At 42.6% G+C, this 560521-nt stretch overlaps 12 protein-coding genes, 1 long non-coding RNA gene and 3 pseudogenes across 54 annotated transcripts; 6 read left to right on the forward strand and 10 right to left on the reverse strand.

Annotated features, from left to right (window-relative positions):
* Positions 1–4153: 4153 nt before the first annotated feature.
* GPR6 (G protein-coupled receptor 6) lies at positions 4154–5251 on the reverse strand. Its single transcript, XM_059699607.1, has one exon. The coding sequence runs from the start codon at positions 5246–5248 to the stop codon at positions 4154–4156; it is 1095 nt and encodes a 364-aa protein (XP_059555590.1). The 5' UTR covers positions 5249–5251.
* A 5652-nt stretch (positions 5252–10903) lies between these two features.
* Positions 10904–11048, reverse strand: LOC132237830 (small nucleolar RNA SNORA48; annotated as a pseudogene).
* A 55395-nt stretch (positions 11049–66443) lies between these two features.
* LOC132236671 (60 kDa heat shock protein, mitochondrial-like) lies at positions 66444–72759 on the reverse strand (annotated as a pseudogene).
* Positions 72760–90151: 17392 nt separating this feature from the next.
* On the reverse strand, positions 90152–192665 carry FIG4 (FIG4 phosphoinositide 5-phosphatase). The gene is made up of 23 exons (XM_059700730.1): positions 192383–192665; positions 177110–177208; positions 174455–174578; positions 171806–171962; positions 169688–169738; positions 166034–166182; positions 161331–161459; positions 159446–159546; positions 158062–158224; positions 157568–157665; positions 153090–153223; positions 151535–151651; positions 148384–148429; positions 147553–147701; positions 146409–146575; positions 141630–141768; positions 135977–136035; positions 134614–134761; positions 131827–131910; positions 129857–130052; positions 128697–128779; positions 124648–124734; positions 90152–90693 (listed from the first exon to the last, which is right to left on the reverse strand). The coding sequence occupies exons 1-23, from the start codon at positions 192446–192448 to the stop codon at positions 90516–90518; spliced, it is 2724 nt and encodes a 907-aa protein (XP_059556713.1). The 5' UTR covers positions 192449–192665; the 3' UTR covers positions 90152–90515.
* A 794-nt stretch (positions 192666–193459) lies between these two features.
* AK9 (adenylate kinase 9) lies at positions 193460–303108 on the forward strand. Its single transcript, XM_059699755.1, has 42 exons — positions 193460–193549; positions 203945–204072; positions 206717–206780; positions 208407–208459; positions 208554–208650; positions 210801–210913; positions 216817–217005; positions 217864–217992; positions 219928–220002; positions 222260–222358; positions 227046–227185; positions 227267–227447; positions 232585–232729; positions 238916–238999; positions 239090–239188; positions 240731–240758; positions 243213–243358; positions 244721–244857; positions 247885–248041; positions 249195–249309; positions 256094–256170; positions 259150–259299; positions 262757–262837; positions 263324–263527; positions 263882–264003; positions 268372–268584; positions 270406–270666; positions 271938–272062; positions 273843–274062; positions 276334–276399; positions 281813–282016; positions 282381–282599; positions 286808–287021; positions 290430–290631; positions 292554–292700; positions 292809–293029; positions 295727–295923; positions 296930–297099; positions 297309–297407; positions 299390–299492; positions 301852–301966; positions 302358–303108. Exons 2-42 carry the CDS (start codon positions 203956–203958, stop codon positions 302558–302560), a joined length of 5781 nt encoding a protein of 1926 aa, XP_059555738.1. The 5' UTR covers positions 193460–193549; positions 203945–203955; the 3' UTR covers positions 302561–303108.
* A 2895-nt stretch (positions 303109–306003) lies between these two features.
* ZBTB24 (zinc finger and BTB domain containing 24) lies at positions 306004–324703 on the forward strand. 29 transcript variants are annotated; one of them, XR_009453430.1, is made up of 7 exons: positions 306007–306173; positions 307038–308020; positions 310349–310516; positions 310926–311009; positions 312039–312219; positions 321999–322080; positions 322860–322918. XR_009453430.1 is itself a non-coding variant. In XM_059700733.1 (7 exons), exons 2-7 carry the CDS (start codon positions 307066–307068, stop codon positions 323578–323580), a joined length of 2094 nt encoding a protein of 697 aa, XP_059556716.1. In that variant the 5' UTR covers positions 306008–306173; positions 307038–307065; the 3' UTR covers positions 323581–324703. The 29 variants fall into 29 exon arrangements, 16 of the variants coding, with proteins under 16 accessions (XP_059556722.1, XP_059556724.1, XP_059556725.1 ...); XR_009453431.1 differs by having other exon boundaries at positions 306008–306173; positions 310926–311019; positions 312136–312219; XM_059700733.1 differs by having other exon boundaries at positions 306008–306173; positions 312136–312219; positions 322860–324703.
* Positions 313230–315765, forward strand: LOC132237007 (uncharacterized). Its single transcript, XR_009453443.1, has 2 exons — positions 313230–313282; positions 313399–315765. It is a non-coding gene; the product is annotated as an uncharacterized LOC132237007 (long non-coding RNA).
* On the reverse strand, positions 316243–317255 carry LOC132236604 (probable phosphoglycerate mutase 4; annotated as a pseudogene).
* An 8717-nt stretch (positions 324704–333420) lies between the features above and the next one.
* MICAL1 (microtubule associated monooxygenase, calponin and LIM domain containing 1) lies at positions 333421–345068 on the forward strand. 2 transcript variants are annotated; one of them, XM_059700749.1, is made up of 26 exons: positions 333421–333949; positions 335443–335753; positions 335847–336054; positions 336315–336419; positions 336749–336853; positions 336964–337119; positions 337729–337829; positions 338548–338805; positions 339034–339149; positions 339344–339470; positions 339619–339700; positions 340285–340432; positions 340887–341077; positions 341319–341407; positions 341508–341549; positions 341772–341852; positions 341959–342115; positions 342422–342498; positions 342773–343031; positions 343160–343260; positions 343531–343644; positions 343761–343854; positions 344035–344134; positions 344234–344307; positions 344620–344675; positions 344896–345068. In XM_059700749.1, the coding sequence occupies exons 2-26, from the start codon at positions 335496–335498 to the stop codon at positions 344899–344901; spliced, it is 3105 nt and encodes a 1034-aa protein (XP_059556732.1). In that variant the 5' UTR covers positions 333421–333949; positions 335443–335495; the 3' UTR covers positions 344902–345068. The 2 variants fall into 2 exon arrangements, with proteins under 2 accessions (XP_059556732.1, XP_059556731.1); XM_059700748.1 differs by lacking the exon at positions 344896–345068 and having other exon boundaries at positions 333422–333949; positions 344620–344894.
* A 212-nt stretch (positions 345069–345280) lies between these two features.
* Positions 345281–348533, reverse strand: SMPD2 (sphingomyelin phosphodiesterase 2). 2 transcript variants are annotated; one of them, XM_059700750.1, is made up of 11 exons: positions 348334–348532; positions 347982–348042; positions 347707–347803; positions 347539–347615; positions 347087–347180; positions 346866–346955; positions 346548–346630; positions 346287–346419; positions 346093–346197; positions 345782–345935; positions 345281–345684 (listed from the first exon to the last, which is right to left on the reverse strand). In XM_059700750.1, exons 2-11 carry the CDS (start codon positions 348029–348031, stop codon positions 345296–345298), a joined length of 1272 nt encoding a protein of 423 aa, XP_059556733.1. In that variant the 5' UTR covers positions 348032–348042; positions 348334–348532; the 3' UTR covers positions 345281–345295. The 2 variants fall into 2 exon arrangements, with proteins under 2 accessions (XP_059556733.1, XP_059556734.1); XM_059700751.1 differs by lacking the exon at positions 346093–346197 and having other exon boundaries at positions 347982–348533.
* A 10-nt stretch (positions 348534–348543) lies between these two features.
* Positions 348544–375474, forward strand: PPIL6 (peptidylprolyl isomerase like 6). Of its 5 annotated transcripts, none has more exons than XM_059700756.1 (9): positions 348624–348743; positions 350659–350797; positions 351567–351662; positions 355276–355464; positions 359094–359156; positions 359263–359410; positions 362142–362198; positions 369987–370122; positions 375279–375474. In XM_059700756.1, exons 3-9 carry the CDS (start codon positions 351609–351611, stop codon positions 375388–375390), a joined length of 759 nt encoding a protein of 252 aa, XP_059556739.1. In that variant the 5' UTR covers positions 348624–348743; positions 350659–350797; positions 351567–351608; the 3' UTR covers positions 375391–375474. The 5 variants fall into 5 exon arrangements, with proteins under 5 accessions (XP_059556735.1, XP_059556737.1, XP_059556739.1 ...); XM_059700755.1 differs by lacking the exon at positions 348624–348743 and adding an exon at positions 348759–349003; XM_059700752.1 differs by lacking the exon at positions 350659–350797 and having other exon boundaries at positions 348544–348743.
* A 2821-nt stretch (positions 375475–378295) lies between these two features.
* Positions 378296–384787, reverse strand: C6H1orf35 (chromosome 6 C1orf35 homolog). Of its 2 annotated transcripts, XM_059700758.1 has the most exons (3): positions 384621–384787; positions 384343–384428; positions 378296–379603 (listed from the first exon to the last, which is right to left on the reverse strand). In XM_059700758.1, exon 3 carries the CDS (start codon positions 379319–379321, stop codon positions 378617–378619), a length of 705 nt encoding a protein of 234 aa, XP_059556741.1. In that variant the 5' UTR covers positions 379322–379603; positions 384343–384428; positions 384621–384787; the 3' UTR covers positions 378296–378616. The 2 variants fall into 2 exon arrangements, with proteins under 2 accessions (XP_059556741.1, XP_059556742.1); XM_059700759.1 differs by lacking the exon at positions 384621–384787 and having other exon boundaries at positions 384343–384439.
* Positions 384788–385080: 293 nt separating this feature from the next.
* Positions 385081–399294, forward strand: CD164 (CD164 molecule). Of its 7 annotated transcripts, none has more exons than XM_059700760.1 (6): positions 385081–385389; positions 388517–388609; positions 390009–390083; positions 391500–391535; positions 395136–395177; positions 396705–399294. In XM_059700760.1, exons 1-6 carry the CDS (start codon positions 385224–385226, stop codon positions 396869–396871), a joined length of 579 nt encoding a protein of 192 aa, XP_059556743.1. In that variant the 5' UTR covers positions 385081–385223; the 3' UTR covers positions 396872–399294. The 7 variants fall into 7 exon arrangements, with proteins under 7 accessions (XP_059556743.1, XP_059556744.1, XP_059556748.1 ...); XM_059700761.1 differs by having other exon boundaries at positions 390012–390083; XM_059700765.1 differs by lacking the exon at positions 395136–395177.
* Positions 399295–403262: 3968 nt separating this feature from the next.
* On the reverse strand, positions 403263–419228 carry LOC132236673 (coiled-coil domain-containing protein 162-like). Its single transcript, XM_059699757.1, has 8 exons — positions 419136–419228; positions 415155–415214; positions 414700–414831; positions 413728–413880; positions 412000–412209; positions 408908–409028; positions 405575–405702; positions 403263–403451 (listed from the first exon to the last, which is right to left on the reverse strand). Exons 1-8 carry the CDS (start codon positions 419226–419228, stop codon positions 403326–403328), a joined length of 1023 nt encoding a protein of 340 aa, XP_059555740.1. The 3' UTR covers positions 403263–403325.
* A 53011-nt stretch (positions 419229–472239) lies between these two features.
* LOC132236674 (uncharacterized) lies at positions 472240–506504 on the reverse strand. Its single transcript, XM_059699758.1, is given in 12 exon segments — positions 472240–472282; positions 473560–473736; positions 482681–482877; positions 484291–484384; positions 486972–487127; positions 489362–489564; positions 493205–493433; positions 495495–495616; positions 497018–497218; positions 504075–504202; positions 505981–506173; positions 506487–506504. Coding segments are annotated over 12 exon segments (1761 nt in total).
* A 19079-nt stretch (positions 506505–525583) lies between these two features.
* Positions 525584–541833, reverse strand: LOC132236675 (putative uncharacterized protein C6orf183). Its single transcript, XM_059699759.1, has 10 exons — positions 541697–541833; positions 539385–539457; positions 538951–539061; positions 536222–536416; positions 535043–535196; positions 533858–534015; positions 532199–532351; positions 530247–530348; positions 527297–527458; positions 525584–525658 (listed from the first exon to the last, which is right to left on the reverse strand). Exons 1-10 carry the CDS (start codon positions 541831–541833, stop codon positions 525584–525586), a joined length of 1320 nt encoding a protein of 439 aa, XP_059555742.1.
* Positions 541834–560521: the final 18688 nt, after the last annotated feature.

Raw genomic sequence — 560521 nt, forward strand, 5'->3', positions numbered from 1 at the left:
TTACTTAGAAAATGTTAGTTCGATGAATGAGCAAAAATGCTGATCTTCCTGGCTCTAAATTTATAGACACTATAAAAATATATGTTTATAAAACTTAGTGTGTTTATAATATTAAAAGGTCACAGCTCTGTTGAAAGATGTTGGAGACTACATTGCTAATTCAACAATCTGTAGCCTAAGGTCATAGTAATCAAAACAGCACGGTACTGGCATAAAAACAGACATATCGATCAATGGAACAGAGTAGAGAGCCTAGAAATAAATCCACACCTTTGTAGTCAATTAATATTTGACAAAGGAGAAAAGAGCAAACAATGGACTAAAGATAGTCTATTCAATAAATGGTATTGGGAAAATCGGACAGGTACATGCAAAAAAAATAAAACTAGACCACCTTGTTACATCACACACAAGAATAAACCCAAAGTGAATTAAGGACTTAAGTGTTAGAGTCAAAACCATAAAAATCCTAGAAGAAAACATAGGCAGTAAAATCTTGGACATTTCTCATAACAATATTTTCTGATATATCTCCACAGGCAAGGGAAACAAAAGAAAAATAAACAAATGGGATTACATTAAGCTAAAAGTTTTTGTATAGCAAAGGAAACCATCAACAACGTGAAAAGACAACCCACTGAATGGGAGAACATATTTGCCAATGATACAGTGATAAGAGGTTTATATCCAAAATTTATAAAGCACTTATAAGACAACACACAAAAAAACCCCAAAAACCCCCAAACAACCCAGTTAAAAAATGGGCAAAAGACCTGAATAGACACTTCTCCAAAGAGGACATACAGATGGCCAATAGACATATGAAAAGATGCTCAACTTCACTAATCAGAGAAATGCAAATTAAAACCACAATGAGATACCACCTCACACCTCTCAGAATGGCTATTATTAATAAATCAACAAACAAAAAGTGTTGGTAAGGATGCGGAGAAAAAGGAACCCTCATTGATGGGAATACAGATTTGTGCAGCCACTGTGGAAAGCAGTATGGAATTACCTCAAAAAATTAAAAATGTAACTGCCTTATGATCCAGCAATTCCACTTCTGGGAGTGTATCTGAAGAAACAAGAAATACTAATTAGAAAGAATATATGTACCCCTATGTTGATTGCAGCATTATTTACAATAGCCAAGATCTGAAAGCAGCCCAAGTGTCCATTAGTAGCTGACTGGATAAAAAAGCTGAGGTACATTTACAGAATGGAATACTACTCTGCTGTAAAAAGGAAGAAAATTTTACCCTTGTGATAGCATGGATGGACAGGAGAACATTATGCCAAGTGAAATAAGCCAGTCCAAGAAAGACAAGTACCATATGATTTCACTCATAAACTGAACTACCAAGCAAAATCAGAACAGACTCATAGTTAGAGAGCAGGCAAATAGCTAAGCAGTGGGGAAGGTGGGGTGGAGCAGGATTGGGCGGGGGTTGGGAGGAGGAAGGATTGAGCAAAAAAGGGAAAAAAAGAGAGAATTCATGAACATGGACAACAGTGTGGTGATTGTGGGAGGGGAGGGGAATGGGTGGAATTAGAAGAGGGCATAGAGGGGACAACTGGTGATGGGAAAAATAAAATAAAAATCTGTAGTCATTGTTTTTCATTCTCAAAGGAGAAAGTTCTTATTCTCTCAGCAGCATTTGACCCAGTTGTCTAATCCCTCCTTAAACACTTCTCCTTTATTTTGGATCACTGTGCGCTTTTTTTTTTTTTTTAAATCCTCACCCAAGGATATGTTTATCGATTTTTAGAGAGAAGAAAGGAGAGAGAGAGAGAGAGAGAGAGAGAGAGAGAGAGAGAGAGAGAGAGAAAGGAAGGGAGGGCGGGAGGGAGGGAGGGAGGAAGGAAGGAAGAAAGAAAGAAAAGGAACATCCATATGTGAGAAACATCAATTGACTGGTTCCTTGCACATCCAACTGGGGGTCTAACCTGCAACCTAGGTATGTGCCCTGATGGGGAATCAAACCTGCAACCATTTTGGTGAATGGGGTGATGCTCCAGGCAACTGAGCCACCCAACCAGGGCTCATTGTGCTTTCTTGATGTGATGGTTAATGATTTAAAAAGATTTTTAAAATTGATTTTTAGGGAGAGAGGAGGGGAGAGGGAGAGGAGAGAGGGAAACTGATTGGCTGCCTCCTGCACGCCCCACACTGGGGATTGAGTCCACAACCCAGGCATGTGCCCTGACCAGGAATCCAACTTGGGAACCTGTCAGTGCACAAAGCAAAACCCAACCAACTGAGCCACACCGGCTAGTTCATTTTATGTGTCAACTTCACTGGGCCACACAGTACACGGACTTTTGGTCAAATCTTGTTCTGCTGCTTCTGTGAGGGAGCTTCTAGATGGGATTAACATTTGACTCAGCAGACTGAGTAAAGCAGATTACCTTATCTAACGTAGGTGGGACTCATCTGATCTAGTAAAGAGCATAACAGAAAACAAAAGGGCTGAGTAAGACAGAACTCCTGTTGTCTCAATGGCTTGAACTGAAACATTGGGGGGTTTTCCTGCCTTTGGTCTCAAATGGAAACATCAGCTCTTCTTGAGTCTTGAACCCCTGGTTCTTAGACCTTTGAACTCAAACTAGAGCTAAACCATCAGCTCTCCTGGATCTCCAATTTGTGACCACAGGTTTTGGAACTTCTCAGCCTTCATAAATGCATGAGTCAATTCATTATAATAAATATTTTTATATTTATTTACTTGCTTGTAGGCCATCTCCCCCCACTGGAATGCAACGCTATGAGCACAGAGTATTCCTGGTCCTGGATTGTGTCTAGTTGATAGTAGGAACTCAATAAATATTTGTGACTGTATGAAGAAATGTGTTGTGTGTATTTTTCTAAGGCCTATGACTAGTAGTCAATTGTGCTTGTGTGCATATTTCTTCACGGGTGCTCATAGCACACATATCTTATCTCCATCCTATAAGAAGGGAAGGAGAGGAACCATTCAACTATAACTCACACCCATGGTGGAATGAGTTGTTTAGTCTTTGAGGATCTTACTGCCCTGTGTTCTGAAAATAAGAGTGCCTCAAGAGGGTCTCCTGGGCATACCTTCATTTGCCTCATGAACACAATATACCTTAGAATCCTGTCTTGGAAGAATTTATTTTTTAAGGCTGTGCATTTTGCTACAAGACCTGGCCAACAACAATATACTTAGTCAATATCAGTATAAATTTTCTACATTTAAAATTCTTTCCGGACTGGAAAAACTTCAACTAAAAGTTGTGGCTTCAGGATTCACAAGTGCACATGGGTAGGAAGAAGGAGTGATTTCAGACCACTGCTGCAGCTTGTCTTCCAAACCCAGTAACTAAGAGAGTAGATTAATCTGCACTGATAACACCAATAATCTTTTAGTGTCCTGTGAATACTGTTACATGAATATATTATCCCCTTCTTCCTACCACTATCTGAATTAGGTATTTCAGTGACAATTTATGAACGGTGTGCAAATACATATGATTCTTTACATTGAGATTTTCACAGGAGAGAGATGGTACGTAATAAACTTTTAAAGTAAATGTATTACTACTTCAATACTCAGACAGTAGATCACCTGGCAGATGTAGTTCTATAGTCAGTCACATGCCCAAAATTACATTTTTGTAATGTGTTTATTTGTGTACAAAATATGGTGTAATTTACTGATGCATAGGCAGCAAAATATTATCACATACAACAAAAATACACCTTTTACCCTCCTTCCCCTGCCCTTGTAAATGGCAACACTGTTTTGGCAGCTCAGCAGCTAAAATAAAGTGCTATAATTAAGCAGTATTGGAATGTGTTCACTTGACAAATGTGATGTACAGTTTGAGTATACAACCACATCCTCGTTAGTTTTTTCACAGGCCAGAAAAGTCCACATCCTGAACACCTCCAGAAGATACAAATAACTTGTATATATATGTACACATGTATACACTGTATATGTAAAGTGCCACCAAACTTCTTTATCCTCGTGAGTTTGTTGTGTGTATGTTCATTCTCTCTCTCTTTCTTTCCAAAGTCAGGGTCACACTATTGGGATCTCAGAGTTCATCAGCAGGCACCGAGAAGCTCACCAGAGGCTGGCTTGTTGAGGGTGTGGTGTTGGTGAGAGGACAGAGGGGGCCTTCAGACCTCACTGGGAGACCTGGAGCGGAAGGGCACTTTGGACTGGAAACAGCCACAGAACAGGAGCCACAAGGCACGCTGGATCTCCTGGTTGCGGAAGGCATAGATGATAGGATTGATCATGGAGTTGTAGGTGGCGGGCAGCAGAGTGGCGTAGGTGTAGACAGCCGGGTCCTCGCGGCTGCCCACCACGCAGTATATGGCGAAGGGCAGCCAGCTGAGGCCGAAAGTACCCAGCACCACGGCCAGCGTACCCACGCCCTTTCTGGTGGCGGCCAGGTGGGGTGGCGCCAGGCAGTGCTGCTGCAGGGCTATCTGGTGTGCGTGGCGCCAGACCACCTGGCAGATGCGCACGTACAGGTGCAACATGATGCCGAAGACGGCAAAGAAGGTCGCGGAGAGCAGCGCCACGTGGCTGCGCGTCAGAGGGCTCACCACGCTACAGGTGGCACGCTCTGCTAGGCAGTTCCAGCCGAGCACTGGCAGCAGCCCGAGGCCTAGGGAGACGGTCCAGGTGACGGCGAGCAGAAGGTGCACGCCCAACAGGGTCCGCCGCGAGTAGTAGGTGAGCGCGTTGTAGAGGGACAGGTAGCGGTCCACGGTTATGGCCAGCAGGCTACTGACCGAGGCAGCAAAGGAGGACACGAGGAAGCCCACTGTGAGCAGGCTCACCGTCTCCGAGGGCACCACGTACTGGAACACGAAGTGCAGGATGAGTCCGCAGCCGGCCAGCAGGTCGGCGGTGGCCAAGCTGCCCACCAGCACAAACATGGGCGTGCGCAGCGCCGGGGAGGACGCGATGAGCGCCACTACCAGCGCATTTTCTCCTGCAATCACCGTCCCCGACACGCACAGCAACACATCCCATGGGTTCACCGACGACAGGGGCAGCCCAGGCGATCCCGCGGACATCTGCGAAGACAGCTCCAGCGACCCGTTAGCCACGCCCCCGCCTCCCAGTGCCGCTGCTGCCGCGGGCTGCCCCCAGTCCCCGCTGTCCGGCGCTCCTGCCGCCGTGGCCACAGCCGCCGCCGCTCCCTCAACCGCCACTGCCACTACCTGGGACTCGTTGAGCGAAGAGGCGCTCGCGTTCATTGCGGCTGGACACTGCACCCTGTGTGGAGAGGAACAGTGAGCATCAGGTGTGCGGTTCAAGCTCCCAGGGAACTTCCCCGGGCGCAGGTGCCCCGCTCATATTGCCCACCCCATCCTGGATCCCATAGCAGAGCGAGGAGGCAGAGGTTGAGAGCCACAAACAAATACCTATTGAATGGGTGAGAGGAACGCACACGGGCGCTCTCACAGATATCTGAGTTCTTGCATAGATACACACACGGATAACAGGCACTCGCATGCACACAGATTAATCCCGTAAGGGTGACTGCATCTGCACACGTATCCGTATGCACGGAGCTAAGGGTGTGGGGCCTGGGCTAGTCCCGCCTGGGCTCTGGGTCAGCGGGTTCCGGATGTTCGCTTAAGCTGGGAAGCAGGGTCGCTGTCCGCGGTGCTGAAAGCTAAGTTTCTGCATGCAGAGCCCCGCGGACTTGGAAGCTACAGAGACCCCTGGAAAGGAGGCTTGGGGGAAGAGAAGTTGGGGTGTCTATGTAGGGGAAGGGGGTCGGGTCAAGTTTGGCTTCATTTCTCCGTATTAGGAGGGACTCATTCCCCGGCTATCCTTCACTCCTTCCCCTCCCCACACCCTCCAAGTTCCTCTAGGGAGCCCGGGCTGCTCACCTGGGAGTCAGGGCTTCAGAAAGTCTATGATCATGAGCGCTGTGGTGGGGCGCCAGGCTGCGTCCCCGGAGCGGACAGAGTCGATGCCTGCGAAGCCGCCAGAGAGGAGCGCTGGTTTCCAGTGGTTGCGCGGAAGCCAGGGAGAGTGAGGGACACAGTCAGTGGCAGAACAGGCGGTTACGAGCAGCGCGCCCCGTTGGAGATTGACAGGCAGGGTGCGGTGACGTCAGGCTTCTAGCTCCGCATTCGCTTTCCTCACCGCCCATCACCACCCCTTCCTGGTCTCCCCAAACGAGGACGACTCAGAGGTTTCAAGGAGGGAGGGGATGCAGGAGCGGCTGGCTGCCTCTAGTCCAGAACCTCCAGGAATGAGATTGGGGGCGGGAAAGAAGGAGAAATAGAAAGGAGTGAAGAAGACTTTGAGGCTGGGAGAGAGGGTGAGGTGGGAGGGAAGGGGTGCCACAGGAGTTGCAGTGGCCGGGCAGCAAAGGTCACCAAGGGGGCCAGGCGAATAAGAAGCCCTGGAGAAGGGGGACATTGGGGCAGGAAGGTCTGAAGGCAGAGTTGCTACCTTGAAAAAAATAATACTTCTTTGAGGAAAGGAATGAATTGGGTGGTGTGTGCGCCAAGGGGTCAGCTTTCTTTTTAAAAAGGATATCTGCAGAACAGTGTGTCGAGTAGAGTCAGAGGACATATGCAGAGTTGTGGGGAACTAAGAGAAGATGGGACATTTGAGGAAAACAATCTCTTCTTTTAAAGGTTATCTGGTCAATTCCTCTCTTTCTCCCTCCATTCCTTTCTCTCTCTCCCACTATCTCTTGAGCTCTACACAGTAGGTTTCACCATGATCTTCTCAGCCCAATGTTTCCCAATTTCGGAAGCTGATAGTACTCTTTAATTAAAGACCAGGTTTATGTCTTGTTAGAATATAAGAAAACAGAAAAATGTGATTTACTTTCCTGGAAAAAGACTTTGCCCTGTTAATCAGTACTCTATAAAACAAATTGCAGGACAAAAATCGTGATAACTCAGCCGCACCAGACTTCAGTAGGCAGGAGTTTTATTTTCAGCCCAGATAAATTATCTTTTTTTAGTTTAAAGGTATTTTGTTAGTAAAATACAAATATTAGACTTCTTCTTTTTGAATCATCCAGAATCTCTGATAGCTGTACTTGGGCAAAAGCTAAAATAGTTAGCTCCATCTAAGGCTCTAAAATAAATGATTGCACATTGGCATGATGGCCTTATACTGAGGCCACAGCCATGATTTTCAGGGTGACATGCTCTAGGCAAAGTGAAAATAGATAATATTTGTTATTGGTCTTTTCCCCACTTCTCCCTGAATCTCCTCCCCACCCCTTCCCCCCCTGGCTTCATTTGCCTCTAGCTCCAGAGGTCCAAAAATGAATAAAAAAGAACCACACAAAACCATATACTCAGACTGTCTACAGACTCACATGGGGGGTGGATTTTACCCTGGCCTGTTCTCTATAAGTATGGCCCCCAAGTCCAGACTATTCCTGCCCTCCTCCACCCCGCCTCAATACAGCTGGACTTACTGGAAGAAATGAAGAAAACTGTGGAACTACTCAATTCTTCACTGCAATAGCCAGTGTTGGACCATAAATTAAGTTTACACACAATATCTCCATTTGGACAGTTTATAAAATTCTCACACCACTATTTTTATGAGCCTCCAAATTGGCTGAAGTTCTAAGTTCAAAGAGTCACTTGAATTTCAGTAAAAGGTTATCATTTAAAAGCTAAGAATATTATTTTCAGAGCGCTCAAGTGAACTGTCAAACCACTATAATAACATGTTAATCTCAAATTTTCCAAACTATCAAATAACGGCCCACGGGGAGGAGAATCCTCCCTAATATCTAAGTAGGTTACGTTTCTATATGCCACAATGCGGCAGAAAGTGTGGGATTAAACGAAACAAACAGAGATCCTGTGTTTTGGACATCCTTATGCTTTCACCATTGGCGAGAATGGACTTTTCAGTGGTTTCAGGAGGAGGACAACCCATGCAGAATCATGTTTCCAAGGGTTTTTAGACTGTCTTTACCTCATGACCTCTCTCAAATGCTAGACTGGATGCTTAACCCCCCCGCCCATGCCCACCCATTTCAGGAGGCAGACGATGGGAAAGAAGAAAGGTGTGTGGTTCATTGGTTATGGATGAATACTAGATGAACTGCATTGCCTGCTCTGCCCACAGCTCCTCACAAGTACCTACCCTTCCAGTGGTCTCCTGTTCTACTGTGGTTCAGCCTGTGAATCATAGGACATTTTCTACCTCAAGCCTAGAACTTGGGAGGAGATTAACCCCTAAGCCAAGGCTAGACAAGATCAGTCATCCTTTGCTGGCGATCGAATTCCCCTTCTGAAAATTTGAATTAAGAGACATTGTGACAATGGTCAGTCAGTGTTGAGTTCTGGACCTGCAAGATTATGATAAATTAGGGCTGGAGCACTCATGTTGAGCCTGGTGTGAAATAAGTAATCAGAAGAAGCCCACGGTGATGAAAGAAAGAAGCAGGTGTGGAGAGAGGACCTGAAATGAAGGAGACCAAATGACTGAGAGGTGGAGGGAATGACCTCGGTATCTGAGTGTGTGGTTCCTGGTTCTGGAAGTTCAGATCCCTGGATGCCTTGAAATTGCTATTTGTGTCTTGACCACAAACCTTTATAATCTTGAGCTACCCTGAGTGCATTTCTATACTGGGAATACTTGATAATTGACTGAAACATACAAGCAAATATATAATTGACTGAAACACACAAGTAAATATATTAGTCATCCATCAGCTTGTCTGGTCCAGGTTATGTTTTGAGGTGTACAAAGTTTGGTTTCTGGCTTGTAATCACAGGTTAAACTCACTATTGCCAACTCTGCAACATACTAACATATCATCTGGTACTTTTATATTCCAGCACTACCCAAGCATGAACATAAAAGAAACTTTCCTTGTCTGAGGTTATGCTGCAGAATCACAACCTCTCAACTACAACTCTTTCTCTGTTTCCCGTGTGTATCTCTTGCCCATCTCAGCCTAAGCCAGTGGTTCCCAACCCTGGCCACCCTTTAGAATTACCTAGAAAAAATTTTAAAAACGACCTCCTCTTGGATCACTCACTCAGAGATGCTGATTCATTTGGTCTGGAGTGAGGACCAGGCATCGAATTTTCTAAAGGCTCTAATGAAAAGCCAGGGTTGAGGACACTGGTCTAAGCAATCATACAATCTCCTTATCAGTTTAACATACAGTGAAATAGTGGATTGGAGTTTGAACTAGTTGCATCAAAGGAATTTTAACAACAGTCCAGTTTCAAGTCACACTGTAATTTCAGATTTAAGGCGCCAACTAGACCCCCTTGGCAGACCTTTTATTTTTCACACTCACACAGAACCACCTGTATGTGGAGGGCTCTTGGCTGACACCTGGTTCCCTCTTGGCCTTGATTAACTCAGTGGCCCCATGAGGAGCTCTAAATTCTGGTTGCCCTCAACCTTCTATTTTCCTGTAGACCTCAGTTTCTGCCCCCTTTCTTGTTTTGAGTTCAAGGCCACTTCCCAGGTGTGCCCTCTCCTGGCCCTTTGCAAATCAATTCTGTTTTACAAAATCAGAGCTGCAGTCAGCCAAGCTGTCTAGACTTTGGAAAACTAGGCCAGAAAGACCCATACTAGCAATTCTGGTCTCTCTCTGAGGAGCTGCAGACACACACACACACACACACACACACACACACACACACACACACACAATCCCTCAACTTGGTTCTTAGCGACAAGCCGTTCCATTTCCTACTGGGAAGTATAAGTCTGTTTGGTGATACACAGATACTTGAGCTGTCAGCTCATGAAGAGGGCAGGTGGTAGTGAGATGTATAAAGCTGTTATTAAGAAAGATTGTTGCTGAAAGAGGCAAGAATAACAAAGGGCCATTGAATTCTCTACATTGTTTGTCCAGATCCAGGGTGCTGGATGGAGTGTAATCTTTTTGGGACACCTGCTGAGACAGATAAATTATATTCAAAATATCCCCTTTTGTTCCTGCATTGCCTGTCCCCAGGGTCTCTTCTCACCCTCAGGCATTGATGGTGTGTCACAATGTCCAAGGCACTTACTTCCTCAGCAATCCAAACACATCAGGGATGTTCCTGCTTCATGCCAGGTCAGCTGTCTTCATTCCAAAGGGCTGTGATTCTGAAAGATCAGTATCACCTGATGTTTCCACCAAGTTTAGAAAAGCAGCAGAACACCATTATGACCATTACATGTCTGCAAGATGCAGAACACTGCAGGGCAGTTGACATGTTTCATTTAACTGAATTGTTGGTGAGCTATTTTTGTGTGTGTGTGCGTGATAAACAAATCAGGAAAAATAATAGCATTTTAAGACATATGTCCTTTTCCATAAAGAACAACAATAACTTTAATGAGCTTCATGGGTAAAAGTATAAACTTACAACCCAGATTACAGATTTATTGAATAAGAGAATGGTTCTATAGGCATATTGGAAAACTAACACAGAGGCAATCTTCTAATCTGTCATGCCCTGCGTTTTCAAAGTGCTTTGACTCTCACGCAGCGGGTTTATACTCATTGTCTCATTTTGTTCTCTGAAACAATTACATGGAGTTTAGAGTTATTTCCGTTGCAGATGGGGCCACTGAAGTTTAGCGAGGTGAAGCAAGTTGTCCAAGGGCACACAGGACACCAGAAGGTACATTGTGTACAAGTTATTGACAATCCCATGGGAAAGCAAAGCAAGCATCGAGTCAATGCGTGCAAAGCTATGTAGATTTTAAAAACAAAGAGGCTTTGGAGAGTTAAAGCCGAAATGGTGAAGGTTGAATTTTATAACTTTAATATTACCATGAGCAGCAGTTTATAGATGACCTTTTTCTGTTTTGTAAGCCTCCTTGTAAATGTATTGTAAATATGTTAAAGAGAATTTTGAAAACAAACAAACAAACAAACTCCCTCATATTCTTTTTTTTTTTTATGTGCCTCAGGCATGAAACAGCTCTGGCCACCAACACAGGCATCAAACTAGGATGAACTAAGGACTGTATATCTGCTTTGCCCCTGACTGATATAAGAGCAACACCACCAATCAGGTGTCTCCTTGCCCATTGCCAGGGGGTCTCACTCATATTCTTATCAGCTAACTAGAATTGCTTCTCCCCACCCATCCCCAGATTGTAAACCTACTAAGGGGATGGGCCAGTTCTAATTAATCTTTTCATCAGTATGATCTGGCACAGAGTAGGTGCTCAATAAATGTCTATTGAATGACTATTTCTAGAATTTATCTTCATGCATATATATTTTACATGGGTAGATTGTGCAATGTGTATTTACCATATATACAGTGTACAATTTAAGTTTTCACTTCATAATAAAGTATATGCTGTCAATATTTTTATATGTTGCATCATAATTATTTTTTTATGCTTTTGCCTAGTCACCCATGCATTCAGTAAGTATTTACTGAGCACCTACTACATGCTAGACATTGTGCTAGAAAAGAAAGATGTCAAAGTATGTGCCTGTCGTCAGGAACAAATAAACAGTTTCTATGAGAACAGTGTAGTACATGTTATAAAAGAGATGATCCTGGGAATAATGGAGACCCTCAGAAAAAGACTCTCACCCAACCTGAGTCGAGGAATGCTGCCTAACCAGAATCCTGAACGACGAGTAACACTCACCTAGGCAAGGAAGACATGAAAGTGTTCCCGGCGGAGGAAGCATGAAAAAAGGCATGAAGTCAAGGGAGCCTGGCCCAGCTCATTGGACTGGGGGCAGGTAATTGAGGCTAGCATGTCAGATCAAAGGGCAGAGCAGAGATACACCAGGTAGGTGGGGCCAACTCACCTGGTGAATTTTATCCAGAGGGTAATGCGGAAGGGTGAAAGATTTTCTTAAGCAAGGGGGGTTGATAGATTCAGGCTTGTGTCCCTCTTACAATATATGGAAGCCCCATTAGCAACTATATGGAATGATTTGAGAAGGGAAAGAGTGAAGGCAGACCTCTTAGGAGGCTATTATAGTGATCTATACAGGGGATTTTGAAGGCTTAACAGGAGTGGTGATGGCAGGAATTGGAGAAGTTGGTGGATCCTTCAGATGTTTTGGACATTATATTAGTTAAAGCACTCTAGTTTCTGCAAAAGACAGTTATTCCAATCTTGGTGGCACAACATACTAGAGAACTGTTCCTTATTCACATGAAATTAAAACCAGGTTGCTGGACTGGGAGACAGCCTTTCACATGATAATCCAGGGATCCAGCTCCTTTCATCTGACCTTGGAGTTCTCAGCATTCAGCATCTCAGCATTTCACCACTTTGGTGATTGGGAAGTGGTTGGGGAATTCCATTTGGAGTATTTTATGGGACATGCCTGGAAGTGGGGAGGTAGATAGACACAGATAAAAGGAGAGAAGGTATCGAGGATGATTTTCAGGTGTGAGCAGGAGTGATATTGGAGAGGGGCAGAGTGGTTAATGCAATTGTGCACATTTGAGTTTGAAGTAGGACATCCAGGTGCAGAGCTCCAGGGGGACATTGAATAAAGGAGTTGTTCTAAACTCAGCGTAGAGTCTAGGCTGAGGTTAGGAGATAAAAAACTCCTTCTCCTCCATCTCCTCCTTCTCATCGTTTACTTCCTCCTCCTCCTCCTCCTCCTCCTCCTCCTCCTCCTCCTCCTCCTCCTCCTCTTCCTCCTCCTCTTAATAAGGTGTGCCATTTACTAAGGTACCCTAGGGGGTGGATCCTATTATTATCCTCATTTTACAGAAGAGAAAATAAATATTAGGGGATGAAATAACTTTGCCACATGGAAAGTTTAGGAGTCATAACTTGAACCCCACCTGTCAAACTCCAGGTGAAAGGAGCTGATGAATCTGAGTGAAGAGGACTGGGGACAGTCCCTTGGGGGTAACAGTCCTGGCAGGATGGGTGGAGGAAGAAGCAGCCACAGAGGAAGTTGAAAAGAGCAGCCAGAGAGGCAGGATATATCATAGAAACCCAGCCTCAGTCAGAGAGGAGAGAGGGGGTGTGGAAATCAAAGAAGGGGTGGGTTTCAGGAGGAAGAGAGTCAAATTATATCCTGATAGGTCAAATAAGGTTAGGTCAAGGAAAAAAAATTAGCTGAACTCAGCTAGGTTCATCAACTTACTGGTGACTTTGAGAAAGTGCAAGAATGGCAGCAGCCAGGCTGAAGTGAATGTGCTTTAACTGAGGAATGAGAAAGGAGAGCGCAGATGTTGGCTTGAAGGGGAAGACGGCAATAGGGCAGTAGCTAGATAGAGATGTAGGTTCAAGGGAGAGCTTATCCTGAAAAATAGAAGCGATTTGAAGGGGAAAGAGATAGGTTAGAGGCCAAGATTGATTTATGAGACCATAGCTATTTGAGGGGGTAAGATGATGGGGAGCAAAGATAGAGAGGTCTGGAAGATAGGTAAAGAGATTAACCTGAGAAACGGACAGGGGCTGGGAGAATGAGGAGTGCACATGGGGCCATATATGTAAATTTTAAGTGGGGAACCAAGAAATCAAAGGACTGCCTTCCAATTCCTTGTGAAATTTTGGGGATGAGGAAATCAGCTAATAGTGAGATGACAAATGGTAGCATCTCTACAGTTATCATTTTGATGACTGCACCATATTGCATTGAGAATATAGAGTAACATTTAATTTACCGTTCTCCTACTGTTAGACATTTAGGTTGTTTATATGTTTGCTATTAAAGATAACTCTACAAAGATTACTTTCATGCACATGTTTATTTTTATTTGGTACTAGAGGCCTGATGCATGAAATTCGTGCAAGGGTAGGCCTTCCTTTCCCTAGCTGCTGGCTTCACAGCCCCGGCTCTGGCAGCCCCGCCTCCACCTGCCACCTGCCACCTTCCACCTGCTACCTGCCACCTGCACAGCCTTGGCATGGCATGCCTGCATCTGCCGCCACACACCCCAGGTTCCCAGGTTCGGCGCAAGCCCCCGCTCATCAATCGCCCGTCAGAGGGTGGCCTGGGTCTCCCTCTTTGGGGCAATCATGGGGCGATGGCGGCCCCCTCCCCCACCAATCACATGGCACCCACCTTGGCTGGCCTGGCACCAGTGCGTGTATAATGCGGTTGTCCTGAAGGTTGTCTGGACGGTCGTTCTGCTGTTCAGTCGTTCGGTCCATTTGCATATTATGCTTTTATTATTATAGATAATTATCTTGACATGAAAATTGTCAGCCAAATGGCAAAAACATTTTCATGGCTCTTGAAATGCATTGCTAAATTGCTTTAGAAACGTCTGTGATGATTTACAATGCAACAGCACTCTGTGTGTGTACCAATTCCTCTGCAGCTTTTATAGCACTGGGTTTTATTATTTTAAAATGTTCTTTCAATTCAGTGGGTATAAGAGGTACCTCATTAATGATTTAAATCATATTTATTTGATTACCACTAAGGCTGACCATTTGTCTCTCTTTTTTAAAACACTGAATTTTCTCTTATCTGTTAGGACTTAAGGCTGTTTTTATATAGCTGATGAAGTCTACTGTAGAATTCATACTTTGCATGTCAAACTTGAGGTGACATTTCCCCTTTCTTCCTTTTTTACTTTAGTTTTTATTGTTCAGAAGTATTGCCTTTTTGTAAAGTTGGTTTTTTAAGGATAACGCATCCCTCAGCTTCTAGCCTGAGTATGGCACATGCATGGCTTTAGAGTAGAGAGTTCTTCTGTCATTTATTAGAGAAGAGCGAGGACAGAGATCTAGGGAGACAAAAGCTTCTGGGAAGGGGCTGGCCCCTGAGGCAGGCTGTAGTCTCCTCTGAGCGTCAAAAGCCCAACTGTCTGGCATAGGCCTGTACACTTTACCCAAGGAGGGTGTTGGCACATGAACACAGCAGAGCCTTTGGGCAGGGTTGCGAGACTGTGGCTCTCAAGTCCTAGCACAGAGCTCCGCAGGGAGGCAGAAATTAGGGAGGCCAATAGATTCTGGGCAGTGGAACAGATTGGCTCAACAGGAGCAAGGTACCCACCAGCCCTGAACAAAGGGCATCCAGCTGGAACACAACCCACTGCAAAGTTTGAACAGGAAAGAAGCCCTAAACGGAGGGAAATAATTATAGGGGAAGGGGATGGAGAAAGAAAAGTCACATTCACTTCATCCCTCGCCCTGGGCCAGACACCATGAATACACATTACATGCATGATGTCATCTTACTCACACTTGCCCCTGTGGAACTATTTCTATTATTCCCATTTAGCACCGGAGGGAACAGAGGCTCATGGGGTTAAATAACATTCACTGTTATGCAGTTTATACGAGATGGAGTCCATTCGGGTCTCACAGTCCCACTTCCTTAAAAAAGGTCTCGGTTCTGGAAAGGGGACCTGAGGCTTCAATGCGATGTGTGGCCTGGGGAGCAGGGGAGCAGGGAGCAGTGGGGGCAGCGAGCAGATTTTGGAGGGTGCCGCTTTGGTGCAGGAGGAAACAGGAACCCAGGGGAGGATTCTGAGCAGACAGTTGATTTGAGTCGATGCTTTGGGAAGAGAGCAGGGAGTGGAGAGCAGAAAGCAGGCTATTTTTCTGTGACACACTTGTGGGCGCCAAGTAAATACAGCAGGCCTATTACATGAGAGCCAGTCAGAACTGGTATTTCGGAGTTGCTGCTAAGATAAGTCACCACTCTGAATGTTTATCTGAAATGTAATCCCCTGATCTTTTGAGAAGGATTCTAAAACCTAGGAGAGGTTGCTAAGGCAATAAAGCCCTAAGTATCATAAACAGCAGAATCCATAAAATAATTTCCCTCAAATATCATGAGCTCCATTATCCAGCCAGTGGCATTGGGGGTTTGGCTGGAGCCAAGGAAGAAGCCAGCATGGACCTGCCCTCTCCTCCTCCCTCCACACTTCCTTCCCGAGTGCACAGAAGTGAGTCCCCACCAAGAGTCCTCTTCACACGGCATTCTCGGGTGTCTGCAGCCCCTGTGTTCCTACAGCCTGGGACCCCTCTCTCTCAAACCATCCCAGCTTTTCACTTGATGTAGATTTATAGCCCTGAACCCCAAACTGAATGATGCTTCAAGCAAGAATAATTGATTTGAGTGACTTGAATAGCATACATATTTTATTAGGTGGAGGTGGATTCAATTTTTTTGAGCTTTAAAAAAAGATATATATCTACATAGAGTCATAAAAAGATATTCATGAAATGAAAGCCAAGACCACTGTATACAATATGAACTCATTTTTTGGAAATGAAATTATATGCAGCAAATCAAAGTGTTAACAGTGATGACCTCTGAGTGGAGGCTATCCTTATCCTTTTCAAAAAGATATGTGACAGGAGCCAATCGCTATCTTCCAATATCCATTCTTCCTTTATTCTATAGGAACAGAACCTCTAATATTAGCTCGGCCCATGGCTACCTACAATAAATAGCATAATTCTAGGCCTTTCTTACAGCTAGTCGTGGTCATGTGAATGTTCTGACCAGTGTGATGTGAGTGGATGTGTTGTGCAGCACCTTCCAGAAGCTGTTCTTGGAAGGAAGGGGCATGCCCTGCTTCTTTCTACTCCTTCTTGCTGGTTGGAATGTGAGCATGTTGGGTGGAGCTGCAGCGGCCATCTTGGACCCTGAGGTGGAAGGCACATGCTGAAGGTGTTGGAGCCACAAGAGAGGAGAAGCCTGGGTCCCTGATGATTGTGGACCACCCGACCAGTCCTGGACCCCCTATATCTACATGAGAGTTATTTTTCCTCTTCTGTTTTATTTAAGTCACTACTATTTTGGGTTTTCTGTCACTTGCCAGCTGAACCAAATCCTAGATAATACATTTGTATATTTTTAAAGCCATGAAATAGATAGAGGCATATTGAGAATTCCAGTCCAAGTCCTGTTCATGGAATAATTTTTCTGGCTGCAAAATTTTTCATTGAAAGCACTTGTCCCAAGTTTCACTAATATCTGCTCCCATATTCTGTTCAAACAAACTGCATCAAACCAGCACTTAGCACTGTTCAGTTTTTATATCAAGAATACACTATCCCATCCCTAGTGCATGGGCTGTCTTGATTTTAATTCAAAAGGCTTCACAACTCTCCTGGGAATAAGATATTGATGTAAAGATTTTGGGATATTTGTAATAGCATTTTAAGTTATGAGAGGCCTGTAAGTTTGAGGCCAAACCAAAGATGAAATGGTCTAGGCAGCCCTTTCCTCGCCCCAGTGAGCAGCTTCCACCAACAGATTAAGACTGGGACCGGTGAGGATCAAGAGAAAAGTCAGTGTGTGAGTAGTGTGTGCGTGTGCGTGCGTGTGTGTGTGTGTTGCAGCTGTGTGTTACATAAGCTTTAGTGGTGTGTGGTGTCGGTATGTAGGTGATACACACATGTTTGTGAGGTGTTTGCATGTTCATGTGTGTTTTGTGGGCATGTGTTTGTTGAGCCTAGATGTTGCAGAGGGGTGTGTGGGGGAGATGTGTATTGTGCTCCTGTGCCACAATGGTGTGGTGTGTGTGCATGCACATTGTGTAGGTGTGTGTTTGCAGTGTCTGGGTGTGTGAGCACGTGCTTGCGCGCACACGTATGTGTAGCAGTGTTATGTAACAGTGTCAGCGGAGACGCCTCGCGTTGCTGGGCCCTAAAGAAGGCTGCAGTTGATTTAGGAGCCATGCCAGGACGATCAGTTGAACCTCACCCCTGCCGCTTCTCCTCATATATTTCTAGATCACAGGCGTCCCCATTCATTTCTAATAATCATGCAGTGTTTACATTACGTTTGCTTATCTAAACTGCAGGCAATTTAATTTTAACTTGGCTTCACTTCAGCTGGTACTTTCTGCTTTCGCTGCTCCAAATGACTAAAAGTAATTTTTAAACTTATTTCCCTCCCCCCCCCCCAGGCATTTGCTTACACTATGAAGGGAGAATTATCCTGAAACATAAGGAATATTTAAAATAACAAAATAAAAGGGAGCTATCAGATGAAAGAATACCGATGTTAATGAAACACAGTGTTGACATTTCAGCTATTCTCACACATTTAGTGTGAAAAATATTCTTCAGCATCCCACACATCACCACTATATTCCCACACAGAACCCATCACCTTTTGCTTCTCCGTTCACTTACCACTGTGGCCGGCATTCCTGAGCAGATCTTGGTTCACAGGGTCCCTCTAAAAGAGAGAAAAGAAACCCACACCTTTCCTGTGGGAGTATTTACAGATTACATTTCTATACAAGTAGAGATTCCTGATTCCATGGGCTCATAATGCCCTTGTGAAGTTTTTCTCAGAAACAAAGGTGCTCGTGGCCTTGGGGTTCCTGTGGAGAAAATGTCCCTGTCTCTATGCTGTGTTGGGGGAGGATCGGACGGCCCCTAGGTGGTGCTGTTGAGCACTTGCTGGGAGGTGCACTTGCTGCACTTTGGGATGAGGAGGGCGCAGGGGCAGGCAGGTAGGCATGTGGAGAGTTTCTAAAGCCTTCTGCCCCTCCTGACTACCATTGGTCAAATCTAAAAATGCGCCCAGGCTGTAAGCATGGGATCATTGATATGGCCATTATGCACACAATCCTAGGAGGAATAGACTATTATGCATATGTTAGACTGAGGTTGGAAGTCCCTTATTCAAGTATAAGTATTGGGATTTTAATCCAGGCAGTTTGGTTTCAGAACTCTGCTCTTAACTCTTCTGCACACTTGCAACACAGGTTATGCAGGAGCCAGGTGTGTGTGTGTGTGTGTGTGTGTGTGTGTGTGTGTGTGTGTGTGTGTCTGTGTGTGTGAGAAAGAGAGAGAGAGAGAGAGAGAGAGAGAGAGAGAGAGAGAGAGAGAGGTGATTGCCACACACTTGACACCTGTTCTGAGAGGCTTAGCTCAGGAGTGAGCTTGGCCAACAGCCCAGCATCTTGGTGTGATGTTGTTGTTCATTTTAATAGAAATAATCTCATGAAGTAAAGAAAATTCTCTCTCTTCAAAATGTTGACTGGCATTATAGGGAGAAACATGATCCTCTGGTGAGAATTTCTCTCAGCCCTCACAGGCAATGAGAGAATCCATCAGGACATCCTTTGGGCTCTACTTTCAAAGGAAAACCAGAAACTGACCACTTTTCACCTCTTCCATGGCTAGCCCTTGACCATGGAAGGCTAGCCCTTTCATTCTCTTCTAAGACAGAACTGAATGCAATTCTACTGCAGACAGAATGAAGCTTTTATAGGGTAACAGATTCTGCTCCTCCTCTACTTTCTCATCCTGTGGGCCCTAAATGGCTTGCCTCCCCCCTCTGCCCTCTCTGAACACAGCTACAGCTTTCCTTTTCCCTAACTCCACTCCAGTTCCACTGGTCTTGTTCTTCCTCCAACACACCAGACACTCCCAACCCAGGGCCTTTGCACTGGCCATTCCCTCTGCCTGGAATACTCTTCCTGTAGATATCATGATGATCTCCCTCACTTCAAGCCTTTGCTCAAGCACATCCTCATTCACACGCACTGTGTCTACTCTAAAATTGCAACTTGCACCCCCACCTCTAGTTTTCCCCTTTTCTACTTTTTCCTGCTCTATCTTTTCTCCATGGTCCTTATCAGCTCTTCACATATTACATAATTTAATTATTTATTATGTTACTGTTTATTGTCTACCCACACACAGGAATATAAGTTATTGGTATTGTTCACTAACGCATTCCAAGCACCTAGTACAGGGTCTGACACGTGCTGAATATTTACTGAATGAATGAGGAAGCAATCTGCAGGCTGCAAACACTGGCCTCTGTGGAGACCTCAGGAAGCCTGTCACAGGCCACATGAGCAATGGTCCAGGGCCAGTGACGGGAGAGCTGACAAAGCATCCTGGGCTCCGGTGGGAGGCCCTGTGTCTCTGCACGACGAGGGTGCGGTTTGGCTGAACCATCGCTGCATCTGTGCAGAAGCGAAGGGCTCTATCCACAGCCTCACACTGCATGTAGACACTTTGGGAATAAATGTACTAAAAACAGGACCGTTGGCAAATGTCATTTTGTCTTACTCGTTGCAGACTGCCTTAAATGAGGGAATATATGTCAAACATAGCACAGTGCTTGGCACATTTTAAGTGTCTCATAAAGGTCAGTTGTTCTCACAGTACCTGCCTATAAATAAGGGAAGCCTCCTCACTGCCGTGAGCTTTGGCTCCCTGTTTCTCCTAAGCGGCTCCCTCTCTGCCTCCTGCCTTCGGAGCTATGCTGGGGCTCAGCAACCAGGCGCTATCTAGGAAGCGACTGAAGCTGAGCTGCACATATGCAAATCTACCTGTCTGCTGAGGGCCTGCGGAGGCAGACACGTAGGCCCAGGAGGCAAGACCAGGGAAGCACATCACCTCTCCGAGCCCAAGGGACCATTGAGTAAATCACTCTCTGGTTCAGTGGCCTTCAGCTTGGCGGGCTGAAGGTAAAGTGAGCCAATTTCTTCAGCAGCCATAAATTCCACCACTTAAAAATATCCCTAGCTCCAGACCATCTCTAGATATCAGGCCAAACATCTTAATAGCCCATTCAACTGAACCTTTCCTAGCTGCCTGCTTCCTACATTGGCACAGGTTCAGCTCTGGGGTAATGGGAGTAGAAGAGGGCTCCATTTCCATGATGTTTCCTGTTGGTTTTATTTATTTATTTTTTTGGCTTAAAACAAGACACATTTATTCTCTTGCAGGCCTGTAGGTTATATGTGACACACGGTCTCACTGGGCTAGAGTCCAAGTGTCAGCAGGGCTGCACATCTTCCTAAAGGTTCCAGAGAAGAGGGTTTTCTTGCTTTCTCAGCTTCTAGAGCCTCTCCCACGTTCCTGACTCCTGGACCCTCCATCCATCTTCCAGACCAGCAATGACTCATCCCTCTGGCTTTTCTTCTGCAGTCGCATCTCCCACTGACTACAGTCAGGAAAGGTTCTTTGCTTTTAAGAATGCACGTGGCTAGAAGGGGCCCACTTAGATAGCCCAGAACACTTTTCCTTTCTCACAGAACTTAACCCAGATTACATCTTCAAAGTCCCTTTCGCCATGTCAGGTGTCATATTTCCAGGTGTCAAGGATTGTGACATGGGTATCCTTGGGGTTTCTTATTTCGCCTACCACACCATTAAGATTGTTTTTTGGTTATGAAAGACAATATATTGAGATGCATGGAAGGCTACATACCCCAATTTCAACTCCTTTTCTCCAACTTTGGCCTTTTTTGGTGACCTCTTGATATGTTTTTAGAAGGCATTGCTAATTGATTTTGTATAGAATCCTCCTATTCTGACAACTCTGGCATCTTCTGCTAAGGAGAACGTGACATCTGTCCTCAGCTTAGTGTTGCTGGGATTCGCAAAGGGTTCTCTTTAAATGCAAAGGTGAGAGACACCAGCCAGGCCTGAGTGATGGGGAAGATATTATACCACTTAGAAGCAGCAGTGGGGTCTGGGGCATGGTATCCAGTCACTCCAGGGCCTGTTGTCTGGCATGAGTGTCTTGCCGGTGGCCCACCTAATAAACGGCAAATCTAAATGAGGGCAAAGCAAAATCTACCTTGCGGCTGAACAGACATGGAGAAAAAGGACTGATAAGTGTCTGACTAGAAAGGTGGGTAATGTTTAATGGATCGTTCCAGAGACCTATCTGGAGAAACTTGTGGAAGATCTGAAGAGGGAGCTTGTCTTCCAAGTGCCCAAATGGCTCAGAAACATAAACTAGTTGATTTGCTGCCTTGAGTGCCAGCGGATGGTAAATAAAGAAGTTCAGGAACATGGGTGCAGAAGGGGCAAGAAGGAAGGGCAGGGTTGAGGCTGGCAACCCCTGTATGGATGTAGGAGTCAGTGAAAAGCACTAGTAATGATTGAGGTGGTCTCTGTGAAGCACAGAGTCTGCTGTAAAATTGGAAGCTCTCTGGGGAGTCCTGGAAGCCCCATTCCCCTCCGTTTGGAACTTTGGAAAATGGGGCCCTGAGAATCCTGAGCATCTTTCTCCCACCTCAATTTCAGAAGGTGGCACTGCCTTTCTCAAAAGTTTATTTCAATTACAAGTTGTACAACAACACACCAGCTCTCTGGCAAAGTAATCTACCAGGAACCCAGCCCACGGATGCCCCACATTTTGTGCATAACCAGTAGGGCACATTGAACCAGTAGGGGAGTGCCTGACTAGAACCTACTTTTAGTTTCATTACATTGACACTAAGGTTACTAGCAGATCTGATCTTGAAGCTGCATTTTATAAAGCAAAGAAAGGGACTGTGACCATGTTCAGAAGGGACAGCTGGCCTCCTGACAGCAAGGATGAATAAACTACCAGAAACACAAACTCTAACTCTGAGAGTAGCGAAGGCTGGGACTTCAGTGTAGGAGCAAATGCCCTCTGCTCTCAGGATCTCTGGAGGGTTTCCTGTCCTCAGCGCAGCACAGTCACACTCGCTTATGATGATGACCCAAACTCATAGCAAAGGTCAACTTAAATAAAGCGCTTGCTTCACACAGAGGCTGTGTTAGGTGTTTTATTTATTTATTTTAAATGTATTTATTTTTACATTTTTATTGATTTTTTGAGAGAGAAAGGGAGAAAGAGAGAGAAACATCGATGTGAGAGAGAAACATCCATCAGCTACTTCCTGCCTGTGCCCCAACCAGGGATCGAACCCACCAGCCTGGGTATGTGCCCTGACCCCTAGGTATGTGCTTTGACTGGGAATTGAACCCCCTCTTTTGGTGTACAGGACAACCCTCCAACAACTGAGCCACACCAGCCAGGGCTGTATTATGTGTGTTAGAACTCTTCAGTAAATGTGATCAGTATAAAACTATTTTAGTACTGAAAGCTACTGAGAAACTCTGCTACCTAGAATGACACATTTCCTGAGAGTACCTGAGGGGCAAGGTTTGCTGTTCTGGGGGAAGTGGAAGTGAGCCGAGGGCTTACACAAGTGTGGCTGCTGAAGCCGGCAACATATTATGATCGCTGAAGGACTCTCTAATGTATTTGAAGATATTCTCGAGCTACCGAGCTTGCCATGCCTTGGAGGGTAAAAATCAAACATTGATCAGCTGCCTCCTGCACGGTCCCCACTGGGGATGGAGCCTGCAATGTTTCAAGAAGGAAATGGTCAGCAACTATACGTGAAATGTGTGAAGCCAGGCCAGGACTGGGAACTGACTTCTAGCAGGAAGGAGTTCATGTGAGGCTTTGACAACCAGCCGCCAGTGCTGGCGATTTCTTCTTCAAATTATCTCTCAAGTCAACCCCTGCTGCTCACACCATGGTTTCAGGACACCACCTTCTCTTGCCCTGAAAATGTAACAGCCCCCTCTCATCCCCTCTCCCCCTCATCCTCCCACCCTCTCCTCCTGATCCTCTCTCTCTCTCTCTCTCTCTCTCTCTCTCTCTCTCTCTCTCTCTCTCTCCCTCTCTCAAACCGAACCTCAGACCCTTCAGTCCGCAGGCCAATGCTCAATCCACTGAGCCAAACCAGTCACGGCTGTTCTCCTCTCTTCTTTTTCCCTAGTAGAAGGAAAGTGGAAAGGCAGAGGGTTTTGAATCCGTACCAAAAGGAGGGGAAAAAACTCTACTTGGACACAGAGCAGTCTAAGTAAGACCCCAGAGGCTTGAAATAGTGTATAAGTGGGGGAATTATGATGTGTTCCAACCATAAAGTGAAAGAAAGGATGTAAGGAGATGAGGTTGGAGAAAGGGGTCCCAGGCTGTCCTCACATGGAAGTCATTACAAAGCCTCTCTTTCCCACACTCCCTCCTCACTCTCTTTCTCCCTTTCACCAGGTTCATCTATTTGCTTTAAAATAACCCCTCAACTGAAAATTGAAAACAATTCAGGAAGGAAGACTTGCAACATAAATGGCATCTGTGAATGCTCTGCAAATTAATCCGTTATATACATCATTCTTTTTGAGGTTGTTTTATCTTCCTTCTAAAGAACTCAGAAACTCAATGGCAACTTGAAACAGAACCCAATTTAGTCCTGTCATTAGACCAAGAGGGTTTTCTTCTCCCTGGTCCTCTGTCAGATTTTAAATGGATGTGGTTTCATTCCCCTTCTCATCTAATACTGGAACATATCCATCTACAGCAAGATCTCACTTTTAAATGATGTTGTATTTCAAAAGACCTTTTAAAGGGGAAAAATAATAGCTCCACTCTCAACAAAGCTCATGGCTGGAAAGTGAGTCTATTTATCTCCAAAGATTCAACAAATTCTTATGAAGTGTTGGGCCCAAATTCTTGGTGGCTAGAGGAGGAGGTGGGGTTCAGAAGGGGGAAATGACTTGCTCAGAGTCACATAGCTAAGTTAGTGTGTCACCTGTGTACTTCCTTTCTTCTCGTATCTATTGGATACTTTCCCTCAAAGTGAGACCCAGACTCTGGTTGGAACAAGAATTCCTGTCCTATGCTCTTCTGAGATATAGCACCCTAGAGAATTAAAATTTTCAGCTGTTGCCATTGTCTGGTGTAAATCTCTCTATGTTCACCTGTTTCCCTTGGGAGAGAGTGACTCACTGGACCATGGCTGAAAACCCCACATAGTCCAAACCTTGCTGATCTGTTTGGTTTATTAAATAAATAAAAAAAAAGAAAGAAAAGAAAGAAATGAGAGAAAATTGTTCTTTAGACTTAAAATATATAACAAATATATTTATGTATTTTCATTATGGCATTAATTAGGTAGGTCGATGGTACAGTGTAGAGTCCAGGAATAATCTCAAATACATTTGAAATTTTACTTTATATTTAAAAAGTCATCTCAGATCAGTGCAATACAGCTGGATTGTTCAATAAATGTTGCAGGGATCATTAATAGCTGTCTGGCAATAATAAAATTTATTGATAATTCAAGATAAATTCTAAATGAATCAAAGACAACATTTTAAAAAACAAATACCTATGGAATCCAGGGGGAAATTGTTTATATCCACAAATGAGAAGACCTTTTAAAGAATGATACAAAATCCAGAAGATATAAGAAGAAAACTATAAAATGAATTCAATTATATAAAAACCATAAATAAAGGCAAAGACAAGTGGCAAACTAAGAAAAATACTTTGCAACTCATATAAGAGGAGGGGCTGATTGCCCTAATATGTAAAGAGCTTCTACAAGACCCTAAGAAAAAAGACCAACAATGCAATAACAAAAAAATAGGTTATTAACAGAATTTACAGAAAAAGGAAATATCAGTAGCTGCTCAAAAACATGAACTATATCTAGCTTTATTTATTGAAAATGTAATGCAAATTAAAACTATAAAGAGATGCTATTTTTACCTACCAAGCAGGCAGATTTTTAAAAAAATATTTTTTATTGATTTCAGAGAGAAAGGGAGAGGGAATGAGAGCACTGGGGATCGAATCCACAACCCCAGCATGTGCCCTAACTGGGAAACGAACCATGACCTCCTGGTTCATAGGTTGGCACTCAACCACTGAGCCATGCCAGCAAGGCCAGGCAGATTCTTTTTTTTTTTTTTAATAAGTTTTTATTGTTCAGATTATTACAGTTGTTCCTCTTTTTCCCCCCCCCATAACTCCCCTCCACCCGGTTCCCACACCCCCCTCTGCCCTTACCCCCCCCCCCATTGTCCTCATCCATAGGTGTATGATTTTTTTTGCAGTCTCTTCCTGCACTTCCCACACCTCTTTCCCCCCGAGAATTGTCAATCCACTCCCTTTCTATGCCCCTGATTCTATTATATTCACCAGTTTATTCTGTTCATCAGATTATTTATTCACTTGATTTTTAGATTCATTTGTTAATAGATATGTATTTGTTGTTTATAATTTTTATCTTTTTCTTCTTCTTCCTCTTCTTAAAGGATACCTTTCAGCATTTCATATAATACTGGTTTTGTGGTGATGAACTCCTTTAGCTTTTTCTTACCTGTGAAGCTCTTTATCTGACCTTAGATTCTGAATGATAGCTTTGCTGGGTAAAGTAATCTTGGTTGTAGGTTCTTGCTATTCATCACTTTGAATATTTCTTGCCACTCCCTTCTTGCCTGCATAGTTTCTGTTGAGAAATCAGCTGACAGTCGTATGGGTATTCCCTTGTAGGAAACTAAGTATTTTTCTCTTGCTGCTTTTAAGATTCTTTTTGTCTTTTGCTCTTTGCATTTTAATTATGATGTGTCTTGGTGTGGTCCTCTTTGGATTCCTTTTGTTTGGGGTTCTCTGCACTTCCTGGACTTGTAAGTCTATTTCTTTCACCAGGTAGGGGAAGTTTTCTGTCATTATTTCTTCAAATAGGTTTTCAATATATTGCTCTCTCTCTTCTTCTGGCACCCCTATAATTTGGATGTTGGTACGCTTGAAGTTGTCCCAGAGGCTCCTTGCCCTATCTTCATATATTTGTATTCTTTTTTCTTTTTGCTTTTCCGGTTGGGTGTTTTTTGCTTCTTCGTATTTCAAATCTTTGACTTGATTCTTGGGATTCTCTAGTCTGCTGTTAGATCTCTGTATATTATTCTTTATTTCAATCAGTGTATGCTTAATTTCTAGTTGCTCCTTTTTCATATCTTCGAGGGTTTCACTAGATTTTTTGAGGATCTCACTAAATTTATCGGTGGTCTCTAGAAAATTCTTTGAAAAACCTTATAACCATGGTTTTGAACTCTATATCCAGTAGTTTGCTTTCCTCCATTTCTGTCATTTGTGACCTGTTTCTTTGTCTCCGCCTTTTGGCTGCTTCCCTGGGTTGATAGAGTGGCTTTCTGTGCTAGGTGTCCTATAGGGCCCAGTGGCTCAGCCTTCCCAATTACCTGAGGTGGGCACTCTTGGTGAATCCCTTTGTGGGCTTTGTGTACAGTATTGTTGTAGTTAAGCCTTGATTGTTGTAGGTATCACTGGGAGGAATTGACCTCCAGGCCAATTGGCTGTGAGAATCAGCTGTGTTTGCAGTGGGAGAACTTCTGTGCTGGAGACACCCTTCTGGGGCAAGACTTGCTTCAGTGGGGCTTTGGTGCTCACTGAGTGTGTTCCTTATGGATCTGAGGAGTTGTATTCTGGATCATCCCACTCTGACCACTGGGTACACTGGCTCTTGGATCTCTAAGGAGGTGCTAATTTAGCCTCTGCCTGAGGCTACCCAGCAGGAGCCACAGAGAGATCTGCAGATTTCTCTTCTTTGTTTGGGGTTTGGAGGTGCCCAGATGAGGCCCAGCTGTGAAACAATGCAAGCTGCTGTGGGGCCTTGGGCCTTCTTTTGGATTTTCTGGGTCTCTCTGACCTAGCTGCAGTTTGTTAGGTAATTTTAGATTGCAAAGGGCCAGGTCATTCATATGCAAAACCCTCTGCGCACAGCTTGGGTGGGGCGGGGTCTCAGGAAATCAACAGGGCGGAGCAAACAGCTATGGCTGATCCTCAGCCCTGCCTTAAGAGACCCCGCGTCTCAGTGTCCTGCAGTAATCGCTGCAAGCACCTCTGAGAGAAAGCCACCCTCCGGTTCCGACTGATGCCAGACAGTCCAGTTTCTCCCCATATGAGTCTGGGTCCCCAGAGACTCTCCCAGAACTGGAGTTCAGAGCAGTCGGGAGCTTGAGACTCCCTCCCGATTGAAAAAGACAACAGCGTCCTCAGTTGCCAGCCCTTTCCCCATGAGCCTCCGTACCTCTACACTTTACTTCTGCACCTACTCTGAGTCTCGGTGTGCTTTTCTCTTTCCTTCTAGTTATAGAATTTCCACTTGCCAGCCTTCCTGTGGTTCTGGATGATGTCCCTTTTGTCTTTTAGTTGTATTTTTTTTAAATTTTGTTTTATTGCTTAAAATATTACAAAGATAGTACATATGTCTCCCCCTCCCCCACTTGACCTTCCTCTGGCCTCCCCTACTCCCCAGTGTCTTGTTTTTAGTTGTAATTTTGAAGTGGTTATGTGAGGTAGCAATTTCCGGTGTTTACCTATGCCGCCATCTTGGTTTCTCCAGTAAATTTTTTTAAAAATTTAAGTCAGAGATAATTGCTTGCTGGTTTGTTTTGACAATTTATTTTCTTACTTTTTCATTCAAAAAAATAAAGTAATATTTGCATAAAGGGAAATGCACAAATACTAAGTGTGTGATGCACTGACTTTGACAAATTAACACACTCATGTAATCAAAATCCTAATCAGACATAGATTTCCATCACCTTAGGAAAATTTCCTTTTTATAGGCCTTCCCTGCCTTCAAACACAACCGCCCCCTGACTTCTACCATCATAGATAAGTTTTGCTTCTTCAAGCTTTATCTATAATAATAAAAGTGTAATATGCTAATCAGACTGGGTGTCCTTCCAGACGACCTTCTAGATCAGCAGTTCTCAACCTGTGGGTCGCGACCCCTTTGGGGGTCAAACGACCCTCTCACAGGGGTTGCCTAAGATCATTGGAAAACACATATATAATTGCATATTGTTTTTGTGATTAATCACTATGCTTTAATTATGTTCAATTTGTAACAATGAAATTGGGGGTCACCGTAACATGAGGAACAGTATTAAAGGGTCGCGGCATTAGGAAGGTTGCGAACCACTGTTCTAGATGAAGCTGGGGCTGCAGTGGTGGGATTGAAGCAGCTGCTGTGGCGAAGGCCTACTCTTGCACACATTTCGTGCATTGGGCTTGAGGTATAAATAGAATCATGTAGCTACTTGCCTGTATCTGGCTTCTTTCACTTGGCTTCATGTGTTTGAGATTCATTTATGCCATTGCTTGAATCAGTAATTTTTACCTTTTTTATTGTTGAATAACTGACTGGATATCTTACAATTTATTTATCTATTCACCTTTGATAGATATTTGGTTTGTTTTCAGTTTGGGGCAATTATGGATAAAACTACTCTAAATACTTATGTATAAGTTTTTGCAAACATGTTTTCATTTTTGTTGGTAAGTACTTAAGGATAGAATGACTGAGTCATATGGTAAGTGTGTGTTAAACTTTATAAAACGTTGTCACACCCATGTATGAGAGCTTCAGTTTCGCAACATCCTTGTTAACACTTAGCATTTTCAATCCTATTAATTTCAGTCATTCTGATGAGCTGAAGTGATAGCCATTGTGGTTTTAATTTGCATTTCTCTAATGACTAATGAAGTGCAGCATCTTTTCATGTGCTTATTGACCCTTCTATAAATTTTCTTTTGTGGAGTGTCTGTGGAAAGCTACAATTCTATTGGGTGGGGGATACAGAGATCAAAGTTGGGGGTTGCTGAGGGGGCTCTAATATGTGGGAAGATTCACACGAGGGGACTTCCCCTTAGGTCTGGCCACCAGGTGTTGAAGGGTGAAGGGCACAGTGTGAAGGGTGAGACACCGTGAAGATGCAGATGCTTTCTGGCTGAGAGCTGAGTGGGGATATCAAAGATTGCACAGCGCCAGGAGACCTAGGAGTTTGGACCTGGTCAAAACAGAGAAAACTTCCTGTTAACCACAAACATTCAAATGAGACCTAAGAAAGGCTGCATCTTAAGAGAAAGGACCACATCCAGGGGTAAGGGACCTGCCCTAAGACAAAGTACACTCCTGGAATGGGCATGACGATTTCCCACGCTCAGTTGTTCTCCTAGACTTAATTATGGGGTACTTACTTGGTGCCAGGTAGGTAAGCTGTTCTGAGTGTTTTACTTCCGTTGATGTGATTTATCATTCCAGCAATCCTGTGAAGCAAGTAGTGTTTTGTTTTTGTTTGTTTTTTAACTCCATTTCACAGATGTGGAAACTGAGACACTAAAAGATTAAGCAACTTGTCCAAGGCTACACAGTTTATAAGCAGAGTTGGGACTTGAACTCATGTGAACTGACTCCAAGGCCCACATGCTTAACCACAACCCTCATTACTTCACTTTCCCCTAGGTTTTTACTTACAGGCTGGAAAATCATTGTCAGTTCCCCTTCTCTTCACTTCCTGCGACCATGATTTTTGTTTCGACTTTTTATCCCTTGCCTAGATTTTTAAAATGGCCTTTTATAGATTTCCCTGTCTCCCTAGTTAATCACAGAGATATTTCTAAATTGCAAACCAGATCAAATGAAATCTTTTCTTCTGCTCAAAATCCTTTAATGACAGCACCTAAGATCTGTTATGATATAGTGTCCACCTTTCTACCCAGAGTTTTCCCCAGCACTTTCTTTACCCCACTTTCTTTTTGTTTCTTATTCTTTTTTTCAGCTTTAATGAGGTGTAATTGACAAATAAAAATGTAATATATTTTAAGTGTACAATGTGATTATATATACGCATCCATCTATATAGATATAGATATAGACACAGATATAGATATATTTTAGCAGAGGGCCAACAGCCAGGTCCCTGGGCTAGCACCCTCACAAGAAGGAGAGATTTCTCTTCTTTGTTCTTAGACAAAGCTGAGATTCTACTCAAGGGTTTTATTGTTCTCTGCCTGCTTCCTTTGCATAATTGTTTTTCCCTGGCTTTGTTTTTTCCTCAGAAGGGTGAGCTCACAAGACATAACTAAGCACAAGGAGCTCTTCAATACTTCCTGGGTTGGAGGGAGGGGGCTCCTTGGCCCAGATGTGTATGAGCAGAGGAGCAGTAACCCCAGCACCCTGTGCTCATCTCCTCCCTTTGCCCACAGAGTGCCAGTGAATAGGAAGGAAGCTTTGCTAATGGAGGTGCAGCTGGGCCAGCTAACCATCTTCCCTCTTGACCTTGCCAGAAAACTGTTTCAGTAGGATAGCTTTTGTTTTTGCTGTTTAAAAAGTTTTCCTCTTTAAATAATTTTTACCAAGATTTTGAGAAGGCGACAAACATGCAGCTTTGGGGAGATAGAAGGAGGAATCACAGATCAACCCCAATGACCAGTGTTGGGGCAGGAGCCTTAGCCAGGGCTTGGCCAGACCAATTTGATTAAAGCTGGGCTGTCAAGGTGCTTCCTGCAGAGGGAGCAGCCTGTCCTGTGGCCCTACCAGGAAGCTCCAGATCCCTCTGCCTGTTCCTGGGTCAGTCAGGTACGCCATCACACTACCCCTCGCATCTGTACTTTTCCTTCACAGAACTACCAGAGTAGCGTTCTTTTATGAATGGTTACCTCCTACACTGAACCGTGAGCTTCCAAGGAAAGGATGTATTTGTTGTATCCAGATCCAAGCCCAGTGCCTGACACATAACATTTGTTGAATGAATGGGTGAATGAATGGATGAATGAATGGATGGGTGAATGAATGAATGAATGAATGATGTTGAGCTGCACTTGGTAGCCCCTGGAAGAGGAAGGGCTTCATGAATTTTTTTAATCATGATGTTTTGTCCCTCTTTCATCAGCATGGCACTAATTGAGACGAGGCTACTTCTGAGCTGGTTGTCCAGGAGTGGAGGTGGTTGACATTGACACTCACATGCCCAGTCAAAGTCAGCTTCCCCATCTTTGCTGTGGACAGTACCAGGCACTGTGCCAGGGAATTGGTCAGAACTGAATTGTGTCCCCCCAACTATCATAGGTTGAAGACAATGTAACTGTATTTGGGGATAGGGTCTCTTTAAGGAGGCAATTAAAGTTAACTAAGGTCCTATGACCTAAATGAGTTAAATGAGGTCCTAATCTAATAGGACTGGAAAGGCCATGTGAGGATATGGTGAGAAGGAGGCCATTTACAAGGCAAGGAGACTGGCCTCAGGAGAAACGAATCCTACTGACACCTCGATCTTGGATTCCCAGCCTCCAGACCTGTGAGAAAACATATTTCTGCTGCTAAGTCACTTACTCTGTGGTACTTTGTTATGGCAGCCCTAGAAAATGACTGCAGCACTTGACTGTAAAAATAAGAAGAATGAAAATGTAAGGAAAAGAATCATTGTTTCTATGGGGTCTGGAAGACCTCGAGGAGCAGTATTTCAGCTGGTCCTGAGGACATGAAAGGACTTTAGCAGATGATTAAGGAGCATCTTTTGTTGCCAAGCCCAGCTGGAGGCTTTCTTTGTGTGATTTCCCTTGGAGCGGACTGCATCCCTGGGAGGTCTTTGATTCCCTTTTTTCCAGATGAGGAAATTGAGACTAACTGAGGCTAAGTAATTTGTCTAAGTTTTGCCATTAATAAATAGCAGAACCAGAATTTGAACCCAGGACTACTTCAGACCAAAGTTGCTGCTCTTTCCGTTATACCAGGCGTGGTGTGTATCTCATGATGATAATGATAGTAAAACCAACAATAACTATGAGCCTGGCATGCAATACATTGCACACATTGTCTAATTTCATCATCTCCAAAAAAGAAATATTCTGAATATCTTTATCTTACAAATTCCAAAAACAGGCACAGAAAGGCTTCATAAAACTCATTCAAAATCATACATCTGGTAAGGGGTGGAGTTAGGACTTGAATCCAAGCTGGTTTCAGAATCCATGTATTTAACCAATTTTTTTTTTCAGATGTGCACACATATGGGGTTGGAGAATGAAGAGTGGGACCAAATGTTGCTAGTTTTATCACTTTTAGGCTGAAAGTCTTTTAGGACAAGGATTGACTAGAAAAATTCTGAGTGTGAGCAGTAATAATAGTAATAATCAGCCACGACACAGATAGCCAAATGTTTGCTTATTCAGGGCAAACCAATTAGGCCAGGGACAGTGTATCTCCCTGCATCGCCTCTGCACCCGCAACGGCACAGCATCCCCGGTGGTTCTGAGACTGAAGCCTCTGTGAACTGAGACCCGAAGCGGGTGACTTGGTGACTAACAACCCTAAGGTCCCTGCAGACCCCTGAGCCCTCAGCCATACAGCCCAGTTTGCTACAAACTCTACATAGTCATCTCTTGGCCAGGGTTGGAGGTCTCAGGTCCCAGGAACCTGTAGCTCAGGGCAGAGTGAGGCTCAGTCTGGTTCCTGCAGCAGCAGGTAGCCTCTCCCCAAGTCAGCAGCTTGTGGGGTGGCAAAAGTGCAGGAAAGCTCCTTCTTGGCTATGATGCCTGGTGAGTCTTCAGTGCTCCATCACTGTGTTAAAGGTGATCTTCAGTGCTCCATCACTGTGTGTTGAAGGTGATCATCAGTGCTCCATCACTGTGTTAAAGGTGACCATCAGTGCTCCATCACTGTGTGTTAAAGGTGATCATCAGTACTCCATCACTGTGTTAAAGGTGATCATCAGTGCTCCATCACTGTGTGTTAAAGGTGATCATCAGTGCTCCATCACTGTGTGTTAAAGGTGATCATCAGTGCTCCATCACTGTGTGTTAAAGGTGACCATCAGTGCTCCATCACTGTGTTAAAGGTGATCATCAGTGCTCCATCACTGTGTTAAAGGTGACCATCAGTGCTCCATCACTGTGTTAAAGGTGACCATCAGTGCTCCATCACTGTGTTAAAGGTGACCATCAGTGCTCCATCACTGTGTGTTGAAGGTGATCATCAGTGCTCCATCACTGTGTGTTAAAGGTGATTTTCAGTGCTCCATCACTGTGTTAAAGGTGATTTTCAGTGCTCCATCACTGTGTTAAAGGTGACCATCAGTGCTCCATCACTGTGTTAAAGGTGATCTTCAGTGCTCCATCACTGTGTTAAAGGTGATCATCAGTGCTCCATCACTGTGTGTTAAAGCTGATCATCAGTGCTCCATCACTGTGTTAAAGGTGATCATCAGTGCTCCATCACTGTGTTATAGGTGATCATCAGTGCTCCATCACTGTGTTAAAGGTGACCATCAGTGCTCCATCACTGTGTGTTAAAGGTGATTTTCAGTGCTCCATCACTGTGTTAAAGGTGATCTTTAGTGCTCCATCACTGTGTGTTGAAGGTGATCATCAGTGCTCCATCACTGTGTTAAAGGTGACCATCAGTGCTCCATCACTGTGTGTTAAAGGTGACCATCAGTGCTCCATCACTGTGTGTTGAAGGTGATCATCAGTGCTCCATCTCTGTGTGTTAAAGGTGATTTTCAGTGCTCCATCACTGTGTTAAAGGTGATTTTCAGTGCTCCATCACTGTGTTAAAGGTGATCATCAGTGCTCCATCACTGTGTTAAAGGTGATCTTCAGTGCTCCATCACTGTGTTAAAGGTGATCATCAGTGCTCCATCACTGTGTGTTAAAGCTGATCATCAGTGCTCCATCACTGTGTTAAAGGTGATCATCAGTGCTCCATCACTGTGTTATAGGTGATCATCAGTGCTCCATCACTGTGTTAAAGGTGACCATCAGTGCTCCATCACTGTGTGTTAAAGGTGATTTTCAGTGCTCCATCACTGTGTTAAAGGTGATCTTTAGTGCTTCATCACTGTGTGTTGAAGGTGATCATCAGTGCTCCATCACTGTGTTAAAGGTGACCATCAGTGCTCCATCACTGTGTGTTAAAGGTGACCATCAGTGCTCCATCACTGTGTTAAAGGTGACCATCAGTGCTCCATCACTGTGTGTTAAAGGTGATTTTCAGTGCTCCATCACTGTGTTAAAGGTGATCTTTAGTGCTCCATCACTGTGTGTTGAAGGTGATCATCAGTGCTCCATCACTGTGTTAAAGGTGACCATCAGTGCTCCATCATTGTGTGTTAAAGGTGACCATCAGTGCTCCATCACTGTGTTAAAGGTGATCATCAGTGCTCCATCACTGTGTTATAGGTGATCATCAGTGCTCCATCACTGTGTTAAAGATGGGTCTGTGTATAACAGCCAGAACTTTGCTTATCTCAGTGCCCAGATTTCCTTTAGAAATGGGCCCAGGGCCTCCCTGACTTTCTAATTCTGCTCTCCTCCCCAGCAGATGTCACAGGAACCCAGGGTGGTTGCTAGACAATGAGCCCTCTTGGCATCCTCCCTCTGGTTTCTGCCTCTCCACCTGACATTCTCCCTCTCCACTTGAATCCCTGTGTCTATGTCCATCTTCCCTGCAACAGATTTGGCCAGACCTGGATCAGAGATCCTGTGATTCTCCTCTGGGGCACCTGGGTTTTCTCTCCAAAATAGCCAGTCACTGCCCTTTGGGGCCTTCTTCTTCCAATGTTGCTAGTGTTTCCATTTTATAACATTAGCAAAGTCTATTCCAGAGGCAATTCTTTATGGAAAGATTTATTAGTTCATGCATGGGTTATCTGGAAGTCTTCTTCTCTCTCATGCTGTTACTTTTTGGCCATTTTCTGCTCTGGGTCAGAGGTCTCAGGTACAGAAGAGTACCCTATGTGCCATGATTTTGTTGCTACTGGTTTGGAAGTGAAGGGGACCAGAACATGGCACTCTAAAATATGCCTCTTTGGCATAAGGATTGTTTTGAGCTGAAGGCAACTGAGGAGTAACAGAGGTAGTAAAAGAGGAGCATAAATTTCCCTTTTATAAAGTAAATTTACATTTGGAAAAGGAAATTTTAGTGTGTAAAGGTATCTCCCTATCCCACAGCAGGAATAGGAGAAGGCACTTCTTATCGATGGAGAAGGCGCTGACTTAAATCTGCATAGCAAACCTTACTAAACAACCCTTATTTACTTTTCTTGGTCACCTTCTCATAAATTGCCTCCCCCTACCCAGAAGCCCCAAATCCCTCTTGCTTTGTCCAGATTCTTTTCCACACTTTGTTGCCCTTTGGGTGGTATATATAAGCTCCCAAGTTCTAAATGCCTCCTTATGTCTCATTTTTCTTGTGTTCATAATTAAATCTGTCTTTTCTCTTGTTAATCTGTCAGTTTTATTTGCAGGCTCAAGCCATTGAGCCTACCAGGGTAGAGTAAGAGATTTTTCGTCCTCCACAGTTTTGGCAACTATGAAGGAACAGCTGGGACACCCCACTTGCTCTAGGCAGTGGTTCTCAACCTTCCTAATGCCTCCACCCTTTAATACAGTTCCTCATGTTGTGGTGACCCCCAATTTCATTGTTACAAATTGAACATAATTAAAGCATAGTGATTAGTCACAAAAACAATATGTAATTATATATGTATTTTCCGATGGTCTTAGGTGACCCCTGTGAAAGGGTCGTTTGATCCCCAAAGGGGCCGCGACCCGCAGGTTGAGAACCGCTGCTCTAGAGGCTGCAGCTGAAATCCTGGGATGTCTGACAAAAGGTAAAAACTCTTACTATGTCAGCCTCCCAGATTTCTGCCTGAAGAGTCCACAGAGGGCAGTTAAGAGTCTCTTTGTCTTTTTCTTTCCAAATTCAGATTAACAGGAGAAAAACATTGGAAAGAATTCATTATCTCTGCATTGTGACTCTTGTGAATTTGGTTTTGAGTGCTCACTGGTTATTGGCCCTATCCTTCCCAGGGTGGTCACTGCTTTCCTGGTTGTCTTGCTTTGTGTACTGAGAGCTTGGTTGGCTTTCTGCCTACCAGGCAGCACAGGTTGGTTGGCCTGTGTCCATAGATGGCCAACCATCAGGCTGGAGGCCTGAGAATTGGTAGATGACCTACAGAAATGTGAATTGTACCCCATTCTGATGTCCTCATGCCAGACCTCAGAAGGTTTGTCATTCTCAGTTTTGGGATCTTTGGGAATGATTCTGTGTCATGAGGGCCGCATCTTTTACATTGTCTTTGGGAAGGCCTCTTGTGTCCATGGGTAAGCAATAAAAAGATTTACTGGTTTTGATTTTGAATCACAATTGGAATAGGTATAGCTTTAGTTAAAAAAAAAAGCCCCAACCCCTTTTCATTTGTCTAGCGACTCTAGCCACTACTCCACTTTTTGTTGCCCTTTAGGGTGGTGTATGAACTGTTAGATTCTGTTTCTGTATATAATTAAAGCTGTTTTCTTTTCTTGTTAATATGTCTTTTGTCAGTTTAATATCAAGGGCCCCAGAAGAGAATCCAGGAGGGAAAAGGAAAACTATTTTTTCCTTCCCCACAGGAGGCAATGTGTCATTGTGATACCGTTGTAATTAGCTAGTTATTAATAATAGGAAAGGAGCAAACGGGAAAGCCAGACATTATAAGCATGTCATCTGGGCAGCTTCACCAGGAAGCTGCAATTTCACACTCCAGGGAACCACCAGCCCATTTCCCACAGATCACTGGGGAAACTGGTCCAACAAAGGGGAGACAGATGCATGCACCATGAAGCTGGGGTGACTAGGGAAGGTGACTGTCAGTAGCACCTGGGAACAGAGATCATTGGCCAGAATGGGTGTGGCCACTGCAAACCCCCCAAAATTTTGGAATAAATAATCCCCTAAACAAAGAAATTCTTTCTCTTGGCTCTTGGCTTTTGATTCGTGTGGCTCTCTTGTTCCTGTTTCCTCGCAGTCACCCGTGTTTCCTCCAGAGCCATGTGGCCCTGCAGACCCCACATGCAATGGGCTGATGGACTGCAGCAGGGAACACATGCTAAGCTAGCCTGATGTTGGATTGGTCACTGCTCCAATATGGAACGGAAACTCTGGACACTGACTCTGATTCTAGCCCTATTAAAGCCACAGCTGCACTTCTTCATTGGTGATACAAGCGGACAGGGGACCTTGGAAACTCTGGGATGTAATTCCACAGAAATAAAAATCACTCATTCTCCCATGCGAGTCTTGGAAAATTCTTCTTGGGATATAGCAAGAATTCCGCTCCTACAAGCAACAGGTGGGGACGAGGACATCTTCCCGCCATTACCACCATTAACAATTAAGTAAACAAAGCTTTCTCAGTTCTGTGGTCAAAGATGAACAGGTGGCAGAATGAAGAAGTAAAATATTAAATAACCCATAGTGACCCCCACCCCAGTCTTTTCACTCTTCAAGAAAAGGAGGTGGGAGCTATTCCATCAGGAGGACCTGCAAGGATTTCCCAGCGCTGCTTTGTTCCTCTTCGGTCTGCTTTACTCAGTGTCCTCCTGTCCTTCTGTCCGTCTGGACTTCAAACCTTGTTTGCACAGCTCTGTTGAAACTCGTAAGGAACACAAGACTCAAGACAATGACAATTAACCGGTAAAGGGCTGTTCAGCAGCCTTTTAAAAACCAATGGGAAGATTTCTATGAAATATCCCAAAACATATTCATGCATTTTTTTTCTGGCTGGGTTCCACCTAACACATGCCCCATGGCTCCACCCCCCAAAAACAACATCCTTTGGTGTCCACCACTTCTCCCCCTTCCAGCCGCCCCGAGGAAGCTCTCTCCTCCCGATATCCTTTGCCGCTACCTAGAAAGTCTGTCCTGAAGGAGGCGGGGTCTGAGAAATGTCCAGGCACTGCACTAGGGACTTTCTCTACTTTTAGCACTAAATCCGTACAATAGTCCTACAAGATAGAAATCCTGGTTTAGAAATGTGGACGCTAAAAGGCAGAGGTTAGGGGTTTGTTCGTTGTCATTCATCTGGTAACACCCCCAGCTGATTTCCTCTGTTCCTCAGCCAATTCTTTCACTGAGGGTAGAGTTCCCAGAGCTATTGAGGCGTATGAATCCTCACTATCCATGACAATCTCTGTGGCTCAAGCATGGAAAGGAAGGGAAATGGGGGGTGGCAGCTAGAGCTTTAAGCCCAGGTGCTAAGACTTCCAGTTGGCTGGCAAAGCAAAACAGAACTGACCAGAGAGCCCAGAATACACCAGAGGCATAAGACAAGCCAGCAGGAGGGGAGCAGGTTTCAGCCTCTTCCATCCCTTGGATGTCCTTGGGACAGTGTGGAAACGCAGCCTTGAAGACGCTGGCTATTTCTGAACCGCAGATCTGAATGCTACATGGAGGTTACGGTTAAGAACATTATCATTTCCTTTTCAAGGAGAATTTTAGTCTGAAAAGGAAGAATTCACCTGCTGTACTCAGTGATCCAGCTGAACTGCCACCTCCTTGTTGCTATAGGAACCATTTCCTACACACTTTCGGAAACACTCAGCCTGGGTAAACTCCGCCATTGTTAATGCATGTACTTCCACTGGTTTAATTAGAAAAAAGTGGTTAGCTGGTCACCTACCAATGACAGGCACTAAAGACCTCCTTCAATCCCCTGTCCAATCGTAGGGGTGCCTGCAAACTCTGTCCTGCAGGGCATTCACACTTTCCCCTCAGGCTAGTTTCCTAGGTGAACACTGATTGGGAAGGGGATATCGGTGATTTAGTTCAAGCAAGTGTTCTAGTGACTATGACTCACCCTAGAGGCCTTGGGTTCAGTACAAGCACTAAGGGTATAAGCACAAAGGAGCTGCAGATGAAGAGTGGTGTGTGTACATACTCATTAATTCACACACACACACACACACACACACACACACACACACACAAACCCAACACCCCTATTTATTTGATTGTTGTGCTCCACCGCATTCCCTGACTGGAGGTCAGTAGAAATTCACTGAACCTTAGAACTCAGGCAAAGGTTGCTTCTCTCTGCCTTGAGACCCAGTCTGTACACCACTCTTATTTTGCATTGGTGCCCTGGCCAGTGTGGCTCAGTTGATTGAGCATCATCACGTGCAATGGGAGGTCACCATTCCCAGTCAGGGCATGTGCCAGGGTTGCGGGCTCAATCGCTGGTGGGGGACACTGGGGGCAGGGGGAAGGGGGCAGCAGTCAATGTTTCTCTCTCTCCCTCTCCATTCCCCTCTCTTTCTCAAACAAACAAACAAAAAGATGAGGACATTTTTAAATATGGAATTCTTTTCTTAATATATATTTTTATTGATTTCAGAGAGGAAGGGAGAGGTAGAGAAGAAAGATGGAACATCAATGATGAGAGAGAATCATTGATTGGCTGACCCCTGCATGTCCCACACTGGGGATTGAGCCCGCAACTCAGGCATATGCCTCGACTGGGAATCGAACTGCGACCTTCTGGTTCATAGGTCGACGCTCATCCACTGAGCCATGCCAGTCAGACTAAGGTGGAATTCTTTATGTGGCAGAAGCCTCAACATAAGTGGAAAGGGGGCTGAAGTAAGACTCAGAAGACTTGCCCTGCCACTGATTTAGCTATGGGAGCTCGAGAAAGTCATCTGGCCCAACCAGATAACATTTTTCTCATCTATAATAAAAATGATCAAGCCTTCTTCACAGCCAACTTTAGTCACTTTAGTCACTGACTAATTTGAGAAACATTGACTGCTTCCTCCGCCCTCCGCCCCCAGATTCACTAGTTATCTGGGCTGGGGATATTTCAAATAAACACAAGAGAAGGTTCTTACTTTCATTCAAATGTGAGTAAATAAGTAGCAAAAATAATAAATAGGGAATAAATAGTATACATAAACAGGGGGTATGAAAGAGAGGGGCCGACAATGCCTTTGGAATGGGAGGTGGGGTACCGGTGAGGTCAGGGAAGGTATATATGAAGAAGTGACATTTAAGCTGAGATCTGAATGACAAGAAGGAACCAGCCATGCAAAGATATGAGAGAAGGCAACTAGTAGATACATGTAGCACAAAGGCCCTGTTATAGGAACAAACTTGAAGTATTCAAGGAATTAAAAACAGGCAACATGCCTGGAACATGATGGGTGAAGGGACAGGGAGGCAGGGACCACATCCTGTATCCCTTTTTAAATCTAGGTGGTGAACTAGGATTTTATTTTAAGAGAGAGAGGAAGACTTGGGAATGTTTTGAGAAGGAACGAGTGGTCATGATTTGATTTCTGTTTTAAAAAGATTTCTTAAAAAAGAACAAAAGATTTCTTTAGTCACTCCAAGGAAAGTGGATTTGAAACAAGAACACTATTTATAGGAGGCTATTGCACTAGTCCAAGCCTAAAATGATGGTACATAGATCTAAGGTGATAGGAGAGAAATGGAAAGAAATGGATACTTCTAGACTACCTGTTGCAGATAGTGTAGTCTATGGATTATGAGGATAGGTCAGATTTTTTAATTGAGTAGGTGGTTGAGTGAAATGGGGAAGCAAGTCTAGGGAATGTAGAGTTTACAGGAATTAATAACTCTATTTTACTTTAGACATATTAGGTTTACAATGTCGCAAATATCCAAAGATAGATGTTATCTAGGCAGTTGGATGTAGGAGTTCAGGAGGCAAGTCGGGGCTGGAGATAGAAATGAGGAAATTAGTCAGAATAGAGGAGGTATTTGAAGCCGTGGGACTGGATGAAAGTGACCATGGATAAAGGGGAGAGAGGGTATGCAGGACTGAGCCTGGGAGCTTGCCAACATGAAGATAATGTTGAGGAAGAGGATCCAGCAAAAAGATGTGAAACAGCAGTCACCTTGGTCAGAAGAAAAGCAGAAGAAAAGAAAAGAAGAGAGAGTTTGACCAGGAAGAGTGAGTGGCCAACTAAGAGGCCAAGTAACACGTTAAGAAGAGTGACCCTGAATCTGACAACACAGAGACAGTCTCATCAGGTAGTTGTGTGGAAGGGAAACGAGCTTTTAAAGCCACATAGTGCGGTCAGTGATTCTCGAAAAGAGCATCTGTGCAGAGGTGGCACCCAGGGAGAGCTTTCACCGAGTACATTCCTGGATCTCAGCCCCTAGCCAACTGAGCCCCTATCTTTGGGGTGTTTGTAAAGCCTCTTGTACAGCCTAAATGCCACCATGTTATCCAGTTGTCAGTTATTGTTACTGTTATCTCCATGTCTCACTCCCAAGTTTCTACCGTGTCGCTTTCATCCTTCTCGTAGATGTCTTATGAGCATCACTGTGGGCAGACAGTTGATGTTCTTATCAGCAGACACACTGATAATATATAACAATCATGTTCCGTGACCCCACTGTCATATTTTGTAGTAATTCTTTGTTGTTGAAAGTATTACGTATGTCTTATTTTACACACACGTGTTCTCTGCATTGTCCAAATACCCTAGGACCTCTGGAACCAACAACTGAAGAATTCACAGTAAGTGTTGCAGAGAGAAGTCTCTGAATTGGTTTGTGAAATTTCCCCCCTCAAACATGAGTTCCAGTTGGTTGAGATGATAACAAAAAAATGCCCCAACGGTCACCTTTCAAGGCACAGCAAACAGGCATGTAGCCACTAGTGACCTTGCAGAAAGCTTGCTCACTATCCTTCTCCCCTTCCTCTAGTTCTGTGACCTTTGACTTTGTCCCATAGTCTCCCATTTTAGAGGCTCTGGGTAAATGAGAAGATGAGGCCAGGGTAGAAGAGTGAAGGGAATATTTTTTAAAGATCTCAGAAATGCTTTATTGATTTAAAAATATAATTTTGAAAGTAACTAATAATTTCATGACAATTGCTTCTGAGGGGTCTGCTGAGCCTCTGGAGAAATGATTATGAACACATTACTATGTCAATTATCAAATTACCTCCTTCTCACCCTCATACACCTGGAAATGGCTCAGGAGGGCTGTCACCGGAGCCTGCTCCGCAGTGATGTCTGTATTAATGAGCAAGAAGCAGAGGTAAATATCGTGGTGATTAAATCTACTGTGGATAATAATCTAGAAGGCACAGCTAGTCAGAGGGCAGCAAAGATGACACATGAATTTATTCTGAGCTTTTAAGTATGTAGAATAAGAACAATAAAATGAGTTTTGACAATAGAAAATGGAAATGAGAGAAAATATCCTAGATTCACAGATTATTGGAAGGATCATAGGAAGAAGGCAGTACCAATTATCACCATTATAGTTCACCAAGAGCACTGAGTTAGCATGGCCCTGCCCACAAATTAGATCTCCATAGAAGACTGAAATATTAGTTGAAAAATTAGTTTTTAAGGACAGGAAAGAAGAAGACAGGCGGTTTGAGACCATGTTTACAGAATGAGAGTGGTTGGGGTCTAGTCAGCTGGCTCCTACTAGAAAAAAATAGAGGCCAGTTGAAGCAGCCTGCCTTAGTGGGAGAAGCTAAGGGTCCTGGAGGTCAGCAGTCAATGGGAGTCTTGTTGAGCAGAGGTTGACAGTAATATACGGTGATTATGCCCAAGACAGAAAGGCCAGAAATGTCAGCCACTTGGTGATGTCAGCCACTTTCCCTCATTTCCCAAAGTGGCTGCTCCCTTTAGTGTTATTCCCCTTTCCTGTTAGCGCTGGGCCTGATCTCAAGAGTAAATGGGAAGAACATTCACAGGAACGCCCCAAAATTAATCTCTTGTCTGCTCCTAGCAGTGCCTGTTAAGTCCAAGGAGACAACAGGCCCATCTGATGTATAGGCAGAGGTTGGGAAAGAGGTGGACACCCACTCTGATGCGGACCACTGTGGTCAGCCTCTTTGGACCTGGGAGTGGGGCCTATGAAAGAGGAGCCTTCACTCAATGTAATTTTATACACATTTATTGAACAACTGCTACTGCCAGGGTCTGTGTCAAAACCTTGGAACGTAAGGAAGAACAGATACATCAACAAGCCATGTCAATACGGGAAGGTAACCTCAATAACTTGTTTCTATCCTAAGGGTGTTAGGGTGCACAACATTCATCACTGAGGCCTGAGGGCTGCCAGAGAAGGTTCATAGAGGAGACATTACATTTGGTTCTGAAAACCAAACAGGAGAGTTTTCCAGGACATGTGTTGGCAGAGAAAGGAAGGCTGGAAGATAAGGGAAAAGAGGGAGGAAAAGGTGCTCCAGAGAGTGGGAACAGCATGTGCAAAGGCACAGAGGCATCACATGGTCAGGAATGCTAAGGGAGCCACAGGGTTTTGGAATAACTGGAGTATAAGGGGCACAAAGCAGACATCACCAGTGTTCAACGGTATCTGATTCTCCTTTCTTTCCTGACCCTGTGAGAGACTACACTTCCCACCTCCTTTGTGGGAATGTGGAGCCACAGCTTAGCTCTGGCCAATGAAATGTAAGTGGAAGTGACAGATGCCACCACCATGCCGAGGCAAGGGAATCCTCCCGAGAGTCTCCAGCCTCTCTTCTCCTCTGCTTAGAGCATCTGCATTGAGAGACAGAGCCACAGGCAGGGGGTTTGGGAGCAGTTTCTCGCTGTGCTAAGGAGTTTGGATACTCTAGGCCCTGGAGAGATGTGAAAGGTGCTTTAAACATGGGAGAAACACGATCAGGTTTGGCAGTTAGACGGGAGGGTGTGACTGAGGGCAGAGACCAGTGAGGAGATGATTGAAGCTGCTGAGTAACTAGAGCAGTGGTGGCGACCCTTTGAGCTCGGCGTGTCAGCATTTTGAAAAACCCTAACTTAACTCTGGTGCCGTGTCACATATAGAAATTTTTTTATCTTTGCAACCATAGTAAAACAAAGATGTATATTTTTTATGTTTATTTTATATATTTACATGCCATTTAACAAAGAAAAATCAACCAAAAAAATGAGTTCGCGTGTCATAGGTTTGCCATTACTGTACTAAAGGCTTGAACTAAGACCATGGCAGTGAGATGGGGAACTGTTAATATGGTAAAACTAGGAGGACTTACCAGTAATAGCTTAGATGAATGGAGAAAAAGAGAAGGAGGAATGAATTTAGAATAACTTTGATTTTTGGCTTGGGTGGCTGTGTGGATAATTTCATCATTAACCAGGATTCAGGATGGTGGACATGTTTGGGTGACAGATTATTTAACATTTTTTCCCTGTCAATTTCCCAAAGACCCTAGTGTTACACCCAGTAAACGTTTCAGTCCACAGGTTCTAGCTTCCAGGTTCTTCCTCTATAACAGTGATGGCGAACCTATGACACGCGTGTCAGAGGTGACATGCGAACTCATTTTTTTTGGTTGATTTTTCTTTGTTAAATGGCATTTAAATATATAAAATAAATATCAAAAATATACATCTTTGTTTTACTATGGTTGCAAAGATAAAAAAAAATTTCTATATGTGACACGGCACCAGAGTTAAGTTAGGGTTTTTCAAAATGCTGACACGCCGAACTCAAAAGGTTTGCCATCACTCCTCTATAACAAGCATGTCAAACTCGTGGCCCACCTAATGAGTCTTTTTTTAAAATCCTCTCAAGAATATGTTTTTATTGATGCTGAGAGAGAGAGAGAGAGAGAGAGAGAGAGAGAGAGAGCGCTTGACATGAGAGAGGAACATCAATTGGTTTCCTCCCTTATGAACCCAACTGGGGATCGTACCTGCAACCTGGGTACGTGCCCTGACCAGAAATTGAACCCATGGTGGTCAGGGTGTAATGAGTCTTATATGGCCCTATTGTCCCACTGATGGAGAAAACTATTGAGCTATCCCTCCAGAAGAATGAGCTATGAAATCAGGGTCTACCCAACCTTCTCCCAGCACACTTGTGGCTTCTGGTTAAAGTCATATTACTAGGAACAGCAAATAGTAATGACAAACCCTGTTATACTCCAATACCTTGGAAGGCACCATAAATCAAGGGAAGGTGAGTCAGGTGTGATCTTAAGCCCAGCAGAGCCACCCATAATTGTCATGGTGAAAGGAATCTCCTGGCCAGTGATTTAGAACCTAATGACCATCTAAAACCATGAGGCAGTTGTTTTTCCAGATGTTACTGGATCACCCACCCCTCCCCACCATCCCCATAGGTTTTTGGAATCCTATGGCTAAGTTGGGAGGTCCTGGCTATTATTGGGAAGTCATATACCAAACCCATATCTGGATACTGCTGTCAATAATAAACATTCTTTGAATATTGGCCCAATATACAGAGGCACCCAGCACCTGAGCTCTGTAGTTGACTTCTGTACTTACCGGTGGGCACATTCTAGTCCTAGAACTGGCTGTCTCAATTAGTATAGGCTTCACATCAGATGCTCTGGGGGGTTGCATAGGGAATGGGGGACTTGCTATTTCTAGCTAAGAATGATGTGAAGATAAAAAATCCAGTCAGAAACAGGTGCATGGGGAGAGGGACAAGAAGTAAGGGAGAAAAGGTGCACTTGGTGCCCACACAAGTGTCATATGGCTGCCATGAGCTGCGAAGCTGCACTGCAGCCTCTGCTCACTGAGAGCATTGGCCGACTTGGCCTGACTCCTCCAGGTTTGTCAGTAGAAGACGCCTAAGACTATAGGTGGCTGGACATTAGTATCTGTGGCCACGCAGGACAGGGTGAATAGGGACAAATGATGACTTCTGGGACCTCAGTGAGAAAAACAAAGCCATAGTGCAAATTAATTATTCAGCCCAGCACCTTTCCCAGGGCCCCTTCCTCAGAATAAGAACTAGATGGCAACTGGGAGATGTGAGGACAAGCAGGCTTTTGGGGCTGGCCTTCTGTGCTCCATCCCCCCCACACGCTCTGGGCCTCAGTGCTGCAGTTAAGAGCACAGGTTGACTTCACTATTTGCATAATGCTTGAAATAGGCCTGTCACTTACCCTCTTGGAACTTCGTGTTTTTCACCTAAATTGCAGACAAGACCTTCATCATAGAATTATTATTGTGAAGATTAAATAAGACACATAAGGTATGGGGGAGATCCCCACTCCCACAGCTTCAAGTATGGCAAGGTGACCTAAATATGGAGGATGGGAGCCCCACCTAGGACAATTTATAATGATATAAGAGAAACTTGGAAAGCAAACACAGGAAGGAACGGGTGGTCATGAACTTGGACTGTAAGGCCTTTGCACCTCTAATCTCCTCTAATCAACTACAAATCTCTAGTATAAGCTTTGTCAGAATTGGCACACAGAAATACTGACTCGCTGGGGTTTTCTTTCATTCTCGGTTGCTATGAATAAGTGCCATGTCTGTGATGGATTTTATACTTAGAATTATCAGCCCACCAGGCTCAACACAATATAAATATTATCTCTGTCTACAGAACAAGATCTCATAACAGTTCATGCAACTTCACAAGATCTCTGAGCCACTCTGATGGGAGCATTTCTGCTCATACCGATAGCCCCTGATGTGTGCTTATAACACCAAACTGAACTACAGTTTCAAAGAGGAGAAAGAAAGCAGGAGGCCAAGCTAGCTGAACCTCCCTGATTAGCAAGGTTTTGGAAACCTTTGTCAAGGATCCAAGATCCAGTGTAGCTCAGTTTTCCAGAAATTAATATCCACAAACAGCCCAGCACAGTGAGTAGCACACAGTGGGCACTCTGACACACTGGCTCAGAGCAGTTCAAAATGGTACTATTAGGAACAGGAATTTGGTCATGTCTACCACAACTACAGATTCATTTGCCTTTTGACTCAGTTACCCCACTTCTTAGATTCTACCTCAAAGGCACACTGGAAAAAAATACTAGATGATGTGTACATGCATACCAGTAGAACCATTCACTCAGCACAATGTGTAAGAGCCAAAGACTGGAAACAACCCAAATGTCCTTAAACAAGGAATTAGTGAAATAAACTATGGAACATATGTACAAACTATAGAACATACTTGCTATGCAGCTGTCAATGAGAATGAGAAAGATTCACATAAACTGCTATGGAGTGGCATCTGGGATACATACACGTGGGTGCGCATGCATGCATGTGTGTGTGTGCATATAGGTATATATGTACACACACCACACACACACACACACACACACACACTCATTAAAAATATTCCCCTAGGGGAAGAGAGAACAGAGGAAGTTGAGTTGAATAGGAACTAGAACTCTTTGAGTGCATCTTGTTCTATAGCTTGATTTTGAAACCAGTAAATGTTTTATACAATTTTAAAATAATAACTAAATAAAAAGAATCCCTTAAAAATGGGTAGCAAACTACTTATATATCTAGCTGGTGGCATAACCATTCGTAGGAAGTTTATTTCAATAACATAAGCCACAGTATTTTCCCTATATACCTCTAGCGAGAGCTATCCCAAGACAAAAAGAACCACGAAGATATTAAGAAACCTTGCTCTGCATTCAGTGGTCTTGTAGGTGGTTGATATTATTATTTTGAAAACAGAAAATAGAATAAAACAAATGTGTTTTTCCTAATCTCATTTGGAAGGAACCAATATTTTCAATGTAAGAAGATAAAATGTAGACATGTAAATGAATAAAATCAATAAATTTAAATAAAACCCCATTATTCTTACTTCAAATTGAAAATATCAGTATAAACTCATGATTTATTCTTCTTTTTCTACAAATATATTTCCTCGTGGGGCCTGCTGAAAAGATTTAGAAGCAAATGATAACTCAATAATGTGAACACCCTAGTTTCCAGATTGCCATTTCTAGATGCCATTTCCACTAAAAGCTAGAGCTTTTCATGCCTGACAGCAAGAAAGCTGTCAAAGATCATTGTGATCACATTAAAATGACACAGTAGCCAATCTGAAGGGGCTCCCATCTCCTGAGACTGAGACAGTGAGATCATCAGAAGAAAAAAACATACTGCAATGGATTGAAATACATCAAATAAGTAAAAGTCTCTGGGTTCATAATGATAATACCCCACCCCAACTACCACAATGGGTAAAACCTCCTTAGTCACCTTTGGAGGTTGCCAGAGTACCAACTCCTTATTCTGGAAATTGACAAATAGAGTGAAAGAATCAAGTAGTTATTCTGCCTTTTTCCTAAACAAACTGTACCTTGTGGCAACCAAATAGTTGCTATGGGGAACTTCTTTATAGAAGGAACTATAGTAAGTCCAGTAGGGATGATAAATTTGGGAACTCTCCAGTTTGCAAACCTTAACAAAATAATGGTATAAGGCAACAGTCCCCACGGGCTACTAAAGCCATTAGGTTAAAGGTTGATGGGGAATTCTATAGGGAACAGGTCAGGTTTACACCATCTGAATTCTGTAAGGAACGGATCAGTTTGATACCATCAGAACCCAAAGACCAAGGCTAAACAAAGAAAGCATAATAAGTATCCTGATGAGCTACAGCTGGACGTGCACAGCACCAATAATGCAGTATATCCTACCCCTCCCCCCAAAAAACAAAAACCTGAACGTAATAATACTCTAGAGCTAACTCTCCATTCTCAGGACATAGAGGAACATGTTCAATGACACCACAAGTAATTTAATCAGAAATATTAAGTACGTGGAAAATTCTACCGATCAGATAATCCAGTTTAACCCAGAAATGACTCTTTTTAAAAGAGAAGTGGAACAATCATAGATGAAATGAGATTTAAGACCACACCAATTTTAGTGACTCTTGTTGAATGATATACAGATGTTACTTATACTCTTCTTTCAACTTTTCTGTAGGTTTAACATGTTTTCAATTTTTATTTGTAAATCAAAGGGAGAAAGAGACATCTAAGCCAAATGTTCTGTGTGACTGTTGTTTGGATGCTGGTTTGCACAAACCAAGTTAAAAAGATGTATTTGAGACAACCAAGGAAGATGGAGCATGGGCTTTACTGTGAATCCTTGTTAACTTCGTTGAGTCTGATGATTGTATTGTGATTATGTTAAAGTCATTATTTATTAAAAATACATAATAAAGTTATAATAAATGAAAACATTAACATAGAGCTAAAGCCATAAGGTACAGGAGATGGGACATGCTGGGTGTGACCTATTAGAGCTAGTGTTTGGCCTCAAATTCTGGTCCTTCCACTTTTTAACTGGAGTGAGTTTTTTATGCTCTCTTAACTTCATTTTACACATACCATCTGTTTTGTAGGACTGTGAGAATTGAATGAAATAATGTTTATGATAGTGCCTAACATACTTTTTAAAAAATTAATCTTCACCAGAGGATATTTTTTCATTGATATTTTTTAGAGAGAGTGGAAGGGAGGGAATGAGAAAGAGAGAAACATCAATGTGAGAGAGACACATCCATCGGTTGCCTCCTGCTACTCGCCCTGACTGGGGTTGCAATTGAGCCTGCAATCTAGGTATGTGCCCTTGACCGGAATTGAACCTTCAGCCTGAGGGCCGATGCTCTAACCCAGTGATGGCAAACCTGTGACACGTGTGTCAGAGGTGACATGCGAACTCATTTTTTTGGTTGATTTTTCTTTGTTAAATGGCATTTAAATATATAAAATAAATATCAAAAATATAAATCTTTGTTTTACTATGGTTGCAAATATCAAAAAAATTCTATATGTGACATGGCACCAAGAGTTAAGTTAGGGTTTTTCAAAATGCTGACACGCCGAGCTCAAAAGGTTCGCCATCACTGCTCTAACCAGTAAACCAAACAGGCCAGGGCTAACATACTTTTTTATTTTATTTCAAGAGTTATTCCTTACAGATAGATTTTCATTTAACTAATATGAACATTTTATCTAGTGTCATGATAGACTGTCAAGCATTCACTATGGGCTAATGAGTAAGTTATTTCTTACATCACATGAGCCCGGGTTACCTATAAAAGTCTCAAGGAGAGACTTACAGAAATGGGCAGTTCCACACTGGTCATATCGTTGAGGTAGTTAAATAAGTGGTCAGATTAAATGAATTAATATATGTTAAATGCTTAGAATAGTGCCTGGTTTATGGCAACATCATATAAGCATTGTTATTGTTAGTATTATTATTATTATCACTACTATTATAAATGAGCTAGTAGAATACAAGCCAATTTCAACTTCTACAAGTTCCTCCTTTTTCAGTTTCTCTGAACTACCTCTCAGGTACTGAGGTGACAATCTATAAATTGATATATTTTTTCTAGGCGTAGAAAGGATGACTCAACCTCTTAATTCACAGATTCTACTCTTATCTTGTGCTTGAGCCATTTTGAGTTTCCATTTTGACTGCATTATCGCTCATGGGTCTTTGGCTCTCATAGTTAACAACTGCCTAGACCCATAATGATGAGGGAATCGATGGCCCCATGGGGCCCTCCCTCCAGCCTCATCCTGCTGCTCCAAGGGAAGGCTGATCCTCACTGCAGCCAGTACAAATCAGGGATAGAGACACGAGCCCTTTAGTAATATATACTGAGAAGTTCTCAGAGAAGAGCCTGGGCTAACCAGCACCCTAGGAAGTCTGCCCATTTTGCTAGAGAGGAGTTTTCTGTGTGTTTCAAATTATTCCCTTGACCATGGCTGCACAGCATAAGTCTCCAGGTAACATGTCCTCAGTGGATCGCCTTATGAGTGGTCTCTTAGGGCTTGGGATGCCCAAACAATGAATGTAGACTCAGAAATGTGACCTGCATGAGGACTTTGTGACATTGGTAAATGCAGCATCCTGAAGCAAACAAGTCAGTAACAAGTCAGGTGAAGGGTGATGTTGCTGGCTGTTGTTGCTTTGAGAAAGGCATGAAGGTAAGATGATGGATGGCTAAGTCCAGGAGCCACAGGGCCACATTGGCCAGTGTTGACTGGTGAGGTCAGCTCAGGGCTTGGGTTTCAAGGAGCGAGGTCAATGGGGACTGACAAAGGACCTTGAAACAACATGAGGACATCTTAATCTGACCCAAACGTCAAGGAGCAACCCTCTGCTGAGAGAAGCCCAGCCAAAGCTTTAGCCTTGCTGGGATTCAAGTTACTTGGCTTAGCAAGATTGTCAGCCCAGCACCCATTTCCTAGGAATGGCCTAATATCTCACTGTGCAACAACCTCACCCACCCACCCATCAGGACTTCACACACCCATCCATTCATAGCCAAAATCACACTACCCAAATTCTAATCCCAGCTCTGCCACTTACAGGTGTGTCTTGGGACTTGCCATTTAACCTCTTTAGGCCTCAATTGCCTCGTCTGCTTGTTGTTGTTTTTTAAAAAGGATAATAAGTGTACCTTCCTTGTAGTATTGTTTGGGATATCGGCTGATGTAATGCATGTGCCACAGAGCCTGGAACACGGTAACTGTTCAATAAATGCCTTGTATCGTCACCACCACCACCACCACCACCAACAACAACAACAACAATTGATTACCCCCAGAATTCTATACTTTTTCGCATCTGACAGTAATAAAACCCCACACGGTCTATTCTCTTCATAAAGTTACACATTGTCCAGGAGCCAACATTAAATATAAAGGCATTTCAATACTTAGTCACATTTCCTAAAGAACATTACTGAGTTCCAGTCCATGTCCTACCCCAGTCCTTCGCAAACCCCACTTCCTGTCCTCCCTATTCCCTCATGGCCCCAGCTTCTCTGGAGCCTCTTCCAAGCAGCTCATGGCCCCAACTCTCTCCCCCATCGGTTAGTCCTCCCTTATCCTTCCCCGCCATCCCTACCTCTTTTTCAGCCTCTGCAGCCTCTCTTGTGCAGTCTCAGAATCCTGTTCTCCTTCATAAAAGATGTAGACCAGAGCTGGTTGGCAAAGAAGAAGTTCTCAGGCAGCAATCTGGGGGGGTTCCCTAGTCACTGGACATGTATGTAGCACCTTAACATGTATTATCTCTTCGCCTTCTAATTGAATTGAGCGGGTAAAGGCAACATTCTCTTTAGTGGGCAAGTGGAAAAGACAGAAAAACAGAATAACCAACAGGTTACTAAATGTTGGCCCCAGGAAATATATGACATGACCGTGCCCTGGGCCACCACTGACTGACCTAGAGTGGGCACTTAACCCAGCCGTCCGTCACGGCTTTCATGGGATCCTTGGACTTAGGACCAAGAAAATCTTTGGAAACTGGAAGTATCAATTGTAAAACTTAGAATTTTTTAAATTGAAATCATGCTTTTTCATCAATTTTATTGAAATCACTGTTTATTGTTTTGACATGAAGATAAGCCAGTGTGCAGCAAGACATAAGCGTGTGGCAGGAGAGAGAGAGAAACAGCAGGTGGAACAGGTCTCCCTGTCTTCTGGGTCCCTCCACCCAGGGGTCCCTGCTTCTTTCCATCATTTCCTCCAGGCATAAGTGGATCTGAGCTGTGCTTCTGTCCCTTACAACAGAAACAACAGGGCTGTAGGCTGGAATGAGAGACAAGCGTGTGGCTCGAGGCAGCCATGAACGAGAAAAACCCTCAAGCTTTCTTGAACATGAGAAATGGTAGCCGGCAACTCTGTCTGTGGTGCTGGGAAAAAAGCCCATTTATTCACAAGCTCAGCAGAAGCCCACATTGAGGTGTGCATGGGGAAGGGCAGGCCTGGGAGGTCAGTGAGTAACGGTACATTTAGAGCTCAGGCTGTCTCCCCCCCACCCACCCAGGCCCTGCTGCAGCCTCCACAGAATCCACCCCATTCTCACCTCTCCCCCTCTGCCCCGGAATTAGCCACAGCAAGCATTTCTCCTGCCCCAGGGGCTGAAGAAACCTGCCTTAGGCTATAGCCAACCCTCCTCCCCCATCAAAACCTGACTTCAAGCTTTCACCTGTTTTTCCCAGACATTGTATGACCCCTTGGCATTTTCACAGGTGTGCCAGGTGGAGGGCCTCATTTAAGCCCAACCAGAGTGGCCGCAAATGTGGTGTCCTACTCTGACCTGTGGCCTCCTGAGCTTGCACTCCCTCAAACCCGGGGGTCTCTTGAGGGACCCTGCACCCCCACTCCTCCAGCCATGATAGTCCTATTTGAATGTGAGATTCAAGAGCTACAATGGGGAGCTCACTTTTAAAGTAGTTTCCAAATGTTGCTATCTTTAGTTCAATCTGTGAGTAATAGTCATTATTCCTGTAGGTGTTACTATTAATTATAAAGTTTCCAGTACAGGGAAAATTAGTTTGACAATATGATTGTGTTTAAGATTCGGTCAAACAATACCAGCATGACTCTACAACTGAGGTCACCAACAGGGGTAATAATAAAAAAAAAAGAACACTACCAAACCCTGGCTGGTGTGGCTGAGTTGGTTGGGCTTCGTCCCATGCACCAAAAGGTCACAAGTTCAATTCCCACTCAACTGATTTCTCTCTCTCTCTCTCTCTCTCTCTCTCTCTCTCTCAATAAAAAGATATTTTTAAAAAATAAAATATAATGCTACTAGGAATAATATCAGACTTTATTGTTTACACCTTATTTTTTTTTTACAGAAGTTTTAGGTTCACAGCAAAATTAAATGGAAAGTACAGTGCTCCCACATACTCCACCCCCAGAGCCTCCCCCATTATCATCCCCCACCAGAGTAGTACATCTGTTTCAACTGATGAACGTCCATGGACACATCATACTCACCCAAAGTCCATGGTTTACCAAGGGGTCACTCTTGGTGTTTTATATTCTACTAGGACTCCAGTTCATGATTTGAAATCGCGTGGCACCGCCCACCCTCTGGTCCGGCCCTGCCTCCCTCTCCAGCCCTTGAAGCAGCCACGGCTGCTGCTGATCAGGCCCTCAGTGCAGGCATGCAGAGGCCCCTGCGGCCCTGCCCCCGACGCCGCGCCCAACCTCATCCTGTCTGGTCAACCCATTACAACGTCCCAGATAATTAGCATATTTCTCTATTATACACACACACACACACACACACACACACACAGATGGGTTTGGATAAATGTATAATGACATGTATCCACCATTATGCTATCATATGGAATAAAGTTGCTGCCTTAAAACTCTCCTGTGCTTCATCTATTCACCCTTCCCTCTCTCCAAATCCCTGGCAACCACTGATCTTTTTACATTCGTTATAGCTTTGCCTTTTCCAGAATGTCATACACTCGGAATCATATCAAATGTAACCTTTTAAGATTTGCTTCTTTCACTTAGTAATATACATTTAAGATGCCTCCATATCTTTTTGTGACTTAGAGGCTCATTTCTTTTTAGCACTGAATAATATTGTGGAATACATTTGAGATGTGGCCTTAAACAGAAAGGAGCTGCAGCATGCAGGCCTCACCTGTAGGCAGAAGTGAGGGACAATTGTGTGGCTTGAGGCAGCCATGAGCAAGAACAGGCCTCAGGCTATCTGGAACATGAGAAGTGGTGGCCATACCATAAATATATTAATGAATATTTGTTTTGTTTTGTTTTTTTATATATTTTATTGATTTTTCACAAAGAGGAAGGGAGAGAGACAGAGAGAGTTAGAAACATCGATGAGAGAGAAACATCGATCAGCTGCCTCCTGCACATCCCCCACCGGGGATGTGCCCGCAACCCAGGCACATGCCCCTGACTGGAATCGAACCCGGGACCTCTCAGTCCACAGGCCGACGCTCTATCTACTGAGCCAAACCGGTTTTGGCTGCATATTTGTTTTAACATTGGCTGGATGTATCACCATTTACTTATCTACCTACTGAAGGACATCTTGCTAGCTTCTACGTTTTGATAGCTATGACTAAAGATGCTATAAACATCCGGGTGAGGGGTTTTGTGTGGACTTGTTTTCACCTCCTTTGGGTAAATGCCAAGGAGTGTGATTGATGGGTCACATGGTGAGAATGTTTAGTTTAGTGTTTAGTTAATACACATGATCTAGCTTTATCTTTAGAGTAAAGCTCTGGTGTCACTGGGGTGAACCTCAGATTTTACAGTTTAGCAAACCAAGATTCCAACAGGTGACGTGACCGAACCACACATCTCCACGGGATGAGAAGTTCTTCGTTGCTGCTGAATCGCAGCCCCTGGCAATTCTTGGCCCCTGTCAGATAGCCCTCGAAGCTGGCTCCCTCTCTCGCATGCCTCTTGGGCTGTAGTTAGTCAGGATTCCTAGATGGTGAGTTCAGTGAACCCCACTGCCCTCCTCTGTCTCAGGAGTTGCTCATAGCAACTCTTGTTTATTGCTCACTGCTCTTTCTCCACCCCACGCCCCACACCTCTCCATCCCCATCTTTAGAGGAACCAGAGATCATCTTTCTCCTAAAGCCTCGGGGAGCTGCCTGGTCCCACACACATGGCTGGTAACTGGTTCAGACCACAGTTAACACACAGATGGAAAACCCCTTGTCCAGCATCGCAGTGTCTTACAGGCCGTGGATGTCCAGGATGCTCCCTCCCTGTAAGAACCTGCGGGGTGCTGGGGAGGAAGGATGAGCAGCCGAGAGAGAAGAGTGGCTTATGGCCGTTTTGCACACACTGGATGGCAAGAAAAGGGAAGTTTGAGCCTTGTTTCCTCCTTGAAGGACAAGCACATAGGACAATAGGCAATCAGTTGTCTTGTGGGTTTCTTCCTTTTTTTTTTAAAGAACTTTCTTCCAAGCTCTGTTATTTTAGCAATTATTTGTTTAAAATAATGTCTCCAGAATTGCCTGTTTATACTCCCATAAGTGTAGTACTTTGTGTTTCCTGTACAGTCCATCCTCTACGGGGACACAGAGAAACCATGCTAATAAGGACTGTGCACATTCTGTTGTTCTCTTCACAAGTTTTGTGTGTGTGTGTGTGTGTGTGTGTGTGTGTGTGTGTGTGTGTACAGATCACTCAGAATCTGGGAATTTTCTTTTTGGTAAGATAAATGGGAAATGGCTAGTGGTGTGATTAGGATTGTCTTTTCACAGGTATGACTGAGATCCATTTATTCAGCCTGAGCAGCTGTAGGGAAATAGGAGGGAAGGGCTGCAGGAGGGCACAGTCATTTGTTCCTTCTGCACATCCTGATTTCTTCTTAGTCCATGCAGTGAGGAGAGAGACACAAAAGAAAGCAACATCATGGCTCTTAACCATTAACTAAGCATCAAGATATGTTGGTCACCAAGAAGAGGGTGGTGAAAGTTTGTGATGTTCCCCTGAAAAGGCACTGCTGTGATTCAGAACTCTTAGCAAGAAAGCAAGGACAGGGACAATGACTGACCAACCCCACAGTGCTCGTCAGTCCTCATGACAAAGCATCCTTCCGGCAGGTAGAGGCAGCACAGGGCCTGCACCTCAGGTGCAGTAGGCACCACGTTTCTAGTGGTATGGACTCATCAGGGCCAGTAAGACAGGCGTGGGACTTACGTGTATCTGTGCGAATGTTACAGAATTTATGAGGCGACCGAAAAATACACAGGAGTACGCGGAGATACAGGAAAAACCCATTTATTTCCAGATGTACTAGTACCGTGACTCGGGGGAACCTCTCTCCAAATCCTGAGTAAGCCAATATGGAGGAAGCTTTCTCTTTATACCCTTCGGTTTCTTTGTCCCCCAAATATGGATCAGACTTCTGGAACTTTCACGGGCTTTGCAAAAAGCCCCCTGTGTTGGGATGGGGCCGTGAGACCACACCTAAAGGCCTGACCTGCTGCCAGCACTGATAACGCCCTCCGGGGGTTGTGTATTGTTCATGGTTTATGGCCTCTGTAAAATGGGAGTATTTAGGTAAACAGATCTTGCAAGACCAGATAGGGGCAGTGACTAGGCTATAATCTAACAGGAATGTGCATTAGGGATACAGAATCAGGCTGCTAACGCCCCCTTCTCCCCCCTCATCCCCGCCACGCTCCCTCCAGAAGTCTTATTTTCCTCATCACTAAGGTGAGCAGGAGAGTTAATGGCCAACTTCTTCATCCAGGGATTCAGGCACCTGTGGACTCGGGGGGTAAAGAAAGGGCTGAGCAAGATAATCTGGGAGAGTGAGTCTGGGAGGGCTTCATGGAGGAAGTGACTTTTCTGTAAGGTTTTAGTGGCGAGAGGCTGTGTCAAGAAGACAGAGAAATGGTATAGAAAAGATAGACTAGGCTTATGCTCAGGCTGGGCACACATCACAGGAGGAGGGAAGGAATGTGCAAGGCTGGTTGACTGGAGTGTGACCCAGGCTGATATTGATCAGGGGGGAAACGAGGTGTCTTAAACACATTTCCTACCGCTCAGGAGTTTTTGCGTGTTTCGTGAGCCATCTATTAAGGACCGCTCACGAGTGTTCTCGTTTTTCACGCCCATGGAAAAAGGAGCGACTCTAGATACTTATGTAAATTTTGTTTGGTCCCTCTTCATAGAGGAAAATGTTTTACGCAGTACCATACGTTAAAAAAGTACTAGGAACTTTAATTGTTTAATTGTTTAATTGTTTTTGTAAATAAAAATGTTATAATTATTGAAAAACAACACCTAACGTGCATTATGATGATTTAAATAACGTGCAGTTTGCCCCAAAATGTGTGGTCCCTGGCGTATGTCTTAGAGATTTCTATGCGGTACACAATGTGTTAAATGGAATTGGGTGGGGATGGGGAATGGTGAGAGCACTGATATTCATACTGGATGAGCAATTATTTCCATTTTAGGCCCAGAACCTCCACCACTTGAAATACTTTGCAAATGGTCATGTGAAATTTCATTAATGCTGTTGCCATTAGCCAAGTTTTTTTGTTTTGTTTTTTTCAGAACTAGAACAGGGGGGTTTTCTGCATTTCTTTGGTTTCTTTCTTCCACTTAACAAGAAAAATGCATTACATTCAGCTATGGCCAGAAATGGAACTCACTGAACTGAGAATGTTTGCCCCCTACCTCTGGGAAGTTTCAAAATGCTTTAAAAGTGTAAGAATGATTCTACAGGAGAGTCTTTCCCGGTGCTCATATGACTGTATATTTATTTCATATGACTGTATATTTACTTCAACAGCTATTTATACAAGCTTATTATGCATGAAGCACTGCTGGGTGCTGGGAATATGGGCACCCAAGGGATAGGTAGGAGTCAAGACCTGCAGCTCCCTGCAGGGAACAGACCCACCCCTCCCGCTCCCAGTCCTTCCCCAGAACTATAAACACACTCCAGGCTCTCCCTGTGGGAGAGAAAATGCCTCCTCGTGCCTCACCCCTCAGCCTCTGGAAAACAGAGATAATGCCCAGCTCACAGAGTTGTGAGAAACAAATAATTGAATACATGCAAAATAGTCAGAACAGTGTCTGGCACATAATAAGCACCCAGTACATGGAAGTGATTCTTATTAATTCAGACTTAGGAGGAAGTGGGAGGCAAATGCATCTACCCAGTCCATCAGTCTTACACCGAAACCTATTCTGTGGCATAGAAATGGCACATATTAAAAAAAAAAAGTTAAGCAGTTTACAAAATAATTGCATTGTGATTCCCATTTAGCGGGGAAATATATATATTTTACATAAAGATTAGTAGATGTTATGGGCTGGATTGCATACCCACCAAATTCATATGTTGAAGTGCTAACACGGAATGTAACTGTATTTGGAAGTAATCTAAAGTGGTAATTAAGTTAAAGTTAGGTCTTAAGGTTGGGTCCTAGTCCAATATGACTGGTGTCCTTATAAGAAGAGGAAATTCAGAGGTAGACCGACACCCACACAGAGGATAGACCATCTGAGGACAGAGAGAGCGGCCGTCTACAAGATAAAAAGGCTTCGGAAGAAACCAAGCCGACCAACAGCTTAACCTTGGACTTCTAGCCTCCAGGACTGCGGGAAAATAGATCTCTGTGGTTTAAGCCCCCTGGGCTGTGGCACTTTGCTATGGCAGCCTTAGTAAATAAAGTTAGACACTGGAGCCCGGCTGGTGTGGCTCAGTGGTTGAATGTTGACCGGTGAACCAGGAGGTTATGGTTTGATGTCAGGTCAGAGCACATGCCTGGGTTGCAGGCTTGACCCCCTGGGGGATGAGGGTGTGTGTGTAGGAAGCAGCCAATCAGTTCTCTTTCATCATTGATGTCTTTCTCTCTCTCTCTCTCTCTCTCTCTCTCTCTCTCTCTCTCTCTCTCTCTTCCTCTCTGAAATCAATAAAAATATATTTTTTAAATGTTAAAATAAAAAAGACACTGGAGAAATTTTTGGAAGGCTATACCTCCAGTGGTTATTTTCAGAGTGGAGAAATTTCAGCAGATTTCTATTTAATTTATTTTCTAATTTTAAAACAACCCAATATTTCTTATACAAGTTTCACAAGGAGTTACAAGACAAAGCAATCCCCTCAGGCTGAGTTCCCTCCTCTCCTCCCAGTTAGATTTGCTGCCACCGGCTCCTTGGCTCCCTGCTGCTCGCTCAGGAGACCGGCTGTGTGTGACCGGAGGGGGCCAGCCTGCTGTGGCCCCGGTCAGAGGCTACCATGAGGATAGCGAGCATCCTAGCCCTCAGGGTTTTACTGGAAATGAAGCAGGGCTTCTGAAAATTGTTCCACTCAAGTGAAAGGTCTGTCTATTTTTACCTCATAAATATCTGAGTGTTGTTCACGTGTAAAATGGTAACATTTCCTCTGAAATTCTTCAGGTCAATACAGAAATCCTCCAGAGCCCCCACAGCCTGGCACATGTCCTCAGGGTTAAGGAGGTGGGCTCCCCAATTCCTACACTGTCTCGGAGTCAGAATGAAAGGATGGCAAACTCCCAACACCCTGTGTCCACAAAACTCCCTGCTGTTTTCACCTTCTTCTTGCACAAAATAGCTTTGACCTCTACCTGTGGCAGCTGGACTTTAGACAAGTAGCGGAGGGAGGAGCGGGGCAGCCAGAATCCATGGTTTGGTGACTTGAACATAGATCAAGCTCTTGCAGCCTTGGTTTCCGCATCCACAAAATACAGATAAAAGGCCACTGCATTTCTACACACCAACAACACAGAAATAGAATTGGCTTGAGTTCAGAATCATGCCCACATGTATGTGGGACTTTGTGACGTACCACAATGGTTTTTCACAGTAGCTGTACCAATTTCCACTCCCACAAGCAGTGTATAAGCATCCCATTGCTCCAAAGTCTTTTTAATATGTGGGATGTCAGACTTTTTTCACTGTGGGCTATGAGAGCCTCTTCTCACCCACGTTTGATTTGATCCAAAGAGATCAAAGTAAATCTGTGTGGAAGGAAGAAAACAAGAGCACAATTTTCCTCAAGGGCCTGGCCTCAGTCCTACTGTGTTAAGCCCTCCATGGGGCAGGATAGAGGAGGGGTATCTTGGCAGAAGACACCCCTATATTCATGCCCGCTGTCATTTGCCCCCTGCTCCAACTGATTGATGGCTTCCCAGCTTGTCAGCAGTGGGAGATGCAGGAGGAAAACCTTCCCACCAGGCAGACCTGTGGAGCCTCTGGGAACTCAGTTACTGGGAGCCATTTGTGAGGAGGAGTTTCTAGCCCGGAGAACAGGGCCATGATGGGTGTCAAAGGAGGGATGGGAAGGCTGCCCCAAGGCTACCTTTGCCCTATCGACACCACTCCAAGACTATTACTGCCGAAGGTGGAGAAATAGTGGCCCACATTTATTCAGCGCCTGTCCAGAGCCTGGCAGAGAATGCTTCTCGGGAAGCGTGCCAGGGAGCAGCTACTGAGCTCACCTTGTCTCAGACACTGAGCTCAGAGCTTCTCCTTTGACGCCTGTGCTGCCCTACTGTCCTGAACTCGAGGCTCAGTGACTTGGACAGACGATCAAGCTCTTGCAGCCTTGGTTTCCGCATCCACAATCCGGGCTGAGGGACCCCCCCACTCCCACCCCCTGCTCCCCCAGTTCATGAATTTCGTGCACTGGGCCTCTAGAGTAATATATAATAAATAGGATTTATATAAATCTATAATAAACATAAATATCTAATAGTATATAATATCAATATTGGCTCATCAAGTGTAACAAATGTACTGCACTAATGCAGGATGTTAGTTAATAAAGGAAACTTTGGAGCAGGTAGCGAGGGATAGGAATATAGGAACTCTACTTTCTGCTCAATTTTTCTGCAAACATAAACCTTTTCTAAAAAATAAAGTCTATTAATTTTTTAAAAATCAGTCAATTGTTTCACTGAGTTGACACCTGATAAGAGCAGGTCTAGTATTTTGACATGGCCTTGGAGTACCTAGACTCTGTGGGTCATTATTTTTTCTCTAGGACCTTTGACTAACATGACTCAATGCATTAATTTTGTTGTGAAAATACTCACAAATTTGCTGTGGTTAACTGGGACGTTTTCAAGACCTGCAGTAGAGAAGATAAGTAGTTTCTCTATGAATATTTGATTCCCATTGTCCCAGTGCCAAGAGTCTTACCACCTTTGTCCCTCTCCCTGCACACCACCCCACTCTGGCACAGTCTGCTCTTACTGACAGAATTGCATTGTCCTGCAACTTGGCTTCTTTGAGCTCTTTCCTCTGTTTCATGTGCAAGAGAAAAAGTAGGACAGTATTGCTAATTCCCATAAAAGCAGTCTGCTCCTTCCCCCAGAGGGCATTCACGCTGGGCAGAGAGGTTGTAATTGTGCATGCCTTGCCATGGGTAGCCCAGGCTGAGGTAACTCACAACTCAGAGTGGACATTTGTTCGAATGGCTTCACAAGGAGCTGTCAGACTGGCCCTTGGAGAAGCGTTGGAGAGGGATGTGGCAGTACAATCCATGCAGACACATTGGTCCTGGGCTTCCAACCCCATACACAGGCTACACCCAGGCATCTGATATGGCGTGGTCAGCTGGAAGGATGGTCCAAATCCCTGCAGCCCTCACTGTGACGGCAGACAGCAAGAGAGGTGTGGGACATTTCTGAAGATTTCCCCTGGGAGGCACCACCCTCTCCTGACATCCTGGGCTACACTCCAAAGAGTCCCTGGCCAGCCTGGCTCTCCTCCTGCCCCTCCTACTATTAGGACTTTATCTTTATTTAGCTCCTTCACTTTCTTCCCTCCCCTGCCCTTCGGTACCTCGATGTACAGCTTTCTAATTTAGTAGTTGAAATTATAATTGGGAAAAGGACATCCAAGAAAGTTCTTTTTACCTTACTGAAATTGACAAGTAGACCAGGAGTGAAAGTGGTCTCTTGGCAAGCATGCGTTCCCCCCACCAACCAATATGGATCAAAGACCTCCTTATGTGTCGGGGTGTATAAAACTTTTGGTGCATAAGAAGCTCACAGAGTGTGGGTGAGGTGATTACCATGATAATTCTCCAGAATCTCAGTCCCCTTCCATGAAATTCTAGAATATATCTTAGGAATTTCACTTCTAGTATCTATGCATTGAATCGTTCCCATTTGAGGTCATTAGATTGGGACAGTGGGAGGGGTTAGAATTCAGGACAGAGACTGAACAAGGGAGATATTGTGAATGGTAAAGTCAAAATGAACACATTTTCATTGCCATGTTGGGGGAGACAGCAGGGAAATCAGGAGTTCCCTCAGGAAGGAGAGAAGTGAAAATGTTTACCAGAGAGGCTAAAGAAGGGACGTGCATGAAGTTAGCCACAGCTAAATGACCTTGTGCAAGAGGGGAGGGAGTTGAGACCTTCTGGGCAGCTGAGCTTCGTAGTTTTCCAAGTGATTTTAAATTAGTGAGAGCTGGAAGTCAGGAGCCAATGACTCCAAGATATAACATCAGAAAAGCATTGAGCCCTGGCCAGTGAGGCTCAGGGCTCAGTGGTTAGAGTGTCTGCCTGTGCACTGAAGGGTCTCAGGTTCAATTCCTGGTCAAGAGCATGTACCTGGGTTGCAGGTTCCATCCCCTGACCCCAGTTGGGGCAAGTGCAGGAGGCAACCAATTGATGTGTCTCTCTTGCATCCAAGATTTTCTTTCTCTCTCTCTCCCCTTCCCTCCCTTCCACTCTTTCTAAAAATCAATGGAAAAAATATCCTCAGTTGAGGATTAACAACAACAAAAAGGGGAGAGTGGAGGGAAAACATTGCACATTTGAGGGGCAAAGTAGATGGGAAAGTGAGTTCTTTTTATTATAGTCGTGCTATCTATAAGAATGTAAAGTTTTCATTTTTAAGTGTTCCATTGAAACAGCCAAGGATGGAAGAGCCTAAAGAGTTTTATCTTAACAAAATGGATGTTAATCATGCAATATACCTTACTACTAATGCAGAATGTGTAAATGGTATTATTAGTCTCTTTGTCTAAGATGCCATCTTTATTGGTTTATTTTAGTGAATGTAATAACTAGTGTAACAGAGTCACTTATAACCTCTACTCCCTAATCTATATTGTCATTTAGGCATTAAACTCCTAACTATTGAATTCTCTAGGGGTTTTCTGGTTCCTGCATTACATAGTTGGAGAGAAATGTATAGTAAATACTATTGGAAAACAAAGAAAGGCAAGCCTATGTTGACCTGGGGAATTAAAGGGTGTTTTCTCAGGGGGTGATTTTTTAGACAGGGTCCTGAAAGATGAGATGACATTAGCCAGGAGACTAAGAAGGAGACATCAGAGCCGTTTTCATGCCCGGGGCCTTCCCATGGCCTCCGTGAGACCATTCTGCCCTTATCTGGGTGTGTTTCCAATCAAAGAGAGAGTTGAGTAGGGGGGTCAGAGAATAATAGTAATAATATTAACAAACCACCCTCACCTACATAATCTCATCTGAGCTTCACAAAACCCCTGGGAGATACATGCAAAGAGCTCAATTTATAAATGAGGAAACTGAGGTCCAAAGAAAATGAACAACTTGCCTAGAATCAGGAACGTAGTGGTAATGGAGCCAGGATTTCTCCTGGACCTCCCAGTGCTCAAACCTGTGTACTATCAATACTGGTTTGCTAATACCCTATGCATTTCAGCAGGAATACATCAGATCAGCATAGATGTGCTCCATGGTAGACAGGAGACTGGAGAACATTTAGAACTATTTTAGAATGAAAAAAATCCATTATTTGAAATCTTAAAAAAAAATTTTGACGTAAGTAACTCCAATAAATTATAGTAAGCAAGGCAAGTAGGAGAAGAGACAGAGCCAATGCCAGCATTACATCTTTAGAGTAATATTAGTTGAACCAACCTGCACAAACCAACAGCAAGGGAAAGCAAAGAGAGCATCAGAAATCGATAACACAATTTTAGTGTTAGCTGCATTTAAGTCAGACAGCTCTGACTCATTCAACATGTGATGTCAGGCCAAGCGGACTGTAAGGGGCAAAAATGTATTTTGGGGAAAAGTTGGAAAAGGGATGATAAATTTGAAAATGCCACATCTTGGTAACTCACGCCTGTGAATGGAGGTAAAAGAAATCTTAAGGGACCTTCTTGGAACCCGGAGGCATTTGTGTCCTTTCTAATTCTTCAGAGCAGAACAGAGCATGCATTGCCCTGCATAGCAAGCCAAGGCCATACATGAATCACCGACAACAAATGGAAGATGAATGCTGGGAAGCCAGAAAGGGAGAAAGTCTTAGGGACCAAACAAGAAGAGTCCTTAAAGCTCCGGTGCTTTCAATCCCTGCAGGCAAGGGGCGATCTACAGCAACACAGAGAAAAAAGAAAGTCTAGCTGAAAAAAAAAAAAAAAAAAGAGGAGGTTATCTCCAGTGATTCTTGGTCTAGTCCACAGTTTAATATTTGCCATCAGGAAGGGTCTTTTGTTTTCAATTTAATCCCTTCACATACAGTTGAAACACCTGCACTGTCCTTGGAGTCCCTACTTTTACTTGCCTCATCCTTTATGTTCTTGGTCTAGCACCTATGTCAGGACCCCTTTGGCGTTGCTGTTGCAAGACTGGACTGATTGTTGTACCACAAAACTGATGTTGCTGTCCTGCTCCACGAGGCGTGGTTTGGCCCAGCACTCTCTAGAGCCAGGCGACAGAAGATCAGTGTAGGTTTTGTTTTAATCTGTTTGCTGTCACCTTTGGTGGGAAGGATGCGTCATCCAATAATATTCATGAGTTCCTTCCCTGAATTATAAAAATTTCTATTATGAATATTACTTTTCTATTACTTCTCCCTACAGAATTGCATGAAGCTCATCTAATAGAGAGGATTGTAAGATGGGCTATGAGATTCCCGCAGAAGATGGGCTCTGAGGCAACGGATATGTGCACATGCTCGGTTTATAGCTGAATTTATAGCAAGTCCCGAGGCTGCGTCTTGCAGGTAGAGGAAACCCGGGGCAGGAGGAACTTCATAATGGGCCTTTTGCTTCCCCAGAATGAACCAAGTTTGTCACTGCTGGCTCCCAACATGCCTTCCAGCTGTAAAACTTAACTGCATCAATAACTGCCTGGGATGTTGCACCAATGAGCTCCGTGTCCTTACAATGCCTGGGGGTTGACGGGCCAGGCTAGCCAGGAACTGTGACCACAGGCCACACAACTCCTCACCGTCCAACCCTAACCAGGATTCCAATCTCCAGCACCCTCTTTTTAGATAACTGGGGCCTTGGGGTGTCATAAAAGAACCAATTTTATTTTGAAATACATTCTTTCTTTTACCTAGAAAGAGGCAAACCCAGCCACCCTCATGGTCTAGGCCAGTGGTCGGCAAACTCATTAGTCAACGGAGCCAAATATCAACAGTACAACGATTGAAATTTCTTTTGAGAGCCACATTTTTTAAACTTAAACTATATAGGTAGGTACATTGTTATTAACTTAATTAGGGTACTCCTAAGGCTTAGGAAGAGCCACACTCAAGGGGCCAAAGAGCCGCATGTGGCTCGCGAGCCGCAGTTTGCCGACCGTGGGTCTAGGCTCTCAGGAGACTATGAGCGATTCATCTCTGCTATAAAATGAGGAGTTTTACAGGATATGAAATACTGTTGTTCAACAAGAAAAAGCCTAGATTGTTTATTCTCTTTCATGTTATTGAATTTTTTTTAATACAAAAGTTACCCATGCTTGTTATTACAGACCAGCCAGGGAGGAAGCTGACATTTGACAATTGCATCTCCACTCCCCACCACCCACCGCCCCAGGGTGAAGGCTGTCCGGCCTGGCCTGCATCCTTTCACGCCTTTTCTGGCAGCGCGTCCACACACATTCCATACTTGCAGCAAAGCTCAAGTTCCGACCTGTTTTGTGGGACTCTCCAACCTTTTCCATTTAAAATTGGTTTAGTCACAATTCTTTTACCCTGGGCATGTCCATTGTCTTCAGCCTTTCTAGAGTAGCTATTACCTTATCTGCTGGGGGAAGAGGCTGAAGAATGGTGGAGGAGACATAGTCCTGGGGATGGGCTCCCTCTCTGCTTTCTGAGGGACCAGTGGTCAAATAAATCGAGTCGCTGAGTCCCTCTCTGGCCTAAACTTATTGACGGTATGAAGGTTGACACAATGAGACACTGTGTTGATCCTGGTGCAAAAAGCAGAATCTGGAAGCTTCTGACCAAGCAGGAGGAGCTGGGGAGAGGATGGCTGTTCCCATTTGATAGCTGGTTCTGGAATATTCTGCCATAGTGAGTGGATTATTCAGGACTCGTACTTCTCCTTGACCTCCTGCTGAGTACAGTGACAGGGCTCATTAGCACTTCCACTAGAAGCCAGCCCTTGCTGGGAGAAGAGGTGAGAGCAGTCAATTTTGCCACTCATTAGCGACTCTGGACAGATAGTGGTGGGCAGATTGAACCGATTGGCAAAATGAGAGTCTGCTTCTCTGGGGGCACAGTTATCCATTCTAGTCCTTTCGCCATTAGCGGGTCATCCAGAGTTGACTGTCCGCTGGTCTCACAGATCAATGAGGAAGACAGTATTTTTTAAGGTATTAGTTACTTTATATAATAACTGAGTGGCCGGTGTTGTGATCCTCAATGTAGCAGTGAGACTGCAGGCGGAAAGCTGTCTCGTGTATAACAGACACCGCCGCCACCCTGGCTGTTGTCTCGCTGTTCTGTTAGGCTCTGTTAGGTACTGTTCTTACCTGAAGGGTAAGGCTCATGTTTGAAAACAGTTTGGGCAGCTCTGTGTGAAAGGACAGCAGAGTATTCACGTGCCCATAAGGGCCTGCTCTGATCAGCCTGACTTGATATTTGTATAATAGTTTGCAGTTTGCAAAGCACTTTGATTTATCCTTCAATTCTCTCAACAACTCTGCCAGGCCATGGCTTTTCTTATCCCCATTTCACTGACAGCTAAAGGTCATAGAGGTTAACTGAATCACCCCAGGCCACATCAAGTCCAAGACTCTCTCCCTGACCCCAAAGTATATGGGATTGTGTGGGAGCTTAGCAAAAGGTGAAAGGAAGGGCCTCGCTCAACATTGTGTGATGACGTGGGAAGCGAAGTGACACCAAGGAAACCACAGAGCCCTGCATCTGAGGGTGAAGAGTAAACTTCGGTCAGATGGGTCACCAAGGGGGCAGGTGGCGGGCTGAGCCACTAAATGGGCTGGGAAGGGTTTCTTTTTCTTGCCTCGTCTTCTTTGGGACTCTGGCTTGTTTTTATAAAATGTGACTCTTCGTGCTGCAACATGGATGAATGTTGAAGACATCTAGCCAAGTGAAATAAGCCAGACACAGAAGGACAAATGTCTGCTTCCACTTTTATGAGGTACCTAGACTAGACACGTTCACGGAGACAGAAAGAACAGAAATTACCGGGGCCAGCGGAGGGGGAATGAAGCGCTATTGTTGAATAGATGCTGAGCTTCAGTTTGAGAGGATGACAAAGTTCTGGAAACAGGCAGCAGTGATGACTGCACAACATTGGGAATGTACTTAATGCCACTGAATTGTACACTTAAAATTGGTTAAAACGCTAAGTTTTATGTGATGTATACTTTGCCACTTTTAGTCTCACCGTTACATGGAGGATCACAATACTGGCCACCCAGTTATTATGTAAAGTAACTAATACCTAAAAAAGATTGTCTTGCTCATTGCTCTGTGAGGCCAGCAGACAGTCAACTCCGGGTGACCTGCTCATGGAAGAAAGACTAGACTGTATATTTTACCACTTTTCCAAAATGTGGTTCCTCTCGTGCAAAAAGTTTAATTTGGAGATTCTTCACAAAACATATCTATGGCACTCTGCTATGTTTAACTGCTGCCTTTCTGATTGAGTAAACACTTTAATTTTAAATTATTTTCCCCAAGGATTTTGTCTATTAACTGTTTTTATTTGTTTTCTTTTATTCCTGTTTTTTAAGCTCAGACAAAAAAGATCTTCTAAGTACATAAAAGTATAGGTAGTTCCTCTCAAGGTAACAGTTTCTTCTTTGTTAAATGATCATTTCTGATATATTTTTTTAAAGTCGCTATTAGAAAATGAATTGAAATTTCCACATGATTAGAAGCCACTGTCTCATTAGTGGCTTGTTACCAAGTTTGGAGACATTTTAATAAATATCAGAGGAGAAACTGGAGACAACACAACTATCGTTTTTAAAATAAATTAAGCCAGTCAGAGACAAACAGATACTGTATTTTTCAGTGTATAAGATGCCCCCATGTATAAGACGCCCCTCACTTTTCAAACTCAAAATTAAGAAATCGATATTTTAAACATTTTGCTGGTTTTCCTCTTAGGGCCTTCTTCTTTTTTTCCATCTTAAAGAGTTGTTCTCCCTGTTTTCTCCACAGTCTGATCATACACTCAGTGGGAGGAGGTCCAAATTGTCTCTCTGCAGCTCTATCTCCATGCTCTTTTGCATAGCTGATTACATTCTGTTTGAATTTTGCAGATCAAGACAATTGCTTACCGGTGTTTATTTTTTATTTTTTTACATCTTTATGGGCTCAGAACACTCTGGTCCCTGTTGCATCTGCACACTCTCCACCTCCTCCTCCACCTCCAATTATGACGTCAGTAACAATAATGCTCATGATTGGAGGAAGCCTGTTTGACAGGTATGGGCAGCTATGCACCCAAGGGGTTCCCTCCATGGTTGACTTTCATGTATAAGACACCCCTCGATTTTCAGTCTAACGATTTTAGAAAAAAATAGCATCTTATACATGGAAAAATACAGTACCATATGATTTTGCTTATGTGTGAAAGCTAATGAACAAAATAAACTACTGAAGTGGAGAGAACAGACTGACAGATTTCAGGAGGCAGGGCTGGGTGAGAAGGGTGAAGAGATTAAGCAAAGGAGAAAAAAAAGACACATGGACATGGACAACAGTATGGTGATTGCCAGAGGAAAGAAGGGGTGAGGGAGATAGAAGAGAGTAAAGGGGAGATAAATGGTGATGGAAGGAGACTTGTCTTGGGCTGTGAACACACAATGCAAAATACAAATGATGTATTATAGAATTGGACACCAGAAACTATATACTTTTATTAAACAACTAGAGGCCCGGTGCATGAAATTTGTGCACCGGGGATGGGTCCCTCAGCCCGACCTGCACCTTCTCCAATCTGGGAGCCCTCAGGGGAGCCCTCTCCAATCCGGGAGCCCTGACGGCATGGTCCCACTTCCTGTGGTTCTCTGCTCTCTGTGGGGCCTGGCCGCTCCACACCCGCTGCCCAGAGGCTCTCCGCAGCCCAGAGGCTCTCCATGGCCGGGGTGGGACGTTTGCCTCATCGCCGTGGCGATGAAGCAAGAGTCCCGCCCTGGCCACTCCACACCCGCTGCCCAGAGGCCTCCGCGGCCCGGGCCGAACACTTACCTAGTTGCTGCAGCAACGAAGCAAGCATTCCACCAGGCCACTCAGACTGCCCACTCTCAGCGGCATCCCCCACACCCCCCCACCCCCCCAGGACTGGGAGACTCCGGCGGGGCTGAGGGGACTGGGTGCAACCATCTTGTGGCTATGGGCACCACCATCTTTGTGACGGAGTGACAGTAAATTTGAATATTACCCTTTTATTAGATAGGTTGTCACCCCAATAAATTCAATTAAAAAATTTAAAAATTGTTTGCTCTTGCCTTATTCAATCCTCCATCTTTGAGCCAATATTGTAAACTAAAATGTGTAATCTCTACCAGGAGTTTATTCTCCTGTGCAGAATTTTGGGGACCAAGGATTAGTAAAGACTAGGTTGTGGGATTGAACTCCAGTTGAGACACATACCAGAGGCAGCTGATCAATGTTTGTCTCGCATGATGTTTCTCTCTCTCACTCTCTCAAAAATCAATAAAAACATATTCTTGGGTGAGGATTTAAAAAAAATAAGTGTACCTGGAACTTCTCCCTCAACACCTTCCACAATTATGACCAAGAGCTTACAGTGAGCATTGGCAATTTCAAGAGCAGGTAGAATGGACTGGACAGTAGAAATTTTCTTTGCACTCCATAGAACATAGGCATCTTTGAATTCACACATCTGACCTGTTGCTATGTAAATTGTGGTGAAATATAAACTTGATCAAACTTCATGCCTTCAATAATTTCTAATTCATCATTCAGTGTTTTTTCATCCATTACTGTGATGACGCTCTTTCTCCCAAACTTTTTCATTGCATCAGAAAGGATGCTGCCAATTTCTTTGTCTCCACTTGCAGAAATTGTAACAACCTGGGCAATTTCTTCAGGTTTAGGCTGCTGCTTAAATTCAGCAATCACAGCACCAATAGCTAACATCACCCCTCTCTTGAGTTCCACTGCACTAGCAACTTTGCTGGTCTTCCCAAAGCCTTCCTTGACCACAGAGTGTGCCAGTGCAGTAGCAGTCATGGTGCCATCCCCCGCCTCTTCCTTTGTATTATTGGCAATTTCTTGAACAAGTTCAGTGCCAATATTTTTATCTTTTAAGTCAATGGACTTTGCAACGGTCATACCAACTTTCTGTTACTTTGGGATTTCTCCAACTCTACTTAATAATCACTGTTCTTGCCTTTGGCCCCATAGTAACGACTACAGCATTGGCTAAAAGGTCTACACAGTTGAAGCATTAAGGCTTGGGCATCTGCACCAAATTTTACATCTTTCCCAAAAGCCCTAGTGAGATGAGCCAGCGCCCCGACACTGGCCTAATCTGGCAAAGGACTTCATGTAATCGAAGCCATGCTGTAGGCCAGCAGCTGGGCACCAAGCAGCGAGGCAGGCTGCCAGCAATGAGGGCTCTGCTGGCATATTTTTAAGGCCCGTGAATTTTATATCATTCTCGCAATGTCCTTTTTTGTTCTTGTTTTCTCTCCTGCGGGCTTTAGTGCTTTCTGTACCTTGTGTGCTTGAATCCCCACAACACTTCAGCAAGGTAGTTATTTCCCTACATTTTATAAAAGGGCAAAGTAAGTGACTTAGGATCACACAGCCCACATGGGCCAGAGCTGAATTTTGTAGGTTTTTTTTTAAATGGTGGTAAAGAACACATAACATGAAATCTACCCTTTTAAAAAAATTTGTAAGTGCACTATACAGTATTGTTAATTCTACGTGCATTTTACAGAAAATCTCTGCAAATTTTTTCATCTTGCGTGACAAACTCTGTATTCATTGAACAGCTTCTCCCATTTCCTCTTCCCTCCAGACTCTGGCAACCACCATTCTGCTTTCTGCCTCCATGAGTTTGACTACTTTAGACACTTCATAAAAGTGGAATCATGCAGCGTTTGTCCTTCTGTGACTGGTTTATTTTATTTAGCATTAGGTCCTCAAGATTCATCCACGTTCCACATGTATCAGCATTTCCTTCTCTTTTAAGACTGGTTAATATTCCATTCTATGTGGTGCATCATGTTTCCTTCACCCATGTATCTGTCTGTGGACATCTGAGCTGTTTCTATTTCTTGGTCATTGTAATGACATTCCTTTTTAATAGCAGGCTCTCCTTGGTATGGAAATGCATTTTCCGTGTTTTTAGTTTTCTTGTTTTACTCTTTCTGCTGAGCTTTTGTGCTGCCCACTTAGTTTTGATTTCTATGTTCCATGTTAAAACCTTTCCTCAAGTGTCTGAGGAAACTAGAGCTGTTCATTAAACACTAGAAGGTTGACTGAAGCTCTGTGTGCCCATGGAGGAGGGGCTTATCGTGGGGATCTATAGGATAATTCATCAAGGACTTGGATTTTTTTTTCTTTTTTTTTTCCAGAAACCCTGTCATTATCTGTATATCCTGTCTTTGGGGCCATTTATTTTCTCCAGAGAGAATCCACTAAGCTCCTATGTGAGGGCGATGTACCCGGTGTCAGCCTCCTAGGAGTGGGGCTGGAGGCAGAGGTTTAGAGGCCAGCGTTCACTCTCAGAACAGCACTCCACCCGCTCCCTGCTGTGGCTGCATCCGTCCTGGTCCTGCTCTCCAACAGTGACTCTCCTCCTTGGGTGGGGAGGTGGCCCCTTGGCTTCGAGGGACTTGGGATATCATTTCTTCTTAAACAGAATTTCAATCAAACCCCTTGTTTTTCACCTCCTACCCCTACCACCTCCCATAGTTCAGGTGTCTCCTGGTCGTCAGATTTCTCTGCTCCTCTTCTTCCTCTGTCTTCCACCCCACCAAATCCGATGATGTTTCTCATTTGTAGCTGTCTCTTCCCCAATGCTCTTTGCCTTTTTCAGTTTATGCCTTTTCCTTGCTACTTTCATTTGAGTGTATTTTCAGGACGGAGCAGAGAGAAACATTCATGTTCAATTTGAGGTGTTTAATTGGAAAGTCATCTCAGGCCAGCACTTCCGCCGGTGGATGCCTCTGCATCGCACTTCTGCCCTAGTTCATTGCTCCTTCTCCGCCTCCTTTGGACCGTGGTTCTCCTGAGGGTGGGGATGTCTTTGCATCTCCAGCCCCTAGCACAGAGGGCACGCAATAATTATTTTTCCACTGAATGCAACTTAATTTACATAGTTGGTGGTACCCGTTGGAAAGCTGGAAAAGAGTCAATGACCACTTAAGGCCTCACCTTTCAGCCATGACTCATACAGATGGTCTTGATGAAGCAGTTTTGCAAGATAGAAGCAGAAACAGCAGAACCCCTCTCTACAGTACCTTGTTTACAGTACGTTCAGCCCTTTTCTGACTCTTTCAGAGAAGTGCTTGTTTTACTTAGAAGTAATTGCTTTTCAAAGGCTAGCAATTCTCATTAGTTACCAAGTCAGTGAATCTAATAAGAAAAGTCTCCCGATTGAGCTGGGAAAAACAACAGAACAAAATATAGAGTGAGGATTTTTTCCACCTTACAAACCAAATAGCTCCTGTGCTACACATAATTGAAAGAAAATTGACATACATAATTGAAGAAGCATTTTTCCCCCACGTGCGCAGAGAAAACTGGGCGGGTTACGGAGAGACCTCTGAGGCCCAGAAAACAGCTGTGCCGAGGTGAGCGTTTGACTTGTAGCGACACAATGGGGAAGCTTCTGAAGCAGCCTGCATTCATTTCCTAGGGTTGTTGAAACCGATGACTGCAGTGTGGGTGGCTTACTACAGCAGGCTTAGTCTTAGCTCTCACAGTTCAGGAGGCCAGAAGTCCAAAATCAAGGTGTCAGCAGGGCTGGCCCTTTCCGGAGGCTGTGAGGGAGCATCCATTCCTTGCCTCTCTCCTAGCTTTTGGGGGTGATCGGCAATCCTTGCCATTCTTTGTAGCTGAATCATTCCAATTTCTGCCTCTGTCCTCACATAGACGTCTTCCTACTATGTGTCACTAAACCTCCCTTTTCTTTTAAGGACACCACCAATCATTGGCTTTAGGGCCCATCCTAATCCAGTATGACCGCATCTTACCTTGATTATTTCTGCAAAGACCCTATTTCTAAATAGGATCACATTCTAAGGTTCTGGGTTGACATAAATCTTTTGGGGACACTATTCAATTCCAGACATGGCCTAAAAGCCTTTATCTTCCTGCCTCCCATTTCAGTTATAATTTTGGAGGCTACATTGACAATCAAATTCTTTCCAACAATTGATACAGGAGAAGATGTAAGAAACTCCCAGAGAAGGTGCCTGCATGATGAGGAAGACAGGCTCGCAGGGGAGGCGCCCAGCCTTGGGCAGGCGTTCTTAACCTTGGCTGCATGTTGGAAACACTCAGATGTTAACTCCTGCTGTCCCGGCATCAGTTGTGCTAAAAGCATCCCAGGTGGTTCCAATGTGCAACCCGGATGCATACCTCTGCCCCAGGCCCCCTTCCTCTCACCGGGGGCTGCCTCCGAGGCTCTGCTAATCTCTGTTGAGGCAGGTCCTGCACATGTGTGCTCTTGCTGACTGCTGAGAACTTAGCACCAGCACCTGTGGCTTTTATTTCTGTTCCTTCATTTGCTTTGAAGAACAGTCATCGGCACAGAAAACTCAAAATGTAATAAGAAAAAGGACACTTGCAGGGGGATGTGGATAAGAGAGAGATTAACGTTTCGTTTTATTTTTCAGAAAAAAAATAATTGTACTTATCAAAGTTGCATGTGCTTAAGAAAATGTGAAAACTCCCAGGAAGCACAGAGAAGAAAAGACAATTACCTATTAATTCCATCCCTCTGGGACACAGTGATGTGGTGAATGTTCTGATATATCTATAAATACACACTATGTATTTTACAAATATGGAATTACGTGGTTTTGAAGATTAAGTTCTTTATTTAGCAATAGCTCATTAAATATCTGTCAATAAATGATGCATATCTATAAATATTTCTCATTGAGTAGCTTTCACATTTTGAATGGCTACATTTTATTCCTTCATAGAGAATATACTGTGATTATTTAACCAATTACTATGAGAGAGTCTCACATTTCAAATGGAATGTTTCCTTGCCAGAGCTGAGAAGCAGATGCCCTGCTTATGTCTTCATCCTCTGGACTCTCAGACCACAGGGCTCCCCTCACCCCCCACCAGTTCTATAAGAGGTGGAAATTGGGGGAGAATTTGGATAGGGCGTTCCTGACCAAGGCCCACATGCTCAGCCTTCAGGTCCGATTCTCTTCATCTTTCATTTGAAGATCATATTCTGCGTGCCGCTGGTCAGAGGAACTGTGGGTGAATTAGTTTTGGTGAGTTTTCTAGTTCTGTTTAGGACAAAGCCAGGGGAAATGTTTTATTTGATCAAGCCATTAACAGGAGAAAACAAAGCAAAATAACCAGAGTAGAAGGTTAGACAAAAAGCAGGTGTTTGATTCTGACATCAAACTGTTCCCTGGGCGTTCAACATTCTGCAACGACTTTCAAAGAAATTTTCAGATGTTGCTTTACAGCCCTGGACCCAACAAGGTAACACTCCCTTAGGAAAAACTATTACTGTCGAGTTAAAATGGCATTGCCCTTCCTGAGTCTTGTAATTACAGTCTGTGGCCTCCTTCTGGGTAAGATGATGAGCTTGAGTGTTTGACAATGAATGAGGCAGTGTGTGCACCAGGGAATCTGCAGGGGCTCGCTGCTGCCTGCTTTGCCTGAGGGTCCCAGCCACCTGCCACTTCTCCCCACGGAGCACACCTTGGCTCCCTAGATCTAGGGCCGTATTCCCAGGATAGATGACCCAGCCCTGACCTCCCAGCAGGGGAGGTGGGGAACTAAAAGGTATACAATTACAGCTGGTAGTTGTGGTGGAAGAAAAAGGCAAGAGCGGGGAGAGAAGAGAGAGGAGCGGGGGTCTTGTGGAGAGCGGCCTTGTGCTGATATTCTCAGGAGCCACAACTTGTCACCGAGATCACTTAGCTCTGGACATGCCAGTGGACACGCTGCTGGGTGGGAACATAAACGGTCTGTGCAGTGAAATTCTCCATTCATGCAGGTGGGGGTCTGAAAACCTCAGCTGTCCAAATGCTGGGTCAGTAGAAAACCTTTCCGTCTGTATTGTCACATACAGCACAGAAAGAGAGTGGGACTTGCACACAAATGACTACACAAGAAATTCCAAGTCCCAAATGATTGGGGGCATCTCTTCCCAAGGCTCCCACGCCCAACCCGGGCCCCTCTTCCTGTTTCTCTTCCCCAGGAAGAGGACTAAATTCCACCGTTTGAGAACAGGGCTGCCCGGAGGATGGGAGCCAATCAGAGTACAGCTGAATTCGTGGTTTCTCCCAGTTGGCATCACTGTTGGGTGCATTACTAGGGCAATGTATTGTGTGGGGGACGGGGGTGGGGGGAACTGAGCAGAGAGTTCTCTTCCTCTGTCTCCTTACAGGAGGAAAGGATATAAGTTTTGTGTGTACATAGAGGCCTTCCTATATAAGAAATGGAGACCCAGAGAAGTGAATGGGCCTTAGAGTTTCTATGCCATTTCAACAAAAATGATAAATTGTGGAGATGACAAAACAAAGGAAAAGGAGGTTTGGGCGGGGGCAGTACATTGTGGGAAAGTGACTAGGAAAGATGAGGGGAATTAGTGGAAGGCAAAGGTTGTTTTGGAAGGTTTGCTTGTACACAGTCATCTGTGGGTCGACTTCCCCATTTCTAGGGATAAGAATGTTCTCCTTTTCCAGGTACAGGGAGGGCACCTTTTCACAGGAAATTTATGCCCTGCTTTTCGGTAGAAAGAAGGAGGTCAGAGAGCCCTTCCTGCATCTGGTATTTCTCCACTGTCTTCACCTCAAAGTAATCAAGATGCAGAAGTGGCATATTTGGGGATGGCGTGTTCTGAACCCCTGCAGTGTCCTTGCTTATTCCTGTTTTCCAGGGTTGTGTCCTTGTCCCACATGTTACTGGGGAGCCTGTGGACACTGGAACAATCTGCTAGAACATCCGTCACCCCCACTGTAATCAGCCTTTGGTTGGCACCGGCCACCACTAAGAACCTCCTGTTCCCTTCTGCAGGCTGTCCACACCCATCAGTGACTTCTGAGCCTCACTTACTGGGACTTGCTGGAACAGAATTCAGGGGTCTCATTGGGGAAGTTCAAGGGCCAATCTGCCTGAGCAGATCATGCAGCCACTCCCCTTCTAGGTTGGGCCTCAAGGACACCCTGTGCTAGTCTCCTGAGCCTTTTCCACCCAGGTCCTGGCAGCTGAATGCAGGAAAGGAGGTGAGTGCTGGCCTGAGCCCACACTCCTGCAGGACTCAGCAGTCCCACCCCTGCTCCTTGTGGTGTCCAGGATAGCTCCCCCCAAGCCCACCCTATCTCCTCCATGCTACCTGTGGGCTCTGTATAGGTATGGTTTACCATGAGACTCTTGGTTTTCTTTTTTCCCCCATGACCAAGTAGACTTTATTTCAGGAATATAAGAAAGACTTTACATCACATTAAAAAATCATTTAGTTGATCACATTAACACAGTAAAAGAGAAAAACCTCGTGATCCCCTTCAGGTGTTTCAATGAGTGGATCTCTCAGATGTGTTTGTGCATTGAGTAGGGAATCCTTTGTTGAATTATAGCTGCTCAAGCTGTTGAAACATCAAGGGAAGAGATCGAGGGTCCCCTGACACCGTTATTCCTCTGATGTCCAAGATTCTTGGTTTTCTGACAAGCAAAGCCAGAGGAGCACACTTGCAATGCTCCCAGCTAAGACCAACCATGTGGGACACGACCGTGTGGGGCACGACCGTGTGGGACACGACCATGTGGGACACGACCGTGTGGGACACAACCATGTGGGACACGACCGTGTGGGACACGACCATATGGGATACGACCGTGTGGGACACGACCATTGGGACACGACCATATGGGAGACGACCGTGTGGGACACGACCGTGTGGGACACGACCGTGTGGGACACGACCATATGGGACACGACCGTGTGGGACACGACCATTGGGACACGACCATATGGGACACGACCGTGTGGGACACGACCGTGTGGGGCACGACCGTGTGGGGCACAACCGTGTGGGGCACGACCGTGTGGGGCATGACCGTGTGGGACACGTGCCTGGAATACATACATACAAAGGGTTTCTACCGCTTCTGAGCACCTGGAGTCAAGCTTTTGCTCCTGGTCTCTAATCCTGAGAATCCAGAAGGGGCCTGGGCCCATTCGCTGCCAGCCCAAGGTTTCTTAGCCGCGTCTCAATGTGGGGCCAGTGTACTGCCAAGCACGGGCAGGGGCTGCAGCATTTGCTCCTCAGTGCTACCTGCCCACATGGGCTTTGTCTGAGCCACCCTGTCTGACCTTGGTCACCTGTCCTCACAGTGACCACTGCTTTCCTGTCTGTTCCCATCTATGCCGTGCTCGTGGGCAGAGGAATTGACCTGCTCAGTCTGGAGCATGCTGGGATCTAGCACCTGAGAGGCTGCCCAAGGCCCTGTCTGCCACCATGTAGCCATTCTGTTTCTGAAGTCTTACCACCACCTCCCCCGCCGCCCCTTCTCCCCCCCCCCCCCCACAACCCCCCCGCCCCCCGCCTCCCCGCAAGAGCTCTCAGAAAACACATCCTCTGTTCTGGAATCCTCAAACCCACCATTAGGATTTACCACTTCTCCCAGCCCTGGTAAAAGAAGGCTGGACCCTGTTTTAGTTATTTGTTTCTGCATAACAAATTAGCCCAAAATTCACTGCCTTAAAACGACCATTTTTAAAAATTACATATATATATCTTAGAGAGAGAGAAGGAAAGTTAGAGAAACATCATTCGGCTGCCTTCTGCACACCCCCTAGTGGGGATAGAGACCACAACCTAGGCCAGTGATGGCGAACCTATGACACGCGTGTCAGAGGTGACACGTGAACTCATTTTTTGGGTTGATTTTCCTCTGTTAAATGGCATTTAAATATATAAAATAAATATCAAAAAATATACATCTTTGTTTTATTATGGTTGCAAATATCAAAAAATTTCTATATGTGACATGGCACCAGAGTGAAGTTAGGGTTTTTCAAAATGCTGACACGCCGAGCTCAAAAGGTTCGCCATCACTGATCTAGGCATATGCTCTGACGGGGAATTGAACCAGCAACTTTTAGTGCCTGGGCAAAACAATCTTTTATTTTTTTTAATGTTCAAGGAATCTATGGGTCAGGAATTCACAAAGAGCACATGGTACACCTTCCCTCTCTCTGCTCTGACGTCTGGAATCATCTGGAGGCTTCTCCCCTCACATGTGTGGCTGTGGATGGCAGCTGTCAGCTAGGACCTCAGCTGGGCTGCTGGCCAGAATATTCCCCGAGACCCTTCCAGTGACTGGTTTCCCCACGGCATGGCTGCTCGGGGTCACAGGCAAGTGTCTCAGCCTCCAAGCAGAGCTGCATGGCCTTGTAAGAACTGCTCTCAGAACCCACACAGTGCTGCTGCTGCTGCCGCCGCCTTGGCTCCCAGCTACCCACACGCAAGGGGAGGCGACACAGACCCACCTCCTTTGGGACAGCCATCACCGTCACTTTGTAAGGAGAGCATGCGGAGCGAGGGACGTTGTTGTGACCACAGCCCATCTCTCTAGGACCCTCCAAAGTGTATTCTTATTTCCCCACCACCTTTTCCTAGTGTGTGTGTGGGAGTGGGAGTGGTGGGTAGGAGAGAGGCAAAAAACAGTTCCTCTCTCTCTCTCTCTCTCTCTCTCTCTCTCTCTCTCTCTCTCTCTCTCTTTTATTTTTAAATCCTCAAACAATTCAGCAATTCCGATAACTGCCCGTGCCACTGGCTCATGGAAGCCAACCCAGAAATGTTCCCCTGGCTTCCTTTGCGATGGCTGTGGTCCCTAACTGGCCCGCTGAGGGGGGAGAAGGAGTGAAAGAATGAACTGTCAGGGGAAAGGTCACTCTCTCCATATTATCTCACCACAAGGAAAATAACATGCATCCCATAGACTTGTGAGAATAAAGTGAGGACATATGCAAAGCCCTGGAAATCGGACTTGAACTTGCCTGTCCTTTCCCTGCAGGGCACGGCCGGCAGCAGAGTTGCTGATGCTGAGCAGGGTGGACCTGAGGAGAGTGAGTTAATCAAAACCTGGACTTGATGGCGGGGATACATAAGTCGTCCTTGAAGAGCATCTGGAGAGAGAAATGCTATTTCCAAAGCCCTTTATGGCTCTAAGCTGCCTCGCAGTCTCTCAGAGAGTCCAGTCCACTCACCGGCTTCCCGGTGCCCTGAGAGTCAGAGTCACGCCGGCCTCTCCTCATTTCAGACCAGCCGTGTGAGCTGCTGGGGAGGGCAGCTTCGGGGGGCATTTGGCTGGCCTCAGTGCAGAGGTGACTTTTCCAATTGTGTCTCCCCGAAGGGTGGAGTCTTCAAAGCACCCCAGCCTGTGAGTTACAGCTAAGTACCACAGCTGGGGGCCATACGGGCAGGAATAGAGGCAGCCCCTGTTGGCTAGGAGTCACCTTCCCCCGCCCCGCCACCCCCCCCCCCCCGCCCCCGTCCTCCCCCATGGCCAACCCACAGTAAGGCTGTGGCCAGTGGTCGTGTTCACACATGGCGCCTGCCTCGAAGATTGTTGTGGGTAATTTGTTGCCTGCAGTACCAAAGAAACTGTTAATATCCCCCCTGCCCTTTCTTCAGAAAGTGGGACTAAAGTCAAACTCTCAGAATGAAAACAATCTTTCAAAAACGTGTAGAGAAATTGCTTTGTCCTTTACAGCAAAAGGAAACGTTTACCTAAACCCTTTCACTGAGCAAGCTGTTCCCCTCTCAGCGCAGGGAAGAGGCTGGCAGTGGGCTCAGACTGGGTTGTCGTTACCGACGCGGGAAGCAGAAAATGTGCCGCCTTTGCTTCTTGTGGTTTAGACTGTAATGCAGCGATTCTCAGCTTTTTTGTGCGACCACAGCATTTTTTCTAATGCTGAAAGGCTTGGTGATGCACGTGAAAGTGTTGACAGGTGAGAACAGCGCAAAGCCCTCCTACAACCTTTGCAACACAATCCTCACTGCGAGGCAGCGGTGATTGTTGGGTTTCTATCATCGCCTTCCGCACAGTTTGGTAGTTTGGACAGACAGCTGCTGCCTGGACGCCCCTCAAGTGCTCTACGGCCCAGTTCCCCTTACAGTCCCGCATGTGGAGGTCCTCTCTCTGGAGGGCACTCGACTGCGCGCCACTTCTCCCCTCTTGCCGGTTCCTCACCACCTGCCCAACCAGCCCAGCTCACCTTCTGTCCCACCACACACCCTGCTCTAGGGACACGCCATGGCCTCTAAATGAGTTACATACACCGATCAAAGATAGCACATGTGTGAAGGGGTTGCTGCCCCAATGAAGAGCCTCTGGGCAATGTGTCCACATGAAGCCTTGTTTCCAGTCTTCTCTCTACCTAACCAGCCGAGTCCTGCGGCCTGGGTACCTCCTGTGTGTGTTCTCGCTAGATGCCCTATACTTACCACATGTCCCCACGCTTACCATTAAGGATCCAAAGTGCCCTTTTCAACTCCTTGAGGAAAGGAACTCTTGCCAGTGTAGTTTCAATCTCTAGCAAAGAGCCTAGCACATAGTAGGGGTTCAGGTCTTATCCGATAATGGTTCAACTTTGCCACATGGCAAGAGCTGCCTTTTCCTTTTTGTAACTGGCAGGCACACTTGGGGAGACCTGGTCCCTAATTCTACAGTCTCTCTGTGTGTCCACACAGTCTACTCATAGCCAATGCACCAAAAAGAAAAGAAAAAAAAAAGACTTCGCTGAATGAATTATCTGGAGGTGTGCTTAAGCCAAAGAGTGAATGGATGCATTCATGTTGGTTAGGTAGCCACTGTATTATCTTTGGAGGGGACTGGGGACCTCTTAAGACAGGGACGTAGGTGACTGATGGTTGTGTGGTGGGGAATGGGAAGGGTCAATGTCCAGAAGATGTGCTTGTGGGACAAGTCAAAGTGCTGGGGGAAGGCTAGCCAGGCAGAGAGTGTTTGGTTCAGAAAGCCCCGGAACACTCATCCCTGGAAGTGTCGACACTCGTGGCTCACTCCTAAGGCTGAGGACTTCCTCAGGCCGGGTTTGTCTAACTGGGCTACCTCCCATGTTCCGGGGCTCCCATCGGCCAGATACAGGCCCTAGGGCTCCACCTTCCTACGGGGTTCCTGCAGGGTTCCTTCCTTCCTGATCTCGGCCCTGCGATCCCCACCCGTCAAGGCTGGGTGGAATTCTACATCCTACGTGGGCCCAAGAACGCTGCTTTCTCAGAGAGAAAGAAACCAGGCTGTGTATTCCTTCAAGGGAAATATTCGCCCATTACAATTTCAACATGCTATTTCAGGAACACATTTCCCAAATAAAGAAACAGCTAACCTTGTTGGCACTTTTTAACTTGAAACTGACCTCTGTGTATTATCACATGCAAGGTAACTGCCTCATCACCAGGTTTCATGGAGCCGACATCTATTAATGGGATCGTCGCAAAACCAGGGCAATCAAGAGCCCTGACTCCACTCCGTTAGAGGCCCCAAGGGGCGCATCCAGCAGACGGGGCTGCTCTGAGGCCTCTAGCAGGAGCAGCAGTGGACAGGGCCAGCGCTATTGCCCTGCTCTTCTCATGCGGAGCCCAGCCTCACATTGTGCTTCAAGTTCTGCAACTCAGTGTGCCCGGCAGCCCATGTACTCAAAATAATAATGGTTCTTAAAGATTCATAAAGGCTTTTTATCACACGTGACTTGCCAACATGTGGTATCTTTTCTCCATGCAATCAGAGTCCAACTGCTAGAAAGGAAGTCTAAAATACATATTAGAAGAGACCTAAGGATTTTACATATCGCATTCTGAGCTTATCAGAAACCTTAAGAGAATGACTTTCTAAAGTGAAAACAAAATGATACTCATAGGGACAGTGGGGTCCTGAAACCGTCAAGGCCAGGGGGCAGCACTTACCTGCCAGAGCTGGGAGGCTGCTCTTGCTATAATGACCAGAAAATGGGACAGACAGCCAAGGCCTGACCCACAAGGTGAAGATGAGAAAGCATGATGTACCAGGGGAAACACACAGATGGCAACCAACAAGAACACTGCTCAACAACCAGAGGAAGAATAAAATGCCAGTCCCTTGCTCAGTTTCCGGACCTGAGCAATTTTCCGACGTAGTAACCCACTGACTGAAGGGGCTGCAGCCGTAGGAGGAAGGATGCTGCAGTGCTCGGCAAGCATATCCCATGACAGCTCCTCTGTCTTTCCTCAAAGTGGCCTAAGGCCACTTACTTGAGTGACTGGGCCATGGGGAAAGGAACTACCCAGACATTTCAATCACAGACCTGAGATACAGACCTGAGATGGCACTGACACCTGGAGAGGCCAAGTGTCATCATGACACCTCCCCTTCAACCTCCCCCCCCCCCCCCCGCCTCCCCTCAGAGTGAGGGCTCACAGAGGCCAGGTGATAAATAGAGGCTAGGCCAGTGATGGTGAACCTATGACACGCGTGTCAGAGGTGACACGCGAACTCATCTTTTGGGTTGATTTTTCTTTGTTAAATGGCATGTAAGTATATAAAATAAATATCAAAAATATAAGTCTTTGTTTTACTATGGTTGCAAATATCAGGAAATTTCTATATGTGACACGGCACCAGAGTTAAGTTAGGGTTTTTCAAAATGCTGACACGCCGAGCTCAAAAGGTTCCCCATCACTGGACTAGGCTATAGTCCAGTTCACTGTGGACTCACTGGGTCTGTGGTGGTCATTTCCACAGACTTTGCTGTATAATTAGACCTGTTATAGTTGGCAGTTGGTGTAACGTCCTCATTGGATCCTTGGGCTGTGGGTGAAGAGTTCTCAGAGTGGGGTTAGCCAAGTGGAAGCCTTTCAAAAGACTTCCTCCTCATGGGCCAAGATCGTGCATCATAAAATACCACACCCCGCAGCATAAGGTGGAGATTAGTGCCATGATTAATGGAAACAATAGTTTCGTATAGTCCTGGATGGGTCCTTCCTAGTCCCCCGAGTGCCTTAGGTCCCCTGAGTTGGTGTAGGTGTGGGGCATCGCCACAAGCAGCCAGTTCTGACTCATATCCAGAGGGGCCCGTTCACTGTGGCTGCCAACCCTCCCAAAGTTGATTTTGTTTAAAAATACTAATAAATTACCCTAGTAAGTATGTAAAATAGGAGTCCTTAATGCAGGTTATAAAGTGAGTTCCTTGAATAATTTTTTTTAATGTACAAGACTCTCAGAAGGTTTATAGAGACATTTAATTTTATTATTCCAAAGATTTCGATCTTTGTCCCAAAGATTTCATGAGGAAAATATAAAATAGATTTTTTACACAAGCTTAATTGGCCTGAAATGATGATTTAAAAGGTCATATACTTCCATTTACTAAATGTTTTCTGTGAACAAGCTGACCTGTGAATTTCTCTCTCTCTGAAGATACAGACAAAATTAAATGTTTTATTGAACTGAATTAAAGATGACTTCATAATCAGGGAAGAGAGATTCATAAGGGCTTTTTATCACACGTGACTTGCCAACATGTGGTATCTTTTCTCAAACTGAGTTTTCAGAGGCATTAGATTTTACAGAGGCAAAGCCAAATGTAACAAAATTGTTATCCAGATCTCTTGGGGGAAAAACAGACCTCTATAGCTAGTTCATCTGGAAATAGAAATATAATTCTCCACAGTTCAGTGAATAATAAAAAAAACACCACATTAATATAATCTCTAGCTTTTGTTCTCCTGCTAAAAAGCCATCAAAAGTAAATAAATAGGGATTTTAAAAAGTACATAGTTAAGAATTTTCAACATTGTCAATATAATTTTTAGTATGTTTCAAAGACCAAAGCCAACAAAATTAAGGTTCTGCACTAGCTAATTTTTTTGGATGTGACACATAAAAGCAAAACCTATATTCACATAAACCTTTCTCCTCCAGAAAGACAAGGCACATAGTACTGTACTCAGAACACCCCTGCCGGTAGCAGAACCATGAGACAGGTTTGGGGGTGAGGGGTTAAAGTATGGCGCAGTCAAATCTCCCTCAAATTGTCTTTTTTATTTTTTAATCAAATGTATTGGGGTGACATTGGTCAACATGAACATATAAGTTTCGGGTGTGGGTTTCTATGTTACAAGATCTGTATACTGCACCGTGTGCCCCAGATGTCTTTTAAAACAGGCACAAGTGAACATTTTCCTAAATGGGTTGGACACTCAAAGGCAACAGGATGATTGAAGTCTCCTGCTGGTCCAGAGTCTCACGTCACCGGCCAGTCACCCTCGGAGCATTCTCTCAGCAGCACTTACGGAGGGCCTCTGGGCGTGTGAGGTGCAGATGAGTGCAGCAGGGCTCTGCTCTCACAGTGCTCCATCTTCTTGAGGAGACAGACTCCTAACAGGCCCTATAGAACGTCTGCTAAGTGCTGTAAGAGGCCAGGATGCTGGAGGCACTCCGAGGAGAATGTGTCCAACGGAGGCACTCTCTTCAAGACCCTCAGTGGTCCTACTTGTCCACAGTGAACACTCATAGCCTGTAGTCCAGTGATGGCGAACCTTTTGAGCTCGGCATGCCAGCATTTTGAAAAACCCTAACTTAACTCTGGTGCCGTGTCACATATAGAAATTTTTTGATATTTGCAACCATAGTAAAACAAAGACTTATATTTTTGATATTTATTTTATATATTTAAATGCCATTTAACAAAGAAACATCAACCCAAAAAATGAGTTCGCGTGTCACCTCTGACACGCGTGTCATAGGTTCGCCATCCCTGCTGTAGTCTCTTAGCAGAGTAGTCCTCAAAATGTGGCTCGCACACCCCATTCTCATAATGAGACTAAGGCATTATTTGCCTTTCTCACTGTATCGACGTTGGCACTGATTGTGCAAAAGCCATGTGGGTGCAATGGTTGGAGCCTGAGCAGGAATCAATGTGGGACACTAACTGGACTGGTAGCTTCACCACTGTGCACTTTTGGTAGATAAGCCACCAGCTGCACTTAAGAATGTCCCCGATAAAGCAGAAGAAGTGGTTAATTTTATTAAATTTCCACCCTTGAGTACAGTCTTTTGAAATATTCTGTGTAACGATATGGGAAGTACACCCAAATATAATGGTTACCTTGAGGAATATTGTAATTGTTTGAGTTGTGAGCTAAACTAGACACTCTTTCCAAGAAAGACCATTTTTACTTGAAAGAAAGACCATCAGACAAACTGCAGCTATCAGGCTTAGTTCTTTGGCAGCCTTTATTCTTGAAAATGAATAAAATGAGGCTGCCTGTTTTTATAGGGAAAATTGGGAGTATTTTGTTGCCAAAGATAAATTTGAGCTTTCAAGCAAAGATTAGAATTTTGGAAAACTGGTATCCACCACTATGAGTTTGGCAGCTTCCCAATGCTTAAAGTTGGCTATAAATGAGCTTGTACACATTTGAATGACCTCCTTGCCTCAATGAACTTTCCAAATGACCAGTGCATTTTGCTGCAAAATTGGGCATGGGTAACAGATCCATTCTATGAACAAGAAAGACCAACGAATTTTAATGTCACACACTGTGAAAAGTTCATTGACAGTTTCAGATTCCACAATGCAACTAACCTTTAAGAAACTACCAATTGAGTGTTTGTGTATTAAGAAAGAATATCCATAATAATCTAAAAATCCTCCTTTTTCCAAGTGATCTGTGTAATGATGGATTTTCTTTATTCCTTTTAACCAAAACAACATGTTAAGACAGATCAAATACAGAAGATACAAGAATCCAGCTGTTTCCCATTAAGCCAGAAGTTTAAAAGATTCCTATATAATAAGAGCCTAATATACAAATTGTCCCCTGGGGCCATCGTTCCACCGGGAGTTCAACTGCTCGATATGACGTGCGCTGACCACCAGGGGGAAGCACGGAACATGGCGGGCGTCAGTGACACAGAGCTGGCAACGGGCGGCAATGGAGGAGCTGCCGGCCCTGGTGGGCCCCGACAAGAGTGGGACCACGGTGGGATGGTGGAGCAGGTGAGCAGTCGGCGCCAGGCCAAGGTAGGTATGGGCCCGATTATCCTGCCCATTGCCCCACAGATGGTGAACAGCAGCCAGCAGGCCCTGATCTCCCAATCAGGACCAGGCCCTGGGCTGGGACGGGGAACTGGGGGTGGGCGGCAGCCACCAACCTCCTGTGGCACCTGGGCGGGGGGGCTGCGACCTCTTGCCAGCTACCTAGGGGTGAGGGTGACAGGGATGGATGTGCAGTGGGAATGCGGGGTGTCCGCAGAGCTTTCTCTCACTCTCCCTAGGTTGCCAGGGCTCGTGTGCCAGGGAAGACCCCACGCTCAGGTGCCGGGTGCCCGTCAGGAGCCTGCCCCGCACCTGCACGGCCTCTTCCGGGTGAGCAGGGCTGCAGCCACTGGGGACTGTAGGGGCCGGTCGGGCACCCTGTGGGTTTGCACAGGAGCTGGTCTGCAAGGCTGGCTGGGAGAGAGCATGCTGTCTACCTGGCTTCTGTGTGGTGCTGGGTGGCCCAGTGGCCCACACTGTGCCCGGCCTGTAGCATCTGGCTGCGCTCACCGCATCTCTGCATGGGGACTCGGGCGCCATGACTCAGGTGGAGGGGGACGCACGGGAGCCCGGGGGCCCAGGTGCTGCCCAGGGCCCAGCGATCAGCTGGGACCTGCCCTTCCACGCCAGACACTTGCACTTTGATCGCAGGCCAGGCCTAGGGACAGCACCCGTGCACGTATTTCGTGCACCAGGCCTCTAGTTTGAGATATAAAAGTATGCCAATCATTATTATTGTTGTTATTTTTTTCAAGTTACTTTTCACACACAAAAAAATGCTATTTGACATGTGATGGGTTTATTATGTTTTGTTATGGAGAAGTTATTTTTTATAAAAATACGCTGTTTATATTAAGATGGGTTGGGTTTATTATTATCTTAATAAATTTATACGTATTTCAAAGTATCACTTTCAGTTTTTATATGTGATAAATATTGGTAGATAGCACCCATATAAACAAGAGCTCTTTGGGATCGTCAATAATTTTTAAGATTATAATGGGGTTCTAAGAGCAAATGTTTGAGAACTACTGAGTGAGCCTACCAGGTCCTTCATAATCTCACCTGACTTATCTTTCCAACTTATTTGCCAACCTCTCCCTCCTCATCTACCTTCCCCTCTTTCCTCCACTATCTCCATGCCCAGCAGTGACTAATGACTTCCAGGCCCCCTAACGGTCTGCTTGTTTCCATGGTTCGTGTGCATGCCTTCCCTCCTACCCTATGTGTCAAGATTTCAGTCCTTCTCTTACAACCAAGTTCAGTAAAAATTCCCCTGGAAAGTTAGTTACACCCTCCTTGGGGCTATGTGCAGAGCAGTGATCTTCAGAAATTATTTTGTATGAGATTGTCCACAAAACTGCTTTCTCTCTATGCTGCTGAGTCCTCAGGGCAAGGAGCAGTCTTCCTCCCGCTTAACTCTAAACTCCAGCAGCCAGCGTGGCTCCCAGCACATGCCGGTGCTCAATAAAGTCAAGAAAAGGAGAAGCAGGGAGGAATTTCAACTCTCTTCTGCTCTGACCTAATGACTCTGGGTCAGAAGGAGGGATCACAGTGGGAAGAGTGCAGGGAGGCACTCCACAGAGATGAGATGTACTGGACAAAACAGCAGGTGCACACACAAACCCTAGCTGCCCAGCAGACACACAAACCTTCTTCTTTGCCCCAAACACTTCCAGAAATGTCTTCTAAGATAACCAGAGATCCCCTCCCACACACGTGAGCATGCACTCCCTCCCCTCCCCACAGGAAATCACTCAGAATCCAGCTGGTGTAGCCCCAGGTGGCACCATGAGGCCACTGCTCCCTGAGTGCAGGATCTTTGGAATGCACCTGTCTTAGCTATTCTGCCACCTTGGGACCAGAGGGTAAATTCTATCACCAGCCCAACCATCTCTAAAGTACAATTATTGTGGTGCAGGAGTAGGGGGAGGCAGGGGACAAGGGAAAAGAAAACTTTGTATTTAAATTATAATTCCCATTTTTTTAAAGGAAAAAAATGATGGTAGGGGAGTGCTGGAATCATTTGCTTTTTAGCAGGAAAAAAAATTGCAGACAGAGGCACTTTCCTTATTTCTACAACTAACCTGGAGGCCATAGTGTTTGTGACCCTCCCCCCCATCATCCAGGCCAGGTTTCTCTTGCTTTTCATCAGCATTCTAGCTGCTGCCTAGTTTAGCAAATCCTGTTTCCCAGTCCTCTTTCTCTACAAGCTAATGCAGGTGGTTTAGTTTTGTGTTTTTCTTTATGAAAAAGTCTTCTTCAACTACTGAGGATGAATTCCAGACTACAGTTCTTATTTACCAATTGGATGGCAATTACATCAGAGTCCACTCAGATGAATGTACCAAAGAAATGAACCCGTACAAGTATTTTGTGTGGGGGTAGTAGTTAAATGATAGCTGACTGTTCTTTATTCGTAAACTAGTGGCCCTGTGCATGAAATTTGTGCACATTAAAAGGAGATTAATTAGAGGAAATATTTTAATATTGCTATTTGCCCTTTCTCTGTAGTACATGTGCCATTTCCAAAATAACCTACCGCCTCTTCCGAAGGGAGCCAATTCAGTCTCAATAGGGAAGTAAAATAGATAATGTTCCCTTCAATAAAGGATCCATTTAACTGTACCAATCATCAGTTAGCTCTATTGTTTGTGAGGCAGGAGAGATTGAGAAAACAAATAAAAAATGCCAGGGGCAAACTAGAAAGAGAGAATATGTTTTAAAACGTGAATGTATTTTAAATGAGCAAAACATGACTTCAAGAAAAGCATGTTTGGGACATTGGGCCAGTTTCACCTCCTCTGGCCACGCTAAGCAGTTTTATTCTGAGCAGACAACACCAAATTCCTCTTGCCTATTATTTTGCCATTTTTTTCATCCTGGCTTTATGATGGCATCAACCAAATGTGTCTATTCTTAGGGGCTTAACTTTTATCTGCAATGTAGAATCTTCCACAGAACCCCAGAATCTCAGGTTTGCAGATACCTTCAAGGTCACTTCGGATGATCAGTTTCCTTCTCCCATTAGATGCTTGGTTTTCTTCTCTATTTTATTTATGAGGAGGGAGAACTGAGACAACTTGGGGGGAAAAGCATAGACATAATGAGATCAAACCATTTGTGTTAAACTACTAGAAAATGCTGAATGCTGTCCGTGCGATGTTGAACTGAACAGAGAACAGACCGTATGTGCACGAGATGAGTCAACCCCGACTGGACACCTAATGTCAAATCATGTAACACAGTGGCACACTATAAAACTTATGCAGGTAGCTGGTTTTTCATGTTTAATATTACATAACTTCATATCTATAGAAAGTTGGTCGGGATAGTTCAAAGACCTCATGTTTACTTTTTCCCAGATTTACAGTGACTAGCATTTGGCTCATTAGAGAGCACTTTGCTGACATCTTTATCCATAAATATTTAAGGGCTTCAAAGTAATACACTTTTTTATCAAAACACAAAGTTAACATAAAAACCATCAGAATAAATTTTAAATATATGTTAACTACAAAGAAAAATAATCTGACTTCATTTTGCAGGAATTTATTGGTCTCTTTTTTTTTTTTTTTTTTTTTTTACTGTGGTTACTCCCAGACCCTACTACAGTGCCTGGCACACAGCAGGTGCTAAATAAGTACCATTAAATTAATTTCAGAATGTGATGATGTGATACTATATTGACCGCATTTCTAAGCAAAGCATTTTTAAAATAAAGCAAAGACAATGACAGCAAAAATAGCCAGTCATTTCCTTATAACCTATAATTTATAATTCACCAGTTTCAAAAAGAGGAAAACCCTTTAGATGTAAAGGACTGCCAGGAAATCACCCTTTTAAAATGAGACAAAGCAGATGACAACATAAGCAAGCGGACTTGGCTGGCCTCTCTCCTCACAGGTAGCGGTTTCGGATGTACTCCCGGTACACGAAGGAGTCTTCCTTCCCCAGGGGCTGCATGATACCTTCACTGGCCTGGATGTGGGCCTGGAAGATCTCAGTAGATTTTCTGTCCACTCTTGGTGGCTGAACTTCATAGATATTATCTTGTGAGAAAGCTGAGATGGGTGTTCTACAACAGAGAAGAGAAGAGAAGAAGGCTACATTAAAGAAAATAAAGGAAGGACCACAGGGAGCGGGGGTCTCAACACGTCTGAGGGCTGCTGACCTTGAACATGCGGACTTAGCAGTAACGACGGGCTATAGTGACCTCTGTCCCTCTGGGCTGGCTTCCTCCCCTGCCTAGAGGACAGAGCTGGGCCAGCACCTGCCCAGGGAGCCTTTCCTGAAGCACAGGCTGGGCAGGCACCCTCCTCTGTTCCCACAGCTGTGGGCACACCCATGTCTCTGCACCCGTCTCCCCCCTCACATGACTGGAGAAACTTCTGGAGGGGGCTGTAGGGACCATTTGCTCCTTGGCCACATAGTAGGCACTCTATCATTTTTTTGTATGTGTATATTGATTCTGTATTCTGCAACTTTATTGAATTCTTTTATTAGTTCTAACAGGTATCAATAGTTTTTTAAAGGAAGATTTAGTAGGAATCTGTGAAGTAGAAGATACTAGTAATTCCCATCTCACAGGCTGGCAAGAGGAATAAATGAGTTTATGTGTGTGAAGTGCTCAATTAGCACAGTGCCTGGCACACAATAAGTGCTCAGTAAACGTGAGCCATTGTTAATAACTATAGGTGCCTAATTCCTTGTCTGCAGTTCTGAAATCCTAAAAGCTTTAATGACCTAATGTTACTTTGCTGGTAGAGCCTGACCCAATGGAAACTCATTTGGAGGCACATCCTAACCTGAACTGACAATACTCATCCCACTTCTTCATGGGACTGTTACGGTATTTGATGATCAGACAAGGCCTCGAATCACACTGGGGATATTATTATAAGGCCTATGTGCCATCTTGGTATGCGAACATCCCCCAAATTCTGAATTCTGAAACACATCTGGCCTCAGGCTTTAGGATGAGGGATTGTGGATCTGTCATAGGCAGCTTCCTTCCTTTCTGAGGTGATCTGAAAAGCACCCAAGAATCTCTCTATTCAAAAACACTCCTCCATTCCCACCCACCTAGCCCGCTATAGTGCGTGAAATTGCCATCCACCCCTTGGGGAAGGCGCTGCCTCCAGAAAGGCCTTGTCATAATGCAGCAAGGAGTCTGCCACACCCTCCACTCAAAGAAGGCTGGGCACCCATTAGTTATTACATTCTTAACTGGAGGCAGGTCCTCAAGGGATGAGTCAACCAAGTCAGGTGCGATGCGGAGTGAGTATGTGCAGAGTGTGGGGGGAAGGTTAAGAAGAGGCCACCGATGGGGGAGGATGGTCATCTAAAACGACGCCGTGAGGCACTGGGAGTGCAACTGCAACACCCTGGACCGCTCAGCCCAGGCTGGGCCTCCACGGGGAGGGGAGCTCTCCCCATCAGGGCACCAAGATGACACAAAGACAAAGTCATCTTTGTCCAGGCTGGGGTCCCAGGAGCTAACCTCCGTTGTCTGCACCTTGGTAACATATTTAAACTCAAATCTGATATATAGTTTATGAAATACTCCCTTTTTTTTCAAAGCACTCTTGGTAATGTCACGTAATCTCAGACTGGATCCTCATTTAATTAAACAAAAACCAAAGGATGAAATGGTTTACTCACAGTTTTTTTTAAAAAATCAATGGCCAAGGTGAAAGAATCCTGAGATTCTGAACCTCAGTCTGTACACCAGCCTGGCACTCCTGCTCTTCTTCAAGATAACAAAAGTCACTGTTATTGTAATTTCTGTGGCTGACACATTACAATGGTGAGTAATTAGGATGAGTAATATATGAACTCTTCTCAGTTTTCCCTCACAAAAACACAGCAACTCTACCGTCATTTACATAATTCAAAGTGAGATGCTAGAATCCTTCGACGATTGATAATATTCAGTCAAATCATTGTAACCTGACCTTTAAAAAGGAGGCTCCACTAGCCTTTAGAGAGATTGTCATCAGAGCGCCAGCCACAGTAACGCCTCCTGAACCACACCCTCTCCACCTGTCTGTCTCCTCCCTCTCACATCCCTCTCACATCTATTATTTTGATTTTCACACCCATCCTGGAATTATACTCTCCATTTTACAGATGGGACATTTAAAGTTAATTTTTACATAGGACGGATGGTTTCTATCCTGTCTTTGAAGCCAGGCCTTTGCCAGGAACCCTCTGTGTATCAATGAAGACCTCTCTGGGTGAAATCACACCCGACGTCCAATGAATGGAGCAAGACACGGTCTGGGAACTAAATCTTAATGTAGCCAAGAAGGGAAAATGCCCGGTCACCAAAGGCCTCCGCTGAAGACACAGGCAGGCAGGCTGCAGGAGGTAGCAGCCTGGAGCCCAGCGACTGCCTGGCCACGTACGGCCAGCACTACACAAACAGGGCCACAGACCAGCCACTGCCACCCGGTGCCTGGGCTTTCAGTGAGCCACCAGGAGTCCTCACCCTAGTTCTCAGTAAACTGCTTCACTGCGCGTGGAGTCAAACCATTACAAACACTCTGAACACGAAATGCCGAACATGGGCCTTAAATAGCACCAGGCTGAGTGCTGGTGGAGTGTGTGTGTGTATGGGGGGGGGGGGGGGGCGGTTTCAGGGCTCCAACACTACCTCATCAGTTTCAAAACAGTGTGGGGAGTCAGCAAATGTATCAGCCTGCCCCCCCCCGTCCTTTTTATTCTTCTAGATATTAAATAACAAAACTGTAATGTTAAAATGTTTATTAATGGATTTGGGCCAGAAAGAAGCTTAAGGCATATCTATAATGAGAATGAGTTCCTCAGTCTTTTTTTTTTTTTTTTTCAGAGAGAGGACAGGAGAGGGAGAGAGATACAAACATCCATGAGAGAGAAACAGAGATCAGCGGCCTCCTACATGCCCCCACCTGGGGATCGAGCCCGCAACCAGGGCATGTGCCCTGACCGGGAATCGAACGGGTGACCTCCTGGTGCATGGGTTGACACTCAACCACTGAGCCACACCAGCCGGGCATGTTCCTCAGTCTTAAGGCTGCGGTTTTCCAAGTGTGGTCCCCAGACCGGCAGCATCACCTAGAAACTTGTTAGAAATGCACGTTCTCAGGCTCACCCAGACCCACGGAATCGGAAACCCTGAGGGTGGGGAGCAGCAAAGGTGAAACAAGTCCTCCAGGTGGTTTTGATATTTGGTAAAGTTTAAGGATCTTTGGTCTAAGGACACCAAAATTATCTAAAATGCCACACACAAAAAAAATCTTTTTGTGGACAATGAGCAAAACTGAATATTTTAAAGCAAGGTATATCTTTTTGAATGATATACTATCACTAACTCTACTGAGAAAGCATCATTTAACATTTGTAAACATAACAATTATAACAACTATAAAGAGAAGCAGCAATATTAGATTCACCACACATTTGCTAATGATTTTTTTGTTGGCTTACACATATCCAAGGTGGGGAAAAAATACAAGAACACCCAAGACCCTCATAGGGCCTGCTGGTTGGCATTTTGTCTCTGAAGGCACTGGGCAGAGATGGAAGTAAAACCACTAACATTCCCAATACTACTTAGAATTGCCTTTTTATTAGCTTACATGGCATCTGTTTCTGTATGGAAAAGAAAAAACCAACAGTATTTAAACACTAAATGATGTGAAAACTTTCAGGCTCATTTCTTTTTATCTACAACTAGAGGCCTGATGCACGAATTTGTGCACAGGTGGGGTCCCTCTGGGTGGCCTGCAGGGATCGGCCGAAACCCTCAGTCTAATGCTGCCTGCAGCTCCTATCTGCCGCTCCAGTCCTGATCAGGAGAGGCTTGCGCTGCTGCAGCAGCACTTACCAGCCATGAGCCCTGCAGTCTGGCGTTCTCCCAGTGGGAATGGCCTGTGGGATCGGGCTGAAACCAGCTTTCCAACATCCCCTGAGGGGTCCAGGATTGTGAGAGGGTACAGGCCAGGCTGAAGGACCCCACTGGTGCACGATTGGGCCGGGGAGCGACCAAGGGAGGGCTCTAGGGTGTGTCCAGCCCATCTCACTCAGTCTGGATTGGCGAGACCCCAGCAACAAGCTAACCTACCATCTGAGCAACTGCCCCCTGGTGGTCAGTGCACATCATAGCGACTGGTCGACCAGTTGACTGTCTGCCCCCTGGTGGCCAGTGCACATCATAGCGAGCGGTTGAGCAGCCTTAGCATATCATTAGCATATTACACTTTGATTGGTTGTTCTGTTGTTCTGCCGTTCTATTTGCATATTATCCTTTTATTATATAGGATACCTAGGTCCATCTTTGAGGAGAGCTCTGCATTTCCCCTCAAGGAATGTTACAGTCCTGTTTAGAATAATGTACTTGCCAGCTCATTGGTGGGCTGCTTGCCCCATGCTGCTGGGTGCACTCAGACAGCGAGGCTGGATGGCACTTAGCCTTGACTGCAGTCCCCATTCACAGAAGGGCAGCCCTTCAGACAGAAATCCATCAGACACACCACATGTTTTTAAATGAAATCTTACGGGTGCCCTGCCATGCTCTTTCTTAAATGTGGTATTACTCACTTGGTTAAAATCTGACCATGTCTGATAATAACCATATCTCACACTTGGATGCAGAACTAATATTTGAGTCCCTTGTAAAGTTCAATTCCTGTTGAAGTAAAACTTTTTTTCTGACTTATACCCGGTAAACACATGTTGGTTTCACAAGAAAATATTTAATTGGTCAGATTGACATGTCTTCTGAATTTAGTAATGTCATGATGATTTGCAGTTGGTAACAGAAGAACTAGATAATATTTGTATAATTGCAATAATTTTATATACGGTATGTGATACTTTTTCATATGTTAAAATCGTGCACTTTTCCTATCATTAGCATTTTGGCATACATCAAATCCCATGTGGCGTTTCCAGAAAATTGAGTAATGGTTCTAAATACAATATATTTCCCTTCTAGTGGTCCCTTCTGTTGCTACCACAAACTCCAAGTTTTCTCCCAACATGGCTGTTTTCACCTCACCAAATCATTCTTTGTCGGACATGACCAAGTCACAGAATCGAAAGAATATCATAGCTGAATAAGACCTTACAAAATACCTCGGCCAACTCCTTTATTTGCAGATGACGGTCATCATTAGGTCCTTTCTCTTGTTACTTTCTCTACTTTCTAGGAGAAAACTATAATTAAGGCATGTTCATGGCCATCAGATGCTGTGGGCTCAGTGGAACAAAACCTCAGCAAATGCTTGACTAGTACGAGCCCTTGATCATGAGTCTATTTGTCTTTCTGCCAGTTTTGTAATTTCTATTAGGAAATAATAACCCTTATCGTCAAACAGGCAGAGGGGCCTATGGTATACATTGCCATGAAATGGTTTTCTCTCTCTAGCCTTTAATATTTCTCAGGCCCTTGAGCCCTTAGTTTGTGGATGCCATTCTAACAGCTTATTTCTGTGACCATCCATTGCTTCTTTTGAGTCCCCTTGCTAGGATGCTTATATCTTCACAAGTTACACATATACACAGAAGTCTAGTCAAGAATCTATTCTACCAAGGTGATATAGTTGCTTTTTCATGTTGAAAAAAAATCAAGCTAATGTGCTTAGAGATGGTCCCTGTAGGGCAGCAGAAGTACAACTAGCCTTAGGGACATTAAAATATGACTGCCTATCAGCTATACTGTTACTGCAGCGAATGGGAAACAGCTAGTATACCAAGGACCTTACCCCACTATCCAATTCGGGTGCTTTCCTCATTCTTGCCTAGTGGAATTTCATCGCTGCTAACAGCAATGGCAGTTGTATGTTTCCCATTCTCTCCCTTTTGGAATGAGGGTTTTTCTCTCCGTTTGCCATTGTATGTTGGGAGCAGACAGGCAATCTTTTTGTTTATAGGTCACTAGATTAGAAGCCTCATCTGGGCCTGGTAAAGACAGCTGCATTAATCCCAGAGATCCTGGACTTTGAGTGGGATGCAATATCTTAGTGGGAGGGGGAAGGGGGTTCTACTTATAGCGAGAACATATTCATGGATAATTGAATAGCTAGAGAGGTAGACTGTGACAGATAACAGATTACTTTTTTAAAAATTCTTTATTGTTTAAAGTATTATATATAGTATTACATATGTCTCCTTTGACCTCCCCCCGGCCACCCCTACTCCCTAGCACATGCCCTCACGACCCTAGTGTCTGTGTCCATTGGTTATCCTCATATGCATGCATACAAGTCCTTTGGTTGATCTCTTACCCACCCCATTCCTGTGCCTTCCCTCTGAAGGTTGATGGTCTGTTCCATGCTTCTCTCTCTCTGGGTCTATTTTTGTTCATCAGCTTATGTTGTTCATTATATCACACATATGAGTGAGATCATGTGATATTTATCTTTCTACGACTGGCTTATTTCACTTAGCATAACGCTCTCCAGGTCCATCCATGCTGTTGCAAATGGTAAGAGTTCTTTCTTTCTTACAGCAGCATAGTATTCCATTGTGTAGATGTACCACTTTTTTAACCCACTCATCTGCTGATGGGCACTTAGACTGTTTCCAAATCTTATTGTAAATGGTGCTGCTATGAACATAGGGGTGCATATGTCATTTCTGATTGGTGTTTCTGGTTTCTTGGGATAAAAATTGAAGTTCCATTTTGAATTTTTTGAGGAAACTCCATACTGTTTTCCACAGTGGCTGCACCAGTCTGCATTCCCACCAGCAGTGCACAAGGATTCCTTTTTCTCCGCATCCTCACCAGCACTTGTTGTTTGTTGATTTGTTGATGATAGCCACTCTGATGGGTTTTGATTTGCATCTTTTGGATGATTAGTGACTTTGAGTATTCCATATAATAAAAGCCTAATATGCTAAGTGTCCGGTCGTCCATTCAACCAATCAAAGCATAATATGTTAATGATATGCTAAGGCCACTCAAATGCTTGCTATGATGTGCACTGACCACCAGGGGGCAAACACTCTGGTAGGTTAGCTTGCTGCTGGGGTCCAGCCAATTGGGACTGAGCGAGGAGCAGGCCTAAGCCATCAGTCGGACATCCCCTGAGGGGTTCCAGGACTACGAGAAGGCACAGGTCGGGCTGAAAGACCTCCCCCACCCCCAACACACACACACGCGCGCGCGCATGTGCGCGTGAGGGTGCCCAAGTTTCGTGCACCGGGCCTCTAGTGTTTTCATATGTCTCTTGGCCTTCTGTATGTCTGCTTTCAAAAAGTGTCTATTTAAGTCCTTTGCCCATTTTTTGATTGGATTGTTTATCTTCCTTTTGTTAATAAGATGTATGAATTCCCTATAAATTTTGAAGATTAGGCCCTTATCAAATATAACATTGGCAAATATGGTCTCACATGCAGTGGGCTTTCTTATTGTTTTGTTGATGGTTTCTTTTGCTGTGCAGAAGCTTTTTATTTTATTTATTTATTTTTTAAAATATATTTTATTGATTTTTTACAGAGAGGAAGGGAGAGAGATAGAGAGTTAGCAACATCGATGAGAGAGAAACATCGATCAGCTGCCTCCTGCACATCTCCTACTGGGGATATGCCTGCAACCCAGGTACATGCCCTTGACCGGAATCGAACCTGGGACCTTTCAGTCCGCAGGCCGACACTCTATCCACTGAGCCAAACCAGTTTCGGCGAAGCTTTTTATTTTTATGTAGTCCCATTTGTTTATTTTCTCTTTCGTTTCCAATGCCCTAGGAGCTGCTGTATTGGTGAAGAAATTGCTTCGGCATATGTCTGAGATTTTGTTGCCTTTGGATTCCTCTAGTATTTTTATGGTTTCCCATCTTACATTTAAGTCCTTTATCCATTTTGAGTTTATTTTTGTGTATGGTGTAAGTTGGTGGTCTAGTTTCATTTTTTTGCATATATCTGTCCAATTTTCTCACCACCATTTATTGAAGAGACTGTCTTGACTCCATTGTATACTCTTGCCTCCTTTGTCAAATATTCATTGAACATAATGGCTTGGGTTGCTTTCTGGGTTCTCTGTTCTGTTCCATTGGTCTATATGTCTGTTCTTTTGCCAGTACCAGGCAGTTTTGAGAACAGTGGCTTTGTAATACAGCTTGCTATCTGGTATTGTGATCCCTCCCACTTTGTTCTTCTTTCTCAGGATTGCTGCAGCTACTCGGGGTCTTTTTTCATTCCAGATGAATTTTTGGAGAGTTTGTTCTAGGTCTGTGAAATATGCCATAGGTATTTTAATGGGGATTGCATTAAACAGGTTAGATTTCTTAATAGCCACTTGAACTCCCCTTCCAGCATGCAGAGGCTCTAAAGCAAAAAATAATTTTGTTCCCTTCAATTCAGGTTAAAAATGTGATTTACATTCTACCCACCACTTGTACTACAGAAGGCTAAGATTTGGAACTGAGTCATATATAAAGAAGCAAGATGTACAGTGTCCGTTTTGCAGACTGTGGCAAAGGTGACAAGGTTCTGAGTTGGCCCCTGCAGTGGCAGCTTCCTGGTTATGGCTGGGGTGGCTGGTTTTGCAGCCAGCAGCCACGGTGATAGCTTCCTGATCAGGGCAGATGCAGCAGCCGCTCCAAGAGTTTGCCACGTGGTTTTGGGAGTTGTTCCTGGAAGTTGGTCTACAGTCGGTTTCTCTGGCCCTCCTGTGATTCTGAAAACCACCTAAAACACTATAATAAATCACTTTCTGTATAATGAACTACCTGGAGTTGATTATTTATTTCTGCAACTGAATTCTGACCACCATAGCCAGCCAAAGAGCAAAGCGCATCAGCTCCAGCTCTCTCTTGCTTTACCCAGGAGCAGGCAGCCAGGCTAGTGGGAAGGGGCCACTTGCAGCTACTGAAGGGACAGGCTACCACAGCACGTATATGGATGGCAATGGAATACTTAAATGTCTAATGTCTTGGCCATAGTCATTTATATTTTTATTGGTCCAGGTACAACAGAATGACAGTGGTTTTATATTCTCTTTGAAAACGAAAATGTTATTTGTGTTTCTAAAACAAGTTTTGGTTTTAGGGAAATAAAGCAGAATGCCTTTTGGACTTGAAACTGGTAAAATGTTGTCAATTTAGAGTGCAATTTATAAACTGTATGGTTTCCCTCCATCTGCAGAGCATATTATCTTTCTAGTTGTAAAATGAAATGCAGTTTTCCTCTGTTTTCTGTTTTGATGACAAAGACCGGGGAAGTGGCCAACAGTATCTGGTGCCACTGGCCACGGGGACTGGTTATCTTACACATCCTGGGTCTTTTCTGCCAATAAGGACAGGCTGCACATCACAGGCATAACAGCTGTTCTCAAAGGACAAAGAATGAGGAGAGCATCCCAACAGAGGACAGACCCAGGTGGGGAGTTAAAGGCTGAGGGGTCAGCAGGGCTCCGTGTGCAAGGGTAGCCTGAAGAGGTATGTTGGAGCCTGAGCAAGAAGAGGCAGATGTGGGTATCCCTATGGGGGAGGGGTCTGCAGCCCAAGGGGATGAAGCAGGCATTCATGAGGGTGGGTGTCTTGCGAGAGAGTCAGAGTCTGAATGGAGGGCATCCACATTTGGGAAAGGGTGGATGCAGTGGAGATGGGAGACTGGGTATGTACGGAGGAATGAATCAAATAAATAAATATAATATGGGTAACAGGAGCTCAATCTCTCACTGGAGAAGAAAGCACTAAAATGGAAAGGGAAAAAGATAGAAAAAAATGCTGGATACCTATAATTAGAGGTCTCAATATGAACTTAGGGATTTAAATATCCTCCTATATAATAAAAGGGTAATATGCAAATCAACCAAACAGCGGAACGACGGGTCGCTGTGATGCACACTGACCACCAGGGGGCAGACGCTCAACGCAGGAGCCACAAGTCAGGTTGATGGCTGGCGAGCACAGCAGCAGTGGTGGGAGCCTCTCCTGCCTCCGTAGCAGCGCTAAGGATGTCTGACTGATGGCTCCTGGACTGCGAGAGGGTGCAGGCCGGATGGAGAGACCCCACTCCCAAGTGCACGAATCTCGTGCACTGGGCCGCTAGTATTATATAATATACTATATATACACACATACACACACACATACATATATACACATATAAGTATATAGTATATACATATATATGTACACATTTACATATACAGGTCTGCATATACTTACATATATATGTATATGTAAATGTGTGTATGTTCTATGAATGGTCCTGGCAACAGCAATGCCCCAATGCAATAGGCAAACCTAATGCCCAGATCTTGGCTTTATTACCATTTTCCACTAAAAGAAACCAGAGATCCTTAGAAAAATTACTGATTTCAGGGTTAGAGCAAGTACAGGACATGATGAGATTAGAACAACTTGTGCCAGAAATCAAGGATGTGCTCAAAAAATGATGAGGACATGTCCTAAGCACACACTAGCCAAGTTTAAGGCATCTTGTGAAATTTGGGACAATTTGAACATCAACATAAAAAATGATAGCAACAAATTATCCCCCATTGAATAACACAGGAGACCAAGATCTCACAATGAGAAATATAAATAAATAAATAAGTTTAAAGATCGATGAAGGAATATTTACATAGTTTCAAATTAACTCCCATAAAATATTCACAAATTAAAAGAGAAAATAAAAGAGAAACTGCAGAGTAGAAAAGCCCAGGAGATATCACTTTAATCAAGGGATTGAAATAAAGACCATTAATAATGGGATGAATTGAAATTGTGTGTCACCTGATAGGATGCAATGAAAAGAGCCCATGCTGCCAACTGGTATGGCTCAGTGGTTGAGTATCAACCCATGAACCCAGGAGGTCACAGTTCAATTCCCGGTCAGGGCACATGCTGGGTTGTGGGCTTGATCCCCAGTGTGGGGAGTGCAGGAGGCAGCCAATCAATGCTTCTCTCTCATCATTGACGTTTCTTTCTCTCTCTTCCCCTTCCTTTCTGAAATAAATAAAAATATATGTATATAAAAAATAAAAATTAAAAAAAAGAGGCCAGGATCACTTCTGTGCTATTCCTGCCTGTATTCATTATGTACTGTAAGCCAACAAACACTTATGTCACAGTTTCTGGGGGTCAGGAATTTGGGAGTGGCTTAGTTGGGTGGTTCTGGTTCAAGGTCTCACAAGGTCAAAGTTAAGTTATTTGCCAGGGCAACAGTCAACTCAAGGTTTAACTGGGGCTGAAGAATCTACTTCTAAGCTCACTCAACATGGTTGGCAAGGCCTCAATTTCTCACTGGCTGTTGGCTAGACGCCTCAGTTTCTTGCCATTTGGGCCTATCCAAAGGGCTGCTCACAAGATGAAGCATGCTTCCCCAAGAGCAAGTGATCCAAGAGATCACTTTTTAAAAAATATATATTTTATTGATTTTTTACAGAGAGGAAGGGAGAGAGATAGAGAGTTAGAAACATCGATGAGAGAGAAACATCGATCAGCTGCCTCCTGCACACCTCCCACTGGGGATGTGCCCACAACCAACGTACATGCCCTTGACCGGAATCGAACCTGGGACCTTTCAGTCCGCAGGCCGACGCTCTATCCACTGAGCCAAACCGGTTTCGGCAAGAGATCACTTTTTAAAAGGAATTTATTTTATTTTTTCCATCGCCTTTTATCCCCTCTATGTCCTCTTCCACCTCACCCATCCCCCTCTGCTAGAGATCACTTTTGTAACCTAATCACTTCTGCTATATGCTCTTGATACAAAAATTAACTCTGGTACAATGTGGGAAGAGACTAAGGGTGTGATAACAGGAGGTAGGGCCCATCTGAAGGCTGGCAAACACTGCCAAAGATACACTGAAGCATGGTGGCAACCATGCCTGGTGGGAATTGCTGCTTAATATTTTAACCCTGCTGACTTGGCTTCTGTCGTTACTTGCTTGCTAAAACAATAGAAAAGTTACTTTGATTTTCTGAACTTATGTATGCTATCCCAATCGATTGAATACTCCATTGTTGGTGGTTTGAATATCCCATTGATTGTGATCTTACTGGTTATCGAAGCACATTCTTCTGTACTTGGAAACCAGAACAGCACAATTACCCTAAATTGCCTCAGTGGCTACAGATAATGTGTTCCGGTTGACTCAGTGGACCCAAGACCAGGACAACACAATTATTCTAAATTGCCTCAGTGGCTCCAGATAATGTGTTTCCGTTGATTCAGTGATCTGAAGACCCAAAACTATAATTCATCTTTATAGATAACTAACTTGCTCAATTTTGCTTCTGTAACTGCTTTGTGCAAACCAGGTTCCTCATTCCAAACCCAAAGATGTAATCAATACCTTTGTGATTTTTGCCTATATAAATCTGTGTTGCAGCTACTTAATCACTATGAGATTTGAGAGAGCAAAATGCCCTCTCATAGTCCCGGATTTGAAATAAATTTGACTCCTTAATTCGACTTCTTGAGGCATCCTTGTTTGATTTGCGGGGTACATGACAACAACATAACCTGAAGATAATCATGGCAAACCCAGATTGAGGGCTATTCTACAACATAACTGGCTTGTATTTTTCCAAGTGTCATGGTCAGACCAGATGGCTTCACTACTGAATCCTACCAAACATTCAAAGATTCCTATCTTTCTCAAACTCTTCCAAAAAATTGAAGAAGAGGCAATACTTCCTAACACATTTTATGAAGTCAACATACCCCTGATACCAAAACGTGACAAGGATAACAAAAAAGAAAACTACAAACCAATATCTCTGATGAATATGGATGCAAAAAATCCTAAACAAAATACTAACAAACAGAATACAACAATATATTAAAAAAATAATATGCCATGATCAAGTGGGGTTCATTCCAGGGGCACAAGGATGGTTCAACATATGCAAATTGATCAATGTAATACTCCTCACTAACAAAACAAAGGATAAAAATCATATGATTTAACAATAGATGCAGAAAAAGCATTTGACAAGATACAACACCCATTTATGATAAAAATACTCAATAACATGGGTATAGAAGGAAAGTATTGAAAGGGGGCAGAAATAGAATGTTAGGGAACCAGCTAGTATTGTAAGAAATATTAAACATGCTCTGTTAACTGTGATTGTTTTATTCTGATTAAAGAAGACACATTCTACCCTGGCTGGAGCTGACCTGGAGATGCAGCCCTTCCTCCCCATTTGGAGCTGCCTATTATCATGGAAAGATGAACAACTTTGCTGCAGAAACCAGAATCAACAGCCCTTTGAAGGTCCCCAGCCGTTTTTGCACACCTGCAGGCCTTTGCAAACCACCGGCCTGCTTACCTGTTAATTGTCCATCTGGCACTCCCTTTGGCTATTTCCCTGTGTAACCCCAGCCCTTGCATATCACTAAGCCCTCTAAAGACCCCTAGTCCTTTTGCATATCTGTAACTGCCCTTTTGCCTACTTTTCCTTTGAATTTCTATGTGTATATAAGCAGCTGGCTAATGGTGGGCAGCAGAGCAGATTTTTGTGGATAACCTGCTGCTCTCCCATCCTGCCAGCAATACTGGAATAAACGCTCATATATGATTCAACCCTTTCTCTGCTGAATTGGCTCAAGTAGTGACAGGCAGCATGGACCCATTGTTTGTCCGGTTACAGTATCTCAACATAATAAGGTCATATATGAAGAACCCTTAGCCAATATCATACTCAATGGTGAAAAACTGAAATCTTTTCCTCTAAAATCAGGACAAAGACAAGGATATCCACTCTCACTATTCTTATTCAACATAATTCTGGAAATCCTAGCCAGAGCAATCAGCCAAGAGCTGGAGGTAGCACACTGCTGGCTTCAAATTATACTACAGAGCTACTGACAGTTTTAGTTTGAATTTCCCTAACAACTAGGGAAATGCAAATCAAAACTACAATGAGATACCACCTCATACCTGTTAGAATGGCTATTATCAACAATATGGGTAATAACAAGTTGGAGAGGTTGTGGAGAAAAAGGAACCCTCATTCATGCTGGTGGGAATGTAAACTGGTACAGCCGCTATGCAGAACAGTATGGAGGTTCCTCAAAAAAACTACCAATACAGTTACTATATGACCCAGCAATTCTTCTTCTGGTATCTACCCAAAAAACTCAAAAACATTTATTTGCAAAGATATGTGCACGTCTATTCACTGCAGCCAAGATATGGAGACAACCAAAGTGTCCTTTGATAGTGGATTGGATAAATAAAGTATGGTACATATATACTATGGAATACTACTCAGCCGTAAGAAAAAGTGAAATACTGCCATTTGCAACAACATGGATGGACCTTGAGAATATTATGCTAAGCAAAATAAGTCAGTCAGTAAAAGCTAAGAACTACATGATTTCAGTCATATGTTCCATATAAAACTGAAACTCAGAGACACAGATGGACAACAGAGTGATGGTTACCAGAGGGAAGGGGGTGGGAGGGTAGTAGAGGGTAATGGAAGAAGATTTGACTTTGGATGGTGGGTACACAATGCAATGAATGATTATGTGTCATAGTAATGTACACTCGAAGTCTATATGACCCTGTTAGCCAATGTCACCCTAATAAATTTAATTAAGAAAAGAGTCATGGTCCTGAAAATCAGGGAAGACTGGGGGACTGTTCCAGAAGGAAGGAGACTACAGAGACATGACATTTAAATGCAACATGAGATGTTACACTAGAGCTTTTGGGGATTAATGATATTAATGAAACAACTGGCATAAACTTGAATGGGGTTTCAATAGCTTCATCAGAGGATTGGCTGGTAGTTTTGATGTTAATTTTCTGATTTTACTAGATTGTATTGTGATTTTGTAGAAGAATGTTCTTATTTACAGGTAGTACCGTAATACCTACTCAAATGTTAGGGAGAGACAGAATATGAGGTCTACAACTTACTCTCAAACTGTTTGGGGGGGGGAGGGGAAGGTTCTTTGTTCTGTAATTACAACTTTTAGATAAGTTTGAGATTGTTTCCAAATTTTAAATGTATATAAATGATAAAGACCTATGAGAGAAATTTAAAATTATCTAAGTTAAAGTAGAAAATCCTACTTCTATTAGGTAGAATTATGAAACATTGATATTTTTGTAGGTCAAAATGTGTGCATATTGGTAATTTCATATGGTTCAACTTAATACAGAAACTCCCAACAAACTAATCAACATCAAAGATAATGAAATTATGGATTTCAATAAAAATGCAAAACAATGCTTTGTCCAGAATCCCCAGCATCTGCATCTCTGCAGCCCCTGTTCCATCAGCACAGAGAGCTGCTGTAGTAACTCAGATCTTAGAAACAATATCTTAATTTCATATTCCCTTTCAGGTCCTATTTCTTTGTACCCCTTTATAACATTTTTAAAAGAATGGTTTCTACTCCCCCTGTCCTCTCAATCACTTCCCATTTTTTTCTAAATTCACTCCAAGTGGGCTTGCAAAGTTACTGCCCATAAACATTTCCTCATAAAGGCCATCAACAACCTTCCAGTTAATTTTTCTGTATTCAACAATGCTGCCCACTCCTTCCTTCTTTTTTTAAAAATCCTCACCTGAGGATATGTGTTTTTTAAATTGATTTTAAAGAGAGAGGAAGGGGGGTGGGGAGAGAGAGATAGATGTTAACTCCCATGTTTGCCATGATGGGATTGAATCTTGAAATCTGGGTATGTTCCCTGACCAGGAATCAAACCTGCAACCTTTTTAGTGTGTACTAGTAAGACGACGCTCCAACCAACTGAGCCACCAGGCAGGGGCCCACTCCTTCCTCCTTGAAACATTTTCTTCTCTTGGCTTCTGTAAAACCACACTTCTTTTGAATTTCTTATTTCTCTCTGTTTACTTCCTTGTCACTTATAAGTTATCCACCAGAAAGTACCCATAGTTATCTTTTAGAGATGTGAATCAGCCTTCCACTCTTTACCGAAAATCCTTCAGCGTCTTCCCACTGGACAGAATAACGGCTAAGCTCCTGAGGGATCTGGCCCCTACCTGTGCCTGAGTCCATCCATGCACACTCCTCTGGGCCTCTCATTCGGCCTTCTGCTTGCATCTCAAACATGCCACGCTGGTCCTTGCCCTGGTCTTTTGTGCATGTTCTCTCTGCTTCGAACACTCTTCCCAGTCATCTCTGACCTCCTTTTCATTCAGGTCTCAGCTTGAACGTTACCTCCTCGAAGAGACTTTCCTTCACATCCTAATCTAAAACAGATCACTCTCTTCCATCACCCTGGTTTGTGTTGCTCAGGGCATTTATTGAACATGTAATTGTCTTATTTATTAGTTCAGTCTTTGTCTGCATACCCCAGAACATAAATCCCCTGAGGCATCTTGTCAGGCTTGTTCTTTATCGTATCTCCAGTGTCTCAAAGAGTGCCTAACACACAGTAGGTACTTAATATATAATATTTGGTGAATAAATGAATCACCTATTTTTTTGTTTCAAACTGCTAATGATCCCAACCACCGGACGTCCCATGGCTGTGATACTGGTAACTGCAGAATCTTAGCGATGACCTTCCTTCAGAATCATCTTGTCCAACCTCAGGTCAATGAGAGACTCTCCGCAGCAGTGCTGACGGGCCATCCAGCCTCTGCTTTAGGCCTCTCGGCTCTGGGACAACTCATGCCTTTGACCTAATGGAATGTTTACACACCATTGTTCACAGCTCTACTTATTGAAAGATTTTCTCTGCAGTGGCCTTCAATCTTCCTCCCTGTATGTTCCCCATACTGGTCCCAAAGTAACTCAAAAAGGCCCTGCCTTCACCTACTACTTGAGGGACTGATCACACGACTTTTAATTCTCTTTGCTGAGGTAAATACTGCCAGCTATCTCAGCACTTCACGTGACATGAAAAATGAACCAACAATGCACATGAGAAAGGTCTCCAAAATTTTAGCGGCTTAGTTCTAAAAATAAATAAAAATTTTCTAAGCATTTTATCTAAATAATAAAGTGTAAGAGTGCTTTTGGGTATTCGGAGAGCATGATCTCATTTCTCTCGACTGTTTTTCTGTTCTCTTGATGGCTGGCTTCTCTACATCACACTCTTTAGAAGTGCAACAATCACACAGCCAGGCCCACAAGCATTTTTCCTGAGGACAAAGACTTACCTTTTCCAGAATACAATTTGTGGGTCTTCATTCTCACCTCTGAATACATTTTACATTTTACTAAGATGAGAGAGAACCCTCCCCAATGTAACTGTCCGCTGATGAGCTTTGCGGAGGGCATTAAACAGTTTATTCTACAAGTAAGGAAAGTTTGGATATTACTTCCCTTTGGGCTTTCAATGCGTGCCTAGGAGGAAGCACGTCTGCTGTGGTTAGGCATCTGGTGCAGACCTGTATCCTGCCTGTGACTCCCACAATAGAGGAAGCACTCTAAGCATTATAGCATGAAGGAGTTAGTGGGTGACTAAAGGAAGCGATGAACCAGAAGATGTCAGAACGAGTGCTCTAGTCCAAGCCCTCATGTTACAGAGGGAGCATGGGAAGGACAGGGCAGGACCATCGCTCAACAACGTCAGATGTGAGATCAGACCCACGGTCTCCCGATTCTCAGGCTCAGGCTTCTTTCCACAGGTTCGTGCTGCCTCTCCTATTGGGCACCTGTGCGAATGAACTAACAGTTAACTGGAAAAGTATAAAATTTTGGGGGGGGGGGGTTGTTTTCAATAACTAAATCATTGTGAATGACTTCTTCACATCCAGGTCCCCCAACGTGATTATTTTAAGCCAATCACAGCCCATGGCCCTTGGCAATGACAAGTTTAGGGAAGAGCACGTGACCCAATCCTGGCCATTGAGGCATGAGAAGTCCGCTGGGCAGAGTGTGGGACTCCTTGCTCCCAAGGAGGAGACACAGGGAAAGTGTCCCTTTCTCCCTTAGGCACGGCCGTGTCTGACTGTGGAACCGGGGCCTGCCCTAGCCATCCTGCTAGCAGTCTGAGGATGGGAGAGCAGAGAGATGGAAAGACACTGGGCACTTTATGATCCTCTGAAGCTCCTGAATCAACCAGCTCTGGAACCTGCCCTATGTGTAATCTTCAGTGAAGTCAAAGCTGTACATTATCCTAGAGGTGAAACCAGCTGAGTTAGATGTTCTGTTATTCGGAGCAGAAAGTATCTTACGAGGTCCAAACAATTTTTTGATAGAAGCCTTTTAAAATAATATTTGCTTCCGCAATTCCTCTAAATAAGCATAAAAAATAAACATTGATTCAACCAGTCAAGAGCATCGTTTTGCTGGCAAGGACTGAGACAGGCTAGAAGGTGGTAGTGCCTTGGCTGCCTCAGTGCTGCATACTGACATAAATGGTCACCTATTCTATGCCTTTGTAGTGTCAGGACACTTTATCTCTTAAAAACATTACCAAGGACCTCAGTAAGCTTTGGTTTACATGATGTTGTATCTACTGAAATTTACTGTATTAGGAATTTCAAAATATTTATTAACTTATTTAAAAATAACAATAAGTCCAAAATGGACATAATGTAATATATTTTAAAGAAAAATAACCATATTTTCTAAAACAAAACAAAAAAATTAATGAAAGGGATAGCAATGTTTTACATGTTTGCAAAGCTCTTCACAATATCTTATTTAATAGAAAACAACCAAATTCTCAAATCTGCTCTGAAATGGTCATGACATGTTGTTTTGGTTAAAGTATATAAACTAAATCTGACCTTAGAGGTATATAGCTAGAAAAGGAAGTATTTAGTAGCCCTTCCAAATGATTGTGGATACTTTTCTTTGATACTAAACCAACATTTGATGTGTTTCTGAAAGGTTAGTTGCAATGTGGAATCTGAAACCATACCAATAAACTTTTCATATGATTTTATTTTAAAATCCACTGGTCTATCTTGCACTTGGAATACGTTTTCTTATCCATGGATTATTTTTAAATAGCATGCATTGGTCATTTGGACAGTATTGGTTCATGGAGTTATGAACATCTTCCAAATGGTAACAATTTCATTATACAATACTAGAGGCCTGGTGCACAACATTCGTGCACTCGTGGGGGGGGGAGGGGGGAGGTAGCACTGCTGCAGAGGCAGGAGAGGCTCCCCCCACCGCCGCTGCGCTCACCAACCATGAGCCCTGCTTCTGGCTGAGCAGTGCTCCCCCTGTGGGAGCACACTGACCACCAGGCGGCAGCTCCTGCGTTAAGCATCTGTCCCCTGGTGGTCAGTGCATGTCACAGTGACCGGTCGTTCTGCTATCAGGCTGAAACTGGCTCTCCAACATCCCCTGAGCGGTCCCAGATTGCGAGAGGGTGCAGGCCAGGCTGAGGGACCCCACTGGTGCACTATCAGGGCCAGGGAGGGATGTGGGAGGTTGGCCAGCCAGGGAGGGACTGTGGGAGGGCCCCAGAATGTGTCCGGCCTGTCTCGCTCAGTCCCAATAAGCTGGACCCCAGCAGCAAGATAACTTACTGGTTGGAGCGCCTGCCCCCTAGTGGTCAGTGCATGTCATAGCGACTGTTGACCAGTCAAGTGTTTGCCCCCTGGAGGTCAGTGCACATCATAGCAAGCAATTGAGTAGTCTTAGCATATCATTAGCATATTACACTTTGGTTGAGCAGTCGACCGGACACTTAGCATATTAGGCTTTTATTATATAGGATTTAAAAAATCACACTTATTAATATTGCTACCAATCTCATCAGAAAAACCTTCAAGTAGTGTTCATGATGGTGGATACAAGTTTTACAAAATTTTGATTTTGGCTTATCGTTGTAGACAAAAACTCTCAATTGGTTTTCTTAAAGTAAAAGGCTTATTTTGTTCATTTCTTTAGAAAGTGTCTGCCAAATACCTAAGTCTGAAGAACCACAGCTTGTCTGTCATCATTACTGCAACTGGTGTTCATGAAAAAAGTAGCAAGTCCAGCTCACAACTTCGACAATCTTACAAGTGCTTTTCCTTGAGACAACCATCATATTTTGATAGTCAATCAGAGTATTTTATATAGTATGTTTCCTGTTTTGTCACAATAAATACTAAAAAGACATGCATTCGAGAGTTGATACTTAATTTTTACTGCTTCATCAAGGACTTGTCAGTGGCTAGCCTGCCTCCCTCCTTTCTCTCTCTCTCTCTCTCTCTCTCTCTCTCTCTCTCTCTCTCTCTCTCCTATAAGTGCGTAGCAGTGAAGATAATGATCGCCCACTGAAAGGGTCTCAAGACCCCCAGGAGTTTGCAGATCATACTTTCAAACTCACTGCTTTATGCTTATCTTTCCCCTTTTTTCTTCTTTTGGTGACAACCAGATAGATGTCACTATTTGTTACTACCCATGCCCCTGTGGGAGGCTCCCCCAGTTTTAGCTGCACCCAATAGCAGTATGGGTTGGGGAAATTCCAGCTGTCTGGCTCAGGGATCGCATGTTATTGCACTTAGTGTTTAAGTCTCAAAGAAATGAATTTGAGTCCTAGCTTTGTCATTTAAAGGTTTTATAACTCTGAGCTGCTGACCTATTCCAGGCTTTATTTTCTTATAAAAATCAGAGGACTGAATCCAAAGATCTCTAGGCATTTTCCAGTTCTCGGATGTCATGGTCCTGATAGGTGCTAAACGCATGCTAATAGGATATTCTCAGAACAGCATCTAGCCCAGCTGTGGGCAAACTACGGCCCGTTTGAAATGAATAAAACTAAAAAAAAAAAAAAAAAAAAAAAAGACCGTACCCTTTTATGTAATGATGTTTACTTTGAATTTATATTAGTTCACACAAACACTCCATCCATGCTTTTGTTCCGGCCCTCCGGTCCAGTTTAAGAACCCATTGTGGCCCTCGAGTCAAAAAGTTTGCCCACCCCTGCTCTAGCCCCTCTCTACACAAGTTTGATTATATCTTTGTATCTCTAGAAGCCATTATAGGCAGGCTTTGGGAAGAAAGATGTATATGAAAAATCCAGATGATACCAATTGATGTACTTATTATGAGACTGTTGAGAAACACCCAAGATTCCAAATGTGTAAAAAACAAAAATTAAAGGCTAAGCTGAAATAATAAATTTAAACTAGTAAACAATAAATTCAATTTAATTATATCATCAACATGATCTATAAACAAACCAACCAATAACTGATTTTGTTTCAGCAGGAGAAAACTGAGAAGAGTATTGCCTACTGTGTTAAAAATGTTCAAAACAAGTAAAAACAAAATATTTGGGCCAATAATAATGAGTTGAAAGCATGTGTGTGGGACAAAGTTACTAGTTTGAGAAACTTCAAATATAATCCTTTTTAGAGTTCCCCAAAAGATACCTAAAATAACATTTTAGCTATCTGCCAAATAACTTTTCCGATCTGCTAAATATTTACTGATGCTTCTGAGATTATCAGAATGTTTTTCCTACTTCTATTCTATTATTAAAATTAAATGTATCCAAACACACTAACTGTTTTAGTCAATCTATTTTCCTGTTTTCTTACCACATGATAAAGAAACTACCAATTTAGCTATTCATCTTTTGAAACAAACCTAAAAGAGTTTTATTTTCAAAAAGTATTCCTTTGATGTACAATGCTTAAAAAGAACTGACTTTATTTTGACATTAAGTAATGAATTTTAATAATTATAAGTGACAAAATAAAAAGGTTAACAATATCAGGATAGTCGCAGTCCCTCTTTTTTTTTCTAGATTAAGAACAAGATACATTTTATTCAGATATTTTGGGGCTTAATTGTGTTTTGGTGACATCATGCACACAGAATAGACACTGTGACCCTTCACTAATGGATGTAAACCACCTTACAAAGAGTGTTTTGCAAGCGAATGAGAAGTGTGCTTGAGAGGGAAGATTTTTAAAAATGTAAAAATTTTCATTCTTTGCAACTGAGATCAAACTGCCATAATTTTTTTATTATAAGATTTCAAGTGTAAATTACATATAAAAAATAAAGCAAAATTTTTAGAGCTTCCTGTATTTGGAAACAACAGGTAAATGAAAATCAGGAAATCAGGGTTTTAATTCTAGGTATGTTGTTCAAGGGACTCCGAGAGCTAGTTACATTACAGGGGAAACTAGATAATCACATGTAAAATAATGAAAACAGACCCCAAACTTACACCTCACATAAAAACTAACCCAAAAGAGACTAAAGACTTAAATGTAAGATGTGAAACCATAAACTCCTTACAGAAAACGGAGGGGGAAAGCTCCTGGAAACTGGTCTTGGCAATGAATTCATGGATATAATACGAAAAGCACAAGCAACAAAAGCAAAAATAAAAAGTGAGACAACATCAAATTAAAAAGCTTCCGTGCAGCAAAAGAAATGATCAACAAAATGAAAAGGCAACCTAGAGAATGCAAAAAACCCCCACAAAACTCAATAGCAAAACAACAAATAATCCAATTTAAAATTGGCAAAGGACTTGAATAGAAATTTTTCCAAATAAGACATAAATGGCTAACAGGAACATGTAAAGGTGCTCAACATCACTAATCATCAGGGAAATGCAAATCAAAACCACCATAAGATATCATCTAACAATTATCCAAGTAGCTATTAGAGAGAGAGAGAGAGAGAGAGAGAGAGAGAGAGAGAGAGAGAGAAGGAACAAGTGCTGGTGGCCAGGATATAGAGAAAAGGGAACCCTGTACACTGTTGGTGGGAATGTAAACTGGTACAGTCACTATGGAAAACAGTATAAAGGTTCCTCAAGAAATTAAAAATGGAATTATCATATGACTCAGCAATCCCATTCTGGGTATTTACCCAAAGAAATAACACTAACTTGAAAAGACATATGCACCCCATGTTCATCGCAGCATTATTTACAGTAGCCAAGACATACATGGAAGCAACCTAAGTGTCTACAGATGAATAAATGGGTAAAGAAGATGCGATATATGTATTACTCAGCCATAAAAAATAAGGAAACCTTGCCATTTACAACAACCTGGATGGACCTTGAGAGCATTATGCTAAATGAAATAAGTCAGACAGAGGAAGACAAATACTGTATGATCTCACTAATATATGGAAATAAAACAAAAACCCAAACTAACAGAAACAGAGAACAGGTTGTTGACTGCCAGAGGCAGGGGTAGGAGACAAGGAAAATGGGTGAAAGTGAAGGTGGTCAAAGGGTACAAACTTCCAGTTATCCTATATAGTAAAGAGCTGATATGCTAATTAGACCGAACAGATGACCTTCCAGACAAAGCCAGGGCTGCGAGGGCCGGCCGAGGCTGCGAGGGCCGGCAAGGCTGTGAAGGGCTATGAGAGCTAGCCGAGGCTGCAAGGGCCGGCTGAGGCTGCAAGGGCCGGCCGAGGCAGCCGGGGCTGCAAGGGCTGAGCCCCTTGCATGAGTTTCATGCATCGGGCCTCTAGTAAGATAAATAACTTCTGAGGATGAAACATCCAGCATGGTGACTACAGTTAATCCTGCTGTCTTGTATATTTGAAAGTTGCTAAGTGAGTAGATTTTAAAAATTCTCACCACACACACACACACACACACACACACACACACACACACACACACTATGGGACGGGATGGAGATATTGATTAACCTTCTTCTGGTAATCATTTGGCAGATATCCATACTAGAAGCCCAGTGTACGAAAATTCCTGCACTCGGGGGGGGGGGGGGTCCCTCAGCCCGGCCTGCTCCCTCTCACAGTCTGGGACCCCTCGGGGGATGTCCACCTGCCAGCTTAGGCCCGCTCCCCCGAGGGATAGGGCCTAAGCTGGCAGTCAGACATCCTTCTGGCAGCCCAGGAGCCTCGGAGGATGTCTGACTGCAGGCCTAAGCTAAAGTCAGACATCCTTAGCGCTGCAGAGGAGGCGGGAGAGGCTCCTACTACCGCCACTGCGCTCGCAGCTGTCAGCCCAGCTTGTGGCTGAGTAGAGCCCCCCTGTGGGAGTGCACTGACCACTAGGGGGCAGCTCCTGCATTGAGCATCTTCCCCCTGGTGGTCAGTGTGCATCATAGCAACTGGTCATTCCCGGTCACTCTGCCATTAGGGTCAATTAGCATATTACCCTTTTATTATATAGGATATCACATCATTACATTGTACACCTTAAACTTACACATGTTATGTCAATTATATCTCAAAAAAAGCAGGAAAAAAATTAAATTTAACTTTAAAAATCATGATCATATTTTAGCCTGTCCTAACATAATGTATAATCAACACTAATAAAAGAGAAAAATGGTAATTGGTGTACGAGCTACCCTTTTCATTGGCTAATCAGGGCTATATGCAAATTAACTGCCAACTAAAATTGGCAATTAACTGCCAACAAGATGGCGGTTAATTTGCATATGTAGGCATAATGCAGGGAGGCGAAAGGGAAAGCAGGAAGAAGCCCCCTGCCACTGACAGTGATCGGAAACCCAGGGGGGAGCTAAGAGCTGGGGGGCAGGGCAAAGGCGGCCCTGGGGCCGCCTTTGCCCTGCCCCCCAGCCATGATTGGAGAATCAGGTGCCTTTTCCGCCCTGGCCAGTGATAGCAGGAAGTAGGGGTAGAGCCAGCGATGGGAGCTGGGCACAGTCAAAGCTGGCAATCCCAGGAGCTAGGGGTCCCTTGCCTGGGCCAAAAGCGAAGCCCACGATCGCGGGGCCACTGCAGCTGCAGGTCCCCGCTGCCTGGGCCGGACGCCTCAGCCAGGGGCGTCAGGCCTGGGCAAGGGGCCGATCCTGCGATTGGAGGGTGATGGGGGTCAACGCCTGAGGGCTCCCAGTATGTGAGAGGGGGCAGGCTGGGCTGAGGGACACTCCCCCCCACACACACCCAGTGCACGAATTTCGTGCACCGGGCCCCTAGTCTTATATAATAAAAGCCTAATATGCTAAGTGTCTGACCGTTCATTCAACCTTTGGACCAGTCTCTATGACTCGCACTGACCACCAGGTTAGCTTGCTTCTGGGGTCCAAATGATCAGGACTAGGCGAGACAGGCCGGACATGCCCTGAAGCCCTCCCACAGTCCCTCCCCGGCCCCGATCGTGCACCAGTGGGGTCCCTCAGCCTGGCCTTTGCCCTTTCACAATCCGGGACCCCTCAGGGGATGTCTACAGGCCAGTCCGAGGGACCCCACCAGTGCACAAATCCATGCAACAGGCCTCTAGTTAACTAATAAGGACAGCAATAGTTGGTCAATTAAAAAATCCTGAGATACCTGCCAAGAACTCTGAGTTGTTACATCTACAACTGAAAATAAACTACAGCAAAATAAAAACTTATAAACATTTATCATTTGCCTTGCCATTTGCTTCAGTTTGTTAACCCTGGCATTTCTCTCTTTCTCCTTCACAATTAATTTTGTACAATATTCCTCCAAAGAGGTAAAAATATTGAATATCAAATATTACTCATTTGTAATTTACCTAATGCTTACTGTGTACCTGGTATTGAGCTATGGCCTAGGGATACCAAGCCCTGGTCTTAAGTAACTTAAAGTCTTTTTCTATTTGTTTTAAATTTAAAATTCCACATAGTGGGTTCTAATCAAGGATTTCCTATTCCTATAAAATTGGGAGGGATGACAGAAAGATGTTTATAGAATATGAGCAGCCTTTTAATTATGAAGACAATACAATTAATTTTCACAGTAGTATTTCTCACTTTTTTTCATAAGACCATATGAAAAGTAAATAGCAATATTACAATATTAAACATGAAGAATTACTTATACAACATTAAAAGACTATCGGTGAATTTTATTTATTTAAAATATATTTTTATTGATTTCTGAGAGGAAGGGAGAGGGAAAGAGAGATATAAACATCAATGATGAGAGAGAATCATTGATCAGCTGTCTCTTGCATGCCCCCTACTGGGGATCGAACCCACAACCCAGGCATGTGCCTTTGACTGGAATCAAACCCAAGACCCTTCAGTCCACAGGTGAATGCTCTACCCACTGAGCCAAACCGGCTAGGGCAAAAGACGACTGGTGAATTTTAAACACAATCAGGACTTAATGGCATTTGTATTTTATTTCTAAAATCATGTTTACAAGCCCCAAGGGGTTCTGAGTCACACATAGATGGTAAAGCTACATTTAAATATAAAATTGAAATGTCTTTTTCTTTATTGTCACCAAAAATTTCTCTTAACTGTAAGACTTCTCGTATATGGTCAAAGAAAACAAGGGCAAAGAACATATCATACCTGGGCACACATCTTCATTGTGCAAAAGCAATGCTTGCCGGGAAGCCACAATGACATAGCACAGCCTCAATAATCATTCTATCTGCCCCAAATCTTCCCACCCACCTTCCATACATAAATGGATGATCATTCAGTAAAGTAACAAAATATCAAAAGGTTAAACAGTTACAAAATGTGTTTCTTGTATACAGAGCTAAAAAAACCAGTGAGTAATACCCCTCACATGCCATATCAGCTATCCAAATCTGTTCCCACAGGCTTATCCGGCTTGCTCAGATAAAAAATAAGAGTGTTTTATGGGCTAAAAATACACTTAAAACCATAATAAGTTCTTCTTATCAATAATTACAGGATTGTTTTCCTCTTTAAACTGACCGTGAATCTCCAGGAAATTTCAAAGCACCTATAATAATCTATTTAACCTCGACCCTCTTCAGAGAAAGTTAAGAAATTCCACTTACTTGCTTTTTAAATCAGGAGCAGAATAAAACTCAATTACTGAATCTGCTTAATCTAAAACCTCTTTAGCTCCAGAAAATCATGCTGGATGTCCTATAATCGTCACAAAAAACCACCTGAGCCCCCAAGTTTGGTTTGTCATGTATTTCCAATCCTGGAGGGTGACCCATCACCATAGCTAGTTAACCAAGCTAAAAAACTCCTGCCTCTCACATGTCCTTCTCACACAATCTATCACCAAGTTTCACCCAGGCCTACAGCAGCGGTTCTCAACCTGTGGGTCGCGACCCCTTTGGCGATCGAACGACCCTTTCACAGGGGTCGCCTAAGAACCATCCTGCATATCAGATATTTACAGTACGATTCATAACAGTAGCAACATTACAGTTATGAAGTAGCAACGAAAATAATTTTATGGTTGGGTCACAACATGAGGAACTGTATTTAAAGGGCCAGAAGGTTGAGAACCACTGGCCTACAAAATAGCCCCTTTCTTTATTTCGGCTGCCGATAGTACTCTAATCACTTTGTCCCATTTCCTACAGATACGCTGTTTACCTCCCTGCCTCCAATCCCTTCTCCATGCTATTTCCAGAGTGACCTTTCTAAAATGCAAATATAAGCCTCTCACTCCCCTGATTAAAACAGGCTTTTAATAAAATAAGGGTCACTCTCTCTCACTTAGCACCTCCTCCTGATCCTGTTCCCGCCTGCCTGCGTCTCTCGCCTCCTCCTTGATTATCCCTGGTGTTCGACACACAGGATTGATTATGTGTGGGTCTCCAAGTGGTACCCGCCTGGCCTTCTTCAACCAGACAACTTCATCGTCCCCCTAGGCTTCCCCCTGCCCAGGAGCCTGTCTGATGTGTGTTCTTCCCGTAGTCCCACAGCCTGCTCTGCTGACACCGGCACACCTCCCCACCGCCTGGAGTAACGCCAATGGAAACCCAACAATGTGCACCACAGAGGCAGGAGCTTTACCTCATCCAACCATGTCTCGGAGCACTCAGCCTGGCACGGAGTGAGGAGCGCTCAATAGTTACCTGTCATTCAGTGCTTTTAGTGTCTTACCTGTATGGCAAGTACATCTTACCTCACAGAGATCTATGCTCCTGAGACAACAACAACAAAAACCCATGTTACGGGGAGGGGGAGGGGGAACCTAAGACCTCCTGTGAGCCTGTGACAGCTTCTGTAAATGGTATGCTTTGTAGTCACCAAAACAAAACAGGCAATACACGAAATTAAAAATATATATATATGAAAGTCATTGTAGATGCCTTCAATGAATAACACCAGTACCTACAATTAAATTTACATTTATTATTCCTTATAGGCTAGAAACCTTTCAGGATAGCCCTCCCTAAAAGTTTCAACGAATTCACGGGTTCACTAAACTTACCTTGTTTAACATAGGATGCAGATGCCATTGCAGATAATATTCACACAAAGCAGCATTCACTTTACGGAATAGCTTTTTCGTTCTGACTTCCAGCTGTAGCTCCTGCTACCTCCATCCGGTGCATGCTCATCCCCGCTCTCAGTTCACGCTGAGTCACGAGTGTGTTTTCTAAGACCCACATTTATTTCACCCATGATGGACATACCACAGAACCCTCTCGTCTCTTCCTGTCCCCTGTCCTGACCTATCTTCTCCTTTTCTAATTATTCCCCATAGGAATCACTCACACATACTTTCATTCAATCAACAAACATGTGTTAAGTGCCTAGCTGCCAGGAGCAGACCCTAAGTTTTTAAACTCGTGTGGTTCCAGAAAAGATGCATTCATATAAATCCAACCGGTGACTGCCACCCAAAGTAAGAACTGCACTTCCCATGGCAAATCGGCACGCACCTCGTTATGTGTATGTATTGATGAAGCTGCATTTATGCACAGAGACAAAATTTCATGAAATAAGGCTTAACCGTACTACATGCCACACACTGGAACTTTCTACTGGATTTAGTCCGTTTTACCTCATTGCACTGTGCGGAGGCCTACTAAGTCAATTTCATGACTCACTAATGAGTCAAGAATGACAGCCTGAAAAGCAATGTCCTAGAATACAGGAAGGAAACTTGTGTTTTTGGAGATATTACTATATTTCAAAATAAACAACAATAAAAAACTTGCCGGAGGGAATGGAGAGAGGATGGTGAGGAGAAGGAAGGAAAGAGAAATAAAAGTAAAAGAAATGGGTTGGGGGAGCGGGGATGAGACAGAACAAGCTAACTTAGAAATAGAAAAGATAAAAGGGAAAAGCCAGAGAGGGTTAAAGAGAAAGAGAAGAAAAGTAAAAGCCAGAATGAAAAGAGAGACGACTGTTGAGGTAATTTCTGGGGTGAGGGAAGACGTCACCACCTCCTTGGGCTGAGGACTGCCACCTATCAGCTCCTGCCCGTGGGGGGAATTAGCAGATTAATCATTGATCATGGCCTCCCAACTGCTCTAATCCTTAAGCCTTTAAAGACTGTATTCCCTGGTGTCTGGGAAAGATAACAAGGTTTACCCATTAGGGTAGACATGATTCTGCCTGCAGCACAGAAGCCAGAGCACTGTCTGCAGAGGACTAGAGGAAATCAATGGGGGGGGGGTACCCACAGTGACTTGGGTTTGGGGCACATTGTTGGAAATGCTTTCATGACCAGTGAACAACGTGGAGCTCATCAGGGCCCTGGTGTCACACTCATCTCAGCCGTGTGTGCTAACTCTGCCTGGAGTTAGCACACACTAACTGACTCATGACACACTTCCTGGCCAGAGCCCATCCCCAGGGGCATGCACTCTGTAAGGTGTACTTAGGGAATAAATTCAATGTTCAATCCTAAGACATACTTATTTACCTTATATTACCTTTTACCTCATCCTGCATTGGAAAAATCCTAAGTTAGCATTTATCCAAACTCTACGTGTCACATTTTGAACCATTTCTTGGAGATAATTTCTAAATGAGTGAGACATATTCCTGGAAAAGGTGAGCCACCAGAATAGCAGGCACTAATAATATGTGTGCTCATGTTCTTTTTAACCTATACTGATTGGCATGTGTTGCTTGGCCAAAAACTCCCCAAGAACTGGTAGGAGTGGAATGAGCACAGGTTGGTCCCGCCTGCCCCTGCACAGCAAGCCCTGCCACTCAGGCCTTCTCACTCTGCACTTGCTCATAGGTGCAAGTGGAAGCAGAATAGAGAAAGAAAAAAAAGCTACGCTCAACCAAAGGACTTGTATGCATGCATATAAGCTTAACCAATGGACACAGACACCAGGGGGGTGAAGGCATGAGTGTGTGTGGGGGGGGAGGGGGGAGGGGGAAAAAGAGGAAGAAGGACACATATGTAATACCTTAATCAATAAAATAAATAAATAAATAAATAAAAAGTTTTTTTTAAAAAGCTAAAAACTTGGTGTGCTTTTTTTCTCTCTCTTTTATCAGAAGACAGTAGGGGAACCAAAAAACAGAAGAGGGCAGAGAGAGCTTCTGAGCAGAAAACAGAATAGGGGAAGAACTAGAAATGTTCAGGGTTGAGAGTGGGAGGAAGGAACCCCTAGGAGGATGGCTGAAAAGAGGGAGACACTGGGTGAGGTTGCTTTCTAGGGATGCTTAGGGGGCCTCATACAGACTGTGACAGCAATGGAAGGGATGGGGGAGGAGGGAGAGATTCAGTCCATTTCAGTAAATATTTACTGAGCCCTCAACTTCAGGTACTCTTCTGAGGGCAGCAGGGGACACAAAGATGGGCTACCCTCTAGGAACTTATAACCTATAACTAGGATGGCAAGAGCCCTAAATAGCAGCAGCACTGTTCTGGTGATAGCTAAGCCAGCTAACTCTACACCATGTCCCAAATCAAGCAAAGTATGTGTCCACATTAGGGACAGTATGCTGGGGACTGGGAAAAGAATAAGGTATATACTACCTTAAAGTATCTTTTAAAAGTCAAGATCAACAGAGCAAAAATATTGTGTCTGCATATAGATCATGTCAGAGAATCAAAGGGAGAAATGTTCACACTAGTGAGAAAGTATTTTTACCATTGTGGTTTTAAAGTAACTGCTAACCCTAGCCATTTATAGCTTAGTGATGGAGAGCCAGCCTGCCTGAGTTTAAATCTGGGTTCCTTCATTTGCTGTTTGACCTTGGGCAAGTCACACACTTCTCTGTGCTTCAGTTTCCCATCTGCAAAATGAAGATAATAGTAAGACCTACTTGATGGATTATTGTGAGGATGGAGTAATACAGGTGAAGGTATATAGAACAGTGTCCATAACACTGAGTGCCCTGTAAATGTTGGCTGATGTCACTTCTCCCTGATCACCACACATACACTTAGGAAGTGGTATGGATCAAAGGCAGGGGTCACACTCAAACAAAATACAGCTCTGAGCAGCTGACAGTGCAGACAGTGTTTGAGTTTAACATCTACTTCTAAAACATGTCCTGCAAGACCTTGGGTGACAGTTCCCAGCTCCCCCATCCAGGTTTCTGTACCTCTGTTGCTATATTTATCTCATATTTAGAAAAAAAAATAGTGGCTGCCTCATGATTTAAAGAAAAATTTGTTATATTATGAATTATCCAGAAATGAGTAGATACATCCTATATAATAAAAGGGTAATATGCAAACTGACCAAATGGCAGAACAACAGGTTGCTATGATGCGCCTGACCACCAGGGGGCAGATGCTCAATGCAGGAGCTGCCCCCTGGTGGCCAGTGCGCTCCCATAGGGAGCAGTGGCGGCAGCGGTAAGGATGTCTGACTGATGGCTTAGGCCTGCCTCACCAAGAGCGGGCCTAAGCCGGCAGTTGGACATCCCCCAAGGGCTCCCAGACTGGGAGAGGGCACAGGCTGGGCTGAGCGACCTCCCGAGTGCACGAATCTTGTGCACCGGGCCTCTAGAAGGTATATAAACTTAAACTTATTACCATTTTAAAATCTACTAGAACTTAACACACAACAAGGTGAGAATTTCGATTATCTCATAAATCTAAATTCTCTGGGTTTTGTCATAGCTTTAGGGATCTAAAAATTATTAGTTGACATTTTAAGAACTAAGTTACAGTTTCAATTTAAAGTGTACACCCATGCACACACACAACAACACTCTTGAGCAGTTGCCATGACAACATAATGCCGAGCCTACCAGGCTCTCTGTTATCCTGCTGCTGATGCTGTGCAAAAACACACTCACATTAGATTCTTTGCCAAATAATTGGGAAAGGTTAAGAAAATCTACATCTACTAGTACATGGTTCTCACATGTGTTAGAACTCAGAAAAGCAAGTACTAAATGTTTTAAGAGAAGAATTTAAAATTAGTAACTGCAAGCTCAATTGTGGATCAAAGTAGCCCCTACATTAAAGAGAGCGGGGAAAAGGCTTTTCTTGTATTTTGTATGCTATATCCATTTCATCAGCTCCTCCTCCCAAATTGTGCCATATTATTTTAATGGAATAATCAATTTGTATAATACAATTTGGTTAACAGAGTCTCTTATTTTACTGACACCTTTAAATACTTTCCTTCTTTGGCCACATATATTTCAATTCATATGGGAGCCCACACTTCCACATGCTAGTTAGACATAAGAAAGAAAAACTGTCTCTAAGTTAACTGGAGTCTGTATGTTTATAAAAAGAGGAAAAAAGTAAAAAAAAAATAATAGTGTTGAACAGACTGTCAAACCTCAGAGGGAAGGCAGGGGAGGGGAGGGTGTAAGAGATCAACCAAAGGACTTGTGTGCATGCATATGAGCATCACCAATGGACACAGACACTAGGGCGGTGAGGGCATGTGCTGGCGGATGGGAGTGGCTGGGGAGAGGTCAATGGGGGAAAGAGGAGACATATATAATACTTTAAACAATACAGGATTAAATTAAAAGCAAATAAATAATTAGTGACAGGGAGAGAAAGAAGGGATAAGCAGCCGTTTTGAAGGTTGTGATAAAACACCGCCTTGGTTCTCCTCCCCCCACCGGTTCTGCCTCCCTTGCAGGTCTCTGTCTCGACTGGAAGACCCAGACCCCTCAAGACTCAGCTGTAGCTCTTTTCTCTCTCTCCTCTTGTTCCGGAGGTGGTCTCACCCTTAGCCAGTGGCTGCAGTGGTCCCCCACGTGCATTTACAGCCCCAGAAGGCTCTCCGTGAGTTCCAGGTCAGCTGAGTCAACTGCTTCCCAAACAGTCCACTTGGAGGCTACTTTAAAGACAAACCGGATCCTTCTGTGGGCTCCTTACCTTGGCAAATGGCAGCTTTGAATGGTGCTAACACAGGTATACTCTGTACCTATCTGCTAAATGAATAAATGGATGAATCAATGAATCAATGAAACCTGTTACACAAACCAAACCACCTAAGGGGCATCCTTGACACGGCCCTCCTCCTCCATGATGAGTCAGTATCCAAGTCCTGTCCATTTCACCTCCTAAACACTCCCCAAACCCCTCACTCCTCCAAACTCCTCCCAGCCACTGCTCTCTCAGGCACCAGCCTCTGCCTGGATTGCCATAACAGCCTCTCCACTCTCAATAAGCAACACACGATGTAGTACACAGTCAAGTTGGGCTGTTCCTATCTGTTACATAATTTAGTGAACTGGTGAAGTTGGTTAAGAAAGGGGAAGCTCATCTTTACTGAGTGTCACCTATATCCCAGGCACTGATCTGAACACCTCGCACACACTAATCTCCGTACGGACCCATTTCCTGGAAGACCTCAACGGAGCATATGACATCTGGAGCCTCTCCGGGCCACAACCTTTGCTGTGTCCGGCGCCAACAGGCAGAGAATGATGAGGGTGATGATCGCTGCTTACGGAGAACTTTTTCCAGACACTGGTCTAAGTGCTTGGTATTCTTCCATTAAGCCCACCTACAAAGCAGGTGTGATTATTGCCCCACTTTGCAGATGAGGAAACTGTTCTACACAAGACTTGTTATTTGTTCAAGGTTAAAAAACAACACAACAACAAAACAAGTGGTAGATCTGTGATGCTGTGATTCAGGATATGAAACCAGTTCTGTTTAAGAATTTACTGAACACCTGTTTAACTTACAGTAAGTTATCCGAACTGGTGAGGATATACAGCTAGAAGAGACAGGCATCCCTGCCTTCAAGGGTCTGGCATCGAACGTGAAGAGCCCGTCTGCAGGGTCAGAGCTGCCTTGTCATCTCAGCTCTCCCCAGTGGAGAGCAGAGTTCATAGAGAGATGCCTCCTTCAACTCCAATCTCACCTCCAAAGGGTGCACTTTAAGTCGAGGCTGCCATCTCTTCTCCGCCCCCACAGCTACCCAGTTTTCCTCAGATAAGGTACCAGGAGAATATGTTTATGCTTATACTAATATGGTGACAAGATGTTTTTCTTACAAAATCTTTATAAAAAAAAGCACCGTGAATGGCATGAATATAGGTGTTTTTTAAAGGTCTAACCTAGTACTCACAGTTTTATAACTCCATCTGGGCACCTGGAACAGAGCTGCTGGCTGCTCTTGTCCTGCTGATGTTGACTCTGACCCAGCTGAACGAATCTACAAATTACAATGGATAAAAAGTGAGCTAGGGAAGAAACTATTGGCAATACAGTCAGTAAAGCATGGGATGAGCTTTCAAATGACAGTAGTGTGCTTATGTCAGAAAAGCCCACAAGAGCGCGCCATGTAACACAAGACTGCTCATAGATGGTTGCCTGATTTTAGAGTGGGTCTGTGAGAAGGAAGAGAAATTCTGCTTAAAATATATCAGAACCATAGATATAAGAATGATAAGAAATGTGTACTACATTGCATTTCTATTTATTTAAACATAATTAAAAAAACACAGAACCAATTGTTCCTGAAGCTAAGCAGCTGATCTCTCAGGGCCTCACATACCTGCGGGTGGCCGTGGCAGGAAACATGGGGCAATGAGGGGAGAGGTTTGCGGTGAGACAGATGACCAGGACAGGGCGGGACCAGGCTGGGGACCCATCCCCTGCAGCAGACGCTGCTGAGAACCCAGGATCTGGACTCAGTTTCCTCAGGACCACAAGAATGGCCAAGTATTCCCCAGTCACTGCGAAGAGTACTTTTAACACAGATGGAGAGGACTGACTGCCACTGTATACCACCCCTCCTTAGAGAAGACTGGGGCAACACCAAGCCTGTCTTAAGGCTGAGAGCCACAGGGAACTGCCCGGGGCCTCAGCCGGGTAAGAGGATGCCATGATGGCAGAGGGCTCCCAGCTATTTCTCAAGAGCAGACCTGCCTGAAGCGTAGCCTGCAGTTTTGCTCTACGTGCCCTGAGGAGGTCACAGGGCAGGATATAGGGCTGATTCCCTTTTCACTTTTCTACTATTTGAAATATTTTCTTTTGATGGCTAAGGATACTTTTATAATTTATTTTTTTAAGTAGCTTTTTTAAAGGTCAAGCAAAGTGCTGTAGAAACTAGCAATTATTAAATCACGGGCTACTGAAAAACTTTTAAATAGCTTACTTTTATCCAACTTTATACTTTTACCAAGCAAACATTTTAGATGCATTTTTTAAAAAAGAATGCCACATAGCATTTAATATTTGTACAGAACTTTAAACTTAGCAAACCATGTGCACGATCATGGTCAGAATTAAAAAAAAAAAAAAAAGATTTGGCAAAGGTCTGAGGCTTTGAGGAAGTCAGTAAACTTCTGAGTCTGGTCAAAATAGCAAACCAAAGATATCAGAAAAGATGTGGGCAAAGGGAGGTACAAAGAACAGGGCTCAATAATTAGAACAAAACTATAAAACCGAGAGATCTTCAGGAGTCTGAAGTTGGTTGAGGGTCAGCATAAGAAAAAAAAGGCAGGAGAGCAGGTAGCAGGAAGATGGGCTGTAGAAGCCAGTTCTGGCTGCATCGCCTCCCTCCCCACAATGTCCTGTGGTCGCCCAGGTGGCGGCTGTGACAGGCAAGCCAGGCGACCGCACCATCTTCACATGCACAAACTCTGGTGAGTCAAGCCGAGTGGGTGCAGAACAGCAGTGGGAGAGGGCGCCTCCCAATACAGGGCAGGATCCATGGGCTCTCGCCCTGCCCTGGAAGCTCCGCTCTCTGGGTCAGAGGAGGCAGGAAGAGCCCCAGGACCCAGCATCATAAGCAGAGGCAGCTGATATGATCACGAGAATGAAGAGAATGGCACAGACTAAGATCACAGACACCCCAGAAGCACAGGACAGGTCTCCTGGGTAGGCCACTGCATGGCTCTTCCTGTGCCCTCAGCCTTTAGAGGGATAATAACATCTTTTCAGTCTACTACAGAGCTGTCTAAAGAACAGGTAAAACGCTGTGAAGTGTTATACCCCTCAAAGGAGGAGGTGTTCAACTTCAGAACACCAAGCACAGAATCTCATTCCAGAACATGGGCTTCTTCCTTCCTGCATAATCCCTTCCCCGCAGGCCTGCCCTGGCACCTTCCGAGACTGTTCCCCAGGGGTGTTGTGGCTGAACAAGGCTGGATCTCACTCCCCAGAAGGGAGAACTAGAAGTGGGCCTCAGGGGCAATCTGAGCTACAAAGGCTGCAGGTGGAAGTCATGCCTGCAGCAAGAGACACTTTTTGCTTAATTCACATGAGCCCACATTTCAGTCCTTGACATATGCACTCATGCTCTCTGCACTAGGCAAAGTCATATTCATTCCTAACCCCAGATAATGCATTCTTCCAGCCGTGCTCCTGACAAAGGCCGGCCTCAACCAGTAAACTGTTCAGCTGCACTGCTGACAACATGAGGAATAAGCCACTAAATGTCTGTGTAGGGAGATGAGGGTGTGGCTGAGTCCTGACGACTCAACTTGCCTCTGATAAGACAGCGATGCAGTCACACCAGTGCCTTTGCGGTCAAGAAAGACTGCATTTTTGTATTTTACATGTTATATAAGTGATGGCGAACCTTTTGAGCTCGGCGTGTCAGCATTTTGAAAAACCCTAACTTAACTCTGGTGCAGTGTCACATATAGAAATTTTTTGATTTTGCAACCATAGTAAAACAAAGACTTATATTTTTGATATTTATTTTATATATTTAAATGCCATTTAACAAAGAAAAATCAACCAAAAAGAGACACGTGTGTCATAGGTTCGCCATCACTGTGTTATATAGCAGGTCTTACTAGCTTGAAGGAAAAAGCTGACAATATCTGGTACAACGGATTCTATAAATGCAATGCCCTCCTTAAAAAGGAATGGTAGGTCAGTGCTCATATATAATACAGAGTTTACATATGTCAAACTTATATGAATGAAGGACCTCTTTATAGAAGTATCATAGGTCTATATTTAATGAAAGCCACTGCGCTTGTGTTTTGATTGGAAATTCCTTTAGCGTCAGATGTTTAGAAGTTAATAATATCTGCCACTGAAATTCACATCCATAGAAATGTTATAGTTTCACAGAACTTTGTTTTAAGAGGCACTGTGCATGCAGAGTTCATTTCCAGTTTGACAGAACTGTACTTAATTCTCTATTATCCTTCACTTTTTAAGGGCGGTTCTCTAATGAGAATATGTTCTATCTTATTGTTAAAATCTAATTACATCTGCTTTAGAATTTTCTAAGACAGACCTTTGCGTCCTATACATGTGAATTTTGACACAATAACTACTAATAAAATTCCACTGAAGCAGTGAAAAAAACAAGCCTTCTCAAGACATGTATTAGGCTGAGTGGGTGTTTACAGTGGACCCATCAGTTTCCTGAGGATTTCCAGGTGAGGGATTCCTTTGATTTTTTTACAGAGAGGAAGGGAGACGGATAGAGAGTTAGAAACATCGATGAGAGAGAAACATCGATTAGCTGCCTCCTGCACACCCCCTACTGGGGATGTGCCCGCAACCAAGGTACATGCCCTTGACCGGAATCGAACCCAGGACCCTTCAGTCCACAGGCGCTCTATCCACTGAGCCAAACAGGTTAGGGCAAGGTGAGGGATTCTTTTGAGAATCTCATAACTACTAATCTTCTCAGAAAAACACACTACATGCAAAAGAATGCATGTCATTTCAGGGAATGCCTTTTGAGGGATCCTCTCCCCCAGCTAGACATGCCTACCCAAGGGCTATAACATCCTGAATCAGCTCCCTTATATCGTTGCTTCCTTTTTCCTCCTCAGACACCCTTCCCACCAGCAGCCATGAGCTAAAGTGACTGCAAGGTCCTCAATCGGCAATATCCCAGGTTTATTTTGTACCTGATATTGAGGACTGTTTACTGTAGAACTGTGTTTGTACTTCAGTTTACAGCTTATATGTGGGCAGTGAAAATACATGTACTCATCATAAATTTTTATCTCAGGCAGTAGGTCCTATTCAAATATAAATCAGTATTTCTGAATTTGACCTTCTAAATGCTATTACTATATTCCAGATGGAATTCATTTCCTTCTGTATTGACTATTTTAATTTTTTAAAGTTATACTAGATATGTTATTGCAGTAATACATTTGCATTTTTTTTTTCAGTCTCTACATGGAAGTAGTTTACCTTGAATAAATGGAGAGATCTTCCTCTGAGATACCATCGAAGAGGTTAATCCCATATACCTCTTTCATGGGCTGGACCACATTCTGGGGTTAAAAAAAAAAAAAAAGGGACCAGGAAAATTTTTAGACATCTAGAATATAAATTATTTCCAAAGATGAAGAAAATGAACCTGTGAATTTTCCCACTAAAGGAATCATAATGTTTCTTCAATCTATTCATTAAACTTCTCAGTTAATGCTTTTTTAAATTTGACTTTATTTCCACTAAAAATAGTTTGTTTTAGGGTAAAAAATAAAACACTGCTAAATAATTATTAGTGGTGTTTATATAATAAAGGAGTTATCAAAAATTTCTGCAAAGGGCCAGATAGTAAATATTTTATGTTCTTTGGGTCATACCATTTCTACAGCTACTCCTCACCTCTGCTGTTACAGATAACATATAAGCAAGTTAAAATCAGTGCCAATAAAACTTCATTTACAAAAACAGACAGTGGGCTGGATTTGACCAATTGTTTGTAGTTTGCCAACTCCAATAAAACTTTATTTACAAAAACAGACAGTGGGCTGGACTTGACCAGTCATTTGTAGTTTGTCAACTACTAGGACAACAGATTCAGTTCTTGCATTATCACACTTTGTCATATCGACCTCTAATGACTTCCAGCTATGTCTAGAAATCAAATTTCCCCCAAAACCAGATTAGTTTTTGTTGTTTACTTTTATTTTCCCTTACTGTACTGGTAATATCAAATTGGGCAGGATGAACTGCCCACTGGGGCTACACAGAGATGGCCCAGGTGAGGGCCAGGTCCAAACCCTGCATTCCAACAGTGTGCTGAGCAAGGGAGTGAACGAACCGCAAGTGGGTGGGCTGCCCAACGAGGCACAGGATTCTCTTAAAAACTCTGACGTAGTAAGAATTTCACTGTTACATCTGGGAGCAAAATTGCAAAATGAAGCCATTTCCATTTTGCCTGTCTATGCTGGATGTCTTTATCTCCGCAGTGCCCCCCACGCCACACATTACACGTGATCTCATTTCAGTGGTGTGAGAGAGATAATGTGACCTTTTCTCGCTCTCAGCCTCTCTCCTGAGTGGAACTTAGAGATTGTTCCCCAGTGCCTCACGCTGGACCACGCACGCGCCTCTCCCCACACCTCGGTCACTTTGGCGCTGTCCCCCGTGTCAGTCATCTTCACTGGGGTGGAGCGCTGTGACACAGAGCCCTCCTCCTCCCGGTCGGTCCCGGAGTCGTCATCAGAGCTGCTGGACACAGCCTCCTCGCTGGGGGGAGGCGGGGCGCTGGCCGCTGTCTTCCGCTGTAATACAGCCTCTTCTCTATTGCTTTTGTTCCTTTGAAATGGTAAGTATGAAGGTGAGCATCTTTAAACAGAACCCTCAACATTCACTGTGCATCACTCTGTCCCAAAACCTTGGTCCTGGTGAAGCCTAAGAAAATGACTGTGAGAAACTAGTTTCTGAGATCAAGTCGTGCTGAAGGGAAAACCTTCATATTTTACCATGTACAAGTATGGGCCCTATATGAATTTCAATCCTGTTATAAGTTCTGGAAGAAAACCAGTACATGCGTGCAAACCTATGCAGAAAAGTCTCCTGGCCACTTGGTTATTGTGCCTTCTTTTGGTAACTGAAATCGATACATTCAAACTTTATGGTACAATAATAGGCTATATGTTTTGAGATATTAGCAAAATTACCTATAATTTGTAAAAGCTTCAAGAAAAGGTCAAAAGCCAAATACATGTATATTTTCTTCCCTCCTATGATTTCTCTCAATCACAGTATCAGCTAATTATTTGAGAATATGAATAACTGATGAACATGAACTACATTTTAAAGTTTATTGTGTTATTAGTAAATAATTATATTTGCTGAACATCCCTTCTAAGAGTAGGGAATAGATTGGGTGGGGGGAACAGAAAAAGTGACACATAAAAATATTTACTTTTATTTTACTTCTAAATTTGAGAATTGTAAGAATATTGTTTTAATTCAGAAAATATTTTATAATAATATTTTGGCTGTTATGAAAAATGCTTAATATTTCACTCTTTGAAAAAATTATCTACAAGGGACTTAAAATACCATAATATTCTGAAATGTTCTAGGACAGGCCATGGGTTAGATATTATAGAAAAATTAGTTTCTGACTTTCTGCAACTAAAAATTAAAGTTGCTAGCACTTCTGTGGCATACAATAATATAGCTGCTCATTTATGTATTTGTGCCAGGAAGTCCTTGAATTCTAAACTCCTGAGGACATCCTTTCTTCTAAATGCCTTAGCATCTGGTTCAGGGTTTAACATGTAGCTATTTAAAGTTACTTATTTTAAGCCACAGAAATGATGTGTCTAGAAAATACTAATAAATACCCAATTTTATAAATCACATGTAGCTAAAATCCAATTAGGACCCCATGCACACGCCTAAATACAATTAGGACTCAGTATCTACAGTCTGGCAAGGGTTTCTGGTCAGGGTCATGAGAAAACCTTATCACTGGGATTATTCAGGTCCGTGGCGGTAATAGAGATTCTTATGCTAGAACACAACACATTTCGCTCCAGTCTCTAAACATGAAGACGTAAACATGATTTGTCCTCTTCCCTGAGTAATTGGATATAAAAAAAAATAACTGTCTTCCCCAAAACAACGCTACAGTAATACACAGGAAATCTATTAATCTCTGAGCATTTTGTTTTAATGCTTCTTCAGGATGCAAACAAAAATAAATACTATGAATAAAACAAAAAACAAATACTATGACTATAAAATTTTACCTAAGTATTTTATGTTGAGGGAAATAGAGGATGCTGAGTTACTTATAGGACATAACACACAATATCTGCTACCTGTCTTTATGCCATCTGTGATAGTCCTAATTTAAAATATGAAGTGTACCATGTTGCTAAAATTTCCATAAATTCTACTTTCCATGTTGAACACTTTAGTGATCCTAGTGCTATAAATAAACTACCTGTATAGATGCAATAAATGGACTGTGTCCCAAACTATGTGAAGTTATTAGTTTTTGTGGAAATTATATTGCAAGTGCTATATTATTTTACATGAATCTTTAAAATTTCATTCTATATGCAAATCTTACCCCAATACTGATTTTCCAGTTTCATCTGGTTTACGCACAGTAAATGGACTTGGATCAATGCCAACAGTCTTAGGCATAAAGTCCCTGAAGAAAGGGGAAGAAAATTCCAAACAAATCACTATACATCCAGATAAGGATGGCTTCCATTCAGTTCACATTTTTATACTATTCCTTCTTAGCCCTTGCAGCCACATACAGGGGTGGGGCAAAAGTAGGTTTACAGTTGTGAGTACACAAAACAGTTTATTCTTGTGCCATTATTTATTAATTATGGTATTTATTTGTATTATAACTATAAACCTACTTTTGTCCACCCCTATATATTTGGAGCCAAATGTTCAAGGGAGCTTAGGTGATCTGGGTCATAAAACCCCATGAACTAATGGCACTTGGTGACTTCAATGGTATCGATCTTCAGTACGAATTTTCTTTATGATTCTGAGGCCCAATGGTTATGAATTTAAGATTTTGTTTACTGGAACAGAGTTGATATCTGAATTACTGCTAAGATGTATACCTTCCAGTTATGGATCATGATTAATTTTCAGGTAAAATTAAACTCATAAAAACCAATGATGAAACACTAAGCCACTCAGTTTATGGACAATGTTTTTATTACACTATCCCACCTAAAGAGACTGACATAATGATAAAAAACACAGTGGTGTGAATTAAGTATCAACTTCTACCCCATTAGGCTACGGTTAATTCATTAAAACACCGTTGGAACTCTTCAAATAGAAACGTTTAATTTACCACCAACTAAGAAGCTGAAGCTGGTTCCTCACCATGGATGCCAGGCCTACCGATCACTGCTGAGGCCAGACCCCGCTCCTCGCTACATGCCAAAAGGCAACAGTTATTGGCAAGGACGCTGCGCCAAGTGTGACCCAGCATTACATTTTTTGAAAGAAAGTAATCTTGAATCTGACTCAAAATGTCTCTTAAACAGTTTGATAATATTTTTAAAAATTTAAGTGGTTTAGTATTTCTTTCTTTTGAACATATACAGCTGATCCTCATTTGTCGACTCCATATCTGAGAATCTGCTTACTAACTAAAACTTATTTGTAAACCCCAAATCAACACAGAGCTTTCATGATCACTCCCAGACATATGCATGCACAGAACAGTGAAACATTAGAGTAACCCAACACTCATGCTCCCAACTGAGGCAGAGCAAGGTGACACCCTGCCTTCTTGTTTTAGCTCTCATGCTGTAAACACGCATCCTTTCCATAGTCTACTTGGTGCCATGTTTTTCATATTTCTGTGCTCTTTGTGTGTGTGTGTGTGTGTGTGTGTGTGTGTGTGTGTGTGATCTCACTGCTAAAATGGACCCCACACTTAGTGGTGAAGCTCTCTTGTGTTCCTAAGCATAAGCAAGTTGTTATAGAGAAAAGGGTGTGTTGGAGTAGCATCACTCAGGCATGAGTTGTAGTGCTGTTGGCTGCATGTTCAATGTTAATGAATTGACTATATATTAAGTAAGGTATCTTTAAACAGATACACACAAAACACGGTTATGTATTGAACGGCTGACAAAATGGTGACCAAAGGCTTACAGGAACCTAACCCTATTATTTCTAGGAGCAAAGGTTCATTGTTCTTTAATTTAGTGTCTACAGGAACTTTACAGAACATAATTCCTGCAAATAAAAAAATCAACTGTATATCTGTATGTACACATGCATGCAACATCATTCATACTTCCTTGAACTTGAAAACTTCTAGAAATGACAATGACCTTACAGTTAAAACTGCTGAACTTTAACATGTTTAATTGAAAATCAAGCAAGTAAGAATTCCAAATTTTCCATCTAAAACTGAAGAAAAATGTAGAGTAATTTCTAGGAAAAAAACACACACATAAATTATGTTTCTACATGTACCATGTGAGGCTTAGGTACATATATGTCACATTTGAAGAGACTTTAAATACAAAAATGTAATCTTTAGTATTAAACATAATAATCAAGAAGTCATTTGCTTTGCCTGATTTTCTTATTGTAGTCTCATCATCTTTTCTCAAAGTCTCCTCCCACTGCCCCCCAGCGTAAAAGAGACACAGAAAACTGAAGTATGTTCAAAGGTGACAGACCAGGATGGAAAGTCTGAAAAAATGTCACATGAGTTATGAAAAAGAATGAAGACTATTTACCTGGAAAAAAAATGGGTTCCTCAAGTATTGGAGAACTGTCATATAGAAGAGGAACTAGACTTGTCCTGTGCCTAGTAAAAACTGTAATATAATGATAGCCACCATTTATCAGTCACCCACCTGTGTCAGGTACCATGTTAGGCACTTGGTATATGTGTGAATATACATGTGTGGTGTCACACACATCCCTATTGATATGAAATGAAGGAACTGAGACTTAGATAAGTTGAACCATTTTCTTAAAGTAACACAGGTAGGCAGCGGCTGGTCTAAGATTCATATCCTGTCCTTTCTAGTATCAGCGACTATGGTTTTCCACTAATTATGTTCGCTCTCAATTTCGATGTTCACATTTAAAAATTGAGTTTATTTCAAATGACAAACTAGGGCCAATGGGAGAAAGATTTCAACTTATCAAAGGGAAGATGCTAAAGCCAGTTTTCTAATAATAGAAAGGACTGCCTCCTGAAGCAGTTGGCTCCCCATCATGGGAGGTATTCAGAGGCTAAACAGCCACCTGCTAGCAGGCTTCCAAACTAGATTTCTGGTAAAGTAAGACACATCTATATAAACAAGGAAAAGCATACTTCCCAAATCCTGACAGTATCAGAGTACTCACAACATACCGTGCGGAACTTGTCATAGCCAAGCAAAAGGTATCGTCAAAGCTACTCAGTTCATATGGGCGGAAGAACTCATTGTGGATGTCAATCTCTTCTTCGTATCTGTGAAATTTCTTCACTATCAACTTCTTGAAGTTCGCAGCACAGATAACTAAGAGAGATACTGCCTGTTACTCTTGAAGCCCTTAGATTACACGCAGCAAACATTTCTGTAACATCAACAGTGTTCACAGAGAGTGCACTGAACGGAGTTCAGCTCCTGCCTCTGGCACGCACACACTGGGAAGAGAAGCGATATGGGCACAGAATATACAATGCAAAGCTGAGCGGGACAAGGAGGCGGGAGGGCCTCTGGGAGTCAGGGTGCAGGAGGCAGTTATTTTAGAAGCTTTTTAAATTATTTTTTGTTCTTAAATACCCTCTCCCTTCTTCATAAAAATCATGTAGTTATTTCACTTAATTTTCCTTTACGCTTCAAATCCTGTTTATGACCAATGTTAGTTAGACTGTTAAAGTCCTTTCCATTGTTCTAGAACAACCAAGCCTTCATAGCAGTGAGTTATGATTTTACTCGGAATTTCAGGGTTACAGATAATTTAAAAATCAATGAATAATGTATTAAGAACAAAAATCATTTTCAATCTTCCTACTTCATGGCCGTCACCACCCAAAATTGGAATGGTTGACCATGACTAGACGGAGTCCTCAACTCGAGTGTTCCAGGTTGGCAGTAGATCTTACAAGTAAGAAAACAGGCTAACCCAAAGTCAGGGAAATCAGTCAGAGCCAGGAATAAACTCTACTTAAAACTGGGCAATTATTTAAATTTGGAAACATTATACTAATGTACTGTACATTTGAGGGTATTCTTTTAACACAAAAATATTCCTGCCTTTCTGACAAATTAACAAAATGTAAACTTTAGTGACTAAAATGTACTTTTATACACACACTTGTACCTTTTTTCACTGCTTAGATATAGGAAAAGTTTTTATTTCTCCTTGTGAATGGTTTTCGCTTCCTCCCCATTCTTCCCAAATATCTAGAAATATAGTCAGTACTAATTTAAAATGACAAACTAATATATCTTGTAAATATTTGAGGGACATATCTAATAATTGAAAGACACAATACAAGACTTTGACCAACTTAGATACAAAAAGTATAGCACAATCCCTGCCCTTTAAAGACTGAGATCTCAGGATATCTTAGCTTATCTATTCTAACAGCAACATATGATACTGAATAGGCATTCATTGCTTTCTAATAAGAAATTATATGCAAAGAATTTAATGCTTTGAGCTCATTTAGCAATAATTCCAAAATACATTAGTATAAAAACTAAAAGAGAAAACAGTGTACCTACCTTCATCATAAGGCAGTGGCAAATATTTTATTACCTCTGGTGTCCACCAGTGAGTATAACTATAAAATAAAAAATAAGATAAGATGGACCCAGATGTAAATGTTGGTTTTCTACAATTCACTGGATAAAAGGAACTGAACAGCCTATAGTGAGATGCTGCCTCATATGTCAAAATCAATTTCTTTTTCTTTTTAAAAATGTTTGTGAAGCTTTTGGCACAGTGAGTCTTCAACATGTCAATTCTTGTCCCAACCCCTTTCTTGTTTCAAATGTGTCACAGATCTATAAAAATCCATAAACATATCGGAGGGTCAAGATGCTCTGATGTACTTACTTTTAGATGAAACAGATTTGGGTTACTCCACCAGGCTCTGTGAGCTGCTGTGTACCCCCGCCCCCCCCCCCCCCCCCCCCCCCGCCCAGGGCCTGTGCTGCATTACTCTGCCACCAGCTGAGGAGCAGGGCCCTGTCCCAAGTCCCACAACCAGGATTCTCTTGCAGGTAGTTATCTGAGAGTTAGATTACTTTTCTATTCTGCTCTATGTGTATGGGTCTGTGTGCACAGTTCATTAAAAGAGTTAAGCAAAGTCATTAAGTGAATGGGTAGCCCTAAACAACAAGTTCATTCCCTCAGAAACTAGTATAAGCTGTGCTAATCTCCGATTCTAAGTATTCACTACGTGATCACAGAGGCCAGTCAGAGTGTGGTAGGGAATTTCAATCATATAGATTTTTGCTAGAACACTCATCCACTATGAGCAGAGAATCTGAAAGAATCCTGAACTGCCTTATGAATTTAATTCTCTGACTTATGAATTTAATTCTAAATCAAATTCTTACGAAATGGATATTTAAGGGGTAAAAGCTATATCCAAGTTCATAAGAGCTAGGCAGGGGAATGATATGAAATGGCATATCAAAATTTTCAAAAGGTTCAGAAAAAAGAGCCTATAGCCTAAACTGCTAAAAAATGTAATTTTAAAATAAATGAAAGGCTTTCTAAAAATAAAATGCTGACATCAAAATTTTGAATAATTCCAATTATGAAGAATGGGGAAGTATTTAAATGAAATAGGCAACACAGAGAACTCCCCTAGAGATGGCAAGTGGAATACATAACCAAGGATGACGAAAAAAGAAGCCTGAAGCCTAATAGACTGTGAGGGAGGAAAATGATACAATAACAGGAAAGGCTCCTAAAGTTTTGCTTGAGATTAAAGTTGTGCTTTAGAGCAGTACCTCTCAAAATTCAATGCACACACAAGTCATTTGGAGAGACTGTCAAAAGGCAGGTTCTGATTCAGCAGGTGGGGCCTAAGACCCTGCATTTCTGACAGCTCCCAGGTGATGTCAAAAGGGCTGGTCCTCAGACTGCTTTTTGAATAGCAAGGCGTTGGAGCATGAAAAGAACAGAAAAGGGATAAGTCGGCTGCTTGCAGACTTAGTCTTTCAACATTTATTAAACACCTGCTTTGTGTCAAGCACCACTCGGTGTGTTAGAAATGCCATGTTAAAAATAATGACAGAGAAAGTAGAGTTGCTCAGTTCCAGTATTGTTTCTATCTTTACCAGCCATGAGGAGTTTCATGCTGGAAAGAGAAAAACACAAGATGAGCAGGAACCATACGCAGCCCAAGGGACAGAAGGAAGCGATAGGGCATCTCTAACAGCATTCAAGTCTTGGTACAGTTGAGATCAATACTCTTCTAAGGAATAGCCAAGAATGGGATTTAACTGGAAACGGGCAAATGCAGTCTTGATGCTCAGAGGCAAGAGGGTGATACATTCCAAAAGATAAAAAAATCAAGTATTCACTAGAGATATTTTGTGAGTAACCTAAAATGATGACCAGTGACTTCTACGAATCCACATAAATTTACTCAAACAAGCCACACCAGGCTAATCTCATTTCTTTTCTGGTAGGAGAATCAGACTATCAGATCAGGGGAATGAAAAAGTCATGGGCTAACTGTTTGTGTGTGTGTGTGTGTGGGTGTGGGTGTGGGTGGGTGTGAGAGAGAGAGAGAGAGAGAGAGAGAGAGAGAGAGAGAGAGAGAGAAAGAGAGAGGTGTAAGTTCTATTTTGCAACCTCGGCAGATGAGGAAAGCACAGAAAGTACCAGCTAGTATATGGGGAACTTACTAAAGAATTTTGCTCACAATTGTCTTACTTACAAAAAAAGAAACATTATATAAAAATGTCTTTTAACTCAGAATGCACCATGTGGAGAAAAATAATTAAGAGAATTGTATTAGTGATTTGAGACCAGGCCATACATGTTTTAAAAATATTGTTAAACTGTGTTTCCCTAAGCAACACAATGCAACGTAACAATACTTTTTAAAAGTCCAACTCCTCTGAGTGGGTCTCAGAAGCAAAGAAGCCCAGGAGAACTGCCTGCCCTGGGGGAAGGTGAGCAGCGTTGGGTGGAGGATGAGAATGTCTGAGAGGACTGAACCTGGGACGGGGAATCTTCAGTACCTCCACCATCAGGCACTGCACCGGGACAGAAATCTGCTTTGGGACCAGGGGTCAGAGGGCTGAGACGCAAGTTGGTGCTGCTTCTTCCTTTGCATACCAACAAGTAAGCGTCTTTTCTCTTTTTCATTCCTTAGTACTAAGAGTGCTCAATGCCACCGGCACACATGGGAAGGTTAGGGAGATTGAAAAGACCAGCATTTGATTCCCCTAGCTAGCTTGAGAGTCCTCTGAAATAACGTATATGGACTTTAGCAAAGCAATCGGTATCTGTGAACAAGATAGAGACATGTGGGCAGAATGACAGCATGGTGAAGTGATGACAATATAGTAAGTTACAGCTGTTTAAATGATTGCAACCAACAATTATGAAACAATTTTAAAGTGGAAGAAGGTGTCTGGTGCTATCTCACAGGGGCCTGCCAGCTACCCTATTCTATAGGACACTTTCCATCAAGGACTTGCATTAGGATTAAGATGGCCCAGCTAACTAAATCTCAAGAAGCTACAAATCTAGAGGTGAACAACTAATAAAAAGGATACACATTTCAATACTTTTGTTTGGAAGCAAGCAGAGCGTATATGAGCATGACACAAATGGTATAGAGAGAAGGTATGGCAGCAGGACATGTTAAAAAAGACTTGGGAGTTCTGGACAGGGAGCTCAGAGAGTTAACAATGTGACCGCAAGACACTGAAAGCAGCTAATGGAAATCTAACACTTAGTATAAAAACAGAATACCCAGGACAAAGGGAGAAATGGTCCCAGTGGCCCACAATAATTGGCACAAATCAGACCAAACTCTACTATCAGACACAGACCTGGGGACCACAGTTTACAAAGAACATGGTATTGACTAGAATACATACAGGAAAGGGCATTCTGAATGCTAAAGAGGCTATAAGTTAGAGAAGGTGAGATTTTGAAAATGTGTGAACTTGTCTTCAAACAACATTTCCAGGGGTTAAATAACAGGTGTAAAGTCACACACTTACAGAAATTCCAACTCAGCTCTACAAAACGCTTAAGTTCACGCTCTTGTCTTGTTAATGCCTTTGGTAAATTGTTCATTTCATCTGAGAATTATAATACTCATTTAACTGTCACTAAAATAACCAGCATAGGTGAGTAACACTAGCAAGTCCAAAATAAAACACTGAAATTTATCTTACAGTATTTATAAGTACTGCTTATGGGTAACATCAATTGTTGATACCATTTTGGTTACTAACATTCTGGAGGAAGAAAAGCAAAAAAAGGAAACCAAATCAACTCAGAGCCATATTATCTACTTTGATAAAATTTTGTTTTCAGTAGCAGGCTTATAGCTGATGCTTACTGAATCATCTAACTAGCTGAATAACCCCAGTCAAGGCACATTCTCTCTGTACCTCAGTTTCCTTTGTTTTAAATAAAATGGATGTAACACCAGCTTCTTTTTATTCCCACAAATAAGCTCCAATACTGCCTGCCTTAGGAATGTAACTCAAGATAATATCCTGGCTAATTTTTGCAGTAGAAAAATCGAGTTTTGGTTGTTCCCAAGTTGTGTAGTAATAGCTTCAATACTTTAAAGGCAGTGATTTTCAACTGATGAGCCATAAGAATTTTTCTTTTTTTCTTTTTGTCCGAGCCACAAGAATTTTTAAAACATGCAATACCTGACTTTTTAAGTCAGGGTAACTGATTTATTTTCCCTTAGATTGTCAAGTTTTAAAAAAATGACAACAGCCAATACAACAATAACTGTCTGGTGTGAATGAATCAAAATTATTTGTCAGATTGGCTAAAGATATAACATACTTTTTGGTGTGCCACAGATTTTTAGTAATTAGTTTAGGTGTGCCATGAGATGGAAAAAGTTGAAAACCGCTGCTTTAAGGTAAATTTCAGAAAATCAACCACATTTGCTAATAGTCAATTGCATCACCAAAGCTAAATACAGGTATTTACACTCATCTCTCATGAAATAAACATAATTAGTTCTAAATTTTCTATCAGCAAAAATTCATATAGACAAGCATTTATTAATATTAAATTGAATGTAAGAACCAGCTTGCTTCATTTATAGGGAAAGTAAGCTTAAATATTAAATTGGTTATTTCAATAACAAATTTGAGAAACATATAAATTCTGACACTTCCTTAATATTTTAAAGATTCCTGAAGTAACAGAATTTGATAATAGCTGTAATACCAGCACATAATTAGCACAGACTATCAATGACCCCTCTCGTGTTTAGGAGGCATCGGCTCACAAAATAAAGGCCATGTCAAACTGATGCTAGGAGAGAAGAGCTTTATGAAAGAGAAATTGACATGCGAGCAGAATGGACCAGGCTCCAACCTCATAGATGTGAAAACGCTGCTCCTGTGGCCAAATGGATTATATTAGTACATGGCAACTCATGAACGAGTCTTTTCACTGAATCCTCACAATGACTCTGTGAGGTATGTCGCATCGTATTTTGCAGACCAGGAGAAAGGTTAAGTAACCAGTCCAAGATCACACAAATACAGAGATTCCAACTCAAGTCTACCTGACCTTGAGGCCCACACTACAGGGTGTGCTGTTAAAATGTTTTAGGTAAACTGTTCATTTGTTTTGAGAATATTAATTCCAATTTTACTGTCATCAAAATAACCTGTACTGGTGAATGACTCCAGAAAGCCCAGATTCAGTGGTAGGGGTGACGGGCGTGGCATCTGCCACGACAGTCACTCTCTCGTCTACTGTGCTTCCTGGAGGAAGGATCACCAAAGTGATGCTACCGAGACCCCACACTTGAAAAACCAAAGACTGACTCCCTAGATGTCAGGCTTGTGTAGATTCCCGAGTTTGTAGGAAGCACTCAACGATGATGTTGATGGTTGCTGTAGTGGAGCTATAACTTATGTTCATGGATGAAGTTCTGAAACTTTTTATCTTATGGAAAATGCAAGACACCACCTGTTAACAACAATTTCCCAAAGCTACCATAAGGGCCTCAAAGGTGCCAAATTTCTCAGGGCAAACATGTAGGACCGCTCACTACTTAGCCTATGTGATTACTTCTCACACACACACACACACACACACACACACACACATATACACACACACACACAAAAGTATCTCATTTTCAAAATAATGTCAAATCCCTGAGTTTACATAGTAGAGCAGGAAGAAAAGTACCTTCTTCTTGTTGGTAAAAGTCTCATGGTGTTTTTATGATGCAGATAGAAATCTGTTGGGAGTTCCCAGAGATGAGGTTTTCCCTCAGTGGGATGGAAAACTCCCAGGAAGAGATTAATGGAATCCTGTCTATCAGCATCTAAAAGGCAAAAATATGTATTTCAGAAATTCCATTGCCGACATATACAACTCAGAGAATGTTTTCTCAGGAGGATATGGGAACAACTGTGATTTCACAGAATATACCTTTGAAAATAATACTATTTATACTTCAAAAGTCACACACACACAAACAAAATGTAAACCGTCACCAAGTTTTTGAGGAGAATTCAAAATTTGCTTCAAAATGTATCCTTTTACTCCATACCTCTCATAATATAGAGGATGGTGCATAAACACTGCTTTTTGAATTTTGAGAGAGTCTTAAAAATCTTTAAACACTGCCATAATACCATAGTGATTTTATTTTTAGAATAAAACATATTCTCACCATTTATTAGTTTTCTTGAAACAAATACATCTGCACTTTATTGCAAAGACAAGCAGAGATAGCAGAGACTAATAAAATAACCCAATTACTACCCATATTCTGTTGCACAACCTTGAACGAGTTGGTTTTGCATAGTTTCCACTTTTAATCCTCGGAAAGGTATTGTTCATTTCTTTAGCAGAGAATATGTTTACATTTTCTGTTTCTCCCCCACCTCCAGCTGTCGACCTGGGCCATCCCTTTTGTGTTTGATAATGAAGGCAGAGTGGGCACACTGATAATAGTGTCGTTCTAACTATTCAACCACTCCATAATTACTGAAGAAAAAATATATATATATAGTATTTCCTCTTCCTTTTCTAATTAAGTCTTGGTAAAAATGATGCTAAGCACTGAGGCGATCTCATGAACCACCCTTCCCCTTCTGCACTCTTTTCTCCTAGCATCCTTCATTCTTTCCCCTCATTTCCTTCTTTCCATTCTTGCCTCAGAGCCCTGTGTATTCAAGTTTGGGGCAGGCATCCACAATGTAAATAATGACCTCTTTCTAAAAATGAGCACGGAACTCAAAAGATAGCACTGCAGTAATGACTACTTTTGAAATAACATTATTTCATAAAATCAACTTTCTTCCAACAGCAGTGTTGAACACAGCTATATCTGAAATTAGCAACATTGTTCTCATTGGGCTATTTGGTCGTTTCAGTAAAAGCAATAAATGAAATACGGTACACCAAGCATGTATTCGAGTTATTAGTATTTTCACAGGAAGCATCCCATTAAAACACCACTTACCTGTCAGGCTAACACTAGTACGTAAAAGGCATGTTTTTATACACTGAATACATTTGGGGGATTTTTGTCATTTGTTGGGAGAAAACATCAAATATTAAATGATGCAGTCATTCTCGCATCCTCTTTACACAATACAAAAGTAAACATACTGCTCTCACAGTAATTACGTTCTTTATGCTTCTAGAATAGCTTTAATGGCTCTTATCAACTCATCTATGCGGTACCTCAAAATATCTTAATTCTATCTAGAGAAGCTTTCCATTTTTCAGTCATGTTTTCAAGGAGCTTCTTTCATCCTTTAAAACTAATAGTAGCTTCCTTTAACTTTAAGCAAATATGATAAAATGCAGGATGTGAGAAAAATAACTAAATAAAGGATATTCTTTCAAAGGTTCATAATGAAGACTTCTTGAATGCACTGCTGGTTGGTTTGTTTTGTTTTTTACTATGGAGTTTATGGTTCCTTTTTAAGCCTCGGTGATCACGCCAGCCCTCATGAACCTGAGGATCTTTTCCTGGCTACTTTCAACTGCAAACAAGACATTCACCCTCAGGAAGACAGTAGTACTTTGGATGTGGACAAGAGTTTAAAACAGATAGATTCTCAGTAGGACAAAATGATTATCTATTTGTGTACTCAATCATGCTTTAAAGGGAAAAAAAATATGTGCCATTTAAACTCCATTCAAACAGCTAAACATTAATCAGTTTTATTATGCACTGTATCTAAATCAGTGGTTTAGATGCCGCGACCCTTTAATATAGTTCCTCATGTTGTGGTGACCCCAACCATAAAATTATTTTCGTTGCTACTTCATAACTGTAATTTTGCTACTGTTATGAATCGTAATGTAAATATCTGATATGCAGGATGTATTTTCATTGTTACAAATTGAACATAATTAAGCCATAGTGATTAATCACAAAAACAATATGTAATTATATATGTGTTTTCCGATGGTCTTAGGTGACCCCTGTGAAAGGGTCGTTCGACCCCCAAAGGGGTCTCGACCCACAGGTTGAGAACCGCTGATCTAAATAGATCAGGCTTGCCATGATTGGTGTGGCAGTGGCTACAGCGTTGGCCTGCGTACCAAAGGGTCTCCAGTTCAAGGGCACCTATATGGGTTGTGGGTTCACACCCCGCTCCTGGTCAGGGCGAATGCGGGAGGCAACCAGTCAATGTGTCTCAATTCCAGGTCGGGGCATATGTCTGGGTTGCAGGCTCCATCCCCAGTAGGGGCATGCAGGAGGCAGACAATAAAGTTTCTCTTTCATTGATATTTCTATCTCTCCCTCCCTCTCCCTTCCTCTCTCTCTCTAAAATCAATAAAATCATATTTTTAGAAATTGTTGGTTGTTTTAAAAAAGTGCATGTGTTTAATGCTACTAAGTTTTTAGTAATTTGTTATACAGCATAGAAAACTAATACACTTGAACAGTTGTACAGCAAACTGGCTTTGCATTTTCTCTGGTCATGAAAAAAATACTGAAAGATGACTCTTGTGGCTGCTTCCATGCCCACTTCAAAAGTTCCCATCACCAGAGACTCTCTTACAGTTCCCGTGGTGCGGGCACACGCATCTTTTCATATCAGTCAGTTTCTTGCAATTCCTTCTTTATGAATTCAGTGGTCACCCCCTGGTTCTTGCTGCTAGGTCCCTCTGACCAGGACTTAGGCCAACCTCATGCCAGCAGCCTCCCCCGTGGCCACCAGTAAACCTTCAAGGACCCTTCGGTCCAACCAAGTTTACGAGGGTAGGCATTTCCAGCAGGGCAGCCCTCTCCTCAGCCGGTCCCTCTGCTCCAGCTTTGCTGCACAGCAGTGCAAAGCCAGGAGCTCCGTGGGGTCCCTCCAACAGCAGGACGCTGCAGCCAGCTTGCCAGAGTCCTGCTGAAGCCTGGTCTCTCCAGGCTTGCGGTAAAGGAGTCGGGCAGTAACAGTCACTACATGGCAACAGTTCCCTTCAAAGAGTCTCTTTACCAATCTTTCTTCTCCACATTCTGTACACATGTTTATCCCTGATCTGGTTCATGAGCCTAAGACTCACAGAATCAGTCACTGCACATGCTTCTGTAAATTCTGTGCATGGGGATTTGCCTCACAATCACTTTAGTCTGTGAAATCTATTGCATTGGAAATTCCATCAGCATGGAGGCAGGAAAAGTGCCATTTTAACAACTTGTTACTTTTAGTATTTGCAAGTCATAAATAAGAAAATAACTTCGTGTTAATGTTACCATTCATTTCTAGCTATTTTTTTTAAAATCCATGATATTTACATTCTTAGGCAATTGTCAAGACTATGAATCCCATGTAAAAGATAATGATTTACCCTGGTCGGCATGACTCAGTTGGTTGGGTGTCAGTTTGATTCCCAGTCAGGGCACATGCCCAGGTTGTGGGCTCAATCCCCAATTGAGGGTGTGCAGGAGGCAGTAGATTAATATTTCGCTATCATCTCTCTCTCTCTCACTCTTTCTCTCTCCCTTCTCCCTCCCTTTCTCTCAAAATCTATTTAAAAATCTTTTAAAAATAATAATGATTCAATGCCCTCAAACATTTTTATCTACATACTAGAGGCCCAATGCACGAATTTGTGCATGGGTGGGGTCTGACTGGACTGGCCCTGATTGGGGCAGATCTGAACCGGGCCTGTCAGGAGGAGAAGACGGCAGAAGGTTGGCCAGCTGGCCCACCCCAATTGGGGCCCAATCAGGGCCAGGCCGGCTGGGGGCAGGGAGGGGCTGCACACCGATTGGTGGGTGGGGGCCGATCAGGGGCGGGGCCATTCAGGGGGAGGGGCCACGAGCCAATGGGGGGGGCAATCGGGGGCAGGGCCAGGCAGGGGGAGGGGCCACCAGCAGTTGGCCAGCTGGCCCCACCCCTAATCAGGGTGGGGGGGGGGACCATCTGGGGTGGGACCAGGCAGAGGGAGGGGCTGCAGGAGGTTGGCCTGCCAGCTCCACCCCCTATTGGGATAAGGGGGCAATTGGGGGTGGGGCCAACCAGGGGGAGGGGCGGTGGGAGGTTGGCCAGCCAGCCCCACCCTGGATCGGACGGTTCCCTGGCTGCAGTGGGTGTCATAGAGACTGGTTGTTCCGGTTGTTACAGCATTCCTGTTGCTGGCTTTATATATAGAGAGAGAGAGATAGTAAACGGAAATACAGAGACAGAAGCCAGGGAATCAATATATTTTGTAAATAACTTTTGCATTATGTAAAAGTTCCAATTATGGGTGGCAAAATGCAAACATGCCCTATTTAACATACAAAGTTTATTCATGCATTTATTGAACGAATGACTATTGAGTATCTTCTAAGTGACAGATTCTATTTTACTTAAACTTTTTAAACATTTAATTTTGAATTTTACTTAACCCGATAGCTAAATAAAAGTATATATGTATGTATACACACACACACACACACACACACACGGAAAAAATGCCCACTGAGATAAGTCTTAGAAGTGCCTGATACTCCAGAATTACCTGAAAAAGCATTGCTGTAATACCTAGACAGGGTCTGCATGATATCTTTTGAGTGCTGGGTCCATGGTGCTATCTTTCTGTAGGTTTTTACACGATGAACAAGTTGAGAGCCACCATACTGAAGGGACAGGGTATCCCCATGATCTTCATAGAGTTCCTCAAATAACCTAAGCAAAAGAAATACAAACACTAAAGAATTTTAGAAAAAGTACTACACATTATTCACTAAGTCACAGACTCAAAACAAGGCTTTTACTGTATAAATTCTCTGAACCATTCCTTTCAAGTAGACCCTTCAACATTTTGAAGAGAAATACAAATGCAAAGTATTTTATATTTTATAGGAATTATCTAATGAGCAACAAAGTCACAGAAAACACTAAAAAGGAAGCAGGGACACCAAGAACAACCCACCAAAGCCAGACGGTTCTACCTTATTACAAGATGTGTAACTACCTGCAGCCTGCCAGACCAATTTACCTCCCACGGCAGAATTTTCTGTTCTCTCTGAATTGCCTTTTGAGAAGAACATGTTCTGGTCACAGACAGATAGGCCATATTCCTTCATGAAACTACATGTTTGAAACGTATGTTTCTTCAGGTGCCTCTTAAAGACTTTCAGTGCAGCGATGCCTGCGGATCTGGCTACTTGTAAGCTAATCACTTCCCTTGACAGCCTTTCTGACTGTTGCAGATGACCAATAACAGCTCTCACTGTATTTTCAAGAAACAATACTTTATGCAATGCCATGGATCCAATGCACAGTGAAGACAACAATCCTTAATGAGGAATCAATTATTTACATGTCTTCTATTTTAAGTTCACAATGTATGAAGGCACATTATTATTTTTCCTAATGTAGTCTGGATTTGTTTTTGTTTTTTAAAAAAAACCCATTAGTTAGGATTTATTTACTTTGGATTTGTCTAAAGGACACAGTGTTTATTGATAATTAACACACAAAACAACCCATACCAACAATACACAAGTATTTAATAGAAATAGTACAGAATTAACTTGAATAATTAGCAACATAATTTTTGAGAAGCTAAAAGGACAAACAAGTTCGAAAAAAGTCCTTATTATTAATCAGGTTTGCTTTCTGTCATGACCAGCATTCAAAAGGCAGAAACTAAGGTTTACCTGACTGCATCTGTATCAAACTGCAGATTAGGCTTGTCAATCAGTCCCAGGGAGTACAGCTGATAAGCCAAAGCACATTTTCCCACCATAAACTGCGCCGTGTTGGTGCGATCTAAACAGTCCACACAGTTGGTTCGAAGAACACCAGTCTAAAAGAGAAATACCTTAAGACTTTTAGTCATTATTCAGTCAGCAAAATGACTTCCATCCTACTTAGATCTCTTTTCTTTAAGAAGTAGAAGAAGTCTGTGGGCAGGGTATGACTCCTGAATAATGAACACGTCTTAAATTAGGAAAGCCTATAGGTGCTGCTCACTTATTGCTGCAACAGCGTCATTACACCTTCCGGTCTACATCTGAATTTTCTCCCTTAGTTTAGCAAAACACATAACAAACATTTTCCACATGTACCAATTAGTAAAATATGTGCTTCTTTCCTGATATGTTTCCTTTACTGTACAAATCAAATATGCAGTGGTTGAGGCCATATTACCCTTAAAGCAGAATTAGTGTAGATGGTGATCATACCTGGGTCATTTTCCAAAGTCATTCTAACTTGTTCTTTTCACATTTCGGCTATGTTTCTATTTCCAATAATAAAATTTATAATATATAGAAAAAACCTGTAGGCCATTATTATTTTAGCTGTACATATCCTTTGTAGCTTTGTAGGAGTTAAACACCAGCAGTAAGCCTTTTAAAAATTACTCCCAAGTAACTAATAATTCTGCATTAAATAAGAAGTATGTCTCTCAATGGTTGTTGCTTTCAGAAAACGTCATATACTACGATACAGATTCTATTCATTATTTATATAAAAGTTGTCTGTACCTGCAGGCGACCAGTGGGGATCACACATCCTCCCAGATCATTCCACCTGTTTAAAAATACATGCTTTTAAAAAAATTTAACACTATAACCTGTATTCATTTTTGTTCCTAGATCGTTATTGAGAATCAAACCAGCAGAGCTAAATGAGCCAACATCATCAGCTGATTCTGCTTACTTTCATCTTCTGGGAAAGTTAATATGCAAATTACTGAGATGGAAGGCTCCCCTCCAAGAAAGGAGTGTCTGGCTTGTCCCACGGCCCCACACCCCGGCGTTCTGTCACCCATCTTCAACCGAAACTTCTCCTGCTTTAACTGAAGCTGATTTCTTGCTTGCATCTATAGAGATGAGTAACAATTGCAGGGCATCTTTCTGATAAAATAAAAATAAACTCTTCCAAGCCTGTCTTCTCCCCTCAATGTGCGGATTCTCTACCCCTCCAGCTTTTCTTCATGGAGCTTCGTTACATTCCTGTGGTGGTTTTTGCAGACTTCCTTATTATTTTCCTTCCCGCTTCCATTCTTCTCCATGTGCTAGTGACTGCGTGGGCATATGGTCTAAGTATGCTATCATGATATCAATATTTTATTTTAATTATTTAAAAGAAGACAATGAAGAAAAGAGTTAGCATAGCAGGCCTGACTGCTATCCTCAGAAAGGCCTGTGTTGGGGGCCAGATGTAAGCTGGCAAGGTCCTTGCATCTGAAGGGGCTAGCAAGGCTGGGGGGACCCTTACCCACACAGTTTTCCCAGACTTGTTTGGATGGCAGTTATCAGTAGAATGAGAACAGCCTTTCATGGCTTGCCAAGAAGTCTGTAACTATTTACTGAGATATGCTGTACCGAGAACTTGTCCTTCTGCTGTGTCTCTCCCTTAGAGATTAAGAGGAACAAGAATACATTCCTCTTGACAGACCTCCTATTCAGTGTCTTGTGTATAAATAGGATTGTGTGGCTAATAAACTTGCTTCAGTTCTGCCGGGGTCCAACCCCAGCGGGTCCAGGGGTCCCCAAAGGTGCGGACGGAGTCGGCGAAGAAGGAAGGGCACGGAGACAGCGTCCAGTTGATCAGCAGCCTAGCCAGGATCTCCAGCCAAGTTCTGGTCTCGATCTCCAGAGAGGTTCTGCTTCAGATCTCCAGCCAGGTTCAGTCACCAGGTTCTAGTCAGGTTCTCTTGCCATGTTCTATAGTCAGGTTCAGTCCAGGATCTATTGCCATGTTCTCTCCAGCGAAGTTCTTCTGTCTCCAGGCTCCGTGTAGGTTCTATCTTCTGAATTCTGTCTTCTAAGTTCTGAGTGTTTCTGTCTTGTTACAACTGTATTTATACCAGTTGATTCAATCCTATCAATCTCTATTACAAAGGTTAGGGCGTTTCTTATCTCCATTCCAGGGAGAAAAGATTATGTAGTTTAAGCATGATTGTTCGTAGTTAAAGTGATTAATTACCCGCCTGGCACTTAGTTGAGGGGTTTTATTCCCTCCCTAACTTCAGGGGAAAATCCCTACCTGGGGATTCAACCTTTCTCGGAGAGGTGACCTTGGTTAAAACACAGCGCCAAGAAGGTGAGCAAACATATTAAGAACCGTATGCCATATATGCCAGGTCCCTTGAAACAGCAAGGATGGACCGGCTCCCGGCACAGTTCCTCAAGAGCTGCAGTCCTCCCGATCCCACTTTCCTGTCTTTCTTTCTTTTCTCAATTCCCACCTCCCTGCCTCAGCCAGCTCAACCTGTCAGGCTGGCCCTGACAGGCCTGCTTACAAGGTTGGCCATTGGCTGGCTTTAGAGAAGTTGAGTTCTCACCATCCCAAAACAGACATGAGTGACTCACTGGGTCTAAACTGTTTGTAGAAACAATATGGTTTTGCTGAATATCCCCTTTCTTCTGGGAGTCTGGAATGTTGGTACATGCAAAGTAGACTGCCTACGGGACCAGCCTCCAATACAAATAGACAGACAAAAAACCTGGCACTGCTTGGTCGGTGTGGCTCAGTGGTTAAGGGTCGATCTATGAACCAGGAGGTCATTGTTCGATATCTGGCCAGGGCACATGCCCAGGTTGCAGGCTCGATCCCTAGTGTGGGGTGTGCAAGAACAGCCGATCAGTGATTCTCTCATGGTTGATGTTTCTATCTATCTCTCCCCATCCCTTCTTCTCTGAAATAAAAATATATTAAAAACAAACAAACAAAGAAAGAAAAACCTGGCACTGAGTCTCGAATAATCTGTCCTCATTGGCAACTCATGCTGTCACAGTAAGCTGCCTGGGGAATTAAGCATGTTCTGTGTGACTCCCCTAGGAGAGGACTCCGGAAGCTTGCATCCGATTGCCTCTGGATTTTGCCCAGGTGTCTTTTCCCTTTGCTGATTTTGCATTGTATCCTTTCTCTGTAATAAGTCACAGTCATAAGTATAATGGGCTAAGTCCTTTGAGTTCTTAATGATGAGAGAGAATCATTAACTGGCCGCCTCATGCACACACCCCACTGGGGATCGAGCCCATGACCGGGGCATGTGCCCTGACCAGGAATCAAACCATGACCTCCTGGTTCATGGGTCGATGCTCAACCCTGAACCATGCCGGCCAAGCAGTTGGTTGTTTTTTTTTGCATTGTTTTGGCTTTTTTTTTTTTACCATTATAATTAACTTTGTTAACTGAAAATATCTAACATTGGTTCCTTAACAGGTAAATTAAACATGGATCCTTGATCTGAGATGCTCACAAAGTATTTTAGTACATAATGGTAATGAAGAAATATTTGTGAGCAAATGACTAACTATAGTACAATAATAAGTATTATTTTCATAAAAATATTAGTACTTCATCAATAAGAAAAAAATTTTCCTGCTCCTATTTAATACTGAAAAATAGAATTCTCTGTAGAAAATTTTACTTTACAGAAATATTTTATATCATGTTTATTCCATGAAGCAAGATACAAAGACTCCATGGCTCCCATGTCAAGGCATAGAGCCCTTGAGGAAATCTGATGCCCACAGTGAGCGTCCCTTAGGACACTTGTCTCATCTCCCCAAAGGAATAAGTTCACCCATCTTCCAAGTAGTATAAACTGTTCATATTTAGCATATTGTAACCCATAGAGAAAAATTATTTAATGTATTTTAAGGTTTTAAATGCCATACATACTTTTCATCTGGCCGCAAAATGCTACAGTAAGAATCGGGGCGGTTTACAAAGAAACCTGTTTTCTTCACCACATTCTCTGCGATCACATTCAGTCGATCAAGAACATTACACAGCTTGCTGCGGACAGGAGGACAAATGAGAAAAGTGAGAAGAACCCAAGTTTTAATACCTATTTATCCTCACTTCTAAAGCAAATAAAGTCTATAGTAATGATATTCAGGGATTTCCTCTTAAAAATCTCTGGTGTGTATTCAATAGGGACACTGTAGCAATTTCTAGAATATAAAATATATTCAGTAACTAATGAGATTTGGTACAAAGGGACACGAAGGGCCTGTACGTTAGTATAAACTATTGGCAAACCTTCCTCTTGGCATAGTACATCCCTGCAAGAGCTTCCCCAGAGCCTCGCACTCCTCAGATCAGTCACATCAATGCGTGTTCACAAAATGACTAAAATGACTGTGAAGACAGCACAATACATAGTGTGGGTGGCGGGTGAGGAAAAGGCTGGAAAATTAATTAACATGAGTGGCACCACCCTGTAATCAGGCTTATTATTATACTTAGGGAAAGTGTGTTGTGGGTGCATCCAACTACATTTAGAAAAAGGTTATTATTTAGAAAAAGGTATAATGAGTTAAGTGCAAAACAATAAAGTAATATTTTTTTAAAGACCTCAAAACAAACCCACTGTGTATGATGCCTAGTAAATGAGTGAAAAGACAATGCAAAGTTAATGAAAGAAAGTTCCTTGGAGATGTTCCGAATCAGATCACGACAAGGAAGAGACGTGGGGAAGCACCCTTGGTAGAAGTGGAGGAAAGGGAGGAGGGGGGAATAACAACAACAAAGACTCAGGAATGGGACCCTGGCTGCCGCATGGGGGGCAGAGCATGAAGTTCAGTTTTTCAGGAACAGAAGAGCCCAGGGAATAAAAACATTATTACATTCTGGAACCAACCCGGTGATGGGTTTCAACATTACACCTAGGAGTGTGGATTTACTATAAACACTGGGGAGCTACTGCAGGTTCATCCATGAGTGAGATCATCTGAAAGGTGTCAGAGAAAGTGACTAAACAAGGCCAGAGAATAAAATAGAAAAAAGTGAAATGAGTGCCTTTATGGAAAGGGAGTGGAGTAGAGATCTGAAACGACTAGCTAGTTCAAAGAGAATTTATAACTCATATAAAATGTGGGCCAGAAGCCCTAGCTGGTTTGGCTCAGTGGATAGAGCGTAGGCCTGTGGACTGAGGGGTCCTGGGTTCGAATCTGTTAGGGGTACATGTCCGGGTTGCAGGCTCAGTCCCCATGGTGGGAGGGGATGTAGGAAGCAGCCAATAGATGATTCTCTCTCATCATTGATGTTTCTATCTCTCCCTCTCCCTTCCTCTGTGAAATCAATAAAAATATTTTTTTTTTAAAAAAGTGGACCAAAATAAGAATTGGTCTATTAATTTAAGCTCTCAACAGCCCTTCAGCAGGTTCATAAAAGGAACTGAAAGAGTTACATTTACTTTACCATAGAGATCCGCTTTCTGCTCTCTGCTCACCTTTTGGTGTACTTGGCCATATCCCAGGGAATGTAAATAATGGTGTGCTCCGGAGGCAGAAACTGGTTGAGGTACGTCACAGCAGCTACGAGTTCTTCACTCAGAATTCTCTCATGTTTTCTTTTCTCCCGTTCCTTTGTCAAATATGAAACATTTTCAGTGTTCTAATTACTTTAAATCAGAGGAATGGAGTTTTAACATTTTTACTTTTCAGACGAGACAAGACAAAAAGCCTACATCTTAAATATAGTGACATGAAACCTACCTGAGAAAATTAAAAGGCTCTGGTACATTTACACAATGGAATACTATGTGGCTGTAAAAAGGAAGGAGCTCTCACCCTTTGTGAGAGCATGGAGGGACCTGGAGATTATTATGAAAAGCAAAGTAAGCCAGTCAGAGAAAGACAACTATCACATGCTCTCACTCATATGTGAGTACTTTTTAGTTGTCATGAAATTAATTAGATGACCACTGTGGAAACAAAAAAGAGTATCTATTTTGTACAGCTAAATAAATCAAATGGAGAAAGTAGAAAAGAGTTGATTTAAAACAGTGTTATATCAGTTTAGGATACACCTATGTAGCTTATTTTTGCATCTGAGAAAATTAAATTATATATCTGGAATTTTTCTCAAAAGCACTTAAATCAACTAGGGAAACAAAAACTTTTTAAAATTCTTATGTCAAATCTGACATTTTATGAGATGGAGAGAAAAGATTATTTATCAACCTTAGATCATCTTTATGCAAAGAATCTGCTTTATGCACTGTCTGCCCACAGTGGTAGTGGATGGGCTAGTCAATCTCCTTAGGGCACAGACCCCTTTAACAACCAAATGAAAACTTCACATATCACTTAGATTTTGCATAACATTTCAAAGGATTCAGAGCCCCTCCTAAGGGCCATCATGGGACCCAGATTAAAAACCTCTGATGTACAGTTATGCTTGATCTCAGGTTGACTTTCTATGGACCCCAGTAGCAGCACTGAAGGTGTATGGATTGCTGCAAAATGTCTGTCAACCAGTGCCTCAAATTTCCACAGTCAAGATGTGGGGGGTTAAGGGTGGGGAGCTCACAACACAGGGTAAAAGAGAAAAGAAATTAAGGAAAGTGTTTCACTTTAGTAACTTCATATAGAGGCAGAATAAAGAGTAAATATCCTTGGTATCATTCTACACACACACATTCTTTGACTCCTTAATCACAAGTTAATACAGATGTCTTCCCAGTGAACAGAATAAATACCCTTTCATCCTATGAATAAAATAATGACAAAACAACAAAATTTTATTTCTATTCCACAAGACAGTTACTTAATCTCCAAACTATTTTTAGTTAATCTCTAGTTACTGTCAGGATTTTTATGACAATGGAAAAATAGACTGGCCTTACAATATTAAAACAAAAAAAAAACCAAATGTACTTTTGAGAAATCTGGGCAAGAGAACACTTTACAAATCATATGTATCGAATATTATTTCCTGAATCTGTATATTTAATAGAGAATTATTTCAAAGGTCATAGACTGAATCTCCATTTAACTATATCTTCTAACCAACTATCAGTACTCTATAACATGAAGAATATCTACAATTTAGGTGAATATTATATTCCAATAATACCTTATAATTTAGTGCTTTAGCAATAATTTATTTTTATACTATCAACATTTTATTTTCTATACATTTGCTAGAAAAGTGTTCATGATGGTCTTTGTTACTAAAACTGTCTTACTTTAATTTTTCAATTATGTATATTATAGCTACTGTTCAATACTAGGCTGAGGTTACAGATCATCCAGCTATTGCCTTATATTGTTCTGAGTTGACAGGAGGGAGAGACGTGAAAATGAAACTTCTGAATTAATGTGAACAAAAGTCTAGAAACTGATGCATCTACTATCTGAATGATTTATTTTACAAAGTCAACCCCTGGTAGGGTGCAATAATTACATAAACCAAAGAGCAACAAGGGGAGAAACGAAGCTGACTGCTCATTGTCCAAGGCTTCCCCTCCCTACCATCCTCCCCCTTAGCCTGGCCACTTTTAGGCCATGTTCCTCCAAACCCTTGATTTAAAACACACACACACACACACACACACACACACACACACACTCAGCCCTCACCCTGCTATTCTCTGAAATCCCATGAACGTAATTCCTCCCTCAGTGTTTCAGATTTCCTCCTTCCCTCCGTACCTGATGCCACAGATCACCCCTTTTCTCTCCTGTGCTTCATAGGGGATCTCAAATGGATCCTCCCCACAGTCTTTTAAACACATCATCATGATCTCTTTTATAAAAGTGATAAAAACACCAACTGTCTTCATTTTTCACTTGATACTCCCCCGGCAGGAAGTGCTCCCCCGGCAGGGGCGGGGTACTGTACTCACTGCCACCACTGCTTACCCCACGCCTCAGTCTGCTTCCCTCAGTCTCCTCGGTGCTGCTAACACCAATGAGCACCTCTGCCCTTTTCATCTGGCTTGACCCGTCAACATTTCCCACTGTTGACCACTTAGTTTCTTCATCATGAAGCATGTCTTCTCTTGCTTTTCATGACATAGCACTCATTTGCTTTTCCTCCTACTTTTGTCTGTTTTTCCTCTTATTCCCTAGTAGACTCAGACGGCTCTCACTGGACAGTAAGAGCTGGAGTCCTCAAGACTGGACCAGAGGCCCTTTCCTCTTCCCACTCGATAGCCTGCATGTGGGCATCCCATCTGTAACCACGCCTCAGAGAGCACCTGCAACAGATGAATCACCGAAGTCACATCTCGGCCAGACCTCTCCTCCGAGCTTCCAACTCGCAAACTGAACACCTATGTGCACCTCCTTTTAGAGGACTCCGATCCACACAAACCTCAGCATGTCCAAACCATACTCACGATCTTGCCCCACAGACTGAGCCCACGTTCCCTATGTCAGTGGATGGCATCCCCATCCACCCACCCGAGTAAAAAACCTGAGAAGCAGCCTGACAGCTCTCTCTCCCTCACCTTAAATCCTGCCCTTCACCAAATCCACCTCCTCCATCCACTTCTCTCATCTCTACCACACCAACTCTAGGAGAAACCAGAGTCACCCCTTTTCTGGATAATTATAATAGCCGCCTATGTGGTCTTCCAGCATTGACTTCAGCCTTGTACCCATCCATTTGTTCTCTATGTGGAAGTCAGGACAATCTTTTCAAAACATAAATCTAATTACAATCCTCTCAACCATGCAGAACCTTCTATGGCTTTCCATTGCTCTCAGGATAAAGACCAGCCTTAACGCACCCTACAAGAACTCTCTCTCCAGTCTCAGTTCACAACAGGCTCCTGTCCTCATTCTCTGGGCCCCAGTCACACAGGCCTTTTCTTCCTCAAACACACCATATCCGTTCCTATTTCAGGGGCTCAGTACCTACTGTTCTGAGTTGAATACTATTCTCTGGTTTTTTGGACTAGTTAACGCCTCTTCGTTTGGGCTGCTCTGGCTCATCGCTTCCTCAGGGAAGACGTCTCTGCCACTGTAAGCTCTCACAGCACCATCTACCCGTCTGGGTATCTCTGCATTACTTCATCGTCTTTTCCAACAGACTATTAGCTCTGTGAAGGCAGGAATAGTTTCTATGGTTGCCCCGGCACACAAAAAAAGTTCAAAAATACTTGTTAAACAATGCACTACATGAACACAGGATTCCTTGGGTTTGATTAAAATGAGTTATATTTATTAACCAACCTCTCAAAATAATCTGATGCTGTTGGCTGCTGCCACAACCATAACAAAACCCTTGTTTTCCATACTCTCTTGGCTGCAGACTGAGATTCTGTCAATTCACTTCTATGCAACAAATTCAGATACAATTTATTATCTGGCCTCCTGTCCTCCCTCCTAGACCTTTGACCTGCATGCCTACTCATACACAAGATACGGTGAGCACACACAGTGTACTCAGACAAGGAAGCAGAGAACTATGGGGCTATGCCACCACTCTGTCCACCTGCTCTCGAGCCACAACAGCACCCCCATTTCTGAATCTAGCCTTTAGGTCTATTACTATGTATTAACCTGCCCAAGAGAGCTTCTGGATTGTCAAGGGAACTAGCTGTATCAAGGCCAGGCTGTGGCTGTTTGATCTCCATACTTCCTTCTCCAAGCTGTCCTGGAAACTAAGGCAAACTGTTACCCATATCTAGTTCACTCAAGGAAATCAGGAGACTGACACACCACATCACACTCTTCCCTTGGAAACATATCACTGATTCTCCTAGGCACCCACAGAATAGGCCACATGACTTGAAGTCAAAGGACAGCAGCTCAGAGAGCTCAGACAGCTCAGACACAGTAAGCCATCAGAGCATGTTAAGTCTACAAGTCTCTCCTCCGGGGAAAGGTAAAGCCAGCCTGTCAAACCCCTTGGTGCTGGGGAAAAGGTTGCCCAGTGTGACTGAATTTCATAACCGCAAAGGTGAGCACATCGTACCTTCACTAAATTCAAGATGATGATGGGGGAGCCAAACCTCTGAAGCATCTGGTCAAAGTGAAGGGCGGCCACATGTGCAAATGGATCTGCCTGATCCACTGGGGAGAAAAAGGGAAAAAAGAATGAATACCAGAATGGAAACTATAAAGCAAGAAACAAGTATAGGGTTTTATTTTGTTACTTAATGTTTACAGAAATGCAATTCAACTAATCCACTAGTTCCATTCCCAAATTCCTCTCCAGCTTATCAACACACTCATTCATTTATTGAATTTGAAAGATTTTTACATTTCTGAAGTAATTTACTAGCAGCCAAAATAAAAGAAAAATATAAAGTTATTGTATGAAATAATATAATTATCTTCTAAATTATCTTCTTTCTAGTACTAAAATGTTGTCAAAACAGAAGCACTTATGAGATTTCCCTGATAATAGTCAATTATCTCTAAATGTGTATAAAGAAGAGTAACTATTAAAAATATTGTTCCACGCACATGTAATAGGTGGCTTAGGCATCATAGTTGAAATGTCCTGAGACCAGTACAAAGGAACTGATCCTCTAACTTGTACATAAGAAGAATAACTCCCTGCAGTAAAAGACATCACAGAAGCATCGCAGAGTATTTGTTCAGTCTCCACTTCATTTGCAACATCCCCCTGTAAAGAAAGGTACATGAAAGGTATCTTATGTTCTTAGACATTTTTAATGAAAAAAATTTCAAGTACACAATTAAATTGTAATTCCTATTCTTAGAATGTTTTGAGAGAGATAAATGTTGATAAGGTTTCATTGTGTATATTAGAAAAGGAAAACCATTATAATGCAATAAAGTAAGGCAATTAAAAAAAACCCAAAAAACAGAGAATAGACTAGGAAAAATGAAATGAAATAGCCAGTAAGACTAATAGTAGAGAACATCTTGAGTGATACAAAAGGCAGAAAGGGAGAGAAAAGAAAAACAATTACAGGGAGTTATATAGGTTAGGAAGACCAGTGGAATATAAAAATCCAATTCTGAGAACCAAGGAGGAATGAAAGGACAAGAGTGAGAGTCACACGGCGTGTGATGGACAGAAGAAATAAAAAAAGGGCCCTGTGGTGGCTTTATCTATAAAAGTTATATAAGGATATGACAAAGAATAATTTCGAAGGCATTAAAAACATGTCTGTTGGGTTACCCTATGAATATTCCAAAGTAAATATTATAGCTACCAAATTCTGATTTTTTAAACTATTTTCATTGTTAATATAATTTTTAAAACAATGTTGCTGTTTTAAATCAGTATCAAAATCCAATGTCTCACTCACTCTGCCTACTCAATCATACATCTGTCCAAGACAAGTTGTCTACTGAAAATAGAGACGGAGCAGTCAGTGGGGATTCCATGACTGATGGCAGGACAGATGAATTTCTGTTGTGTGAACAGAATAAGGAGTCTGCCTGGAGCCAAGCTAGAGCAGAGAGAAGGGAGTGAACAGCTCCCATGCCCTTCTCTCCTTATTCTTCTCAACCAGGATGCATTTCCAACAAGTGCTCCCTCCATTTACTCGTTGGGTGCAGGTGCTTTGCTATTTTAGTCCCTACACTAAATATGTACTACAGCTTTCATACAGGACAGAAGTGGTTCACCTCCAAAGCATTAGACACTTCATAACTCCCTGAGGTATTGCACAACTCGCTCTAAGACAGCTGATTCCTCAGCACATGTGCATATGTCACATTTCTCACAAATTGCCGATACCCTGGAAAACTATTCTCTTGATAATGTCCCACACTAAGACATCCCACTTTCTAAAATTCTGCTTTGCTTCATCTGTCAGGAAAGTTGATTTAAAAGGTTAAAATGCCAGCAGCGCTGTTATTTTTTCCATCTTACCTCACAGTTTGCACCTCTCTTGAGAAAACGGGTCCCCGCAAACTTACTGGATCTTCTAGCTATTAGAGTGACATACACTGGTCGCCCATAGATCAATAGCTCTTAGAAATCAAGTTAAAGCTCTTCAGCATTCATGACAGTCACGCCAAACCAAGAGAATCATTATACCTTAAATACACATTTATAAATACATCTTGTCGAGTAGGTTAAAGAGTACCCAAAAGCTACACCCAAGAACAAACTGCATTGGGTCCAACTGTCCTTCTGAATTGTGCAGGCATATAAGGCAAAAACAGACTCCCCTAAGGAGTGGTTTCTAAGAATTTCAGAGGAAATGGTAACCAGGTGTAGGGATACTGCTCAAGGGAAGGCCTGGTCTGTCCTTGTACCAACTAAAGGGTGTAAACAGGTATGACTTCTTCCTTAGTCTTCAGAGGCCATACACCTCTGAGAGAGCACACGTCACCTACCAGCTGGTTAAACTATGAAGCAATATATCACCCTCAGGAATGGAGTATGAAAGTGACTCAAATTTGTCACCGAACTGCAAAAACTGAACGTGTGAACTGTTCAACCAACGTACCGCTTATTGCTGTGTCACCTCATTAAACTTCCTAAGCCTCAGCTTCCTCTTCTGTGCAATGGTATAAGTACTAATAAAGTAACTAATTTTATTAAGTTGGGAGGACTAGGCCAGGTAATGTATATAAAAGTAATGTGTGGCCTGTAGTAAATGCTTAAAAGTACTAATTACTTTTATCATGATATAGACTTCTAGAATTCATTAAATGCTTGATAACTAGGAGACTAGATTCATCATTTAAACTAATGAGCTTTAAAATTATAATCTATTATGCTAGTTGCTACTTTAAAATAGCAAATTTTTAGTCTTTAAAATAGGTCTTCAAAAATCTAAGACACAAGGAAGAATGTCAACTAGACAACATGCTAGGTGCACAAACGCCCTACGTGATTTCAAAATGGTGTGGGGAAAACCTAAACACCACTTCTAGAAAGTGTACACATTGCCTTTCTAAACCTCACAATAGCGCTTAGTTGAAAGGTTTCAACATAGCTAGAAAATTAAATAAAAGGGGGGAAAGTATAAAATTGAACTCATCAGCTTAACCCAAGGCTACTGCTATTTAATACCCCTTTCCAGTCAGGCTTTCATTACCTTACGCCTGAACCACTGCAATTTTTCCTAACTCATGTCCCTTATTCTAGTCTCATTTCACTTAACAGCTTGAAAATGGCTATCAACTCAAGCTTCCTAAGTACTCCTTTGTACACCTTCTTGGAAAAAAACTTTCAAAAGTCCTAGCACCAAACCCAAAGTCCTTAGTTCGACCACGGAAGCAATCTGGTGACTGACTATTTGAGTCCCTCCTACCAAGCTCTTCCCACTTCATTGTACTTCTCGGGTTTTAAACACAACCACAAGAACACGCCCATGAACTTTTCCACCTCTGCACTCACGGTGCTCCCCCAACCCACGCTCTCACTCCCTGCTCACTGCTAAGGCCTGACTTTGTTTAGGGCCCAGGCCAAGTTCAGCTTCTCCTGTGAGCCTGCCCCGGCCTCCCCACCGGTAAGTGATTCTGCTCCCTTTCTCAAATAAGAATGGTACTTCTCTCCACATAACTTACAATGCACGTAGCATTTTCTTCCTTATTTTTTATCTTTCTGTGTACATAATAGGTCTGTTCAAGTGATCTGAATGCCTCTTTGTACTTTTACTACATGGCATTGTGGGTAAGTTCGCCAGTTGGGCACACAGCATGATAATTATAATCTTATAATTTGTAGATAGCTGTCTACAAGTTGGCACAGCATGAGGTTAATATTGAATGTCTTAAATTTTTTTTTTTAAAAAAAAGGATACTTGACTGCCCACAGAACCCATGAATAATATACAATAGCCAGTCACGATGCACAGTAGTCTTAATTATATCCAGAAGTTCACCATTCCACACATATTTCATATAAGGCTCACCACAGATCCCAAATACACCTGAAAAATAAAAGTTGGTATCAGAAAGATGAGGAAATTGGTTGACATTCAGCTCATTTTTAAGACCTTAAACTTCTGTTTTTAACTTCAAAATAAAATGGCTGATTAATAGCATTGTCGTTTTCAGTGGATATCATTCATATCATTGTCTGGAACGCTGTGCTCCTACTACCCAAATAAACAGATTTTCTGATTTGTGAGAGTTTTTAACCTAAGAGGAAAGACAATGATAGGGAAATTAAGGACACGAACAAATATATGAACAAGACTGAGAGGTAGCTCAGAGCAGGGTTTGGGAGCACCACCCTGGGGTCAGAGTGCCTGGGTCCCAGTCCTAGCTCAGCCTCTCATCAGCAGGTGACAGGTGTGACTTGCTATCTCAGTGCCCAATTCCTCACTTGGACCTATATCATGTGGTTGTTGTAAAGATGAACTAAATTGATAATGCACATAACGGCCTGCGAACACGCCTGGTGCCTTAGTGATACTTCCATAGTGATAGTCATTATACGAGGTTTTTTCTATATAATGTTTAATTTCATCAAACACAATTTCAGCATATCTAGATGCATTTATTGAACATCAAAAGTTCTATGAAATGCAAAATAAGAAATAAATATACTTATAAGAATCGTTTAAAAGATTGCAGCAGTATAAGCATAACCAATGGACATAAGACACTGGGGGGTAGGGGAGGCCAGGGGATTGTCAAGGGCGGGGGGAAAAAGGAGACATATGTAATACTCTTTGTAATACTTTAAGCAATAAAACAATAAAGAAAAAAGATTGCAGCAATTCTAGATAGCAGGGAATCAATACTATTTTTCTTCTCAAAACAGAGTGTTTATACACTATGACAAATACACTTGTTTTGATTCACAAAAATTAACTCTTCTCTGACCTTTTAAGGCATTACACAGAGCATGTATAATACAGACATGGATCGGAGTTCTGCCTTTGCCACTTATCAGCTCTGTGACCTTTGGCAAGTTACTTAACATCTCTAAAACTCAATTTGCCAAACTATAAAATTATGATACTACTACTATTCACCTCTGAGGTACTGTTCAGATTAAATAAAATAATATATGCTAAGTGACTAACACGCTGCTTGAAACAGCAGAGACTTTTTAAAAAATGTATTATTTTCTTTTTCTACCTACCCCCATATCTTCTACCCTTGCTCTCTGTTTCCTGTCAGTTTCCCCCTATGGTGGGAAATAATGATCCCCCATGTATTTGTCCTAATCACCAGAACCTGTGAATATGTTACATTTACACAGCAAAGAGGAATTAAAGTTGCAGATGGAATTAGGTTGCTAATCGGATGACCCTGAGATGGGGAGATTATTTTGAATTACCCAGGAAGGTCCACTGTAATCAGGGTCCTTATAAATGAAAGAGGAAAACAGGAAAGTTATAGCGATGTAACATGAAAAAAACCTTGGCTGACCATTGATGGCTTTGAGGACAGAACAAGGCCATGAGCCAGGAAATGCAGGCAGCTTCTAGAAGATGGAAAGGACAAGAAAACAAACTTTTCCCTACATTTTCAAGAAAAGAATGCAGCTCTGCCCACACCCAAATTTTAGTCCACTGAGAACTACTTTGGACTTCTGACTTCCATAAGATAATAAATCTGTATAGTTTTAAACCATTAAGTTTTTGGTAATTTGTTACAGCAGCTATAAAAATCTAATACACACTGTTACTCATAACTATCGAGTACAATTGCTCTAGAGCAGTGGTTCTCAACCTTCCTAATGCCGCGACACTTTAATACAGTTCCTCATATTGTGGTGACCCCCAATTTCATTGTTACAAATTGAACATAATTAAAGCATAGTGATTAATCAAAAAAACAATATATAATTATACTAGGGGCCCAGTGCACGAAATTCGTGCACTGGGTGTGTGTGGGGGGGGGGGGGGGGAGTGTCCCTCAGCCCAGCCTGCCCCCTCTCACATACTGGGAGCCCTCAGGCGTTGACCCCCATCACCATCCAATCGCAGGATCGGCCCCTTGCCCAGGCCTGACGCCTCTGACAGAGGCATCAGGCCTGGGCAGGGGACCCTCATTTCCCCCCATCACTGGTTCTGCCCCCAGCCCAGGCCTGATGCCTCGGCCAGAGGCGTAGACCCCCATCACCCTCCGATCGCCTGATCGGCCCCTTGCCCAGGCCTGACACCTCCGCCAGAGGTGTCAGGCTTGGACAGGGGACCCCCATCTCCCCCTGATCACTGGCTCTGGCCCCCACCCAGGCCTGAGGCCTCTGGCCCAGGAATCATGCCTGGGAAGGGGACTCCCATCTCCCTCTGATCGCTTGCTCCACCCCCCGCCCAAGCCTGACGCCTCTGACCCAGGCTTCAGGCCTGGGCAAGGGGACCATCATATCCCCCCAATCCCCGGCTCCGCCCCCCACCCAGGCCTGATGCCTCGGCCAGAGGAGTTGACCCTCATCACCCTCTGATCACCAATCACCGGATCGGCCCCTTGACCAGGCCTGAGGCCTCTGGCAGAGGTGTCAGTCCTGGGCAGGGGACCCCCAGCTCCCCGTGGTTGCAGGCTCCGCCCCTGCCCAGGCCTAACACCTCTGGCCTAGGCGTCCAGCTCGGGCAGCGGGGACCCGCAGCTGCAGCAGCCCCGCGATCGTGGGCTCCGCTTTAGGCCCAGGCAAGGGACCCCTAGCTCCCGGGACTGCCAGCTTCGACCGTGCCCAGCTCCCATCGCTGGCTCCACCCCTACTTCCTGCTATCACTGGCCAGGGCGGCAAAGGCACCTGATTCTCCGATCATGGCTGGGGGGCAGGGCAAAGGCGGCCCTAGGGCCGCCTTTGCCCTGCCCCCCAGCTCTTAGCTCCCCCCTGGGTTTCCGATCACTGTCAGTGGCAGGGGGCTTCTTCCTGCTTTCCCTTTCGCCTCCCTGTATTGTGCCTACATATGCAAATTAACCGCCATCTTGTTGGCAGTTAACTGCCAATCTTAGTTGGCAGTTAACTGCCAATCATAGTTGGCAGTTAATTTGCATATAGCCCTGATTAGCCAATGAAAAGGGTATCGTCATACGCCAATTACCATTTTTCTCTTTTATTAGATAGGATGTGTTTTCTGGTGGTCCTAGGCGACCCCTGTGAAAGGGTCATTTGACCCCCAAAGGGGTCGCGACCCACAGGTTGAGAACCACTGCTCTAGAGAGTAAAAAATGAAGTGGCTTTAGAGGCTTAATTCAGATCCCAGGCAGATAGTCAATTTTTATTTAGGATGACATGTAGTGCAAATGTACTACTACTTTTAGATTTTCTATTACTAAGGGTGATATTTACAAGAAATAATACAGGCAAATATTCAGGCACACATTATTTTACCCTCCACCTGTCTCTAATAGTGTAGGTTACAACTCACATATCTGAATCAGGGCAAATGTATGTGATCTGGATGTTCTGGAGTAGGGAGGGTGCACTGGGTTTGATCTTAGCTCAAGTGATAGTCAATCCAATAACCTAACCACAATTAAGGGCAATGACAGAAATGACATTCAGTGTTAGTAACAGGCTAAGTCTTCTTAGAGTGGACCAGAACCTTTGGCAAAATGTGAATAGAGCACAGCCTCTTCTTGAGGGTCCTGCAAGGACAAACCTTCTGGAACTCTACATTACATTCTACCTCCTGCACCCACATCTTCATCACTCTCACGCTGCATAGAACCGGGCATCCAAGACACTACTGACTTACTACGTATCCCATAATAAATCCAATTCAGCTACACTGCCTTAGCTTTAGGTCTGCAATGATTCCCTCACAACATTCACTTTAGCAATGCCTCTGGCTTTAAAGTTTTGGACCAACCCAAAAATCTAGGGGTAAAGCTAGGGATTTTGTTGTGTGACGGGTTAGTCCAGGATCTCCAGGGTCACCCTAGACCGGTCACACAATGGTCCTGCAGTGGTCCTGATAGAAGCGAGGCCTATGAGGGACCAGTGGGTCAAGCTGGGACCACAGTAAGAATAGCCTCTGACCTGCTGCACTGGCTCCTCTGGACACTGGTCATGTGATGTTAATCTCAGGCCTCAGTTTCCTACTTAGTCTTTATTTCTTTAAACGTGCATTTTACCAACTAAGCAGTTTTTATGAGGATTAGGGACTTTATATATAAATGTCTAGGACACAATAGACAACCCATGGTGATTTTTTTCCCTAAAATTCAGCCCATATTTAACTGGTCACTATGGGGGGTGTGGGGGCAATTGGTAGTGAGTTTTCTCCAATATTTAAAAACAAAATTCCTTATTTTAACTTCATCGAAGTACAGACCTGAATGCATTCCATAAAAAAGTACATAAAAATTTGCTACGAAATGTCAGCATACGATATTCTGGCTGGCTCACAAAATCACCTGTTGATTAATGATCTCTATGAAAATGAATTGGTCAAGTTCATATATCCAAAACAACCTCATGTAAGGACAAAGAGCAACGAGGGACGGAGATATACGAGGGAAATGTGAGTGAATTTAATGAGATGCCATTTCATGGAGGCTACATTAACATACATTAGATGTGCTGAAAACCACCTACCACTTCCACCCTGTGTAATTAATCCTTCATCTTCAAAGATGTCAAAACTCTCCGAGCGAGTCTGGGTCGTTTCTGACTTCAACATCTCCAGGGGCATTCGCAAGACAGTGAGATTATATTGAAGCGAGTGGGACAAATCATAGCTGTAACTGAGAACAGAACTGAAACTTAATAAGAATTACAAAAGCAAAAGATATTTCACAGCCTTGGCTCCCATATGGAATTAAAAACTGTGAACTAAATTACTTAGCAACTGTGACTATACCTAAAAGCAATGCTGTCCAAATAAGCACTGTAAAACATAGTGAAACATAAATATAATTGGAAATTTAAAAATCATTGCATGTTTGAGGCATGTGCATGTCTAGAAACGTACAATACAACACGAGTAACCTACACTCGTTGATTTGCAATGTGCATTTTTTGCTTCACACTGAAATCAATCTAACTACATGGCCTTATGCAAAGGTGTCACACTCCCATGTATATCTGAATGTAGCTCTATAGATGTTACAATATCCACTACAACAATGCATGGTCTGTATTCTAGTTTAACTGTGAACAAAAATAATTCTATTCATTATTAATGATGGTATCATAAATAACTTTTTTATTAAACAGGAATAAGAATGTAGCATAAGCCATTATAGTGAAATATGTCTTAGAAAGTAACAGCCACCCAAGAAATTATAATAGCCTGAACAGTCTGTGTAAATAAAATTTGACTTTTAAGCCAAAAGAAACCCATTAATATTTATTTGACATATGTAATAATTTTTATGAGTATCTCTAGTTATATGTATTTTAGCAAAGAATTTCAAAAGGTATCAAGACTTCTTTATGTTTATACAAATTTGTAAATTATTTGTCATATTTTAAGATGGTTACAATTCTATCTGGAGACATTATTTCAATTACTACTTTATCTTTAATTTTTCATGTAATTTGTTGAAATTGATTTTGTTTCATCTGTGAAATTCTTTTTTTTTTTTTTTTATTTTATTTTATTTTATTTTTTTTATTTATTTATTTTTTTTATTGCTTAAAGTATTACAAAGGGTATTACATATCTATCCATTTTATTTTATCCCCCCGCCCTAGTTTTACCATAATTGTTTGATGATACCACAATTCCAATTTTACTAGCATGTAATCTCACATGGATAAAAACTGTTGGTTTTTCAATCTCAGAAAAAAAAATACTTAGGAGTACATTTAACCAAGGAAGTGAAAATTCTGTCTGCTAAAAATTATGACATTGATGAGAGAAATTAAAGAAGACTTAAGTAAAAGGAAAGATACCTTGTGCTCATGGAACAGAAGAATTAAAACTGTTTAAATGCCCCTATTACTCAAAGACATCTATAGATGCAGTGCAATCCCTATCAAAATTCCAATGACATTTTTCACAGAAATATTAAACTAAAAAGCTCTGCAGAGAAGAAACGGTCAGCAGAATAAAAATGCAACCATGGAAGAGGAAAAAAAAAATCTGCAAACCATCTACTTGATAAAGGATCAATATCCAAAGGGAACTCATACAACTCAATAGCAAAAAATAAACAATCCAGTTAAAAGTGGGCAAAGGATTTGAATAGACTTGAATAGACAAAGAATACACATGGCCTACAAAAGCAAGAAAACATGCTCAACATCACATCAGGGAAGTGCAAATTATAACCATCATGAGATACCACCTCGCACCTGTTAGAATGTCAAAAAGACAAGAAACAAGTGTTTGTGAGGATGTTAAGGGAACCCTTTGCACTGTTGGTGGGAATGTAAATTGGAATAGCCACTATGGGAAACAGTATGGAGATTCCTCAAAAAAATTAAAAGTAGAACTACCATCTGATCCAGCAAGCTCATATCTGGGTACATATACAAAGAAAATGAAATCACTATCTCAAAGAGACATCTGCACCTCCATACTTACTGCAGGATTATTTGCAATAGCCAAGATGTGTAAACAACCTGAGAATCCATTAACAAATGAATATATAAAGATGTGAACAAACACACACACACAGGCACACGTGCATGCATGCATAATGAAATATTACTCAGCTATAAAAAGAAAATCTTGCCTTTTGTAGCAACATGAATGGATCTTGACGGCATCATGCTAAGTGAAGTAAGTCAGACCGAGAAAGACAAATACTGTATGTTCTCGCTTATATGCAGAATATAAAAGAACTGAGCTATAGATAGTAGAGTTGACAGGGGTGGGGGTTGAGGGAATGGGAATGGGAGATGTTGGTCAAAGGGTAAAAACTTCCAACTGTAAGACAAATTAATTCTGGGGATTAAATGCACCGCACAGTAACTATAATTAATGATGCTGAATTATATACTTGAAATTTGTTAAGAGTAATCTTAAATATTACCACACACACAAAATCAAAATTATGTGAGGGGTAACATGTGTTAACTAACCTTACTGTGGTAGCCATTTTGCAGTATATACATGTATGTAATCATCACATTGTATACTTCAAACTTACATATGTTTACGTCAATATCTCAATGAAGCTGGAGGGTGGAAGAAGGTTTTTTGCTTCACACTGAAGCAATAGCTACTTGAAACAATCAATTCTTCCTATTTAAAACAATTGCTTTATGCTAGCTAAATCTTACGAATGTAGTATAGTGTTTTTATTTATTTTTTATTTATTTATTTTTAATCCTCACCCAAGGATATTTTTTCATTAATTTTTAGAAAGAGTGGAAGAGAGAGGGAAAGACAGAGAAATATCGCTGTGAGAGAAACACATCGTTTGGTTGCCTCCTGCATGAGCCCTGACCAGGGCCCAGGCCGGGGAGGAGCCTGCAACCGAGGAACATGCCCTTGACTGGACTCGAACCCGGGACCCTTGGGTCCACAGGCTGACGCCCTTAGTATAGTGCTTTTTAAAGCTTACTTATGAGACACACAAACTTTACCCTAGATATTTTTACTACTGGAGTGACTCGATCACAAGTCAAAATGGGGATGCAAAGTTGAAAAACATGAAGCGAAGACCACCAAACTTTAGAATTAACTCAAGATGCTATAAACATAAAATTAAGGACTAAAGACTGAAAACAGATGATTGAGACAAATACACTGGAAATATACACCCAATAGACATTTGTGGAAGTGAAAATTATTTCTTTAGGAGCCCTTCACGACACAGTACTACTGTTAAAATAATTAACTTCCTTCAGGGTTTTACATCAATGAAGACATAATCCACTCTTAGATAGGAGATATGTTTTGGTTATTTCATGGGTAAATGGTTCATTACAATTTTAAAATAATGCGAAGTACCCCGTTCAGTATATGACACCAATAGCTACAGCACTCCAGGTCCTCTGTCAGTCCCTGTGACTCACGTCTGTGCTGGTGCCTGCTATTTTGTGTTCTACTTCTTAGTTTTGACAGTATTCTGATAGATTTTCCCACTTAGCACAACTCTGTATCTATTAGGCCACTGGTCACATCAGTGGAAGTATAATACTCTATCATACTATAATTTAGTATTGTTTTACTGTTGGCCACTTTAAAAAAAAATACAAAAAGTACTAATGTGCCCTCTGATTCTGTTTTTACCCCCTACAAAATAATATAAATATTTAAGTGGCTGAAAGGAGAAAAACTAAGCTCAAGCTTACCTAAAGTAAAAATTGCTGGATAGATCCACATTTTGAAATATTCGTAGGTACCTAAAAAACAACACAGCATATTACTATTATTTTTTCATAGCTTAACATATACTCAAAGGTACATTTATGTTTGTAAATATACTCATTAAAACTGAGGAATTCAATCCATAACTGGATTAAGGATTTCATCTGAAGCAATTTCTATGTGTGTGTGTGTGTTAATCCTTACCCAAGGATATTTTTCTATTGATTTTTAGAGAGAGTGGAAGGGAGGGAGGGGGAGGGAGAGAGAGAGAGAGAGAGAGTGAGAGAGAGAGAGAGAGAGAGAGAGAAAGATCTATGTGAGAGAGAAAAACATCAACTGGCTGCCTCCTGCATGCACCCTGATTGGGGATCAAGCCTACAACCAAGGTACGTGCCTTTGACCAGAATCAAACCCGGGATCCTTCAGTCCTCAGGCCGATGCTCTATCCACTGGGCCAAATGGCTGGGGCTGAAGCAATTTCGAAGTTTGTTGGCCATCCCTTCAGAGAACCTTAACCTTACATTTGACCATTCCCTCTTCACTGATTATGCCACCGAAGGAAAATCATGTACTTGCATGGGGCACTTTAACTTGCTTTTACAATGTGCTTTGCAAATGCTATGAGGTTGGAGACAGGAGCGTAACTAAAATAAATAACCGAAATGTTTGTGAATCACCATAATTTTAAATTGGAAAGTGTTTTAAATTGAAAAAAATATATATAGAAAAAATATCCACATATCTACCACTCACAATAAATGTTAAAATTTTTCCATATTCTTTTTAAAGATTTTTGATCATAAATTTTTCTAAAACATTTTTAGCAAGTGGCAGACATGATGACACCTCACTCCTAAATATTTTGGGACATACAGGGTGTCCCAAAAAACGTATACACATTTTGAATGATTATAAAGTCAGTGTTTATTAACATACAGTTCAATTTTCAAAATTTAAAAGAATGTACAGAAATGAGTATTTTTTTTTGTCAATGCCTGTTTCCAAACTGATGACCATTCTGGTCCAGGCACTATTGATAATATGAAGCAATGGAATCGCAAACATCAAGAATAATTTCATTTGGTATTTGTGTGCCCTTAATTCATCAACTGTTGCCAGTTTTGTACTGTAAACTTTATATTTTATGTATCCCCATAAAAAAAAATGTCTAGTGGCACTTTAGGATAAATTTTCATTGTTCAAAGCTTAGTCTGGCTTCACCCATTATTTCAAATCAGTTAAACCTGAAAAGGAGTGAATATTAAGTGAGTTATCAGCTGTTAAAGCGTATTTACATCTTTGGGGACACCCTATATCTATTCTGATCAAAACCATCTTGTAAATAATCACAGTATCGTTATTGCAACCAAATTTTAATATTGATTCAATTTTACCTTGTCTATAACAATCCATATACAAACTATTCCAATAAATTTCTTAATAGCTCTGTGTGTATGATTACATGCACATACATGCATGCACATGTTTTAATCCAGAATTGAACAGAAATTCAAGTATTACATTTGGTTGTCATGTCTGCTCTAAATTCTAGAACAGTCCTCTGGCTTTTTCTGTCTTTGTTGACATTGACATTTTTGAAGAGCCCCAACCAGTTGTCTTACCAAATGTCCCACAATATGGATTTGTCTGATTTTTCCTCATGCTTAGATTCAAGTGAAATATTTTAAGCAAGAAACCTACACAGGTAATCTGTGTCCTTCCCATTTTTTCACATTAAGAGGCAAATAATGTCAGTTTTGCCTCATTATTGGTAATGCTACGTTTGATCATTTGGTTAAGTATGTTTGCCATTTTGTTCCTCTTTGTAAATAATAAAGAGATTCATATAGTATATGTTGAGACTGAATAAATATTCTGTTTATCAATAATAACTTCCTACCTAATGCTTTCAGCCGCCATTGTTGATCCTCACCTGAATCAACTGTTATAATGGAGGTTTTTAAGAGCTCTTGAACAAAAGTTGTAGAATTATAAGCCAACTTTTTACATTTTTAACATAACATTTGTAATCTGTTGACTATATCTTGCTTTCTATTTGATCTACCACATTTTAAAAAATAGTAATTACCACAAGTACATACCTAGCTTCATCTGGATGAGTAATTCGTACAGAATCATTGGGTATATAGATCATATTCGTATCTTCAATCTTATATATTGCATGACCTCCAATATCTGCCATCTTCCTCCTTTTAGTTATTAACACAATATAATAGCCTTCTAAAAACCTGACAAAACCTACAAACAAAATAAATGTTTCCTAAACTTAGTAATGCTTTTATATACACATTTAAAAGGCAAAATAATTTTGACATATTTCCAACTTTATTTCACTCTTTGATTTGTAACCATACAAATTTTTAGTCATCTTAGAATTATTCTCTAGGAATATCTATATTAACATTTATTGCACTTAAAATCTTACTCTAGACAATTTTATTACAATCATTTACTCTTTTATACTTAGTTTCATTTCAAATAGGACTGAGGTGCTATTAGCAAACATATATATATATATATATATATGATTAAGAGGAGTTGTTGTTCACTGGGTATGGAGTTTCAGTTTTGCAGGATGAAAAGTTCTAGAAATCTGTTGCACAACAAGGTACAATTAGGTAACACCACTGTACTGTACACTTAAAAATGGCTAATATTATAAATATTATACTCCCCCGTACCATAATAATAGTAGAAGTTGATGAATGTAATTTGTCCCATAATAATAGTAGCAAAAGAAAATAAATATAGAACGCAACATTTATTATCAAAAAACTAGATTAAATTAAACAATAAATTAAAAATAGTACTCCTAATTTTTATTTTGAGGGTTCAGATAGTTTCTGGATTTTTCAATAATCTTGTTATTGCATTTTAAACTTGTAGGGAGGATCCCTTGACTGCGAAGCTTTGCTTTCCCTGTATGCGTGAGCTTAAAATCATTGGAGCCATCGTTCTTCATTGCTTCCAGCATAACTTGTTGAAGTGACAGAAATGTATTATCCAGTATTTCGGGAGAAATATGGTGCCTCTTCTGCTAAGAGGAATATGTCTAAGTTTTTCAAGTTTTTCTGCATAATCTTTGCATTTACGTCCACAGTTTTGTGACTTAGATGGGGTAGGGGGGCGGACCCAGAAAAGTGGAGGCATTGAGCAAACAAAACAATATACCCAGTAATTGCATAGCCTTCATGCAATCTTCCACAAATACCACTTCTGATAGGTAAACTTTTTATGAATGTTGGAGCATTATAAAGTTATATTTTATGTCAAATTATTGGAATGCATGTCCTATATTGGTGAGGAAGACTATATGTACTAATGCTTAGTAGGACCAAATTCTCAGCAATACTCTAGTTACAATATAGTCTTGGTCAAAAAAATTTTGCCCCCCGCCCCCGATATTTTGCTTTGGAGAATTAATACTATCTCCCTAGGTGGTGGCCAGGGCTCCAAGCAATGTGGCCTCATCCAACAACTAGCCAACGTTCCAGGACCCGCGGGCATCTTCATGTCTATGCCTCTGCTGTTACGCCTACTAGAGTTCTCTCCTCTCTTCCCTACATCCACCCAAATCTTATTCCTCCTTTAGCATCCAGCCCAAGTCTCATCTTTTCCAGGAATCTTTCCTGGCCATTCCAGATCAAGTAACCTACCCCCCATGTGATAGTCCCCAACACCATTTAACTTCTACTACATAGCGTGGCTCTTAATTACATTCTTGGAATTGTTTCACGTGCATTAGTTTTTGTCCCTCATCCTAGTCCAATTACCCTAAGGCCCCACCCCCAGGGACAACTCCACAGTACAGCAGGAACAGGTCTATTAACTCACTGCAACCAGGAACAATGCACACCAGAGGACCTGTGGGCGCTCATAAAGGCCCCACAAGCCAGAGCGCAGACTCCGTAAAGGCCAAACCCATATCTACTCATGAATAAATAAAGGAGTTATTATTGGGTGTAAGGGAAGAGGTCAGGTAACATTTAAATGAAGAGGCCCCAACCAAAGCAGGACTGTATGAAAAGAGATCAACTTCAAGTCTGGACTGTGAAGCCAACTTGGGGTACCATTTCCTTGAAAAAACAGCACAGCTGTGGACTATTGTCCCCAGAAACCCTTATCCGAAGCTCTGCATCTGAGCTGCACATCAAGGCTGCTTCTCCGTGTCAAAGGGACTTACGCCATCCAGGCAAGAAGGGAATGCTTTGTCTCACTGACTAATTTCAACAGCAACGTTTCGGATAGTCTGTGATTCCAGAGGACAAAGTTTCTCAGTGAATAAGAAAGCAGTAGTCATTCAAAGACGGGGTTATGACACCTGATGCTGCCAGCAGGCCCTGGGGAGAAATTCCTGTCCATTTTAAAGCTGGTTTTACCTGTCTCTGTTTTTTCCTGCTGATAAATGACAGGGCAGATGCTCACAGTCCAAGCTCATTTTCCCTTTTTCATTCCTCAACAAGCCAGACAAGCAGACTCCTTAAAGGCCCAAACCATTTCTGTATTATTTGTTCGTATCCTACATAAAACTGAGTACAGTGCTGAGCACATAGCATATGCTATATATAAAGGCTGTTTTGTATCTGATTGGTGGATAATAAAGATTTAAACAACCAATGCCACCGATGATGGGTTATAATTATAAAGCTACGTAGGCTTGCAAACTATAAGTAATCTATGTAGATTTAAAAAAATAAAAAAGAGGTAGAAGAGGGAGGTACATTTCTTACCTACAACACCAAAAGCTGAAACAGCCCGGAAGAACCCGGAGGACCCTTTCTGGCCCATCTTTGTTCTGTTTCCGAGATCCAAGCGGCCAAGAAGCTCCCTCACTTCTTGTGGAGTATACACATGCTGAAAATAAGCAAACTTAATCTGTAAGGTTGTGCTTGCTTTTTCGATTATTTATTCTTTACTCCTGAAAATTAAAAGTTGCCCATATGAATCATTAGCTATTTCACAGAGAAGTATATAATAACTGCAGGACTAAGCTACAGTTTTAAAAAGCAAACAAATTCTTCAATATTAGCAATTAAGAGTAGTTACTGGATCATGTTGCTATACTAAAAACTAGTAAAACCTTATCTTCTGAACCAGAGATTTAAAGGATCCACAGACAAATTTCAAGAAGTCTGTAAACCCCTTAAAATTATATGTCAAGTTTTGGTTATATGTGTAGATGTGCATTTTTTATAAGAGGGCCCATAGCTTTTCTTAGATTTTCAAAAAGATCCCGATCAACCACTCCCATCCCCAAATAAAGCCAAGAATTATTACCTTATATTACTAAAAACTACCATATTTGGGGGTGGGAGAGACCACAACACCAGGAGTGCAGGAAATCACAAAACCGAATGTATCTAAAATTATTATACACAGAAAATAGTTTTGCAAGAGCTTAGTAAAAATGGGCTCCAAACTGCAGCTACTAATATATTTGAAAAAACGGGAAATTACATGGATTCAGAAATATTCACAGACAGGAAATTGAATACAAAAGTAAGTTAGGCTCTCTCATTTGAAAGAGTTAAAATTCACTGTTCAACAGCACCATATTGCATTTCTCTTTTGACTAACAGCCTCATGTTTTTGTGCCACCTGAACTGAGTCTCATATTCCTGACTCTGGATAATGTAACATCTGCAAAGAACATTTCTCTAGTGCACAGCGAGTCATCAGAAGAGGCCCTACAGGTGATTTTTAGCAGCATCATATAGTCTGCAGTATAGAAGTCCTCTCTGACTGCAAGTACCTTCATATTAAAGCACTAGAGGCCTGGTGCACGAAATTTGTGTATGGGGGGAGTGAGGGGGATGGGAGTGGATCCCTCAGCCCGGCCTGCACCCTCTCTCAATCCAGAACCGCTGGCTCCTAACCGTCTCTGCCTGCCTGCCTGATCGCCCCTAACCACTCGCCTGCCTGCCTCAGCCCCCTCCACCACCGCTTCCTCCAGAAAGTCGTCCGGAAGGATGTCCAGAATGACATCAGGAAGGTCATGCAGCTGTCTGGTCTAATTAGCATATTATGCTTTTATTATTATAGATAATAAGAAATAATCTGGGAGAGGATGTGGAGAAAAAGGAACACTTGTGCACTGCTGGCGGGAATGCAGACTGGTGCAGCCACTATGGAAGACAGTATGGAGTTTCCTTAAAAAACTGAAAATGGAACTCCCATTTGACCCTGTGATCCCACTTCTAGGAATATATCCCAAGAAACCAGAAACACCAATCAGAAAGGATATATGCACCCCTATGTTCATAGCAGCACAATTCACCATAGCTAAGATTTGGAAACAGCCTAAGTGCCCATCAGCAGATGAGTGGATTAGAAAACTGTGGTACATCTACACGATGGAATACTATGCTGCTGTAAAAAGGAAGGAACTCTTACCATTTGCAACGTCATGGATGGAACTGGAGAGCATTATGCTAAGTGAAATAAGCCAGTCAATGAAGGAAAAATACCACATGATCTCACTCATTCATGGATAATAGAGACCATTATAAACTTTTGAACAATAATAGATACAGAGGCAGAGCTGCCTCAAACAGATTGTCAAACTGCAGCGGGAAGGCCGGGGAGGGTTTGGGGGCAGGAGGTAGGGGGGTAAGAGATCAACTAAAGGACTTGTATGCATGCATATAAGCATAACCAATGGACATAAGACACTGGGGGATAGGGGAGGCTAGGGGACTGTCTAGGGTGGGGGGATAAAATGGACACATATGTAATTCCCTTTGTAATACTTTAAGCAATAAATAAAAAATAAATAAAAATAAATAAATAAATAAATAAATAAATAAAGACCCCCCAAAAAAGAAAAGAAATAATCTGGTAGATGGATTATTAAGAGTTATTTGAATTATTAAAATGTCATCCTTTTAAGAAAAATATACTTTTATCTTATCCAAAGAGTTTGCTTTGTAAAACAAATCAAAATGAGAAGTAAAGGTCTTGCCCTAGGTTGTGTGGCTCAGTGGTTGAGCCTTGACTTATGAACCAGGAGGTCACAGTTTGGTTCCCAGTCAGGGCACATGCCCAGGTTGCGGGCTTGATCCCCAGTGTGGGGCATGTAGGAGACAGCTGATCAATGATTCTCTCTCATCATTGATGTTTCTAGCTCTCTCTCCCTCTCCCTTCTGCTCTGAAATCAATAAAAAAAAATTTGTTTTAATGAGAAACAAACTTGCCATACTATTTAACATCAGTCATTTCTAGAAACCACATTAGAGATTCAAATTCTAGCCAACCATGAAAAATAATTGTAATTTTTAGATACATAATAAAAAGAATTATATATCACTAGAAGGTGTAAGGATATTTGATGCCCTTTAAACAGGTATCAACGTTTCTGTTTGGATTCAGGTTTGTAAGATACTTACCCTATCATCAATTATGACCAAATCCTTTGGTTCTGTTCTATCAATTTTCAAAACACGGTATTTTGTTTCTGCATGGTTGCTCCCAACTAGAAAGTATCTCTATAAATAAAAAGGAATGACATTAGTTTTTTAAGGCATTTTGCTTTACACACATTGAATAACCACATCAGTTTTTGAAATTAAATACATTAATAAAGTGAGGTTACTTTTTAAAAGAAATATTTCTATTAAGTATAACTGGCAGATTAAAGAAAGGCTGATTCAAAAGGTCAATTTTAGAAATGAAATATTCTTAGTGGCGCAAGCATCAGTCTGATATCTGAAAGGTGCCCAGTAACCAGGTCAGATGAATTTAATTATATTATCCAGAGATTAACCTAACTGATGGGAGGCTGATGATTGAACTCTGCCAGGAAGGAGCAGCCCTGGTAAGAATTAGAAAGCTCATATAATTAGGAATGCTGACACAATTATCACTATTAAAATATTTATTTTATCATGTAAGTCTTTACAAATTTTCTGCAGATGGCTGAAAATTACTTTAGTATAGCAACTCTAGAAATCCACCATGAAGTTCTATAAAAGATTAAAATGAGTGTACATTTCCTAAATGGCTTGTTATAGATAAGCTACAAGAAATAATTAATATTCTTTCTTTTCTGGAACACTCCCTTGGAGCATTATACCTGAGCACATTAGTCTTCTTGTATGAATACTGAGAACAAAATGAATAATAAAACTGTGGAAAATAATAATCTTCTGTTTAAATGAGAATTCATTTAAGAAAACGTAAACAAGATAATTTTACAGTTGCATTTCAGAAAGTAAATAAAACTCCAATAGCAAAGATAAATTATTTAAAGATATTTTGCTTCAAAAATGTCCTTTAAAACATGGTACATTTTCAACATTGCAAAAACGGAGAAAACACTGCCACAATCAACTGGCATCTTACCATCTCATTGGTCAGCTGAGATTATAGATACACAAAGCAATTAAATAAAATTCTCCAGATAAATGACCAAACTAAAGTTTGTGGACCACAGCAATTCAGAACAAGAAAGGTTAATGTTGGTTACTACAGATGTGGAGAGTGTTAGCGGCGTCAGGACCTGAGCTGAACCTTAAAGGATCAATAAGCTTTTTTAAAGTATGATTTTACTATATATCAGAATATGAGCACTTGGCTTCATTGTTTCAACACTAAATCTGTAGAAATAGATGTTTTTTCTTACTAAGTATATATCTGTTTATAAAGGTCTGATCTAGGCTTCCAAGTTATAAAGAACAGAACTATGTTAAAAGACACTGGGTTCACCCATCTCAAGAAGAAGGATAACCAAAGAACTGAATCAACCCCTTATCCCCTAGGAGAGGCAGAGTCTGGAAGGCAATGCCAGTTATAATGAGGTAGGGAAAAGCAATTATAATAAAAATTAGTAAACTACCTTGAGACATCTTCGACTAGCAAGTGACCAGGACTTGACACACTGGGGAGCAGTAGAAGGGGAGGGAGGAGGTCAAAGACTCTCAGCTGGCCTCAGCTAATTCCTTCCCTGACGCCCTGCCCACCAATGAATCAACGTAATAAAACTAACTTCAGAAGAATGGTTTGTAAACTATACATGTTTGTTAGCAGAAAAAGGAGCCACCTTCTTGAGGACTTCAGGGAAACAGTTCCTGGAAGAGGAAATAGCAAGTGCAAAGACATAAGAGGCGGAACGCTTGTGTGTTTGTTAGAAGAACAACAGTAAGTGACAAAATGCTCATAAAACACCTGACAGTCAACAGTGTTCAATGCAAAGGAAGCACTAGAAGAGTGTTCGTTCCCTCCTCTCCTTTGTGTGTAAGACATCAGCAAGTCTATGTCACTGTTTTTGGAGAAAAGAACCAAAATAAACAAACGCACAAAGAAGCAAACCCAAAACCCAGGAAGGAGAGTAGCCCAGAGGAAGAAGAGCATATGCAGAACCAGAATGCGACCAGAAAAGGGAAGAATGTACAAATCTATTAGTAATCAGTCTTTCTCCTCAGGAGAGAAGAACATGCAAATCAACAACCATGCGTAGTGCGTTATAACAGAGGTATGGACTGGGCAACACAGGAGGGGCACTTAATTCATTTGGGGAAGGTCAGAGCAAGCTCTGCAGAGAGGCTGATGCTGTCCTAATATTGATACGCAGGACTTAATATACTGAGCCAAAATAGGACCAATGATACCCACCATCTCCACCTACAACAATCCTCTCATCACCTACCCCACCCAGGCACCTTTATGTATATCTCAATGTAATGCTTACTCCTGAAGGCATTGTCTGAATTTGCTTGGGGCATGTCTGCTTCCTATGCAGCTCAGGAGATGGGCTAACACCATAAACTCTGTGATTTTTAATTCTAGCCCCGTCGCACCATCTGATTCCACGGGTTCGGTGAAAGAACAACCACCTGCCACAGGCTGATCATTTAATTTGCTGGGTAACTTTCTACAACATTTACACTAACCCATCTTTTTTTGTGTAGGCACACAGAAAGATGGCCCTTTTTAGTCAGCCACTCAGCAAGGCACATCACAGCTCTAAGGGAGGTAAAATCCCTGACTGAAATTCCTAGAATTTTAATAGATCCTGGGAAACCTAAAGATTAAGTGCAGTAGGATTATGATTTGCCAGTTTGTAATTAAAAGGTATAATTCCTGAGATCCTAGTGGGCACATACATTACTGGCTTTTGGAGCAGACACACAGGAGGGCAGACCTACATCTCCCATATCCAGACCCCTCCAAAGCCTCCAGGAAGCAGAGGAACCAAAGCTAAAATCCACCCAATTCAGAAGCAGCTCTAAGTGGGAGAAAGAAACAGGAAGCAGTCTGACCATCTACATGTCCTCTCTAAAGCAGTGTAAGACTCATAAAGATTTTTTGTGCAGAGAAGAGCGACCTCGTGTGTAAGAAAACCAGAGTCCTTAGGGGCCTCCTGTGGACAGAATCACTCTCATGCACTGCCCTCTAGTGGGCAGTTGGCCATCAACTTTCACACCCAATTTTTTTAAAAAAGGTAACTTTTCCAGAAAGGCTTTATTTCTACTCGACTTTATTTCCTTCCTGTTAACTATATCAGCTCTAGAACTATGTGTATTCTTGGACTTTGTTGCATTTAATATTTTGCTGCAAAATGGATTTCAGCATTTGGGGGAGGGCCTAAAAATTGTCCTGAAATATCTTTTCCTTAAATTCTTCTCCACTGTTGACTTTTTCTAATTTTTTACTTTGAAAATTTTTCAAACATACAGTAAGATGAACAGAATATACAGTGAAAACCCATATACCCTTCACCTAGATTCACCAATTGTTAACATTTTGCTACATTTGTTTACTCCCTCCTCCCTCTTGAGATAAGCTTTTTTCTTCTGAACCATTTGAAAATGAGTTGCAGGTATCATAACACATCACCCCTAAAAAGCTCAAATTTTATTTCCTAGAAATAAGGACCTCCTCCAAAATAATCATAAATCTGATACAATATTATCTACATACAATCTATATTCAAATTTCCCCAAGTGTCCCTATAATATCCATAATACCTGGTGTGTGTTTTTAAAACAAACAAACAACAGAATTCAATACATTGCATTTATTTACCATGTATTTTAAAAATATTTTAATCAAGCCCTAGTCGGCTTGGCTCAGTGGACAGAGCGTTGGCCTGTGGACTGAAGGGTCCCGGGTTCGATTACAGCCAAGGGCACATGCCTGGGTTGCAGGCTAGATCCCCAGTGTAGGGGTATGCAGGAGGCAGCCAATCAATGATTCTCTGTCATCATTGATGTTTCTATCTATCTCTCCCTCTCTCCTCCTCTCTGAAATCAATTTAAAAAATAATAATAAATTAAAAATCAAATAAAAAATATTTTAATCGAGAATAGTCCCCCATCCTTGTCTTTCATGTTTAAGGAGTCCACATATTTTTACACCAATTTCCCTGGTTTTCTATTGACATCATTTATTTGACTGTTTACCAGTGAATGTCTCATGTGTGCCAGGCACTGGGCCAGACACCTGAGGGGAAGGGTAAATTGAAGATAGATTTTGGAGATATAACTTGCTGATGAATTAGATCAAAAAAGGGACTAATTGACCCAATTACCTTTGTTTGAGCAACTAGCTAGATGGTGGTCCCACTTACTGATGTAGGGAGGGTTAGAGAAGAAACAGGTTTGAGGGTAGTAAACCAAGAGTTCTATTTACAACATGCCCAAAGAGACCAAATGGGAACTTTGTATAAATCTGGAGCTCAAAGGACAGATCTCAGTGGGTGTTATCAGCACACACATGACATTTAAAGTCATGGGACTGGCTTAAACCTACTAGGGAGGGTGGGAGTAGAGACAGAGCCCCCAAAACTAGGCTGAAATACTGCATGATTTCGAGGCTGGATATGGGGAGGAACGGGCTGAGAAGACTGAAAGGAAGGGTCAGTGATGTCCTGGAAAAACCCAGGACGACGCAGAGTCATCAAAGCAAAGGGGGGAGATCGTTTGGAAAAGGAAGGAGTAGTCAAGACCACATCAAATGCAGCTGAGAAATCAGGGCGGCTGAGGAGAGAGAAGAGCCCAAAGGATCTGACAGCAGGAACATGTGAGTGGCCTGTCCGTGGGCAGTCTCGGTGACAGGGGAGGCAAAAGCCATGACAGAGCTGGTTGAAGAGCAAATGGATCGTCTTCTGGGTAGAGATGGAAGAGTGAACACCTCTGGTCCCCCAAACACCTCACAAAAACTACAGTAAAGTTTTTTATGTGTTTTTTTTTAATATATTTTATTGATTTTTTACAGAGAGGAAGGGAGAGAGATAGAGAGCTAGAAACATCAATGAGAGAGAAACATCGATCAGCTGCCTCCTGCACATCTCCCACTGGGGATGTGCCCGCAACCCAGGCATATGCCCTTGACCGGAATCGAACCTGGGACCCTTCAGTCCGCAGGCCGACGCTCTATCCACTGAGCCAAACCGGTTTTGGCATATGTGTGTTTTTTAAACACAGCCTGAAGGACAAAAGAAAGCGTGAAGGAGTTATGGGGCAAAAAAAATAATTATTTAAAACTGGAAAACAGCCCTGGCCGGTGTGGCTCAGTTGGTTGGGCATCATCCCAGGCACCGAAAGGTTGCCGGTTAGATTCCTAGTCAGGGCACACAGGTTATGGGCTCAATACTCAAAAATGAGCATGCAGGAGGCAGCCAATCAATGTTTCACACTCATCTCGATGTTTCTCTTTCTCCTTCTTCCTTCCTTTCTCTCTAAAAATCAATAAAAATCTTAACAAAAAACGAAACTAAAAAACATGCCTAAGTTGGCAGTGGGGAAGCCAAGTAGAATCCAATTAACACCACAGAACATCCAAATATGTGGAAATTTGTGATATCTCTTTTTTTTTAAAGTATTTTTTAATTGATTTCAGAGAGAAAGGGAAAGGGAGAGAGAGATAGACACATCAATGATGAGAGGCAATCATTGATCGGCTGCCTCCTGCATGCCCCTTACTGGGGAACTAGCCTGAAATCTGGGCATGTACCCCAACGAATGGGATTGGAAACATGACCTCCTGGTCAATGCCCAACCACTGAGCCACACTGGCTGGGTCGTGGCATCTTTTATCACTGAAGGTAGAAATGTAAAATTTCAGGAAACTAAAGACAAAAAGAAGATAGCACAGTTTCTAAAGAGGAAACACAAACCTCAAACTAAAGATAAAGTTAAAGGAACAGAAATTCTCAACAGCAACACTGGAAGGTGAAAGACAGAGACATAATCCCTTCAAAACTTTAAGGGACAATTCATTTCAAACTTTAATATAACATTAAATCTATGAATCAAACATGAGGGTAGGATGAGGACATTTTCACACATGAATGGGCTCCAAAAAATTACTATCCATGAACCCTTTCTCATGAAGCCATTGGAAGAGGTGCTCCACCAAAATGAGGGCAAAAATCAAGAAAGAGAGAGACACGGGATCTGGGAAAGAGACTGTAGGATGGTGGTGAAGGGAGCAGGACACTAGCTGTGCCGCAGGCCGCGGAAGCAACCAGTCCAGGCATCAGCCATGGCTTCCAGAAGATGGAACTGATAAGAATCCCCAATGTGAACGAATGTGCCGAGGGGGGCTTCCATATCTGGGAAAGCTGAGGCTGAAATCATTTTAAGTTCTTAGTAAGAACTAGGGATTATAGAAAGAAGGAAAGGACTTCTCAAGTACTAGCAGTTTGAAGTTCAAATAATGAAGATGGAAAGGGAGGTAAACAAAATGCCCAAAAGCAACAGAAAAAGAGAGCAGTAATTGAAGTGTACAGGACTTCCATAAATCAGGCTTGCATCAGCTGGACTGCCTGCATGCACTCATACACGAAGGTGCGGATGAATCACCTCTGGGGGTCATCGCTGAGTGTGTGTTTGCAGATGCGGTGGGGGGGAGGGGGCTGGCAGGAGTTGGGGGGGAGAATTAGTATACCAAAAGAAGCTGCATTAAAAAATGCCCCTTTAAGACAGAAAATGATCTGAGCATTTAATGGCAGAGCAACAATGTTCAAGAAAATGCTTAAAAATTCAATATATAACTTTAACAGTGGTGACTTAATATAAGATGAATGTGTTTCAAAAATATATACAGGAACTTCAAATGGAATACAATAGGTAACCCATTTAATAGGAAACTCAGTATCTACTAACATTATTATCTTCTTTTGTAACGATAGACTAATTCATCACCCACTTTTTATCTGAGGGAAGAAAATCAGCCTTCTTAAAAAAGAAGAAATTTTAGGTTGTCTGACAGCTTCAATTAATGTTAACCTTCACTTGAACTTTCAGAATAAAGGTATTATTTTTAAAGATCACATTGAGGTTCCTTCTCACAGTCTAACAGTGTTTCAGGCCTGCCTCCTCACTTATTCCAGCAATCCCACAATCAGTAATGCTGCCCGGACAGGGAAATGGGCCCTTGATGGTCAAAATGGATTCTGCAAATTCACACTTTATAGATTCAGAGCTTTACTGATGGGGGCGCTTCCAATCCCCTCCAGAAACAAGTGTGAAACTTTGGCACCTCCTACCACGCCTTCCAAATCAACTATGTTTCTCTCTCCCACTTACATGACTTAGTCCCCTGCGCCAAACCCTTAGCCAACCACATTCTATATTGTTCTATCCCATTCCCGAATTACACAGATCAAGGCTAATTAAGTAAGCTGCATTCCTCATGATGTGGTTCTTACTTGCTTTATTCTATTTTGCATGATGGGGTGAGGAGGAAGGAGAAGCTTTCTTTGGAACAAGGCAGGAATTACATAAACGCATACCTACTTACCTACCTGCATACATACATACAAATAATTTTGAGCTAGCAAGAGTAAAGATTGTCCTAAAATCTCATCCCTACAAAATACACACGCATACACAAAAATCTGCCACCGTTCTATTCAGCTACCAATTTTAAAGTCAACTGCTATATTTCTTTGTTACAAAATGGTCAGTTATTGCAATGGTTAGACCCCTAGGGCAGCATACATTAACCAACGGCTATACACTGGAAAACATCTAAAGTAAACTGCTGTTTCACACATAACTTCAGGTTGTTAAATCTCCTGTGGACAACTCCTAGTTGCAACTCAGGCTGGACCTGGCCTGAGTTTATTTATCTATAGTCTTGGGACACAGGACAGATGAAGGCCAGAGAGGGGTCACAGGAGCCAAAGGGCAGCATGAAGGTGGTGGGTGCCAGAGCAAACAGGTAGGTCTGGGAGGGAGCAGACCCTTCACAAGGTGATAACTATACCTCCTGCATGCCATCTACCAACCCACCTCCCTTCCCACTCCAAACACTCCTCAACTCCACCTCTAAACACAGATCACAACAGCCTGAACTTCACCCAATTATCCTTCTAAATCAGTGGTTCTCAACCTTGGCTGGCTGCACATTAGAATCACCTGGGAATCTTTTTAAAATCCTGATTTCTGGGCCTCCTCCTCCAGAAATTCTGTTTCTTTGTTACTAATGCTGTGGCCCCATCCCATAACAAAGAAACAGAATTTCCGGAGGATGAGGCCCAGAAATCAGGATTTTAAAAAGATTCCCAGGTGATTCTAATGTGCAGCCAAGGTTGAGAACCACTGTTCTAAATGAAGGCTTAAGACAAGAGACAGCCCATCTTGTCCACTGTCTCTTTTGTTTCCTAGTGTGTACCCTGATTCCTTCATAGCCAATTAATACACTCTCACCAACCAAAACAAGAATGCCATTTCTTTCACATACTTGCTGACAATGACTTTGGTCAATCTTTCAAACCTCTGCCATTCTGACACATAAAAAATGAAAATCTTTTTTTTCAATTTATTGCCTTAATTAATAGTAAGTTGAATATATTTTTATAAACATACTTCCTTTTGGGAAATTACCTATTCATGCCCTTGTCCTTTTTTTGTCAGGCATTATTTTTTAGATTAATTTACAAAAGTTTTTGCATATAAGGACATTGTGTTCAGGCTACTAATACTTTCTCCATAGTCTTTTTTTGACTATTCTCCTATTTACATGTATAGTTTTAAATGATTTTCTGCTTGTTTGTTTGTTTATCCTCACCCGAGGATATTTTTCCATTGATCTTTTAGAGCGAGTGGAAGAGAGAGGGAAAGATAGAGAGAACATCAATATGAGAGAAACACATCGATTGGTTGCCTCTTGCATGCACCCTGAGCAGGGGCCAGGTTGTGGAGGAACGTGCCCTTAACTGGAATTGGACCCAGAACCCTTTGGCCACAGGCCAACACTCTATCCATTGAGCCAAACCAGCTAGGGTTAAATGTTTTTATTAGAAAAGAAAAAAATTAAGTCAATGATCTAAATGTCTACCTTATGAAGCAAAAAAAAAAAAAAAAAAAAAAAATGAGCCGGTTAATTTAAAACTCGTAAGAGAAAGAAAGTAATAAGCTTAAGAACAGAAATTGATTAAATAAAAAACAATCAATAGAAAAAATTAACCAAGTCAAAAGTCGATTCTTTCAAAAGAGTAATAAAACTGATAAACACCTAGCAAGATTGGCAAGAAAAGAATGAGCACAGAATAACAATGTTAGAATGAAACAAGGAGTTTCACTACAAATCATACAGACATCAAGCAACTGGAAAAGCAAATTAGAAATTCCATTTAAGTCCTAACTGGTTTGGCTCAGGAGATAGAGTACTGGCCTGCGGACTGAAGGATCCCGGGTTCGATTCCAGTCAAGGGCATGTGCCCGGGTTGCAGGCTCAAGCCCCAGTGTGGGGGTGTACAGGAGGCAGCGGATCAATGATTCTCATCATTGATGTTTCTATCTCTCTCTCCCTCTCCCTTCCTCTCTGAAATCAATAAAATATATTTAAAAAAATAAAATTCTATTTAAAATAGTATTAAAACTCATAAAATACTTAGGAATAATTTTTTTTAAATATATTTTATTGATTTTTACAGAGAGGAAGGGAGAGGGATAGAGAGTTAGAAACATCAATGAGAGAGAAACATCGATTAGCTGCCTCCTGCACACCCAACACTGGGTATGTGCGGGCAACCAAGGTACATGCCCTTGACTGGAATCAAACCTGGGACCTTTCAGTCCGCAGACTGACGCTCTATCCACTGAACCAAACCAGTCAGGGCAGGAATAAATTTTTTTAAAAAACTTAAATTTCTACATGAAAACTACCATGTATTGCTGAGAAAAAGAACTAAAGAAATGGAGAAATATAGCATGGATTGAAAGATTTAATATTATTAAGATTCACTTCTCCTCAAATTGATCTATCCTATATAATAAAAGAGAAACATGCAAATTAACCATCCTTCCCCTTTGCTCAAGCCACACCCACAAGCCATGCCCACAAGCCAATCAGGAGCGAGTATGCAAAGTAACCCAACTAAGATGGCGAAGGCCACAGAGCTGGAGCAGCAGGAGGCTTGGGTTGCCCCCAGCAATGGAGGAAGCCAAGCTTCTGGCCAGCCCTGGCCGGCCCTGGGCTACGCTCAAGGCTACAAAGTTTCAATTATAGAAGATAAATAAATCCCAGAAAGAAAAAAAAAAAGAAAGAAAAAAGGAGAGGCTGGGAGCTTGGGTAGCCGGAGAGCGTGGCCAGCCTGAAAACGGCCCTCAGTCCCTCACCCAGGCTGGCCACACCCCTATAGGGTGAGGGTCTCCACTGGGGGGCTTGGCCAGCCTGCAAACAGCCATCAGCCCCTCACCCAAGCTGGCCAGGCACCCCAGTGGGGACCCCCTACCCTGAAGGGGGTGTGGCCAGTCTGAAAACAGCCCTTAGCCCCTCACCCAGGCTGACCAGGCATCCCAGCGGGACCCCCACCCTAATTCGGGACACACTTCAGGGCAAACCAGCTGGCCCTCACCTGTGCACCAGGCCTCTATCCTATATAATAAAAGGGTAATATGCAAATTGACCCCAACAGCAGAATGACTGGGAATGACTTGTCACTATGACACACACTGACCACCAGGGGGCAGATGCTCAATGCAGGAGCTGCCCCCTGGTGGTCAGTGTGCTCCCACAGGGGGAGCTCTGCTCAGCCACAAGCCAGGCTGACGGCTGCCAGCACAGTGGTGGTGGCAGGAGCCTCTCCCACCTCCTAAGAAGCGCTAAGGATGTCTGACTGCAGCTTAGGCCTGCTTCCTGCTGGCAAGTGGCTAACCCCCGAGGGCTCTCGGGCTGTCAGAGGGATGTCTGACTGCCAGCTTAGGCCCAATCCCCTGGGGAGCGGGCCTAAGCCAGCAGGTGGACATCCTCCAAGGGGTCCCTGACTGTGAGAGGGCACAGGCTGGGCTGAGGGACCCCCCCCAAGTGCACAAATTTTTGTGCACCAGGCCTCTAGTATATTCAATAAAATCCAAATCACAATGCCAACAGGCTTTTTAAAAGAAATTGATAAGCTGATTTGTAAAATTCATATGAAAATGCATAGGATCTAGAATAGCCAAAACAACTTTGGAAAAGAATAAAGTTGGAAAACTTACACTTCCTGATTTCAAGACTTGTTATAGAACTAAAATAAACAAGACAAGGTGGTAATGACATAAAGAAAAACAAACTGATCAATGGAACAAAATAGAGAGTTTAGGAATCAACTCATATTTATTCAACTAATTTTTCACAAGAGTGACAAAAAAATCAATAAATAATCTTTTCAAAAAATGAGACTGTATAAATTGATGTATTTTTTAAAAAGTGAACATCAATCCCTAGTTGCCAGCCTCTAAGAACCCTTATCTCCTGGTATCATTGCCCTGGTATAGTTCCCTCCCACTGAACTGGGCTGACCTACATAACCAGTGGGATATTGCAGAAATGATGGAGTGTGGCTTCTGGGGCTAGGTCACAAAGACATTGCAGCTCTCTCCTTGTTTCTCTTGAATCACTTCCTCTAGACAAATCCAGCTACATGTCACATGGGGATGTCCATGAGGTAAGGAACCAGCTCCACTTACCGAGCACAAGAGCGAGCCATCTTGGAAGTAAACCCTGCAGCCCAGTCAAGGCTTCAGATGACTGTGGCCCAGTTGACATCTTGAATGCAACTTTTTGAGACCTGAGCCAGAGCTACTCAGCTGAGTGACTCTCAGACTCCTGACCTACTGAAACTGTGTGAAGTATTAAATGTTTTCTTTTAGTTCAAAGCCCTCATGTTTTGGAGTAGTTTGTTACAACACTGAGTAAGTAATATAACCCCTATATCACACCACACACAAAATTAATTTAATATGAAATACCCTTCAACATAACACTTAAAAGCATAAATCTTTTAGAGGAAACAGGAAAATATATTTGTGATCTGGGAATAGGCAAAGATTTCTTAGATAGAACACAGAAAGTAATGACAAAGCAAAAGAAAAATAGATACATTAGACTTTATTGAAATTTAAAACAACTGCACATCAAAAGATCATTAATATAATGTATACATAGATCAAATCATCTCATTGTATACTTTAAGTATTTTACATTATTGTCGATTATACCTCCAAGAAGCTGAAGAAAATGGTCATAAAGAAAATGAATAGGCACGCCACTGACTGAAAGAAAAATTTACAAAGATATAAGCAGAAAGGTTTTTTTTTAGTAATAAGCTCAAAGGTTAAGGGATGTCAATAACTTAGAAAAAGGCATAAGATTAATGGCAACTAAGTAGATCCTAGGAGCTAAAAAAAACAAACAAACTACAAGCCCAGCCAATGTGGCTCAATATTGAGGGTCAACCCATGAACCAGGAAGTCATGGTTGGATTTGCACATGCCTGGGTTTGGGGCTCGATCCCCAAGAGGGGATGTGCAGGAGGCAGCCAATCAATGATTCTTTCATCATTGATATTTCTATCTCTCTCTCCCTCTCCCTCTCCTTCTCCCTTCCTCTCTGAAATCCATAAATATATATATATATTGTAGCTGGATTTTCTAGAGAAACATTATATATATATATGTGTGTGTGTATATATATATATCTATATATATATATATAGATATATATATATATACTAATAAAAGAGAAACATGGTAATTGGCATACGACCGCTACCCTTTTCATTGGCTAATCAGCGAGATATGCAAATTAACTGTCAGCCAAGATGGCAGGCTGGCAGCCAGGCAGCTTGAAACTAACATGAGGCTTGGTTGCCTCAGTGACGGAGGAAACCAATGTTCCAAGCCTGTGGCTGCAGGCCTCTGAGCCTGCAGTTTAAGAAACATTGTAACGAATACCTCGGGACTTCAGCCAGCAGATTCGCAACATTGTATGCAAAGGCCAGAAACCTACTTTCAGCCGAGGCCTAAGAGCTGGAGCCAAGCCTCAAGCTAAAGCTGGCCCAGAATAAAAAAAAAGAAAAGAAAAAAAGGAGCGGTTGGGAACTTCAGTCACCCGGCAGCCTGAAAACAGCCCTCAGCCCCTCACCCAGACTGGCCAGGCACCCCAGTGGGGACCCCCACCCTGAAGGGTGTGTGACCAGCTGCAAACAGCCATCATCCCCTCACCCAGGCTGGCCAGGCACCCCAGTGGGGACCCCCACCCTGATCCAGGACACCCTTCAGGGCAAACCAGCCAGCCCCACCCATGCACCAGGTCTCTACCCTATACAGTAAAAGGGTAATATGCCTCCCGGCACCGGGATCAGCATGACAGGGGGCAGCACCCAAACTCCCTGATCACCCTGCGGCTCTGTGTGTGACAGGGGCCGGGGCCACAACCTCCCTATCCATCCTGCTCTGTTCGTGACAGGGGAAGGCGCCCCAACCCCCTGATCAGCCCTGCTCTGTGCCTGATAGAGGGGAGCTCCCCAACCCTCCCCCCACCCCCCACAGGCCCTGCTCTGTGTGTGACAGGTAGAGCCATAATCTCCCCATTGGCCCTGCCCTGAGTGTGAGAGTGGCGGCGCCCCAACCCCCTGATCGGCCCTGCTCTGTGGGTGATAGAGGGCGGTGCCCCAACCCCCTGATGGGCCCTGCTCTGTGTGTGACAGGGGGCGGTGCCCCAACTCCCCTATCGCCCCTACTCTGTGCATGACAGGGGGCAGCGCCCCAACCCCCTGATTGGCCCTGCTCTGTGCGTGACAGGGTACAGAGCCCCAATCCCCCTGATGGGCCCTGCTCTGTGTGTGACAGGGGGCAGTGCCCCAACCCCCTGATTGGCCCTGCTCTGTGCGTGACAGGGGGTGGTGCCGCAACCTCCCCATCGACCCTGCCTTGAGTGTGACAGGGGACGGTGCCCCAACCCCCCAATCGGCCGTACCCTGAGCGTGACTGAGGGTGGCATCACAACCTCCCAATCTCCTTGCTCTGTGTATGATGGGGCGGCGCCCCAACTCCCCAATCGGCCCTGCTCTGAGCCTGACCAGGGGCTGCACCTAGGGATTGGGCCTGCTCTCTGCCACCCAGGAGCAGGCCTAAGCCAGCAGGTTGTTATGTCCCGAGGGGTCCCACACTTCGAGAGGGCACATGCCGGGCTGAGGGACCCCCCCCCCCCCCCCGAGTGCACAAATTTTTGTGCACCGGGCCTCTAGTATATATATATGTTTCCATATATTTTTTAAACTGTAGCCGCTATGAGGACCAGCAGTTTTGACAAGAAGAGAAGGGTTGGTGGGACATTACTAGATGAGAGAACAGCAAACACAGAGAAAGGGAACTGGAAGAAATACAATTTTACTGCAGAATAAGGCACAGCAAAGAACATATCCAATCCTCGGTAAATGTTTGCTGAATTGATATTAAGTTAGATATAAGACTGGAGAGACTGGTTGAGGACCAATTATATATGGCTTTTAATGACAAACTAAGGAATCCAGCGTTTACTCTCCTCAGAATGGGGACTCCTGAAGGTTCAGAGCAGATGAGCTCTCTAGTACTAATTGTGCTTTAGAAAGAACACTAACACCTCAGTCAGTGCTCATGAATGCTCAGCTTATTAATGAAATTTCTGGGTTTTCAGTATAGTATTATATTTTTTAACTAATCTGTCTCTATTTGCCAGCCCATTGTACAGAAAGCAGAAGGTTTGGCTTCAATGTCAAAATGATACTTCTGTATGACTCTACTCAAAGAACGGAAATATTTGCAAATGCTTTATATTAGATAATTTCATCTTCTGGTCTGGATCCAAGCAAAATTAATTTGTAGTCAACAGTGTTTCTACACTAATGATGACCTTAGGCAGACATGCTATTAGGACCATGTTAAAACTGAGAAACTGTGAAGCACCTTCTTGTACTCTATCTAGTGAAGACAACCCAAGTTCCAGTTAATGTGCCTTATAAGACATTCCATAGCATCAGAAATCTTGTTATATGCAATCTTGTTATCATGAAGTGTAATTTTAAACACAGACCCTAAAACCCAACTTTAAAAAGCTATGCTTTATTTTCCAACCACACAATACCCATGCCTGTACTGTAACTAGAGAACCATAGAACTCGAATAAACTTTTTGAAAGTTGAAAAGAATCCAGTAACTCCTACAGAACAGCATGAACAGTGTCTGAGATGCCACAAGCACCTGTTTTCAATGTGTTCCCACCGCATCTTGTAAGTGGAAACACGTACCAGCAAAAGCACCAGTGTCTTGGGTGCTATCACTGGGCAAAGCCCATTCCGCAAGGCTGGGACGAGGGACCTGGGGGTAGGGGGGTGCTGCCTCCGCCCTAACCGGCCACTCGCACTCGCCCTCCATCCTCCCGCCCGCGCCCCGCGCGCCGGTACTCACAGCTCGGGTCTCATACAGAACCAGCTTCTGGACGGAGCTGATGATGGGGGCGGCGGCCACGGGCATGGTCCCAGCAAATAGGAGCCCCACGGCAGGGCACCAGGCCGCAGCCCAGACGGCGGCAGCCTCCGGATCGCCCCAGAAGACCAGAAAGAAGACACCTCGGACCCTAGGCACCAGGTCCAGCCGGGAAGAACCCCTCCTGGGCACTAAAGACAAAGATGTACTTGACTGGCTCCAGCTCAGGGTTTCCGGATCCGACGCCCCACCTCCAGGCAAGCCCCGCCCCAGGGCCAGCGGGCGGGGGGGTGGAGGCTGTACCATCGGGAGGCGGGCGGCGCTGCCCGGGCCTGCGTGCTGCCGGGGAGGGAGCGAAGGGCGCCGTCTTTGGTGCGGGCGGAAGAAAAAATGGGCGGAGACGGTGCCGAGTTAGTGCAGCCCCTTGTTTGTCTGACCTTCTCTTTGGGAAAAGGGAAGGCTGGGAACTGGCTTGCTTCTTTTGAAGCGCTTCTCCGAGTTGCAGACAGAGCCATTCCCAAGTCGGTCTGTTTTTTTTTCGGGTCTACGTCTGCCTTGATGTTCCTGGGAACCTGCTTGGTGATGGTGCTTCGCTGATGTCAGCGTCTTCCCCTCACATCCCTTTGTTGCCTGTTTTACCCTCATCGTCCGGGGGGCGCATGCTCCAAGGACTTTTTTTAATCACCTGAAGTTGGCAACGTTGGGCTTGGCCATCTGTTTGTGCCGGAGGCTACCCATTTGTAAATTCTGCAAATGGACTGGGAGGTGGAGCGGCGCGGCGCAGGGCAGCACCGCCCTGGGAGCCCCGCCGCGCTGCGTTAAGGTGAGGTTCCTTCCACCTGGTGTGTGTGAACATAAATGGGCAGTGCATGCGCCCTCTCTGGTCATCGCCTTCTGTATTTGCGGAAATACAGTGTGTTGTAATTATGAATACCAATTTAGGTACAAAAGTGAATATTTATAATAAAACAAATTACAGCCGCACCGCCGATGCCCCGCCCCCAAGCGCTGAGCCCCGCCCCGCCCCCTCCCAAGCGTCCTTGCGCGCTGCCCCGCCGGGGTTCCCTGGGCAACCGCTCAACAGATCCGAGGGTTCCCGGAGGCGGCTGTCGCCCACCAGTGGAGTCCGCTGGGGTCCGTTGCGGCCAGGTAAGTAGGGATGGTAGTTTATTGACCCAATGCATTTTGGTACAGATTGAATGGAAGTCCACCTCCTGCGGGGACCCCAGACCAGTTACTTTTCTTGCAAAAGTAAACTTCGAAATCTCCACAAATTCCGCTTTTTAAAAATGTTTCCCCTTTCAAAGACTAATGTTTTCATTCAAAAAACATTTACTGAGCACCTACTATGGGAGCATAAGATGAATACTGGGGTGGCAGCTAACCTGGCCTAGGCAGAGTGCGAGGTTTTCCAGGAGTGGGCCCCCGTGTAACCCTCAGGACCCAGTGCTAGAGGGTTTTTCAACTGCTAAAATTGTAAGGACACTTTAAAAATGTACATTGAGTTACAGTGTAAACACATAATGTGATATTAGAAATTATATGATATAATGTGACATTAGAGATAATACAAATTCAAAGTTGAAAAATTACAGAACTTTTAAAATAAATATTTAATCATTTTAAATTTCCTTTCACAGTTTGGTACTCCTATTATTAAGAACTAAATAAGTGACCATGTCAGTTTTGGTATTTTTGCATTGACTTGGATCTTTTAACTAGGGAACAATATTTAGCTCTGTTCCATTTATAATGGAAACCAACTCTTCTGAAAATGAGTTAAATATTTGCATAATGTTTTTATTTAGGATAACAACTCTTAAAATATTTGTTGAATTCTGGTTTTCCAATATTTAGTTTTCAATTATCCTATATAATAAAAGCCTGATATGCTAAGTCTCCAGTCCACCAGTTGGCCATTCAACCAATCAAAGTGTAATATGCTCATTATATGCTGAGTCCACTCAACTGCTTGCTATGACGTGCACTGACCACCAGGGGGCAGACGCTCCAACCAGTAGGTTAGTTTGCTGCTGGGGTCCAAGATGGGCTGCACAAGCCCTGGAGCCCTCCCACAGTCCCTCCCTGGCTGGCCAACTGCCCGCGTCCCTCCCCAACCCCTATTGTGCACTAGTGGGGTCCCTCGGCCTGGCCTGCACCCTCTCGCAATCTGGGACCCCTCAGGGGATATCGGAGAGCCGGTTTTGGCCTGATGGCAGAATGACCGGTTGCTATGACGTGCACTGACCACCAGGGGGCAGACGCTCAATGCAGGAGCTGCCCCTGGTGGTCAGTGTGCTCCCACAGGGGGAGTGCCACTCAGCACAGCAGCAGTGGCGGGAGCCTCTCCTGCCTCCGTGGCAGTGCTAAGGATGTCCAACTGATGGCTAAGGCCAACTCCCCATGGCAGAGGGAACAAGCTGGGCTGAGGGACCTCCCCCCCCCCCCCGCCCGAGTGCACGAATTTCATGCACTGGGCCTCTAGTTATATTATAATTAAGCATTTCCATTTGAACTTTGTCTTAGTTTGATTCAGCCAAAAACAGATCCTGAGACATAAATTTGAATACAAATAGTTCCTATGGGGAATACTCCCAAAAACAACAGGGAAGTGAAGGAAGCTAATAAAGGGAATATTATCAAACAAATTTCTCTGTGGGCTGAATTCACTGGGGAATTCACATGGATGAATGGATGTCTCAGTTATTTCCTCTTAAGGGGCAAAGGAGCTGGTGTATTCGTTCATCAACCCCCACCAGTTACTGGCTGATTGTTAATCCCCTGGAACTTCCACCCTGCCCTGTGCTCAGGCAGAATAGGTTTTGGCAGCCAAAAAGAGCCATTAGGCAGAGTCACACATGCCAGCCAGCAGTTGGAAGTTGGGCTGGCCATGCATGGAAAAGGTATATGTCAAGTAGATATGAACAGGGCAGTAATGACTTCTGCTCTGTTCCAACCTTTGCACCACTCATATCCACTTCTCCCCCATATCCCCAAGTTCACACCATCTGTCACTGATTCTTCAACATGGTGTCTGGTCCCAATTTCTAAAAGAAATGGACTCACAAAAATATGATTAGCAGGACAGACTACAGAATTCACTATTGCAATTAATCCTAAGTCTATGACTGATAATTTATCACTTCCCTCTTCTACCACTCCTTCTAAATTTTCCTTACCCTTGGCCAGCATGTCTGCTGGTTTAAATTGTTTTACCAGTAGAGTAACCAGTCTTCATCCCTGAAGAGTATAAACCCCTGGTTATTATGTCCTTGCAGGTTGTGGGTGGTTGCTACAGTTATCCAGTCACTGGCTGTGACAGCGTCAAGAGGAGTCTCAGAGAATCCCCTGTATTCAAGACATACACTTCCCTGTCCTAATTATGTAGCAGCAGCTCTACCTCCACCTGTGTATTAACTCCTTAACAGGTATGTGGAGCCAAATATAATCAGGTGGCAGCAGCAATTTTAGGTTTAGTGAAACCTAACTAAGTGGGTCCTTTGGAAGAAGCATCTCTCCTCAGTCAAAACCAGGGCTTCCAATCCAGCAGAGCCTCCAGTTGTGAAGAAGGTTGGTGCAAACATCAAGCACAGAGTGATAACGGGGGAGTCACTCTTACCAAATCCTTGGTCCAAAGCATGTTCCTCATCTTGAAGCACCGTGTCTCACTGCCACACAATCCCATACTGGTGCTTCAGCTGTACCTTTAAGAGGCCATTTTAACAATCTGACAGACCAGCAGCTTCTAGGTGAGGTGGTATGTAGGAGGATCAATGGATCCTCCTTATATCTTCATTACTACAAAGAGGCTCCTTTGATCCAAAGCAGTATTACATGGGATCCCATGATAAGTGCTGCAAGTCCAGGCCACAGACAGTGATGTTGGCCAAGGCACTGCAGGTAGGAAAGGCAAATCAACGATTTGTCACTGAATGGGTGTATCATATTGGGGCTCAGCCTCGGTCTCTGCAGCAGATAGGGAAGACATTCAACAGAAGTACTAGAGGAGCCTGAGAGGGAGCCTTGTTGTTGAGCGCATGCATAGCCTCCATTGCCTCCATCCCTGCCACATGCTTACTCCATGTCTGAGCCCATGAGGCAAGCACTGAGGTGACCAAGGACAAAGACTAGTTGGCATTTACTGGATAATCACCCTGACCACCTGGTTGGTGACTGCCTCTTCTGAGATGGATGCTTTGTGAGAAAGCGCCACATTTTTTGTGTTCCTTTGTTTAGTTTTTTATGCAGTATAACAAGTTACCACAAATTTAGCATTTTAAAACACGCATTTGCCAGCTGACATGGCTCAGTGGTTGAGCATTAACCTATGAACCAGGAGGTCAGGGTTCAGTTCCCAGTCAAGGCATATGCCTGGGTTGCAGGCTCAATCCCCCAACAGGGAGCGTGCAGGAGGCAGCTAATCAATGATTCACTGTCATCACTGATGTTTCTCTCTCCCTCTCCCTTTCTCTCCGAAATAAATAAAAATACAGTATGTTAAAAAAAAATACATTTATTATCTCACAGTCTCCATGTTCAGGAGTCCTGGCATGGCTTAGCTAGATCCTCTGCTCAGGGTCTCACAAGACTGCAATCAAAGTGTTGGCTGAGCTGCATTTTTATCTGGAGGTTCAACTAGGGGAGAATCCACTTCCCAGCTCAGTCACATTGTTGGCAAAATTTGTCTCTAGGATTGAGGTCCCAGTTTTCTAACTGACTGGGGGCCAGTGGCTGCACTCAGTTTCTGAAGCCACCTACTGTTCCTTGCCATGTGGTCCTTTTATAACTTATTTCTTCAGAGCCAATCAGGAGGTCTCTCTCCAGACCACTAAGATGGAGTCTTCTATAACATGATGTTATGGGAGTGACATTTTTATTACTTTTTCTATATTTAGAAGCAAGTCACAGACTGCAGTCAGAGGAGGAGAATTACACAAGGGTGTGACTCTTTAGAGGTCACCTTAGGGCCTAAGGCCCAGGGGTGGGCAAACTTTTTGACTCGAGGGCCACAATGGGTTCTTAAACTGGACCGGAGGGCCGGAACAAAAGCATGGATGGAGTGTTTGTGTGAACTAATATAAATTCAAAGTAAACATCATTACATAAACGGGTACGGTCTTTTTTTTTTTTTTTTTTTAGTTTTATTCATTTCAAATTGGCCGGATCCGGCCCGAGGGCCGTAGTTTGCCCACGGCTGGCTTAGGCAGTGGTTCTCAACCTTCTGGCCCTCTAAATACAGTTCCTCATGTTGTGACCCAACCATAAAATTATTTTTGTTGCTACTTCATAACTGTAATGTTGCTACTGTTATGAATCGTAATGTAAATATCTGATATACAGGATGGTCTTAGGCGACCCCTGTGAAAGGGTCGTTCGACCGCCAAAGGGGTCGCGACCCACAGGTTGAGAATCGCTGCCTTGGAGTGTGATTGCCATACCACTCTCATTTGTCCATTCACATGCTCTTCCCCCAAACTCCTTTATCTTCTGATCTTGTTCCTTACAGGCCCTTGACCAAGTGAATTAGGACCCACTCCAGGTCTCCTAACCAGATGTTAAAACATGAGTCCTGGGAGAGAGCCCACATGTCAATAAAGTCTTATCCAGTCAACATTCCCCTACCCAGCACTCTCAAGATCTCCCAGGATGTTTTCCTGGTTTCTACTGGCACATTATAGCCAGGCCCTTCAGCTCTTTAGGTGCCTAATACCTATTTTTCCTGTACCAGTGCCTCACCAGTTGGACTAGGCCAGTGGTCAGCAAACCGCGGCTCGCGAGCCACATGCGGCTCTTCCACAAGATACCACGTGCGGGCACACACGTACAGTGCAATTGAAACTTCGTGGCCCATGCGCAGAAGTTGGTTTTTGGAAAGGAGATAAATGAAACAAGTATACAAGACAAGTGTGGATGGGAGAGTTGGAAGGGGCCGACCTCAGCGAACGTACCTCAATCAGATTGAGGACGTTTTTAGCAAAGGCCAGCTTAGGAGCACCCTAATTAAGTTAATAACAAGGTACCTACCTATATAGTTTAAGTTTAAAAAATGTGGCTCTCAAAAGAAATTTCAGTCGCTGTACTGTTGATACTTGGCTCTGTTGACGGATGAGTTTGCCGACCACTGGGCTAGGCTAACGTTTGACCCCAGCTACTGCTCTAGAAGCTATGAGGGAGGGTGAAGGCAAATCTTGGTGGAAGGCAAGCATTGTCTCCTGAGGCATCTCCATTAGGCCAGGCCAGAAGAGCCTGGAATCTTCCAGAAAGGAGGAGGGGCTACCTCTGTTAACGCAGAGCACTCAGGGGAACCTGGGGATTCAAGGTACTTTTGACATCCACCTAGGTAGCCTCATCCCAGGCCTTAGTATTTAATAGAGTCTTAGTACTTAATAGAGGTTTTTTTTTAATAAATGCACCATCTTTCTAAAAGGTGTAGATGCATTTTCCCCTTTAAAACTACATTTCATGGTAGTATGACTTACAGTTTTGGTATAAAGAGCTTAAAATTTCAGCCCTGTCGTTCATGAAGTATTCATCTTAGGTATTTTTAATATACTAGGAATATTTCTCGCTATGTCTTGTTTCATAATGACATCTTAAAATGATGTTAGTTATATTAAGCCCATTTGGAAATTCTTAACTTCCATAGAGAAGTATAATCAGATTCCATGTACCTGGAAGCATATAATCCCCTCAATCCATTTTTTTTTTCCCCTGAACGGTGTCCCAGACCATTCTGACATAGTTTTATTCCGTTTTTGAAGTTTGCTTATTAAACTCTTTTATAAGGTTTTGTAATTTTTTCATGAAGGGCCTATCTATCTTTGATTATATTTAATCCTGGTTACTTATATGTTCGCTGTTAAGTCATATTTATTTTTTGTTAAAATTTTCTAGCTGTTTTTTGGTGTATAGAAATGCAACTGAATTTTGTACAATGATTTTGAATCCAGAAAAGTGGATTATCTCATTAACTCTTAAAATTTATCCATGATTGAGTTTTCTGTACAGGTAATCAGACCAACTGAGAATAATTACACACTTTTGTCTTTGTAATGACTTTAAAAAGAACTTCCTAAATATGTAATCATTAAATGTGTTTGTCTTGTTTTCATACTCTTTATCAGTTAGGGAAGTTTCCTTTATTCCTAGTTTATCTTTTATTAATAATTAAAGGGTGTTGAATTGTCCCGTACTTTTTCCATTAAGATAATCATATAGATTTTCTCCTTTATTTTAATGTGATAATTTAATGTTCTCATATTAAACCAGCCTTGAATTCTTGAGGAAAACCCAACTTGATCATGATGTTGTTATCTTTTTTATATATTGCTGGATTCAACTTGCTATTATATTGATTAAGATTTTTAAAATCTTATTCATGAATGAAATTGGCACATAATTATGCTTTTTCACACTGTTCTCTTGTTTAGGTATGGAGGTTACATGAGACCCATAAATTTATGTAGGAAGTCTATACTACCTTTTTTCTGAAAGAGAATCTGTAAGATTGTAAGACACGGAGCTCTTCAACAAAACCATCTGGTTTCTTTGTGGGCAGATTTTTAATTACTGACCCCATTTCCTTAATGGTTAAAGAACCACTTAGGTTTTCCTTTTTCTTTTTTTCCCTTAAGAAACTGATTTTTCTAAGAATTTATCCATTTTGTTTGCTTTTAAATATATTTTGGATAAACAACCCAAAATACTCAAACACCTGGAAGCTGAATAGCATGTTATTAAATATTGATTGGGTTACCAATGAGATCAAAGAAGAAATTAAAAACATCCTGGAAACTAATGACAATGAAAACACAACAATCCAAAACCTATGGGACACAATGAAAGCAGTCCTGAGAGGGAAGTTTATAGCTCTACAGGCCTATCTCAAAAAACAAGAAAAAATGGTAGTAAATCATCTAACTCTACAACTCAAAGAATTAGAAAGAGAGCAACAAGAAAACCCCAGAGTGAGCAGAAGGAAGGAGATAATAAAGATTAGAGCAGAAATAAATGACATAGAGACCAAAAAAACAATACAGAAAATCAATGAAACCAAGAGCTGGTTCTTTGAAAGGATAAACAAGATTGACAAACCTCTAGCCAGACTCACCAAGAAGCAGAGAGAGAGGACCCAAATAAATAAAATCAGAAACGATAGAGGCGAAATAACAACAGACCCCACAGAAATACAAATGATTGTTAAAAAATACTATGGACAGCTCTACTCCAACAAACTAGACAACATGGAGGAAATGGACAAATTCCTAGAAAAATACAACATTCCAAAACTCAATCAGGAAGAATCTAAAAATCTCAACAGGCCAATAACTATGGAAGAAATTGAAGCAGTCATCAAAAAGCTTCCATCAAACAAAAGCCCAGGACCAGACGGCTTCACAGGGGAGTTTTACCAAACATTCAAGGAAGAACTAAAACCTATCCTCCTCAGACTACTACAAAAAATTCAAGAGGAAGGAACACTTCCAAGCTCATTCTATGAAGCCAGCATCACCCTAATACCAAAACCAGGTAAAGACAACACAATGAAAGAGAATTACAGGCCAATATCCCTCATGAACATAGATGCCAAAATCCTCAACAAAATCTTAGCAAATCGGATCCAGCAGTACATCAGAAAGATCATACACCATGACCAAGTAGGATTTATCCCAGGGATGCAAGGATGGTACAATATCCGCAAATCAATAAACGTGATACATCACATAAACAAATTGAAAGAAAAAAACCACATGGTCATATCAATTGATGCAGAAAAAGCATTTGACAAAATTCAACACCCATTTTTGATAAAAACTCTCAGCAAGGTGGGAGTAGAAGGATCATACCTCAACATAATAAAAGCCATATATGACAGGCCCACAGCCAACATCATACTCAATGGACAAAAACTAACACCATTTCCCCTAAGAACAGGAACAAGACAGGGATGCCCCCTCTCACCACTCCTGTTCAACATAGTACTGGAAGTGTTAGCCATTGCAATTCGGCAAGAAGAAGAAATAAAAGGCATCCAAATTGGAAAAGAGGAAGTAAAACTGTCCTTATTTGCAGACGACATGATATTATACATACAAAACCCTAGAGATTCCATCAAAAAGCTACTAGACTTAATACATGAATTTGGCAATGTAGCAGGATACAAAATTAACCCCAAGAAATCTGAGGCATTTCTATACACCAATAGTGAACTTTCAGAAAGAGAGATTATAAAAACAATCCCGTTTACCATTGCACCAAAAAAATTAAGCTACCTAGGAATAAACTTAACTAAAGAGGTAAAAGACCTCTACTCAGAAAACTACAGGACGTTGAAAAAAGATATAGAGGAAGACATAAACAGATGGAAGAACATACCGTGTTCATGGATTGGTAGAATCAACATCATTAAAATGTCCATACTACCCAAAGCAATCTATAAATTCAACGCACTTCCCATTAAAATACCAATGGCATACTTCAGAGATCTAGAACGAACTCTCCAAAAATTCATCTGGAATAAAAAAAGGCCCCGAATAGCTGCAGCAATCCTGAAAAAGAACAAAGTAGGTGGGATCTCAATACCAGATATCAAGTTGTATTACAAAGCCACTGTTCTCAAAACTGCCTGGTACTGGCACAAGAATAGGCATATAGATCAATGGAATAGAATAGAGACCCCAGAAATCGGCCCGAACCAATATGCTCAATTAATATTTGACAAAGGAGGCAAGAACATACAATGGAGCCAAGATAGTCTCTTCAATAAATGGTGCTGGGAAAATTGGACAGATATATGCAAGAAAATGAAACTAGACCACCAACTTACACCATACACAAAAATAAACTCAAAATGGATAAAGGACTTAAATGTACGACGGGAAACCATAAAAATTCTAGAAGAATCCAAAGGCAACAAAATCTCAGACATATGCCGAAGCAATTTCTTCACTGATACAGCTCCTAGGGCACTTGAAACTAAAGAAAAAATGAACAAATGGGACTACATCAAAATAAAAAGCTTCTGCACAGCAAAAGAAACCATCAACAAAACAACGAGAAAACCCACTGTGTGGGAAAACATATTTGCCAATGACATATCTGATAAGGGCCTAATCTCCAAAATTTATAGGGAACTCATACAACTTAACAAAAGAAAGATAAACAATCCAATCAAAAAATGGGCAAAGGACCTAAATAGACACCTTTCAAAAGAGGACATCCAGAAAGCCAAGAGACATATGAAAACATGCTCAAAGTCACTAATCATCCGAGAGATGCAAATCAAAACAGCAATGAGGTACCATCTCACACCTGTCAGACTGGCTATCATCAACAAATCAACAAACGACAAGTGCTGGAGAGGATGTGGAGAAAAAGGAACACTTGTGCACTGCTGGTGGGAATGCAGACTGGTGCAGCCACTATGGAAGACAGTATGGAGTTTCCTTAAAAAACTGAAAATGGAACTCCCATTTGACCCTGTGATCCCACTTCTAGGAATATATCCCAAGAAACCAGAAACACCAATCAGAAAGGATATATGCACCCCTATGTTCATAGCAGCACAATTCACCATAGCTAAGATCTGGAAACAGCCTAAGTGCCCATCAGTAGATGAATGGATTAGAAAACGGTGGTACATCTACACGATGGAATACTATGCTGCTGTAAAAAGGAAGGAACTCTTACCATTTGCAACGGCATGGATGGAACTGGAGAGCATTATGCTAAGTGAAATAAGCCAGTCAATAAAGGAAAAATACCACATGATCTCACTCATTCATGGACAATAGAGACCATTATAAACTTTTGAACAATAATAGATACAGAGGCAGAGCTGCCTCAAACAGATTGTCAAACTGCAGCGGGAAGGCCGGGGAGGGTTGGGGGGCAGGAGGTAGGGGGGTAAGAGATCAACTAAAGGACTTGTATGCATGCATATAAGCATAACCAATGGACATAAGACACTGGGGGATAGGGGAGGCTAGGGGACTGTCTAGGGCGGGGGGATAAAATGGATACATATGTAATACCCTTTGTAATACTTTAAGCAATAAAAATATATACATATATATATATATATATATATATATTTTTTTTGGATAAATGTGTTTATGATATCCTTTTATTATCTACTAGAGGCCTGATGCACGAATTCGTGCACAGGTGGGGTCCCTTGGCCTGGCCAATGATCAAGGCCTATTGGGGGGCCAGTTGGCTGGGAGGGGAGGGACTGCAGGAAGTTGGCCATCCGGCCAGTCGTTCAGTCATATGACGTGCACTGACCACCAGGGGGCAGACGCTCAATGCAGGAGCCGCCCCCTGGTGGTTAGTGCACTCCCACAGTCCCTCTCCCTGGACCCCTATTATTATTTTAATACATAAGTTTAACTTATTTGCAATTATTAGCAAAAGCCATGTATTTAGTGGTATGAAACGGCTTCTGGGCTAAGTAAATTTATAGGGTGTTTTAGTTTTCCCTAGCCTACCTACTTATTCCAACTAAATTAGGCACTTTAACAATCTTACTCTTTCTTATTGCAGTATTTTTTATTATGACTTTTCAAGAGAAGATAGAAGAACATCCTTTTGTGGATATATTTAATGAAGATGAAGCTGAAAAACACTTTATGTTATCTAAACCTGTTTGCTTTGTTGTATTTGGGAAACCAGTAAGTTATCTCTTCTAACTTATTTGGTATAATTTTAAAAAACACTTTATTGAAGGATAATAAGCATACAGAAAATGACTCATAGAGGTACATCTGGGTGCATTTGCATGGGCTGCACACACTCAGATAGAGGCACTGCGCATGACAGCACTCCAGACCGTCACACTCTCTCCCTACACACCGCCCTAGCGTATCTAACAACTTAGTTAATTTGGCCAGTTTTTGTTCTGTGTTTTTTTTCCATTTCTAAATAATTTTTATTTTTCAATTACAGCTGACATACATTATTATATTAGGTTCAGGTGTACACCCCAGTGATTAGACATTACGTAACTTACTAAGTGATCGTCCCGATAAATCTAGTACCTATCTCACACCATACATAGTTATTAGAATATTATGGATTATATTCCCTATGCTGTACTTTACATCCCCATAACTATGCTCTAAGGACCAATTTGCACTTCTGTTTTTAAATTGAATTTATTAGCATCACATTGGTTAATTAAGTTATATAGGTTTAAGGTGTACAATTCTATAATACATCATCTGTATATTATATTATTTTCACCACCCCATATCATGTCTGTTCCCAACACCATTTATTCCTCCTTTACCCTCTTCTGCCCCCTCTACCCCTAGTTTGCTCTGGTAATGACAATACTGTTGTCCGTCTATGATTTTTTGTGGTTTTGTGGGGGGTTTTTTGTGTGTTTTTTTTGCTTAATCCTTTCACCTTTTTCACCCAGCCTCCTTACCTCCTCCCTTCTGACATCTATGAGTCTGTTTCTGTTTTGTTTGTTAGTTTATTTTGTTCATTAGATTCCACAAATTAGTGAGATCACACGGTATTTGTCTTTCTCTGACTGGCTTATTTCAATCAGCATAATACTCCCCAGGTCCATTCATGCTTTTGCAAAAGGTAAGATTTCCTTCTTTTTTAAGAAGTATTTATTTAGCATACTTTTTTAGTTTTTAAAGTCATAATCTTATGAATCTTATGTTACCAAATAAGAATGAAAAGCACATAGTGTACTAATTTTTTTGAGTGTTTGTTAGACTTTCATTGTATGACTTAAAACCTGGTACAGTATTGATTGTAAATGTATAACTTTCTCTCTTCTTGTGCATTATAATTGGAAAGGAACCTACATTATCTTTGGTTTTGTATTACGAAGAATTTAACTCCTCAAAGCACTGTACAATGACAGGTGTTAGCTGTATGTGATCCAAGGCTACATCAGACTCAATCTGCATATAAAACTTCCAGTGGAATTTGTTGTGAGCTTCTCTGGATATGTGAAGGGGGGACAATATTAGGACAAATGGAAAGTTCTCCCATTAATATCTGAAGCTACTGGGAGGCAAGGTGCCTCATCTTGGCCCAAAATGTGTCAGTGGACCGATGCATTGTCTTTCCACAAAACAGGAAGGAACCAAAAATGGCTGTCATAAGACAGCTTGCCTTTCTAGGCAGCTCCAGTGAGGCCCTCTAGATGAGAGCTCTTTGCAACCACAGAGCTAGTTGGTAGTTACCATTAGGGGCCAGAGCTGGTTAGAGCCTCTTCAGAACAGCAGAGACCAAAGGCTGGATCCTGCTTTTTAACCTAAAGTTATATGGATCCTAGGACAGATACCAAGAAATGGTTCTAATAATTTTATGATGTTTCTAAAAACATAACAGAGTTTAAAAATCAACAATGAAAGTAATCAGATGCAGCTGTTACTTCATTAACGTGATCTTTTATCTTAGAGTGTGATACTTTAAGATATTCATTAAGAAGGACTTTTTTCGCCCTAGCTGGTTTGGCTCAGTGGATAGAGCGTCAGCCTGCAGACTAGAAGGTCCCAGATTCAATTTCGAGGAATCGAACCATGTACCTTGCTTGCGGGCACATCCCCAATAGGTGTGCAGGAGGCAGCTGATCGATGTTTCTCTCCCATCAATGTTTCTAACTCTCTATCCCTCTCTGTAAAAAATCAATCAAATATATTTTTTAAAAAAGGACTTTTTTCTATTGGGAGTTACTAAATTAAAGTCTTATGAAGTCCAAGTCTTCTAAGACATGGAGCTCTTCAACAAAACCATCTGGTTTCTTTGTGGGAAGATTTTTAATTACTGACCCCATTTCCATAATGGTTAAACAACCACTTAGGTTTTCCTTCTTTTTCCTTAAGAAACTGATTTTTCTAAGAATTTATCCATTTTGTTTGTTTTAAAATATATTTTGGATAAATGTGTTTATGATATCCTTTTATTATCTACTAGAGGCCTGATGCACGAATTTGTGCACAGGTGGGGTCCCTCGGCCTGGCCAGTGATCAAGGCCTATTGGGGGGCCAGTCGGTTGGGGGGGGAGGGACTGCAGGAAGTTGGCCATAAACAATTCATGATTATGAACTTTAAGAAGGAACTAAAATGATGAATCTCAGTATAATCACAATGATTTGACATTCAAAAGTGTTTACTACATGGAGTATTATTTTGGTACAGTTTCCTGATTTTTCGGGTATACTCTTCATTTATTTTGGAAAATAGTTCACTTGATAATAGTAACTGTCAATAGAATCTTTTAAAATAAGAATATCTGTTCCACTGGCAAATAGCTATTTTATTGGGTTTTAAATAATCTTTCTTTTTAAGGGTGTTGGGAAGACAACATTAGCCCGTCAAATAGCACATGAATGGAAATGTATTCGTGTAGAAGGTAAATTTTACTCCCCTCCCCCCCAATATTTTAGTATAATAACTTTCAAATATTATACAATGAACACTCATATAACCTATCTATCATCTGTGACTAACATTTTGCTTTATCACACATCACTATCAACCCAGTGAATTATCTTTATAATAGCGTCAAACTTGTTTTGCCCTTTGGTAAGTCCTAGTTTTGTTCATAAAATTTAGGAGGGTTTATGAAAGGTCTTTGACTCCATTCTGTCGCTTCCAGTTCTCTGGTTTCATCATTTAGAGCTGTTGCGGATATGTGTCTCTGGAGTGTCTTCCTATGAAACATGAACAGAGAAGAAACTCTCACAACTGCTCTTGGGAATATTTTCCAGCACTTCATTATCTTCAGTGACAAATTTATTTTTTATTATTTATACATTGACTTACATTCTTTGCAATATATAAGGCAAGGATTGATGTCTTTATATATAAATATTCTGATAATCAATACAACTACTTATGGCCTCTTTGAAAAACAATTCATAAAGGTAGAAACAATAGGCAAATATAAGAAAAAAATAGTTTAACCTCATTGTTATTCAAAGAAATGCTAATTTAAATAACACCGATCCATATTTGCCTATTAAGTTGGCAGTAAATTTTTAAAGTTTCTACAGTCATTGCTTGCAAGAATTTATGAAATGAACATTCCATGGGCTGTTAGTGAAATGCAATTGAATACACGTTTGGAGGGAAACAATTCAATAAATACACACGCAAAAACTTTAAAAAAATAAACTAATTTCCTTTTTGATCAAAAAAATCATTTGTGGGAAATCTTAAAGAATATCAAGTGTTCCATAGGTTATTAGCAGCTAGGGACATAATATAGCTCCTGGGTCCTCCTCTGTCATTTCTGTCCCAGGACATTTTCCAGCAAGAGATGGAATATTTCCTCTTAAAAAGGAAACACTTGCCCAGCTGGTGTTGCTCAGTGGTTAAGCATCGACTCATAAACCAAGAGGTCACAGGTTCAATTCCTGGTCTGGTCACATGTCTGGGCTGCAGGCTCGATCCCAAGTAGATGGTGTGCAGGAGGCAGCTGATTGATGTTTCTCTCTTTCTATCCCTCTCCCTTTCTCTCTCTAGAATCAATAAAAACATTTAAAAAAAAAAAAGGAAACACATTATTCAAATTTCAGCTTTAGGACCCTTTTTCTATCCGCTTTTATCTATTTTATAATTTCTTGATGCATATTTCCCTTTTTTACAACCAGCATACAAAATTAATGGGCTCTGGATATAACGGTATGGTTATAAGTAATATAGTCCAGATACTTTTGTGCAATACTTCACCATTTCCAAATCATTATCACATACACAGCCTCGTTTCACGCTCATATTCTCTTGCACATTATACAGGGCATAAGCGCCAGGGGCATGGCGGTGTTTAGGAAGTTCGCTTCCCCAAGGTGGCAGAGATGGGTTCTCTGTGGAAAATATTCTGTGCTTCTACAACTTGTGTATAAACATGCTTTGTACACTCTAAAGTGATACACAAATGTTAACCTTTGTTGCCAGTTACAAAACACACAAATGTGTTTCTTAATTTGACAATTCTAATACCACTTTGTGCTAATATTTTGAATTCTTATTTCAGCTCTAACAATTTTGGAAGAACATATTGCCAATGAAACCGAAGCAGGGGTTATGGTAAACAAATCTAAATTTCAAAGTTATTATTTTTTTAAAGCACTATATCACAGGTATATTAAACAGTAATGTAAAATATCTGTGCTTTTCTTAGTTGCAATCGATGCTGATGAGTGGTCAAAGCATTCCAGATGAACTTGTCATAAAGCTAATGTTGGAGAAGCTCAACTCCCTAGAAATCTCTCACTTTGGTATGTTTATTTCTGTGCATTGGTGGTTATCAGAGCAGCCTTAAAACTGTGCTATTCCCGGCCAGTGTGGTCCGATGGTTGAGCATGGGCCCATGAACCAGGAGGTCTGCTGGCTTCATCCCCAGTAGGGGGCGTGCAGGAGGCAGCCCATCGATGTTTCTCTCTCATCAATATTTCTACCTCTCTATCCTTCTCCTTTCCTCTCTTTAAAAATCAATAAAAATATATTTTTAAAAAAATGCTCTGTCTGAGCCGAAGTAATTTCTGGAGTTGCTCTTTCTTTTGCCCTGGCACAGGTCCCAGAGCCTGAATTCAATCCAGCACTTCAGATCGTTTTGCTTATTTACTTGTTTTTATTTTTTACACTCTCCTTTTGTATGAATTAACTTTACATGATCCAATCTTCTTTTAGCATTGTGTTTTTCAGCAAAAGCTTCAAAAAGCTGCTGTGATCCTCCTCGCAGTGCTGACAGCTTCTGCTGACTGCTTTCCCGTTCACCCTGAGTTCGATTACTAAGTCCTGTCAATCGGTTATTTAGGTTTCTCCGTATTAATCCACACTTCTCAGGCAGGAACCGAAACAAGAATAGCCCCAGCTTGTCCTCTGGCTCTAGTTATTGGCAGGCTTCAGTCTGCTCACCCAGCTTACCCCCTGACTGTGGACCCGAGAAGTCTCCCTGCATTCCAACAGGTTGCTGACCAGGGGCTTTGGAATTGTCTGATGGGAGGGGTGAGCTGGGCCAGGCTTGAATTCAATCTGGGGTTGGGCAAGCTGCCCCATTCACCACATAGCCCACCTTTGTGATGTGTCAGACCTGGACATTAACACATCCAGAGGAGGGACTGGTCAAAGCCTTGAAAACAAGTTCAAAAGAAGTTGTTAATCAAGTGAGGACTAGATTAACAACGACAGGAGCCAGACCAAACTAGGGGAGTGCTGAGACAGGAAAGCAAGAAAGCCAGAACAGCAGGAGGAGGAAAGCAGAGAGAGACCCGGCTCAGGCTCCAATTCCTGAGAAGGCGCGGCTGCTTGCATGGCTGTATTTTTGCAGTGGTGCCTTGGGCTCCCTTAAAGAGCCTCAAATAGAATGAATGCCTCGGGGTGCCACTCCTCTTGCAGAGTGTCTCAAAGATAACAGCAGGAACAAATGAGGAAGCGAAAACCAAGTTGGAAACTAAGGATTATAGTAAAACAGGAGAGAATCATGGTAACACTCACATATCCAAACCCAAGATAACAGATCTCCCTTTCTGCTTAGGGTTGCTTCTCTGGACAGCATCCAATGCATAGAGGCAAAAAGTAAAGTGAGAAAGTACAGGAGAAACTGACATATTTAATGAGGTTTTGGATTACCATGATAGTTGTTGATCTGATTTTTTTTTAAATAAAAGATTGTGATCGATACCTTCTTAAGTGGGGATTTTGAGGTTGGCTTATGAGACACATTTATTCATCTACCAACAGATGCTTAGTAGCTTTTTCTATTACACTACTCTAGGCATTGTATAGGATAGCAGTTCTCAAGATTCCATTACACTTTTGAGAATTGTTGAGGCTCCAAAGGAGCTTTTACTTATGGGTTATATCGATCGGTATTTACCATATTAGAAATTAAAACTAGAACATGTTTAAAATATTTACAAAACAGTTCCATGTTAACATAAATAGCATATTTTATAAACATAATTATATTATTCAAAGCACAATATTTAGTGATATTTTATTTTTGCAAATTTCTTTAGTGTCTGGCTTAAGAGAAGACCTAGCTAAATTCTCACATCTGCTTTTGCTTAGTTTGTTGCAATATATTGTTTTTGTTGAAGTACATGAAGAAAATTCAGTTTCACACAATGGTAATTGGAAAAGGAAGGGTATTTTAATGGTCTTTAGGATCATTGTGGATATTCTTGATCTTACACCAAAACTTGATAAGGAGCCCTGGCCAGTTTCTCAATGGTTAGAGCATTGGCCTGTGGACCCGAAGGGTCTCAGATTTGATTCCCTGTCAAGGGCAGTACCTCTCTTGCAGGTTCCATCCCCTGCATTAGTGTTCATCAGAAATTAGATGACATTTTGTAAAGCAATAATAATAATTCCATGGTCTCACATAGGTAATATAACACTTTAAAAATTATATTTTACTCTACAGGTTATATTATCACTGAACTACCAACACTTCCACAGGATGCCATGACTACTTTGCAGCAAATAACCTTAATTAAAAATCTAGATTTGAAGCCTGATATTATAATCAATATTAAGGTAAGAAGTTGTTTTCTAGTATAGTTAACCATTCTTTTTGATGGAAGTGAAGTTAAAGGACTGTTCATAAAAATTTTAAGTAATTAGGGAAATACTAATTTATGCATCAGTCATAGGGACTGAACTATACACTCTTAAACCTCTGTGCTTTTGCACCCGCAGCTCTATCCACAGTGGACACCTCCTTGCCTCTTGTCATCCTTTGAAAGTCATTCAGATATCATCTCTTCAGAACTTTCCCCCAGGGTGACCCCCTATATACCAACACACCCATTAACTAATTCATTCTCTCTCCCCACATCCCCAACACATTACTACAGGAAAGTTAAATACATCTCTGATGACCATTCACATTAATCTCATCTCTCTATCACATTACCCCACTATATTGTCATTGACTATTTTCCTTCTGGACTCAGCCTTACTTGAAGGCAGGAGCCACGTCTTACATAAACTAGCTCAATATCTGGCACCTAGTTGACACGGAATACATTTTCTAGTTAAATAAAATAAAAGAACAAACAAATGATTTGGACACATGAATGTTAAGGAAGTAGATTGGTTAAGAATCAAGGCTGGCTCCTGTTCCCAATTCTCTCCTTTCTCATTGGTAAGCACATTTAGGAACCTCAGTTCCTCTTTTTTAAAAAAAAAAATATATATTTTATTGATTTTTCACAGAGAGGAAGGGAGATAGAGAGTCAGAAACATCGATGAGAGAGAAACATCGATCAGCCGCCTCCTGCACATCTCCCAGTGGGGATGTGCCCGCAACCCAGGTACATGCCCTTGACCGGAATTGAACCTGGGACCCTTCAGTCCGCAGGCCGACGCTCTATCCACTGAACCAAACCGGTTTCAGCCTCAGTTCCTCTTTACAAAGATGATGATAACTGCCTCATGAGGTTTTGATAAGAATACAGTGAGGTGAGGACTACTTGTTTATATAAAAATGAATGATGCCCTAGCTGGTTTGGCTCAGTGGATAGAGCATCTGCCTTCGGACTGAAGGGTCCAAGGTTCGATTCCAGTCAAAGCCACATGCCTGGGTTGTGGGCTTGGTCCCCAGTGGGGGGCGTGCAGGAGGCAGCCGGTCAATGACTCTCTCTCATCGTTGATGTGTCTGTCTCTCCCTCTCCCTTCCTCTCTGAAATCAATAGAAATATATATATTTTTAAAAAAGAAAGAAAAGAAAATGAATGATAAGCTTTTGTATTCATACCCTGCCTGATTCTCCAAAAGGCTTGACAGCTCAAAATAAATTAGATGGTTCTCAGCTCAGGTGTTGGGACCCAGTGGTGTGTGGAGGTCAGCGTGAGAGAGATGTGGCATTGCAGTGCTGAGCACACAGCCCCAGCCACAGGTCATGGTCAGAGACCAATCGAAATCCCTGTGATCTTGAGACTGTCACGTACGTGAATGTGTGTAATAGAGAGAAGAAAAGATCTCAAACAATTAACTGAAGCCAAATATAATGTCCAAGCCATGGAAAAGATCAATTGTACAGGAATTTTAAAACGTGGTGGAACAAGAGCGCAAAGGCTATAGCGCCAGAGGCTTACCAAATTTCGGGCATCAATTTGGTTCTAAGTTTGATGAGCCAGAGTAGAAGGGGAAGTGTGGCCAGTTACATAAAATTTACATTGACCATGAAAAGACAAGCAAGCCATTCCCCGGGGAAAACGAGTCCTATTAAAAAGGAGAGAAATGTCTTACATGGATCTTACTGTAAGCGATTGTTAATGCAGAGGATGAAGTCCTGAACCCCATTTATAAGTGTGATAGTGAGCGCCCATGGCAGTTTCTGCAGTGCAATCAGAGGGCCGAATGTGAGACCGAACTCAGTACAACGCACAATACATGATGGTTTAGTCCAGTGGCTCTCAACCTTCCTAATGCCGCGACCCTTGAATACAGTTCCTCATGTTGTGGTGACCCCCAACCGTAAAATTATTTTCGTTGCTACTTCATAACTGTAATTTGGCTACTGTTATGAATCATAATGTAAATATCTGATATGCAGGATGTATTTTCATTGTTACAAATTGAACATAATTAAAGCATAGTGATTAATCACAAAAACAGTATGTAATTATATATGTGTTTTCCGATGGTCTTAGGCAACCCCTGTGAAAGGGTCGTTCGACCTCCAAAGGGGTCGCGACCCACAGGTTGGCGACCCACAGGTTGGCGACCCACAGGTTGAGAACCGCTGGTTTAGTCTTATTTGGGGACAAAACCTGGAATTTCTAGAGCAGAAGTTCTTAGCCTGGGATCCATAATTCCTTTAGCATTTATGAACCTCCTGAAATTATGTACAAAATTTTATATGTATGTGCATTTTTATGAAATAAAAGCCTATGTCTTTCATCATATTCTAAAGAGTCTGTAATACAAATATATATATATATATATATATATATATATATATATATATATATAGTTAAGGGCCAGTGATCTCCTGCAGCAGTGGTTCTCACAGTATGGTTTCCAAACCAACTGCATCAGCAGCACTCAGAAGCTTGTTAGAAGTGCATATTCCTGCTGTATACCTGAAACTAATATAAAATAATATTGAATGTCAACTGTAATTGAAAATTCAAAAAAAAAAGAAAGAAATCAAATTCTGTGGCCCCACCTCCAAACTACGAGTCAAAAACTCTGGGGATGGCCTCCAGCTATCTGTTGAAAAGTCCTTTAGGTGACCGCTGAAGTTTGAGGACCACTGCTCAGAGGCATGTCCTTTGGACTGATCCCCTTGTTAATCAGTTTCTACAAGTGAAAACAGGAGACAACTCAAGGCAATAGTCTTTGTCAAGGACCCGCAATGTGGGTATTCTGCGTTGTTGAATAAGAGCATAAACATTTTAAAAATTACCTGAATGGGTTGAGATTTTTCTGTGAAAGATGTGGAAGCCTAAATAGAAGTCTTGCATCAATAAATAGCCCTCCCATTGCCACATCAAGGCGGCCTGAAGAAATCAGAAAATGAGCAAGGAAGGTCCTAAAGTTTCTTGCCTTCTTTGTTTCTCAAAGATGTGGTACATGAACTGTCACATGAGAGTCAGTGAGAATGCTTGTTAGAATGTCTAAGCATTCTAACTCCAGGCTTAAATCACACGGGGGAGCAGGAATGTCTATTTTTAGTTCCCTATATACAGTTACACCATAATGTTTGAGACCACAATGATAAACCATCATCCAGAGTTTTTTATCCTAAAAATTATTCGGAGCAGGATATGTAGCCCTAACCCCTATTAACATTATTAGTGTGCCACGGAACATGGGCTATGGGCCAGAAGCCTGGCTCCAGGTTGTGGTTTGCCCTCATGACATTGTGATCTGAGACCACAGTCAACCTGCCAGCGCATTTCTTCTCTGATCAGCAGAATGGCTTTCATCGTAATATGAGATTGTTTCTCTTACACGATTAGTTTGAGAATTGAGTCAAATATTACACATGTGAAAGCACTTTGAAAGAAGGAAATTACTTATAGACTTTGGTTTTGGTTTGTTTCTCTTTACTATCCAGACTCAGTTTTCTCATTTACAAAATGAAAAGTTTGGACTAGAATAAATAACCTTTCAGGCCCCATTAATGATTGGCATTTTATGAAATACTTCACCCATAAAATTGTAAATATTGTCAATGCACAGTATACCTTTTGGTTGAAAATATGTAGATATTCCCCCATTTTTCTCCATTCTCATCCTTTTCTTAACTTTTTTCAACTTGACATTTAATATCACTTTCTATTAGTAGCCCGGTGCACAAATTTGTGCACATTGAAAGGAAATTAATTAGAAGAAATATTTTAATATCTCTATTCACTCTTTCTCTATAACAGAAGTGTCAACCAAATTCACAATCAACAATGACAGATCAACACACACACGTGCGATTGGCGCCAGAGAGATCTTTAAATATATAGATAAACTTGCTTAATTAGACCTGCTTTCTGATTTAGCTAAACTTTTTCCAGCCCAGTGAAGTACCCCAACTTCTCTTTCAGGTAATTGTCAGCAACACAGCAGTAAATATCAACACAAAGCAGATTATTATTGTAGATCACGCAGGGAGAACAAAGGGCAAAATATTTAACTGTAGCAGGGTTTGATTATATTCTGCACAGTGAGAAAACCTGAAGTCATTTTCAAGGTCCACCTTTTCTTACTTTTCAGTCGGGTCAAGTTTCTAAGCTTTCTAAATCTCTGTTTTCCAGCTAATGAAAAGAAAATAGGATTCTATCAAGTCTCCTATCTACCTACTCCAGGACTTCTGTGAGGATCAAATGAGATGAAGCACGGAAAAACGCTTCACAGACATTTGGTTAAAGTGTAAAATGTTTGTACCTGGCTATAAAGCAAGTCAGGTTCTTGGGCTAAAGGAACTCCAAGGAGGCTAGTCACTAGGGAGAGGAAGCTGGACGTTGCTACATGATGTCATTACCCAGTGCCCACAGTGACTGTTTCCCGGCTCGGCTAGGCTGTGGGCCACATTTTGCGCCATGGAGTCTTGGCAGCGTTGGCTGCGATTTGGTGGGATGCCACTCTGGGGTGGTGGCAGGGACAGTGTCCCACTTGGGGGAAGCCGGGTGTTGCTTTGTGGGCACCAGATCCATGGTGCTTTTTCTCTGTAATTGGCCAGTGCATGTCACAGCAGCTCCTGCTTTGAACGTCTGCCCCCTGGTGGTCAGTGCGTGTCATAGTGACCAGTCGAATGGTCAGACACTTAGCATATTAGCCTTTTATATATATAGATTAGTTTCAGGTGTCCAGCATAGTGGTTAGACATTTATACGATTTATGAAATGATCTCTTCAATAAGTCTAGTACCCACCTGACATCATACATAGTTATTACAATATTATTAACTATATTCCCTATGCTGTACCTTACATCCCTGTGACTGGTTTGTAACTACCAATTTGCACTTCTTACTCCCTTCATCTTTTTCACCCAACCCCCCCAACTCCTCTCCCTTCTAGCAACCATCAGTTTGTTCTCTGTATCTATGAGTCTGTTTCTGTTTAGTTTGTTTGTTTTGGTCTTTTGATTCCACATCTAAGTGAAATCATATGGTATTTGTCATTCTCTGTTACTTCTTTCACTTAGCATAATATCCTCTAAGTCAGCTGTTCTCAACCTTGGCTGCACATTAGAATCACCTGGGAATCTTTCTTTAAATCCTGATTTCTGGGCCTCATCCTCCGGAAATTCTCTTTCTTTGTTACTAATGTTGTGGCCTTACCCCATAACAAAGAAACAGAAATTCCGGAGGATGAGACCCAGAAATTAGGATTTTTAAAAGATTCTCAGGTGATTCTAATGTGCAGCCAGGGTTGAGAACCACTGCTCTAAAGTTCTTCCATGTTGTTGCAAATGATAAGATTTCATTCTTTTTTATGGCTGAATAATATTCCTATATATATATATACACACACACACACACACACACACATACCACATCTTCTTTCCTTATGAAATTAATTTGACAGAATCTTCTTGTGCAGGCTAAACTGACTTTCTACTGTATTTCTCTAACTCTTTTTACTGTTTGTCTAACCCTCTTTTTTATCTTAAAACTTCTGACGTTTATTACATATATTAATTTTGGATAAAGAAAATTGTTGATGGGGGAGGGTTGGGAGAGGTCAATGGAGGAAAAAGGAGGCATGTAATACTTTCAACAATAAAAATTTTTTTAAAAAAAGAACAAAAAACAAACAAAAAATGTTGACATACCATGAAGGTTATATAATGAAACCTGACACAAAATAACACTTAAAATACTACCTTTGCTTGGGGTTTTAAAGAATTTTTCAGTTTATGTATTGCATAATATGTGAATTGGAAGTAAAAGCATATGCAACATGTTTTAAATGATTACTAATGTTCCTTAGTGCCCTGACTATGATTTATGCCAAAAAGTTTCTGGGCAAAGGCAGCACAGTACTACCGGGTACATTTACACAAGAGAGCAGTGGGATCCGGAAGTCATTGAGAATCGAAGGAAAAAAAAGAAAGACGCCCATAAAGAAGGAAGAGGAGAAGAGGAAGGGGAAGAAGAGGAAGAGCAAGAAGAAGAGGAGGTAATATCCCAGTACCCTGTACTGTGCTTTTTAACATTCATGAGAATTACATTACATGATCGCATGGATAACAGAAAATAGCAGATATTACATAGAATAATAATAGGATAATAAGTATGATAGTGAACATTTTCAGGCCTTGGGCTGAGAACTTTTACAGGCATTATTCCCGCTGCCTTGAAATATTATTTTCCAGAAATCTGTGTGGCTCTCTCCCTCATTTCCTTCTGGGTTCTACTCAACTATTACTTCTTCAAGGAACTCTTCCATGACCCCCTGATTAAAATAGCACCTTCTCCCATTAGTCTCCCTTCCCTCAATCCTGCATTATCTTTCTTCCTCGTACTGAACACCACCTAACCTGTTATATGTTAATTTGTCTACTTGTTTATGCTCTTTATGCCCCAACTAGAATGCATGGTCCATTATCCCCAGCAACTTAGTTGGTTTTATTCACTTTAGTATTTCAAGTTCCTAGAGCTGCTTGCATATAGTGGGCACCCGATCAGTCTTTACTGAATGAGTGAATGAATGAACTAGTAGCTCAGGTTTTCAGAGGAAATCTAATTTCTTTATTTTGTCTCTAAAAAGATGATGTTCTTTCCCTGCTGTTCCATACTCGTTGAGAAGTACAAAGACATTACTAAATACCAAAGTCAATCTCAAGTTTTATTCCATCTGATAAGGGCCCCATAAGGTGTTTAATCTCTCTTAAGTAAAAATCCTCAGACTTTAATTTTCCCTTCTGTCTGCTTCTCACACCAAAATGGCATCTAGATGTAAGGAGGGAGGGATGTGGCTTATAAATTAAATAATCATTAACATAAAGATATTTAAAATCTTTTATTTTCCATTTAGGCATTTATTGCCGAAATGCAGGTGGTGGCTGAAATTCTTCAACATTTAGTTCAGAGGCCAGAGGATTATATGGAAAATATTGAGAACATCATTAAACTTTATAAGGATATGATTCTTCATGCTTTAGAAGTAAGAACAAGATATATTGCTAAAAATGGGAATATAGATATTTGTATTCTATCACTAGTTAAATAGCTCTCACATGTATTCACCCTCATATGTCATCTTTCTGGTTCTCCTCCACTTGAATTTGGTAGAATGCTATTAGAATAAGGCTTCCTTCCCAAAGGCTGTTGTTTCACAAAACAATATTATTTTATTCTTACAAAGCATCAGTGTTGCTGAAACATGATAAATGAACTGCATTTTTTCAAAAGTTATTAGGGGATTCATATATGGTTGGAGATTGGAAAACCCATGCTAACAGACTATTTTTGTGAAATCATTTTCAATCTGTAATTTATGGGTTTGTCAAAACAAATGTACACTTAAGGTACATCTTTTATTCTAAAGTTTATTTAAATTGCAATCTAAAGAAGCATTACCCCCAGATTGGTTTCTGTGAGTATCCTATTCAGCGTTGGTTATATGTAAACATGATAAAGCCATCCTTTTTGTAATTATTTAGCATTAAAAATATGATTACTAAGATTACAATTATGTGAAAAATATATTTTATAGGCCCAAAATCCAGGGGAGATAGCCAAATTGTGTTGAAAATTTATTCAACAAGAATAAATTTATTAAACTTGGGTATCTGGCTAGACATCATGCTAAACAACAACAAAAATAAATAAAAAACAAGTCTTCAAGTTGCCTCTTCCCATCGGATAGAGAAACTAAAATAATTTGTTTTATGCTGTTTTATACTGTTCATATATTTTAAAGACAAATACGTGGATCATTTTAATTCTCATGATCTACCCCCCAAAATAAGAAATTGAATTGTTTCTCCTGTATATCTTTTATTCCTCTCCTCCTCCTCTCTGGCCATGGCCTTTAAACATAGCTTCTTAACAGCCATTTACATGTCTGTGTATAACATTCTTTCCTCCTGCATAGTCCTTAATACATTGCAGGCGGATCACAAGCATTCTTGTGTTTTCATATGACACAGTGTTTTACATAAATGTTAAAGGCACATCTTAAAATTAAATACCCATTGCATTTTGAAGTTATTTATTACATGTTACAAGCTAATATCTTTTTAAAGTATGATACTTTGTAAAACGTTTTTTGTACTCGTCAATAGAAACTTATCTGGCCGCTGAGTAAAGCTAGCAATAAAACTACTGGTGCACAATGTGTTAAGTGAAATAAAGCATAATTAAAATCAGATTCAGAAAATTAGAAAACTGTATTTACAGGGGAAAATAAGCAGAGCTAGTCTCTTCAAGGGTTGGGACAAGGTCTTACATACTAGCATCCCCGATGCCCAGTGCAGTGCCCAAAGAATGGCAAGTGGTAAATGCTTAACACATGTCCAGCTGAACAAGTGATGAGATCACAAAGGGAAAAAATGATAGCTTCAATTTCATTACATGTAAGACTTCGAGAAATAAAAAAATTAAAAACCTTACTCAAAAGATAACCTGGAAATATACCCACATCAATTATGAAAAAGCCATAGAAATGGTTTTTCTTAACCTGTAAGTTCTCACCCTTCTGAGATAAATAGGCCACAAATATGAGCAGACAGTTCACAAAAATGAAAGACAAAAGAGTAACAGGCCTCTCAAAATTTTTTAGCTTCTCTGAGTATGAAGAAATGCTAATCTGAATAATGAAGTATCATCTTCATGATCAAGTTTTAGAAGATGAACAAGGAATAAGACTTTCTAATGCTAGTGAGAGTATGGTAAAGCAAACACCCATACCCTGCTGAAAGGACTAGAAGTCCGTATGGCCATTTTGAATAGCTCGAGCACGGAAAACAACATACATGATGTCATGTGTAACACAATTTAGACTTCAAGATTTCCTCGCCGTATATTAAGATTCTGCTCTTGCATTCAGTTTTCCCAATGATCCTAGATTATAAGGTTTCTTTTCTATTATCTGTAGGAAATAATGGCTGAACACAATCCCCAGTATTTCATTGAGCTTGATGGAAATAAGCCCCCAGAGGACCTCTTTAATGTGAGTGCAATTTTTAATAAAAATATCCCACAGTTTAGAAAATCAAAAAGTTGTTGACTGGCTTGTACTTATTTTAACAAACATCAGAAAGATATTTACTTGTTTAACCATTTATTGTTTGAAACATTTATTTTGACACTTAAAAATTTGGTGTTGTATTTACTCATTTTGTTTATATTAAAATCAAAACTACACTTAAATCTAAAAATCTCTGTATGGCAAAAATTGCCTCAAAGAAAAGTTAAAGCAAATAGCAGCAATAAGCTCACGATGATGCTCAACATGAGCCATTAGAGAAATGCAAAACAAAGCCATAATGAAATACCACTTCACACCCGCTGAGACAGCTGAAATTAAAAAAACAACAACAAAAACAGGCACTAACCAGGGTTGGCAAGGTTGTGGAAAGATTGGAACCCTCATACATTGCTGTTGGGGTTGTAATTTGGTGTGGCAGAAGGGCAGAAGCTAGTCTGGTGAGAGATAATCTGAAATTATTTGAAAATTGAAAGTCTAAGGATAAGCAGCTGGAAGGATGGATTTGACGTTACTGAGAGGGGAAGACTGGGAGGAGTGCGTTTGAGTTGGAGTGGGTGTGTGTAGTGGGTCATGAGTTTTATCTTGCATGTTTAAAACTGAGGTGACTATTAGATATCTGTGAGATAATAGAAAATATATATGGGTCTCTGCACAGAGACCAAATATATATGGTTCCTGGCACAGAGTTCCCAAATGCTTGTAGTTTCCTAAGAGATAAGAGCACTAGAAGCATCTTTGATTCTTTTGAGGTGACTCCAAGTCAGCTCCTGGATGGCCTCTGGATGGTAGGTGGGCACCTGAAGGACTAGTTTGTTAAAGGACATGATAAAGGATACAGATGAACGGTCAGATGAAGAGATACATAGGGTGGGGTCTGAGAGGGTCCCGGGGCTTCTGTCCCCGCGGAGTTGGGGTGTGTCAACCTCCTGGTGTAGACATGTTCGCCAACCTGGAAGCCCAAACCTCATACTGTTGGGATTTTATGGAGGCTTTTTTGCATAGGCATGACTAATTAATAACTCTGTTTTAGCCCATCTCCCTTCTCTGGAGGATAAGGGATGAGCTGAAAATTCCAAGCTGCTCTTATCTTTCTCTCACATCCTATATTCAATCCATCAAGCATACACAGCAGGCTTCTGCTTCAAAATGTATTCAAAATTTGAGTACTTCTTGCGACACACTTTCCTCAAATTGAAGGCAGAAACTCCAGTAGGTCTGGTTGAAACTTGCCAAGCCTGTTAAGGCCCCATTTGGCATGGGACCCTAGCCCTTCTGCCCACATTCCACTGGCCAAAACAAGTTACATGGAGAAGCTCAACACCAATGGGATAGGGAGTGTCCTTTATCCAACATGAACTAGGGAACAAGCAAGGGAAGGGAGGGGAGGGTGAACTGTGAACTCACAATACAATCTACCACAGATTACCATGTACCATCAGGACTTTGTCTACCTCACCCTCTCTCATCTCAGACTCTATGTTTCAAATTCTTCCACCAAGTGTCTGTATTAGTTGCTTAGTGCTGCCATAACAAAGTACCATAAACTAGGTGGTTTAAAATGACAGGAATTTATTCTCTCAGAGTTCCAGAGGCCAGAAGTCCAAAATCAGCATGTTGGCAGGGTCATGCTCCCTCCAAAGCCTCTAGTGGAGGATCCATTCTTGCCTCTTCTGCCTTCTGGTAGCCCCAGGCCTCCCTTGGCTTGTGGCAGCATAACTCCAACGTCTGACCCTGTCTTCACATGGCTGTCTTCCCTCCGCCCGAAGAGGTCCCGTAGAGCTAGACCTCTAAGGACATGAATATTTGAGGACCAGAGGGAGGACTGTTATGGGTTGAATTGTGTCCCCCCCAAAAAGATATGTTGAGGTCTTAACCTCATATGAATGTGTCTTTATTTGGAAATAGGATCTTTTCAGATATAATCAAGTTAAGATGGGGTCATACTGAAGTGCAGTGAGCCCTATTGCAATGTGACTGGTGTCCTTATAAGAGAAGGGACTCAGACACACAGGGAGAAGTTGGCTATGTGACAACAAAGGCAGGGATTGGAGTGATGCATCTATAAGCCAAGGAGCACCATAGATTACCAGCAAACAACCAGAAGCTAGGAAGAAGCAAGGATGTATTCTACTCATGAGCTCGTCACTTTTTCAGAATATTTGAAATCCTCAAATGCCAGTTTGAACAATGTATTTAAAGATCTGTTCCTTCAATTTAGACGGTCATAGAGCGACTTAAATATCTGAACCTAAGAAGAGCAGCTGTTTTAACTAAACTTCAGAGTGCAGAAGAAGAACTGAATGATGCAATGGACAATGTAAGTTATTTTTAACTGTTTGAAAGTGAACCTTCTTACTATATATTGTTACCTTAATTTGTATCCAAGGTTTAAAAGGAGTTTCAGAATGCCTCTTCTAAAAATGAATTTGATTTCTGGGAAGAAGCTGTAATATTATCACAATATTCTTATAGACACCAAACACAACAAAAGTTATGAAACAAAGAAAAACAATAAAAGCAGAACAACCAAATCACAGGAATAATGAGAAAGAAGAAACCAAGTTCATTTTTAAAATTTTGCAGCACCAGAGAAAGCAGAGGCATAAAAGCCCTGAACTCTATAAGCACTCATTCATTTCTTCAATCATTCAACCAGCATTTTGGAATAATTGCTGTGTTCCAGGCACTGATGCACTGTGCATATGATGGTGATCAAATTATAAATGCTAAGTGCTAAGGGGGCCACAGGGCTTTAACTGGAGATTTAATCCTACTGGAAAGTTCAGTTTCCCCTATATGAATAGAAATTAAAAAACAAAACACCTGAATTTTAAATAGATGATATAATTCAAATAAAGCAATCTTTGAAGGAAGGTCCTTACGTTATCCTGTGACATGTAATCCCTAGATCTTCATGGGTAAACATAGCTGGAATATGTGCTGGGACTTCGGTAAACAAACTGGTGCTGAAAGGGAAGACAGGGCCTGAGGAGCACAGAGGCTGTGTTCTGAGCTCCCTCTTTGAGGTCATCAATGAAGGAAAAATTTAAAGGACCCATAAAACTGGAAGAATTTCCCAGCCGGAAAGGTTGTCCTTAGAAATTATTGCCTAAGTTTATAGTTCATATGATATATGACTAAGGATGCCTGCCCTCTCTTTCACAAAAGGGCAGAAGTTGTGACTGTGTACAATGGAGTCACTATTTATATGCCTCAAGCCGTGTTTCTCCCTGGCAGTCCAGACCACCTCCAAAGAGTCACCTGGGAAGCTTACCGCAAATATAGATTCCGGAGGCCCACATCCCAGAATGACTGAGCCAGAATGTGTGTCTGTAGGTGGGAACTGGGAATGTATTTTTACAACATCCAGAGAAGATGTCCATCCCCGCTTAAGTTTGAGGGACCCCACTTTAAAGTTTGAACCCTGGCTTATCATGCTTGATAAATCTTGAAGTTTCTGCACGTTTTGAAGGACTTAGATGGATGCCCTTCAGCTAACGGCAGGTGAAATTTAGAAAATCAATCTAAAGGAGCTGGGTATAAAGGACTTAAATCTCCAAAGGTGATTTTATAAATGGCTAATAAACACACGAATAGACTCTCAAATCACTAGTCATTAGGGAAATACAAATCAAAACTCCAAGATTACCACCATTAAGTATTAAAAAGTACATATATGTATGTGTGTCCAAGAAATGGAAAATAACAAGTATTGTCGAGGATGGTGCAGCTCCTGTGTAAAACAGTTTGGTCTTTTCTCAAAATATTAAACATAAATTTACCATAAGAACCAGAAATTTTGCTCCTATGGATATACCCAAAAGAAGTGAAAGCAAGGACTCAGACAGGTATTTGTACACCAATATTCATAGTAAACAGCAAGGAGGTGAAACAACCCAGGTGTCTATCAGTGGACATGTGGGTAAACAAAATGTGGTGTGTAGACACAATGGAATATTATTCAGTCTTAAAAGGAAATTACATTCTGATACATGCTAAAACATCGATGAACCTTGAAAACATTTGTGCCGGCAAAATGAGCCAGAAACAGAAGACAGATACTGTGTAATTACACTTGGGCACCTTACCAGTGGTTGGCAAACTGCGGCTCGGCAAACCATGGCTCGCGAGCCACATGCGGCTCTATGGCCCCTCGAGTGTGGCTCTTCCACAAAATACCGACTTCTGCGCATGGGCCACGAAGTTTCAATTGCATTGTATGTGCGTGCCTGCACATGGTATTTTGTGGAAGAGCCACACTCAAGGGGCCAAAGAGCCGCATGTGGCTCGCGAGCCACGGTTTGCTGACCACGGACCTAGACTAGGCAAATTCAAAGGGGCAGAATGTAAAACAGAGATTGCCAGGGGCTGCGGGGAGGAGAAGGGGAAATTACTGTTTAATAGGTGCCAAGTTTCCGTTTGGGTTTTTGAAAAAGCTCTGGAAATGGAGAGTGGTGATAGTTGCACAACATTTTGAGTGTATTTAATGCCACTGCATTGTACACTTAATATCGTTAAAATGGTAAATTTTAGGTTACATATGATTTACCACAGTTAAAAAAAAATTTTTTAAACCAAAACATCCTTGCAGATTCTACTGTGCAGCCAGGGATGGGAACCACTGGCATAAAGGGGTGAGAGGCACAGGACCTCAGTGTGAACTGGCACCTGCTGGCGAAGAGTGTGAGAGCTGAAACGTTTGATGCGCTGTGAGAGAGGAGTGGGGTGGGGGTGGGGGTGGGCGTGAGAGTTTGTGGTGGGAGGAAGGGCAGGGCAGGCTGGCACCTGGCACAGTAGACAGTGGCAGGACCGGTTTTCAAATCAGGCAGATTTGAATTCCAGATCGCAGCCTACCAGCCTGTGACTTTGCTTAACCTTACCTTTTGTTCAATTGTTTGAAAAAGGGAGGCTATCCCCTACCCCATGGTGTCATTATAAGTATTACATAAAATGACGCTTGTAAAATGCCTAAAACCAATGGTAATACTCAGAATAGCTAGCATCTATATTGAAGGGGCAAGGCTGGCTTCGTGGGCTAGCGACCTGTGCGGTCACATGAGTCCCATGCTTAGAAGGGCCCCACAATTAGTTTAATGCTGAGCTGTCAGTCTTGAAATGTTTAATCACTTTAGAACAAAGGCTCTGCATTTTTATTTTGTGCTGGGCCCAGCAAGTTAGCTGAGCTGTGCAGGGTCATTCACCCAATCACAGCAGAGCTGGCAGCAGCGCTGAAGAGCCGCGGCTGTGCCAGGCATTAACCGGGTAGCTGCTGGATCCTGGAACGGTCCAGAGGTTCCTCAGCTAGGCTCAGGAGGCGAGCTTGAGTGTAGTGGTGATAACTGTCGACTTTCCTGTGCCTCCTCTCACCGTGGCTGGGTCTGGGGTCCCTCTTACAAGATCCTCTGGTCGAGTCTCTCCAAATATGAAGCCTCTGGTTGCAGGAGAGGTGGGGGGGGGGGGGGGCTGAGGGACAGAGTTGGCCGACTCAGAGTGAGATGGAGGGTGGCGTTGGCCACTAGCACCTCCTTTTAAAGATCTGCGGCCAGTCTCCCTATCTTCTGCTGTCCATTCCCCATCTTCGGAGGTGCCTAGTGTCAACAGGTCATGAGCTTCTGGAGGATTCTGAAGAGTGAATGAACTTGATCCTTGTTGTCCCTACCCCCACCCCTCCCCCACACACCCATCCCTGTCGCCGCACTGAGCCTTTAGCTTTTTCTGATCTAAATCAGCGACCACTCATCCATCTGCTTTCTAGCTACAAAAATGTGAGGCCGTGGAGGGTCAGCTATCACTTCCCCTGGTCTCTTCTCCCAGTCGGTGTCCTCGTGAGTTTATTCCTGCGTTCATTCCCCTGCTGTCATTTTCACGAGGCTTTAGGGAAGCAGCAAGCACAAATGCATGTGTCATCTGCCTTGTTAAGCAGAGGGAGTCTGACAGTGTTTAAGACTCTAACATCCAGCTTATTTGAAAGCTCATCTTCTGGTAGCCCCTCAGCACCTGTACACATGGGGCTTCAGAAACATGGTCGGCTATTAAAACATTTTTCCCAAGTTGGGACAGGAAATAAGGATGATAAGGAAAGAGTGACTGCCTCCTGACTGGTCCGAGTACATCTCAGTCCCTAGCTCATCTGTGGATTCCGTGGAGAGGGGGCGGGGAGAGGGAGAGCCACCAACAAGGTTCTCAGTCTCATGTAGCTCCCCTACGCATTGGCAGTTTCCTTTGTCCTTAGCTACTTCTCCCAGCCTTCAGTTGGGGACACTCATGCAACATCTCTGTACTTTGCCTGCCTCTGCTCTGGGATGCGGCAGTGGTCCAGGCAAGACCATAGCTCCCACTCTCATCTATCCTCCACAGTCAACTCTGGAGCAAGCAGCTAATGTTCGATCCACATCTGAAGGTGGGAGGGAGCCAACGTGGACCCTGTCACCCTTGGCAGTTGCCCACCATGCCTTCTCTCCCCAGTTCTCTTGTCCCTGCTAAGGTAGCCCAAGGACAGTGAAGCTTTCAGTAATCTGCAGCCTGTAGAGAAGTAGTTACCTTCTCTGGAGATCATCAACAGAAAGAATTGCTGAGGGCAACTTTACATTCTAGGAAGAGCTAAATAAATGCAAAAATAATTTGTATATAGCATCTTACTATTTAAAAACTTAGGTAAATTGACTAAGAATTTGGTACATTTTCAGATCTTTTCAATAATTTTTTCAGTATCTGTTTTCTGAAATCATAGAAAACGCTCTAGCTAGCTTATGCTCATTCTACTTTATAAGAGAAAATGCTCAGTAAAATTCAAACAAGGTCTTATAACAGAAATGAAAACTATATGCCTATTAAATTTTGGACAAGTACAGAATGGTTGCAATTAAGAAAAAAAGCCAAAATTTGCCTTCTAAATTTTTTCTTAGAAAGTTACAGCACTATCAAATAAGAAATAAAATAATGCCATTAATTTCAGCAAAACTTATGCCCACATATTTAATGTTTTTAATGTTTGTTTTTAATAGGATGAGCTGTTTCGTACTCTTGCATCTTATAAACTTATTGCACCAAGATATAGATGGCAGAGAAGCAGATGGGGACGCTCATGTCCTGTGACTTTAAAAGAAGGTAACATTTATCCAGGAATGGCTGACCTTTCTGTAAGGTAAGTAATAATTTTCAGAACTTAATTTCAAAACTTCCCCATATCTCTTTTCAGTTGTTTATGATTGTGGTATATTTTAAGTTTTCTAGGTAAAATGTACTGTCTGGCATCAGAAGAAACATTAAGAGCATTTTTATTGAACCCACGCCCCTATCTTCTTCCACCAATGCCTGCACCACCATTCAAAGTATTTGTATTTGGACCTCCATCTTCAGGGAAAACAACACTTTGCAATTTGCTTGCAGAACATTACAAAGGAAAGGTAGCTACTTAATCTAGCTAGCTAGCTGGCTAGCTTTCTACCTATTTAAACTTGTTTATAATTTGTAGGATTTGTGAATTTGTAGGATTTGTACTGACTTTTCTTAATTTTACGCTGTCATTTGGGTAATTGTCCTTTGGGCTTGGAGTGGGAAAGGCATCCCCCTTGCTGTTCATTGTCGCTTCCAGACCATAGCCCCTCCCTGCTCCCCCAAAGCCCCAGATTTGACTGTTATGTCGTACAGATGACACCACCCATTACCTCTCCTGGTTCCACAGGTCTCCTGGGTTATACCCCTCCTGCTCACCGTGGAGTGAATATGTGGACAGTTCTCTACAACGTACTCACTCCTGTCATCATTCTTGGTGGTTTCAGTAATTACTAGGATGACCCTCCCAGCTCCCTGGCCTGCCAACTGCTTGACCTCCCCCCTCAGTGGTCTTGTTCTCCACACTCAGTAACTGAGGAGAAGTTGTGTTTAGCTTGGACCAGAGAGATAGCAGTGGAGGTAGGAAGAAGTGAGCAGATTTGGGATGTGATGTGAAGACAGAGCCAAAGCATTTGAGGAGGGATTGGTGTGTAGAGGAATGATATGAAAGCCAGCATGGCGAGAGCGTAGGGCATGAAAGGAGGAGTGGCCCAAGATGAAGGTTGCTGAAGATGTAGTCAGAGCTATGCAGGGCCTAGGAAGGAGTCTGAATTTACTTCGAGGCCTGTTGAGTTCTTTTAAACACAGGGGTAACGTTTTCTATTTGCTTTGAACTGTTTTATTGTAAAATATAACAAGCATACAGAAAAGTTGAAACTCACTGAACTACCACAAAACAAACCCCCATAGAGCCACCACCCAGCTCAAACAGAGAATGTTGCCAGCATCCCAGAAGGCCCCTCATGCCTCTTCCCAACACCAGTCCTCTTACTCCTCCACAAAGGGAACCTCTGCCCAGAACTTTATAGTATTCACTTCGGTGCTTTTCTTTTATGGTTTTACCATGTAACTATATGTCCACATACCATAGGTTATTTTTACATGTGTTTCTTTATGGATGTAAACAGTTTATGTTATTTGTGCCTGGTTTCTTTTACTTAACGTTATGATTGTGGTATGTAATGCATCTTATTTATGCATGGTGTTGCATATAGCTATATATTTTTTATTTTTATTGTTTTACTAGCGGCCCAGTGCATGAAATTCATGCACTTGGTGGTGGTGGGGGGGGGTCCCTCAGCCCAGCCTGCACCCGGCCTAAGCTGTCAGTCGGACATCTTTAGCGCTGCTGCAGAGGCAGGAGAAGCTCCCACCACTGCTGATGCACTTGCCAGCTGTGAGCCCAGCTTCTGGCTGAGCAGTGCTCCCACTGTGGGAGTGCACTGACCACCAGGGGGCAGCTCCTGCATTGAGCATCTGCCCCCTGATGGTTAGTGCACATCATAGAAACAGGTTGTTCCGCCTTCGGGCCAAAACTGGCTCTCTGACATCCCCCAAGGGGTCCTTGATTGCGAGAGTGCACAGGCCAGGCCAAGGGACCCCACCGGTGCATGATCGAGGCCGGGAAGGGATGGGGGAGGTTGGCCAGCCAGGAGGGACCGCAGGAGGGCTCCAGGGCGTGTCCAGCCCATCTTGCTCAGTCCCGATCGGCTGGACCCCAGCAGCAAGCTAACCTACCCCCTAATGGTCAGTGCACGTCATAGCGACTGGTTGACCAGTCAACTCTCTGCCCCCTGGTGGTCAGTGCATGTCATAGCAAGCAGTTGAGTGGCCTTAGTATATCATTAATATATTACACTTTGATTGGTTGAATGGCCAACTGGACGACTGGACACTTAGCATATTAGGCTTTTATTATATAGGATTGTATTATATTGATTGAATTATATTACAATTTGTTTATGCAATTGAGTGTTAATAAAACTTGGGTTAACTCCAGTTTGGGGTATTAGGAATAATATTGCTCTAAACATTCTTATGCTTGTCTGTTAGTGTACACATGCATATCTTTATATATTTTGGAGCTATATCTAGGGGTAAAATTTCTGGGACATGGGGATGTATGAATATGTTTACTTTGTATAGGTAATGCCAACTGTTTTCCAAATTAGTTTTGCCAATTTATAATCCTGTCGGCAGTGTATGAGAGTTCTGTTAGTCCACATTCCTGCCAACTTTTGTTAGGGGCAGCCTTTCTAACTTTAGGCATTTTAACAGGTGTTTCTCACTGTGGTTTTAATTTGCACTTCTTTAATGATTTCTCTCATGTTTATTGACCATTCATATATTCTTTTTTAAAAGTATTTTTTCAAGACTCTTGCCCATTTAAAAAAATTTTTGCATATTATCAGTAGGAGTTCCTTATATTGTCTACATACAAGTTCTTTTTCTTTTTTATTGAATGTATTGGAGTTACATCAGTTAATAAAATTACATAGATTTAAGGTGTACAATTTCATAATACATCATTTGTATATTGTATTGTGTGTTGACCATACAAATTTTTTTTCTTAATCTTCACCCAAGGACATGGTCAGAGAGAGAAAGAGAAGGAGAGAGGGAGGGAGGGAAGGAAGGAGGGAGAGAGAAAACATCAATTGCTTGCCCTCTGTACATGCCCCTACTGGGAATCAAACCTGCAACCCAGGTATGTGCCCTGCCTGGGAATCAAACCAGTAACCTTTCAGTGCACAGGACGATGCTAAATCAACTGAACCACTTCTGCCTGGCTACAAGTTCTTTTTTTATTATAAGCATTATGGGTGTGTCCTATCACTGTGGTTTGGCCTTTCACTGCTTTAATGAAAAATGCATCATACTCTTTCATTTAAAGCTAGTCATTAAGTCCTGCCTACATGGAATGTGAGGGGAATTAGATTCCACCTTCTGTGGGGAGGAGTATTAAAGGATTTGTGGACATGTTTTAAAACCATCACAGTGTGTATCAGACAAAGGAATTACAGTTTTAAAATATAAAGAGTTCTTAAAAAATCAATATACAGAGGAAGCCGCAATGGAAAAAATATATAGCCAACGGGCAATTTACAAAATAGATATAAATAGCCCTTAAGCGGAGAGATGACAAAAAACTAGAGATATGTCATGTCAGCTGTTAGAGTTGAAAGATCACTATTGACGACCCATTTGTGATTAGGATGGGGAAAAGTACGTTCTCATACACTGCTGCTAAGGGTATAACCATTAGAGATGGTGATGGAAATATGTATAAAAGCCTAAAATCCATGCATATCCTTTGAACTGTCAATTCTATTTTATAGAAACTATCAAAGAGATATACGTAAGCCCTAGCCGGTTTGACTCACTGAATAGAGCGTCGGCCTGGGGACTGAAGGGTTCCAGGTTCGATTCCGGTCAAGGGCATGTACCTTGGTTGCAGGCACATCCCCAGTAGGGTGTGTGCAGGAGGCAGCTGATCGATACTTCTCTCTCATCGATGTTTCTAACTCTCTATCCCTCTCCCTTCTTCTCTGTAAAAAAATCAATAAAAAATATATATATTTTAAAAGAGTTATACATAAGTATATTCATCATAGCCTAGTTTATAATATAAAAAACATATATACTTAAGTACATATTATTGGTATTTTAGTTAAATAACTTGTCATATATTTAGCTAATACAGTACTGCACATCCACTAAAAGTAATGGTATGAATGTATATTTATTGGTATGGAATAAAATCATATAAGATATTGAAGGAAAAGCAAAATGGAATTTAGAGGTATGAAAATATTATTTAAATTTAAAAGGCACGTAGAAATCTACTTGTAACAGTTAAATATGAAGAATATTACCTACCTGACGAAAGACTTACGTTCAGAATATATATAAAATTTTAATCCAATTTTTTAAATGGGCCAAAGTTGACACATGCTTTAAAAAAGAAGGTAAGTGAGTTACCAAGAAGTGCTAAAAAAAGAAGCTCAAAATTACTAATGAGTGAGGCAATGTAAATTTAAACTACACCAAAGCCCTTCTTCAGACCCATTAGAATGGTTAAAATTTAAAAGATTCACAAACCAAGTGTTGGTGAGGATGTAGAGTAAATGCAGCTTTCACACATTGCTGATAGGAATGCAAACTAGTTCGGCCACTCTGGAAACAGTTTAATTGCTAATTATAAAGTCAAATATACGCGTACCATATGACCCAGTAATTCCACTCCTAGATATTTACCCCAGGGAAATGAAAACGTGTGTTCACAAAAAGACTTCTTCAGAAATGTTCATTACAGTTTTACTGATAATAGCCAAAAAGTGGAAACCACCCAAATGTCCATCAATAGATGAACTAAAAAAAAAGATATATTCTTACAGTGATACCACTCAGCAATAAAACTGACAGATTATTGACATATACAATTATACTGATGAATCTCAAAAACATTACAATAAAGGGGAAAAGCTTGGAAAAGATTACGTAGTAACTTATAAGGAAGCATGAGGGCACTTTGGAGGCGATATAAATGTTCTTATCTTGATTGTGGTTGTTGTTATGTAAACTCATCAAGCTGCATACTTAAAATGGTTACCTTTTATTATATGTAAATTATACAAAGTTGATTTTTAAAATATATGTAACTTGAAGATATATTACATGATGCATTCATAAATAGATATATAGTCCTACATGAAAAATATGACTGAATTTCTATGAAAGCAAGTGTTGAAAAATAAATGAATTCTGAAAATAACAAAGCTCAAGTAGCATTAAAGATTTGTAAGCTAGCCCTGGCCGGTGTGACTCAGCTGGTTGAGTGTAGTCCCAAACACCAAAGGGTTGCCAGTTTGATTCCCAGTCAGAGCACATGCCCAGGTTGCTGGTTCGATCCCCTGTCAGGGTGCATACAGAGGTAACTGATCAATGTTTCTCTCTCACATCAATATTTCTCTCTCCCTCTCCCTTCCTCTCTTTCTAAAAATAATCAATAAAAAAACATATTTCAAAAAATAATATTAAGAAAAAGATTTTTAGGATAGATAGGTAAAGATATAGAAATAGACACAGATACAGATATAGATATAGATATAGATATAGATATAGATATAGATATAGATATAGATATATACTTATAGATGAACAATGTGTAACTGTGCTTATGTTGGTTTTCTCAAATATTCTTTGCAGGTAGTTGACTATGCCAAACTTGTTCAGCCACGTTTTGATAAAGCCCTTGATATGTTAAAAAAGAATACTATAGCTGAGGCCACTCAAGAAGCTATTAAGACTGTGAGAGAACGGCTTCTCACAGAAGCAGAAAATAAAAAACAAGGTGATCTGTCTTTTTTATTTTTTATTATTATTTTTTTAAAATTAAATCTTTACTGTTCGGATTATTACAGTTGTTCCTCTTTCCCCCCCGCCCCCATAGCTCCCCTCCACCCATTTCCCACCCCACCCTCCGCCCTCACCCCCCCACCACTGTCCTCATCCATAGGTGCACAATTTTTGTTCAGTTTCTTCCCGCATCCTCCACACGCCTTCCCCTCCCCCAAGAATAGTCAGTCCACTCCCTTTCTATGCCCCTGATTCTATTATAATCACCAGTTTATTCTGTTCATCAGATTATTTATTCACTTAATTTTTAGATTCACTTGTTGATAGATGTGTATTTGTTGTTCATAATTTGTATCTTTACCTTTTTCTTCTTCGTCATCTTCTTAAAGGATACCTTTCAGCATTTCATATAATACTGGTTTGGTGGTGATGAACTCCTTTAACTTTTTCTTATCTGTGAAGCTCTTTATCTGGCCTTTAATTCTGAATGATAGCTTTGCTGGATAAAGTAATCTTGGTTGTTGGTTCTTGGCATTCATCACTAGGGCTCAGTGGCTCAGCCTCCCCAATTACCTGAGGTGGACACTCTTGGTGCACCCCACTGTGGGCTTTGTGCACATTCTTGTTGTAGTTAAGCCTTGATTGTTGTAGGTATCACTGGGAGGAATTGACTTCCAGGCCAATTGGCTGTGAGAATCAGCTGTGTCTACGGTGGGAGAACTTCTGTGCTGGAGACACCCTTCTGGGGCAAGACTTGCTTCAGTGGGGCTTTGGTGCTCACTGAGTCTGCCCCCTGAGTGTGTCCTTTATGGATCCGAGGAGCTGCAATCTGGATGGTCCCACTCTGACCTCCGGGCACACTGGCTCCTGGATCTCTAAGGAGGTGCTAATCTAGCCTCTGCCTGAGGCTACCCAGCAGGAGCTCAGCTGTGAAGCAATGCAAGTTGCCCTGGGGCCTTGGGCCAGCTGCAGTTTGTTAGGTAATTTTCTGATTGCAAAGGGCCAGGCCTTTCATATGCAAAAGCAGACACACAGCTTGGGCGAGGCGGGGGTCCCAGGGGATCAACAGGGCAGAGCAAGCAGCTATGCCTGCCCTCAGAGGCCCCGCTTCCCAGTGTCCCGGCAATCGCTGCAAGCACCTCCGAGAGAAAGCTACCCTCGAGTTCCGACCAATCCCAGACAGTCCAGTTTCTCCCGTATGAGTCTGGGTCCCCAGAGACTCGCCCGGAACTGGAGCTCAGAGCTTGAGACTCCCTACCCATTGAAAAAGACAACCATGTCCTCAGCCGCTAGCCCTCTCCACATGTACCTCCGTACCTCTGCACTTTACTTCCGCACCTCCTCTGAGTCTTGGTATGCTTTTCTCTTTCCTTCTAGTTGTAGAATTTCCACTCAGCCAGCCTTCCTGTGGTTCTGGATGATTTCCGTTTTGTCTTTTAGTTGTTTTTTTGAAGTGGTTGTGTGAGGCAGCAATTTCTGGTGTTTACCTATGCCACCATCTTGGTTTCTCCTCTGATCTGTCTTTTTTAAATGTGTTTTTTAAGGTTGGGTTAACAATTAAGCCTGGTTACCTGCTGGCAAGGACTTGGTTTGCTCATCTTGATATCTCTGGTACCTTACACCTTAATAAGTGGTTGAATAAATGAGTCTACATCAACTTGATTCATAAACAGAAAAGATTTCAATTCTAGACTTCTAAGGAAAGGAAACAGAAAGAGCTTCCAGATTTAGATTGCATTGCTTTTATGAGTCTGCCTGCTGGCCAGAGACTGAGCATAATTTATACCTTTATCTACACCAGACATGACACCACCCTCCACCTGACTCCTGGAGTTTGAGTTGTTGCTGCTATCGTTGCTGTTTTAAGCTTGTATGTTAGCTCTGATTATAAATCAGATTGTCCTATTTGGGAACTATTAATTTTAAATTCGAAAGGCCATAAAGCAGTGAAACTAAAAGAAGCCTTAAGATCAATTAACGTAACTTTACAGATGAGAAAACTGAGATGGTTGAAGGTTAAATGGCTTCCTGAAACTCACCCAGATAGTAGCATAGCTGAGACTTAAAACCTGGTTCCCAAAGTTCCAGTGTTCTTTCTCCTGACCATCTGCTTCTTCCTATACCTCACTTCTTATTATATATTTAAGAATAGACACAAGGTTTGGGGTTTTTTATTTTCTTTTTTAATATATATTTTATTGATTTTTTACAGAGAGGGGTGGAGAGGGATAGAGAGTTAGAAACATCAATGAGAGGGAAACATCGATCAGCTGCCTCGTGCATACTCCTCACTGGGGATATGCCCGCAACCAAGGTACATGCCCTTGACCGGAATTGAACCTGGGACCCTTCAGTCCGCAGGCCGATGGTCTATCCACTGAGCCAAACCAGTTAGGGCGGGGTTTTTTATTTTCTGTTTTTCTTAAGGAAGAATGAGATTTTTCATTTCATGGCTCTTTTTGAAATTCATTGATTGGTTTTGGTAGAATTTATGTCTATAGGTGGCACCCTTGTAACTAGTCACATTGGAACACATGGAAGTCGCTTAATATCTAAACATCTCGCTTAGTGGAATACCCACAATGCAGCACTTGCTATATAATACGTGGGATATTTCTCACTTTCAAAGACCTGGAAACAAAATTTGAGATTAGCTCCAGTGTTTTAGACTAAATTTAGCCACCACTGTTTGGATTTCCAGAAGCTGTGGCAATGTACTGTACTCTAGTAGAGCCATCACTGCCTCGATTCCAAATATTCTTTTTCTAATAAAGTTTTTCTCATTACAAAAGTCACATTGGATCTTATTTATTGGGCATTTTCTGTACATTGAGGCTATGCTCAATGCATTGCATGCATTCCCCTACTTAATTCTCATAACAGGCCTATGAGGTAGGTATTTTTATCTCCACTTTCAGTACATGAAGAACCTAAGGATTAGGGGGGTTAAGGTATTTGCCCACAGTTGACAGCCAGCAAGTGATTGGGATTCAGATCTTCTGGGATTCAAATCAAATCTGTGCTCCTATCCTCTATGTCTCTCAAGGGCTCGCAGAAAACTGGAAAGAGCAGTGATACCCCAGAGCTATCCTGTTAAGAATTGGATGCATTCTTTTATTTTTAAATATATTTTATTGATTTTTTACAGAGAAGAAGGGAGAGGGATAGTTAGAAACATCGATGAGAGAGAAACATCAATCAGCTGCCTCCTGCACACTCCCCACTGGGGATGTGCCTGCAACCAAGGTATATGCCCTTGACCAGAATCGAACCTGGGACCCTTGAGTCCGCAGGCCGATGCTCTATCCACTGAGCCAAACCGGTTAGGGCTGGATACATTCTTTAGCCTTCTCTTTTTTCTATTCATATTGCTAATAATTAATTGTGATTCTATGGTATATGTAAAATTGCATTCTTTAAAAATAATTCTTTCTAATTAATATGTAATTATTGTAATAAATTATATGTTAGATGAAGATTTAAGTTAATTATTTCCAAATGGTGGTGGGCCAATTTTATAAATAACATTCACTAAATTATACATATTTTTACTACAGATTTGAAATGCCATCTTATTAATATTAAGCTCATTGTAAAATTCTGAATTTTCTATTCTTTTCCTCTTTCTATTACAACCTTTAATATAGAATATAGTTATTAAAACTTTATGACGCATTTTAATCTAGAAATATAAGTTTCTCCTCAAAACATTTTGTTTTGAAATTATTCCTGGGTATTCTTTCACTTATTCCATAAAATGAGTGCTTAGTGTGTGCCAGGCTTTGGGATATATGTATAATTTTGTCAAGTTCTACAACAAATCCCAGTGGAAGAAATTGTTTTCCATTAAACAATAAGCTGACAATAATTAGCATCTTTATTATTAAATCTTCTCATAGAGACAGATGAAATATCTTTTTTGTCTAATATTTGTATCCTTCTTTAACAAAAATATACACTTTTCTTAATTTTATTCCTAGATATTTTGTTACTATTGAATGAGATAATTTTTCTATTCATTTTCTAGTTCATTACTACCAGTATATTAGAAAACATTTAACATTTGTTTGTAACTGTCCACCTTATTAAATTTACTTGCTGGTTCTTACAGATTTTTTAGTGGAGTCTCTGGAGTTTTGCAAATAATCAGTTATATCATTTAGAGAAGAGGTATAGTTTCAACTCCTCCTTTCCCGTTATTCGTGCTTATTTCCTTTCTTGACTAATTATGTGCTAGGAATTCTAGAAGGATGTTATTAAATAGTGGGAGTGACAGAGGGCCTCTTCAAATGGGTCCTTTCCAATGTTTCTTCCTAAGGTTATTAAGTATTTTCATCTGGAATGGATGTTGATTACCAAGTGCCTTCTTGGCATTTATCAAGGTAATCATGAAGTTTTTAATCTTCTGACCTATTGATTTCTTAATTATGCTAATGTATTTTCCAACATTAAGCCATTCTGATAGTTCTGAAATAAACCTTACTTGGTCATGGTATATTATTCTTACAAGATATTTTTTTCTCTTGATTTTTAATCTAGGATATTTTTTCTACACTTACAAGTGTGGTTGTATATAACATTTTCTTTTTTGTGTGCTCTATTTTCAGATTTTACTATCAAGGTTTCAGTAGCTTTTTAGATAAATTGAGAAGTTTCCCATCATTTTTATGCTTGAAACGATTTAAGGAGCAAGGAAATTACTACTTCTTACATGGCAGTGTGAGCTTTTGCTACGCAAGAATACAGCATTGCCTAATAAATCTGCTTCTCTTCTTTTTCATTAGCCTATAAACAAATGAGAGTCCAACATGGTGCCTAAGGGATTATAAAAAATAACAACAAAAAGACCAGCATTGAAATTGCATGCCATCCAGATGATCATCCAGATGACGCAGAATGAATTTATATTTTTAGTATACCATCTTCAAAATGAAAACCAAAATTAAAAAATATATACGCATAGAGAAGTCACAAAACAAAGCTTGAGACTATTTACCCAGACTACTAAGATGGCTTGCTATTCAACCTATTTGAGGCTGGGCAAAAATGAATTCATTAAAGCCTTCAACAAATTCTAGAGTACCTACTTTGTGTTGGGCACTGACCTACAAGAGGTGAACAAGACACATGAAGCTCCTGTCTTCATGGTGGTTACACATTGAAGGGGGTAGAGGGGCAAAAAAAAACCCCACAAACTGGTAGAAAAAATATATAACACAGTAATGGGGTAGGTGGTGATTGGGGTAGGAGTGCTGGGGTATTAGGGTGACTAAGGAAGACCTCACTGAAGAGGAGACATTTAACAGAAATCTAGATCAAAAGAGGAAGTTAACCAGGGTCCTAGAGGAAGAACAGTGATGTAATGTCTCTCAAAATCTATAGTGATTCCTTTCACATTACATTATGGCATAAAATCATAGATTTTAAAGCATTTCACAAATTGCCTTTTTTCACCAGAATATAAAAATAGATGTTATCTCTCATATGCTACAAACTTAAAAGCTTCTTTTGAAATTCACTAATTATTCTAAATCTAATAGGGTTAACCTTTTTTTAAAAATATATATATATATTATTGATTTTTTTACAGAGAGAAAGGGAGAGAGATAGAGAGTTAGAAACATCGATGAGAGAGAAACATCGATCAGCTGCCTCCTGCACACCCCACACCAGGGATGTGCCTGCAACCCAGGTACATGCCCTTGACCGGAATCGAACCTGGGACCTTTCAGTCCGCAGGCCGACGCTCTATCCACTGAGCCAAACCGGTTTCGGCGGGTTAACCTTTCTTAAAATTTAAAAAATGATAATACTTTTGCTAGTGAATGTTACTCCAATATATTAAGAAAAATTCACAAGTGGAGAGTATTGAGGTTTTCAAACATAGAAAATTATAGACTAATACAGAAGATGGCAGCTAGCATGGAGCAGGCTTCCTGAAAGCCAAGCATTTTCTAAATTGCCATCATCCATTCTTGTATTTAATCCTCACAACATTGCCTTGGGTTGGATGGTGTTCATTGTGCAAAGTAGAAATTGAGACAAGGAGATCAAAGCCATGCTGACTGAGTCAGCACTCACACCCAAGTCTGTCTGACTTTAAAGCAGAGAAGTGAATCATTATTCCTGTCTCCTTACTCCAAGCTACCTTCTGCTAACACAGCCAATTACTATCTTTCAGCTTTAAAAGACAAGGAAAGAGAACTTAAAATGAAGGAGTATAGTAAAGGCTTCGAAGAGGCACGCTCTTCACTTGATGTCGATGGTAAAGAAATATATTGCTACTGCTGTATTAGCCAAAATGTTTCTAATATAAACAGGTTAGCTGATAAAGCATGTTATTCTTCCACTGCAGGGCTCATTCCGGAATCCCAAAGAGCAAGCACTGTAGAGGACAATGAAGAAGTCAAAATGAAGTTGGATAGTGATCCAACTGTTAAAACTGATCAAGATGGTAACAAAATGAACTGTTAATGCCATGCTTATGGGTCTAACTTTCATTTTATTTCATATTTTCTCATGTTTAGATTGAAGCTTAAAATACCCCCAAAATTGGAACATTCAGGAAAAAACAGACTTAGCTTCTTTGTTACAGATTTAAGCTGTAGAACCAAACTAGATTTACTGGGATGAAGAAGAAAATACAGAAACTGAGGAGTCTATTATGATTAGAACCGCCCCAAATTTCTCAAAATGTTTCTAAACATAACACAATTATTATTATGTAACTAGAGGCCTGGTTCACAAAATTTGTGCACAGGTAGGGTCCCTAGGCCTGGCTGGTGATCAAGGCCGATCAGGTTCCCTGCCTCCCTGCCTCCCCGCCTCCTCCTTCCCTTGCCACCCACGTGGTTCCCTCCCTCCCTCCACCTTCCCAACACCACCTTCCCTCGCTCCCTCAGCGCCCTGCCACCACTGGTTGCCTGCCATGTTCTACGCTGCCCCCAGTGGTCAGTGCATGTCATAGCAAGCAATTGAACTCCCGTTGTCCCAGTTGAACTCTTGAAGGGACACTTTGCATATTAGCTTTATATATATATAGACTAGAGGCCCGGTGTACAAAAATGTGTGCACTCGGGGGGAGGCGGGGGTCCCTCAGCCAGGCCTGTGCCCTCTCACAGTCTGGGACCTCTTAGGGGATGACCACTTGCTGGCTTAGGCCTGCTCCCTGGGGGATTGGGCCTAAGATGGCAGTCAGACATCCCTCTGGCAGCCCGGCAGCCCTCGGGGGATGTCCATTTGCCACTGGGGAGCAGGCCTAAACTGCAGTCGGACATCCTTAGGGCTGCTGAGGAGGCAGGAGAGGCTCCCACCACCACCACTGTACTGGCAGCCATCTGACTGGCTTGTGGCTGAGCAGAGCTCCTCCCATGTGAGCGCGCCCTGACCACCAGAGGGCAGCTCCTGCATTGAGAGTCTGCCCCCTGGTGGTCAGTGTGTGTCATAGTGACCAGTCATTCCCAGGCTTTCTGCTGTTAGGGTCAGTTTGCATATTACCCTTTTACTATATAGGATAGAGGCCTGGTACATGGGTGGGGGCCGGCTGGTTTGCCCTGAAGGGTGTCCCAGATCAGGGTGGGGGTCCCGCTTGGGTGCCTGGCCAGCCTGGATGAGGGGATGATGGCTGTTTGCAGCTGGTCACACCCCCTTCAGGGTGGGGGTCCCCACTGGGGTGCCTGGCCAGTCTGAGTGAGGGGCTGAGGGCCGTTTTCAGGCTGGTGGGTGACTGAAGCTCCCAACCTCTCCTTTTCTTCTTCTTCTTTTTTTTTTAATTCTGGGATTTATTTACCGTCTATGGCTGTCACTGGAGCTGAGAGCGGGCTTTAGCTCTGAGGCCGGCTCCAGCTTGAGGCCTCTGCTGCTTAAAGCAGGTATCTGGGGTTTGTTTAGCTTCTATAATTGAAACACTGTTGCAGCTCCAGCTCTGAGGCCTCTGCTGCTGAAAGCAGGTATCTGGGGTTTGTTTAGCTTCTATAATTGCAACATTGTTGCTTAGAGTGCAGCTTAGAGCCAGGCTGCGTTAGGTGGGGAACCTTGGCTTCCTCCATCACTGGAGCAAGCAAGCCTCCTGTTCACTTCAGCAGCGTGGCTGCCGGCCCCCATCTTGGTTGGAAGTTAATTTGCATATCGCCCTGATTAGCCAATGGGAAGCGTGTCGGAGGTATGGTTAATTACCCTATTTGTCTTTTATTAGATAGGATAATAAATAATTTCATAAAAGTTTTCTACTTCCTTTATTGTGTTCAAATCTAACCATCATAAACACAGAGTTTTAGCTGTGAAGTGTTATCATTTGGTGCTATTTACCCCGATAAAGTTTTTCCATGCATATCTTTTTTGTTAATATATATTTTTTAATTCATTTCAGAGAGGAAGAGAGAGAGAGATAGAAACATCAATGATGAGAGAGAATCATTGATCTGCTGTCTCCTGCATGCCCCCTACTCGGGGTTGAGCCCACAACCTGGGCCTGTGTTTTGACAGAGAATCGAAACTTGGACCTCTTGGTCCATGGGATGACACTCAATCCACTGAGCCACCACAGCCTGGCTCCGTGAATATCTTAACATAATTGAAAGCATACAGTGTAAACTATTTTCACCTTTTTGGATTTATAATGTAACATTTAATTACATTATTTCATTAGGAGATATTTTAACCCTCATTTTCAATTGCTGCACGATTTCACTATTTATAGGTAATAGTTCTAACTAGTTCTTTATGTTGGAAACTGCTAATTTTTCTGATTCTTTTGCTCCTAAAAGTAATGTTGCAATTAATTTTTTTACATAAAGTTTCACCTGCAAGTTGACATAAGTGGAGTAACTGGTTCAGTGAGTATGAACCAGAGTCAAATTACTTTGCATAAAAGTTGTTCCAACTTATGTTCCCCTCAGTAATATACAAAGTACATGTCATTGTTTCCTCAGTATTTTCTCTTTTTAGATACTATTTTAATTTTTAAATTCTTTCTGAAGTTTAATATTTGTTAACCATTTATATTTCTTCTTTTCTGAGGTGACCATTTTCTCTTTGCCCATTTTTATAAATTGTATCAGTTATATCAGTGGTTCTCAACCTTCTGGCCCTTTAATTACAGCTCCTCATGTTGAGACCCAACCATAAAATTAATTTCATTGCTACTTCATAACTGTAATGTTGCTACTGTTATGAATCATAATGTAAATATCTTATATGCAGGATGGTCTTAGGCGACCCCTGTGAAAGGGTCGTTCGACTGCCAAAGGGGTCGCGACCCACAGGTTGAGAACCGCTGAGTTATACGCTTTCTATATTAGTCACTTATTTTTCATATTCTTTTTCAAAATTGGGTGGTTTGTCTTTTAAATCACCTTGCTGTTTTTGAAGTAGAGGAATGTTTTATATTTTCGTGGCCAAATCATCACTTTCCCTTTGTTGATTAATTCCATTTACTTTCAGGTTTAAAAAGTCTTCCTCTCAACCAGAGGTGTAATATATACTTACACTCCTTTTTTCTTAAATTCATCCAAGCTTTTGTGGGTAGTTCTTAAGTATATCTACTATTTCTTTTGTTCTATAATGTAGAGCTGATATCTTCTGTTTGGTTCCTGCTCCTGAATCAGACAGACGTGTGTTTGTCTGGTGTATATTTCAAGCTTAGTAGGAATTGAACCTGGTACTGTCAAAAAGTTAGGTATGGCCCTCTTCCTCCCCTAACACACACACATACACACACATCTTAAAACTTTGGCCAAGTGACTTCTGGGAGTTAGTTGCCAGCTAATACAGTAAGTGAGCCCCACCCCCATACTGTCCGTTCCTTCCTTGGGGGAGGCAGTCCGAGGTAGAAGCAGACATCAGTGCCTCTACCCACTGCTGGAGGGATGTCAATACTGCCAAGGTTCCCTTGTAAAAACGCACCCTCTCTGACCCATGCATCTGAGATAAACACAGCCTTGATCTCTGGAAGGGAGTTGATAAATATTTATTTCAATTTAGATTCACTGACATTATTGGAAACTGAAATTCCTCTTGATTTTATTATTGGTTAATTAAATCATCTTTATTTTCTACTGCTGGTAGATATGTTTACCTGTTTTATTGTTATGGTTATTATTTTAATCATTAAAGATTTAGGAACATAGTCTTAGCTAGTTTGGATCAATGGAACGAGTGTCAGCCTGTGGACCGAAGGGATCCCGGTTCAGTCCAGGTCAAGGGCAGGTCCCTCGGTTGCAGGCTCCTCCCCAACCTGGATCCTGATTTGGGCTCATGCAGGAGGCAACCAACTGATGTGTTTCTCTCTCATCGATGTTTCTCTCTGTCTTCCCCTCTCTCTTCTGCTCTTTCTAAAAAAATCAATGAAAAAATATCCTCTGGTGAGGATTAACTACAACTACAACAAAAATTAGGAACATAAATCCTGGATACCAAGACCCATGATCTTGTTTGGGAATCACCTACAATTTAATAATGTTCTTTAGGGGTTTTTTTAGGTTGTTTTTTTTTTTAACTTTTTTTTGTTATTGTTCTTTCGGTTTGAACAATGTTTTACTCACAGATGAAAGAGAACCTAGTGAACCACCTGTAATTAAAATGAGTTTACAAGACAGTCAAGATCTAAACTTGGATTTTAAAAAAGGTAAATTAATATTTGGGTAATTTGGTTCTCTTAGATTGTGGATCTAAAAATTACAATAATTCCTTCAGAATTTGGAAGCAGAAATATGTCATTTTTTAAAAAAAATCATTGATATGCAACTTACTATATCTTAAAGGCTACACTATTATAAACAGATATGCAGGAACACAGAAAAATATGATGTGTTATATTGTTTTGGTGAAAAAGAACACTGGGAAGACAGGAGATCTGTCTGTCTGTCCTGCCATCCCTGGCATGTGGCTACCATACAGTTCACAATATGGCTGCTGGAGCTCCAGCCATCACATCAGTGTGCCTCACAGGAAGAGAGAAAGGCAAAGAGCACAAACGGGCACTCCCCCCAGCTGAGTGACTCCTCTTTAAAGAGATTACAGAGAGGCTCACCCAGTAATTCTGCTTGCATCTTAATTATGGGCCATCCAAGTTATGAGGGAAGTTGGACGATGCAGTGTTTCTAGCTGGGCACATTGCTGACCCCAACAAAATCAGGGAAGTTACTAAGGAAGAGGAGAATGGATGGATATTGAGTGGAAAACTAGCAGCTTTTAGCACATTTAGTACCTTTACTGGCTACATCTGCCTCACCAGCCCCCTTCCCAAGACCATGGGTTCTTGCTTCTCCATCACTGAGAACAGACGTCTCACTTCATGGCAGGGCGGGCAGCAGGCAGCTGCTCTTCAAAGGCCCTTTGGAGGTTTTCTGGGCTGGGATCCACTGGGCTCCGGCGGGCGACTCTGATGCAGGGAGCCTTGAGGCAGCAGCTCAGGAGGCACCCCTGGAAAGACAGAGGGAGAGGAGTCAGGCCAAGCTGCCAACCACCTGTCTCACTCAAATCATGCTGCTGCCTGTGAGCCAACTCAGCCGTGTAAGGAGACACTCGGATGCCACGAGGGCAAGAATCAAGTGTAACACTTGAGAAGCCAGCCTGTGTCACCCTTTCTTCTGTCCCTTGAACTTGCCCATTTCCTGTCCTCTTATTGACCCGTGTAGTCTCATGCTTGAAGTTGGAAGTATTCATCTAGAAGTTCCCTAGATACTTCTGTTTTCTGGAATCGTTTGGTGCCTGCCCCTTCTCCCTGGCTTTCTGGTTTTGACTCCTGTGACTTCTTGCCTCATTCACTTTTATTCTGATGTATTGGCTCTAAACCACTGCTCTGATTTTTTGTGATTCCTGACCTGACATTTCCTTCCAAGTCTATTTCCCCTTTCTTCTAGCATGTGAATGATAACACAAAGATAGCACTTTGTGGGGTCAGGTATTAGCAATCATGCTCTGTTACAAATAGAATTGTCTGCTAAAAGTATGAATAGCGTTAGCTTATTAACTTGTTTTATGTTAGACTCAACAGAAGAGGTAACTGCAGATCACCCAGAGGTTCTTTCTGTAATAAATGAGTTGTCGAAAATGACAAAGGATATGAACTTTGAACATCCATATGAAAAGTATGCTGAAATCTTAGAGGAAGTCCTGGAAGAGGTAAGAAATCTAGGCTGTTCATTTATATCATTAATTTAACAGAAACGGAGAAAATGTCAACCTAGTATATGTATAATTAATTTAGTCTCATTTGACAGTATTAAAATCTGTAGCTTTCAAATTCATGTGCATTTTATAGTCAACATTGTTATGTGTAATGTACCTCAGTTTATAATTGCTGAGGCTCTTTGGTAATTTTTATTTATCAACAATTATGCTATATCATTTCATAGCTTTGAGATTAATTCTTTTTATTTTAAATTCTTTATTGTTGAAAGTATTACATGTCACCTTTTTTATTTAATATATTTTTTTATTGTTGATAGTATTACAGATGTCTCCTATTCTTCCCTTGGACCACCCCTCTTCCCAGCCCCCACCCACCTCTCCAGATCTTCACTACCCTATTGCCCATATCCATATGCATAACCCATGAACGCAGTCAATAGGGTGGTGAAGGCTGGAGCAGGACCCCAGTGGAGGAGGGCAATGAGGGGGGAAAAGAGGGGACATCTGTAACACTCTCAATAATAAAGACTTTTAAACTTTTTAAAAAGTTTATTCCTGCCCTGACCAGTTTGGCACAGTGAATAGAGTGTTGGCCTGGGGACTGAAGGGTCCCAGGTTTGATTCCAGTCAAGGGCATGTACCTTGGTTGCGGGCACATCCCCGGTGGGGGGTGTGCAGGAGGCAGCTGATCGATGTTTCTCTCTCATCGATGTTTCTAACTCTCTATCCCTCTCCCTTCCTCTCTGTAAAAAAATCAATAAAAATGTTTTTTAAAAAAAAGTTTATTTCTTATTCTCTTTGACCTAAAAACACATTTTCTAGGAATCTAACCTAAAGAAATATATATTTGGACAAAAATTTATATATACAGATATTCATCACATGAGCTCAATGTTATAATAAAATTATAAATTATATAAATGTTTAACAGTAAGAAGATGATTAAACAAATTAAGACTTACTCATTACTCATTAGATAAAATACAATAAAATCATTAAATTTTTTTCCAAAAAAGTGAGATGGGGAAACTATATGTTGATATTGGTTTAATTTTCTTATCTTTGAAACTTGGATAGTAAAATTTTTATGAATCATTTCTATTTTTTCCATATTTATTGATAAATAATTGACATATAATGTATTAGTTTAAGGTGTATAACATAATGGTTTGATATATACTAGTATATATACTAGAGGCCCGGTACACAAATTCGTGCATGGGTGGGGTCCGGCCAGCCCGCCTCTGATTGGGGGGGGGGGTGGGAGGGCCAATAGGGGGCAGGGTCGGCTGGGGTGTGGGGCCACGAGCAGTTGGCCAATCTTGCACCCTGGTTGAACTCCCCATCGAGGGGGAAATTTGCATATTAGCCTTTTATTATATAGGACTAGAGGCCTGGTGCACAAAAATTTGTGCACTCGGGGTGGGGGGAAGGTCCCTCAGACCTGCCTGTGCCCTCTCGCAGTCTGGGACCCCTCAGGGGATGACCACCAGCTGGCTGAGGCCCACACCCCAGGGGATTGGGCCTAAGCTGGCAGTCAGACATCCCTCTGGCAGCCCGGCAGCCCTCGGGGGATGTCCATTTGCCAGCAGGGAGCAGGCCTAAGCTGCAGTTGGACATCCTTAGCGCTGCTGAGGAGGTGGGAGAGGCTCCCACCACCACCGCTGTACTGGCAGCCCTCAGCCTGGCTTGTGACTGAGCAGAGCTCCCCCTATGAGAGCGCGCTGACCACCAGGGGGCAGCTCCTGCATTGAGCGTCTGCCCCCTGATGGTCAGTGTATGTCATAGTGACCTGTCATTCCCGGTCTTTCTGCAGTTAGGGTCAATTTGCATATTACCCTTTTATTATATAGGATAGAGGCCTGGTGCATGGGTGGGGGCCGGCTGGTTTGCCCTGAAGGGTGTCCTGGATCAGGGTGGGGGTCCTGCTGGGGTGCCTGGCCAACCTGGGTGAGGGGCTGAGGGACTGAGGGCCATTTTCAGGCTGGCCACACCGCCTTCAGGGTGAGGGTCCCCACTGGAGTGCCTGGCCAGCCTGGGTGAAGGGCTGACGGCTGTTTGCAGGCTGGCCACAGCCCCTTCAGGGAGGGAGTCCCCGCTGAGGTGCCTGGCCAGCCTGGGTGAGGGGCTTATGGCTGTTTGCAGGCTGGCCACGGCCCCCAGCTACCCACGCTCCCAGTGGAGGCTGGCTGGAAGCAGGTATCTTGGACTTATTTATCTTCTATAATTGAAACTTTGTTGCCTTGAGCGGAGGCCACAGCCAGCCAGGGCAGGCAGGAAGCTTGGCTTCCTCCATCGTCAGGGCAACCAAGCCTCCTGCTTGCTCCAGCTCCATGGCTGCCGCCCGCCATCTCTGATTGGCTGGTGGGCATGGCTTGGGGCATAGCGGAGGTGTGGTCAATTTGCATGTTTCTCTTTTATTAGATTAGATGTGCAAAATGATTATCACAATAAGTTTAGTTAACGTCCATCACCTCACATACTTTTTTGTCTGTGTGTAGTAATAACTTTTAAGACCCACTCTCTTAGCAACTTTGAAATGTACACTGCAATATTGTTAATTATGGTCACCTTGTTGTACATTACATCCCCAGGACTTACTCATTTTATAACTGGTAGTTTATACTTTTTAACTCCCTTCACATATTTCCCCCCACCCTCACCTTAACCTCTGGCAACCACCAATCTATTCTCACTTTCTATGAGTTTAGTTCTTTTAAGTTCCACATATAAGTGAAATCATACAGTATTTGTCTTTTTCGGATTTATTTCACTTATATTTCTTCCCTATCACTTTTTTACTTACTGATTCTCTTATGTTACACATTTCAAAGTGTTTAAATTTTTTTTCTAAAGACTTGCTTATAGTTTCTCTTTTAAAATTAAGTAGCTCTCTTTTTTTTCTGAAAGTCAGAAGAACTCAGAAGATAGTTAAGGTTCACAGAAAGTGATGTATCAAGGTAGTATCCTTGACTTGTCTAGCTATGATGGTAATATCAGTGTGTCATTTTTTTACAGGTAGTTGAACAAACCAAGAACAGGTTTTCTGGTGCCCCCAAATCTGGAGGATGGATAGTGGACAACTGCCCTGTTACAAAAGAACTGTGGACAACCTTAGTGGAGAAAGGAATTACACCAGATTTAGTAATCTATTTGTCAGATACAGAAACCAACGGTTGGTAAAAATTTATCATATAAATTTGAAAGTGAAGTTTTTATTGCTGGTAATATTTTTAGTTAAAATATAAAGTGGAAAACTCTCCACCCTCACTAGATACAAATACCACTCCAGCAATCGCTTTATGCCCTGAGGGGTACACAAAATGAGGCAGCCATCCATGGAGTAGGTGACCAGGATAGAGTAGTAGGGCACTGGAGATCCCAGCAAGCCCTTGTAATTATGCTTTGGAGCTGAGAATTTAACACCCCCCTCTCAGTCAGCACTATAAATTCTAAATGAAATATATATATATATATATATATATATATATATATATATATATATACCAGAGGCCCAGTGCAAGAGATTCATGCACTGGGGAGGGGGTCCTAAGGAGAGAGCGGGCCTAAGCCAGCAGGCAGACATCCCCCGAGGGATCCTTAGCACTACCGCAGAGGCAGGAGAGGATCCCACCACCACCACTGCGCTCGCCAACCGTGAACCTGGCTTCTGGCTGAGCGGTGCTCCCCCTGTTGGAGCGCACTGACCACCAGGGGGCAGCTCCTGTGTTGAGCGTCTGTTCCCTGGTGGTCAGTGTGCATCATAGCGACCAGTCATTCCACAGTTCAGTCCATTTGTATATTAGGGTTTTATTATATAGGATGTATATTAGGCTGAGGGCAAAGACCATTTATTAGTCCTTCTTCATCTCAAATGGGACATATTAAGCACATAAAGACAGCAGAACTAAATTTTAATTATTCTGTTACTTTGTACAAAGCTATAATAATCAAAACAGTGTGGTACTGGCATCAAACCAGATGCATAGGCAAAGGGAACTGAATAAAGAGCCCAGCAATAAACCCACATATACATGGTCAACTAATCTTTGACAAGGAGGCCAAGAATATTCTGTCATATGCATTTTAGGAGGGAAATATATTATATTTTTTCATGTTTTTGTTATTTATGACATGCCAATATATATATTTTAAAAATGATTTAAGGTGGTCTTTTAGTATTTTCAAGAATCTGGGCTCTACTTAAATAAATGCTTAAAGAAAAATATATTTGGATATAGGCAGAATTCATTTTTGTCAATTTTCAAAATGTATCTCACTATACTTTATAGATTTTCAAAATTAATATTATTCTGTTTATATTTCAGGAAAATATTTACTTAATAGATTGTATTTCAAGAATAAAGCTGAAATTGATGCTAAGATATTCGAGAGATTACTAGATGAAGTAAGAAAGAAAAAAAGAGAGGAAGAAGCATTAAGGTAAATTTGCCTGGCATAGTAAAACAGGTTAATGAATCTTTTATGAAGCTGTTAAGTATCTACTCATAATTTGTATATGAAATTTCCTTAATATCAAAATGGTGATCTAATTGATCCAATCCTTCCTATGTAATAAAAGGCTAATATGCAAATTGTCCCCTCGGGAATTCAACTGGGAGACCAAGAGTTCAATCACTCACTATGACATGCGCTGACCACCAGGGAGCGGCACAGGACATGGCGGCGACCAGTGGCGGCAGTGGGGTGCTGAGGGAGCAAGGGAAGGAGGAGGCGGGAAGGCGGGGAACCTGATTGGCTCTGATCGCCAACCAGGCCTAGGGACCCTACCCATGCATGAATTTCATGCATCAGGCCTCTAGTTGTAAATAATTCCAAGAAAAACAGTGATTTCACAAATACTTCCAGAATCTGTAAAGTACAGAGTTGTGGATGTTTTCATGGTGCCAAATCAAATTTATCCTAAATCAAATATCTACTCTCAAGAGACACTGCAAAAAAAATAAATAAATGAACAGATAGGATTTTTTTTCTTTTTACCATATTTATCTGTGATTTAAAAAACTTCGCTAACTAGAATCCATAAATTGAAAAAATAACATGCTAAAAAGCAAATGAAAATACACTTGTGTGATATGACTAAAATCCAAAGCCCAACTAAGTTCTAATAAGGAAAACAAAAGGCTAGTTACTTACTACACAGGTTTAACATTGAGTTTATTCTCCAATCAGGTTGCGATGAAAAAGGTTTAGGAATGTGAACTCATATCTAGCTCTTCATGACTGGGGTCAAGACTAAACTTTAATAAACTATAAGTTCTTCAGAATCGGGACTAAAGTATAATTAGGAACAGTGACTTGATTTGCTAATTGTTCTTCCTTGCTGAAATATGCTGTTAAATACTTTAAGTTTTACCCCTGGGTTTCTTACTTCCCAGTCACAAAAGCCAAGACATTTAAGAACTAAATTTCTTTATGTTAATCCACCTGTAGGAGCTTTCTCAAATGCTATTTCCTTTTCCCCTTCAGATATTAGCAATTTGAACTGGGATTTAGGAGAGCTCTTTAAACTCTTAAAATATGAAAATGTTATCTAGGATACTGGGGGGTAGGAGGCATGTAACTAATAAGTGTGTGTCAGAGGATTTTCTTCAGGGTTCATTGTTCATCTACATCAGCAATTTTCAACCTTTTTCATTTCATGTCACACACAAATTAATTACTAAAATTCTGCAGCACACCAAAAAATATATGTTTTGCTGATCTGACAAAAAATAGGTAAAATATTTAATCATTCGCACCAGACTGCTGTTGTGTTGGCTATTATTATTTTTTTATTTAACAATCTAGGGGAAAAGAGGTCAGTGCCCCTGACTTAGTTGGGTATTGCATTTTTTTTAAATTCTTGCAGCACACTGGTTGAAAATCACTGATCTAAGTTAACCATTTCTTTAGGAACTTAATACAAAAATATACAAAGTATAATTTAGTTAGATTAATTAATGACATTATTTGATATGTGGAGTAAAAAGTATTATTAATTCAGAGAATAATTACAAACTGATTTACATTTATTTATAGCATCTAAAATTTTTTGTTTCAAATGGAGCTACAATATTTAGGACTTAAGAGATTACCTAATTTCTTTCCAGTGTATGAGAAATAGTCAAATATTTGAGAACAGATGAAGATGTCAACATAAGAATAAAACAAAGTTTATGTGATTTCTAGACTGAGGTCTGCTACATTTTAAATAGACAAAAAATCCATACATCTATACTCTCTTAAAAGGGAAAAGAGATCTCCACTTTCTCACAACTATCTACCTTCACCTTTCTATTAGCATATGGAATTTTCTGAGCTATCTCTATAGTCAATTTTTACTTCTTTTGATTCTACATTTTTATATCTTTATAAAGTTCTTGATATCAAAGACTTACCCAGACAGAAGCAGACTTTTCTATGTTTCTATATATCACCTTTTAAACTTCAACATAAGTATTTCAAAAGTCAACTTCTTTTTCATATTATGCAGAAAATGAAATCTGAAATGGAACACACACAAAAATGGTCAGAGTCTCATGTAAATGCCTTGCAAGTTGGTTAGGAAACAAATAAACTTAACAGGCTTAATTAAGAATTTCCTCTTGAAGCCAGATATCTAAAGACATGCAGAATTCTACAGCTTTTCCAGCATCAGTTTCCAAATGTGCCCGTCAAATGCAGGATAATGTCTGTCATCACCATTAGTTTTTGACTCGTATGTCTGGTTTATCGAAGTGTCTAATAACGGGCAGCAAATTCTTCTTCGTTCTTGTCAGGTGTCAGGTTCTTAGCAGCAACATTCCTCATCTAGGTTTTGGATAAGGGGACTCTCACAAAAGAGCCCTGTTTGAACTGCCGATCACACAGTTAAAATGGGAAAGGAGGGTAGAAACAAGACCCAGCCATCTCAGAGGTCTGGTCACAAACAAGGAGAACTCAGATTTCACTAAGACTGTAGGCTGGATAACAAGAAATATACCTGTTGGGAGAAGAGGTGCGGTAATGTTGTTTTGGGGGGTTTTTGTTTTGTTTTGTTTTTTAATTAAATCTCTGTTGTTCAGATTATTACATTTGTTCCTCTTTTTTCCCCCCATAGCTCCCCTCCACCCGGTTCCCACCCCAGCCTCTGTCCTTACCCCCACCTCTGTCCTCATCCATAGGTGGACGATTTTTGTTCAGTCTCTTCTCGCACCCCCCACACCCCTTTCCCCCGAGAATTGTCAGTCCATTTCCTTTCTATGCCCCTGATTCTATTATATTCATCAGTTTATTCTGTTCATCAGATTTTTTCTTCACTTGATTTTTAGATTCACTTATTGATAGATGCATATTTGTTGTTCATAATTTGTATCTTTACCTTTTTCTTCCTCTTCCTCTTCTTAAAGGATACCTTTCAGCATTTCATATAATCCTGGTTTGGTGGTGATGAACTCCTTTAGCTTTTTCTTATGTGTGAAGCTCTTTATCTGACCTTCAATTCTGAATGATAGCTTTGCTGGGTAAAGTAATCTTGGTTGTAGGTTCTTGCTATTCATCACTTTGAATATTTCTTGCCACTCCCTTTTGGCCTGCATAGTTTCTGTTGAGAAATCAGCTGACAATCATATGGGTATGCCCCTGTAGGTAACTAACTGTTTTTCTCTTGCTGCTTTTAAGATTCTCTCTTTGTCTTTTGCTCTTGGCATTTTAATTATGATGTGTCTTGGTGTGGTCCTGTTTGGATTCCTTTTGTCTGGGGTTCTCTGTGCTTCCTGGACTTGTAAGTCTATTTCTTTCACCAGGTAGGGGAAGTTTTCTGTCATTATTTCTTCAAATAGGTTTTCAATATCTTGCTCTCTCTCTTCTTCTGGCACCCCCATAATTCAGATGTTGGTATGCTTAAAGTTGTCCCAGAGGCTCCTTACACTATCTTCGTATATTTGTATTCTTTTTTCTTTTTGCTTTTCCAGTTGGGTGTTTTTTGCTTCTTCGTATTTCAAATCTTTGACTTGATTCTTGCGATCCTCTAGTCTGCTGTTGGATCTCTGTATAATATTCTCTATTTCAGTCAGTGTATGCTTAATTTCTAGTTGGTCCTTTATCACAACATCGAGGGTCTCACTAGATTTCTTGAGGATCTCACTAAATTTATCAGCGGTTTCTAGAAAATTCTTGAAAAACCTTAGAACCGTGGTTTTGAACTCTACATCCAGTAGTTTGCTTTCCTCCATTTCTGTCATTTGTGACCTGTTTCTTTGTCTCTGCATTTTGGCTGCTTCCCTGGGTTGATAGAGTGGCTTTGTGTGCTAGGTGTCCTATAGGGCCCAGTGGCTCAGCTTCCCCAATTATCTGAGGTGGACACTCTTGGTGTACCCCTTTGTGGGCTTTGTGCACATTCTTGTTGTAGTTAAGCCTTGATTGTTGTAGGTATCACTGGGAGGAATTGACCTCCAGGCCAATTGGCTGTGAGAATCAGCTGTGTCTGTGGTGGGAGAACTTCTGTGCTGGAGACACCCTTCCGAGGCAAGACTTGCTTCAGTGAGGCTTTAGTACTCACTGAGTCTGCCCCCTGAGTGTGTCCCTTATGATCTGAGGAGTTATAATTGGATGGTCCCAATGACCACTGGGTACACTGGCTCTTGGATCTCCAAGGAGGTGCTAATTTAGCCTCTGCCTGAGGCTACCCAGCAGGAGCTACAGAGAGATCTACAGATTCTTCTTCTTTGTTTGGGGTTTGGAGGTGCCCAGATGAGGCCCAGCTGTGAAGCAATGCAAGCTGCTGTGGGGCCTTGGGCCTTCTTTTGGAAGTTCTGGGTCTCTCTGACCCAGCTGCAGTTTGTTAGGAAATTTTCAGATTGCAAAGTGTAAGGCCTTTAATATGCAAAAGCCTCTGAGCACAGCTTGGGTGGCGCGGGGGTCTCAGGAAATCAACAGAGTGGAGCAAACAGCTATGGCTGATCCTCGGCCCTGCTCTAAGAGGCCCCGGGTCTCAGTGTCCCGCGGTAATCGCTGCAAGCACCTCTGAGAGAAAGCCGCCCTCGAGTTCCAACCAATGCTAGACAGTCCAGTTTCTCCCCTTATGTCCCCAGAGACTCGCCTGGAACTGGAGTTCAGAGCAGTTGGGAGTTTGTTACTCCCTCCCGATTGAAAAAGACAACCGTGTCCTCAGTTGCCAGCCCTTTCCACGTGCGCCTCCGTACCTCTGCACTTTACTTCTTCTGAGTCTCAGTGTGCTTTTCTCTTTCCTTCTAGTTGTAGAATTTCCACTCAGCCAGCCTTCCTGTGGTTCTGGATGATGTCCGTTTTGTCTTTTAGTTGTATTTTTGTCTTTTAGTTGTCTTTTAGTTGTGCGAGGCTGCAATTTCCGGTGTTTACCTATGCCGCCATCTTGGTTTCTCATCGGTTATGTTGTTTTTTAAAATATGTTTTTATTGATTTCAGAGAGGAAGGGAGAAGGAAAGAGAGATAGAAACATCAATGATAAGAGGAATCATTGATCGGCAGCCTCCTGCACACCCCAAAACTGGGGATTGAGCCCCCAACCTGGACAGGTGCCCTGATGGAGAATAGAACCATGACCTCCTGGTTCATAGGTTGATGCTCAAACACTGAACCACACTGGCTGGGCTGTGTGGTAATGTTTTTTGAAGAGAATATATGTGACTAGATTTTCAAAGGAAGGGGAAAGGGATGTAAAGAATGCTGAATGTAAGAGAATGACAGGCCTATAGAACAGTCTTTTTTTTTTCTTTGTTGATTAAGGTATTATGTATGTGTCCTTATCCCCTCATGGCCCGCCACCTCCCCACTCATGCCCTCAAGACTGCCCCAGCCCTGGCCATTGTGGCCCAGAGCATTGGCCCTTGCACTGAAGAGTGGCAGGTTCAGTTTCCAGACAAGGGCACATACCTGGGTTGCATCAGGCTCGATCCCCAACCTGGCTCTCTCACATTGATGCTCTCTTGCTCTCCTCCCTCCCCTCCACTCTCTCTCTAGAAATCAATGCAAAAAATATCCTCAGGTGAGGACTAGCAACAATAATAACAAAAGACTGTCCTAGAGTATGTTGCTGATATGAACGGGCTCTACTTTATTTACCTAGTCCCTTATTACCTAGTCCCCTATTAAATACTTGGAACAGTTGTTCTTAATGTTATTTTTTAAAGATGCAATCATTTTTAAAAGAATGCCACATTCTTATACATGTTTCCTTGTGCAATAGCAAGCTGATTCCTGAAGGGTAAATTCCTAGATATAAACTTTCTAAGTCAAAAGTATACACATTTTCATTTTTAATAAATATTGCCTTTCTGCACCATTTCACTAACTTTTTTATACCTGTCTTCACCATTAAGCAGGTTTAGTGCTTCCATTATAATGAGAAACAGATTCCCTCCAGATACTGAAGTTTCCATATTCTAAATCTCTTTAAATTTCACATAATTGCTCTGACTACAAAGATCAACTTACAAATTTTCAATTTATTTAATATAGAAAAAAAATTAAATGCAAGAAAATTAAATAAAATTTAAAACTCATAATGCCATCATCCAGGTAACTAATATTAATAATTTGATTAGTTTTCTCCTAATGTTTTCATCATTGTTTACATACATTTAAAACACAAATTTAAAATTCTATTATACATAGTTTTATATTACACTTTTTCATTTAAAATTATAATGTGAACATTTCTTATTTAATCAGAAGGAAAAAGTGGTACAATTTCTCATATTTGCTTTTTCAACTAGAGAGTACTTTATTAATTTTTAAAGGTTTCCTAATATGCTTGACTGGCATAGCTCAGTGGTTGAGGGTTGACCTATGAACCAGGAGGTCACTGTTCGATTACTGGTCAGGGCACATACCTGGGTTGCCGGCTTGATCCCCGGTATGTGGCGTGCAGAAGGCAGCTGATCAATGATTCTCTCTCATCATTGATGTTTCTTCCTTCCTCTCTGAAATCAATAAAAAAATATTTTTTTAAAAAAAGGTTTCCTAATAAATACAGCTTTTCAAAGTGCAACATTCCAAATTGTCTTAAAAAAAAAAAAAAAACAAACCCTGAAAATTAACTGACCTCTATATGAAAAAATTAAACATTTACATTATGAAGTAAAAATATAATGAATTTTATGAATGGTTTTCTCTTCATTTTTACCACTCAGCCTTAAATTCTGTAATTTTGTGAGATGTCTGAATTTCCAGAGATAATTAAATTTTGAACTTTTTTTAATTTCAGAAAAATCAAAGAAGAGGCATTGAGAATAGAAGAAGAAAATCAAAAGCTATTGGCAGCTCTGAATGTGAAAACAAAAGGCAAACATAGATTGATATGGCTAATAATGTGTTATTTAATTTTGTTTTATTATTGCAAGCAACCTCAGTATTTTGGTGAATTATAGAAAGGGTGACCACATTTCTTTATTTGCCCATGAGAGTCCAGCTTTATGGCTCTGGTCCTGAAGTATTTATTTGACCCGCTTTCATTCTCAATATGTTCCAATTTGGATAAAAATTATATGGTCAATGGAGTAATGGATCACAGAAAAAAGACTCCTGACACAGATGCCTACTCATGCACATTAAAGAGTTTCTTTTAAGATTACAGTTCTTAACTTGGAATCTATGGTTAAAATTCAGGAGTCTATGAAACTGATTGAAAAAAATAATTACAACTTTATTTTAACTAACCTTTAACTAAAATTTAGTTTTTCCTTCAACTAGTAATTCATATAGGTAACAGACCACAGTAGTATTAGTGATAATTTAACTTTGTCACCAATAGAAATGAAGACATCACATTACAGTTTTATATATCTTGTTTATGCTTATTCTGATTCCCAAATTATGCTAGTTGTTAAGCCAGCTTCTGGTTCTTGTTGTTTAATGAATTAGTAAAGGTGCACTATTTTCTAATAGCACAAGTTATTTTTGAAATCTTGATGACTTACTTCAATGTAGTTGACTTCTTATGTATTTTGTTTTATGAGATTGAAAGCATTAATCTAAAAAGGTATCCATAAGCTTTATCAGACTGCCAAAGGAATCCATGGCTCAAAAGCGTGAGGAGTATCTGTTTCAGTTTTCCATTGCTGTGAAAAAGCCACCCCAAAACTGTAAAACAACCCCCTTTTTATTATACACAAATTCTGCGGGTCAGGAATTCAGGCAGGGCTTATCTCTGCTCCCCAGGGACCTTGTTCTGACTTAAGGAGCCACGTTGGAGGTGGATCCTCTGGCCCCACACACACCTTCAAGTGACGGTGGCCCTGATTAACATCTTTCTGACGACTTCCTGAGAGACCCAGGGTCAGAACCACCGATAAGTCACTCCCAAATCCCTGACTCCAGAAATTAGGATAATACATGACTATTGTTTTAACAACTGTACAGTAACTTTATTGATTTCAGAGGGGAAGGAACTCAGATTATCCACGAGGGTACTAGAAAAAAAGTATTAGAGCTTTTTACTTTTTTTTTTTTTAACCAAAAGAAAGAATTTAATTGAAAGACATTTTGAGTTTCTGGTGTAGAGTACTTAACTTCCAACCCAAACCCTGGTAGGTTTTAGCAAATTATGCTTCTTCCTCTTGTGTATCACGATCAAACTCTCCGTGTAACACAAAAGATTCACCACATTCTAAGTCACATATTTGGAAGCCACTGGCTCTGCGGTCCCGGTCAGACCTTGAGATCTAAGGACACTTCAGGATACTTTTCTCTGGGGACTTCATCACCCAAATCTGGTGATGAAAATCTAGATGAAAATTCCGGTTCCAGAGGTATCACACGCCACTACCATGTGATTCTTGGAAGGCACTCACTGGGAGGAAGGAAGTCCCACAAGAATCCAGAAGTCACGTTCATTTATTTTTTCACAGCATCTTTGCATATAAATTACCTTGTTTTTCAGTCAGTTTCATAATATAGTAAAGGAATTGGAAGATGGATTTTCTGACTCCACCATTCACCCCATCTTTTTCTTGAAAGATTTCCATGCATATATTTCTGAGAATGGTCATCAGCAACTACAGAAAATTTGAAGTTATGCTTTCTAAATTTCCATTTAACATATGGATTAGCGTACTCTATTATTCGTTATTAGCTAAAAGAAAATATAGAGTCTATCCCAGTGCTGCATAATGCAAGCCACATATGTAACTTTAAATTTTCTAGTAGCCAAATAAAATGTAAAAAATAAACAGGTTAAATGAATTACATTTAATACGCAATATCCAAAATACTATTTTGACATGAATGCAAAAATTTTGTATGCTTTAGTTTACATTCAGTTTTTAATATCTTTTTTACAAGATTCTTTTATTGACTTTTAGAGAGGAAAGGAGAGGGAGAGAAATAGAGAAACATTGATGTGATGGACATGGACAATAGTGTGGTGATTGCCGGAGGGTGGGATGGAGGTGGAAGAGGGCATGGAGGAGATAGATGGTGATGGGGGAGGATTAAAAAAGAAAGAAGAGTCCTGCTGGTATAGCTCAGTGGTTGGGCATTGACCTATGAACTAGGAGGTCACAGTTCATTTCTGGTCAGGGCAAAAGCCCGGGTTATGGGCTTGATCCCCAGAAGGGGACATGCAGGATGCAGCCAATGATTCTCTCACATCATTGATGTTTCTCTCTCTCCCTCTTCCTTCCTCTCTGAAATCAATAAAAAAATTTTTTTAAAAAAAAGAAAGAAACATGGATGTGAGAGGGAAACATCACAACCCAGGTATGTGCCCTGACTGGGAATCTAACCAGCAACCTTTCGATGCACAGGACGACACCCAACCAACCAACTGAGCCACACTGGCCAGGACTACATTCAATGTTTCATTCTAAATCTTTGAAATCCATTGTGTATGTTATGCTATGATGCACCTCAATTTGGACTAGCCACATTTTAAGGGCTCAATAGCCACATCATGCAGTGGCTACATATCAGACAGTGCATGCAGTTCTAGCCATTCCCTCTTTGAATGGACATTTGAGCCGTTGCCATCTTTTTACTGTTACAATACTTAGGGCTACTGAGAACATTTCTTGTTTTAAATGAGCCCTTAGGCTGGTGCTCCCATAGCACTCTGAGTATATGGCTATCATCCTTTACCACTACATTTTAATAGGTAGAATATATGGAAAATGTGTCTCTCCCTCCTGAAACCCCCTGTGCCAGAGGACAGGGCGCCACTCTTTACTCTTTGTGTGGGTCTCAGCACTTACCAGAGTGCCTCGCACCCAATTAATATTTCTGACCTAATCTGAACAATAATTTGTTTCTTCTCATTTTCTCTAGGGGTCGACGACGCTGACCTTGAGGCTTATGGGGATATTGAAGGTGAGGAGAATGACATTCCTGAAGTGTCTGAGGCCCTTGAGGAGACCGGGGGGCTCTTAGCCGAGGAGCCTGAAGCTTCTGAGGTTCCGGAACCAGAACCTGAATCAGGTTAGACTTCATTGACAGCCATGTTCTTAGTTCTACTCGTGTCCATTGGGGTGTGTGTGTGTGTGTGTGTGTGTGCGTGCGTGCATGTGTATACTTGTGTTTATGTTAAGAAAAAGGAAACAGACTAAAAAGGAGAGATGAGCCCACCCCCGCCCCGAGAACAGCCACTTATTTCCAACCCCACGGTTTGAAGTGTCGCAGGAAAGCCGACGCTGCCCCGCCCATCCTGGTGCTCAGGAGCAGTGCTGCCTGCGTCATTGGTGGGGTATGTTGTCAAAAAGCAGGGAATGTGCCACTAACGGTACTAACATATAAAGCTTTTTTTTTTCCTTCGACAATCTCTCTCTCAATTTGTCATGGATTGATTTTTATTGCTATTTAATGTCATTCTGAGTAAAGAAAAATTAAAAATCTAAATTATTAGCATGAATTTTACCATTCATCCTTATATTGTGCAAGGTCATTTTTAAATAAAAATACAAGAGCACTTAACTCATACGCAGAACCACTGGAATTCACACAATTCATATTGGCAGCTCGTACATGCATATGTATTTCGTTCTTACCAGGTTACTGGTAAGTTTTGTGTATGAAACTAACTGAGTTTTTTGTTTCGGTTCTTAATATGCACATATTCTACCAACACTCTCGACCTTTAGCTTCCCAGTGATGAAGGAAAGACTGAAAGAAAAAGGAACACTGGGTTGTCCTCTTTTCCTTTCCTTCTATGTCGTCATTTTCAGCCTAAGTGTTTCGCTAATACAGGAAAGTGACCCAAGTAAGAAAGGCTATGATGGGGTTCTGTGGTCATTCATGTCTCTCTGAATGCTGTCACCTGCTTTCTGCATCTGAAGCAAGTTCTAGTTCAGAAGGAAAGCATGATCTCTCAGGTGGGTCAGCCTCTTCCCCTGCCTGCCCCCATCCCTCAGGCATACTTACTCCTCCACGTCATGGGTCCCCTGGAATTCTGGGGCATCAGGAACTCACATGAGAATGAGATGACAAGGACTGGCTAGCACATATTGTGCATATCTCTGTCCATATGCATGCTCTATTGTGCCATTGGAGCCTCTTTGGCTTTTGTTTACAAAACAAAGTTCAAAGATAAAATTATTAAAAATTTCAGATTGACAACCAAAGAGCATTACACTGTGAGGCCATTCTGCGTGAGAGACTGTGCAGCTGCCCAGGCCACACAGCCTTGGCGCAGCCTGCTGCCGCGGTGCCTTTTGGCGGGTTGGCGCAGGGCCAGGAGGAGTCCTTGGGCAAAGAAAGTCACTCTCAAGGCTGGAGAGTGGGCTTAAAGCAGCAGGTTAGGGTACCCAGCATGTGGGGGCGAGGCTCACAAACGCTCCCAAGTACAGTTAGTATTGGATTTGAAACTAATGCTACAAATGAAAGGTCTTCAAATACCTGCAGCCAAACCCATCCTGTGGCAGTTAAGGGCTAGGAATCTTCTGTCAGCTGGTAGAGGAACTAGGACGAAGGGGAGTTTTCACCCTGGGAAATCTCAAGTTCAACATAGATCATTTTTACTACAGGAATTGGCATTAGCTTTATGAGGCAAAAGTATAAAATCACATAACCCTTGTGCCCAACAGAGGAGCTAGCAGGATGAAATCCTTCAGTTTCCTTTTAAGAGTCCCACAGCTCTATTGACTTGTGTTCCCACCCAGAAACATCAGTATTTTCTTCAGTACCTAACCAATTAGGCTGACTATTCTCCCACTCACCTACCTTTTGCAACAAGACAGGCCATAAAAGGAAAAGGGAGCCCACTGCATGGAACAACATATTTGCCTACGATACATCTGATAAGGGGTTAATTTCCAAAATATATAAGGAACTCAGACAACTTAACAAAAGGAAGACAAAAAATACAGTTAAAAATAGGATCTAAATATGCCCTAACCTGTTTGGCTCGGTGGATAGAGCATCGGCCTGCAGACTGAAAGGTCCCAGGTTCGATTCCGGTCAAGGGCATGTACCTTGGTTGCGGGCACATCCCCAGTAGGAGGTGTTCAGGAGGCAGCTGATCGATGTTTCTCATTCATGTTTCTAACTCTCTATCCCTCTCCCTTCCTCTCTGTAAAAAAAATCAATAAAATATATTTTAAAAAAGTAGGACCTAAATAGACACTTGTCCAAAGTGAACATACAGAAAGCCAAGAGACATATGAAAAAAAATGCTCAAAGTCACTAATCATCAGAGAGATGCAAATTAAAATGACAATGAGATATCACTTCACACCTGTCAGTATGGCTGTCATCAACAAATCAACAAATGACAAGTGCTGGTGGTGGGAATGCAGACTGGTGCAGCCATTATGGAAAACAGTAAGGCATTTCCTCAAAAAATTAAATATGGAACTGATATTTGATGCAGCAATGCCACTTCTGGGTATATATCCTAAGAAATCAGAAAAACCAGTCAGAAAGAATATATGCAACCCTATGTTCATAGCCCACTTTACAATAGCTAAGATTTGGAAACAGCCCAAGTGCCCATCAGCAGATGAGTGGATAGGAAAGCTGTGATACATTTACACAATGGAATACTATGCAGCTGTAAAAAAGAAAGAACTCTTACCATTTGCAACAGCATGGATGGACCTGGAGAGCATTGTGCTAAGTGAAATAAGCCAGTCAGACAAGTATCACAAGATCTCACTCATGTGGAATCTAATAAGCAAAATAAACTGTTGAACAAAATAGATCCAGACATAGGAGCATTGAATGGACTGTTGAATCTCAGAGGGAAGGCGGGGATGGGGGAATGGGATGGGAAGAAATTAACCGGGAACTTATGTGCATGTATGCGCAGCCTATAGACACAGACAGTAGTATTGGGAAGGCCTGGGAGGGGCAGGTGCAGGGTAGAGGGAGTCAATGGGAAAAAAGGAGGACATCTGTAATACTTTCAATAATAAAGACAAATTTTTTTAAAAAAAAAAAGGAAAAAAACACACCATAAAATACCAAAAATGAATAAGAGAAACAGACATCCATTAAATATGACACATCAAACATATTAGAGTTCTAATATCCACAAGTATTTACTAATGTAACTGGTCTAAGGGATGATATAGTTCTATTGCCTTTTATCTCCTTACTGTTTCTCTCAGGGAACTTCCTTTTGCTGTTCTAAAGCCAGTCTCCCACTCCTTTTAGGGTCAGTTCTAGCTCATGTAGACATGACTGTTTTCAGTCAGAATTGTATGTCCCATGTGTCAGTTATCTTGGTCATGGTCCTTTAGTATATTTAAGAATATTCTTCATTTTCTGCCTTATACTATTAGATATTGTATGTCATACTTTACCTAACAAGAACTATATTTTCAATTAGACATAGTATACATAATTTAAACTATGTTTAAAAATTTTCTTTGTGCCAAAACTTTCATAAAGAAACAATGTTTTAAAATTCAAACACTAACTATTAGTTTTCTTTCCTCAGAGTCTACTGAGGAAACTACAGTTGGAACAGAAATTCCAAAAGAATCCAGAGAGGGTCTGGAAATTACATTATCTCAAACAGGTTAGCTTATAAAATAAAAGGAGTTAGTGATTAAAGTGCTTTTCATATTCTCCCACGAGGGTCTAGTAGTCCCTTGTTTTAGGCATCGTACCAACTTCCTACTTATTTCTTTGTACATTATATGCCAGTTGTGACGTATTATGTTTGATTTAGCTTATTCCATCAGAAGTATATCTAGCCATCTAATAACACTGTTTTTCATTAAATTTTATTTTATACATTTTATTATAGTTAAAGTTGCCATATGAAATACATAGTAATTATCCAAATAATTTTATTAATAGGTAATAATTCATCTACAGCCAATCCATGGAATGGAGCATAATTAAAATATGAATTTATAAATATACATTATTGCTGAGGACAATATGTGTATTTCTTTCATATGTTTTAAAAATATTATAAAGTATAAATTATTTTGGCAATATGGGTCAAGATACCATGTTTGAAGCTGCTTTTTTTTTCTTTCCTTTAACCTTTATTCAGAAATTGTACTACCTGAGTTTCCTGAAGACGCTTATCCTGACGTTCCTGAGATGGAACTACTTAAAGACGAGATGAAAAATTACGAGGCCAACTGGAAAAATCTGGAATTAATCATCAATGACTCTTTCTTTCCAATTTTCAAGTTGGAGATTGCTGGCCAGACTCCAGAGGAGCTATTTCAGAAAGCCGTGGAGACTATGGAAAGTAAGGGCTGTGATCCCACCTTTGACTGTCCAGAGCGGGTGATATGAAAAGCACTGTGCAACTTTAAAGTCTCTCTTGATGGCCCATAAAGGAGAACATTCAGTAAACCTGGGGATGATGTTAACATATTTAACAATTCTCATAGCACAGGCACATGCCAACCAGAACAGCTGAGGCGCACCAACAGCACTGGCCAAACTGGCCAGTTGTCCCTTTAAAAATTCTAAAGGCCAGTTTGCATACACATGTAAACTAAGAGATCAGTCACTACAATTAATTCTCCTAACCTTTGACTACTGCAATATACGCTAATATTATTATTCTTTCAAATCTTTCTTTTTTATTTTTTTACAGAACCTTTTCAGTATGTTGCATGGGAGTTCAATATAGAAGATTATGAGGAAGAAACAGAAGACCTCCAGGCCGAAGCGGAGGTTGATGAGGAGCTAGAAGAGGAGGAGGAGGAGGAGGAAGAGGTACGAGTCAGTGGGCCCTGCTCCCTCGGAGGCTAGGGAAGTCTTTCCTTTCCGCTCCAGCTCCTTCGCAGGGGTCACAGCACCGAAAGTGCGCGTGTCCAGACTGGTAGTTGGCACTCTTGGGCCCCAGGAAAGCAAGCAGGCTTCCTCGGTTTTACACCTGAACATTTTCAACGCACTTTGCCTCCACCCCAGCTTCCCTTGATCCCTGAAATGCCAGGGCTGCTTAGACAGTATGAAAAAATACGCCCATGAAGAAATAAAAGGGAAACCTTTTCCATTTTTTTCCATGGAAAAGCTATAGATATTAGAGAGAGAAATATTCTGTAAGTTCAACAGAAATGGGTGCTTTATGTACAATACAGCAGTGGCATCTTTGAGGGGCTGCTTGCATGATACTAATGAGTGGTATTTTCAAACAGGAACAACTCATTTGCGGCCCCAGCCTACTCCCTGGTCACGAGACTTTTGATAACCATTCTCAATTGATAGCCACCTAATTCAGGCATCTATCAAATATAAAATAGGAAGTGATTTTTTTTTTAAAGTTGGGGCTTTATGAAGGAAACAAAATGATGTAATAAGTTAGATAACCGTACAGCTGTAATTAAGTTAAACCCAAATATATGTGTGTCAAACAACAAATGTCATGTGGTGTGATTCTGATAACGTTCAGTACTTTAGCACTAAGGAACTGCTGAGCCCTTCAGTCAGGGTGGCTAACAGATATGGGCTTTTCCTGCCTGTACTGTGTTCAGGTTTTCTCCTTCAGTCATCCTCCTGCCATTCTTCTGTATCCTGTTTTGTTTTGCAAGAGAATGTCTCTTTCTTGTGTGTGCAGACAATTCCCAAGCTGTCTATAATATTCAAAACTTGTATTCTTAGGCACGGTCTTCATTGAAAATAGTGTCCTTACCTCACTTCCACTCTTCCTAATTTACCACAACACAAATCCGTTTTTCCTGTTGTCGTAGTTTCCTCAGGCTGCCATAAGAAAGTGCCACAAACTGGGAGGCTTAAAATAACAGAAACTAATTCTCTGATGGTCTCGAGGGAGAATTCTGAAATCCAGGTGTCAGAATGCTCCCTCTGAGGCTCTAGGGACAATCCTTCCTTTCCTCTTCCGTCCTCTGGTGGCTCCAGGTAGCCCCCAGCTTACGGCTGCTTGGCTCCCCTCTCTGCCTCTGTCTGTGCGTGATGGCCTCCTCCTCCTCTGCATCTTTTCCTTCTTTCAGAAGGACACTCGTCATGGGATTTCGGGGCCACCTGGTAATCAATTGTAAATATTATCTTGAGATCCTGAATTACATCTGCAAAGATGCTTTTTTCAAACAAGGCCAATATGGCTGCCAGGAGTTCTTAGAAATTTTGACCTAGGAGTCAAAAGAACACTCTATCCTGACATCCACCTGGAAAATAGCAAGAAGGAACTTGGCTTCTCCCATCTCAGTCAGTTGCCCTGACTGATCACAGTAACTAGAGGGCTTAGTGTGTGAGTGAGCCAGCCTTGGTAACATGCCCACCCAGTGACTATGCAGTGGGGAGTTCCTGTGATTGTCTGGGCCACTTGAGTTCCTTGGAATTCGGAAGAAGCAGTCCTCCATGAGAAGAGGGAGAAAGGTTCTGCTACTAGAAAAAGGAAGAAAGTCGTTATACAAACAAAAGCAAAAGATATACACATCATGAGAAACATTCTGGGAAGACATGTCCCAGAATCTCCACAGTCCTTCCGGAGAAGATGGAGTACAGGGCATTCAGGCTGCCCTCTAGCTGAAAGCAGCGGAGAAACACGGTAAAATACATGAGACGTTTTCCACACGTGGGCGTGCCTCAGGGAAGCACAGTGGTCCTAGAGATGGGGACAAATGAGGGACACCCCACGGCTTCCCCACCTTATTGTCTGTAGGTCATGTGCCTTGTCCAGGCCATGGTCCAGGGAGGAGCACCTAGGCCAGGGATGGCGAACCTTTTGAGCTCGGCGTGTCAGCATTTTGAAAAACCCTAACTTAACTCTGGTGCCGTGTCACATAGAGACATTTTTTGATGTTTGCAACCATAGTAAAACAAAGACTTATATTTTTGATATTTATTTTGTATATTTAAATGCCACTTAACAAAGAAAAATCAACCAAAAAAATGAGTTCGCGTGTCACCTCTGACACGCGTGTCATAGGTTCGCCATCACTGACCTAGGCAGAGACTTCCAGACTCCTTTATTGGAGGAGACAGGGCAGAGAATCCCAGGACACAAAGCAGTTAGAGTTCACAGGGAAAAGACCAGAAGAAAAGATGTGCACACAAGGAGAACTCCAGAGACCTGCAGAGCAGAGTACTGGTCAGCCCTTTGCCGGTTAGAAAACTATTGGGGGGGGGGGTGGCGCAAAGGAAGTACCACCTGATGAGATTAGAGAGACCGGTACTGAGATCTCAAACAAGGCCAGAAATAATGCCTGTTCCCACTAACCACTGGGTATCACTAAAAAAGGTCTAAGCCTCAGGGATGGGGATAATTAAACCTGGAATAGTGCACAGCAAAAAATAAAAAATAAATAAAGGAAGAACTGCTGATACATGTAACAATCTGGATGAATCTCAAAATTATTTTTGCCAAGAGAAGCCAGACAAAAGAGAAAACATACTGTATGAGTACATTTGTATAACATTATAGAAAATGTAAACTAATTATAGTGAGAGAAAATACAGCAGTGCTTGCCTGGGAGTGGGGTGGGTAGGTGGCAAATAGGGTTAGAAAAGAGGCATGAGCAATTATGGTCTTGATGAATATGTAGTGATGGTTTCAGAGATAAACACCTATGTCAAAACTATCAAATAGCATACTTTAAATATGGACAGTGTTTTAATGGCATTTACACCTCATAAATCTGTTAAAAGTATTAAAGGTGGTTATAGCCACCATTATCGCTAAATGATGGACATATAAGTAATTTTTATTTTTTTAAATTAATTAATTCTTGCCTCTCCTCCATCTCTTCTTTTTTCTCCTTCCATAATACTTATTATTGGTTAGGTCTCTTGGATCTATCCTCCAAATATCTTATCTTTTTCCTCATATTTCTCTGAAATCAATAAAAATAATTTTTTAAATATATTTTTATTGATTTCCATAGAGGAAGGGAGAGGGAGAGAGAGATAGAAACATCAGTGATGAGAGAGCCCACAACCCGGGCATGTGTCCTTGACCAGAATCAACCCAGGACCCTCAGTCTGCAGGCCAACACTCTATCCACTGAGCCAAGCTGGCTAGGGATATATATATATATATATATATATATATATATATATATATATATATATATATTTTTTTTTTTTTTTTTTTAAAGAGAGAACTCATGGACTTGGACAACAGTTTGGTGAAGGCAGTGGTGGTGATAGAGATGTAAGAGGGCAGAGAGGGGATAAATGACTTACATTTTTTGAAGAAATATTACGAGTGTTAATATAGTATTGGAAGGAAAAGGATAAGAGAAAATTTTTATTCTTTATGCACTGTGATGTGTTTTTGGATAATTTTATTATAACCATGTATTTTATAACAGAAAATTACCTTTAATGTACTTCCATTGCTTTAAATAAATTGCAAGAATTCTTAAAGAACTTTACACAGTTTCTTTATTTTTCATAAATAAAAATATGTTACATATTTCTAATTGTAATGAAATAAAATATTTTCAAATTATTCTATTTTTTAATTGAATGTATTGAGGTGATTACATATTCACTTAGTAGAAAACAGCAAATCCTGAAGCATCTCCCATCTCATTTTCAATGGGTAAGAATTTGTGACCCTGGCTCAGCTTTTACTTCTTAATTTTATTTTAGAAACTGATTCTGTACCGAGCACAACCTGGGATTTTTCATTATACCTATGTCTGTGGGACATCCTGCTTCTCAGTGCTACTTTATGTTCTTTATGAAAATAAAGGAGCTTGGCTCTGGCCAGTTTGGCTCAGTGGATAGAGCATCGGCCTTCAGACTGTAGGGCCCCAGGTTCGATTCCGGTCAAGGGCATGTACCTTGGTTGTGGGCACATCCCCAGGAGGGGGTGTGCAGGAGGCAGCTGATTGATGTTTCTAACTCTCTATCCCTCTCCCTACCTCTTTGTAAAAAATCAATAAAATATTTGGGGGGAAAAAGTAAAGAAGCTTGAGATGTGAGCTTAGAGGGATATAAGAAACTGATTTTTTAATTCATTAAGTGGCCAGTATAAGAACTGGCCTTTACAAATTGTTTTAAATATGTATTGTTATGGTTTAAATACTATTCAAGAGACATTTTTAAGTTCCCCCTTTAGTATTGCATCAAAATACTTTTTAAAAATATTCTCCAAATGTTAAATAATATTTCTAGAATGAAGACAGAATGAAAGAGAAGAAAAGACATTTGGGAGACACCAAGCACTTTTGTCCAGTAGTTCTCAAAGAAAACTTCGTCCTACAACCAGGCAACACAGAGGAAGCAGCTAAGTATCGAGAAAAGGTCTACTACTTTTCAAGTCCCGAGGCTAGAGAAAAATTTATGGAGCATCCTCAGGAGTACGTGGCTCACAATGAACCATTAAAGGTGAAAACTATATTATTCTTGTCCTCATGATTGCTCGTTACCTTTTTAGGGACTTATTATATCCACCATTTTATTTGGTAGTGAAGTTCCCAATCTGATATAGCAATATAGTGAAAACATCTAAGTTCCAAGAACAACTTTTTGGAATAGAACCCAAAATAATGATCAGTTTTGATTTCCACTGTAATGCCTTGTGTCAAACCAGTACTTAATAGCTGTCTCTCTAGCTGAAACAAAAAGACACAGCTGAATTTATTGCTTATAAATCTGTTGAATTTATTGTATTCCTTAACCAGTTAGCCTCTCTGAGCAGAGCAGTCTGCTGATCATAAGACAGGATTCGGGCAAGTATGGGATTCAGAGGTTCGTGGCCTTCCATGGGTTGACATCCTCTGTGGCAGGGCGATTACTCAGGTGAGACTGCTGTTAATCTGGTTCCACCCAGAGGCATGATTATAGGGGCAAATTCATGCCCGATTGCTTGACTCTCAAGAGCAGGGACGACCCTGATTCAAAAGATGGCAAAGGAGTGTTCCGAAAGGTGAGTGGTCCTTGTCGGTTAAACTGTTTTAAACTGGTTTAAGTAGCTATAGAACAATCAATCCTTTCTTAAGTTTGTAGGGACATTTTTATCCTTACTTATTTCCCACTTTGGAACTATTTTCTACATTCTTTAAAAAGTATTTTATTAAAGTCCCCAGCTGGCTTGACTCAGTGGTTGAGCATCAGCCTATGAAAGTGGAGGTCATGGGTTGGGGCACATGCTGGGGTTGTGGGCTCTGTCCCCAGTAGGGGGTGTGTGGGAGGCAGCCAATCGATGATTCTTTCTCATCATTGATGTTTCTATCTCTCTCTTCCTCTCCTTTCCTCTCTGAAATCAATAAAAATATTTTAAAGTATTTAAAGTATTTAAATATTTAAATTAAATATTTAAGTATTTAAAAATATTTTAAAGTATTAAAGCCAAACACAAAAGAACAAATACTGTACAATTCGACTTATACAAAGTACCTAGAATAAATTTATAGGGACAGAAAATAAGAGTGGTTGCCCCGGGCTGGGAAAAGGGGAGAGTAGAAGTTGCTGTTTGATGGGTACAGAGTTCCAGTTTTGGGATAATAAAAAAGTTCTGGAGAGAGATAGTGGTGATGGGTGCACAACATTATGAATATACATAATGCCATTGAATTTACACTTACAATGGTCAAAATGGTAAGTTTTATGTTATGTATATTTTAACGCAATAATAAAAGAACACATTGTGGCAATATTTTATTCATTTTTTAAAACAAAGCACACACATAGTAACACCAGCTCTAAACAAGTCTTCATATTTATGTTTTACTTTCTCATCTTCTTCCACATGGGTATATATTGTTTCTAGTGTATATAGTATTTATAATATTTTTCTCTTAATGTTATATCATAGAAAGTTTATGTATTTCTATAGAGCTCATTAATGGTTTGACATATCATTTTAATATAATTTGTTAGACTTTTTATCATGCTAAATATGTATCTTTCCATTCTTTGTAAATTAAAACTTAAAAAAAACCCAAACTAATTCTATTTTATTAAATGCCTTTTGGCACAAGATATCAAAATAGTCTTATGATTGTTAATGCTCCCTAAAAACTACTGTTGATGTGATGCATCATGTTAATTGATCTCCTAATGTCAAAACAGCCCTGAATTAGTTAAGTGATAATTCAGTCTTAGGGATGGCAGTTAATTAGCCTCTCTTTTTTTTAAATAACTCAAAACTTTCTTTCCTTTATTCTCCCTTACCCCACATCTCCTTGATCCATCCCCCTGTGGCAGGCTCCTCCATTAAGAATATGCCTTCTGGGTCCCCATGGCTCTGGCAAAACTATCTGCGGAAGACAGTTAGCAGAAAGCTTGGGCATCTTTCACATTCAGTTTGAAGAATTTCTACAGGAAAAAATGATGCTCAAAACTGAAAAGAAAGTTGGACCTGAATTTGAAGAAGAGGCTGAGGAAGAACAACTTGCAAAACAAGAACTTGAAGAGCTTGCAATTGAGGCCAATGTCACACTTGAGAAAGAATATGCAAATAAGCCGGTAGTAATATTATAACTCTCCTTGCAGATAGTTGTGTGTGCTGGTATTACTTTTGGAAAGTAGGATATAAGGGGTATAAAACTCTATAAAGTTTCCAAGAAAAAGAAAAATATTAGCCCATAAAAGTCATTTAAGAGGCATCCTCCCCATGTTAGATACAAATCTTACTGCTAATCTATAATTAGCAGTGAGGGACCCCCATCCACCCCAGTGCACGAATTTTCGTGCACCCGGCCTCAAGTCTATAATATAAAATTACTGTTTCGCATGACTCCAATAAAAACCAGAAACGCTTTCCCTCACAAGGCTGTTGTATAGCATTAATTTGGGGCTACGTTATTTGATATATCTGAACTAGACTCTAAGGCTTTTTATTATTGTGTTCTCTGTATTTTTGCTTTGTCATAAATAGATAGATAGATAGATAGATAGATAGATAGATAAATAGATATAGATAGATATGTATATTTTTAGAGAGAGAGAGAGGAAGGGAGAGGGAACAAGAGAGAAAAACATCGATGTGAGAGCAAAACATCAATCAGCTGCCTCTTGCACACCCCCCACTGGGGATTGACCTGAGGCCTGGGCTTGTGCCCTGACCAGGAATAGAACTGGCAGGCAACCTTTCAGAGCGCAGGACGATGCCCAACCAACTGAACCATACCAGACAGGACTCTGTTTTTGTCATCATGTATCATAAAAATCTGCCCCAGTGCCAATAGGAATCTCAAAATATTAATTTCTCATGATGCCTCATAAGAAAGTTTGTATGGCGCTCCTAGGTGGTTTCTATCTAGGGTTGTAATTCTAACTCACTTTTTAACCATTTCCGATGTAGCAAGACGGTTTTCTTCTCAAAGGACCCACTGTAATTGGATCCAGGTACAGACTGTATTTCAGATGACTCCCTGGCTAGCCCATCCTTCAATCAGGATCTACTTTTAGTAACTATAAGATAGATGACAAAAATCAGTTATAGATTGAACAAGGTTTTAGCAAAAAGTGATGAGACAGATATCCAGAGGTCATGTATGAAAATCAGTTATGCTAATCGCTAGTAGCTCCTCTTAGCTACACTAGATATAATTTAATATTTAAAACCATATAAGATATTGGTTTAAAGAAAAAAGCATAAATATTATAAGGTTTAAAAGCAACAATATAAAAAAATATCCTGAGAAAAACAGGTGTCATCTTAATCAACTATGTAATAGAGTATTGTTTATTAATATAGTTCTGAATTTGTTTTGTTTTCTGATTTTTGTGTTCAGACTCCAGAAGTGCAATTTACAGAAGAAGAAGAAGCAATCAGATTATATTTAATGGAAAATGAACCATTGCCTCCCGAAATTCTAGAAAACATTCTTTCTGAGTGGTGGCATAAAGAACCAATACGGTATCTTAATTTATATAGGATTATACATTGATTGACTTTTATTTGACTTATTCTCAAAACTCTAAAACAGTGATGGCGAACCTTTTGAGCTGGGCGTGTCAGCATTTTGAAAAACCCTAACTTAACTCTGGTGCCATGTCACTTATAGAAATTTTCTGATATTTGCAACCATAGTAAAACAAAGACTTATATTTTTGATATTTATTTTATATATTTCAATGCCATTTAACAAAGAAAAATCAACCAAAAAAATGAGTTCGCGTGTCACCTCTGACACGCGTGTCATAGGTTCGCCATCACTGCTCTAAAACGTAATACAACATAAATTTAAAAATGTTCTTCTTTACTCTCATGTAAATTAGTGATTCTATACATTAAAAACATCTGGGATATTATTTTATATATTTATTTTTATTGATTTCAAAGAGGAAGGGAGAGGGATGGAGAGATAGAAACATCAATGATGAGAATCATTGATTGGCTGCCTCTTGCACGCCCCCTACTGGGAGTTGAGCCTGCAACCCGGGCATGTGCCCTTGACCAGAATCAAACCTGGGAACCTTCAGTCCCCAGGCCGATGTTCTGTCACTGAGCCAAACTGGCTAGGGCTGGGAAATTATTTATAAAATACTGATGCCAGGCCCCAACCCAAAATAACTGAATCAAAATCTTTGAGATTGTAGCCATTTTTATGGAAATTTGCCCATTTAATTAAGGATAGAAAACATTTTAAATGCCAGTTAAGGGCTGAAACTGTCAAATGTTAATGAAAGCTCTGTTCATATTAAGAAAACATATCTAAATATAAATATTTAAACAAACCAAATTTTAGGTAAGCATAATAAACTTTCATTCACAAGGGGACCAATATTGACTTTCTCAATTAAGCAAGGCCAAGTTCTCAAAGCCTAATTATTTGTTTCGTGTGTGTGTGTGTGTGTGTGTGTGTGTGTGTGTGTGTGTATGTAAATATATTTTTATTGATTTCAGAAACTAAGGGAGAGGGAGAGATAGAAACATCAATGATGAGAGGGAATCATTAACCAGCTGCCTCCTGTACGCAACCCGGGCATGTGCTCTTGACTGGAATCAAACCTGGGACCTTTCAGTCCACAGGGCAACGCTCTATCCACTAAGCCAAACCAGCTAGGGTAAAGTCTGATTGTTTTACAGTTAGTTACTTCACAATGAACATGTGTTAGCATTCTCGTTATTTTCATGATTCTTCAAGTTTCATCATACTTAAACAAGTTTGATAAGCCTATTTGGTTATAATCATCTTAATACATATAAGCCAGGATACATACATACATAATTGTCATGAGTTACAAGGGGACCCAGGGAAGGAAGTATGAATTGTCTCATGAAAGGAAGCATCATTAAAAGAAAAACTACTGAAGGGTGGCTTCCCACTAAAGGTCAGCTGGTCAGACCTACCTCTTTATAAAGGGTAACAAGTTCCTTAGGCTGGGCATTCCTCCCAGGCAGAGAATTTATTTTCTCTTAATTTTCATCAAATATTAAGACTATTTATAATTAAAGAGAACTTATCTACATTATAAATATAAGAATAAAGTATAATTTTAATTTAATTCAATACATTTGAGAAAAGACACATCATGTTTATGCAAGTAGAAATATTAAAAGAACTAAGGGAGATTACTTTTTAGACTACTCATTGCACATCTTATAGGAAGTTGAGATTTATCAATACTTTTTTCATTTTTAAACTAATATTTATAATGTAATATTTAAAATAAATTATGCAATTCATGCCTAGTTCCACAGGTTTTATATTAGAGGGTTTCCCACGATATCCTGATGAGGCCCAGCTTCTAGGGGAACATGGATTTTTCCCAGATGCTGCTTTTTTAATACAAGTTGATGATCAAGATGTTTGTGATCGGCTCCTGCCTCCCCAAATTGAAAAGTGGAAACTGAAACAGAAGAAGAAATTAGAAAGGAAAATGCTCATTAAAGAAATGAAGGCAAAAATCAGGGTATGTATCTCGTAAAACAGTTTTAGAGTAAATTTTTTCTGTGTCCTATATTATAATCCTATATAATAAAAGGGTAATATGCAAATTGACCCTAACAGCAGAACGACCACGCAACCAGTCACTATGAAGCGCATTGATCACCTCTCGGTCCCTCCCCCTAGCCATCAGGCTCTGATTGCCCGATGGCGAACAGGGCACTGGGGGTGGGTGGTGGCAGGGGGCAGGGCCAGCTGCTGGCAGCTGGAGAAGATGGCCCTGATCGCAGGCCAGGCCTAGGGACCATACCCATGCATGAATTTCATGCACTGGGCCTCTAGTTAAATTATAAAGTGGTCTTTACAAAAATGTAGTTTTCTGATTTTAATAGCATAGTCAATATGAAAACACTCTTCACCAAATATTAAGAATATTTATAATTAAAGAGTTAAGATTTATTTGAGGCCTGTGTGGTTATCAACATGTTAATATTTCTCTCTTCAAGGCAAATAAAATTAAAGATTTTTGTAGCACCAAAGTATCCCTATATCAGACACAGGTACATAATGGAAGAGGCAGCAAGTGAAGCAGACCTTAAAACACAAAAAATTAAAGTTATCAGTGGTTTTTTTCACTAGCTCCTGGAATTATGACACCATCCATTAAGGCTATGTAAGCCTGTGGTGAGACAGATACAGATATTAGCTTAGAACATCTTTTCTAAAACTGTAATGTGAGGAGTATTCCATAAAATGTTCAAAAGTGTCATAGGAACCCAACAATTCCACTCTTAGAAATCTACCTAACAGAAATGAAAACATGTCCACATAAAAATATGTATATGAATGCTCATTATAACATTATTCATAGTAGCCAAAAAGGAGAAACAACCCAATGGCCATCAACTGATGAATGGATAAACTGAATGTGATAGACGTCTGGATAGAATACCTGAGTTCTTACATACAAAGCAATTCCCTCTGAGGGAAACACACAAAGTAGCTGAGAGAGTTTGTACCTTTTACCTCTACACATTGGTTCAGATCTTTCTCAGCCCACGCCTAGCACTCCTATAGGGATCTCCTAATTGTCCTCTGGCTTCATCTCTGGTCCCCCTAGGTCAGTGATGGCGAACCTATGACACGCGTGTCAGAGGTGACACGCGAACTCATTTTTTTGGTTGATTTTTCTTTGTTAAATGGCATTTAGATATATAAAATAAATATAAAAAATATAAGTCTTTGTTTTACTATGGTTGCAAATATCAGAAAATTTCTATATGTGACACGGCACCAGAGTTAAGTTAAGGTTTTTCAAAATGCTGAAACGCTGAGCTCAAATGGTTCGCCATCACTGCTCTAGGTCATCCTTCTGGTCATCTCCAGGCTACTTTTCCTAACACTTCCTAAAACTCTGAGCAAGCCGCCCTCTTAGGTGTGAACTCATTGTTCTGTCATTGGAAGCTGACCAATCTTGTTCCAAATCCTTTTTCTAACCTTGTTCCTTAGTTAGAACAAATACAAACCCTCCTCTGCAGCACCCAACATACCATGTGCTTTTCCATTTCCTTGTCTGGGAGTTTTCTGCATCATCCTCCACGAGCCCTGGGACGTTACCTGAGTTAAATCCTCTGACTTTGCTAACTCACCTATAGAGTAGAATAATACTGTCTGCTTTGCAGATATGTTTTAAGCAGAAAAAAGTAAGTATGTCCAGTATTTATTGCAGTGCTCCTAAGAGTGATGGCATCTAGCAAACATACAATGGTTAGTTAAACTTCACTAACCACAACTTATTTGAGTGAAAGGATCAGAGAAAAAAAAATAGACTCAAGATATGCATGTGTGTTATTGTGCATACTTCGCATTTCTTTGTGGTACAGTGTTCTCTATGTATGTTATGAAAACATAAAGGAGACTGTATTCTGTTTTAACAACTATACAGTTAAAACACCGTCTCACCCTCTAACTCTAAAGAGCTAGAGAATCTCTCTGGGGGCTCAAAAACTAAATGAATTCCATTCCATTGAGTTGTATAATTCTATCTACAATCTTTCTTGAGTGTCAACAAAACATGAATTCTTCAGAACGTTTACTCACTAGTTGCCAGATGAAAACAGCAGGGTCCTGCTGGCCCAGACCTGAGCCCCAGAGCACGCCTTCAGGCACCACTCCAATCTCTTAGGACTTGAAGGGATTGCATTTGGAAAGCCCTGAGCCAGTGAGCCCCCAAACCTCAGTGGGCTCATTAGTTTCCATTATTCATTACAATTTTTTAATATCTGTTTTTTTATAGGATGATATGATTGCTAAAAGAAGGGCTGAACTTATAGCAGAGAAAGAGAAAAGAAGGAAAGAGGAGGTAAGTAAAACATTTTTTTAAAAAAGCAGGACAGCCATTGTGTGTACGTGTCAACAGTATAAAATAAAAAGAGGCATTAAAAAGTACTGAAAGAAATAGAGTTTATGTGCAAGTAGTGAGATTATATATCATTTTCATTTTTTTGAGAAAGAGGGAGAGGGAGAGAGAGAGAAACATCAATGGTGAGAGAATCATTGATTGGCTGCCTCCTGCACGCCCCACATGGGGGATCGAGTTTGCAACCGGGCATGTTCCCTGACCAGGAATCAAACCATGACCTCCTGGTTCATAGGTGGATGCTCAACCACTGAGCCACTCCAGCCAGCCTCATTTTTATTTTTTTATACCTTTTGTTATTCCATGACTGTTTACAATGACCTCTTATTATTTTTGAAATCAGGAAAAAAAAATGAAAGAAAACCACTAGAAATGGTTGAGTAATCTAATGTAAAATATAACACTGCTTTAAACTATGCTTCTTTTGGAGTTTTAGTTTTGCTTTCTCACTTCCAGCCATGCCATAGGAGATGGGCTGGAGCTTGGGATTGAGGTCCAGACAGGGAGCCTGAGAAGCTGCTGCAACTAAAATATAGATTATCTTGCGATAAAGGATGCAACAGGGCAGAGCCAAGTGAACCCTGGGTCATGTTCTGTGCAGCATGCTCAGTACAGCTCCTCTCCATCTGCTGATTTTTTTAAAAAAACATATACCTTGAAGACTATGGATTCTTTTGTTTAGAGAGGAGCTATTCCCAAATTGACCTTGCTGACCCAAATGCTACAGCCAAACTAGTTCAGAGGAGGTGTAACTAGACCAGCTAGTTCTGTAAAGGACCCGAAGGTCATTATACAGTCAACTTACAAGTAAACCTGGTAACCAAGGTAGACAATACGATAGTGTCTGCCTCCTTCCATTTTTTTCTGGTTTAAGGCACTCTTGTATCATCTTTCCAAGGCTGACTCTTCTGTAATCTGATTTCCATCTACATAAAAATTTAACTCCACAAAAGAGGAAAAACAGAAAATAGGGCTGGCTACACGTGCCACCATATGCCACCCTGGTGTGGACATGCTCGAGGACTCCTGATACAGTCCAACTGTGACTGTGGGCCAAAACATTGCAGAAGAGGGGCCGGAAGAATTATTTCTTTGTCCGAAGTATTTACAACCAAAAGTTCATCTTAAACTATTAGACGGAGAAAGTTATGGCACCATCTAAGGAACAAGAGCCCCCTTCTTTTGTTTTGATCTTCATTCATGCAGTCAGTTCATCAGTAACCTTAATGGAGCACTTACTACCTGCCTGATGCTATTTTAGCACTGGACAATCAACCCTGAACAGAATTTACAAAGTCTCTGGCCTAATGTCCATTCCCCGAACAAACATGTTCTGAAATTCTACTCTGTCAAATGAGTCATGCTAATGTTTAGGATAAAAAAGACAGGCACCCTGCCCAGCTGGTGTGGCTCAGTGGTTGAGCATCCACCCATGAACCAGGAGGTCACAGTTGATTCCCTGGTCAGGGCCCATGTCCAGGTTGTAGGCTCTATCCGCACTGGGGGACATATAGGAAAGAGGCAGCCGATCAATGCATCATTAGTGTTTCTATCTCTCTCTTCCTCTCCCTCTCTGAAATAAATAAAAAACATATGTAAGCACTAGCTGGTTTGGCTCAGTGGATAGAGAACGTCAGCCTGCAGACTGAAGGGTCCCAGGTTCAATTCTGGTAAAGAGCACATGCCTGGGTTGTGGGCTTGTTCCCTAATAGGGGGCATGCAAGAGGCAGCCAATCAATGATTCTTTCTTATCAATGATGTTTCTATTTCTCTCTCCCTTTCCCTTCCTCTCTGAAATCAATAAAAATATTTTTAAATATATATTTAAAACACATACACACAGAAATCCTAACCTGGGACCAACTACAGTTAACTACCTCTAGCCCTTGGGAGTCCTTAGTGGTCCCCTTAAGAATCACCTCAAATGCCTCAGGCATATTAATTACCAAAGGATTACAGACTTTGGGATGGAATTGATCTAAACTGGTATAATCTCTACAGTTCTTTCTGAATTTGTTCATTGATGGCTACCCAGTGCCTAACATAATGCTGACACATAGCAGGCACTAAACTTACAGTTGTTTTGTTGCTATTGTATAACATTGAGCATTATTTAATCTCTCTGAGCCTAGGATTTTTTCATTAGAAAATGGGAAAATTGCCCTACCAGCATGGCTCAGTGGTTGAGTGTCAACCTATGAACCAGGAGGTCACAGTTCGATTCCCGGTCAGGGCACATGCCCAGGTTGTGGGCTTGATCCTCAGTGTGGGGTGTGCAATGGGTAGCCAATCAATGATTTTCTCATCATTGATGTTTCTGTCTCTTTCTCCCTCTCCCTACCTCTCTGAAATCAATAAAAATTATTTTTAAAAAAAGAAAATGGGAAAATTTAATAATACCTAGTTTCCCTAATTAATGGTGCTTTAATTTCCCTTCTTTGCTAGTCTTCAGTTACATTTTCTTTTCCCTAAGAGAATTAGTTTCCAGGATACATTTTATAAATTCATAAATCTTATAAATTTTCTTAATATATAACTTTCCCATTTGTTAATATTGTAATGTGAAGTTTCTTAATATTTTCATTCTAAGATTCACTATTCCATCTTATAAATTAAATAGGTTTTTGTAAGTTAACTCTCCTGAGACTTAATCGATATATTTTGCCTAAGTGACTGAACGACAGGTCGCTATGGTGCGCACTGACCACCAGGGGGCAGGCGCTCAATGCAGGAGCTGCCCCCTGGTGGTCAGTGCTCGCTCCCACAGCCAACCTCCCCCGGCAATCCAACCTCCTGTGGTCCCTCCCTTTACTGCCTGTCTTTTTAGCAGCAAATAAAACATGTTAGCATTAGGAATAGCTTCAGTCTCAAGGTGACTGCAGGCATTAAATTCGTAGGAAAATGTTGCCTTCTTGTGGAACTTTAGTCTCCAATTGGGACTAAAGAATATTTTATAAGCCAACCCCCTTCATCTCGAGATTTACATTGCATTTCTCCCACCTCCTCAGAGGCTTTCCCTCTGCTCTTACTCCTCGCTGTGTAGTCTTGTCTCTCTTCCTGTCCACTGGCTCCTTCTCTGGTGCCTGTGTCCCTTCTAATTTATAAAATGTAGAGCAGTCACAGGCAGAAGAAAGATAGGCAGATGCAGGACAGGGAGCCGGACAGCACATAAGCAGAATTGTGCTTATGTGAGTAGTTAATAGAGAGATATATACCCAAGTACTTAGGTGAGCACAAGTTCATCTGAAACTAAAATGTCCCCAGCTGGTAGTGTGGGCTCATCCCGCCCCACTTCCAATGATCCGTAGAAAATCGAAGCTCAGGATTAAAAATTGTTGAAGTATAAGAAAAAGAGAAAAGTAGCAAGAGACCAAGTGGTTTCAAAGTTCTAATAAAAAAAAAAAAAGAACCAGAACTGAGAAACACTATCCCATTGCCAAGCTCCTTTTGTAATGAGAGGAAGGAGTGTAGACAGAACAGGAATGGGCCCTTATCCTCTCATCTTCCTCCCTGCACCTTACAGTTCAAATCCCAGCTCCAGACACCTTTTAAAGGCACTAGGGTCTAACCCAGCATGTCAAACTCGCAGCTCCCTGGCCGCATGCAGCCCACAATGAATATTTTTGCAGCCCAGCCAACATAACCGTATGTTTTAATAAAAACTTAAAAAATTAAAAAATTAAAAATTTTAATAAAAATTTCGTAAATTGCCCTAGCCAGTTTTGCTCAGTGGATAGAGTGTCGGCTCCCCAGGTTCGATTCCGGTCAAGGGCACATGCCCAGGTTGTGGACTCGCTCTCCAGTGGGTAGCATGCAGGAGGCAGCTGATCAATGATTCTCTCTCATCATTGATGTTTCTCTCTCTCTTTCCCTCGTCCTTCTTCTCTGAAATCAATAAAAATATATTTTTTTTAAATTTCGTAACTTAATTTTTACATCCTGTTATACATAATTATTAATAACGAACTACAACGTTCATTAATGACTGATTACTATAATCGTGTTGCATTCATTTCCCTACGCACCTTACACACAGGCGCACCATTTCTCTCCCCTAATACTAGCAGCGAATATTTTAGCAGCCGACTGCCACGTCATTAGTCTTGGACTGACTTGTTTGGTGTGCACAACAGGGAATATTTCGCTTTCGGAGAACAAGAAAAATAGGTTTATTTACGTTATGCTTATTAATTTGTGCAGTTATTCAGTGTCTGGTAAGTTAATGTTCAAGAAAAATACTAATTTTTATTAAAATGTTCTATTATTTTATGTTAACAACTACTCATTTATTTCAGCTCTTTGTATTCAGCACGCCTCTATCGAAATAAACCTATGTTTCTATGAAAATTGAAGCTTTTGCTTTTTTGTGGCCCACATGAACTTAAGCCTTATTTATTTGTCCCATGTGAGCCTTTGAGTTTGACATGCTTGGTCTAATCAGTTAGAAAGACTAGGAAATATCAAGCTACTCAGAAGACTGCAGGCAAGAGGTGAGAGAGCAAACAGTGGAGTGAGAGCAGAAAGGATGAGCATTATTTCAGATGACAGTCCTTGGAAACCGGGTGTGCAGAGATGGAGTGTAAGAAGTCAGAATAACTTTCAGGTTTCCAGCTGGGAGGCAGTGTTCTAATTGAGACAGGGAATACTTCTGGGAGAAGGGTTTGAAGGCAGTGCAAAAGGATCAATATTATGAGGCTCAACAGTATGCCAACTGAACTATAGCACTTAAAGCCTATGCAACACCACCTCGTATCAATATTCTGTCACTCTTTAATAATCACGTATGTACTATCTTGTTTCCTCAGATAGGCTGTAATCTCCTAGAGGGCATGGACTCTTCTCTTAGTACAGCGCTTTATGCAAAGTAACAACCATAGCTACAACAGCAATAATAGCTATCATTTGCGTGCCTACTATGTGCCAGACACTCTCCTAAGGGCTTTACATGTATTAACTTTAATGTCCACAGCAGCCTCGTGAGGTGGGTCCTTTTATTATTCCTGTCTTACAGTTGAGGAAACTGATCTTGTCCAAACTAACACAAATAGTGAGTGCTTTAGACTCTTTGGATCGCATTAAATATGTTTACTGAAGGCCATCAAAAATATACCATTCTGACAACCATACACAAAAGTAGCACTTACTATCTTGTCAAATGTATTTCTTTATGGGATCACTATGGTGTCAGAGTCTTAAAGGCATTACATTTCTGGGTGCCAGACATTTAAAGTTTGACTATGTTATGAGATGGATGTTGCTATGCCACACCAGCTGAGACCCAGCTATTACAGAATATTCCAGTTAGCGGTGTCACTTCTCACACACGTTTAGTAAAAGTGACTATTTTCTCCCTTAGCTTGCTAGAGAAGATGAAGAAATGAGTGACGAAGAGACAGAAGATGATGATGATATTGACAATATCCTTGAGGAAGAATTTCCAAAAGAGGAGGAAGTGATGAGCGAGGAAGAAGAAGAACCGGAAGCCGATGCGATTGAACGCCTGAGAGGTGACCTGTTAGACAAATTTGAAACAGATACGCGTTATTTGCAAGGAATACAGGTTATTAATTTTTCTTCGTTTTTCATAATTCGTAAAGTGACGTTTGAGCATGAAACAAAAGAAATTTGGTTTATGCCTTAGTTTCTTTTGAACATTTCTAAAGAAATGTCTATTTTAGGGCCATATTTCCTTTTGCCAGCACTACTTAGAATTATGAAAACAAGTTAATTTATTTTCTTAAGAAGGGCAACATGGGAGCCACAGGGGTCAAAGGTTCTAGCTGCCAACATGCAGTCACACAGAAGCTGAAAAGTATTTGTGCTCTCAACTCGTGTGGACAGCCACCAGCAATGTCTGTCTGCCACGGAACGCTATCAGCCTTCTTCCCACTAAAAATGTTTGGCTTTATGCTTTTTCTCATCAGGATGAATTTGAAAAGTCTTTGATACCAGTAATTGTCATTAATGGAGCTCGGAAAATCCACATTGTACAATATTTATTGAATAAAAAACTGAAACCACTGGTGGAAAATCGGGCAAGCATTTTTGAGAAGTGTTATCCAATATCATCACGCCTTGCCCAGAAACTGCTCAGCTTTACCTATAAATATATTAGCACATTCGGCTACTGGGACCCTGTAAAGGTAATGTCAGGAATGTGACGTCTGAAAGCCATGTTCTTTTATTTTATTTCTTAAAGTATTTCTCTAAGAAGACAGTGGATAATTTAAACAATTGTAAGCATTGTACAGCATTCTTTTTCTTTTTAATCCTCACCCAAGGATATATTTTTATTTATTTTAGAGAAAAATGAAGGGAGAGGGAGAGAGGCAAACATTGATGTGAGAGAGAAATATTGATTGGTTGCCGCCTGCAGACACACCAACTGGGGATCGAACAGACAATAGTGTGGTGAAGGCCTCGGAGGGGAGGATGCAGGGTAGAAGGGGTCAGTGCGGTTGGGGGGGAAAGGACTTCTGTAATAGTTTCAACAGTAAAGATAAATTTTAAAAAATAAAAGCTCAAGGACAACCAGAGATTCAACCCACAACCTGGGTGTGTGCCCTGACCGAGAATTGAACCTATGACCTTTCAGTGCATGGGAGGAACTACACTCCAACCAACTGAGCCACACCAGCCAGGGTCAGAATTCTTAAGTAGTAATAAATATACGTAGTTATTTTGCCTTTCTATAGTGGGAAAAATAGTTGAAAGGTTTAATTTCTTTTATTTCTGTAGAACTAACCCAATTCCAACTTGGTTTTAACTTTGCAGCAGAAGAAGAGGGTAGTGGGAATATTTGAAAACTAAACATCTAGAGCTGAATTCTGATACTAATTTGCTATCTAACTTTAGACAAGTCATTTAACCTCTTTGATTCTGTTTCCTCGCCTGTAAGATAGGAGAATAATGTCACCAGACCACTGTGATCAACTGTAAGAGTATAAAGTCCTATGGAAAGTGTGAGACACAATACAAAATGAGCCATTGGTGTTCATAACAAAATTATTTCCAAGTACTTTGTTTTTATGCAGTGTGTACAAATAGATTTAATCCAATTGGAACTCAATAACTTCAATTGTGGCATTTTTTTATTTTAATTTTTTTCAGTTACAGTTGACATTCAATATTATATTAGTTTCAGGTGTACAGCATAATGGTTAGACACTTATGTAACTTCCTATGAAGTGATTCCCCCAATAAGTCTGGTACCCACCTGACACCGTACAGTTATTTCAGTATTACTGACTGTGTTCCCTATGCTCTAATTTACATCCCTGTGATTACTTTGTAACTGCCAATTTGTATTTCTTAATCCCTTCCTCTTTTTCACCCAGCTCCCCAACTACTCCTCTCCCATCTAGCAACTATCAGTTTGTTCTCTATGAGTTTGTTTCTGTTTTGTTTGTTAAATATTTTGTTTTTTAGATTCTATATATAAGTATAATCATATGGTCTTTCTCTGCCTGACTTATTTCACTTAGCATAATACCCTCTAACTCACAAATGGTAAGTTTTCATTAATTTTAACGGCCACATAGTATTTCACTGTGTATATGTGCCACATCTTCTTTATCTAGTCATCTATTGACAAGCACTTTGATAAATGTTAGGAAGTGGAATTTCTGGGTCATAGGTAGTTCTATTTTTAATTTTTTGAGGCATCTCCATACTGTTTATCATAGTGGCTGCACCAATTTGCAATCCTACCAACAGTGCACAGGAGTTCCTTTTCTCCACATCCTTGCCAACATTTGTTATTTGATGACTTATTGATTATAGTCAGGATGGTTTTCAACATATATTAACCAAGAACATGCCAATTCTAGTTCCTGGGAATAAAATAGTGAACAAAAAGGACAGGGTTTCTGCTGTTGTAGAGCTTATATTCCAGTTAGATTGGTGGGGAAGGATAGGCAATAAATAAGTCAACAAGCAGATTCTTATGGGATGGCATCAAGCATAAAGACAATAAAAGAATGTCATCTAGTAGTGATTTGCTCACTCAACCAGATTACCTTCAAATTTCTATCAGTGCTGTAGCACAGTGGAGAAGACATGGCCTGTGGAGCCAAACTGAGTTCAAAACCACTGCTTAATAGCTGAGTAAACTTGAACACATTGCTTAACCTCTCTGAGTCTTTCATGTTAATACAATTGAATAAAAATCGTCCCTACCTTAAAATATTGTTACAGTGATGAAATGAGTTAATTACTGTAAAGTGATTGCAACAGTGCTTGGGTTTTTGTTTGTTTTTTGTTTTTAAATATATATTTTTTTATTTTTTTACAGAGAGGAAGGGAGAGGGATAGAGAGTTAGAAACATCAATGAGAGAGAAACATCGATAAGCTGCCTCCTGCACACTCCCTACTGGGGATGTGCCCGCAACCAAGGTACATGCCCTTGACCAGAATCGAACCTGGGACCCTTGAGTCCGCAGGCTGATGCTCTATCCACTGAGCCAAACCGGTTAGGGCAGTGCTTGGTTTTTTGTATGGACTCAATTAGTATTAGTTATTGTTATTAATATATACTATTTTATTGGTTGCTGATAAAAAAAAAAGTATTTTGGAGGATAGGTCCAAATGAAAACCATATGCATGTTACTTGAAACCTCCTTCTTGATTGTTATTGACACAGTCAGTTTCAATTCTACTTAATTTTGCTATTTTTTTATCTTAATCATAAGAGAAACCTTTTCAAATTTCATGCTAAAATGTAAAAATACTGTGACAGTTCCCTGCATTGAGAATTCGATAGAGTTAAGCAGGTACTAGAATCACCTGGAAAGCCTATGAAAAATCGACATACCCTAATGTTCTCTGAGATAGGTAAGATAGGAAAAGAAGCAGGCAAAGTTAGAAGCCTAATTAGGGAGAAAAAAGGGGCCCGTGTCCAGACATAATTAAGATTGGATAAAAATGCTTTGTGGAGAAATGAGTGCATGGTTATAGGAAGGGTTCAAGCATATAAGGAATCATTTGTCAGGGCTGTTAGGAATCTTCCTTGGCACCTGACAATTTGATATTTCTGATTTGATGACACCGTGAGTATTAGTGTCATCTTACTGTAAGGATTGACACTTAATTTGGTAATTTGAAATGGAACCATTGAATGTTCAGCTTTTCTTTTATTACCAAATATAAAACATAGAACAGACATTTCCACCCGATTCCTGAGTTTCTCCTTATCCATAGCATTCACTCCCAGCCGTGAACTTCATTCCAGCCCAACAATGATAATGTTGACAATACCCTGGACTGCTGGCAGCTGCCCTGGCGTAGCTCTGCGGGAGGAACAGTGTTGCCATCCTGTTTCACATCTACCCTGTCAAGTCCAGGGGTGGCTGATGCGTGGCCATCTGATGCTGTAAAAAAAAGACATATAAACCTAGCATCATTTCATTACCCAGTTCTCATCAACAATGCAAAGATGGGGGATCCCTCCTCCTCCTCCATTCCTTCCCTACTCCTTAGGCTGCCTTTTACCTGGATAGTTTTCCTTTTGTGGCTCCTGTTGATATGTGAGTGGGAATTTGTCTGTATAAAAATATGAAAGAGAAGCCTGTGGGATGTGTCCTACCGGTATATCCTAAAAGATAACTCAGCCCCCCACCCCCGACTTGTCTACTCAGGCTGACATAGCAGAATACAACAGACTGGTGGCTTCAACAACAAAAAATTAATTTCCTCACAGTTCTAGAGGCTGGAAGTCTAAGACCAAGGTGCCAGCAGGGATGGTTTTCTGGTGAGGCCTCTCTTCCTGGCTTGCAGGCGACCACTTGTTGCTATGTCCTCGCACAGCCTTTCCTCTGTGCTCATGCACTCCTGGTGTCTCTTCCTCTGCTTATAAGGACACCAGTCCCATTGGATTAAGCCCCCACTCTTAGGACTCATTTAACTTTAATTAATTCCTCAAAGGCCTATCTCCAAAGTCAGTAACTTTGGGTGTTGGGCTTTTGAACTTTGCATTTGGGGTAACAGATTCCTATCCATCGCCTTACCTGAGCAATGGACCTGTTTGTAAAGATAAATGGGCCCATGAATATATCCCAACAACTTAATACTCCTTGGCAGAAACATTGAATATACACACTAAAAACATTATAAAGGAAATCAAAGAACTCTAGTAGTCATAAACTGAAAGCCTCTTGAGAACGTTGACGTACGGGTATAAAATAATTTGTTCTTTGTTCACAATTTTTAATATTAATATTTGATTACAATTAGTTTTCTTATTCTATAAGGAAGATTTTCTTAACCTACAAATTTTATTTTTAAATATATTGGGGGGGAAAAAACTATGTAAATTAAAACTAACTTTCAAATTTAATTGTGTATCTATTACAGCTAAGTGAAGGAGAGACACTCAAGTCAATTGAAAGTCCAGATAATCCATTTTATCCTGTAATCCATCGTCAGTATATTTACTTTTTATCTAATAAGGAAACTAAAGAAAAATTTATGAAGAACCCAATCAAATATATTCGCCAACCCAAACCTAAGCCTAATATGCCCATTAAGATCGCAATTGTGGGACCTCCAAAATCTGGGAAAACTACAGGTAAGGATGTGTTTGTCTTTGTTATCCATAAGCATAAAGGAATGCACTGAAAAGTAGTGCCACATCACCAGAAACCACCTATCCGAATTAACTCAAAAAGAGATAGAAAACCTAAATAGACCAATAACCATTGGAGAGAAGGCTTTCGAAAATATACCCCCACCCCCAAACAGCCAGGGGCCTAATAGTTTTAGAGGGAAATTATAGCAAACTTTCAAAGGGCTAAAAACTCAAAAGATCTTTCCTGTGGCTTTGGGTGTTTTTTCCATCTTCACCCAAGAATGTACTTATTGATTTTAGATATAAGGGGAGGGAGGGGGGAGAGAATGAATGTGAGAGTGAAACATCAATCTGTTACCTCCCACACACACCCCTACTGGGGATCGAGCCACAACCTAGGCAAGTGCCCTGAACAGGAATCGAACTGGCAACCTTTCAGTGCACAGGATGATGCTCAATCAATTGAGCCACACCAGCCAGGGCCTTCTTGTGTTTTTATAAGCTTTTCCAGGTCAAGGAAAAAGACAGTTAGCTTCCTGATTTATATTCAATTTCTTTTTATTAAGGAATATGGTCCATATAATCTAAAAGGTATAAAGAATACAAATTACTTTTTACATTAGCATAATCCTGATATCAAAACCTGACAAAGATAATATAAGAAAAGAAATTACAGCCCTGATCAGTTTTTCTCAGTGGTCAGAACGTCGGGTCTCAGGATTGACTCTGAGTCAAGGGCATGTATTTCAGTTGCAGGTTCTAGCCCAGGCTCTGGTTGGTGTGCGAGTTGGAGGCAATTAATCGATGAGTTTCTCTCACATTGATGTTTCTTTCTCTATCTCCCTCTCCTCCCTCCTTCCACTCTTTCTTAAAAAATCAATGGAGCCGAAACCGGTTTGGCTCAGTGGATAGAGCGTCAGCCTACAGACTGAAAGGTCCCAGGTTCGATTCTGGTAAAGGGCATGTACCTGGGTTGCGGGCACATCCCCAGTGGGAGATGTGCAGGAGGCAGCTGATCGATGTTTCTCTCTCATCGATGTTTCTAACTCTCTATCTCTCTCCCTTCCTCTCTGTAAAAAATCAATAAAATATATTTTAAAAAAAGCAATGGAAAAAAATATCCTTGGTGAGGATTAAATAAAACAAAAGAAAAGAAATGAACATGATCAAATAACAGTATATTAAGATTATATTTGCACAAGTATATTAAAATATTTTATAAGTATAATCTACTGTATTAATAGTTTAAAGAGTAAAAATCCATTATATTAATTATTGCTGAATTGAATAAGGCACTTTGTAAACTATATTCCTATAATGTTTGAATTTTTTATACCTTTGGACTCTGTGTGTGTGTGTGTGTGTGTGTGTGTGTGTGTGTTTAAAGGCAAATAGTTCAACAATAGGTTCCTGTAATATTTCCAAATGATATGGTAACAACACAAACAGTGGTTGTGGCAATAAGAATAGAATGGACAGACTGGTGCAGCCACTGTGGAGAACAGTATGGCATCTCCTCAAAAATTAAAAATGGAACTTCCATTTGACCCAGTGATCCCACTTCTAGGAATGTATCCCAGGAAAACAGAAATACCAATTAGAAAGGATATATGCACCCCTATGTTCATAGTGGCACAATTCACCATAGCTAAGATTTGGAGACAGCCTAAGTGCCCATCAGCAGATGAGTGAATTAGAAAACTGTGGTACATCTACACAATGGAGTTCTACGCTGCTGTAAAAAAGAAAGAACTCTTACCATTTGCAACAGCATGGATGGACCTGGAGAGTATTATGCTAAGCAAAATAAGCCAGTCGGAGAAAGAAAAATATCACATGATCTCACTCATTTGTAGAATATAATGAACAACATAAACTGATGAACAAAAATAGAACCAGAGACAGGGAAGCATTGTACAAACTATACAACCTATGAAGAAAGGTGGGGGGCGGGGGGAGGCGGTTGAGGGGGTAAGAGATCAACCAAAGGATTTGTATGCATGCATATGAGCAAAACCAGTGGACACAGACAGTGGGGGGGACGGGGGGCGGGTATGAGGGATTGTGCTTGGGGAGGGGGTGGCGGGGGAGAGGTCAGTAGGGGGGAAAAGGAGACGTGTACTACTATTTGTAATACTTTAAACAATAAAATAAAATTTTAAAAAAAGAAAAGAATGGAAAGGGCTGATACAGGGGATATTTAAAAGAAAAACCATGGACTTAATGACTCATAGACTAGAGAATGAAGGGAGGAGATGGGGCAAAGATCAATTTGTCAACAGGAAAAATAAAGGGGAGTTCTGTGTCCCACCTCTACAGATGAAGTTTGTTTTGCTCATTTAAACTTTTTAATGTGACAAGAGCCTTTAATGGTCCTATTCTATATGTTTTACAAAGATGATATTTCCCAAAGTGAGCAGAACATGGGCATTCAAAATAAGATCCCACAACCACAGCAGAAAATGAAAATGGAGACAAGACCTTCTGATTTCTCATTTCTTTGTGGAAATAGAGGTTGATTCTTTAACAAAAATGTCAAATTGTAAAAGCTTAATTATTTTCAGAACTTTAAAAAATAGGTTTGATTCTAGCATTTGTGGCAAAACTAAGACTAAGGGTTCTGCCAGTCTCTGTTTTGGGTGATCTTAACTGAAATCAACTAATCTGCATTCCTATGGGATGAGATGGGCCTCTACACACTGCTATCTCTAGAGGAGGGCAAGGTATATGGACCCCAACAGAGCACTCCTACCTGTAGTACTAGTTCCTGGAAGCCATTGCTTGGTCTCATACAGAAGAAGCATAGGCCAAGGTGAGTCTTCTTTCAACCAATGGCAACTTCTACATGACCTTGGACAAATCACTCCATTTAGTTGGGCTTCAGTTGTCTCATGTATAAAATTAGAATTTCAATATCCATGCTACCCATTAGGTGGAATAGTTGAAAATATCAGAGTTACAGAAGAAAAATGGCCTTATAATCTGTAAATTACTATTTAAATGTCTAGCATGCCATTATAATTTATGAAAATTATTTCCTAGAGGAGTAACTGAGTTATTTTGGACATAATACCAAACATTAATAGTACACATAAAATGTAAAGCTCTCAATAATTTTGCTACCTCATGCACAAGAAGGCAAAGAAAACTTAAGTGTTGGTTGAGTTATGAGAAAAACCCACAGTTGGTTCATTACCCAGATTCATCAGCCACATACCTGAAGTATTAATAATAATTGACCTTTGACAGTATTAATTCAGTAAAATGTAACAATTTTAATTTTCCAAAAATTTCTTTGAGGGATGTGAAGATTAGTTTGCTGTTAATATTAATTGCCTATAATTTGCCACTAAGGTTAACTGATGACTTTGTGAAATGGAGTAAGTTTTATGTTTTAATGTTTTCCAGTTGCCAAAAAAATTTCAAGTGAATATGGCATAAAGCGTTTGTCAGTAGGAGACGCTTTGCGTTCCGTGTTAAGCAACCAACCAGACACAGAGCTGGCACTTATGTTAAATTGGCATCTTCATAAAGGATTGACAGTACCTGATTCACTGGCTATTCAAGCCTTAGAAGTATCTATGATGCACAGTGCATGTAATACCGCAGGGTAAGGGGGGAACTGGAGGGAGGGGTGGACTCATTCAAAAAAATTCCTCACTGGAATTCAAAACACTTGTCTTAAATAGGGTTAAAGCTCTTATAAAAGGTGTGTTCTGCTTGTCAAACTTTTAGTACCTATATGGTCACATATTTTAGTTTTCTACGAACTAAGACTTGGCTTGAACACTGACAGGCCAGCATAACAAGCTGGCCACTTGACTCTCTGCAGCAACCCTGAGTCATCCAAAAGTCTCTGGGCTTGGACTTTCCCGTTGACTGGTGACAACTGTCCTGATCTCGCTCTGGGGGAGAAGTGATATTACCACACTGTTTCATAGTGTGACCTCCACAACTCAACAGAGCTTCGTACTGCCTGCTGGGGCGATGGAGAAGTGGCCCTCCCCTGTCACGGGAGCAGTGCCCCTTCCCTGAATGCTACGTTTGGACAGGAGGGCTGTCTGTACTTGAGTTATGCCTTCAGCTTAAACTCCTCTGCTCAACCATTGCTCCCTCGGTGCAGGCACTGGTCACGCCCAGTAGTAAATGACGGGGAAGCCCAAGGCCCTGCTCTTGAGCCCAGGTCACTGACCTAGGTTCCCTGATTTACTCAAGGTGGTTTTATGTTAAGGAGCCTCTGCCCTTCCCTGCAGCTGCTGCGTAACCAAATCCTTGGAGAGTTCTCCTAACTTCAGTTATGAGGGAGCAGATTCTGGGATGTGGATATCCTATAACTATGTATCAAAGGAGTCTTTTTCTCCTCAGAGAAGATCCTGGGGTTTATGCAAATTGAGTTACCCCTCCCTGGAGGTCAGCTTTGCACACAAGAAATCTCAGTAAGAGCAATCTTGTTTGAGTCGCAAAGGTTTTCTATTTCACCTTCATACCAGGAGAGTGACTACCTATTTTCCCTGAATTTCCCCAATCCGGAGGGCCCCTCAAGTAACCCTTCACAGGAGAGAGAAATTGAGCTACTCTCCATTAAAGACAACGACAAGGACACCCCCATACATTGTCTGTTAAGCTTGCGTGGCTAGGTTAATTTACACTCTGCTGGGCCAGGAAACGTGGAACTATTTAGTGGCTAGCGCGTTGGCTGGGAGTATTGAAGGAAGGCCTCCTGTGACTTACTCCAAACTATCCCTTCCTGATGACCGTCAGCCGGCATCTCCCTGATCTGGGGGACCACTCCTCCCAGAATTTATGAACAGCCTTTACTCCTCCTCCCAGTTTGATAGTAACACTCCCACTATTTCAAACTGCTGGACTAACAAATTCTCCTTCATTTCTGCCCAGTGGCATGATGGGTCCTGATGGAATGACTCTCTCCCAGAAATATAGGGCTTCTCTCACCACCTCTTCATCTCCCCTTCCACACACCCTAGGCTCCCCAATTGAATAACACAGTTTTTACGGTATTAATGTTATCTCTCGAATCCTACCAAAACCTAGTTCTATGATGCTAAGTGTATGAGTTCAGAGCCATGTGCCTGTGTATGCTGTCTTCCTCCTGAGCCTTGAGCTGACTAAGATAAAAAAAATAGAGAGAGAGCCTCATCGGGTGTGACTCAGCGGTTGAGCAGCGACCCAGAAACAAAGAGGTCACCAGTTCAATTCCTAGTCAGGGCGCATGCTTGGTTTGTGGGCTCGATGCCCAGTTGGGGGCGTGCAGGAGGCAGCCAACCAATGATTCTCTCTCGTCATTGACATTTCTGTCCCTTTCTCCCTCTCCTTTCCTCTCTGAAATCAATAAAAATATATTTAAAATTTTTAAAAATAGATAAAAAGAGTGGAGTGCAAAGATGATAGATCAAGTTACTTAAGGAAGAGCATAGAGCTACTCATAAAGAGATAAACTGGTCTGGTAGAAAGAAAGGAAGGTCTGAGAGAAAAGAAATCTGAAATTTTTATTTTCATGTTTCTCCTTGTTAGTGTTATCATCGATGGATATCCAGTAACCAAGTATCAAGTGAGTCTTTTGGAGGCCGAGTCAATCATTCCCATGATCATCTTTGAGTTGGATGTACCTTCCAAGGAGATTTTCAAAAGATTGCTCCTGGAAAAAAAAAAGGAACAAAGGTAATGGGATGGGATGAAAACAGCAATTAAGGAATGAACTTTAATCATCCCGGGGGAAAAAGTATGTTTTAAACAGCGTTTTCCATTCCTTCTCTATTTCTCCTTTAGTTTGCCTTATCCATTACACAATAGCTCACAGATTATAGCTGTCAAGAAGTCCAAGTACCACAAAAATATTGTTGAGATTAGGCAATATTACCAAGAACAACATCAGAACTGGTATGTGATTGATGGTTTTCACAGCAAATGGTGGGTATGGAATGAAGTCATTACGAATGTTAAAATGGTGAATGGATACATGCAGACATACCTGGAAAGAATAAAAGAAGGTAAGAAAACAGTTAAATAACTGTTAAAATAAAATAAAATATGAATTTAAAGTCTACACACACGGCTCATCTTACTATAATTCATTCAATTTGAACATTTGTTCCCACATTTTTAATCAGTATTTTATATATATAATAATTTCCAACTTTTGTGGGCATATATATTTGTTTTAATAAATTACTATCATCTTTGAGTGCCTGTGTGAACCTAGCACATAAAATTAATGCATGGTTTTCCACTAGAAGAGTTCATGGTGTTTGGGATGCTATGTAAGAAGCTCTTTTCAAGATTGCCAGTTATTGAGGGCAGTAATCTGTGGAGTGACACTTGTCAAAATTTTGTTTAGGAATCAAGAATTAAAGTTATCCTTACTGTTTACATTCACTATGGTATTATATAAATGTTGAGTCTATAAAAAATTAATTCAGCATAAAATGTCTTTTTATCTATATTTGGAATCTATGAAAGAAAATGGTTGATTATATAGGCCTATATGTTTCTTGATTTTTCTCCAAAAAGACACAAAATAGAAGAAAAGTTATCTACACCTGATTATCTCTAAAAAACAGAGACTCCAAACAGTTCATCTGGAGGGGGTCTCAGAAACATCTGCTTCTTAATGACTTTGTTTAACTTTAGAAACTGTAGAGAAGATATAAAAAGGTATGAGAGAGCAGCATGGCCAAGAGAATCTTGTACGAGAAAAACTGCAGTGAGATGCTGATGATAATTGCATCACTGAATCTGACTTACTTCATTATTTGGGCATAACCAGTATCTCTGGTTCCTGTTGGTCTGCAGATTGGGACTTTGTTTTCACCTGAGTATTATAAGACATGAAGATAAGCCCTAGCTGTTTTGGCTCAGTGGATAGAGCATCAGCCTGCAGACTGAACAGTCCCAGGTTCGATTCCAGTCAAGGGCACATGCCTGGGTTGCGGGTTTGATCCCCAATAGGGGGGAATGCAGAAGGCAGCCAATCAATGATTCTCTCTCATCATTGACATTTCTATCTCTCCCTTCCTCTCTAAAAGCAGTAAAAGTATATTTTTTAAAAGTATGTGAAATGAAGATAAACAATGCAATCAAAGGAAGAATTGAGTTTTTATAAACCCACTAGAGGCCAGGTGCATGAAATTCATGCACTGGGGGTGTGGAGGGTGTCCCTCAGCCCAGCATGCACCCTCTCCAATCTGGGACCCCTTGGGGGATGTCCGACTGCTGGTTTAGGCCCAATCCCGCTAAACCAGCAGTCAGACATCCCTCTCACAATCCAGGACTACTGGCTTCCAACCGCTTGTCTGCCTGCCTGCCTGATTGACCCTAACCACTCCCCTGTGAGCCCAATCACCCCAAACTGCCCTCCCCTGCCGGCCCGGTTGCCCCCAACAGCCCTCCCCTGCTGGGTGGGTCACCCCTAAATGCTCTCCCCCTGCCACCCTGGTCACCCCCAACTGCCCTCCCCTGCAGTCCTGGTCCCCCCAACTGCCCTCCCTCCCTTGCAGGCCTGGTCGCCCCCAACTGCCCTCCCCTGCTGGCCTGGTTGCCCTGAACTGCCATCCCCTGCAGGCCTGGTTCCCCCCAATTGCCCTCCCCTGCCAGCTTGGTCCCCCCCAACTGCCCTCTCCTGCAGGCCTGGTCACCCCCAACTGCCCTCCCCTGCTGGCCTGGTTGCCTCCAGCTGCCCTCCCCTGCCAGCCATCTTTTGGTAGCCATCTTGTGCCCACATGGGGGAGGCCATCTTGTGTGAGGGCATGATGGTCAATTTGCATATTACCTCTTTATTATATAGGATTACCAATAACTTTTAGATAACATCACACTAGTAATACATTCCACAACAGATTTTGAAAGCAAAAATCATGCCTCATTTATTTTTCTGTTACCTTATTTTACCCTCCCTGCCTTAGATTAGGTCCTCATTCCAGTGAAGTATTGGGAAGAAAACTCTCAAACTTGTCCATTTAGGGAACTTGGGCTTTTAAAAATAGACTCCTTAGGATAAACCTAGTCACTTTTGGATAAATGTTTCTTCACTTCTTTTGGGTGACATCTGGGTATAGGGGGAAGTTTGTGTTAGTAACATCATGTCAACAAACTATTTGTACTTCCTAAAATCTGTCCATAGAAAAATCAAAAACATGAAGCAAATGTATATGTGTGAGTGGGTGTATGTACCTATGCATACATGTACATATATGTGTGTATATATTTTAATAATATATATAATTTATAATAGCTAAGAATTAAAAACAAACAAAATATTAACAGATAAATGGTTAAGTAAACTATATGTATATTTATACAATGGGGAATACTATGCATCAATTTTAAAAAGTAGGTAAATCATATAACTGATATGGAAAGATGTCAAAGACCACAACTAACTGATAATAAGTTTTACAGTATAGTGGCATAAGCATACTGTATGCAAAAAAAATACACTTGTGTACATGCAGCTAGCTATGCAGAGAAGGTCTGAAAATGATGCAAACAACAGTGATTACCTCTCTTAGATGGAACTGCGAGGACAGAGGTGTGAAGAGAAACTTTTACTTTTTACTCTATTGTTCGGAAATATAGAATGTGTGTGCATTTGTATGATGCTGTGTAATTGAAGTTATTTTAATTTTAAAAATCATTATGTTTTCTATGAAAAGATGTATGTATGCTAATAGTTAATCTCTTGATAATAGGGAAAGCTGCCTGCATTGACAAGTTATGCATCACACCTCAGGAACTGATTTCTCGCCTGGGCGAGTTTGGACAGTTCTGCCCGGTCAGCCTGGCAGAATCATATGAGCTAGTTGATTGCTCAGAAATGGAGAGCTTGGAATTTGCCGCAGAATTCAGAGGGCATTATTATAAAATGGGTTCTCAGGAAAAACTGAATGTAAGTTTATTCCTAACTCCCAATATTTCCTAGGGAAAGAAAATTCCTGTCTCAGAACTCATCAGCCAGGAAGGGGTGGGCGCAGTTGTGAACACCAGGAGCTGGGCACCAGGAGCCTTATTGAACCTGTGGCTTTGGGACCAATGAGGCAACTCAGAAGCCAGTCCTGAGACTGCATCCCAAACAGATTGTAGCACAAAGTAGATGTTCAGGGTCAGTGATGGGCCCTCAACCTGGGCCAACTTAACAGGGAGGGAGACCCAACAGTGAGTGTCACCAAAGGAGGGGACGCTTGCTGAGCCACAGGAGAGCACCCAGGGGGTGGGATTCAGCTCCAAGGGTGCAGAAGGGAAGTCAAAGTAGAAATGAGCAATGTTTCCTGTTTTACACTTTTTTCTGTCACTAGAATTCTCTGTATACCTTATTTTTCTGTTTAATGGAACAGCATGCAGATTTATTCTAGTATTATGATTGGTAGTTGAAAACTAACCAGATGCCTCTGAACATTTCTTTGCCTCTGAAGAATTAGAGTTTTTGATCACTTAATTAAGGAGGCATTCTTTCTGCTTATTTAAATGGTAATCACAGAATTTAAAAACCGGAAGAACGTGCATCTGCTCCGCCCCTCCATTTTATAGCGTGGCACTAAAGCAAAGGGCATGCACGTAGTTCATTATACTGCAGGACAGGGAGACAGGTGGGCAGGGACAGTGTGCTCTCCAGTGCCTGGGACATAGTAGGAACTCAGCAAATGTTTTTTTATGAATGGAAGAGCAAGCGAGTAGATTAGGAGAGACCTTACATGTGATCACTTGGGAGTATTACTGTAAGGAATTTCCAGCCAAGGAAGGAGTTATGGTAGTGCTGAGAGCAACTCTCAGATGGTTTGAGGGACCAAATGTTGCTTCTGAAAATGGGGGGAGTACCAGGAGAGCCTCAGTGGGTTTTTGGTTGGCATGGTATTCCTGATTTAAATGGTCTTATTGCTGTAATCCTGTCTTTATAGAAATTTTTGGAGAACCCAACATTATATGTGCCTCCATTAGCACCTCATCCACTCCCATCTGCCGACATGATCCCCAAGAGGCTGACCCTGTCAGAGCTGAAGAAGCGGTTCCCTAAGTGTGCTGAGCTCCACGGCTACTGTCCTGTGACCTATCAGGATGGAAACCAAAGGCAAGTCCTCGTGGAAGCACAGGATGAGATCTCTACTCGGAATAAGTGGTTCATTTAACAGTCTTAACTTTGTGATCAAAAGGTCACTACTGTTTAACTGGAAAATATTCTTTCTTTCTTGAGTTGCATAGCTAGAAAAATAAAACATTTGACATTTTATTGACACAGTCCTGCATATTAATTATACTATGAATTTTTTTGTCTTTCAGATATGAAGCCCTAGTACCTGGGAACATTAAGTATGCCATAGAATATCGTGATCGTATATACATTTGTGAGAATAGTGAAAAACTTGAGAAATTTTTGAGGTGAGACCATTCACTAAGTCACATATTTCTTGAATATCTTCTTAATGTTCAGTGTACCATGGTGGGATAGATATGTGTGCACACACATACATACACATATACATGCATATGCATACACATATACATACATATATGATGGTGAACAAGGTCTGGGCCCTGCTGTTCCAAAGCCTGAGGCTCAGAGGTAAAAGTACCTGATAAGAAAACAGGATATGATGGGGTTTAGGGTGGGGAAATACCAGGAGTTGTGGGAAAGCGTAGCCTGAAAGTCTGACTAGATTGTCTCTTTGTGAATGAGGAGTGGGACTTGACTAGGTAAAAGAAAAAGGGACAGGCTTTAACCAGAGGGACCTACAAACCTGGCCCAAGCGATAACAGAGCTGCAAGAAATTCAGCATGGCTAGATGTGATGTGGAGAGGGAAAGGAGCAGGAGGGGAGGCTGGAGATAGTGAGCCGGGCCCAAGTGTGGAAGGTCACGTAAAATCACCATCAATCACTTAGACTCGATTCCATGGGCAGTCGAATACACTGACTGGTTTTGAGTGCTATAATCAAATTTGCTTTGGAAAGAGATCATCATTGGAACATTGATGATGGATTGGAGGCAGGAATACCAGCTATGAGGCTGTTGGAGAAACCCTGTCCAAAATACGATAGCATGTTTGAGGTCACCCGTGAAGGGTAATGTGGGAAAATCAGCAGGCTTAGATCAAGCCCAGAGAAACACCGACAAAGGAATGTCAGCAGAGCCTACCGGGGAGAGTGAGAAGGAAGAACCCACAGAGAGGGGAAAGGAGAGCCAGCAGGGAAGGCTCAGAGGTGAAGGCGAGAGAGTCTCTGGGAGGGTGTGGCCAACAGGTGTAAATGCTGCTTGGAGGTGAAGCCAGGCAGCATCTGAAAGTGTTTCAGATTTAGGTTATAATGGGTCACCAGTGAGCTTGGCACGAATGGCTTCCGTCAAATAAGGTGAGTAACAGCCAATTACACAGTGTCAAGGAGTGGGTGCGAGGTGATGAAATGAAGGCCTTGGCTGCAGCCCAGAGTTTACAAGCACAGATGTCTACAGTGCCACAAAGGTGATGTAAGTGAGGCAAGCAGGTTGGAGGTGAAGCAACAGGAACTAGTGGGGTCTGCTGCCCACTCAATGGCAGGGGCCCCAATTAAAAGGGCAGCAGCTAGTCATCTCCTGACAGCCATTTCTGTTTTTCACAAGAAGTTGGAAACCACATTTCTATTAATTTTTCCCTGATTTTTAAATGTTTGTGACTGATTCAACATTTTTAAAAAATGTGTGGATCAAATCACATCTGCAGATGGAATCTGTGCAATAGTCTGTGATCTCTAGTGAAGTACACTGTTTGAAGAAGTTTAACTGTAAAAAAAAAAAAAAGACATTAGTTGCTGGAAGAAATTTGAGATTGAAGGACTGAGGTGGTTTTTCTCTTTTATTTCTTCCCCCCCCCCCCCCTAATGTGGGAGGTTTGAGCATGTTTAAAGGCAGATGCATGGGAAGATCCAATGCATGGGAAAGAAATGCCAAAGGTGAGAGGGAGAGAGGAATGCTATAGTGAGATACCTAGGGAGAGGGGAGAGTGGGGATCCAAAGTGTGGGTGGAGAATGATGGTAGGTGAGAAGGGAGCTTCAGCATGCAAAGAGGAGCCTGTGTGGGGCTTTGCTGGTGATAAACAGTTTAGATATCTTCTCTTCATATAGCATGGCATCTGTGTAGGGGATTATTTGGGAGAGTTAGAAGTTTGAAGAGAATAAAGAAAATTGTATATAATTGCTGTGAAAAATGAGAAAACTGAGAATAGGTGAGCTAGGGACTGAGGCAAACGTGATGGTCATGAATTTCTAAAAGCTCCGCTGGAGAAAATGGGTAGTGAACATATCTTTTCATTGTCTCTCCTGTATCTACATGCCTGTATACACACAGTGAGTCTATCTGTGACCATCCTCTAATGAACCTTGTGTTTTCAGAACGCCACTGAAATACTGGAATCAGAAGCTTCCATACAAACTTCCTCCATTAAAGGAACCAATACATCTCACTAGTCTTCCTTTGCCTGGATATCTGGAACAGGTTCAGTTACACTATTTTCTTTCTCTATATATATACATTGGAAGAGTAAAATTTTTTAAAATATATTTTTATTGATTTCAGAGAGAGGAAGGGTGAGAGATAGAGGGATAGAAACATCAATGATGAAAGAAAATCATTGATAGGTCGTCTCCTGCACACCCCCCACTGGGATCAAGCCTACAGCCTAGGCATATGCCCTGACCAGGAATTGAACAGTGACCTCCAGGTGCATAGGTTGACGCTCAACCACTGAGCAATGCCGGCTGGGCACAATGACCTCATCTTTAACAGTAATTTTTATTTTGGTAGATGGAATTCAAGGCAGAGTTTTCTGATTTTAAGCTGCAAATCCACTTTAACCATTTTGTTTATGGGTGCTTATGAAAAGATGTATGCAATATCTACTTTTCAAATACCTGCACTAAAGTGGAGAGTAGATTGTCATAAAATTATTTACATTTGACATGTGGTTTGGTTTGTATTTTGAATTTCAGTATCTGTAAAACATTTTCTTATTTTGAAATGTACAGATCCAGTGTCTGAGAGGTTTATTTCCAGCTTCAGAGTTATAGTGTCTTTGAAGCTATCTACTGAAGTCACACTTTATTTATCTAATCTAATAAAAGAGAAACATGCAAATTGACCGTACCTCCACTACACCCACAAGCCATGCCCACAAGCCAATCAGAAGCAAATATGCAAATTAACCCAACTAAGATGGTGGCGGCCACAGAGCTGGAGTGAGCAGGAGGCTTGAGTTGCCCCCGGCAATGGAGGAAGCCAAGCTTCCCGCCTGCCCTGCTGTCCCTGAGCTCTGCTCAAGCCTACAAAGTTTCAATTACAGAAGATAAATCCCAGATACCTGCTTCCAGCCATGGCTGTGGCCAGCCCTCACCCAGGCTGGCCAGGCACCCCAATGGGACCCCCCCACCCTAAAGGGGCTGTGGCCAGCCTGCAAACAGCCATCAGCCCCTCACCCAGGCTGGCCAGGCACCCCAGCAGGGACCCCCACCCTGAAGGGGCTGTAGCCAGCCTGCAAACAGCCATCAGCCCCTCACCCAGGCTGGCCAGGCACCCCAGCAGGAACCTCCACCCTGAAGAGGGTGTGGCCAGCCTGAAAACAGCCCTCAGCCCCTCACCCAGGTTGGCCACACCCCCATGGGGTGAGGGTCCCCGCTGGGGGGCTTGGCCAGCCTGCAAACAGCCATCAGCCCCTCACCCAGGCTGGCCAGGCACCCCAGCAGGACCCCCACCCTGATGAGGACACCCTTCAGGGCAAACCAGCCGGCCCCCACCCATGCACCAGGCCTCTATCCTGTATAATAAAAGGATAATATGCAAATTGACCATAACAGCAGAACCACTGAGAATGACTGGTCACTATGACACACACTGACCACCAGGGGGCAGATGCTCAATGCAGGAGCTGCCCCCTGGTGGTCAGTGCGCTCCCACAGGGGGAGCTCTGCTCAACCACAAGCCAGGCTGACGAATGCCAGCACAGCGTTGGTGGCGGGAGCCTCTCCCACCTCCTCAGCAGCGCTAAGGCTGTCCGACTGCAGCTTAGGCCTGCTCCCTGCTGGCAAGTGGACATCCCCCAAGGGGTCCCAGACTGTGAGAGGGCACAGGCCGAGCTGAGGGACCCCCCTCCCCCCCGCACAAATTTTTGTGCACTGGGCCTCTAGTCTAAATATAAGTCTTTTTAAACATAGTAAAACTTAACAGCAGCCAACTACTGTTTCGTACTCTCTCACAAAAATTCTTAACCACTTGGTTTTTTTCAACTCTCCTGGATATTTCATCTTCAATCTTGTTTAATATCAAAATATAAGATGAGGCTCACCCACAGAGGGTTTCTCATAAAGGCCAAGTTTCATCAGGAGGACCTCAAACCTTATTTGCCTGCCCCAGGAATATTGACTGCAGTGATCTTTGTGGTCTCTGAGAGTCCTGGTCAGGTGGCCAAAGGTCCAGATAGTGGAGGCAATCTGGCCAGTTCTGAGTAATGGAAGCAGAGATGGGCCAAGACAACTCAAAGCCCAGTGTCCCCTTCTTTCTTTTTTAATGTTGTGCTATGGAAAATGTCAAACATATAAAAATAGAGAGAATTGTGTAATGAAGCCCATGTAGCTATCACCTCGCTGGCACTACTAACCCAATTTATAATTTTCATTTTTCTTAACCAAATGTATTTTGGCTTTCTTTTATGTTGGCTAAATGGTCATCTAACCATCTTTATAAGCTCCATTCCTAACCCCAGGAGATTATTAGAGGCAAAGAATAGCCTCTTTATCTATTTGCCACTAAGAAAATAAATCACTCAAATATACACATTATTTAAATTGTTTCCTATCTGCAGGGTATCGCAACTTCTCTAATTAAAGCAATGAATGCAGTAGGATGCTTAAAACCCAAATTTCCTTTCTTAAGTATAAAGAAATCCGCGCTACTCTATATAGCATTTCATCTAAAAGGTATGTCTTTTTTAATGATATATTACTTAGAAATAACTTAACACTAATTGTAGTATCTGTGATAAACAGGATTGTTGAGCTGGGTTGGTCTTTTGAATGGTGTGTGTGTGTGTGTGTGCGCGCGCGCACAAATATTTTTACAAAAATACCAAAACTTAATTTCTAGTTTTTAAAGCAGGGACTCTGAGTAATATAGTCAGCTCTCAAAAATTCATGCCATAGAGGAAGGTGAAAAGGCTATTTTGGTCTGAAATAGAATAATCCCCAAATTTTGCTTGGGATTTGGATATCTTCTCAGCTCAATCACACATACACAGTTTCTCTTTCTCTGTAATTTAATGATTTACTAACCTAACAGAAAACATTCACAAGTCTGTGAACTTTTCTACAGCCTTTAATCCCAAAGGTTCTGAATATACAAGAAAAAAGTATAAGAAGAAGATGGAGCAGTTTATAGAGAGATGTGAACTCATTACATACCTGAGTGCCCACATGACCAGAAAATACAAGGAACCTCAGTTTAGAGCCATTGACTTTGATCATAAATTACAGACCTTTCTCTCTCTCAGAAATATAGACCCAGTTAAAGAATAGTTTGGTTGGGTGACTGCAGCCAGCATCTCAAGAGTTATCTGAAAGGCATAGAGGGAAATCAATTGAAAATCTGGCCTCTAATGAACTTCTCCCTCCTGAGTGAGACACCGTGGCTGCCAGACCCCAAATAGACTCAAAGCTCTGCCATTCAGGAAGGAGTGCTCTTCTGTAAGCATAAGTTTTAATACCATTTTAAAGTTTATTGCTCTTGGTCTGAAATTTGATGCTTTAACAAAATGGTTATTCCATTTAGAATATTCTGGTAATTCATTTTACTTAATAAATCTGTTGTTCATTTTCCTTTTTAACACTTGCAGTTAAAAAGTCAGTCTCTGTTAAAGAAAGTTACTCAGTAAATGTTAGAAAGCTTCAAGAAACAAAATTAACATTGATATCAATAAAATAGAAATGTTGGTTACACTTTTGAAATAAGTTGTTTTATGAACATAAGATGCTTTATCATATTCCCAACAAAAATAAATGGCTTTTGAGATAACTAAATGGCTGCCTCTGTTTTTTTCTTTAAGTATTCAAGAAGGCATGCTTTATACATTATTTATAATTTGAAATCACCTGGAGTTTTGAGAAGAATGAAATCTAGAGACTTATATTACATTATCAAGAAGTATATGCAAGAGGAAAAGTTACTAAATTGAATTTGAATGAGATCTAAAAAGTAAGATTATCAGTTTTTCAGCAGTAGCATAAGAGATCTAGAATGTGAAGTAGTGAGACTGGCTTTTTTTTTTTTTTAATATATTTTATTGATTTTTTACAGAGAGGAAGAGAGAGAGATAGAGAGTCAGAAACATCGATGAGAGAGAAACACTGATCAGCTGCCTCCTGCACATCCCCCACCGGGGAAGTGCCCGCAACCCAGGTACATGCCCCTGACCGGGATCGAACCCGGGACCTTTCAGTCCGCAGGCCGATGCTCTATCCACCAAGCCAAACCGGTTTCAGCGAGACTGGCTTTTTAAAAAATAATTTTTAAAAAAGCAACCTGTATAATCTTAGGTAAATCTCAATTTCTCTGAGCCTTTGTTTCTTAATCTCTAAAATTACAGATTTAGCTATTTTCAGCTTTATTGAGGTATAATTGACAAAATCATATGTACTTCAAGTGTCCAACGTGGTGATTTTGATGTGGGTATACATTGTGAAATATTTACCACAATCAAGTTAATTAACACATCCATCACCCCACATAGTTATTTTGTGTATGTGTGTGTGTGTGTGTGTGTGTGTGCGCGCGCGTGCAGTTAGTACACTTAAGAACCAAATTTCAAGTATGCAGTACAGTACTGTTAACTATAGTCACCACTGTAATTGAGTCAGTACGGTATTGGTGAACAAATAGACAAATCAATGTTAACAGAGAAGCCACCAGAAATATACCCACATAAATATAGTCAATTGATCTTTAACAAATGAGCAAATTGAACATCCACATGCAAAACAATGAAACTAGACACAGACATTTTACCTTCACAAAAATTAACTCAAAATGGATCACAGATCAAAATGTAAAATGCAAAACTATAAAACTCCTGGAAGATAATAGATAACTTTGATTATGGCAATGACTTTTTAGATATCTCAGGCATGAAGCATGAAAGAAATGATTGATAAGCTGGACTTCATTAAAATGAAAAACTTCTGGTCTTCAAAAGACACTGTCAAGATAATGAGACAAACTACAAACGGGGAGAAAATTCTTGCAGAAGACATCTGATAAAGGACTGTTATTCAAAATATACAAGAACTCTTAAAACTCAGTCAAATAACCCAGTCAAAAATAGGCAAAAGACCTGAACAGACACTTCACTAAAGAACATATGCCGATGGAAAATAGCATATGAAAACAATGCTCCACACAAATATGTCATTAGGGAAATGCAAATTAGAACAATGAGCTACCACTACACACCTATTAGAATTGCCAAAACTGCCCGACTGGCGTGGCTCAGTGGTTGAGCCTTGACCTATGAACCAGAAGGTCATGGGTTTGATTCCTGGTCAGGGCACATGCCCAGGTTGGGGGCTTGATCCCCAGTGTGGGGTGTGCAGGAGGCAGCCAATCAACGATTCTCTCTCATCATTGATGCTTCTATCTCTCCCTTTTCCTCTCTCTATGAAATAAATAAAAATATATTTAATTTAAAAAAAATTGCCAAAACCCAGAACACGAACACCACCAAACACTGGCAAGGACACCAAACACTGGCAAGGACGTGGAATAAGAGGAACTCTGATTCATTGCTGGTGGAAATGCGAAATGGTACAGTCACTGTGGAAGAGACTTTGATAGTTTCTTACAAAACTAAGCATATTTTTACCATCAATAACACTCCTTGGTATTTACCCAAATGAGTTGAAAACTTATGTCTACACAAAAACCTACACAAAGATGCTTATAGCAGCTCTAGTCATAATTACCTAAACTTGGAAGCAACCAAGATGTCTTTCATTAGGTGAATGGATAAATAAATTGTGATACATCCAGACAACAGAATTTTCTTTTCCCAGTAAATCTTTAGAGTTAGGCATTAACTTGAATTTTCTTTACTTTCCTTTAAGCTCAGTTATGCATTTTCTGTTGTCATTTCTATCTATCTCATTGTGGAAAGCTTTTTCATAATGTTAACTTTCCATATCATCAGAATCAAGCATCTTTTCCAAGGAGGGTTGTCAGATAAAACACATGATGTTCAGGTGAATTTGAGAGATCGCCTCTACTCCTGTGAACTGTTGGGAACAACACTGCAGCTAAGACTAGTTAGAACCCTTTAATAGTCTACTGAAGAAAAATTATGAACGTCTGAAGAAGAAGAATTTTAATCACAGCAGTCAAGAATTAAACCAGACACTAAACGCATTACATACTTAATCTTGTTTGCCCCACAGCAACCCAACTTAGTAGGCACTAGTGTTAACATCTCTAATTTCCAGGGAAGGTTTAAAGACGCTGAAGATCGCTCAGTGTCCAGTCTCACTAGAGCGCTCTCTTCAGTCCCTTGGACCAAGGCATTGGAAGTAGGGGGGTAGGTTACGGGGTGGGGAGGAGGTTGCAGAAGGCAGATGTGAAACAAGTTTGAGGCCAATCATGGAGGAGGAGGGGAGGGAAGGAAGAAGAGGGAAAGGAAGGGAAGAAGGACGAGGACATAAAGGCGATTTCATTCATTCATTCACATTCGAGACGGCTTAAAGGGAGCTTCGGCGTCTGGGGTGAGGAGCTAAGGGTCTAATAAGATAGAAAACTTCCACAATCGCAGGGTGACAACGTCATTCCTGCCGCCTCTCCCAATTCCCTGCAAACACTGGACCTGTCTGAGCTCTGCAGGAGGCGCCGCCCGGGACCTCAGGCCCCGCCCCCTCCCCGCCCGCCCCGCCCACCGGGGGGCGTCTCCGCGGGCCACGTGGTCCGCCGTCGGCGCGCGGCCGGCTCCAGGCGCCGGCGCTTCCGGGTTGGCAGCATTTGAGGCGGTGGCGGCCCAGGAGCTGAACCCCGGGAGGCGCAGGAACCCCAGCTGCAGGCCCGGGGGAGCTGGAGTCTACGAAGGGCCCGGCGCGGGCGCGCCCGCGATCCACACCTCGCCGGGCGCCCCCAGAGGTAGGTCCACCCCGGACCCACCGTCCGAGTCCACCCCTCCCTCCTCCTCCGTCCGTTCCCCGGCCCAGCCCGAGGGGCTCGGCACGGAGGCGGGGTCCCTCCCGCGCCGGCTCGCAGCTCAGCCGTCCCCGGATCTGGCATCGTCCACCCGCCTCTGCGCCGAGCGCCGCCTGCGCCAGCCTTGGGCGTCCCACGCAGCCCTTCGGAAGCGAGGCCCGGCTCCGGCGTTATTATTTAATTGTAACTACCCCCCCAAAAAAATTCACTTCGCACATGCACGTCTTCTTCGCCCTTTTCCTATTTGTTTTCACGGAACTAAATGGCTCATACTCTGTGAAATCTAGACACTGTAGTTCTCATTCTGATGTTTGTGCAACTATGGAAAGTGAGTGCCGGGAAGGACTTTCAGGGTGATTGATCCCAATCCCTTCATTTTGCAAAGGAGAAAACAGACCCCGAGGGGAAACATGTATTGGCCCTGCTAGATAATGGTTCAGCAGGAATGAGAACCCAAAGCTGAGTTGTTTTTTTTATATTTCTTTATTGATTCAGAGAGGAAGGGAGAAGGAGAGAGAGAGAGAAACATTGATCGGCTGCCTCCTGCACACCCCCCACTGGGGATGGAGCCCGCAACCCAGGCATGTGCCCTTGGCCAGAATCGAACCCGGGACCCCTCAGTCCGCAGGCTGACGCTCTGTCCACTGAGCCAAGCCGGCCAGGGCCCAAAGCTGAGTTTTTACATAGACTTACAAATGGTCAGTAGTGAGTGTCAGTTAGCAAGGTGAAGTGAATAGCAGGTTCCTTTGGTGTGGGCTTAGCCTTGCTAGTGCTGCCCCCTCTTTAAACATCGCTTTCTTGTTTCAGGCTTCATGCTTCTTGGTTTCCAAAGAAAATGGCAGAAGCAGCAGCAGAGCCCCCCGGGCAGCTTGTTGTGCACTCAGACACTCACAGTGACGCTGTCCTGGCCAGCTTGGAGGACCAGAGGAAGAAGGGCTTTCTCTGTGACATCACTTTAATCGTGGAGAACGTGCATTTCCGGGCCCACAAAGCCTTACTGGCGGCCAGTAGTGAATACTTCTCCATGATGTTTGCTGAAGAGGGGGAGATCGGCCAGTCCATTTATATGCTGGAGGGCATGGTGGCCGACACATTTGGTATCCTGCTGGAGTTTATCTACACGGGTTATCTCCAGGCCAGCGAGAAGAGTACAGAACAAATCCTGGCAACTGCTCAGTTCTTAAAAGTCTATGACCTGGTAAAGGCTTACACGGACTTTCAGAATAACCATAGCTCTCCAAAGCCAGCGACGTTGAACACAGCTGGTGCTCCAGTGGTGGTTATTTCTAATAAGAAAAATGATCCGCCGAAGCGGAAACGGGGAAGACCAAGAAAAGTCAACAGTTTGCAAGACGGGAAATCGGAACTGGCTGCGGAGGAAGAAATACAGCTGAGAGTGAACAACTCAGTTCAGAACAGACAAAACTCTGTGGTTAAAGAGGGAGACAATGGGGTACTGGATGAACAGACCGTAGCGAAAGAAATGGAAGAATCTGAGCCTGCTTGTGAGCCAGGTAGAGGGGAGGGAACACCCGCTGAAAAAGATGAGAACTGTGATCCTAAGACCCAAGATGGGCAGGACCACCAGACTCGGTACAGCAAGCGGAGGATTCAGAGATCCATCAAACTGAGAGATTACAAACTTGTTGGGGATGAAGAAGATCAGGGGTCAGCCAAGAGGGTCTGTGGAAGGAGAAAGCGCCCCATTGGCCCTGAGGCCCGTTGTAAAGACTGTGGCAAAGTCTTCAAGTACAATCACTTTTTAGCAATCCACCAGAGGAGCCACACGGGTAATTATACGTTCACAGCTTATGGAATGTGTTTTGGAGTAGTAATGATAATAATAGTTTTCATTTATTGTGCCACTTCTAGGTCATGGGCATTGTAATAACGCCTTTACACGTGTAATTGCATTTAGTTCTCACAACAGTCCTGTGAGAGAGGTTATATTATCCCCATTATACAGATGAAGAGACCAAGTCTTAGAAAGCTTAACTTGCCCAGGTTACCCATGTAGTGACAGAGCTGGGATTTGAACTCAGGTAGTCTGGTTCCAGAACCTCTTACTTATAGTTGTTGCTTCCAGGGTATAATATTCAGGTATCGAACTCTAGCCAAATGCATTTGCTTTCTGACTCTTGAACATTCCTCATCTTGGCCATAGCTATGCTTTTGGTCTGTGTGGACAGCTTTCTCACTCAGCCATTTAGCTGTAAATGTCTTCTTTCTGGTCCCTCTAGCCCAGTACTGGCCAAGAGACCCTTCTGTGATAATGGGAATATCATCATCAGATATAGTGGTGGCCACTAGCCACATGTGGATTTTGAGTACTTAACATGTGGTGTGACTAAGGAACTGAATTTTTAATTTTATCTTAAGTCATTTAAATGGTCATTGTATTGGACAGTGTAGTCCTAGCCAGAAATCCCTTCTTCATTTGAACCCTCTCTTATACATACACCTACCTAACTCATTCTGCTTTGGATTTGATTGTAGTACCACTTAAATACCCTTTAACTTAATTGTAAGCTTATGTATAGGACTGATGCTTAAGTCTTCTGTCATTCAGCAGTTTGCTGTCATTTGACCCAGTAGTTCTGACTGTGGTTCTGAACCTGGCTGCACCTTAGAATCACCGAGGGAACTTCTAAAACTACCAGTGCCTGGGCCCCAAGATTCTGATTTAATTATCTGGAGATTTGGTGTTTTTAAGATCGATGAGAACCCTGAATTCTGGTTCTTTGAACAAAGTCGACACTTGAGGAATACTTGTTGAACTGTAATACAGCATAGTTTAAAGAGTTATGTAGTTCTATGAGATTTTTTAAGGAAAATAACACATAGGATCTTCCCTTTTGCCCAGTATTCAGAAAGTTTCCAGTGAATCACATTAGAGTGCATCTCTCTGTAAACTCATAACTTTCAGTTCCAGAAAGTTTCCTGGAATTATTTCATAGATGATTTCTCTTCTCTGTTTTCTCTGCTCTCTTTTTGAAACTCCTGTTATCTGATTGTTGAACCTCCTGGACCCATCCTCTAATTTCCTTATCTTTTTTTCTCCTATTTCCACCTAGGAGATTTCCACTTGCTATAGTGTGTGTGTGTGTGTGTGTGTGTGTGTGTGTGTGTGTGTCTACTCTTATGTTTTTTGCTTCTAGGTGCTTATTTTTCTCTAAATTCTTTTTTGTATTAGAGTTCTTTCTCTTTGTTTCACAGTGTAATTCTCACCTCTGAGCATGTTAATAATAACATTTACTTATTTGTTAAGTTTTAACATTTTCTTCACCTTAGGCAGTTTCTGTTTTCTGCATGTTGCCTTTTTTCTTCTTGTTTGGCATCTGTATCAACTACTGGAGGCCTTCTTTAAATGATGATTTAAAAACATATAGTTTTGTAAGAATGGTTTTCTAAAAGCTACTGGCAACTCTGCAGGTATGGAGAAGGCCTGTAGAAAACAGCCTTGCTCGGGGTGGCGTGGCTGGCCCCCACTTCCTTGCTGATGCTCTCTTACATTGTAGGCAAAGACTTTCCATTCTCCCACCTGGAGGCTATAGGCTCCTTGCTGCCAGGATCTAGAGCAGGAGGAAGAAGAAGGCTGGCGGGGGAGGGGGGTGGGGATGTCTCGTCATCTCAAACACAAAGTTTGACCTGTTCTCCCTGTGGTCATCCCACTCCACTGGACTGGGAGACCTCTAGTCCAGAGACCCTTTGCTTTACCCTCTATGGAGAACAGTCTCCGTCTTCTTTTGAGGAGAGGACCAGTCTCCTGGCTCCGTGGGGTAGGAGGCTGAATCTGAGGGGTCTAAGCACCTTTGAAATAGACTGTCACTTATCCTCCTTACCCCCATTTTCAGAGAGAACAGGTGTCACCAATTCCTGAGTCTTATTGGAGGCTCTGTCTTCAAAACTAGGTTGTATCTCAACATTCCTCACTGCTGCCATCCGATTCATCTCTTTCAGCTTGCAAAATTGTATTGCTGATACTGTTTCTCCAGTTCACTGGCCTTTTGGATGTTTGCCTTTTAAGAGAAATCCCTTTATTGTTACTTTAATTTGCGTGTGAACAGAAAGATGTGCAGATTCTTGCTTATACCAATTTTCTGGGGCTCTTATTCTAGGGGAGCGACCTTTCAAATGTAATGAGTGTGGAAAAGGCTTTACCCAGAAGCACTCCCTGCAGGTCCACAGCCGGATTCACACAGGCGAGCGGCCATACACCTGCACTGTGTGCAGCAAGGCTCTCACCACCAAGCACTCGCTGCTGGAGCACATGAGCCTGCACTCAGGTAGCCGGGCTTGCACAGGAGGGCACCAGGTTCCCATTCCCCGGGTGGGCATTACCATGATCTAACTAGTCTTGTCCCAGGCTGGTGCCATTTCCTGCATGGTGTCATTGAACAACAATTATGCTTTTGTTAGAGTGAAGTTTACAAGTTCTGCACAGCAGTTGCCTTTGGGGGACACTTGAATTCTCCAGCTCTACCCCAGTCTCCACCACTCCCCATTGTCTTCCATGCCTTTGTAACATGTATGTTACTGGGGTAGACTCTGAAGGCATTTGGGTTTGTAGACAAGTCCTTGTATCATTTGTAGAAAATGGGGACCTGGGCCCACTATGGTATTTACCATATTAATGAGCATTCTAGTTCTTTATAGTTTTTTGCATGTTTTAGTGTTTTATTTTTTATTTGGCAGGACAGAAGTCTTTTACCTGTGATCAGTGTGGAAAATATTTCAGCCAGAAAAGACAACTAAAGAGCCATTACCGAGTCCATACAGGTACAATAAAGTGAGAGAAAATTTGGATTGGTGGGGGAGAAATGCAAATAAAAATTATTTCTGAAACACTGGGTTTATATTATAGAAGATAAATTAGTATTCAGGAAAAAGCCTTAAAAGCCATCTAAATTAGATGTTCTTGTGTTTATTCTCACTACCTTGTGGTTTGTGTTTAATTTTTATTCCATAGTTTTGTTGCCACACACAGAAACCCTACAAATTAGTACCTTTCAAAAGTGCAGCTTGGCTGTGAGGTGCCAGTAGATTAATTGTTAGTGGTACCTGGAGAGAGATGTCACTACCCCATAGCTGTCGTCCAGACTTTCTCCAACCTGGCTCTACCTACTGGCCTTTTTTTCCTGACAACCCATAAGAAATGAATGGGAGGTTGGGAATGTCATTTGAGATTAATTGGCCACAGTGTACCAGTGCTTCAAGGGGAAAAGGAGATTATACTTAGGAAGATTGGAAGGGTCCCAGCTTTCTTAGGAAGCAGTAAATTGAAATGCAGAGGAAATTTTAACTGTTACCAAATTAATTAAAAATTATTGTGGTTTTATTAAAGTACCATATTTAAAGTGGTTATCTTTCAGGAAATTGTTGTAACACAAATCTCTGAAGAAATGTAGGGAGAGCATATATGCATTAACACTGTTTTTTTTTCCAAGAGGACAAATCTATTTTATTTATTTACTTTCTAATAAGTTTAAATCCACGAGGGGTACTGCATTACACTGGTACTGTATCCATTGGCCTTAGCAGGAAGGTTGCTTTGAAATTTAGCATGAACCTTGTCACTGTTCCCATGAGCATGAGTTACCTTCCCCAGGCGACTCTGGTTTTGTCCGGTTTGCCAGCAGGTGTCACTGTTGTTTTTTGTTTTGCACACATAGGCATATCTCTTGCCCAGAGAGAATTCAGTTTCAGGTCGAGCACAAGCACCTTCAGTTTTAAGAGCTGTGTGTTCCCTCTGAGTCTGGAGACCCCACTTATAGCTGGCAAAAATGACCTTGGCCCACAGCCTTCCAGACGTATTTGTCGTTATAGAAGTCCTGTTCCCAGCAGGCCTCCAGGGCTCCAAGATGGCGGAAAGAGGCACTGACACTTTTTTTATTGTTGCGACAAGGCCACTCATTACCGGAATGCAACCACTGCCATCGCAAATTCATGGACGTGTCTCAACTAAAGAAACACCTACGAACACACACAGGTAAAACACTGTCTCATCCTTCCTTTCTAGTATACTTTATATTTTCAGGAGAGTTAGGAATAAAATACTTGGAGTACCCTCCCAGATACTTCTTTGTAAATTGGGTGGGAATTTTATAATCTACTAGTGGCCCGGTGCATGAAATTCGTGCATATTAAAAGGGGATTAATTAGAGGAAATATTTGAATATTGCTATTTGTGCTTTCTCTATAATGGAAGTGTCAGAGATGAAAGAAATTAGTAAAACATATATGAAAATCTTCCTCCTGTCAGAGTCTGGGGTATGCCGTGGGACCCAGAGTCAAGTCCCTGCCCACCCGCGGCGCCTCAAAATCGAGTGAGACCCAGACCCAGCCAGCCCCACCCCCACTGGGCAAGATCCAGACCTGGCCGGCCCCACCCTTGTCAAGGCCCACTGGTAGGGGGTGCAGCCTCAGGTCCCCCGGTCCAGTGCCGGGGCGGGGGACACGGCCTGAGGTCCCCCATCAAGCCCCGCCGGGTGGGGGTTGCGGCCTGAGGTCCCCCGTCAAGCCCTACCGGGCAGGGGGTGCAGCCTGAGGTCCCCCGGCCTGGCGCCAGGGCAGTGGGGGGGACGCAGCCTCAGGTCCCCTGCCCCGGCCCAGCACCCCACAGCCTCAGGTCCCTGCTGATTGCTCGTTAAGGCTTGTTATAGGAACTCAGCCTCTGCTGTGGGTGCAGCCGTTTTGTGTTACGGAAACCCCCGCCTCCACTGTGAGTGCAGCTATCTTGTGTTATGGAAACCCCACCTCCACTGTGGGTGCCGCCATCTTTGTGATGGCGTGATGGTTAATTTGCATATTCCCTCTTTATTAGATAGGATAAGCCCAAGCAGAATGCTGTCAGCATTTGTGGGGAAGTAACATTTCTGTAGATTAGCAAAACAGATTACTTACTGAGCACTTTTTCTAGGGAAATTTATCTAATGCCACAAAAGAGTACAAATCAGAGTCTGGTTCCATGTTTCACTCTTAACCTTACTAGACCGCTGTACCGATTTTCGGTAATTTCCACACAAAGGTGGAATATTGGCGCTAGATGAAAGGTAGATGATAGGGGAGGCTAGGGGACTGTCTAGGGCGGGGGGATAAAATGGACACATATGTAATACCCTTTGTAATACTTTAAGCAATAAAAAAAAAAAAAAAAAAAAAAAGAAAGGTAGACCTATTTTCTACAATGTCTCCAAGTTCCATCTTATTCTAACCACTTGTTTGCATGTAACTAACATTTTTCTATATCATGTTGGTTTTTTCTCTTTAATGCTCAGGAGCCCAGGTATCGGGGACAGTTAGGTTCAGGGCCTCAGGTCTGGTAGGATTAATTTATCATTCAAGATTATCAAGATACTTTTTTAAGAAAAGGAAGTAAAATGAAATATACCAAGGTGACATAGGCACTGAGGATTTTGTTTTTGTACTTTCTCGCCTAGAATCAGTATTTATAACTTTCTTTTTATTAAATTGATTGGGGTGACATTGATCAACATGAATATATAGGTTTCAGGTGTGGATTTCTATGTTATAAGATCTGTATATTGCATTGTGTGCCCACCATCCAAAGTCAGATTTCCTGTCACCTTATATTGGGACCCCTTTCTCAAGTTTTCACAGCACCATTTATTGAAGAGACTGTCTTTACTCCATTGTGTTTCTGGCTCCTTTGTCGAAATTTATCTGTCCATATGCATGTGATTTTATAGCTGGGCTCTCTGTTCTGTTCCATTGATCTGTGTCTGTTTCTCTGCCAATACCATGCTGTTTTGATTATTGTAATTCTGTAGTATAATTTGAAGTCAGGTAGCGTGTTACCTCCAGCTTTGTTCTTTTATCTCAGGATTTCTTTGGCTTTTTGGGGTCTTTTGCGGTTCCATACAAATCTGATGATTTCTCATTCTACTTCTTAAAAACATGACATTGGGATTTTGATGGGGATTGCATTAAATCTGTATATTGCTTTGGGCAATATGGCCATTTATGTTGATTCTTCCCTTCCATGAACACAGAATACTTTTCTATTTTGTTGTGTCTTTCTCAATTGCTTTTAAATAATGCTTTGTAATTTTCAATATATAGGTCTTTCACATTCTTTGTTATGTTTATTCCTAGGGACTTCATTCTTTTGGTTGCAATTACAAAAGGAATTGGGTTTGTTGGGGTTTTTTGTGTGTTTTTCTTTTCATTTCTGAAGTTTTGTTGTTAGTATACAGGAAGGCAGTGGATTTTTGCATGTTCATTTTGTATCCTGCAAGTTGACTGTATTTGTTTATTGTTTCTAATAGTTTTTTGGTGGAGTTTTTAGGGTTTTCTATATACAGAATCATGTTGTCCACAAAAAGTGACAGTTTGACTTCTTCCTTCGCTATTTGGATGCTTTTTATTTCTTTCTCTTCCCTTATTGCTCTGGCTAGGACTTCCAGCACTATGGTGAATAAGAGTGGTGAGAGTGGACATCCTTGTCTTGTTCCTGATCTTAGAGGAAAAGCTTTTAGTTTTTCACCATTGAGTATGATAGTAGCTGAGGTTTTATCATATATGTCCTTTATTATGTTGAGGTGTTATCATATATGGCTTTTATTATGGCCTTTCCTTCTACTCCTATTTTATTGAATGTTTTAATCATAAATGATGTATTTTATCAGATGCTTTTTCTGCATCTATTGATAAGGTCATATGATATTTATTCTTTCTTTTGTTAATGTGTATTATGTTGATTGTTTTGCGTATGTTGAACCATCCTTGAGACCCTGGAATGAACCCCACTTGATTGTAATGTATTATTTTTTGGATGTACTATTGTATTTGATTTGCCAGTATTTTGTTTAGAATTTCTGCATCTGTATTCATTAGAGATATTGATCTGTAGTTTTCTTTTTTTGCATTATCTTTGCCAGATTTTGGTATCAGGGTTATATTGGCCTCATAGAATGTGTTGGGAAGTATTGCCTCTTCAATTTTTTGGAAGAGTTTGACAATGACAGGTTCTAAATCTTCTTTGACCATTTGGTAGAATTCACTGATGAAGCCATCTGGTCCTGGACTTTTGTTTTTGGGGGAAGATTCTGATGGTTGTTTCAATTACTTACTGCTGATTGGTCTATTCAGATTTTCCAGTTCTTCATGATTCAGTCTAGGTAGGTTATATATTTCTTTTCTTGTTTATTTTTTATTGCACATTACTCCTTTATTATACTGATCTGGAAAAAACATTTAGTAGTTATGTTTCAAAATGCTTACTGGGCCCAAGTGGCAGGGCCACACAACTGCAACATGATTTAGAACTTAGACACAGTGAAAGACATCCCTGGACATGATCAAGAGACATTTCACTGCCATGAAACAATAAAGCAGAGGAGGGATTCTAAAATACACAGCAGGGTAACTCCTACACCTTACAAGTCAAGGAGCTCATCCCACCTTGGTGTGAAGAATGGCTTATATTGTGATGACCGCATGTGGGAATAGTTCAACCGCTACTAGAAACCCCAGTAGGGTATTTGTTTTGTATTATTTTATATAGATACACTTTTTTTTTTTTAAAGTAAATGCAACATGTAAATATTCAGTATTGATCCCAGTCTTCTAGAGCCAGCTTTCCTGGGGTTAGGGAGGAAATGTTTGAATCACCAGGCACTCATCTTCCACTGGAATGACTGGAGCCCCCACTCAGTCACCTGACTGCAGAATAACACAGGACTGCTGGGGGAACACGAATAGGCTCTCTTGCCTCTCCTCATTGGTCACGCTTTAGCATGGCTCCTCCCTACCCGCCTACTCAGGCAGGTCCCTAGTAATAAACAAAGCACTATCCAAAACGCGGAGTTACTACCTCTGGGCGCCCTTAGATAAGAGTCTTCCCTCGGCTTAGACTGAGGACCCGTGCCCAGAGGTGCTGTTCTGACCAGATTGCATGAAGGGAGTGAGTGCAAGAGACAAAGTGGCTAAAACAAAATTGGGAGCCACAGTGCCCCTCTGCAGCTACAACCTTAGATGCCAGCAGATGTAGTCAGTGTGGCATGTGCACAGGAGAGATGCAGAGAAGTGGGATGGGCAGGGAGGGTGTCCTTGGGAAAGCCGTCTGCCTGCTCGCCTTCACTTCCTGGCCTTGTCCTGCCTCCACGGCTTTACACACGGTGTCTTCATCTCCCAGGAACTGCGTGGGCTCGATGGGCTTCACGTTCTTATCCGATTCATAGACGATGGGAAAACCCTTTGGCAGGTTCAGCTCCGTGGTAGTCTCTTCAGAAAGACCTCCAGATGTTTGACAATGCCCTGAAGGCTGTCGCCATGGGCTGCAATCCGTACCCATTTCCCCTCCTCAATCTGGGGCACTATTTCTTCATTCCGGAGGGCAGAGCTCTGGCACTAGTGTCTTCAGACTCTCCAGGAGGGTAGCTGATCTCAGTGAGGTCTGCATACCCGCCATCCTTACTGAAGTTGCGGTAGAAGGGTTGCCGGGCTCCATCGGCAGTGGTGAGAGATCATAGGAGCGCCTCCAGATGTTTACCTGGGCCTCCCCATACTTGGCAGCAGTTTCTGCTTCATTAAGGGCAGTCAGACCCCCATAGTGCCGCTCATTGAGACGCCAGGGCCTCACTACAGGCTTGTCCGGAGGGTCCGAGTTGCTGTCTTCTGCACTGAGGTAAAGCAGACGTCAAACTCATAGCCGGCATCTTGCAGCACCTGCCCCCCACTTTCCCTCCTCGTGCCCTGCTGTGCTCAGGGTGGTGGTGTGCCAGCACCGCGAATCCAGGTTGCATGCGCTCTCGCCATGCCAGATCAGCACCAGCCTGTAGGCGGCCGTGGTGTGGTTCCGAGTACAGTGCAGACTGGCAAGGCTACCTATTTCTAGAAATTTATTCATTTCTTCTAGTTATTGAATTTGGTGGCCTATAGTCTTTCATACTATTCTAGTATGATTCCTTATATATATCTGTGATGTCTGTGGTGACTTCTCTCTCATTTCTGATTTTGTTTATATGGATCTTTTCCCTTTTTTCTCAGTCTAGCCAGGGGTTTGTCGATTTTATTAATCTTTTCAAAGAGCCAGCTCTTTGTTTTATTAATTTTTTGTATAGTCTTTTTGTTCTCTATTTCATTTCATTGTGCTCTGATTTTTATTTTCCTTTCTTCTGCTCACTTTGGGGTGCTTTTATTCTTTCTTAGTACTTTAAGATGTGATGTTGGGTTGTTTACTTGGAATTTCTCTTGTTTCTTGAGATAGGCCTGTAATGATATAAATTTCCCTCTTATTACTACTTTTGCTGCATCCCAGAAGTTTTGATATGTTGTATTGTCATTCTCATTTGTCTCTATATATCTTTTGATCTCCTCTTTTATTTATTCTTTCACCCAGTCATTTTTTAGTAGTATGTTGTTTAATCTCCACGTATTTTTGGGTTCCTTTACTTCCTTTTTGCAGTTGATTTCTAATTTCAAGGCATTGTGGTCAGAGAATATGCTTGGTATAATTTCAATCTTCTTGAATTTGTTGATGCTAGTTTTGTGACCCAACATATGGTCTATCCTTGAGAATGTTCCATGTGTACTGGAAATGAATGTATAATCTAATGTTCTGGGATGCAAGGTTCTGTAATGTCAATTTTGTCCATTTGATCTAGTGTTTCATAGGTATCATTTATTGATTTCAGAGAGGGAGAGAGAGAGATAGGAGCATCAATGACAAGAGAGAATCATTGATTGGCTGCCTACTGCACACCCCCCACTGGGAATTGAGCCTGCAACCCCTGGCATGTGCCCTTGACCGGAATTGAACCCAGAACCCTTCAGTCTGCAGGCCGATGCTCTATCCACTGAGTCAAACCAGTTAGGGCCCCAAATTTATTTTATTGATTTTCTAGAGCTGTCAATGGAGTATTGAGATCCCCAACTATGATTGTGTTTTGATCTGTTTTTCCCATTCTGTTAGTAGTAGTTTTATATATTTTGGTGCTCCCTAGTTGGGTGCAGATATATTAAGAAGTGTTATGTGTGTTTTTTTTCTTTTTTAATATATTTTTATTGATTTCAGAGAAAAGGTAGAGGGAGAGAGAGATGGAAACATCAGTGATGAGAATCATTGATCGGCTGCCTCCTGCATGTCCCACACTGGGGATTGAGCCTGCAACCCAGGTATGTGCCCTGACCAGGAATTGAATCCTGGTTCATAAGTCACGCTCAACCACTGAGGCACGTCGGCTGGGCAAGAAGTGTTATGTTGGCCCTAGCTGGTTTGGCTCAGTGGATAGAGCATCAGCCTGTGGACTGAAGGGTCCCAGGTTCGAATCCGGCCAAGGGCGCATGCCTGGGTTGTGGGCTCAATCCCCAGTAGGGGACCTGCTGGAGGCAGCCAATCAATGATTCTCATCATTGATGTTTCTCTCTCTCTCCCCTTCTCCCTTTCTCTCTGAAATCAATAAAGAAATATATTTAAAAATTTTTAAAAAAAGAAGTGTTATGTTTGATATAGTGTTCCCTTTATCATTGTAAAGTGTCCATCTTTGTCTCTTGTTATCTTGAAATCTACTTTGTCAGATATGACTACACCTCCTTTTTTATGGATGTTATTTTCTTGGAGAATCATTTTCCACCCTTTTATTTGAATCTCCCTTTGTCTTTATAGCTTAGATGTGTCTCTGGTATGCAGCATATGGTTGTGTTCTGTTTTTTGGTCCACTGTGCTACTCTGTCTCTTTATTTGTGAATTCAGACCACTTACATTTAGGTTTATTATTGATGTATGAGGACTTCCTATAGCCATTTTATCTTTTTTTTTCTGGTAGCTCTGTGCCTCTATCCATTCTTTTCCTTTATGTTTCTGTCTGTTGTTTTTGTTTGGTGGTATTCCATACTTCTGTTTCCTCTGTTTCCTCTTTTGTTAAGCTATATGACCTGGTTTGGGGATTTTTGTGTATGGTTACCATTAGGTTTATAAAAAATGAAGTTGCATATATACTGTAGTTTTTTTCCTTTTGAGTGTTTCTGATCTTCATCTTCCTTTGCCAGTTCACACCTTTCCCCCCTCCCCTTTTATGTTTCTGTTGTCACAAATGATCCCTGTTTATGCTGTAAGTTTTTTGGTGGTATTGCTCGTCGTGCTGTGACCATAATGTTCTTTGTTTCAGGTAGAATAACTCCCTTAAGTATTTCCTGCAATGGAGGTTTTCTGGTGATAAAATTCCTCAACTTCTATGTCTAGGGACAACTTTATTTCTCCTTCATATTTAAAGGATAATTTTACAAATTGCAATACCATCTGAAGATTAAAAAAAACAATACTCAGAGCACATGAACACATGGACAGGTGCGAACAGAGGCCTCGTAGACTTTGTTTTAAATGTTTAGCCAGGAGACTTGTGATGAGTTAAGTTTAATCCACTCAGATAAACTAAAGATTTTTCTTACTAGAATTTGTGGAGAATACAGTCTTATAGAGGCTATAGGCTAGATTTGGGACCAGGGTGTTTCTGTAGTCATTTGTATTAAACAAACAAAAAAACCACTTCTTTTTCCTTGTTTTTTTCTTCAGTCTTAGGAATTGAGATGATAAAAATGGGTGGGCTTTGAACTGCTTCTACAGCTGCCTTTCTGGTTTTGCAAAGATTTGTAAGATAAGGATAATTGCTTTCAATTCCCAAAGAGCTGGGTTGTAACTTAAATGACATCATAGGTTAGCTACCCATCCAACTACATCATCCCTGAGTTGCTTTTTCCCTCTGGTTATGTAGTTTTATTTTTAATTGTAGTTAATAAATCCTTTCAAATGTCATGTTTCAGCTTGGATAAACAGTAATTATTTCTGACAGTGTTAAAGTATTCCATGGACTCGAGAGGGTGCAAAGGTTATTACCTTCCCAAGTCATTCCCTGTGATAGCCTGCACGTCACAGGGAGGCAGAAAACCAAGCCCAGCTCTTAGGACAGAGGTGATAGTTATCCCTGGGAGAAAGGATCAGTAGCCATTTGGCCTGGATTTGGGAAAGAAGGAAGGGACGATGTGAAATGATCTCTCACTGCGCTCAGGTAATCTATTTACAAAAACTTTCTTTTTCATTGAATTTATTTGGGTGACATTAGGTTAATAAACTTATATAGGTTTTAGGTGTACAATTCTTTAACACATCATCTGTATATTGTATTGTGTGTTTGCCACCCTTCAAAAACTTTTGGGGATCCTCCTTGGGTTTAGGAAATTCTGTAATTATGGTCCTCAGATTGGCCTTAGACCAAGGAATGAAAGATATCCAAGGATAGTCACCTGTAAGGGGTACCATCAGACTTACAGACCTTTATTTTAGATTCCTCTTATATCTTTAATTTTTATTAGCCTATTAAAACAAAAATCTTCTACAGCAAATGTGTTAATGCAGCTTTTTAAAAATTTTTGAAGCCTTCTGGTGGCTCTTGCATACAATGAAAAATACTGTATCTTATTCTATGTATTTGATTTGGAAGCCCTTCCTTTTAAGTGCACTTTTAAAAATGATCTAATCTAATTGAAGCATTCCTCATAATGGCTATTGTAATTTTAGGTTTAATTTCTTTCAGGGTTAGCAGCAGTTTGATTGGCTGTAAATGTTCTGAACTCCTTCAGTCCCACCTTTGACACTTCCTGACAAGTTTCACATTCCAGATGTTGGGTTGATAGATGGTACCATATCTCATTAAACCTGTCTCAGTCGTTCCTAGAGGATATCACAGTCTGTCACTGTAGGTGCAGTATACAAACTAATGCTGAATGAACACTGCCGAAGCTTTATTGATTCTTTGAATCTTAGTCACCATCCTGTGAAATTCATTCACTCGGTGAGGATTTCTGGAATAGTGTGCCAGGCCTGATGCTAAGAGTGAATCAGCCTATAAATTATCCTACATAAGAATGGGGTGGGGGCGGGGCTAGATAATAAATATCATGACAGCATTGTGGGAAAACTGACTCGGGGAAGTGGACTAGGAGTGTTGGGCTGAGACAGTGCCTTCAGTGGTGAGGCGGCCTCCTGGTAAAGTGACATTTGAGCAGAGATTTGGGATGAGTGGCTCGTGCTGGGAGACCCCTAGGGGAGACCTGCCAGGGCCAGGGGATGTGAATTCAGGGACTCTCCAGGACCCCTGAGAAGATGAGTCAGTGAGCAAGGGGAGAGGGCTGGATGAAGTTGGGGAGGCTTCAGATGAGAAGTGGAGGTGGTCGGACAGATCTGATTCCTTGTAGGCCCAGGGCTTTGGCTTCTGTCTGGATGGGCACCATCAGAGAGTTTGCACAGGATTGTGAAATGATCTGACTGTTAAGACTGGGCAGCAGGGACAGAAGGAGGGGAGGGGGGAGAGACCCATGATGAGGCTGCTGCACAGAGATGCCAGTGGCCTGGACCAGAGGTGGCAGTAGATATGGTGAGGAGTGGTCAGATTCTAGATATATTTAGAAAGCAGGTGTAAATGTAAACAATACGAAAGTCACCCTAGTGACGGGTGTCCTTATGAAGGTCAAGAGGGCTGCTTAACCAAGCAGTAAGGCATGAGAGTCTTAAGTTATCCAAGGGTGTTTCCCACAGATAGTCGCTTACCTCCTTGTTTCAGTTTTTAAGCTTAAGGGAAAGAACCATACCTCCACTTTCTCTGCATCCTCCTGGCACCTAGCACATAGTAGGTGCTTATTGAGGATTCAAGTGGTTTTGCCTTTGTTCTTTTTTACATTGTGAAACTATGGGGTGATGTTTGCCTTTGTTTTACATTGAATGTATATTTCTAAATGCTTTTCCTTTTGTAGGTGAGAGGCCATTTACGTGTGAAATCTGTGGCAAATCTTTCACAGCAAAGAGTTCTCTTCAGACCCACATCAGAATCCATCGGTAAAGTTATGCAGATATGTCTCTTGTGTAGAGTCCTCATTCAACCCTGGCATTCAGTAGGATGACATTCATTACATATATAATTCTTTTCCCCAAATTATTACTCTGGTAGAATTTTCTGTGTAGTTTATAATTTTTAAAAATCTTTTCAATAAAGAATTCCTCACTTAGGCAAAATCAGGAAAACCGATGTTGGCCAGCAAAAGTTTGCACTATTAATTTCATTTCTTGAATTTTGGTTTGGTCTGGGAGCAGGTCCAAAGCTTAAATCTTCAGTCAAAATAAATATTAAATTTAATGTTTTCTGAGTGAGTGTTTTTGTTCACAAGACTTACTTCTAAATTTGATTTCGTATGTCTTCTAACAGCTTCACAACTAGGGGCTACTCATTTTAATGTTGAAATTAGTTGTATATACTTACTTGGCCATCAGAGTAAAATGGCTGTGAGAACTAAAACAAAGCAAAAAGGAACTAAATATGTAATATATAAATATTTACTTATCTAAAATAAATACTATGGAATCATAAACTTTTATCACATCTAGTCCAACCCCATCCACCCCCCTTCCTCAGACACCACCCCCACCTTTTTTAATAAGATTAGAAACTGAAGCCCATGGAAGTTGTGAGTTGCTCCACGTCCTTAAGTGAGTAGGAGAACCCATGACTTACGACTCCCAGTCTGGTTTCCTCTATTCTTGACTGCTTCTTCCTCAATAATCAGGAAGTAATACATAGATCTTTCTGTTTTTAATATAAAACATGTGTTTCCTTATAGGGGAGAGAAGCCATACTCCTGTGGCATATGTGGCAAATCCTTCTCTGACTCCAGCGCCAAGAGGAGACACTGCATTCTGCACACGGGCAAAAAGCCTTTCTCCTGCCCTGAGTGTCACTTACAGTTTGCTCGTTTAGACAACCTGAAGGCTCACTTGAAAATCCATAGCAAAGAGAAACATGTAGCGGATGCCAGCAGCATTTCCAGCAATAATAATACTGAAGAGGTCAGGAATATTCTTCAGCTGCAGCCGTATCAACTCTCTACCTCTGGAGAGCAGGAAATACAGCTTCTTGTAACCGATTCTGTACATAACATCAATTTCATGCCTGGTCCTAGCCAAGGAATCAGCATCGTCACTGCAGACAGTTCCCAGAGCATGACTGCAGACCAGGCTGCTAACCTCACGCTGCTCACACAGCAGCCAGAACAATTACAGAATTTAATTCTTTCAGCTCAACAGGAGCAAACGGAACACATCCAGAACCTCAGTGTGATTGAAAGCCAGATGGAACCCTCGCAGAGCGAGCCAGTGCACGTAATCACACTTTCCAAGGAAACCTTGGAGCATCTGCACGCCCATCAGGAGCAAACAGGGGAGCTCCATTTAGCAAGTGCTGCACATCCGGCTCCGCACCTGCAGCTGACGCAGGAGTCTGCTCTGCCACCACCCAGCCCCCAGGTGCCACAGCCCACACCGCTGAGCCAGGAGCAGAGCTGACCTGGAAACACGTCTGACTGCTCTGCTGCTCTCTTCTCCATATGCCAGCTATACCTGGATTGTGGGCTTGACGTCAGGCTTCCTGAAATGCTTGCTTACAGGCCCTTGCAGAGATGTCGCCAGCTGATAGCTATAATGCTTTCCACCCAGGCAGCAAGATGTGTGTATCATGTCCCATCTATAGTACTGATAGAGATTTAGCATTTTACTATTGACAGTGGTTTTCATTTCATCTACTACATCTCATTAAGACTTGGGTAATTTTTCTTTGGGATATCAATTTAGACTTTTCCATAAGTACTAAAAGCTCACAGCCATAGGTTCTTGTCTTGCTGACCTTTCCAGTTACATTTTTTATTTTTTTAGGGCAAGGAAGTCATATGTTGAATTAGGTAGAATGGCTGGTTCCACTTCCTTATTTCTCATAGGCAGCACTATTGCCTCTACAAGACAAGTCGAACTCCCAGACCTGCAAAGATACTTGATCTTCATAATGAAGTTAGAGCTTTCTTAATTGTCCTGGAATAATTTTATTCGACATAATTTGTGTTAAATATACTGAATTGTAATTGACCTCTGAAGATGTTGACCTGTGTATTATGTCTGATAAATTTCTGGATAGGAACCTATAAGCTATTTTTATTGCAAAGTAGGTTAAATTCCATAAAATGGGCACATTATTTTTAAAAATAAATATTTCTTAAAATCGTTGAGCCTCAGAGAATTAGTAGCCAACATATATCTGTAATTATTATATGACTTTAGATAATTGTCAAAAGATTAAATTATGCTTGGGTTAGATTTTCCCAACCCAGCATATTTTATTTTATTGACTACTTGGACTGCTTTCTCTCAAGTAAGTTAGTAGAGAATTTTTGAGAAACGAAGTGGGCACTGGTATATGTAAGTTAATGCTGGTGGAGAGTAGGGGTGATTTACCCTAAAATTAACAGGATCATCACATCACCTGTTTTCTTATTTTAGCCACCTTTGATTTCCACCTGAATCAAATTAAGTTTGGAGGTTAAAGTAATACAGAATTGCTCAGGTTTGAGAGGAGGTGAAAGCATTTTTCGAACATATTTGCCAAAATATGTTTTATTATATACTAGGGGCCCGGTGCACGAAATTCGTGCACTGGGTGTGTGTGGGGAGGGGAGTGTCCCTCAGTCCAGCCTGCCCCCTCTCACATACTGGGAGCCCTCAGGCATTGACCCCCATCACCCTACAATCGCAGGATCTGCCCCTTGCCCAGGCCTGATGCCTCGGCCAGAGGCGTAGACTCCCATCACCCTCCGATCGCCTGATCGGCCCCTTGCCCAGGCCTGACGCCTCCGCCAGAGGCATAGACCCCCATCACCCTCCGATCGCCTGATTGGCCCCTTGCCCAGGCCTGACGCCTCCGCCAGAGGTGTCAGGCTTGGACAGGGGACCCCCATCTCCCCCTGATCACTGGCTCTGGCCCCTGCCCAGGCCTGGGGCCTCTGGCCCAGGAATCATGCCTGGGCAGGGGACCCCCATCTCCCTCTGATCACTTGCTCCACCCCCCGCCCAAGCCTGACGCCTCTGACCCAGGCTTCAGGCCTGGGCAAGGGGACCATCATATCCCCCCAATCCCCGGCTCCGCCCCCCACCCAGGCCTGATGCCTCGGCCAGAGGAGTTGACCCTCATCACCCTCCGATCACCAATCACCGGATCGGCCCCTTGACCAGGCCTGAGGCCTCCGGCAGAGGTGTCAGGCCTGGGCAGGGGACCCCCAGCTCCCCGCGGTTGCAGGCTCCGCCCCTGCCCAGGCCTAACGCCTCTGGCCTAGGCGTCCGGCCCGGGCAGCGGGGACCCACAGCTGCAGCGGCCCCGTGATCGTGGGCTCCGCTTTAGGCCCAGGCAAGGGACCCCTAGCTCCCGGGACTGCCAGCTTCGACCGTGCCCAGCTCCCATCGCTGGCTCCACCCCTACTTCCTGCTATCACTGGCCAGGGTGGCAAAGGCGCCTGATTTTCCGATCATGGCTGGGGGGCAGGGCAAAGGCGGCCCCAGGGCCGCCTTTGCCCTGCCCCCCAGCTCTTAGCTACCCCCTGGGTTTCCGATCACTGTCAGTGGCAGAGGGCTTCTTCCTGCTTTCCCTTTCGCCTCCCTGCATTGTGCCTACGTATGCAAATTAACCGCCATCTTGTTGGCAGTTAACTGCCAATCTTAGTTGGCAGTTAACTGCCAATCATAGTTGGCAGTTAACTGTCAATCATAGTTGGCAGTTAATTTGCATATAGCCCTGATTAGCCAATGAAAAGGGTATCGTCGTACGCCAATTACCATTTTTCTCTTTTATTAGATAGGATAATTGACAAAATGATTTATATGTATCAACCAAAGTATCTTAAAGTTCGATGACTCTATCCAAAGGAAATGTTAAATCAGACCTGACTAGAGCAAAAGTATTTTTGCAAATACAGTTATGCCTTAAATATTATTTCAGGTTCTCACCTTAGTTATTTAAACTGTTTACTTAAACCTTATTCGTAAAATTCAAAGCCTTTCCCATCTGTTCAAAGCCTACTGGCCCACATTTTCTCCAGGATATAAATAGTATTCAAGTAAATGAATTTTTAACTACTCACTCTTGGTAGCTGGGTAATTATTCAGGAAATATGGTGAAGTCACATTAACTAGCTATATGACAGTCTACCTCTACGCTATGAGAAATTTAATGTGAACCACATATGTAATTTTAAATTTCTGGTAGCCATAATTAAAACAAAAAGAGGGGAAATCAAGTTTAATAAAATAGTTTATTTAATCCAACATTTGCCAAATAGTATCATTTCAACATGTAATCCATATAAAAATGGATTAATAAGATTTTATATCCTTTCTTGTGTATTAAGTCTTCAAATCTAGTGTGTATAGTATACTTACACTCATTTTGGATGCTAATGTTCATTGGACATGCTTGATCTATATTTAGAGTTCATGCATTTTACAGTTAAAACTATATATATTCAAGTAGTTGTGGACAATTTTTTCAATAACTGAAATGAGTATCGGTTTTTTAAATATAGTAAAATTAATTAAAATTCAAACCTAGTTCCATGGTCACACTCACCACGTGTGGCTAGTGGCGTGTGGCTAGTGGCTGTGTCTTGTACAGCACAGGCCAATCTGTTTCTAGCTTGAGAGCCAGTCTCAGCCATAAAAATATCTTCAGGAAGAGTTCTGGGTTGTTTGACCATCTGTGAAAGGGAAATGAGAAAATGATAGCTTTATATATCTAGCCTTGCCTCAGTGTCCCAAATATATATTCTGCCCCTTTGAATGAAATTCTGAATTTTTTTTTTTAATCCTCACCTAAGGATATGTTTTTATTTTTGTTATTGATTTTAGAGAGAGGGGAAGGGAATGAGAGAGAGAAACATTGATGTGTGAGAGAAACATCAGCGCATTGTCTTCCATATTGCACCCTAAGCAGAGATTGAACTGCAGCTGCAGCCTTTTGGTGGAAGGGATAATGCTCCAATCAACTGAGCCTCCCTGCCAGGGTGAAATCAGTATTTTAAAGTTCAATGACTGTATCCCACGGAAATATCGTGTACGTAAAAACATTGCTATTGTATATATGAGAAATTTATGAGTGTTCCACAACTCATTTTTACTAAAACATGTGCAATTTTTTAAATTGACTTAACAAGTACAGAAATACAAATTGTACTTCTTAGGAAATCTATATACAGTGGGGCCTTGACTTACGAGTTTAATTCCTTCTGAGACCGAGCTCGTTAAGGAGCTCGTTAACTCAAATTACTCTATCAACTCAATGCAAAAAATCGGCCAAGAGACAGCTGGTATCTCAAAAAACTCGTTAGTCGGGACGTTCGTAAGTCAAGGCCCCACTGTATATAAAAGCCTAAGCCACTGTTATGACTGGTCGACCAGTAGCTATGATGTGCACTGACCACCAGGGGGCATACGCTCAATGCAGGAGCTGCCCCCTGGTGGTCAGTGTGCTCCCACAGCCAACCTCCCATGGCCAGCCAACCTCCCCCCGCCCGGCAAACCTCCCGTGGTCCCTCACCCCATCCGGCAGGCCCCATTTCGCAGCCAGCAGACCCTGGCTGTGATCGGGACTGGGCAAGATGGCCCTGATAGGCCCTGATTGCTGGCGAGGCCTAGGGACCCCACCTGTGTATGAGTTTCGTGCACCAGGCCTCTAGTAGTAGAATGTTATGCTTTTGGACTACTGAAATGACCTTTTCACTTACAAAAGTGAATCTGGTTTTCTCAGTAGTAGGCTATCCTTGGAAAGCCTTGAGCTCTTACCATCAAAATAAGTTATTCTTAGGCATGCCAGTGTTTCTCCAAACACCTCCTTATCCCTCTCCTCTGTGTTTTCTGCAGTTGGTTCTTGTAAGTTTTGTGAGCAACCAGTTGAATAATGCTGAGGAATATGAGACTCATTCAAGATGCTTACAGTTAGATTTTCATAAATTGGAGTAATAATTTCTGTCACATATGCAGGCCAGGAGCAAAACCAGCTGCATTAAGTCTAACTCTTGTCTTAGTGCTTCTCAAATTTCTTCCATGTCATAGTGCACAAAAAGCAGGCTTTGTACAGTACCCTGCGGTTAGAGGACTCCAGTCACCCCTTGCCATGACTGGCATATTAGCTTGCTAGAGCAACATAACAAATACTACAGACTGGGTGACTTTAAAAAGCAGAAATTTATTTCTCATGATTCTGGAGGCCAAAAGTTCAAGATGAAGGTGTTGGCAGAATTGACTTTTTCTGAGGTCATCCATTCCTCCCTCTTCACATGGTCTTCTCTGTGTGTGTGTGTCTTAATCTTATAAGGGTACCAGTCATGTTGGATTAAGGCCCACCCTAGTGACCACATTTTAACTAAATTACTTTTTTTAAAGAGCCTGACTCCAAATAGTCACATTCTAAGATACTGGGGGTTAGGACATCATTGAATTTATAGGGGACACAATTCAGGCCATAACCACTGGCATTTGGAACGTGTTGGGAAGCAGTGCCTGGGACACACCGGTGACCCATTAGAAGCACATCCTCTTTTACTTAATCTTCATGACATTCCAGTGAGGTACGTAATATCATGATGGCTGTTTTACAGATGAGAACACTGAAGCCCAAACAGATGAAGCGGTCAGGGCTGGGAGACCCCACTACACTGCTTCCACCCAAGAGCAGCTATCACCAGTCGGAAACGTTCGTCTGGATTTCTCTCTACATAGGATTTGCTTAATGGAATAGAACTTTTTAAACTAAAATTTAGGGGTTTTGTCTGAAATGTTAGCATATAATCATAAACTTACATGATACAATAGTAAAAGTTAGATAGTCTTTCTCCTACAAAACACTACCTACCATATTAATTTGTTAGTATTTTGCCATTGATTTAAAGCTTTATCAAAATTTATCAATTAGGTGAAAGTTACTACTAAAGTGAAAATGTCTTACCTAACCTGAACCTCAGTAAGCCGTTTTGTCCAACTTCTGAGGATATTTTACATTCAGGACAGATTTTTACGTTTGCTGCCCTTATTTGTAAGTATTGAGGTAAATTTTCATCCGTTTCCAAATTATGCCTAAATTTTTAAGAATTGAAAGAACACTCTGTCTTATTTTTGTAAATAGGGTTGCAGGAATAACCTTTTTAAAATTCTCCCTTGCCTTCCTTTTGTAAACAGCACATATCAAAGAATGACCTCCAAAAGAAGCTGGAATGTCACTGCAATAGTTTTCTTGCTTTCGTATTCTTTACACGTAATACAGGCAGCAAACACTTTTGTTGATGAATATATATATACACACACATATATATATACAGTATAATTGTTCTCACTTTTATTTTTTTAAATATATTTTATTGATTTTTTACAGAGAGGAAGGGAGAGGGATAGAGAGTTAGAAACATCGATGAGAGAGAAACATCGATCAGCTGCCTCCTGCACGCCCCCTACTGGGGATGTGCCCGCAACCCAGGTACATGCCCTTGATCAGAATCTAACCCTGGACCCTTCAGTCCGCAGGTCGACGCTCTATCCACTGAGCAACACTGGTTAGGGCTGTTCTCACTTTTAAAACTTACATTAATAGAGCTTTAAAATTAAAGCTCATTCAATCACATTTTTTTATACAAAATGTAAGAACTTGATCACATTTAGGTAACATTTACTAGAGATCTTACCTTTATTTATTTATTTTTTTAAGTGAAAAGTACTTTTCTACATTTGCCAAATCCAATGTGATGTGTAGAAGGGGGAAATTTTGAGCAGCAGTTAGGTTGGGGAACTCCCTCGGTTTCAGAACATGGATTTATTATTTCTTTTGAATTCTTAATATCTATAATATTAGATTCTTTTACAAATGGATTTGAAGATTTTCCAAAAGAAAAGTTGGGCTCTTATTTTTGTTTTTTTAGTTCATTTGTATACTTTTATCCTTATAGCTTCCTTAGGCTAAAGTAGAGTTAAAAATAAATGTACATTTTTAAAATTCATCTCTCAATTCTAGTATGCTTAAGTGGCTTGCAGACAAATTTTTCCTATAATTTTAGCATTTGATGTGTAAAAGCATTCTCATGACAAAAATGAAGAAAAGTATTTAAATTGATCCTGAACCTATTTGTATTTTTAATCTTAGCAGCTGCTGGGGGTAGAGGCTCTTGTGTTGGAGTCTATGCTTTGACTTCAGGGGAAGGTACTTGAATAAAAAGCAGCGTAAAGAGGGATAAGGTTGCAGGGAAGAGTGAAAGGAATAGGAACTTAGTTTTGTTGTGATTTATTCATCTTATCAGTCAAGAAACAATCCTGGGAGTCATTCTTGATAGAACCCTCCTCAGTCCCCTGCCCACCCAATCCATCACCAAATTATCACTTGCACTTCAAACTCTGTTTAGAATCCATCCACTTCCCCCATCCCACAGCTGCACCAAGTCCTCTTGCCTGGACTCCTGGCAAGGCCTTTCTCCCCCTCCCCCAACCCCTCTCGCTACTGGAAGTGGTGATTTGGGCTCGCCATTATGATTGGATATTGTGTTATCATGGCAAATATGACCATGTGTCTGTTCTATTTTAAATCCTCTGCAGTTTCCCATTGCACTTAAGATCTCCAGTCTAGCTTCCTCTTGGGCCCCTTTCCCATTTATCTAAAAAAAAAAAAAAAAATATATATATATATATATATATATATATATATATATATATATATATATTTTATTGATTTCAGAGAGGAAGGGAAAGGGAGAGAAAGATGGAACCATCAATGATGAGAGAGAATCACTGATTGGCTGCCTTCCGAACGCCCCCTACTGGGGATCAAGCCTGCAATCTAGGCTTGTGCCCATGACAGGAATCAACCCCAGGACCCTTCGGTCCGCAGGCCGAGGCTCTGTCCACTGAGCCAAACAAGCTAGGGTGGCCCCTTTCCCATTTTAACTTTCAGCCACCCTGGCTTCCTTGTTGTTCCCTCCCTCCCTCCCACCCTCCATATCCCCTCCTCCTCCACCCACCCACCCAACACACACACACACACACACACACACACACACACACACACACTTTCCTGCCTTAGAGCTTTGAGGTAGGCATTTTCTCAGCCTTGAAAGGTTTCTGCCCATACTCTCTGACTAATGTCTATTCATTTGTCAGAATTCAGTGTAAGCGTCACTTCCTCAGGAAGGCCCTCCCTGACCTTCTAATCTCAATCAAGCCACCCTGTCATATCTGTGAACAGCACTCGACACACTTGGCTTAGTTTGTAACTATTTTTACATCAGGAGCTATGCCTGTCTGGTCACACTGCAGCCACAGCTCCCAGCCCAGGCATAGGGATGTGTTGTTTGAACGAACTGACCATAGGTGCAGGGTGTCTTAGAAATGCCACCTGCCCTGCCAGGGACCCAATTTCTGGCTCCAGGCTCAGGAAATGAGAGGTTGGGAGGTGAGGTATGGATGGCATTGAAGGAAGATAGAACATGGTGTGAATTAGAAGAAATGGGTCCTGTCTTAATAGCTTAGGTTTTTAACGGTGGCCATTGCCAGCAGTATTCTTTGCAAAGATATTAAAATCAGGTTCCTTTAAAACTGATTTTTCATGTATCAGCCACTTGTTTGCTGGCTGATGTGACTGTGCCAGTATTTTTAGTTTATATACGACACATATAATATGGATAATGACTCAAGATTCTAATTAAGAAGAGAAAGACTTACAGATTAATAATAAATTTATTATTTTAGTTTTAATAGAGGTCATTTTTTTTTCTTTGAAGAAACTTTAAATAGAACTTGCTTTGGATCTTCTAGTCTGTACATTTCTTAGAGTCACCAACATTGAATAATAGGATTTTAGAATCAACTGGGCTGAGGAGGTTGAGTAATTATACAGTCTCCGTTTAGAGATGATGAGACAGAAGCATCATGGGTGGTGACTTTCTCAAGGTCACACGTGGATCCCCTGGTGAAGCAAAGCTGGAATCTGACCAGATTGTCTGGATTACAGACCAAAACAGGCCGCGTTGCTTTCTGCTCCTGTGTGTACCTTTAACATAAAGTGAAGCTTCAAGCCAGCAGTTTTTCAGTACTGATGAAATCATTATTGTTCTGTGATCTTTTCTAAAGACAAATCTTACCATTTGCCCTTCAGAGAGCCACATAACCCCACCTTTGACTGCAACAGAAGCTACTGAGTCAGGGCCAGACCCAGCTGGCGCTCTGCAAATGCGCTAAGTCCAAGCAGTCGGTTGTTACCCTCAGCTAATGAAAGGGAAATGGGTGTCTGTAAGGGCCTGGTAACGCATTTATAGTGGACTGTAGAATGCTTCTAATAATATGTACTTAAATATGGGTGTGCCTGATGTTTGGCACATTCGTTTCAAGCCAAATAACAAGTCACACTCAAGAGCCAGGATAGGCCCAGCTGGGAGGCTGCCCTAGTTTCCTGAGCGTGACCTGGCTGAGTTCCCTGCCTCCCTGGCAGAGCAGGCATTTTCCCCCAGCCTCCCTTCCCCTGCTGGCTTAAACCTCAAGCTGGGAGCAGAGTATTCAAGTCTGACTAGGTCTCCAGACAAAACACAAAGTGAGAATAAAGAGAAAGAGCCATAGGGCACCCAGGTCTTTCTGATCCCTGGATCTCAAAGAGAGCAAACCCCATTCACTCTGTTTTGTTGGTGTTTCTAGTGTAACAGTGTCACTTGCTCTAAACAAGAAACAGCTCCTTATAATGCCAGCCTTTCATTTGTCACGTTGTTACCAACACTGATGTCGTGGAGTCAGAGAGACCTGGGCCCCATACCAGCTCTGCCACTTGCGTGCAACTTGTTGCAGGCCCCAGGACCGCTCTGGCCCTCGGGTTCCTTTTCGGTAAAATGGGGTTGCTGTGATGACGGAGATCAGGGGATTCTCATAGCTGACGCTCAGGAAGTCAGAAGGGAGTTTTATTAATATCAGCTAGCTGAATGAATGACCGCAGGCTGTCTCCTCACCCGGAACAGGAGGAGGTTGATCCCATCGGTCTCTCCAGCCCTTCTCAGCGGGGACAGTTCTGAGGGTCCTCACTCCTAGACATTCTTGAGTCCTGGGACTCTCGTCCCCCGCCCACACAGCCCTTCCATTGGCTCCGTTCTCGGCAGCGAATGCCACCGCCCCTCCCCCACTCCCGACACCCTCTTTGTCCTCTCACTTCTCCAGCCGCCGTGCAAGCCGCCGATTTCGGAGTTCCCAGGCGTAATTCGTGCCCATTGCCCACAGGCTGGCTCTAGGGGCGGGCTTGTCGCAGGAAGGGGGGGCGGGAAGGAAGGAGGGGAAGGGGGAGGACCACGAGCTTGAGTCCAGCGTGGGGCGCCCGGGCCGCGGGTCTCCCGGTAGGAGAGTGAAGACAGCGTAGAGACTGTCCCGCCAGCTTCGGCAAACTTCTTGCCCAGCCCCAGCGCTTTCCGCCCAGCGCTCGGAGAGACCGCGGAGCAGGATGGCGGCCTCGCCGCCGGGAAGGGCACGCTCTGCGAACCCAGGCACCGGCAGAGAGCCGGGACCTCGGGCTCCGCGTCCCCCGCCAGGCCGGGTCTCCGGCCCACAAGCGGAACCCGGCACCTAAGGTGCCACGCCTTCGGGCACCACCCAGAGGACTGGGCGGGCCCGGGCTGCCCCGAGCCGGCGATCGCAGGGTAATGAGATGCTAATGAAGCGCGAACAAAGCTCCCGTGGAAGCCCACCCGCAGAACTCCCCGGCCGGAGGACCCGCGCCGCCCGCCACCCCGCTCTCCATCCGCGCTCTCCCTCCGCGCCTCCGCCCCCTCCCCCGCCCCCGCCCTCCCACCCGGCCGGCAGGAAGCGGCCCCACCCGGCTCCGGAGCCGCGGGTAAGTCGTCCAGCTTAGCCAGCTGTGCACCCCGGCCCGCGGTGGGGTGGGGATGTGAGGGGGGGTGGCTTCTGGGGAAAAGGGGTCCTGGGCGCGCGGACACCCCTCCTGGCCGGTCCCACCCGGCTTCCCTCGCCCCCGCCCCGCTCAGCCCGCTCCAGACTTTCCCGTCCAGAGTGAGGGTGCCCCCCTCCCACCTACCTCCCCCCCACCCCCCACCCCCCACCCCCCGCCGCGGTCCGGCTCCTCTCCATCCTCCCGGACCTCTTGAGCCCTCGCACATCCCCAGTCCTGGCGCTTCCAGACTCGGTCGCCCCTCTGTCTCCCGGGCGCCTTACATCCTCCTCCCGCGAGAGACCTTTGCTCTCCTGACCTCCTGCCAGCCCCGGCCCAGGACATTTGCATCGGACAACTTGAGTCTCCCTCCCTCGCTCGGCCGGGCCCGGCCCGCTGGTCTCCGGCTGGGACCCGTGGAGCGGCCGGCAGGGGCGAGAGGGGTGTCGATCCATCCCGGGGAACTGCGCCCATCGAGGCCACGCACCTCTCCTCCCTCCCCCAGCGGCAGCCCCATTCTCCGCGCCCTCCCCTTCCTCCAGGCCCCAGCGTGAGAAAGCCCCCTGGTCACTCCTCAGTGTGCGTGGGGCCCGAGCTAGGGAAGGGGGACAAAGGGAGGCCTTGTTTGGGGAAATTCCTAGGAGAGCACGCCTGAGCCCACAGGGGATGCGGGTGGGAGGAAGCTGGGAGGGGGAACCAGGCTGCTGTGGCCCCCAGGCCGCCCTGGAGGCCCGCTGGAGAAGACAGGTCTCACAGGGGAAGTGTCTTTGACCGCAGTGAGTCAGAAGTACACCCCGTGCTCCCTCACCCTGTCAGCTGTAACACCAACATCCTCCGCTGTTTGTGAGGCATTTTGGGTGGTGGGAAGTGGAACCTTCACCCTTACAGACGCCTCCGCCCTCCCTCAGGAGGGACTCACCCGCACTAAGAGGAAAAACTTTGCCCCTGGTGTAAGGCACACCCCACGCCCACGTGGCACTGAGGCCATCAGGGTCACCTGGCACCGGGAGGCGTGGGTTAAGGTGGGGGAGTCTGTGTGCCCAGCAGCTGGGGTTGCAGGTGTATGGTCTGCCCCACAAGGAAAGCGCTCCTGGCTAACACGCCCTGTCCATGTCTGAGAAATTTCCCGACTCTCCGCTTTCTGCCCTGTGGACCCCAGGGATGGAGCCGGGCTTGGAGATCCCTGGTCAGGGGCCTATGAGCTGGTGGCTCCTTCGCCTCTTGGTGCCGTCTGTGCACAGGACTGCTGATTTTTCATTCCCAAATTTGGCCGCTTTCACTTGGAAGGGAGAGCAGCTGTCTATAGAGCAGACTGGGAGTGGGCTGGGAGAGAGAAGCAGAGCCAATCAGGGGAGGACCTGGCCTGCTTTCCTCTCCTCCCCTGCCCTTTCCCTTCCTCCATTTTCTAGCCTCCCCTCCTTCTCTTCTCTCCTCTCCAGCATCCTCTGCTTCTGTCCAGCTCCTCCCTTCCCTGAGGGATCCAGGGGCCTCCATGGCCTCACCCACGTCCACCAACCCAGCACATGCCCACTTCGAGAGTTTCCTGCAGGCCCAGCTGTGCCAGAGTGTGCTGAGCAGCTTCCAGGGGCTATGCCAGGCCCTGGAGCTGGAGCCTGGTGGGGGGCTGCCCCAGTACCACAAGATGAAGGCTCAGCTCAACTACTGGAGTGCCAAGTCGTTGTGGACCAAGCTGGACAAGCGAGCAAGCCATCCCGTCTACCAGCAGGGCCAGGCCTGCGCCAACACGAAGGTGAATATGTGGTCCCTGGGATGGGGCTTGGAGAGCGGGGACAGTCAGAGGGGAGATGGGATGCTACGCCCACACTGTCTTGTGTGTTCACAGTGCCTGGTGGTGGGCGCTGGTCCTTGTGGTCTGCGGGCTGCTGTGGAGCTGGCGCTGCTGGGGGCCCGTGTGGTACTGGTGGAAAAGCGCACCAAGTTCTCTCGCCACAATGTGCTCCACCTCTGGCCCTTCACCATCCACGACCTTCGGGCACTCGGTGCCAAGAAGTTCTATGGGCGCTTCTGCACGGGCACCCTGGACCACATCAGTGAGTGACACCTGGCGGCCTGCATGGGCTGTGAGCCTGAGTTAGAGACAGCCCTGTAGGGGTCTGCTGGGCCAGCCAAGAGGCAGAGTGGACAAGATTCAGATCATCTGGGTGACCTTCAGGACTCAGGTCCTTTATCTGTAAAATGGGCAGTTGGATGGCGTGATCTTTAAGACTTCCAGCTCTGACCAGGCGCAGACTGGTGCCTGGGGAGGCTCTGTGGTCCTGGGTCCCTGTTCCTAATGTCCTCTCCCTTCTAGGCATCCGGCAGCTTCAGCTGCTTTTGTTGAAAGTGGCATTACTGCTGGGAGTGGAGATTCACTGGGGTGTCGCTTTCACTGGCCTCCAGCCCCCTCCCAAAAAGGGTAAGTACTTCTCTGCTCCTGAGAACCGCCTTCTGCCAAGGACATCTTGACATGTGGAAAAAAAGGGAGCTGAGTCTCCCTTTCTAATAGTGTGGCCTTGTGCCAACTGCTCAGAGCCTCACTCTGAGCATCTGTAAAATGGGAGTAGTATTCCCTTCCCTCCCTACTTTCCATAGGAAGTTGTAAAGGTATTTTGACAATGTATCATTGCTTTCTAAACCATAAAGCCCTTTTACACATTTATTTAATTATGTCACTGGCTTGTCCTGGGAATATAGGGGCCCCTTTAGATTCCTACACCTTTGTGCCTCTCACGCCCTTTGCCTCAGGGAGTGGCTGGCGTGCCCAGCTCCAGCCCAATCCCCCTGCTCAACTGGCCAGCTATGAATTTGATGTCCTCATCTCTGCTGCTGGAGGTAAATTCGTTCCTGAAGGTGAGTGATCCCTTTCCTAGAAGTCGTCAGCATCTTGAGCTTCTCCTGGGCCTTCCTAGGCTGTTCCACCCCTCATCGTCCTGCCACTGCGTTCCTGCCCCCACCTCTAGGCTTTACAGTACGAGAAATGCGTGGCAAACTGGCTATTGGCATCACAGTCAACTTTGTGAACAGGCGCACCGTGGAAGAGACACAGGTGCCCGAGATCAGCGGTGTGGCCAGAATCTACAACCAGAGCTTCTTCCAGAGCCTGCTCAAAGCCACAGGTCAGGGCCCTTCTCTGTCATGGGCGGGGGGGTCCTCTCCCTGCCTGACTGTGGGCTGCCTCCCGCTTCTCCTGCCCGCCCAGACCTGTCCTCCGTCCAAGGAATCTTGGCAGCAAAGAACCGGTGCCCCTGGGAGATGCAGCAGGCACAGCCCCACTTTGCTATCCAGCACGACAGGCCTTGGAAATCTCTCACAGAATGGGTGGGATTTTGCTTGGTGCTGTCTTATATATGCTTTAATATATAAGCTATATAAATTCAAAATGAAATTGGTACTTCAAGAAGATGCCCCATGTTTATTTTGGTTTGGCACTGCCACACCCCGTGGGGGCGTGCCCACCCTAGTTCAAGAAACCAGGCTGTCATCCAGAAGCATGTGCCCACGTGTTGCAGGTCTCCCAGCTGCTGCCCCACCCACGTTCCTCTCTTTGCTCTATGCCCTCCGGCCTCCCTGGCCTGGGACAGATGGTCTGTTGTGCCATCAGAACTCATGGGCTCCTGTGTGGGGGGCACTCACTGGAGTCAGAGAGGTCGGGCATGGCTCCAGTGTTTGGAGAGGCGACATATAAAAGGAGGAGACACATGTCCTGCCCCCTGCCCTGCCCCCAGGCATTGATCTGGAAAACATTGTGTACTACAAGGACGACACACACTACTTTGTGATGACAGCCAAGAAGCAGTGCCTGCTGCGTCTGGGGGTGCTACGTCAGGTGAGGCCAGGCCCAGGTAGGAAGGGGCTAGGTGTGGGCCCTGGGAGATGGAGGCCAGGCCGGGACATAGTCTGCCTTACCCTCCACCCCTAGCGTGGAGAGCCTGTCCTGTCTCTGGCCTGACCTTTCCTCCACCTTAACGAGCTCCTCTCCCCTGGGATTGCTGGTAATCTGAATCCTACTCTGGGCTAAACCCCTGACACCAGCCACAGGACTACAGCAGTCAGCTCCCTGAGGGCAGGGGCTCTGTCTCTGCCTCTTTTGTTTGCTGGTTATTCCCAGTACCTAGAATGGTGCCTGGGTTGTGTACGTGCCCAATAACTATTTGCTGAAAGAACTAATCGAGCACCTATTATATGCTAGGTACTGTGGTGAGAGCTTTATATGCATTGCATTTTCTCACCTAATTCCCACGAGGATTTGAGAAGTTTGGTGTACTCTTTCTAAATGATGGAAAACTGAGGCTCTCAGAAATTCAGTGACTTGTCTAAAGCAAGTGTATGATAGCAGCAATGGTTCTGGGCTCAGGAGCAGGGTGAGTTCTGAGGAAGGGGCGTGAGCCTGGGAGGCAGGACACTCAACATGCTGGGCCCGGCTCAGCCTTCAGCTGCTGTGCAGTCCGGGGAAGCCCTTCTTGGGGCCTGAGTGTGTATACCTTCTACACTCAAGGGGACAGGGCTACCCAGCTGACGTCGGTTCTGATCTGCTGGCCTTGCAGGACTGGCCAGAGACGGAGCGGCTGCTGAGCAATGCCAACGTGGTGCCTGAGGCTCTGCAGCGCTTTGCCCGGGCAGCTGCTGAGTTCGCCACCCATGGCAAGCTCGGGAAGCTGGAGTTTGCCCGAGACGCCCGAGGGAGGCCTGATGTCTCTGCTTTTGACTTCACAAGCATGATGCGGGCAGATAGCTCCGCTCGCGTGCAGGAGAAGCATGGTGCCCGCCTGCTGCTGGGGCTGGTGGGGGACTGCTTGGTGGAGGTGAGGAGTCAGGGTTCCCTGAGTGGGGGAGGAGGAGGGGCTTAATGGTGCTTAGAGAGACAGGGACTCCTTTAAAGGAGGCACAGGGGTTCCATGGTTGAGTGGGGGGGAGGTGGGGGGAGTTTGCCTGTTGTGGGAAGGAACCCCCTCTGCTATGACCTGGGGAGCATCTGGGCTTGGACACTCCTGTGGGACTCTGAGCTGCTTCCTATCCTTCTGACCCTGCAGCCCTTCTGGCCCCTGGGCACTGGAGTGGCCCGGGGCTTCCTGGCAGCCTTTGATGCCGCCTGGATGGTGAAGCGGTGGGCAGAGGGCGCTGAGCCCCTAGAAGTGTTGGCAGAGCGGTAAGGCCTGAGTTAGGGGGTGGAGCAGGAAAGGGCTAGCCATAGGACGGACTGCAGGGGGGTTGGGGGGCGCTGGTGGAGGGAGGGGAGTGTTGGATGAATAGATGGGGGCCTGGACAAAAGAGAGGGGTGCTTGCTGATGGGTGCACTCTGACTCATGTCCCTGCCCCCCACCTTTACCCCTCCCACCCCAGTGAGAGCCTGTACCAGCTCCTGTCACAGACATCCCCGGAGAACATGCACCGCAACTTGGCCCAGTATGGGCTGGACCCAGCCACGCGCTACCCCAACCTGAACCTCCAGGCTGTATCCTGCAATCAGGTCAGCATCCCTGGCACCCTCACCAGACTTCCTGGGGGGCCCCCTCCTCCAGGGCAGGCCTTTCCTCCAGACCTGCGCCGTCCTACCCCAGAGTTGGCCCTACCCCAGGAGGGTCCACCCGCCTTGAGACCTGAAATGGCTGCCGTAGGTGCGAGACCTGTATGACGTGATGGCCAAGGAGCCCGGGCCGAGGAAGAAGGACAGCACCGACGCGGGGAAGCCTGACAGTGGTGAGCAGGCCTTCCTCCCGGGCATGTCCAAGATCTTTACCAGCCAGCGAGGCCAAGCACCCATTACAGAACAGCTGCCACCTCAGCCCGGGGCAGGCACTGGAGCACTGATGGTGGGCAGGTGGGGGCGTCTGGAGCGTGGAGGGAGGGGCAGTGGAGCCCTCAGCAGCAGCTGTTGGCCAGTGTGTGGAAGTTTTCAGAACCTCAACCACTACTTCCACAGCAGCTGAATGGCTGCCATGCTGCCCTGTGCTCGGCTGCTCTGCCTGACCCCTCCCAGCCTTGCAGACTCCAAGCTCACCCCTTTTTGAGCCTCTGGGCCTCCCTTGCCCCTCAGTTCATAGCCTGCTGCCGTCCATGTGGCTAGCAGTGATTTCCCCTTATCCATGCCCTCACTTTATTCCAGAAAGGGGTTTGTTTGTTTTTATGGGAAAATTGGGATGAAGGAGGTACTGCTGATGGTGTCAGGTTGGTGCCCTAGTAGGGGCGGGACCCTGCCTCCCTCTTCCTACCAACTACACCCTAGCAGCGGGCTCTCTGCGAGCCCTGGGGTCTTGGGCACAGCACACCCTCTCCTCTCCCAGGGTCAGCGGGCACACAGGAGGAACTGCTACGCTGGTGCCAGGAGCAGACGGCTGGCTACCCTGGTGTCCATGTCACCAACCTTTCTTCCTCCTGGGCCGATGGGCTGGCTCTGTGTGCCCTGGTGAACCGGCTGCGGCCCGGCCTGCTGTGAGTTGCAAATGAGGCTCAGGGGTCCCTGGCAGACCACACCTCTCCTTCACACCTCTGCCCCTCCTCTACTTCAGGCAGTGTGGAGTGGTGGGCAGATCACTGTGCGGGAGTTAGCACACCCAGCTGAGTCCCAGCGCCACCACTTGCCCAAGTCACTTCCCCTCCCCAGGGGTAGTATTCCTGCCTGAATCTGCTTGCCCTCCTGCCTGAGAGTCTTATAAAAATCAGATGCATTCAACAGGGGCAGCTCTGTGAGTGGTAGAGATCCCCAAGCCAGAGCTTGCCTGGGATCGTGGTGGTGGTGGTGGCGGCAGTATAGCACAGAAAAGAACCCTTCCGCCTTCTGCCTTTGCACTCCCCCAGCCCTTCCCACTGTCCCTATACCTACCATCTCCCGCTCTGATGGGGCCAGGTTCTGGTCTCCCATTGGCTTCTCTCCTGATACCCACAGGGAACCCTCAGAGCTGCAGGGAGTTGGGGCTCTGGAAGCGACTGGCTGGGCGCTGAAGATGGCAGAACACGAACTGGGCATCACACCCGTGTTGTCCGCACAGGCAGTGGTGGCAGGAAGTGACCCACTGGGCCTCATCGCCTATCTCAGCCACTTTCACAGTGCCTTCAAAAGCATAGGCCACAGCCCAGGTGAACTGGAGGGTGGGACGAGGAGGGGTGTGTGCATGTGTGTGTGTGTGTGCGTGTGTGTGTGTGTGTGTGTGTGTGAGAGAGAGAGAGAGAGAGAGAGAGAGAGAGAGAGAGAGAGAGAGAGGAGGATGCCTTCTGAGGGACAGCCTGGGAGAGGTGTTCCTTTGGGCTGGAGTGTGGTTGGTCTATTCTGGGGGCACAGTATGGCCCATCTACCCTTATACCCCGACTCTCCCTGCAGGCCCCGCCAGCCAAGGCGTCCTGGGGACCTCCAGTGCTGTACTGTTCCTTGGCAAACTGCAGAGGACCCTGCAACGGACCCGGGCCCAGGTGGTCTGGGCAGTGGTTCCCAGTGGGGGTCACTGGGGTGATGGGGGAAGGGGAGGACTGGTGGTGCAGAGCCCCATGCTGAGTGTAGGACTTGTTACAGGAAAACGGGGAGGATGCAGGTGGCAAGAAGCCACGCCTGGAGGTAAATATATGCAAGGGCTGGACAGTCTCCTGTCCCATGTTCCGGTCCCTTTCCCGGGACACTTCCCCATGTTCTGTGCCCCCATGTATTGCTCCCCCCGCCCACCCCTCTGTAGTCTCCCTTCCCTTCCCTTCCAGCCCTTCCTATTCATCTGCACACATCCACTCCCCAGCTGATCCTGCCTCTACCTCTACCTCCCGGCTTGAACACTTACCTCCTTAGGTAGAGGCCAAGTCCCCCAGTACTGAGGAGCCACCTGTCCCAGAGGCTGGTGTACCCCTGACACCCCCCTCACACCAGGAGGTGAGAATGGGGCCTTGCCTGCAGGCAGAGGCTTGGGGTCAGGGAGGGGGTTTCAGGGATAGGGGAGAGCTTTCCAGCTAACCCTGTGGCACGGGGATGGGTGCAGGCTGGTGGTGAGGACCTGTGTGCACTTTGTGGGGAACGCCTCTATATCCTGGAACGCCTGTGTGCCGACGGCCGTTTCTACCACCGGAGCTGCTTCTGCTGCCATGTCTGTGAGGCCACACTGTGGCCAGGTAGCTACGGACAGCACCCAGAAGATGGTGAGTGGGCTCAGGAGGCCCCGAGAGGGGCTTTGGGCGTGGCCTGCCTGGAGGCAAGGAGTTGGAAGGTGGAGGGGAATTGGAGTGCTGGGCATGAGGTGGAAACAGCCTCAAGATGGCACTTGGTTCCCTGAGCTCATATCTCTGTCTCCTCCAAAGCCCCAAATGTGGGGTTCTAAGGAACCAGGAGGCTACCGGAAGTTCACCCGCAAACCCAGAGTCCTATCACCCCACCTCCCTGATAAATGGAGCCCCTGGGCATGTGCTGCCTCCATCTGATGCCTCCCCCCCTCTTGCCCTCCCCAGGACATTTCTACTGCCTCCAGCACCTGCCCCAGCCACGTCACACAGAGGAGGGCAATGACAGAGGCCCCGGGAGTCAGGTAAAAGCTGCGAGTGGTGCTGGGGGCGGGAACATGAACAGAGGACTTTAAGCATTAAGCCCAGAGGACTTTGCCGGGGGTAACTGAATGTTCCCCACTAGAATGTAGGTAGGGATTTCCGTTGTTTCACTTACTGCTGCAGCCCAAGTATTCAGAGCACTGTCAGACACTGTCCAGTAAATGAATGAATTCCAGGGCCCACATTTGTCTAAAGGGGTAGCCTCAACCCTGCACTGGGCACATCACTGACCAGACCACACGGTGGCTTTTCTAGGACCTCCCCATGCCATCCGGCCCCTCGACTCCCGTGGCCCCCCAGGAGGGGGCCAGTTCTGTCCCAAGCCCCAACCAGCCCACCCGTCGGCCGATCCGCCTCTCCAGCCCAGAACGCGAGAGGCTGTCCTCCCTTAATTTGACCCCTGACCCGGAAATGAAGCCTCCACCCAAGCCCCCCCGCAGCTGCTCTGCCTTGGCCCGCCAGGCCCTGGAGGGCAGCTTCCTGGGATGGGGAGTGCCAATCCAGAGCCCTCAAGGTAACTGCTCTGCCCGGAGATGCTGACCCAGGTGGGAATGGCAGGTGGTGCTGGGATTCCCGGAGGGGCATGCTGGGGAAGGGAAAGGGAGATTGGGGATCCCAGGTCATGTCTTCTTCTCTGCTCAGCTCTTATGGGCATGGAGAGGGAGGAAGAAGGGAGCCCCTCCTCCAGCGAAGAGGAAGAAGAGGAAAAGGAGGACGTGGCTTTGGACTCAGACATGGAACAGGTGCGTGGAAGAAACCTGTCCCCGTTCTGCTCGCGCCGCCCCACCCCCGGCCACAGGAGAAACCCACAGCTGTTCATGCCTCCGAACCCTGTTCTCGGAAGGCCTTCTCACCCAGTCTGACTCTTTCATGGCTCTAAGCTTCCATCTTTTCTACAAGAACTCACCTCCCTTCCAGCCCAGGTTCCTTTTGGCCCCTTCCAGACCAATCTTCCCCAACCCCTATCCACCAAGAGGCCAGGCCCTGCCCCTGACTGGTTTGACCCGCCATAGGCTCTGCTGACCTTCGCCAAGAACTCAGGCACCATGGACAAGTACCCCACCTGGCGGCGGACCCTGATGCGCCGCGCTAAGGAGGAGGAGATGAAGAGGTTCTGCAAGGCCCAGGTGGGACTAGGGCTTCCCAGTTCTGATGGGCTCAGTGTGAGGCTGGGGACCAGAGCTGCGCCAGTGCTCCGTTCTTGAACAATCCAGACTTCCGGGTCTTGTCTTGTCCTCCTCAGAGCATCCAGCGGCGACTAAATGAGATTGAGGCTGCTCTGAGGGAGCTGGAGGCCGAGGGGATGAAGGTGGAGCTGGCCTTGAGGAACCAGAGCAGTGAGTGAAGCTGGGGCAGGATAAGCTGGGGAACCCCTTTGCTCTGGCACTGTGTACAGCTCCCAGCGATCCCCCAACCCCTGGGCTCCGGCCCACAGCAGGTCCCATTCCTCATGCTCAGGACTCCTATGGCCCTGGTGGGAGGCCTCCGGACCACCCGTTCCTCTTCTTTCTCATCAGGTTCCCCAGAACAGCAAAAGGCCCTGTGGCTAAAACAGCTGCTACACCTCGTTGAGAAGAAAAACAGCCTGGTGGCTGAGGAGGCTGAGCTCATGATCAAGTAAGGGACATGGGGAGGTGACAGTGTCATATGAGCCAGGCCCAGCTAGGTCCTTGGGCACCATGGACGCTGTGCCCCCTCTATCCCTGCCCTCCACAGGGTGCAGGAGCTGAGCCTGGAGGAGAAACAACTGCAGCTGGACCAGGAGCTTCGAGGCTACATAAACCGGGAAGGTATGCAGGATGTGGGGAGAGGCAGACATCATGGGGCTGGAGTTTGTAGGAGCCTGGTGACCTCAGTCCTCTAGTCAGAGTCCCTCCAACTCGAGGACGCCAGAGGGACAGCAGCCCCCACTCTGCCTGCAGTTCCATCAGAGCTGTGCATTTGGGCTGCCGCTGGGAAACAATGCTAGAAAACCACTGGTGCTGACCACCCTAATTTACAGATTAGGAAACAAAGGTCAGGTTGTAGAAATCACACAGGCCAGGATGAGGCTGTGCCTCTCGCCTCCCGGCCGTTCTCTAAGCTTCGTCTTCTCCCTTCAGAAAGCCTAAAGACAGCTGCCGACCGGCAGGCCGAGGAGGGGATCCTGAAGAAGCTGGTGAGTGTGGTGAACCAGCGAGACGCCCTCATCCGCTTCCAGGAGGAGTGCCGGCTCAGCGAGCTGGCATCAGGGCCAGAGGCCCAGGGCTAGAGGAGGGTGTGCTACCTGCCTTCCTCCTAAAAGACCATCCCACCCAAGGACAGTGCCACCCTGCTCATCTGGGCTGCCTGGGAGAGGGCCTCACTGTTGACAATAAAAACGTATTTGCCACCCACAGGACTGAGGCTGCCCGCAGATGGGAGGTGGGGTGTGTAGGGAGAGCAGATGTGTAGGAAGGAGCCTGAAGGTCTACACCAGTGATGGCAAACCTTTTGAGCTCGGCGTGTCAGCATTTTGAAAAACCCTAACTTAACTCTGGTGCCGTGTCACATATAGAAATTTTTTTGATATTTGCAACCACAGTAAAACAAAGATTTATATTTTTGATATTTATTTTATATATTTAAATGCCATTTAACAAAGAAAAATCAACCAAAAAAATGAGTTTGTGTGTCACCTCTGACACGCGTGTCATAGGTTCGCCATCACTGGTCTACACTGTGACCGTGACTGTGACCATTGGCCCCAATCACTGCCTCTACAAAGAAAAAAAGGCAGAGCCATCCAAGTGCCAAGTTTTATTGGTCCTCAGCCCTGTTCCCTTCCTGATGACCCAGGGACAAGGCTGGCTGAGACTCTGGACTCAGGTCCTGGGCCTCCCTTGCCCTTCCCAGCACATGCTGGAGCTCAGCCCGGGCCTTACATAAGCCCTTGGCCTCCTGCATGTGGAAGGTGTAGACTGCACCTGCCCCCAGCAGCAGTCCTACACTGGGGGTCCACAGCAGTATGGCAACTTCCCTGACCCCGCCTCCAGCTGCCAGGCTACACAGCACTGTCAAGAGAAGCAGCCCCAGACCAATCACGTAGCCAGCACAGGTGGCCCACCGACGAGCCTGAGCCACAGCCTGATCCAGCTCTGTCAAAGCCTCCCTGAGCACAGTGACCAATGGTGAATTCTCTGCTGGTCCTAGAACAGGGCAGGGCAGTGGGGCAGAAGAGAGGGTCAGCGTGGAAGGGCTGCCCTGTGGTGGGGAGGGACCAAAGGGAAGGGTGGGGTGGCTCACCATGGGTAGAGCTCGGGTTGTGCTGGGGTGGGCTGTGTCTCACACACAGAGTAGCCATCAGGGCCTCATGATCAGAGAGTGGGGAGCCACTGTGAGGGTCAAGGCCTGTGGTAGTTTTGAGAGTCTTACAGGAGATGTAGAACCCAGAAACTGCCTGGGAAAAGTAAAGGCCGGAGAGAGAACATTGCTTTCCCAGAACCAGCTCCTGGCTATCCCATTCTCCAGTCATCAGTGAACTAAAACTAGACTAGACTGGACATAGGAACCACACAGGTTGGTGAGAGGAGACACAGTGTGGGGCGAGGCCTGACCTTGTAAAGCACATAGTCGATGCGGATGCCACGGGGAAATGGCTGCAGTTCCTTCTGGCTGACGTAGCAGTTGTCGGGCACCATGGTACAGCCTTCTTCAGAGCCCTAGGTGAACAGTTGGCTTGTGCCAGGATGCGGGGAGAGGGAAAGAAGCTGGGCCTCCAGGTGGGGAAATAATCAGGCAAGTCCCTCACCTTGAAGTCCCGGGTCTCAAGGTAGGCATCACGCAGCCCTGTCCACTCCTTCAGGAGGCGGCAGCCCAGGTCCTTTGGGTGCAGGTTGAGGTCCCCGCACAACAGAACCACGTCAGCCTTCTTGGATGTATGGCTGGGGAAACCGGGTGAGTAAGGCCAGGAATTCTTCCCTCGCCAGCCTCTGTCCTATGCATGAGGCCTTGGCCACCCCTCAGCCCCTGACCCCATCCCACTTCCCTTGTCAAGCCCAGGCTCACACACTGGATGAAATGGGCCAGTTCCCAAGCTTGGACCACACGATGTGCTAGGTAGATGTCCTTCTGTCGATTGTACTCTGCGTGGAGCTGAGCAAGATAGATGAGATTACAGCAGATGCGACTGAGGGTCCCAAGGGAAGGTCTGCATTAAGCCTGTGTCTGTCACTTGGCACGGTGCTCGGTAAAAGCGGGTGAACCTTGCCTACTGACTTTAGGAGGGCCTGCCCTCACGCCGCACCCCCAGGCGGTCCAGCTAGAGGAGCCCTTCCAAGGACCAGGCTGCCTGTCCCAGCCCCCAGCACTGCCCGCCCGCTTCACTCACATGGGTCACGTAGGCATTGAGGACCAGCCCACTTAGATGGAGCACCAGCAGCCCGACAGCCTTCCCGCAGAACCAGTCACCATGATGGATCTGCAGGCAGGAGGGGGCAGGAACTCAGGGCTGCTACCCTCTTCCTGCCCATCCCTGCAGCCCTAGGAAGCTGCCTCCTTTAGGGTGTTAGTGAGGGGTTGGTAAGGGGGGGTGGAAGAGGTCAGGCATACCATGTAAGGGTAGCCATTGAGAGTGTAGACATGCTGGGTGAATTCCTGGATTGGGTGTTTGGAGAAGACACAGAGGCCACTGCCAATGATGCCACTGAAAGACAAGTCCTGATTAATAACAGCCAGAAAAGCAGGAAGAGAAAGAGCCAGTCCTCTTCCCTTCCCTTGTCTCAGCACTTATCAGCTACTTCTTTCTGTCTCCTGCTGGGGCCAGCCCCAGAACACAGCTCAAAGCCACAGCCTTTGTGGGATGAATGATAAGGTGACAAAATGATAAGGTGACCCGATGATAAGGCCGAAGGTGAGCTGAAGAGCTAGGATCTTCCTGGTTCCACCCTCTCCCGCCTCCACACCCAGACAAAAGTTGCTGGGGAAGAGGAGGGCGGGTGCGGGCCCGACAGGGGGATGGCAGGGCCCAGAGCCTCTGGTGTCCAGGCCAGTAGGCTGCTCACCTCCTGAAGTAGTGTGCAGATGGGTAGGTGGGCAACAGCTTCTGCCTCAGGTACTGGAAGTCCTGCTCACTCCACACCTGGGGAGGGGGGGGGGAGACAGTCTGCCTGGCTCTTCCCTCGGGGAAAGTGCAGCCACCGCTCCTCCCACCGGGCCTCCCCCCAGCCCACCTCCTGCAGCAGAGCTAGGTCGAAGCTCTCCAAGTTCAGAAAGTCCCCCAGGCGCTTCATGCGGTCCGCTCGGTGCTTGCTCAGGTAAGGGATGGCCCTAAGGACGGAAGGGCCAGGGGGGGTGGCTGCTGGGGTGCTCGGCCCTCCGACCCACTAGCGGGGCCAGGTGTGGGTTTTGGAGGTGCGGGTTCCCCCAGCCCCGAGATGGTAGGACGGGATGTGAGGATGGCCTCCTCCTCCTGCGGCCCCAGATCGCACCCCGCGGAAGCACTCACCAGCAGTTGAGGTTAAAAACCCTCAGTCTCATGGAGAAGTTGGGCTTCATGGCGGGATGCGCTAAGGACAAGTGACAGATCGGCTTCCTCCGCGGCCGGCGCGGTCGGACCCGAGCAGGCGGGCGGCGCCTTCTCCCGGGGCGGCGCGCACAGGTGGTCAGCCCCGCCCCCGCGCTCCCAGGAAGGCCGGGGCCCGAAGCCGCGCTTGGCTCCTAAGCCCCCGCCGCTCCGGCCCGGGGCCCCCTCGCGATCCGAGACAGACGCCCGCGTTACCAGGGCAACCGGGCTGCTGGCCCCAGCTGGCTGCCCCCCGAGCCGGAAAGGCGATCTGTGGCGAAGCCCGGGAGCGTACCGGAGCGAGGCCCGCGCGCGGGGGGACGCGGACGGGCGGCGAGCCGGGCTGAGGCACGAGGGGCGCGGGGCTCCCGGTTCCTCTCCCCCGAAGCTGTCCTGAGCCTCGGCGGCCCGCGCGCCCTCGCCCGCCCCCCACCCGGCTCCCCAGCAACAGGCAAACCAGCCGGGCCGCCGCCGCCGCCGCCGCCGCCCGCCCTTGGCCCCGCCCCCTCCCTCCCCCCTGCGGACGTGGGGGCGGGGCCAAGCGGTTGCCCGGGCGACACGCAGTGTTTGTGCTCGGAGCCGGGCGCGAGCGCGGGGATGGCGGGCCAGTGCCGTTCGCCGTCGCCCCCCGAGCGGCCGCTGCAGGTGAAGGTGGTGGGGGTCTTCAAGAGCTCCAGCTTCCAGATTGCGAAGAGTACCGCAGAGGTAACGGCGAAGCAGCCACGAGTGCGGCGGCCCTCCCGCGTCCTCGCCTCGCCTCGCCCTCGTGGAGGCCGACGGGGGCGGGGCGGGGGGGTCGATGTTCCGGAAGGCGGCGTCCCGGCTGAGCGGCGCCGGTCTGGTTGGACCTGAGCGTGCAGGGGAAATGTGCGGGTTCTGGGGGGCGGGCATTCCACTTCGAGAAGGGCTACCTTTAAAGGGCCTTCCGAGCGAAGGAAGCCTTCAGAACCTTGCGGGGCACAAAGGTAATTCGTCCCCTCTTCGTAGCCACACATTGTGTTCCACATTAACTTTTAACTGAAATTACAGATTTTAAAAATTCACGAAAAGATGTTTAGGAAAAAGCTACCAAATAATTAGCTGTTTTTTATTTTTTTACAAACTCCCACTCCAAGTGATTTTTGAAAACCATTTGGGAAGTTTTTTTTATTATTATTTAAAATTTCTATAGCAGTCACTACATTCCAATCGAAGTAGGTGCTTAAGGGGATTTCTTCATAAATGACCAACCATCAGGTGCTTTGGAGAATACAGATAATTATTTGTAAACACACAGAATGATCTAGATGGAAAAACACTTTAATTGGAGTGATGTGGCCAGGTCAGTGATGTTGCCACACACCTATAACCCCAATGCCCGGGAACTGTAGAATGCAGCATGTCTTTGGGGTTGCTCCAGAACCGATGCTTTAAAATTATGCAACGCTTCTCTCCTTCCCACTCAACTCTAGGACAATACCTTATTCATCTTTATATCTTCCGAAGTACTCAGCTGGATACTTGACACAAAATGTTCCCAAACAGAAAACATCTCAGATTGCTATCTTGCCTAGTCCAAGTCCACAGAGTTAAAGAAAAGTTTGTAATTATATCAAGTCAGGAAATAGTAACTAATTTGTGAAATAGGTAAAGTTTACATCAAGATGACGAGAATAAGTGACCAGAAGGCTGTGGAAACAATATATGGATTATCAAAACAAGAAGGAATTGTTTGTGTTAGTCGGGCTGATGGGATCAACCTAGTTTTATGGCCTAAATTGTAATTCATGTGTTTGAGGAATTTTATCCCTTTGTTTTTCTCAGCAACTTTTATGAAAGCACGTGTTTTCTATGCCTGCTCCACACTGTAGATAAGGTGTGGGCAGTGTTTTTGTGTAAAGTCCAGATATTAGATTATTAGGCCTTCGGGCCCATAGATTCTCGATGGCTACTCCCCAGCTCTGTCCTTGTGGTGCAAAAGCACCCACAGACAATATGTAAATGAGTAGTGGTTTTCCAATAAAACTGTTGTGCATACCACAATTTGACTTGCATATAATTTCACATGGCATGAGATATGATTCCTCTTTTGATTTTTTGATTTGGTCTGCTGTAGAGCACACACTAAGTCAAGAAAACAGTGCCGTTATTATGTTAGTAATGATAATTTCCCTTTCGTAAGCTTTGCCTACTGTAGCTCTATTTGAATATGAAGACATCAATGTAAATTCAGTTAGTTCTATCTCAGTAAAGGATCTGTGAAAATAAGTCCAATGTGATAATTTGTGAGCAATCCCAGATGCCTGAGTAACTGACAACGATTCAGATTTCTAAAGAGTAAGTATTACATAATATACTAATTTGGATGAAGTCCATTTTAGAACAAACACTGAATTATGAAGAAAGTGTGGTTAAGTATGCTTAATTTGAAAGCTGTTGGGCTTATTAGTTATTCCAGGTGGTCCCTCAGTTCGAGACAGTCATCCTGCACAATTGCCTCAGACTCCGCAGAGCCCGGAATTGAGAAAAAAGCACACATCATCTGTTGGTTGGGGACAGTAGTCTAGGAAGGAAATGGAAACCGAGATGGCAGCATAGGGGAAATGGCCAGATTGCTCTTGCCCTCTTCTGCTATCCCTAGTCCCAAGGCAAGACGCACTCACATCCTGGCTGCCTACCCTTGAAACGTGCCAGATCAGTGTCCTGCTAGACGACGATGGGAGAGGCCAGCTGTCACTGCTCCCTGTTGGCCCATCTGTTCCTCAGACCCACTCAGAAAGGTGAGGCCTAATTGTTGTTGCCTCAACTACCTTCTCTTGCTTTAGGAGGAGGCAAAGTATGACAGATTAGGAGTTAAAACTTATTTTTGACAGGGATTGTTAACTAGTAAGAAAATTTTCTCTGAATCGTAAAGACAAAATAATATAGGTTAAACTAAAACATGCTCAATATCTAAACCTAAACATATTTAGTATTTACTTCTCTTTTTCGCAAGAGGTATAACCCCAACAATATCCTTTTGGTCATTCTCCATATATCAGTGAATTAAAGCAATAATTAAATAACAATTAAATAAGCATCTATTTATTTTAGTTAAAAGTATCCATAGATCCACTGAGGGTAAGTAAGAGTTTAATTTAGGAAAACTGGTCCTAAACAAACGTTGCAGATCAAAACTATTGGCACAAACTTGTTAATTTGTTTATTCAGTTGCTATATGTGAATGATCCACTCTATGCCAGATGTTGAGGCCAGTGGAAATATAGGAAAATTAAGACATAGTCTTTGTCCTCAAAGAAACAACTAAGACCAGTATGGACTGGGGAGTGACTTAATGGAAGTAAACACAGGGTTCTGGGTGGCTGGCAAGGGGCATCTAACTAGACTGCAGCTTGGATATGCGTGGTATAAAATTTCTTGGAGACCTCATAAAAATTGGGGGAAATTATTACTACTTTAAAAGAAGCTTACTATCGCTTCTCAGCCCTTTGGCTAAGAGCAAGTGTAAAAAAGCTTACTCTAAACTAATTGTTCTATTTTGAAACCTAGTGTCTGAAGAGCAATTTTCCATCCAAATTTGATGATCCTATAATGGTTCCTCTTCAAGAATTTGCATGGGATCAATATCTACAGAAGAAGAAAAGGGTAAAGGATATTCGGGGTGGGGGAAATGAGCAGTTTTCCCTGAGGTATTTTTATGCATTGTTTTGGAAAAACTGAGGTAGTAATTTTAGTGCAGCTAACTTTTATTTCTCTAAATCATGCACTTTTCCTAAATCATTTCATTCATTTACCAGGCTGATTTTAAGAAAAAGTAAAATATTTACAGGATTTTCTTTAGGAAGGCATGTGATAAAGGTAAGTTTTAAACTCTCAGTGCTGCTATTTCCCCTCTTTCCCTGCACATCGCTCACCCACACTTCCTCTGACACCCTGATGCTCAGGTGTTATGGCCTGGCACACGTCTCTCTGGAAGGTTTTGGTTTTGGATCACAGATATAATGAGAGGCTTGTGTTGCTTAGGGGAACTCTGATGACAGGCACCAAGTTCCCACAGGGTCACCTTGTGCTAACTGAAGTTTCCTTCTCCGCCTCTCCTCCCCAACAGTACGCTTGGTGAATCCCAGGGCTAGCAGAGAGGGCAGATAGGTTTTCTCTTGGGTGCCAACCCTGATAAGTTGTAGTGCTGCCTGGAGGATGTGATGTGGATTCTAAGGTGGCATCCTAGCTCAGCAATGTCTCATTTTGCTCAATGGTGGGGGCTGGAATGGTGTATACGCCTTGCTTGATACCCCTGGCCCAGTCCCGCAGAGACTCCCAGTCCTGGTTTCCCTGCCCCACCGATCTGGCCAGCGGCTGATGAAATCCCATGCCCCCTGACCAGATCAGTTTCGATTGTTCTGTGCTTGATTGCACAAGGAAGTCCTGTGACCCTGTGATTATCATGCAGATAGTGTTGCTTTACCGGACACCACTTCACTCTCCAGTCACAGGAATGGTACAGAACTGAGTCAAGAATACCACTCGTTAAGTCTCATGCCATTTTCATAGCCATAATACCCCTTCATTGGCATTCAAATAGAATCATTAGCAAACACTTACAAATGGTGCTTATTATATGCCAGACACTATTCTAATAGCTTCTACATATATTAACTCTAATCCTGACACCAACCAGGGTGGCCGATGGCCCTGGTTTACCTGGGATGGAGGAGTTTCCTGGGATACAGAAATTTTAATGCCGAAGCTGGGTCAGTCTTGGGCAAACCAGGACTGTTGGGCACCCTAACATAAAACAATGTTTTTCTTTTTTAAAAATATTTTTTATTAATTTCAGAGAGGAAGGAAGAGGAAGGGAGAGAAACATCAATGATGAGAGAGAATCATTGATTGGCTGCCTCCTGCACATTCCCCACTGGGGATTGAGCCCACAGCCTGGGCATGTGCCCTTGACCGGAATTGAACCTGGGACCCTTTAGTCCTCAGGTCGATACTCTGTCCATTGAGCCAAACCGGCTAGGGCAAACAATGTTTTTCCTAATTTTTATCACCAGACTTACTATACTGTGTACCAACCAGCATCACGCTCTGCACCTCCAGGAACCATGGTCTTGGGTTTTACTTGCACCTGCTCCTCTGATGTTTTCCCACTATACTCTTTTAAAAAGAGTATTTTCTTGCCCTTTTCAGCCTGAGTTGTTGACCTTGAAATGTTTTGTGTTCTCTTCCTCCTGCGTTTCTCATGCTGCCTGAATGAGGCTTTTAGATAATCATTGCTGCTGCTTTCCTATTCTTTACTCCTTATTCTTCCTTTCTTCCTTCTCTAACCCTCCTCTCCTGGATAATTATCACTTTACCCTTCTCTTCCTTTCAGGCCAGTATTTTGTCCTTCATGTAAGTGTTGTGTCACGTGTCAGCTGTAGTGCTTCTTAGCACATTCGCGGTTAGGTCCAGGCTGGCCTTGGTCTTCAGCAGAATGTGTTGCACACCCAAGGGATGGCTTCAGGGCTCTTGAAATGCCTTTCTCTCCTCTCCAGAAAGGCAGTGTGATACACCTAGTGCTGAAAAGCTCCAGAAACCAGCAGGTTCAGTCACTATCCTGAGGCAGGCGAGGACTCCTCATGGACAGAAGACAGAGTTGAGGCATTATGTCTTCAGCCTCTGAGTAAAGTGTATCTCCTACTGTATGTCTCCCGTGAAGCGAACTAAAATATCCACAGTTAAACTTTTTCTCCCCTTTTCCAAGTTTTGTGTCCTGTGAAATGTGATAACATTGGTCGAGTTAAGCAGTCTGGGAAGTATTGACCCGTAAGCTCTATCAGTGATTTACAGTTCAGCATGAACAAGTGTATTGTCTTTCTTTTTTTCACAAATATATATTTATTGATTTCAGAGAGGAAGGGAGAGGGGGAGAGAGAAACATCAATGATGAGAGAAAATCATTGATTGGCTGCCTCCTGCACGCCCCACATTGGGGATCAAGCCTGAAACCTGGGCATGTCCCTGGCCAGGAATCGAACAGTGACCTTCTGGTTCATAGGTTGACGCTCAACCACTGAGCCAAGCTGGCTGGACTCTATTCTCTTTCTTGAACAGGTTTTGATAAGGGCATGGGAAGTGACAGCTGAATAAGAAATCTCTAGAGGAGCTGAAATGGAACGAGTTAGCAAACTGAAGGCAGGCTGTTCCCTAAACCAGCATTTCTCTAAGTGCGGTCTCCAGACCAGCTGCATTGGCATCTCCTGGGATGTTCTTAGAAATGAAAATTCTCAGGCCCCACCCCAGAATCAGAAACTCAGGGGGCCTTGGGAATTTTTAATTTTGATTGCCCGCTAAAATTAGAGAACAGCTGTCCCAAATTAGACATGGTTCTGACATGTGACATAACACTGGGAATAATAAACCAGAATCCTCGGAGGGGACACAACTGGGATTAGGAGGTTGACTGGCAGTGTCGTGTGGATGAAAACGCACTCAGTACTTGAAAGTGCTGATGCAGGTGAGTCCCCTTCCTCCCTTCCTTCCCCTCAGGTGCCCAGAAGGTCCTGTTGGCCCTCACCCTGACCCCACCTCCATGAATAAAGCATTCTTCCCATGCTTTGCACTGAAAACCATGTCTTAGAACCCCTGACCTTCCCATGTATGCACACTCCATGTATGCACACTCCATGTATGCACACAGTCAGATGTGCTTCAGAAATGACACTACAGCCCTGGCCGGCGTGGTTCAATGGTTGGAGCATCGGCGGAAGGGTCTCGGATTTCATTCCAAGTTAAGGGCTCCTGACAGGGTTACAGGCTCACACCTGGGTTGTGGGTTCGCTCCCCACTCCCATCGGGGCATATGTGGTCAGTGTTGCCCCCTCCTCCCTTCCACTCTCTCTGAAAAGCACTGGAAAAAATATCCTCAGGTGAGAATTAACCAAAAATAAAAAAAAATGACACCACAGATTGCCTTTCGTTTCAAGTTACTGTAACAAGTTTGCTACACAGAGATTTTTTATTACCAGGTCACCATCTATTTTCTATGATTATATCATTTTTAAGATTATTTTTAGGTCATTCTTTGCTTTAAGTGATGTCAGAGTCTTGAACAATGTTCTTAAATCCTTGCTGAGAGCAAAATTCTGAGAGGTGGCAAAAAGTATATATTTTAGAGATTTAGACCTAGAGCTGAATTCAAGATCTGGCTTGTGGATTTAGCATGTGCTTATTGTTGTTGTTTTCTTTCTTTGTTACATTTTTTTTTCCTTTATAGGAACTTAAGAATGAAGTCTGGGAATATTCTTCCAATGTCATGTGTTTTATTAATGATCTGCTGCTGGGTGATGCACTTGAACTTCAGAAATGGGCCCACAAGGTGTGGAATATGATTGACTTTAAGCCTCCTGCACTTTATGAGGCACTTACTATGGATTTTTCTACTAAATTCTTAAGCGACACCAAGGCAAGTTACACTGACTTTTAAAGAAAAATAGTGGAATCTTTGATGATTTATGTTGACTCAGCATTAATTATTGATATCCTAATGAAGGGAATATAAAAGAGAAGGAAACCAGGTTTGCAAAGGATTATAATGTGGTAGGGTTTGGCAGCCAGGAGTATCTCCATTCAGACATTCCCACTCCCCTTAGAGCAGCGGTTCTCAACCTGTGGGTCGCGACCACCGGAAAACACATAGCATATCAGATATTTACATTACGATTCATAACAGTAGCAAAATTGCAGTTATGAAGTAGCAACGAAAATAATTTTATGGTTGAGGGTCACCACAACATGAGGAACTGTATTAAAGGGTCGCGGCATTAGGAAGGTTGAGAACCACTGCTAGAGGTTTATAGACATCATTTGTGTTAAAATATAAAGCCTCTCCCTCAAAGAAGGTCAAACCTATCGCTCACTCACCTTCAGTGTGGGATATTTTAATTATTACTAACACCTAAGTGGCAGTTATTGCACCAGGAGAATGGGAAGTTTGGGAAGGAAGGTGACATTTTAAAGCATGACACACAGTTGGTGAGAGCAGGATGCCATGTCACTGGGGTTTCTACGGCAGAGGACAGTCATGAACTCTGAGGTCCAGAGAGTGAGGGACAGACGTCAGGATTGGATGACAATAGAGATAAAAGTACTCTGTAATTTTGCTCACAAAGTTTGTAGCAACAACTATACCACATGTTGAAGATTACTACATGCTCCTGGTGGCCTGGGCCTACAGAAAGATCCAGTGCCTTTCTGAGCTGTGCAAGGGCAAAGACCAATATCTTGCATCCCTGTTTAACCACTGCATGGAACGGAATTTGAAACATAGTACGTGGTCCATGAATGTTTGGTTGAATAAACAATGCACTTGGAAAATGTAGAAACTATGGGGTGCAAGGCAGCACTTAATGTGCAAAGCAGTACATGGTGTGCTCTGGGAATAACTGGGACGGCAGGGAGACCAGAATTACTGGGAAACGCGGCTGGAAGAAAGAGAGTATCTGTCACGATTCTCGATGTCATCTATACTAAGCTACTCTGATTAATTTAGATTAAGGAGGAAGGGTATGTATTTAAGGGATATTGGTAACCTCACAAGTGACAGGTAAGCTGAGAACCTGCTTTGGAAAGCAGGTAGGGACCAAAGGAAGCCTGGCCACAGGAGAAAATGGCCAGAGCCACCCTCCCAGGAATATGCAGCCAAGGACTGCCATGGGTGCCCGCTGGCCTGGGTTCAAATTGTCACCTTCCCTAAGAATAACTTCTCGCTGCCCTTGTGTCTTTGCGCAGGCAGGAGCACCTACCTACCTAGTGGAGCCCAGGTCATATCCCTGCACCCTGGCGCGCTCAGGATGGGAAGAGGGAGAATCTGGCCCCTTCAGGGTTTGTGGAGGGTGGCTGGGCCCTGTGGGGAATTGCCCAAATAGGAAAGGTCTTCAGCTGTTAAATAGGAAGAAAAAAAAACAAACCCAACAAACCAACGGATCCACGGAAGAAAGGTTGAATCAAGAAGGAACTTTTCATAAAGAGTATGACACAGTCCTTTGCTTTTCTGGAAAAACTTTTTTTTTAAAATATATATTTTATTGATTTTTTACAGAGAGGAAGGGAGATGGATAGAGAGTTAGAAACATGGATGAGAGAGAAACACCGATCAGCTGCCTCCTGCACACCCCCCACTGGGGATGTGCCCGCAACCAAGGCACATGCCCCTGACCGGAATCGAACCCGGGACCCTTGAGTCCACAGGCCAACGCTCTATCCACTGAGCCAAACTGGTTAGGGCTGGAAAAACTTTTAGGGCTGTGCAGAAACAGGCTGGAGTGAGGGAAGCCTGGCGGCAGGGCAGCCTTCTGGAAAGCTGCTATAGCAGCACGGGCTAGAGGTAAAGACAGTTTCCATTAACTAGTGGCAGTGAGGGAAGGGGACCTACGTTCCAGAGAAGATCCTTAGGTTTTTGTGGTTTTTCCCCCCCAAATGGTAGATTTTTCTTGCTCAGTAAAACCCAGGGACTTGTTTACCTTTGGGTTGGATTGATGTGCTACATAATTATATTTGTGTGTTTGGCTGCTAGGTGACATTATCTTGTATTGCCTTCCTTTTACTCTCTTTTCATTAGAATTTTCACAATTACCTGCTCTTGACAACCCCAGAAAAATAAGATATTATTGCACAGGGAATCATGATTTTCAGTAGATCCTTCTTTTTCCTTTAAGCCTGTGAAGTTGACTATGTTAGGCCTCTTATTCTTTTTTTTAAATTTGTTTTATTTTTATGCCTCTTACTCTAAAGTGATAATATTCTTTTATAATCAAGAAATTGTAGTACAGAAGCTGAGAGGCACAAATCGTATGTAATAAAGAGCTAATATGCTAATTAGACCGAACAGTAGAATGACCGTCCAGACGAACTTCTGGACAACCATACGGACAAAGCCAGGCCTGTTAGGACCGAGATAGCCACAGCCTTGTAGTTAAATCCCATTGGGTCTCTTATTAATTATAATTAGTAGGGATGCCGGAAAACACATTATTTTAATCTTTCAATTAAAAAGATTATTTAAAAGACCAGTGTGGCTCAGCAGTTGAGCCTTGACCTATGAACCTAGAGGTATTGGTTCTGTTCCCGGTCAGGGCATGTGCCCAATTGCAGGCTCGACCCCCAGTGGGGGACATGCGGGAGGTGGTCGATCAATGATTCTCACATCATTGATGTTTCTTTCTCTTTCTCTCCCTTTCTTAAATCAATAATAAAAAAGGTTAAAGTGACATGAAATTAATGAGAGTGACGATTTCATTTATGTTTCCCAGATTCTTAAGAAATAGGGCACGGCAAATTATGTACCTTTTAAATCAGGGGGCATTTTATGTATGAGAATGGTGTCTAATATTCAAAATGTGTTCCATTAGATGTGCTCTGCTCCCTAAATGAATGCCCCCGTGATGGAGACTAGTGCTTTCATGCTGGATGCCTTTCGGTAGGGCTAGACATCTCACAAATGTTAGTTGTCTCTACTGGAAAGGATGGCAATTGAAAGCGAGCTGGGAGCCTCTGGGAACGTGAGGACATGATTGCACAGCACCCCTCTCCCAATCCCTGGAATCACATCTCCTATGGATTTAGGGGCCTTATTTTCCCTCTCAGAAAGGCCGGCCTGGCTTTGGTTAGCTAAGCTGAGCTGCCTCTGAAAATCCAGAACACATAGTAACCAAATCCATGGCACTCACACTAGCTTTTTTCCCAAAATTACTGAGGAAAGAAAAGAATTACCAGTCTCTTTTCTCAAAGGGACTGACTGTCCTTTCCACAATTAGTTTGTGATGTAGTGGCTACCTAAGCCATGTCTTCTTGGTTTTGTTGATGGGTTAATGTTGCTGAAAGGTTTTAAAAAGTGTGTTACTTAAGTTGTAAAGACTTGATATAATAAAATGAAACAAAACTCCTTAAATGATTCTTTTAATTTTGTTGTTACATTCTCCATTGGGAATGCTATGAACATCTTATCAATAAAAACATTGTTTTGTCTTTGGTCATTTTTTAAATTTTCTTCCAAGATATTGACCTGCATTATCCTTTTCTCCTGAATTTTAATAGCATGATTTTGTGTTCTTGGACATTTCTATTGGTCGTCATCCAATTGGAAGATTGGTTTTTGAGGTAAGAGGTTTTGTTGTTGTTTGTTAGTAAGTTGGGGGGAGTGGAAATATGTAACTGTCAAAATGTTAAATATTTAATCTTTTAAATCTTTAATTTTATTTTGTAGCTATACTGTGAGGCATGTCCCAAAACATGTAAAAATTTTCAGGTCTTGTGCACAGGAAAAGCAGGGTTTTCTCAAAGTGGCATCAAGCTACATTATGTCGGTTCGATTTTTCATCGAATAGTAAAGAATGCTTGGGTACAAGGAGGAGGTGAGTTTACAAACTTAATTGCAACATCAAATCAGAATGTCCAAAATTTTACTTACTTTTGTAAAATGCAGATAGGATTAGATATATTTAATATCAGATGTTTGTGGGAATCCTAATCAGAGTACACCAGATGTTCAAGGCCAATTTGCCATATGCATGTACAAAAGCAAGGACACAGCGGTTTTACTGTATGTGCTGTGCAGGTGTACCTTTCTATAACGCAAACATTGATATCACTATTTAGCAAGAAGACTCTTTTGCCTAAGTTGGTGTAAAGATACTTAGAGGCCCGGTGCACAAATTTGTGCACCGGTGGAATTCCTTGGCCTGGCCTGCGGGGATCAGGCCGAAACCAGCTCTCTGATATCCCCCGAGGGGTCCTGAATTGCAAGAGGGCAAGCCAGGCTGAGGGACTCCACCAGTATATGATCAGGCCGGGGAGGGACCGCAGGAGGGCTCCAGGGTGTGCCCGGTCCGTCTTGCCCAGTCCCAATTGGCTGGACCCCAGCAGGAAGCTAACCTACTGGTCGGAGCGTCTGCTCCCTGGTGGTTAGTGCGCATCATAGCGGATGGTCAAACGGTCGGACACTTAGCATATTAGGCCTTTATTACATAGGATGTTACTGACCAGCCAGTACATGGCTGCTTTGCACAGCTGCTTTGAAGAACTTCTTTGTCTGATGGCTCCTTAGCAGCAATGGCTACTTGGTCTGCAATAAAGTCTCTCTTATATGCCTATGACTTCTCATATCTTTTCCATCTAATACCCAGCATCTGGGGACCTGTACACCCCACAGTTGGCATAGTTGAGCAGAATCAAGGAGTAAGTGCTCCAACAATGTTGTATACATTTTAAAGGATGTTTTTCATATGGCCAAATGATGAGTTCAGATATTCATACACTTTAAAAATTCCCTAATTATTAAAATAAATCTAAAGTATGTTATCAGGAGCATTCTAAAATAACAAGTCATATAAGAAAGTAGGAAAACATTTTTAATCAAAATGTATTTTTAAATACTCACCTAAATAAATTAGAGTACTTAGAAAATACAAAGCTTTTAAGAAACATATTAAAGGTGGAAATTTGAAAATAGAATAAATGGAAAACAACTTATTTTTCACCAAAGATGTTACATTATTACAACTGAAAAGTAAGACCTAGAGCATTTTGGTTTCCTTTTTGGTTCTTTTCAGGTCAGTCCTTTGGCTTTACAGACTAAGTGCCTGGTTAACAGCACAAAATTAAATTTGGGAAGCTTTGGGGGAAATATCCCAGAGGGAGAAATTAGTCAGCAATCTATATATATAACAGCCTAAGTGACTGGTCAGCCGGTAGCTATGACATGCAATGACGACCAGGGGGAAGGTGCTCAACGCACAGGCATAGAAACATGGAACAGACTGATGAATCTCAGAGAGGAGGGGGGAGAGGGAGGGGGAAAAGAGATTAACCAAAGATCTTATATGCATACTAGAGGACTGGTGCACCGATTTGTGCACCGGTGGGGTCCCTTGGCCTGGCCTGTGGGGATTGGGCCGAAACTGGCAGTCCAACCTCCCCGAGGGGTCCCGGATTGTGAGAGGGTGCAGTAAATATATATTTAAAAATATTTAAATCAAAATTTCACAGAGCGTCCTGTTCCGCTGCTTTTCTGTAGTGTTCACACGGTTGTTGGCTTGCTTTCTGAGATTTCCTGGCTCTGTTCCCCTCCTTACCTTTGCTCTGGACTTTTCCTAGCCTTCAGTGTGATGGTCCACATCCAGCTCACTGTTGATTCTTCTCTTTCTACTCTGTAGGGGCCCAGGGTTCTAGGCCCCGCTTCTGTGGGTTCGAGGACTTTGGGTGTCCCTTCCTCTATTAAAACTATAAAGAATTAGCCCTGGCTGGCATGCTCAATGGTTAGAGCATTGGCTTGTGCACTGAAGGGTCGGGGGTTTGATTCCAGGTCAAGGGCATGTGCCTGGGTTGCGATTTGCTCCCCGCCCCCTGTTGGGTCATGTGCTTGCAGAAGGCAACCAGTGGATGTGTCTCTCACAACAGACTGATGAGAGAGTGCCCTCCCCCCTCTCCTGCTTTCTCTCTCCCCTCCTCCATCCCTCCCACTCTCTCTGAAAAGCAATGGAAAAAAATATCCTCAGGTGAGGATTAACAAAAATACTAAAAAAGTAAAAAATTATATTTTATAGCTGCATTGATATTAAAAAATATATCTTTTACTTAAAAAAATCATTATATTACAAATGAACTCCATTTCCAAAATACCAGATAATGAGTTATCACTATAGGGTGCAAGGAATGAAAATTTGAACAATAATTCTTTTTAAAGCACCTATTTTTATTTTTGCTTTACAAATATCTTACTGTTTCTATTTTATCCTCTCAGTTTAATCTTTCCATTTTTCTTAAAAGATGGACTATGTGATAACTTGTGAAGCAAAATTTATATGAACACATTTTAAAAAATCATTATCACAATTATAATTTAATACTTCATCATTTAAAAGTTTACATTGTAATTTAACCTACCTCCAAGAATTATTAGGAAAAAATAGTGTCTTGAATGTAAAATTGTTTATAAAATGCATTATAGTAATATTTTCATGGTATGAAACTTATGATAGTCATTTATAAAGGGGAATCATAATTTAAAGCATTATTTACCCTGCCAGTGTTGTGCTTTCCTTTTTAGTTTCATAATTATAATATTTACTTATTGTTATTTTGCAGATATAGTGGCTGGAAAAGGAGATGGTGGAGAGTCAATTTATGGACCAACATTTGAAGGTATGTATCTTTAAATTTTATCAGTCATATATTAGTTGATTATTCAAATTTAGCAGGACAGGACAATTCACAACTTAAGATAGTGTTTGGGATAACATACTAAAAGTGGGAGTTAAAAATGGCACCCCAGGCTAGTCCAGAACAGTTTTGTACACACATTTTTTTCACTTTCCTAAGTATATTATTTCTTTAGGATAAATTTCTAGAATTACGATTGTAAGGTCAAAGGGAATTGATTCTTAAAGTTTGTAATTTGCCATTCTCAGAATTGGCACCTTGATTATCCTCCTGTTTAGGCTGTCTGGGATCCTGGGAAGATGGGTAGTGGTGGTGGTGGTGTAGTTTTTTAATTTTTTAAAATCCCAAAATAAAAACAGACAAAATAATTAGATAGAAAAATTGAAAACCGGCAAAATAATTAGATAGAAAAACTGAAAACCCATGGATAACATTTATAACAAAACTGATAAGCTAAGTTACATAAATTCCAAAGTACAAACAGGGAAGGGCAGACTGCCAACAGCCACTGTCAGCCAACAGCCAGAAATCTGTGTGGGAGAAAGCAGGGCATCTGAGGGACCTGAGGACAGCTGAACCCAAAAATAGCCAGTCGCTGGTGTGTGCAGGGGGCTCGTAGTAAGGTTCAGTCTAGCCTCTGTGACTCTGGAACCTGATCTGAAATGGCCCTCTTCTAGGACAGGCTCACATTGAGGAGGTATTGCTGGGAATGCAATCAAAATTATGCGGGATATAGGGACAACAGTGAGGAAGAGGAAGAGGGGATGGGAACACAGTTAGGAAATCTCAGAAAGCAAGATGCATATCTTGACCTGCAATTGGAAACAGCACAAAAAGGTTTGTGAAGTTAGAAAAGCTTCTTCTAAAGCCACACCTGCTTCTAAATGTTTAGGAAAATTAATTTTACCTAAAAATGAACAGCAAAAAGTTTCATGATTATTAGAAGGGAAAAAGGGAATAAGGAATAGAGTAACAGCACCACACATAATAAAAGCACACTAGAAAGACATGCTCAACTTTAAGCAATAAAACAATTAAAAAAACACCAATATAAAATAAAACAAAATAAAATAAAACAAAAAAAAACAACAAAAAAGAAAGACATGCTCAAAATAGATCAAAATTGACAATTTCAAAGTGAGCTAAAAAACATGAATAAAATGATACAAGACAGAAAAGAACTCAAATCAGAATTAGGAAAACTCAGCATGAGGTTATAAACTGAGGAAAGAATAATAAAAGAATTTCAGAAACAAACTAGACAGAACATAAGACCAAATAAACACAACAGACATGTACCTTAAAGAAGTAGAAGGGCCCTGACCGGTTTGGCTCAGTGGATAGAGCATTAGCCTGCGGACTGAAGGGTCCTGGGTTCGATTCCAGTCAAGGGCATGTACCTTGGTTGTGGGCACATCCCCAGCAGGGGGTGTGCAAGAGGCAGCTGATCAATGTTTTTCTCTCATCGCTGTTTCTGACTATCCCTCTCCCTTCTTCTCTGTAAAAAAATCAATAAGATGTATTTTTTTAAAAAGAAGTAGAAGGTAGAGGGAGGAAGTTGGGTTTATGGGCCTTTTTTTTTAATCCTCACCCCAAGACATGTTTTTCATTTGAGAGAGAGAGAGAGAGAGAGAGAGAGAGAGAGAGAGAGAGAAATTCATGTGAGAGAGAAACATTGATTGGTTGCCCCCCCCCCAAACATGGCCTGATGGGGCAGATGAAATATGATAGAGGCTAATAAGTAAAATATTCCATAGTCCTGCATTTGAATTGGAAATTTCACTTAAACTCAAGAAGTCTCTCATCTATATACTAGTATATAGCTGTGTCTACTGAATTGGTCTACAACCACCAATCCGGTCATGATACACATTCCTAGCATTTAGATTGTTGTTTTGAAATGTCATTTCTCACTTAAAGAAACCAGGGCTTTTGGGAGAGATGGCAGGTTCCAATGATGGAACAGGACATTACAAAATGAGTCTGGAGCCTCATGTTTAGTCATGCTATCGTCAGAGGGCAAGAACGCTATTAAAGATTTACTAGAATCACGTCAAAGGCCTCAGGAGCCCATTTGAAGAGGTTCTCACTGGCCAAAGATGGAGTAATTTGCATAATAGTTGCAATGATTTGAAACCCAACACATATATTAAATCCATGAGTTCATAATAATATTATTTTATAAATAAAGCCTTATTGCTTAGAATTTGAACCTTCTGTCCAATAGAAGACATGTCTCAGCTCATCTCCTCATCTGCCCCCCTGGAATGATAGGTAATGAATTCATTATTTTGAAAACTGATAAGTATAGAGAAAGAATCAACCATTTATCTTGCCTTTTCTATGAGAACTAGACTAAGCTGTAGACAAGGGGAACCATCTTATCATATAAGTGTTCCAATTATTAGTGAAAAGGAAATAATGGAATATCACCATTTTGCTGCCCCCATGATAGGCATTTGGATGTAGGTGTTTGCTGCATCAGTCTCGGCTATCATCCCCAAAACAGAATAGAAAACAGGGTATTATGAGCCTTCTGTTGAGAGAACACACCACCAAAGGGATAGAACAGGAGTCTGATTGAGCTTCTGGATCCAGCTGCCCATTTGCAAGAAATATGACCAGTTCTGCCGTAATGTGTTCTTAAGGATCTCTGTGCTATGTAAAATCATGCAATAAAAACCACAGGACTTATGGCAGAAATGAGATTAAAAACAAAATGTTCTCAGTGACACATTAAAAAATAAGACAGTAACCTAATAAAAACAGAAACAGTGTTACACATATGTTTTGGTTACGAAACACCCGGAGGAAATTGCACTTGAGTGGGCAAAATTCATTATGCTCAACTCCTTCTCTAACTTATCAATCAAGGTGAAATAAGCATTTTCCACACAAGTAATATAGCCAAACTGACAGGACAGAGAACAGAGAAATAAGTATATTGAACTGTACCATGTGTGTGCAACGAGCAAGCTCCAGGCTCGGAGAAATTCTAGAGGTTAAATAGTTAGGTTCATTAACAGATAAAGTCTAAAGAAAAGAAAGGGATAGAGGCAGAACCTGTAGATTAAAAGAGATTTAAAAGGTATAACAAGTTGGGGGTTAATGGGGAGGGGTGATGAGGACACATTTGTAATACCTTAACTAATAAAAAATAAATAAAAATAAAAGGTATAACAAGTCTTAAAATGGGAATGACTAAACTATACTACCTAGGGGGATGCACGCTTAGATGGTAAAACTACAAGGAAACATTAAGTACTTGATTATGTAAAAGTCAGGGGAATAGTGACTTTGAGGGTGTGGAGAGGGACTTAATTAGGGACTTAAGGGGAGGCTGGCAAAATTCTTCTCTTGGCCTGAGTGGTGGTTAAAAAGGTGTTTGCCTTATAATAATTAATAATTATATATTTGTTTTCTGTGGCTTTTTTGTGTCTGTATTTTAATGTAATGAAAAGGTTTTATTTTTTAATTTTTAAAAAAGATATATTTATTGATTTTAGAGAGGAAGGGAGAGGGAGGGAGAGATACAAACATCAATGATAAGAGAGAATCATTGCCCTAACTGGTTTGGCTCAGTGGATAGAGCGTTGGCCTGCGGACTCAAGGGACCCAGGTTCGATTCCGGTCAAGGGCATGTACCTTGGCTGCGGGCACATCCCCAGTGGGGAGTGTGCAGGAGGCAGCTGATCGATGTTTCTCGCTCATCGATGTTTCTAACTCTCTATCCTCTCCCTTCCTCTCTATAAAAAATCAATAAAATATATTAAAAAAAAAAAAAAAGAGAGAGAGAGAGAAAATCATTGAGTGGTTGCCTCCTGAACACCCCCTACTGGGGATTGAGCCCACAACCTGGGCACATGTCCTGCCTGGGAATTGAACTGTGACTTCCTGGTTCATTGGTCAATGCTCAACCATTGAGCCACACCAGCCGGGCTGAAAAGATTTTAAAAAATAATATTGAATCAGTGGCCAAAGTGTAAGGGAAAAGTAAAAGCTAGTTTCCTTTTAAAATCATGTGAGACAGCTTTATCAAATGAAACCATGCAAGTGACAGTATTCATTTATTTACTCATAAATCAGGAAACTCCTAGTTTGGTGCCGACAGTGGTGCCAGTGCCTTTGGAAACAAAGATGATATGACCAAGTTTCCACCCTCCAGGATTGTAGTGTTTTTGTGATGACAGATGCTTAGACAAGTAAACTATAGGTGCTGTGCTGATTTTTATTCCAAAGGAAGAACTAAGTGCTGTGCGACAAGAAAGAACAACTAACTGTCTGGGAGTGGGGGCAGTGGCTCAGAGCAGCTTATGAGTTTAGTGCAGACCGGCTGTTCCTGGAAGCTTTCCTCGCATCCTTAATCCCTGATGAGAATCCACCCTTCCACTCCCGCCACAGCTGTTAGCAGATCACCCAGACTCTTTCTGCTGGGAGGCACAGTCTCAGACAACTCGGGCCTTCTGTCCAGGAGGAGACCCATCTCTTAGCTCAGTGGTCGGCAAACTCATTAGTCAACAGAGCCAAATATCAACAGTACAACGATTGAAATTTCTTTTGAGAGCCAAATTTTTTAAACTTAAACTATATAAGTAGGTACCTTGTTATTAACTTAATTAGGGTACTCCTAAGCTGGCCTTTGCTAAAAACGTCCTCAATCTGATTGAGGTACGTTCGCTGAGGTCGACCCCTTCCCACTCTCCCATCCACACTTGTCTTGTATACTTGTTTCAGATAGGTGAGTGTGGGTGGGAGAGTGGGAAGGGGTCGACCTCAGCGAACGTACCTCAAAACAATGTACCTCCCCCGTATCCTGCGGCCCACCTGCGCCACGTCTCCTATCGCCCGACCGCCCGACACCCCCCACTTCTTCTAACGCCACATCTTCAAAATAGACTCGCCCAGGCCGAAAACCGACTTCTGCGCATAGGCCAGGAAGTTTCAATCGCAGTGTATGTGCGTGCCCGCACGTGGTATTTTGTGGAAGAGCCACACTCAAGGGGCCAAAGAGCCGCATGTGGCTCGGGAGCCACGGTTTGCCGACCACTGTCTTAGCTTATCTGCTCACCTGCCCCTCTGGACATCCCTGTGGCTCTGTTAATTATCTTTCGTTTCCATCCTTAGACAGTTGTGGGGATTTGGTCTCCAGATGGAGGCCTGGCCTCTGGTGCCCAGGGAGGCCCAGTGTGTTCAGGGAAGTTTCTGTTACTGTTTTGTTTGTGTGGAATGCAGAATTAGAAATCCAGTAACCAATCAAGTGAAGAGAGGGATGCTCTAGATGACTGTGGGCGAGAGACCATGACGAGTACTCAGAACAGCCACAGCATGGGTTTTCCTCCTTTCACCCCTGTGGATTGTTAATACATTGGGCTGAGAGTCCGTCCTCCAAATTTCTCTCATGGGACCCTATTTCTGTGAGATGCAGAATTAAAACCCAGAGCTTGTTAAAAAACACTACAACCACAAAACTTACTTTTATTAAGTTTAACACAGTGAATTCAAAAGAATGAATAAATTATATCATTTAATTTGATGATTATTTTATAAATTGGCTAATATATATTTTTTTTAACTTGAGGAAAACCTTTTTTGCTTTGAATTTTGCTTTTTTGTCTTCCCATACCCTAGATGATGAATAGTAACCCTTTTTTTCTCCTTCTATTCTTTGTATAATAATCCTAGTCCTTCCCATCCTTGAAGGATTGGTGACTAGATTGGCTTGGGCTGACTAGAGACATGGTCAGTTATATGAAAGGCAAAAAAAAACCACATAAATTTTTAAATACTAAATTATCCTTGGTTACATTAAATAGATGAGTTTCTTAATATTAGCTTGGGCCCTAATAGACACATCACTTAAAGTCTAATTATCTACCCTGGCCAGGTAGCTCAGTTGGTTGGAGCAGCATCCCAGTATGCCAAGGTTTAGGGTTCAATTTCTGGTCAGGGCACAAGCAACAATCAACCAGTGAATGCATAAATAAGTGGAACAACAAATCAGTATTTCTCTCTAAAATCAATTTTTAAAAATCTATTTGTCTAATCTCAAGATCTTTAAATGAAACTGGACATTAATAAAAAGCACAGAGCCTGATGTACTATCTACTCAATAATGCAACTGAAAGTTATTCAAAAGGTTTTTTTGTTAATCCTTACCCGAGGATATTTTTTCCACTGATTTTTAGGGAGAGTGGAAGAGAGAGGGAAAGACGGAGAGAAACATCCATGTGAGAGAAACACATTGATTGGTTGCCTCCTATATGAGCCCCGACCAGGACCCAGGCTGGGGAGGAGCCTGCAAGCAAGGTATGTGCCCTTGACTGGAATTGAACCCAGGACCCTTTGGTCAGCAGATCAGTGCTTTATCCACTGAGCAAAACCAGCTATGGCTACAAAAGTTTTTTGTTTTTTTTTTTAATTAGAAACAAGAACTGAAGAAGCCCTGGCTGGGTAGGTCAGTTGGTTAGAGTGTCGTCCCGATATGCCAAGGTTACAGGTTTGATCCCTGGTCAGGGCACATAGAAGAATCAACCAGCAAATGCATAAATAAGTGGAACAACAAATTGATGACTCTCTCTCTCTCTCTCTCTCTACCCATTCCTCTCTCTCTCTAAAAAAAATCAATAAAGAAAAAACATTTTAAATAAAAAGAACTGATATCTGGGTAGCTATTTAAGAACTTTTTTTGGTGAGATTTATCCTATGTATAGAAGGTATAAATGTATATTTAGAAATAATTATAAAGCAAACCCTCACCATCTTTTTCAAGAAAAACTGCCATTTGTCTATCCTCAATAACTCCATCTTCTATAAATAAAAAATAATTCCATATCCCTCACTGCCTCTCTTCCTCCTTCCCTTCCACGGTCTCTAAAAATGAATAGGAAAAAAATACCCATCTTGCTGGGCATCACACTTCATTTACTTTTCTATAACAAGAAATTAGTGAATGTAGGGAATAACTTATTAAAATATTGATGGTAAAATTAGAGCAGTTTTTAAAAATTGATATTGTAGGATTGAGGTCAGAAAGTCTACTTGACATAACGCTCCTCAGAAAATGATATGGAAATGTCCCAAACTGCCTGATTATACTTACCGGAGAGTGCAATGCAGTTTCCAACACTTAAAGTAGTTGCTTCCATTAGAAGTATCAGAATGAGCTTTGTTTTTCTGAATTATGGTGTTTCTATTGGAAATTGAATTGACCTTTACATTTCAGAACCCTTTCACACCATTGCTCCCTTTTTGTCCTAGTCTTTTATGGATCACACCATTCAGCTCTCACCCTCTCTCCCTTCTGATCTCTGAATCAGAATGAGCTTTATTTTAAATAAATTCAGAAACTGATTTTTTCACATGAATTCTGATTTCTATTTCAAACAAGCAGTTCCATTTCACTCTTAACATCATATGTTACAAATGATGTCAGTTTTAACCACAGAGCAGTAAGGGCTACTCCTTGTCTTCCTGTAAGTGGCAGAGGCAGGCAGAACTCCTGACTCAGGCAGTGTAATGAGAGGGTTCTGGGTTTCTACCGTAGCCTTTACCTTTCCGTAACTTCCTTTTACTCTTTATTGAAATTCCATGCCTGTTCATGTGACCTAACTCACCCCCGCCTTCCCCCTGAGATTCCAGTCTGCTCCATGCTTCTATGTCTCTGGATCTATTTTGTTCATCAGTTTATTTTGTTCATTAGATTACACATATGAGTGAGATCATGTGATAATAGAAATATTTTAACGACCTACTGTTTATTGTCTTTTCTAGATGAAAGCTTTTCAATTCCTCATAATAAAAGGGGAGTTCTTGGAATGGTCAACAAAGGCCGTCACAGCAGTGGCTCACAGTTCTACATCACGCTACAGTCAGCTCCCTATCTAGATAAAAAATATGTGGCTTTTGGGTACGTGTATTGTAAGTTAGTGTATATTATAGTCATATATGTAAAAATGTGGTTCAAAAAAATTAAGTATTGTGTGAAGTCTATGGGTAACTAAGAATTTAAAAGCAAAAGTAATACAAATACAAACATTTAGAAACATTTTGTGAGAAACTTGCTATCCATAAAAACCAGAAAATATTTAGGAGGCACAGCCATTATAAGATTCTTTTTATCTATCCATCCATTCATCCATTTTTGTTCAGCCTAAAGGATATTACCAAATCTAAATTATGTTGAATAATACCATAGTACTTAATAATGTAGATATATTTAGATGCAGAAGTGAGATGAAACCATTTAAGTAATTATCCATAAATACTGTGAAGAGATAGATGAAAACTATCTAAATTGCAAGTAACTTTTTAAAATCCTCACCTGAGGATATTTTTTCCATTGATTTCTAGAGAGTGGAAAGGAGGGAGGAGGGAGAGAGAGAGAGAAAGAGAGAGAGACATATAGACAGACACTTCGGCACGAGAGAGACACATCAATTGGTTGCCTTCTGCACATGCCCCTATTGGGGCTGAGGAACCTGCAACCAAGGTATGTGCCCTTGACCCAAATACAAAACCCACTACTCTTCGATCTTGGGCCACTGAGATCTAACTACTGAAGAAAAATGGGTTGGGCACAAGTAACCTTTTTTTACTGAACAATTTAAAATATGGAGATATCTCTGGTAATTATTAGAATACTAGAGGCCTGGTGAATTGTGCACCAGTGGGGTCCCTTGGCCTGGCCTGTGCCCTCTCGCAATCCAGGACCCCTCGGGGGATGTCAGACTGCTAATTTCAGCCCAATCCTCGCAGGCCAGGCCGAAGGCCCCTAGTATGCATATAAGATCTTTGGTTAATCTCTTCCCACCTCCCCCTCCTACCCTCCCCCCGAGATTCATCAGTCTGTTCCATGTTTCCATGCCTGTGCATTGAGTGTCATAGCTACCAGTTGAATGGTCACTTAGGCTCATATATATATAGACTAGTAGCCCGGTGCATGAAATTCGTGCACATTAAAAGGGAATTAATTGCCCTAACCAGTTTGGCTTAGTGGCTAGAGCATTGGCCTGCGGACTCAAGGGTCCCAGGTTTGATTCCGGTCAAGGGCATGTACCTTGATTGCGGACACATCCCCAGTGGGGAGTGTCCAGGAGGCAGCTGATTGATGTTTCTCTCTCATCAATGTTTCTAACTCTCTATCCCTCTCCCTTCCTCTGTAAACAATCAATAAAATATATTTTTTAAAAAGGAAATTAATTAGCAGAGATATTTTAATATTGCTATTTGCCCTTTATAATAGAAGTGTGAGAGATGAAAGGAAATTAGTAAAATGTATATGAAAATAATATATAAATTTATTAATAAATAAACAGTAACAAAAGGATATAACAACAGGCATGATATAAAAACGACAAAAACATGATATGAAAACAACAAAAACATAATATGAAAACAACAAAAACATATAAAAACAACAGTGATGCAAACAGTGACTGATAAAGTGATTAAACTTATTCTAATATCTCCCTGTACACCACATTAAGAGTGAAAACATTTTCAGAGTGCTTGACCAATTTCCCTTGTGATGAAGTACTTAGAACTTTAACTGTAACATCACATGCTCTTCAAACTCGAGAGAAAGCAACATATAACTGACCATGTGCAAAAACGGGTTCACGTAGGAATATGCCTACTTTGTCTAGAGTTTGTCCTTGTGATTTATTAGTAGTCATCACAAATGCTGGCATCACGGGAAACCGTCGTTGAATCAATTTAAATGGGAGGCCAGTGTCAGATGGGGACAAATTAATTCTTGGAATCAGAACAGCCTCTCCCTCTGCAGATCCTGTTAATACTTCAGCTTCGATAATGTTAGATCATAATCTTTTGATAATAAATCTGGTACCATTACAAAGACCCCATTTACTATTGAGATTTCTCAATAGCATGATGATTGCACCCACTTTCAATTTTAATTTATGACACGGCATTCCCGAAGAGTAATACTATTAAGAAATTCGATGGGAAAATTTTCATTTTCAGCATCATCTGTGGAATCAATGGAATCATCACTCAAATATGTGTAAAGATCTCCAAGAATATGCAAATTTTCTTCGTTTAATTTTTGAACATGCTCATTTTTTGGACAAAGAATTGCACTTTTAGCTATATTTTTAATATTATCTATAGCAGTGGTTCTCAACCTTGGCTGCACATTAGAATCACCTGGGAATCTTTTTAAAATCCTGATTCCTGGGCCTCATCCTCCAGAAATTGTTTCTTTGTTATGGGGTGGGGCCACAACATTAGTAACAAAGAAACAGAATTAAAACTTTATTGTGGGGAGCCGTTACAGTGTTTTGGACAGGTTCAAGCCTTGGACTGATGAGAGGGCACAGTCCTCTCATTGCCACATGCAAGTCCCAGCTTGAAGGGCAGGGCCCTCCCAGCACAATTATAGCCAACAGCTGTAGTTGTAAGCTTGAACCTATGGTCCGAACACGTGGCCCTACGTGCCTGAGTGATGTGGGCTTGATAGAGTTCAGGTGCATGTAGTTGAGTAGGATTGAAACCCAGGAGACTGTTGTAAACATCTTGGTCATACCCTTACTTTGCCTCCTAGCATCTGCTCTAAAATAAAGGCATGGCTGTGGGCGTGGTCGCTGTCTGTCTCTCAGAGACCCAGCTTTCATTCTCTTGTCTGTCTTTTTTTTTTATTATTAAATCTTTATTGTTCATATTATTACATTTGTTCCTCTTTTTTCCCCCCATAACTCCCCTCCTCCCAGTTCCCGCCCCACCCTCTGCCCTCACTCCCCACCCACTGTCCTCATCCATAGGTGCACGATTTTTGTCCAGTCTCTTCCCGCATCTCCCACATCCCTTTCCCCCCCAAGAATAGTCAGTCCATTCCCTTTCTATGTCCCTGATTTTATTATAATCACCAGTTCATTCTGTTCATCAGATTATTTATTCACTTGATTTTTAGATTCACCTGTTGATGTGTATTTGTTGTTCATAATTTGTATCTTTGTCTGTCTTTTCTAAGCCTTTCAGCCGCCCCGACTCAGGTTCACCGTTAGCTGTGCTGGCGTGGCACACTTTATAAAGATCTGCCTCCATGCTCCCAGGGCGGGTTCCTGCCTCAAACCCCACCCTTACAGGAAACAGCTCTGGGAAACAGCTCGGGAGGGTGCAGCCGTTGCCAAGACAACGTGGACCTAAAATGGATGAATATACTTTTCATCACTTGAGTGTTTCATATCGCTACTTGATTATTGAAGTGAATATACATTGAAGTTTACTTTTTCTTCCCTGAAATGATGTGAAGTGTTAGAATTTTTCTGAATAAGTATTACATTATTCCAGTCACTCCATAGGGATAATTATTAACTCTTCATCCCATGGAGAAACTTCATGCCATTTTACATTTTAACCACAAAGTTTACATCTGGCAATTGGAGCACTTGAAATGTGGCTAATGCATCTGAGGAACTAAATTTTATTTAATTTTAATTAAATTTAAATAGCCACACATGCCCATATTTGGGCAGTGAAGGTAGGGGAACTCCTAGGATTTTGGAATTAGTTGAATGGTTGGTGCCATTCACCAAGCTAGAGAAGACAAAAAGGATATGGGAGAGATCATGAATTCAGGATGGACAAGTTAGGATTTGGATTAAGATACAACAGACAGGTGGTAACTCCTGAATCCCAGAAATAGGTATTCAAGCTGACAAGGTCTAGAGGCGTGGATTTGGCAGCTATTGACATGGCAGCTGAGCTATAAGCTAGACCAGAGTACCATCATTCACAGAACAACCTCTGAGCCTTTGCTTATTTGTTCATTCTGCCTCCCTTCAGTTTGCCAAAATTCCGTTCAAGGCTTAGGTCAGAAACCTCTCTGATTATAAAAATGAAACTGGTTGTCCTCTATGGCACACTGTGAACAACACAAAGTAGGGACTGGGTCTCACTCATCTTGTGCCCTAATACCTGTAACAAGGAGGAGGTACACACAGTAGGCACTCCTTCAGTATTTGTGAAACCAGTTTCGAGAAGAGGCTTCACATTCTTTTTGGACAGAGGTGAATCTGTCCCTTTTCCCCTGCTCTTCATCCTCAGAATGTACCTTGTGTCCTGCTCTGTCATGGTTTCTGATTGGGATGGCAAAAATAGAGCCCAGAGGCAGACAAAGATGACTAGAGCATGATCAGTGTCAGCACTGACCATGTCCCTATGAAGGTTCATAAAATGGAAATTGACCTTCCCAAGCCATGCCTCAATACAAGCATTGGTAGAGAGCACATGTTTAGGACTGTCTCTCTTTTTGAGAGAACCATCAGATTAGCTCCACTCAGATTTCTAGCTTGTGGCCAGTGGATGTCTACAGATACTGAAACCAGCATGGTGACTTCGTTCATGTATCTTTTATTCATGTATTCAAAGGATGTTGATTAGGTGCCTACTATGTGCTAGGTATTGTGCACTCAGCAAAAGCATGATCTCTGCCCTCAATGAATCAGAAATGAATCAAAGAAGTATTCAAGTAAATATCAAATTTACCCCTGATTATTCCTATAAAGGGACCTGGGAAACTTCCACAAGGAAATGATTGAGCTAAGACCTAAAGGAAGGCCAGGAATTGACCAGACATAGGGGTTGGTGGTGGGGACAAGAGCAAAGGAGACAGCAGTGACAGGAAGGGCTCAAGGTGCTACTGAGGTACTAAAAGCCAGTCGGGCTGGAGCATAGAGCAAGGGGCACATGCTGCAAGACAGTCCTGGAGAGGTGTGGGGAGGCCAGCCATGGTAGAGATTTTTGGTTTTATAATAAGCATAATGGGAAATTGTGGAAGTGTTTTAAGCAGGAACGTGAAATCAGATTTGCATTTTTCAAACTTCACCCTGACGGTAGTGAGAATAACAGATTTGGAAGGGTCCCAGATAGATGTGGAACCATGGCACTCTGGACACATTTAGAACTATTTATTGATCACTGATGTTACTTTAATTTGTAGGAAATATCCTTAGCTAAGCAGGGTAGGACTCAATTTAGGAATGTAAGCTAAATGTGGAAATGTATGACTGACTAAATTTTTCACTTTTTCTCCTATATTAGGCAATTGATTGAAGGAACAGACGTTCTTCAACAACTGGAATTGGTTCCAACAGAGAATGAAAGACCAATACAACAATGTACAATTATTGACAGTGGAAATGTTTATGCTTGATTTTCAAATCAGTATTTTCCAAGTTTATTATGTATCTGATCAGCTGTTTCTAGATTTAATTAAACCATGCTTGATAAAATGTAATTTGAAAACTTGTCGCAGACGCAGTAGCAGTTGGTTCACCCCAAACCCAGTATTTCCCCTTTTCCCATTCTTGCCTCTGCCATCTAGACTATAAAAGCACAAAACTCAATTTCCCAGCCTCCTTTACTACCAGGAGGAGTGGTCATGGGATACCATTTTGGCCAGGAGTAGAATGCCAGTGGTCCTGACCCTTGCCTTTCATCCGTCTTGAATGCACTGGAGCCATAAAAGAAAGGCCAAGAAAACTGCAGAGATGTCAGTCCCAACTCTTGAGCTGTGGAACCAATACCCAAAACTACCTATCTCTGGACTTCTTACTATATGAGAAAAATAGAGCCCTGTTTATGTTGGTTGTGTATTTTGTTACTTGTAGCCAAAGCCATTCTTAATTTATAGCAGTACCTAATGAATGACCCTTGAATCCTAAAATATTTTTTTGAAATAGGTTTTTTATTTGAGAGAGAGAAAGGGAGAAACATGAACAAGAACCTTCAATTGGCTGCCTCCTGCACACCCCCTACTGGGAGTCAAGCCCGCAACCTGGGCATGTGTCCTGAACAGGAATTAAACCAGGGAACTTCTCAGTGCATGGGACATCGCTCAACCAATTGAGCCACACCAGCCAGGGCAAATCCTAAAGTATTTGTAATTATGTTTTTGTAACTACATTATCTAACATGAGAAACTTATTAAAAAACAAGAGACTATAGAAAAAAATAATTATTACATTTCATTGTTCATACTTAGCATTCAAAAAAGGCTATGGTTGGATGTTTTTATATGACATGAATAGTATGCTTATCTCTGAGCCATACCAACCAAGGGCTTGGGTTGCAGTCCCCATGGTGGTTGAATCCTGAAATGTTATTGGGGATCCAGCTTTATCAGAGATTAATCTGAGATTTTCAAACCCGTGACACCTGGGAAACTTTTTCAACAAGACTGCTGGACCCTGTCCTTGCCCTACTCAAGAGTCTCTAAGATGTGTGAGACAGGGATTCTGTGCATTTAGCTCCCTCCCCAAAGGTTCTTATTTAAATGCTGGGCACTAGTCATTTGGGAATCATTGCAAGATATAATGGTTTCAGCCCTCTTTTTATTTTATTTTATTATTATTTTTTTTAAATATATTTTATTGATTTTTCACAGAGAGGAAGGGAGAGAGATAGAGAGAGTTAGAAACATCGATGAGAGAGAAACATCGATCAGCTGCCTCCTGCACATCCCCCACCAGGGATGTGCCCGCAACCCAGGTACATGCCCTTGACCGGAATCGAACCCGGGACCTCTCAGTCCGCAGGCTGACGCTCTATCCACTGAGCCAAACCGGTTTTGGCGCAGCCCTCTTTTTATAGTCAGTGACATGCTTGTTAGTGGTGACCCTGCTCAGCTGCTACCGCCATCACCATTCTGCTCCTGCCCTGCCCAGAGCCATTATGCTTTTCTTGCCCTTAGATTTGTCTTCAAACATGAAGTCTCTTTAGCCCTGGCTGGTTTGGCTCAGTGAATAGAGCATTGGCCTGCGGACTGAAGGGTCCTTCCTGGGTTCAATCCTGGTCAGGGGCACATGCCTTGGTTGCGGGCTGGATCCCGAGTGGGATGTGCAGGAAAGAGGCAGCCAATCAATGATTCTCTCTCATCATGGATGTTTTTCTCTCTCCCTCTCTGAAATCAATTAAAAAATACGTATTAAAAAAACAAAACAAAAACATGAAGTCTCTTTGAGCCAATCTTATAGAGACAGATCTCTAATTGACTTGGAGCTTGCCAAAGGTAGGCATATACTTAAAAAAAAAAAATGATAGCCCTGACCGGTTTGGCTCAGCGGACAGAATGTCAGCCTGCGGACCCAAGGGTCCCAGGTTCGATTCCGGTCAAGGGCATGTACCTTGGTTGCGGGCACATCCCCAATAGGGAGTGTGCAGGAGGCAGCTGATCGATGTTTCTCTCTCATTGATCTTTCTAAGTCTATCCCTCTCCCTCCTCTCTGTAAAAAATCAATAAAATATAAAAAAAAATGATTCACAGGAAGTTACAAAAATAGTCTTGTGCACCAATCATGCAGTTTCCCCAATATGCATATCTTATACAACTACAGTACAGTACTAAAATAGGCAACTGGCATTGGTACATGTACTGTCATTTTATCATGTAGATTCACATGACTGACACCACAATCAAGACACAGAACTTATCCAGTGCCACAGAGAGCTCCCTGGGGCTACCCCTTTGTAGTTACACCTAATGCCCACCACCATCCCTAACTCCTGAAAACTGGCTCAGCCCAGCCAGTGTGACCAAGTGATTGAGCATTGACCAATGAACTACAAGGTCACAGTTCAATTCCTGGTCAAGGCACATGCCCATGCCTGGGTTGCAGGCTCGATCTGGTGAGGGGCATGCAGGAGGCAGCCAATCAGTGATTCTCACATCATTGGTATTTCTCCTTTCTCTAAAATCAATAAAAATATATTAAAACACACACACACAAACCAGTGCAATATAACAAAAAGTTGTATACTAAGATCTGAAATAGAGATAAAGTATGCTGTCACATTCTCAACTGACCCAGAAGCAGCCCAGTGTTAAGGATGTGTGTTTTACAGGCAGACAGCCTGAGTTTGAGTCGTAGCTCTGCCATTCCCTAGCTGCAAACGCTCAGGCAACAACTCCACTGTGTGTCTATTTCCTCATCTCAAAACAGTAGTATCTACCACATAAAGTTGTGAGGATTCAAGGAATCAATTGTATACAGGACCTAGATAGGAACTGTTATACTCTAAGTGCTCAATAAATATATGCTCAATAAATTACCAGTGTATAACCTTCAGGAACTTGTATTTTTTATTTTCAGCTTAAAATAAGTTTGCTTAAGTACAAAGGGTGAGTCAACACAAGGAAAAACAGAAGTAACAGTACTTGGAGCTTGAGGCAGGTGGACCTCCTGGACAGGTGTGTGTCCTCTGGTGGGCCTGGGGCCATCTGAGGGTGAGACCTCACCTGGACACCTTGTCTGCTTACAGGGGTCTGGTAGGGCCCCCACTAGCCTGCCCTACAGTTGCCTGGGCTGGCAGGGCACATGCTCAGAGGCTTCACTGAGGGCGGGGCCTGCCTGGGATGGGCAGGTCCTGGTGGCTGGACCTCAGTCACTGTCATGCCCTCTCCTCTTCTTGGGGGAGGAGTTGGAGTCGTGCTTGCGATGGTGGGCCTTGGCCGGAGCCGAGGACAGTGAGGTTCTGTGCTCCTTTTCTCTCTTCTTCTCTTTCTTGTGCTTCTTCTTCTTCTTCTTCTCTTTCTTGCTCTTCTTGTGACTCTGGGGACCCTGCTCCACCTTCTCCTCTTGCCTGGGCTTCTTCCGAGCTGGGGAGGCCCCGGGCCGACTGCTGTCCACGCCGTGGTGCGTGAACACTGGCAGCCCCAGCTTGGCCGCCTCCTTGTCTTCTCGGGACAAGGCCACTCGGCCTGCAGAGCCGCTGGAGCTCCCCAGGCCCAGGAGCCGGTCCACCCCCTTCTCCTCAGGGTCACCACCTTCACGCTTGCAGATCTCCACAAAGTCCTCCTTGCTCAGGCCAGTGGGCTGCTTCCGCACATTCTTGTAGCCCAGTGCCGCCATGAGCGCCTCCTGCTCCGCCTGCCTCACGGCTGCCAGCTCCTGCTCTCGGCTCATCCCCGCGCCCTCCGCCCGGCCCTTGGCGTACCAGGTGAGGTCGCGGCCCTTCTGCCAGCGGCCCACAGGGGCCATCAGCGAGTTGCCCAGGTAGTTCTCCCTCTGCTTGTCGGTCTTCACATCCTCCCAGCTGAACTGGTCCTGTCCCCCGCGCACGCCACCTCGGCTGGAGCCGAACATGGTGCTGGCGGACCCTTGGCCTCCGGTCCGGAACTTATATTTTTAAAGGCTCCTCAATGACTCTGATTAACAGCCAGATTTGGGAATCACTGAGGAGGAGCTATCTCCTCTTCCTCTAGTCTGAGTTTCAGCCAAGCTGAGAACTCAGGCTGTTTGAATGAAGCCTCCAGATCCTCTCTGGGCCTGTGGATGGGTTCCTGTGGTCACACTGGGGACTTCTCAAAGGGACTCCCACCAGCTAGTGAGGCACTGGATGAATGAAACTGATGCTTTGAAGAGATCCTGGTTAAAACAAAAGCATCAATCATGCATTAACAAACAATAATTCTTACTGGCAATGAACCCATATATTAAGACATTAAGTATTTTATGTGAAAGAATTGGATTATCTGCATGGATGTAAGAAACTGATTTCAGCTCCCTTTATAGATCAGTGTAGCTGCAATGTAAGTGCTGCAAACTTTCTATAGAATGGCACATTCCGAGTCCTTTTGCTGCCTCTCCCTTTCCATTTTCAGGCTGTATAGAAGCTTTACTGATTTGTATAGGCAGTGGTCCTTATTACCCCCACTTAAAGGTACACACAAAGTAATACTTCTCTATCAGAATATAACATGTATTAGAATGATCTGTGTGTTTAAACATGTTTGGAGAAACTGATTGTTACAAAGGACTCAAAGCTTATCCCTATTAACTGCAAATATGACACTTTGATTTAACCAAATTGAAAGACTTTGATTAAAGAGAAAGAATTTTAGACTTTTCTAAGCCTACGAATAGGAGAGCAAAGCCATTTTAATGATTATTCAAAATGTTAGTTATATGACCTTACCCTAATGGCTGATAAGGCAGAGCCAAGTCCATAGACTGTATCTTACACTAAGCCATATTAATAAAGGAGTGTGGTATCTGGACATTTTTCTTATTTTGGGAGATTTGAGATAAACTTTTGAAATTCTATCTAAAGAATTTGTTTGCCCCAACTACAAACAGTGACATTATTTGTTAACTATGGATAGTGTGGTAACCTCAGGATCCCATACTCTGTATGTATTTTAAATAAGGAATGTTTGTTTGGTCCCAGCTATCTAGCAATGGGTGGTCAAATCACTTTACCTTTCACTTTCCTCATTCGTAAAAGGAACAGAGAAGTAAAAAAGGTGTTGGCTTCCTTGTAGCTCCAATCACTTTAGTGATTCTGTGTACATTTATAAAATCAATAACAATACTATTATTTGCTTTGGGGCTTCAATTTCATTAGTTAAATGGAGGTACTATCTCACAGTGGTCTGTGGATCGAGATAATATGTGAAGGCACTTCTCATGATGCTTGACAGAGCAGATATTGAATAAAAAATAGTTTCTTTTCTGGAATATCAACCCACAAAAACCAGTCAAGCTGCCACTGACAGAGAAACATCAAGTCCCTGTTATGTTCAGTATTACTCCTTCTCATTAACACCATGTTCATTTTCAATTGACTGAGTTAATCTATCCTCAAAACTAAAATTGCTCTCTATTACACCTGGTGATACTCTCTCCTGTATGGAAACTCATTTTTTAAACTAGTACTATATTAACTATACTATTCACTACCCTTCCCCAAATGGAAGCACAACTTAAAACTGGCAAATCTGCCGAAACCGGTTTGGCTCAGTGGATAAAGCGTCGGCCTGCGGACTGAAAGGTCCCAGGTTCGATTCCGGTCAAGGGCATGTACCTGGGTTGCGGGCACATCCCCAATAGGAGATGTGCAGGAGGCAGCTGATCGATGTTTCTCTCTCATCGATGTTTCTAACTCTCTCTATCTCTCTCCCTTCCTCTCTGTAAAAAATCAATAAAATATAAAAACAAAACAAAACAAAACAAAAAAACTGGCAAATCTATTCAGTCCATATCTCAAATAAGTTTTATATAACATACAAAATATTTGTTGCAAACTCAATAGTAACATGTACAACATAAATTACAAAGTTTGGTATTTGATAGGGGGCTTTGAAAATGTAAATCGTAAATCATTAGGTTCTTTTACTTTAGTGTTTACCAGAAATGCTTGAGCCTCTCAAACATAAATTCCTGGGTCTCAGCCCAGTTTCTGATTCAGTGGATCTGGACTGGGCAGAAAAATATGCATTTTTAACAGGTTCCAGGTGTTGCTGATGCTACTGGTCTGGAGACCATACGTTAAGCACCACTGGGATGTATTGAAGACACAGATATATGAGAGACTGGCATGCTGGTATGTGGAAGAAAGGTAAAAGTAAAACACTTAAGTGTGACAAGAGAAAAGAAAGAATGAGGAAAGATGATGAGATAAGAAACTTTGGTTTTTATTAAAGCAGCAGGGAGTTATGAAAACACTGATCAATTAGAAGGGACAGAGACGGGAGGCCCGGAGCAGGGTCCTGCTGCTCCTGGCTGGGTGGGAGGCGAGCCCTCCAGGGCTGGAGAGGCAGCATGCCAGTCTGGGGCTTTGGGGAGGGACTGGGACATGGGCTCCACAGGGCAGTGCTCTTTCCCAGTCAATACAAAATCCCGTGAATATTTTAATAACCAGAATGTCCATCTGGGTGTATTCTGGGTGAAAATCAGCTCAACAAGACAGGATTGGGAGGCGCACACTGGCTGCCTGGGCACAAGGGACGTAGTAACTAATGCAGGTTACCAGAAAGCTGCCTGGGGTGTAGTTTAGCTTGAACCTGGGGGTTGTTCCTAAGAAATGAGTGAGAAAGGGCTTTCTTCTGTTTCCTAAAGGACTAAGAGATAGCATGGAAAAAGCTCTAGCAGACCCAGAGCTTGAAGTGGAATAGAAATAAAAATAAGTGCAATCTGAGGTGCCAGCCTAGAGAACCGAGGAGTCCAGGAGTCCCGCTCATCAAGGAGTCCTGTGCTGCTCATACCCCGACTTTACATTTCTAAAACAAACAAAAAACCAAAGTCTCAAAAACTTTACATGTCTTACTTGATGTAGTTCTGTAGAATATTCACTATTAAGAAATGTAGCAATTTAGGAGGTAGAATTATAATAGTTCTCCACAGTGATAGTGTAAGGCAGTCTTAAACTTTCACAGGTGTACACATGTACATATGGATCTCGTTAACATGCAAATTTTGACTCAGGAGGACTGAGGTGAGGCTGAGATTTTGCATTTCTAAGAAATTTGTAGGTGGTATAAATGATGTTCGTGAACCACACTTTGAGAAGCTAGAGTAGAGCAATGGCTTTCAACCTAAGCTGTAGATTAGAAACACCTAGGGAGCTCTTAAAACCTCTAATGACCAGGCAATATTCCAAACTAATTAAATCAGTACCCAGACATCAGTATTTTTCAAAACTCCCCACATGGTTCCAGTTCAGCCAAGACTGACAACAACTGCTCTAAAGTGTAATGCTCCCCTCTGAAACCCTGGAACAGTTATCGAAGTATACAAAGTGAAGTGCCCCCTGATGAGAGATCTCTAATATGATACCAAACCTAATCACGGTGTTAATACTCATAATATGAACACACAGTTTTAGCTCACTACTAATCTTTGATTTATTACTATCCTTCTCTAATTTGGTCAAAACATTTAAATATTACACAAAGTTTAATACATGTTGTTAAAACTGTATTATAGATGACAGCCCTTGCTCTGGAATGCAGAAAATGACTTTGAATGTCTTCCTTGATCTAGCTCAACAGGCGCCACGTAAAATAAAATAAAATAAAATAATGTGTTTCTAGTCTTAAAACAAAGAGAGTGAAATGTCCCCTTAAAAGAACTAACAAAAATCTGAGGACTAGAGTGGAACACCTAGATGACAAATTGTAAAACAATGGCCTCCGCAGTGAGGTGTGTCCATCCTAGGGCATAAATAAAATAACCCACTGGGGTATGAGAAGAAAACAGAACTTTTATTATATTTTTAACCTTTAAAAAAAAGTTGACTAGTGCCTTCATTTGGTCTGAGTGTCAGTCAGGAGCTAAATAAATACTATGTGAGAGGTATCCTGAGAGAAGAGCAGAGCAGACTTTTCACTGAAGGCTGATGATGGGACCTCATTTATTTTACTTGGCTGCACTCTCCTACTTGGATCATAGGTTGGATCAGTCGAAAATCGTTAGTTTCTTATTTATATCTGAGCAAATCTCCAACTAGTGTAGTCTTTTTGTGTATGTCCATAGTCATCAGGCTCCAGAAGGACCCCAATGATTAGAACGTAGGGAGTTATAAAAGCTTTCAAATCGAGGCCAGAAAAGATAAAGCGCCGACAAGAGAAAAATGGTAAGTCCTAAATTAAATGACAGCGGGCCTGAGGGTAGAAGAGACATGGGCAATTAATCCGTTAGCAGCCACAATATACTGCTCACCTTCCTGAATTTAAGTTGAAACTTGGCATCCACTTCGTTGGCATCTTGCTTACACATGAACTTTCAAATACTTCTTCCTTACGGACTATTCACCTATCCTGGAATTTTCTCACTTCACCTTTTCCCGCCCCCCTCTTATCTGTGGCCAATGTAAATTTAAAAACAACTTTTATCTTTCTGCTCCAAACTCATTCTATAAAAGAGCCCCCGTCAACCCCAAGACGGTGGACATATCTTCTCCGTCAAGCTCTGCTGCTAACGGTCCAAACTGCACGTCCCAGGACAAATCCTTTCCCGACAACTTTTGGCCTGGAAGGTTTTGTTTAACAGCGCGATGCAGTCATCTTTTTTTGGTGCTTTCATAACAAAGCTGATCTCACAGAAGTAATTACTGTTCGTGTGTTATTTTATTAGGCTAGATGTGCACAATTAAGATTACGTGACAAATACAAAAAGCCGAAAACAGACGACATTAAATACTTAGCTTTTACAATCCATTTTTTACCCTTGATGTAAGCATGGCTGCACTGAATGTTTCTGCGAGACTGGGCATCAGATGGCGCTCACCGTTACGAAAAGCCCCAGCAGTGACAGGCATTTCGAAATCAAACCCGGACGCCAAACAGCGTCTTGGTCAGGTGACTTTTACGAATCTGTTTACTCACCTTTAAAACGCATCAGAGGGATTTCCTACTCAGATCGTCTTCGACTTTTGGACTGTGTCGGTGGCACGCACTGGCTGCTGCTACCGCTGGAGGGAAAAAGCAAGAAATTCGGAAAGATCAGGTTGGGGAGGTGTGAAAGGCAGACGGTGGGCGGCTCGGGCTGCAAGGCAGGAGACCGCTTGGGGGTTTCGGCGGCGCACGCTACGTGGGCGCCGGAGCAGAAGCCTTAACCACTTGGCATCCCTTTCCCCCGGGATTCCCAACACCGGGTGACTTACGGGAAAGTCGATTTCCACGGTAAAAAGCACGGGTCCTACTAAGTACATATGCAAGACCTTGGGAACGCGGAAGCACCCCACAAACTTAATTCTAGCACAGGCTCTGAGCGCTCAGCAACGAATCAACTTCCGGCCCGGCGGGACTCGGGTCGCGAGGCGGGGCCCTGACGTCACGTGAGGCCGCGGAATTACGGCCTCGCGGGTCGCTCCGGAGGACGCCGTACGCCACGTCATGTAGGTTGTTCCATCCAAGCCGGGGGGGGAGATTTTCTTATTGCAGTAACAGGAAAAGCCCAGTTGCGTCCTGTATGGCACTCTTAGGGCAAAGAAAATAGTTTCCGGTGTCTTTCCAGTGTTTTGGTTATAGTATAGCCTCTTTGAGGGACAGCCTCCCTCGGTTTCTCTCGATGTCTCTGCCCCCCTCTCGGAGGATTCCCCTTGGTATCGCCCGTTCCCCGCCTCCGCCCCGGGCCGCCCCCTGCACGTGACCCCCGCGCGCTCCCGCCGGGGAGCGGAGTCTGGGAGCCGGCGCCGCTGGAGACAGAGGGAGCCGGGGAGCGTCTTGCGCTGCAGCTGTCGCCGCAACCTCAGCGCGGAGTCGCGATGTCGGGACTCTCCCGCCTGCTCTGGGCCGCCGCCTGCCTGGCCGCGCTGTGTGTGCTGACCGCGGCTCAGAACTCCACCCTGGCCCCGAACGTGACTTCAGTGCCCCCCAACCACACAGTCACGACGCCGCCCACCGTCGCGCCGCTCACCACTGTCGTACCAGGTGGGTGACGGTCCCCTCGGCTTCCGACTCTCGCTCGCCCTCCCGCGCGGCCGAGCTGCCTTCCTGCCGGTGGTGCGCGCGGGGCCAGGGCGATCCGCGCTCCTGCAACATGGCGGTCCGTCCGAGTCCAGCCGGGGCCGGGCGCGGGGGGCCAGGGGCCCGGGGTGGCCGGGTGGGGAAGCGCCCCGGTGGGAAGGGGCGGTCGGGCCCTAACACAGTTCCTGACCCGCGTCCCAGTCCGCGGTGTTTGATGAAAGTGGCTCCAGCCTCGCGTGGGCGCAGGAGCGGGGACGGGGCTTTCCCCCTCGGCGGCGGCGGGGTTGGTTCTGGGCCGAGGAGACCGAGCTCCTTGCCCGAGGTGGGTGAGTCTTTCGTCGGCCAGGTCGTCTCCCCGCCAGCAGGCTTCTCCGGAAGTTGGCCAAAGCGGGAAAGGGAAACTGAAGACATTAACTTTCGCTGGTGTCTCAGAGTTTAGCCAGAGATTTAATTAAGATAATCTGGCGGATAGGCACGGGATTTATCTGAGGTTTGAGTATTAAATGAATTAAAACTGTACACCCCTTGCCGGGTGAGAACGTCGCAAAGTTACCCATGCGTGCACCCAGAACTTCGCATAAGTCCCCGAAGCTAAACTAGAAGGTAGATGGTGAAACCAAGAAGTAGAGAGAGAGAAACTCTGCCGGGACCGTACGTTTAGCCGGTTGTGAAGTTGGGGTTGGAACCAGGTCTGTCGGTTTCCTAGAATCCAGCCGAGAGCACACCTTTTGTTAAGCTCTGCGCCCGCCGGTGGAGGCGCACACGGAATCCCAAAGGGACTGTGAGAGGAGGCACGCTAGGTGTATAAAACTGCCGTCTAGTGCGCTTGGTTATTCTAGTTAAACATTGGGCATTTTGACTGAAGAACTGCTGGTTTTTAAATATGTCTTTTAAAATTTGATTTTTAGAGAGCTAGGAAGCGAGAGGAGAGAGAGAGAGAGAGAGAGAGAGAGAGAGAGAGAGAGAGAGAGAGAGAGAGAGAACATCCCTGAGAAACATCATCAATCGGCTGCCTGCCTCCTGTGTGCCCCCTGTTGGGGAGCAAGCCTGCAACCCGGTCATGACCGGGGACAGAACCGAGACCTACTGGTCCTTGGGTCGTCGCTCAAACACTGAGCCATACCAGCCGGGCTGGTTTTTATCTTTTCAGGTTGATCATATTGTTTTTACAATGTCTTCCCTAGTTTTTGTATTTTATAAAAGCTTAGTAAAACATATAATGAACTTAATATTGTTTGTTAGAGTCAGAGAGATGTAACGTTTTAAAATGTTCAGACCTGGTGGTGTGGCTCAGTTGGTTGAGCGTCCTCCTTATGCACGGAAAGGAAAGGTGCCCGGGTTGGGGGCTCCATCCCCAGTAGAGGGCACACGGAAGGCAACAGATGGATGTTTCTCTTACCCTTCCTCTCTGTCTTAAATCAATAAAAACGTTAAAAAAAATTTTCAATGAAAGTAAATTGCGGTACAAGTTCTAACCGCACAATTTTTAAGGGGATAGAGCAAAATACGTTTTTGTCTCCTGATTATTTGGCAGTTTTCTCTCAGAATTGTAGTTTTGTTGTGCTTTTTGATTTTTAAAGACAAGCTTGGAAATATGAAGTTAATTGCCTTTGTGTGATTTAAATGAGTGCAAAGGCGGTAATTTGTGTTTCCTGTAAGTAGTAGTTGGATAGGCTGCAGTCTGAAAGCAAGTTTAGTTCATTATAAATATCATTTGCTCTGCTACCCAAACATTCATCATCCAGCACAAAAGATTTTAAACAAGTAACATTTTTCACCTGTAAACAAACCTGAAAAACTGATCCCCCCCCGCCCCGCCCACACACACACACACACACACACACACACACACATCATATATGTGTCCTAGTCTCTGGTCGTACTGATGGTGAAATGTTGACATGCGACACTTCTGTGCTGTACAGGGTTGCTTTCTGAGGTACAGAGAAAGCAAAGGAGAATGTTTTTTGGAGGCATCTAGCTTCTAGGAAATGGATGGAGCCCAGTTCTATAGTCCATTTGTTTGTCCAGACATTGAATTGTAATTAGTCTTCTTTGAAGTCTGGTTTCTGGGCCATTTGGCTTAAATTATTGAAAAAGACCTTGCTAACTAGTTGTATTACATGTACATGAATGCAGCTCCCTCCAAATGTGTTGCTCTTATCCTCCAGTTATGGAGGACCGTGGAAAGAGTGGATCATTTATGAATTACAAATCTCTGAGGTTTTTCAGAATGGGCATCATCAAATCTTGGGTTCAACCTGTAATACATCTTTATTACTGTTAAAAATTTTAGTGTCTCTTCTGATGTTTTGGGGCAGTAATTTCCCTGTCTGTATTGTTGACCTTATAATAGTCTTTTTTCCAATATTTGTATTTTTTAAGGATGCTTCAAAATGCATCAAGAAATCCTGGGTGTCTGAAAGAGTTGCCATGTAAAGGAAGGTTGTTTAGATAGGTATCATGAAGTAGTACTGAGTGTTTTTCCCCCTTTCTCTTGAGTTAACTCCGGCTTCCTAAGTCATTTGAAATTATTGGAATTTCTTAGTAAACCAGTTTATAAAGTTTTTTTTTTTTTTTTTTGCGTGTGGTTAAAAAAAAAAAAGCCACATGAGATCTACCCTCTGAACAAATTTTTAAGGGCATTGTGCAGTATTGATTATGAGCACAGTGGTGTACAGAAGATCTCTAGAACTTTTCATTTTGCATGAAACTTTATACTCATTTCCCCTCCTTCCAGCTCCTGGCAACCACCATTCTACTTTCTGCTTCTGAATTTGACTACTTTAGATACTTCGTATAAGTGGAATCATGCAGTATCAGTCCCTCTGTAACTTGCTAATTTTACTTACCATAATGTCTTCAGGACCATCCATGTTGTAGAGTATAACAGGATTTCCCCTTTTTAATGATAGAATAACATCCCAGTTTGTTACCCTTTTATCTGTTGATAGGCTGTAAAGTTTTACCATTTCTCCGAGTTAGTAAGTGTGGTACTGTATATAATGCCTACTGTTTAAAAAAAGATAAGTAATACAAATTCAAAATCAGTTGCCAATTAATTGATTTCATGCATTCCTCCCCACCCCAGAAATCTGTGGAAAACACAACAGCTGTGTCTCCTGTGTTAATGCTAGCAATGATATTGCTAATATTTCCTGCTTTTGGATGGAATGTAAAGAAGGTAAGAAACGTTTGGATTGTTTCATTTTTTGAGCACGCAGAACTTTTGTTGCAACATTTTAAAATATACAACAGAATATTCTTGAACATTCAAAAGTTACATAGAATGTTTACTATAGTATATACTATTTTTTTAATAAATCAAATACTTTTCCTTTACAGTGCCAATTGCTTAACACTCCCCTCTAAAATCTCTTCTTGTCTCCCACCACCCACTTCCCCCCTTAATTCCTTAGACTTGGTAATTAAGGCTCAAAAGTTTTAAAGGAAGAGAGATTATAGAGTCTATAATATAGACCATTGTGTAGGATATACTGAAATTAGCTGTGAAAGAAAGTTGTGAAATGTTCTCCTGGAAACTTCCCCAGAAAAATGTTTGAGACATTTATCCTCAGTGTGTTCTGCTGGATGAACTATAGAGAGACCTTACAAACTTAAGATAGAGGAGAAGAATGAGATGAGGAGGGAAGAGTTGGTTCTTTCCTGTGCTTTTGTTAAGTTAGCTTTAATTTGAGAGATAAAGAATTAGATGGAGATACTTTGAAATGCCTGTAAGGTTTTTGTTAGAACCATGGGATTATAGTTAGAACCATGGGATTATAGCATAAATTACTGTTTTCTTAATGTAAGGTGCTTGCGGTGTTTTTTTTTTTATCAGTATAACAATTTCTTATATATATAAAGAAAAAGTCAAAGCTACCTGTTAAGCTTCTTTATTCTTTACTGAAAAATTTAACATTACATCACTAACAAAGTTTAAGAGACTCTTTTAAAATTAGGGTATTGGGTCAATTGGAGGTTAAGTTTACTCTTGTAGCAGGGTCACTTTTTTTTTTTTTTTTTAGATGATAAAATGGAATTTAAAAGTTTATCCCTACCCTGCATGTATGGCTGAGTTGGCAAGTTTTGGAGATTGAATGCCCTTCTGTACGATATGTTGGGGAAAGCACTGCTTACTCTTGCTATAAGTCTCCCATCCAGGAATTGGTTTTAGAAAGTGTAGAAGACTAACGCAGAGGTCTGGAACAGAGGACTTCCTGCTGCCTGTAGGGCACCTCCCTGTTTACTGAGCCTTTATTAGATCCTGACCACTTCTCCCTACTGACTCACCCTCGTGTGGATTCTAGCAGCCTGCCTTGTGCACTAGTCATACCACAATCCTAAGATCTAAGTTTATCTGTTCAGTGTGTTCATATGGGTTTTAAGAGGATAATATTTGGGTCGATCCTGTATAATATTGCTAAAACAATGGGGAAAAGAGTAACAGTATTTTGTCGGTCTGTGGATAAACTTGAGTTCGATTTTGGGAAGCTATTCTAGAGCTGAGTAACAAAGTTAGAGATAATAAAAGTGAGTGATTGGTGCTGTTTAACTTGTTTGTTGTTGTTTTTCTTCCATAGCAGGTAGAAGCTACTGCTCACAAAATTCAACAGTTACTGGTTGCCAGGTGGTGAATAGTACAGATTTCTGTTCTGGTAAGTATTCACATTGGCTGCTAGGGCGAGGAAGATCATTGCGTCAGAAAGCCTATGTCAGTATTTGGTTTGAAGCATTATCGTAGTTCTAATCTCGTTAGAAATTTCAGTATGAATGGCATTTATATTGATTGCTCAAAGGACAGTGTTTTGAAGCTTGGTTTAGTGATTTGGTTATACTGTGGAATGCTGTATGTACAGATGCCTCCTCCATTATTATTATTATTTTTATTTTCACGCTTCCAGAAATTCATTGCAGTTTAGATCCTCTCTTTATTTGGGTTTTACAGGCCTGGGCAGTCTTGTTCTGTCTGGCACTTGCTTATGGTACTGGTGAATGTCATAATGTCCAGCATAGTTTATGCTGTGGTTAAATGAATCTTCTCTGTATTCATTCATTTTTTGTGCTTTAATTTGAGGAACTTGATTACTCTTTAACCTTTACTCAGGAGTTAGTTAAAATTCCTAGCTGGAACAGTGGATTTTTCTAGCAGGACTATAAATTAATAGGAAAGTCAAATTTCTAATTTGGTGCATAGGTAATAATTAAATTAAGTAAAAGGTTTTTCTGAAGAGTGTCAATAACCTTGAAAGACTACCTTTATTTAATTTTGGTAGGAGCTTTCCCATCTCCCCCATCCCAACTTGAACTTTCTTTCTTTTTTTTTTTTTTTTTTTGAACTTTCTAACTAAGAATTTTATTAGTATGAGAACAGTTATACCCTATATAGAGTGTAGTAACATGGTTTCTGTGGTAAATGAACAAACATTAATAGTTATTTAAATGTGTTAGGAAAAACTAATAACTATATCAGACATGATTTTGTGATTAATATTGCTTAGAAACAAGATTAAGTAAAACATTTTAAGAGACATTACTTATTTGATGATTTATCAATTTACAGTGGTTTGAGAAATAGCTTTACTCTGCTCTCGTGTAAAGGAAGTTGGCTCACGTGCAGCTAGAAGTCTAGCTCACTAGCAGCTCTTACAACCATTAGTGACCCAGGCTCCTTCTAGGCTTTTATTGCCATTCCTCAAAAATGGCTTTGACCTTACTCTACAAGGCCAGTTCTCATGTTTCGGCCACATAATTGGTTATTCTGCTAGCAGGAAGAGGAAGGGAAAGAGAAGCCCATATCTGCTTTACATATGCTTCTTAGAAGTTACACATGGCTTCCTAGCTGCAGGAGAGATTGAGAAATGTCTGCTGTGGGGAGGGAAGTGTCACTAAAAATTGCTGCTCCTATTTCTAAAGAAGGGGAGTGTGGTCCTTCACTGTCAGTCTTCCTTCACAGGTGGTACTAAAATATAAAAATTGTAAAGTGGTACTCAAATGACTGCAGGTTAGGAAATAGTGTTATAGATCGTGATATTTTAGAAAGTTTTGACTTAATATGTTTGTTTTTTAAATAGTGCCCACCGCCTCTCCGTTGCCAACCAATTCTACAGGTAATACAAGATAATTGACTGTTTTTCTCCTTTTTCCTTCTTTTAGGATTTTTAAGCTCTCTTGATAACATTTTAGTAAAAACCTAAAAGTTGTTGGTATGACTTAAAAAATTAGACATATTTAGTAGACAATGACACATAGCTTTGGTGTTTCACATTTATTGAATCTGAGTGGATTTCCCATAGTTTTGTACATCGAGTCTGCAAACTGCTTTTTGTGGAAATCCTCAGAAATACAAAAGCCTAAAGGAAATTAAAATTCACTACAATTCCCATCATCCAGAGGCAAACCAAAATGTTTTAAAAGTGGTTAAGTTCTTAAAAAAAAAAAAAAAAATGGTTAAGTTCTTCCAGTCTTTTCTATGTGTATATCTAAATACATAAACTTATGAAACTGGATAACATGTACCTACAGGTTTGAATTATGTTCCTTTGTTGTATACACTTTACACATCATGCTCTTGGTTAAATAGGTTGGAATACCTTAAAGGGAAATATTTGCTGTCATCTCTGACAGAAGTGATTCAAATAGCATTCCTAAGTGGTTATTTTAAGACTATCAAAACTGATTGCTTTTCATTTTCATCAACTTGAAAGTTTTTCACCATACTCTATAGCATTAGCTAATGCCTTCCTTTTAAAAATCTTCAGCAATTTGATAGGAAGAGTAAATAATTTAAAAGCATCTACTCCAGTACAAGTACTAGACTAGATGATAGGGATACAGAGACAGAAGTAAGATAGCATTTGGTCTGTTATAGGAACTGTGAAGAGGTAAGTAAGCACAGTGTGTTCAGGGATTTGTAAGGGAAGGTGTGTGTATTGAGTATCATGGCATTTATGGTAACAGCCTCCTGAGTATGCTGACTGACCAAGTGTTGATATTACCCTGGTAAGATATGAGGAGAATTCCTCAAGTGGAGCAGGGAGGTCAGCATGTGAAGGAGATGTGAAAGAATATATTGAGGTCAGGGAATTGCATTTGGAGTGTCCAGTACAAGGTGAGGAAGAGTGAAACTAGATAGTCAACAAGTCAAGAGCCAGATTGGGAAGTGCCTTTGTATGCCTTGCTGATAGATTTGAAGCAAAATAGGTCATGTGATGAGACTTGCATTTTAATAAAATGATTTTTCTTACAATATGGAGAGCAAATGAGAAGAAGATAGGTGTGAACACAGAGATTAGATAACCTGTGGCAGTAATTCTAGAGAACCAGGAGAGGAAGAGTTGCAGATGTATGGAACTCAGGAAGTAGAAGGCCTAGGACTTGATGAGCAAGGTGATGGGAGAGCTCTTAGCTAAAATTAGTACAGATCAGTGAATCAGTGTAGGCAGTAAAGTCACTGAAGTAGTTTTTAGGGAGGAGAATAGGGTTTGAGGACCACATTCTTGGGAATAATAAGTCCAGGTCATGGGGAGAAGGCTGGAGAGGAGACTGAGTGGAGATGGGAAGAGAAGAAAGCCCAGAGAAGTGTGTCCAAGAAACTAACTGCATGTGTGATTTAGGTGTAGTTTTTCAGAGGAAAAAATGGTCCAATACTGTAGCAAGGACAAGAGCTCATTTTAAAAGACTTAGGCAGTGATGAGCTAGTTTTCACCAGGTTTTGCTAGCCAGTTGTGCACAGCTGTTTCCAACTGCACATCCCATGAGACCATGTTGGTAGCTTTGGATTACGGCTACATTGGAAATACGCCATTGAAATCTGCAGATGCGGTGAAACTTTGTTTTGGAGAGCACACAGTGGTGTCCTTTTAAACCATTAGCGCCCATTAGAAGTCATTGACTAGGAAGGAATTAAAGGTTGATGAAAATAGATGTTGAGAAAACTCATTTCCAGAAGGTGGGATGTGAGCAGAAGGAGAGAGGAGGAAATTATTTCCCCAAAATCATTGTGAGTCTACTTTTAATTTCTTCCCCATGAGTCTTGATGTATGCTTGCAGAAAATGTATCCAGTGGCAATTAATGGTTGAAAAACAAACTTTTATTCCATTTTTTCAGTGGCTACTGCTGAAGAGAGCAAGTTAGAAAATAAGGGACTATTAATGCAAAGAAAATCTGATTTATGTAGAAAAGTGTTCAGTGGGGTTAATTTTAAGTCTTCTGCCAGTACAAAAAGTATAATTATATTTATAAATAACATCTTATAATAAAGTGACTAAATTATGCTAGAAATATAATGGAAAATGTTCATAATATATTCAGTGAAAGACAAACTATATTAAGTATAATTTATTTATTTGTTACATACATGCCTAGAGACATGGCTGGCAGGAAAAAAACATGCTTCTCAGAGTGATGGGATTACTTAAATTTCTTTACTGTATTTTCTATCACCAATAACAGCTTTTAAAATCTATGAATTATTTTTTTTAATGAAAGGAACATACACTAGGACAGTGGAGGTATATTCACTAAGTAGTGCCTAATTTTGAAAACTTTGTTAATGTAATGCTTTGGTCAAAAGCAAAAATGTGTCAATGTTCAGACAAAATTAGTAATAGAGTTTTAAGATTAAAAAAAATTTGATAATACGTTTAATTTGTAAAGTACATTTTTTGCAGTTACACAGAATGTATAAGCAACAAAAACTTTGAAGGGATTATACGTCTTCAAATAATCATACCCTCTAATCTGCTGGGAATTCTGTATAGGAATCAGTCCTATTGGAGATGAGATCAAATATTTCGCTGTAAGAAATGAAAGGTGACCTAACTGTCCAACCAAGAGCAGGGTGGGTAAAAAGTGGACAGTGGTGAGAGAAAAAGAATATGCATGTGTATAAAAATAGCCATCAGCGTTAACATATTAATATCCATCAATAGTATCAACACTAACAGAAGTCTTTTAATATTGTGCTTTAGTTCCTAAAATGTTACATTCAATCTAATTCTTCCCATGAATGTACATTTCCTTAGAGGCATCATCAGATAATTATTTGAGCTCATATAGTTTGTAGACTAGAGCTTTCCTTGGGCTCTTCTAATCTAAATTGGGGGAGCCATGGCCTCAGGGCACCTGCTCTTATAAATAAAGTTTTATTGAAGTACAACCATGCCCATTCATTTGCATGTTGTCTTTGGCTGCTTTTGCACTACACAGTGCACAAGGCCTAAAATATTACTTTCTGCCCCTTTAAGAAAAGTTTGCCACCCCCCTGAAATGAAGAAGATAAGCAAATCTTGATACCCATGTAAGAAATGCTGAGTTGTACTTGTTTTTTACCTTGACTTTTGAAGTTAATAGTTTTTGTCTTAGAAGAAATATTATTTATAAAGAACTGATAGTTCCTTCACCTAAACACTGATTTTTGCCCTTCTGTATGTCTTTTTGCAAACTTGATCCAGTTGTATACATACATTTTACATATAGATGTTAACATGGATACAATTTTATGACATCTCTTAATGTTTTAAAATACATTTAAAAGCTAGTATTCTGGATGTGTAGATGTTAGTGAACCATTAACTGAAATTTGGCCTTTATTTTCTAAATAATTGAAAGCATGTTGAAGTTGGTGGCATAATTTTAAAAAGGTAGATGCTAGATAACTAGGAAGTTTAGAAATTTAAGTTTCTAATACATTTTGTTTACATTCCAGCTAAAACCACAACTATGCCTTCTTCTACAACTGCTACACCAGGTAATTGAGGTTTTTTTAAACTAACAGTGAAGCAGGATGTATGTATACTGTTGCCTTTTACTGTTTCTGCCATCATTATCCAGTTTTACTCATGAATGGTATGCATGAAACTCATTTCTTATAGAGGACAACATAGTAGGCTGTTAAATCAATAATGATAGATTTGCTAAGAGTCCTTCTCTAGTTTTTTAATGTGTAATCACAGTTGGCATGACATGCTAGAATTAAATAATGTTTTTCCAAAACACTTTTAGTACAACTTGTAGGTTAGTCTTTTGGCTTCATTCTTACACTACCTTTATTTTAGTTTCAATGAAGCTATTCTGTCTTCACAAGAAGAATACAGAATAGTTGTAATTAATTTTTAAGCTGGTTAACTTACTATATACAGCCACCAGAACCAGTATTTATTTGATATTTAAGAAAAAAGTAGAATTTATTTTAAATATGAAATTGCTTTTTATTAAAGTGAGTGGTTCTCCATTTGAAACATTTTACTCCTTGAAAAGGAATTCAAATTTTTGTGACTTTATTTCCTCATGACTTGGTAATAACTTTCTCATATTATAAAATATGCAGAGTAAGATAAGATACATTTGCTTATGGAATTATAAATTGCATATACTTAAGATTATTTTTGTAATTTGAAAAATTGTAACCAAATTTTTAAATTTACCTTATATGTTTAGTAAAATTATAAAGTTATTTGCGGCTCAGCCGGCATGGCTCAGTGACTGAGCTTTGACCTATGAACCAGGTCACGGTTTGATTTCTGATCAGGGCACATGCCTGGGTTGCAAGCTTGATCCCCAGTGTGGGGCATGCAGGAGGCAGCTGATTAGTGATTCTCTCTCACTCTCATCATTGATGTTTCTATCTCTCTCTTCTCTCCCTTCCTCTCTGAAGTCAATAAAAATATATATATATTTAAAAGTTATGTGAATTTTAAACACAGATATTAATATTTACTCTAACAATTAGGTATAGTTTGAAGAAATAGCAAATTTTTTGAAAAAAAAATATTTTTATTGATTTCAGAGAGGAAGGGAGAGAGAGAGAGAGATAGAAACATCAATGAAGAGAGAGAATAATTGATCGGCTGTCTCTTATATGCCCTCTACTGGGAATCAAGCCAGCAACCTGGGCATGTGTGCCTAGACCAGGAATCAAACCCGTGATGAGCTGGTTCATAGGTTGACACTCAAACACAACTACACAGGCCGGGCAAGCAATTGCAAATTTTAAAAGTGCTTCACATGTTCCAGGATATAATTTATATATCAGGAGAGTCTTTTTCTGTCATTTTCATATTTGAAGTTGTATAGAGCCATAACCACTTGATATAACCAGATGGAACAAAGGGGGAATTATAAATTTCTTCCTCAATTAGATATAAGTTCTAGTTGTAAAGACTTAAGAGAAAATATTTCATAGAATTTAACACATTGCAAAATAGAAATTCAGGTAGGTCTTGGAATTATGATAGAGGCTCATGAGACTTATTATTTCTTCTATCTTATTTAACAGGTTCAACTAATACTACTTTAAGTCCAACTTCACAACCTACGCGAAAGTCTACCTTTGATGCAGCCAGTTTCATTGGAGGAATTGTCCTTGTCTTAGGTGTGCAGGCTGTAATTTTCTTTCTCTATAAATTCTGCAAATCAAAAGAACGAAACTACCACACTCTGTAAACAGACCCATTAGATTAACAAGGACTGGCGTGTAACTCATTGAAACCAAAATATTATATTTCAAGATGTCCCACATGGAAGACGCTATTCCAGGATCTTTAAATTTTCAAAGGATGCATATAGGATATTTTGGAGCATCGTGCTTGAAGAAAAATCAATTAAATCATTTTGCTCAACAGGAATATTTAAAATATTCTGCATGAATCCTTGTGGCTGTCTTCTTTTATTTTAAATGGCTGCTGCTGTGGGATTATGTTCTCTTTTCTTGACATGCCAAATGTAACTCTGTAAGTGATGGGAAACATTGTCCTGCGCAGACAACCTCATGACTCTTGGCAGTGAAATTTAGTCATTTTAAAGCCTGAAAGCTGCATTATTTTATCCTAACTCAGGATGTAGTTTAGTGACCAGAATTGAGAAGAATGTGCCAAATGAGCATCAATCAGGTGGCGTTTTGGCTATCATTTAAAAAAATGGAATAAATTTAAAGTTTAATATCCATATAGAAAACTGTATCCTTAGAATAAAATTTTGTGCTTGATAACAATTATTTTTTCTACATTAGAAATAAGATGCCACACAGGGATTTACATTCCAGATTTAAATGAATGGAAAGGATACAAACCATTAAAGTATAGCAGGTTATCGTTAATACTTATAAAGCACCTTATATTATTGAGAAAATGAAGAACAGTGCCTTAAAAGACAGACTGAAAGGTAGACTGTAACTTAAAATGCTTGTGATTTGTTCCCATTGAGGAAGGTAGAAGGTTGATCTGAGGATGTAACTGTTGATATAAGCAGTAGTAAACTGCTTTTAGATACCATACTGTTAGTATTTGAAAACTTAACCTACTTTAGTTTACACCTGAGGAAATTAAGCTAAAGAATGTTACACAAAGTTGAAAGTCTTATAGTGAGCCTCCCAACGTATTTCTTTGTGGCTGTTAAAAATATAATAGAGCCTAAAATGGATATAATTATATTTTTCTTTGTACTTCAAAAAAGTATTCGAACACTGTTGTATCTCAAAAGGATTGTCATCAAGCCAACGTAACTTCTTTCATGAGGCAAGAAGGAAATAATCAGTTATTTTAGAATCATTTATGAACTCTTTAAATGAGACAATCATTTTAGGTTGTTTTTTTTTTTTTTTTTCCATTTTAAGTTTTGAGACAGCAAGTGTGACCAGTGTAATTTCAGAAAATCTGAAGGATTTTTGGTTGATCAGATTACTGTACATTTTTAATAATTGCCCTGGATAAACAGGTTGAGCTTTCTTTTTTTCCTTTCTCCTTCTCTCCCATACTTCTCAGTTTCAATTCCTATAGTATAGTGAGCATGCATATTTTTATTTCTTTCATTTCTTAGAAAGCACTAGGTTTGTGTTTCGTTTTTTTGGTTTTAGAGGGATACGTCTCCCTCCTGCCTTTGACACATTGGATTAGTTCAGAGGCTTAAATTAGGTTAAAATATCCTTTTGCTTTTTTAGGTCATTAAAGTTTTGTTTTAGTTTCTTTAGCCTATAGTGGCTGAGTTTAACCTTGGTTTTCAATATTTTATGGTAGGAAATGACAAGTTGCTTAGGTCCATTTCATAAGCCAAAATTCCTTACATTTAAATAATTACGTTAAACGTTCTTAAATGAAGATTTACTTATTTCTTAGTTACTTACTGGTACAGCTAAAGTTCGTTTTACTTGCACATTTGTACGTACACCTAATGTTTTCAAGTGCCTTAATTGTTTAAAATCTCTGGCTTCAAAGGTTTTTGGGAAAAGGTAGGTTACCTCACATTTTTGTTTTCATTAGTAATATTCTAGGCACCTCACAAAAATTGTATTTATGGTGCCATGGCTGTTAGTTTCTAGTGAGTACTATAAGATGCAAAATTTATTTGAAAGTATGTAGAATTTCCATTCTTCCCAAAGTGGCAAAAGTTGGCTACAGATACTTACCTAGATATGAATACCTTGGCACACATTAATGTCAACACATACAGCAATTTTTGTGAAAATGTAGCTGATGAAGCCTCTCCGGTAATTTTGAATACTGCTCTAACAACAAAATCATATCACTTGAAACTAGATTTTGCAAGAAGAGCTCTTACAACAGAACTCACAGCCTTTTCCCCTCCTTTCTTTAGCAGTTTAGTATCTGGAGTCATTAATAATTTTTGGGTTTTTTAATCCAGAAGGTATATAGAAACCTTTTCAGATTTTTCATCTGATTATTTCATGCAGATGTAGTTCTATCAAAATACCTTATTTTATCTTAAAATATTTGTTGTATAGGCAGACACTGCTGTATTTAGAAATTTCTATTTTAGTTCATGAAAAACTACAAAACAAATCTGTATCATGTACCAAACTGATTGAAAATAAATCTACATGTTTATTGAATTAATTTGTTCTTTTTAATGAACTGAAGTGTGTGTTTGCTTTTTGATTATGACAGTTAATGCTAGTGAATTTACATTATCACTTTGTTTGAAGATGGGTGTCTACTCAATTTCTATTGCTCCCCAAGACCAGCAGGTAGTAACTAAACTCTGTTCATTAGTGGAGAACAGAGCCTTAGAAATGATAGTTGGAGGGATGACTTTGTATGCCTGTGGAGTGATGTGCAAATTTATCTTCCACAAATCAGTAGACATCATCCACTTAGCTCTACCAAGTAACAAATTTATGAAACTGCCATTTGTTGTTATAAAACTAAAAGCTTGTAACTGCCTTTTAGTTTAAATTGCATGTAGAGTAAAATTGGGCTTCTGTTTAGAGTACTTTGTATAAATATCTAGTATCAAGCCACATGGCTAGTACGTGAAGTTTGGTACTTTTGGTCCATGTTTTGGCCAAGATTATATTCTATATTACATCCCAGAATTTGGACTTAGAAGAGATAATACTCCCTTATATACCTAAAAACCAGAAGGTTGGATTTAATAATTTTGCTATAGAAAGTATGAACTTTTGGTTTCATATTAATCTTATATATGCTTAAGTTTGGTGAATATAAAACTCTGCCAAGCTTGAAGATACCCTGAAATGTTGCTAGAGACAAATTATTATTTTGATAAGAATGGCGTTCCAAATAGTTTTTTTTTTAATATTTCTTTATTGATTTCAGAGAGGAAGGGAGGAGAGAGAGATAGAAACATCAATGATGAGAGAGAATCATTGATCAGCTGCCTCCACGCCCCCTACTTGGGATCAAGCCTGCAACCCAGGCATGTGCCCTTGGCCGGAATCGAACCTGGGACCCTTCAGTCGGCAGGCTCATACTCTATCCACTGAGCCAAGCCAGCTAGGGCTCAAAATAGTTTTTTTAGATGATGATAAGTCCTGTGTACTTGGCAATCATGTAATTACTATTTCCTGTGCTCTCCATTAATTTGCTTCTTGTATTTACCTTCTTCCTAAAGATTGTCCTTTAACCTTTAATATTTTTAGTTATGATGGTACAGATATTGTTGATTAACTCAGTTTTTGTGTGTCTGCCTTAGTTTTTTGAAAGGTATTTTTATTGTATATAAAATTCTAGGTTGACATTTTTGCTTCCAGCATTTGAATGATGTCCTCTGTCTTCTCACATTGTGTATTCAGGATTGACCATTCCAGCCAGTAGAGTAATGCCTTTTACTGCCTATTGGTTTAGTGACATAAGAATCCCAAGACAGCCAACTAGCAGCCTCAACTGAGATCTTATATCAGTAGACTCATGGTTGTACTCCTGGTTAAAGAATCCCTTAGGAACTAAGACCTCCAAACCAGTACCTCTTGAGGTTGCTGGGATGAGAAATGCAATCATGCTTTGAACTGACAAATGCAGACCTATCCATCAATCAAGCTTGACTCTTTTTTCTTTCTTGGCTAGCTAATTGTTAGTAACACCCAAGTCCAGAGAGAGGAGGCAACAGGAGTTGGTGTTGAAATAGTTTGAGCCATATGTTCAATGGAAGCCACTTGTACCTTTCAGACCTGCCCAGCAAGCTAAGTTGAATGTATACCATTTCAACTGATAATAGATTGCTGCTGTGAGAGAGAGAGCCTTAGAAATGATAGTTGAAGAAATGACTTTGTATGCCTATGGAGTGAAAAGCAATCTGCATGCTCAAGTTTATAATTAGGTGGGTCCTACAGCACCCATGTTATGGGAAGCTCAGGCTACATGATCACCCAGTATGCCATGGTTAGGCGTTGTCTACCAAGGCACAAAAGGAGGTAGTTACCTTCAGAAGAGTGCATAGGTTTGCTCAGAATCTTAGGCGTCAGCCTGTTATCTTGCTGGTGCTTTGACAGAGGCTTTGTACAGTGTTCCTATATGCCAGGACATTTTTTAATATCTTTAGTATTGCTGGATCATAGGAACATGGCAGGGTAGATTGTATTGAAACTCAAAATCACAATGGAGCCTTTTCTAACTCTGGTCCTCACTCAGAATCGATAATCTTGCCCTGGTTGGTTTGGCTCAATGGATAGAGTGACAGCCCAAGGACTGAAGGGTCCAGGTTTTGATTCTAGTCAAGGGCATGTACCTTGGTTGCAGGCTTGATCTCTGGCCATGGTTGGGGTGCCTGTGGGAGGCAACCAATCGATGTGTTTCTCACATCAATGTTTGTCTCTGTCTCTCCCCCTCCCACTCTCTAAAAGTCAATGGAAAACTATCCTTGAGTGAGGATTAACAACAAAAAATCAGTAATCTTATGGATGACTTTTCTAGGTGGGTTGAAGCATCACACTCAAATACGGTATATGTTGCCTTCAAAATCCAAAAAGGCCTATTGAGCATCATGCTTTTTTTCATGATACATGGAGTGAGATGAAGCAACTTGTTTTTCATCTTGAAGGGGCATATTTTAATGTCCTCTCCACCATTGAACCCCTAGAGAATTTTCATGAGGCTAAAGGCCCTGAATTTTTGTAGGGTTTATCTTTCACCCTCTAGTTCTTATACCTAAGTACTTAACTATTTTCTGCTCATGATATCAGCATTATTGATGGAGTGAACCAATATATTTTATGGAATATAATGATCACGAGAGTAGGAGAATTGACAAAGCTTTCAGGGAAGAATTTCCTGCAGTTTGATGTAGAGCAAAAGCTGTTATATTTGCATAACAAGTGCCTGAGACATACTCATTTGCCCCAGTAAAGATACCACACCTGGAGAGCAATTACAGTTGGAATCACTACCTGGTTAAGGTGTGGGCTTGGTAGTTCCTAGTCATTTTCCAAGATCCATCTGTTTTCTGCATAGGCCGAAGTGGTGAATTAAGATGTGATGTGATAGAGCCCACTGCCCTAGCTTTCTTTCAAGTCTTTAAGGGGAAGTTCCAATTATCCCTTCAACAATGAGGTCAGAAAACCATTATAGGAATTCACTGGATCAGGGCATTGCAGAAGCAATGTGCACTGCAGAAGCCTGCCTGCCCAAAGGAGACCCCAGAACCTGGGAGAGAAACCCTTCTTCTCCAGGATCCTTCCAGCACCCTCTACTGACAAAGCTTAACATTTTGCCAGTTGGCAGAGAAGAAATACAGGATCCATATTAATTATTTCGCAGCAGACAAAGATGAAATTGGAGCTGAGAGGTTTGTAAATTGGTAACTGGCACCATATCTTGTCCTGTTGAATTTTTAGCTTTGATATCAAAGTCAGCAATATTCCTTTGGCTTTTGGTTTGTGTTTTTTTATATATTTCAGAAATAAATTTGTGTATATGTCTATGTGCACATGTATGTGCATATAGATGTTTAATCCATTTGAAACTCATTGTGTATAGTGTAAGGTGATGATTTAATCTACTTCAGATAGATTCAACCTTAATATGAAAAGCTACATATATAATATATATATATGTATATATATAATACACACACACATATAAATTTATGTATGTAAATATGTTTCTCTGGTCTATTCTGTACCATTCATCTAGTTATTTATTATTTTACCCAAATTAGATTTTCTTGTCTGAATAAAAAGATGTGGATTATAAATTTATAAAACTCTGGAGAGAGTTTTGGCATTTGTAGAAGAATAAAAAGCCTGTTAAGGGAGAATGATGTTCTTAAGTGAAACAAACAGAAATGAGTGCTTTGAAGTTTATTTGGATTAACCTGTTTTAGTTTTCCACTTGTTAGTAGATAATGCTTAGCAGAAATGCCCTCTCTCCTGGCTATTTCATCTAGTCAGTATTTCTGGAACCCAGATGGAGAGGCTGCTGGGTGGCCAGAGGCAAGGCCCACATGGTAGTTATGCAAACCAATGCTTACGTTTTACAATCTAAGGCCACATCCTACTTCACCTGAGACATTCAAGGTATAGTCATGTCAGCCCTTCTACACTACCTTCACAGCACTGATAATAAATATTAGGTCAAAGGGTTAATGGAGTTTAGAATCACATTTATTTAAGTGCTTATAGAAATAAAAGTTGGAAAAGGATTTATGATTACCAATTGGGTCTAAATGGGATTCTGGATGGAGCTGTTTGAACTTGAAAAGCTGAAAGTTGAACATTTTCTGCCACATTGGGTAGGAAGACATCATCAATCCTTCTTTTGTGTTTAGTAGGTACCTGCAATATAAATATTAAATAGATATTGGAGCTTTAAAGGAAGATGATGAATAATTCGTGTTATAGCATCATTAAAAGTCACTGTTACTAATGAGACCAAGATCACTGTCCGATCTGGATTAGGCCATTTAGTGTGCCTTCTTGTACATACTTTGCCACTTAAAGAGAACTGGTGAAGAATGAATCCATCAATGGAAAGCCATTTCCTGCTAAGGAAGAAAAGATAGCCCATATTTGGAGTAATCTAAAAATTCCTTAATATTTTATCATTTGTGTTAATGCAGTGCTTTTTTGTTTGTTGTAAAAAAAATCATTGGTATTCTTACATTCCAGTCATGCATAAATTCCTTTTCCATCTGTCTTTATCTGACTTGTCTCATAGCCTTGCTTAAGAAGTCAGACCTTACATAGATTTGAAGAAGTTCCAACTAATTTTTTGCCTTTCCTGGACCTTCGGCTTTTTGCATGGGGTCTCTATACTGTACACAAGCCAGGGGTCCACAAGACACTTTCTTCATTATTACGATTTATGTTTTCAGTAGGATAATGTCCCACAATTAGCTTTAGACCATCACATTATCCTTCTAAAGCTCTCCAATATAGTGGGTCCCCACTAATGCATTTACTTTGCAGCTTTCTGAACCATAGAGTTGTGATCTCCCATGGTAGAAACATTCGCTTTGTGGAGTGAAATGGGGATGGAGTTCATCTTAAAAACCCCTGTGGTCCCATACACACCAACTAAATGTTGCTTCCTTTTGGAAAAGGCTTTCTCAGAAACAGACATATAGTAGAGTTTCACATTTTGGTCAGAGATGACTCCACAGAGATTGGTGAGTCAAGCAAACGGTGGGCATTAATAATGTGGCCCTACTTGGTCAAGGGTCTCCATTGGGTTTGTTCCTGACCTGTTTCTTCCCTCTCTGTGTATCGCCTCTTAGCTGCATTTTAGAAATGCTGCAACAAACATTTAGTCCAATAACTAGATATGAGCCATGGAATTACACCTTCAAAAGTGGCCTTACAATAGCATATTTTCTCTGATCGAATTATTTAATTTTTCTCGAGAGAGAAGGAATTTTTTTAGATTATTTTTATTTTTCTATTACAGTTGACATTCAATAGTACATTAGTTTCAGGTGTACGATATAGTGGTTAGACAGTTATATAACCCCATAAGTCTAGTACCCACCTGACACCATACATGGTTATTACAATATTATTGACTATATATTCCCTCTGCTGCACTTTACATCCTCGTGGCTAATTCCCCTTCACCTTTTCCCCCCCAGTTCTACCACCTCCCACCTGGCAACCATCAGTTTATTTTCTATCTTTGAGTTTGTTTCTGTTGATTATTTTGTTTTTTAGAGTCCACATATAAGTGAAATCATATGGCATTTCTTTCTCTGAATTCATTTCACTTAGCATAACACTTAGAATTCTTTAGGTATGTAAATCTCTAGGGGGGATCCTGAAAGGCATTGGAGCAAGAGTGTAATGTGTATTCAAGTAGTACAAAGAAGGCGGTGGGTGAGGATGTAAATGCTGTTTCACATGAACTAAGAGCTGAAATATTTTTAATAAATCTTTAAATATGTGCTATACCTCAAGCTAATCTGCATTCCAAGAATTTCTTTGGAGGGCAGATTCCTCACGTGTGTTAAACTGACTCCTGAAACTCTGTTCTGCCAGGGAACTCAGATAAGGAGGAATCTGATGCTACTAGTTGATTATGTTAAATGAGTGAAAAAAGGGGAGGAAATTGAGAGGCAGAACGTAACTGACTTTTACGCGTATTTACTGAACTGTAATTGAATAAGTGCTCTCAGGCTTAATTATTTCAATATCAGAATTTTATTACTGAGGAGTGACATCAGCAAGACCACAGAGTAGGAAGCCCTGGGCCCTCTTTCCCTCTGCAAACACTGATTCAGCAGCTATTGATGGACAAATCCTATTATCCAGACCTAAGGAAGCACCTAGACAAGATTCTGACATATAATTTTTAATGTAAGTTTGAAGCGACCCTAAAACCATAACTTCATGTCTACATTTTTCATTGTTTCATTCATATATACATACATACATATATATATATATTCAAATTTATCATTACTTACAGTCTTCGGCCTCTGAATCCTTCCTGTTATTTTATTGCCCATAAGATTAGTCTTTAAAAGGTGTTGCTGGGGGTATCTGGATGATGCGGGAGCAGAACTGAGGGAGTACGGAGCCCGGGATATAAGGCCTATAATGTTAAAAATGCTAAATTATATCTCTAATTGCAATGTACAGACCTAGATGTAATTTATAAAATTTTAAAGCTTAAAATGGGCATATAATCCAGCTTCATTAATTTTGAGTCAAAAATGTCAAAACCTAGATAGAGTCTTTTGCTTAAGGGGTAACATGACCAAGTGAAAGAGAAGGAGATGGTGGGTGACTTGGACTGTTGTGTGGAGAAGTGGACAGACTGAGAGATCTTCAAGTTGATAGGACTTAGTAATTAACTGGGTTGGCAGGGTGAGGAGAAGATCTCCCAGATTTCTGGCTCATGCAACTGGATAGATGTTAATTTTATTTTACAATGGATTTTATGATCCTGGCACATACATGCTCAATAATTGCTGATTACAAGATTAGGAGAATAGATGTGTGGGAAATGGATAGATGTATAGACAGGAAGCAGATAACAATGAGTTCAAGGTCCCTGAGAAGGTAGGAGAAGGTAGGAGAGTATATGGGATCTTGTGCAGCAGGATTGGCCAGAGGAAGGAAAGGGCACCTTTTAAAATTTAACAGCAATGTCGATGTAGGTAGGCTGGGGACAGGAAGTCGAGGGAGTTTTCATCTGAGAGGCTTGTAACTTTCTTGTGAAATGGGGGAGAAGGATAGTGTCCGAAGGCCTGAAGAGACCAGGAATATTTAAAATAATTGCTGCAAAGAGGAGAGAGTGGGCTGACCCCATCCTCGGCTCCAGGGGAAAAACTGTGAGAACTGAGCCAAAGCCCACCAAGCAGCTTAGTCTCTGTCTTCAGTGCTTTGTTTAAAATTGGGCGCAGAGCCCGACCATGTGGCTCAGCAGTTGAGTGGTGACCCAGGAACCAAGAGGTCACCGGTTAGATTACAGGTCAGGGCACATGCCCCAGTTGGGACTCGATCCCCAGTGGACAGTGTGCAGGAGGCAGCCAGTCGATGATGTTTCTATCTCTCTATCCTCCCTTCCTCTAAAAATTGATAAAAAAAATATTTAAAATAATATATATTAAAAAATAAATAAAATAGGGCACATAGCCCTGGCCCGTGTGGCTCAGTTGGTTGTGCGTTGTCCCATGCAATGAAAGGTTGCAGGCTCCATTCCCAGTAGGGGTTGTGCGAGAGGCAGCTGATCAATGTTGCACTCTCACATCAATGTTTCTCTCTCCCTCCCTTCCTCCCTCTCCCTCTAAAAAATAAAAATAAAATGAAGAATTTGGTGCAGAGCCCAGTCAGAGCCCAATTGTTTGTGTCCCATCTCCACACCCCATTCCTGCTCCCGAGGTTCAACAGAGGATGGAAGCTACGCGGTGGTGGCGCCTTGCTTCCCAGCACTCCTTTCTGCTCTCAGCATTCTCAGAGCCCAGCGATGGAGGGAGAGAAAACAGTCCTAAGGAATAGTTCCAACCTTCATCAAACTAACTGAAGCCAGTCCACTACTGACTGTCTCACAGTTTTGTGAGTCAATTGATTTCCTTTCCCCCTGACGTGTTTTGAGAATCACTGTACTGGCACAAGTGATAGTTCCTCAGGAGTTGCAAGTTCCTAGGGGAATCCATGTTAATGCCAAGTCAGGAGAGTTTGCTCCGTCACCAAGGCTCGGCTTCGGATGTGGGGAGCAGGGAGGCTGCTGCTGCCGCCCCTGCAGAAAGGAGACACCCCACACTTCCCGCTGACTACCCTGTGGCACTGGTAGCGTGGGTGATATTACCTGTCCCCTTGGGAGTGCTGGGTACTGAACAGACTGGTGTGACCCAGTCCCTCCCCTCTAATGAGTCGACAAGTAGGAAGTCCTCAGCTAACCCTCCTCCTGTCATTGCAGAGGGGCACAGATGGGGCAGAGCCTGGGAGTGACTTCTACCTCTGCTTCCTGGGAAAAAGGTTCTCTTCCTCCTGCTATATCCCCAGTCCTGGGAATTAGGGCTCCCCCACCTTCCTCATGTCCCATGGCTCTCCTTCATAATTATGCAGGTGTTGAAGGACATGGGTGGCAGTTACATGACACACATTAACCCAGAAAGGGATTAAAAAGGCAGAGGGGAAGAGGAGGAGGGGAAACAAAAATCCAGGTCATGTGGAAAGGACTGTGTCACACTCAGGGCCAGTGGCCAAAATAGTGCCCTTGGATGTTCTTGATGTTCTTCCTCTTTGGACTGGGTGGCTGGGGCAAGGGACGCCAGCCTGCTGTCAGGGCCCAGGCAGCAGGCACAGAGGCAGCGGGGAGGGCCCCTGGGCTTGCCCAGCCCTGCTCTCAGTAAACCCAAAGTTGAAACGGATCTTTCTGCCTCTGAAAGGCTGTGTTTTCTCACGTCGTCCACACTGGTAAGTGGCCAGAAGGAAATATAAAAGTACCACACAGACATGAGAGTGTAGTAACCAGCATTTGCACACTTCGTGCACTGTGTGCCACACATGCATGATGCCCTTTAATCCTCACAATAGCCCTTGGAGGTAGCTATTTCCATTTTACGAAGAGGCTAACTAACTGGTCTAAGGTCACATAGCTAGAAGTGTGGGGGACGAGGTTTGAATCTTGGTTACCTTAGCCCGAAGCCCCCGCACTCTATCACCAGGCTACACTGCAGAACAGAAAAGAGGCATGGCTGATCTTAACAAGAGGCGGATCGTGGTGACTGGCATCTGATGAGATTTCCGACAGTCAGAGCCAGGAGAGAACCTGGACTTTACTTAGTCCTCATCTCATAGGGGAGGAAGCCAGTGTAGAGACACCCTGGGATCTGGCGTTGGTTCCATGCTGCTTGTGGGCTGCAGAGCCCAGGGGACTGTGCCATTTCCATAAAACTCAAGCTCCCAGCACCCAAGAACCATAGTGGACTTTATGAATAACATCTCAGAAATGTGGTCATTAATATCCCAAGGCATTGAGATGCTTCAAAACCCAGTGAAGGACCCAATGTTCTTTAGGTGGCATGTTACACACTCCTGGGACCAGTTTTTCTGACTGGAACCATTTAATGCAGGATGGCAGGAACTCAAGGAGAACTAAAGTAGAAAATTCTGATGAGGTTTGATGAGATTTCCGAATAAGTCCAGGTTCTCTCCTGGCTCTGTCGGAAATCTCATCAAATACCCACTCGATAACCCCGGGGCAGTTATGGCTAGTCCCTGGGACCCTCCTTCACCTCTGAGCCGGGGCCCTGGGAGCTTGTTCTGGCCAGAGCAGTGCCTGTGCTTACCTCCTGGTGAGCTCATCAGGACAGACGAACTCACAGCGTCGTTAAGCTGACTTTGGAGCTCTTCTACGCGCTGGAAAGCGTCCAGCTTCACGCTGCGCTCCTGGGCAAGCTGCCTTCTCATCTGAGGGGAAAGTGCTTGGGAAGCAGAGATGCTTTCTGGTGGTGCGTACGTTAGTTCCCCGGCTTCCTGGGGAGAGTGTGGGTCCAGGCCACCCCAGGAATACAAGTCTTCACGAGTCCTGGTCAGGCCGAACTCAGCCTTCTGAGCATCAAGAACTCAAGGAAGGCCAAGAACTTAACCAAAAAAGAGCAGAGGTAGCCCTTGGGACCCCTTTTTACCTTATAAAAGTCAGGTGTTTAATCACAAAGTTATATCTTTTATGTTTATTTTACCAGAGGGAGAGGGGGGAAAGGGGAGTGGGGAGGGCCCTGTGCACAGAAGACCTCATAGCCCAAGCCGTGCCCCTGCCCCAAGGACCTCGACGCAGGAGCCATTGCACGGTTTTAGGCAGAGGAAAGCGATATCTATCTCCCAGACCTCGGTGCTCAGCTCAGCTCCTTGCCTTCGGGAAAAGCCCGAGGCCCTGATTGAAGGCCCACACCCGGAGGCAGCCTCTGTGTTTACTCACAGGGCTTTTCCCTGCACAGCTGACTCACGGCTCCTGGCCAGAGTCCCTGGGTCCAAAGTGCACCTCATCTGCACAGATCACAGGCGATTTTTCTTTTGAAATTTATTTTTATTATCGCCTGAGCTTTTAATGATAAAAAAGTAATAGCCTTGGCTGGTTGGGCTCAGTGGATAGAGTGTCATCCTGCAGCCTGAAGGGTCCCCAGTTCGATTCCAGTCAAGGGCACCCAGGCTGTGGGCTCTATCTCCAGTAGGGGCGTACAGGAGGCAACCAATCAGTGATTCTCTTTCATCATTGATGTTTCTCTCTCTCTCTCTCTCTCTCTCTCTCTCTCTCTCTCTCTCTCTCTCTCTCTCCCTTTCTCTCTGAAATCAATAAAAAAATATTAAAAAGTAATAATAGTGCAGTGGATTGAATAGCCCCCCCAAAATCTATGTCCACCTAGAACCTAAAAATGTGATCTTATTTGGAAAGAGTCTTTGCAGATGTAACTAAGATAAGATGAAGTCATGCTGGTAAGAGTGGGCCCTAATTCCAATGACTGGTGTCCTTATAAGAAGAGAAGAGGGTTCATACACACAGGGAGACACACAGGTGCAGCCCGTGTGACAAGGGAGGCAGAGACTAGAGTGAGGTAGCTACAAGGCAAGGAGCGCCAGGGTTGCAGGCAGGCCCCAGCAGCCAGAAGGAACAGATGCTTCCTCAGAGCCTTCTAACGGAACGACACCTTGCTCTCAGACTTCTGGCCTCCTAAACTGTGGGAGAACAAAGTCCTGGTGTTTTCAGCCACCCAGTTTGTGGTAATTTGTTACAGCAGCTTGCCTAAGCTAATACACATGCTAATCTCAAACATTCCACCGTATGTTTCAAATCCTGTTTCTAGAGACCCAGCCAGAAGGCCCCTAAACTTTCAGAGCTGTGGCCACAGGCTTGTCTTGCAAATGTGAAAGGGTGGTGGTTCCTTGTATATGAGGATGCTTTCAAGTGTAGTTTGACTTCCAGTAGATGATCAGATCCTCAGAGCTAGGAAAACGTCCTTACATAAATTAGGCCTAAGGTTCCTCTATGTACTATGGGGATTTGTGTGGGATCCTCATTACCCACGAGGGGCCGGGGAGCCAGGGGAAACATGCTTGTAGCTCTTCTATGCGCTGGAAAGCGTCCAGCTTCACGCTGCGCTCCTGGGCAAGCTGCCTTCTCATCGGAGGGGAAAGTGCTTGGGAAGCAGAGATGCTTTTTGGTGCTGCATACATTAGTTCCCCAGCTTCCTGGGGAGAGTGTGGGTCCAGGCCACCCCAGGAATATAAGTCTCCCTCAGCCAGTCATGGCTAAACCAATGGAAAAATACTAGCAAAGGAAAGAAACATGCTTGATAATGTGTCAGCATATCCCACCTCCGCTTCACCGAGGATAGTGCAGTGACTCACCCAAGGTCACACAACCAGTTAGTGGCAGGGTCAGGATTTGAAGCCAGGTCTGTCTATCTATTTCCAAAGTTGTCCACCTTCATATTCCCAACAAAAAGACAAACAGCCAGTATTTATAGAGAGCTGTGTCAGTCCCTGTTCTGAGTGCTTCATTTGACTAACCTCATTTAATCCTCCCCCAAATCCCACGAGGTGAGCACATTATTTTCCGTTTCACCAATGAGGACACTAGAGCCACAGACCTTACCCAAAGCCACACAGCTGGAGGCTTGGGGTGTGAATCAAGCAGTCTATGCCCTAAATGACTCCCCCAGGAGCAGGAGGTAGGCAAGGACATGCATGCTCTCAAGATGGGTCAAAGTCTGCCCTTGGAATTCAAGGTTGGAGATAGATTAAAGAAACCACGGCTGCCCAGCCCGCATGGCTCGGTGACTGAGGGTTGACCTATGAACCGTGAGGTTGAGGCTTGGTTCCCAGTCAGGGCATATGCCTGGGTTGTGGGTTCGATCCCCGGTGTGAGGCGTGCAGGATTAAATGAGGTAATTCAAATGAAGGACTTAGATTCTCTCTCATCATTGACGGTTCTATTTCTCTCTCCCTCTCCCTTCCTCTCTGAAGTCAACAAAAATATATTAAAAGTAAAGAAATATATAAAATAAAGAAACCACTGCTGGCCATGGGGGCTCTTGCAGGAATCCACCCTCCATAGTGCTTGTTGCTTTTGCATGATTTTCTAAAGGATACCTGGTTCAAGGATTAGAACCAGGTGGACATGTGTTTTTCAAGTGGGTTACGAAGGTGCCAACATAACGGGCCCTGCGGTAGGCAAGCCATCATCTCTCACATAAGCAGCTGGAACAATCGCCCAGGGTGGGCATAAATATTTCCATTTTCTTGGTTGGCCCAGAAGTGACGAAGGTGGAGAAACACTGCCTTGGGGGGCGTGAGAGGCATGGAAAAGACTGGAAGAATGCCAGGGTTCTGCTGTGGCATCCTGACCCGCTTTCGAGTTGTTGCTACCTGTCGCTGGAGTTACCTGTCGGAGTTCTCTCTCAGTTTTCTTCCTCTGGAGCTGGCCCAGTCTAGCAGCCCGCTCAGCCTCTTCAGCCAGGAGCTGTAGGTGCTGTTCTTTTTGCTCCACATCTTCCAAGAGCCTCTCCATGCTGGAGGTTTTCAGTAAATCCAGCTGCTGCCGGTGGAGAGATTCCTGGGTCGTTTTGTGTTCCAACTCTTTCAGCAATCGGGCCTGAGGAAGGAAAAGACCAAAGGAAACGAGAAAGGCACAGTTTCTTCTCAGCACAAGGCAGGGATCTAGAAGTTGGGGGACCTCCATTAGGGCCGGGGGCAGAACTGTGTGGAATGTTCCTCAGTTCACGGCACGACAGCCCAGCGGCACCGTCAGGATGTGGGCATGGCGTTTACTGTGAGCCTCGAGGCAACAGTCAGGGCAAAAAGAAGACAAAATAATAGCAATCGTGGCCAGGCAAGCGATAATGCCACTACCCAGCAACACCAGATCAAATAATTTGGTCTTTTTAATACCAGAATTTGATGAGAATGTGTATGTTACTTAGCTTATTAACCGAATAGTTCTATCGATCAGAAATGGCATCTGTATCATCATTGAGCATCTATCACGAGGGAGCATGGGTAACCTGGGGAGACAGGTGATCCAAGACACGCAATGAGCGGGGCGGGAGGGCCTACCCTGGCCTTCATTTGGATTTCCAAAATAGCTTTGGGGAAGCCAGATTCCAGATGGCTAAAGAAGGAAGCAGTCGTAATAATTTGGTTCTGTTCTGAAATTATTCTAATCAGTAGCACCATAAGGACCATACGGTCAGCCTTTAATTATAGCACTACTAACAATGATTAATACAGCAGGTCTTTGGATAACATTGTTTTGTCCGTCATTTCATTATAATGTTGATGAGATGCTGTTAGAACTTAAATCTTGTTTCTATCAATTAGCCCGTGCTAAAATTGGTTTTGTTGTGCATTGTTTTGCTTACAGTCGCAGAACCTATTGATGATGTTAAGTGAGGACTTACTATACTTGTATGGTGACTTTGCAGTTTACATAATTATACACTATGATCACCTGCTGTACAATGATGGAGAAATTAGAATCCAAAAGGAACAAATCATATTTCTTGATTTAAATATGCCCAGCTTTCCCAGGCTGTTATTTAAACGTAGCCGTTCTCTCTCTAAACCAGGGGTCTCTGCCTCCTCCATGCTCAGAGGGTCAGCACAGTTATTAGGAGCTTAGACTTGGAAACATGTTATTTTTGTGCCAGCCCCTACTAAGCAGCAGAAACGTCTGAAATGAAGACTTAGCGTGGGTCATCAGGAAAGGACCGAAAGGTCTGCTTGGGGCATAATGACAGCTGGGCCACACTCTCATGGAAAGAATGCTTGGAAGAGGAAAGGATCAAATTCAAGGCAGAGACCCAGACCTCTTGGGTGAAAAGATCATCAGAGAACCCGCTCCCCCCCCAACACACACTCTTAAATAATCTTATGTATAAGTAACATTGCACCATCGAAGCCAAGTATGAATAAGAACAAAAGCCTTTCGGCCACTGCGCTTGGTTTCTGGGCTGGAAAGGAGGGAGAAGGGAGGCCAAGACCCGGGCCATCTTTCTCTGGCCGCGCCGACGGCTTGCCTTCACACCGAGGAGCCCCGGTGACTGCCACAGGCAGCACCAGCGGCTTCCGGGGCCACATTCTGCTTTGCAGGGCGGGCCCCGGGCTCAGATACCTGGCTCTCCTGCTGCTCGCACATCCTCACGTTGTGGGCCTGAGCCCGGGCCAGGGCCTGCCTCAGGGCCAGGAGCTGTTGGCGAAATAAAACCGCTTCTTGTTCTGCCATTAGCTTGGTGCGCACACACTCCTTTTTACTTTGTGTGGCCTCCTGTGAACATCCAAACACAGGAAGACGGGAAATGAGTCTCCTTCCCACAGTTTCAGCTTCATGAGCAGCCTCAAAGCCACCCGCCACCGAAGGCCACTGCCCCCAACACGCGACTTCCGTGGAGAGAAGAGGACAGACCAGAGGGAAGGCTTCCAGAAGCAGTAAGTGAAAGTTCCCAGAGCGCTATACGTGCTCTGGTTTCAATTTACCTTAAAGCGGATTTTCCACTTATTATATTGTTACTTCATTTTCCTCAGATAATCATGTTTGAAACGCAAAGATTTGAAGTTTTTTGTTTTTTTCTGGTTTGTTTGTTAATCCTCACCCAGGGATATTTTTCCCATTGATTTTTTAAGAAAGAGTAGAAGGGGATGAAGGGGAGAGAGAGAGGGAGAAGTATCCATGTGAGAGGGACACATCAATGGGTGCCTCCCCCACGTGACCCGGGATCGAACCTGCAACCGAGGTACGTGCCCTTGACGGGGAATCAAACCTGTGACCCTTTGGTGCATAGGCAGACACTCTAACCACTGTGCCAAGCTGGCCAAGGCCGAAGCATTTTGCAGAATGCCGCCTCAAGCCCTTGGTAAAGTCTCTCCTCCATATTTTCCCTTTCCTTGCTCTAAACTCTGATCTGTTTTCCCGTTTGCTTCTTTGCCTTTTGCTTCTGGCTCTTTCCTATTTCTCTGGAGGCTCTGACATTGCCTGTTCCCTGGAAAAATGCTCTACTGTCAGATCCTTTAAGATGGTTGGAGCAGCTGCAGTCAAGCCCCCCTCAGCCCACCCCCAGCCCAGGGCCAGGCCTCCCCCATCGCTCACCTTCTGGGCCCTGCTCAGCTGGTCCTGGAAGCGAGCCTGCTGCACAGCCAGCCTCCAGCGGCCCAGGCTCCTCACTTTGCACAGCAGGGCGGCCAGGCCGCAGTTCTCCTGCTCCAAGTCCCGCAGCTGCTCCTGTGAGGAAGGCTCACTTTCAGAAAAGGCTGCCCCCAACACTTTCCTTGGGAGAGCATGAACCCTCACGTCAGAAACATGCCTTCCAGAAGATGACACAGTTGTGCCCTTTTAATATGCCTAATGCATTCATTGCTTTCCCAGGGGAACCCGACTGGAATGCAGAGTGAGCGGTGGGGTCAGACGCTGGAAGAAGTGCTGATATCCCATTGCTAAATGAAATCACATACTTTGGCTGCACTTTCTTTCATTCCTTCATCAGGCCTGGCAGAGCCCCATTTTTCCTTTAGATCCTTCATGTGATCCATCCATTCTGTTCTCACTTCGCTGATGAGCTCACACACTTTCTGGATCAAATTAAGCTGATTCTCATGCAACTTCTCCTGCAAATCGCAGACTCAGGTTCAGGAAGGGCAGTAATGGAAGAGTCGTTTTGCCTTCTAAAACGCAACTTTCAGAAATGATTTCACATGAAAACAGCATCCACCCACCCAGACAATTATTTCGTCAGGTATTACCTGGATGTCTCTCTAGCAGCCCCATTAAGTGTGGTCTTCAACCCGCAGGGCTTCACCACCGGAGAGCCTGCCTCGGTTGTCAGACACCAAGGCAAGTCGGGTGAGCAGGAGAGTGGGAGATCACAGATGGAAAATTACTCCCCCGCCCCCACGTGGTTACTTAGACATTTAAACTCAGGGATTTTTAAAAAATATGTTTTTATTGATTTCAGAGAGGTAGGGAGAGGGAGAGAGAGATAGAAACATCAGTGATGAGAGAGAGAATCATTAATCAGCTGCCTCTTATAGGCCCCATTCTGAGGATCGAGCCTGCAACTCAGGCATGTGCCCTGACTGGGAATTGAACCATGACTTTCTGGTTCATTGGTCGATGCTCAACCACTGAACCATACCAGTTGAACTAAATTTAGGGATTTTTGCTATCAGGTTGACTCAGCAGAATCTGACCTGATAAAACACGGTGGATTAGTCACTAACGGGGAAGTCCATTAAAATAGATACAGCAGAGGAAGGAATCGGGCTGGCTGCCTTCCTAGTTAGGTCCAGCAGAAATCTCACTAATAAACAGCCTGTTCTGAATGGCTTATGGTGAAATGACTGGATCACTGGAAACTCAATGTTCTTCAGTTAAAAGTGGGAGTGGGGAGTCTTCTCACCTTTGAATCACTTCCCTGGGGAGGAAGGCAGGAGGAGAGTGCCCCGCTGGGAGCCACAGCCGGCTGCTGGCCACACAACAAAAGCTTCACCATCTTTTTGAGACCTTGGTGTAGAACAGGGACTTCCCCATTAGTGACTAATCCACAGTGTTTTCTCAGGTCAGATTCTGCTGAGTCAACCCGATGGCAGAATTGGGGGGCGTTGTAGAACTAGTTTAGCCTGGGAGAAGCACTGAATCCACTTTCTGTCTAGGAATCTGGCAGAAGCTACAAAGAACTTAAGACATTTTCAACAACCTCACACTCGAAAGATGGCTTAGCAGATTCCAGCCTTCGCTGTCTGCTCACCCCTCCCCTGAGCGTCAGGCCCACGCATTTTGGTTTTGATCCTTTAATATTTGTAAGCGCTTGTACTCCGTGGGCCCTTCACAAGTGAGAAGGACTCTCCAGCCTCTCTGGGATGAGCAGGCCAGGGCGGAGCATCAGCAGAAGCTCCTCTGAGTGTGCTAAGCCTGGGACAGCCCTGGACTCCCCGGAGACATAGGGAAGGACCTGCTGGGGCTGGCTCTGGGGATGTCTAATGCGGGGAAGGGGGCAGTGGACTGGAGGGTGGTGGGTTTGAACTGAGATTTGTACCGTGGGACAGCTGGCCCGGGCTCTGTGATGACCCATTCTAGGCACCCAGGCCTCTATTTACAGCTGCTCAGACGTCATGAGAAAGCGACAGGCTTCCTCAGTGCTGTGAGCACATGGGCACCCACCACTGCTCTTCCAGATGGGCCTCACTCATGGGTCAGCCGCTCCCTGACACGGATGGTAGAGAAAGGCTGGTGGGCATTTTGAGGGCTGGAAAAATCTCGAAAGATGATCCGAATTCTGAATCTGCCCAGTGAGCTTTCTGGCGGAGCCTGGGGTCTGGCCTGGCCCAGGGCACTGTCCTCTTCTGTTTGGATGGTCACACTTAATAGACATTGGAGAACAAGACCCCCCTTCTTTCCCTCAGCCGGCAGTAGAGTGAGGAAAAGAGCAAATTTCTAAATTACCTAAAGTTCAGTGTCTGTTCTCGTAAAATAACGACAACCCATTGCTGACTCGTTCTCTGTAGAGAAAGCTCAGAGCTGGAAAATTCTTATGGCCATTCGGTCGTCAACCCCGCTGTGTGCAGCGCCAAGGGGTCAGCTGCACCCGCTCCCCACAGGACTGCCCTGGTGTCCGACCCAGGCCACTTACTTTCATGTGTAAACAACCCATGAACAAGGTTTTGACTAAATCTGCATATTCTTCTTGCACTTCTTTTCTGATTTGCTTTTCGAGATTCAGATTCTCCTCTTCCAAATCCGTGAGGCGGGCTCTCAGAGCAGTGATTTCCATGATCATATCATGACTGAGCTCCGCAACCTAGCAGCAGAAACATTTTCTTTCAATGGAAGATAGTTTGGGAATTCCAAACTGCCACTACCGTGTGCACTTCTACCTTAAGCCTAATGTACAAGGTGAGTATCCTGCTGTGCAAATGTGGGTGGGAGAGTCTAGGTGGGTCTGAGGGTCAGAGAACAGTACCAGACACAGAGTAGGTGCTCAGTAAATGGCTGCTGAATGAATGACCCCAGAGGATACACTAGGTAACTGCTTTTCATTTGGAGGAAAGATTTCAACTCTCTTGGTCTCCATGTCCAACTGCCCCTTGATACTGCAGCCTACACACCTCTTCTTCTTTGGAATTGCACTTTAACTGACCTCAAAAGAAATAAACAACACCTCTTTCCCAAACCCAAAAATAACAACAAAAAGAAAAAACAAATAAATAAAAATAACAAAAAATACCGAATAAAACAAATAAAAACCCCCCACATTGCTTAAAAAGTGAACATCAGCCTTCAGATGTTTCTGCAGCACACCCTCATTGGCGGAGCTTTCCTCGAGGGGGCACAGGAAAGCAACACCAGGGAGTCCCAGGCGTGGCTACCCCTGGGGTTGTGGAGTTGAGAAATGGAGAAGAGAAACGTTTTAGTAATAGCCGACCTACCTGGCCAGCATTATCCTCAGGTGGACTCTGACCTCTTCGTAAAACATCTAATTCCTGAAGAGAAGAAAGCAGTGCACAACTAAGCTCAAACATGTACTCTTCCAACCATGGCCAGTTCAGTACCACATGCTCCAGACACTTCCGATTTGTGTTCATGGAGCTTCATTTAGATCAGTGGTTCTCAACCTTCTGGCCCTTTCAATACAGCTCCTCATATTGTGACCCAACCATAAAATTATTTTCGTTGCTACTTCATAACTGTAATGTTGCTACTGTTATGAATCGTGATGTAAATATCTGATATGCAGGATGGTCTTAGGCGACCCCTGTGAAAGGGTCGTTTGACCGCCAAAGGGGTCGCGACCCACAGGTTGAGAACTGCTGATTTAGATCCTTGGGCCCCACCCAGAGCCAGGACTGTGCTTCAGGATGACCAGTCCAGCATCAAAAGACAGCATCCACTTGCAGGTATCCACACTGACACAGAGGACTCAGCTATGGGGACAAGCCAAGCTGGGGGCCAGAGCCAAGACTCATTATTTGATATTTTAATGCTTCATTTGTTCAGACCTTTGCACTGTTTTTAGGTATGCACTGAAATGACACTGAACCTCCGATGCAATCCATTTCAAAAAGAATGCAATCTAGGACAGGAGAAGCGACTCTTGGGGCCCGCAGTGGGGTCTCATTTTAGGAAGCCTCATCCTGAGACCCATGATGTGCGTCCTGAAGACGCTTTCACTCAAGGATCCTGGCTTCTCTGCTAGACCAGAACAGCACCAGGTGCCTAGTGTGTGTCAAGGGTGGGAAGGTCAGCTATGCATCTTCCTGGGGGCCAGCTCCTTAGCTGCTCACCTCGTGTTATATTCCCACTAGACACCTCCAACCCACACAACCCACTCTTGCCGGGGCCACCCCCTTTGTGGCTGAGAATACTAGCAGGAGAAAATGAGCCAATGAGAAGAGGAATTTGGAGCGTGCCATCCACCCCCAGTTCTTACATAAAAACACCTCTCCCCACCCTGTTTCACTTTCTTCTTCAGAGTGACTCCGGGGCCTCCCTCCCTCTACCTCCCCCCTTGCTTCTGGTCTTGGGGGACATACCTGCTCCGTCTGACTGAGCTTCAGCCTCGTGTGCTCCAGCACATGCTCGTAACACATGGAGTAGCTCTCGAAGTTGCTGCGTTCCCGCGCCATCACATCACACCCCAGGGAAAGGAGGCAGGCCTCCAGGTGGTCTTTCCTGAACGTGATCTGAAAAGGAAGGGGCACCATTCACAGCCGCGCCAGCAGGGCAGCCTCACCAGGCCCGGCTCATGGCGCAGGCTGCCCGGGCTCACAGAGCCACTTCCCTTTCTCCTCCTTAGAAAAGCGTCAGCTCTAGCCTCTCTTTCAGGTCTGCCCTCAACATGCGCAGGACCAGGGACACGCATACAAGGGGAGGCCCACATACCATATGTCTAAGTATTCTGAATATTTAAAGGTTATAAATCAAACTAACAAACTATTAAGATAAAAATGTTTAATTCTCCAACTTTGGAAAACAGACCATCAAAAATGACTTGGGTAACAACAAATACATATCTATCAACAAGTGAATCTAAAAATCAAGTGAAGAAAAAATCTGATGAACAGAATAAACTGGTGAATATAATAGAATCAGGGGCATAGAAAGGAAGTGGACTGACAATTCTCCGGGGGAAGGGGGTGTAGGGGTGCGGGAAGAGACTGGACAAAAATCTTACACCTATGGACGAGGACAGTGGCAGGGGTGGGGGTGGGTAAGGGCGGGGGGGGGTTGGAAACAGAGTAGAGGGGAGCTATGGGGGGGGGGGAAAGAGGAGCAACTGTAATAATCTGAACAATAATTTATTAAAAATAAAAAAAATGACTTGGAAGGCAAAGTTTGAATTTGTCATTCTTGGACTACTCTGAGTTCTGTGCTGAAATGTGGTGACTTGGGGAGAGATAACTCCCACCCCAGTTTATAGTAACGACTCCCATCTCTTCTCCTTCTGCCTCCCATCACCCTGCAGAGGACCATTGCAGGCGAGCAGACAATGCAGCCTTCCACGCCCATGCACAGCCGCCCTGGACCACCCCTCAGGCCAGGTGCACACGCTGGCAGTGAGGCCCACGCTCCCTCTAGGGAGGATGAGCGGGGAAGAGGCCCTGGACTCAGGGAACGCCAGGGTCCCAGGCACTTGCGTGTGGTCTGGAAGGAAGGCCAGGGATCTGAGTGTGCGTGTCCCCCTGGCTGTGGGATTTCTCACTCTGGGGGAGGGTGGGGCTGGACGAAAGCCAGAGGGCCCTCTGAAGAATGATGCATCTGGCAGTCCCTCTTCCTCTGGCCGAAGGGCCTGCTCTTCACTCTCGGAGCACGCCCATTCCCTCCCTCCCTCCTTCTGAGGAGGTGGCCATTTGGAACAGAGGAAATGTCCACCCCTCCAAGGCAGGCTTAGATTTTGGCTCTGGAGAGAAATGGGAGCCGGTATGTGGAAGGTTGGACAGCTCTACCTGACTAGGGCCTGCATGCCTATGGGAGTGCTTATGTGCGTCTGTGCATCTGTGGATGTGTGAGTGTGTGCCTGGATCTCTCTCTGCATATCTCTATCTGTATCAGTGCCTCTGTGTCTGGGTGTGTCCCTCTAGGAGTATCAGTGAGTGTGTCTGTGTGTATCTGAGGGTTTTATGGGGCCCACTCTACTAGTAAGAGGCAGCCTTCACGCTACAGGAGCGTTATCTGTGATACTTCAGGGTCAGGAGGGCTCCAGCTCACTGGCAGTCTGCTGCAGAAACTGGGCCGTCCTTCCGGCCTGGGGTGGGTCCCTGGCTCTGGTTCAATTGCCCAGGCGAGGCCCAGGACACGGTCCTGTCAGTGCAACCTCAGTGCCCCCCTAGACCTCCAGAGAAAGCCCAGACAGGCTTTGCCAAGGCAAGTGATTGAGGCAAACTAGCAGAGACGGCAAATAGTGATAAAACCCAGACTGGTGAGCGAGGAGGGTGGCCTGCTCACCACTGCTAATGGGAAGGGAAATCAGTGTGTTTTGGAGGGCAGACCAGCAGTATCTATGAAATAATGTTAAAATGTTTGTGCCCTTTGACCTAATAACTCCTGCTCTAGGCATTTATCTTTAGGGAATAATAAATGCTACACACACAAATATAGGTAAGCAGATGTTGTTTATAGTAGCCTCTCTAATATAAAAGAAAAACGGAAACAATCTAAAGGACCTAATAATGGGAAACAGGTTGAATCCATCTCACCCATCAATACGATGAAATACTAAACAGCCACCAAAATCATGCTGTAGACATATGTTTACTGATAAAGAGACATATTTATAACACATAGTCAAAGAGGGAAATCACTGTAACAAAAGGGCATATAGAGTAATCATATTTTATTAAAAAGTACATGCATGAAAAAATGTTATAAAGTTTGGAAGGAAATACACCAAAATAATAATAGTGATTATCAATAGAGGATAAGATTATGAGTATATTTTCTAACACATATTCCTATTTTCTAATACAGTGATAAAATGTATATATAATTGCAATAATTATATATAAAGCACATATAAATAAAATATATATTAATTAGAAGATAGTAAAGCTTTTGAAAAGGTCATCAACTGTAGCAGAATGGAAACAGTAGGTGGAAACCTCTGCTCATGGGGGATTTTATGAGAAGGAGCCAGGGAGTCAGGAGAAGGTACCCAGCCGCCCCCACTCTAGAGCCTCCTCAGGGGACCCCTTGTGGAGTGGGGTGGAGGCATCTATCCTGCCCCTGGGAAGTGAGCCAGAGTTAGCTGCTGACACCAAGGCAAAGGGAACCAAGGTACCATCCCTTGGACCTTGACCTTTTTATGGTGAAAGGGCCAAGGCTATGTGAATTTAATAATCACAAAGGAAACACATCCTGGACTGAGGGGGAGTGAAAGCCTTAAGCCTTGAGACCATATTGGAGGTCAGCAAGGTGTGGCCAGTGGCCTCATCCAGGTGAGCTGGGCCCAGCGCTTGGAGTCGGCCAGCAGCACTGGGACGTGAATGTACCAGCAGGGCCTCCAACAGCCCTTTAGCAGGGCAGTCACTTCTCACACTGACACCACCAAGGCCACTGCAGATACAGGACCCCAACTAAACAGAAATGCAGACTTGAACCACAGTGGCTCTCTGCCTTCTCCTCCTGGCCAGCATGGCACTTTTCCCAGCAAGGATGGGGAATCCTTGGGTGAGTCTGTCACACCAAAGAGGTGGGAACGGCCACAATGCTTCAGTGAATTCCCACCGACTCGAGGATGATATCCAAACTCCTAAGAATTGCACACAAAGCCCTGGCAGCATCTGGCCCTGCCCACCTTTCCAATGTCCACCTCTGAGTTCTACTATACTCCCTTCCTAGATTGCTCTGCCTTCTTTCCCTGACCCCTCTTCATCTGTTAAGTCCTACCTGTTCTTCAAGACTTGACCCAAATACACCTCCTCCAGGAAGTCTTCCCTGATAGCTTTCTGCCCCCATCCTCTAGCAGGACTGTGCCCCCTTCTCTGAACTCATATAGCATTCTGTGTCTGCCTCTATCAAAGTGCTTAATGCGAAGTGCCTTTCTCAACATTGCTGACATTCGGTTCACATAACTGTTTCAGTAAGCTTTTGGGGGGCAGGGACTGTATCTTTTGCCTTTATACCTCTAATAAAGTGCCTGGAAAAAAATGTATCTCTAAACACTTGCTGAATGAGTGAGTGACTTGGCATATAAATGGAAATGTTCTGGAATCCACAAAATAGACGATAGTTGCTCTGATTTGCAATAAAGGTTAGTCTCTGACTTCAGGCCAGGGTGTTTGGTATAAAATTTGAGCAAGATGTTAGAATTAATTGTAAAAGTCTGGGTTTTAGATTCTGGAGAAGGAAGCAAAGATTACTAGAAGCCAACATGGGTTCAAGAAAAGTCAGATCAGATTAACCGCAGGAAACAGAGTAGATTCGGCGTACGTGACTTTTAGCAGGATATCTGAGGTTTCTTCAGACAAGCTTGGGCAAATGGAGGACAGCACAACTGGATGGGCTCTGGCCGCTGACAGACTGTGCCCAAAGAACCTAGTGAGCCCGGAGGGGACCCAGAGTGGGCAGCACCCGGCTTGGGGCCCGTCCTGTCATACGCTGTTTTTAAATGACTTGAATGAGGACAGCAAGGGCAGGTAGGGAGAGAGTGTATCCTGGATGATAAAAATCCAGGTTTTAAAGAGTTCAAAAGGTTCAAAGCGAACAAGAACAAAGCTAGTCACATGGCAGCTGCAGGATGCCTACGGGCAATGCGTGGGCTTCAGGTGACTTGTTAGCCTTGAATTGGCTGCCGCAACCTGACACACATGGGCATTAATCATCACCACCCCAGGTCAAGGGCATTCCTCACTGGAATGACAACCTTGAATTTAGAGGAGACTGGTCAGGATGGCGGGGGCTCATGTAAAGTGGCGAAGGAAGTGAAGTGGGTTAGCCTGAAGCAGAGAAGGCTGGGCATAGGCCCTCCATGTACTGTGCTCGTGTCGTCGGGGCTCTTCACAGAGACCAGGTGAGGGGGGCCTGGCACCGGCTGCATTTTCCAGTTCATATGCCATGGCGCCGGGCAGCCACCTCCAGGAGGAAGGGGTGATGGTTTCTTCTCCCCCACCTGTCTGGTTTGTCCTCCTGGAGCAGGCCCCCGGTTGCAGCTTCACACGTGTTAGCAATGGCGCTCATGGAGCTGCTCTGACTGACCTACCTGCCCTCAGATACCAAAGGCTCACTGTGAGGCGTCGGAATCAGGACTTGTGGTGTCCCAGGATCCATAGTGGAGATGGCGGGATGGCCAAATCCAGCTCAGTAAGAGCTGCCTGGAACAAGAGCTCCCAGCAATCGGGAGAGAGGGAGGAGTTGGAAGAGTGAGTCCCGGTCACTGCAGATGATCCAGCAGAGGCCAGAGGCCCACCAGGCACAGGCTTGGCCGGGACCTCGCATCCTGGAGTCCTGTTATTCCAAGACACCGGCAGGCAGATACTGGTCTCTTCAGTGGGCCCTGAGTTTCCGTTGTACCTGATAAGGTTTGCTCCGTCTCCTACTAAGTACCAACAGTTCTTTCCTAGAGATCCTGTCTTCAGTGTTGGGGTGAAGTATGTGGATCGGGGATGAGCAGATCTTGAGTCACAAACCTTTCTATTCTTATCGTGGTAAAAAGCACATCACATAACGTAAAATTTGCCATTTTAGCTGTTTTTAAGTAGACAGTTGAGTGACATTAAGTACATTCATACTTAATGTATGAACACTTCATCTTGCAAAACAGAAACTGTACCTACTGCACTAACTCCCTCTTCCTCCTCCCCCTAGCTGCTGACTACCACCCTTCTACTTCCTGTCTACGAATTTGACTATTCTCCAATACCTCATATAAGTGGAATTATACAGCATTTGTGCTTTTGTGACTGGCTTATTTTACTTAGCATCATGTCTTCAAGGTTCATCATGATGAAGCATGTGTCAGAATTTCCTTCCTTTTTAAGGAGAGCCACACATTTTTTTTTAAAAAAAGATTTTTAAATTGATTCTTAGAGAGAGAGGAAGAGAGGAGAGACAGAAACATTGATGTGAGAGCAAGACATCCATTGGCCACCTCCTGCATGTCCCCTACTGGGGATCGAGTCCACAACCCAAGCATATGCCCTAAGAATCTGCCTGGCAACCATTTGGTGCACAGGACGATGCCCAACCAACTGAGCCACACTGGCCAGGGCAGCCGCACCGTTTGGGACTCATTTTTCTGAGCCCCACCCTAATCATGTCTGTGCCTCTGGCTGAGAACCTCCAAGGTATAAGGGACCCAGAAAGAACCATTCAGCTCTCATCACAACAGACAGTGTCCCACTTGGGTATAACTGAAAGCTTGAGGCAAATTCGTGTAAATCATCCAGTTCTGAGGAAAAGCATATCCCCAGCCAAGCTTGGGAACACTCTACCTCATGATTGAGAACTGAAGTGATTATAAATTATGGAAAACATTTGAAGAGCTTAAAAAATGTAATTTCAGAGAAAACATTGTCATGTAACAATGGAATACATTTTGCTAAGCCAGGTTTTTAAAAATGGTTGAATTTCAAAGGAAACTGGATTCATGTCAACCTAATGCACATATGTTTAATTTGTTAATGATCCTAAAAGCTCTGTTAAGGCTTAATATCCACATATACTCCTGACTTTTTGGTGGATTCTTTTGATTTAGGAAGGCACTGCTGTCAAGTGCCTTGGACTGTGTATATGTGTGTTGCATATACTATATAGAGTTGTTATGGATTCAAGTATGTATACACAGAAAAAGTGTTTGACACTGGTTTCCTTGTGGAGAGGAAACGGGATGGTGGAATGGAGGAGCGATAAAAATGTTACCTTTCTGGGCTAAGTTTGTTTTTTTTTCTCCCCATGTTGTACATTTAAAAAAATGTTTTTAAGTGGTATTATAGGCTATTTTTGTTTCTCTCTTTAAATATTCTATACCAAAAAACCAATAATAGGAGATGTTGCTAAAAAGAACTCATTCATAAATAAACCCCAAGCTTACTTTAAAAAGTTGGCCAAATCTGAAATTAGCCAGCATGCATATTCTAATTTCTCTCCCATCATCGTTAGAAATCAGTCTTTTTCCAAAATTAAAGTGATTACTACCTTGAGTTTGGGCTCAGTATTCATATCTTTGTCCTAAGCGAGTAAGGAAAGCATTAGGAGTTGTGTTTATAGAACAATTTTCAAACTTTGTCATCTCATGGCACACATAAACTAATTACTAAAATGCTGCGGCACACCAAAAATACAGTATGTTTTTTGCCAATCTGACAAAAAAAATAGATATAATTTTGATTCATTCACACTAGATTGCTATTGTTGTGTTGGCTGTTGTCATTTTTTAATTTGACAATCTAAGAGAAAAGAGGCCAGTGCCCCTGAGTGAAGAGTTAGGTATTGCATGTTTTAAAAATTCTTGTGGCACAGTGGTTGAAAATCACTGGTGTAGAGGAAAGTCTTCCTTGTTTGGATTTATGTTAAAAAAACACACACAGTACAGAATGACTACTTTTTAATACATACCTCTAGTCCATCATCCTGGTAATTCTCCATTAATCTCTGCATAAATTTTTCAACTATTTGTGGTCTGATAACTGAAAAGTTTTCTTTCATGACTTGGCATTTCCAAAGGTCTAGGGGAAGAGACATACCACTACTAGTATCATGATACAATGAACAACCATTAATGACTATGAAATGGTAGCTCTCTGAGACAGCACTGGACACAGCTAGCTGTCATTTCCAAATACATTAGTGAGGAAGTGGGGGCGGGAAGGAGGTGATTGAGGACACAGAGTCTTTCAGAACATGGAACTAAGGAAGATATCTAATGAGACCCTAATGAAAAGACTTGGAAAAGCACCTCTGAAGACAGTGAACAGTATTGCTACTGTAACTAAAAATCCTGAGTCAAAAGTTATTGGTCCTGCATGAGGTCACTAAGTGCCTATATGTATCTGAACAATTGTTTGGCCTACCACAATCATCAGAAATAAATGAAGAGCTATCGTATGTATATATTTCAGTACATTCCTGGTGTTACAGGCAAAATTAATTTAAATATAGAGTTAATTTTTAAAAATGGGAGGAAATCCAAAAGAAAGAAAAGAGAGTCATAGGTTAGAAATGTTGAGAGTGGACAGACTATAAACTTCAGTTCCTAGACTGAAGCCACAATAGGGCTGACACTTATGAGATGAGGCATATACACAGTTACTCACAAAAGTGTTGTTTAGGACACAAAAGCTTGGAAACAAAACCTGAACTGTAGAATATCCTTCAAGTGGAATGGTATGAAGCTGTAAGAAAGAAAGGACCTTCTCCATGTACTGATATGAAAAACAGCATCGGTTGTTAAGTGAAATATTCAACTTGCAGGACAGTGGATATAAAATGCTATCTTCTATGAGAAAGATATGATAAAGATAATAAAGTGGAAGAATATCTCCTCAAGCCTATTCAACGTCATTGCTCCAAAATTTTGCCATTCTCCGATAGCATCGCTTCTCCCCTCTTTCCTGGACCGCTCAAAATAGCACACATTATTTTTCCCACCTCATAAAAATCCTTCTCTAGATCCTACTTCTCCTGTCAGCCATTATCTCATCTCTTTGCTCCCTTTTTAGCAAAACTCTCAGAAAGAGATGTCAACCCTTACTGTGTGTGACTGATCTCAAAATCCTTCTTAAAGTCACCCACCCAGCTTACACCTGCACCACTCCAATGAAACTGCTTTTGTCATAAGCGCCAACATGATCACAACATGGCTAAAGCCAATGGTTTTACTTGACTACCAGCAACATTTCACACAATTTTTCACTTCCTTGTGCTTGAGAAACTTCCATCACTAGACATTGGGACACCACTCTGTCCTACTTTTTCTCTGACTCACTGTTTGTTCCTTCTAGATCCCTTTCATTGATTCTCCTTTTCCCCTCCCCAGTCACAGCCCTTGACGTTAGAGTGTCTTAGGACTCATCCCTGAGGCAACCTCTTTTTCTATCTACACTCGCTCCCTTGGATATCCCATCTAGTCTCGTGGCTAAATAACATCCATATGCTGACAACCCTCAAATTTAGATCTCATACCCACTTGGCATCTCTCCTTGGATGTCTAAAAGGCATTTCACACTTCTCTTATGATTAATTAAATTCCTGATCTTTCCTCCCCAACTTGCCATCTCAGTTGATGGCAATTCTATTTTCCCAATAGCTCAGGTAAAAAATCTTGGAGTTATCATGGATTCTTCTCTTTCCCCCATACTCAATACTCAACCCATTAATGACTACTTCAGAAACATACCCAGAATCTGACCACGTATAACTTCTACTGCTCCAATCTTGTTTGAGCCACCTTGCTTGGATTATTGCAATAGTCTCCCAACCAGCCTCTCCCTTATTCCACCCTTTCTTCCTTCACTGCCCCTTCTTAAAACAGGAGCCAAAGAGATTCTATTAAAATGTAAGTCAGATCATGTCACTCAGAGCCTTGGGCCAGCTCCCTATTACATTCAGAGTAAACACCGAAGTCCTTACAAGGCCCTGCATGATCTGTTCTCCTTTCACTCTTCCTCTCTGACTTCATCTCCTACTATTCCCCCTCAGTCTTTCCATTCCACTCACACTTGGGTCTCGGTTGTTCCATAAACATGATAGGCATGCTCTGCTTAGGGCAGTGGTTCTCAACCGGTGGGTCGCGACCCCTTTGGCGGTCGAACGACCCTTTCACAGGGGTCGCCTAAGACCATCCTGCATATCAGATATTTACATGACAATTCATAACAGTAGCAACATTACAGTTATGAAGTAGCAACGAAAATAATTTTATGGTTGGGTCACAACATGAGGAGCTGTATTTAAAGGGCCAGAAGGTTGAGAACCACTGGCTTAGGGGCTTCATATGGACTGTTGTTCTGTCTGAATGCTCTTCCTCCAGATACCCATCTAGCTAACTCCGTCACTTTCTTCAAACTTTGATCAAAATGCACTTTCTCAGTGCAGTCCATTCTGACCACCCTATTTAAAATTGCCATGTGCCCCTTCAAACCTCCACAATCCCATTCTCCTTACTCCATTATCTCCTTATTTCTTAAGTTCATTGCTTATTGTATGTCTACTCCCTTCTAGATGATAAACTCCATTAGGGTAAGGATTTATTGCTCCATAACAGTAAGGATGCACCCCCGAAACAGTGCCTAAAATATAGAGGCCTAGACATAGTATTGAGAAAGCTAAAAGGCTATGTAACCCTGGTGTTTGGGAGGCCAGCAATCTGAATCTGTGCAGTAACCTAATGTACGTTCTTGATAACCTGTAATTAAGTCACTGCCCTTTTCCTCCACAAGCTGGTCTTGCAAGGCCTGTTACCTAAATGCTCGCCTTTTACAGAGGCCATAAACCAGGAACAACACACAACCCCCGGAGGGGTTATCAGCGCCGGCACCAGGCCAGGCCCTTAGATATGACCTCAAGACCCCCATCCCAACCCACGGGGCTTTTTGCAAAGCCCACAAAAGGTCCAGAAGTCCCCATCCATATCTGGGGGACAAAGAAACCAAAAGGGGATAAAAGAAGGGCTTCCACCATATTGGTTTGCTCAGACTCTGGAGGCAACTCCTCTGAGACCACCAGCATAATAAAGCTGTGTAACTCCATTTCTCTAAGTGTCGCTTGGGTTTCTTCGGTCTTCTACAACAGTATGAGCTCAGTAAATAGGTACTGAATGAAGGAATGAATTAATTTATGCATTAAAAAAACCCTGAAAGGATATATTAAAAACTAATTAAAAGTGTGGTTACATAGGGTGCGGTAGAAGAGGGTCAGTGGTGGCAACACGACTTCTAAATATATATTTTTAATATCATTTTGAATTTTGAACCAGGTTAAACAAATAAAATCAAATTTAAAAATAATGCGACAATGATAGAATCATGGAAGTACATCAACACTCCTTAACTTGCATGTGGAAGAGCAAAAGCACATGTGTGTGTTAGTTGTGTGGGTAGGTAGGGCTCATTTCCTTGTGCCATGGCCCTGGGGGTGCTAGAAATAAAGAGAGGCCTAAGGAGTCAGAGACAGGAGCCAAGCCTGACCACACTCCCCTTTTGTGTTGGGGGTGCTGGTCATCAGCAAGAGCATGCACAGAGCCACTCCCTGCCCCCAGCTGGCTCTTCCAAGTTGCAGATGAGGTTTCTGACTCACACTTCCATTTTTCTGACAGGAGACTCACTGCACATAAGAGGAAGCATCCAGCACAATCTTCCCGGAAATGGGAATATGACGCGGCAGGGGCCTCTGGTACTTGCATTTACTGCGTTATTTATTGGGAGGCGGGGGTCCTGTTTTTGCAAATGGGATTCCATTTTCTTTTACATTTGTCTACTTTCCATCATAAACAAATAAATCTGATTTTGTTTCTTCCTTTAGGACAACAAAGGCGGTAGACATATCATCACTGTCCTAGCATAATTGAAGTGGAAAATCCAAAGGTTAATGTGCCTAGAGGTTCACACTCCTTAAGATGTCTAAGACTTTTACAAATCTAAGCTTTGACACTTCAGAGCTTATGTATATTTCAGACAAGAAATTGGATACTTTTCCCAGGATACTTTAGGGGCAGGTCTCTGGCTCAGAGAAGCCTAGTGCGGGCCCACAGCCATCACACACTTCCTGTTTGGGGACCATCACTCCTCTGAGACCACCAGCATAATAAAGCTGTGTAACTCCATTTCTCTAAGTGTCGCTTGGGTTTCTTCGGTCTTCTACAACAGTATGAGCTCAGTAAATAGGTACTGAATGAAGGAATGAATTAGTTTATGCATAAAAAAACCCTGAAAGGATATATTAAAAACTAATTAAAAGTGTGGTTACATAGGGTGCGGTAGAAGAGGGTCAGTGGTGGCAACACGACTTCTAAATATACATTTTTAATATCTTTTTGAATTTTGAACCAGGTTAAACAAATAAAATCAAATTTAAAAATAATGTGACAATGATAGAACCTTGGAAGTACGTCAACACTCCTTAACTTGCATGTGGAAAATACCTGCAGAACTGGTTTGGCTTTAGCTCCGGGCTTAGCTGAAGGGGAAGTATTTTCCCTGCATGCTGGGAGATCTTCACTTCCTACTCATGAGTTCAAGCTTAGACATGCATCTGCATCTGTAGGAAGGAGTCAGGGGAAGCCAGGGAGAGCAGAATTCATCCAGGAGAAGTAATCCCTGGCCAAGGGGAGTTGGCAGTCTCTACATGTGTCTCATTTTCAGTATGTGTGTGGTCATGGCTTCTTTAAGATGAAGCAGTTTTTGATGGAAGCATGGTGGAGGCGGGAGACAGCACACTGGGGGCTAGGTGAGGGCTTGTTCTTTCCTCTCACTCTGTCCCCATGTCCTTTGACTGGAGGAAACTGACTTCCTGGAGGCCAAACCACTTCCCCTCTCTTCCTCTCTGAACACAACTGCACTCCTCGCACCCCCACCCTCCCCCAGTAGTTTCCGCCCTCTAGGAAGGGCCTCTTTATTTGCTAGTTTTTCACTTCTCTAACACAACCACCAGCTGCAGTGCCTGAGTGGCCCCTGGGTCCTAAGCCACAGCAGACAGAAACTTAAAGGCACACAACTGCCAATCGAAGTTGTTCTCCTGACGTGGCAGAGGGGGTCCCCCCAAAAGGTGGGCAGGTTGAAAACCTTGCTGCTTCGAGCATATGTATGTATTTGTGCTCCTGTGTTTCTCAAACTGCTCCCCAGAGCACTAGTTCCTTGAGTTGATGACAGATGTTCCCAAGGGGGAGAAAAGGGCTCAGTGATCAAATAGATTTAAAGAGAGTTCCTTGCTCTATCTGTCTCCTGGAGATTTCTAATTCACAGTAGGATAGTAAAGTCTCTAAGAAGGTCTGGAGTAAAGAAACGTTTTAAAAATTACTTACTCCAAATTTCTCAAACTTATTTTGACAAAAAACAAACACCTTTTTTCCTCTCAACTCCTGCAAAATATGATAGAAATCCTCTATCTAAAGCAATTAAGTCTAAGAGTTGATTAGTAAATCAAAAGAAGCCTGTTAAACCAGAGAATGCTTAAAAAATGACATGAACTATCTTAAACATTTTATTTAACTTAAAAATACACACATATGCAAACATTTGCCAATTTCCTAACATAAAGTCCAAGCCTTTTCTTTGTACATACCCACTCACTGGAGTTCTGTACCATCTTTCTTCTATAAACCATAATATACGTGCATGGTCTACAGTCTCTAGTGTTTTTTTTTTTTTTTTTTAGTTTGTTTCTTTCCTTTATGGAGAGAAAACTTAAAGAGTGTAAAACAATCCACATGCATCATGCTCACAGAAAAACTGAGCAGACAGTACAGAGAGTTCCTATGTATCTCCTGCCCCCACCACCAACACACAGCCTCCCTCAATATCAACATCCCACTCCATTGTGGTACATCTGCTACAACTGATGAACCACACTAACATATTATCACCCGAAGTCCATAGTTTCCATTATGGTTCAGAAACTATGGGTTTGACAAAGTGTAATGACATGTATGCACCACTGTGGTGTCATACAGAGTAGTTTCAAGGCTCTAAAAACCCTTTGTGCTCAACCTAGTTATCCTTCTCTCCTTTCTAAACCCCTGGCAACCACTGATCTTTTGAAAGTCTCTGTATGGTTGAATGTCATATGATTGAAATCATACAGCAGGCAGCCTTTTCAGGTTGGCTTCTTTGACCTAGTTATATGCATTTAATCTTCTCCATCTCTTTTTGTGGCTTGATAGCGCCTTTCTTTTTAGTGTTGAATAATATTCCATCAACTGGATGTGCCATAATTCATCCATTTCAGCTTCAGTTTTTATAGAATAGATCTCTTTCTTTTTGTGTTCCTATTTCATTGGGTTACATAATGCGGAATTAAATTACTCAAGCAAAATGACAAGTAAAAGTGGCATAAACAGGTTTGGAGCAAACAATGATCAATGATGCTAGGTGAACATATGCAACCCAAAGACTGGGTTAGTAAGTACTTTGCCTGCGTGTGTTACCAAGGGAATGGGAAGCTTCAGGCAACCCTGAGTCTGTTAGTGGAGGGTGGTTGGGAGAACTTTCGCATTAACATGTTGAGAAACTTGTGTTCCAGGGCACACGGCTGGGGGCATGCTGGCCTGGACCATGCACTCCTACAGGTAAGTATTTTGATTGTGCTTCCCTCAAGTGAAACATTTTTATCTACTCACTTTTAACACATCTATGTTTATATATTTCTAATATTTCTAACTACCTACAGTACAATCACTGGCTAACATTGCAAAGCATGTTGTACTCAGGGTGAGGTCCATCAACAGTAAGAGTGAATCTCAATCCACATTCCCATAGTTCCCTTGACCTTTTAATCCTTTTGTCTGACTTCTTATCAGATGTGATTAGGTTATTTATTTCCTTTTTTTTTTGTTAATCCTCACCAGAGGAAATTTTTCCCATTGATTTTTAGAGAGTGGAAGGGAGCAAAGAGGAGAGAGAGAGAGAGAGAGGAAGAGAGAGAGAGAGAGAGAGAGAGAGAGAGAGAGAGAGAGAGAGAGAGAGAAACATCGATGTGAGAAAGACACATCAGTTGGTTGCCTCCCACATCCACTCCAAAGGGGGCCAGAGAGCAAACCTGCCACCCAAGTATGTGCCTTGACCTAGAATCGAACCTGGGACCCTTCAGTGTGCGGGCAGACACCATAGCCACTGAGACACCAGCCAGGGCTAGGTTATGTTTTTTTTAAACCTCATAATATGGCTAAGGATAAGCATGTACCTGGATTAGAAGTGTCACCTCTACTATTTTTTCATATTCACTTGTGGATTACCTCCCTATGGTCACTTTGGGATACCTCTTTGTGGAGTGTGACATGTGACTCTTACATATAAATTTAATCTACTTAGAAGTTTTAGTATTTTCTTCCCACACCCCTCTATGCACTCTACTTTGGAGACTACAGGCCTTATAACTGCTCAGAGTTTAGGAAATCAATTAAAAATGACTTTAATGCCAAAATGTCTACGATGGAGAATGGCAGAGCCTTTCTGCATCAGTGGAGTCCATGGCTCTGCTAAGGCGAATCCAGAGGCTGAACGGGGGTGTCTGGAGCTCTCCTGAAAGTTCTCAGGGGAGCATCAGTTCCACTACCGAGAATCAGCACCAGAGCGGGTGTGGCTGCCACTTTTCCAATGCTCACTGGCAGACCGGAACTGAACACTCACTCAGAAGCTGTGCAGAAAGATGAAGCTCTACGCCTAGGTGAGTAGGGGGGAAGAAGGTAGAGGGAAGATCAAGGGTTCCTTTCTGGCAGGTATAAATGTAGACACCTGAGCCCGCCAACAGGGAGAGAGGAGACCCTAAGGCAGCGATGGCGAACCTATGACACGCGTGTCAGAGGTGACACATGAACTCATTTTTTTGGTTGATTTTTTTTGTTAAATGGCATTTAAATATATAAAATAAATGTCAAAAATATAAGTCTGTTTTACTATGGTTGCAAATATCAAAAAATTTCTATATGTGACACAGCACCAGAGTTAAGTTAGGGTTTTTCGAAATGCTGACACGCCGAGCTCAGAAGGTTCGCCATCACTGCCCTAAGGGGAGGACAGGCGCTTGTGACGTCCCTGCTCTCAGTCTCTTCATTCCTGACTCCCTCTAGAGCAGCGGTTCTCAACCTGTGGGTCGCGACCCCTTTGGGGGTCGCCTAAGACCATCGGGAAACACATATATAATTACATATTGTTTTTGTGATTAATCACTATGCTTTAATTATGTTCAATTTGTAACAATGAAATTGGGGGTCACTACAACATGAGGAACTGTATTAAAGGGTCGTGGCATTAGGAAGGTTGAGAACCACTGTTCTAGAGAAACCCCTGGCCCCAAGTTACCTTGACCACAAAGGGTGGTCTCACATGAAAAAGCGGTCCCTGTTGGAAGCCCCATCCACTACGGCTGCTTCTTACTGCCAAGATGAGCAGGAGGTGGTTTTATCACCTTCTTCGAAAGCAGCCCACAGAGACCATGGGAAGCCTAGACTGAGGAAATGTATAGAACAGCACCCCGGCAGGCAGAGAGGTCTGTTGTCACTTGAATGGGGGGAAGGCGGTACAAGAGGGGACCCAGACCTCCATGTTAAGTCATGCTGGACAGACCCAAACCAAAAACCAAACACCCTTACCACTGGCACTTATTGTAAAAGCTTCATGAGTACAGAATTTGAGCAAGACTTTAGAATTGGCCAGTATACTCTAGCCAGAGTAAGGTTTGGGCATATCAGCCTCACCACCATTCAGAATAACTCTACCCCTCCCCTCTGCCTGACTCCCACCAGCCCCTTCCTGACGGCCTTTCCAAGCACAGCTGAGAGCATCCTGCCCAGGCGCACACCACATAGCCACAGAGCAGAGACACTTCCTCTCCTAGTCGCATGAGACCTACAGCCTGGAAACTTGCAGATGGCTGCACCTGCCGTGTGCTTGGGGATTTTCTCCCAGGAGCCACCTGGATGCAACCAAGGCAGTGCAGACAACAGGCACTTTGTGTCTCGTTAAATGTTCTGTAACTGGAGCTCAACCACACTCAGCTCTCTGGTGACATTCAGAGCTGCCCAGGGGGCGTGGCTTGCCCTGTCACTGCACAGCCTTTTCCCAGAGCCCTGTTTACAGATCCAGCTACTTGAAGCACTGATCAAATGACAAGGGCTTAGGTGAGGACAGAGGTTATTCATAAACATTACAATCTCTGGGGTTGCCTCAAGAGGAAAACCTAAATTACCTGGCTAGTCAGACAACCCCTCCATAGCTCAAAGGTTGTGGATTTTCTTACAGGATTAGGAGGAGTTAGGAATAGATACTGCAGTTCAGACAGGACCAGCTATGTACTCTGGGGCACCCCCTGAAAAATAAAAATGCAGGGCTTCTTCTTCCAAAAGTAGGAAAAAAGTACCGTTATAGGTACTAAAAGCAGAGTTTTCCTTTCTTCCACAATTTCTCTCTTGACCTGCCACGGTGTTCTTATTTGTTTATAACATTGCACACCCAGACATGGGAATGCTTGCAGGGCAAGTTGGACCCTCATGGGCACCCAGAGACCCTGCCTTGTGACTGGGTACATGTGACACATCAGGGACAGAGCTGAGGCCTCATGCCTTAGCCAGGAGCAGAGCCAGGCATGACCCCTTCTGCCCCAACCCACTGTAGATGGGCAACCCAAAGGAATTACACCCTCTGCCCTGGGATACTTTAGGTACCCAGGGAAGTGCAACAGGTTTGTCCCCACTGAGTCACCCATCCAACACACTGTGGTGCTGTCAGCCTGGGATCCCTTAGACACACCCTATCCTGACCCTCGCCAGGCTCAGGCCCCCACTGGGGTGAGGGCTGCAGCGACTGCTGATGGGTTGGTGAGGGGAAGTTTAGGGGTGCCCTGGGTGACAGAGAGCAGAGGAGCAGGCAGCTGAGAAGCCCTCCTGGCAAGCTGGGGAGGCAACAGGAGGCAGGCCTGTTTGTGAGCCAGAGCTCCAAGCCCTTGGTGCACCCTCCATCTACTCACTGGATTCTACTTACTGAAGCATAGTAACCTCTATTTTGTAAAAACTGCTGTTTGAAATTTCCACTAGACACAGACAGTCCTTTGTTCTGTGAATTAATTCTGCGATGAAAGGCTTCTGTAAAACACATTTGCTCTAATGATAGGGAAAATCAGCTCAACTGTCTGACCTTGCAAGCTGCTCCGCTGCCGTCCTAGCTACCCCCATACCAGGTGTCTTTTAGTTACCTGTACTCAAGGCTACTGAACTGTGTTGTGCTCAAGGCTGCAAGTTTCCTGCAAGATATCTACTAAGCATACATAGGGCCCTTTGAAAACTAGCAAAAGGGACTGGAAGCCCCATATTTAGGAGACAAAGACACTAGAAAAATATAAAAAGGGAAGGCTTCCTCCATGTTTTTGCTCAGACTCTGGAAGCAATATTCCTCTGAGCCCGCTAGCGTAATAAGAGACTCCAGATTAATTTGGCTTATTAAGGCATCTTATGTTCAGCTCGCTGATTTCCAGTATACCATTACAAAACAGAAATTCTACGTTAAAATTAGGAGTTTCAAGATGGTACCCGAAGAGCATTGAACTCCAAGTGCCCTGAGTCCTGTGTGAGCACACTGGTCATGTGCCCATGAAGTGACCCTGGCGTTAGATTGCTTTCTTACCCAAATGTGCGCATTTCTAACATTTTACATGTATATGCCCTATATGTGTAATATATGCCTGCAACAACGGAATAAGAAAAGCTATATGTGTTCCCTCATTTCAATTTTATTTCAGTTTCGAGTTAACAAGCAGAGTTGAGACTGAAGTTAACAAATATTTTCTATGTATTTATTTATTTTTAAATTTCACTTATTGCAGTTGACATACAACAAATGTGGAAAGCCCTTTAAGTGGAAGCAAATATATCAAAGTATTAATAGTACTTCTCTCCGGGTCAAGATGTTAAGTAATTTTTATGTAATTTTCTGGGCATTATAGATTTTTTTAGCCTGACTATGGATACATGGATTGCTTGTATAATTAGGAAAGAACAGTAAATGCTACTTGTGAGATAATAATAATTTACCTGTGGGGAGAGTAGGCTGCTCCTTGGACTTTTCTGACACAACCAGTGCTATCTCTCTGTTAACTTGTCTTAATACCTCCTGGATCATATGAATTTCAAGATTTTCCAGCAGTGTCTGAAGCTAGAGTAAGCAGTTTGAGAGTCAGTCTTCACACGTAGTTTACACTCTAGGCTTCCAAGTCACACTCCTGCAGAAGGGCCTTGGGCTGGTCCTGGCCTTCAACTGCCCCCTCCCCGGAAGGAGGAAGGGCTCCTGCCAAGGACTCCCAAGGCTTCTGTGGGGGGAGGTAGGTCTTGGGGCGGGGCTGGGGAGGGGGGAGACACGTACACCTCTTTGGAGACCAGCATTTTTTCTTCCTAGCCTACATTCTGACTAATAAAATATAACCCTTTTTGCTAACAAATTCTGTTAAATTGCAGAGTGCTCGATGTCTGAGGTGACCTCATATGTTTTGGGGTCTCTAAATGTGAGCAGGTATTTTGTGATCTATTATTATATGAGAAACCCTCAGGTCTGAAACTTGATGTAGGCACCAAGGAGGATTTCATGAGAAGATTTAAAACTCCATACATGACCAAGAGAAAACCCTGTTCCACTAACTTTACACATTATGCTCACAGAGCACATGTTGCTTGGGACTGGTGTGTGTGTGTGTGTGTGTGTGTGTGTTGGGGGAGGCTTTGATTTCTCCTTGACGCTCAGTAGTCATGCATCTCGGCAGTGACACCCAAAGAGTTAGAGGCTGTGCTCATCTGTTACAATGAGCACAACCACACGGAGCTTGTGTCCCAGGACCAAGGTGAACAAACACTTGGGAAAACCTCCTCTCCATATAGATCATCTAAAACACACACCGAACGGGCCAGCACAACAGTGGTGGTGTCTTATTCTCAGAAAAACAGTCACATGAACTATTTTATCCATTTCCATGGTGTGTGTATTGGGCGGGATATCTGTGTGATGGATTTTACGTTTACTATGCTAATGGTTATATTTTCTTTTGTCGTCTTTTTTTGTGGTGGTACACTGTAATTTGGGGAAACTAAAATATGAAAATCTAGATTTATAGTTCTGAAACATTAAGTGGTAGTTATTTGCTTAGTCAAAGCCCCACATGCCTTTAAATACTTAGTTCCCTCTCAGCCTGTTCAATGATTTACAAACCCTCAATTTACACTTCACTTCTTAGAAAAGCAACAACACACCACTTGGGTATATCTGTTAATACCATAAAGCAAAATGTCAAAGCCAAATTCAAAAGAGCTCCTGCATACCTGCTGAGTCTTTATTTCAATTTCCGAGGCTCCTTCGGGGGGAAGAATAGACTGACTACTTATTATAAGTTCTTCAAATGCATCTTCTTGCCCCATCCTCCTAGCTATAGCTTTCATGCTGGGGTACAGAATGTCAGTTCTATTAAAGGAGAGAGGCCGAAGTTACAAACATACATACTTTTTTTCTCCTTCAGATTCTCTGACAATTATTTTCAGTTCTGTTTCCTGTCATCCTGTATAAACCTCCCAACTCATTACGCACACATCAACATGCAAATTCACCACAGCTGCTACTCCCTTAGTCAATGTTAAATCTTGAGGCCTTTTCCCATGGGGTACATTTAATTTCAGTCTTCATTTTCCAAAATATTGACTAGTCTTCTCATTCCCTAGTAGCGAGGGAAGCTGGCTGTTAATAATTCATAAGACACACAATTCAGGCTACCCCACCTTCTTGTGCTCGGCAAGGCCCAGGGTGGTGGGTGGGTGCTTAGTGAGTGCCTGTTTGGTGACAGACACGTGGCAGGAGCAATGTGTCTTTCCTGCCAGCTAAGTCATCCTGGCCAGGACTGATGATTCCTCTCTGCCCTATGAAATCTCTGGCTGCAACGCAGGAAGCTCTCAGAGACTCAGCACGTGAGTCTAATGGGGCAGAGAGCGGGGAGGGATTCGCAGCAGCAGCATAACCCAGATCCTGTGAGTTAAAACGCTTAGCGTCCACACTCTGGGCACACTTTAGAAGCCCAACTTCCCAGGGACAGAGCTCTGGGTAAGTGATGTGTGGTGTTGCCTACTACAGTGGTCGGCAAATTGCTGCTCACGAGCCACATGCGGCTCTTTGGCCCCTTGAGTGTGGCTCTTCCACAAAATGGAAGTGGGCACACATGTACAGTGCAATTGAAACTTCGTGGCCCATGAGCAGAAGGCAGAAGTCGGTATTTTGTGGAAGAGCCACACTCAAGGGGCCAAAGAGCCGCATGTGGCTCACGAGCCGCCGTTTGCCGAGCCAGTTTGCCGACCACTGGCCTAGTGGGATCCAGGGCTGTCCCTGCAGCCAACAGAACCCAGCCTCTCCTGTAAAGCACTGTTTGTAGAGACACATTGCCCAGCTTCCTCTGGGCTCAGTGGGGCTGGCCATCCCAGGACGGATGGACCAGATCTCACCCCCAGAGCAAGGGGCTGGAAGTTGCCCAACCCCAGGTTCCCACGCATTTGCACCCCGCCACACTCACTCGTAGAGCTCCGAGAACTGTTTGTGCCGAGAGACAGAAGTGATGTCCTGGCCTCGCAGCCTGAGCCGGCCCCACTGCTCCTTCAGCACCTCCAGCTGCTTCCACAGCACCAGAAAGGATCTCAGCAAAGCAAGGGACACCACTGCCTCACCCGGGCCTCCCAGATGCCAGGGGGCCTTTGGGCTGCTCTGGAACTGACTTCGGAATCCTGACGCTCTGGGCAAATTTGGCTGAAAACATTGCAGAATTCCTCTTTATTGATCATGGACCAAGACAGGATAAACTTTTACCTGCAGCCCTAGAAGTCTTCGCAGAATGACTCTTCTCCCCAGGAGGAGGGGTTTAGGGACCTGCAGCACTTGTAGGACTTAGGGAAACATCCTTCCGGGACTGACAGGAGAGGAAGGCCTCCATTTCAGCTTTCTGCGTGAATCTTGAACCACTCATTTTCACACCTTTTGTACTTGGGTACTGACATTTTATCTCCCTTTGGAAAATTAAGCCTTTCATGTTCAGCCTCTGCGTTCTGGAAAGTGCTTGTCAACACACTCGAGATTTAACTCCACACATGGGAGAGCAATAATAGAACCTTAAATCGGGGATGTTGCCCATTGTATGGATAAGGAAATGGAAATTTTAGCCTATCTTACCTCCTGTTCCTTCTACCACCCTTTAAAAGGCAGATAGCACTTTTAAAGTGTCTCTTAATTGGAATTTACTATTCAATAGGAACTTTTACTTTAAAATTATGATTTGTTCATTCATCTTTTTGTGTTTTTCTACAGTAAGTGTTTGTTGAGGGTCTGCTAGGAGCCCTGGAGGGAGAGGAGGAAGAAAGGGGTTCAGGTCCCTGCTCTCCTGTGACCAGTGGAAGGACAGACAGAATGGGATCTGTATCCAGGCCCTCAGTCTGACCATAGTGTCTCAGTCACAGGGAAAGGAACTTTCCTTTGCAAAAGAAAATGGCAAATCTGATCACGATGTTATGACAAGGGCCTCAGAGAACAATCAGGTGTTAGCACGTAGGCAGAGTTTCCTGGGGAGGAACAGGAAGAACAAGCACCTGGTGTAACTGGATCCCCCAGCAGTGCCACTAACATTTGAAGAAAGGCATGGCTGCCAGAAGAGAGTGGGTTAGAGGGACAGCTGGCAAGACCTGGGGCAGAGTGAGCTCCCGAAGACAGCTGGCAACCCCTCCACCTGGTAGCCCGCTTCCTCAACAATCAGATGATCCGTGCATTTTCAGATTTATGTAATCTTCAGAAACCTTTTTGTCCCATGAAATTGCACGCAGTAGCCCCAAATATCCAACAGAACAGGGCCAAACAGGGTGCTAGGAGGTGCAGCCTGCAGGCCACAGAGTTGGCCCCTCTGTTCAAAACCCCCCAAGGTGCATCTGAGGAACCCAGGGCTTCTGGGACCACAGTTTTAAAGGCCCTGAGCTAGTCCATCACTTTCCCTTTGGAGGTTTAGATTGAAGTCTAAGAGAGCACAGAGCTGATGGCATAGCAGAAACAGGGAACCCAAAGTCATAGCTCACAGGCAGTATAAATCCCAGTGTTTACTATTGTCTGTGGATAGTTACATCCTCTTAAATAAAGCAAATCATAAAATAAAACTGATTAAAGTAAACAATAATTTTATAGAAAACTCACTGTGTTAATATGTAGTTGTCACTTGAACAACATGGGGGCTAGGGGCACCGACCCCTGCGCTGTGAACTTAAGTTGAATCGAGATGGGAAACCCGAGGGTAGAGGGGGCGAACTGTGCATTGGAAAAGCCCGTGTATAAGCAGACCCGTGCAGTTTCAAACCGGTGTTTTTCAAGGGTCAAGTATTCATATTAAGAGAAGTCTTCTTTTCCTATGTGTTTTAAAGGATAGGAGAAGGAATAGGAAGCGGGATAAAGAACAAGGTGGAGAAGTCGGGGGTGTTGGGGAACGATGGTAATCCGTCAGAAACAGGGCCGAAATATGGTGAAGAGAGGGATCAAAGGGTCCAGCATGCTTCTTGATCTTGGCATTATTTGGTCTATACCCAGCTTTCAAATGCTCCTCCGCAGTGAAGCATCTGATTCTATTGTGACATTTAGATGGCGCGTCTAAACACACTTCCTTTCTCACCAAAAGGTCTGACGTGGACCTGTTACTCAGGGTTAGTAAGACACAGGAAAGTCTATTGGGGGGCGGGGGTGTCTGGAATGTTTTTTCCTCCTTGATAAAAGATAAAGCCTCCCATGGAGAAAGCTTTTTGCTCCTCTTTTCATTTTACAAGGACGAGGGAGGCATTTGCTGACGCACCAGGATGGCAGAGCTGGGTGCCAGCACCGACTGAGTGGCCTACCTCCTTCTAATCTTGTTTTGAAAGATTAACACACTCCTCTAATTTCAGTCATGGCTAGTGGGACAACCTGTTATTTGCTTAAAGATGGAAGATCAGAAAAGGTGTTCAGAAGGCTGGTTTGGAAGTTGAAACCTGAAGGATAAGTAGGAGTTTATATTGGATGATGAGGCAGAAAAGTGAGAGAAGAAGAAATTTTTCCACCAGAGGGGCCAGCTTGCAGGAAGGTACTGAGAAGAGAGCGCATGGTGCGTTTGTCAACATGAAAGAAGTTGAGGGTAGAAATATTGGCAGGAGTCAAGTTGTGAAGGTCTGGTTAAGGCATGTGAACTCTAGTCTTAAGGCATTATAGGAGGGAAGTGACATAATCAGGTTTCCATTTTAAAATATTATCTTGGTGACTAGAGTGGAAGGAAGCAAGAGTGAACATAGGGGGTCCTGTTAGAGGTTATGATCATAGCCCTGCATTAGGAGGTGATGATTTGGACTGGTGGATGTGTGGTAGTGAGGGAGGATGGAGAAAAGTAGACAAACTTGAGAGATATTAAAATAATAAGGTATTAGCCTGCTGGCATGGCTCAAGGGTTGAACATCAACCAGAAGGTCATGGTTCAATTCCTAGTCAGGGCACATGCTCGGGTTGCAGGCTTGATCCCCAGAGTCGGGCTTGCAGGAGGCAGCCGATCAATGATTCTCTTTCATCATTGATGTTTCTATCTCTCTCTCCCCCTCTCTCTTTCTCTCTGAAATCAATAAAAATATGTTAAAAAATAATAGGGTAGTAAACCTTGTATCTGACTACAGGGTATGACAGAGAAAAGTCAAAGAGGGGTGTCCAGATTTTTTGGTTTGGACAATGGGGCAGGTGGTGGTAAGTTGACAGTGAATATGGAAAGAGGAGCAAGTTTTGGGGCAGTAAAATGAGCTCAGCTTGGGACACACAGTTTCTGAGATGGAAAAGGTAGAGATGTTTCTGAGATGGAATAAGGCAGTTGAACATGTGAATCTGATAGGATGATTTGGACTGGATATGTAGATTTCGGAGTCATCACATGCAAAGTCATCAAAGTCATAAAGGTAGATAGGTGTGGCTAGGGACAGACAGGGTGAGGCATGGAGCAACACAGTGGTTAAGAGTAAGAGGGAGCTCCAGGGCCAGACTCTTAGGTTGGCATCTGGGTTTGTGTCAGCATGTGATTTTGGGCGCATCACTTAACCTTGCCAAGCCTTGGTATTATCCGTAAAAGGAGAAAAATGAAAGTACCTATCTCATAGAATCATTGTAAAGATTAAAGAAATTAATAAAGCAGTCTGAACAGATCCCAATCACAGCAATAGTAATATTCAGAGGCAACTTATTGATTAGATACAGAAGGCACAGTGCCTACGGCCCACAAAATATTTTAATTTCTTTTAAAGTAATAGAAAAAAGATTTAAGTTGAAGAAAATATTTTAATATATATTAACATATATATTTTTATATTAATATAGTTGTAAACCGGAACTGTTAATTGTTTTTATGGAGGAAGGGGCCCACAAAGTAAAAAATGGCTGGAGCCACGCAAGTCAAAACTCAGCCCTGGTGGCAGTAGTAAGGAGATGAAACCCCAAAAAACAGTTTCGAGGTTGGCAGAGGTAGGTGAGTCTACAGAGAAGTCTGGGAAGGCCCGGCCAGCAGGAAAACGAGGCGAGAGCTGTGCTTTGGAAGCTCAGGGAAGAGAGGCTTCAAGAAGGACACACTGTGTCAATGCTGCGAAGGGGTCAGTTGGAAGGGGACTGAAAAGTATCCAGAGGGTTAGTGACAAGGACCCTGTGCTCTTGATGACGGTGGGCTCAGTGGTGAGATGGGGAAGGAGAGAGATTGCGGTTTCTGAGTAGATGGAAGGTAAGGAAATGGAGATGGCTGATGCATGCATCTCTCAGAACATTTAGCTCTTGAGGGAGGCTCTTTAAATAGGGGCCCCAGCTAGCTTACCCTGTGTCCAGACAAGTCTCTATCTGGTCCCCAGACACATGCAGAATTGTTTCAAGCTATGATGGTAGGTGGGCTAGTGGCTCTTGGCACCTTAGGGTTTCAGAGGGACACGTCCGAAGGAGCGAGTGCTTGCTTAGGGGTCCACCGGGTAGTTGAGTGATGATGCTCCCCCGGGTCCTTCCAACTCCAGTCCTAAATGTGTGACTCGCAAGGAAAAGCAGCCAGCAATGGACTACTTGTTCTATTGGTTTCAATGGACCTCTCGAAGCCTTTGTTCTAGTTTTTTAATTAAAAGAAATGGATATCCCACTGACCATGGGACTTACTGTGAAAGACAATACCTTGGAGTGGCTTTCACAGGCTAGTGCTGCTTCATTGCTCCTCCTGTGCAGCATTAGCACGGTCCCGGGACCCACTAGGAGAGGCTGTGGGACAGATGTGGCTTTCTAGTCTATCTGCAAACCAGGAAGGTCCTTTAGGACAACACAGCATTGGCCAACTGTGTAGACTGTTCACCAAGAATACCTGCGTATTTTTGTCTAGTGTGCCCTGCCGTCCTGGGGGGCCCTCCGCGATCATATGATAACTACTCAGAAGTACATCTTCCATTAGCAGTTGCATGTCCACCAGCTCTCCATGAGCCACCTTGAGGTCATGGTCACCCAGCCTACAGAGGCACAGCTAAACACAAAAAAGAACAAAACAAAACAAAACAAAAACATCCGTTTTTGAAGACTTCTATGTATCCTTTATGCATAGCTTTTGGAGAGAAAACTAGAAATAATTATGTTTACAAGCCCCAACTTCTCAACTATTAAAAACATTCCATAATAATCAGAGTACCATTTCTAGCTCAAAGTCTTCTTGGAACATATCAGACTTTTGGCTCTGTATGGAAGTCCAAGTTTCCCAGCCCTTACAGTGGTGTCTGTACATGGCGAATGTATAGTGTGATGCCAAAATACTGGGGAAAAATAACCCAAAATGTGAAGTGAATTGTGATCGTCTCCTAGTGGGAGGCTATAATTATTTTTTTAACATTCTTACTATTTTACTTAGAAAACCCACACTTTTTGACTTATGGAGAACTTTGAGCATATACTATTTTGAAGCAAATTTATGATTGATTTTCATGTTGTTCTTAATTTTTTCTATATTTTTAAAAATGATTATTTGCTTAAATAATCAGGGGGAAAACACATAATTGAAAAAAATTCTCTGCATGAGTTCTGCTTACAGAGTTCTCTTCCTACCACTGCTCAGAGATGGGTCAGAAGTCACATGTCTCTGGGCTGCCAGCCTGGGTGTTTCTCTAAGAGGCTCAAAGAGTGACTGGGAAAGGCTGGCCTCTCTTCCCGATCATTATGGGCCATGAGAATCTTGGCTGAGTTTACAACCAAGGCTGGTACCAGCTCAGACCAGGATTCTCTTTGGATGTAAGAGAACATGTTTCCTCTTACAGTCATTGGGTTTACAGCCTCATTATAAAACACCCTGGTTAGCTCATAAATTATTCACCACTGGCTAGAGCGTGGAGGATCTGACTTATGGCCCAATGACACTTGCTTTGCAATCTGTATTCAGTTACTTCTGTGACAAGTGGGAAGACCTAGTCTACCTGCATATTATATTCCAGGGTATCTGGGCTGCTACTAATAACTGGAAATGGTCCTCCATCTTCTAGAAATGCTCTCCAAGGAAACAGCACAGATGCCTTAAAAAAACAAACAAATAATAAACATGATAATGCTGTACTGAGTTCATAAGTAATAGACATCTGTATTTGAACAGGATACCTCTGTCTGCACCCCAAAGTACTGTGGGATGATTTATTTATTATGTAGAAATAGTTCTTAATGTAGTGTCCCTAATGATGTAGAGGAGAGAGTTGTAATCTCATTTTGTTAAATTGATTTTTCAGAAAGTGGCTAAACATAGGATACTCAAGACTTCGGTGTAACTAGTCAGAACATCGTTTGAAAGTTCCAAAACAGTATAATACCAATGGGACATATTTATAATCAACAAAGTAAACTTACTCAAATGTTCTCTATACTAGAAATCTTAAAAATTTGTCCTTAATCACCATTGTGATTCAATTCTAGGTAACAACTCAAAATCAATGCCACAATGTTACACTATCTTCTCCACATCACTGTCTAACAGCCAAGGCATCCCCTACTCCTGCAGCACCACAAGCAGCCCTGGATATAGTGGACCTGTACATCTGACCCCATCTGACCCCATCTGACCCCATCTGACCCCATCTGACACTTCCAGACCCGGTACTGGCTTCAGACAATTCCTAGGTCTGGAGTTGATTCAGCTGGCAGGAGTCAAGATACCTGTATCCGCCTAATTCCAGGTGACACCCAGAGGCAGAAGGAACAGACCCAATGGTCATGGTCCAAGCTTGTCTTCTGGGTCTAAGAGAGGGTCAAGGTGTGGGCCAAGAGTCATTGTCTTACAGTATAGCTGGGGAAGATAGAAGCATGAGACCTCCATGGGGTTGATGTGGGCATTACTACATAAAAACATTAGGCTGGAGGTTTTAGAGTCAAAAGACCTAGGCTTGTGAGGTGGTTTGAAAGGTGTCCACCAATTTTTTGCTACATTGAGAGGTGGAGTTTAACTCTTCTCCCCTTGATGTGTGATGAAATTAGTGACTTGCTTCTACGGAATAGAATATGGTAAAGGTGATGCAATGTCACTTCTGAATTAGGTAATAAAACGAATGTAACTTCCATCTTGGGTTCTCTCTCTTGCTCTCTTACAGCGTTCACTCTGGGGGAATTCCCCTCCAGAAGAACCTTGAGGTGACTACAGCAGGCCAACACCTTATGCAGCCTCATGAGCCAGAACTACTCAGCTGAGCTGTTCCCAAACTCCTGAGCCCCAGAAGCCATATGAGATTATGACTGTTTATTGTGTTAATATGCTAAGTTTTGAGGTAGGTTTTATGCAGCCATAGATAACTAATACAGTTTGTGAGCTAGTGCTGCCATGTCTACCTGGCAGTCTGATCTCTGGGCTTCCTGAACCTTAAGTTCTTTCGTTGCAGAAGGTGGGTAATATTGTTGGTGCCGAGGAGCAATAATAGTGGCCAGGATGGCATTTGATAACTCCTCCTCCTCCTCCTCCTCCTCCTCCTCCTCCTCCTCCTCCTCCTCCTTCTCCTCCCCCCCCCCCCATGTTGTAAGCAGGGCTGTTCAAAAACCTAGCTGCTGCCTAATTTATGTATTGTAATTATTATCATTATTTATTAAGTGAAAAAGATCAAATGTTGGTTTTGCCACCAGCTGTGAGCAGATAAGTTTTGCCCCAATGAGCCTGTTGAGCAGTTTGGAGGTAAAAACCCTGACGGGGATAAGAGCTGGCCTGGCCGTGGGGGCCACACAGCCCTTCCCTGTGAGCTAAGGGAAGCCACCCAAGACGGGAGTGCATGACAGCTGGAGAGTCCCTGCGATATTTAAACCAAATGGAAACAAAGTGACAAAATCCCCTATGCACAACAGCCTTTTACAGGTATAAAATACCTCTCAACACACCTGGGGGCTCTGTGGATCCAGCGGCGGGGGCAGGCTGAGCTGTGAAGCAAAAATGCTCCTCACCAGTGCGTTGCTCAGCGGTGGCAGCCCGTGGCACGAGCCGTCTGTGACAGACTGGCCAGCAGGAGCATTCCCAGCTGTCAGAAATGTTCTACCAGAAAATGGAGGAATCTCGTGAAAAGCAGTTACTTAAGCTTCTAACACTCAAAACTTTCTTCACTGACGTTAGCAAGATGAGAGACATTAATGGGTTTCTTCCTCAGTGACCTCATCCCTCACCCTTTCTTTACACATCACCCTTCACTCCCACAATTCATAGCTCTCAAGCAGAAGGTAGCAATGACCAATAGAACTTCCTAAGTGTGGAAATGTTCTATATTTTACTGTCCAAGATGGTAACCACTAGCCATATGTAGCTGTTGAGCACTTGAAATGTGGCTGCTGCAACTGAGGAACTGAATTTTAAATGTTATTTAATCTAAATCAATATTAATTTAAAGTTTTACATTGAATAGCCACATGTGGCTACTATATAGGACAGTTCACTTGTTGCTCTAGAACAATGATATTGATTGCTTGTTGAATTGATTATTTTAAGACCAATAGCTGAGACAACAGTTCTTGACATGTAAAATCAAATTTCACGTTAAATAATAAGAACCTGGGGTTTGAAGGAGAAAGATTTTTGTTTTGTTTTCAACAAAACTTGGCTTTGCTTATCAAGAACCATAAGTTCTAAAGACTAGAGGATAAAATTTATACCCTATGCTGTAGAGAAGGAAGTATGCATGATACATTATAATGACTTTCTTGCTCAAAAGGAAAAAAGAGTTTAGCAAAAAAGAAAAGACTGTTTCTAGAGCTGATCTAGTGGATGCCCAAGAAAAGATCCTGACAAAGGATACGCAAGGATGGGGAGGGGTCGGAGGGAAGTGGGGTGTCCCAGAACAGAAGGGACCTTTTGCCTGGGTCCCCCATGGGCTTGGCCCAAGTCTTGCATAGAGCAGACATAAAGAAGAAGGAGATTAGCATGCCTACGGGAGATGTTAGCACTTTGGAAAAGGAGGCAGCTTCCCAGAGACCAGCAGACAAAGTGTGGAGGAGTGCCTGAGCCCCCACAAATTGGTGCCTAGGCAGGGTGCTGAGCAGCAGGCCAACCAGAAGAGGTCTGGGGTTGGACCAGCTAACCAACAACAGAGATGGGTGAGGTTGGCCACTTCTCCCTGACTGCCAGGATGATTTAGAAGCACCACCAGGAACTTGGGTCACCTCTGAGAGGAATGAAGGAGGAGACAGGTGTGGTGTGAGGCCTAAAATTAAGGTCCAATATTATATGCTGCCTTGGCATCAGGTAAAGTCAGGAGGGCCTTGAATAACCTAATCTCAGGTTCCCCTCCCCACTCCAACCCCACAGGGGCCAAGTGCAGTCCCTGCTTATTTCTGAGTAGTGGTTTCCATTCTCTGTGTGGACAAAAAAGGGGTGCTGTAATAAGTCATAATTCCTAACTGGGCAGGTCATGGTGGGTAGTCATGCCCCAGGCCAATATATATATATATATTTAAATTGATTTTAAAGAGAGAGGGAGAGAAACATCAATAAGCTGCCTCCTGCACACACCCCACCGGTGATTGAGCCCATAACACTGGCAACTTTTTGGTGCATGGGATGACACCCAACCAACTGAGCCATACCAGCCAGGGCTATAATTTCTTTAGTGAAGGTTTTTAAGCCAGCTCTGTCCATTGTTCTTGTGCATCTAGGCCAGTGGTTCTCAACCTTCCTAATGCTGCAACCCTTTAATACAATTCCTCATGTTGTGGTGACCCCCAACCATAAAATTATTTTCGTTGCTACTTCATAACTGTAATTTTGCTATTATGAATGGTAATGTAAATATCTGATATGCAGGATGTATTTTCATTGTTACAAATTGAACATAATTAAAGCATAGTGATTAATCACAAAAACAATATGTAATTATATATGTGTTTTCCGAAGGTCTTAGGCGACCCCTGTGAAAGGGTCATTCGACCCCCAAAGGGGTCGCGACCCACAGGTTGAGAACCGCTGATCTAGGCGAACACACCTTTGAAATGCCCCCTTTCATACCTCTATTACTAAAGTGTGCAAGGGAACACATAATCTCATTAACTATACTGCAACCCAATCCCCATCTTGCTTTCTCCCACCTTCATACAATCTTCCTTAGTTGTCTTCTTAATTTCAAATGCATAAAAGAAATGGCAAACTTTTATTTTCCAGAGCATTTGAGATCTTGTTCCCCAGCATGTGTCATCAGTTCGGCTCAAATAAATACTTATAAAAATTCTCTACAGGTTTTCAGGTTTCTTAGGTAGACACCCGCCAGACCACAAAATTATTTACCACAAAATTATTTAAATGAGCCAATTGTATCTATCCTCCCGTGGAAACCAGGGGATACCACGTCCTCTCGATGCACAAAGTCTGTCTCCCACAGCCCCTGGTTTTCCACTCTTCCCAAATGCAATTCCTCTGTGGCCCTGCATGGCATATAATATCCTCTTCCCCTGGCTGTGCCACAGAGAGGGAGAACCCAGGTAACAGGTGACTCTATGGGGCACTGTCCTAATGTCCAAGAGCTTCGTCCTTCCCTGCCTCCCGCCAGTCTGTGGGAGCGTGCTGCTCTCATTCTAGCTCTGAGTTCAGTTCTTTCTTTTCAGACTCTGGAGAAGCCTTCAGTTTACATAAGCCAAAAGTTCCCGGGGTAAACAATCATATTTGCTCAGAGTTGGTGAGTGCTGGGAAGGGCGAGGACACTTCCCAAGCTTCCTGTCTCTTTGATTATCTAAGGATTTTTCCTTGTTTGCAGGTTCAGCACTAAATAAAATCAGCAAGATGGATGACATTTACTGTTCAGCTTCTCTTTTTCTCCCGGCTCTGGGCTCCGAAACTCCAAGTCAGAATTTGCAAGGAATTTACGTAGGGCAAAAAAGCAGGCCTAAGTCCCAGAAGTTCCTTTCAGATTCCAGTGATGCAGGGTTAGTAGAGGACTTCTCTTCAGAGTCCCCTTTTCTATCCGTACTGCTGCCTGGCACCCACCCCGTTCTCAGGTTTTGGAATCAAATGCACCTGGGTTCTGATTCTGGCCTGCCACTCTCTGGAACTGGCCACCTGAGTTGTTATTAATAAACGGATTTACCCCTGGCCTTGTAGGTATTATGTACTCAGACATAGGCCACAGTGCCCTCCGTTCCTGCAGACGGAGTCTGCCAGGGCCAAGTAAGCCCCACAAGGCAATTCCTGGGGGAAGGGGAATGGGTCCCCTGGGAGAACCATAGCAAGCTGAACCCCACATAGCAGAAATTCCCAAAAACCTTCTGGGATATAGTCCTATTTCTTCACCCTATGTAAATTCATAGCCAATTCTGACTTGGGGTTTCAGAGCCCAGAGGGCTAATGAATGGCCATCCTGACAATTAGAACCTTTAAATCCTACCTGCTGGACTAAGCTATAGCCCAGAAAGCTGTTTGTCAATAAAAAGAAAACAAATTAGCCGGATCCAGTCCCCTGATGCTTCAGTGTGGAAAAGGCAGAGTACAAAGAGCAAATATAGTTCAGTACAGTCCTCACACTTCCCTCCTCTATGGACACCCACACCTCACACTTCCCTCCTCCATGGACACTGCCGGTGGGAGGGATCATCATCTGCAGGGAGGAGCAGTCACTGCCCCCCAGGTCTCCCTCATTGGCTAAATACTCACACAGAGAACGAATCAAAGGACGTTAATTAATGTTGACAATTTAAGAATAAGGGGAGACCCTCAGGACTGACTTCTTTCCTTTCTACACAAAACGTATTATTTATACTGGAAACATAGTGACCCTTAATCCAAACTAATTTTCTCATCAGTCATGAATAATTAACCAAATAAACATTCTTTTTATATGCAGAGTACTTAATACCTACAAGGCCAGGGTAAATTTATTTATCTATAACAACTCAGGTAGTCGATTCCATTGGCTTCAGAAGTACGGTGAAAACTCTGTTCTTTTGAAAGGTAGTTAAGGGCTGAAAACAATAAACAAAACTCTTGGAAAGGATCATCTTCAGAAGTATAAAAAATATCATTCCCAATAAAATCATCTGAATATTGAAAGCAGCAATTTTTATGCAAATTAACTGCACTGAAATCACATTTAATAAAATCAAGAGTATTATTATCCGGCAAGAACACATCCCACACCCGTGGGCTTTGTGGCAGAACACATTTGGTAGCCACAGTGGTCTGGATAGGGTTGTGGCCTGCCCATTTTAAGTTTGTTATCTGATCTCCCTCGATGGTCACTCAGAAACATCTGCCCTGCAGAATTTACTAGACAGGATTATCACTCCAGCCCTTACCGGGTGAGGTGCCTCACTGCAGCATCAAATTGCAGAAACATAACCTCCCTTCGGAGCAGGAGTGCCTGGGACACCTGGGTGGGGTCTTGGGGACTCTCGAGGCTGTCAATCATTTTCTGCAGCCCTTGAAGCTCAGACACTGGAAGACGGACAACATTAGGAGATCGTGTGAAATACCAGCTACTTTAGCTAATCCAGTAAACCGTCATTAACCTCCCAAAACACCTTTTTCCTTTTCTCTTTGCTTGTGAGTAGCTAATTATGGTTTGGAAGTCCAGAAAAACCTTATGTTCTAGAATCCAAGGTCTGTGTAGCTTCCCTTCCTTCGGAAGATAAAAACTTATTTTGCTTTTCAGCAGAATAAGGAAAGGCTTTTGATTTCTCTCTCTCTCTCTCTCTCTTGCAGTCTTTAACAAAAGGGGGAGATGTTAAATTGAGAAGACTCTCACATACTTTAAAATTCCCTCAAAGTATAGCATAAAATTCCTTCCAATACTAAAACAAACAAACAAACAAACAAACAAACCCAAAAAGACTTCTGAAAGTTTTAAAATACATAAGGCTACAGTCTATAAAAAGATTAAAAAAGACAAATTACAAGGAATAGGAAAATATGGGACTCAGTAGACTCCTTAGGGGCTTGAAATTACTATAGCCCAGCACTCATGTCTCATGGCCATGCCATCCAACCAGCCTTCTCTGTCACTGGCTCATCCTGCTGCTGGCTCTGGATTAAAGAAGACTCAAGCCGTCCAAGGCAAGCAAACAATACACATGCATAGATGTGTACATGCACACACACACCCACCCTTCTAGGAGATTCTTGTCATTTAGGGAGTAGATGACAAGAGACCCAAAATTGGCTTATTTCTTGGACTCTTACTGCAGAAGTAGGCTGCGTATCAGTAGGTTTAATAGTATATGTGTTTTGGGTGGAAATTTAAGTTAGGGACCTTTGGGGGCACTCAATCCTCGATTGAAGAAACTGGCCTCGGTCTAGATCAGTGGTTCTCAACCTTCCTAATGCCACAACCCTTTAATATAGTTCCTCGTGTTGTGGTGACCCCCAATTTCATTGTTACAAATTGAACATAATTAAAGCACAGTGATTAATCACAAAAACAATATATAATTATATATGTGTTTTCCGATGGTCTTAGGCGACCCCTGTGAAAGGGTCGTTCGACCCCCAAAGGGGTCGCGACCCACAGGTTGAGAACCACTGGAGATGGTCTCTGCGATGGTCCAGGAAAGGAGCTGGTCAGAAGGGGAGAGCGCAACAAGAAAAGGATGAGCCCTTAGGGAGCACAGGGGAGGGTGGTGGGGGTGGGGGGGGAGGGGGTGGGGCACACTTGCTAAGATACCAGCATGCCAGCTTATCTGAACCCCTCAACAACTTCCTGTGAGGACAGGGATGGCTTTCTACTCGAGAGGCCATCCCGGCCACGGGAAAAGGACTGTGGAAATGGATCGCTGTGCCTGATATGTAGCCCAAGCAGAAGTGAGTTGGGAGACCCAGAGCCATTTTGGGAGTTTCTCCACCTCAACAGTCTGACCAGACCTGAGCAGCCTCTGCACTGCCCAGTCTGGCACTGGATCTCCTCCCATATTTCCAAGCCAGAGGAACGGAGGGCGTGGGGCAGCTGCCCTCAGAGCCGGTCAGGGTGGAACCAGGGCTGGGGATGGCTGCGAATACTTGCAGTGATACACTCTTGGCTTTAGGGAAAGATGAGCAGTCCAGGGTTCATGTGCATTTGATGTTTTACGCACAACAGAAAAATGTGTTTTGAGTATTTTTCCAGCTCCAAATGAATTCGGTTTAATCATCAAACTTTTTACGACTCCCATAAATCTGATGGTCATATTGGGCTGAAAAGGAATTTCCACCAGCAGAGGAGTCAGGTTAGAAGGAATTGTACAAGAACTTCCGCAGTGGGTGGGAGGAGGGGCGGGCCGTGAGCCGTATTTGTTCAAGGCCTGGTGTGTTTGCTCTGTAAGCAATACGCTCTGTCTAAGCAGCAATCAGGGCGAAACGTTTATAATCCTCTGCAATGACAATGAAAAAAGAGTATGCAGCTGCACCTGCCCTGTGATTGAAGCTCTGTTAAGCGTAAGTGTAAAGTGTATTTGGGCAGGGGCTAGAAGGGAGTAAAGATAATAAAAATATTTCACTTGTTAGAGGGACTGGATTATGGGTGATTTTCTCCTTATATTATTTCCATTGCTGTTCATATTGTGCTGTGTGCGCACTGTTACCTGATCACTTCCCAGCAAAACTGCTCCCTGGGATAGGTGGCATTTTCATGAAAATACAGGTGGGGCGGACCCTTCAATGTTACTTATTGATTTTAGGGTCCTCATTCAGGCTTCCCTGTCTTTGTGGGGTCACACAGCCGGTGGGAGGGGAGGTGGCTGGGACTGGCTGGGAAGGCAGCCTGTCCATGAGGACAGGGCAGAGGGTTCCCTGTGGTCCTGGCGGTGGGGTTGGGAGTAAACCTGCACCTGGAAACAAATGAGCCTTCCCCCCCTCCCCCCCACTTCCCCCAGAGGCCGGTGCAGGAAATCAGTGAGAGGAATCACAGCGGCCCTGTCTTCATGTGACTGCTCAGAGCCAGTACACCCTGTTCCTAGTTTGTCTCCAGAGTTCCTGAAACACCAAGATTAGTGTGTAGTATCTGGGCTTTAATTGGCCTCCTAACCCTGACAAGGGAGTCGCAGTGTAACCTCCCACATTCTGATTACATCCTCTGCTTCATGCTGGCTCCAAGGGGAGCTGCTGGCTTTCACGGAAGGGGGGAATTTGGCAGGGGCCACAGAGCTGTCCGCTTAGGATGCATGTCTAAGGGCTGCCTCCTCAGTCAAGCGGGAGGACCAATGCTAAAATGCAGGGTCCCTTTAAAAATATTTTATAGCATACGAGTCCACAAAAGTCATCTTACCCAACTCCAAATAGCTCTGGGATGGCTGGAAGGAATTGGGCGGGTGTATGAACAGACCATCTCATCTTTTCACCTTGGTTCTCTTTGCTTCCTCTGGGAAGCAGGCCAGGAACTGAACAGCCTAGTTGTCTTTTTAAAAAGATAGTTTTAGAGTGGGATTTTTTTTTTTTTTTAGTCCAACTTTATCTTTATCTATTTTCAGCAAAGCGGAGTATGCAAAACTTTGCACATCCTCTTGGAGCACAAATGTTTTTGTTGGCAACACGACAAGGTGGGCGCCTCTAATCCTGCATCTCAGAAAGCCTGGGCCCTACCTATGTCAATGATTTCAGTTCATATAAATAGTAGGAAACCAATTCCCTTCATTCTGCATTCTAGCGCCTCAATAATTTGGCCTCATTTTCCACCATTCCTCAGGGTCATGCTGGTGGGTTCACCAGTCTTTGGACTGGTCACCGGGAGTCCTGTCTGTTGCTTTGCCCGTGCCCTTTGCTTGCCTTGCCAGGACCATCCCTCCTATTTTTCTCCATTGATTCAAGTGAGGACAAGTCTCCCTAGATCACCTTCCCTGCAGGCCTATAGGACCTCCTGTGCAATGATCTCCTTTGAAAACATGCTCTGGCTCTCTCTCGGCTTCTATCTCATCCTCATAAAGCACCTGTCCCCCCATATCAAGGGCAGGGGCGGCATTTTTCCTGGAAATTTTTCTTCCTTTCTCCTGTCCCTCATCTGAAGCTCAGCCCCCCCCACACCCTGGAAACATCCAGAAGCTCCCCAAAGAGAGTCTTAGCTTATTTTCTGAGTAAAGCTCTTTATATAGCAGTTCCTGAATTAGTGAAAAGAAAGGATCTAAGAGCGCTTTGGAACTTCTCTAATCTTTGCTGCTTCTATTGAAGACTTGCCAGTAGTTTTGGAAACTCGTTCTTTGGCAACAATTCTGAGCTTTCTACTGAGGCAGCATCAACCCCGCCCCACCTTCATACTGCCTGTCCTCAGACACAGGCATGATCTTCCTCATGGATCATCGCTCACACCCTCCCCTGTGTCTCCCACCTGAATGCTTACAGATCCCTTCGGTGTTCATTAGCACAGTGTAAACCTACCTACTGGCAAGCCAGTCAGGGTCTCCACAGAGGTATCTCCTTTAAGCACCGACCAGAGAGGAACAGATTCTAGTTCTATTACATTGAAGACCACTAGATTTCAGTAGGTGTATTACCTCATTTTGCTGGTACTTCTCATCCTTTAAAATCCTTAGCTACTATGTTATAATATATTGCTATTAATTTACATTTACATGACTAATGGCATAATTTAGATAGGAGTCAATTTATTAACAAGATCAGTTTCCCTGTCTCTGATGAACCCAGCTTATGAAGCATTTCAGAATTGTGTGCATTTATCTTAGGACCTAGTCCTGAGCTAGAGTTCATGGCTTAGCACTGGGCAGGCAACACTAAAGCCTCAGTCGTTCTCATGACAGGGCCATTGGGCCACTGTGAGCTAATGAAGGGCTGTCTGCAAGCTTCCCGACGGTGAATGCTTGGCTTTCCTTGTCATATCAGTTCACGAAGGCCAGGAAGGGACAGGGAATGAAAGGGCACTAATATGTAGTGGGGCTTATACATCTTTTTAGAATTTTTACATAGATTTTAATTTACAGGACATCTCTATGAGACACGTATCATCCCCATTTTACAGATGGACAAACAGAGGCCCAGAGAGTAAAGTGTCCAACTTCCAGTAACCAAGTGGCAGAGGCAGGGTAAAAACCCAGGCCTCCTCACACCTGACTTGGTGTACATACTTTGCGGTTTAACTGGGAATATTGGAATTAATCAGTTTGGAGACAGTATATAATAGGATTTCCCTTTGCCCTTATCACTGTAATGTATGAGAAAATATTTTAGTTCTGTCTTTCCAAGTATTAAGAGCTTCATGGTAATTACTAGATGAGGAAATCATTTTGTAATGTAGGTGTGTATCAAGTCATCATGCTGTACACTTTAAATATTTTAAACAATTTTATTTGTCAATGATACCTGAGTAAAGCTGGCGGTGGGGTGAGTAGAGGACAAGTTTCACAGAATTCTAACTGAATATTGAAGATGATTTAAATATCTTTAATCACTTACCAATGCCCTCAGTTCCTCCCCAGTCACCTCTCAAAGGGTTAGGACTTAGAGGAAATTCAAAGCATGCTGGGAAATTCCCAAGTTTAGCGAAACTGAAAAGGTAGGCCACAATGTCATGGAGAGGAGCGATCAGCTGTAGCGTTAGCTTTAAGGCTCTAAATGCTGCCTGTGGGTAAAATCAATACAAGGAAGTAAGTTTTAAGAAATTTCTAAGAAGCATATAAAATACATGAGCAACTATTAAAGATAATATATTTAAACACAAATATTTAGATACACATTTTCGTAGCATAATACAGGATAATAATTACAAGCTAACATCTGAAAAACAGAACAACAAACATTCATAAACTGGGTTATATGCCTTTGGACAAGGTGACTCCTCAAATGGGGAGTTTAAAGCAATGTGTTTCTCTTTGTTTAAAGCCTTTGGTGGCCAAACATACATTAAAAAAAAGTTTGTATGACCATTGATAAATTACAAGGGTCACAAATAAACTCCTAGGAGGGACCCATAGAGATTTATCAACACAGTTTAAACATATAACTAAAAAAAAAAAAAATCAAACACTGGATCTTAAATATTAATGTCCAAGTGGAAGAGAAGTGTAAAATTATGATCTAACTGAATATATATATGTGTATATATATATATATATATATATATATATATTACAAATTCTTCAGTGAAAGAAAGATTAGTTCTATTTTTTAATTTTTTGAGGAATCTTTATACTGTTTTCCATAATGGCTCTACCAGTACATTCCCATCCACAGTGAACAAGGGTTCTCTTTTCTCCACATCCTTGGCAACATTTGTTTCTTGTCTTTTTTTTTTTTTAAATTTATTGATTTTAGAGAAAGAGAGGAAGAGAGAGAGAGAAGTGTTTTTCCACTTATTTGTGCATTCTTGTATGTGCCCTGACCAGAGAGCAAACCTACAACCTTGGCATATCCAGACGATGCTCTAACCAGTTGAGCTACCTGTCCAGGTCTCTTGTCTTTTTAATAATAGCTATCCTGACAGGTGTGAGATGATATCTCATTGTGGTTTTGATTTGCATTTCTCTGATGATTAGTGATGTTGAGCACATTTTCATTTACCTGTTGGCTGTTTGTATGTCTTCTTTGGAAAAATGTCTCTTCAGGTCCTTTGCCCATTTTAAAATCAGATTTCTTTTTTTTTCCTATTGAATTCTATGAGTTTCTTACATATTTTAGGTATTACCCCCATATCAAATATATGGTTTGTTAGTGTTCTCCCAATCCATAGATTGCCTATTCATTTTGTTGATTGTTTCCTTTGCTATGCAGAAGCTTTTTAGTTTGATGTAGTCCTACTTGTTTATGTTCACTTTTGTTGCCTGTGCTTTTTTTTTTTTAATTAAATCTTTATTGTTCAGATTATTACATTTGTTCCTCTTTTTCCCCCCCATAACTCCCCTCCTCCCAGTTCCCGCCCCACCCTCCGCCCTCACTCCCCACCCACTGTCCTCATCCATAGGTGCACGATTTTTGTCCAGTCTCTTCCTGCATCTCCCACACCCCTTTCCCCCACAAGAATAGTCAGTCCATTCCCTTTCTATGTCCCTGATTCTATTATGATCACCAGATTATTTATTCACTTGATTCTTAGATTCACTTGTTGATAGATGCATGTTTGTTGTTCATAATTTGTATCTTTACCTTTTTCTTCCTCTTCCTCTTCTTAAAGGATACCTTTCAGCATTTCATATAATACTGGTTTGGTGGTGATGAACTCCTTTAGCTTTTCCTTATCTGTGAAGCTCTTTATCTGACCTTCAGTTCTGAATGATAGTTTTGCTGGATAAAGTAATCTTGGTTGTAGGTTCTTGGTATTCATCACTTTGAATATTTCTTGCCATTCCTTTCTGGCCTGCAAAGTTTCTGTTGAGAAATCAGCTGACAGTCGTATGGGTATTCCCTTGTAGGTAACTGAGTTTCTTTCTCTTGCTGCTTTTAAGATTCTCTCTTTGTCTTTTGCTCTTGGCATTTTAATTATGATGTGTCTTGGTGTGGTCCTCTTTGGATTCCTTTTGTTTGGGGTTCTCTGCGCTTCCTGGACCTGTAAGTCTATTTCTTTCACCAGGTAGGGGAAGTTTTCTGTCATTATTTCTTCAAATAGATTTTCAATATCTTGGTCTCTCTCATCTTCTGGCACCCCTATAATTCTGATGTTGGTACGCTTAAAGCTGTCCCAGAGGCTCCTTACACTATCTTCATATTTTCGGATTCTTTTTTCATTTTGCTTTTCTGGTTGGGTGTTTTTTGCTTCTTCGCATTTCAAATCTTTGCCTTGATTCTTGCGCTCCTCTGGTCTGCTGTTGGGAGTCTGTATAGTATTCGTTATTTCAGTCCGTGTATGCTTAATTTCTAGTTGGTTCTTTATCATAACATCGAGGGTCTCATTAGATTTCTTGAGGATCTCACTACATTTATTGGCGGCTTCTAGACAGTTCTTAAGAGACCTTAAAAGTGTGGTTCTGAACTCAATATCCTCCATTGACAGTTTTGTCCTGTTTCTTTGTCTCTGCATTTTTTATGCTTTCTTGGTGCACACCCTAGTGGTCTTTGTGCGCAGTCTTGTTGTAGTTAAGCCTTGATTGTTGTCGGCAAAACCGGGGGTGATTTCACCTCCAGGCTAACTGGCTATGAGAGTCCGCTGTGTCTGCAGTGGGAGAGCTTCTGTGCTGGATCTCTAGGGCGGTGCTAATCTAGCGTTTGCCTGAGGCTATCCGGCAAATGGCTCTGTGCAGGGCTTGGGCGGGGTGGGTCCCCGGGGATCTACAGGGCGCCTGGAGCGAGCAGTTATGGCTGCTCTCAGTTCTGTCCCTAGGGGCTCTGCCTCACAGAGTCCCAGCAGCCGCTGCAAACCTCGGAGAGAAAGCTGCCTTCGAGTTCCGACCGAAGCCACACAGTCCCGCTTCTCCCGTTTGAGTCTGGGTCCTTAGAGACTCGCCCGGATCTGGAGCTCAGAGTCTGAAACTCCCTCCCGATTGATAACAACAACCGTGCCCTCCGCCTCCAGCCCGCTCCACGTGCACTCCGCACCTGAGTATTTCACTTCAGCACTGCGCCTCCTCTGAGTCTGGGTATGATATTCTCTTTCCTCCTAGTTGTAGAATTTCCACTCAGCCAGCCTTCCTGCGGTTCTGGATGATGTCCGTTCCGTCTTTTAGTTGTTTTTTGAAGTGGTTGTTCGAGGCAGCAATCTCCGGTGTTAACCTATGCCGCCATCTTTGTTTCTCCCAAGTGAATAAAATCTGCCTGTGCTTTTGGTGTTATATAAAAAAAATCATCGCCAGGACCAATGTCAAGGAGCTTTTCCTCTAAGAATTTTATCATTTCTGGACTTACATTTAAGTCTCTAATTCATTTCAAGTTAATTTTTGTGAGAGGTGTGAAGGTGTAGGATAGCGGCTCAGTTTGATTCTTTTGTGTGTAGAGCTAGCATATGATCCAGCAAACCCACTTCTGGATATACATTCAAAGGAAACAAACTCAGTATCTTGAAGAGATTATCTACACTCCTACATTCATTATAGCATTGCTCACAATGGCCAAGCTAAGGAAATAATCTAAGAGTTCAGTAGAAAGGTAAATACATTTTTTAAATCACACACACAGACACACACACACGAATATAAATCAGGCATAAAGAAGAAGGAAATCTGGCCACTTGCAATAGCATAAATGAACCTGGAGGACATTATTCTAAGTGAAATAAGGCAGCCAAAGAAAGACAAATGCTATATGATCTCACTCATGTGGAATCTAAAAAAAAAAAGTCGAACTTATAGAATGGTGGCTGCCAAGGCGTGGGGGAAATGGGGAGATGTTGGTCAAAGGGCACAGACTTTGAGTTGTAAGATGAATAAGTTTGAGAATGAAGAGAATAGCTATTTGGGAAGCACTGATTCAGGCAGAGACCCAATATTGTTCTGATTAGAGGGTAAAGGCAAGGAGCTTTCATGAGAAAGGGAAGGGGAATAATTACATGAAGAGAAGGAAAAAATGTCTATTGTTAATAAATCAAGGATGAAATTTCTATAGGTGCAAATAAGCTAGGTTATTCTTTAGCTATACATGATGTTGCTAATTCTAAGAAAGTCTTTAATTTTTAGTCCAGTAGTCAGAATGCCTTCATTCCTATTAGCTTTGCAAATAATAGTTCGGACTACAATGCTGCTTTAGGCCCAGTCCAAAGGTTATATCGCTCTGTTGAAACATCCCAAAGGTCGGAGGAGTAAGATGCACGAGGGACGGCAGCTCTGATTCCATGTTGAAGTGGCTCTATTTGTATCATTTTCACCCAGTACTGGACATTTTCTAAGAAAGTTGATCAATGTTCTGACCACACACACACAAAAGGCAACTACGAGGCGATGGATGTGCTAATTAACTTAATTGAGGTGATCCTTTCACAAAGTGTACATATATTAAATCATCAGGTTGTACACGTGTTCTTGCTAATTGCAACTCAATAAAGCTGAGGGGAGAGGGGAGAGAAGAAAGTGAGAGAAACCTAGGTTGTGAAACAGAAAACAAAGAAAAATCAGACTGTTCCCCAACTGCCATTTTCCTCACTGTGCTTTATTGAGCAAATACTTATTTGAGTGCTTTATGTATGACTATATTAACTCTTTTTATGGCTGCAGCATTATACTCTATCAGTAAGTTAGGTACTTGCTACACAGAGCAGTACCTCCAACACAGGCTTGGCTGATTACTGTGCTTAAAGGTGATCTCAGCCTCTCATGAGTTTCAGGGGATCAGGGTGGTTTTTTTTCTAAGGGTTTGGGAGGAAATTGAGGAATAATAAAGAATGCCAGAAATTTGAATTAGTGCTCATTAATGACCAGGGAGAAAGAGAACTCATAAAATAAGGAGGCCCAAGAGAAATGACAATGTTAGAAAAAAATTGTTAAAATAAAATAACATAATAAATATAATAATATTAGGAGCTGGGAGAAGATTTCCGTTATTAAGTGTTCCTGGAAACAAACAAGAGACTTTCTCTGAAATTGATATGTTGAACCATGAGTCATGAAAAGCCAGCCAGTTTACACTCCGGTACACACACAAAAACACAAACCTTTTCTGCCAGAGTTTTGAACATAACCAGCACTTCGGAAGGATGAGGTATGAACCATAAGTTGAGGAAGGCTTTCCCGTCAGCGGACAGCAGACACCGGGGCCGGGGCTGAGGACTCCTGCAGCATCAGAAGGGAGAGTGGGTGTCACAGCGGTTCTCTCTGAAGAAGCGTTGCTAGCGTGAACTATTTATACCAGCCCAGCCTGTGGTGACACACGAGCCCAGCGTCCAAGCCTGCGGGCGGCAGGCCTCCTTTTCAGGCCGCACACAGGTGGCCACAGCTATAGATAGCTCAACAGGAAAAGAGCGGGTGGGCTGCTTTTAGCCTGAGCTGTGTTGAGGAAGGAGTGGGCATTGGCGGGGGGGTGGGGGGGGAGGGTGAGACAGGAAAGGAAGGCATGAATTAGGTGGCTGGCACCATGCGGAGTGTTACATACGAGTGGGTTCAGAACAGGCTCCCTGAGACGTGCCACTTTGGCATGTGGATTGTTTTAAGCTGAAGGCATTTGAGACCCTGTGGACTCAAGAGAAACTTTTACCTTTCCCTTCAAGAACATAAATTGGAGGCCTTGTCCATCATGAGAGTTATCACTAGAGATAACTTTTATGACTACTAGAGGGCAGGGCAAACTTCTAATTACTGCACATCTGCTCTTCTTATCATCCCACCACTGGCCTTCCTCCTCCCTGAAGTCCCGGGCGCCTTGTCTCATTTGCCTTAGCTCTGAATGCCTTGTTTACCTTTCTCTCTCTCTCTTTTTTTTAAAATATATATATATATATATATATATATATATATATACATATATATATATATATATATATATATATTTTATTGATTTTTCACAGAGAGGAAGGGAGAGGGATAGAGAGTTAGAAACATCAATGAGAGAGAAACATCGATCAGCTGCCTCCTGCACATCTCCCACTGGGGATGTGCCCGCAACCAAGGTACATGCCCTTGACCGGAATGGAACTTGGGACCCTTCAGTCCACAGGCCGACGCTCTATCCACTGAGCCAAACCGGTTAGGACCCTTTCTGTCTCTTAACCTCTTGTGAATACGGGGTCTTTGACTCTCTCATGTAGGTGGGGTCCCTATACATATGCATATAATTAAATTTGGGTTATTTTCTCTTATTAATCTGTCTCAACTCAATTTGATTATTGCACCAGCTGAGAGAATCAAAAACAGTAGTAAAATTTCTTCCTCCCCCACACATATCTTCTCACTTAACTGTTATGCCAACCTTTGGATGTACCTACTTCGTTCCCATTTCATAGATGAGAAAATTGAGGCCCCATGAGGTGACCTAGATCTTGCTGACTGAGATCCTAGGAGGTAAAGTTGGGATTTAAGTGCAGACCCATCCCGTTCCAGCACTCAAGGCTCTAGAGAGCGGTCCCCATTTTCCTGCTCTCCCCGCCATGTCTCCTTGCAGGGATCCTCACTCCGGCCCTCTTTGTCTTCTTTCTCCTCTCTGCTCTTCTCCACTTCTAAACACCTCCTCCTTTCTTAGGCAGCAGTATAGCTGTCTCTTGGTTCACATATAAACGCACAATCCATATATGTCTGTTAAGGACTTGCACAAGCCCAGGTACCCACCGCCTGAGAATGACAATGCCACCAGGTTTTTTTGTGTTGTTTTTTTAAACTTTTCTTTTTTAATATATTTTATTGATTTTTTACAGAGAGGAATGGAGAGGGATAGAGAGCTAGAAACATCAATGAGAAAGAAACATCAATCAGCTGCCTCCTGCACACCTCCCACTGGGGATGTGCCCACAACCAAGGCACATGCCCTTGACCGGAATTGAACCTGGGACCCCCCAGTCCGCAGGCCGGCGCTCTATCCACTGAGCCACACCAGCCAGGGACAATGTCACCAGTTTCGTTGAAGCTTGATCTGCACCTCCCTGGTGGCCCCCAGAGGAACGACCACCCTGAATTTTACACTCATCAATGCTAGATTTTCTTTGTAGCTTTATCACCACTGAATACACCATTAAAAGATTGTGCTGGCTTTTGCCTGTTTTTGACCTTCACACAAATAGAAGCTTATAATCGTTCTACTACACTTAGCGGGAAGTGGCATCCTGACCCACAGTTTCTCCATCATCTCAGGAGTGAGGCAGCCTGAGAACGGGAACGAAGTGGGTAACAGAGGGTGAGGGTGGGGACTGTTTCCCCCTGAAATGGCGCCTTCAGGTCTAATTAACTGTGTTCCTCTAGTGTGGAAAATGGTGCGCTGCGCAGTTATCAGATGTGCAACCTGGCATCAGAGGACCTGAGCTTGAGACCAACATCTCCCACCCTCAGCTCTGTGACTTTAGACAGATTATCTTCTGAGTCTTTTCATCCGTAAGTTAGGGATAAAGATTCCTAACTCACAAGGCTGGCGTAAGGAATGATTTTTTAGAAGAGTGTCAAGCATTTGAAAAATATTTTATGTCATGAGGGATCTCAGAGTAATTTGTTAAGAAGTGAGAGCCTGAACATGTTGATGAGAGGATGTCCTAGAAGTGAGGGTTGTGGGGTCAGGGGTAAGGCTAGTGCCAGCTTGGGGCTGTCTTGGTTATGCTGAGCAGGCAGTTCTGACAGGCAGACAGCAGAAGGAGGAGCCCCCAGGCTACACGGGCCTTGCCAGGTCTTCCTTGGGTCCCCTCAGCCCTCTGCTCTGCTTTTCCCACGCTCCCCAGGTGATTTCATTCAGTCTTCTGGCTGCAACTACCATCTATTCGCCAGTGACTCCTGGACTCACATTTGCAGGCCTGGTCCCCTCCTGGGGTCCAACTTGCTCCATCTTGGTTGGTGCCTTAGATCAACTCAATCAAGAAAGGCAACAACTGAACTCCCCACTCCCTTCCATCCCCATCTTGTGCCTCTTACTGTGTTCAAAGAACCACAATCCTTCAGTCCCCAAAACTGGACATCGGGGAGTCATTTTGAGACCCTCTCTTCTTCCTACTGATTCCATCACTCTCACATTTGTACCCACTTCCACTGCCTATGCAAGGGCTTTTGATGGAAGGGTCTTACCCACTTGGGGTTACTTTGGCAGTTACAGGGGCATTTCTTGACTGTTGCTATTATTTTGGGGTCTCTAGGGGAGAATAAGGTGACCCTTTCCACGTATCAAAGGAAAATGTGGTTCATTTGACCTGAGGACTGAATGTTTTCAATATCAAACATTCTGAAAACGAGGCCTTTTAAATCATGAAACCTCTACGGTGAATAGAGTGAATCACTGGCCTTAAACCTACATTTCAATCTCAGGGTTTTCATCAGATAATTTGAAGCTCAGGAACAAAGTGTGGAGTTAGTTTGGAGAATTTCTTTATTTCAGCAGCCACGTCAGACTATTCTGTTCTGTAGCACATCAAAGCTAGCTTATTCCAGTCTTATCTCTGTTGTTCAGTTCACGGTGTTTAATAGTGTCCCAAAGAAGCCCTGAGTATCAACAATAAAAAGTCACAAGGCCTGTGTCTGAGCACACGGGGCTGCAGGCCATGGGGCTGGCAGCAGTGTGACTGAGTCAGTCCTTGGCCTCTGAGAAGCACATGTGTCCCTGGAGCCACAGGGCCCTCTACCAAATGGTGTCCTTTACTCCTTATCCGTTTTTTCCCTGCCATTTCCACCCCTGCCTGCAGGGAGCAGTCATTGCTGAGGAGGGGCTGCGAGGGCAGCAGAAAGGTTTGGGTGCTCAGTGCAAGACTGTAGCCCAGTTCTCAGCCCCACAGGAGGGCTCCCCCATCAGGCCCTTGGCCTGACAGTTCCTTGACCTGCTCAGCATCCTCCTCCTTCATTTCATTTCCCTGCAGCCACCTGCTCTGGGGCATCACTGCAGACCTCATTATTACCTGGGGCGATATCACCTCAAAATCCTAAACTCAAATACCCTACTTTCCCAGCTCTACCTTCTATTCTTCTAGTTTTCTCACTCGTTCACTCCCACTAAACCTCCTTCATCCCTACAAAATATGCTCCTGATCATCGCTCAGCCCCCAGCCTCCCCTTCTATCAGTCAAGTCCACTCTGACCCCACTCCCTCCCTCCCCAGACAGGGCCTCAAGCAAGCACATGAACCACACCTTCAGTTCTTTGCTTCTTTGCCCTCACTACCCAACCTATCCAGCAAACCCCAACTCTGGACCCCTCCAGCTCTTCTGCTTTCTGCTTCTAGTCACACACTGCTGGAAGAAACCACACCGCTAATTATATTGATGCCACAACAAGTATTTAAATGGTTTCCATGGCGCCTGAGCGGTGTCACCCTGGGACAATCCTTTCTCTTTCTTTTTTTTTTTTTTTTAATTAAATCTTTGTTGTTCAGATTATTACATTTGTTCCTCTTTTTTCCCCCCCCATAACTCCCCTCCTCCCAGTTCCCGCCCCACCCTCTGCCCTCACTCCCCACCCACTGTCCTCATCCATAGGTGCACGATTTTTGTCCAGTCTCTTCCCGCATCTCCCACACCCCTTTCCCCCCCAAGAATAGTCAGTCCATTCCCTTTCTATGTCCCTGATTCTATTATAATCAACAGTTCATTCTGTTCATCAGATTATTTATTCACTTGATTCTTAGATTCACTTGTTGATAGATGCATATTTGTTGTTCATAATTTGTATCTTTACCTTTTTCTTCCTCTTCCTCTTCCTCTTCCTCTTCTTAAAGGATACCTTTCAGCATTTCATATAATCCTGGTTTGGTGGTGATGAACTCCTTTAGCTTTTCCTTATCTGTGAAGCTCTTTATCTGACCTTCAATTCTGAATGATAGCTTTGCTGGATAAAGTAATCTTGGTTGTAGGTTCTTGGTATTCATCACTTTGAATATTTCTTGCCACTCCCTTCTGGCCTGCAAAGTTTCTGTTGAGAAATCAGCTGACAGTCGTATGGGTATTCCCTTGTAGGTAACTGAGTTTCTTTCTCTTGCTGTTTTTAAGATTCTCTCTTTATCTTTTCCTCTTGGCATTTTAATTATGATGTGTCTTGGTGTGGTCCTCTTTGGATTCCTTTTGTTTGGGGTTCTCCACGCTTCTTGGACCTGTAAGTCCATTTCTTTCACCAGGTGGGGGAAGTTTTCTGTCATTATTTCTTCAAATAGGTTTTCAATATCTTGCTCTCTCTCATCTTCTGGCACCCCTATAATTCTGATGTTGGTACGCTTGAAGCTGTCCCAGAGGCTCCTTACACTATCCTCGCATTTTCGGATTCTTTTTTCATTTTGCTTTTCTGGTTGGGTGTTTTTTGCTTCCTCGCATTTCAAATCATTGACTTGATTCTTGCGCTCCTCTGGTCTGCTGTCGGGTGTCTGTATAATATTCGTTATTTCAGTCCGTGTATGCTTAATTTCTAGTTGGTTCCCCAATATAAGATCGAGGGTCTTATTAGTTTTCGTGTAGATCTCATTAAGTTTATCGGCAGCTTCTAAACAGTTCTTGAGAGACCTTAAAAGTGTGGTTCTGAACTCTATATCTTCCATTGACAATTTTGTCCTGTTTCTTTGTCTCCGCATTTTGTTATGCTTCCTTGGTGCACCCCCTAGTGGTCTTTGTTCGCAGTCTTATAGTTAAATCTTGATTGTTGTAGCTAATTCCAGGGAGGGTTTGACCTCCAGGCCAAGTGGCTATGAGAATCAGCTGTGTCAGCAGTGAGAGAACTTCTGTCCTCTAGGGAGGTGCTAATCTAGCCTTTGCCTGAGGCTATCCGGCAAATGCCTCTGTGCAGGGCTTGGGCGGGGCGGGTCACACAGGATCAACAGGGTGGGCTGGAGAGAGCAGTTATGGCGGCTCTCAGTCCTGTCCCCAGGGGCTCTGCCTCTCTGAGTCCCAGCACCCGCTGCAAAGCTGGGAGAGAAAGCTGCACTCGCTCTGACCGAAGCCAGACAGTCCCGCTTCTCCCGTTTGAGTCTGGGTCCCTAAAGACTCGCCCGGATCTGGAGCTCAGAGTCTGCGACTCCCTCCCGATTGAAAACGCCAACCGCGCCCTCCGCCGCCAGCCCGCTCCGCGCACTCCGCACCTTAGAATTTGACTTCAGCACTGCGCCTCCTCTGAGTGTCCGTGTGCGTTTCTCTTTCCTCCTAGTTGTAGGACTTCCACTCAGCCAGCGTTCCTGTGGTTCTGGGTGATGTCCCTTCCGTTTTTTGGTTTCACTTTTGAAGTAGTTGTTCAAAGCAGCAAACTCCGGCGTTAACCTATGCCGCCATCTTGGTTCCAAGACCTCTTCTCCCTTTCTCTTTCCTGTGATCAGTTTTCATGCCCGTTTCCTTTTTCAATAATTGCAAGTCTTTTCTTCTCCTCCCCCACCTTTTTTTTTTCTTTTTAAATTTCACAGAGGAAGGGAGAGGAAAACAGAGATAGAAACATCAAGGATGAGAGAGAATCATTGATCAGCTGCCTTCTGCATGACCCCTACTGGGGATTGAGCCTGCAACCTAAGCATGTGCCCTGACTGGGAATCTAGCCATGACCTCCTAGTTCACAGGTCAACGCTCAACCACTGAGCCTCACCTACTGGGTCCAAGTCAACTTTAAGCCTCAACCAAATTCCTGCCAGCAGATGAGACATGTTCTGTTATTTCATAATTCAATTAAAAGCCACTGGTTGGAACTCCCTGCACTTCCTGTGGTCCAATTCCCCACTTCACATCCTCGAAGACAGCCTCTGCCTTCAAGAGGCTTACATTCCAGAGCAGCTAGACATAAAACATGACTCAATGGCAGAAGCAGGGTGGAATGGATGTGAATGAAAACACAGAAAAATCCAGAATAAGAAGCCTCAGATTTGTTGGGAGACTAATGAAAGAAATTCATAGCTGAAGCTTCTGAGCTATGATTCATTATCTCCCTCTTCATATTGCTTCCTCTCAATGGCACTGACATCCCTTTTTTCCCCATTTAAAAAAATATGGTAAAATATAACATAAAATTTACCATTTTAACCATTTTTAATTGTATAGTTCAGTGGCATTAAATACATTTGCATTGTTGTGCAACCATCACCACCATCCAGAAGGTTTTTTCCATCTTCCACAATGAAAACTCTGTGCCCATTTATATATATATATAAAAGCCTAAGTGACCATTACCACTGGTCGACGGCTCAGCCGGTTGCTATGACATGCACTGACCACCAGGGGACAGATGCTGAACACAGGAGCTGCCCCCTGGTGGTCAATGTGCTTCCACAGTGGGAGTGCTGCTTAGCCAGAAGCTGGGCTCACAGCTGGTGAGGGTAACTGTGGAGGCAGGAGCCTCTCCTGCCTCCGTGGCAGCACTACCCAACAGTGGCAGTGGGAGGTGCAGTGGGGCCAGGATGAGCAGGAGTGGCGTGTTGCCTGGCCTGGGCTCAAGCTCCTCCCCGCCATCTGCTGCTTCATGCACTGCTACATCCCCTCAGGGGTCCCGGATTGTGAGAGGGCGCAGGCCAGGCTGAGGGACCCCACTGGTACACGAATCCGTGCACCAGGCCACTAGTTAAATAATAATGGCACTGCCATCTTTTTATTTACCCAAGCCAGGGACTCTGGGTGACATTCTAGACTCCTCTTTTTCCCTTAGCCCCATATTAAATCCAGCACCTGGCCTAGCTGATTTCATCTCCTACACATCTCTCATCTGTGCAGTTCCAATAGCATCCTAAATGACGTCCCCGACAATCGTCTTGTTCATCTTTCTCTCTGTTTGTGGAAGGACAAATGCCAGACTCTGGATCTTGCCTCTCAGCTTGTGAATTCTATTTCTCATCGCATCCTCACATACCCTGGATAGGGGCCACTCACAAGTCCACATGCTGTCTCACATCTCTGTACCTTTAGATTTGGGGGCCTCCCAGCTTGAGCTAATAATGTTCTTTTCCTTGTCCACCTGAAACACTGATCATCCTTTAAGACCCAGGTTAAACATCCTCTCTTTCCTGAAACCTGCCTTGCTCCCCATGCCCACTTTCCCAATTCTTCGGATAATACTGAACATTTCCTGGTGGTTGCTTTCATTATACTTTTATTTTATTCCTTATCATAATGTTTCTGCCTATTTCCCCTTGAATAAAGGGCAAGGACCATGTTGAACCCATTGCTGTACAGTGCTTGGCAACAAGGCTGGCATGTACTCCTGTTGTTCAGGTTGTGCCCTGAGGCAACCAGCAGTGGCTGAGATCCAGCCTTTATTTGCCAAGCTCTGCACCCGGACATGGGGCAACCTGCCCAGAGGAAGGGGTGCCTTATTCTAAGGCACATAAAGCAGCCGTATAGGATAGCAGTGGCTCTGCCTGTTACATAGTACGGGTTCTGTCCTAATATTACTGTCCTTTCTCTCTGTGCCCTCTTTGCTCCTCCATCAGCTAATGCCACTGCTCTTGGGAGTGTGATTGAGTGCCATCCTAGTCTTCAGACTCTAGACTCCTCTGGTGCCATGAGGACATGGAGGCCTCAAGGGGCATCCTTCCTGGGAGGAGAGCTCCCCTTGGCTCCTCTTCTGTAGAGGTTCTGGTTTGGTTCTGGGGTGAGGGTGGAGTTCTTTGCTAAAACTAAGCACAATACCTTACAGGCATTACAGTCTCTTATGAATTAAGTAGCACCCAAGACTGTAAAGCCTATCCAACTCATGGGGCTCTTCTTGTGAGGGATAGAAAACACAAGCAGGAGCCCACTTTCCTCCCTTTCCCTGACTGTGACAGACATTGCCAATCAACTACAACACTGTCACATGCGGATGTCCCAGAGTCCTACACAGAAGGGCACTAATTATTGGAATTGGCACTTAAGGCAAAACATTTACTATCTTCAATCAAACCCAACTCCTTATTTTATGAATGAAGTGACAACCCCTATCCTCCATGATCCTCATTCCTTAACTCTGTCCCTTCATCTCTAGTTAAACTTGGCCTGGGATAGTTCTCACTTACCATTTTATAAACACGTTTGACTGGCCCCTTTCCTGGGAGTCTTTCCTTAGCAGTCCCGTTCCTTAGAATCAAGCTTTAGACACCTTAGCACTAAGAACCATAACGTATTTCTCTTCAGAGAGCTGCTTCAGTTTCCTCACTCATTAGGTGAAGAATTGAGATCTACAGATTGAAGAGAAGTGACCTGTCTGAGATCTCAGGGCAACTCAAGTCCAAATATTCCAACTATCAGGCTATGGCTCTCTCCACTATACCTCTTTGTGGCTGGTGTTCAATTTTTATTAATACTTACTTCATGGAATGAATCATAGACTTTGACGTTAGAAAGAATCTTATACAGTATCTTTTCCAAACTTCCTCAGAAGAGAGAAGTTCCTTTCTCTGTAATTCATTTTTATGTGAGTGTATTAAAATCTAGAGAGTTTAGGAGGCAGGAGATGGGTTTGGTGGAGAAACACAGAATCTCTACCAGTTGCTGCTCATCCACTACCTGACTGAATGAGTTGCTCTCATTGTGGACCAAACCCTTGCCCTGGAAGTATCACGCATTAACTGACTAGTTGATTTAGGGCTCTAGGCTCTCCCTCTCAAGGGACTGCTTCCTTTATGCTTTAGGAGACACACAGTCATCCACAAGAAATAATAAAGGAATAGAGCAAGACCCACAAGCTAGAGAGATATTTTTCCTCCATCTCTTCTTTCTAACCTTTTTATTTGGCTGCTACAAATAAAACAGATCAGAAACAAAAATAGACTTGCTGAATACCTTTTATCCTAAACACAAATGTAGTGAACTTATGGTTAGACTTCTGGGAACTATTTTTAAAATTAGATCCCAATATTTAGATTGTTTTTATAAATGGTTGACTTGTCTAGTGGATGGATGAGAGAATGGAACTGATAAGCCTTAGAAGATTATCCTGTGATGTTTTATATGACAGAAAGATGCACTTTAGCCTCATTGGGCAACAGGTCAAACCCTTTACCAAATAGTTGGTCTACTGAAGTATCTTTGCCCTACTTCTTTCTCAAATGCATCTGTCATTACGTAAATCCTGAAGTCTACCCAAGTGAATGCATTGGCTGAGCTCTTGAGACAAAACACTGGTATCACAAATTGGGCACCTTGTCAGTATCAACATAGGAGTGGCCACTATTTTGATAACCAGTTATCAAGGGCTTAAGGACTCAACTTCTTTCATTCTCTAGCATTCTCTAGCCTGTTCTGTTATCTCCATTTTCTTGATGAACTCCAACTTACCTGTCACCTCCTCCTTTTGAATTTCTCCCTGAGGCCCTGGGATGGAGTTAAACTCCTTTGATGCCATCACAGAACTTTTTACATAACTCTAACATGTTATCTTTGAAATCTTTGAAGCTACTCTTTTGTTTGTAGAACTTTCCCCGACTAGGCTGAATTTATCACCAGAGTCCATGGTTTAATCACCTTTGTAACTCCAGTACATAGTGAAGTGCCTGGTACTAAGTCAGCACTGAATAAATAGTGTTTGAATGATGCATGAATGAATAAATGAGTGAAAGAGTGGTCTGATACAAATGGTCTTTCAATCCCTCTCATCTACCTGTTCTATGATCGTAGTTATTATTACTGATACTCAGCACCGTGCAGTAAGGAAAGAGAAAGGAGGGAGGCAAGTTCATCCTACAGGATGTTTTTCTCCCCCTTGGAGACTGCATAACTGTAAATCACCTCCTTTTTTTAAAGGAAATGTAGTCACTGACTGCACAGGTATGCTAACTCCTCATCCAAGTGAGTGAGCTCTAGTAGGCTAAGGTAACATTTGGAAAACTGGATAAAGCATGATAAGAAAGTATTATCACTTAATATTACTACATATATTTTTTTCTCTGTCAGAGAAATACAGAAAAGCACTGATTTACCCAAGGCATTGGTATACCATTTTTCTCTGAATATCTCTTCTACCCCATTGAGTAAAATATTTGAAGCCAGGACAGCTCAAGATCAAGTCTACTTATTTGCTTTCTTATTTTCGAGGCTGACAGTGTAAAAGGGTGTGATTGATGAAAATCTTAGGGCTCTCCAGGAGAAAATAAAACTGTATACATGGAAAAAGCAGTCAAATAGCCCATAAACAAAGAACTACTCTGGGTTCAAATACAAAGATACTCTTATTCTTTTTTATTTTATTTTTTTTAATTAAATTAAAATTTTTCCATCGCCATTTTATCCCCTCTACGTCCTCTTCCACCTCTACCCCCCGCCCCCTTCCCATCCCTACAGGTACTCATTCTTAAAGTGTTCATTCTTTCTTTTGCCCTTCTGGGCTGGAAAATCAAGGTCAAATGCAATAATGGGAGCAAGATTTCCATGCCGAACTTCACATGCTTCTTCCTTGTGAGGGGTAGGGTAGAGAGGGAGAGCAACAAGCTCTAACGGAAGTTACGCACCTGAGGTCATCCTTGCAGCCCTTCTTGGAATCCCTCAACCCCTTCTTCTCTTGTGGTTGCCCCACCAGGAAAACGGTGTCCCTGACGGTAGGGAAATCTTCCAGCAGGGCCCTCAGGCTATTGCAGTAGGCCATGATCTGACCCCGAAGAGCATAGTGAGACATGCGGTGGTTAAATCTGAAAAGTCAGAAGAGATGTCCAGAGGTGAGTCCTCTCTACAGAAGTTCCAGGATCTACTTTCCTAGACTATCTTTCAAAGAGAACAGAGCACCTCTGTCATGAAGAAATCTCTGTCTGGGTCAGATTGTACTGCATGAAGGCACAGGCATGGGCCCCTTCAAAGCACCTCCTGTCCTTCACTTCTCATGCTCCTTCTTCCGTGTGCCAGAGGTCAGCTTGATTTGGCTTTATCTAAGGATCGAGGCTCAAACAAAATAGACCACCTCATGCCTTGGAGAATTTCTACATAATTCTGGTGTTTACTGAATTCAGAGTCAGAGAAATCAGCATGTGAAGTTCCCATGTACTACATAGCCTATACTTACTTCTGACAATATTCCACTATTACTTCTCTCTTGGTTTTCTCAATTTCATCCTGTAATAAAAGAAGTTGATAGTTCTTCTATTAGACAGTTGGTTATAAACACTCTCCAAGCAAGTATCTATGTAGAAACTGAGAGCAGACTTAAAGCAGAAAAAGGCCACACTGTTGAGAAACTCTTCCTGAAGGTCAACTTATTGGGAAACACTCCTCCAGGGGTGTCTCCCACTCCCCTACATTTTGCTGAGTGAGCGAAGAAGGCAAGGCCCTGACCACTCTTTACGGGGGCCATTTCTAAGGGTTATGTTTGCAGAAAGAAGTCTTAAGGGATGAGGTAATGCCTCCCTCCAGGAAAAAGAGCAGACTTGCTATAAAAGAGGTGGGTTCCTCCAAACTCAGTATTACTCAACTGTGACAAACACCCAGTGCATGCATCCAGGCTCCCATGTGGCTCCCGTGGCCCTTGGGGAGCCAAGGGAACTGACACAAACACAAAGCCCATGTTGCCTGCTCTGCTATGAGTAATGAAGTTATTTTGTCCCTTAACCAGGAGTCTTGTGTCTTCTGCCAGCCTCCACAAAACAGTCACAGGTTACCGTACCAGCTTGTAAATAGGCTAAAATCCCAGACTTTGGCAAAACTGACAATTTATTGCCTGAGCCCTTTCTAATCTGATCAGCATTGAATAATCCTATGAGCAGTTAATGAGTTATTACATTTTCCACTTGGTCAATATATTTTTTTAATATTATAGTAAAAAACTAATTTAATATCTCAGTGACTTATTAAAAGGAGTCTTTTCTCTCCATTATTGTTCAGTAGTAAACTTGAAATCTGGCCTCCCTCACATCCCAAGTGGATTAGGTAAATTTAGGCCTTTCGTTTTCTGTCACAGGTAGGGAAAAAGCCTAGAGATTGTAAATGTGTTTTACTTGGGCCATGATCCTATTAGAAAGATCGCCATTTCTTTCCCAAACATCGCTGCATCAACCTAACGATTCCCTCATCAAAAAATTTATAAATAATGAAATTATATTCACAAACTTAAGCAATACTGTTAACTGTTTAAAGACTTGCGCTTTATAAATATGTTTTCGAGAGATTGGGCCAGTATAAAACCCTTTAATAGGAACAAGGTGACCGTGCCTGAAAAAACATGATAGCAGGTGAATCAGATGGCAAGAGTCTTTGTTCACCTTGTCTAAACACCCTAAGCACCGGCGGGTCTCTCAGGAACGGGCAAATGTTCCAGAGCCGGTGCTGAAACTAGTTTCATTTAGAAAGTGACAGAACGAAATGTGACCTTGGGAAAATGCACATATTTTGAAAACCAGACTGCAGTTGGCTTGAATGGCTTCCTTTGTACTTCTTATTGAGCTTCCTTTTTCAGTTCTTTATAATATGTTTTCAATGGTCCTATCCAAATAGGCTGAATGCAACAGGCTCTAAGTTAAGAATTTTTATTTGCTCAAATGTAAAAGATGACATGAGAGCTTTAGGGAGCCCTTCTTACTATACTCACGAGGTTCATTGAGTCAGCCATGGCTTGTTTCCTGAGGAGGAAGGCATTCAGCATCATGTCCCGCAGTCCCACCTTTTCTAATTGAATAGACACAAAAGCCTCCGGAGCCCTGACAAGAGAACAGAGACATCTGAGCCCAAGGCAAGTGGACGTATAGCAAGGAGACAACTCGAGAACTCTCTGAAGGACAGGGACACCTGAGGCTGCACATTGGGCGCTGCAGCAGGGCAGCTGGTGGCTCTGTCTTCATAGTCCCAGCTGCTTCCTGTGCGGATGTGTCCTCCTCCTCCGCGGGACTCACGTGCCCAAGGCACGCATTGGCAGTCCCGAACCTCACAGCCTGGCCCAGTGTTTGTACTATCCAGGTCCCTTTGTGTCCTCCAGGCCTCATGTGTAGGGGCACCTGGACTGAGAGGCCCTCCCAAGGGTCTGCTGGACCAGACACATTGATCATAAATCTTCCACCCACACATTGGGAGTGTGGATTTACGGCACCTCAACTCTGGCCATATGTCAGATTAATGGCATCTTGAGAAGTAGAGTAGCTTTGCCTGTTGTTGTTTTTTTTCTCCCCATTAAATTTACCAGAATTAAACTAGAATATCATTGGTATGCCCCAATGAAATACTCAGAGTATTTATAATTATTGCAGAATACAAATATCTCTCTCTGTCATGGTGAGAAGAAATCAAGACATAATAGGGCATCCCTGCCTCATAGACATATCTTTTTAGAGACTGTGTCTCTTTGACAACACACCATTCTATTATTCTAAGCAAAGACAAAACTCTTGTTAGAATAGTAAGGATAGGTCTGTACTTCTCACTAAGAGACATTTGGAGAGGCCAATATTCTTTGTTCTTGTGTTCTACTCTTTTTAAAGTTTGAAAAATGTAGAAAAGGGGAGGAAGGAGAGGGAGGGAAAAGCAAGAGAAGGGAGGAGAGGGAAGAAGAGAAAAGAGGTTGTAATTAGGAACTGTTAACTCTCCTTCATAGACTGGAGTATATCAGAAGGAATGAGCCTTCTCACTGTTCATACAAGGTTCAAAATCAAACACATGCTGGTCACTCTGGGAGTTTAGTCAGTCTCCTAACACTCTGTTCTTAACTGACTTAAAAGAGGACACATTTATGTTAATCCTGCTTCCCTCTGATACAGTACCTTTTGATAGCCTTGGATCTTTCTGAAGGAAGAATAAAGGTGTCTGGAAGTTTTGGAGTTGGGGCCAACAGCAATCTCTCTATGCCATTTACAATTCTGGAATTTCTTCTGGTTGGACCCATTCTACCATCATTTCTCAGATCTGAACGTATTTCCTAAAATATTTCAAACCAAAGTGAATCCAAATTGTTGGATTTATATGTCCTGTGGTACTGGCTATAAAATTATCTCACAGCCACAACTGACCACAAATACATGTAAATGACCGGATACCTGGGGAAGGGGTGGGAATGGAGAGAAGGGGGAGGGGAGGAAAGTACAGAGAGTAAGGGAGGGAAGGGAAGGGAGCTACTAGTTTGCACAATAAAGGGGTGAGGCACTAAGAGTAACTATTTCCAGAATAGAATGCAATTATCTAAAGTGCTCCAACAAAAATGCTCCATTCCACAGGTGGCTAGTGGAGTGCTCGATCAGAGGGGCCTCCCAAGAAATACTGCTGATGGGCTTCATGACTGTGAGATCTGAGAACTTGTTTCGGGTGCCCATTCTGGTAGAGTCTAAGGCTAGCAGATGGAGGTGGGCTAAATATGCTGCCATGCACCATGCAATGATGAAGGAGGGAGAGGCGGCAGGGAGGGCGAGGGGAGGAAAAGAAAGATGGAGAAAAAAAAAGGGAAATTCATATTTTTCAATACTCCTATTGGTTATGGAGCTCTCGGGCACAATGAATGGAATTCTTTTACATTTTTCCTAAAATACTAACTAAAAAAAATATTGTCTTCAAAGGAAAGACTACTTTTTCAAAGAAAGAAATAAGGAGTTCGCTTTATCTGAATTACTAAAGAAGAATGAGGCAAAAGGAAAAAATCCTGGGTAAAAATTTAATGTTTCCATCCTGACTTTTTGTGAAGGCCCTTGTGTTAGCCGGGTCTCTTGGAAGTGGTAGAATATCCAGTACAGAAGACTTAAGAGGTCTAAGAAAGGCTGTGAGTGGGCTAAGAGGGAAGAAAACACAAGCTCTGCAATCAGGTCGCAGTGCTGACACGCTTGTGATCTTGGTTCTGTCCTTAACCTTTCAGGAAAAGGTGCTGATAGTCCCCATCGCATGGGGCTGTTGAGAGGATTCCAGGAGCCCATGTATATTCATCACTTAGCTCACTGCCTTGCCGGGACCACAGAAGCTTCTGAATTGAACTGTTCACTCTGACTCCCCCACCTGCCTTCAACAGCCCAGCATGCCCATCTTTCATTTCTTTCTTTTTTATATATAAAATATTTTTATTGATTTCAGAGAGGAAGGGAGAGGGAGAGAGAGACAGAAACATCAATGATGAGAGAGAATCATTGATTGGCTGCCTCTTGCGCACCCCACACTGGGGATCGAGCCTGCAACTTGGGCATGTGCCCTGACCAGGAATCAAACCGTGACCTCCTGGTTCATAGGTCGAAGCTCAACCACCGAGTCACACCCACCAGACCCATCTACATTTCTATCCTCAATTGCTTCCTCTTTTCCAGCTCCTTCTTACAAATACATTTATATCTATTTTATTCTTAATTATCTTGCCCCCTCAAACTTCCTCCGCAATTCTGACCAAACTTCTTAAAGAACTACTATGGACTAAATGTTTGTATCTCCCCCTAACTTCTTATGTTGAAGCCCCTTCCCCAATAAGATGGTATTTGAAGACATTTGAAGATAGTATTGGAAGGTAATTAGGGTTAGGTAAGGTCATAATGGTGGGGCTCCAATCTGATAGGGCTGGTGCCCTTACAAGAAGAGAAAGATACAAAGTTCTCTCTCTTTCGCTGCCACGTGAGGCCACAGTGAGAGTTCAGCCATCTTCAATCAAGAAGAGAGCCCTCACCAGAAGCTGACCATGCAGGTACCTGGATCTTGGATTGCTGGCCTCCAGAATTATGAGAAAATAAATTTCTGTTGTTTAAGCTAGTCCATGGTATTTTGTTTTGGCAACCTGAGCTGACTAATACTGGAGCAGTAAATATATACCGCGTTTGTATTTTTGTCACCTTGTCACTCCTTAACACTGGCAGTATGCCTTCACTCCAACTCCATCAGAGCTGCTCTGTCAGTCAGCAGTGAGCCTTGGAGAATGTCAAAGGGTCTCATTTTAATCCCTACTCTCTGGTTCTTCCCTCTAGACTTAACTCTATCAACTTTCAACTTTTTCTTCTTTCTTCTTCTTCTTTTTAAAAAATAATAGCTTTGCCTGGTTGGTGTGGCTCAGTGGTTGAGAGTCGACATATGAGTGATTCCCGGTCAAGGCACATGGACTTGATCCCCAGTGTGGGGTGTGCAAGGCAGCTGATCAATGACTTCTCTCATCCTTGATATTTCTATCTTTCCCTCTGAAATCATTAAAAATATATTTTAAAAATGATAGCTTAAAAAATAGCTTTATTGAGGTACAATTGACATTCAGTTAACAGCACATATATGAAGTATTCAATTAGAGAAGTTTTAGTATATGTGTGCAACTGAAGCCATCACCACAGAAAAATAATGACCCACCCCCCTTCCCTCCCTCAAGTAACCATTGCTCTGCTTTCTGCAATTATAGACCAGAATGCATTTTCTAGAACTTTATATAAAGGGAGTCATGCAGTATGTACTCTTTTTTGTCTGGCTTCATCCATATTGTTGTGTATATCAATAGATCATGTCTTTGTATTGCTGAGTAGTATTCCATTGTATGAATATACCACAATTTGTTTATCTGTTCATCTGGTGATGGGTATTTGGGTTCTTTCCAGTTCTTGGCTATTTTAAAATAAAGCTGCTGTAAACATTTGTGTATGTCTTTATATGGACATGTGCTTTCTCTTGCATAAATATATAGGAGTAGACTGGCCGGATCATCTGGTAAGCGTATGTTTAATTTTTTAAGAAAGTGCCAAAACTATTTTCCAAGATGATTGACCATTTTGCATTCCCATGAGCAGTGTATGGGAGTTCCAGATCCTTCTCATCCTTGTCAACACTTGGAATGATCAGCCATGTAAAAGTTAACCATTCAAATGGGTGTGCAGTTATTTCTCAGTGGGGTTTTATATTTATCTAATAACTAATGGTTTTGAACTCCTTTTTTTATGTGCTTATTTTCATCTGCACATCTTCTTAGACTCATTTCTTCTTGAAACATTTCTCTCCTTCGGCTTTGGTAGCAATGCACAATTTTATTCTGTCTCTGTCTCTTTCCTTTTTTCCCTCCCTTTCCTCCCTTCCTCTTGGTCCCTTTCACTGTCTTCATCATTTATTCCTCCTTATTATCTCATTAGCCCTCTTCCTGTCCCACATTCATAGGAAAGCATATAAATACACATACACATATATTCATGTATATTTATATATTCATGTATATTTTATCTTAATGCCTCCTTACCCCTCCCAGTGCTGTAGGTCTTTCCAGGCTATTACTCTTCATGCCTTCCCTTGCCTGCCCTGTGCTCCCATCTAGTGACTTTCAACATTTGCTCCCTGGGTGGATCTCAAGAAATAACTCATAAGCCTCTCAATCTCTCTGACATTCATAACAACCCCACTTATACCTGTTTAATCATTGGTATTCCTCATAAGATTAAATTAATTAAATAAAGGAATCTATATGTTAACTTTGTATGAAAACCACAAGTGGTGATTAACCAGCTCATTTTTTCCTAGTCCCCATCTGCCCTTTCTTGCTTCCATGCCTGGGTATCTGAAGGGACTCCTCTCTACTCAGAATGATCACATGGTCATCTCTGCCTATCAAAAAGCTCATCCCCCAGGCTTTCCCAAATGCCCCCTCTCTGTGCTACCCTACTGAGGTGCCCAAATGGGACCTCTTTTTCTTTAAATTCTTTCAATAGCTTGTTGAATCTCTTTCATGCCTTGTGCATTTGAACTACTTGTTGGCCAGTCCCCCTAACCCACACTGGCCTGTAAGTTCCTCCGGAGCATGAATCATACCTTAGTATTACCTGATGAGCTCAAATGAACAAATAACAAAAGAAAGAATAGGTAAATTGGATTTATCAAAATGAAAAATTTGTTTCCAAGGGCACCACCACAAAAGTGAGAATATGGCTCTCAGAATGGGAGAAAATATTTGCAAATATTATACTTGATAAGGGGCTTGTATTCAGATTAAATAAAGAATTCTTACAATAATGAAAAGACCCCAAAATCCAAATTTGTAAAAGGGCAAAGCATTTGAATAGACATTTCTCTAACAACGACATACAAATGGCCAATAAGCACATGGAAAGGTCCTCAAATCATTAGTAATTAGAGAAATGCTAATGAAAACCATGATGAGATACCATTTACTCCCACTAGCATAGCTAAAATAAAGAAGTGAGACAATAACATGTTCATATTATTATTCATAATAGCCCCAAAGTAAAAACAACCCAATGCTTGTTAACTGATAAATGGAGAAACAAAATGTGGTATAGCTATAGGATATCTTTCATCAGTAAAAGGGAATGAAGTACTGATACATGTTCAAACATGGATGAAGCTTGAAAACATAATGCTAAGTAAAAAGAAATCTGACATGAAGTGGCATGTTTTATGATTCCATTTATATAAAATTTCCAGAATAGGCAAAGCTATAGAGACACAAAGCAGATTCCAGGTTGCTAGGGGCTGAGGGGAGAGGGGAATGGGAGTGATTGCTAATTGGTACAGAATTTCTTTTGAGAGTGATGAAAACTTTCTGGAATTAAATTGTGGTGATGGTTGCATGATCTTGTGAATAATATATGGTAAAGGGATAAATTTAATGTAATGTAAATTATCTATATATATAAAAGACCAAGTGACCAACTGTCCATCCATCCGACCAACTGACTGGCTGGTACATAGAATGCACACTGGCCATTTAAAAATAAATGTTGAATCGCACATGCGCAATACATATAAAGCTCTTGCTGGCACCAATCACACATATGTGTTTTGATCTGTCATTGTCGATCATGAATTTGATCGACACTTCTATTATAAAGGGCAAATGGCGATATTAAAATATTTCTTCTAATTAATTTCCTTTCAATGTGCACGAATCCGTGCACTGGCCACTAGTATCTCAATAACAACCAAAAAAAAAAAAAAAAAAAAGCCAGAAAAAGAAAGAGTATATATTGGGTGTTGACTTTTGTGGAAAAAAGAAGGCATAAGTTTGTTAGGTTTGATCAAATAATTGAATCGATACCCCTCCCCTGGAACTGCCCTTTAGGCCACTTTGCAATGAACATTCCCTTTCGCTTAGACCACATTCCACTTGCTAAGACCACATTCCATTTGCTAAGACCATTATCTCTCCCTTCTGGACCGTTCCAGGCTCTGGACCTGCACAGAGAATTCTCTGCCCATAAAAAGCCCACCTAGAGTCCTTTAAAACCTCTGGCTCCCTATCTTTGGGTGCTGGCACCATTTGGGGGCTCAGCCCATCTAGTATCCAGATGACCTAATGAATTTATAATCCCTTACTACTTTGGCCTTGGGCATTCCTCATTTGGCTACCCTAAAAAAATTTTACTTTTGCAAAAAAAGAAATACAGGAAGGATAAAACATAAAACAATGGAGTCCTTTATCTACAAAGGGCAGAGGTGGATGAAAAGGTTATTTTATTCTAGCCAGTCAATATTATAGAGTTACATATAAAGAAAAATTATTAGCAATAAAAGGTAAAAGACCAGGTAAAGATTTGGTCATGTGTTGAGTCACTTTAGAAAAGAAGAAATATAAGAAAGGCGGGAAGAAAAGAAAAGAAAAATACAGGAAAGAAGGAAAAATGGGAGAAAGAGAAGAGAAAGGGGGAGAAGAGAACGAAGGGAGGAAGGAGAGGTAGAGGTAAAGGTAAGGAGGGAAGCATGCAAGGAAGGAACAGCCTGATGTTAGCTGGTGGGTCATGGTAGCATGCCTCAGGCTCCCTATCTTACAGGCTGACCTGGACATCAGCAGGACAGCCCTCTCGGGGAGTGTGATAGAAGAACGCATGCTGGACAGCCACCATCAAAGCATTTTTCTGAGCAGCTTGACATGCAAGAGTCACTTGCATGTTTTCAACTCCCGAATGGAACAAGAGCTACAAAAAGAAAATATGAAAGGTATTAGGAATTTCTCTCATAAAGAAAAGGGTAAATAAGCCCGTCAGAGAAAGACAAATATCACTTGGTCTCACTCATACGTGGACGCTAATGAACAAAATAAACTGATGAACAAAATAGGTCCAGAGACATAAAAGCATGGAACAGACTGCGGAATCTCAGAGGGCAGGTGGGGTAGAGGAGGGGTGTGGAGAGATTAACCAAAGAATTTATATGCATATATGCATACCGCATCGAAAATAGACAATAGTGTGGTGAGGGTCTGGGGGGGTGGTATTAGGTGGAGGAGAGTCAATGGGAAAAAAGGGGGACATATGTAATATTTTCAACAACAAAAATAAATTCTTTAAAAAAAGGAAAAGCTAAAGTTGAGGGTTGAGATCACCACTTATGCAACATCCTATATAATAAAAGACTCACATGCAAATCGACTGAACAGTGGAAAGACCGGTCGCTATGATGTGCACTGACCATCAGGGGGCAGACGTTCAACACAGGAGCTGCCCCCTGGTGGTCAGTGTGCTCCCACAGTGGGAGTGCTGCTCAGCTGGAAGTTGGGCTCTGGCGAGCACAGTGGTGGTGGCGGGAGCCTCTCCTGCCTCCGTGGCAGCGCTAAGGATGTCTGACTGTCAGCTTAAGCCATCAGTCGGACATCCCTCAAGGGCTCCCGGGCTGCAAGAGGGTGCAGGCTGGGCTGAGGGACCCCCACCCCCCAAGTGCACGAATTTTGTGAACCGGGCCTCTAGTGTATATATAAAAGTCAAACTGCAGGATGAGCTGAGATCCTTGCTCCTCAGTCACAAGACTGAATCTCCCTAAGCAGCATTTCATCCAGGAAGGCAGCCCCAAAGCTTGATTTGCTCTGTAGCTGGACACCATCAGGTTTCCCCAAATGTCAGAAAAGGATGAGCAGGCTTTAATGGGTGAGCAAACACGCATAGGGGAAGGCTCTTGCAAAACTGCCAAGATTAGATTTATGTTTAAAAAATACACACACAAATTGAAGCCTGCACATACACACATAGAAGCAAAGGAAGCTATCCGAGTGACAGGAAAAAAACAGCACCATCTGACTTAAAAAGGTCAGATAAAAGCTCCAATAACAAGCGTATATTTTCAAAAGCTTGACACAAAGGTGACTCACTACAAGTGCTTCTTTTTAATATCTAATAGAAGTTATTGCAAGGGGGGTTGCAGTCTCTATAGTTCAAACCAGGCGAATGTGCACATCAAATGAGGCAAGGCCTTCATCATTACTTATGAAGTTGGAAGCTTTTCTTATATAAGAGACCCAACCTTATATGGATTAAACATTATGATTTTAAAGAAATTCATGAGAAAATTGCTTAATTTTACTTTAGTTTCTTCTAAAAAAAATTAAAATAATTTACCTTAAGGATGGCTTCCTTTGTATAAAAACTAAATTTGCCAACTTGGTTATCATCCACCTCAGAGATGGCCAAGACAAGAGTAGTAGGAGAATATCTGCAAGAAGAAACATGTCACTGTTTCAGTCATTGTGCTGTGCCATTAGTCAAGAGATGCCCATTCTGATGGGACAGAATGGCCTGTGATCAGCTCTGAGACATCAGCAGTAACAGCAAGTGCAGATGTTATGCAAGACTTGATATTTCCACTCGAAGACTGAAGGGCTCTGGGGTCTTTTCAGTCCTTATTGGACTTGATCTCCCTATAGTTACATTGTGGTGACTATCCACCCTGGCGCATTTGAAATTATTTTCTCTTGATCACTATACCACCGTTTTTCTCCTGTTTTTCCTCTTGCCTTCTTGACCTCCCCACTTTGGCATGTGGATTGTCTTGAGCCAAAGGCAATTGAAACCCTGCCGGCTTCCAGAAACTTTTACCTCTCCCTTAAAGAATTTAAATTAAAGGCCTTGTCTATAATAGGAGTTTATCACCAGAGATAACTTTTTATGACTTATATCTAGGCCAGAGCAAACGTCTAATTACTGAACATCTGAGCATCTGATCTTACTGTCCTGAGAATGACCTTCCTCCCCGCTGAAGCCCCAAGGTGCCTTGCCTCAGTCCTTAGCTCGGAAAGTTATTACCTCATTTTTCCTTTCCCCCCTCTGAACCACTCGTGTATATGGGGTTCCCATAGAACATATATAATTAAATTGGATCATTTTCTCTTGTTACTCTGCCTCATGTTGATTTGACTATTAGACCAGCAGAAAGAGCCTAAGAGGGTAGATGGAGAGAAGTGTCTCCCTCCCCACAGCCTCATCTGCTCAGGCCCCTCACGGACTCAGACCCCCTTGTGCACTCCCCAAAAGTTGTCCAGTTCTAACTTTCTCCCATTGCCCTAATGGTCATCTAATATTCTCTGTAACCACATTTCTGCCTTTGTCCATAACTATGAGACTCTATTATGTAATTTAATATCTATGACTTTGGGTTTCTTTATCTATGACTTTATGTAAATGGGATATCACTTATCTCATATGTGGCTGTGACAAATATTAAGTGGAATCATATGCATGAATGTACTTTTTAAAATGTAAGTCACTATGCTTATGTTTGATATATGTTGTTGTCACAGCAGAGCTCCAAGGTGGCAACTTTAAGAAATGAACATATATAAAACAAATGCAAACTCCAGACACAAATTCCTTGGATGCATAAACTGTTCTCTAGGAATTCAGAAGGCTCCCCAGATCTTGCAGAATCTCTGGGTCATCACTGGGAGGACCAGCACTGCTTGGCCAGGACACAGAGCACTTGGGCAAGCTGTGCTGTTTGGTTGATTCTGACTGAACAAAATAGGCCCTATCTCACGGCAGTGTAAAAGATCAGCTCCAGCAGGAGGCCCTCGAAGAGAGAGAATAGCTTAGCTCTAGGTTGGAGACTAAGCCTTGCCTTCAGCTTCTATGAGATCCCTCTCTATCCTAACAATAAATCCTCTTTTTGGTTTAGCTAGTGTGACAGGATAGAGCGGGGGACATTTTGCCTTCAGAGGACATTTGGCAATATCTGGAGACATTTTTGATTGTCACAAATGGGAAGAAGAGGTATTACTAGCATCTGGTAGGTAGTGGTCAGGGGTGCTGCTAAACAACCTCTGATACACAGCCCCCTACAGGAAAGAGTCACTCTGCCCCAAATTTTCATAGTGCCAAGATTGAGAAATTCCAAGACACTGTATTCTATCATCCTAACCCCTCCATTCTACCCATGCTCTCTCTGAGGAAGATGAGTCCCTAAACATATTAATATACTAACATATCCAAGTTGTATTTTGAGCAGGGATCCACATCAGCAAAACCAAGGTGACTTTCCCTCCTTGGGGTCACCCTTGCCTTCCTTGGGTGGGTGGGACCAGGACCAGAAATCTCTAAGGATAGAACTAGGACCCTCAGTGGGAGGGCAGACTAAGGGGGAAGGAAAGAAGACAAACATTTCTTCTCAGCATACATCAAAGGTGGACTCTCTGAGGGGAAAAAGATCCCTTTCTCTAACTGAATGGACTCATGATCTGTTAGTGGTAGGAGTGTTTGCTTTCTGCCAATGGGCATGAAATAGAGGTTTCACTGGTTTGAGTCAGCTTCTTTTATTGACCAACAGAAGAACCTGTATATGATATTGCCATACATGTTAGATTTGTACATTGTGTTAGAATTTCGAGGAAACAGTGCTCAAAAACACTTGACTGACTTCTTCCTGGTCCCAGGGAAAGTGAGAGAAGAGACCTGGACTTCTGATCCACGGTTCTTGCCCCATGAGATCAACCCTCATACCCCTTTCTACCCAGAAGCAACATAGTCAACCTGGGTAGCTGCCTGAACCTGTGATTCCATCTCATTTGAACTCTCTGATCTGATTCTTCCATTTCTCAGTTACAAATTATTCCCCTTGATTGAGACCTTATTTTCCCCTCTTATTAAGAAAAAGGAAGAAAGAAAATAAATGGCATTATGGCAGACAGAATATAAATACAATTAGAAATACAATTGCATTTGCATGTCCAGTGGTGGTAGAAATTATTTTTCACTAGTTATTCATTCTACCATTACATTATTTTTACTTTGACCCTCTTAAGGCTCACCTGTCTACGCAATCACTGTTCTCCAGCAGAGAGGTGATAAAGACAGGCGGTGGATGATCCACCTTGTCCTTGTGTGTTGCAAATTCAAAGTGAACAGGCCTCAGATGCAAATGGAACTCTTCAAAGCCCATCTCCCATGCCATTTTCTTATAGAGACTAAAAGGGGGGAAAAGAGCCAAAAACATTTACTATTTATTTTCCCCTAAAAGGAAACTAAGTGGTAAGAAAACCAAAACATTAGAATAAGCACAAAAGCAAAAGGCAAAATAAAAGTAACACAAGTAGGGCAGGAAGTGAATGAGTCACAAAGGTCTTCTGTCTGCCCTTTGCCATGACAGTTGAAAATAGAAGTAACGTAGGAGGAGATGTGCTTGGGTACTTCCTTAACTCTCATTTCCTGCGAGCTAGTTTCTGTCCTCGGAGTCCTCACCAGATCACCTACATTGCCCTCAATACAAGGTTCATTTTCTTCCCGTGGAACTCTTCCCGACTGGCCTCTGTCCCCTTCTTAAGGAACATTGCTCCCCTGGACCCAGAATGTCCACGCTCCTACTTGTGACCACTCTCTCTGTCTTCACTGGCTTCTTCTTATCTTTATTTTCAAATCCTGGTGTTTCCTGAGGTTCCAAACCCAGTCCTCTTCTCATCTTCTCCATACTCTCCTTGGGGTGTCTGCCTTCCGGCCCCACACCCCAACAGTCCCCTCTAGGAACCCCATCTCCATCTTGCCCAACTCTACGTTCTACTCCCACGTTTCCACAGCTTGCAGCAAGGCTCCATTCGGGTGTCCCCTGGCATTTCAGCTCCCTGTGTCTAGAATGCCTTCTCCTCTTCTCTCACCCCCATTCTAACACATTTCTCCATCTTGAGAAATTGGCACGTTAAGGCTGAGTTCAAATGGCACCTATATTAGTTCTCTAGGCTGCTGTAACAAAGTACCATAACCTGGGTGGCTTACACAACAGCAATGCGTCTCACAGCTCTGGAGGATGGAAACCTGAGGTCAAGGTGTCAGCGGGGTTGGTTCCTTCTGAGGGCTGTGAAGGAAGGCCTCTCTCCTTGGCTTATAGTTAGCCATCTTCTCCTTGTGTTTTCACATTGTCTTCCCTCTGTGTGTGCCTTTGTCCAAATTTCCTCTTCTTATAGGGACACCAGTCTTATGGGATTAGGGCCCAGCTCCGTAACTTCATTTTAATTTGATTTCTTCTGTAAAGACCCTATCTCCAAATAAAGTCACATGCTGAGGTACTAGGGTTAGAACTTGAACATATGAATTTGGGGGGGGGGACACACAATTCATCCCATAACAGTCCCTTTTCTATGAAGCTTTTCCTGATCCCCTTAAATAGAACGAAATACTCCATTTTCTGTGCTCCCATAATATCTTGTTCACATGACTACAGTATCTTATCAAACTGTATCAGGGATGACTTTTACATTGTGAGCTCTAAGACTTATGATCAGAAATTATGGGGAAATAATATCATAGAGGTTAATAAATATCTTGTGGTTTAAATTTGTATATTCTTCTATAATACTTTCTAGTTATACAATCTTAGGCAAATTACTTAACTTTTCTGAGCCTCTACTTCCTCACTGGCAAAATGTTTGCAAGCTACCTCAAAAGGATATTCTGAGAATTAAATGAACGAAAACACATGAAGTTCCCAGTACAGGCCCAGGCCACAATAGGCCCTCACAAATGGTTGGTGGTAGATGACTGGACCCTTGTGTGCACAGGGCCTCTCATGAAGATCAGAACACAATCGAACTCACACAGGTTTGCAACAAATCCTCTAGTTCCATATTCTTCCTGCTTATGGAACATGTCCACTTGGATGTCTTACTATCACCTCATACTCATACCTAACACCTAAGTCATTCATCTTCCCCTCCCCCTCACCTGCTGAACCTTTCACACCGTGCAAGGCCGGAATGGTGTCACTGCCTCTCCTTTGTAGCCCTCAACTCTTTCTGCTCTGCTATTCAACTTCATTACAGTCAAGAGAAAAATCCAGTCAATATTTAGAGTGTTGGTGCAGGGCAGGCCTGGCCCCAGGTGATGAGGTACCATGGAAAGCAATACACACAGGGCTTTTGTATTCAGGGAACTTCCACTAGCAGGAAAACCAATAAGCCAATATGAAGCATCTCATTACACGGTAATGTGCTGGATGGAGAGGAAGGCCAGGTGCTAGGACCTAGCCTAGCTAAGTGGTCAGGGAGGCACGTAGGAAGGCCTGGGTGAGAGAAGGAGCAAGCCAGGTGGCCATTTCAGCAATTTAGAAAGTTTCCACAGGCTGTTCGGCGGGCACGGAGGGGGCAGGGCTTGTAGGCAGGAAGCCCCGCTGTCTGTTACCCCCCACCAGACCCTCAATGCCCCTACTGACCGAACCAAGCGTGCGCTCTCCAGGCTCATTTCTATCAGCCGGTGGCGGAGGGTCACAAGTTCCAGAAGTTTGGAAAACGTCTCCAGGAGCAGCACACGAGCACCTCGGCCTTGGTTCTGTCCTCCGGCTGCTGCAGACTTAAGTGCAAGCAGGCCTACCTCCTCCACAAGAAAGGGATCGCCCATCACCTTCGCTGAAAGCAGCTGAGAGAAAACCAAGTATTTAAAATATATGTATATATATTTTACAAAAGAAATATCACATATTAAGAAAAATGCTATTAGTAGCACAGATTCTGGATCCAGATTTTCTGGGCTCAAATCCTGGCTCTGCCACTTAAAATCTGTGAGATTTGGGGCCATTTACTTTATCGTGTTGTCTCTTAGTTTCCTCATCTGTAAAGTGGGGATAATAACAGTACAAAATAGGCACTAATAGATACTAAGTAATCACCTAGAAGGGATGTTAAGAGGCTTAAGTGAGTAAGTAGCTGTGAAAATGCCTGGTACACCGTATTTGTTATCATTATTATAAATGTTTTAAGCCAAAATAAAGAATAGAAATAGCAGTCCTGATATCTGTCAAATATTTTATGGCCAATAATAATAATAATTTCTTATAAGCCCCTCTGATCACCTTTCAACAATTCAAACTATTTTAACCAACATTAACTTGTTTATTTTCACAAGATCCCCATAAAGTGGGCGTCACAGATGCCATGATTTCCATTTGATCTGTGAGGGAACTGAAGCAACACTGGAACTTTCTAAGTGTCACACAGCAACACCAAGAGTACAGTCAGGCTTCCTAATCTCAAGTTCAGCCTTTTTACAGGACACTAAACCACCTTTATTTTTTAAATATACTTTAAAAAGTATATATATTTTTATTGATTTCAGAGAGGAAGGGAGAGGGAGAGAGATAGAAACATCAATGATGAGAGAGAATCACTGATTGCCTGCCCTCTGCATGCCCCCCACTGGGGATCAAGCTCGCAACCGGGGCATGTGCCCTTGATCCCCAGTGGAGGGCATGCATGGGGATAGAATAGTGACCTCCTGCTTCATAGGTTGAAGCTCAACCACTGAGCCACACCCACCCGGCTAACCTGCCTTTACAGCGCTCCTCCACTCAGAGCCAACCCTGGGCAACTGGTAAAATAATCCCATTGTTTTTAATGCCCTCCTGTCGTGGTCAGTTCCTCTACTCTGACACCTTTGCTACTCTCTAATACACCACTCCACAGGGACCCAGTTTCAGGACCCTGATCTGCCTTTCCAAGTTTGGCTCCCTGAGCGTGTACAAACTCCCCTATCCATCCATTTATCTACCAAAAGCCTTGTCTACTCAAGGATGCAATTTCTAGACTCTTGAAGTCTTCCAAAAGTGATAAAGAAAGTTATTAAACTAATTCCTACATGTCCTCTGAAGGTAATATGTGCCCTCTTTTCTGGCCTAATATAAAAGTTTAATTTGAATATTTATCATTTCTAGATCCAAATTTGAACACATTCAAAAGTAATAATTATTAAAACTGGGAACCTAGATAAGTATCTTAGATATGTATTATGATTTATAAGAGAATTTAAAATACATTTTAAAAATCTGGTGCCATGCCCTGGCAGGTGCGGGTCAGTGGTTAGAGTGTTAGCCTGTGAACCTAAGGGTCATTGGTTCAATTCCCAGTCAAGGGCCCATGCCTAGGTTGTGGGTCAATCCTCAGCCCCAGTTTGGGGGGTGGGGATTACGGGAGGCAACCAATCAATATGTCTCTCTCATATCAATGTTTCTCTCTCTCTCCCTCCCTCCTTCCCTTCTACTCTTTATAAAAAAAAAAAAAATAGAAAAAATATTCTGGGGTGAGGATTAACAACAACAACAACAAAACACTCTGGTACCATAATACAAAATGAAAAGAATCCTCAATAAATTATAGGAGGATACATGACTGGTAATTTGAGGGGAATTTAATTTTGAGCCATACCTCACATCACACACACACCAGATAGAATACTAAATGGGTTAAATATTTTTTAAATAAAATGAAAATCTTAAGAAATTAGAATAAAATAAGAAATATGAAAAATCTAGGGGAAGATTTGCTTTCTGGATTTAGGAAGACAGAAGAAATCATAAAGGAAAAGAACTATATGAAAATAAGTTTCTGTTAAAAATAAAAAGACAAATTAGGGGAAATATTTGCAGAAAACATGATGGATGAAAGGATTAAAGTTTTTACTTAAGAGTTCATGTGAGTGGATAGGAATAACATTAGAATTTGAAGAGATAAATAAACAAAGGGAGAGAACAGAAAATTCACACACACAAAAATACAGTTTATAACCAGACATTTGTAAGAATATTTAATCTCAATAAATACCAAAAAAATAAAAATTGACAAGTCCACCTTTTCCGTATATGTCTATATTGGAACCGACATTCTATGCTTACACCTAATATTATACAATGTAGCAGAACTGGTGCTCTTAAACATTATGATTGATGGCATTGTAATTTGGCACAACTCCTTTTTGTCAATTTTTATTGAATTTATTGGGGTGACATTGGTTAATAAAATTATACAGGTTTCAGGAGTACAATTCTATAATACATCATCTGTATATTGTATTTTGTGTTCAGCACCCCAATTGGCATACTCTTGACAAGCAATCTGCCAAGATGTTAGCCAAAGACTTAAATTTTTGTTTCAGCAATTTCACTTCCAAGAATTTATCAAAAAGAATTAGTTCAAAATATGGAAAAATCTATAAGCACAGAGATATATGTACCTTATAGCATTTTTAATAATATTGAAAATTTAGACACTTATTAGAATGCCCATCAATAGGCAAATTGTTAAGTAAGTTATTATTCATCACTTAGAGAATTATGCAGTTATAAAAATGAGTATAAAGACTGGTTAGTAATATAGAAAGATACATAATATGTTAACTGAGAAAAATAGGAGATAGCATTGTATGAAGTGTATGATTATAATTTAACATGCACATGAGGAATAATTTATTTTTATCAACTTAACATTAATTTAAAATAAAATAAAAATTTAGTTTGGGTAGGAGGGAATAGAAGGCTGAGCCAGACACGTGAAATCGATATTTTTGGCATCTGGGGCCCTTGAAAATTCTTTCATATACAGCAAGTGCCCACATAAAGTAAGCTGAAAACCCAGGCTCAACTGTGACAGCCTTAACCAAAAACAAAAGAATTAAAATCCAACTGCAAACACCAAGTAAGTCATTGGACCACAGCTTGAACCATAGATCATTAGAGCTGGAAGGGCCTTTAGAGGTCATCAAACTCACCTACCACCACTCCCCTTCAAAGACAGAAACATAATATTCCACAATAGGAAAGTGAGGCTCGGAGAGACACCCAGTCAAAGGCACACAGCACGTTAATGGCAAGGCTGAACTTGAGTCCAGGTCCCTGACTCCACATTCAGTCCTCTATCTCCCCTACCAGACCTCAGCTCAGGGCAAAAGGAGTGAATTTTCAAAAGAGTCTTAGTAGAAAGAAAACATCATTTTTAATAAAAAATGTATATTGTTAAAATATAAATAATAAATCAGAAAACACTTCTCACATACCTATGTACATCTCCCTTTTAATTTCACTGTAGCAGCGTCCTGATAAACTAGAAACTTTGACACCCCCCTCCCCTCAAAATCACATAAAAATGCTGGCAAGGCCTAGGATTATGATCTGTCTCTGGCCAAATAGGGGAGGAATAGAGCCAAACAGAAAAGCAAAGCTAAGTAGGAACATCTGGGAGGAAACGTTCCCTTCGCCAAGGGCCCACCCTCCCCCCTCCTGAGAACCTACATCTTTCTGGAGCTGCGCGCTGTACCAGGACTCGGGCGTGGCTGGGGTGAGCCACACATCCAGGGCCAGCTGTAGCAGCCGCCTCTCCAGCAGGGCGAGGCCGCTGGATGATGCAGGCCTGCAGATGTGGCGGGCCTCCTGGAAGAGGTGCTCGAGGGCTCTGGGGATGAGCGGTGCCAGGCCCAGGGAAGGGTGGAACTCCAGCAGATAAATGTTTTTCAATGCGGGGCTTTAAAAGAGGAGCAAGGAATGACAATTTTACACAATGAAGAACTTAATCTCTTTCCAAAAACATTTGAATTTTATAATTGTAAAGACCAGTAAAACAGCTCCTTTAAGCCAGGAGATTTTTTTTTTTTTTTTTTTTATCAGGAACTTGAAAGGGCCTCATAGGCCGTCTGGGGAACCCTTTAGATTATACAACATGTTCTTTACTTTCATATGAACTCTTTTAAACTTGGAAGATATGAGTTTATTCTAAAAGTGAAATAAGAGTAAGATTCTTAAAATATATACAGCAAACCTGTCAACATTTCAGTAATCAATATTTAGTCAAATATTTGAAAACAGCCCGGCTGGCGTGGCTCAGTGCTTGAGGGTCAACCTATACACCAGGAGATCACGGTTCAATTCCCAGTTGGGGCACATGACCAGGTTGCAGGCTCCATCCCCAGTAGGGGCATGCAGGAGTCATCCATGTTTCTCTCTCATCGATTTTTCTATTTCTCTCACCCTCTCCCATCCTCTCTCTGAAATCAGTAAAAACACTTAAAAATATATTTGAAAACACAGTAACTTAAAAGTGACTAAATAGTAAACAAATAATTTCCATGGTTAGTTTCTATTTTTACTTGAGTCTTTACCTCCTTTTCCCCCAAAATGCTAATGGACAGAAATGATTTTTAAATTCTGTGTACTACTGGAATCATTCATGTCTGGCATGAGGATGCTATGTTTTATAAATGAATGAGGCTGGAAATGGTAAAAGGCTTGTCTGTGGGTATTTCTTTGGGAATGGAGGCTATAACACAAGTCAAGGGGCTTTGTATTCCTACATGGAACTAAAGAATAGAAATACGTTTTAAATCTATGCAAATGGATCCCTCTTAGTCCTAGATTTTAAAAAAATACAACCTTCAGGATGAAAAGGAATCTTAACAAGCAAATAACACTTATTTTTGAGACTCTTCTGACAAGACTTAGTATCCATATAGGCCTAGCATGTTCTGCCAAAAACCATTTTCTATACAGTAGAGTCTTGCCACAGAAAGTTTCACATACACAGCTGATGTCTGAAGCTGATCATAGTGAAGAAATCCGTCCTGAGAAATGTCTGTGGAGGAAATGTAGTCGTGTGCCTGGGACCCCAAGGACTTTCTCAAGAGACAAGGTTGTATCTCAGCTATGACATCTCCTGGCACCCCACTGTCCCCAAGATGATCCCACAGCCTTGTGGAATTTCCCACCGAGAGGCTGCCTATAGCGCCACACCGTCCACCTCCCAGGGGCACAGGGCCATGCCTCTGCTGCTCCCATCGGTGAGAACACGAGTGCACTCCCAGCGCACTGCTTACTGTGTGTCAGTGCTCAACAAAGACTTGTGGGATGTTGAGAGGAGCTGGACAATATTTCCACCCATTTGAAGGCCATAGAGAAATTGTGATCTCAAGTTACAGAGACCAAATTGGGGCTTGTCAACCACTTCCCAGTTCCTTCTTTACCCTCTGAGGCTGGAAGGGAACGGGGGTGGGGGCGGTAGGGAGGAGGGGAGAGGTCATACTACATATCAAGGGGGTTTTAAAGTATGTACCCTCTCTGAGTGGTCTCGGGAGATTTAGTTTGCTCCTTCAAGGGGTGGGGGACCACAAGATGAGTCTGCAGGAACCTTTTTGGTGATACTTGCTAGAAAAAATAAATTCCTTTTTGAGAAACTTTTAAGGACATCAAGGTTCATGTATGTCAGCTATGTGTAACCTCTGATTATATCTTCTGATGGCATTTCAAGAGCAGCTGCTTTTTTTCTTTCTTTTTTCTTTTTAGGTTTTCTCAAGGAAGTGAAGATTCTGCACCCAGTGGCGTAAGTTTAAATTTGAGCCTCCTATTCTTTATTACTTAAAGCAAGTGATACCGAGGGTGCGAGGGAGTCCCTCTTCTGCGGCTTTTATAGATAGTCTCTCATCTCCCCAAATACTTGAGAGGTGCTTTGTGCAATCGTGTTCAGACTTAACATCATACCCTTAACTTATCTAGGGGATTAAAAGTCAAATGTCGAAAGACAACACCAGCTCACCAGCTATTGTTGATGGAAACAAGTTGTTTGCAAATTATGTTAAGGGGAAGTCCAAAGTTATTGCTCTCATCGGGACGGCCTTCTTGCCAAAGCCTCTGGACATACTCCCGCTGCCGCTCTATCTAGAAATATCGCATAGACGTTGAAATTAGAAAAGTTAAACTTTCCCATGGATGTGAGTTCTGAGCCTTGGCATGAGAAAAACATCAGCCCTTTGCATCTCTTCGTTATTTGACCAATTTTCACTCAGACAGAATTTGGAGGATCCACTCATATAGGAACACGCTGGTCTCTCAGTCCGAGCCCAGGGTCAGCCAGGAGAAGCAAAGACAACCAGCTCCCGACCATCTTAAGAAGCACAAGAAAACTTCTTTTTGTCAAATGATTGAGTGCAAGGAGAAAAGTCTAACTAGGCCTAAGGTAAATGGACTGGAGCAATCTTTACCTCCCCTCTACTTCCTGCCACTAGCTTCCCCCCAGACGCCATACACTGTAATTGTTCCCTTTAGTCCTAAAAATAGTCACACCATTAAAAATAATAAACACGGTTGTATACATCAATGCCTGGTACAGGGGTATGTTTAGTCCTTCTTTCATTACCAATAAACTCTATCATCTAATGAAAACAGGTTTTCCATTCTTTGTGGACTAGTTAATGTAATTAGGGTTGGGAACCTCCCTTTAAGAAGGTAGCTATGCCCTCAGGGGTGGGCAAACTTTTTGACTGGAGGGCCACAATGGGTTCTTAAACTGGACTGGAGGGCCAGAACAAAAGCATGGATGGAGTGTTTGTGTGAACTAATATAAATTCAAAGTAAACATCATTACATAAAAGGGTATAGTCTTTTTTTTTTTATTCATTTCAAACGGCCGGGGCCATAGTTTGCCCATGGCTACTAGCTGGTTTGGCTAAGTGGATAGAGTGTTGGCCTGCAGATTGAAGGGTCGCAGGTTTGATTCCGGTCAAGGGCACATGCCTGGGTTGCAGGCTCAATCTCCAGTAGGGGGCCTCCAGGAGGCAGCCGATCAATGATTCTCTCTCATTGTTGATGTTTCTGTCTCTCTCTCCCTCTCCCTTCCTCTCTCTGGAATCAATAAAAAAAAATATATATATTTTTTAAAAAAAGACTGTAGCTATGCTTGGAATTCAACAATGCAAATAAGCTTACAAATAAACATGCTGCACATGCTGCCTTAGAAAACCCAGATTCTGGGCCCACAGTGAAAGGAAAGCACTATCTTCAGTTCTGGCCATGTTTTCCATCCCCTTCTCACATGTAATATTTTAATTTTTGTTACTTTTAAATTGATTTTAGAGAGAGAGGAAGGGATAGGGAGAGAGAAACATCAGTTAGTTGCCTCCCGTATGTACCCCGACCAGGGATTGACTTGGCAACCTGGGTGTATACCCTGACTAGGAATCGAACCCGTGACCCCTTGGTGCATTGGCCATGCTCCAACCAACCGAGCCACCCAGCCAGGGCAGGGCACACGGGTAATGTTTTTAAGGACGCTGTACTCACGTGCTGGTTGAGGATGCCCCTCAGTAGCTGCTGGTGAAGCCTCAGGCAGGTGCATTCATCTCGGTAGGCCTTAATGAAGTAAGGGTGGCTGAGATCAAACCTGGGGCCCCTGTACATGATGTCAGTGATCACTTGTGCTAAGGCAAACCTCTCCTCGGGGTCCAGCGTGTGCTGGTAGGCTTCAAAGTAACAGTCGAGAAGCTGCAAATAAGGCTGATAGTCAGGGAACAGCAGGCAGTCCTAGGGCCCAGCAAGGAGAGGCGAGGCACCAGCACTCCATGCATTGGAAAGACCCTGGGCACCCGCAGGAGAGAGACAGTGCTGAACCTCTGGGTACTGGGCTGGTGCAGGCAGCTGCAGACCCATGCACCTCAGGGCAATTAGTAAACCCACAGGGAGGTCAGGGAGGGCAAGGGAAAGAATACTCGCTTTGCCTCTGTCCCCTTTTCCCTGCTCTCCCCAGATAAAATGGGCGGGGGTGGGGGGGTGGGTGGGGGGGGGGAGAGACCCTGAATGCACTGTGATTGGAGCTTATAATTATTAGAGGTGATTAAATATATGTATCTTCCACACCTTTCTTCACAGACCCATTCCTCGCCCCCTTTCACTCCATCACCAAATGCATGTAGGCAGGCGGCCTCCTCCCCAGTTCTACATCCTCAGCCCCATTTCCGACTCCTTCTCTTTAATGGTCTTCCCAACGTTCACCTATGTAGGAATGATGGGGGTGTGGTAGAATGGAAGGCGGAGGGTGAAAGTGCCCCCAAATGCAAAGACATTTCTCCCAGACCGGGCTCCACCAGGAGGGGCCCGGGTGCAGAACTCTCAAAGGCATCCAGGGAGCTAACTCCTTTCCTGGTGGAGTCACAGCCTCCCCTAGAAACCAAAGAGCTCCCACACACGCACGGTTGAAGGGTGTTCTTCCTATGGGAATTCAGATGCTCTATTTTTTTAAATTAGATTTTTATTGATTTCAGAAAGAAAGGGAGAGGGAGAGAGAGATAGAAACATCAATGATGAGAGAGAATCATTGAATGGCTGCTTCCTGCACTCCCCACACTGGGGATGGAGCCCAAAACCTGGGCATGTGCCCTGACCAGGAATCGAACTGTGACTCCCTGGTTCTTAGGTCGATGCTCAACCACTGAGCCATGCCAGCCAGGCCAGATACTCTTGATTTTGCTTTTACATTTGTCTGTGAGCTTAAGGAATTTCTGTTCTGTGTGTAAATTCTATTTGTGTGTGATCAGTCATGGTGCTAATCAGCAAAAGCTCTTCAGAGTTCACTGGGCTGGAATCCAAAACAGGAACCTAAGGGCAAGGTAAGGAAGCAGTTCTGAACAATGTACTTATTATTTTAGAGTCGTTTTAAAATCTTCATTGGCCGTAGACGCTCTCACTTTTAGAGACCTTGTCTCACATTATAACAACATATTAAATATATTAAAATGTCCTCACATCCCAATAACATTTTTTTTTCTGTAAAAATGTTAAGTGACATGTATTATTTTGCTCTTCAAAATATTTGGCCATGAGTAACACATTTAATAATGACTGGCTATGATTTCCGGACAGTATGTACCTGGGGATTCTTATGAAGTGAGAAAGTCTGACCCATCAAGTGTTTGCAGATGTAATGAGAACTTCATAAGTGCTCCGTTGACCACGTTCCTACATTTTACAGACACGTAATGAAGCATTTATTGACGTCTATTTTGTATTTTCTTTTCTTACTTTGGAGTAATGTATGTGCTATTGTGTGTTTTTTCTCAGATCTCAAACATTTGCAATGTTCCCTGAAAAGCAATTAGGTCCTAAACACCCAGTCTATATGGCCTGATGGGTAAATTGGCTCGGACTGGAAGCTTCCGAACTATCATCCCCACTGGTCTTAAAATGGAACGGATTCCTTTCCTCTGCCACACGAATCCAACATATCCTCCCCCAGAGTTTCCGCAACAGCTGTCCCTTCGGAAAGCCTTCTGTGACTAGCTCCTCTCAGGGAGGTTCCCTCTCCTGAGGTCTCGGCTCCTGTGGTAGCACTATCACCGAAGACACAGGCTGGCCCAGGGTGGGCACTGAATGGCCAGCAAGGAGGGAACTGCTGAGGCTGCAGTTTCTACCAGCCCGACAGCCTGCACACTGGGAGATGCAGTGGAGAAAGATAGGCATTGTTTCCCTGGGTGCTGGTTTTCCTGGTGGTTTCAGGCCTGAAGTCAGCCCTCTTCTTAAAAACCGAAGGCATTTCCTAAAAGGAGATAAAGAGCCCCTCTCATGGTGTGGCCCCCATAGCTAAGAATGCAAAACCAGAAAGAACAGAGAAGGTGTTAGCACTGCTTGAACACAGGAGGCAACAGCACAGAAGGCAAATGGGAGATAACGGGACCACGGTGTAGGAATAGCCAGGAATGTCTCCATTTTGCCAATCCTGGCTTCCGAGGCTCCCAAGGGAGGTGAACATTTGAAGATTAATAGGAGAGTAGGAATCAATGCCTTTTTGATAGACGTTCAGTACCTGAGGGTCTCAATGCTAAGGCTCAAGGAGGGAGAGCCTGGGGCACTTTATGTAGCATATGGTTTTGCAAGCACTCCTTTGGGAAACATTGGCCTAAGGGACTTTGGGTCAACCAAAGGAGGCTAAAAGCTCAGGACAGAATGCTCCATAGACACTCCAAGACCTCAGAGCTGAAATGACGGAAGGTGGAGATGCCCTGGCCCTGCAGGGAGAGCTAAATGATCTCCTTTTGTCCCCAGAGTTCTACTCTGGAGTAACTTTCTTTCTTTTCTTTTTTTTGTAAATATATTTTTATTGACTTTTTTTACAGAGAAGAAGGGAGAGGGATAGAGAGTCAGAAACATCCATGAGAGAGATGGATCAGCTGCCTCCTTCACGCCCCCCCAGTGGGGATGTGCCCGCAACCAAGGTACATGCCCCTGACCGGAATCGAACCTGGGACCCTTCAGTCCGCAGGCTGATGCTCTATCCACTGAGCCAAACCGGTTCGGCTAGAGTAACTTTCAATTATTAAGTAGCAGAAGACAAAGCAGAAGGAGTGACTAGTTGGTGTAAGAAGGGTACCACCTGGAATAGTCTAGGTCAGTGGTCAGCAAACTCTTTAGTCAACAGAGCCAAATATCAACAGTACAACGATTGAAATCTCTTTGGAGAGCCAAATTTTTTAAACTGAAAGTATATAGGTAGGTACATTGTTATTAACTTAATTAGGGTACTCCTAAGGCTTAGGAAGAGCCACACTCAAGGGGCCAAAGAGCCGCATGTGGCTCCTGAGCCGCAGTTTGCCGACCACGGGTCCAGGGGGAGAGTAGGAATGAAACAATTACTTCTCTAAATCATTCTGGACTAACTTGAACCATTTTGCTGGGCCAAGGCAATCCCAGGAGCTAGTTTGTTGCATTTGTATTGCCCTGACCTGTTTTTGTTCAAAGAGCCCGATTGTTTGGTACTTTGGCAGGAGAAGTTTAAGGGGAGGGCGCTTTTATATTTATTTATTTTTTTATTGCTGACTCTATTGCAGATGTTCCCTATATCTCCCCTTCCCCTTTGCCTCCCTCCTTCTTGCCAGTGATTCCAAATCTGGTGATACCAGGTTGCAGAGGCCGGAGCTAAACGGCCACACTTACTTTTGTTGCTAATAGGATTGACAGACTTAGCAAATAAGGATGCAGGTTATCTAGTTAAATTTTAATTTCTGATAAACAATGAATATTTTTTTCAGTTAAGTACGTCCCAAACAGTGTCCTATTTTCCCTGCAGCCCTAGTTGTTGAGAAGGAGCACATGGCGCTCTTTTTAAACTGGCAAGGCCTTCTGAAGCTTTGGCTCCAATCTCGAGACGTTCTCGGATGGATGCTCGCATAATTTTATCATGAATTTTTTCCCCAGGGGTAGGACGGTGATCTTTCCACCTCACAGGTTCTCTTTATTACCTGTTTGCTAACTGGCCCACTTCCATTTAAACTCTGGGCTGGTATTTGTCTAAGAAGTCTTCCTAGCCTCTCAAATGTCACCCGTGTGTGTCAGAGGCCAACTCTCAGGTACACACTGGTGGTAGGCATAGAATATTGGAGAAAATAGAAAAATAGCCAAAATGAATCATCTCAAAACTTACTTTGTTTATATTATTATTATTTGTTATTATTTATTATTATTTGTTAATCCTCACCTCAGGGATATGTTTCCATTGATTTTTTTAGAGAGAGGGGAAGGGAGGGGGAGAGACAGAGTGAGTGAGAAACACTGATGTGAGAGAGACATGTTGATTGGTTGCCTCCCTCATGTACCCTGGCCCGGGCTGGGGATTGAGCCTGCACCTCAGGTATGTGCCCCTGCTGGGAATTGAACCCAAGACCCTTCAGTCTGCGCTCTATCCACTGAGTCAAACCGGCCAGGGCTATATTATTTTTAACTCAAACTTTTCTCTATTTCTGGGATTTAAAAAAAAATTAAATATTAGTATTTCAGGTCAAATGAAAGTGCAAAACAGAAAACCAATGCTAGATGCAGCCTGTCAACAGATTTTTTTTTTTTAAAGTGCTCCAAACACAAATTCAACTGAAAATGTGTCCTCTGGTGGCTGTGGAGAGACTTAGCAGTTGGTACAAGTATCACTCAGGAGCTGGCACTTCGGATATCTGGCTCCTCTAAGAGTCCCTTAATCAACCTAAATTCACACCAGCTCTGATGTTATGAGCATTTATACATAATATGGTCACTTTAAAAATTTAAGACAACCCACTGTGTTCGAGCAATTCTTAACATTCTAGTGATTCCAGTAATTTAACAATCAAAACCAGCTGAGGAAACTTGGCAGCAGAACCAATGCTGGGGAAAACCAATCACACTCCAGATAAAAGTCCGGTTTATCCATTCAAAATAGGCTCTTTCGACAGGATTTCTGACTTAGAAGGCCCCGTGTTACAGTTTTGGCACAGACAGCTCAGTTTCTACGGGGAACTTATTCTCAGGGTAGAAAGGAATGAGCAGTGATTGTTTTAAGTTAAAATGGTTTCTTTAAAACTCCTGTCTGGATGAATACACTTGTCGAGTTTGAGGAGTCTGTCTTATTTACAATTAATGTGGCCTTTCCGGTTACTATACTCTGAGCCTAAATCCCTCATTTACTCAGTTGATCTTACGGTTCTAACTGGCTGATCAAGGTTGCAGATGCAAACTCTAAAGGCCAGTTATCTTCAAAAAGAGGAACCGCGTTCAAAGCCCAGGGTTTGCACCCTTTAAGCTCAGCTAGTTTTGTTGTTTTTAATTGGGTGACCTACATCTCCATGAGTAACACACCAGAGAGTAGATGAAATGGTAAACCATCTAATACCAGAAAAACAATTCCAAGAAAACATTTCCACTTCCCCTGTCTGACCACATCATACTGTATCCTGGCTCCCACCCCGTAAATCTTCGGAGAGCCTGCAGAGCTGGCCATGACCTCCTATGGCTGGCTTTAGGAGCCATCTTTCTGATGTTTCACTGCACTCCACACTAGTGGCTATCTTCTTCTAATTAAGACACATCTTTCCCGTTGACTTTCATAACACGATTCCTTCCATTTCTCTCCAGTCTCTTTGGCTACTCTTGGTTCCTCTCATGAATTCTTTTGCCATGACTTTACCCTTGAAGGGGTGACCCAGGGGCCCACTTCAGACATCTCTGGCTTTAGTCATTTCGACTCATTACTGTGGTCCAACTTCCACATTCCTACCTCAGCTCAGACCTGCTCCTGAGTTTCAAAACGACAAGCACCCACCAAACATCCACGCCCGGCTTCAGAACAGTCTCCCACAGGCCTTGCACCCCAGACTCAGTGTTATTCCCCCCAACGGGCCCGGCTGTGGCTGTGCCAGTTGATAGCCGCCTCCCCGACCCTGAGGAGGTCATTTCAGCTCCATCCTTACTCTCTCCCTCCAGCTCCCACTGCCCTCTCCACTTCCCCAAAGAGCTCTCAGCCTGCTCCTCCTTCCTAGTCCCACGGCTACACCCTCCTGACGCTCAGGTACCTGTTGCAATACCTGCACTTCTTTCCCCAGGCGCTTTCCATTCCGCCGTCCTCCGCACTGACACCACACAGCTACCACATGAAAACAAAGCTGTGACCGTGTTTCTCCCCTGCTGAAACTCACCGACGGCTTTCCTTGCTTATAAGATAAACTCTAAATGAAGCATGGATCAGCAGGCCCTTCCCAGGCTGCACCCAAAACACAGGTTCACCTTGTTTCCCAGCACCCCTTTGCCTCTGAGCCAGAGCAGTCTTCCTGCCCCTCTTCAGACTCCTCCCTCCCCCATTTGAGACCGCCCCAACATTGAGAATGCTGTTTCCTTTGCTTAGGGATATTTCCTTCTCTGACTGACAATACCTTATGCACCTGTTAGTAACCAGGTGAAACACCTATTCCCCTGGGAAGACTTGGGAACATTTCCTTTACTCTGGCAGCCCCCCATAGGGCAGATCCCCCTTCCACTGGGGTCCCTAAGGCTCTTGCATGTGCCACTGGGTTATAATTTTGCCTAGAGATCAGATCAATGTTTACAGGCTACAAATTCCTTATAAATATTCTCTTGTGTCTATATGTTCCCAGTGCCTGGAACTGTACCTGGTGCAGAGTCAATACTTAATGTTTGATGAATAAACTCCCAACAGTTAGAGATTATCAAAAGGGCAACAACATGCACTAAAGAGCAGTTTGTCATTTATTACTGGGATATGAACCATTAACGACAGGATGGTGACTTAGTAACTCACTGTCTTACTGCTTTAAATTTACCCTGTAACTTGTTGCACTCAGCACGCCTTACCCCCTGCTCTCATGCACCCACATGGGGCATACACTTCTGCAGGCCACAAAAGGTCATCAGTCTGTCTGTGTTTAGTAGACTGAGGGCTGTCCTGACAGGACAAGGAATATGCATGGAGTCATCTCTCACTCTCACTTAAAAGGGAGCTGTCAGAAAAGACCCACTGAGTTTTTAAAAGTATTGAGTTTTGTAAGAATGTTTACTTAACCAAAGTTTGTTTTCTAGGCAAGAATACCTGGCGCTTGTTTTCTAGAAGGGCTGCCTCCCAAGTCCACAGGTCACACAGCACAGCAAATCTGTCCACTCCTGCATGGGCCCATCCCCAGACCTGGCCAGCATTTGACTTGCTGCCCTCTTTGTGACCTGGAAGAGAAGTGATGACAATGACCAGAGCCAGACCTCTCTCCATGAAGCTGTTCCTATTAGAAATGCGCCCTCGGATTATCAGCTCCGTTTTAGGAAAGAAAACGGAATGGCAACTGGTTTCTAAATCATTAAGGAGCCATCAGCAAAGACAAAGCCCAAAGTTCATACTTGTTGACTTAGTCAACAGGGATTCTTGTTTTGCCTTTCCAATTTCAGTTTTAAAGACTAATTTTGGAAATACAACCAAATTCAATTAACATAAAACCTTTACTAAAATATTCTCAAACCTGCAATTTAAAGGCAAAACATAATTTTTTTCTTTTCTAAAACCAGGTTCCTGGTGGTTTAAAAACAAACCCAGTTCCACCTGCTACTTCAATTGATGTTAGCCAAGTCAAAATTTTCAGAGAAGTTTCCAAGATATTATTTAATTACATTAATCATTAACCTATATAAATAAATGTAATCATTGTCATTATTCAGCAGAAATATTTGTCCAATATATTAATGTTAGTTTTCATTATCAGCATTATTGCTTTAAATTTTTAAGTGATCGATTTCAGAATGAAATATTTAGCAGTAAGAGCTTTTCAGGGGCTAAAGTTTGAATTCAATAATTATCAGGTTTATGATGGCTACTGAACACAAGAGAAAGGCTTTGATCAGGAGTTTTCCTAGCAGCAGTTGGAAAATCATGGAAATCATCACCATGAATGACTGTATACCAATTAGCTCTGCTAAAAGATTTTCATGGAGCTAAATGACTACTACGTGTTTCAATTCAATTAAATTCTTAGCAGCTGGAAATAGTTGCATGGTATTATAAATTATTATCGACAAAAGTGATGCATTCATATGTAGGATAACCAGTAAAGAAAAAAGGTTAAGAGTTGAAATCAAATGCCCTGGAATGGTGGATGCCATTGCTGCTTCCCGAGTCAGATCCCAGATGGTCGGTGGCAAAGATAGGACAGAGAGCTCAAGCCAATAGTGAATTAATTCTGCCTAGGATCTGAAAGGTTAATTGTCAAACAGTCCTCAAGCAGGATTTTATAACAATGTGAATATGAATGGTCTTTAATTATAGTCTAATATATTACAAAATAGCATAAACCCTTGCTATCTTTCCTTTAGGTATTGCAATATATCTAGAAACTCTTAAGTTCTTTGCCAATGTAATGCTAATGCTGTTATATTCAAAAGAAATATTCTTACCGCGCCTATTCTAAAATTGGATACATTTGAGTAGTGCCAGAAGGAAGAGCGAATACAGACTAACGGTTATTCAATTACCCTGAGTGATGGTTTCTCCCTCTGGGGCTTGTCTGGCATCTTCTGAGCCAGATCTTCTCGCATCTAGTGGTTTTCTGTTATGAACCCAGGGATGTCCCTGCTTCTAACTGCAGTTTCCCAAGGCCAATCACACTGTTTTTGTTACTTAGAAAAAAAAATTGATTTCATGGCTTCCTTTGCTTCCCTCAGGGCCCTGCATGACATTCTCTGCACCCACTGGGTGATGCAGAAATGTCACTGGGCAACGAATCTAAACAACAGTAAGAATTATAACCAAACCCTGAGAGAGTAGTCAGTCTCCAACAAGAGGGGCACTTAGGCTGACACAGAGCCCTGTCTTTTCTAATGCGGGTGTGTGTTGGGAAGGTGTATGTGCTTATTGAATCATTGCATTTATATTTTGAGATGGGGGTTGTTAAATTAAGCCCCTTAGTGTTTTTTGTTTGTTTGGTTGGTTGATTTTTTCAAATCTGATTTCTGACCTTTTTCTTTCTCAATGTAATGGCTGGCCACCAGCAGCAGTTCTGCCTCTAGTTCCTTCAGGTCACTCAAGGCCTCGTCATACATGACATGCACCCCTTGCTGGTCCTGGGTGTGGACGTAGCCAGCTTCGGTGCTATAGTAGTCATCCTGGTTCTCCACTTCTGAGAACTCCATGAATTGGGTGCCATGGACCTGCGTAAACAAAGCCAAGCCTGGAAGTTAGTGGAAAAGGGAGAGCTGTATTTTTCCAGCCCAAATGGCAAACAGTAGACTTCTTCTCCCCTGCACAGAGCTATAGACATGCTGACGAATCAAGAGCTGTATGTAGAGAAAAAGATATTAGCAAAGTATGTTGGCAGAAAAGGGAAGTTTCTGATGTAGATAAATAGCTGAGGAAGTGTTCTGATTAATTTAGGATTCCCTGGGAAAAGGCAACAGAGCCAACCGAGCTTTGAAGGTGGTCTCTGAAGTCACAATGCCCGAGTCCACAATGCCAGGATCTCACCTTGATGAAGTCATTCATCTGCCCTTAGCCTCTGTTTCCTCACCTGTAACGTGGGAACAGTAGAGACACTACAACAGTTGTTGTCAGGAGTATGTGACACGGTGCCTAGGAGACACGTGAGACCTATAAATGTTAGCTGCTAAAGATATCTTTGTTTTCATCTTCTAAATACTTCTAAAATGCATTAAAATAATCTCATGCCTTAGTAATACACTGGCTTGAATAGTGTCCCCCCCAAATACATGTCTATCTGAAACCTGTGAATGTCACCTTATTTGGAAGTAGAGATGTACACAAGTTAAGACGTACAGATGTACACAAGTTAAGACGAGGTCATACTGGATTAGGATGCGCCCTCATCCAATGACTGGTGTCCTTACAAAAGGACAAAACTTTGGAGACAACCGCATAGGAGAAAAGGCCACATGAAGACGGAGGCAGAGGTTTTAGTGCTGCATCTACAGGCCACGGAATGCCAAGGGCCCCCAGGATTGCTGGCAAATCCCAGGAGCCGGAAGAGCCAAGGAAGGAACTTCTGGGCCTCCTCAGGGGCTGACCCTGGTGACTTGAGGCTTGTCACCTCCAGAACTGTGAGGGAGCAAATTTCTCGCCCAGTTGTGAGCCACCCACTTTGTAGTGCATTGTTATGGTGGCCTTAGGAAACTAACATTATAAGTAATTTGAGGATTCCCATCATAATTTTATTTTTCTTAGATGACTGAGAACCTGTTGCTTTCTGAGATTCATTCTAATGATAATCTCATAACTTCAAACTTCTCCATTCTTCTCAAGCCTCTGAATTCACTCCTCTCCCCCATGCCCAGCCTCCCTAAATCTCAGCAGAAGCCCCTCCACCTCTACACACACACACACACACACACACACACACACACACACACTACATTCACACCCTCCTCTCCTGCTTCTTCCTGCACTATAGTGGACGATTCTCCTCCCCTTCTCCAAGGTCTTTCTCTTCCCAGCCCTCCCCCCTCTGAAGCATCCCTTCTCCTTCTTGGATATCCAACTCCACTCAACCAGATATTTTCCAATTGACATGCTCATGTCCCTCTCATTTTAAACCCTCACATCCTTCCCCAGGTTCCATCTTATGACTTTCCTCCTCATGGTCCAACCTCCTAAGATGTTCTCTATACTCACTGTCTCCATTCCCTTACCTTCTACTCCTCCCCCATTCCCATCTGGGGCCTATCTCCATCAAGCCACCCAAACCCCTTTTACCACGACCAACAATGACTTTTTTTGCACATCCAGCAGGCTTCCTTCTTAACTTACATAATCTCTCAGGAGCATCTGACACAATTTAGCACTTCCTGCTTCTTGACTCACGCTCTTCCTGGCCTCCCAGGACTTCACATTTTCCTTGATCTCGCCAACTTTCCAGCCGTCCCTTCTCTGGTGCTTGAGGTGTATTTTTCTCTATCATGTCATTAAATAGCGGCCATACTCAAGCCCCAGTCCTAGGACCTCATCTTTTCCTCCCATATTCCTTCCTCAAGAGACATTACACTTTGACAGCTGAGATAACCTTTCCTAGACATTTGCTCCCCAATTTATATTTCCAATCCGGACTTTCTAGAGCTCCAGACCCACATATCCAATTACTTATTTGGCATCTGTTCCTGGGCATCTCAAAGGCCCCTCAAATTTAACATGATCAAATTGTGTGATCTTCTTCCACCAACCTAGGCCATCTCCAGCATCCCCATTTTCGTAAGCAGCACCACCCATCCACTTCCTCTGCGTGAATCACTCCTGATGTGTCTTTCTGCCTCACCCTGCATGTCCAATTTAGTGCCAAGTTCTGTTGATTTTACTTCCTATCTCTCAAATCCATCTACTTCTCTCAATCCCACCGCCCACCACCCTGTCCAAGCTGTTATTATCTCTCACCAGGATTAGTTTAGGAGCATCTAAACTGGTTTAGCTTCTAATTGTTCTATCCACATTCCTCTGGCTTTCCCTCCCCTCCATTGTACTCACTGCTGGTAGAGGATCTTTGAGAAATGCAGTTTAACTGTCTCTCCTCCTTCCTTTTAATATCCCTAAAAGGTATCCCATTTCTCACAGAACAAAGCAAAACATCTGAACAGGGCCTACATAGTCTATTTCTCTCCAGTGGTTCTCAGCCAAATATGATTTTTGTTCCCCAGAGGACATTTGACCATGTCTGGAGACATTTTTGGCTGTCACACTTGAGGTGAAGTGCTACTGATATCTAGTGGTTAAAGGCCAGGAATGCCACTAAACATCCTAGAATATTTAGGACAACCTCCCATAACAAAGAGTTATCAAGCCCAAAATGTCAATAGTGACGAGGCTGAGGAACTATTGACATTTGGGCTAGTTTCATTTTGCTTTATTTTCCATGTGGATCGCGGTGTCCCAGCCATTCATGTCTTCTTTAGGGTTCTGTTGGGTGCCATACTCCCTCCCTTTGGCCATAGGTCCTTTGCACAGCCTGTCCCTATCCATGGAAAGGTCTCCCTCCCCATTTTCCTGGTTAAAGCCTTCATCTTCCAACCTCAGCTCATCATCACTTTCACAGGGACCTCCTCCTGGCTTCCTCAGCACCAAGTTATCACTCTTTTGAGGCATTTACTGAGGTTGCTGTTTTACATTTATTTGTGTGACTTTTGACTAATATTTGTCTCACCCACTGAATTATAAGTACTATGAGGTTAAGGAACATGTCTAATTTTGTTTATTATTGTATCCTTAGTGTTTGGCACAGGGCCCAACACATAATGATTGCTTAGAAAATCTATACAATAAAAGCGTAATATGCTAATTAAACCAGATGTCCTTCTGGACATCCTTCCTTCCAGACAAAGCCGCAGCGGGCAGGGGCCAGGGCCAAGGCTCTTGCACGAATTTCGTGTATCGGGCCTCTAGTATATAAATAAGAAAATGGATGAATAGATGAATGGTTTTTGATACTTTTTGCATATAGACTTCTTTTAGTCTATTACCTCATGATCCCAACTTGTACTTTTAATATATACTGTAAGAAATAAGGCGAGTCCCCAAATTCAGGGGTCCTCGTAGAACCCAAAACATACTCAGGAGCAAGACAGCAGGGCAAGTATCTTTCCTCCTGCAGGAGGATGTGCAGCACATGGTCTGGGAGCACATGCACACTGAGCAGGCGTCTGCTCGGCCTTTTAATCCTGATGCATGTGACCTGTCCCTCACTCTTGATTGGAGCCCACGCACACAGCCTTTCACGATTGGCTAATTCAAAGGGAGGAGTTGGCCTTTGCCGTTTCAAGATGGTGGCCCCCAGGGGAGGTGCAAGTCATGTGGCTAACATGGTGGCCGCCAAGTCACATGAGCCAAACTGGCAGCTGCCTTAACTGTTCTTTGACAGAAAAGATGACTATTTATTCTCACATATACCAGTCAGAAATACTGTGTTTTGTCCTTATAGACTCTCATCTCATGTCATTACATCCTAATGCATGCATTCTCAATGAGGGTGGAAAGTAGTTCCTGGAAGGCAAAAAAAATCTTACTCTTTTAATGTATAAAACATAGGCATACATACTGTACACATATATGGCATATCTCTGCTATTAATATTTCTTTGGAAAAGGATAATCAGGGAAAAGTATCTAAAAAGAGTTCTTTGGGGGGCAGCAATAATAAAGAAAAGGTTAAAAACATTTGGCCTACTTTAAAAAAAATATATATATATATATTTTCTAAATGATAAAATACACATAACGTATTTACCATCTGAGCCACTTTTAGGTGTACAGTTAGGGTGGCGTTAAGTACATTCACACTGTTATGCACCTATCACCACCGTCCATCGCCAGAACTCTTTTTATCTTACAGAACTGAAACTCTGTCCCATTAAATAATAACTCCCCCTTTGCCTTCCCCAACCCTGGGACCACCATGCTACTTAGCGTCTCAGCTAGATGACTCCAGATACCACCTGCAAGTGGAATCATATAGTGTTTGTCATCTTGTAACTGGCTTATTTCACTTAGCATAATGTTCTCAAGGTTCGTCCATGTTGTGCATGTATTAGGTTTTCCCTTCTCTTTAAGGTTGAATGACGTCCCATTGTGTGTGTATATATATATATGATCTTTGTTCATCCCTCAGTGGACACTGGGGTTGCTTCTACCGTTTGGCTATTGTGAATAATGCTCTATAAACATCGGGGTACAAATATTTCTTTGAGATCATGCTTTCAATTCTTTTGGATATATACTCAGAAGTGGAATTTCTGGATCACATGGTAATTCTATTTTTACGCTTTTGAGGAATCACCATATTCTTTTGCATCAATGACTGCACCATTTTACATTCTCACCACTAGTACACAAGGGTTCCAATTTCTCCACAACCTCTCCAACACTTGCTAATATATATGATATATATATTCAGATTTTCTAAGTTGTTATTTATGAGTCATTTTAGCTATGAAACCAACAGTTCCCAATATTTTACCCCCCAAATTTTACCTCCCATCTATTCATTCTTATAACATAAAATGTTTGCTAAGTTAAGTAATTGATTGTTGGGTACAATCCATTGATTTACAAATTTTAATAAGCAGTCATATCCTATCTCTGAATAGACCTGTCAATTGGTTTGTGTAGCTGGCATTGCCTATTATATAACTACAGGAACTTCTCTGCAACCTTCATATTCAGGGAAGAATATTATCAGCATGGATAGTTAATTGTCAATATCAGAAAGGTGGGTGAGGGGTACTCTAGGGGTCCATTCGGTCCCGTGCTACTATAATTAGATTTAATGTGCTGTTATAAGTACACCAGATGATGACATACTTCATTTCCCTGAAGACTACTCTTTAATGAGCTGCCCATTCAATTATAGGTTCTTAATTATTCAAGCAGAAACTTAGAAGTTTTTTAATAAGTAAAAGGATGAGCATTTCTAAATAATAGCTGTGGTTCGTGTTGCATTAAAAGGATATTTCATAGTTAAGCATTTCTCTAGTAGGTTGTTATTTTTGTTTACTTTGCTTTTGGCTAGTCTTTAGATATAAAACTTTAAAAATTAGGAACTTACTTTGGCTAAGAGTTCCAAAAGTCAAAGTTCTGTTTTTTATAGAATGATAGGCACCAATGAAAACAGAAAAGATGCTGAGAAATAACATGCCACATACAAAAAATTAAACAACTTGTTTAGATTTATAAACTAGCATGTTGGCTTCTGTTGGCATTTAGCACCTATCATCTGTTATGCAAAATGAGCTCTCCTTTATCCACTTTACTGGAAAAGACCTTTCCCAAATTCTTGTACAGGGAAATTTCATAAGATGTAAAGAAATGACTACTGTATTAAGTACTGAAGCAGATGGAAAGCAAAACGTGTTAAAACACTGACTATAATGCCATCATCTATTTAAATGGTCTCCTTTTCCACTCTCCCCACCCCATCTCATTGCTCAAGCCCTTGATGGACATGCAGGTTTCTTCTCCTTCCCTCTCACAGTTCCTGTCTTTTAAATGTATGCTTATGTCCAGTGGAGAGACACCTTGAAGACCAGATGGCCAAATTATTTCGTACAGGGTTATGACTCAGTTGTTATCATATTTCCTTTTAATTTTAATTTCTTCCTTGGCCATGTGAAGGACCCTTCTTATAAAGTTTTAGTGGTCAAGAAAATTGATTCTTCAATATTATGCTTAGAGGAGTGGCAGGAAGGGGAAGACAATAATTACCTGTTTGGGCAAGAAGTAATCTGGCCTTTGGAATGATTCATATGGTTGTAAGTCTGCAAAATAACTGATGCCAAGATAACTATTCGAGTACAGTAACTATAGGAAAATCGGTGGCCCATCATTCATTCTTTTCACTCTATTGGTTGCTGTCATCACTTGTTAATATGAATTTTAGGTTCTGATAATGTAGACACTATTTCTCTGACTAGCTTTTTCTAAATCATCTTTGCATTAATTTCAGCTAATAATAATCTAAGAATTTCATAAAAAATTGTTAGGTGAATGACTCAATCTATTGGCTATAATCTCAAATACTTAAAAAAACTTTTATTACTTGCAGAGTATAATATTATCATAACGAATTGTTTTTCATTTGAACAGCATGATATACTTGACAAGACACTTTTATGTATATTGTCTTCCTGTGAGCTCTCAACCAGTCTGTTAATGTCCAACAAACATTAATCAGATACCTAGTATGTGAAAAATATATACAGCAGGTCTTCAATTGACATCCCTTTGTTATAACATTGATGAGATTCTAAATTTAACTCTTGTTTTTGTCAATTAGCCTGTGGTAAACTAGTTTCATTATACACTAGAGGCCCAGTGCACGAATTCAATCATGGCTGGAGTCTGGCCAGCCGGCCTCTATCATGGCCAATCGGGCTGGGTTGGGGGAGGGGATGCGGGTGGTTGGAGGGCTGGCCCTGCCACCAATGGGGGGGTGATCAGGGGCGGGTCCGGCTAGGGGGAAGGGCTGCAGATGGTTGGCCAGCTGGCCCTGCCCCTGGTCAAACTCCTGGTCGAATGGACAATTTGCATATTAGCCTTTTATTATATAGGATAGTTTCACTTAAAGTCGTAAAACCTAACGAGGATGATAAGTGAGGACTTACTATACATCCTTTTGCTGCCTGAAGCATCTAAGAATTTTCATGTCCTAAACTGAGATCCTGGTATTTCCAACAAACCTCCTCCAACCACATCTCAGATGGTGGCAACTCCAAACTTTCAGATGCTCAGGCCAAAACTTTTGAATCAATTTTGACTTCTCTTTTTCTCTCCCATTCCACTCTCTTCTTCCTGGAAATCATGCTGGCTGTACCTTCAAATATATCCAGAATCTGACAATTTCTCCCCATGCTGTCTTCTCAGACACTGTCTCTAGTTTTTTTTTTTTTTTTTAAACATTTTATTGATTTTTTACAGAGACGAAGGGAGAGGGATAGAGAGTTAGAAACATCAATCAGCTGCCTCCTGCACACGCCCTACTGGGGATGTGCCTGCAACCAAGGTACATGCCCTTGACTGGAATCGAACCTGGGACCCTTCAGTCCGCAGGCCGACACTCTATCCACTGAGCCAAATCGGTCAGGGCTGTGTCTAGTTTGATAAATGTAATAACCTTCTAACTAGTCTCTGCTTCCACTCTAAAGTACTGTCAGTCTATTCCCAATACAGTAGCATGAATGTTAAAATGTAAGTCAAGCCCAGCCGGTGTGGCTTAGTGGTTGAGTGTCCACCTAGGAACCAGGAGGTCATGGTTTGATTCCCGGTCAGGGCACATGCTCAGGTTGTGGACTCGATCCCCAGTGTGGTGTATGTGCAGGAGGCAGCGATCAATTATTATCTCTCATTATTGATGTTTCTATCTCTTTCTCCCTCTTCCTTCCTCTCTGAAATCAATAAAAATATATTTTTTAAAAATGTAAGTGAAGGCACATCCCTCTTCTACTCAAAACTCACAAAGGGCTCCACTTCTCATTCAAAGTTAAAGTCAAAGTCCTCACAGTGGTCCATAACTTGTTCCCCACCACTCCAATCTTTCTAACCCTATTTCCTGCCAATTTCTGCCTCATGCACTCTACTGCTCTTAACTCCTCGCTGTTTCTGCAACACTGCCAGACACTGTCTGCCTCAGGGCCTCTGCACTGTCCTCCCTGGTACCTGGCACTCTTATTCCAGTTAGCCATGTGGTTTGCTTCCTGATTTCTTTCAGGTCTTTACTCAAATAATACCTTCTCAAGAAGACCTTCCATGATCACCCTACTTATAACTGGAACAGCCCATCACCAACCTCCCCCACTCTCTATCCTCCTTTTCTTATCAATTTTTTTTTCCTGTAGCACCTAACACCATTTTTATTAGTCCAGAAAGGCTAAGTTATTCTCTGATAAGTAACCCCAAGGCTCAATGGCCTACAATTAAATTTAATTTCTCACTCATGCAAATCCTACTGCAGAACTAGTTGCTTTTAGACAGGTATATTCCAGCAGTGATCCAGGGATCAGGATGGTTTTATTTTGTAGTCTGAAACATGCATTCCATTGGCTGCAGCAGGGGAATAGAGCAGGAGGGTCATAAACCAGTTCCTTAATGCTCTGGACTGGAAATGACACATGTCATTGCTGCTTACAGCTCCCTGGCCAAAGCTCACCACTAGGCCTCATCCAATTGTAAGGGGCCAGGATGTCTGGGAAGCTTTGGTGCCAAGCCATCTGACATTTTGTATGTTATTTATTTAATGTCTGTCTCTTTCCACTCAGTAGTCCCATAATGGCAGGGATTTGTGCTAGTTTTATTTACTGCTGTATCCCCTATGCCTAGTATTTTAATTGGCCAGAACATTTGTGGAATGAGTGGATGAATAAATGTCAGCTCCCCAGACTGGTGAGCCCAATGATTTTGCTCCCAGTAGCCTTGGCCCTGGGCCTGGTGAGGCCAACCCAACAAATTAGCATCTGCGCCTCCCATCCCATACATGGGGAAGAATCACATAGTTAGAGCTGGACATTTTCGTTTAAAAGCTGACAAGGCCATACACATGGAGTGCAACCAAACCACATGACCCTATTAAAGACCCCGTAAAGGTTACTTCCTTGAGATTCTCATGCTAAAGTAGTAGCTGCTGGCAGCTTCTATGGATGCGGTTGTTTCTAACATTTATGACAGCACAGGAAAGAAATATTGCATTACCCTTGAGAAGCTCCTCCTACAGTCAACGGGGCAGGATAAGATTTGTCTCCCCTCCTCTCCTTCATTTCTATGAAGTGAAGCCTGTGTATGGTGAGGGGGCTGGGAGGGGGGTATTTGTTAGCAAAGGAGACCAAAAAGAGAACTCTCCTAAATACTGAGTTGGACTGTAGGTGACTGGATGAAAAAGAAAACAAAAAAACGTTTTCTTTCTTTTTTTTTTTTTTTAAGAAAATGTTTTTCAATAGCTAGAGCTGAACTGTTCCATATAATAGCCTCTAACCACATGTGGCTATTGAGCACTTCAAATGTGGCTTGTCTGTGTTGAGATGTGCTATACATATAAGGTACACACCAGATTTTGAAGACGTAGTACAAAAAATGTATATCTTATCAATAACTTCTTTATATTGATTATATGTTAAGGTGATACTATTTTTGATACAGTGGGTTAAATACATTATATTAAAATTAATTTCATGTTAAAAATAAAATTAATTTTATGTCTATTTATACTTCTTAAGGGGTCTACTAGAAAATTTTAAATTATATGTGTGGTTTGTGTTATATTTCTTTTGGAAGTGCTACCGTAGACTCTGTATATTAATGACAGGGGATCGTAAGATTTCACACCCTTACAGACATGTCAAGTATAAGTCAGGGTTCATACAAGCTTAGAACATGACTTGGTTTGGTAGCTAGATTTAATTTTCCACATTTGTCAACCTAGTATCTTTAAGAAGATAAAATTCATATTTAATCCTACCTTCAAGAATAAACTTTCTGGAGATTGAGATGAAAGTAATGCAAGAGTATCTACAATAGTCCAAGAAAACATAGGCATTTCCAACTTTGCTCCCAAAGGAAGGGATTTAATATGAACTTTGTAGACAACGTAAAATACACTCAAGAGAGAGTAAAAGCACCAAGAAGCAAATGGATCTTTGGAGGGATAAGAGATTCTTTATTGTTCAGCTCTTTCAAAAATTTTTCTACCTTTGTTTTTTAATCTATTTTTTTTCATGTAGGGCTTGGAAAACAGACACTAGGCAAAAAGGTACCCTCGCAATGCCAGGGAGGGCCTTACAAGAGCTGCTCTGTAAGGACATGTGGCTTTCGGGCAAGGGTAACAGAAAGGGCCCCTCGTGCTCTCTACCATAGAGTCCACACACCAGCAGCTGAAAGGTTTTCCTTTGCATCGTGCCCGCCAGGGCTGCTTTTAGAGTGCTCTCCGCCTGTGTCCTGCTCTCCAGTGGACCCAGCATTTTATTGCGGTTAAAAAGCCATTTCCCTTTTCACCACATTTAAAAAAAAATCCTTTCCATAAGACACCCCCACCTGTTACTCCATCAAGTTAACTGATTGCAGGTGCCTGGAAGAAGGGGGCTTGGGAGACAGGATAATGGAGAAAGAAAAAATTGTAGCAGAACACCTTACCTTGTGCTCGGCAGGTGTCCCGTGGACATAGTGGTGAGCTCCCAGGCCTTGCAAGGTGCCCGATCCTCCTTTTGCCGTATTTACCCAGGAACTCTCTTCTATGGTGGGGACCAGGCTCCCTGCGACCAAGGTAAGGCCTGAAGTGTTGATCGTCAGCGTCCGCTCCACAGATCTGAAGTAGTTCAGAATTCCTAAGCAGATGCGCTGAAACAGAGAACAGCCTCAGGACTTGGCCCTTCGCTGGCCACGCCTAGAGCAAAACTTCGAATGGGGCCCTGGAGGTGGGCAGGTCCATCCTACTGCTGAAAAAGGAACGCGCCACCCCCAGAAAGGCCCGATTTCATGGACAAATCAGAACAAAGAACAAAGTATAAAAATGTGTTGCTCCTGGAACAGAAGGAAAGCCCCACTTCCAGGCAACCAAGCATTTCAGATGCCTGAAACCAGCGTCCACGGACCTGCAGCTCCCTGATTCGCAGGTGGCGCAGGTACAGAAAGGACAGGTAGGCCCCTCTCCTTAGGACAGGATCCTCATCACTAGGCCCAGTCCCATCATCCAGGCCCAGCAGGAGCAGGGCCCTTGCGTAGTTGTACCTGTAGCAGGCAAGAAATGTGGAATTAATGCCTTTCATCTCGAAGTGGTCTGGAAAATTCATATACACCAAGTTGAAGTCACTTTACTTAACTTAAGGGAGTTTCATAAAAGCCACTCTTTAAAAATTGCACCAGCCGAACCGGTTTGGCTCAGTGGATAGAGCGTCGGCCTGCGGACTGAAGGGTCCCAGGTTCGATTCCGGTCAAGGGCATGTACCTTGGTTGCGGGCACATCCCTACTGGGGGGCGTGCAGGAGGCAGCTGATCGATCGCTCTCATCGATGTTTCTAGCTCTCTATCCCTCTCCCTTCTTCTCTGTAAAAATTCAATAAAATATATTTTAAAAAATAAATAAAAAATAAAAATTGCACTGAAGATAAAGTAATTACTTTATCTGTATAAATATAAAAAGACATTTCTCTCAGCAATCCCTCTTGTTAAAAGTGAAACACTAATTTAGCAGTTTACCTGCTTTCACAGTCTTGTTTTTATTTCAGCTTCAATTATCTTAGCGTTAACATATAACCTCCACATCAGTCAGTCACTCCGTGTTCCCCGCAGCGTCTAACCCATCTCCGTGAGCCGACAGTGAAATGGTTTAGCTTTACCCAGCCTCTGTTTCCTGCTTGACAGGCTCCCCAGCCCATGGACGGAGACTTATTTGCGCTGGGCGATTTTCATTTTGTTCCATGGAAAGGTCATCTTTCTTCATGTTTTCATTCTGTCAGAAAAGTGGCATTAGTTGGATTACAAAAACACTTGCAATATTATTAACAAATTCAGAGTTAAGTCATCACGAAATTAAGTCTGATGACCCAAGACACATTTAGATGAAAACTAGAAAAGCATTTTGATCCATTTCAACCTGACACGAAAATCTATTTCTAAAATACATTAGGGATCACTATTTTAGTATTATTTAGTCTTTGTTTTATAAAACTATTCACAGCTTTTAAATATCAGCCATCCCTACCCCCCCCCCTTTTTCATGTAAACCTTCATGGTTATGATGAGTTGATACACTTTTCTAGTAGATGTTTGGAACCTTGAGCCTCTAATTCAGACTTGGTCCAGGCTAAGAGACATCAGTGGATTAAACTCCTCTTTCTACTTTTTAGCTAGTGTATGATTTAACCACTTAAAGTCTTCATCCTATTTTTGCATTTGTAAGGTGGCATGATAATGGAAAATAAGTTGCTATGAGAAGTAAATGACAGGATGGCTTAGTGCCTGGCACCTTATAGGTGCTCATGGGTTCTCTCCTGCCCATGGGTTCCAGCAGTCAGCCAGCCCTGAAGGATCTATCACAGAATTCATGGTTTACTCTTTTTTCTTTTTTTTTTTAAATAGCAAAGGTGGAACTTTATTGAAGAACAGGTACAGGGGAAGGGGAAAGGGAAAAGAAGGGGAAAGAATCTCACAGCACAGACTCCCATGCGGGGAGGGGGAAAGAGTCCCTATACACTTATTTCCACATTCCTCTTTCCTGATGTCGAGAAGGATGAAGTCATGCACCCAGGGCCTCTAGGAAAACTGGGAAGAGGGTGATATTGGTGTATGGTCCTGCCCCTGGCCCTCGGAGCAGCCCCTTTCTTAGTGGCCCTCTCTGCCTGTCTCTGGACACAACCCCCATTCCCAGAAGCCGTGATCTTCCGTAGTGACACCGATCCCCTTGAGAACATTGAGTGGCAATGGCTGAGGTTGGAAGCCCCACCCACCCCCGCCCTTTGGGTTACTTACATTCTAATTTTGGGTTCTTAAAATTCCAACAACGGTAGAAACTACTGATTGTTCCCCAAGATCCATTGTCCTCTTTTCCCACAGTAATGGAATATCTATCTTGGCACACGGCCACCCAGATAAAGATGACATTTCCAAGCCTCTCTTGCAGCTAGGTGTAGCTGTGTGACTAAGGGCTGACCAATGGAATGAACGTGAAAATTCCACATGGCAGCTTCTGGGCATTTCCCTGAAGTGGCAGCTTCCCCACCCCTCGTCTCCATCCTGCTGCTTAGCACATGAACGTGACGGCTGAAGCGTCGTCTAGGACCAGGGGTTGATCTTGAGTATGGAAGGTGCACTAGTTGGAACTCCGGGACAGAAGGAGCATGGGTCCCTGAGGACCCCACGGAGCAAAGTCATCACACCAGCTCTGTGCTGCCTACTCCTGCATGTTAACTTGAAGGAGGGTAAGAAATTTTCATATCCTTTAATCTCCTGTTATTTTGTGTCTAACTATGACCAACAGCCAACCTAATCTTAAATAACACAATCCCAATATTCTAAAGATAGACTACCAGTCTTTATGACAGGCAGTGGGAAGAACATTTGGACAGGGATATTAGCAAGAGCAGGGGAGAGAGAACGCTGTCTAACCGGGTGCCATTAAGTGGCTTCCCACTCTGCCTGTGGGTAGAAGGCCCTGTCTGCTCCGGGTTAGTGTACACGTCAGTGTATTTCTGTGTAAACGTCCCACAACCCTAGGACCGGAAAAGACCTTGGAAGGTGCTGTGGTACACCCCGGTTCCTTAATACAGAAACACAGGATCATTATCCCAAAATAAAGAGAATGTCCGTTGTGTGTTTTTTTAATCTGTAGGAAAGTACATACTCCATGAAGGGAGATGAACTTTGACAGTTGCTATTTGACCCAGAATTTGGGGTGAGAGGCACTCTAGGGAAGCCCTTTGCCTCCCAGCCTATGGTACTCTGGTGTTGCAGTTTGGCATTGCCCAACGTGTGTGGTTCCAGAGGGCCCGCTCAGAGCCGCAGCCTTTCTCTGATGGCACTGTGACATTTTCAGCTGTTCCTAAAATTACCCAGAATTATATAGGAAAGAACAGAAAGTGACATAAATTGCAGTGAAAGAACTTGCAGGAAAGACTGAACAAACCACAAAAGTACTGCTGGGCCAGCGGATTGCCAGGAAGAGAGGAAGGGGGCACAACAGGCTAGGGTGAGCAAGGCCAGCATCTTCCAGGAAAACAGAACCAACCACAGCCCACAGAAGGAAACTGCTTAGGAAAGGCCAAAGTCCGTGAGTGTATTCCCCTAAAAGAACTGGACCACAGTGCAGATTGGCGGCACGGCTGACCAGAAACAGAACGTCAACACCACCTGTGCTCATCCTGTCTTCCTGGGGAGGTAAATCCTTCGACATCTGCTCGATCTCATAACTGGGTATTTGTCAGCATGGTTGAGTTCACATATGTTGACAGTTCTGAGATTTCCACTGATTGCAAATCTCATTTTCTTCTGGGAAATTGGCAGTGGTCATGGAGTGGAAGAAATAATAAGAGGGAAAGTAATTCTATTCTGTATTCCTCTCCTCAACCTCTCTGCAGCTTACTTGTGTATATCCACAGAATAAAAAGACTAGAAGGACATACACCAACTGTTCACACCGTGGTTATATTTAAGTGATAAAATAATGGGTGATTTTTATTTTCTTTCTTTAACTTTTCTATATTTCACAAATTTACTATGATAAATACATAGCACGATTGTCATTAAGAAATGGGTGTTTGTTTTTAAATGTTCTATTAAATTTGATGAGGGAAACCAGGAAAAGGTTGTTTTGTGTTTCCCTGAACTTCTTGCACATTGGAGCTCCTATAGACAACACCACTTCTGTGAGAGCACATCCCTTACCCATGACATCACATTGTCTCTGGAGGTGGAGGGGAGCATAGCAGAGATGGGGAAATGGCTGTCACCCCTTCCCTCCTTGGTGTGGCCAGTGAGAAAAAGCAAAAAAAGAGGCAAAGGGTGTAGTATTTTCTGCCACTTCACTGCTCCATAAAGTTAAAGAAAAAGCACCATTTTAAACCATATCTTTAGAAATACAATGGTCAATAGTAGCACTTAATGTTTGTACACTAGATAAAGATTTTTTAAAAAAATATATTTTATTGATTTTTTACAGAGAGGAAGGGAGAGGGATAGAGAGTTAGAAACATCGATGAGAGAGAAACATCAATCAGCTGCCTCCTGCACATCTCCCACTGGGGATGTGCCCGCAACCCAGGTACATGCCCTTGACCGGAATCGAACCTGGGACCCTTCAGTCCGCAGGCCGACGCTCTATCCACTGAGCCAAACCGGCTTCGGCGTAGATAAAGATTTTAGTAAACATGTGTTTTCTTGGTGAATGACACTGGACACAAGTAACCCGATATAACAGAATTACAGATCTGGAAGGATTCACACAGAGCTAGCTGGGCCATTTCTTCTGGTCAGGACTATAATTAAATTATTTTACTTACCTTTCCCCTTTCCCCCAAGAATATCCAAAAAGTGCAGTTCATTTGGACCAGAATTCTCTCTTTCTAGTTACACATTATTTTCAATTCACAATTATAAGTAAACTTGATAGTTTTTTCTTCATCATCCAAACCCAGATCAGATTTTTAAGCAAGTCTGGAATTAGAACTGTGATTGAAGAAAAGAGTGGCCAGTCTTGGATGCAAATGGTAAGTAATGGCCAGTTCAAACTATGATAAAAACATTACAAACATTCCTTATGTTTAGATAAACATTGCATTAAAATGGACGTGGAAAACAGGTTCCCTCGTAAGTTGCTGGTTGGGGAACATGGTATACCACATTGACAGGACCTATAAACATTTTGAATGTGCACATTCTGTGAACCAGAAAATTTATTTCTAAATATTTGTTCTAATAAAACACACATTGCACAAGGAGGCAGGTATAAGAAAGTTTACTAGTAGTAGGCAGGGTTTCTAACAGGGGGGAAAATGGCAACAAGGATCCATAGGGAGCCAATATGTGATCTGCAGAATACAACAAAATATAATGCAGCATTTAAAGAGAACAGGAGAGACCGGTCTCTAAAACCTATTGTTGGGTGAAAAAAGCAAGTTACAGAAAGAAATCCATAGGGTATGACAGATGGCTAATATAGAAACTGGACTGTGATATATGTATCACAGAGAGAGAAAGAGAAAACATCCATGTGAGAGAGACACATTGACTGGTTGCCTCCCACACGCTCCCCTGCGTGAACCTGCAACCCAGGTATGTGCCCTTGACTGGGAATCGAACCCATGACCCTTCAGAGCACAGGCTGATGTTCTACCACTGAGCAACACCAGCCAGGGCATACTCTCGCTCTATTTTTTTTGTGGGGACATATGTATGAATGTAAATGTATTGAAAAGGCTGGGAGCAATAACAATGTTTACCTCTGAGGAAGTGGAATGGGGACCAATATTTGAGTCCCCATTAAAGTTAAAGCATTAACTTTTCAGTAATGTCAATTTTTATATGGAGAAAAATTATTTGACATTTATTTATTATTTCTGTATTTTAAAATTAATTTTAAAAAAAAACTACTTGAAGAGAAAAATAGTAACTCTACAGTGGATAAAACTGGCAACCACGTGATCAAGATTAACATCCCCAGAGATGTTATGTTGATAGCATCTGCCCCTGATATGACGTGACAAGAAGGGCACTTCACCTCTTGGGTGTTCTTCCCCCAAACCTATAACCTTGGTGTAACTATGAGAAAAAACATCAGACAAACTCAAATTAGGGAACATTCTACAGGTTGCCTAGCCAGTACTCCTAAAGACTGTGAGGGTCATGATAAACATGGAAAAACTGAGGAACTGGCTCAGACCTGAGGAGGCTGGGGAGGTGTGATAATTATGCGCAGTGTGGTACCCTGGATAGGATCCAGGAGCACAAAAGGGACTTTTATGGAGAAAACAGTGAATTCCAATAAAAGTCTAGTCTAGTTAACAGTAATGCACTGACGTTGGCTCCATAGGTGTGACAAATGTACCATAGTAATGTAAGGGGAAAGGGGGCAAAGGAATACCTGAGAACTCTTTGTACTATCTTTGCAATCTTTGCAACTTTTCTGCAAACCTAAAACTATCCTATATAATAAAAAGGTAATATGTAAATTGACCCTAACAGCAGAAAGACTGGGAATGACTGGTCACTATGACACATACTGACCACCAGGGGGCAGACGCCCAATGCAGGAGCTGCCCCCTGGTGGTCAGTGCACTCCCACAGGGGGAGCTCTGCTCAGCCACAAGCCAGGCTGATGGCTGCCAGCACAGCGGTGGTGGCAGGAGCCTCTCCTGCCTCCTCAGCAGCCCTAAGGATGTCCGACTGCAGCTTAGGCCTGCTCCCCGCTGGCAGGTGGACATCCCTCGAGGGCTCCCGGGCTGCCAGAGGGATGTCTGACTGCCAGCTTAGGCCCTATCCCCCGGGGAGCAGGCCTAAGCCAGCAGGCGGTCATCCCCCGAGGGGTCCCAGACTGCAAGAGGGCACAGGCCGGGTTGAGGGACTCGCCCCCCTCCTGAGTGCACAAATTTTTGTGCATCAGGCCTCTAGTTCTAAAATAAAACATTTATTTTTATTTTTAAAAAATTCCCTAAAGGAAGGTTACTGGTGAACAGTATTCACTGAGAATTGATCAGAAACTGTTCTGAAGTTGCACCACAATTAGTGCTTACCGTCTCCCAAATCGGACACAGAACTGTCAAAACGGACAGTCCTATGGGGTTTGCTTTCCTTCATGCAGCCGTCCCTTAAGACAGTTATTTTTCCTGAGGGGTTGGTTGTCGCTTGCCAACTTCAGAATAGGATGCTCACCAGCATACAGACGCTAAAATTCATACTGGACTGCTACAGGCTTGCAAAATAGTAACAGAGCTTTAAAATTCATACCCCACTCCTGTGACCCCTCCCAGTGGCCACCTTTTACTTAACCCTCATCTCCTCTGACTAGCATTCAACATTCAGAGTGGCAGCCTGCTACCACTGGTGCTCTCATACTGTGTAGAGTGACTGTACCAAAGCGGAAGAAATACTTGAGGAGGTCACCAAGTAACACCCATAGGAAAATGTGAAGCAAAGTGGAAAACTATTGGTTAGTGCCTTAGGATTTCCTTCCTTAAACCCCGTACTATTTTCTTTTTTAAATATATTTTTATTGATTTCAGAGAGAAAGAGGGAGAGATAGAAACCTCAATGATGAGAGAAAATCGATTGGCTGCCTCTTGCACGCCCCCTACTGGGGATTGAGCCCACAACTTGGGCATGTGTCCTTGACAGGAATTGAACCCCAACCTTTTAGTCCCCAGGTCGGCGCTCTCTCCACTGAGCCAAACCGGCCAGGGCACTGTGCTATTTTCTGTTCCCTGCTTGGAAAGCCTTTCTGCAGCCCGTTTGCATGGCTAACTCCTTCATTCATCAAATTTCAGCTCAGATGCCCCTGACTCTGAAAGATCTTGGCTCATCTCTCTACCTGTGGGTGCTCCTCTCTGCCCATTGCCCTTACTCCTGTGGATTTCTTCATGGCACCCACAAGCTAGAGATGTAGATTTTCTTCTTTGTTCACTCATTTATTACATGTTCCATTTCCAAAGCCCAACACAATTCCTGGCACAGAGGTAGCATTAGGTAATGATCACTGAATGAATGAATGAGAAACGGGGGAAACTTGCACGACGCTAGTAAGTACGGTAATTTGTGTGTGTGTATATTTGCTCCACTTATAGAACCTATAGGTATTCTAAGTCTCTTTGGGGCCTAGTTACCATGAACCAACTTGAAAATACAGCGCTCACATTTTTTTCCCTTTGATCAATTCCAAGAGCAACATTTACAAGTCAGAAAATAGCCAGGGGAAGTGGTTTTCTTTCATTCTCCTTTTTAAACATTTGGACAACTGCATTCAAAACAGATCTGATGAAAGCATGAACTGCCTTTTATTAGTGCCCCGACTTTCCATCTCCCTGCAAAGGGAGGGAAACGGTAGCAGAGAATAAGAAGTTCTCGCCACTGTGTGGCTGGGCTCCTCACACTGTTGCTCTAACTTAGTGCTTTCTGCCTCTCAATGTTTACCTGAGCCATCACCCCCTGCTCTCACTATGCACCTTCACAGTGACCCCACAGAGGAAACCTCCTTTGTCCCCGGAGTACCCCTGGGCACTGCCGCAACTCTGTCCGACCACAGCCTGGGCCTCAGCACTTCCCCGTGATTTCAAACATGAAGCTCTTCATCTCTGACTCCATCTTCCATTGCCTCCCACCTCTCCCTCACATTCACCTCCCTTCACCCTCATTTAGCCACCAGGAGTTTAATTCTCCCTATCCTCTCAGCCAAGGAGGAAAACAGATGTGTGATGAAGACCCTCAGATGTGAATACCAGAGCTTCCCAGATAAAGGAAGATTACATCGGCATCAAGAAACAGTCTGTCCAGGATGCCAGGGGCAGAGGTCTTATTCAGAGATACCTGGGCTGAGTCTGCTTTTTCCCTTTACCCTCCACCCCACCCCTCATCCCTACTCCCAACCCTCTTCCCCTTCAGTTTGGTTCAAGAAGTAGAAGAGCCAGATGTTTTTAAGTGTCTCCTTGTTAGTACAAGGTCTTCCTGAATGGTGACATACACCTGATCGTGACATGACAATAGGATAGGGAGAATCTGGCTGTTTTCTCAACTCCGGCTAGCTGAGGAAAAAGAGTCACTGATGGGTGCACGCACTATCAGGGAATCCAGGGGCCGGGGAGAGCCATGGTGTGATATGCAGCATTTGGTCCTGATCGGTGTGGCTGTTTTTTCATTCGATTTTCTAGATCCTTGTCTAAACAGATTAAACAGTTATAGAAGTTGTGGTGTGCGTGTGTGTGTGTGTGTGTGTGTGTGTGTGTGTGTGTGTGTGTGTATACCTCTGTGTCTGCTTCCAGACAATCTGTAACTCATTAAACCCATTTCAGGTTTCTCTTTCTCTCACAAACAGCCTGGGATGGTGGGGATCATGACAGTGCTTCTCTTTCTAGAATTCTACTAAACTTCTCTGTGCTTCCGGCTTTATGTATCATTTTTATTCACTCTACAGTTGTCTTCAGGGGCAAAAGTAATAGAATTATTACTCAGAGTGGGCTCAAATGCAAATTCATGCCCCCTTACGTCAACTGGGCCCTCTTAGCTACATGGTCATCCTTAGGCGATCCTCTCTTTGGTGACTTTTCCCACATTGATACCTGCTCACACACCACGCTCACCTTCCAACTCACTAACCCAAACATCTTCTTCTTCCTCTCCCTCTTGCTCTCCAAGGCAGCAGTTCACCCACAAGCTCCTGCATCGTATCTTTTAGCACCGGAAAATTCTACGTGCCTCATTCACCTCAAGGGAAGTGAGGCCATTCTCCCTTTCTCAAAATTACTCCTCCACTTGGTTTTTTCACCCTATTCCACCCCTCTTTCACCAGGATCATCTGTGTCTCAAATTTACTCTTTCATATCTTCCGTCTCTTCTTCTCCACTGCTCCTTCCCTTCAGAGTATAAATAAACACACTGAGTTTTCTCATCTTAAGTATGCAAATGAAACAAAACTCTTCTCTTATAGAGCAACAAACAATAGCAGATTATAGCTTCAAAATGCTATTGTACAATTGTAAAGACAAATATCCACTAGGTTTGAGTAGAAACTCCCGTTCCTTGCCAAAATTCATGCCTATCCCATGTAGTAGCTACCTAACCAGTTCCCTGCCTTCAATTTCTCCGTCTTTCAACCCAATTAACACCTGGCTGCCATGTTAATCTTCCTAAAAAAATATAGCGTTGCATATAATATTTGCCTTCCAGGATGAAGCACACATTCCTTATGGAACATACATGCATCTACTATAACCTGCCCTCTCCTCACCACTAAAAAAAGTCTCTTCACTCTATTTCCACATGGTCTTCCACTCCATCAAATTTGAACACTCCACATAGTCTCTCTTCTGCATTGTTGTTCATACTTCCCTCCTGGAATGTGCTCCTACTTCCCTCTCCACCACCCCTTCCCTTAACCCTACGCTTTCTTCAAGCCAAACTAAACACCAAATGAGTGGGACGGTTGATAAATATTGTGAGTGTTTAGACAGAAAGTGGTCCTCACGGGGTTGGTTCTATTGAGAAAAACCTTTTGAAGGAGGAGGAAATTGAGGGTTTGAAAAACTACCAAAGTAAATTTATAAGGTCTACACATAGGTGGTGAGTTGAACAGAAAGGTATATTTGATATTTCCCCCTGTGGTACCTGGTAGAGGTTGCTGTTACTATAAATATTCTCCCAGATTCGGTCATAGTTGCACTGATGTAAACCCTGGGAAGCCACGGAAGTGGGATGAGATGGAGCCAGCCGGACTGTCTTTGCAGCGTGATCTTGGAGCACTTGCATTACTCGCTCAGGGCTGGAAATCTTGAGTAGAACACAGAGGAGAAGGAGTGGTTGGGAGAAGGGTTATTCCCTTCTTCTCACAAGAATGTGGTCGTGTAAACATGAATAAGAAAGAAGCCCCAGGTGAGACTTTATTCAGTTTTTAAAAATCATGATTCCCTTAGGTATATTCATCCATTCAGCACCGTAAGTATTCAAATACACATAAGAGCACATTTAAAGTTCTGTTACAACTCCCTACGTACAAGTGTTGTGGCACCAATGAAACACCTATCCAGTTGGGGTACAAACTGTCTGCAGTTAGAAAGTTGCCAGGAGATGGATGAGGAGGAAGCAGCTGGGTAGTATGAGGAAAGCACAGGCTTTGTAAGGACACGGACCGGGGCTTGCATCCCTGCTGGAATCCTGTCTTTTTAACACAAAGCAGGACAAGTGAACCTAACAAGGTCCCTAATGATGTCTCTCCCAGGATCGCTGCAAAAATGCCTGGCATGTAGCAGGTGCTCAATAAATGTCCGTTCTCCTCTTCTGAAGGTAAAAAAAATGGAATGATAATTCCAGAGCTAAACTTCTACTTCAGTGATTCACATGTTACCATATTTTAATCATTTTAATATCACTAAACCTCAGAGATCATTTAGGCCGATCCCTATCAAAATCTCAATGGCTTTTTTTTTTTTTTAGAATAGAAAAATTTATCCTCAAATTCATATGGAATCTCAAAGGACCCCAAATAGCCAAAATAATTTTGAAAAAAAAATGGAATGATTCATATTTTCTGATTTTAAAACATACTACAAAGCTACAATAGTAAAAGCAGTGTGGTACTGGCATAAATTACACAGACCAGTGGTCTAGAATGCAGAGCCTAGAAATAAATCCTCAAGTATATAATCAAATAATCAAAGACAAGGGTGCCAAGACCACTCAATGGAGAAGGAACAGTTTCTTTAACAAATGGTGTTAGGAAACTTGCTATCAACATACAAAATAATGAAGTTGGACCCTTATCCTCCACCATATACAAAAATTGGCTCAAAATGGATTAAAATCTAAATATCAGATCTAAAACTATAAAACTTTTAGTAGAAAACAGGGTAAAAGCTTCATGACTTTGAACTTGGCAATGATTTCTTAGATATGACCCCAAAAGCACAAGCAAAAAAAAAAAAAAAGTGAAAGTGAAAGGAGACAAATGTCACTACATCAAATTTATAAACTTCTGTGCATCAAAGGATGCACAATTAACAGAGTAATAAGGAAACCCATGGAATGAAAGAATATATTTACAAATTATACATCTGATTAATATATCTGGGGTTAATACCTGGAACATATAAAACACTCCTGCAACTCAACAATAACAACAACAACAACAAGATACACAAATTGCCCAATTAAAAAATGGGCAAGCCTGGCCAGTGTGGCTCAGTGGTTGAGCATCAACTTATGAACCAGTAGGTCACATGTCGCATGTCCAGGTTGCGGGCTCGATCCCCACTGTGGGGTGTGCAGGAGGCAGTCAATCAATGATTCTCTCTCATCCCATTGATGTTTCTATCTCTCTCCCTCTCTGAAATCAATAAAAATATATTTTTAAAAAATTTAAAAAATAAAAGAAGAGCATTCTGACATATTCAACAACCTGGATAAACCTTGAGGACACTATGGTGGGTAAAATAAACTAGTCAATCAACAAAAAGACAAATATTATGATCCCACTAATATGTGGTACCTGGAGTAGTCAAACTCATAGAGACAGAAAGTAGAATGGTGGTTGCCGGGACTTGGGGGAGGGAGGGAGGAATTGTCTAATGGGTATATAGTTTCAGCTTTGCCAGATGAAAAGAGCTCTGGAGATGGATGGTGGTGATGGTTGCACAACAATATGGATGTACTTTATACCACTGAACTGTACACTTAAAAAGGGTTAAAATGGTAAATTTAATGTTGTGTGTATTTTACCACAATTTAAGAAAAAAGGAAAAAATTAATATAAAGACAGGCCATGTACCCTTCACTTCATTTCCCTCAATGTTAACATCTTGCAAAACTACAGTACTGTACAGTATCACAACCTTGATATTGACATTGATACAATCAAAATATAGAGCAGACCCATCACCACATGAATCTCCCCTGTTACTCTTTTGAAGTTACCCTCCTTTCCCTTCCCCACCATCTCTCCTTAACCTGTAGAATTCATGAATCTGTTCACCATTTCTATAGTTTTGTCATTCCAAGAGTGTTGTGTAAATGAACTCATACAGTTTTTACAGGATTATCGTTCTTTAGCCATTCATCCATGTTCTTGGGCATATCACTAGCTTGTTCCTTTTTATAACTGATGGCTATGCTAGAGTTAGTTTAATAGGAGGTACAGATTTTCAGTTTTACATAATAAAAAATTCTGCAGATGTTTTGCAACAATGTGAGTATACTGAATACTACTGAATGGTTAACACGATAAATTTTATGTTAAGTGTTTTTTACACAATAAAAATGAGATAATTTAGTCTAATCATTTTGTTTCACAGATGAAGAAACTAAAACTTGAGGAGGTTATATGACTAGACCAACATCACTCAGAATCTAAAGTTGGACTATAATCCAACTCTTTTGACAATTGTTACTCTCTACTGAAAGCTAACAGGATCATAAAAGTTTGGTAATTAGATTAGAAAGTCCCAAACAAAGCCTTCACAGTAAATTCATGGCTAGCATTTTTAAAAGGGAAAGAAAATTCCATTTTTCTGAGAACAATTTTAGTAAGAATTTTATCTATAAGGGAACATGGTTATTTTCTTACCTTCAAAAACTTCGCTTGGAGTTGCATTAATATATCTATTTTTCTCTGTATTTTTAGCTTGGTCAAAAGCTTCTTTTGCCAAGGATCACATTTTGGCTTAATCTAGTGGATAAACATGTTCACATAAAGTTACAACATAACACAATGGTTCTCTACAAAAGTTGCTAGCAAAGAAATTCAAGGACTTTCTGAAAAGGAATCTGGCCTCAGCGCTAGAAAGTTGACTAGAGCATGTGAAGTCCTGGAAAGGGTCTGTGTGGGTTCACAATACTGTGGAGGAAGACAGCTGGTGCCGGTCTGTGAGATGCAGTAGCTTCATCTGGGATGACAGAGCACCATCCAGGAACAGAAGGGACCCTGAGTCCCTCAGTGTTGGTCATTTTACTTGATTTATGGGGCAAGTGAAGTTCACTCACCAAGACTCCTTGTGATGCCACATGTAAAAACTTCAACTTTCATATTAACGAGCTATATTTCAAAAATTAGTTCTATGGCTAAATAAGTAAATCAATATGTGGATAACTCTCTAAATTTATGTCTAGTTCTAAGCTCCTCCAGGCGGTTATATCCAACTATCTCCTTGATACCTACACTTAGTTGGCCTGTGTAACAATCTAAAACAAAAGGTATGGCTTCCCCTACACCAACCACTTATTTGCTCAAGCCCCAGACTAAGGAGTAATGATTTCTCCCCTTTTCTCCCATCAGTTTTTATCACTTAAGACTTTTCCTTCCTTCATAATACAGGAATACATAATATAAGAATACATAATACATGAGTGCATAATCCATGAATAATGAGGTTCAACTCCTCATTATTCATGGACTTCATGTTTGCAAACTTGCCTACTCACTACATTTTATTTGTAACCCCAAAATTAATGCCAGCAGAGCTTTCCTGCTCCTTCATGGACGTGCACGGAAAGGTGAACATTTGAGTTGCCCAACTCCACATTTCCAGCTGAGGTCAAACAAGGCAACATTCTGCCTTCTTATTTCAGGCCTTAGACTATAAGTAAGTGTCTTTTTGTGGTCTATGTAGTGGCCTGTTTTTATACTTTTGTGCTTTCTGTTGGTGATTGCACTGTTTAAAATGGCCCCCAACCATAGTACTGACGCTCTGCCCAGTGTTCCTAGGTATAGGAGGCAGTGATGTGTCTTACCAACGAAACATGAGCTTTGGTAAGCTTCGTTCAGGCGTGAGTTATAGTGTTGCTGGCCATGAGTTCAATGTTGATGAATAAACAACACATATTAAATAGTGTCTTTAAACAGAAACACACATAAAATAAGGTTATGTCTTGATCAGTTGATGAACCTAACCCTGTATTTTTCCTATGAGCAATAGTTCAGTTTTAATTCCATAACATTTGTGGCAACTTTATGGAACATAATTACCAAATGACAAGAATGGACTGTACTTATCATTACCTAAAATCATTTCAGTTAATCTACTAACTTGTTTATTGTTTGTGAATTGTGTATCTCCAGCACCCAGGCTCATGCCTGACACACAGTATGTAGTCAGTCAATAGTTTTGGCTAAAAAAGCTGGATTTACACAACTTAATTATACCCTCAAGTGTTATTCTTTGTTGTTGCCAATTAGGTAAGATGACTAACAACAAGATGTGAGGGTATCCAACAGAGAGAGGTACAGTAGTGGGAACTTCCAGAGAAGGCAGAGCAGAGTGGCTAGCTTCAACCTAGACCCGAGGCAGGAGGGAACTGGGGGATCCTGGCACACAAGACCAGATTCTCTGAGCTGCCTCTTCTGAGGAGATGAAGGCACTGACCCTATGTCTAGGGGACAATTTTCTGAGGGAATGAGGAGAGGGGACAGCAGGGACCTGATGACCAGGTGCTACCAGGTTGGCTGGCCTGCTTGGAGGGGACTTTGCAACACTGTTGACCTCACTGACAGGCAGGTCACCATCGCCAAGGTCTACTTACCTTTATAAAGGAAATCCAGTTGGCTCTCTTTTTCAAGGCCATCCCAGGTCCTGCCAAACCCAAGTTCTCCACTTTAGCTTTCCCAATATCATAGTCAGGAAACGTTTGCATTCTCTGTTGCTCTTTGAAGATGCTTTGAAATTTTTGGGAAACCTAAACAGAATTAAGGAGAGAGTAGAAACCAGGGGGAGGGGTGGGGGGGGGGAGGGAAGAAAGAGTGTTAGATTGAAGGTAATTTCAAAGACAGCTACTGTCTTTGAAACTAATTGATAAAACATGACTCTTATGACAATAACAGGACCTTAAACATATATATCTGTGAGACACATGCATTCAGTCAACTCATTACTATAATTGTGTGTGTGTTTTCTTTGTTCTGAACATCTGCTCCAAAGATTGAGAATCATGTAATATGTTTCTTTGTATGTATGTCGAGTCAGACCCTAAAAGAGGTCTAGATTTGGAAATGTATTCACTATTTTTGACCACCTGGTAAACTAGAAAATCTCAGGGCTAGCCTGAGCCTGACCAGGATGCTGACCAGGATGCTGCTAGAGAGAAGGGTCCAGATACTAGGACCTGTTAAAACTTTTAAAGGTACCTCAGCCAACCCCTGCACATCTCACTTTCAGACTGAGGCTGTGACATAACTTCCTCCTGCCAAAATGCCAGTACTTCTTCCTCCCTTCTCCAGGGTGGGCCAGGGCCCACCAAGCTGTAGTGGTGCCTTCATCATTGCACTGGCCACACTGCATTATGATTTCCTCACCACACGATAAGCTTCTCGAATCTCAAGAACCTACTGTATGGTGATGGTTGTACAACAGTGTAAATGTACTTAATGTCACTGAACTATACACTCAGAAATGATTAAAATCATATGTGATGTATATTTTATTACCACCCCCCCCACACACACAAACACACACAGAATCTACCACAGTGCTGGCACATAGTAGGGCCTCAATAAAGGTGTAGGAATAACAGAGCAAGTTCAATGAGTCACAGAGTTAAAGATTCCGCTAGTTAATGCTGATGCCTCCCAGGCTGTGCTGTCCAATATGCTGTTCAACATTTAAATGTGAATTCATTAAAATTAAATAAAATCTAAAATGTAGTTCCTCATGTATGCTACCCACATTGCAAGTACTCAGTGGCCACATGTGACTAGTGGTTAACATACTCAAAAGACCAGATATCGGTCTTATCTTTCAGTGCAGGAAGTTCAATGAGACGGTGCTAGACTAGGGCTGGGGTGCAAACCTTTTCTTTTTATTGAATATAAAGCATTTTGCCAATAGGAAAGTTACTACAACACATTCTGAGAATTGCAGGCTTTTAGACACTAGACAACTCCACCATGCAAATTTGCCAAATCTTGGCTACATTTATATATCATCTACTAAGGACTAGAACCTACCTTTTATTTTAAATCCTGCAGAACAATAAATCCTACAAACCGTCTGGGTTGGAGAGTCAAGGGTGCCATTACTCTTATTGAGAGGACGTTAAACTGCTAACCTAAATCTCACCTATTACTCTTATATTTTATCACTCTAAAAACAATTGTGGCAGCATAAATATCCGACTTTGTGGCAAATACGAGTGTTGCCTTTCACGAATACCTATATTCAAATTAAGAAAGAGCCCATCAAGTACCAAGGAAAACAGTTCTATCTCCTTAGCGGCATCCCTCAGCTCCTCTATGTCATAGGGGATATTGAAATGAGAGAGCAGGAGCCTCAGCTGAGGTTTCAGTTCTTCTGTTTCTGTTGTGTGTTGGGGCAGGACAAACGCAGCTTCGGTTCTCATTGGCCCTGAAAAAATCCAAAATCAATAATAGTAAGACCAACGGACACCAGACAGGAGGACAAGTGGAAGGGCCCTTTGAGGCAGCTGGAGGCAGGGCCCCCTCTGCGGTGGGAAGGGCCATTCTGCTCTTTGGCCGTCTCTGCCACAGTTTACAGAGTGCACCCCACCGGGCCAGGGCTATTTGGCAAGCGCCTGGTTCTGGCTGTCTAGATGAGCTAGCCAGGCTCCTCCTCCCCTCTCACAGCCTGCAAGAGAGGCAGAACAGAGCCTCTGGGGAATGACTAAGTGGGAGCAGAACCACCTATGGTCCTTCAGGGGAAACGAAGAGCACGATTTCTGAATTAACCAAAAAATTAGAAGAAGGTGAGAGTCTTCACCTCCGTTTGCCTGCTCACCCCTACTCATCTCGACAAGTACCCAGTTTGGACTCTCCTCCTTTGAGACACCATCTCTGATTCCCCACTGGGTTAGCTGCCTCTCTGGATGCACCAGGCCTATACCCTAAAGCAAACACATCACTCAGAGAATCCTGATCAGGTTTCGTAGCCATCTGGAACACAAGGCAAAGGCAGGAAGACTACTGATTCAAATAAGGAAAGTCTTTCAAAATCATGTAACCTTAAAAATGAAAGAAATCTTAAAGTGCACGTAATATGAAAGGTTTGTTTTGGAGATGAGTAATTTGAGGGCAAAGGAGAGGAAATGACCTAAACTTGCAGGCCCATAGTGAGGCCACAGAAGAAACAGGCCTACAGCTCAGCACTCCTGACTTCAAGTTCATTGCTTTTTTCTCCCCCTCTCTTATTTGCTAGTTATAAAGATGGAGATAATAATGTCTAAGGAAAGTGTTTGTTATTTTTTTCCACCAGAAATGATCAAGTTAACACTTATTTATTAAGATGATAGAACTTTTTTGTATATAGAACAATTTCAAGTGAGATCATGTGACACAACAGCGCCTGAACAGCACCTGTGGAAAATCACACCCTCCTTCCTCCACATTACTCTCAGGAAAGAAGACTGATTTCTTACTTGAAACGCTGGTGTCCGTAGGGCCTGGAGATGCAGACCCCTGGAGGTCAGGATTGGTGTCATTGGCGTGGGCCTTTTCATTTTCCTGACCAACCTCGGAGACTTCGTCAACAGCCACACTCAGCACGTTGGAGACGGGCACATACTGGAGGGCCTGCAGAAGGGCACAACCAAGAGACTGCACGTCAACTCCGTTCTCACGGAAGCTCCCAGATTTTGGTTCAGCGCAGCATTTTGCTTTGACAGAGGACAGGGAGGTGGAGGGGGGCCTCAGTAACCTGCCCAATCATGAGACGCAAAATCGGGAGCTGGGAGGCCCAGTGCTACCACCAGCTCTGAGTGGCCTTAACCTGTAGGCAGGTCTACATCGATCAAGCACCCATAATGGACAAGGGACTCTGTGAGGTGGTAGGGACACAAAAATGAATACGGCACGGGCTAGCCTCAAAGAGTTCACACTCTAGTGGGGGACCCAGGCTTATGAGCGGATCGTTATTATCCCATGTGACTGGGGAGAGATAATTCAGAGGTAGACCCCCACAGTGACTGATTGGGAAGGAATAATGTCCAAGTGATGGTCAGGTTTCTGGTTTGGGTAACTCTGTGGTTGGTGGTATCACTGAGATAGGTGTAGAGGAATAGGAAAAGATTTAGGTGGTGTGACCATTTCACTCCTTTTTGATGCCTCTACCCTGGACTAGGGACTCTCTTCTGTGAGTCTCTTTACCTTGCACTTATACTTATTCTACTTTTCAAATCACATTGTATTTCAGTTGGCTATTCACTTGTCTATTTTACTAACATCCTGGGGCCCAATTCCTTTTCAGCAAAGACTATTATCTTCTCTACTTGGTCCACGACATGTACCTGGCATATATTAGGCCCTCATTAGATATTACTGAATAAAAAGTAGATCTACATTGAAGAGCATAAATACTAAACGAGATGATGAAAACAAGAACTTACAGAGTGAATATGAAATAGTACAACAGAGACAAAGCTAAATTAGTGGTTCCAAAAGAAAAAGATTTCAAAGAAAAGAGCTAGTGATCCATTATTTTCCTGTCATTTGTGGAATACAAAAATCGAAAATCCAAAGTTAGGTGACAGGTGTGACCAAACACTGTGCTGGCCACCCTGGGAGGGCACTGCGTTATCACATAACCATGCTGTACGCACCTGCACGTAGTGGTGAATAGTCTGGAGTGAGTGCAGGTGACACACTAACCACTTTGTGTAGACAGTCAGGTCTTCCTGTGTTACTAAGTTCGGAGGATTGCTTTTCCCCATAAGAAAGTTTTCTCGCGCAACAGACAACCTATCAGCTCTCTGAAGGGCATCGCTGTGCTCCTGCGTAATGTAGGCAACTTGTTTCTGTTTGAGAGAAATGCGAAGACAGACCTGGGTTATTTGCAGGCTCATTCTCTGGTGTCATTTGCTTCTGAGCATACAGTAATGCAGTTTGGAGGCCAAATAAGGGGCTCTTGGAATATCGAAATTCTTTAATATTCTGAATTTGAATGACAAGGGTAGTGGTCACATTCTCAGGACTTTGAAGGAGGGAGACTCGAGTAAACTGTCAGTGCAGAAGGATGTTTGGTAACTGGAGTTGGCTTCTTAGCCTTTTCCCTATAGTAGAGGAGGATAAGTCTGTGAAGAAAAATTCATTTTCTATTATATAAAGTTCCTTCAAATCGTATTTGTAAAAATAGGAACCATTATCATCTGCCATAAGCAGAACAGGCATCCATTAGTTCCTTTCCCATCTTTAGCCATGGCTTTTAAAAAATTGACAAGTTACGAATATAAATTGGTACAGCTATTATGGAAAACAGTATGGAGATTCCTCAAAAAAATAAAAATATATGGGTACATATCTGAAGAAAACAAAATCAGCACCTCAAAGATATTATTCAACCATGCAGATTATTCAACCATGAAAAAGGAAATCCTAATATTTGCAACAACAGAGAAAAACAAATACTGTGTTATCGCACTTATGTGTGGAATCGAAACAAAAAAATGTTGAACTCATAGAAGCAGAGTAGAACAGTGGGGATGGAGGGGGGAATGGGGAGATGTTGGGCAGAGGGTACAAATCTGCAGTTATATAGATGAATAAGTCTAAGGCATGATGGCTATACTAGTACTTAATGATAATGCATTGACAAGCCATTTTGTTTCATATGAAATAAGCCCACAGGTTCTATTCATGGACTTCCTACCTTGTAAAGAGGGTAAAGTTGCTCCATGATCTTACTGTGCTGACAAAATCTCTTCCACCTAAGCATGTGTAAATATTTACTCAGGGCCAGCTGGGTAATTCTCTCTGTATAATGCTTGAACAACAGCAACAAAAATTTACACAGAATACAATTATAATAGGAAGACTGAATTAAGTCTTGAGAATACTCACATAAGAAAATCGGTCTCAGGTCATTTTGGAAAGATAGATTTTTCTACATGCAGATCATAAAATTAAAAAACCTAGCTCAAGATACCTTTCATATTTAAATACAGCAAATAGGCATGTCTCAATTTACATGACCTGTTGCCAACCCAACAGATTATAGTTTCATTATCAGTTCATGAACAATTTTAGCAGTAACATAAAAGCCTGTAAATTTGCCTAAAGATGAACTCAAAATGTCTTAAAAACAGAAGTTATGAGTGTAAAATACAAAGCATATTACAGGTAAAATTATAGCTTTTAACCTTCCACCCAAAATTTTATTTATACTTAAAAGTAGTTAAATGAGCCAACTCTTTTTTTTAATGTTTATTTCTAAGAATAAAAATGACACTGGCTATGATGGAATCAGTAGGACAGACATACCCTTTCATCATAAACAACTAGAAAATAGGATAAATACACAAGGCAACTGCTTTCTGACGTGGGACAACAAGCAATGCAGGACTGCGGTTCTTGAGGGAAACAAATGAGAAAAGTCCTACAGTAGCCTTGGATTTCTGCTTGAGAGGGAAAAGGAATTCTAAGAATAGCATGATGGTTTCTCTGAGTTAAGAAGAGAGAAATGAAAGCTTGTGAAGTTGAGTCAGCTAAAATTTGCAGGGGAGAGTACTGGGGAAGTGGAAGTTAGGCAGAGAAAAGGTTCCAGAAATCTGCATAGAGATCTCTTTCAGTTTTCTGCTATTAAGCCATGGATACAAAGGAAGAAAGAACTCTAAAAACAATACATTCTTATTTTAGAAAATGTATAAAAGTAAAATGAGGGAATTCATTATCCTGCCATCCAAAGAAGTGATTGCTAACATTTTGGTCTATGTCCTTTAAGTGACTTATCTATACATTGCATGGCCATTATTATCACACGCACACACACACACACACACATGCACACACACAGAGACACATAAAAGTGTCTTTTTATTAACACTTTTATTAACTAATATTACATAATACCGTAAATATTCCTTATGCAAAAGATGTTTGGTGGGAGAACAATATTCTATCAAATAGCACACTGCTTTTCTTAACTTTTTCTCCTAGTATTAGACATGTGGGCATTTCCCTACTTTTATTAGTATAATGTTACAAAAATAATCTTCATGGAAAATGGTTTAACCCCATAATGTGAGTTATTTTTCTAAAGCAGAGTTCCAGAAATATCTCCCTTAGGTCAGCTAACAGCCTGCTGAGGACTGAAACTGTCTTAGTCAATGTATTGCCTCATAATACCAGCCCAGGGAAACAGTTGTTTAGTGACTAAACTGAACTACAGCACGGCTCTCTAACACAGAGGCGCGTTTACACTAACCAAGTTCTGCAAACCACACATGCAGAGAAAATTCTACCCTGGCCCGAGGATACACCAGAAAGCCAGCTTTGTTCACACATTTCTACTAAATTCCAGATCTCCTTTTCAAATTGCAAACTGGACTCTTACCTGCAAGAGAAGCAAAGGTAAATTTTCCGGAGTGTACTCTCTTCTTAGGCAGGTCTCTAGCTCCCTCTGCATGACATCTGCTTGAATAACAAGAGGCTTTGCCTCAGCCACCTGAAACCAGGGCAACAGAACAGACAAAGGGAAATAAGAAAACAAAACTATCAGTTTTTACACAACACATTATGCTGTTATACCTAAGTTTTTAAATAACAAACTTTAACGTCACAAATCAAGGAACCATAACAAAAATCAGGTAACCCTCAAAGCAGTAGTGGCTGGATCTGATGCAACAGTGAGCTGAGTATTAGGCTGCTTTGCCCTCTGTCAGTAACATCAGCTCTTCGTTTGCAAAAATAAACTTTTTCTGAAAAGAGTTTCCAACAAGTTAGCAAAATCTAACCTATTGTATTGAAACAGCCCACTCTCCTACTCACCTGCAAAGTTTTCTTTAGGGCCAGTTCTCTTTCTCTTCTATAGTAAGAAATGTCCTTTGGCATTTGAACAGAGCTACAGAAAGATTCCATAATAGAAGCCATAATTATAGAAGCTGTAATAGGTCAGGTTATAGGCCCTGATTGATCTGTAACTTCTCACAACTCTTTTAAATAAATATATCATATCATACTGGATTGTTGGGGCCAAGTAAAAGCCACATGCTTCTGTCTTAGTCAGAATCTCTCTGGTATATACTTCGGGCACTAAACCTTTCCCCAGGCCAGCTTTTCTCTCCTTCTTCCCACACAAACAGTCTTTCCTTCGACCCCTATTTCCAACTCCAGATGCAGAGACAGGCACAGTGGTGGGGAGTCTTATTTCTCCCGCCTGAATTTCTTCCAGTAACTTAATCTCTAACAACTACACTGCTTCTCAGACCTATATCTCACCCCTAGTTGACAGATCAAACCAGTATCTTATAATTTAAACAACATGTTCTTAATTTTAGGTTTTTGCTCAAATATCTGGAAGTGAAAATGGCCCTTAGGTATCATACATGAAATACTTTGGAAAATATTTTAACCAAACTTTCTGCCTCAGAAAAATTCTTTATCCCTAGGGAAAACTTAGCCGATTTGCCTGCTTCAGCAGCCTTGGGGACTGAGGCAAGCCACTGGGGGGTGGAGGGTGGTCAGTGAGAGGGGCGCCTGGGTCAGGAAGAGAGGAGCTCTCCCCATCTGGTGTGAGATATGCCCAAGGCTTGGCAGCTTAGGGAACATCAGGGGACAGCAACCCTGGTGCATTATCACTTTCTTGGGATGGGACTTTGCAAACATTGGGGAGGGAGCCACAGCAGGTAGTTCTAGAGCATTCATGAGAAATTGCCTCGAGACCTGAGGGGCATTGTAGGCAGTGGTATTTAGGTTAATGTTTATATGCTCTATTGGTCCCCATGGAAATGTTTTAAACAGCGGTTCTCAACCTGTGGGTCGCGACCCCTTTGGTGGTCGAACGACCTTTTCACGGGGGGTCGCCTAAGACCATCCTGCATATCAGATATTTACATTACGACTCATAACAGTAGCAACATTACAGTTATGAAGTAGCAACGAAGATAATTTTATGCTTGGGTCACAACATGAGAAACTGTATTTAAAGGGCCAGAAGGTTGAGAACCACTGCTAGAACCTAGCATGACACCTGGCAAACAAAAGGTGCTCAATTAGTATTTGTTGGATGAACAGTTAGGTTCTTCCAGGCACGGTGCTTGGTGGTTTGGGGGAGCAGAGAAATACTGATATCCAGAGACTTCCCACTATTCTGTCCTAAAAAGACTTCAGGAAGCCCTTCCCATCACAGTGTACATCAAGGATCCACTTGCTTGGAGACATTTAAATTGTAGCAATATCAACACCTGATCTTTGCATGGTGTTTTCTTGTTTTCAAAGTGCTTTACCATGCATTATCTCAATTGATTTTTATAAGGTAGACAAAGTACATATTTTTAACTTTGTTTTTCAAATAAATTTGAGAGAAATGATGGCTTCCATGGTTCCCTTAACTTTCCACTTCATCACACAATCCTCGATCTGCTTCACACATCAAGGGCTTTAACTACCAAAGTACGAAACACACTAGATACTGGTTCTTCAGAATCATCTCTGGAATGAGATAATAATACACCTACTTACTGCTTCTTCCTGACCTCCCCGCCCCCACCCCCAACCTTCATCATCCACATTGTGTTTACTCAGCTACTCAGCCTAACAGAATCCTTATAATTGTTCCTCTTGATCAACTGTGGAAGTCACAAAAATAGAGGGATATGAAAGTCCTGGGCCCATGAGACTTGCCAGTTAGGGGCTGATCTGGCTACACTGTTTCTGTAAAATAATTAAATTGCTATTGTTGGCAGCATTTACCTATAGAATAGTTCCTAACAGATCATCATTTTGCAGAATTCACTACCAAATACCTAGCATTATTTCAGTTTTGAAATTCCTCGTCAAAATCAAGGTCAAACTTGATTAAAATATTATTGGGAAAATATGAGATCTCTTTTCATTGAGTATAATTGATATAATAGCTTCTGGGACTATAAGACAATGGCATCTGTGAAACGTAAGAGCCCTTTCCGGTTTTCTTTGGTAGGACATTGACAATCCTAGTATACAGGAAAACCTTAAGGACAGCAGTCAAGTCTGAGCTTGGGATAATGCCAATTGTCCAAGTAAAAGGGGCTAATGGAGATTATGGGGTGATAGTGGGGTTAAATCCCTAAAGACCATGTTTTTGTGGCACCACTATTCACCTGTAAGCTCGATGAGCTGTTCCCAGAAGAGGCCCCTGTTCTTCTATCTCAGACTTCAGTTCAGTCAATCTCACAGCCAGTTCTTTCTCCAACATCTGGATCCTTTCGGTGGAAGCGACCTTGTAAATTTCATCCATGGTTCGTACCTACTGTTTTCCTGTATCCCTGAAAGAGAAGAGCACACAGCTGTGGCTGGCTCCCTCCATGACCATTACCCATGTATGGGACTTTGACTATCACTGTTCAAGAAATCATGTCAACTTTGTGGAAATGCATGCTTTCGCAGTTTGAAAAAATAGCTGTCATTTATGGCGAAGTTACTGTGAAGTCGGCAGCAGGGGAATGTAGGTTGGAGTCTCCACTGACCGTGGCTTTGTTCAGCCAGTTTCCTTCAGAAACCTCTCTGCTCCAGCTGTCACTGTGGAGGCTTAGTAAATGAAAATGCAGCCAGGGAATATACATTCTACTCAAATGCTCATAAGACATATTCAAAAATAGACCATATATTGGGTCACAAGCAAAATATCCCCAAATTCAAGAAGATTGAAATCATAAAAAGCGTCTTCGCAGACCATGATGGCATAATATTAGAAATAAACTACAATAAAAACAACCCAAAATACTCAAACACCTGGAAGCTGAATAGCATGCTATTAAATATTGATTGGGTTACCAATGAGATCAAAGAAGAAATTAAAAACATCCTGGAAACTAATGACAATGAAAACACAACAATCCAAAACCTATGGGACACAATGAAAGCAGTCCTGAGAGGGAAGTTTATAGCTCTACAGGCCTATCTCAAAAAACAAGAAAAAATGGTAGTAAATCATCTAACTCTACAACTCAAAGAATTAGAAAGAGAGCAACAAGAAAACCCCAGAGTGAGCAGAAGGAAGGAGATAATAAAGATTAGAGCAGAAATAAATGACATAGAGACCAAAAAAACAATACAGAAAATCAATGAAACCAAGAGCTGGTTCTTTGAAAGGATAAACAAGATTGACAAACCTCTAGCCAGACTCACCAAAAAGCAGAGAGAGAGGACCCAAATAAATAAAATCAGAAACGATAGAGGCGAAATAACAACAGACCCCACAGAAATACAAATGATTGTTAAAAAATACTATGGACAGCTCTACTCCAACAAACTAGACAACATGGAGGAAATGGACAAATTCCTAGAAAAATACAACATTCCAAAACTCAATCAGGAAGAATCTAAAAATCTCAACAGGCCAATAACTATGGAAGAAATTGAAGCAGTCATCAAAAAGCTTCCATCAAACAAAAGCCCAGGACCAGATGGCTTCACAGGGGAGTTTTACCAAACATTCAAGGAAGAACTAAAACCTATCCTCCTCAGACTACTACAAAAAATTCAAGAGGAAGGAACACTTCCAAGCTCATTCTATGAAGCCAGCATCACCCTAATACCAAAACCAGGTAAAGACAACACAATGAAAGAGAATTACAGGCCAATATCCCTCATGAACATAGATGCCAAAATCCTCAACAAAATCTTAGCAAATCGGATCCAGCAGTACATCAGAAAGATCATACACCATGACCAAGTAGGATTTATCCCAGGGATGCCAGGATGGTACAATATCCGCAAATCAATAAACGTGATACATCACATAAACAAATTGAAAGAAAAAAACCACATGGTCATATCAATTGATGCAGAAAAAGCATTTGACAAAATTCAACACCCATTTTTGATAAAAACTCTCAGCAAGGTGGGAGTAGAAGGATCATACCTCAACATAATAAAAGCCATATATGACAGGCCCACAGCCAACATCATACTCAACGGACAAAAACTAACACCATTTCCCCTAAGAACAGGAACAAGACAGGGATGCCCCCTCTCACCACTCCTGTTCAACATAGTACTGGAAGTGTTAGCCATTGCAATTCGGCAAGAAGAAGAAATAAAAGGCATCCAAATTGGAAAAGAGGAAGTAAAACTGTCCTTATTTGCATACGACATGATATTATACATACAAAACCCTAGAGATTCCATCAAAAAGCTACTAGACTTAATACATGAATTTGGCAATGTAGCAGGATACAAAATTAACCCCAAGAAATCTGAAGCATTTCTATACACCAATAGTGAACTTTCAGAAAGAGAGATTATAAAAACAATCCCGTTTACCATTGCACCAAAAAAATTAAGCTACCTAGGAATAAACTTAACTAAAGAGGTAAAAGACCTCTACTCAGAAAACTACAGGACGTTGAAAAAAGATATAGAGGAAGACATAAACAGATGGAAGAACATACCGTGTTCATGGATTGGTAGAATCAACATCATTAAAATGTCCATACTACCCAAAGCAATCTATAAATTCAACGCACTTCCCATTAAAATACCAACAGCATACTTCAGAGATCTAGAACGAACTCTCCAAAAATTCATCTGGAATAAAAAAAGACCCCGAATAGCTGCAGCAATCCTGAAAAAGAACAAAGTAGGTGGGATCTCAATACCAGATATCAAGTTGTATCACAAAGCCACTGTTCTCAAAACTGCCTGGTACTGGCACAAGAATAGGCATATAGATCAATGGAATAGAATAGAGAGCCCAGAAATCGGCCCGAACCAATATGCTCAATTAATATTTGACAAAGGAGGCAAGAACATACAATGGAGCCAAGATAGTCTCTTCAATAAATGGTGCTGGGAAAATTGGACAGATATATGCAAGAAAATGAAACTAGACCACCAACTTACACCATACACAAAAATAAACTCAAAATGGATAAAGGACTTAAATGTACGACGGGAAACCATAAAAATTCTAGAAGAATCCAAAGGCAAGAAAATTTCAGACATATGCCGAAGCAATTTCTTCACTGATACAGCTCCTAGGGCACTTGAAACTAAAGAAAAAATGAACAAATGGGACTACATCAAAATAAAAAGCTTCTGCACAGCAAAAGAAACCATCAACAAAACAACGAGAAAACCCACTGTGTGGGAAAACATATTTGCCAATGACATATCTGATAAGGGCCTAATCTCCAAAATTTATAGGGAACTCATACAACTTAACAAAAGGAAGATAAACAATCCAATCAAAAAGTGGGCAAAGGACCTAAATAGACACCTTTCAAAAGAGGACATTCAGAAAGCCAAGAGACATATGAAAACATGCTCAAAGTCACTAATCATCCGAGAGATGCAAATCAAAACAGCAATGAGGCACCATCTCACACCTGTCAGACTGGCTATCATCAACAAATCAACAAACGACAAGTGCTGGAGAGGATGTGGAGAAAAAGGAACACTTGTGCACTGCTGGTGGGAATGCAGACTGGTGCAGCCACTATGGAAGACAGTATGGAGTTTCCTTAAAAAACTGAAAATGGAACTCCCATTTGACCCTGTGATCCCACTTCTAGGAATATATCCCAAGAAACCAGAAACACCAATCAGAAAGGATATATGCACCCCTATGTTCATAGCAGCACAATTCACCATAGCTAAGATCTGGAAAGAGCCTAAGTGCCCATCAGCAGATGAACAGATTAGAAAACTGTGGTACATCTACACGATGGAATACTATGCTGCTGTAAAAAGGAAGGAACTCTTACCATTTGCAACGTCATGGATGGAACTGGAGAGCATTATGCTAAGTGAAATAAGCCAGTCAATAAAGGAAAAATACCACATGATCTCACTCATTCATGGACAATAGAGACCATTATAAACTTTTGAACAATAATAGATACAGAGGCAGGGCTGCCTCAAACAGATTGTCAAACTGCAGCGGGAAGGCCGGGGAGGGTTGGGGGGCAGGAGGTAGGGGGGTAAGAGATCAACTAAAGGACTTGTATGCATGCATATAAGCATAACCAATGGACATAAGACACTGGGTGATAGGGGAGGCTAGGGGACTGTCTAGGGCGGGGGGATAAAATGGATACATATGTAATACCCTTTGTAATACTTTAAGCAATAAAAAAAAATAAATAAATAAAATAAATAAATTAAAAAAAAAAAAAAGAAAACGCATCCCCTGGTCCGACCCCTGTCGTCTTCAGAAAGGCTGTGGGGATTGCACACTAAGTGATCTGAATGGTGCTTATTGCTGACTTCTAATATCACCTCAACTGGAACAAAATGTAGGTGTGTGCAGGATTCCTCTGCATGCCTAGAGCTGTTCTCCAGAAGTCTTTTTTGAGGCAGGAGCTTCTAACCAGGGAGGATATACTGAGACGGAGAACTATCTAACAATCATGATCCAGGCACTTTACGGTTTGGAAGAAAATCAAACTTATGCATTGGAATGTGATTTCTTAATTATGAATGCTTACATTGTTCCTTTGCTTTTACCATTAAGTAAAATAGTTGGGAACCCCCTACCCCACTCAGTTCACAGCCTGTCAAACTCAACACAATTGCTTACTAAGTACTTAGTTTCAACATTCTACTTAACAACAGATTAACTGCAGGTCCCAGAATGGAACCCAGAACTGCAGGGATTCGCCGTCCTAGACAAGTAGGGGTAAAGCCACTCCTGGCCACATTTAAGAGGTTTAAAATATCGAAACCTTCCTTTTTCCTTTGACATTTCTAGGATTTTTAGTTTTCCTTTCAGAGATATTTTCTCAAGTTAATCTGCAGCTGTTTCAACAAATAATTAAGCTGTAGAGATGTTTTGGTAGAGGTTTCCTTTGGGGGCCTATTTGTTCTTTTAATAAATATTAAAAATGGAAGAGAGGAAGCTAAGAACTATATGATTTAACTCATATGTGGGATAGAAAACTGAAACTTATGTGCACAAACAGCAGTGTATTTGTTGCCAGAGGGACGGGGTGGGGAAAGAAAGGGGTCCTAATATGAGGTGACAGGAGAAGATTTGACTTTGGGTGGTGGGCACGTGGTCCTATATACAGATTTTGTGAATTAGTAATCCACACATGAAACCTATATGTCATGTAGACTAATGTCACCGCAATAAAATTTAAAAAAAGAATGTGGTTGAGGGTGTGGGTGGGCTCTGGATGGTTGGTGTGCCCTGGAAAAGAAAGCTCTTAGGCAAGTTGTTTACTATCTCTAGGAATTGGCTAACACTGGGAGGGGCAGTCCCTCCAGAGTCAGCAAGATAAAATACATGGTACACACACACACACACACACACACACACCGTGGAAAGGAGCATCCACGCTCAGCCGAGGTTGTGAACCTGCTGAGTAATGTCAGTGTGTTGGGCACACTGCCGGAGCTCAATAAAGGACACAGTTGTTGTTCTCAGCAAAAGTGAAATGTTGTTATGAAAAATATTTGCCACTTGGCAGTGTCCTTTCAAGTTGGGCAAACAGTTAAACAGCTGCCTTAACAGCTGCATTCCAACCAGCAGCCAAGAGCAGCAGCAACATAGACGGGCTGATTCTTCTCCCAGAGGATGGACGTTCTGTCTTCATTTCCTGATCAGTTTCAACACTTCACAGCTCAGAAATGAGAACAGTTAATCCTGCACCATTTAGCTTGCTACACAGGCAAGTACAGTATTCACAAAATTAACATCAGGACAGGTCAGGCTTTGACAACTGTGCATGAAATGGATCCAACCCAGAGGAATCCATGCCTGCTGAGCACTCATGTCTAGCACTAAAGAGACAAACAACTGTTTACTTTGGGAGGGGGGATAGGTTTTATTTATTGAGCACCTACTCTGTGCTAGACGTTTAAAGTCTCTGCAAAGAGATTCTCAAGAATTGCTCAATAGTATTTTTTTAAAAAATAAGTACATTCAATAAATATTGATTGTAAACAACAAACCTTTTTATGTGTTTAAAAAGTGGTAAAATCTAAGCTCTAAGAGAAAGATAGGAAGATTGGCTTGGGCAGGGTATGAGGTTGTTCATTGGGTGGTGAAAATGGGCTTTGATGGGTGAGAGCAGACATATTTAGAAGATAAATACATACTGAGTAACTTTGGACTCAGCTAGAAAAATGTATAATGCATGTCAAAAACTGGAAAGTGACTACTAGAAGGATAGGAATGCAACCTAGAGCTTTCCAAACAGGTGGGGTTAAGAGGTAGAAATGCATCTTTTAAATCCAATAGAAAGCAGGAAAAGAGAGAAAAGGGCAACAAAAGGAAGCATGGTAGAAATAAATTCAAATATATCAGCAATTGTAATAAATGGAAATAGATTTAGCCCAACACACAAATCAACCAAACACACAAATTAACACAACTTCACACATTTTTAAAGCCCCTAAAATTTGGTAATGCGATGTGTAAAAAACAAAACAAAACAAAACACACACAATGAATTTTATTCTAGCAAAAGCCAGAATTGAAATGGATGAGCAAGCTGGCCCCACATCACCAACCTTCTTCATGAAGAGCTGCATGAATAAATACTCTATAACCTCCTTGGACAAACGTGTTTCATGCTTGGTCATCTTTGTTCATCAAATGCTCTTCCCATATACAAAAGCCAGAATTTAAAGCCAAGTTGTTTTAACAAAAAGGCATAGTCATCAGTGGCTTAAAGAACAAAATGTTGTGTGTTTTGTTGTTGCTGTTGTTGTTGTTGTTGTTAATCCTCACCTAAGGATATTTTTTCCCATTGATTTTTAGGGAGAGAGAGGGAATGACAGAAAGAAACATAGATGTGAGAGAAACACATTCATTGGTTGCCTTCAGCACATGCCCCCACTAGGGCCTGGGCCAGGGAGGATCCTGTAACCCAGGTATATGCCTTCGACTGGAATCACCCAAGGACCCTTTGGTCTGCAGGCCAACACTCTATCCACTGAGCCAAACCAGGTAGGGCAGGAACAAAATGTTTAAGTGTGTCTAACAGAGTGATGCTGATGTGAATGGTCCAGGGGAACAGAGCAGCTCTGCTCCTCTTGGACATTCAAGGACCCAGGTTCCTTCCAAGCAGCTCCACCCTCCTCTAGGCATTGTTCAGACAAACACATTAGTGTCTTCTTTCCAGTGTGACTACAGGACATGACCTTTGGTCAGGGACACATGACACAGATTTGATGGTTTGAATTCAATAACCTGGTTGTACTTGTAGTTTACTGAGAGTTTGCGTTTTTTTTTTCTTGAATGGGTATTAAATAGTGTCAAATCCTTTTTCTGCATCTATAGAGATACTGTGACTTTCCTCATTTATTTGTTAATGCAGTAAATTTAATGGTTTTTTTTTTATTGTTAGTCTAAAACTGCTTTCTTGGAATAAACCCCACTTGGTCATGATTTATCTCTTTTTAAAGGAAAGTGGACTCAATTTGCTATAATGTTGTGTAGAATTTTTGCATTTATGCTCATGAGAAAAATTGGCCAGCATTTTCTTATGATGCTCTTGTTGGGTTTTGATATCAATATTATACTGCCCTCTTTTTAAAAAGTTGTGAAGTGCTCCCCTCTCTATTTTCTGAAAAAGTTTAAGATTAGTATTATTTCTTCCTTAAACGTTTAAATTAATTCACGTGTGAAAAATCTCAGCCTGTTTATGGAAGGGTTTTAAATTACATATTCAATAACTTTAACAGATTATGATTATTCACATTTCAATTTCTTTTTGTGTTCATTTAATGAAAGTTTTTTAAAAGAATATTTCATCTAAGTAGATAATTTTTTTGATGTAACATTTTATTCACAATATACTTTAATATTTCAAAAGCTTTTTAACCCACTTAGAGTATACAATTCAATGATTTTTAGTGTATTTATGGAACTATTCAACCATCACTACAATCCATTTTAGAACATTTTCATCACCCCCCCCCCAAAGACAACCCATATCCATTAGCTGCAATTCACCATCTTTCTCTAACCACCCAACCCTCAGCAATAGGCAACCACTAATCTACTTTCTATCTGTACAGATTTGCCCATTCTAGACATTTTATATAAATGAAATCATGCAATATATGACGTTTTGTGATTACATTCATTTTGCATGTTTTCAAGGTTCACCCATGTTCTAGCATGTATCAGTATATCATTCCTTTTTATGGCCATGGAATTTCTTTTTAATCCTTTTAAATTGTCTGTGTCTTTTTGTCTGTTGAATCCAATTTAAAAATCTTTTCGTTCATTTACATTTAATGATATTACTGTTATAGTTGGGCTTAAATGAACAATCTTACCATGTATTTTTTTAATCTTTTTTAAAATTTTGTTTTATTGCTTAAAGTATTACAAAGAGTATTATATATGTCTCCTTTTTTCCCCCCTTGACCTTCCCCCGGCCTCCCCTACCCCCCAGTGTCTTGTGTCCATTGGTTATGCTTATATGCATGCATACAAGTCCTTTGGTTGATCTCTTACCCCCCCCCCCAACCCTCCTTGGCCTTCCCGCTGTAGTTTGACAGTCTGTTCGATGCTGCTCTGCCTCTGTATCTATTTTTGTTCATCAGTTTATAATGGTCTTTATTATCTATAAATGAGTGAGATCATGTGGTATTTTTCTTTCATTGACTGGCTTATTTCACTTGGCATAATGCTCTCCAGTTCCATCCATGCTGTTAACAATCCAATCAAAAAATGGGCAAAGGACCTAAATAGACACTTTTCAAAAGAGGACATTCAGAAAGCCAAGAGACATATGAAAACATGCTCAAAGTCACTAATCACCTGAGAGATGCAAATCAAAACAACAATGAGGTACCATCTCACACCTATCAGAATGGCTATCATCAACAAATCAACAAACGACAAGTGCTGGAGAGGATGCGGAGAAAAAGGAACACTCGTGCACTGCTGGTGGGAATGCAGACTGGTGCAGCCACTATGGAAGACAGTATGGCGTTTCCTCAAAAAGTAAAAAATGGAACTCCCATTTGACCCAGTGATCCCACTTCTAGGAATATATCCCAAGAAACCAGAAACACCAATCAGAAAGGATATACGCATCCCTATATTCATAGCAGCACAATTTACCATAGCTAAGATTTGGAAACAGCCTAAGTGCCCATCAGCAGATGAACAGATTAGAAAACTGTGGTACATCTACACGATGGAATACTATGCTGCTGTAAAAAAGAAGGAATTCTTACCATGTATTTTAATATATTTATTTTTCTATTTGTCCCATCTATTCTTGTTCCTTTATTCCTCCTTTCCTTTATCACTTTGGGGATATATATATATATATATTCCTCACCTGAGGATACATTTTTACTGATTTTAGAGCAAGAAGGAAACATCAATGGGAAAGAAACATTGATCAGTTGCCTCCCATATGTGCTCCAAGTAGGGATGGAACCTGCAACTCAGGTATGTGCCCTGACCAGGAATCAAATCCGCAGCCTTTTGGTGCATGAGATGACGCTCCAACCAACTGAGCCACCTAACCAGGGCAATCAGTATTTTTATTATTCTATTCTCTTCTATTAGGTTTTTTCCTTTTTTTAAAAAAAACTTATCTTTATTGTTGTAAGTATGACAGATGTCCCTTTGTTTCTTTGTTGCTGGTTTTTTCCCATTGACTCCCTCCATCCTTCACCCACCTCTCCCAAGCCTTCACCACCCTATTGTCTGTGTCCATAGGCTATGCATCTATTAGGTTTTTAATTAAACCTGTTTTTCTTTTGGTAGTTACCTAGAGCAGTGGTTCTCAAAGTTAGTGTGTCTCAAATCACTTAGAGGACTTGTTCAGACATAGATTTCTAGGCTCCACCTCCAAAGCTTCTGATTTAGTAAATCTGAAGGAAGCCTGAGAATTTTGAGTTCTAAGAAATTCCCAGAGAGTTCTTATGTCTTCTCTGAACAAAGAGCAGTTGATATTTTGAGCCTAAATAGCAGACGTTTTTTTATATTACCAAAATATTCTGAGACTAACATTTTGTGCTTTTGTCATGCCCTTGAACTATTTTTTCTAAACAAAAGTTCTTCATCTTTAAAAAACTTTTCCAAAAATATCATTACTGATGCTTAGTTTACTTTAAATATTGCCTGTAACCTTTTTTCTTTAGTCATGTAATCATCTTTTCTTCTCTCTCTCTTTTTTTTTTGAGATTGCATTTCTCAAATTCAGCCCCCAAATTCAGAATAATGAACTCTTACTATTGTCTTTTACACCAAAATTGTCTTTGGGAGTTTCCTGATTAGGTGCTACACAGCCACAAAGGTGTGCTCATTTATTCTGGTAAAGGAGGAATACTAAAAATAATTTGATACTTTTGGTTTACTCCAGATTTTTTATTAGCTATTTAATACTGTAAAAGTCTTCAATATGAAAAGACCTTGAAGTCCATAAGAGTTTAAACTAAGTTAATCACACTTAAGTAAAGTTTATTACTATGAATGTAAAATAAATGTGTGTGTTGTTTTTTTTTTTTTTGGTTTTTTTTTTTTTAGCAATTGTGTAACTTTCAGGTTTTACAGAAGCATACTCATGTCCATATATAAAGACTGGCGCAATAACTATACTTAAAAATTGAATTTTTTAAAAGGGATATTTTGTTTTCAGGTGACAATCCCCAAGTTTTGTGGGATAAATGAAAATCTGGAGACTTATTTTTCCTCTTTGGGTTACTATTGACTAAATCCTTATAAAATGATTATGTGTTATTTCAGAAAAAAGGATTCTACTTTCCACTATTCTAGCATTGTTGGCTATTACAAATGAACCTGAGCCATTGAGACTTGTCATCCACAGACAGCTTTTGCTTTTCCCTTACATTTGCCTGAAGTCCCTACTATAAACTGAGTCTTCTGGAAGAAACATAAAAAGAATGAAAGCCCCAGTAAAGGTTTTTACTGTACTCATAACTGTTGATTCTACATGGAGTAACAGATGTTTCCGTATAAGCTGATATCAGCATAGCAAACAGATACCTGGCAGATTACCAAGAGATAGAGTTCTAGCATTCTTTAAATCTAGAAGCAGATGACTTTGTGAAATTGCTTGCATTGCCCCCAAATCAGAAAAATAAGAATTCATTATCTAGGACTAAATGAGCTAATTATGGCTAATGTTCTATTCCCAATGGGCATATAAGAAAAATTCCTCTCTTTTTATTTTGAACTCTCTATTGGCTACACTTGTATAAACTGGAATGAAAACACTCTTTAAGTGATATCTTGGTCTAACTGGCCCTTTGTAATTCAGATGAAATTTCTATGAAAATTCTTAATGTAGCTTGTAAGTAACACATTATCAGAAAAGCATAAAATAATAATTCTGGAGAAAAATGACAAAAAATACAAAAGTATCTCCAAATGGTAAAGTGGTAAAATATTAGCCTTTGCTTCTCATAGCCATGTAGCTATTTTGCATAGGTTCAGTGAATCTACTCCCCTTCCACCTGCCAGTAATTTAAAAATCACTTTGGTGACCATACTTTAAAAATCTTATTAAATTAGGTATGGCAAGCCCATTTTTAAACAAAGTCCAAGTGAATTAGCTGGTTCTTGGTTCCTGATCTCAGTATATGGGCTGATGAGAGCAATATCTTACAGATAAAACTAATGACCACCTTATGAACTTTACAAAGCCTCCAAAGCCAACTCTTCAATTTTAGTATCACATGGCTCCAGCTTTATTAATCATGCTAGGGGCCCGGTGCACAAATTGCCCGGCCTGCACCCTCTCAGAGTCCGGGAGCCCTCGGGGGATGTCTGACTGAGTGGGCCTAAGCTGGCTGCAGCGGAGGTGGTAGAGGCTCCTGCCACTGCCACTGCACTCACCAGCCATGAGCCCGGCTTCTGGCTGAGCCACACTCCCCCTGTGGGAGCACACTGACCACCGGGGGGCAGCTCCTGCATTGAGTGTCTGCCCTCCTGGTGGTCAGTGCACATCATAGAGACTGGTCATTCCGCTGTTAGGTCAATTTTCATATTAGCCTTTTATTATATAGGATTATAGGGTCTTTGTAAACTGAGCATCACCTTTTCTCACACTTATATACAAAACTGGCCAAATAAAACATCAAAATCAGAAAATCATTAAGTAAATTTACATGGTCCAAGTCACACCTTAGGAGGAAATTTGGAGGCAATATGGACACCTTAACCAGATGGGTAAGCCATGCACATTACATTCCAGAGTCAGAAAACAAAACAAAAACACTGTGCAGTGAAGGATTGACACAGCCTGTCTAGGTTGTATAGACCTTTCATATTCCCAGGAAAGGTTTGGCCCCTGCTCAGCTCCTGGGAGAGAGCCATAAACCCTTGGCACACCCAGCTTGATAAGAATGTTGCTGTCTACCTGCGGAACTTAGGCCCTGCCAGACAGTCCACGTTAACAATGTGATTATGGTGAGGGGCCTTGGGCCACGGGGTCCAGCTTGAACTCTAGAGGGGCTGGTCACCGGCACGGGCAGTCAGCCATGCCTGTGTGACTGGCCTACAATAAAAAACTTGGCCACCAAGGCTTGTAGGAGCTCCCCTGGTTGGCAATACTCCAAGCATATCACCACACATCGATGCAAGGAGAAGTAAGGGCTGTCCGCATGACGTCACTGGAAGAGGACCGTGGGAAGCTCATGCCTGGTGTTTCCCGAAATTTGCCCCATGTCCCTTTTCCCGTTGTCGGTTTAAATCTGTATCCTTTCACGGTAATAAACCCTGACAGTGCTTCTCTGAGTTCTATGTGTCCTTTTAGTGACTCTTTGGATCCGAAGTTGATCTTCGGGGACCCATGACACACACAATGCAACCCTGAGATAAAGTAACAACAAAAAGTCACTCTGTCTAGTATTTGTTCCAAGTAAATGAAGCCTTTGAGTCTCTCTTGTAAGTTACTCTCTAAAAACAACAACTATTTCTTTGAAAATGCTGATGTCTGAAGATACATAATGACCTTTTTGGATATGACAATTATGTGAGAAAATTGCTGTTTTCTGTCTTGAAGAGAATCACTGTAAACTTGGTGACTTTGGTAACTTTATAGTTTTTTTTTTCACCTTAAATACTTGTCATAGTTTTAATTTGATAAGGCTGTCCTTCTAAAGCTTGGACTCTCTCATAAACCGCCTTTGCATATACTAGTAAATGCCTTTTCTTTTCTAAATGCTTTAGTCTCTGAGTGGTTTGTGTTTTATTTCAGCAGGTGAATCAATATTATTTTAGTAGACTGGTTAAGAGAAGCAAACTGTACTTTCTGCAGCATAGCCATAGGAATGCTCAGAAGTAGCTCTGAGAATGAGAAATCACAGGCAAATACCCTATCCAAATACCAAAGGCACACCCGCCTTCTCCAGAGCTATACTGTAAGAGCACAAAGAGGAAAAATCCTTCCTGAAAATTTAACTTAGGTGCTCAATATTTAAACCAAACCACAAGAGAATCTAAGTATGTAATACTGATATAAACATTTCCAATCTTATCACACAGAGAGGTTATACACATAAAATCATAGAATAAGATTTTAAAAGATCAATTACTTTTGAGATGAAAGAAAAAGTAGAAATTCATAACCTAGAAATAAATTCTTTTAACTCTGGTACTGAATTTTCCAGCTTTACATTTATAGCTTATTTTTTGGAAAAGGACGATGGTAGTAACGCTTTTTATGTTGTGTTCAAGCATTCAATATTTAAGATATTAATAGTGCTATTCTCTCACATATATTACATATTGTGGATTTAGCTATCCCTGAAAAAATGTTTTTAAGGTATATTTTCTTTTGCTTGAAATTATAAACTATAAAACCATTAGTGTTTCATGGAATTTTCAGGAATGTCCTTAAATTTAATTTTAAATGAGTTTCCTGTGTACCAGTATGTTTTAAATAACACATTTGTAAAGTTAAAAGGACCTACAGTGATGGGCAGTGAAGTATGTTCCAGTTCAGCAAGAAGATTTTGGGCAACTGCCCTGTAAACATTAATCTTATATTTCAGGCCAGAAATACTTCACATTCTGTGCTAGCTCAGTAATAGATTTTTCTAAGAAATGCCCCACAAGTCAATGTACATTTAATTTTGAGAAAAACTAACCAAAAAATACCTTACAAGGTTTTTCAGAAGTTATCCTAAAATTCACTTAATCAGATTAAGCAAAATTAGTTCAAAAGGATATTATTTTAGCTCTGACTAGAACAGTGGTTCTCAACCTTCCTAATGCTGCGACCCTTTAATACAGTTCCTCATGTTGTGGTGACCCCCAATTTTATTGTTACAAATTGAACATAATTAAAACATAGTGATTAATCACAGAAACAATATGTAATTATATATGTGTTTTCCGATGGTCTTAGGAGACCCGTGTAAGGGTCGTTCGACCCCAAATGGGTCGCGACCCACAGGTTGAGAACCGCTGGACTAGAAGGTCTGACTCACTTTACAATCCATTTTATAAAGACTAAAATTCCTTTCTTTTCTTTTTTCTTTCTTTCTTTTTTTTTTGTTTTGTTAATCATCACCTAAGGATATTTTTCCATTGATTTTTTTTTTTTTTTAAGAGAGAGTGGAAAGGAGGAGAGACAGAGAGACTCAGATGTTAGAGAGACACATCACTGGTTGCCTCCTGCACATGCCCTGAATAGGGCTGGAGATTGAGCCTGTAACCGAGGTATGTGCCCTTGATCAGAATTGAACCTGGGACCCTTCAGACCTTGGGCCGATGCTCTACCCACTGAGACAAACCAGCTAGGGCTAAAATTCCTTTAACTATTTAAACAACTTTAATAATTTGTAATGGTGGAAACTTACAAGTGGGTAGAATCCCATTATTAACATCATTCCAATGTTTACTTCCCTGTGGCACTTCTTATGTTCTGACCATAGCTCAGAGCAAAATTTCACAAAATACTGATAACCTTCTCTATGTGTGATGCACTCTGATATTTTTAATGCTATTCTGTAGCATTTAAAAATGTTGGTAGTGACCCACTAAACTGATTTCACGATCCATTAATAGGATATGACCTGCAGTTTGAAAAACAGACTTGGTCCAACAAATGAGAAATATGAAGTGTGAAGAAATTGAGTAGCTTAAATTCATAAAGAAAGTGAGTGGCAATCATTTGCATATTTTGTACAAGTCAATAATTAGCCTCTAAAATGTAGCCTTTCTGTATATTATTTTTTTATTAGTCTAATCCGTGGTTGGCAAACCGCGGCTCATGAGCCACATGCGGCTCTTTGGCCCCTTGAGTGTGGCTCTTCCACAAAATACCATGTGTGGGCGCACACGTACAGTGTGATTGAAACTTCATGGCCCATGAGCAGAAGTCAGTATTTTGTGGAAGAGCCAGTTTGCCGAGCCACAATTTGCCGACCACTGGTCTAACTCATTATTGCTTGATTTCTGCTCCCCTTGCTCTCCGCTCCCCATTTACTTTAATGTTTCATACACAATTTTCTCTATTCAGGCCTTGAATTTGATACTGTTTATGTGGATAGTATTAAGTTTAAACTTACTAGGTGAACTAGTATCCTCAATCACATATTGTTTTCTTCCTTGTATTATATTTAAGTATGCCTTATTTCCCCTATCAACTTGTAAACAATTAGAAGACAGAATCCATGAATAATTTGTCTTTGAATCTCCTATAGCATTTAACACAGTATCTTGAGATCAACAAATAGTTGATTAGAGATGGATAAACACTTGCTGAATGAACAAGGCAAACATACCAATATATAAATCCAATATATAAATAAAGAACTACCTTGGCTCTCAAACCTCTTCCTCTTAGCATTATAATAGCAAAGAAAGCATCATTTGAGTACCTATGGTTTGTGCCCCCAAATAAACAAACAATAAAATACTGGCATAATCTTAACCAGGGTTGTGTAAAATATGATCACATAGCCTTGAAAGGTGAAACAGCCGAACAGTTGACTTGGTGCCTGAAACAGCACCTGATCCTGAAACAGCACCTGCTCACTTAGATGAGACCACCAGAATATATTTTCATTACATTTATCAAATACTTATTGAGAGGTTACTATGGGCCGGATATTGTGCGAGGTGCTGGGCTACAGTGGTGAGCAAGAAAGAACCTTGTTTCTAGGAGCTTTCAGTCTACTGGGAAGACAAACAAACAATAACAAGAAAGTTTGCTAAGTACAAAGACAGTAGAAATACCTAGAAGAGGCAGCCAAGTCAGATTTGGGAGAAGGCAGGGTGTGAAGGGGAGGCTTAAAGAGGGCTTCTTAGAGGAAGCAATACATTGAGATCTGAATAATAAGGGAAAGCTAGGTGAGCAAAATCTAGGTAAGAAAATCTAGACAGAGAATATGGTGGATAACTTCACCCTTATTTTAAAAATTCTAGAAAGCTGATTATATCATTCATATAACTTTTTACCTTCCTTTGATAATTCATAATGCCCAACATTCCTCTTCCAACCACCAACACCTGGATCCAGCCTTCAACATTACAGACAGTTGAATTGGTCATTAATAAGTCTTATATTGTCACATAACTGCCTCAGAGCAAAAGTAACAAGAGATCAACAGTGATTTTCTACTGTTTTCTACTAAAACTGCTCAACACATGGGTTTATAATGGGACATGCACATACTAGTATAATAAAAAATAAATTTCTTCAGGGGTGGGAGGGCGGTATGCTTATTTATAATTCTGATTACCCACGATATCTAGTAGGATATTTCACCAAATAAAAACTCAATGGCTCCATACCAACAAGGAGAACACTCTCAAAACACCCACCAGAAAAACAAAATCTACCTATTTTTTTAAAATTATTTTTTACTTGTTAATCTTCACCTGAAGATATTTTTTCTATTGATTTTAGACAGATTTTAGAAGAGAGAGGGAAAAACAGAGAGAAACATCGATGTGAGAGAGAAACACATCAATTGGTTGCCTCCTGCACAACCCCCCTACTATCCCACCCCCTTGGGAGGAGCCTGCAACCAAGGTACGTGCCCTTGACCAGAATCGAACCCTTTGGTCTCAGGCCGTAGCTCTATCCACTGAGAAAACTGGCTAGGGAGATTCTTTTTTTAAAAAAATATATTTTTGTTGATTTGAGAGAGAGAGAGAGAGAGAAACATTAATGATGAGAGAGAATCATTGATCAGCTGCCCTCTGCACATCTCCCACCAGGGTTTGGGCTCTGCAACCCGGGCATGTGCCCTGACCCAGAAATGAACTGTGACCTTCTGGTTCATAGGTCAACGCTCAACCACCGAGCCATGCTGGTGGGGTGCACCTAATTCTTGAAGTAAACCATTAATATGTAGCTATGACACAAACAAACGCTGGCCTAGACTATATTTTAAAACTTTAACTTTATAACTTTATGCCTAATTCTCCTTACATTAAAAAACACACAAAAAAGGAATTAAAGGAGGAAAGTTACATGAAGGTAAAGCTATAGGTTATGAAGGTAACCGCTGAGGCAAGGGCAAGGCCTATTTAATTAACAAAAAGTAAAACATATTTTTATTTATCTTCACTTTGCTTTAATCAAAAGGTGCCATGGCACCTATGAAGTGTTTTTTAAAATCTAACAGATGCTATTATGTCTTAGAGAGGTTTGTCTTGCATACATCTGGGAGTCAGCTTGTACTTATCTAAACCTCACATACAATTAAATGTTCTCAGTAGGCACAGCTTTAGGTACAGCTGAACGAAGTTCCAGGAAACCCCATTAGGAGTTTCACTATTTACTCACACCAACAATGGCAGCTGGTGCGTTTTGGCCATGGTGTTCCCTCCTATTGTGCAAGACCTTTACCCGTAAGTCAAATTTTAATTTAATCTTTCACATCTTATTAAAAAACTATGAATAATACTTTACAATTAAAGCTGTATTTTAAAAGGCTATACAGAAAGCTCAAAAATAATTTTGAAGTATATCATCCCAAAAAGCTAGCTCACTACATTAAGCATACCCTTCTTTAAACTTATACTGCTGAAACTGTGCATTTCCCTTCAACTCTCCCAGCTTTGGCTACAATCTAATAAAAATGTCTGGGTTGCCAATGACCCAAATAAGTACAGTTAATTCAAGATTCCAATTCCTATTTCCAGGATTAGAATATTCACAATACCTGCTGCTTTAAATGTTTGAACTTTCTAGTTCTACAGTTTCATCAAAGTTGAGACCTATCTTGGCTAGAAAGTTCCAATCTTATTTTCTCAATTTCTGATAAAAAAACCAACCAACCTGGTTTTCACTTTTGCGAACAAAATCAAGGATCTCTTACTCTTTCGGCTAGGCGGTGCACAGCTGGAGGGTTGCTACTGCAACTCTTGTACACTGATTACAGACAGTCCTGGTCCAGGAAGGAAATGATTTGCTCCACCCCTTGAGGAGTCAAAGGCTCTGGGGAGCAGCCGTCTGTGAGCTGAGACACATTGTTAGTCCGGTAGGTGTGATGGAGGAACAAGAGGCCATTCTTTGTTGCCTCTCAGTAAGAAATGTCACCCCAGCAACCAAACCGAGTTGCTGTGTGTGATTAGGTAGCTCTGCACCATGGTAGGGCTATATTCTTTACCCCCCTCGTCCTAGAAACCTGAACTAGGGAACAAACAAAAGAATTTCCTCCCAGGCACATAGAAAAAGAAAAAACAAAAAGCAAAAATACTCCCCTGAGGAAATTAGAATATTCCCACTGTTAGGAATAATGCATGCCAGCTCTTGCTTTCAGGCTTTAAGCCTGTAAACTTGGGTTCTTGACATTTTTCCCCACTCAGATTTAACATTTATTGAATTTTTACTCAGTGCCAACCTTTTTGCTGAGGGCTTTAACATGTTATTTCATTTACTCCTCACAAAAACTCCATGAGGTAGATAGTAATATAATCCCCACTTTACAAATGAGAAACAGAGGCTCCAAAAATTTGATGTTTGAGCTACTAAATTGTAGATTCACAATTTTAACCCAAGTCTTCTAATTCTGAAATCACA

The sequence above is a fragment of the Myotis daubentonii genome, chromosome 6 (genome assembly GCF_963259705.1).
Source record: "Myotis daubentonii chromosome 6, mMyoDau2.1, whole genome shotgun sequence".
NCBI lineage: Eukaryota > Metazoa > Chordata > Mammalia > Chiroptera > Vespertilionidae > Myotis > Myotis daubentonii.

Bases quoted from the DNA above. Each gene is read 5' to 3' on its own strand.
- GPR6 (XM_059699607.1), bottom strand. From the start codon at position 5,248: ATGAACGCGAGCGCCTCTTCGCTCAACGAGTCCCAGGTAGTGGCAGTG.
- FIG4 (XM_059700730.1), bottom strand. From the start codon at position 192,448: ATGCCCGTGGCCGCCGCCCCCATCATCAGCTCCGTCCAGAAGCTGGTT. The intron at 159,547-161,330 runs GTATCCTTTTTT...TTGATTTCTAAG, and splicing joins TGGGTTCTGTGGGCAGTCAA to AGCTATTGATCTATGGGCGA. The intron at 90,694-124,647 runs GTGAGTACTAGG...TCTCTGTTGTAG, and splicing joins CCAGATGGAGTTATAAAACT to AACACCCATCTCAGCTTTCT.
- AK9 (XM_059699755.1), top strand. From the start codon at position 203,956: ATGACTTTTCAAGAGAAGATAGAAGAACATCCTTTTGTGGATATATTT. The intron at 244,858-247,884 runs GTAAGAAATCTA...ATTTTTTTACAG, and splicing joins TAGAGGAAGTCCTGGAAGAG to GTAGTTGAACAAACCAAGAA. The intron at 299,493-301,851 runs GTTCAGTTACAC...TCCTATCTGCAG, and splicing joins TGCCTGGATATCTGGAACAG to GGTATCGCAACTTCTCTAAT.
- ZBTB24 (XM_059700731.1), top strand. From the start codon at position 307,066: ATGGCAGAAGCAGCAGCAGAGCCCCCCGGGCAGCTTGTTGTGCACTCA. The intron at 310,517-310,925 runs GTAGCCGGGCTT...TTTATTTGGCAG, and splicing joins GCACATGAGCCTGCACTCAG to GACAGAAGTCTTTTACCTGT. The intron at 312,220-322,859 runs GTAAAACACTGT...GTTTCCTTATAG, and splicing joins ACACCTACGAACACACACAG to GGGAGAGAAGCCATACTCCT.
- MICAL1 (XM_059700748.1), top strand. From the start codon at position 335,496: ATGGCCTCACCCACGTCCACCAACCCAGCACATGCCCACTTCGAGAGT. The intron at 336,420-336,748 runs GTAAGTACTTCT...CCTTTGCCTCAG, and splicing joins CCAGCCCCCTCCCAAAAAGG to GGAGTGGCTGGCGTGCCCAG. The intron at 341,078-341,318 runs GTGAACTGGAGG...CTCTCCCTGCAG, and splicing joins AAGCATAGGCCACAGCCCAG to GCCCCGCCAGCCAAGGCGTC.
- SMPD2 (XM_059700750.1), bottom strand. From the start codon at position 348,031: ATGAAGCCCAACTTCTCCATGAGACTGAGGGTTTTTAACCTCAACTGC. The intron at 347,804-347,981 runs GTGAGTGCTTCC...TTCCGTCCTTAG, and splicing joins GTTTTTAACCTCAACTGCTG to GGCCATCCCTTACCTGAGCA. The intron at 346,956-347,086 runs GTATGCCTGACC...TCCTGCCTGCAG, and splicing joins TCAATGGCTACCCTTACATG to ATCCATCATGGTGACTGGTT.
- PPIL6 (XM_059700752.1), top strand. From the start codon at position 348,636: ATGGCGGGCCAGTGCCGTTCGCCGTCGCCCCCCGAGCGGCCGCTGCAG. The intron at 351,663-355,275 runs GTAAAGGATATT...TTTCCTTTATAG, and splicing joins ATCTACAGAAGAAGAAAAGG to GAACTTAAGAATGAAGTCTG. The intron at 362,199-369,986 runs GTATGTATCTTT...TGTCTTTTCTAG, and splicing joins TTATGGACCAACATTTGAAG to ATGAAAGCTTTTCAATTCCT.
- C6H1orf35 (XM_059700758.1), bottom strand. From the start codon at position 379,321: ATGTTCGGCTCCAGCCGAGGTGGCGTGCGCGGGGGACAGGACCAGTTC.
- CD164 (XM_059700760.1), top strand. From the start codon at position 385,224: ATGTCGGGACTCTCCCGCCTGCTCTGGGCCGCCGCCTGCCTGGCCGCG. The intron at 390,084-391,499 runs GTAAGTATTCAC...TTTTTTAAATAG, and splicing joins TAGTACAGATTTCTGTTCTG to TGCCCACCGCCTCTCCGTTG. The intron at 395,178-396,704 runs GTAATTGAGGTT...CTTATTTAACAG, and splicing joins TTCTACAACTGCTACACCAG to GTTCAACTAATACTACTTTA.
- LOC132236673 (XM_059699757.1), bottom strand. From the start codon at position 419,228: ATGGCGCGGGAACGCAGCAACTTCGAGAGCTACTCCATGTGTTACGAG. The intron at 413,881-414,699 runs GTGAGCGATGGG...GGATGTTCACAG, and splicing joins AGCTGAGCAGGGCCCAGAAG to GAGGCCACACAAAGTAAAAA. The intron at 412,210-413,727 runs GTATCTGAGCCC...TTCCTTCCTCAG, and splicing joins GCGAGCAGCAGGAGAGCCAG to GCCCGATTGCTGAAAGAGTT.
- LOC132236675 (XM_059699759.1), bottom strand. From the start codon at position 541,833: ATGGATGAAATTTACAAGGTCGCTTCCACCGAAAGGATCCAGATGTTG. The intron at 532,352-533,857 runs GTACTTGATGGG...AATTCTGTTTAG, and splicing joins AGATAGAACTGTTTTCCTTG to GTTTCCCAAAAATTTCAAAG. The intron at 530,349-532,198 runs GTAAGTAGACCT...TTTATCCACTAG, and splicing joins ACTGGATTTCCTTTATAAAG to ATTAAGCCAAAATGTGATCC.